The 576,716-nt window shown below is 39.5% G+C and overlaps 9 protein-coding genes and 1 non-coding gene across 13 annotated transcripts; 4 read left to right on the top strand and 6 right to left on the bottom strand.

Moving 5' to 3' along the window:
- Positions 1-113,002: 113,002 nt before the first annotated feature.
- NEDD1 (NEDD1 gamma-tubulin ring complex targeting factor) lies at positions 113,003-136,786 on the bottom strand. The gene is given in 16 exon segments (XM_036401435.1): positions 113,003-115,343; positions 115,998-116,064; positions 118,457-118,613; positions 118,899-119,031; positions 119,748-119,971; positions 120,415-120,456; positions 120,635-120,766; positions 123,323-123,509; positions 124,429-124,630; positions 125,600-125,829; positions 130,744-130,884; positions 132,063-132,179; positions 133,588-133,626; positions 133,628-133,683; positions 135,552-135,695; positions 136,708-136,786. Coding segments are annotated over 15 exon segments (1,968 nt in total). The 5' UTR covers positions 135,688-135,695; positions 136,708-136,786; the 3' UTR covers positions 113,003-115,238.
- Positions 136,787-140,922: 4,136 nt separating this feature from the next.
- On the bottom strand, positions 140,923-269,153 carry CFAP54 (cilia and flagella associated protein 54). Its single transcript, XM_036401171.1, has 74 exons — positions 268,866-269,153; positions 268,226-268,759; positions 267,437-268,174; positions 266,447-266,647; positions 257,322-257,486; positions 245,429-245,727; positions 240,141-240,246; positions 236,507-236,653; positions 234,298-234,469; positions 232,190-232,248; positions 230,725-230,868; positions 230,183-230,296; positions 229,987-230,085; positions 229,261-229,459; positions 228,496-228,570; positions 227,498-227,610; positions 227,212-227,383; positions 226,480-226,565; positions 224,456-224,590; positions 223,307-223,451; positions 221,517-221,572; positions 220,441-220,569; positions 218,833-218,980; positions 217,963-218,040; positions 217,760-217,881; positions 214,342-214,515; positions 211,961-212,053; positions 209,424-209,609; positions 208,298-208,440; positions 206,128-206,275; positions 205,004-205,159; positions 203,196-203,318; positions 201,039-201,179; positions 200,511-200,607; positions 197,725-197,814; positions 196,954-197,080; positions 196,120-196,213; positions 195,011-195,150; positions 193,241-193,459; positions 192,675-192,811; positions 190,812-190,960; positions 189,907-190,134; positions 189,477-189,700; positions 189,241-189,376; positions 187,545-187,659; positions 186,837-186,995; positions 186,099-186,296; positions 185,150-185,237; positions 184,513-184,719; positions 182,881-182,947; positions 180,875-181,057; positions 178,344-178,430; positions 177,231-177,353; positions 176,276-176,329; positions 174,760-174,973; positions 174,328-174,422; positions 171,608-171,777; positions 166,375-166,477; positions 164,884-165,022; positions 163,816-163,973; positions 163,435-163,620; positions 162,091-162,217; positions 161,634-161,786; positions 160,498-160,603; positions 157,860-157,965; positions 157,034-157,123; positions 156,348-156,489; positions 153,992-154,192; positions 152,570-152,763; positions 149,310-149,492; positions 148,006-148,103; positions 147,025-147,211; positions 145,592-145,669; positions 140,923-143,063 (listed from the first exon to the last, which is right to left on the bottom strand). The coding sequence occupies exons 1-74, from the start codon at positions 269,151-269,153 to the stop codon at positions 142,944-142,946; spliced, it is 11,460 nt and encodes a 3,819-aa protein (XP_036257064.1). The 3' UTR covers positions 140,923-142,943.
- Positions 268,000-358,979, top strand: CDK17 (cyclin dependent kinase 17). 3 transcript variants are annotated; one of them, XM_036401090.2, is made up of 18 exons: positions 268,000-268,247; positions 304,111-304,259; positions 308,817-308,855; positions 317,513-317,677; positions 323,820-323,953; positions 340,754-340,879; positions 344,916-344,972; positions 346,880-346,994; positions 347,537-347,631; positions 348,276-348,338; positions 351,039-351,162; positions 352,146-352,266; positions 352,668-352,765; positions 353,035-353,140; positions 353,926-353,968; positions 354,837-354,927; positions 355,156-355,233; positions 355,649-358,979. In XM_036401090.2, exons 2-18 carry the CDS (start codon positions 304,142-304,144, stop codon positions 355,684-355,686), a joined length of 1,611 nt encoding a protein of 536 aa, XP_036256983.1. In that variant the 5' UTR covers positions 268,000-268,247; positions 304,111-304,141; the 3' UTR covers positions 355,687-358,979. The 3 variants fall into 3 exon arrangements, with proteins under 3 accessions (XP_036256983.1, XP_036256984.1, XP_054370928.1); XM_054514953.1 differs by lacking the exon at positions 268,000-268,247 and adding an exon at positions 268,868-268,985; XM_036401091.2 differs by lacking the exon at positions 308,817-308,855.
- A 4,015-nt stretch (positions 358,980-362,994) lies between these two features.
- ELK3 (ETS transcription factor ELK3) lies at positions 362,995-399,154 on the bottom strand. Its single transcript, XM_036401093.2, has 5 exons — positions 398,776-399,154; positions 381,755-381,963; positions 372,671-373,462; positions 367,226-367,348; positions 362,995-364,623 (listed from the first exon to the last, which is right to left on the bottom strand). The coding sequence occupies exons 2-5, from the start codon at positions 381,959-381,961 to the stop codon at positions 364,525-364,527; spliced, it is 1,221 nt and encodes a 406-aa protein (XP_036256986.1). The 5' UTR covers positions 381,962-381,963; positions 398,776-399,154; the 3' UTR covers positions 362,995-364,524.
- A 42,362-nt stretch (positions 399,155-441,516) lies between these two features.
- On the bottom strand, positions 441,517-441,588 carry TRNAD-GUC (transfer RNA aspartic acid (anticodon GUC)). Its single transcript has one exon. It is a non-coding gene; the product is annotated as a tRNA-Asp (tRNA).
- A 233-nt stretch (positions 441,589-441,821) lies between these two features.
- Positions 441,822-458,133, top strand: LTA4H (leukotriene A4 hydrolase). Its single transcript, XM_036401528.2, has 19 exons — positions 441,822-442,000; positions 442,992-443,122; positions 445,275-445,395; positions 445,860-445,928; positions 447,702-447,806; positions 450,095-450,147; positions 450,790-450,862; positions 451,179-451,319; positions 451,542-451,565; positions 452,434-452,504; positions 452,617-452,728; positions 453,563-453,707; positions 453,785-453,888; positions 454,243-454,313; positions 454,542-454,596; positions 455,421-455,516; positions 456,024-456,106; positions 456,819-456,923; positions 457,222-458,133. The coding sequence occupies exons 1-19, from the start codon at positions 441,854-441,856 to the stop codon at positions 457,340-457,342; spliced, it is 1,827 nt and encodes a 608-aa protein (XP_036257421.1). The 5' UTR covers positions 441,822-441,853; the 3' UTR covers positions 457,343-458,133.
- A 2,074-nt stretch (positions 458,134-460,207) lies between these two features.
- On the top strand, positions 460,208-471,261 carry HAL (histidine ammonia-lyase). The gene is made up of 20 exons (XM_036401819.2): positions 460,208-460,554; positions 461,009-461,069; positions 461,239-461,266; positions 461,556-461,630; positions 461,729-461,801; positions 461,886-461,952; positions 462,133-462,170; positions 462,255-462,380; positions 462,651-462,790; positions 464,247-464,294; positions 464,903-465,050; positions 465,135-465,230; positions 465,346-465,404; positions 466,180-466,260; positions 466,952-467,017; positions 467,099-467,264; positions 469,347-469,481; positions 470,051-470,159; positions 470,252-470,321; positions 470,653-471,261. Exons 1-20 carry the CDS (start codon positions 460,308-460,310, stop codon positions 470,791-470,793), a joined length of 1,974 nt encoding a protein of 657 aa, XP_036257712.1. The 5' UTR covers positions 460,208-460,307; the 3' UTR covers positions 470,794-471,261.
- A 2,089-nt stretch (positions 471,262-473,350) lies between these two features.
- Positions 473,351-482,742, bottom strand: AMDHD1 (amidohydrolase domain containing 1). The gene is made up of 9 exons (XM_054515003.1): positions 482,600-482,742; positions 482,040-482,133; positions 480,701-480,790; positions 479,424-479,701; positions 476,580-476,805; positions 475,499-475,623; positions 474,557-474,650; positions 474,005-474,165; positions 473,351-473,607 (listed from the first exon to the last, which is right to left on the bottom strand). Exons 1-9 carry the CDS (start codon positions 482,740-482,742, stop codon positions 473,493-473,495), a joined length of 1,326 nt encoding a protein of 441 aa, XP_054370978.1. The 3' UTR covers positions 473,351-473,492.
- Positions 482,743-488,778: 6,036 nt separating this feature from the next.
- SNRPF (small nuclear ribonucleoprotein polypeptide F) lies at positions 488,779-490,280 on the bottom strand. Its single transcript, XM_036401723.1, has 4 exons — positions 490,179-490,280; positions 489,893-490,018; positions 489,473-489,537; positions 488,779-488,898 (listed from the first exon to the last, which is right to left on the bottom strand). The coding sequence occupies exons 1-4, from the start codon at positions 490,179-490,181 to the stop codon at positions 488,832-488,834; spliced, it is 261 nt and encodes an 86-aa protein (XP_036257616.1). The 5' UTR covers positions 490,182-490,280; the 3' UTR covers positions 488,779-488,831.
- Positions 490,281-527,888: 37,608 nt separating this feature from the next.
- On the top strand, positions 527,889-575,685 carry NTN4 (netrin 4). 2 transcript variants are annotated; one of them, XM_036400798.2, is made up of 10 exons: positions 527,889-527,958; positions 531,460-531,989; positions 548,632-548,910; positions 558,487-558,613; positions 559,934-560,122; positions 566,228-566,438; positions 567,128-567,240; positions 568,422-568,490; positions 570,165-570,335; positions 573,967-575,685. In XM_036400798.2, exons 1-10 carry the CDS (start codon positions 527,889-527,891, stop codon positions 574,101-574,103), a joined length of 1,896 nt encoding a protein of 631 aa, XP_036256691.1. In that variant the 3' UTR covers positions 574,104-575,685. The 2 variants fall into 2 exon arrangements, with proteins under 2 accessions (XP_036256691.1, XP_036256692.1); XM_036400799.2 differs by lacking the exon at positions 527,889-527,958 and adding an exon at positions 528,001-528,814.
- The last annotated feature ends 1,031 nt before the right edge of the window (positions 575,686-576,716 follow it).

Raw genomic sequence — 576,716 nt, 5'->3', positions numbered from 1 at the left:
ATTAACATGCTCATTTATATTGATCAATATTGGTTCTGTGATGGCATGCTTCACACTTCCAAACATTTGTTTCTATGGGGTAAAACGACCCCAAAAAGTAAAAATAAAGCCTAAACCATTCAGGAAGTATTTTTCCTTTTGTTCTCAAATATGTAAATTAGCCCTCATATGGTATTGCCTTTAGAATTAGATGGTCACTATTGATTCAAATTTTATATTTTTTCACTGTATCACAAAAAAACCACAGGATATATTATTCCTTTACAGTCTCTCCCTGATAGTAAATCTAACAGGTCACAAAATCCCAGACCTCAAACTCTTCCGTACTCCATGCCCGTAGTTTTGCACAGCCTCTTAGGCAAGCCTTTGGTTATACTGCTTTCTTCCTAGTCCCTAACTTCATCAAACAGTAAACCTAAATAATTCTATTGACTTCAGAGATCAATTTGGAGATTCAATACAGTTCTGGATGAGGGTGAGGGAGAGGAGAGGGGCTACAAGGGGACATGGGACCCACAGTACTCAATACAGTAACATTGCAATACGGCATTAGAAAGCACCATGACCTGGAATTATTAATCTCTGAGGAGCTTTTTTGTACATGTACAAGATTTATGCTTTAAATAAAATAAAATCTGAATGCCAAAATGCCTATAGAGTCAGAAAGGCTCTTTGTGAACTGCCAAACAGAACCAAGACACTGGAAAACAAGTGCCAGTGTGGATGTTGCTGACAGTTATTAGGCAAATAAATAATACAACCTGCACAGCAAAAAAGGCCTTGCTTCAAAGTGGACATAGAAGCTCTGAGTACATCTGGGTATCCATAGACAAACCAGCTTGTTAACGGAGGGTTATGCATCCTGGTTGCACAGACTCAACACATCTTCACAGCAGTTTCAGCTAACAGGCCTTTCTGCTTCCCACTGGCTCCAAACAGATCTTTCCTGATACAGGCATCTTCCTTTCAGCCAGCTGAAGCTTGGATGCTGACCCATCTCCACAACATCAGCACAGATTATTTGTATGTGCCCAGTTTGGGTAAACTGGTCAATACAAGCTTGCTTAAATCACAATAGGGCTGGCAAGAAGTCACATCAAACTACAGAAGTTCAATACCAAACTGCAGAACACACAGATGGATCCATTGATCATCTGAATGACCCAACTCCCGGTGGCAATTACCAAGTTTGCTTGAGAAGACTTGGCATCCTTCAGACCTCATTCACAGATGACAAAAGAAGCTAGAATTATTCTGAGCAACATTATTTCACAGTCTCTTCTGTGAGCAAAAGGATAACCACCACACATAACTAAAAAGCCTAAAATCATTCAAGCGTGATTAAAAAGGAAAATAAATAAGAAACCCAAACCCCACACTAAACCAGCTTATTTATACATAGTTTCTATGGGAAATGATTGGGAAAAAATTCTACACTTTAACTAACTTATCCTCTAATAAATAATGGGAGCATAAGTATGTCTATGTTCACAATTAAAAAGCCCTAAGAAATACTTCTCTGCTGGCATTTTGGATAAAATTTTAGCAGAGTCTCCAGGCTGTCTAATTGCTATGATAGCGTACACAGCCTGCCTCAAAGCCCAGAACATATGGCATCCTCAAAGGATTTGATATCATTTTTTCTTTAAAACGTGCAAGTCAGTTGGTCATTGTTATGCCTCTGTGGAATTACTCAAACAGCTGCTACCTTCCAACTAATAGGTAAGAAAATCTTTGTCTTTTTTGTGGCTGCTAATTTCACTGACACACTTCTGTCATATAATGAGAGTGGGTAATATGGCTATAATGAATTTTAATGTTGCATATTTGATCCATGGTGTAAACAACGCTTTGTTGAAGACTGACATATACAAAAGGATGCATTTCATGTTGCTTGCAAGGTAATCTGAATCCCGAGGCACACACTTAAAATTGCACCTGTAATGCATAAAATATATTGTGGTTAGAAATCTTTTAAACTCTTTATCACCAAATAGATAATTTCTTTTTAAATTGACCTTTAATTACCAAATATTGATTAGCTAAACTGTACTTCTAGGTTCTGATTTGGCATATGACACCTTATTCATGCTACATGCAACAGGGTTACAAATTTCATAGTTTTCTGAGTTCTTATCTTCCACGGTTCACAGATTCCCATCTATCCTTGATCATCAGGCTATCTCCCCAAATCAAATCTTTGGTTTTTTACTTTCTACTCTTTCAAACTGAAAAACTTTTTATTCTCTATCATAAGACAAATGAAACAATAACCAAAATGAGAAATAAGACACACCAACAAAAGATACATAATTAAAGGACTAAAAACCTAAATCTCACAATGTAGAGAAAAAAATGGTGATGAGAAAAGGAGATAGCAAAATCACGATCATGCACCGCATGTGAAGCATATATGAAACATCACATCCTCACACATGTGATGGTTGGAAGGAGGGTAAGAAAAGTTAGCTGCCCACATTTCAAAATTAAGTTGTACAGACATTCTTAAAGTAAACACCCTAAATTTAACAAGACAATTGGCCAGGTTTTGTTTTCCCTACTTTTTCCTTCTTTTGAGTTTTAATTGTAAGGTCAGGTTTCTTCAATACACATAGGAGCATCTCTTCAGGTGGAAGAACAGTAATGAAAAACAGATAACAGTTAAAACTTTCCAGAACCAGCAGATGACAAGCATTATTTTTATAACCTAAGGACTGCAGCTTTGTTAAAGTGTACTAATAAATAATTAAGACTATTATAGGAAAAGTGCAGAAAGTTCCTCCTAAAACCACCTTAGAGGGTCACATTAATCCATATTTTCAAAATCTTCATGAATTTCAATGCACCTAAATGGAAGAACAACCTATTCTGACAAAATACTGTCATTTTACTATGTGACAAGTACCAACAGTGCATTCTTGGCCCTGTAACAGATATAAGCAAAGAGGCAATAAATTAATGAAGAATACTAATTATATAAATGACACAAAATGACACAATGAAGAAAGAATGCACAAAGCATCCTATCCAAAACATACAAGCAGAGGAAATCTTCCCATTAACTTCAAAGACTTTGAGATGGCTGCTAACAGATCTGCAGCAGTTTTAGTTTAACATAATTGCCTGCCACCTCCAACTCCACCTCCTCTCCCTCACCTTCCCCAGTTTCAGGTGTAATGGCAGGGGGAGAGGACATACAAGTTCAACGTGTAACATGTTAAAACCTCAGCAAACACAACTTTCAACAGTTTCAAAAGTACCAATGAATCTAAGAACTTATTAGAATTTATAATATGTTCTTTCATGGCTAGATTCTGCCCAAAATTCACTTTAAAAGATAACAATAACAAAAAAATACGATTGTGCTATGATGCACCATTCTTCCTAGACTTTGATAGGGTTTTTTTTGATTCCTATATTCTCATAGAAAGACATTCATCATGATTTTTATCAAAACCATCTTCTTTTTATCAGTGCTCCTTCCCACAAAAAATCTATGTAGTTTTATGAATGTAGAGGATTCTTAAGAACATCAACATCTTTTCACTGAGGTCTAAGTTACAGACACAAATTTTTTTGCCAAGATGTGAAACAGGTGTTTTTCAATTATTTCGAATTTCAGGAGTTATAAAAGACAGCTGGATACATGCACATCATTTACTTTACATGCATCATATGGAAAGGATATATTCTTGTCTATAAAGTCCATCATCAGCTTGAAAATAAAATTATTAGTGAGGTGACACTATCATTCTCTTATGGCACAGCCAGAAAGTTCCAGATAATTGTCATCATTTTACAATTTTCACTGATGGAAGTCAAGAGTTTCTATGGTGCAGAGAAAAAGATTTTCTTGTCAAATCATTTGTAAGATGTAATTGGAAGAAGCTTTGCTACACAGTTTTCCAAGCATTATTTGCACTAAGGCCTGATAGTGTAGGGAAACCAAAGAAAATGTAACAGCTATGCTTCAGGCAGTTTGCCTGCTTATTAGACTGTGAGAGTTTAGTTAACTTTAAAAAACAAAAAAAAAAACCAACCAAACAAACAAACAAAAACAAACAAACAAACAAACAAACAAAAAAAGGAACCACAATGCATTTATGCAGCTCCTGAAATCAAGGGCTTACAACAAAGAAATTTTATCATAATTTACTTAATGTGTCAGTGCTGTACATGAGCTTAAAAGCAAAAACAATGTTACACATAACACTTTGTTATACCTCAAAGCCTTCACAAAAAACAAAGGGAAGAAATATGTAGACATGCACACAACTGACAGCTCCATCCCCTAAGTGTCCTCCTGCTCTGCGTGGACACATTGGACTTTGGTCTCTCTATCAGAAGCCACACTTTTCATTTTTCACCTTCTTCTAAGCAGGGGTAGGAACCCCTACTCAGAAATGTGCCTTTTAAGAAATAAAACCAATCAAACAAGTATTTTGACAATTCATCAAACAAAAAGTCAGAACTGAAACATCACACGCTCCTCTGGTAGTGTCAATCAGGCTGGCATGGGGTAAGAATTTCAAGACTTCAGCACATAGCTCAAAGCCCCTTTTCCCCAAGTGAGTGAGTGATGGTTTTTCATTGCTGATGACACTGTAATGGGCCTTCCACCTTTGTGAACTTTCTTCATTAAGTGCCAGAAACCTCCTAAGCAAATAGATTATCTACTTAAGTGACTCTCAGAGTGGGGACAGACATTTCTTTCAGCATTGCATATTGCAACAGCTTCATGTCCTTCACCGTCCTTCTACCACCACAGAAGTTCATTCCCTCAGCTGTACTATGCTCTCAGTTATAGGAAAAAATACCTCCATATTTGTTATTTCATAAGACAAAAAAAGAACTCTGAAGGATGTCTGGTTTGAATCATCATTACAGACTGATTCCTCAGCCACTTCTGTATCAATAAGTGAGCTTCATGCAGTTAACATTACTGTAGCTGAAAAACATAGTTTAACATACGTGGAGAAAAAAAAAAAAACCAAAACAAACCGAAACACAAAACCACCCCTGAATGTATGAATGATTTTAAAATACATCCTTCAGCAAGGAAGAAAACAGTAGGATAGGGCTGTTAAATAGCCATCTCCGGGCAATCTCACAGCCCTATCCTCCAGTAGGATAGGGCTGTGAGACTGCAGCACAGAACTTCAGCCTGCTCTGATCACACATGGATTGCAGCTGGTACTTCTCACATGCAGGCAAGACATCACCCGTGGCTTCCCAGGTTACGCACGGAGAGGAGGGAGAAGCTAACACCTCCCTTCCTCACATATGGCACTAGCATATGCCAACAGACACCAGAACTGTAGAGCTACAGACAAGGAAGTGAAGCCCTGCTTTGATCTGTGAAGGGAACGGGGTCAATTGCAGCATTTAATACCAGCACTTTGCCAAAATATGGTAGATTGAGCTCCTGTGGTAAAATGAAGTAGGGACTTAAGTGATGATCATCTGGTTGACAGCCTGCAGGTCACACTGTTAGTACAATTACTGGTAGGATTACACAGAGGAGACAGATAAAAGGAAGGCTGCTGTGAGTTAAAGTAAAAACATCAAATTCTTAAACCTGTATTATTATGCCGTAATATTAGAAAACAAGGAAGTGTTTCTGATCTCTGTTTCGGAGAAACCAAATGACAAAGTAGAGAGTTCTAGGCCAGATCATGGCAGGGGTACCTAATATTAAAAGGCGAAATACTTTCAATTTTAAATCTTTTTGGCTTAAATATTTCAGCTCTTGACTTCTTTTTCCAGTAGGAAGAAGTAATCTACTGTTCACATGGTGACATGGCAAATGATGTTTTATTTTCATGTTACTGAATTCTGTACTTTTACCATGGCAGGGGGTAAAACCAGTTAAAAATATGTCTTGTGCAGTTTAGAATGCTGCTAGTTTTTATTTGCCACTCACAAAGACATACCATGTTTGCAACCAAAGGATTTACTCTCACTATGCAGGGATAGCACAGAGTTCTTGGCTCCAACCCAGTGTGTGAGGAGATACTGATTTTGTATTCTCAAGTCACAGCTGTACGTCTGGTTACCTGCAATCAGAGAAAATCAAACAGGTAGAAAACTTCTGCAAGCACTAAGTGGCAAACCTAAGTTCCTAATAGACATAGCTTCGTCCCAGCCCATATTGTCATACTGGCCATCTTAAGAATCTGCTGAGGAAGAGCAAGGTTTTACTAAAATGCTGATCAAGTAGTCACTGTCAGGGATGATCCATGCTTCAGTGGAGCTCCTCAGCTCCCAGGAATGCAGTCAGGATCTTTCCTTGGCCCAATTTGCTCAAGTAAGCTGATCTAGATTTTTAAATCGTGAAGAAGAAATTCACTTTGCCCCCCACTCTTTTTCCATAGATTCATTTTCTAGCAGTGAACTGCTGTGCTTCACCCAGCATCAGATTCACAGTTCCCAGTAAGAAAGCCAGAAGGCAGCAGTCTCAGCAGCAGCAAACCATCAGATCTGTCTGGTTGCTTTGTGCAATCCTGGCCTATGTTCAAAAGGCCAGCAATTATGTTGTTAGCTGTGGCCAGAGAAGTGGGGAAATGGCAAGGAAGACATCTACTAGAAGGCTTTAATCCAGTCTTTCACAGCAATCAGTGAAGTATTAATCCTGCCCATTTTCTTTTGCATAGGCAGGCACAAAAGGGTTTTTTTTTATAGCTACAGACTAACACTTAAATTTAAAAGCACTAGAGAGACACTTTAGTAGAGAGCACAAATCTGACAACTATAGAAGCAGCAAGTGGGTTCAGATGAGGAGAAAGATTTCAAGCTTTATTACTAACTTGGGTGGGAAGCTAAAAAAAATTGAAAGCAAAAGCAGTGTGACAGATGCCAGAGAAACAATTGAACTGAGGTAAACTTGGAAGTCCATTCTAGTTGTACAGAAAGCTAAAAACAATTTCATCCAGAGGGAAGCAGAAAGTTTTGAAGCCCCAAGTCAGGGAAACCAGGGGTCCAGCCACAGAGCAGCTCAAAAACCAAAATGATTAAAGAAACTGTCTGTACACCTTGCTTCAAAAACCGTAAGCTGTATGTTCCAGGCCTCACAAATATCATGGTCCTTACATTAGAAGCAGTGAAGCTTTAGGCTGCCTAGCTCAAAGCTTCAAGTAAAATAAACAAATAAATACTTTAGCTTTTAAAAACAAGGAGAACAGTCACAATGTAAGATCTCACAGAGTTGAGAAACCTGCCAAAGATCAGCTCCCAGGACTTAAACAACATTTCAGGGAATACACACCTCTACAGATCTCTACGGGACTGTGCAGCTTTGTTTGTGGTACCATGTCTTGAAGTGCACTTCCTGCATGACTTCTAAAAAAAACAGCACCAAGGGTGGGATTCTGTGTTTATTGCCTCCTAAGGATCCATCATTTATAAGTGAAAATACACTATTTGCTATAAAGTAAGCACCAGATCCTTGAGCTCCTGTCAGGATCTTGCACAGACTGCCAGTTTCTTTTTTACATCATTAATTAAAAGGAAACACATCTCTAAAGATGATACTCTGGTACAGCTGAGTAGTAATTTCATTATATTCAAACTGTACTCTCCACTTCATCAACAAAAAGATCCTCCAAAGGAGGATCTTTGCACAGGGATAGCTTACAGCTATGTATTTTAATGTCAAATTAAAATAAATTAAAGCATCCAGATACAAACATGATTTCACAAAATGAACGCATTTAGGGGGAATAAAGTACTTTGTGGAACTGCCTACAAGTGTAGAATTGCAAATTTAAAATCAAAGTTAAGTGATGACCATTCTCTGTAAATATATAGAACCACCCAGAAACCATGCTTTATTCAGCAGAAATAGAAAGCAGCTCACTTCACTGTGCTGGGGTGATGTCAGATGACAAAGATTAAAAAACAGAAAAAGTGCATAAAGGGAATACTGCAGATACTGGCAAAGAAGATGAGAAAAAAATTATGGGAACAGAGAGAAAAGGAAAATTTACTAAATTAATTTACACTTTCAACTCAAAATCTATAGTTCTAGGAATAAAGTCAGATGCAACTGAGTGTATTTAGATACCTTAAATAATAATATACTAAATAATAAAATAGTAAATAAAACTTATTTGTGATGTCAATATCAGAAAGCGAACTGCAACAGTGATAAACTGAACAGTGATAAATTCAATATCAGCAGTCCACAGGAAAGTGTGTGTATATACAGTGTATATACACTGTATATATCTTACTGTTTCCATCACTAAACAAATTCATGTCCAGTTATACATAGTTACCAGTCCCAGTTGCTGTTAAAAATCCACACATGATCAATCAAGCTCAGCTGCTCACACAGAATGTATTATTTGAAGGTCAGTGTAACACTGGACAGCCAAGGTAATGTTGATGAGAGCAAGATTATAAGTAAGTTTGACATTTTTATGCTAAATCAATTCTGACTGATGTGTGGATAAAAAATTTAATTTATCCTAAAGTGATAAATTACCACTGCTTCAATCATTGCACAAAATAGCCTGGGCAGTTACCCTCACATTTTCCACAACAAATCTGTGTCCTTCCATGGATCTACACATAACCCATCCTGACAGAAAAAAACTTCCCATACTCTACAGTTTGCAAGTGGAAGAAATCAACCTCAAGTTTAAGCTGATAACTGTTACATAAATTAAGAATGGATCACCACAGCAGAGATTCATTACTAGCATTCCTTAAAAAAAAAAAAGCAGCAATCTTACTACAAGATTTTTCTAATATAAAATCACTAAAATCCACAGAAGAACTGTATTAGCTGTTTACTATACCAATTAAACAAGCTCCAAACAAGATAATAATCTCTCCATAGGACTACCCAAACACATACATCACCTAAGCCTTCTCCATGGCAAACTCCTATTGCATCAGTCTTATGTTCACACTTGATTGTTTTGTGTACCATGGATCCAATACTACCTCTCATCTCAGCTGGAAGGTTGACAAACAGTAGAAAAATTATGAAGAGAAGCTTTTTTAGCCATCTAGCAGCACAAATAGGCCATCATTTTTCAGTCTAATTCAGAACCTGGACAGGCAGCCTAAGAGCCCAAATGTGGTTAGGGTTTGGTTTCCCTTGTCCTAATACAGGCCACAGAAACTTCACAAGCAAGTGCTATATCTCAGCTGAGATACCACAGCTAAGAAACAAGCACTGGGAATTGTGGCTGCAGGACACACAGTGTATATTCTACCAGGAGATCAGGTCCTTGGTGCATTACCTACATTATACTGCCCTGCCCCAGAGTAAGGATATACAGGGTCATCTCCAGGTCTATACAAGGAATGCCAGGGTCCAAGATCTCCATACAGACACAGCCAAAGACTATTAACATCCCTCCTTTCATATGCAGTTCACTGAATCAGTCTGCACATGCACTAGATTAGAGAGAAGAAAAAAATTTTGTTAATGCTTTTTTATACTGCATATAGAATACATGCTCTGTCAAACACTGTTGCAGTCACCCATCTACAATATGAAATAATTTTTTGAAAAAAGCAATGTAAGTAGTGGAATATCACATAAAATGACCATCTGAGAGGGAAAAAATTACATATATTTTAAACATATAACATACAGAGACTAAGGCATGTCAACTTTAGCTAAAGAAAAAGAAGGACACCAATGATGACCTGAAAGGTCTATACCTGACAGGATGATGAAAGTGGATTACTCAAATAAACTCTTATAGAACTGATCTTTATATGACATTCTCCAGGTAGGAGCGCTGAAAGCAAATGAATGAACATAAACAAACCAAAAACATACTAAACCAAGATAGAGATCTTGAGTAAAAGCATAAAATCAGGAAGATCAAAACAGAGTTTCTGTTCCTAGAAGTCAAATATTCTGAAAAAATATATCTTCTCTAGTCAATCAAATATTAGAAACATCTGATTTAAGGAAAAAAAATCAGTCTGCCAAGACAACCACACTGCCTTGATTCCTATGAATATATCTTGTTCTCTGTTCTCTGTGAAAGGGTAACTGCACAGAATTTCTGAAAGCCTCTTGCTAGAACTGGGATTACAGCGCTTCTTAGGCTGCCTGCAGAGAGATGCAAAAACTTCAGGAGACTGTAATTAAGACCAGGTGCTGATGATCTTGAAGGTTCCTTCCAGCCCAAACCATCCTATGACTCTATGACTTTCCGGCATGGAGAAAAATCAAGGAAGACCATAGTCGTCATGTAGCTCACAGTAGCAAAACACATCCTCTGGCAAAAGCCTGTGTAAAATTAAATTTTTTGCACTCCTCTGACTTAACATTTTTCAATAAAAAATTACTTCCTTCAGATCTCGGTTAGAGTTTTAAAAGAATTACAACAACAGGAAAGTCATAAATTCAGTCACTCAACTCTAGAGTGGAAGAGCTAGAAAAAAAGCTCTGCAGTCCTTGCCACCTGTAGTTGTGGTCTCTTACTACAAAATTCTTCCTCATAAAATTTCCACCTGCTGCCTTCCCATCTTCTCATAATTTCTTAGCTTTCCATGAGGGCACAGAAGGCTGGGAAGCTGGTCTTGTTTGGTATAAGAAATACTAAAATATGGGAAACACTTTGTTTCATTTTACTGGGTTGCTTTTCAGATGGATCAGTTCCCTGATTTGGTCACTGCACTGACTACACCACGCTTCTGTCAGTAAAGCTGGTCAACAGCAGGAATGGACATCAGGGAGCAGCAACATCAATCTGATCCTGTCAAAACATGTCACAACATCAAACTACAGTCTTTTCAGTAAATTAATTAACCTTGATTTAATTAACAAGTGAATTAAATCAGTCCTCTTTCAGAGATGAAAAGCCATGCTGTCAATAAGATCCTAGACTCAGGACAAGCTTGGACCCTAACGTGCTACATCTGCTCCTGAGCAGACACTGCAAACAAATAGTATTATTTAAGGAGGTCAACATTTGTCAGTGTCATGGGGGCCTATAGTACTTTACATGTCTGCTTCTGAAGCCCTCAGAATACCTGACATGAAGGAAAAGACCCTGATGTGCTTCATCTTCCTGCTGTAGCTACCACTGCCTTTTAGGCTGGAACCTGCTAGCTCAGGAGAGATCTGCACATGTTCTCCTGTACAGGGTGAACATGCAGTGATAGGGCAAGGGGCAGTGGCTCATAAATGAAAGAGTGCAGGTTTAGATTAGATATTAGGAAGAAATTCTTTACTACAAGAGTGGTGAGGCATGGGCACAGGTTGCCCAGAGAAGTTGTGGATGCCACAACCCTGGAAGTTTTCAAGGCCAGGCTGGATGCGGTTTGAGGCAACCTGGTCTAGTGGAAGGTGTTCCTGCCCATGGCTGGGGTGCTGGAAAATAGATACCATTAAGGTCCCTCCAAAGTGAAACCTCAAAAATACTTTCCATTCTACCAAGAGGTAGAAATATGGGTTTTGAAATTTAATTTGGTTATTAATATAATCTTTTCTGAGAACAGAAATAGTACAATTACTCAGTGTTATACTTGGTAAGTTGCCTCAGGCAAGAGAAAGTGTATATCCATATCAAGTCTGCAGATTCTCTTTACCATCTTTTACATTTATCTTTTACATTATGATTCCCTTTTATTTCTTAGGAATGCTTTGCTTGGGGAACATTTTAATACATCATCAAGTATCTTTTACGCTTGTGCAAGTGCTCATATCCTCAGTCTTAATTCTTCATTAAGATGACTGTCAGCTGTTATTTTGTGCAATGGAGTTTTTAAACCAGAAATAAAAACAGATCAGAATCACCTCATGTTTTAAAACTAAAAGAATGGTGTAACTGAGGTAATCACTCCTCCAGTATTCTGCATCCAAGCTATACAAAACCAATAGTGAGAATTATCACTAGACAAAATGATACAATGCTGATAGATTATGTGTTGATTTACATGAACATCAACATATTGCAAAATATTACAAACCATTTAATCTACCATCAGAGTAGAGAACATTTAGGAATGAAAAAAGACCAATAGTGCTTCATACACAATTTGGCTTTAGGGACCAGATGTGTTATAGCTTCCATATGTCTCAGCCTACTAAATGCATTTTTAATGGCAAGTTCTTGCAGAGCAAAATCTGCACAGTTGCCTGGGTAGTCTGTCAAAAGGCAAAATTTGCCCTGAACTTTATTTCAATGATGCTTCTACATGTTCTGGGAGCCCCACAGAGGTCACAGTGGGACAGAAGCATTAGACAAACTATAATAAGCCTTTTTGGATATTCTATGAATTTCTAGGGCATTAAACATAGATTATTGTTCTTATGACTCAGTATTTCCAGGCCTACTGATTAAGCATTTTGAAACTTCCCCTAGATAGTGATAGATCAATAGTACTGGAGGACTACCAGACCAATCACACATTCATTTATTAGAACAAAAGTATTCCAAGAAATTGTCCCTCAGTCAACAGTACTCTGGATGCTACAGTTCCTCAGGCCTTTCAAATTTCAGACACTTTTTTCTTGCTTTCTACTGGCACTAAAGGGCCCAGAGACCCCCATTGGAATGAAGTCTAGCAGAGTCCTACATTTCATTGTACAAACAGAAGCTTGGAACAAAAAAGCACAGAATATTCTCATGTGAAAATTACTTTTTCCAAGAGGAATGAAGGGCAAAGCAAGTGTTAATTGGTACACCCAAATGTGCCATTTGGCAGAGAGCGGTATTGGGATCTCTTCAGAGTTCCCCAACATGTATTGTTCATTAAGCCAACATCAAAAAACAACAACCAGGTTTTGTATGATAACTATCATTCCTTAATTTTCAACAATATAAAGATCAAACTTCTATTTTAGTAAAAATTATCCAGATCTAAAGGATCTAAACTCTAATTGAAATCTAGTAGGACTTAGAGTTAAGAAACACTGCTAAGGGTTACCTGAATGGGTTATCACCAGACAGGTGAGCCATTATAAGCTTTTACAGGCACTTACAGAATCACAGAATAGAGTTGGATGCGACCTCTGTAGATCCAGAGGCCAGAACTGAACACACTACTCCAGCTGTGGCCTCACTAGAGTGGAGCAGAGCAAAAGGATCAGACCCTGTGACCTGCTGGCCACACTCTTCCCAATGCACCCCAGGACACCACTGGCACCCCTGGCTGCAAGGGCACTGCTGGTTCATGGCTAGTTTGTCATCCACCAAGACTTCCAGGTCCTTCTTTCAGAGCTTCTCTCTAGTGGGTCAGCCCCAGCCTGTACTGGTACTTGGTGTTATTTCTACCCAGGTGCAGGAAGCCACACTTGCTCTTGTTGAACTTCTTTAAGTTTCTCTCCGCTCAATTCTCCAGCCTCGCAATGACTGGCAGCACAACCTTCAGATGTATGAGCCACTGCCCCAGTTTCATGTCACCACCAAACTTGCCAAGGGTACATTCTTCCCCTTTATCCAGGTCATTGATAAACAAGTTGAGTAAGACCTGACCCAGTGTTGATCTCTGGGGAATGTCACTCATTGCAGGCCTCCAGCTGGATTCTACTCTGATGATCACAACCCTCTGAGCTCTGCCATTCACCTATTTCTTGATTCACCCCACTGTCCTTTCCTCTAACCTACATTTCCTGCGCTTACCTACAAGGATGTTATGGCAGAGCTGTGCTGAAGTCAAGGTAGACAGTATCTACTGCTCTTCCCTCATGGACCCATCCTGCCATCATAGAAGGCTACCAGATTGGTCAAGCATGACTTCCCCTTGGTGAATCCATGCTGACTACTCCCAAAGAATAGCCAATACTTAGCCAAGTTTGTTGTGCAAAGGCAATTTGATCAGACAAAGTACTCTAGGTCTGCTGCATGTTACTGGAGTGTGTATGGGCTGTTCACTGCAGGGACTTGTAGCAACTTTAACGTGACTTGATACCACAGAGTAATACTTCTACATGTCTAGAAGCATGGATTCAAGATGTATCTTATTGATCAGTCATGTAAGAGCAATTTTAAATGGACAAACATTAAGACAATTTCAGTGATCTTCTTTTGCTACCAGAAAAAAAAAATAAATTAGGATACATGAAGGGGTAATTCTATTGTAACTTCTCAAAACAAACAGATCTTTAAACTCATGGTTTTGTAGTCCCTAGTAAGGTTAATTGCATGGACAATTTGCAAGGCAAACTGAAGATTCCAGTCTGTAAAGGTAGTTGCATGTAGGAAACACATTTTCACCTTAAGACATTGTCATGAGTTATGAAGTAGATCAAATTCCACTGAAGTCAAACAAAAATTTACTACTTTTTGAATATCAAAGATGGCTTTTTTCTTATCTACCACCTGCAATAAAATTCCACCTGAAGTACCTTAGAGAACATTCAGCCTCTAATTGTTATTTTACTGCTTTTAGAATCCTGTAGTGAGCAATCATTGAATTACTGTCAGTGATGGTAAGTTTTCAAACAAATACCCTCTTAAAAAAGCCCACATGCATATTTCATAGTCAGAAAAATGCAAGTGCCTTCAAACTCATGAGGAAAATAAAAGTTTCAGATACAATGTTCTAATCAACCACTAGATTTACAAGACACCTCACACAGACTTACACTACTAAATACAAGCTTCTTTGCAAATGATTTAACATTACTGTGATGCCTCTTTATTCTGAAATTTGCTCTATACTGGAGAAACTTCACCATTTTGAACCTGCAAAGTTCTGTTTCTGTTTAAACAAGGATGCACTTGCATAAACCAGATGGAGTGATGGGGATATGAGTCAGCCAACAATTAGTTAAAAAAAACCCATACATATACTTTAGCACAGTTGCCAATTACCCTGAAATTAAAATGTCTACACCAAATCACTCAATCCAAAAAGCATAAGGGAAATGCATGGAAAGAGAGATCATTTTGAGGGCTTTGGTTGTTGGGGCATTTTTTTCTTGTTTGCTGCAATGGAGATATGTTGCTCTTTTTATATTGTCTTAAAAACCAAAAGTTTTTAAGACAATATAAAAAGTTTTAGTTTTTCCCATTTTAATCACCCCCATTTTTTGGGGGTGATTAAAATGGGAAAAACTCCCAGCATACTTGCTTCACTAGTTAGTGAAGGCCTTTCTAAAATGAATATTGCAGATTCCATGTTGAAGTCCCATTACTTTACATTATTAGTTGTCTTCATATTAAACCTGAGTTCCTGTTTTCTCTGACACATATGCTTACTGGAAAGTAGAAAACGCACACATTTTATCAAAGACAGACTTTGTACTTGGCACACTCTTCAAAAACACCACATCTGTCAGACAGAGGTTACTTATTAAAGTGTTAAATCAAACATCTTATCCCAATAACTAATAATTGCCTTTCTCCCCTCCTGTGGATGCTAGCAGATTAGTCTATTTATTGTTAAAACCTTCACACATATCAGATCTGAAACCTCTAAATACGCCAAAGACTCTTCAACATGTGTTTTGTTTCTTAAGGAAACTATGAACCGTAAGGAAATTTTGCAGTAGTTTGGGCTTGCTTCAAGTGCTGAAACAGATCAGGGTGGCTGTAGCATAGTTACAATCAAATACTTTTTAACAGTATATTTAAAATTGGATGCAAGATGTTACTTTCACTTAATATTAATTTAGCAGCATGACAGGTACATTACCTCAGTTGATAAAGGCCAAGGCCCTGTGGAAGTACACTGCAAATGCATTATAGCTAATTTTGCCATCTCTGAAACTAAGTATATATGTCTGCACTATCTTCAGGAAAACAAAATGTATTAAATGAGATACAGCTTCTAGATAAGTAGCTAATATCAACCAAATTTGTTTAGAGCCATGGAAGAAGTAAACAGGTCATGTTTCTAGCAATGTGCATTATCTAAACCATAAGATTATGTCAGGTTTAGTTCTGAAGTAGGTTTTTCTGTTTTATTAAACAACACAAAAACAACCTCATTTAGAACTAAGAATCAAATAGGTCAGACTGAATTCAAATATGTTCCCCCATTCAAGAAGTTCTGTGAATTTAAGAGACTGTCAGCACTTAGTCTGAACATTTTGAAAACCTTCTGTGCATCCGCCGCTATCTGCTTCAGTCTGGAGAGGAGACATGAGACTCAGCAACTTGACTTCTCAGCCTGAGCCTTAAATCTAAGATGATATATGTGGTGTTATTTTCAGAACTCTCGATTCCTACACACTTCTATATTAAAAACTGATTATTGTGTTTTAAGTTATAGGGATTAGATTTGCTTGTTTGTTTGCTTGTGAACAAATTAACTGGAGTGAAAGAAAATTGCTTTCTTGTTGACTTACCTAGACAACTCTTCAAAATTTTATTGAACATATCACATTTTTTATTTATATAAATAGCATCATTAAATTACAGTTTTATAGAAAAGCTTGCACCATTTTGCTTATATAAACTGCAAGTGAACTAGTCTTTCCCTCAGCTTTACCCTTCAAACTGTTCCAGTCAACTTGAAAAGGAAGTGTGGTGCAGAGAGAAGAAACAATACAGACCCCTTGTTCAAGCAAGTAAATTCTAATTTTTCTCCCATTTCAAAACAATGTCTCTAAAGATAAGTTGTTCAGAGCATACATGCAAAACAGGGACACTTATCTGAACTTCCCCAATAAGTTGATAACAGGACTGTTGTTAAAGCAGTCAAATGGATTTACAGAGTTTAAGAAATGCTTAGGCAAGAAGGATTAATTACTACTAAAGTGACTCCCAAACCATTAAATTTTATCAAATGCACTTCCTTTGATCAGATAGTACTTGACAGCTGTCAAAATGTTAAGCTTTAAAAATATCACTAAGCTTAGAACTATCTCCAGAGGATTTTGATTTTCTTATTAACATCCCTGTAAGGATGGCACTATCAACTTCATACTGATAATTTTCTCCTTTTCAACAAATTATTAGTGAATAAAGGTATAAGATATATTGCAATAGCGAAAGAAAACTTGAATTAGAGTTTCAGAGTTAACAAAATGATCTGGCAAACATTAAAATACAATTGATCAGATTATCACAGGTCTCACACAGCGCCCACAGCTTGCTCCTGCTGAGTAACGACGATGTCTGAAAGGTAACAGGGATACAACAGTTGGATAGTGTTACAGCATGATCACTGTGACAATGCTCCAGCGATTGCATTTTGCTCAGCTATTCAGTCATTCAGGTAGGGTGCTTAATTAGACTGCTGACATGTGAAAACACTGCTTCTTTGAATATTCTAAGTGAAGCACTTATCCTGCAAATGTCATTGTTATTTTGACCGCGGTGTTCACAAAACAGTGAAGGGCTAATGGAAGCTCCAAGTGAGCTCTATGCAATCCAAAACAAACAAAAAGAAAGTCTCTGAATTATTATTAGCCTTCTACTTCACTAGATTACAGAGTTGCAACACAGCACGACATCCTGCACCTTACCCGAAGCCTTATGCTAAAATAACAAGTTACTCTGAAGTAACTTTTTTCCAGTTTTACTCAGTACATGTCATACATCTACTAAAACACACAAAAGTATCTCTTTGCAAGATGTCCCCATTCAAGGGAGAAACCAATTTTCAAGCACCTGCTCAAGAGAAATTTAGGAGGAAAATTTACTATTAAAAGCTGTATCTATACAAACTCTTTCATCTAACATGTCACAGTTTTGTTCTGTATATGAGTATTTTATCTTGATGCATATACACACTGACAACCCACATAAATTAAAATTAATTGTCCTGATGGTGCATCCTTAACTGGTTTATTCACACTTATATTACTCATATCATTGTCTTTTTTTCTTTTTTTTTTTGGGGGGGGGGGGGGTTGAGCATTTACAGGGAAATTTCTCCTAGATTAACCCCTGACAGAAACAGATTCACTTGTATTCTCTCATCTTCATTAAATCCCTTTAGTACAAGATGCAGAACCAGTAGTAGACAGATTTAATATATCAAAGACCACTACAATAAAAAGGAAAGCTACATACCATTGGAAAAGACAAATTTCTGTCAGTGGAAAGGGAGGAACCAAGGCCCATTGCTGAACTTGCTGGCTGTAGCATGAAAACTATTTGAAAATTATGTACTTTGACAATGAACAAAACACCGGATTTTTGTTGTTGTTTACAGTGTGAACCATGAGTGTTTGCTTAGGATCTAAAACTAGAATCAGTAGAATAAGCTGAAAAAGATATTTTTTAGAAAGCTATTCTAAAACGGTTTGGGGAAAAAAATTAAAATTTTTCTTGCTGCCATTGTCTTTTGCAAGAGCTGTAACAGAACTGTCTTGTGATTTATGCTGTAGGATGCTAAGTGGAAGCCAGTGTCCCCCACTGAGGTACCACACAGCCTTGTCATTGTCCCCATACCCTATCAGACCCTCTGGGCACAGGCTGGGCAGTGTCCCAGCCCCAGAGGAGTGGGAGTCTCCAAGTGCTGCCATCCCCAAGGGCTCCTTTCACAGCAGCACCTCTGCCCTCACCTTGACTGCTATGGAGACTGCAGGAAAACCCACAGGAAACACTGAAAACAACTAACAACCAGCCTTGCCCACATTTAATCCAGAAAGCTCTCACTCATGGAAATTTCACTGATAAGAAAAGCACCTTGTAACTCTAATTTGGTGAAGTGACCCAAATAAGAATTAGAGAGTTTTTTCTTGCTTTGCCTTAAAGATTTCCTCTGAAACCCTGGATGAAGATAATTTTCAGGCAGCATTAATGCCTGGCTACACACCTCTACCATGCTGCAACTGCTAGCTGAGAGCTGGAGGCACATTTTGCAATAAGACTGCATTGGTGTTTTGTCAGTCAAGAAATCCATTGCAGTCCTGAACAAAAGCCCAAACCAATACACTTTAGCTAGAGATCTAAAAAGAATGAAAATAATGAACCTACCAGTCGTGAATTCTTGTAAAAGATAAGGTTGATTACATCAGTAAAGAAGGGGTGGCAAAGACTGCAATTCAAATTAAGACATGACCAGATGCATGTGAAAGTAAGCAGCTGAAAAGTAAAAGAAGATACAGCAAAAAAAAAAAAAAAAAAAAAAACAAAAAAACAATGCAGAAATAGACCATTAAAAGTCAATTAGAATCCCAAGGAGGAAAGACAGGCAATGAAGGAACAGATTGATAATTATAAACTGCAAAATGGAACATTAGGTTAGCAAGATGATAATGCTGGATAGATGAAAAGAAAAACTGTTAAAAAACAGCAAGTCAACAACAAAAGAGAGAAAAACAAGGTAAGTTCAAAAGAAAACATCTGCAATATGTGAAAAATCTTCTGTAATTGATTTAACATTTATTTTCTTCATTTCTAGTTTTATACGTTCTCTACCTCACAGTATCACATACATAGAATTCTTTGCTCCAGCGAAGAAGGAAGATAAATGATCACCCCTTGTACAACAATTACAGCTGAATTTTTCTTTCTATCCTGGGACACCAGTGGTGTTGATCTCACACCTTACACCGCCCTTCCCCGACACAAAGGTACCTGTGCATGCAGCTTCACTGTTCAGCTAAGTGAGTCTGAGGGCCCCAGAGAGCTGTGCACTCAGCACCAGCATATTCATCTGCTCAAGGCATGCAAACTAAGCAGTTCTTAAAAACCCCAAACAAAACCAAACTAACATCACCACTGCCATCCCTCACAAGTTTCACAAGTTTAACTCCCTCAAACTGCAGACTGTATCAGACAAGCTAAATGTTCATTTAGAATATGAGACCAGACAACACAATTGGAACAGGACTAACACACTGTGTCTGTGGCAGGTAATTAAGTTGGATTAGTTTAGCTTAGTCTTCAAAATACATTTTCAAATCCCGCACATTTTTTCTGCCAGCTGAAGACCTGTCAATGGAAGAGTCCTAAGTAGGAAAGCAATTAGAAATTGAGGAGCTTTCTATAAGATCTTTGTCAAAATCCTCTCTGGTCCTATCCATTATCCATTTCTGTGTAATAAAACACACTGGAGTAAGATAATAACTACATGTATTCCTTATGAGTTGGTCACAAGTTAAATTGGGCTGTCTACATCTCATCTCTGGCCTCATTTTCAGTACTAACAGCCTGAGTCCATAAACCTGACCATCACCTGCTACATCTGGTAGCCCAAGGTCACTAACACTCACCTGGAGTTTGACAGCTGGCAACTCTGGAAACCGTGGGCCCTTAAAGGATCCAGGTTGGTACCTCTGTTTTTTAACAGTCTTCAAAAATTTTGTATCCAGCCTCCACAGGAGCAGAATGAGGTAATTACATTTAAAGTGGCCAACAGACTTCCCCTTGGCTGCCATCTCCCCTGGCCAGGAGCTGTCGACAACAAAATTTCTTCCAAACTGTGAAAGCAAGTTTATCCTCAGGCTGCAGCAGTGTTATCACCAACCGAGTCATTGAGGGATCGGCCACTTGACAGGCTCATGCAACAAGCAGGTGTCATTTGCTTCTTTTATAGCTTCCTCCACAGCTTTGGGCTGTAACTCTTCCCTGAGAACTCGGATGCTGTCTGCAGTGGGCTACAGCTGACAAACAGGATGTGACATAAATTTGTGTTCTCTCACATAGTAGCCCATCTAATGCCAAAACCTCACACACTTCCAATCTGCATCAGTCTGAGCAAGCAATGAAAATGGAAGAATCCAGGATCCTAAAGAGGCTTTTGACAGACAGTGTGTTTTTGGCAAATGAACATCTGAAGAACAGTACAAACATTTTGATACTACTCCAAAATAGCTCAAAGTCTGTCTTGAGAAGGATCAATAACAAAGAGCAAAAGCCTCCAGAACATAAAAGCTGTTGACAAAACTGTCAGTGCTATGCAGCATTTGACAAGAAGTACAAGAGCCAGCCTGCAGCTTAGAGGAAAGAAAATGAAATCCACCACCCAACCCACAGTTACCCAACACTCACCCCTTAACCTGGAATCAAGCCTTACACCCACCCCTGCCCATGCACAGACAGTGAAATCCAGCAGAGACACTACACAGACAAAACTGTCCCCACACCTAGACTTGTATAAAAACCTTAATAAAAGATTGAGCATTCACTTCATACTAGCATTGCCAGATGAAAAACAAAACCTAGTGTCCATTAAAGACAAAGTATTTTTCCTTCGTGAATTTTAGACTGGATACATGTAGAGCACACTTCTTTGAATACCATTTCTGTTTTGAATACACATTCATTTCAGAAACATAAAGGAAAAGTTAATTTCATCTTTCTGGTCAATGACAAAAAAGAGAAATGACTAAATGAAACCTTATTTGCATTACAACTGTTAACAAAAAATACTTTTTCTTCTATTGTTACTAAGCAAAAAGTCCCAATTCTTTCTTTGTAGGTCACTCTTTCTTTCTCTCTCTTTATTAGAAAAGTGAAAGTAGATTGGAGTGGAAAACAAAAATAGGGAAACCAAAAATTAAATAGCAATTTTCTACCATTATCATAAAATTATAAAGAATAGCTTGAAAAAAAATCTTTGTTGTTAAAGACCACCAAGAAATGAAAAATTGCAACCAATTTTATAATGATACCCACTAATCTCCTAAGATTCATAAATTAATTCAATACATTCATCCTCTCAGTATGAACCTATTGTGTTGCTGCTTCTTAATAACTACTAGAATAAACATAATAAATTTACTTAAAATTTCAGCTACAAATCACACTCTACTATATCTTCATTTCACATTTTTGAATTTCTAGAATATTCGAACTTTGCTATGCTATTTCATAGCATTTCCATATAATGCTTTTATTTACCTCAAAAGTCCTGCAAAACCAGAGATTTAGTGGGGAAAAAAAAAACTTTCACATCCTTCTTCCAGTTAAAGTTCTCAGTCATTTACAAAGGTTTTTTTTTATTCCCCTCATTCTTTTTTTTTCCAGCAAGGCCTACTAGAGATAAATATCCCATTGCTCTGTTTGAAAATGGAATATATTGAAAAGCTGATTGAAAATGATTTCTATGATATAGGATGTGGTTTATTTTTAGGTGGTGATAGTTTAGGCCTAGTATTTCATTTACATAGGGTTTTTTCCACTTGGATGTATAAAAATGAGGTTTCTTTTGGTTTGTCATTAAAATGAAGCAGCAATCTTGCTTCTATAGCCTAAATAACATGCAGTTGAGTCACAAAATGAGCTTCTGTTTGACTTCATGGTAAGGAGTTTGGGGAGTCTAACATTAATCTGTTTTGGTGATGGAGAGAAGGAGGAAGAGGTTGCTTTTTGTTGGTCATCGTTCATGATGAGAAAACACTCAAATAATTTCAAATTTTTCTGCACCCCTAATATTTGCAATATTATGGTTTACAACTTTATTGTGTTCATCATCATACTAAAAGACCAAAGTAATTGGTTTTGTATAGAAAAGTAGCAGAAATACAGCCTTTTCAAAACCAAATCTTGATTTATTAATGTTCAGCAATATTGAAGTAAAAAAGGGATGTGAAGATTTTATCTGAACAATAACATTCACTCTACTAAACAAGTAAGAATAATCTTGATCAAGAACTAAAATTTCAGGCAAGTCTGTTGTCAAAATTCTGAGCAACTGAGAAGAAAGCACCAGAGGAAAAACTTGCCAGAAACCTTGAAAGATATTTTAACATCCCTTATTTACAGATAAGGAAATTATGCACAGATGTTATACCCAAGGAGGATATGTACTTAACTGAGAATAAACATCCAGAATTAGCAAGCTCACCTCTGAATAGATATATTGCAGAGAAGCACTCAACCCACACCTGTGTAATTGCATCAAGCAGATATCTTGGGTAACAGGCTTGTTGCTAGGATTCCTAGGGATCTCTCTCAATGTGCTCCTCACTCTTTAAAGCCAATATTTGTTTTGGGATGCTTTCAGAGAGAACTTGCTTGCCCTGTTTGAAAGAAGATATTTCTAGCTCACAGACACATTTAGAATTGACATTTTTTCCTACATAAATTCCTTCCATTTGTTTCTGCTGAACCAATGTTATGACTCTGGTGCATAAATGCCTCCTGTTTCTGCTATTGCAGCTGATGGAAAGGTGACAATGGAGGGCAATAGAGATGTGTTACAGCATTTAATGCAGGCAGTTTAGAGTTCACTTGCAGTAGTGGCATTGCAAAGACTGAAAAGACAAAGCAAAACAGTTACTGCATGATTCAGCTGTTCAAGGATCTTGGTTTTACCAAAACTTGCAAGCCTAGTACAAGAAGATGGTGCTTGAGCATGGCTGGTGTGCTGCAATCACATCATTGTTCACAAACAGCAACAGAATCATGTAAGAAAGATTCCCATTCTTGGACCTGTGTGAGAAACTTGCCACGACCCATGTTAACAGAGACGTGTAACACACTTCCAGGGGTAGTCTGTTCACTGTTAATAAGTCATGTGAGGAGATCTTTGGTTTATTCTACAGACATGCCAAAGTTATTGCTGTTATATAATGTGAATGCCATTATATTGGCTGTTAGTGGTCTTCTGCACCTCTCTGAAGTCACCAGTTCCACAGGAATGCCTGCTCTTCTCCAAAGACACAAAGCAGTAACACTTAAACATCACGAGAAAGAAGGGACACAAACACTGATGTGAGCCACACAAAGTTGGCCACACCATCTTACAAAGGAAACCTAGTATTTACCTGCTCTGTTATTTTTGTTGTTTTAGATCACAATTAGGCAGTGTGTATGCCCAAACATTTAATGGGACCCTGCCTTGACATGTAAACATGTACTCCAACATCCAACCACAACTGCTGTTCTCTTTATGTTTTCTGTATTAGTAGTAGAGCATCAGCCATTCTGCAGAGCACTAGAGGCCTGTGAAAGGCCTATTCACACTAAATCCCTGTTTATTGCTCTTCCAGCAATTCCAAGAGGACAAAAGATATTTCTCTCTCTTTACACACTTGTTGCATGTCAGTTCTTTCAGATTACAGATCATCTAACTTTTTAAGCACTGAGCAAGGATTTTTCAGTCTCTATGCTCTCATCCTCACAATATTAAACAAAATCTGCTGTCCTAGATACAATTTCCTTTCTACATTAGTAATATATAGAGATCTCCAGGTTGCATGTTAACTATAATTAATCATATTTCTAAAAATATAGTTAACTTTTCCAGAAATACCCTCTCAAACATCCTGAGAAAACTTTTTGGATTAAACATGCATGTGTAAAGGACTTAACAGGAATGATACTACAAGTTATTATTCTTTGATTCTAAATTAGTTTTAATCTTTGATTATGTGGAAGATTTTAAAATGCTGGAAACAAATTTATTAGTCTAGGCTTTCGCATTGCCCTAGATTAACAAGAGACTTTACCAACTGCCCTTTTTAAATTTTGTGCTGTCATTTCCTTTATATACTGCTTTGCTGAGCCTTCTTTTCATAAATTGGATCTTTACCAATTTTCTATTATATTGTGCTTTTTATCTGGCATGAGAATGTCTTCAACACTTCTAATTGTGTATTTTCCTTATGGATCTCGTGATTTCCTGACTAGCCATCCTAAGAGTATTCTGCAAGTCGAAATCCCTTTTTCCTCCACTAGATAGGTATGGATAAATTCTGCTATTTATCTCCCAATGGTTTACATAGAAAGTACATAAGTGTTCTTTTATCAGTTTAAAATCCAAACTCGATCTGAAAACTACATCAGAAGATGAGGGTAAAGCCAGTGTATAACTTCCTCCCTCTAGCAACATATTCTTTTGCTGCCTAGAAAATAATTAGCACAACACAAGCACACATTTTCTGTATAATAAACAAATGAGTTTCCTAGGAGAAAAGAAATTATATCATGAAACATTAGCCACTGCTTAATTCCAGTTTTTATGTGATGAAGGAAGACCTCTGATTCGCTACTCCTTGCCTGAAGCAGTATAATCACACAAGTTAAATAAAAACCTGGGGCAATTAAAATTACTCATCTATGTTGCTGGAGTTTTGGGGTGGTTTTTGTATATACTTTTCAAATTATAACATTGATAAATGATCATTTCAAAGAACTTCTTTCTCAGAAAGACATACAAAAGTACAAAATCCAGTTAAAAAAATTAACTCAGTGCACAGCAGGTACTTAATGTTTAAGTATGAAATACATATCAAACATTTGTAAAAGATACCTTACTTCAGGTAAATCAACACACCCAGTTTTCATTATGACCTTGTGCACATGTATTTTTGAAAACATTATGTTTACAAGCAACAAGAGTTCAAACAGGCCATGAAATACAGTATCCCGAGTCCAGAACTTGTTTTTAAACAGACGCTAATTAAGTGGTTATCACTGAATGTTGAGACTGTGCCAAAAAGCACTGCAAAAAGTTGACAGCAAAGCTCACAGCAAAATAGCCTGAGAATAAAACCTGATATTCCTCTTCACAGCTCCCTGCTAATAAAAGCATTAACTTAAGAGCACATATGAAGGGAAGTGAGGACCTCCTGCTGCCTCTCTGATACGGTGTTGGTGGCAAATGGGCAATTTCCATACATGTGGCAATTTACTAGTGTTACAACCCATACCCAAATGCCTTGAGGCACTGAAGTGCCAGTCAGGAGAGCAGGATCAGCATTAACATATCATTATGAAAGAAACAGCAAAAGAGAAAAGGGGAAAAAAAACCCTCTGAATAAATGCTTCAGTGAAAGTTTCTTTGTAGACATATTTTTAGAGGTAGGACCTGAAATCTCATGCTCTCAGAGGCACAATGCAATTCACTCTTTTATGAAATATTAAGCAAAGGCAGTAACCCTTAATTTCCCTATGACCATTCCTCCAAGTTTGCAAATAGCCACATTCACCCAGAATTAAGCAAGCTGTAGCAAAAGTAAATAATCTAGTTATGAAAGGAGATGCATGTTTTAAAAGAAACCAAAATAGTTTGCAAGACAGGGGATTAGACTCAGTCAATAACATATAGGATTTCATGAATAATTCAAAATATCCCGTGCTTCCCTGAGTGAGGAAAGTAACACAGGAGAGAGATCAGTTGTCCCCTCTGTTTATTTATCATATTGTAATGTCTGGGAACTGTTTACCTCTCTTTTTAATGCGCAGCTCCAGATGATATTATTAAGACCCCAAAATATTAAATACAGACTCTTGAATTCCAAGGAACACTATGAAGTAAAAATCCCCTTTGCTAAGAAAGCTGTATCATTTTGCATATTGCCAACTAGCAGTGTTAAAAGTGGCATCTAATATTACTGCAGGTAAGAGGAGGTACACTGTTAAAACTTTTACAAGTTTATCTAGACTTTTCAGTTTGTTCCCTTCATATAATTGGCAACTTGACTATAAATAAGTAGATTTTTTTTCTGTGAAAAACACCTAATCAAGTTCCAAACCTGCTCCCCACTCAAAAAGTAATTGGGTGGGGAAAAAACCAAAAAACCCACAAAAAATGCAATATAAATTTCAAGTTCATGAAAGATTCCTTCTGCTCAGGGGCCAAACAGAACATTTCTTGACAGAATGTTTCTGTCCCCTAAATTTCATACATTTATTTTATTCTGAATCAAAGCCCAAAAAAATTGCATGCACATCCCTTTGCATGTGCTTAGAGTTTTATGGTTTGCTGGGCTGTAATGACCAATTACATTATCTTCTAAATTGTTCATTCTAGGCCAGATACCTCTCAAATACACTTTTTCTCCATGGGACACGTGCCTGGAGTTGTACTGTGCAATAGCCCAAAACACAGTCCTTGCCACTTCCTGAACACATTGCCCCTCTTACTGGTTTATAACACTCCATCATCACTGTTTTCTTAGAACAGACACATCCGTATACCCAGTGGCTGTTGGATGATTCAAAAAGTAAATGTCTTTCCTCTGCACTTTCAAAAGCAAATGTCAGGTGGCTTTCACTGCTCTATGAGTCCTACTGGTTCAGCACATAAATCCAACTTCACATCTCTTCCAATATTCCTATTGCTTCCTAAATACCAAGCCTGTTGGATGAAGCTGTGCTGAACAGAGCTGTAACAAGCATGGGCACAGGTACACCCCAGGAAAAACACTAATAATGAAATTACCACCTGTTCACTCAAGTCTTGGTGCATTTTCACGGGAGATCTATTTTATGTTCAACATACAGAATATCCAGCCCTGTAATGTTCCCAAAATTTCCACATACATTTTTCAGGTGCAGAAGCAGTATCCAGAATGTCTAGGCTCCCTGCCACCCCTGCTACTTCCTACAGCGCAATTTTTGAGGAGTGAGTTCTTATCTATTAAGTATTAGGACACAGCAAAAGCAAAAATTTGTGCTCTGAGGAATTTGGCAAACGAGCAGTAAATATTTACCAGCTGCTAAGATCAGCTGGCTGTTTTGAATTTAATCTAAGTATAATTAAACAAACAAACAATCAAGATATTGAGATTGGATTTAACAGTGTGGAATAAGACCATTCAAACACTCTTCAATTTAAAAATTATGCCAGCATTAATGATAATCAATGCAAATTCTTCCTTTTACTGCTAGACAAGTATTAATTTTTGGTTAACTAACAACACCACAATAGTTTCATAAATCACTGCCAGATATCTGTAAGGATGCCATCTGAGAAGAATTTCATTTTTAAAAGTTTGCTGTCATAACATTAAAATGGTTTGTCAAAACAACCTTGTCTCCAAAGGAATCATGGCTTTGTTTAAATGAACATCAATTCTTCATTTAGAAAATATTTTCTAAATGAGAACTATCAATTTTTGGCTTGCTTTCTTAAACTGGAATTTTGCCTAAAGCATTTTCTTTATTTATTTAGAAAAAAACTCTGTTTTAGTTCTTCATCTTCTAAAAAAAATTTTTTAAGCATTTGAAATTTCAATCTCAAATCTCAATTTTAAGGCTTTCATACAGCAAGTCATACAATACTGGAAGGAGAGGGGTTGGGCTTTTAACAAGTCCCAACTTTTTCAAATTTATGCAGGAGTTAAATAGATGCTAGTAAAAGTAAAACACCATAAGGTGCCCTAATCCTTTCAACCATTAAATTCCAGTAGCATTCTAGGCTTCCTCTAGACATGAAGTGCTGATAAAACCAAACCAAACAAAACAAACAAAAACACCCAAGCAAACAGAACAAAACAAAAAAACAACAAAAAACATTCTCAACCACCCTAGGTTAGTGTTATATGAGATACAACCATTATCTTTATGGAAATCTGAGCCTTTTAAAATAATCAGGACTAAAATATCTTTTTTACAGCTCTGGAAGGCCTAAACTTTTCTAGCATATTTCTGAAGAAAAATTTGTATGTATGTTATGCCTAGGATTTCAACTACAAAATACTACAGTACAGAACAAGAAATGGCACTTAAATTCCATGGCAGCTAAATTCCCAGCACATTAGCCCATGCCTTCTACAATCCCACAGTGCCTGACTACTGAGGATTCTTCTACACAAATTAAAGGAAAACTGTTTTTACAAGGGAAATTCTGAACCAGCATGATCTTTTAGCATCTATCATGCATTTTGTTTCTCTTTTTTTTTTTTTTAAGACTTTTTTTGGTGACTCATTGCAATTATTTTCTTATAGATTTCCTGATTAAAAGTATAAAGATTAAAAAAACCCCAAGCATACTTAAAATCTTCCTCCCAGAAACATATGCATATCCATTCTCTTTCCAAATCCTGTTATTATTTTTAAGCCAACAAATTCCTTATGTAATATTGGATGAAGGCTGGAGAGGAGACAAAAAAAGAAACATGCTCAAGTTTCAGTGCTGAGAACCAGGCTCAGTGGCTTTTAGTGTTTAATTTTTGTCTGTTACTGGGTAGTCATTTTGTTAAGTCTTCAAGAAAAAGATAATTCAAAGACAGAAGTAGGCTAAACATCAAGTTAGACAGTGACATAAAGACCCATTCTATCCAATTATGAAGGTAAATCTAACAGGTTGTCAACCACTCTACTCAAAGAAATCCTACAGGCTAAAAGGCTAATATGTGTAATTTAAGAGAGACAGCAAGCAGAAATAAAATGGCATGAGGAACAGACTGCACACAGTCAGAAAAAAAACCCATGATACAGCTCAAACAATCTGTTGTAACAGAAAATTAATCAAATATTTCTTTTCAGTTTCTAAAGAACACAACCACAAACATGCCTCTGACTGTGTAGTAACATAGTGTCCTAAGAATTAAGAAGCTCTTAATTCAACACTCAAGATTAGTGTCATACTATAAAGTTGACATTTGATATTTTTCTTGATCATATGGGTTTCTAAGCTCAGCTAAGAAGAAAGGAGATGCACAGATAGCTCATCATTGCACAGAGAGCCTCACATTAATGGTCTCTAACACAGGGTGGGAGGTAAAAAAGATTTAGACTTGTTTGAACCCCAACACTAAGAGAGAGAAAAAACTGTTAAAAAAATGGGCTAAAAGAAAATACATTGTTGTCTACTGCACTTCTTGCCTGGAATTTCCAGCTGTGGTCAGGGGCTTATTAGGGGAATATTGCCATGTACTGAATAGAGAAAACTACATGGATGCACCACTTACAAGCACCTGGTTGCTGGAAGCTAGCTAATTATCTCCTGGGTACCAACGATTCAGGTTCCAATAGAGCTTTTAATTTCACTGTATCTCCATCCTTGGAAAACCCAAAAACCATCTGGATAAAGTCCTGGGCAGCTTGGTCTAGGTGGCTCTGCTCGAGCAGGGATGTTGGAGCTGGTGACCTCCAGAGATTCCTTCCAGCCTCATCCCTTCCACGATCCTCTGATGAAGTCACACCAACGAGAAGAAATTAAACCTGTGCCACTGCAAGGGCCCTGAACACATCTTTCTTGAAGGCTTTAAGCCAAGTCCAGCTTAGCAGCTGAGTCCAAACTCATCAATGCTGCTGAGAAGCATCATCATGAAGAAAACTAGAAGGGAGGTTCTTGCCCAGCTGCTTTTTGGCTGGGGCTGTACCACTGGCTCCCCTCACTGCTGCACTGCAACTGTATCTGTGCCTGCTCTCCCACCACTCTGGCCTTCACTCTGGCCCAGACCTTCTGGCTCAGCTTCAGATATGCCCCAGCTCACCATGGACTTGCTGGGAAATGACTGCTCAGACTCTGAGCCTGACCACTGTCTCCAGCCCTGAGTGATCACTCAGCATCCTGGCTCCTTGCTGTGAGGGTCACCTGCCTTGTGACAATGTGAGGCTCCCAGCCAGCCTCCACTGGTGGAGCAGTCAGATCTTCCTGCCCCACAGCAACACCAGCATAAAGACAAATTCATTCAATCAACAGGAAAAAGTTAAGAAAAATCAGTGGTAAATCAGTACTAATTGTCAAAAGTACAGGGATTGAGAGGACAAGCAAGCCAGTATTACTATTATTTAAGCTACAACAATTTGAGATAGTACAACCATATCTGCAAATACACTAGGAATTCTCAGTGCATGGTAATATGTAATAAGGATAATACAACTTGCAATATAATAAAATATAAATACACAGAGGACAAAAGAACGCCAGATTTATCTGGTAATGTTACAAGTAATGCAAGATAATAGCATATGCTGTATTTAAATAAATACTTTATTTGGAGTCTGAGGGAGTCTAAAATACTCCAAAGACTATAAACAAATTACAGTAAAAGTATAAAACTGGCATTTCTTGGTGAGAGTAGGTGTGGCCAGCCAATGTCACAGTAATTTGTCACAGTAAATTGTCACAGGGGATGAGAAAAAATACCTGGTTAAAACATCAGGACAATCTCCTATTTTAACAAAAGGCTCCCTTTGATCCTTCATGCCTCTGGAAAAGGAAGAAAAAAAAAGCAGCAAGTGTTTTTTTCATTAGAGAAATAAAAAGGGGAAATTCTGAAGTTCTTCCAGAGTAAACTTTAGTTCTCAGTGAAGTTAGTTCCTTGGGAAAATATATCAAGTCCACTCAGATGGAACTGATGGAGAAAAAAGCAAAAGGAGATATTCCTACAAGCATCAAAAAGAAAATATTTCTTTTTACCTACATTGCCCTGAGATTTGCTGAAAATACAGCAACCATGAGGAAAATAATGGTACTACTGAACTGCAGACCAGCCTTTATTTTAATGCACTGTAAATTAAATAGAAAAGCCAATTAGGAAAAACGATGAGCTCTTGCTTTTATTACAAAGAGCTTTTATTCCACTTTCTAAGAGCCTGAAAAATTTGGCAGTTGTCAAATTTTTAAGACAACTTTTGTGAGTTTTCTGTCCTCATAACCTGCTGTAGACATGCACTCTCTACACCTTCCAGAATTAATACATAGCAAAGTATTAGTGTGGTTCTGTCCCGAACATCACTTAAAATTTTCATATTAATTTGATTTTATATGTTGTATTTTAAAGTTAGATGTTTAAAATCCAGTATTTAAATACATGGTCAAGTTTCTGAGCAACAAGAGAGGCAAGTTTCAGAGCGAATTGTAAATGCCTGTGCCCATGCAAAGCCAAGCTGGAGAGGGAAGGGGAGGGCTCTGTTCAGAAGGGAATCTGACATTTCAGTTGGCCACAATATGACACATGAAAAGTGATTCTCTCTTGGCCCACACCTGTAACCATGAATTTGCCTGATGACCTGGGCTCTGGGCTGACCCTGTGCCAACCCTGGCCAGCCCACAAGTAGCTGTTTTCATATTCTTCTCACATCAGGAGCATATTTAGGTAAAGGGAGAGCCATTATTTTTGTGGCTCTATGTGCCTTTTCTAGGTTTTGGCAGAATTTCTCTGAACTCATCAAAGCTCCAACGAGATTTTTGTGAGTCAAGAAAACAGTGAGAATGAGACAATGCTTCTTCCCCTGCAGCTCTTCAAGGTATTTTTCTACAGACCTTTAGTAAAAGATTTCCCTGACACACTTTCAGTGGTGCATCACCTTCTGACATTTGACTAGATGCACTGTAAAACCTTCTAGTGGTGAAGGAAAGAGGAATGCATGACAAGGAATGCCAAAAAAATTAAGATGCTGATATACAGAAAACAAGCATTTAAAAGAAAAAAAGACACTTAAATGTCTTCTAACTTCAAAGATATCTTTGTAATTCACTTTTGAAAGCCTGAAATATCCTACAGTTGGTATGCAGAAGGCATATGCATTGCATATGAAAGAGACTCAACACCTTTATTTTTATAAAATAAACAGACTCGTTCTTCCTTTTGTGGGGGAGCTTCTTTCTACCCTATTCAAATAGGACTGCATTGGGGAAAACAGGACAAGCAGAACTTTACATAGTCCCACTCAGAAGCTAAATACAACCTGCCTAAGATGACAAAAAACTACTACAAGGCTTGAAAGTTCTTTTGCTAGGACCACCTCAACTTGTATCTTAATTGAGAGTAAAACAATTAAGAACAAACAAACAAATAAACATCATCACTAGCAGACAGCTAAAATCCCCTTATCAGTCTGAATACTAGTGGGGCTTACACTGGAACTAAGAAAGTGTGGAAATGGAAGCTGCTGCCAGACACAGTTTCTCTCGCCTCACTTGTGGACAAGCCTTGTAGAAAAAAAATAGGAAATACACCAGACAGAGAGCAAATGGGATTGTGGCCATTTTGGAGTCAAAAGAGTCAAATTGTGGCCATTTTTGGAGTCAAAAGAGTCAAATTGTGGCCATTTTGGCTGGTTTCTGGTTTTGTTGGGTGGGGTTTGGGGTACGTGGGGGTGTTTTTAATCACTAAACATCTATGTACATCTTGCTCAAAGCTACCAATTTTATCTTATGGAATGAAACAGGTATCATTGCATTTCCCACTAGTGATCCATATTCATAGACGATTCTGAACTACAAATACCCCAGAGACAAGGGGGGGGGAAAAAAAACAGGTCCAGCATAGTCTAGAACTAGCTGGCAATGTGCAACTGTGTGGGAATCAAAACATTTTGCTAATCTCAGCTTTTATAAACATTACCAACTGCCAGATGCTCTCCTCATCTGTTAAGTGTATCTTTAATATTACTGAAAAATAGAGATTTCCATTTTCCAGCTGAATGGACTGAAAGACTTGCAAAGCTTCTGGGTAGAATAATGGTAAATTTTAAAAAGCCAAACTATTGCACCTCATAGCAGCCATTTGAATTTGCTAATTAACATGCAAGTAAAATCCATTCCACCACTTTCCTAACGTGATCCCATGGGTCCTTCCCGACAACTCAGAGAAATGTAACTCCCCCAGATTCACGACAATAGAGACTTTTCAAATGACAGATAGCCTTACATATTCCTTGAACTGTACATTATATGAATTTCACTCATTTTTAGGTTGGATCACACTCGCATCACTGAAGACTTATGGCTTTAGCTTTAAAATAGTTATGGCTGATAGCTGAATTAAAGCTGAAAACTTGAGTGGGAAGGTTCTGCAAAGACACCTGCCTGAAAAAGTACAGAGTAAGCAGTGCTGAACAACAAAAAACTTCAAATACACATAAGTATTATCCTTAAACACAAATCTCACACAGAGGATTACAAATAATCCCAACAAACTGGCTAAAGCTTTATTCCAAACTAATCCTGAGTATTTTCTTCTTCTTATATGGGTACAGCTCTGTAATGGTTTATATCCTTTAAAGAAAAATTTAGAGCATTTATCCCAAGTAGGAGTATCAAGATAGAAAAGCGGTGTGGACCTGGCTCAAATAGAAAAATGGAATAAGTGGCAAACAAATCTCTCATATACAGTACAACACAGGTGTGAGATACACTAATACTGTGCATATGTACTCTAAAGCAGTGAAAGTGGGGCTATCCACAACCTTCCTCTGCCATCTATGAATTCTAGCTTATGGAAATTAGTCCTGCTTTTAATCCTTTCCACTACAGTTTCTTCTCTCCCTCTCACCCATGGGAAACAAAAAAAAAAAAAAAAAAAACCAAATAAAAGTAGTCAAGAGAAATGGGCTGTTCTGCAAGAAATAATTTTACTACAAACTACTCTCTGGAGAGAGAGAAATTGATAGGTCACTGTGAAGAGACTTCCCAAAATGTCACCTGTTCAAGAGACTTTTTTTCCTGCACCTTCCTTGGTTACTCTGCTAAAGAAAAATCACCTCCTCTAGACTTGCTGTTCCAATTCATCCCAGATTTCCCAAGGTGATGCTGCTGGGTGCTAGGGGAAAAAACTGTGCTGAATTAAAAGTTTTGGCTGATAAGACTTGTCAGTTTGTTTAGCAAAATAATACTAAAGAGTACAGAGTTTAATAAAAGGAATGGCTCTTGTGAAATCTCATTAGAATCTGTGACTTATAAATTAGTTGTAGAACATGCAATACCTCTAAATAATACTTAATATGCCTGCATTTAAATTTACTATTAAATGGTTAATGAAGAAGACTGGCTTCATCTTCAGCTTGGTAAATGTATTATATTTTCCAGCTGTCACATTATAGTAGAAAGCATTTGTTCAGTTCTAAGCAGTGTTAATAAACAATATTTCCTGCCATTTTCTAGCAAGACATTCTACCAAGCTGTCACCTGGATAATGTAAATACATGCATGCGACTTAGACACACAGGGACAGAAAAGGGAGTATAAATTTCTAAATTAATATTGTTGGGGGTGTTAAAATACTTCTTGATTTAAGTTGTTCGTTGCCTTTTTATATATGTCCTCTGGGATGATATTAAATTTTTGAACATTGACAAAAAATCTAAGAATCTCGACAAAAAATAGTCAGTTGAAGAATTGCTTTTCACTGCCACCTTCTCAGATCATAGAACTTCCTGCCTGCAGCCTTTCTCCCCTCCCATAATTTCACAAAATCCACTTAGTTATAGGTTACTTTATGGGATAATTAGCCTTTGAAAGCTTAAACCAGATGCGTCTTCTATTACTTCATTATTTCCCATACTCACAGAGATCAGCAGTGACCTTCAGGGTTGAATTCATGAGGAATGCACAGCCTCTAAATTATCTTACAAATATACTAGCACTGGTATCTCAGGCACACGTAACACACATATGTAGATGCTTACTAGAAGGAAAATCTATCTTTAGGATTGAGTAGTGAAAAATTTTAAAGGATGTTTTCTGATCTTCCAGAATGCAAGTAAGTCAGTAGAACAACATATTAAAGAATGCCCATCAGATAAATAGAGCAATAAATTACCAAAATATTTTATATAAAGCTAGTTCAAAAGCTATTTTATTACTACTTAGGACTAAAAGGAGAGAATTCTTATATGATCACTTAGTACTCCTACAGATTTGTATTAGCTTTCCTGGTCTTTGGTCATAACAATTCACCTACCTGCAAGAGATTAAAAATTACTCCCAAAACATTTGATATCCTACAGCATCATGCAGTGCTTAAAGGTGTTTTCCTCCAGAAATATTTCCTGTGCACGTTGCAGTTGCTTGCTGTGATGCCCCAACTTTTCCTAAGTTTCCCTCAAATTCTGACATCACTTTCTTCACTTAAGGTCCCTTAGACATAAAATAAAATTGCATTGAACCTACGTTTTAAAAACGGAATTTATAGAATTAAAGTGTCACATTTTTCTCAATATTCAGTATTTTTCTATCATTATGTGGAAAAGTATTCACTATATTTGTAACCACTTTTAACAAAAACGTGTAAAAACATTAAAATAAAGCAGTTAGGAATTAAATTGAATATTGCCCATGCTGCTGAGGTGCAGTTTGCAAATATTTACTGATATGTTAAAGAGCAGCATTTTAAACTCCATTTAAAAATATAAACTCATGCATGTTACTATATTAGAACATAGAAATAAATAGAGATAACATACAAAAGGCCTCTTGCCTAGGGACTGACCTTTTCAGACTTATTCCAGTACTTTACTTGGTCCTAGTTATTGTTCAATATTCCTTTCCCAAGAGCACATTAATAATAATAAAAGAAGGCTAACAGCTTTGATAGCTGAATTAGAGGTTCAGATTCTTTACTGCAGCAATGAGATGGTTTTTAAAAAGGCAAAATGCCAGTCATGAGATTCTACCAGGCTATTGGTAAACTACTGACAGCAGCACTATAGCAAATCAATCAACAATGCAAAAAGCTGACAAAGAAAGAAGAAAATAAAGGTTTGAACAACTTTGCAGTTTACAGGCTTTTATTGACAAATTGTGCTGCCTAATGACATTTTATCTTGCATTACAGGAAAATTCCAGATTTTGGTGCTAGACCACGTCAACACAATCTAAATAAATTTCAAATTTAGGACTACATATAAGAAATAAAATATTCTTTTCAGACACACAAGAAGAAGGCTTAAAGAGAACCACGTTTCAAAACAGAAATAACTACTAAAGGGGGCTTTTAAAACAAGAGTTTTGGCAATCTTTTTCCCTCTTTTTTCAGGTTTCTATTATTTGCATTAAACTTGAAATCTAGTTGGAGGTTAGAAATACCTCGGCTAGGGCTAATTGACTTTGCTTCACATGCATAAAAACTCACTAGATTAAATTACAAGCAATCGGTGGTATTTTTCATCTGAAACAGCCCTCAGTAAGCCTCATTTATAAACAAACAAGACACAGCATTATTAATTTATTAATGGACTCAGTGTAGTATATAATGGCATCATTAATACCAAAGTCACTTCTGTTCATGTAACTAATCAGAATTCCAGGAGGGGGAAAACCAATATGACAAATGTTTGGCAGAAAATATGGAGCCCATATGTACTCAAAACAATTTTTTAAGGTGCCAGTTGAGGTCAGTGGCTGACAAAGCCCTGCTGAGGAACGGCTGCGCGCAGCTGCCCAGAGGGAAGGGCAGAACCCGTCTGCCCTCGGAACCGCCCCCAGATCATACCAGCATCAACCAGCTGCCCAAAACACTGCCAGTAATTAGCTTCAGAAAATGTCAGTAGGACATTTTCTAAGTCCTAAGAAAGCTAATAAGCTTTAGCTAAGTAGGACTGCTTATTTTTGTCAGGACCCTTGGGACTGTGAAACGGGTGTGAGGGTCACCCTCGGCTCTCCATCCTTGGGATCCACCAAACTCTTGCTGCTCCTGACAATTTTAACTGAAACAGACAAGAACATCAAAGTGGAAGACAGATGGTGGAGTACTGAAACAAAGAGTTTATGTGCAGAGAATAAACTGAATTTCCAGCTACATCTGCCTATGCACACGTTTAACAGTTTAGATTGCGATGCAGTTTTTTAAACTGTACTGCTAGATTTTATTGCTTACTTGCAGTGGTCATTTTACAAGGTTCTACAGAAACTGTGCAGACCTCAAGTCCACAGTCAATATCTTTAGCACATGAATTTTAATTCATGCACTTTTTAAATATCTATTCATTCTGACTACATTAAAGTTATAAACAATTCCATTATTTTTGTCTCAAACTGCATGCTTGGGGAAGATAACACCTTCCTGTTCTGCTGCCCCTGCCAAATTTACCATTTCCCCAACTTCAGACCTCAGTGGGAAACGCCACAGCAATGCACCACCTGCATCTCCTGCAGGTGTGCCTCACTCTCCATGCAGCTTCCCAGTGACTCTCAAAATTATTGGAATACCTCCTAAGCAGCCATTATTTTGGGACCAGTTGTCCTGCAGGAGACTCACCTGATTCTTTGAGGGCCTGGCTGATGGTTATGTATGGACCCAGAAAATACGCTCTGGTTTGTAATGAGCCCTGCATGGCAGGTGTGGAGAACAGCCTCCCCCAGACCTCTTTGATGTGCTACTTCTCATTCACCACTGGATTTAGGAGAGCACTTGACAGCCAGAGTTACGTTTCTCTTGGGCAGACATAAAACAGAAATACAGAATTTGTTTTAAGATCTTGCAGACTTTTTCTGTGGCAAAAAGGAACAAGTGAAAAAAACAAAGGTGTGCAAATTAAAGCAATAACTTATAAAATAAAGGTCTTATCTACCCAATAGCTTTCCAAGTCATATCTGTCTTCTGGTTTGACAGAGCCCATGCCAAGAGGACCCAAGAGAGGATGCAGGACAGGGAGAGTGCAGACAATGCAGGAGTTAGAAGAAGTTAGAATTAGACGGGGAAAGAAAATGCAAGAGAAACGAGGAGCAGAAGCCAAGCACAGAAGAGCTAACAGCACAGGTAAACAGAAGATGCTGCCCATATTGCAACAGCTTGATAAGTTAGGCATTTTCAGCTATTAAAAGTCAATTGACAGCTCAGCCACATCCTGTATTTCTGGTGCATTTAGAAAGGAAAATTCTCCCTCTTCCCTAGGAACATTCCCATTTTACATGAAATTTCAGATTCCAGTTACTATTAATGTCTCTGTTACAGAAAGTGCAGCTCCACCAACCCCTGACAAAGGTCTGCCCACCCACTCCATGTCACCCTCACACCTCTCCTTCAGCTGCCTCAATACTCCTGCCTCACTCAAACACCTACTGCCAGCACATGTGCCCCTGTTGAGGCTGAGGCAGAAGAGATAAAGGCTTGTAAGCCCACTGCTCAATTTTTACAAAAAATTCCTGTGAATGCAGACTCCAAACACTTCAAAATAAAATTTCTCATTTTATAGGAAATATTTCAAACTTGCAGCAATTCTGTACAAAGGTAAGGACAAGGCAGAAAAAGAAAAATGGCGACATGCACCAACATAGCAAATGTGTGATGCCATATTTCAGATTCTTAATTTTTCCAAGAACTGTGAAGAGTACAGTGTGCATTTATCTCCATTACTGAGGGCACACATTAGCTCTTTCCCAATGAACACAGGTTACTTCCCTCCATTAAGCCAATTCTGCAAACTTTGTATGAACCCACAGATATATTCAGCCACTGCTGTCAGTTTTCCCAGAGGGGAGAAAATAAAAAAGTTAAAATAAGGAAAATTCATCAAGGCAGCTGGGAATATATATACATATTTCACCCTTAAAGAAGGGCAGGGACAGAGAAAAGAGAAATACCCATTTATTTTTTTAAAAGTCATTCTAATTTAATTTAGTCTATAAAGCTCAAACCTGCTTTCATATGCTGGACTACTGTGAGGGTTTGTCTCTCTCATTAGCATTGGGACACTAAAGGAATTTATTAACATTTATTCCTGTATAAATTATAACAGCAATTGATTCCTCATTCCCATCTGTAATTGGTCTGAAAGAAGATGCATCAGTAGAAGTCCAGAAAAGCAGGGTAAAGTAGTATCCCTAAAAAGAACAGGAAAGTCACTCATCTAAGCTAAATATTAATCAACCAAGGAATAAAACAATTAATGTTTCCTGCACATAGCCAGATATCCTTCATATTTTGGAAGAAGACATGTAAGGAAATGCCAAAAACAAGAGCATGAGTTGTACTTGATGGGCTTCCTGTAGCAAGAAAGAAGCTGAATTCAATTCTATGTCAGCACAAACTAGAAAGCATTTGGTGTACAATATTCTATGCAGTTTTTTTAATTATGCAATTTAAAAATTTACCTGCCTATGATAAATATTGACTGAAAATTCTACGCATTCAATAAAGCAAAAAAACCCCACTGAATAACAACCAAAATTATTTTGCTCCTGATTTATTGTTGTGAGGACATGCAGTCCATCTCTTAGTACCCCAGAAGCTACTGACAGGAAAGAGATTGAAATGTATTCAGGATGTGTGATACTCTCTGTGACAGGGAAATATTTCCCGGTAAATTCCATGAGAATTGTCCCTGCTATTGTTGGCCTAAGTGGTTGATGGAATCACAGAATAATGTAGACTACAAGGTCATTTGACCCCAAATCTTCCTTCAAATTTGTTGTTGAATCTAACTTCAAAGTCATTAGGGATGAGCAATATTCAGTTAAGCTTTGAGCATTTCCAGTGATGGATATGCTGTTGCTGGGCACTTCTTCTAGTGTTTAATCATTATCACATGTGAAAAAGTATTTTCTTCTAATAACTAATCAGATTTCTCTTGTGCCCATTGCTTCTCACTCATTACTGCACAATCCTAACAGAGGTCATGTCTATAACCTCCCATCAGATAACAGAAGATAAGATCACCCCCAAACCTTCTCTTGGACAGACGGAACAAATCCTCATGTATCATTTCTCCAGCACTCACCTTGGTGACCCCCATGCTGGACTCCCTATGAAAATCTTTTTTGTGCTTGAAGCCCAAAGTTGCACATACTTATGCAGCTACAGATTCACAGGTGACAAAAACCATGGAAAAAACATACCCTCAACCTGCTCTCTACATTCTCCCTATTACAACCCAAAATGTGGCCAGTTTTCACGACACAGATGTACTTGAGTTCAGCTTGTCCAACCCAAAGCCCAGCCCTTTTTTACAGAACTGTCTTCCTAACTGCCCCTACACACCCTGTGCCATTGCATGGGATGAGTGACTGGAACAGTAAAGCCACCACAACTTTACCAATGGCTCTCACCATGCCAAAGACCTGAAAGAGAAAGCTGTCTGCTTCAGGATTAACTGACAGGAAGTTTAAGAGCTTTGCTACAGAAAGGTGGATGGATGCTCTACCCCAACATCTTTTTTTTTCACATGTCTATTCCTGTCCCTAACTAAACAAGCTAAATCCAGAATCTGACCTGAAGCATATCTAATCTTTCTATAATTCTGCAGAAAGTTGTTCCATTTGAACGCAAAATACCAGCAGAAGAGGATTTATCATCTTTTGTCACTTTCAGATACTCATTCAACATTTCAAATTTTAAAACTGAGAACTGAACACAAAATTTTAGCTAACATATGGAGTAAGGAAGTATAAGAGACCAAAGCAAAATATTTATAATATATGTAGGCCACAGAACAGGGTGTCAGGATGGGAATTCAAAGATACGAAATCCAGCCATACAATTTCCCCTTGTGAAAATACAATAGATGGGATAACCAGGCTACGGATAGGAACTTCACATGCCTCATTCCCACCTCCCTTCAAAGTGCAATACAAAGCAGAAGGGATACATGTTCAATATGTATATTGAAAAAATTACATTTATCTTCCTCAAACATCTCATAATACATTGTTACTTCAGTTCTGATTCAGTGGGGTATTTTACCTAGTGGCTATTATAATTTCAAAGTCCTCCCAACTTTTTTGAAGCTTTCTTGAAGCTGTGATCATAATAGGGTCTATTTTAAATATTTCCAGATGATACAACATTGCCCAGAGAATACACCCTTTACAATAAACACTAATGGATCCTACTCTTTAAGCAGAATTTTCTTTTTGCACCCTATTTAGTATCAATTGCATCCTTTTGGCACAGCTTATTACCCTAATAATAATGAATGATAAGCTTATTATCCTAATAATAATCTCTTTCCCCATGACAAAAATTAATGAGGTCCCGCCTTTTATGATAATGGATTAAGGAGTGAAGTTGGACTTTCCTTAAGGATGGCTAAAGTATATGCTTTCTAGAAAGGAGTGCAAACTCTGTCAATGTGAATGTATTCTTTAGCTGAGCAAATAGAGGAGACTTTTTAAAATTCTGTTGCCAGCTAACACATTGAGAACAGTCCAGCAAACCCTTTACAGAGAAATAATATGATCTGTACAAAATGTTAACATGAAAGCTTAGACATGCTGGTAGCATAACATACAAAATGGACAGATGAGTAGCTAGCTGTGACTCCTGAGCTTCCAAAAATTATAGTTAAATCCCTATACGTATTTTGCTGCTATATTTCTCAATGAATGGCAACCTTTAACTACTCTATATGAAAGAAGCAGTTCTAAACCCCTCAACAGCGCAGCTTTTCAGTATGCAACAAAATTTCTCTCCAGTCCATCTGAAAAGACAGTGTACAAACACAGGAATCAGAGAGCAAATACAACCAAAATTTTGTGTGCAATAAAATGAAAATGGCACACAGAGCAGCTGAGGCTGGAAGGGGTGCTGGAAAGCTCATTCAGTCCAACCCCCTGCTCAAAGCAGGGCCAACTACAGCATGTTGACTATGGCCATGTGCACTTGGGTTTTAAATGTCTCCAAAAACAAAGATGCCATAAGGTCTCTGGGCAGACCAGTCTAGTCTTTGGCCACTTCCACAGTGGTAAAAATTTATGTTTAAATTTAATATCCTGTGTTTGAATTTGTGCTCTTTACCTCTTATCCTGTCTCTGAACACCACTGAGAAGAGCCTGTTGTAGTCTTTTTTACCCCTACCCCAACACACATGTGGGACTAGGGGGAACCAGAGGATCTGAAAATTATAGTCACTATTTTTGAACCATAACTTTCTTGACTGCATTAGACTCACACAAAGTATGGGCAACATGCTTACAAATGCCTTCCTCCACATACTTGTGTTTAGACACCACTCATTCCTCATTCTCCAGGAAAATATAATATATGTATCTATGTCCTAGGGTGACTTTATGATGTTTGTATCCCCAGTCGCCTGCTCTGTTTATGTTGGATATTAAGTTTTGCACCTTTACAACTGGTTCTGAGAGTGAAGGGGGCAGAAGAAGTGCAGAGTTTGTTTTCAGAAACTGCACTCACTCCTCCACATTCCTGCTCCTAGACTGTGTTGTCTGCAGCATGGACAGACAGCAGAACAGAGCTCTCCTTTGCTTTTAGTTATTTTAGCCAGCTGAGGCAGAGAAGTTCCCCAGGCCGTGGCTTTTCTTTTTCTTGGAACTGATCATCCAAGGACTGCTCTGGAGTGAAAACCCAATAAAACACCAGGAGCTCACAACTGTGGCCCACCAGGGCCTGGGACACAGCATTTACCAGCACAGGAGGGACTGGTAAGAGACTGAGAGAGCCGAGCTACAGCCATGACAAGGACTCTGAAATTGCCATCTCTTCAGAGCAGTGAGAGGATCCATTGTTCAATGTTATTAATTTTTTCGTGTTTGTAAGTACTTTGCTTGTTAAATAAACAGTTTTTTCCACTTTTCTCCAAGGAAATATTTCCTGAGCTGTTTTTTTTTGGGGGGGGGGCACTTGGATTTGCTTTCTAGAGGGACCCCATTCAGGGGTTTCCTTCCAAATTTGCCCTAAACCAGGACAATCTATAAATATAATCTATATTACATGCACTATAGAATATAACCAGAACACTTGTAGGCTTCCTAGGTAACTTAAAAGATGCTGTGTGTATGACAGAAATAGGCAGTGCTCAATTACAGAATTTCACTCCTTTTAGTGATGAGAAAGAATGTTTCAATAATTTAAAAAGCTAGTTTAAGTAAAGTTAATTTTCATATTTTATTGAAAGTGTCTTGATTCTACTCAAAAAAATTCACATCAGTTTCCTTTTGACTCTTATTCTTTGTGTCTATCAAGTAACTTTCATATTTATATTTTCCAGTAAAAATAATTATCTTGAGAGTACATAATTACTGAAAATTACTGGTTTTCACCTATACAAGTACTCTAAATACAACACTGACCTAAGTATTTTTTCAACACTTCAGATTTCAGTGAAGTTTTTGTTTGGTTTGCAGGGGATTGTTTGTCTGGTTGGGGAATAAAGGAAGGGGCTGTTTTGGTTTTTTGATAGAAACTCTATTCCTAACCTAATGGTATTCCTTCATCCTGTCACAGGAATGTGCATCAATTAAATAAACATGGCTCTACACTCCTGACAGATGCACATTTCTCTGTGCCATGACACTTGTTTACCAACCTGTAAAGACTGAGGAGCCATGAAACTGTTCAGGTTAATACATAAGTCATGTAAGAAAGAGGACTGCACCCATGAAACAAGAGAGAGACTACAGTGATAATTCATATTGCATTTAGAACAAAGGAAGCTGTACTCCATATTCTCAAATAACACTGCTAGAAACTTAAACTACATTGATTTCTTGAAGTTCCTGAAGTTTGGAAGGAATGTGGTTAGCAATACGGTCTGTTGGATCTGTTTCATGAGAGGTTTTTTTTTCAGTTCAGCTGTTCAAAACCGAAATTCCTTTAATAAAATCCTCCAAAGGTCAGGTTTGCTATAAGTAAAACTGTCAGGCTTCCCGTCCTTGCTTAGTAATTGTGCATTTGATGCAACTGTAAAATGTATCCACTGCTGCAAGCTGTTCTTTTCAGTGAAGTAAAAGAAAAAAATTTCCAACTATTTGCAAGCTACAGATCATTAAAACCATCCCAAAAACCAACACCAGAAGCATCTACAGTTACAGTGTTTTCCTGATTCTGTTCTGCAAACTTCAATTACTCTTTTTAACTTTAGAGTACAAAGACATTCTGCACACAAATTTTATGTTACATAATAATGCTTAGGAAGAGCCTGCACACATTTCTTTAAAGTTCTCCAGCTCTTTAAAATTACACTGACCCAATATTAACTCCAAAAGCATCAAATATTTCTATATTCCTTTCCTTGTTAACTCTGACTTCACACATTACACTTCTCATAGATATAATACATCTTGTACAAGCTAAAGGTGGGGGGGGGGGAAGAAAAAAAGGAAATCTGTGAGGGCCACCTGAAGTTCTCAGAAGTGTAGGAAATCAATAAAAAGTAATTTTCTGGCCTCAGACATTTTTCAGATGAGAAAATGCATCAAATGAAAACTTGTACTTCATAATAAAATATAACTACAAAGCTCTATCATGCAACAAAAGTCAAAATACCTGTTCCCTCAATGACAAATACTGTGTTCACAAACTCTGTGGGTTTCAAATATCTGGCAGAGCCACAAGACTTCTGTAAAAGCTGAAACAGAAAAAATCCAGCTTCAAATAGGGCTTCAAAATATTTTTGAGTTGAGCAGTATCACCAAATCCAAAGGGGAGAGTTGCAACAAGTCAGCTAAGGTTCCAGTTCAAAAAAAATCTTCCAGACAGTCTTCTTGACAAGTCTTTTGGGAAAGAAAGGACAAACAATGAGTACAGCAGCACTCTCTACCCACTGCTTGCACTGCCACTAATGGATCTCAGCAGCATCATCTGTCTTTACACCACCAAGCAAAAAACTTCCAGATCCATGTTTTTAAGAAATCACCCAAACTAATTTACTTCAACTACTTTAAAGTCTCAAAAGCCAGTAAGTTGTTTTTCAGAAATTTTCCAGTTTGAAGTTACCTATCTTCCACTAACCTTTGTACTATCCCATTCCTTGTTAAAAATGAAAGTAGATTCTGTCAGTTTAAGTGTCCCAGGATTTTTCTGCTTTCTTACCTTCTGCAGGACACACACTCTCTCTGAGCAATCTTAATCCTCCCAGCTACACATGCCATTGCTTTTCCCTCACTGTACTGAGAAGGGTCAAAAACCCCCATTCCACATTTCCTCCTCTATCCAGTTCATACTAACTCTATCCAGTCTTCCAACCCACCTGTCATACCAGAAGCCTGGCCCCCTTTTCCTCTCTCTGTGGGCTTATGCATACCTGAATCATCTCCCCACGGTGGCAAATCATTCCTTTCTTGCAGACTGAGGAGCTAATCATTATGTGAGTTAACATTTTAGAATGACAAAGGGGATGCTGATGCTTTTAAGATGAAAGGTAACCATTCATTCAGGGTAACCACTGACTGTTTTAGCTTCTACAGGCAACAAGAGACAGCTAAGTTGATGCTGCAGCTACTCTTCTACTCTTCCAGTCATCATCAAAGTGAATAAAACTTTACTCAGAGATGCCTGAAAGAACTCAATCGAAAATTGAGCAGAGCTTCTAGAGTTGGTATGCCAGGGACTTGTACAGAAATCCCACTCAAAGCAAACAACCATTTCAATCGGGCAGAAAAAGGAAAAAAACCCTTCAAATGTCAAAACATTTCTGGTTCATATTGCTGTCAACTCAAGCCTGAATATAAAATAATGATAACATGGAAAACTTCCATTCTAACAGTCATTGTTCAATAATTCTCTACAATTTAAAATCACATGTTTAATAATCACACATGAGAATGAGCAATATCATACTACAAGCATCTAATAAACATGAGTTAACATTACACAAATGAACAATCAGTAATAATATCTTATTTAAATTTAAATAAGCAGCTCTAAAAATACTAGGACAAAAATACCTAGCTATTCAAAGGGAAAATTAACAAAGCATACACAAAAACATTTAAAGTTTCTTGCTCTCACCTTTATTGTAACTAATATATTAATCAAACTAAGAATGCAAAATAAATTGTGAAAAACTCTGCCTCAAACAACTGGTAGCTCAACCATCAGGGTAGCATTTAAGGAAGTTAAATATAAAATAAGTAAATAAACCCCTCTACTACCTTCATTCTCTTCTACTGGTGATACCATCCTGAAGCTATCAAAATATCAAATTTGTGGAAGCAAGGACAAAAAATTGAAAAACATTTTTGACTGTTTGTTCTGTTGATTTTTTTCTATCAAAGCATCTGCTATACATCCCTCCTGGAGATGGGGTATAACATAAACCTAAAAAGCTGTACAGACATTCTCACGTCATTTTAGGGTGAAAGGATTTGCTCCTCTCTCTGAGACACCCTTCTTTCTGATGAGAACAGGAAAGAGAAACCTAACAGTGCACCAAATGAAAACTTGTTTAACTCCAAATCCACACAGATCACTGCCTGCAACTCACAGCCCTGGGAAGCTCCCAGCAAAAGCTGACACCTGTGTGCCAGGGCTGGCTTATGGTGTGCTCATGCTCTAGCTTGTAGAAAAAAGGGTGGATGCAGCCCCACAGAACCCTGGAACCTCAGCTACCCTTTTGTCCTACACAACTCCTGCACCAGGCAACACCCCAGAGCCCAGGCAGAGCTCTGTGTTTATGCTGGCAGCAACAGGATCCACAATCCTGTCTGGTCCCATTCCTGCTTTCTTCCCCGAGACACCAACACTTACATCAACAATAAGTGCTACCTCCACAAGCACCTTAATGGGAGAAGCTTGGATGGATGTCTCAGAACACATCTCGTCCTCACAGCTTTCCCAAAACAAAGTGCGATTTCCCTCTCTGAAAATCTCTACAGTGGGTTAAGTAATAAGCAAAGTCATCATTTTCCTAATTTTTCCTTTGATTATGTCAATATCACCTGTGCCTTTATGGTAAAAAAATAAATACATTATATTTTCCAAGGATTTTCCTTTTTAAAAAGTTCCAAGAAAGTCAGGAAAACAGAAGGGATTACAAATTTGTATCGATATTTATCTGGGAGAAAAAAATAGCAATTCTTATAATGATGTCTTCATGCTGCCTACTTAACTGATAAGGCAAATCTATTAATCTTCAGTTTTATTAAAAAAATTGAGTACTGATTTATAGCATATGCCTACTTCTGTGTATTTCTACATACACATCGCATAAATCCTTTGTTTTTAAAACCAGACCAGAAAATACAAACTAGATCATCATAAACTCAGAGCAAAACATCATCCTGAATTTGACAGCAGGTGGGAGTACCCATGTTTGTCTGGCTCTGCATATACAACAGTAAATAAAATACACAATCTGAGGAAAATTCATCCCTGGTTGTTAAAAAAATTGAATTATTCATATGAAAAGTTAATTTTGATAGATAAAATGAGATAATTATTTGGGCTCTTCAGAAACATATGTCTGAAGTGTTAAAGTCCATGACAGATTAATGGGCAAAATACAGGCAGGGAAGCTGGGAGTTAATGGTAATGAAGTAGATAACACATCTGACAATTTCACCATTGCATGTAGTACATATATACACATATACTCATTTACAATGCCCTAGTGGATGAATTAAACTAAACCATTTTCTAAGTCTTAAATTGGCCAATCATAAGAAGCTTGGCTGTCAGATATATTTTAAAGAAAGGCTCATTAAGCAATAGCCTCCATTTCTTTCTTTGCAAGACACAGTGAGACACAGTTAACGATTTGAAAAAAAATCTGTAGGCTAAAACTAATGATACATTTGGGTGAAAGTTTCTATTGAACTTGTTTATTTCCATTTGCAAGAGGTTTCAATGTCTTCTACAAAAGATTTACATTTACATACATTTACAGAAGATCTACAAAAGGTTTACATTTCTTGGTGGATGTCCTTTCACCATATCCAATGGCACTTGCATGTCCCATGAAATATCCATACTTTTGAGTGTCCTAATCAAACACCTTGATAGTAAAATTGTTTTAATTTGATGGCATATGTTACAGTGCAATCTAGTGCTTCACTGCTTGGAAAGTTCTTACGAGGAACAGATTCCTCTAAAGTTACTTTGTCTTTTGTATACACATGGGATAACTGTGGGAAGCCTGTTAGATACCTAGTGGTTTTCAATACGTTAACTGCTTCACGGCAGATTAATATACATCTTCAACATACATAATAACCAAGAAGAGCTTTATGCTAAGGAGAAAAGCCTTGATTAAGCTGGCATAAGCAGCCCAACTGCTACATGCATAACCACAACAGAAACAGTTTCCTGCAGCTCCAGGTACAGACATTGAGGTGATCCTGAACTTGCACAGGTGGAGGGGGAAAGGCGAGGAGACACTGTAAGAGAGCAAGTGATGAGATGAAGTGGAAGGGTTGCAATTCCTTTCACCAAGTAGGATACAAAAGGTAAACTTGCCCATTCATTTCCAAAGCCATGTTATTGTGGACACACCTGCTCTCAGGAAAGACTTCTGTTTTAAGAAGCCACTAAATTTGCCGCATCTAAACATCATCACAATGCTCATTATATCTAACATCACATTTTCAGCAGTCTACTTAACGGGGGGGCTAGACGGCAAGTCAGCACTTAGTTCTCTCTGTTCTTCAAAGATATCTTATTAAATAATGTCAGAATTCCTCAAAAAAATCAAGTTGTTATTGTTCCTTCATTCATTGATGTTGCCATCAGATGTCACATATATATATGCATACATACACACACACAGAGGTAAGTCTGTACATATATATACACACTCACTTGTGATAAATCTCACACCAATTTTGATGTCAACATTTCAACCCAAAGACACCACAAACACTGCTGTAGCACTGCTAACCTTTTATCCTTAATGAAACCAGAATGAGTTAAAGCAACAGTTTTAAAAACAAAGAAGATGAGCCTAGAAGTCATTTGTTAAAAGCCAGCGATTTTTTTGATAGGTAGATTTCCCACCAGATTGCTATGAAAAGCTTTCTGCTAATAGATTTCTTTTTTTAGAGTACATATATCTATTATTATCATTAGCTCTCTTGCCAAAATATATCCTTTCAAATTTTCAAAGCTCCCCTCAGTTTGTGCTGCTTTAGAAAAATATGACTTTGTGAAGTTATTTACAGCATCAGATCAAATACATATATGCATTCTAAGGAATCTGTTCCAAGTAGGCAGTTTTCTTTCCTGATGTAGAAGAAGCAGGGATACTGGTAGAGCCTCTTGTTTACTGAATAAACAGAGTTGAGTTAAAGGATGCCAACTCTGTCAAACCACAATGGGACACCCTAACTAGAAGGAAAAATTAGATGGAAGTCGAATGTTTACTTTTCATTTTTCTTCATTTTGTTATATGTCAGCTGAAAAAAAAATTCTGGCTGTAACACATGGCCTCATTACTAGTTAGAATTGCTATCTTCTTTTCCACGTTTTTTCCATATTATCACCCTTTCAGTTTCTGATAACTACCAAATATAGAGTTCTTCCAGAAAACAGACAGGTCAGACCACTCACAACTTCAATAAATTGTAAGAGTATGAACTGAGCTCCTGACAAAATTGTTGTTTGCCCTCCTATTAAGATTCTCATCTGATATAAATGATCCTGAACTTTACATCACAACTCTGATTGGATTTCAGCATACTTACATTCTGCTTCCTCTTGTGGGATGCTATTAACAATCATTACAAACAACTTCTCAAAAGGAACATAGCATATCCTAATACTCTGGAGCACTGTATATGCATGTTGCAGGTACCTCTATTCTAAATTATCCTCCCACTCCACTATCACCTCACCTCCCACTCTCTGCAATAAAAACAAGATTTGCTTGATTTATAAAGGAAGTAAACATAGCGTTTCTGTAGTTTATAATAGCATAAAATGGACTGAGCACCATTCAGTGATACATCTGCACAACTGCTTGATCTATAATTTAACCACATTGTATTATTTCAGCTTTACACTTTAATTGGATTGGAAAGAAAGCTAAAGAAACTGTATTTTTTATGCAGCTTATGCAAGATGGAGTCCTGATATTTTCTAACACACAAAATGACATTTGAAATAGTGAACAAGAGTCAGTCTCAGAGGACACCAAATGACTGAAGATTGCCATTATTCAGACTCAAAAGGAATCTCATTCCCTTCTTTAGATTTGTATGAATAAATAAGGATCTCCAAGATTACTATTCACCTTGTATAATTTGTTTTATTTCACATATAGTAAAAAAATCAAAATATTACAAATTTCCCAGACCAGCTTTTCCCAAGACATCCATACCCTCACACACATTTACGGTTCTGCCAAGGTTTGGGGTTTTTTAAATTTTAAAAAAGCTAATGAAAACTCAGTCCATTAAAATGGATTTTTTTCAGCAAGATCAGTCCACTTTTCTGTTCACAATGAAGCTACACAATGGTTGGTGCATTAACCAGGTAGGGGTATGGGACGTCTACAGAGAAGAGCAGGAGAAAGAAATGGGGGAAGAGAGGAGAGAAGGTAGAGAGAGGGGAGGGGGAGAGAAGAGAAAAAGGAATAGCACATTGCTGTGATTTTGATTGCAATACCAGCTTACAACCATGAGGAGTTCACAGAATTAGTTTCTGGTAACTACTTATTCATTGCCCTGCCTCACACAGCTGTTTAAAGCAAATTTTGGTAAAAAAAAATATGTTTCCAAGGAAATTATTCACTGGAACTGGATGGTCAGCATCTGCTAGTCCTTCCCTCTGAGACTTAGAACCACAGCAGAGACCTGTGGGTGCCATCTTGTACAAGTCCTCACTCAAAGCCAGGCCAACTTCTGTGCTGCATCAGGTCACTTAGGGCCATGTTCAGTCAAGTTTTGAATGTGTCCAAAGGAAAACCAAAGAGACTGAAACTGTGCATCTGTAATTTAAGAGAATACCTGGTGCAGGCCAACTGCGCATCAGCCATTTGCGCCAATCCTCCATTTTAATGGTTTTATTTATGCTCACTTATTTAAATGAGTCCAACTTCTACTTCTTGTCGTATTGCTGGAGAGGCAAGAGGGATGAAAATGAGAAATTCACCACTTCAGCTCTCAGTAATGTAAGGATTTGGGGTTTCAGCAGAGAAAAAAAGAAAACAACCATCTTGGAAGAACTGAAGTCCAATTATTTTAAGGGAAACAATGTTCCCACAGTCCTTTGCATCACTATGCCTTAATTAAACAAAAAGCAAACAAAGCTCACACTCTTACTATGGAAAATGCCATAGCTTAACTGAAAAAGCAAGCTATAGGAAAAACAAATTATTATGGCCACTAAACACAGCCTAGTTCTGAAGCAAGTTGGACAGCTGCTTCTCTGAAAAACGACTCAGTTATTTAAGCTGGATTTAAGCAGACACCTCTCACCAGTCTAAATAAATCTTAGCACTGGGAATTTGAGGAAGCTGATGGGGAGCTCCAGTGAGAGAAGAGGAAAGATGAAGAATGGTGGAACGAGGTTGCCTCTGCCTCATTCACTCCTATTTCCTTCCAGCTCCTGTCTGCAACAGCAAGTGAAAGTGGAGCAGTGGTGACAGGGCCGCTCCAGCAGCAAGAAAAAAGAATTTGGCACCTGAGACCAGAAAAGCCCCAGGTGCACCACTGATACTGATTACCTTTCTCCTACTGCAGCCCATAAGAGTTGTAAGAAAAAAGTTTGATTTATGCTGCTGTGTTTGTTGAAAACACCTTTGTTGACTTGAGCTTAACATATTTATAGCTTATTAAGTAAATTGGATCATTCTAACAAAGAACACGCCACTGGGACATATTCCAAGGAGAAAAAAATACATAAAAACAGATGCTTACAATCAATTTAGTTTGTTTTCAGAACTATATAGTAACTGCACAGTTTATAGCAGTCCCTTTTTATTGATTTATTTCCTCTTCAAGAAAAATTTCAGGGAAACAAAAGCATTTCACATGTAGTTAGTGGGATAAACAGCTATTTCACCTGTACCTTAAGGTATCCTATCCTTAGCCCACATTGCTAGGGACTAAAAGAGATTATCATCTGATATCTTTTCCCTGACTTACATAGTAGAGTATAGCAGAGTAAATGCTGGTCAATGCTCAGATGATCAGCACAGGAAAATGACTACAGTGGAGTCCAGAAGTTTGTTCATTTTAATAATAATTAACCAGCATATTAAAATGGCACATTCCTCTGCAAAAAAGCAATTTCTTTCTTACATAAAGAACAAAAAGCCTGCACACTAGGGCAACTGAAACTTGTGGAATTTATTAAGTTAAGCATAAATACTAAGACTAAATGAGCTTCTTTAATTTCCATAATGAAATTGTTTTTGTAAAGTTAAAAATACTGTAATGAGGCCAAAACGGTGTGCTTTCAGAGACTCCCACAGTGAAACAAATGAGATTTTAGCTTCTCTAATTGGGCATACTGCAGACTGGGCTTGATGCTGTCCTCAGCACAGGAAGTTTGTTATCCCTAACAAAAAGAGGTCTACAGCTGTCAGCATAATATCATATAGCTTCTCTGAAGCCAAGCCATCAGAAGGAAGGCTGCTGCTCTCTGACTGGGACCACCCAAAGGGAGAGATCAAGTAGAGAACAGCTCTACTCTTCCCTGATTAAGAAGTTATTCATAGAGGTAATTTGTTTACAGCTATCACAGAGAAGCTTTTGAAGCAAGGAATGAGTATTCCCAAAATCCACCAAGAGAATCTTATTTGATTAAATAATGAATATGGATATTCGCTTTCTCTTTCATTCCCACCTACCCCTTTTCCCCTTGGTTATTAGATCTCATTACCTGTCAATGCAGGCCTTCAGAGCTTGCCTGTTCCAGCAGGAATAAGAAAAAAGTTAGAGGAACTGTGTTGCATCTCTAGTGCCAGAATCTGCTGGTTTGATGACGTGTGCAACACTGCAGTGACACTCTTCTAGCCTTTAACAACTTCAGTCTCATATTAAATAAAAATATTTTTTGATTTTCCCCTGTACTAAAGTTCAAGTGTAAAGAACTGGGAAAACACATAATCAACTTTAAAAAAAATTCACCAACTTAATTATCTGGCAGTAGTTAAAAACAAGCCACTTAGTACTTACATAACTAAACCATGATTTAATATTTGAAGCAAGAACAATAATTCTGTAGAGCAAAAAAAAAAAAGTCCTATTTAGGGCTGAAACACTGAAACAGAATGTGACTATACATACCTTTAGATGCCTTATACAAGGACACTTGATTCCAATTAGTTACATGAAGAAGACAGACTTTATGAATGCACACTGATGGAGATTTCTACTCCTTTGCTTTAGACCTAAGGTTTCATTGCAAGATCAAACTGTTTAACCCATGCCAGAACAATTTACTGGACTAAAAATGTCAAGCCATAATTTCAAAGTGACTTTCTTACTATTTTAAATTTTCTCCAATGATGCTATTAATTGTTTCACCATAACATTTGGAATACTATTGTCTCTTTATATCTAGTCTTTCACTCCTTTCCTGATATCCTGCTCTACTTTCAGTTCTCAAGACTTCAGCTGTCAACCTGCTACAAACAAAAAATGTGTTTTCTTTACAGAAAGGCTTTCAAAATCTTGATAGTTATCACATGTTCTACAGTTCACCCCTCTGCTGACTCACAAAAAGATAGGGAATATAGGCTTTATAATGAGAGCAAAGCACTTTGATGAGCAATAAAAAAAGTGAAAAATTAGTTTAACAGAGGTTTAAAAAAAGTAGTATGAAAAAAATGATGGCAGAGGAGAAACAATAGGCAAAATTTTAAATCATCAGAATTGATGCATTTTTGTGAATGGCTTTTGCTTCTTTGCTCATGTTTTGGTGAGTGCAAAAGAGCATAGCAAAACTGCACGGACAGAACAAAAAACATTATTCTCCAGCAGCAAACAGAACTTTCCCAGTATTGTATAAGGAATCCATTTAAAAATATAGCTTAGCAGGTAAAATCTTAAGAACACTTGTGAGATTGTGCTCTTCAACCTACTTCCAAGAGCCCTGTGTACTGCGTTAATGCTTGTAAAGGGAATGTAGAGAATTAGCAAGAGATAAGTGAATCATCAAGTTTTTCATTTTAATTCAAACTTGATTCATTAAAGCCTCCCAAAAAAAACCTCTACAGTACATGAATCAGATTCAAATAATGAGCTATTTTAATTAATTTGAACTTGGAACTTTACTTTGGATCACAGAAACCTTCTTAGAAGATGCTCAGAAGACCAGCATGGGGTAAAAGCAAAATATCAGATTACTAGATGTTCAAAGAAAACCTATCTTGAGAACCTCCTACAAAGACAAGGATGATTCCAAGTTAAAATAAAGAATAGGAAAATTCTTACAGGCTTTTTTTACAACTGATTTTGAGTATTCAAGAACACCTATCTTTGTATCTACCACAATACAGTAGGCTAAATAAAAATTATATACATATTGCTCACAGTTTATTGCTATGTGTAATAGGTTATTCAAAGTATATCCTTTCAGGTTTTGAAAGAGCAGAGAAAGTCTGAGCACTGTGCCCCTGTATACCTGCAATACCACCATGAAATGTTATCAAGTTGTGTATCTGCATTAACTGAAACCAGGGTCAAGATGATACAGCCTAAGGAACAAATTTAAAGATTAAAAAAGTAACAGCCTCCTGAAATAGGCATAAAACAGATTGTAAATGGCAACTGGCTGTCAGTTTCCAGAAACATCACCACTAAATGATGATGTATTGAAAAAGTTTAAATATGCATCATCTTCATGTCAAAAATACCTACACAAAGGGTTCTTTTTCTACACTGTGTATGTCTTACTATTTAATTTAGATCTAAAAAAATCTACAGATTTATTTTGGTTAGCCCTGTAAAGAATAGGATATCTTCTAAAACCCTTCCTGTTAGGCTTGGACTATAAAAGGGGAAAATGTTTAAGGTGCAAAGTATCTTTGTCCCACTGTTTTCCTATAATATATTTTTACTATGATGAACAAATTACATTGTCCTCTCAATCAGCACATCTGAGCAACATCAGTTCTGACACAAAGCAAATAATAAATCTCTCCCTGTAATGAATTCTTCTTTCTAATAAATTCACCCATTATTTTAGTCTAGAAGATTAACTGTTATAAAATCTATACTATGAAGCACAGACAAAACATACATACAAATATACACACAAACTTTGGGGTTAAACCACATTTCGGTATTCGCATTATTTCACAAATAACATGTCACCTTCATTTAAGCTGATCAGGCCAGCATTTCCTTTCTATCAGCTGAAGCAGCTAATTTACTTTCATTGACCATCCAGCAGTATAATATACCACCTGCTTTTTGTGATTCTCTCTGGCTAGACATTTAAAAAAAACCACCAAACCAAACCTGCCTTTCTCTCTCCCATTCTGTAGTTTAACTTTGTACAAATGTAATCTTAAATTCTTCAATTCTCTCGGGCATTTTGTGAGTAGAGATGCTGGGATTTTTACAGCACCGCATCTGTGCATGCACATTGTGATTAGTAAGAGAAATCCTTCAGGCATATTGCAATTGATGCAGCAAAGCTGAACTTACTTGAAGCACTGCAAAATTATCTGTTTCTTCAACTGTTAATTTATTTATTCATAGCCAGACAGGTATAGAAGATTAAACACTTCTTTTTCTCATTGCTGTATGAAAGTAGAAGATGGACAAACAGTGGTAAAAGGGCAGAAAACAGTATTATAATCCATTCTAATATTTTGGAAAGAATTTCCTTTGCAGACCAGTTAAATATTTTAAACAACTTTATGTGCTCGAGAAAATCTAAGCCATATTGCAATGAGGAATACTATCTAGTCGGGTTTTCATTGCTATTTTTGTCACCAGCTAAGATAATTTCTATTGGTCTGTAAACATTTGCAACCCCACCAAATGCTAGTTCATACTTACTGATGAAAATCAGAAAAAGAAGCCAGAAACATGTTATGTTCAGTCTGCTACTTCATTTTGGGTTAAGAGACAACAGTTTTGACAGTAGGGCCATCTGCTGTTAACTTTCCTTCTCAACATAATACCAGTCCAGTCAAAAGCAATTAAGCGTGTTTTGCCATTATAATATGCAGATAATTATGATAAATTACAGTTTTCAAATCAGCCTCAAATTATGCATATGGTAGGTATTTTCCTTGCAGTCACTGATGTAAAAAATATTCCCGCATTTTCAAAATATTTCAGCTATTTTATTGATGATGTTATTTCTATAATGAGATATCTACAAGAAAATTTCTTGGGCAGAGAGCCTGACAGCCATTAGAAATCTATTTATATCTCAGCAAGACATTCTGCCAAGTAGATAGAGTCATAACATTCTGCACTGCCATTACACAAAATAGTCTGAAAATTGTCTATTTTGTTTACTTGTGTGTCAGAAAAAAAAATTTAAAACATATGCAAACACACAACTAAATAGCCAGAAGAATATTTTATGTTTTGTTACAATGTGGAATGATTCAAGAGTTTAATGTAAGCTAAAACACGTGATAAAAACATCATTTTGAGGAACAGCACACTGCTGTTTTGTGTCGAGCTCTCTTTGTCATTGCTCAGGTGATCCCCAGGATTAGCCAGGCATACATAGGCAACAATTCAAAGTGCAGTCAATAAAAATTCATCCTCTATGCCAACACTGGATTTATCTTGAGGGTACTTTTTTTTGTATGGATGGGAGCATACTGTCATACTTTCTCTGAAGTTTAACTGAAAAATCACCACCGTTAATATTTTAACTTTTTTTATAATGTTTCCTTAGGATTTCTTTGCTAACGAATGGACTTCCTGAGAAATAATCAGGCCCTACAATGCAACCACATGCTCTTTGTGACTAGACCAGCACTGAGTGATGATCCAGGAACGCTTCATCCATCTCGTTCTTGCCAGGAATGCGAGACCCGCTATGAAAGATGGCTCATAAATCCTGGATTCTAACAGCAACCAGTAGCACCTGAGCCATGGCAGGCCACAGAGGAATGATGAGGAAGAGAGGAAAGCAAAAGAAAAAATGACACAGTAATGCCAGCAGCAGCAGAATCAAATCTGAGCTCTGCTAAACGCACAGAGATGGGGTCTGCATGGCAATGGCCTAATCACCTTCTCATCATTGTGGACAGAAAGCGCTCAAATACAAGCCAGAGAGATAAAAGTTACCAAAAGACATCAATTCAAGTTCAAAAACGTGCAGCCAAAGACATGAATGAAATGAACTCATATTTTAAATCCTTTCCCTCAAACAATGAAGTCAAGCAACACTTCCATTTAGCAGCAACACAGAAGGAACACCAGCAGTCAATATCTGCTCTACTTAAATGTCAGCTAGCTTGCTCTTCAGCTGTGCTCGCAATAACCACATAGACTCAGAAACAGGAGATACCAACAAAACAACAGCAGAATATCCCTACCTCTGCCTTCTGATTCTTAGCACTATGAGACAGAAAAGGATAAGATCTTTAACTAAGGGGAATGGAGCCTTTACATAATTCTGCTTGTACAAAAGCTGTGTGTTCTCTCCATATCCCTCTGGTAGCTGCTGTTAACAGCTGCCAGTGCATTACCATACTTTTTCTCTCCTTGGCAGGACAGGCAAATTGCTCCCCACAGATCAGATGCCAGTCAACATAGCAAAAGGAACTGTGTTGAGGATAATCTCTCTTCCCACAACACAAAATTGTTTTCAAAATGTTTGGTTTCCATTAAACCACTGCTCGGGGTGAGCTTTTGCTTCTAGATCTTTCTTTTGAACATAACATTAAGTTTCGCCCAATTTCTATAATCAATTGAGAAAATGCAGTGACTGCTTTTATTTCACAAGTGCTGCAAAATTTAACAAACCATTCAACTGAAAAAGCTCTTCTTAAAAAACTGTTGAAAACTTAATGTGTAGCTAATTTATGTTTTCAAGATCAGCTTTGCATAGTATCACAAAACCCAAATTTCATTACTTACTATAATTCTCTGCGAAGTTTTTCAGAAGAGGATATTTGGATTGTAAGGCTTCATGTCTAACACAATAAGATATCGCAATTTTGGAGCTGGGAGGGCTGCATCCAGCCTATAAATGATGGTGTGCAAATGTACAAACATAAAATATTATCCGTATCTTGGCTGCCGCTTCAAAATAAATTCCTTGCCCTTCATAAGAAAGTCCATTTTCTGAATAAAACCATGAACTGCACTGTCTACTTGACTAATCAACTTGAATTCATGCATGAGCCAGTGCACCCTCAATATTAATGCAGGTGGCTGCTCAGAAGCATGCAGAATGACAAAAGCATTCACTGAGTCTTTTTGGAAGCAGAAATGCTGTTTTCTATGTTCTTAAAAGTGTATGTCAAGAACCAGAAGAGATAAGCAGAAATGCAAATGAAACTCAGCAGGAAAAGCGTTCCCTATAAGCAGAGAAGTTTTAGTCTCAGCATAGTTTTACCACAAATCTGCTCTTAAAACACAAACCTTATGATGAAATATAATTAGCAACACAGCTAGAATTATTAATAAGTTAAGAGAAACTGACTTAAAACAACAATCTAACAGACTTGGGGAGGCCATCTTAGTGGGATATTTCTGTTTGGTTACAGTATTGTATGTGCATTTTCAGTGCTGCATGAGTATAATTAGCATGTCTGTATTCCAACCAAGAAACACTAATCCCCAATTAAAGTTTATACAAGTCTGATGTCTCCAGCTTACAAACAAAATTTTTCTTGTCTATCATTTGATATTCCAGCTGTGGGCCAAAAGGATGTCAAGGTAGGAAACACATCCACAAGTACTTTCAAGTGGGCACTTAAGTAATTCCCCAGTGCAGATACAGGTCCCAGCTCATACAGATCCAGGAAGAAAAGGTGAAAAAAACCCAAATCAAATGAAATTCTTTCGCTCTTGTCCTCTAAAACACGTTTTAGAAGCGAGATTGTTTATTATTAAGCCAAGTGAAGTACATAAGACAACATAAAAATATTTTCTGTCATTAGTGACTCCATGACCGGTTCTCTCACCTAAGGCAGAGTTAAGATGTGCTCCCTAGAAAGCAATGCCCTGCTGCTCTACATGACTAAGACAGGAGTCTGGATCTTTGTGAATGCATCAAGGTCATATCTGGTCTTCAGCAACCAATTTGGAAAGAGAATTTTTTTGCAAGTTCAAAAGTAGATAGGACATTTGAGTGAAACCATGTTTGGAATTAATCTCTTAAATCTAAACAATAAAATGCAAAGAAAGTGAAAAACTTAAATTCTTTGAGACTGAATTTGAGAGACACCACTTTTTAGCCATATTCACCACATCAACTGTATATTCAAATTTTGTCAAAGTGCTATTAATCTCCCTTCCACGGCATTTCAAATATTTTCCACAAAGACCTATTGTGAGTTGTAAAGACATGGCTATAACAGTCTGGTCAGAGAGAGAGAAAGCTAGATAAGCTTTCCTACAAATCAGTCTGGGAAGCTTTAGGGAGCTGGAGGGAAAGAATGATTATCAAATGATAACAATCTGCAGGTGGTGTTTATAACAAGTTGCTTTTCTCCTGAATTATTTACACGGGGGGGTGAGGGGGGGGCCCTTCTTAATTAGCCAATCATGTGAAATGTGTTGATTCAATGACCAATCAGGTCCACCTCTAGCAAACCAAGGTGTAAACCAAGGTGTAAAAGAAGAGGATTCAATAACTTTTAGCACTTAGCCTTCTGATGTAAGTCCGTGTAATTTCTGACTCAACAGTGACATAAAGATCTACTAAAAGTTTGAGCATTTAGTAATGACTGAAAAATCCTAGTATTTTTAATTTAAAAAAACAGCTTTCCAATTTTTTGCAACACAGAGGACTTCTGTATCAAATAATCTGTGGTACAACTTTCTACAAGGACTCAGAAGGAACTATTAGCATTTAATAACTATCTTTAAAAATCTCTTCTGTGACTGTTCCCTCTTTTTGTCCATTATCCCTCAAGAGTGGCTTTATCTGCCCTTCTGCCAGAAACCTGGCAGCCAAGACCCTCACAGCACTTTGAGGAGAGCACAAAGCAGGCTAGAAAAACCTCCGGCACAACCTTTCAAAAAGGTATCACATCAATCTCTTCAGGGCTGTCAAAGACAACAGCTAATGAGACACAGCGATGTCCAAGCACACCAAATGATGGTAGGGGGAAAAAAACTCCCTAAATTCACCTGGTTGGTTCACGTAAAAAGGAGATAAACTCAACATCATGTAAATGCCACTGGACTTGCACTGTTATCATCCATTCTCACCCTCCACTGAACCTGTTATCTTCATTCACAGGCAGGCATGAATACCTTGAAGCTCTCGGTAGCATCAGAAGTGCAGTCAGCCCCTCACAGTGAGCAGGTTCCCCCCATTTACAGACAGGCATCTGTGATCACTAGAGCTAAAACGCACAAAGCACACTTGCTGACTTGCACACTTTGGCACAAGACTGTAGATTTTGCCCTCAGACCACGCCATATGCCTGAAGTGCTTTGAGACAGAGCAGGAATCACTACATCCCCAGGAAAAATAACTTCAGCTGTGTTATTGTCCCAAATCTATCAACTAATAGGACTTACAGAAACAAATTTACCGAGAAGTACAGAATGTTGAGTGTATTTCAGCATAGACAACAGTGAAAGTAAAATCTCTACCTTTTTCTGTTTTCTAACCTGCCCAAATAGCAGATGAAGGATGGAGATGATCATCTTTGGATATACAGACATACAACGCAGCATCTCAAATACCTTCAAAAGTGCAGACACTTCCTGAGAATCCTTGTTCTGAAATAGAATTTCTGCTAGGAGAGGGTATGGTCTTAACTTTCAGATGCCTGTTATCCAACATCAGAAAATTGTAAGTCTTTAAGCAATGCAGGAATGAGGAATAATGGCTGATAGCACTGTCCTGTAACTAGGATTCAACATTAAGCCCTGGCAGTGCCTATTTCCAGTACATGGTAATATATTAGCAGAAGAGAAATGGAAATTCTTGGTATTCTTTTCACTATTTTTATAATATTGAATCAGATTCCTGGCAAAAGAAGAAGTAGCAGTAAAAACAGAAATATTCACCCAGAGTTTCTGAAAAGTAAAAATAAATTTCAAGACGCTGCGTTCATAGTTTGAAAAAAAAATCTTCTGACATCTGGTCTGGATCTGCTGGCTAAATTGCTTTGATAAGTAATCTAAACCCAAGGGTTTTTTATTTATTCATTTACTCATTTATTTCATGTTTATAAAAATGTGTTTCATAATAAATATGGAGAGTGACAACACAATGCTGATTAACAAATGTGATATTCTCAATTTCTTTAACAGATTTAATTTTTTAAAAGGAATTGTGTATCTGCAAGATTGTCAGTCCTAAATTTTATCCATGCCTTTGCTGTCACTACTTGGTTTTGGCTTTCTTTGGATATGCTAAATTTATAGGTGTTGACAAAGTATTAAGAAAGAAAGTGTAGAGCACTGTGTAGCACTCTGTAGAGCACTTCAGCACTTGTCAGGCCACACCTGGAATACTGTGCTCAGTTTTGGTCCCCACTATATGAGACACAGGCAGGCTGAAGGTATCTGGGAAGCCTGCCATGAAGGGAAAGGCTGAAACAACAGTGTTTGTTCACCTTGAGAAAAGAAGTCTTAGGGGAGGTGTTATCACCATGTTCCAATATTTAAATCGTGGCTACAAAGAAGAGGGAGACCCCCTTTTTATAAGGAGTCATGTGTAAAAGACAAGGAGTGATGGGAAAAAGTTACTCCTGGGGAGTTTCTGGCTGGACACAGGAATAGAGTTTTTCACAATGAAAACAATCAGCCATTGGAATAACCTTCCCAGGGAAGCGGTGGATTCCCCAGTATTGGGCACATCTAAGATTGAGCTGGACAAGGTGCTGGAACATCTATTCTTGGACCCAAATTCTCAATAAGCTCCTTTTAGACAATTGAAGGCAACAATTAGAGATATGTCTCAAACTTCCTCTTCAGTCTTCTACTGTCTACACTTAACCAATCCAGCCCTCAGCTCTTTTGCTGCTTTTCTAGTTTGGTGTTCTACAAAGCTGCTTTCTAGCCAGAGAGCCCCCACTGTGTAGTGTTGCATGCAGTTGTTCCATCCTAACTGCAGAAATTTGCATTGCCTTTGCTGAAGGCAAGGTTCCTCCAAGCCCATTTCTTCAGCCTTTTGAGAGCACTCTGAAGAGAAGCCCTGAGCTCCAGCAAATCAACCAGGAGGTAAGTCCTGGCTCCAGTGCTGAGCCCTATGGACTTTCGAGCAACTGGTGATCAGCTGGACTTAACACTGGCCCTAAGCCTTTAGGTCCAGCAGTCAAGTTTGTTTTCCAGCTACCTTAGTCTGCTAATCAGCATCTCATCAGTTTATCCACCAAGGTGCTACTGAACTCTGAACTCCAGGGTTCTAATCCTGATATTTATCTTCCTCACCACCTCACAGGTGTGCAGCTGGAGCTACGACTGACCTTCCCATGCTTCACCAGGTCCTCTTTACTCATGAGCAGCAGATCACCTTGTGTGCCTGATGGGGCAGCACTTGCATTAAAACAGATCCTCAACACATCCCAAAAATCTCCTTGATGTCATGTGCCACATCATATTACACCCTCCAGCAAATGTTGACAGGTCAAAGTTGCTCACAAGAAACAATGTTTTCAATCAAGCTTCCTCCTGTCCTTTAAAGAAGGTTTCAGATAATTCCTTTCTTCTCCCACTCCACTGAGAGGCATTTATGTTGGACTCTCCTATCTTGACCAGCTTATTACTCCTTCCAAAGCAAACCTGGATCTTGTAAATTCAAGCCACCATTGGAGCACAAACCTTTCTTACATCTTAGCAGCTGGTACTTCCAAAAGAGTCTGCATGGTGTGAGCCATCCCATGCCACGTTTCTGTGCCCCTAAAGAGGCACGCAGGTGCTACCCCTGACTTTGTATTCCTTGTTGCTTCCTATGCACTGTGTGTTTCTGTACAGGTAGATGGGCCACCACAGAAAGCATCAAAGGTTTGCTTGTAATTCTGCCATTCAAGTACTTCTCTGACCCTCATTCCTCTACTTCTATTTGTGTTTCAATCTTCATTTCCTGAAATGAATACTCTTTAAAAATGAAGTTTCAATGAAAGTGGTGATACCCTAACTCAGGCCCAAACTCTTCTCCACAGGTAAACAAACATACAAGAATGTGTAAGAGAGCAATAACCCCACCACCTTCCACCCTGGCTGCTCACTTTCCTTAAGTCAGAAAGAATACCTTGGACAATGTGAATCTAACCCACGTTGGTGCAATGCTACTCGAAGCTGGAAATTACCTGAAGGGACAAATCTAAAAACTACTCATGCAGCTTAATCAAAGCTTTTTAGACAGATATTCAAACTTTACATCATACGTGAAGCATTCTTCCCTGAGGATGATCCTCACATTAGAAGGACATTAATTTATGTTTATATTTTTGAAGAACAGATCAGCAAAAACCACAGAACTCCAAAGGTGCGCAAGATCCATGACTGCTCTTGTGATGAACTACTGAAATTACAGGAAGACAAATATAGATGGTTTGATTATGAAATGAGATAAGGATGTATATTACTCTTTTACCATATGTTCCAACAATGCTCCTTTTTCTCCTTCTTCATATCTCTGTGAAGAATTTTCTAGAAAAGCTGTTGTTAAAAACAAGTGCAGTAACCTGCTGAGTACTGAAAATGAGCTACTTTTATGTCTGAAACTTCCCACTGCTCCTAAACAGATTTGTGACTCCAAGCAGACTCATCTATCTCATTAACAAGAAGTACTATTAGGGAAAAACAGAAACCTTTGAATTTACTTAAAATTCAAGTACATTTTGTTTGAATGCACATTTTTATTTATGTTTTTACATACAAAAGGAAGAGCATTATCAAGTTCTACCTATGCCCTTGTTTACAGAGAAAGAATAATCAACCAATATTTTGAGGGAGTGATATTCAAATAGCAGGAGAAAAGGTACCAGCTATTAAAATGTGTCAGCTCCTGGTTATGCCTGATCTTTGCATGCCATAGTCTACTCCAAAAGTTACCCAGTGGAAAAGGATGCATCTGCTACCATAACTTCAAAGTGATACTCAAATGTGTCATGCAGTAAATAAAAAACAGTTGAGATGCAGAGGCACATGACAACCCACTGACAAATTTTAGAATGGTTTGGGTTGCAACCCAAACCCTAGAATCCCAACTCCTGTTAACATTTTGTGACCAGTAGGATGTAGCAATTTGAAATTCTTAATCATACAAATATATTTTTAAGTAACCTCTCAATTTCAGAGGACTACTTCATAGTTGGTTTCAATAACTGGTGATCTTTTTAGACTGTTTTCATAAGGTGAAACACAAAACCTAGCCGCTGTAGGATTTCTTTTCATTACATGCTCAGTGGGTATTGCCAAACCTGTAATCCCACTTCAAAAGTAAAACTTCCAAAAACATAAATTACCCAGAAAATACCCAGAGGAAAAGAGAAAAGTGTTGGGGAAAGAGAAGAGCAGAGGGAAACCTTACAGAGTCCTTTAGTTACAGAAGACAAAGAAGAATAAATATAGGCCTAAACCAGAGTAAGTTTCAACTGTTCTTCATCTAAATTCCAAACCAGTTCTATCAATACCACTAAAAGCACACTTTTCTTATTCTTCTTCCCCACAAAGTCAGTAAAGAGAGGGATTATCCAGAGAGGTGTACAGGACTTAAACTGGTAATAAAAAATTCTGCCCTCATGCTCACTGTTGTGTATTTCTGTTTTTCACAATAACTGACAAACACAACAAGATTCAAATAAATATCCACTGAATTATAGATGCTCTACCTCTACAAAAAAAAAAAAAAAAAAAAGCACAAGCTGAAAGCCAGGTAAAAAAAAAAAAGCAACCAAACAGCAATAACTACTTCAGTGTCGTAAGGGACCCTCTACTTCAGAAGAAAACCAATATGAGGAAGCCAATGCAGATGGTGGTTCTATCCTACAGCCTGAGTATTACATATTACACTTGAAGATGAGCATTTTGAACCAATTTCCTGAGGTAAAGTCCACTGACTTTTACTGCTTCTTTGATGAAACAGTATCAAAGGAGAGACATCTGTCTTGTTCCTCTTTTGAATTCAATTTCTTCACGTAATTTCTGTGCTATCCAACCTCCAATGGGAGAAATTGCTGAGGAGACACTGTGGTCATCCCTGAACACCTGAGGTGGAGCAATTGTTAATTCCAAGAGGCACAGATACCAAGTACACCCCAAGGCAGCTTCTGGATGCACAGCTCCTACAACATGAGCACAGACACTGGACAGCAATAAAGGTGACCCTAATTGAGGCTGAGAGAAAACTTCTCCCTGACTCAGAGCTTCATCCATAGCAAGCAGAACAATAAAACTAATTTCATCTGAGCAAATTGCTACAATGACACAATGGGAAAGAAAGACAGGGTGATATGACCAGCCCCACGTCTAATGACTGCTTCTGAACTAGATAACATACGCATAATGGACTCACCCAGCCTCTCTCTGGAAGCACACACTGCCCAGACAAAAGCGTTCCATCAATTTACCCACATGCAAAGTGACTTCAGTGCTAACAACAAGCTCCTGGGCAGCAGTCACACTGTAGCTTGAAAATGGTGATTCCTAAAGTCAGACTAACAAGGTCCCAGTAGTAGTACAGAACTGAGTGTTAAAGAGATCAATACCCAGCTCAGAGGCCATACTCCAAGGGCCCAAGACGAAAAGGGCTGGAAGGCCAGTCTCAAAACAGGTTAGAGCCTGGCCAGGAAAAGCAGCAGCAATGATGTCCCTGTCATTTATCAGGGTCCTATGCCTTTGAGATCCAGCATTCTGGATCAGGCTCTGTCAAGACAGCAGGCCCAGCATAAATGATGAACCTCTCAAAAATCATCCAATCTTTTTTTTTTTTTTTTTCAGATCAAGAGGCCATCTAAACCAGCAGAAAAGAGGTCATACTTGGAAAGGGAACATAAGAAATAAGGCAAGTATGGAATGTTCATTCTCAAGTCTTACTTTCTGGCTTCCAGTGAAGACCATTGCTTTCTTTTCACTGTAGACAGTCTTTCCATTAAATTCTACCCCAACAGAGAGCATTGAAATCTACAAATACCAAAGCAAAGCCACAATCACCTTCTACCATTTCCATGGCTAAAACCAGCTCATTTGATAGGAGTAACAGCCTTCTAGCTCCTAAGGTAAAATAACTGACCCCTCCTTTGTGCTGGCAACACCAAGTCAGTACCACACTGCCATGAGCCATCGATTTGACAACTTTTTAACTTTCACATATTCAACAGAGGCTGACATTAACCTGTGATACATAGCATTCCAGACAGGACACCTTATTTCTGAGTTCATAAGTCTTTTTTCTAATGACGAATATTGGCATAAAAGTTTCTCTCATAAACCCAAGTATTGTATGCCTATTATTGTATACTATTCATTTTCAGAAGAAGCAGGATACTGCAGAAAAAAAAAAAACAACAAAATAGGCTAAAACCCAATTTACAGCACAAACAAACACAACAAAAGAAAACCCCACCCCACATACAACCAACTAAAAATTTGTACTGTTTAGTTAATTCAGGAAGCAGAGAGAAAAAAAATTTGAAAAGGACAAAACTTCATGGGAACTTATTCCTTCAAGTCAGGGTCCCAGAAACTTGTTCAACTTTTGCTTACTAACTTCAGAATTAGAAACTTTGGGAGTTTCCCACTGCAGCAAAAGGCAGAGCTTTAAAAAAATACAAGACTTCAATTAGACATTAAGTAAGAGCCTTCTCCCAGCTCCACCCCCTTGGATATGTTCAAAGAAAGTTGTATTTGAACTGATAAACAGCATTCTGGAGAAGGAGCATTACCTTTCAATCATTTTCTTCTACAATCTGACAAAATCAGGCAAGTTGGAAAACTCTACCTACATATCTCTGAAATACACCACAACATTTTGATGAAAACAGTTTTGTGCTTGTATCTTTGATCTAGGATCAAAGTTAGCACCCCAGATGAATCTGAACCAAGTACTCAGGTATTTCAAATGCTGAATAACAGACCAACTGAGGATTAAAGGTCAGCCCAATAGCCTGAAATGCAGTAAAAGCAGACAATGCTGAAGTACACTTAGATCTTCATGCGAATAGCCTTCAGGCTTGCCATAAGTTTACACAAAGCAAGGCAGCATGATCTATTCAAGCTGTGCTCCAGGCTGGATGCTGCAAGACAGGGTTGTGCTCATGACTATGGTATCAATTTGCTGCATGATCTATCATTTTGGATTCAGCTGTATCTCACTACTGACAGAGCAGATTTACTCTGCAGCTTTACACAACTATCATGGGACTAATTCCCTATGGGATCTATATAATTCTATTTTGGACTTCTTGCTGTCTGTCCAAAATGCTTTCACCTGCTGATTTTTATACAGCTGGAAAAAAATCCCGAGGCTTCCTCAACAATCGCGGTTCCTCAGGGCCCATATAGGAAATTGTTACTGCTCACATAATAAATTCCCTGAGTACAGGATATCAATAAAGCCAAGAATGCTCTTTCCAATGATTTATTTAGCTGCTGAATTCAAGTTTCCCTTCCATGTAACAGCTTTTCTGTTGTTTAATCAGAGATAAACAAGTTTCTGAAAGGTTCTTCCTCGCTTTGGGTTATCAGATAGTTAAAGCACTAAAAATAGTCCATTAAGGATCATTCATGGTCTTACTTAACAGGTTTTGAATGATATTTCAAAACTCACAGCCTTTATTACAGATATGTTGGAGCAACTGAATATAAGCAGTAACTTGGCCAACATGCCCAGACCCTCTCTTTTACGAATGCTTTCTGTGTTAACTCCTGCCTGCAATAACCCATCTGCAACAAAGCTCATTCCGCTACATTTGTTAACCAGTATTCATTCCTTGGTACAATATCACAGGAAATAATTAACAGTACTTCTACTCCTAATATCCCTTTGACACTATAGTGGGACTGGACTGATACTGCACAGATACTACTTCAAAATATAAGCATATTAACAAAAATAGCCCAGGTGCACACACACACACAAAAAGTAAAAAAAAAAAGACCTTGAAAAACGAAGCTTTTTCAAGTTTACAAAGAGGGGTGGTATTCACAGCACTGAAGCTACGGTGCTTACATAGGCAGGTGGTATCCTGTGGCTCCTCAATACTCAACAGAGAAAGAAAGGCTTCTCCAGGAACAAATTCAGAGCAGAGACCCAGTATAAGCACTTTATAGAAACAATTTCTCCTAGAAGTGAAGAAAACATAGAAGAAGAACAAGATAAACTATCTGACTGAGGCTTAGTGCTTTACACTGGAATACAGAGACACAATAAAAATCCTCATTACATCATACTGTCTCTTCACGCTGGCAGAGTTCAGTGAATCAGAATTCCAATATGACTGGATTACTGCCTTCTGATATTCTTTGAGGAGTCCTGGTCTCAGCAATTCTGAATGATGGCCACAGGAAATAGATTTCATGGATATTTTGATGAGAAGAGTAACAGAGGTCATATCATCCCAGCATAGAAACAATGATGTTTATCTAGTGTTTGGCTTCTGCAGTTACACAATTTAATTAACCTCATGGCAATACCAGCATGATCTGTGGCAGACTATAAGATAAGACTTCAGCTGTCTCACTGATTTCAGTTTTATTGTGAAGTTTCAAAGCAGTGATTTGCAAAGTTGAACAGAAAGAGTGCTATCATATTCTATGAGATTTCTGAACAATCAAGTCATACTGTGAATTACCTAACATACAAACTACTGATCAACTATATTATTTGTTATTATGCCAGTGCAAGTGATATTTTTTAATGTTACCAACATATAGACCGGCCTTGTGAAAAGGAAACAATGTAGGTTTATCTCATCCAAGAGTCAAGGGTTTCAAGGACTCAAGGATTCATGGATGCCCATCACCTGGGTAGCTAATCATCTTATTCGTGGTCCTGTATTTGTTTAGAGAGCAGATATCTTCAAGATAAATGACCTAGGTCCTTGACTTCATTTTATGTAAATCATTAGATCATAAGTAAGAATTATGCATTCTGCAGGAGACATGCTTTTATTAGAGTTTGCACTATGAAGAGCAACTGTAACACAATTCACCTTGAGAAGACCTGAAAGTGAGTCAGAGCATATGGGAAGTAATTCACTGTAAGTGGAAGATAGAATGGAGATATTCCTGCAGAATGAAGATCACATCTCCAGCCCTCTAGAATTTCAGACCTTTATCAAACAAAAGACTTTATGATTTTCTGGTATTATTCAGAAGGTACAACACTTTCTGGATGCATTATATGATTCAGGAATTTTCAACAATAACATTCTGTCTTACTCCTTGCCTTTTATTCTTAAAGGGGAAAAAAGGTCTACTCTTCTAATTAGAACAAACAAGAATATAAACTTTGATACTATCAGATTTTTTCAGTTAAACCAGTTTATATGTTTTTGCTTAATCCTGGCCCAAAACACTTCTGCATCCAGCTACAGCAAACACTTAAGATTCAGCTGGGTTGCAGACCATGTAAGAATCCATAATCCTGGCTATAGCAATTAACATCTCCAGACATCAGCCATTGCCAGAATGGCTTCATGAAGGGAAAGCCTTGCCTATCGAACCTGATTTCCTTTTATGACAAGGTAATCCACCTAACTGATCTAGGAAAGCCAGCAAACGTAATTTCTTTGGACTTCAGCAAAGCTTTGATACTGTCTCTCACAGTATCCTTCTGGACAAGATGCCAAGCTCACAGCTGGATAACCTCATCATGCCATGGCGAGCAACTGGCTCACAGGCTGGGCACAGTTATAATGAATGGGGTAACATCAGGCTTGACAAACTATAAATGCTGCACCAAACTTTCACAAGGCAGTCATCTTCCAAACATTTTCCTGGAAATTTGTGCAGTTTCTCCCTTGAGTAGGGATGCCTGCTTGTCCATTACTCCCAAGAGGTTAAATGAAGAACTCTGTGTACATTATCATCACTCTGGTGGTAAGTTACATTCCACTCCTAATCAATACTACTTGTTTTGCTAGTTTTAATATAGGAACTTGCATATATTGCAGTGTTTTATGTAATTTTGTGATCTACCTGGAGTTCTTTATTTCTATGCTGTGTAGTAAGTAATTCTGATTAAGATCTTTCATCTGTTATCTCTTTTCTGTTTAATATTCACTTTCATAAATAGATCGGGTTTGACATCATTAGAACTTGCAGAGTGATTCCTTCATTTTAAATTGCGATCAAGTTCTGAGGCTAAAGCAGGGCCTCCACTCATCCCATGACAGCTGGCCAATGAGATCAGATAAGCAATCTGCCTAATACCATGTGTTGGACACAGATAGTGATGTGTTATGCCTCATTTCTTGTTTTAATTTTGTCTGTGGATTTCTAAGGCTGAACTTTTCTATGAGTGAAGTGATTGCAAACATTTGCCTTCACCTTTGCCCTGCCCTTCTGCCCCCCAGGTGTTCTCTAATGATTGCTATGGAAGAGCAACTGATGACTAACATTTCTTAAATGAAAGGGTAAAAAAATGGTAAATGCAATCACAAAAGTGCTATAGCGGCCTGGAACAATTTCAGAAGGGAAATGGAATGCAGAGCACAAAATTTTCTGTACTGTCTTGTAGAAGTTTCTTCAGTTCAACCAAAGAATAATCGGAATATTATAAACAGTCTTTTTGGATTAATTGCAGTCCATGTCTGATCATCTGTGCATGGACTTCAGTCAATAGGAAAAACAGATTCAGGAGCAGAAGGGACTTTAACTAACTGTCCTTTGAGCACCTAAACTAATTAGCCTGGTGTTTCCCATGTCCCTCACAAACCCCAGTTTTCCTTCATATTCCTGACATCTGTCATTGTAACAGCCCATATCTGCCCAACATGCCCAGAGCCACACCCATCCCATACAGATTTCTTGTTTCAAGACTAAGCCAGTTGATATGCATCTGCTCAATTCTTGCCCAAAACACTCCTGCACACAGCACCACACACTCAAGTTTAATCCTGGACTCCTCAACACAGGACTCTTGCTCCCTTTTCCCCCCAGAGATGCATCGAGCCACTTCTAACAACACATACAGAAAACAAAGGTCATAAGAGCAGAAGTCTCCCTTCCTTCTTCACAATGGGGGCATAAACATGGATTTCTACTCCTTGTCAACACCAATTTTCATGCAACCTCTAAAACCTCAAAATTTTTAAGATGTTGCTTTAAATTGGCAAAAAGATGCATTAGCTATTAGAGCACAGACAGAGATGGAGTAATGGCATACGCCTCATTTCCTTAGGTAGGCAGGCAACAGATTAGTTAAAATGATGCATTTTTCAGAAAACGTTTATGTCACTCTCTGTGCCATCTAAAATTTTGAATCTGTAACTTATCACCTAATGCACATTCACTTGAAAATAGAAAACCAAGGAAGAATGTTAATATAAAAATTACTCAAAAAGGTTTTTGAGGCATAGTGGTACACATCCCAACATTATGCAGCTAATTTAAATAAATAAATAAAATCTGTAATATTTAGCTAGATAACAGCAATAAAATTACTAGTGATATGCTTTGCTGCCTTGACAGTAAATCAACAGAAAAGATTTTTTTAAATGTTTCCTGTCATGTAAATGAGCTGAAATGCTGCTTCCTGAATAATAAATATTTGGACTGTGCTGTGTTACAGCAAGTCCCTATAAACAGAATATGCAGTTAACAATTGAGATAATGAAAAGCTGACACCTGAAGCACTTTTTTTATGTTGCATTGTTTTCTGAAACACTAGAGCAAAGCACTGCATGACACACTTCAGAGAAGTCCAAGGAAAGAACTCTGCATTTAAATTTCCCAAATGAATGAAACTTTTGACATTTCCTTTAAGAAAGTTCATGATGTAGAGTAGTTTTTGTTCTGCTTTTCTCTAGGAAAAAATGATCACAATAATGATAGTAATTGGTAAACAGATGAGTGAGAAATCCCAGAAGTAATCTCATATTAAAAGGCCACACCACATATTACTGAAGAATACTGCGCTACAATATTTTTGGTTGACTCATAGATGGATTTTTTTGCTCTGGGTTGTTTGAGTTGTTTTTTTTTTTTTCCTTCAAATAAAACTTCCAGAAAGCAAGACAACATATTAAGAAGGTCTGAACAAGTCATATAATCTCTGGTAATCACTTCTGCTACAGACATCCACACAGCTTCTCTGAGGCTTCCAGCAGCAGAGATCTCCACAACATTCCCCAGGCATTTGATGAGGTCACCTACCTCAGTCACTTTCAAAAAAGTAATTTCCTAACATCTAACCTGAATCTCACTCAATGCAAATTAACTTTTCTCTTCTCCTGCTCTCAGTAGGCCTTGTAACTGTTCTTTCTTCCCTCTACTTTTCTTATTTGCTTGATTCCGTTGTTTAAACTTTTCTTTAAATTCAGTGCCCCAAACATGACACAGAAGCTCTGCCAAGACTGTATTATACATAACATATTGTAATGCTATTTATAAATTATTTTAAACAGCAGAACACTGTGGGTTCACATTTAGGGTAACTGTATCCAATACAATATCCATAAGCTATTCTTCAGTATTTTCTAAGCAAGGGTTCCTTCACCTTGTGATTGTGCAGCCACTTGTTCCAAAGGACAGCACACTGCAAAAGTCCTTACTAAATTTCTCCCAACTTTTTGTAGACTGTTGCTCCAGCATGTTTATCCTAATCCTGTCCTCCGGACTTCTTGCTGTTTCCTTCTCATGGCTACCTTCCAAGTAAAGAAGTATGCCAAGCAGACCCAAACTAAACCCTCCAGACACACATTCAGCCCCCTATTCAATAGCAGATACTCCACACAATTAGTCTGCACAGACTCCTAACTACTGGTTTATTCAGTTTGCAGCTGTTTCATCCAAAATGCATTTTTTTTTTCTTAAAAGTGCAGCATGCAAAAAAAACCCAACAAATTGTCCAGGTCTTAAAGGCAAGTTGCATCTCATCTACAGCCTCTCTGACTCTAAAAGGCCGGCATTTTTATAAAATTAAATTAGACTGGTTTGAAAAGAGTTGCCCTCAGTCAAGATGTCTTGTATGGGTTGGTTTTATTCAATTTTCTCAAAGATTGTAAGCTCCAGCACTTTACTTGAACTTAAGTTAGGTAAATTGTCTGCAATTCCTGATCATCTTCTTCCATTCTCTTACGTTTTTTCCATCTTTCTGAAAATTCACCACCTTCACTAAAAATTCTCTCAATGTTTTCTTCAACAGGAATATTTTACCCATTTCTCTAAATGGGATGACATTCATCAGAATCAGCCAATAAAACAGTAATCTCTTTCCTCCTCTTTCTACTCCTACTCATTGACAGTAATCATGCTAGCTACGTGAGAAGATCACAGTAATTCCCTTTTCCACCCATAATGATTACCCATAGATTTCCATGCTCAAATTAAGCGGCAGTCTGGACCTCAGAGCATGTACAAACTTGACAAACTAATGTCACTCCTGTTAATAAGGCAACATAAATATTCAAGCCCCTGAATCACTTTACCAGATTTTTCATAGCATGTAACTTTGACAGTTCTTCCTCTTTATTTCTTGCACATCTTGTATGGCATTTAGAAATTTAAGATGGGCAGCAGACTGCTGCTTTTTTCTCTTCTCTCCCCACATTAGCCCAGCAATCATGAGGTAGATATCAATATGTCCTGTGTTACCAAAGATACATATTTCAACGTCATTGTGCCATTTTTTTTACAACACTACATTGACAGTTATAGCAAGTTCCCAGAGGAGATAAAAGCCACATTCCCATCCCAAGAACCACTAACTTAAAGCATCCTAATCAGCATCATTCTTACCTACCAAACTAAATTTTAACAATAAGAACCCCAGAAACCAAAACACCAGCTGGAAAATGCAAACGTAAATCTTGGCTGTAACAGCAGTGTCTCCTGGATCTGCCTCTGATAAATCAAAACAGGTTTTCATCTCCAAGAAAGGAGACATACAAACTATATCTGTGACACTTTCACCCCGTCCTTCTCCTTGACATACAAGAATTCCACTTTTCTTTTTCAGGCAAAAACTACATGTGGTGTGCACTCTCAAATGTAAGCAACTAGAAATATTTTTCAATGAAATTGGAACAGATCAGATCAGTCACTTTGCAAAGAGTATTGAGACCTCCAAAACTGAAAATATAATTCAAAAGTAAATCTCTCAAGAATATATTGAATTGTATTTGGATTTAAATTCTTATGAAAGTATGTTAGAAAAACTAAACAATGAATTTTCAATTTTTGTTGTCAAAAAAGATAAAAGGAAAGAAAATTAGAACTTGTTGTTGTTTTGTTGTTTGGGGTTTTTTTAAACCTTGACACTTCCAAGAAACTATATCCCAAAAAATCCTGCTCAAATGATCTTAATTCTGTTTTAAAAAAAAGAGGGGGGAAAATAAAAACAACACAGCTCTAGACTTTATCTCTAGAGTCTATTGACTTTTAGAAACACGTAGAACTTATTGAGGCTGTAGTTAATTATGACTTGGTGGAGGTTTTTTTTCTCTACTCTACTTCACACACTACACTTACTAAATAATTACAGCAAATTTCTCAAGGTCAGAAACCAATGTCTATAAAGACAGTGACAAGAGCCTGTAAGCAGTGAGAGATATCACAAAACACCTTTTTTAAACAGAAAAAGCACACATATGCTTTACAAGCATCGATAAGCCCCACACCAACTAGACAGAGTACACATATGGATGTATGTATACGCACAGAAATCCACACCTCATTTTCTTAGTAATGAACTAAGTAATGAACTAATCATTGGGAATTCATAGCAAAGGTCATTGTTCTGTCCTGTAGGCTGTTGGGCATCTGTGATGCATGCCCAAGCTCAATTTTCGGAAGCCTGTACTAGATCAAGGTCTAGCCTGGTGAGTAGGAAAAAAGCTTCTGCACTAATTGCAGTATCCAGTCTCAGGGTATCACAAGCCTATTACTCTGCACATGGCCTAAGTTTACCTAACACCTTTATCTCAATTTCCAAAGGTGCCATACTGAAAAAAAAAATGGCCAAGGCTTCAGTGGAATTTGGGGTGGCAAGTATAAGCAGCATTGTTCAAACAAGGATCTTCAGGAGCCATATTAGATTTGAACATGCAGTAATGGCAGGGTGTAGATTTGTGAACTGGTGGGCACAGGAAATTCTACAGAAAACTAAATTTCTTCTTGTTTTTCCCCTTCACCAATAATACATATTAAATCAAGTTTACATATAAAGATACTGCTCCTAACAGTTCTTTGGGAAGGGAGGAAGGGCTCCCCCTTTTTCTCATTAAAACGATAATACTGTAATTTAGAAAAAAACCATGAGAGTTTATATGATGGATAACAAGGCAATGGCAATAACTTTTAGGAATTACTAATAGGCATTTTTTTCTTGCCTGCAAGAGCACAGGATATGGCAATTTCTTGTTTGTTTGAAGTAGCACTACCTCAGCCATATTCTTTTCCATGATTGCCTCACCCAATCCAATGTAGCTGTCATCTCAACCATGAGACCAGCCAAAACTTAGCTCCACAGGTGAGAAGCAACCTGAACTGATTAATTTGTTTATCAAGATGTGAAAAGCCATTGGATTGCCTCTAGCCCACCTGTAGTAGTTAATTATATAAACACTCCCCATAGAAACCTTCCAAGGGGATTCTAACACCCATGCCCCCAAAATCCATTCTCAAATGCTGTGTTATGTTAACTCCACAAAATACACAAAACTTCATTGAAACTGTTAATGCAAAATGCAATTGCTAATAAGAAACATTAGCTCACTGCTAACGTTCACTTCCTTTCCCTGAATCTCAAAGCCAAGCAAAAGAGAAGCACTTTGAAGATTTCTACCCTTTCAGAATTTCTCTTTTGTCACTGTCTTAGTATTGCTTCAACATAACTCCTGTATTTGGGGTTTTTTTTGGTTGCTTTTTTTATAAAAGATGTTTGGCAAAGTCCAATATCACTCACAATATACCAAAAGCATAAATATTAGAAACAAAAAATTAAATTATATGAAATACACTATAATATCAGCAAGGCTCTTTCTTCTTACTATGTAGAGCCTTTTATTAAAATCTAATACTAACACTAGATTAATGTGACAGCCATGAGTATACAAACCAAGTTACAAAGGAAATAAGCTTTTATTACTTTTCCAAAGATACAACTAGCTTGAAAGTAAGAGAGGGATGATGAAAATCGCTCAGAGCGAGGAAAAAAAAAACCAAACCAAAAAAACAGTGGTTTTGGAGAAAAAATTCAAATTGTTGAGCAGTTAATTGGATTTCCAGACTTACATTTAATACAACAATCCTCCTTACAAGAAGTCTACTTAGGCTGTGTATTTCCCCATGTACAAGCCAAGTACAAGAGGATTTAAATAAAACTTTAACATTTGAGATGTTTTAGTTCTTATGATGGAGTTAAGCACTAGTACACAATACCAATACAGGCAATAACCAGAGCCAGTAACAAAAAATAGAACTGGATTAGTCAGATGCCAAAAACCGTGCATAACAACGCACCTCAAAATAGGTTTTGTCCTGCTGGAATTCTCCAGCAATGTGCTATGACTTCAAGTGCAGCAGTTGCAGAGCTCCAGCTGGAATCATCCTTCTCAAAACTCATCAGACATTGAAGTGAGTCACTCCATCATTCACATTAACGATAGCAAGTTTTAGTGCCATTAGTGAAGTCAAGCATTAAACTTTTTCTAAGCCATTGAACAGATGTTCCAGCCTTTAAGCTAGCATGACTTTTTTCCTAGTTGCCTCTGTTCTATCCTACCAGAAACCTGTTGTTCTGGCAACTCTGCACAGGACTTGAACTTCATCCCAAACTTTTCTGATCTCCTTCCACCTCTGCAATTCCTTTTGCCAGCTCCCTCGCAGAGGGCAGCAGCAGCTAACACCCGTGCTGCTAACAGAGCAAGGCCTCACAAGGAGACAGAGAGACAAGGCTACAAAAGTGATGGCAGCAGGGCACAGGAAGGACATTTTTCACGGGTGGGTCTGAGCACCAGGAAAGCACAGTGGTGGGATGGGATGGAGCACTGAGCAGGAAAGGGGCTGGATGCAGCTCCAGCTATCCTGTTTACATTTCAGAAATCCACTGTTGTAGTTTAAGGACATACCTTCAGAATGAGCTGTAATTAAGCCTTTTATCTCCTTTATTCCTCCTTGCCCTTAAAGGCCACTCACTCACTGCATACCTCTCTGCCCCATTGGAGGCCCAGGAGGCTGGGAATGAAAGCAAGAGAGTTCTTTATTTTCAGAAGACATAACTGCAAATGGCTTCCAGCTGAAATATTAGAAACCTTTTCAGGTAAAGTGACTTGATATGACTCATTGGCTAATGTCATAAGCCTGTGGCACAAAACATCTTAAAAAATAAAGTTTTGTCTAACTGCTTAATAAATAGAGTCAATTTTTATATTACCATCTTTTTGTTTTCCCTCTATATCCCAAATAATCTAATTTCTCAACAATTAAGCAGTTTGCTTTAATATACTCCTGCTGATTTAAACAGAAAACAATAGAAGTAAAAGGGTATCATCTTCATTAGGTCAGTGATAGTTTCAATAGGTTTCAGTAAATTAAAAAGTTCATGATATGCAATTAAGCAACTTTATTCATATAACTGCCATTTTCCTCAGTCTTCTGGCTTAATATATGCCAATAATTATATTGAGACATACGCTCATTCATGCACATACATATGATTTCCACCTACAGCCTCCACATTACTTGCAGGTGCGAATCAATAATGTGCTTCTGAAAGCCAGTTAAGAAACCACACCTAAAAAATAACTTCCCATCCTGGACAACGGTGTAAGAATCACTCTTTGGCTGTGTAAGTAAAACACATGGGAGCATATATGTACTTAATTTTCCTAATAAATCAAATCCTGTTTGTTTTCCAGCTACAGAGCCTGGACATGATTCAGAATCTGAAATGCCACAGCACAATGCTGCTCCCATACCTGATAGAGTACCAGTCTGCTCTAAAACTTCATGCTCCCAACTTTGTAGAAGAGGGAGTTATGTTATGAAACGAGTAAAAAAAGTCCAAAAATGTTATGATTGTCTATTTTGCAGAAGGGAAGCAATTTTCAGCCAAGTAATTGGTACATTTTCTTAGTGCATTATGTTTCTCAAAACATGTTACTGTAGGTGGAGATTAGCATCTCTTTTCTTCAAGAGGAAAATTACTTGTCTTCTGTAGTGACTGGAGCTGTCATTCCAAGAGCTGACAAATGTTAACAATCTCTGGAGGTGTTCTTTACAAACACCTCAAAAATAAATAAATATATTCAGAAGAAAGATCCAATGACCAAAGAAAGGTTATAAATAGAAGGAAAATACCACTGTTTGAATATTCAAATGCATCATGTATCCATCATTTCCAACATAAGGAAAACTATTTTTAAATAGCTAAACTGGCACATTAACAACTAATATGGAAGACTGCCAGAGAAAGAACACAAATATTGTATATTAACAATGAAAAAAGTTAACTGTATCTCCCATTTTGCAGAGAATATCAAAGAGGAAATGAAAATAGACAACAGTTCTATTCCAGCCATCCAATCTAGTAATCTGTGCAGACAGATAAGCAAAACATTTGCAATTAGGAAACTGCACAGATATCTTTCATTAAATCTTTTTGTTGTTAAACACATCCTCACTGCAGTTTCTTAAAACTGCTTCCAGTGCTTGCAACAACAACACATGAAGCTGCACCTCTTTATCCCATATGCTGAAAGCAGGCCCACCAAGTCCAAACAAACCTATTTGCTCAAATCAATTTATTAAACCACAGTAACTACCATGCCAAAAACCCTCTGATGCTGTCTATATGTATAGCACACTTAATCATTTAAAATTTCGACTATAAAACTCATCTTGGTTTAAAACATTTATAGCAATACATTAATATATGCCACAGGAAAGGACACAAACACTTTTCCTTATTTGCAATAAATTGTCAATCACAGAACAGGGTGCTTTACTGAGATTTTCACTGAGAAACTCTCTTACCCTTTCTCTAATATTTCAGAATAGCAGCTACTCTTGGCCCCATGACATGGCTCTTGAAGAAAGTCCTGTGCAGGGCCAGGAATTGGACTAGATGATCCTTGTGAGTCCCCTCCAACTCAGATTACTCTGAGATTCTGTGATTAAAATCAGCACGAAGAAGAGAAGCTTCTTTTCCCAAGGTGAGACTTTTGCTAGGAGACAAATACCAACATGTCAGAAAACCTCAGCCAAAATTACAGCTATACAGGATGTAGGGCCATCTTCAGAAAAATACAACCTGAACAATACTCAAAATAACTGAAAAAAATTCGCACTCAATACATCTCACTAATGTAATATGCAACAAAAAGTAGGAAAGAAAGAACAGACAAGGAGAGTCTCATTATACTTTCAAAACTTTTCATTTCTCAATCTCCCCATGTAAACCAAGGATTTAATTTTAATATAAAATTAGTTCCCTATCAGATGAATAACAGAAATATAAATAAATCAGCCTTGCAACTAGTTTAGCCCAGGGTTATAAGTAACTCTTCTAAATGAACTAAGAAGCACACCCCAGAATTCCCAATGCATTTAAAGAACCTCCTTCTTGCAAGAGATGGACCTTCCTCACCCTGCTCAGGGTCAGATTTGAGCACCTTCCCTTCAAGCACATGATCATCACATGATGGGCTCTGCCCAGCACATAACCCCACACAAATTCATAGGCTCTAAACAGTGGGATTTAGAAATAGCGGATGAAAAATTTGCTGTAGGGAAGAGGGGATGGAAGACTTAATACCTAATTACTTCAGCCTTACAGATGAATTAGCATCTCAAGTGATAAAGGAAACAAAGAAATACAGACTGAGGGCAAGCACGCAGGCAATATTTTTTCATGTCTGTCTATACCCGCTTTGTGCAGTAAACCAAGAAATGACAGCTTCCAACCAAGCACTGCAAAACACCCCACTGGCTACGAGGCAGAGATTCATGTTCCTTTAGCCCTTCACCTTCCCCATCCCAAGGTCTGATATTCACTAGAAGCCGTGCCTGATTTCAGCATTTTTTTCAGATACTGTGGAGACAGATCAGGATTACATTCCCCCCATTCCACAGGGGGAAGGGACACAAGGCAGCCCACTATGGATGAACTACACCTGCCCCAACTAAGAAACATTTCTCATGAATCCTCCCACACATAGCCAATCATCTACATCCTGCAAAGTTTAAGAAGCAGAACTATTTAGCAGGATCAGATTTGTAGCAAAAAGGTAGACATAAAAATTTTCTTCTCCTGATTAGATGTAAAGGAGAAAAACTTAGAACATTTAAGCCTCTGAAAGGTTTAAACAAAAGGCTCCTTGTTATTTAGTTCGTTCAGTTTGTTACATATAGTGGAGAAAGGAAGGAAGCTGTGATACCTTATCATTGAAAGGCCCTTATTTTAAAATTAAAGGTAATTAATGAAAAGAATTATATGTATTGTAGAAAAGAATTATGTCATAAAATATGCAGTACTATAGATCAAATACATTCTTCCAGTATACAGGTTATGAGGCTGACAAAAATAGTGTTTCTTCTAAAGACAGAATGTCATACCCATACAATATCCATACCTAATAGTCAAACCTATTCGATAATTTTTATATCTTTAAGTAGGACTGGGATTATTCATTAGCTGACTGAAGCATGCACAGTGGTATGTAAAACTTTGTGCAATGCTCATTATTGTGAGTCTTTTGATCATACAACTACTTTGTTTACAAATAAGGACAGCTATTTGTCATCAGCCATGGTAAGGTGGCAGTTTAACTCATACTGAAACAAGGAAGATGTGGGAGTAAGCCAAAGTTAAAACTTTGTGATACTAAACAGCAGGTTGCCTGCTGTCTGCAGCATTAGCATTTAAGTTCACTGCAGCTCAACTCATTTTGTATCAGAGGAGATTTATATCAAGCTGTGGGAAGGCATGCCAGCTTCTGGTTCTGTCTTACACAATTACCATCAAGAACACAGATTATAAGAAGCAAAAAATAAAAGCAAACTTAGGGAAATATTTCATGTGCTACCAAAACTTTGGTAAAGGTTACCCTTGTGCAAGAATTACTTTCTAAACATCTTGCTCTTTGAGATACTTCTTGAAAAGAAAGATTTTCTTTCCTAATTGAGGTGTATAGTGAATTGGAATTCTAAATAAATGCAAGCCAGTATCAAACTACATAATTTGCTTTGTCTTATTCCATTCTGAATTAATATTTACTGTTCATTTGTCCTTTTGCTGCCTCTTTATGCTGAGATCCCCAGAGGTGCAGTGCCAACTGCAAAAATTCACAAGGAAATTTTGACTATAGTATTAGACGACTCAAATTGAGGGAACAAGCACCTTGCGGATGAGACCTGGATAATTTACATCCTGAAAAATGTGATTTTCTATCTGGGATACAACCAGAATAGAATAGAAACTCCAAGTTTTCTATTTCCTTTCAGAATATTACTTCATTAATAGTACATCTTTTGATACACTGTTTCATAAGCAAAACTATTTTCAACAGCATTGAAATATTTGACTATGCAAATACAGAAACATAAGGAAAAAAATCTCATTTTCTCTTTGTTCAAATATTTAGCTGTGAACATGCTTTTTCAAAGACAGCAAAACTACTAAAAATTTCACTGCATTAAGATAGAACTTCTTTACTGGAAAAGTAAAGAAGTTAGACATCTGCAAGTCAAAAAAAAACCCACATAAAAAAATCCCTCCCTATTCTACTGCCTTCCACTGCTGTTACATTAGCCCAATACCTGTGACAAATTAACTCTACACCCTGCAGCCAAGTGAATTTCTGTTAGCGACTTCTTATGGAGGAAAGTAAAAACAGGATAATCAGGAGTTCTGCCCATCAGACAAATCCAGCTGTCATTCTGCTTAACTTCTACAACAAATGTCCTCAGACCCACAGGAGAGAAAAGAAACACCATTTGGCATTTAAACCTGAGGTGCCAGGATTCATTAAAGTGGAAAACAAGTCTGGATTGATTACTCCAATTTTAAAAGGTCATGAATTCCTAAGGTTTTTTTTTGTTTCTTTTAATGCATATTTAGTTATTTTACCAGGCAATTGTTTTAAATTGTAAATTATGACCCTGTATAATGGGTACTGCCTTAATTAGATTTTAACTATATGCTAATCTGAAAGGGGGGGAGATTGTTTCATGCTTTCTCGAGGTCTGCTAATATCCCTGCATATCCCATAAAAATGCTAATTGAGAATCAATATAACTAACTTTTATAACTGAGTGACTTAAAGGTGCAGAGCTTCCACAAACAATGGCCTATGTGAAACATTTAAATTTAATTTGAAAGTACCATTTTTGCTTCCATTGTATGACCAGTGATTTATATCAACCATTTTTCAGGTAGTCATGGAGAGAAAAGCAGTGCAGAGAAGAACAAAACAACAGTAAAATAAGTAGACCAACTCATAAAGGTTTCAGCTGTGCTGTGTGGTTACAAGGTAGAGCATTAAAATCAAAGTTTAGCTTGGTCTCAAAATCAAACCAAAGACCTTCTAAAATCAGCAGTTAAAACCTTTTCCACCTTTAACATTTCACTCAGACTTTGCTCACGAACTCACACAAACTCATAACTGTAATTTTTCTTTTACAGATTGTACTGATAATTTCATTTTTAATCCTAACAAATTTACCACAGTGATGACCAAAGAAAGGATATATAAAGCTTATCAGTACAATCAGAAGTAAAATAGGAGCAGTGCTATTTTCACTGATGACCTCACCTTTAAAAAAAAAAAAACAACTATTTTTCAAAAGCATTTCTCATTAAAGAAAATAAACATTCTTCAGGCAGTAATGTCAAATTTAAGTAACTGGAAATGGAGGAGAAATAAGGCCAGCACATCTAATGCATCCATAAGATTAGGAGATGACTAACAACCAACGAGCCTCACCCTTGAGTGTCAGATGTGGGGTGGCAGATCCCAGCACCAGAGGAGCACTCAGTCAGGAGGGAGCAGAGGACAGCTGCACAGCTAATGGGATGTGCCACTCCAGTGCAGCAATCAGCTGATATACAGCCATCATTGAAAATTGCTCTAATTTGGTGCTTATCACCTATCTTGCTAATATCTTGGTAACAGGAAGAAACACAAATACATGCTTAAATATGCTGCCCACATCACACAAAAGTTGAAGGCTAATCTTACTTCCCTTACATCAATTACTTCAATAGAAAATTGCTGTGGAAGCAGTTCTGTTGAACCTGAACTTCACACCTGCATCACTGTCTGCAATCACTGACCAAAATTGCAGCATGCTGACTGTTCCACTCCCTCCCATATCTCAGTTTTCCATGCACAGCCACCAAATTTCATCTTTGGAGTTTTGATTAATACAAATATTATCACATAGATTAAAATGTATTTAAGAAAAGAAGTTTAGACTTCACTGTTTCAGAAAGGCTCTGTGTTACAGCATGGTTTACAACTGCTTTAAAGGTTGTAAGGGAAAATCTGAATGAAGTAAGTTCTGTGCATACAGAACCTGTGAATAATCACTAGCACCTCCTCATGTCTCAAAAACAGCTGAAGACCAAAGATCTAATAAGAGACCAAAATAATACCTATACCCTTTCCCCCATTCTGCATCTCTTCAGAAGTTCTCTTTTGGAACAAAGTGAACCTTAAGTTACTTCTAGAGGTTTATACGATCACAAGTCCAGAAGGAGGTCCATCAAAACACGCAAATAATGTCAATGTGCTTTAAAATCTGAGCAGAGCTGCACAGGAATACCCAACAATGTGATGAGTTGTGGGAAGCAAATTAATTTTAATTTGCCAAAGATGTCCACCTGGAGCTACCAGTCATTTCTACATGTACACTGGAACTTCAAAGAGCACCACCGTAAAAATATACACTCCTCTTGAAGATACACACCTAATATCCATCTTAGAAAAAACTTACTTTCTGTCCTGTGCAGCATTTCAGACACTATACCCATGACTTCTGTTTTGGCTTTTGGCTTCTGTTTTGTTTTGTTGATTGGACTTTTTTTGCTGCTTTTAGATTGAAAAGCACTTTACCCTTACTGAAGCGAATTCCTCCTTTCCAGAGTGCACTCTCAATGACAATCCTGCATACTAAAATGGTATTAAGTCTTCACAATGAGATTTTCTGTTGGTGCCCAGAAACACATCTGCAAGAAAGGGTTTATTCAGAACTAGGTTTTTACACTAAAATAATAGTGTTCATATTCCCTCTCCCTCACAGCTGCTGCTGATTACAGGCTCAAGATGAAACAGCAGAGGCTGGTTCTGAAATACAGACCTTAATAATTACCCTTTTTATTTAACTGTTTACCTTCTGATCTGACTCTTGGCATCTGCAGTTTATGAGCAACAGACAATGCTAAAAGCTTTCATATTTTAATTATAGATGCAGGCAGAAATAGTTCAACAGAACGTAGGAAAAAAACCCCTTTGTGCTCATCATGGGGCTGGCAGTCTCTAAAACCCTGCCTTGCCTACTTTACCCAGCAACAAGCAGAGTACTGTTGGGTGGGAATTTGTCATGTCCTCGGGCAATAATAACTAGAATTTCCCAAGGTTAGACACACACCTGTGCTCAAAGTCACCCATGCAACACTGCTGTGCTTTCTGCATGCAGCCATGTGCCTGTGGAGCACTTCAGTGTGCTGCACAGACTAATTTCTGAAGCTCTCAATAAAACAAGCATATACTCAGCTTTTAGGAATCAAAGGACCTATTGCACTATCCACAACACGTTGAAAAAAACCATTCATTTGATGCATAATGCTTGCCTTTACACGTAACTTCTGGACACCAGGGTTACATTAACTGTGTCTGTTGTCATCTTGTTGCAAAAGTTCCATACCTTCTTGGTGATTTCTCATGGGCATCTCCTCACAGCACAACTAACAAACACCAACTCTCACCTCACCTAGCCAACCCACTCTTTTGTAGCACTCATCTTCTTATTGGACACAGCTGTGGCCTATTAAGAGCAGGCCTGCTCCTTATATTTGGTGATTAGTACAGCTGCAACTCCTCAGGTGTGAGACTAACTTCTGCACTATCTTTATTTTCTTACATTCTATCCCTCCACATGTGTCCACCATCAGTAAGGATGAAAGAGTAAAGAGAACCTATAAACAATTAGCAATTTCTTTCTGATTAATTTAACAAAAGCATTCAGGTTGGAAGGGAACTCTGGAAGTCATCTGGTCCAATTCCCTACTCAAAGGAGGGCCAACTACAGAAGGCTGCTCAGTGCTGCATCCAATCAGGTTTTGAGTATCTCCAAGGATGGAGATGTCACAAACCCTCTGGGCAGCCTGGCCCAGTGCTCAGCCACTCTAAAAAAGAATAATTCTTTACTTCATTCAGATTTTCACTTATTTCAGTTAGTGCCCATTGCCTCCCATCCTGCCACTGGGCACACTGAGAAGAGCCTGGCTTCATCTTCTTTACTCACCTCCCCATCAGGCCATGACACGCATGGATAAGATTGCCCTGAGCTTCCCTTCTCCAGTCTGAGCTCCCAGCTCTCTCAGCCTCTTCTTGTGTGTCAGATGCTCCAAGACCTTTGATCCTCTCCATGGTGCTTTGCTGGACACACTCCACTCTCTTGGAGTGAGATAGACAGCACTAAACACAACCCTCCTGCAGTGCCTCACCAGGGCTGAGCAGAGGGGAGCAGCATAAGTGAGCATGCAATTTTAACTAGATTCAGTGTTGCACACACCCTTCCCACACGGCTGAGAGGGAATAACCAGTCTAACAGAGAGAGCAATCCTTTCTCATACTTCTGAAATACAGAATTTAAATTTACATTTCAAAATGTTATCAATTTATTAAGTTCACATTGCTGTGAAAGTAAAACCGCTTTCATCTGAGGTGTAAATCTGAATTAGCAAAATCTCTGGGCTTGTTACACAACCTATGAAGTAAAACACAATCACATTTGTCCTTTCACTTGCCCAAGTTTATCATGCTGATGCCAAAAGCAAGGTAAAGTATATTCCTACAGTGTAAGAGAATTAAAAAACAAAAGCAAATCACGATTCATATAAAACTATTGTGACCTCCAGCCTTCAGAACTGCCAATACAATAGCATCAAATTTACCTTTAGAGACTTTTACTAATAGTTAACCTAACAGCTAATAGTAAGAGCGGCTAATGAGAAATCTAGAGGACTCCATTTTTATATTTTATGTATATAAATTACACACATATCCATACACATGATTCTAAAAAGAGGCCCAGTTCATCTTAGATCAACTTCTGAGTAAGCACAGGAGTAAATATAGCTAAGTTTGAAACTCTTCCTGTGGTGATTCATTTGTTTTTGCCATGTGTCTTGTGCAATGGGATCTACACATTAGGACAAGGAAGCATCCTTCCTCTGCGTGGGCAGAATGTAGCATGCTGTCAAGGCTACTGAAACATGAGCAGAAACAAAAAGATTAAAACCAGCTTTTGAATTCAAGATATTTTACATGTTATTTAGAATAAAGACTTTCTGCCTTTTTTTTTTAAGGCTGAACTCCACCTTACCAGATCACACAGTTCAACTCTTTGTATCACAAATATATGTAACACCCTGCATTATAAAAAGGACTGATGTAAAGGGCATTTTTAAAAGAGCACCAGGGTAGTTTTTAGAACAAACCCACTGGCACCTTAACATCAATACAGGTTCAGGTTGCTTTTTTTATAAAAGCTGGGCTTCTAACTCCATATATATTCTAATTTCCTGATCCTTAATATTTTAGAATTTTAAAAAATTAAAAACAAAAACAAACAAAAAAAACCCCAACAACAAAGGCAAAACACATCCAATTTTTATACTACAAGTAAAAATTCCTCTAAAGCAATGTGGTCCCATTTTGTGATTCAGGTAACACCATACAAATGGATGCCTAGAATATTCTTGACAAGAAATGCTGAAGTGACATGCATTATCCTACCCAGGAGACAATCTGCTAAATATGCATCTGGTTAATATCAAGTAGTTGTCCTTTTTGGGATTATAATTTTTTCTTTGTCATTTCTGGCTATACATATATCTGTATAGAGAGACACCTCTCAGCAAAGGTTCACAACTGCAGTAGTAGGCAAGGGCAAGCTCATTCTGCCCATGCACTGGGAAGACATTTCTTAGTGGGACAATATCAGTTTGCACACAGCCTCATGCATTATACATGCACCAGCCCCATAACCATTCTGGCTTATTTCTAGCTCCAATTGTGCAGCAGGCACCCCTATGCCAAAAAAACCCGCCTGTTTTGGTTCCTATTATGTTTCATTTACATATTTTACTCAGCTTTTTGCTTTAGATTTCTCCAGGTATAGTTATAAAATACTAGTTAGTCAAAAATATCATTTTTCTAGAAGTGATTCATAAAGTTGGAGTTGAAAAATAAAAATACCCATACGAGCCTTTACGCCTTCTTTACCAGCTCTTAAAATCCCAGTGTTAAGTTCCATTTCATGCCCAGTTGAGGTAAAACTCTGCCAGTGAAGTTCAGCCAAAGCAGAGGGTATTTTCAGGTCCAATACTAACAGCATTCTATCTACCTGCCCCCCTCCCCACAGGCCCCTGCCACCCATTTCTGGTTCTCAGGTCCACGTACCTGTATGGAACTGATAGCTCAGTTCAGTGGCAAACAGGAAGTTTTCTGAAAAGTGATTCATTCCTCCACAGTTATTAAGTACTCCAAAGTAGCTACTCAATAGAAAATAGACTCTCACTAGACTAACACTGTTTTTAATATACATACAGCTTACATTCGTCTTTGTGTTATAGGATCTTTGGGTACAAATTTGAATTTGACTTCTCCCTGCTTTACAGAAAGAACACAAATGATGTCAAATCTCTTTTTGTTCAGGTATAAAACTTGCTGCTAGAGACTAGCTAGAACACTGAAGTTTGAAGGCACAGTCTTATTAAATATTAACATTCTGCTGGATTTTTATATTCCATTTCAATATATTTGTGGCCAATAACCATCCATTTTCCCTCACTTGCAGACGCTGAGCAGGTGTGCAGGTAGCTGGTTACCAAGACAACATACCAGCAAGGGATTAGAGCAGACACTTGTATGTGTATAACTCTGAATAATGCAAACACTGCTAAGTGATACATTTTTCATTATTCGAATATCACATGATGTTTTATGCCATTTAATATTTTTTTGCCTGTTGAACATGCTCCTGTTAAGAACCCAATTCAAACCTCACAAGCAAATGTAATTATAGTTTCATTATAACAATGAAAATATCACTTTATGCATTTCTTCTATGAGCTCAATAAGTAGTTATACAAACATCTGTTCCATTTCCTACATCTCACATTTAGAAGAACTAAGCACCAAGAAAGAGACATTTATAAAAACAAAAGTGAGATGAAGTAATGTATCAGAACTCTATGAGATATACAAGCACTTCACCAAGAAGGCTGTGTGCTTGAACACGGCATGTCTTTGCAGTAATTCTCCCCTCATTGCTCTAGAGAGAGATACCAGTCCTTTAGCAATGCCTTAAATTCTCTTTTGTTAAACTGTGGAAAGCACTGCAGAACATTCTCAAGTGTTTTATCAACAAACTATGAATTACAATGTTAACCAACAACTTTTAATAAAAGAAATGAGCAGAGGTAAATAGGAACCACATTTTAAAATGTCTTTATGTTCTTAGAGACAATTTGAAATGGACTTATTCAAAACAAAATCTTTAGAGATTTGAATATATACCACCACATCCTAATTTTAATGCTTCATTTTTATTTTACACATACTGCTAGAGGACAGAAAACCTATGGCTTCCTCCATAGTTCTCATAGTAATAGCACATTTCAGCTGCACCAAAATGTGTCGAGAAAAGCACAAAATAATGAGAAATGGCTCTTTTTGATCCACTACATACAAGATCAAACAGCTGCATTTTATAATTCAGCAAACCTCAATCTCCACTTTACCCATGACAATCATCCATAATATGAGAGGGAGAAATGCTGAAGTTTCTTCATGGAGATGGAAAATGTTAAGTGCTACTGTCATTCTGTTTTCTGCAACATGAAGGAGAAATGGTCCTTCCAACAGGTATTTCCAGGACTGAAAGTAGGAGGAAAAGGTTCAAGTGTCATCACTTTAAATTCGTAGATTTCAAAATGAGGAAGATAAAACCTGATGTATTTTAATGGATACCTGGGTTTTTTAAAGGCAAAGAAGAACAGAAAAGACAAGTTCATGTGCTTTTCATCCTCCTTCTGTACTGTAACTTCTTCCTGCTCTGAGCAAACTACCTACCCTTGCCCCAAAGTGTAGCAACACTTATTCTGCCTCAACAAACATTTTCAGATATGTTTCAAAATCAGATCTCCACAAAACAATTGAAATTACTTAGGTTTTATCTGATTTCAAACTTTTCACTGAGCTCAGGAGATATAGAGGAACCTGGAGGGTATTATAAGCACTTCTAGTAATTGAAACTATCCTCCTTTGAAATAACTAGTGGCTACATAATTCACCTATCCTGGTGCCTATGAAAGTCCTGATAAAAACAAAGACGCCTTTAAAAACCTGCACACCCAGGATCTAAGGGTAGGAGGGAAGAACCTCAACAGTTCTTCTCTAGGGTTAAGGGTAGAACCTCAGCAGCTGAGTAGATAAAAAAAAACTTAAGCTGTGGAAGTTTGTGGGGATGAAGTGTTTATGTATGTTTCAGTACTGTGACTTTAGGGCTTTCAATATCACAAAGTCAACAAAAATTAGACTCCCTGAGCTTGAGGAACCTTAGTCTAGATCTTCACAGATGAAAAATGCAAACCCTGGAAACACTTCAGCACAGGTGACTGATCGCTGGAGAAATCCTATTCAGTTCAATGAAGCAACTTGCATGGCCAAAATGATGCTTTTAATTAACTATTTCCAGGACTCGCATTTTTAATTTTGCTGCAGCCTGCCCAGAAAAGATGAGAGATTCAACCTGTCAACTGCTTAATTAGACTGGGTTTCAATTCTCAGACTAGCTTCCTCCAAAGAAACAGCCATCTGTTTCATGTTGCAAACCCCCTAATGTCTCTCCTGGCTTGATACTGAATTCAAGATAAATACTTGTTAAAATCAAAGATCCAGCCATGCAAAGAGACTCTTGTAGGGTTAATGCTTCCATAAGCTCACTGAAGTCAGAGAGACTTTACAGTAGAATTAATTTTTTTCACCCCACAGCCCTTCCCTGCCTGGCCACTGAACTCACTACCCAGTAAAGAGGGAAGATAAGAGACAATAGAGATAATCAAAATTCCAGATAAAATAACATGTATTGAAATTTAAAATTCTACAAGTCTATTTCATAGTATAATTTTTTAAGAACCAACTAGGTCTCTGCTCCTATTGCTTTTCACAGAATATTTGTGCCTAACAGCAAAGCAGTGGCATAATGCACAGCTAAAGTTTCTTGTTATTAGAAGGTAGACCAGTATGTACCTCTTGACCCACCAAAAAGCACTGGAGAAACCATAAAGACCCAAGCATCAAGTACTGGAGAAACCTCGGCAAATAGCCAAATGCCCACCTAGCTGCTTGCTCACTCCTCTTCAGCAGAAAAGGGGGAGAAAATAGGATGACAAAGCTTGTGGGTGGAGGTAAAGGCAGAGGTATTGCTTACCAATTACCTTCACAGGCAAGACAGATTTGACAGACGAAAACTCCTTCCATTTATTGTCAAAGGAAACACAGACAAATATTAAAGCAACATCCTTCCTCCTTTCCATTCCAGACTCCATTTCACTCCTCACACTCCTCCACCCCCTGAGCAGCACAGGGGAAATGGGCATTACAGTCAGTACACAAGGGTTCCTCTCTACCACCTATTCACTCTTTGCTCTTCTCCCTTGCTCCAGCCCACCCTCTTCCCAAAGGCTGCTGTTTTTAAGGAAAAAATTTGTCTGCAGTGTGGGCTCCTCCTCAGGCTACAGCATCTGCTAAGGTATGAGAAAACACCTCTTTCTCCTCTTCCTTCTCTGACCTCTGTTTCCCTCTACTGTTTGTCACACTTTTCCCCCTCCTCCTTTTCCTGTCCAGCATTTTTTGCCCCTTTTTAAAATAGGTTTCACAGAGGTGCCACACTCGTGGCTGATGGGCTCTACTGTATCCTGTGGTGAATCCACTGGAGCTGGCTATGTCCAGCTTGGAGCAGCCTCTGGGCCCTTCTCACAGAGACCACCACTGCTGCTCATCACCTTCAAAACTCTCCAGGGACACCCAGAGCAATGCCAAACATCTGGAAGTTCTTGGAAAGAGACAGAGATTGAACAGTATATCAAAGTCTCAAATCTCAGCTAAAAATCAAACAATGCGACATCACCCAAAAGGAATTACAGATTAGAGTGGGCAAGAGAGGAAAACAACCCTTGTGATATAACAATAAAGCTCTGGGGATGCTAAGGAGCAGCAGAAGAGTTACCTCTTTTGAAATAGGACCATGAAGAAAGCCACTTCATTTTGACTCTTAGGGATGAGGGAGAAAGTTTCCTGAATTTAAAATCCACTCATCTTCACAATATAACCACAATTTCTCAACTGCATTTACAGCAGAAGCACTGCAAAAGGCTAAGCAGCACTGACCTCAGTACAGCACAGAACTGTTTGTGCTGGAGAGATCACAGGCCCGTGAATAATTACCCACTCTGTTCCAGCCACTTCAGAGACATTGCTTTATGAGATTTTGTGTTTCTTAACCTTTATGTTATTGAGCTCATATCATGAACAATTATGTAGGTTTTAGGTTGGCGCACTTGCCCAAGTCTTTCTCATTTCACCTCTGCTGTTGTTAAACTTCGGTCTCTAAGATTTCTTCATTAAACAGCATATATTTGTATCAATATCCACTGCATTTGCCTACAGCATTTCCCTTGCTAAAGGGGGCTCTCTTACGCGCCTTTAAAGAGGGGCTTTCAAAGATGTAACATAAACATGACTGTTCAACTTAATTACAAAGGAAGGAGATATTCCCCATGGTCTCTGGCAATCCAAACATTATAGAGCAGAGACCTCAACTAAGAGCTAATCTGATTTGTAAAAAAAACTTGCTGGCAGACAATTTTAGTTTAAGCTTCCCTAAGACTCCAATATGTTATATTTAATTTTCTTGAGGTTATGTATGTTATCTATTTAAGAATCTAATTCCTCATTTTTAATAATAAACCTTAAGCATTTAAACTAACAGCTTTAAGACATTCAATACCATCAACAGCCACCCTATTAGTCATTATCACACACACATAGCTGCTTGTACTAACTGTGATGGCCTCCAGTAAACAACCTGGAGAGAAATTAAATTTTCACACTAATATAAATACAACTCAGCAACTTCTCTTTCATAAATGATACTGTTTATATATCAAAGTGATATTTTTCAGGCAAAAGAAATTATGATATCCAATACTACCACTTTTCCTTATGGTTTGGGTGGGTTTTTTGTTTTGGTTTTTTAAATCAAAGCACTGCTGTAATTTGATCTTCTAATTTATTACCATAGCCTGAAACTTCTGAATTGCAAAACACTAAGTTCTGCATCCTGCTGTTGATTCTTCTTTAATGAAAGAGAGTAAACATTGCTGTTCATCCTCTCCAGCTTTTCAAATACCTTTTACGTAATCAACCTCATAGTTCTATTGAATCCTGCAGAGTTAAACTGCAGAATTTCTGATAAGGTTTTTTATCAAATCCAGTGCCACTCCAGAAACTGAGCATTAGCTCAGTTTACAAAACTGCTCCACCATTTCCTCCCACTAACAGAGGAAAAAAAATAAGCCAACTATGAAATCTAATTGTCTTCCATAGTTTCAGTGTCTGAAAATGGAAGAATTGCAGTTACTTCAAATGTCTTTCTTCACAGCAAGAGACAGTTACAGACACCTGTAAAGGTAATATTTTCAACCAAGAGCTCTTAAAGGTATTGTTTTTCCTGGACACCCATTTCTGTCAATGCACACACAAAGATGATGAGTGCTGCAGCACTCACAGTGACAATTTCTCATCATGTTTCCCTAACATGTCTGACCTAATCATCCAGAGGGACAACTAATTGGTTTTATAGTTTTGGCTGAGAAGAGTGGCTAAAATTTAGTCCACTTGAAACTGAGGCAGTATGGACATAAAAAAAAAATTTAAAAACTTACTAAGCATGTCAACTCATGCCTGAAGGGGTATGGCATGACATGCTGAAACCGCATTCGGATACTCAAATGGAAAACAAGTAACTGCATTTTTTCTGCATTCACAATCATCTACTCTTTATGCTCAGATTCAGGACAGACTTAAGACTTCCCAAACACCCTAAAAAAATCTCCAGTTGTAGAGCAGAACAGTAGAAGACACAAATCTATTGAGGAACAAGAGTCAGGAATCCAGAACACTGCCAAATGGGCACGGAGGACCTGCAGTAGCAGGGACCTAGTTAAATTTGCTTTCTGTGATGATTCTCAATATAGAAAGACATCTAGGATTGCATCTACAGTGAAAAAACAGGCAAATTCTTACTTAGTCCTGCCGGGTCCCAGTAAGCAAGCAGCAGAATGCTTGAAGCCTACTTAGAATTTTTTATATGATCATCATGGTACAGACACACATAATAAAACATTTATTCCTTTCCCAAATAGTTAGTAAACAGATAGCTAAAAACATGTAGCTTAAAGCTCTCGCTATAGGCTCCCCCTTACCTGCCAGAACATGCTGAGTGTCATCTTAAAAAAATGCCATCACACAAAGACATACACCAGCCTTGGCAAGGTGAAACAGCCACCTGCTGCACATGTAGTTCCAGCTAATCCAACCTACCTTTGAGTTACAGTGTCTGCAGTTTGCCCTGGGAATGCTGCTTTCCCCAGCTGGTTACTTTGGGAATTATTTTTTTTTAAAACTGAGATTACAGTACCAGGGTACCAAACCTTTACGGAACAAAAGCTGTCGCTTTCTGAGCAAAACTACAAGGCACACAGAGTCAGCTCGGATTCTGCCCTCATTTAGTCCTAATAGGTTGGTTCTGATGCTTACAAAGACACCAGTGGATCTGCACTTTAACACTCCAGTTCTAGGAAGACTGGCTAACTTGGCATTAGCATAGCATGAAAATCTGGATTTGTTTCAAGTCTAGTGCTCCAACCTAATGAACACGTTCAAAAGCCAAGCAGCTCTTTGTGGAGCCAGCGTGGCCCTGTCAGACCCCCATGCTCTGGCAATGCCCAGAAGCAGCAGTACTGCTGAGATGCCTCCAGAAGGGCTTATAGCTCAGTCTGAATATCACAGCACTGGTGCTACCAACCCCTGCCAGAACTGAGCAGGCTCTTCACAAGGCCAGCCCTGCTTACAGTCTTTTGTGGTCTGATCACACACTGGCAGCTTGAACTCGTCTGTATCCCTGCACCAGGACAAAAGATGTTGACATCTTCCTTCACCCCTCAGCACTATCTCCTCAGGTCACAAGCTGCTTTAGCTTCCAGAGTGCTACAGTTTGTCAGGTGGAGGGTTCACAGCAAGTGCATCTTACACGTGGCAGCAGACACGGATCTTTGAGTAAAGCTAGCAATGGCAGCACACCATGTACAATTTTATCTGTGCCCTTTTAAGCAAGGTGCCCTTATTTAATTCCTGTGCCCCACAGAAGCACTAGAAGAAAACTAAAAATACATCCCTGCTGCTTTGCAGTTTCAATTTTTTTCAGAAGATAACAAAGAGCCCAAATTGTCCACACAGAATTTAATTGGTTTATATGAATTCAAAAACTCACTGTACAGTAACATCCTTGGCATGGAGCAATTAGAGCTGGCTAAAATTTTTCAAAACCCACGCTGCTTCTGCACCCACTCCAAGACTGGGTCACTCTTTGTTATGTGAACTATCTTCAGAAAGAAAAAGCTGAAAGTCTGCAAAGCTCCTAATTGCTAGACTTCTAAAAGAAACCAGAAAGATAGATCAATTTAAATTCTCCCCAAGAAAACCACTGTAAAACTCTGGGGTTTGTTTTATGATCTGTGTCACTGGCAATGGAATTACTCGGGAATACTTCCGAAATATTGAGCCTCTTCCTCAGTAGGGGACAAAAGGCCCAATACTAAAAAGTATATAGCTTCAGATTAATTAGATATTGTACCTACAGTCCATAGTACTTTTTACAGATATATATATATGCTTTTATTGTCTCCTCTTTTATTGTTTGAAAGACAACCTACATCATCCTGCTATCCCACAATCCTTTTCTTTACTTCCACAAAGTCACTAAAAAAAGCAGAGACCCTTCAAGACATGTGCAGTGATGCTGAATTACTTGAAGGAAGCAGTGACAGAGTATATATATATAACAGCTTTTACCCCAAGGGCAGAAAGTCTGGTAAGAGAGGGGTCCAGCACAAGATAACTTCAAGGAGAAACAGTCAAAAGAGGTCTTACACAATGAAAACTGTAACTGCTGAATGTGTTCTGCTGTCCCAAAACTCAGATAACAGCAGCAGTGTTGCTGAAGATGGACCAGACTGCTAAGAGAATACAGAGAATGAGACAGTACTTCAGACACATTTTAAATATGAAAAGAAACAAACAAAAAAAAAATTGCCAATAAAACAAAAACCCACAACAGCAAAGAAATTACCACAGCAAGCACATGAAAGAATCATTAAGTTCTTCACTGGAGTAGGCAGACTTCATGTTAAAAGTACACATACCTCCCAAAAGAAATTACTATCTCCACTCATTTTCAAAATCCCAAACAGATACTGAACAGTGGAGCAGACACATGACAGCTAATAAGAATGAGTTCTCAGGGATAGAAATTACTGAGATAGAAGCAAAATCCAAAGAGCTTATTGCTGTCAAGACTGGGTGGCAGAACCATCTTAATCACAGAACACCGAATGAACTGGTACATGAAATTTTAAGTCTGATGGCACAGATATTAAATAAATCCATCAAATGAGGGAGTACCACATGGCTGAAGAAAGCCAAATATGGTGTTTATACTTGGAAGGAAAGAGGGGAAAAAAGTCATTCTGGTAGCACAGACACATCAGTCATCTACAGATAGCACACAGATCTTGACAAAAGAATGGAAAACAAAAGCATATCAAATACATTACAGAAGACTGATTATATCATACTAGTCCAAAATGTATCTTTTCTACTTCATTCCCACAAAAAATGTGAATGCAATTTGTTTGGATTTTAATGAATCATTTGGCAAAGTACTCCATAGGCTAAACTGGAAAAAGTGGGAAAAGTCAGCATAAGTATAAGATGTATAAATCAGATAAACTATTTAAAAGATAAACAAGAGCAAAGGGAAATTACCAGGCAGAAAGATCATTATTAAGGAAGTTCCTTCAAAGTAGTCTTTCAAGATAGAGTTGAACATCAGGAGTGAAGAAAAGCATGTCAATGGAGACAAAACAAGGTTTAGCAGGGCAAGATGCAGTGCCTGTAAGAACTGTGAGTGCAGGATGACTCCAAACAATCACTGTGGCTCCATCCTGAGACCAGGAAAGTGCAGCCAAGAGAACTGATGTTGCTTTCAGAACTGTTTTGGAGAGGGGCCCTGACATTGGCCAGAGGCTTGAGGTGAATCTAAAGAATTCTAAAGAAGAATCTAAAAATTCTAAAGACCACAAGTTTTCTGCAGCAGACTTAGGTCTTCAATCTCCAGAAATCTCTAGGTTCTATTAAAAATTCCAAAAACTAGAATACTCAAAATGAATCTGGTCAGCTGGTACTGACCTTTAAACTGTGGCAACGATGTTGCTAAGTCTGTCAGTGAGGAAGCTCAAAGTATGTCAGGTGTGTCTATAGAGGCACACTTGCAGCAACAACTCTACTGTAAGCATGCTCATAAGGTAAATGCTATGTCTTTTCGTGTAAGAAACACTGATTTGTCTAAGCCAAAATGAAAAACACAAAACCATCCTTCAAACCAGAGGACAACAAGGAATGCATGGCCATTTGTTAACATGGGAAAAATTACTTTAAACTAAAAATTACAAGAATTTGACTGCCAAAGGGTTTGGTTCTAGAGCAACTTTTCAGTAAAGGGAACCATAGGGAATTGTTTGACTAACATGAGGAGGAAGCTAAGCCATTTCTGAGGAGAAGCTTCACCTGCAGAGGACTGTATGTTGCACCTGACAGTGTCAGCAGAGACTGAACCTGCTGATGGGGTAGCACTGCCCACCAAACCACATCTGACCAAGCCATCCCACTCTTGCCTCCTCTTTCCTTCTCTGCTTGAGTGTGCCACTTACCTGCTATGTCTTTCTCCATTCAGGTGGCAAGCCCTCCAGGACTGTGACTTATTAGGTATACATATGGCTCCTGACAGGAGCCCCAGTAAAGCCTCAAGGCTTTCTTTACCAGACATGGTTAGAAATGAAGCAGCCATGGTTAGAAATGATGAAGCAGTGAGGCTTAGCAGGTAGGCAGGATCCATGAGGGTAGTCTGTGAAACTGATGTCTAGCACAGCAGTGTAGAGGCAATTTAAAGCTGTTAGATCTGTTCAGCTGTTAGATCCCATAATTTGTATTTGCTGCCTTTATATGAGCTGGTAAAATTCATACTACGAACTCAATCACATAAAATATTAATCAAAGAGTTAATATTTGAAGATATAAGAAAAAAAAACTCAAGACAATTCCTATTTTGAATAACCTTCATCCTATTTAAAACATGTCTCAGGTTTACATCTACTAATAACAACTTGTTCTCCCAAAACAATGCAAGAATGAAGCAAATATATATATATATATAAAATCAAAGCTCAAATAAGGTACACGTGAACATTTTACTATATTGGAATTAAATCCCAATATAGCCGGATGGAACGTGCCTGGGCTCGTCTGGCCTTGCTGCTTGACCAAGGGCAGCAGCTGTGGTGGTTTCTCCTCAGAGACACCTTTGGCTGGCTGGATGCTGCAGCTGGCGCTTGGGACAAGTCCAGGCACGCAGGAGCTCAGGTTTGCCTCTGGTGGAGAGGCTTTAGGTGAGGTGAAGGAAAGGAGTCGGGTTCTGCTGGAGGGTTTCGATCCAGAGCTTTATTCCTGGCCCACAGGCCTCTGAACGCAGCAGCAGCTCCCACAGAACAATGAACCGCGTGGCTGCTGTGTCCCTGAACCCCGCGGAGAGGGGGAGGGAAGGGGCAGGGATCCCCCCGACCAGGTAAGGGGGGAGCCTCAGGGGACAAATGACACCGGGATGGCCCAGTGTCCCCAGGGCTGAGAGGCACCTTTGGAACTCTGCCAATCACCCGAGCCCTTCTGGAATGCCAGGACTGACGGACAGCAGTCAGCAGGGGGCAAGGGAGGGGAAGGGAGAGGTTGTTGGCACACCTGGGGAAAGAACTGGGATAGCTGAAACAGGCTATTACATCACACCGCAACATTTTACAAGACAAAAAGTACAAACATTGTCTCAATCTCAGTGCCAACAGATGCTAATCTCTGCGTGACAGAGCTCCAAATGCACGTGTGGTGGCAGGGTTTGTGCTATGCAGATCAGCAGAAATCAACATGCAAAACCTGGTGCCCAGCCCCTGCTCCAAAGACAGACTTTGGGCTCTCACAGGGATTCTTTCCTCATGCTCATGTAGCTCTTTAGAGAAACCAGGGAAGGATAAGTCTTGAGAACCTAAAAAAGAGTTTCAGACACATCTCTGAGCAACCACAGCATCTTCCAGTAGAACTCCTATTTTCCCAGGTAACTCCCTTTCCTATCTGAGTCACCAGGGCCCATGTCCAAATTCCTCCTGCTTCCTTCCCTCTTTCCACCTACTGACACAGCCTGGCATGTGTTTCATCTGCATTTAAATAAACTGCTGGTCACTGGGTACTTTGGAAACAGCAGCTCCTTTTCTGTTTCAGGATGTGGATTAACCTGAGCCTGCAGCAGCAAGGCGCTGCTTAGGGAAGGAGGTCTGTTCAAACACACTGTAACCCTGGGCTGCAACATTCCTGCTTGCTCAGCCAGGATGGGACATCCGCTCTGTAATTGCACAGAGATGACAGGTGAGCTTCCAGAATTTTATTACTGACACATATTTTTCAGAGACTTCCAAACTTGGCAAGAATTAAATAAAAGCAGCAGAACGTTTTCCTCTAAAAATGCCGACTTCTGCCAAACTTACCCTGCAATGCCATGACAGAAGGGGCTTTTGCAAGCGACAAAGCAATACATTATTTTCCCCACGCATTCATTTTTAAAAATAACCCCAAACATTTTGATGAGATATCAAATAAAAAGGCAGATGGTGTGAAAAATTTCAATACTAATATTTAGGAGTTTACTACAGCTTACCAGGAGGGAGCTCCCAGGCCTGACAGAAAAAGACTATTCCCATCTTACAGTTCAATAAGCCAAATTATTTTGATGCCCTGAGTTCCCTACCAAACTCACTTCAAAAAACTGACTACATGTAGAGCAAAAGGTGTTTACTCTAGCAGAAACATCACAGACTATTTCAAATTAAGAAAACTTCACAGAGAATGCTTTCTTTTTAATTTTGGAAAACATTCAATAAACCCAAGAAGGGTTATCTGGTACAGATTAAATTGGGATGAAATTTTCGGCCAGAAAAAAACATAATCAGCACCAAGAACTACTTTCAGCTTTATGGAAACCACAAGCAAGGCTCAGAGAACAGAAATACCAGCTCAATCAGCTCCAGTGGGAGCCACAGTCAGCAAAAATGCTAACTGTGCTAATGTATTAAGTGGGGGGAAAAAAAGGCACATTGACTAAGATGCAAACATTGTGTTCCAAAAACTGATAGTATATGCCAGCCTGGTGACCAGCAGACTGGTTCTTTCTGCATACCTGAAATCACAGTAGCATACTGAACACACTGCTTTGACCAAACTGCAGTACTGCAAAGCCTACACACTAAAGAAGGACCAAGGCTGACCAATACATATTACACTAAAATTCCACTTATGAAGGGACAAATTTCTCCCATTTGACCAGGGTTAGGCAGTGTAACAGTAAATGTAACGATGAATAGCCTCTGCAAGTGCTTCCATTTTTGATGGCAAGGCTAGAGGTGAAGCAGCACTGGAGGAAACAGCTTAACAATGACGGCAGTACCCACACAGTACAGAAGATGGAACCAAAAAAGTCTTTATTGCTGCTGGTGACTGCACAGCAAGAAGCTCTTGCCCACAATAAACCAAGTTAGCCAAAACTAGCCTCTCTCCCAAACTGGCTAAAAAACAGACCATGCTGTTTGACAGTGTTCCTCTAGTAAATTCTGAGCCTAGCATGAGTTCAATCACCTACAACACAGGGCCAACAGAATTCAAGGAAGCAGAGCTGGAATACTGCTCCATGATTTCAGGGATGGATCAGGAGGCTGCAAGTAATTGTGAGCAGCAAGAGGAAAATTAGAGGTACTGAAGTATAAGGGCAGCTGGGGAGTGGTGGATGATGGGCATCAACTTCAGTGAATAGGTGGAGAAAACCCTGTAGGAGACCACACTTCATTGACTCAAATGCTCACAAATTATTGTTTTGTCAGTTGTTGTGGTTATGTCCCACCCAATCCAAACTTGCTGTGGTGAGGGGTACAGAGAGAGGGGAAGAAATATAGCATAACATTCCTTCTATATCCCTCTCCAAATGCCTCTGCATCCAGCCTCTGCTTCTCATGCATGCAGGCTTTCCCACCTTCACTTCTCTCCATGATGTAGCTTATATGGTTTTATATGGGTATAAGAAAAACAAGGCTGCTGGAGCACACAGGTGGGACTCTCACATCTAATAACTTCTCAAATATTACTGCAAATCCCTTGCCATTCTCTCCAGAGACATCTTACTCCAGCTATTATTTCATTTCCTGTTTGTTCCATTGTAAGTTTCCTTTTATTTAATTTCATGCAGCTTGGCAGAATAACATCAATCAATTAAAATGAGGCACATATAACGCTCACAAAAATACTGCAGAAGTCTCCAATGTTCTCTACATGGTTTGAATTAATTCACATTTCACATATACTGGCCTACAATGCCTCTTTTGCTCTGCACTTCACTCCCATTAGCAGGTATTATAGTTAAGTTATGTAATTGAATCATTATTCATCAGTAAAACATCTACTTACCCACGAGTTTTATACCTTCCATGTGTCTCATGGTAGACTCAGCCCAGAGATGAGTCCCAAGGCAGGAGAGTCTCAGCAGCAGGAATGCAACCATTGATCTTGGCCCACAACCACTCAGTAGGTTTTAGCTGACTGTAGAAATCACTGCAGAAATTTCTCCTTGAGTTTGGGACCTCACCACACAAAAACACAACCTTTAATTTGAAAACAAAACACATCCCTGTTCTCACAGTCATGAAACCACTGAGACGGATCAAATGAAATCCAGCACAATATCATCTCCCTTACTCTGGAGACACCCTGAGCAAATCTGAAAAATTAGGAACAGAGTTGTTCAGCTAATCAAGTTGATGCAGAAGCCTAAATGAGGGAGGGCAGGTGGGGAGGTAGCAAGATCTTAATCAATTTTGTGTCCGTGATGAGCTGCTCAGGCACATCCAGTTAAAATTGTCAATCTAAATTCCAAACTGCTGAATTGTTCACCATCATTTACAAAGCTGTAAAAAGTCAAAACTCTTTCCAACTCCTCTTCCACCACTCAGCAATGTCATAAAGCAGTGTCAATATAAAAGCATAGCACCCTGGCAATAGAACATACAGACAAATTACGTGAAATGTAATTCAATTCATAAGTTTTAAGCCTCTGTTTATATGTTGCACTCCTCTTCCTAAGTATGTCTTGCTTTTCCATTAGAAGTTGCTAAATGGTTTCTAGTTTACTGCAAAATTAGACCAGGGTATATGTCATACCTTCTATCACATCTTTGTGACCCTATGCTGGTGAGCTGAAAACTTCAGCACAGTAGCCTGCAAGGAAATTTCCACTGCAAGTCTAATTTGCCCAGCAATCATGTAATACAGAACAATTGCTCTGAACACTGCGTTTCGAACTATCATGCACTTATTCACTCAGTCCTTACAAAAGCACAGTTAGAACACTCATGAGAGGTTTAATTTCTGAAGCCACTAACAAATAGGATCGTCTGTAACTTCAAATCCCAAGGGGGCACCACACACACTGCACTATTTCAGGCCAATTAGCACGTTGTTTGGGAATTAGCTCTTAAAACAACCAGTGCATTACATCATGAAAATAACAGTTTCCCAATTGTTTGAACGAATACAGAAGAGGAAACTGGAACAAATCCTCTGCTGGTGTAGACCCATCTAGTTCAGCTGAGCTCTGTTACAAATAATTTCAGCTTTATTACTTAGAATGTAAAATAGCAATCCATTTGAAATGGGAAAAAATCCCTGGCACTTTCTGTGAATCACCACATGATTATTAAGATAATAAAATTAATCACAGGTTTTCTATCTGAGCCTTGGTGGTTTTCATGGTTTCCACTGTTGCAGCAGTGAGACTATACTTGCTCTCTGTAAGCAAACAGTAAAACACTGTCTAGAAGTTAAAGCATTTTTCCTGAGTCTCTCCATTATCACAGTTATTCCCAGACTGTGAAACTCCTACGCTTTGTACCTGTTGGTTATGCCTTTCCCCTAATTTCAGGATAACACATAATGCAGCTTTATGATCTCAAAGAGCAAAATCCAGCCATTCATCTTCAGCCAAGCAATCAAGGAACACAATGAGCATCATAAGTTTCACTTTTAAAAGCTACTGTTCCTTAAAATGGGGTAATGCTTGTTTCAAATTTATTTACAAGTTGTTTATCCAACTCATGCAGCTCAATAAAATGAGAGGTTCATTACTCTGCCCTCCCTCAGCCACATGCTAGGTACTTTATTTTCAGCTGAAACCACAGGTTCATCTCTGCTTGCTTTCCTAATACATTTCAAACCAAATAACCGTCAACCTTCACATATGGTCTCAAGCATACTTTTGACTTTGTTTTTGTTTTCCTTTGCTTCAACACCTCCTCAGATTAATTCTCTCATACCAAACACTGATTACCATCCAGTCTTGTTTTATTTACTACCTCCTCCTGAGTTTCACCCACTTACATCTCCCTTATGGTTCTTCCAACCTGAAGCTGTCTGGTGCCAAGCACACAGTGTTTGTTTTTCCTGTGCTACAAATTCATGCTACAAACATCAGTGTGACTCAACTCCAAACAAGTATTAGAACAGTACTTGCATTAATTGTTGGTTATTCCTGGCAGCCCTGGAGAATCTTCGCATGAAGAAATGGTCTCTTGAAACCATTTTAAGCTTGATCCCCCATTACATGGCAGCCAGAGGCCAAAATAAACAGAAAGAAGTTAGAGGGTACACATCCAAAATGCACAATAAGAAAAAAAGGAGAGAAAACAAAGGAAGTGCCATTCTATTCGGTTTTAACAGAAAATGCACACAGTGAAAATATTATAAATCCAGAAGACATTGTTTTAAGTAAAAACAAAACCACTTAACTCCAAATTAATTGTCATAAAACACCATGTTCCTATAGATAACTGTTAAGATGAACAAGAGAAATTAATTTACATTGAATGTGAAAAAATCCTTATTATGCTATTTTAAAATAAGGTTTTTTTCTTTCTTTTTTTTTTTTTTTAAGCAAGTCTTTACCCAACAGACCCAAGGAAAACCTTCTTTCTGGCCTTGCTATTCAATAATCATTCACCATACCGTGTCTCACACTGACAAACTTTGCTTTTATGCGAAGTTCTAAACAATGTTATTCATTGCTTTATTTCAGCCTAATAGTCAGGAATATACTGCTTTTCTCCAAATAAACAGAATAGTCCTCTACTATATTTTCTAGAAAAAAAAAATGAGAAGCTCAACATCAGTGCAGTCATAGATGAAGAATAAATAAAAGCCATCTCAAAGTAGCTACATTGAAGAAAAATATTTTAAAAAGAAATATTCTCAATAGCTTATAAAGAACTATGCACAGACACTTCTTTAACCAACATTATTAAAATCCAAACCCTGAGCTGCTTTTGCTCGGTGCCATATGAAATGTGGGTGTTTCCTTCTTTCCCATGTAAATGCCAATGGCCATTACCATTAGTACACAAATGAAAGATAAAAACAGTCCACAGACTGTAGGGAAAAATAGGAAAAAGGGAAGAAAAAGTCTTTCAGTCATATGAAAATGACTCTTTCACGACTTCACAGGCCCCTTGCTCTTCCTGTGCCCTCACTCCTTTAAGCACAGGACCCTAGAGCAATGTTCATCACAAGCAGCAGCTCAAAATGAACCTGGACATGCCTGCAAGTGGATGAAGGGCAGGATGTACATGCACTGCCCAACTCTGAGCTCTTAAATTATTGACCTGGACTTCTAGTCATACTGTCAGTGGAGAGAAACACATCTTCACTGGATGGAGAGGAGACCCTCTTTAGGATGTTGCCCAGGGATGTTGCTCTAGGCTCCATCTCTCAGCTCTGCACTGAACACAACTGGGTGGAAGTCTGAGTCTCTCTCTCAATGAAGAGCAGAGAAACAAAGGCATCTATAATATCTATGCCACTTACTGAGGGCTTTTTTACCCAAGGACCACAGCTGCATGCTATCAAAACTAACAGTCTACCCCAGGAGAAACCAGTACCCTTCATGGCATCCACAAAGCCATGTAACTCACTCTTGAGAAAGGTGTGAATGACCACAGAGTTCACTGCCTTTAGAATTAACAAAAAATTTCCTCTCCCTTCCTGAACTATAGCCATTTCGCACATAAACACAGTCTCAGAAGAACTCTTGTCAAATTGAAACAGCTACAAAAGAAGAAAAAGGTGATTTGTCTCTAAGGAACATGCTCTGCTGTGCACTGAAGCCTAAAAGGGTAGCAGCTAGTGAGTCAGAGGCTTTAAAACCTCATCGTTGCCTTTACTTCTTATTTCCACTCCTACTGACCACAGGCTGATAGGAAATTCTATTATTGTTAAAAGACACAAACAAGATAGTCAAAATAATTCAGAATCCAATCGATACCTTACATTGTGGCCACAAATAACAATTCTAATCACAATTCCACACCCTGTTGAATTAGCTTGAAGGTCATCTGGCCCTAATCTTGGTATTTCTTTTCCTATCACATTGCTAACTCCTTTAACTTATAAAGAATAGCCTGACCTGAACTTCCAACCAGTAAAAACAAGCACATGAATCCATGCTAAAACTCCAAGACTGTTAAATACCTAACTGCATCTCAGTATAAAAGGTAAGAGCTCAAGTTGCCACCTGGCCTCTGTAAGCACCTGGCAGACCCCCGTTCTCTGCTGTGAGGCACATGAAGAACCACTAAAATCTGACAACACTGAGTTACCTTATGCCATGGTTTCTATCCAAGCTTTGAAAGGCAACAAATAAGATTGTCCCATGAGTGAGGTCATTCACAGGACCAGAAACAGCAGGAAAACTGCATATATACATATATATGTATATCGTCCACTCAAAGGTGGCCATCAAGGTTCCATAAGCAAGACTCCTTTTGCGGTTGAGAGCTGCTGCCTCCAAATTCTTCCAAAACCCACATAAAAGGGAATGGGAAAAGGAGACTGTATGTTCTCACTCCTTTAAAAGAAAGGACTGAACTACGAAGAGCCTTAATTCCCCCACAGTTTGCACCTGCGCACATGCTGATACAGCCCAGCCACCCTGGAGTCACGTCTAGCGCTCTCTCAGGGTTATCTTGCACAGGTGTGGCATTAGCAAGGATTGCTGTTCTCCAGCAGCTGTCAGACCTTGTGTTAAGGTGCCTGTTTCAAGACTTAAGATAACTTGCCTGGCAAATGAGAGTGAATCTGACAATGACTAAAAGCTTATGACAAAGGCGATATGTTCATAGGCTACTTATCATGACGGAGGAGAATTTTGCCTCTAGTCCCTGCTCTACCCGAATTGAAACAGAAATACTGACTAATATTTCTGTTTGGCTGTCTTGATCTCCACTAGTAACATTTCCTTGCCGCAGAGAGGGGGAGCAGGGCATCCCACAATGTCAAAGTGACTCAGACCTCTGACTATGGGGTCATGTGAAGTCTCACACTCCTATTAGAGATGCATAGCTACAACAACACTGGGTTAGAGAAGGTCTGGTCCTCTAAGAGAGAGGTTATAAATACTCACTGAAATAGTTCAAACTACTTTTTCCCTTGCTTTTAGCTTTAGGAAGTTTACTATTTTCACAGTGGAAGGAAATGAGCCACCACAAAAGAGGTCATCTGATAGCATCCTATTCTTTCACTTCTTCCTTCTGCCCCTAGAACATAATGTAGGTCCTAGTGAATATTTCATATCTTAATTACCGAGAATAATTATCAGTTAAAAAAATTCATTAAAGGGATATTGCTTTCATGTACCTCTGAAATGAAATTTAAATCGCTTTTCATCTCTTCACCATAAACTGCTGGAATGAAAACCTATTTATCGGGCTTCTTCAAAGCGGACTTATCCCGCTACGCCGGACCACCGCCGTGACGAGCCCCCTCAGAGGATGGGCACGGGCAGCAGGACGGCCGTCCGGGCCGCGGGGTCACGGCTCTCGCCAAGGGAGCACTTACCGCTCGGCTCGGCTCGGCCGGGGCTCGCCCGCGCTCGCTGCCCGGAGTGAGGCCGGGCCGGGGCTGAGCGCGGCCCGGCGCGGAGCGGCCCTGCCCTCTGCGGGGGCCCGGAGGTACTGCCGGCCTCCCCGGGCACCTGCGGCCGCGCCGAGCCTCGGGCGGGGCGGCTCCGCTGCCCGGGACTGCCGCGGGGTGCAGCGCGGCGCCGGGGACCCGCGGCCGCCTTCTCCGCCAGGCACGGGCCGCGGAGCGGTGCCCGGCGGGGCAGGCAGCGCACCGGCAGCACCCGGCCCCAGCCCTCGGCCCCGGAGAGCGCGGGCGGAGGGCGGCGGAAAGGGCACCCCGTGCGCTGCTCCCGGGACCGCCCCCCATCGCGGGCTGGTCAGCCCGTCCTCCCTCCCACCTGCCCCGCCGTGCAGGGAACAGGCTGCGCTCGGAAAGGTGGGCAGCAGCACCCGAGAGCCAGGTCTGCTGCCACCTCCACGGCCGCGACCTGAATGTCTCGTGTCCCGCAAAGCTCTGAGAGGTCCCACTCTACCCCTTAGCTCCATCCTTCCCTCCACCTCTTCCATGTCAGTGTTCATTGCACAACCCCACAGGTACCAAATTATTTTCTTGGTTTTGAAAAGTGCTCTCAGACAAGCCCCCTGAAGTCTTATTAAGCTATCCCACCCTCGGGGATGCTAATTTGATCCCCAATACAGAAATAGTACAAGGAGTAGCTGTACTGCTTTCTCCTTCAGAGTTTGCTGTGGCATTATCAGGAAAACCCAATATGTGGCCAAGACAAGTATATGGATAGAAAAGTTTGTTTACGCTTAGCCTTGGTGTGATGGAGTGGATGCTCATTGAAAGAAGCATTTCAAGGGCCTGGAGGGCCCCTGTTATTGAATCCTCAGTGCTGTGACTCAGTGTGTGGTAAGGGCTGTAAATCCTCTGAGAGTTGTTTTCATTCTTCGATGCTCTTAACACACAGCAACAGTGGCAAGAAATGTCCCCATCTTTTCTGATGCAGCTGGACTGGCTTCTATTAGCCAAGCTTTGTGGTCCCTATGTTAAGCTACTACCTACCAATTTACTAGGAAGAGCAGTTTCAGTGTAGAAAAATATGAAACAGCTCATCTGCTGTGTAATGGAGGCATTAGAGGGAATTTTTAAAGCATGTTAGCTGAGAGGAACAGTTGCACTAGTAGTTGGAGTTTTCAATTGTAGATCAGCTTCAAGGCCCCCATCTTCAAAGGAGATTAGCAGGTGAATCAGGTTAATTGCTTAGACACCATTAGGTCTGTTTCTCCCTCCTTCCTAAGCATGCTATGATCAACAAGTAGTCGTGTTTCTCAAGCCCAGTGTTATTCCTGGGAAATATACAAGATACAACAAAACACAGTAATTTGAAATGTGGGCTCTCCCCATAGTCACACTCTGTCCAGAAAGGACACTGCTGAACTCATTGACAGCACAGCAATCAACTCCCTCAGAAAGACAGATCTCCACACTCTCCTAATGACTCTGGTGCGATGTATGCAGAGATTGAACTGATGGAAACAGGCGAAAGTGACGAGCACAGTAAATTGTTGGTGAAATCTAAGGACTAGATATGAAATATTTTGGTTTCTTTACTATTGAGGAATACATTCAGTGCAGGTAGCTAGATTTGCAAGCTGAGAGCCTCCAGCAAGGGGCCATAAAGCGCCAACCCTTTGCGTAACAAAGGGCCGGGGGACCGGACCCTCAGAGACACGGCAGCAGCCCACTATCCCCTTGCTTGACGCGCAAGACTCTCTGAGGATAAAAGCCCAAGGTTTCCTTTGTTCGTGGTCCCTCCTCGGAGGCACCAGCTCAAGTTGTTATTTTGTTACTTACAGAACCCAGATGAAATTATTTTAAGGAGTGGGAAGTCTGAGACTCTGCTACAGGAAGGCTAGGGACCAGCCGGTGAGGAGGTAAGGAAACCTGGTGTGACTGTGTTGAGTGCAGGGTGTGTAACTAAAAGGGCTTCGGTCCCTGCTCAGGTCCCTGGTCATCTGTGACTGCCAGGGCGCCTCCTGGATGGTCGGACAGGAGAGTTTCCTTAATATTTACCTTATCCTGAGGAGACCTCTTGACAAAGATGATAAGTATTAGGTGGTGGTGGTGATGAGCTACCAATTCTCTCACTCAGTACAAGATTAATCTTCCCATGGAGTTTGCCACACAACTGCCACTTAAGTGAAACTGAAACAAAACCAGCTTTCAACAGTGAAATTAATGTATATGCTACATGACTAGGCATTAAACTTGTGAGAGGTCAGCAACAATTAAGTGCTGTCAATTAACAAAATGAGATCAAAGTGCTTTTCAACTTCACAAACACAAACATTTTTCAAAAGGTGAAGTAATGTTTATCTTGTTTGATCCCAGTTGTACTCCCATGTGAGTTTCACACATAAATCCCTATATTTCTAAAAAGCATGGCATAGCTTCCAAAGCATTCATACTACTGATCTCTATATTGTACTTAGAGGATACATAGCAGTCACACTGATGCCACTGCTTTTGCCTAACACCTTGTGTAGAAAGTAACCGTCAAAACAAACCCCAAGACTACAAAATATATATAGCCAAATCAGCTATGGGATGGGTAAATATAGAAATCATAGTATCATTGGAGTATCATCATAGCATGTCTGGCATACCTGGGATTTCTGGCACTGCAGAGTAGCACAGGGCAACTCAAATATATGTGACTGAAGTGCTGTTACCTCCCTGCATGTCTCCTGTTGTTCCCAGCTTTTTTGTCTTTTCCATTCTGAAGCATCAAAGTTACCATGGAAACAAGCAGAGGCATTTATGTATATTTGTGAGCCTTACCCACACAGGGCATGTGAAGTTAGTCTCAGTTAATGTATGACCTGCATCTGGTGGAGCACATCCCTGTGGAAGGACACCCTGCAGTGGGATGTGGGCACTGGCAGAATGAGACAGTGCTGGGCACCAGCCTGGAGAGGGGCTCTAGGAGCTGGGCCAAATGCCTCCTGGGGAAGGAAACTTGTAATTCCTTCTGCTGTTGCTGAGTGGTGGGAGTCAACAGCTTTCTCAAAGCTGGAGGAGCCGATAAGAGATAAGACTCTGGGGACAAGTATTTTGGACACAGTGCAGTGACTTTTTTTCCCCACCCAATGGGACAAGCAGGAGTGTGGCCACCAGCACCACATGCAATTTCTTTTAGACAAATATGTAAAGGAAATAATTTTAAGTATCATGGCATGAGGACATAGGGTCTGTTTAATTAAAGCTTGCCCTTATTTGCTGACTTTTCTTGTCAAGAGGATGTGTTCAGTAACAAAATAACTAGAGGATAAATCTGCAGACACTTGTGGTGGATGGCAGTAAATGATAGACCAAAGTGACTCTTAAAGCTTTAGATAGATCTTGCATCTTTCTGTTTATTCAGGTGGACTTGGATAAATTGCATCAGCTTCTTGACTCATAAAAAAGTCCAGTGATGAGAACTGGAACAGCAGAAACCCAGAACTGCTTCAGTTTAGATGCTACAAAATTAGGGAGACAATTCCATCTACTTAGCCCAAAACTTTCAAAAGTGATGAATCGGATTGGTTTGCCCTAATTTTTGATTGGTCAGTCGAAGACCTTATGAAAACATGAAGAATTGCTATTCAGAAAATACAGCTCACCCTCAGCAACCTGGTAATTATAAAAAATATCACCAGCTGGACACCTCTGGGTATTCAGGCATTCTGGTAAGTAGTGTTACATAGTGCAACTGAGCACTAGTATTTATTTATAGTACTATTTTTTTTAATTAATTCTGGAACACTTCTGCCCTGTGTTAGTTAATGTGTATTTTTATAACCAGTAAAGGCACTTGTATGTAAATAATCTGTATAGGAAATTGTGTTCTTTTCTCATGCGTCCTTTTCTCTCTGTAATTTCATTCCTTCTCCATTACTCAGAGGACAAGTAGGGATGAAAAGAATAAATCAGAATTATCATTCTTGCAAAATAACAGGCTGAAAAAGCATTGTCTCTCAGTGATTTCCATAAAGAGACAGAACTTTGTGGTGTAAGATATTGGAAAGGAACCATAATAACTTTCCATTATATGAGCCTTGGTATTTTTAGCTAGAATGAGAGAACAAACGAGGAAATCGAGAGAGAGCTCAAGGCATGAGCATTTGTCCTGCAACTCACACATGATAGAACTAAGGGAGAAAAATATTCTGCTAGTAAGAACAACAAGCTTCTACTACCAGAACATATCTCAGGTGACCCTCAGAGGTATAATGACAATTTTAAACTCTCTCCAAAACTATGTCTGCAGCTAGGCCAACGGCTGCATGGGACAACTGCTAATACAAAGCTTGGCAGTTGTTTCAGAGAACTCCTGTTCTAGTACGTGATGGACAGTGGATGGCTTCCAACACTCATCAGCCAATTTTAGAGCCCCAAGCCAGACACTTGGAAAATTCTAACATGATTTAGCCCCAAAACAACATGGGCATTACTTATTTATGCTGCAACAGCATTTTGAGGCCTGAACTGGTTTAGCATGGGCACAGTCCAAAATAAATAGGGCAGTTATTACTCCACCAAACATCTTCAGTCATGATACAGTCTCTCTGGAAGGGGAATGCTACTTCCTACTTGAGTTCAGGTCTGGATGTTTTGAGTACTCATGAGGCTAAGGAATAAGTATCAGCAGTCTACACTTCTCTTTCCTTCATTTTTAGTCAGCTGCTGCTTATATCCAGAAGACAAAATAACCGCTAAGTTTCTGTTGATTTAGTGGATTCTTAACTTGCTCTCAAAATCAAGTGCCTTCTGGACCAAGAATAGGGTTTTTTGGGTCATCACCCCCCTGCCATCCTAAAGATGCTCTTAATTCAGTTTATCAAATATGCAGTGCCTCAAAAGTTTCTGTTTATTTTGAAAATATTAGCTATGCTTTCTAGCACTAGGATACCTTTCCATACACACAAAAAACGGAAACATCTCATATAAGCCCCTAACATTAGTAAAAGTGGGTATGTAACGAAAAGTGTTATTAGCAACTGTTGTAGACAGCATACTAGATATCACATTGTCCACATCTGAACATCTGAAAAACTGTGGCTCTCAGTCCCACAAATGTATCACCATTTCGACTGCCAAGATCAGCTAACGAGAGATGTGCTTTCCATGACTTTTAGTTATTGAGTATGATTCCACTGTTAACTTGCCCTGTCCTAAAGCTGTGCCAGACAAATACAAAAATGTGACGTTCACAGGTACTGTCTGTACTTCCGTGGCTAGAGAGAGACATCCAGAATCACAGCTAATATCACAGTTGATCCTGAAAACACCTTGGAATTTTTTACTCTTGTCCTTCTGGCCTTGTAACTTCGGCAGTGCCTGTTACAGGATGCTCAAGGAAGAGTACAAGATTGTTTCCACAGCTGAGAATTTGTTCATCAGCATTGCCCAGATGCATAGCCTGAGATGATGTGAAAATGGCTGTACTCAGCCTGGCCAGAAGGTGCAGCTCTTGATGTACACCATAATGACACACAGACACAAGTGCACTGATGAGAAACACAGACACAGCACCTGCCAGCCTTAAGCACTCAGCAACATCAGACTTGTTCCCTTTATACACAAATAACCTACAACCATTTTGCATCTTCAGTTTTAGTATCGAGGGTGTCCGCTGGCAAGCAACTGTACGGTTTGGCAGTGCAGTCTGCAAAGCATGTTCTAGTATGCCGTGCTCCTTGTGCAGGAGGAGCAATGTGCAACTTCCAAATTCATCCTTGTCGTGCTTATGAAGAACACGGCATGTGTATCAGGACTGCTGCCAGGAAGTAAGAACATGCTGGCATTTTGCATTTTAGGAGAATAAATCAATTAGTCAAAAGCAGTTTTCAAACCCCACATACCTTGCAAATAAACTTCTCATCACGGAAAGTGTGTATTAGCATGAGAGAAGGGAATTAAAAAAATTAAATATCTGTATGTTTAACATGAAGAAAACACAGGATGTCCAACTCACCAGGGTCTTAGGAGAGAAGATTATTCCCCCTGCCCAAAACATTAGCTTGAACATGATTTCTAGCCATGAACATGATCTCTCTGGCATGACTAACAGTTTTCACCTTGGAAGGGGGAACTGCTCACGTGTCCTTTACTCCAAGAGCATGAGGTGAACATTTCTCTGGAAATGATTGGATGGTCTACATGAAGCCACAGAGGCAGAAGAGAGATTACTCCAGAATTTCAGGTAAATGGTGCCTGATGAGGCATAACAATTACAACACAGATTATTCTCTTTATTAAGCAGGTCACCACAGCTTTTTTTCTCAAAAAGGTTGAAACAAGCTTTATTTTAACATACAAATCAGATTGTGTACAAGGCAAAACATACCCTTATAGAGATAGGCAGAGTGGGTCTCCACACACCATGTGTAGCCACTTGCACTACAGTAATCCTGAGACACGGACAAAAGCCCTAAAAATCTTTTTAATCACTCTTGTTATAGTCAACTCCATCTGGGAATTAAAAACATTATACAGTTTGGTGTCAGGAAAACAAATCACCTATAAGGACAATACCCAAGATAATGGTCTAACTCCCCGCTGTCATCCAGGTACACCAGCAAGAGTTCAGAACTTGAACAAATCAAGAGATGGAAATACGCAAGGTTACTTCATTAACACTGAAAAGCATACATAGAAGGATGCCAAGATATTTTTGCTACCTTCAACTACCGCTGTCTTCATGAACTGTGTCGTCTATGTGTCAAGTTTACATATCCTACAAACTTAACAAAGAGTTCTCTACATTGTGTCTTAAGTTAGTAAAAAACCCCAACTTTTTGCTTCCTTTCAATATGAAGTTATATGTGATATAGAAATATTTTTTAAAGCAGTAGAACTACAGACATTTAAAGTCATTTCCCTAACATTAAAAGCTACTTGAACACCCTCATTTTGCTACAAGACTGTTTTTCATTAAATGACATCAAAAAAGGAAATCTCTTTTTTTAAAAAAAGTTAAAGGTAAGGAAATGTTATAGACATGTTTGGAGTTTTTCTTTAGTTTTGCAACATATAAAAATAAGTTACACTATATATTATGGCTTTCATGTATTTATCTACTCATTTAGTAGCAGTGTCATTGGGGATTTATACACTAGATGTTGTAAATAGTTAACCTGCCATGTTCTTCAGACTTTGCTTGAGTTTTGAATTTGTGAGAAGAAACAAGCAAATATTAGAGGGAAAATTAAGAAGCCTCCAGAAAAACTTAGATAGCAAGTAGCACCCGTAGAAGAAGTCTTTCAGAGAAATTTTTAAGTCAATTTAAAATTTTCATGTGATTTTTAAAGCAATTTAAAATTGAAGTTTTAATTTAGTCTTCTTGGCAAAATAAAGGCCAAGCCAAATATCCCATACACTTCAATAGTCAGAACTTCCTACTGAGCTTCATTTCAGAAATGTTGACATACCAGTATGCTACTATTATGCTACTTGAAGTAATGATTGCTCTTTAATGGTTGTTAATAATACAAGATAATAGATTTGGTATGCAGCTATCTGAAAAAGGCCACAATAATGCTAAACCAACATGGCTCAAAACTGCAACACCACTGCCCACTATCAAGTGTTGTTCACTACCAATGGAAGGGGAGGTTGGGCACAAAAGGTGCTTGAGTCAGACTGAAAGACTTCAATTACACATTGCTGTATTATTAATGGCTATATTATTAATATATTTACTTACATTTTGAAGACTAAAGTTGCATTCAAATCAGACAAGCTATGACAACATTCAAATACAGGTAAATAAAAAGAATTCTAGATTCATAGCCAAAGTAGTAACAAAAAAATCTCATTGTGCAGTTGATGTGGCATTTGCAACAACAACAAACTTATGAATTCAATAAGAAAGACTGTGGCACTGAATTTGGGAATATTTTCAAGCTCTAGTTTTACTCAGGACAGAAGAGTTGCCAGCTGAATAAACTTAAGTGATTACTGTACTTTCCAGCTCTTTGTAAACAAGACTCCATGTTGTGCACAAAAGAGGAGCTTTTACTCCCCTTTTTTCTTCAAGGAAGGTATCTGAAAAGGCAAGCTGTAGTGATTGCTTCTGACAGCAGTAGAATAAAGAAGCAGATAGAAAAGTAGGTATATATAAAAAAGTTCTTAGAGTAAAAGTATCTGTCCTGGTTTTAACTTTGTTTATGAAAAGGCACTTTACATATTGCTAAAACTCCAATACTGTACTTGTCCTTGGAGTTTTTCTGTTACAAGGCTGTGTTGCAAGGTGGTCAGCATGAGGATGCAAATGTTCTTTACACAGTGCCTATCTGCTACAAATTTTATAATTACACAAAGTATCTTACACCAGAAGAATAGATTCATGTTCAAAATAATAACAGGTCTTCAAACAATACTTCAGTGATGACAGACGATCTGTCAGAGACAACACACCACCTGATTTTATTAGTTCACTCTAATAAAATCAGCAATGTGAATCTTTCAGAAGTGAGTCCTCAGTCTTTTGTTTTCCTCTCGCAGTCTCTCAATTTCAGCTACTAAGCTTTCATTTACAGAGTATCTTTCAAGTAAAGCATGCATTTCATTCTACAGAAAAGAAAAAAGTATCAATCAGTAGTAATAAAGTTAATAATTCCAGTATTATACTATTGGCTTTCGTATTTCTTTTAAAAATGAAATAACGTGGATAATTCTGTTTTTAAAAACTTTTGATAAGAAAAGTAAGATTTTCCCTTTTAAGCTGACATACAGTATTTTGATCATTAATACATTAGTGAATATTTTATCAAAGGATATTGTGCAGTTCTTCAGGATGAGAATCTACTAATACAGATTCCATTAAAATGCTCAGAACCCAGACAGGTTCTTTTTAATGCAGATCAAAAGAACAAAGACTCATAAAAAGGTGAAGCTAAAGAATAAAGAACAGCTCAGTATGTATACAGTATCTATAAGTGAAGCTTTCTATTTGAATTCCATCTATCTTCTCCTTACCCCAGCCTTCATAACTCCTGAAATATGGAATTCATACCTCCTCAACCCCTAGAATCCCTTTATTAACCAAAGAAAAAACAATTTAACAGGTTCCCATTCATGCTTTCCCCCTTCCTTCACATGAAATCCTCCCTTTCTCGGTCTTAATAAACAAAATAGATTTTCTGTTTTGAGAGAAGATGGCATGCCTTACTATTACCAAAATTGAAAACTGAATACATTTCCCATCATGGTCCTTGTACATACCAACTGCATATGGAATTGCTTGATCATCTCCACTTGCAAATTCACAATATCTCGATGGCATGCTTCTCTGGTGGAAGAGTTGCAAAAGGAAAATGCTTAGACTTACTTAGGAAGCAGTCTCTCTCATACCCTCAGCACCCAAAACTCTACAATTCCTCACCTTCGCTCTCATCTAAAGTCTAGAAACCCTTAGACCATGAAACATAATCTTCTACAGCTTATTTTGAAATACTTTTGTTATGATAGTCATTTTTGTAAGTACCATTTTTTTTCAGCACATAAGAAGATGCAGGACTTCTCAGTTTAGAAACACAAATATATACATGGTGATATCAAGATTCTTTTTCACTTGCAAGCTATAAGCTCCTCTCATTTTTACCATTCAAAGCTAATTTTCAATCCCTTGATGATAAGCACTGCAGAGAAAGATACTTATCTCTACTTGAAGATACAACTTTTCAGCACATGACTTTCAACAGTCTTTTGTAAAAGGGCCCAAAACATCAACTGTGGTAAGTGATACATTATTCTCAAAATCATGGAATAATCAAGGTTAATCTACATAAAAAGCAGTGGCAGTGTTGTCCGCGAAGTGGACATGAATTTGTTAATTCATGGGCAACCATTCCACACTACAAAAACCAGCCTTGAAAATAGCCTCTGATCATGACATTAATACAACAGTTCCAGAAGCTGAGGAAGAAAAAGGAGAACAGCTCACAGAAAAGCAGCAAGCTGTCAAGTTGTATCACTGACAATAATGTATCACTTCCTGAACAGTGCAGCACAGTGCCGTTGTCTGGGACTGAGTACTGCGCCATGGGTACCACTGGCCTGACAAAGTAAGGTGTTTCTTTCGTGGACACACACAGCTCTTACTTCATTTTCCTTTCCTCAAACATACAGCAAACCCAAAGGCAATCTCTACCACTTTCTCTTTCCACAGATTATTGTGCTACAGAATTCCTACTGGAGACAATCTTCTTCAGTGTATCAAGTATAGATGCCAGCTGGCATCCTATAAATCCAAAGATGTAGGTTATCTCCCAAAGACAGGGAGATCAAGAAACAAACATCCTTTTGGAACCAAATGAATTATATATTATTCCTGGTCCTTTCCTGAAGGTTCATGCTTTTTCTCCCCCTTTACTTGAAGAGGAATGAATTTCAGGCAAAGAACATAAAAATCCTTTCCTCAGGTTCCAGCAGGTGCAAGGTAGTTACATCAATGGGAAGCCTACAACAGTTCCCTTCCCTCTTACTGACCACTAGTACTAACAATAAAAAGTTGTTTACTAAGGTTTACTACTAACTAGTAAAACCAAGGTACTAACAATCTTTCATAAGCAGTGTAAATGTATCTGCAACTTAAAACTGGGAAAAGGGCCAGCAGAGCCTTCCAGCCACTCCAGAAAATATAAGTCAGAGGAGAAACACAATATTTAAGGCTCCAGATCTGAGGCACTGGAAGTAAAAGACTGGCACGCATAACTTCTAACTCTGGGGTGCCTGAACATAGATTTAAAAAAGAACACATCTGCAATACATAGACTGCATTTTAAGTTACATCAATTACATGTGTTCATCATATGTGAGTTTATTACCAAAAAATCCCAGGGGAGTTTTACCATACTACAATTATGTAAAGACATTAAACAACATTGGATGTATTTTTTCTGTTGGCAGATACAGAACAGCCATGGTACACAAACCTACTAAATTAGTTTTGCTTTACTTTTTTTCATCAAGACAGCAGCAGTTCCCCTGCCCCTGCAATTCTTCTCCATTATCTCACTTCAACCTACATAATCTTAAACACGGACTGGGAAGTGATGCCCTGGATAAAATTCTCTTAACTTCTTCACCTTCTTCAAACTCCACTCTAAATAGAGCCATGCTAATTTGACTTCTTTCAAGACAATTGGAATGTTGGTTAGATATCCACAAAGTAAGCTGACACCAACCATCACTTACAGCACAGATGTTATTTCAGTGAAAGCTCCACCAGTAGAAATACACACACACTGTTTCATCTTACACATGCCAAGATACCAACAATCAAAGCCAACACAAGTCAACTGGCTATGTCAAATTCTCCTCACTGTCAACTTGAAATTTCTCCTGCTGGGATAGGGAGACAAGCAAGGAGGAAAGGAAATCAGCGCAAGGCTTCAGGAAAAGAGTAGAGACCTTGCTATGCAGACTAAATTTACCATCTGAGAAATATTCACTCATTCTGGAAACATCAGCAAAGTCATACACCAACAGCCCTCACAGCCATCAGTCTAATTAGTCATCAGAGCTATTAAAAACTAACTTTCATAACTAGTTTTTCAAAAATAGGGCTATAAATGGGGTAATTTTCTAATCCAAAGAGGAATTTGTTTGAGCAGATGCTGAAACACCTCATTAAGAAAACATGTCATTGAAAACAAAACACTCTGCAAGAACAGCAGTACCTGAAGTCATCCATTGTTTCTTGTATCATATTCTGAATGAAGTTGATTTGAATTGCTGTCAGAGGTGCATTCGGTCTGCTACTCCCAATGGTTTCTACTATTTTTTCTGACAACGAACTTGCAACACCAGCAGTGACAGGTGATGTTATCTTTGAACCTTTACAATTGAAAATAAAATACTGAGAACCCTCATGACAAATAAAAACTACTCATATCACCACATTACTTTTAAAAAATAATTATTTATGTAATTAATTTTACCTCAAATATTTCTCAGTAAAAAAAAAAAAATCTGATTTAGAATGAATCTTTCCAGAGGCAACTAGAGACATTTTAGGAGGGCTGGCTTGATTTAAAGAACCGAGATCAAGTCCATTGTATCAGATTTCATGTCAGTTTACAATCAATCACACCTAGAACTGGGCCAAAATTATCAACTTACTTGTTGAGGTAGTACCATTTACTGGTAGATCATATGCAGGATGGGCCTGAATATTCTTCATTAGTTTCTCATTTACATCAGGAGTAGATGATGGTGGAGAAGGTTCTATGCTTGGTAAGCTTGATTTTGAAACCTGACAACAGAAAATTTTTTTTTTTTTAAAGATTAAATCTACTTGTTACAATTGTGTAATTGCACTTGAAGAGTAAGTTTTCCAAAATGTACCTTCAAACATTTTTCCTTTTAGGAATTTACTCAGAAATACATGTTTTTTATTTCCTAGCAAGATATCTGAAAAATGGATTGCTAAAACATTCCAAATTGCCTCAAGTGGGCACAAAGAAGCAAGTGCAAAAGACAGGGGGGCCTCTAATTTTCATATCAAAAATGTTGTGACTGACTTGTATCACTCCTAGCAAACTCAGGCTTCTCAAGAGCAATACAAAAGTAGCTAAGCTCTGTGCAGAGACACATCAAAGATATCTCAAGAAAAAGAGGAAGATGGAGAACAGGGAAAGAAGAGAGTGGAACTGACCTAACAATCAATCAATCATACTAGTGCAACCATCTAGTGATTCTTCATTTTTCTAGAAGAATCTAAATACTCCTCAGGCTACCCATTTTGTTTCATGGGAACTTATGTAACCTGATCTTATTTAAGACAAACATACATTTATCTTCCATTGCTGAAGGCCAATTCATCTAAATCACACAAGGTTTTACGGATTTGTGTTAATAGTGTGTGAAAGAGTTGCAAAATAAAATCAGATTGGGCATTATTCAGTATTCTTTTCTTCAAGCAGCAATTTTCTGTCAAGATTCTAAAAATAACACTCATAACAAGAATACCTGCTTTAAAATGTCTTTAGATTCTTGTTTTCCAAGACTTATTTTCTTAGAGTCAGTCTCTGGATGTTCCTCTTCTTCTTTAATTGGAGATCCCACAAATGCATGTAATGGGCTAGACTGTGTCCCTTGTGCACTACTGCCCACTAGGTTTCTTTTTACTGGAAAGGCAATGGTTGGCTGTGGGAGAAAATCCAAACCCAACAGGTAGGACTGAAAATCCAAGCCTAAAATGAAAAGGGAAAGATGAAACACACAGGTCAATAAACACACACACCACATCTATCCCACAGTTAAAATGCCTGCACACTCATACAAAACTGACAGACAAAAGAAATCACCAAAAAATGTACTCCACAAAAAAACTAGATCCTTCCATCCAACTTATGGTGCCTCCATCCTTATAAAAGTAATAAAACACGAAATCCTTCTGTACATCACTATAAATTGTATAAAGGAAAAAACCCCATCACTTTAGGACCATACTCTTGACCCCCTGTTACCATGTTGTTCTGGGAATTGTCTGACACATTCTCAATGTGTCAGACAATTCCCAGAAAAGTTATTTCAGTGTTTGCTTCGGTCATTTGTTTTTTTTCAATGGTATGATAAAATCAGCATGTGAGAACTAGCACAAACCTCCAAAGACTTATCACTGACATATGCTTACCATTTCCTTGAGGATCTTCAGTCACTTTATTTGCAATAATATCTACAAAACGGCAGAACACAGACAAATGAAGTGTTTATTTGTATCACTGCATCAAGTTCATAATCAAAGACAAATTAAAATATCAAGTAGGTACAACAGTCAGTAACTCACAAGTGACATTTTGTCACACTACATGCAGAGGAATCAGGCTTTACAAATTCCAGTATCAGTAACTTACCGTCTCTGACTGGAGAAAACACGTCTCCTAAACTACTTCGACCCAAATCATCAAAATTACTTAATTCAGCACTTTTCCCATGATCTGCTTCTTTAGAGGGAATGACATCCAAGCTGGAACTATGGGGAAAACCTTCAAAGAGCAATATCATTCCGTTAGTAATTGACCTTTTCCAAAAATAACATACATTATGGCTAAACCATCTCACACCAATCTCACACCATGGCACTTGGGAAGTCCAGTGAGCACTTCAGAATCGTCTGCAGGTGCCACTTGGAGGGTCAATATTAACTTGCTCATTTGGGCTGTCAACAAAGGTGACTACAACTAAAAGCTCAAGAGGAGGGCTGTAAAACTGGAGAACCCACTCATGCTCAAAGAAATCTATATGATGGGTGCAGCAATTTTATGGTGCATCAGGTGAAGTCAAACTGGTGACTGCACCTTCTGCTAATAAGGTAACCACATTCAGACAATAAAAATTTAAATTTGTTCTGCAAGAAAAAAAATTTGCTGTACTAGGGCCATTAAGCATTCCAAGGCAAATCATATGAAACACCTTTTTAAAGCTTACTTAGTGTTAGTATATTCTCTGCTTATTTCTAATATTTGAAAGTCAACTTACATATTCTAATATTAGAAAATCAAATTGAAGTTACAATTGCAGGAAAAAAAACCAAAAAACCTCAACCAAACTTGTTCCTAAACCTTTCTTCACTCTACCCTCAAGCCCCTTCCCTGACCTAATCCAAGAGGGAAAAAGCTTTTTATATGCATGGCACCAAGGACAGTTGTCTGAAGAATGGAAGCATATCTTAAGTCCAAAAAAATCCCCAGTAGTTATTCAAACTACAGTTTTTAGAAAGGGAATTGAACTGCTCAGACAACCACCAGAATAACTTTCATAATTCCACAAAATGCTCATAAAACCTATAAGTCCTTCTCTAGGTGGGATTACTTGTTGAAGTGATCCAAATATGACTGTGTGGGTGACTGCAATTAATCATGTCCAAGTATTTACATTAAGTGGAACGAGTCATGTTTACGATTTCACATTTAAATGTATTAATAGATTACACTTTTCACTCCTTCAGATGTGTCAATTGTGACACCAACATAGGATTGCACTTGCTAGTTAAGTAAATACTTGGTATACTGAGTCAAATCAGAAGTGCAGTTCAGAATTTAGAGGATCTACGTGGAAAAAGTGTAACATAAAACTGGGCCAAAATATCTTGTGCACTTTTACGCATTCCCAGAAATACAAATCCAGTAAGGTACTTAAAGCAGAGAATAGTTGGTAAATGGGAGTTTATGGGAAGCCAGCTCAAAGTACATCCAAGTTTCTCATCACATTCTGACTTCATTTATACTTTTGTACCTTAAAATACCTGCGACAAAAAGCCTTAATTTTGCTTAAATATGTTATCAGATTACTTTACTGAATGCCTCTTACTTTCTCCAAAGTTAAATCCCATGAACAGGTTCTAGAAAAAATTCCAGACAACAAATGAAGCTTGTGGTTTCTTATCCATTCCCACTTTTAACCTTAAAGACCATATCTTCTGCAGTATTCAGACGTTTTTAACTTTTAAATTGAACACTCAGATGAAGGAAAACTGTTTTGCTTGGTAAGCCTTTACTTTGTTAAAACATTTATTTATTATGCATGGTTACCTTTAAGGAGTAACAGCCATTACTGCCGTCTTTATCTTCAAATAAAGACAATAAATCCTATGTTTTAACCAAAATAAAATTTTCCACACCATTCAGTAATGCTGATTAGCTACAGTTCTTGCATACACAGGAAACATTCTACTCCACCTCATACTTCACTGCATACCCAAGGGAGGTCATTAATACACATCCCTATGGACTGCAGTGGCTTATTGCCTAATTACTGTTACTGAATGTATTTCTCCTTATTTTTAAAAGGGAGGGGTAAAGTGCTGTTACATTAAAATGGATTGAGGATTTTTTCAAAGAATCAAACTAGCAGTGTTACTGATTTGATATTTTCAGAACTCTTGAATTAAATAAAATTTTAAGAGTACATTTCACACAGTGGCAGTTTTGGAATGCTCAGAATTCTTACAAAGAACTTGTTAATTTCTGAGGTATAGATAGCAAGTACAGTTATACAACTAATCATACTTGTAACTATATTTAACATCTTTCCTACCATGTGATACTGGAATCATGCCTCTCACAAAAACACAGTTCAGTGGTCACTTGGGTTTTTGGACTAGGTTGCTTTTTCTCCCGGTGTTTTCCTAGGTTGGTTTTTGTTTTGTTTTTTTCTTTTTGGATGAGGTCTGCTACTCCTATTCATTACAAGAATTACAAATCTTTAGCTCTGCATTCCATGCAGACATTGCATCAGAAACTACATGATGTACATAACCATAATCTGCAAGAAGTCAGAATGCAAGTGGTAGTCCCACAGTTTAAAGACTTCATGTATCTTCAGCTTATAGTAGGACCCAATTTACCTCCTACAGTCTCATAGCATGTATTACGCAGTGGGGAGGGAAAAGAAGTATTTGTATGTGCAGGTACATACACACAGTACTTCCTAACAAATGCTTCCCTCAGTGAAATTTTTATATTGTAATGGTCAAAACACAAAACACTGCTTCCATCTTCCCCATTATGCCAACTGTTTTAAGAGTAGGAACACAACATTACCTGTTTTCTCCTGAAAAATCTCTCCTCCCTTATTCTCATTTGTCAATGTAAGATGAGAGGAAACTGTTGCTGATGCTTGAGAGGAAATGTTTTTGATGCCAGTATTTTGAATTCCTCCAAGATTACTGCCAGCTTTGACTTCTACTCTTTTGGGCACAGGTTTATTTGAAGAACCTGTGATGTTAGACTAAAGAAAAAATAGAACCAATTATGAGAAGTTATTATTCCTTCAACCCAAAGTAAAAAAACAAGACAATATACTTTCCTTTTTAAAAACAGTAAAAAAAAAATCAGTTCAAATTGCAAAGGTTGCCAAGGAGATATGCCTTTATAAATACAAAAAAAGGTATCTTCATGTAACTTCAAAGAGCATGGGAAACATCTGTGAGGACCTCCACCAGGACAGCAACAATTTAACAGTGGCGTGACCCTGCATGATTCAATTTTAATCCCAGGTTTAGACATAGCAGAAAAAAAAGAGATTGCAGTATTAGGGACTCCAAATTTTACAGGAATAGTTAACCACTAGCAGCAAGTGTGCTAGAGAAAAAGGAAAATCTCTGAGTGGTAAAGAATCGATTTCAAAGGTCCTCTCAGTGTCCCCTAAATGGAAGCACGGGGTTTCTCAATACAGTAGAGCCTAATTAAGTCTTGGAAGAACCTCTTAAATCTTCTCCATTATTTAATTAACTTCTACACTGTTTATATGTGCTAGCAAAAGTCCATATATAGGACATACAAAATATCTTCAGATGAGCAGCCCTTTGTCTTCTCCTTAAGCAGAAGAGCCATTACAGACCTTTCTGCTACTGCCTACAAATAACCAGAGGTGCCATAAGCTGATCTGCAAAAGGCAGCATATCCACACCAAAAAACCCAGAAGACTGCAAGTTCCACTTATTTCTAAACTGAGAGCAGGAGTGGGGGGAATTCCATATTAACAATGCCTAAAAGAGCAGCTAAGACTAAGCAGTTTACAATTCCTATGTTGGTATGATCCCATTTTGTTGGCAGCTGTAATGCTTAGAAAGTGAACACTAAACTTTTTTCAGAACTTAAACTTTTGTTTTGCTTTCATTAATCTGTATATTGAACAATAAAAGTACCTTGGAAAAAGTGCTGCTGAACTGAAGACGTATGCACTTCACACAGCCTTTGTGAGCAGTAACTGTTTTCACTGGTGATGTTAGCTGTCTTAAGTCATACTGGCAGATTTTTCCCCGGGAACATCCTATAGCCAAAGTAGTACCATCAGGCATGAAGTCTACTGTGGTCAGAGGAAAATCAGCTACAATTGTTTTCAGTAACCTTCAAATATGAGAAATGACAGGATGAATCTTTTAGAATTCACAAGTTGGACTTTTCAACACAGAATAACTAAAAGAAATATATATATATAAAAGCTTTCACAATTCAGCTACAGGTCAGTAGTTCAACTTCTCCAGTACCAAGTAAATTCAGTGAAATATTTTAAGAAACAGTGGATTAGGCTTACACTAAGCATTCACGCTTAACAAGAAAAAACTGCACGTGCCCTGAAAGACTTCATGAAGACAGGATCACCTTGCCTTCTTAATAGCAAACACCAACATTATTTACTGGTATCATCATTTGCAGCAGCAATCACACTACATACATCCTCTCATCCTCTAGCTTCCCAAGCCTATCAACTTTGCCCCTCCCACAGCTCTAGGAAAAACTTCAGGTCTTAGTTTGCATCCCTCTACCTCATCATTCCAAAATGCAAACAGACTCCTGCTGCTAGGAGGAACTAGAGTAAAAGCACTACTCACGCTAAAACCAATGTCCCACAAAACCACTTGCCATCCCATCCTCTATTTCTCATCCTTCCTGCTTTTTCATCCAGCATTCTCCCCTATCTCAGTAGTTCTGTGCACCACAGTCAAATCTTTTATCTTAACTAGAAAAGCAGGCAAGCTAAGCTCAGGTGGCTGGCACAGGCTGTACTGCCCCTCACAGAAGTTAACTGCTCTCTACCGACAAGAAAAGCCCATACACAAGCACTGGAGAACACCACCCATAAACTGGACTTCAGTTAGTTCCCTCATGCCTTGGAGTTTTTCAATTGTTTGTTTGTTAACTTAGAAAGCAAAACTGACTATGGGACAGGTTCTCCAGTAGCAATATGCCAACCACTTCAGCCATTCTTCATGGGGGCTGAATGAAGTAACTCATGTCATAACTAGGCACGTTTTTTCAGTTTATAAAACCCAAACAAGGAATCTTCTAAAATCAAAAGGTCTTTCATATACTCACTTTTTACCTAAAGTGTCATAGAAAATAATTCTTTTATCCAAACCTACAGTTACAAACAGCAGCTCATTGACTGGAGAAAAGCAGATTTCTGAGGCTGGTGCTTTATGAGTATTTTCAAAATTATGATATGGGTTCTGGCTATTTACATCCCAGAGAGTTACATTTCCACTGTCAGAAACAGTGCCCAGCAAGGATTTCTTAAAGGATGAATATTTCAAGTGTCGAATAGGCTGTAAAACACACATAAAAATGTATTTTAATACCAATATTAAATATGATATTAAATTATTTTCTAAAGACACAAACAGATTAGGAATACAAACTTAAAATAGTCTACAAAGACCTCCAACTCTGAAATATAAATAGTAAAACCAGAAAAAATAATTTTGCATTAAAATGCCATTTTTGCTACTGGGGGTGAGACTTTCTTTTTTTACTATTATGGGGTACCATATGAGCTGATCAGCAAAATTAAGCAGAAGAAAAATGAAATGTCCAGAAAAGTTTCTCAAATTTTCAGCAAATATCATGCCTTCATACAAAAAATCCCCACAACACATCTAAAATTAAAGTAGTGAAAAGGTACATTAGTTCACCAACTAGTCTTCTGCCAAGAATGTTAAACTTAATTCCCCTTGAGGTACTTGGATATCAGCCAGTTGGATAAGACACACTGACTCCAGAGTTAAGCAGGTATGTAGGTCCTGCAGAACTGACTTCAACCTGTGGTCTAAGACCACAGAAGAGGATAACATGTGAGGTTTATCACAAGCAGCCTTGCTAGAGCAGAACCAGGAACTTCACTTGCCTTTCAGAAAAGCTATTTTGTTTCCACCACATTGCCTCAGAGGATGTTTCAGAAGCTCACTGCTCTAATACTACGGTATTCAATTTCCTAATTAATTTTACTTATGACCCAGCTGTACCTATTCACTCCTGGGACCATAATACCCTTACACTTAAACAGTTTCCTAACTCCCCAGTGCTGCTATCCTGTTTTAAAGAACAGCAAACTCACCCTCCTTTGGGCTCTATTTTGCATTTTAAAAAAATTAGAGTCCCCCAGGACTGTTTTTTCAGTACCATCAGTCTTTTTGCAACTCTCCCAGTATGAATCTTTCTTGAATATGGACAACTAAAATCTTTTATGATCCTCACAATATTTGGCTTTATTTGAGAATGTTTTAGTCATTGTGATTTTATATTAAGAAATCCAACTCCTTTCCCTTGGGAATTTTTAAATCCTACTCCAATAAGAACCTCAGTTGTCCCCTAAATCTGGTATCTTGATTTCTACTCTGTCACAGTTATTCCTGTGTCTATAGTTTCAATCATTTTTTGATACTGACACAATCCTCTTATGGGCAAATATCTTCCCACTGAGGTTTCATCATAGCTCTACCTAGAATCACCGAATTGTTAAGGCTGGAAAAGATCTCAAAGACCATCAAGTCCAAGCCTTACCCCAGCACTGCTATGTTCACCACTAAACCATGTCCCTAAATGCTATCTGTTTCTTGAATGCTTTCAGGGATGATGATTCCACACTTCCCTGGGCAGCCTGTTTCACTGCCTCACTCACTACCCTTTCAGAGAGGAATTCTGTCCTAATACCCAATCTACACTGGTGCAACTTGAGGGCATGCTCTCTTCTCCTATTGCTTGTTACCTGTGGGAAGAGACCAACCCCCACCTTGCTAGTACCTATTTTTCAGGTGGTTGTAGAGAGCAATAAGGTCCCCTCGTGACTCCTTTTCTCCAGGCTGAACAACCCCAACCCCCTCAGCTGCTCCTCACAAGACCTGCACTCCAGATCCCTCCCAAGTTCTGCTGACCTTACTTCTACTACCATAAGCACTACTGAAAATATTAAACAAGACAGATAATGAAAGAAAATATTTGTTTGATTTATCAATATACTGAGTTTCTTACCCATCCTATCTAGTATTTTCTCACAAAGCACTGAATCAAGTACTTTACTCAAGCCTAGTCCAATGAGTGCTGAAATATTTAATTTGCCAGAAAATGCTCTCAAAAAGCTATTTTATTCTGGCATAGACCACACCACAATGGATTGTACTGGCCTTTATCCTATTTCTGTCTTTAATTTCCTTTTGATGGAGATACATATTGCTTCATATTTCTCCAGCATCACTTCCAGCACTTGTATTGCGTGTCTTGCTGGAAGCCAAATTGCTTCAACCTTTAAAGAGGTGGCACCTTCAACTGCATGTTCAAATAGAAAGACTACAACTCTTCATCATTAATATGGTCCTCGACTGGTCACAATTTTATCATCATTTTTCTCACATTGAAAAAAATACTGAGAGATTCAGGAGTAACAGCTTTAATTACAAATAGGATCCCCATGGGAAATATTCCTGACCCTTGCAGTTCTCTCAATTCTTCACCTCCAAATACCTTCCTCCTTACTGACCTGCCATCTGCTCATGTTTCATTTTCTCACTCCTGTCCTTCTGCCCATCAAGATTACTTGCTTTTAGCTCTTCTCAAACCTCCTTTGCTATCCTACCAAGTCAGCCATTTCCTTTCCTCCTTTATCCTTTTAATCTTACAGGTCTGGGCAAGTTCTCCATTTTCTTTCATATGCCTACATTCCCCATATTATCACTGCTCCCCACTTTTAGCTTTAAAAGCTGACAAACTTTTCACTCTATGGAGTGGCCAGAATCCATCACACTCCTTTACAAATCAGCCAGCTGTTCAAACAGCTAAACTAAATCCTGTTGCTAGGAGAATTGCACCAGGCAGTGAAGACTTGAACAAACATTATATTTTGAAACAAACTTTAATTTATCGTCACAACAGCAAGCAGACAAGAATCTGGTAGTCTAAATGAATGCCAATAGCAAAGACAAATTATGGGATCTGCAAACAGCTCTGCAAGAACTCAATTCTAATAAACACAAAGGTGTTCTAAATTAAAATCAATTAACAGACTATAAGCCAATGCTCCTATGAAAAGAATTTTGTTTAAAGTCAGAGAAAGCACAGCAACCTTGGGCTATTCAACTACTTGTAGAACCTACACAACATGAGAAATTAACTGGCACGGAAACTACATTCCAGCATGCTGAATCAAACACAGACAAGCTAAAATTTTTAAGGTTAGTTAGACTTCACATTCCTCAATTCTAAAAAAAGTCACTATGGAATGGTGACCCTTCTTAAGCCAGAAAACTAGTACCAGGATCAAACAGTATAATACACTGTTTATCTATTCAAGTTTACTCTTAAGGGAACCCGGCCCCTAAGCTATAAATCAAGTAAAGGCTTTTTAAATTTAACAGAATTACACAAGTCTTCAGATATTTTCTTCACTGTAGAATCAATTCTCCAATTCTCCAATTAAAACCCAAAACAATAATAGAGCCATTTCTGCACATAAAAGTAAAGAACATTGTTAGGATCAAAGACAAGCAGGTAAACTGGGACATCCTACTAGCCAATTCATTACAAAATCGTAGCTCAATTCCACTTTAAATGAAAGCTATAATCAAATACCTGCCCTCCCTAAGAAAATGTTGTAGACCCTTTAGAATGTGAACAGGAGCTCTTTGTTTGCAATTATTTTAACACATCAAATTGCTTTATCCATCCTAAAGGTCACTCAGCTTTGCAGCAGACTTCTTGATTTCATCTGACAAAATAGTTATTCACGGCATATCTCTTATTCCTAATCACTTCCTGGTGGAAGGAACTGAATATATCAATCAGGTTCATGCAAATCACCCTCACAAGAATTTCTTCATTTTCCAATTAACTAGCAGCATAGTCTGCACTCTGGATATTCACCTCAGCTCCATAAACCAGCCATAGACCTCCCTGCTCCTGCCTCACATACACATTCCTCATAAGATTGTAACAATCAAGTCAGAAAAATGACCTGACTATAGAGATGGATTTTTAAGATCAAACCAAGTATGAAGTACGATTTTGCTTCAATATAACTATGAGATTGGTGATGGATCAAAGCCACTGCAGCACCTAGGAGCAGAAATAGTTTAAACTTCACAGAGATTTTTCATCAGAAAGTATACCATAATTCCCGAGATGCTGTGAGATTGTAAGAGATTTTTCACCACGTTATACCGTTCATGCGAGACAGGAGAAGAATTTAATTTGACACTATCTGCAATCTAAGAATGAAAAAGCTGTTGCAGTAACAGAAAAGGAATAAGTCACAACTTCAGCATTCCTTGCAACATTAAAGGTCAGGTTTAGGACCAAAGCAACAGTTCTGCATCCCCTAGACAGCCCCTACCTCTGTAAAAATGATTCAGTAAAAAATGAAAGCATGCCTAGAACTCAAATACATGGCTATCCATAAGACAAGACAATTCTCACTAAGAGTACACACTGGAATTTCCAGTGGGACAACACAACTCATTTACTACTGCAAATGCTCTTGTATCAAGGAATTCCCCTTGTGATACCCACTAATTCTTTTAATATCTTTCGAGTAGGCAGAAAGGATTTGCACTGGCAAACCCTACCAAGGTCCTTAGGTAGTACATATGCTTTCTGTTTGCCTTGTGCACCATCTTCCTTCAAACTAGTTCTCCCAAATATTAACTAAACACCTAAGTAGGTAAGATAAAACCTCATTATTTGTCTCTTTGAGCATCTGTGCAATTTTAACCTCCAGAGTAAATAAACTTATTTCCAAATACAGACTTGTATTCACCCCTGCAGTACAGATAGCTTTGAATAAGTTAGAACCCAGACTGCATGGTCTTTGCCCTCTGCAACAATACACACTGAGTGGTGAATTGAAATTCTGTTTGGTTTGTAAAGCCAAGTGTGCTTTAATCACTTCTAAGTTATCTAAAAGTCTGTTCTTGAGGAGCCAGTGTCTACCAAGTAAAATTTGCTGTAACCTGTATAGAAAAAATGGCACTTGAGAAATTTGTATTTCAATGCTACCTAGTATTTAAGGCTATAATGCACACAGCAGTCTGCTTTCTCCTTTCCTTAAGGGCACTCTTAAAAATTAAAATGAAACAGAATATCAAAACTTAAAAGCTCTTGATACTTTCAATTGTACTTGAATTGTACTTTCAATTTCTAAAGACTGCAAATTAAGCTCAGTACCTGAAAGGAACTTAACATAGATAGCCTACCTGTCTGCTGCCATAACCAAATGGACTACTCGATAAATTGGTGGTAACACTGTGTAGGATGATTTCACCACTCAAAGATCCAGAAACAATATAGCCATCATTCCAATTATATGCAACACACGTGATTTCATCTTTATGTTCCTGTGGGAAAGGGAGGTTAGAGGGAGAGTGTTAAAGACATTCTTCCAAATTTATGCTTTTGCAAAAAACTTCAGCTGATTTTTTCTGACTATCTGTAACATCTTGACAGATCTAAGAGTTGTTATGGAACATCACAGGAAACAGCAGCAAAATGTACCAAGATCAAGCATAACCACTCTCTGATTGTTTCCACTGGGTGGTTTCCATAAATTAGTCAAGATGAACATTTAATTATATACAATATTTTAATATGACAACCACAGAGATATTTACCACAGGTGTTATGAACATTATTTTAAAAGTGAAGTCTCCCAGAAACCAGTGATACTTGCATAGATACTTGAATATACTTCCGGTTAATCTGATGTACTACTGGCAACTTCCTCTTCTGTCACTTTTAGACCTAACACATTTACCAACCAGCTTTTCAATACAGTCATTTGTAGTGATAATAATGTGTATAATGAACATATTTTTTCCCCTATGTTCCTATACAGGGGAAGACAATGAAGTACTACTAACCCAAAAGTTAGGAATAGATATTTAAAGTACTGTATTGGATACCTAGATGTTTTGTTTCCAACTGTAACTCTGAAAGTCCAAGAAAAAAAGGATAAATCAAAACTGAAGTTTTGTAGTCTCTTAAAACAGAGATGCTAAATAAGGGCAAGCCATCGACTGAAGGCACATGGGAAAGATACTAAACTAGCCTACATTTTGTGCATCATAAAAAAGTTCTAGAGAATTCATCCTGGATCAGTTAGAAGACAACCATCCCAGTTTTGCACAACATTAGTTCTGCTACAGTATTCCACAAACAGAGAAGTGTTTTCTCATATCAAAACCAGCTTGGAATGCAACTCCTGGAAAAAATCCCCATCAGACAACACCAAAAAAATAAGAAGTCTATTCTGGAAATTTGAACACATAATATTATGTGTTTAAATTGTAATTTTAATTTCAGAATTGTCCTCTGAAAACACCAAGTTACATATGTTCGCTAAATTTGCTATTTACAGCACATAAATAACAGAAACTTGAACAAGCCCCAGATGCGTGCTAGCTCCTATCTGTGACCTTGATCCAGACAGACATCAGACTTAGAGAAAGTACATTTTTTACAGCTGGCAGCAAAACCTGGGAGTGGAAAGCTACAGCTCTTCCTCAGCCAAACTTACCTTTAGGCTGCGGTAAATCTTTCTGGACTTCAAATCCCAGATATTAACTGTGTTATCAAGGCCTCCACTGACAAGGTATGAAGAACTAGAATTCAAGCCCACACATGTCTGTTTTGCCTAATGGAGAAAGAAGAAAATGTATGCTAAAGATAATTAAGGGATTTATTCAAATCTACTTCAAAGCATATTGATGTGCATTTCCTTTTTCATCAGTACAAATAGTCCCAATGACAGACAGACCTATTCATACTCTACAGCCATTTCCTATCAAAAGGCATTCAAAATCAAGTCCAGTTTGGACATATATTTAATATACTTCAACATGTAAGTATATTAATTAATAAACCTTCACATACCGGCATTTCCCCATTCTCATTTTCAATTTTTTGGCACCTTTTCCTCCAATATGCATTTTCCCTTTAAATTATAGCTCTGTAAAATGCAATCATAGTATTTTATTCAGGTACTCAGGTTTTTTTAAAGAAATCCTAAGTTAAAGAAAAAAAACTCCTCGAAGAAAATCTAAGGATGTCTCAGTTACATACTTCACATTCCCTGAACATTACAGGGAATATTATAGCAGCACACCTCATAATTCAGTTAAGTGGTTCTTTTAAAATAATCACTGAAGTACCAGTTTTTGAAAAAAAAGGTCAATCTTAATGATAGGCCTACACTGAGGACAAATTATTATTCAGTTCCATCACATTGAAAATTCACTTTTAAGTTTTCAAAATTTGAGTGAAGAAAAAACAACTCCATCTAATTATTGACAGTAAACTTGCAAGGGATTGCATTAGTTATAGATCAAATTTAGTGAAATCTTCAGGACAAACACTCCACCTTTTAAAAGGTTTGCTTCAGCACCCTAAAAGCAAAGTTTGAACAACTTTTCAGAAAATTTCCAGTCCAGATTAGCATTACAACAGCTATCCAAGGAAAATAATTAGAATGGTTTAGAACACTAACAAGCTATTTAAGTGACCATGTGAAGAGACTCTTCTACAACTAAGTCCAGCTTTTTGAAGTGCCACACTTCCTTTTAACTAGAGAGAAAAAAAAAAGCCTTGAACACAACACAAATTCTCTTGTTTCTTGCAATACAAGCTAGCACATATATGGTCCAAGAACAACCCCTCCACAGACTCTTTTGTTTTCCAGTGTACATTTCATAGGCGTGCATAATACTGACAGCTCAAGCTGGAAAATGAAGTTCAAACTTGAGCTAGTCCATCTCCTACACATTAGATCACACCTGAATCACTGACTGCCTCAAGTTATCACATTTGCATAACTGCATCTGTATCTTTTTACTGACAGCACTATTTTAAAAGCTATATTTTAAAACTATTGCCCCCACTCTTTATAAGTGTTTAACAATACACGAGGAAATATCTTTATGTATGTGTCATAATTCTAACAATACTAAAATTTCATTGATCCCAATATGCAGAACAGATGTGAGACACACAGGATACCAGGTGAACTGGGGATAAAATGAGGGAAAGGCATTACTCATACTTACTCCTTCAGCTATTTCAAAGAGTGGGACAGGTTTGCTTTTTACAGCTTGAAACAACTATTTTATCACCAGCAGCAGTAGCAGTAGCCAGGTATCTATCTTTGTCACAAGTTAAGGAACATAATTGTAGGATACTGGTGATTAATAAAAGCAACAGGAAGTTTATCTTATTGAATAGAAGACAGATTGGCTAAACAGTCTAAAGCACTGGACCTTGAAGGGACCTAGAAACAGAAACATAAGGCTATTTTCCAAGCTTTCATTAAGAAGCTCTTGAATTAACTACAGCCCTTACTTGCCAATACAAGACAGACAGCAATTTCTTTGATAGAAAAGACAAGAAATATCTGCCAGGTATTATTTAAGAGCTCTTTACCACTAAGGCAGCTTATCCAGTCTACAATTCTGCTTCCCCACACCCTCAAGTAAGAGCCCCATTTATCACTAGTTCAAAGGAATGTCTGTGGCTGCTAGCAGACTATGGATTTAAAGAACAGTCCTGGTCATGACAAATGTTAGACTACTTCACTATACAGTTTCTAGAGTACAAAGAGCAGTTGCCAGTTTCTCCCACTCTGTACTGAGAAAAGAAAAACAAAAGCCCAAAAAGAACCTTTTATGAAACCAAGTACCCTGAAGTAATAAGAACATTTATAGAATTACAGAGCAGGAAAACTGCATCTGCACCGCCACCAAACAGAGTAATCATTCAGTTCCAGCCAATGCCCATTGTGATTTTGTATTTGCTCATTAAAGAATAACACAGGTTAATTGGCTAGATTTAACACAACAGAACCAGCAGGCAGAGTAGTGCTTGCTATTGCTTCCGTTATTTTAAGGCACTTTTGTATAATTTTACAGAACTATGTGTAACCAGAACTAATGCTTTATCCCTAACAAGCTGACAAGTCTATAAAGTACTTCATTGTTTCAGTCTTGGGAGATGAAGAAGAGACTTGGTAGAAGAAAGCATGTAGGACAGACTGTCTGTAGATAAAGTTTACTAAACACATACAAGTGTGTATGCATACACAGGAAAACATTATATCTGTGTTTGAAATCCTCTGCAAGCCTCATAGCTAAACCATTCATTTGTCTTCCAACTGGTATAAATTTTTTTCTCATACATTAACTTAGAGGACAGACATTCAGAACTTGCAGGACTCATCTGCTGCGTGTCAGCATCCTGTCCTCCTTCTACATCAAGATGAGGCATCACCATCTTCTCCTGTGACAGCCACACAAGCCTTTCTCCTGACAGCCCACTGAGATTTCTCATATATTCATCTAACACTTGGCCCCTCATATCATAATCCAAGACTTCCCTGGCTTCCGAGTCAGAGGTGAAAGACCTAAAAGGGTCAGATCCATTTTGATGACAAACCACCACCATCCCGCGAGTGTTATCCTACACAACAACATGTTTGTGCTTCCTCTCCAAATGCTACAAGCAATGGAAAGAAAACCAGTGCTTAGAGGTAAGTGAACACTATCAAAGACTATCAGAATCAACAAGAAGCTCTCCTACCAAAAAAAAAAACTTTGATTACAATTTTCCTCACTATACTATGTATAGAATTTTATGACAGCAGCAGTTGCTTTGCTCAAGCTTGTCAGTTAATTAAGCACTGTCTTGAATGCAAGTATCATAATTAACTACTGAAGAAACAAATGAGTAAGCTTTACAGTTGGCAGAAAATTCAGGCATATTACAGCCATCAGAAAAGTGCTGGCTCCTAAGATGAGAAACTTCTTCAGAAGTATTTACCATCATAAACTCAATTCTATAAATCCCTTCAGCACCGGGAACTGCAAAACTTTGGCCAAAATATAAACAAACATTTTTATGTAAGAATTCAAAACACGTCAGGCCTGTGTTTTACAAACACTTCAGTAAAAAAGAAAGAAAAAAACACTGGAATTTTGCAGAACACCCACAGAAATATGACTGAAACTGTAAAGGATACTATTGCTGGCCCAGCACAGTGAACTGACTGGATGTGAGGGCGTATGTGGGTTGAACTGCTCCACCACAGTGAAAGATGAGGAATCCCATATTTTAATGTCATCTCCTGATGATGCAAAACGTGTGCTTTCTTGCATGGCTGCACCTGTTCTGGCAAAAATAAAGTGAATAAGTGAAAATATATAAATTAAAAAAATAAACCAGGCAACCTTACAATTCAAAATGACAATTTTAAATGGTACAGTTGACGTTTTCTTGATAAGAGCAACATTTACTTGGAGAGTTAAACAGTTAGTACCGTTCAGCTGCATACACGAGTGAAAACAGCAGCCACTCCAAGCTTTTGCTGCTTGAACTCTGGCAGGAAATGCATGGTTTCTTTTTCACAAAGCCAGCCCCTCTATGGCACCAAGCGACTAAAAGGAAGCTTTTATCTCCACAGTTCGCAGCTGCCTACCAGGAAGCCCTGAGTATCTGAAGGACCCATTTCCCACCAGCAGATGGGGATCTACAAACCAGAATCAAACTGTTTCAGGGCAAGGCTGGCAGTAGGGACCTAAGGGACTCACTTGAGCGTTCATCTCACCACTCCAAAGAAGACATCCGAGAATCCTTCAAACTAAACCTTTGACAGTGGAATACGAGCGACAATGAGCCACCTTTCATCGCACCTTACGATCATTACGAAGCAAAAAGACCAAGAACCATGTACTGCTACTCATTTTAACTGACACCTTTTAAGATTTAAAGCCAGGTTAACCGGTGCCTGGTTTGAACCGCTGACTCTCAGCTTTTTGTTCCTGGTAATTTTAAATTATCAACAGACGAGGACTGTAAACGTGAGCCTTCGCTTCAGCTGAGAACACAAGCAGCCCTTAGCCAAAGTTTGCGGGACATTTCCACACAGCTTTAGGCCATTCATTCTTACTGCCGGGACTGTTAACACTCACAAAACTACACAAGAAATTCAGGGTCCACATACGCCTTCCCTGGGCAGCAGCCCGCGGAGCCGCTCCTCGCTCAGAGCTTGTCTCCTGCCCCGCAATGCAGCCCCGGAGGACGCGGGAGGAGCCGCACCCGCCCCTAAGCATCGCCACCGCCCGGCCCCGGCCCCGGCCCCAGCCCCGCTCCCGCGCTCTCCCCGCGGCGCTGCGCACCTGGCCGGGCGGGCACCGGGCCGAGCCCCCGCTGCTCGCCCCTAAGCCCGGCTCTGCGCTGCCTGAGGGACCAGCCCGGCCTGGCCCGGCCCCGGCTCCGCCCGCCCCGCTGGGCCCGGCCGCAGTCCCCGGCCCGCGCGCGCTCCCAGGCCCCACTTGCCGCGCCGCGCCCAACTTCACACGCCCCGTCCCGGCAGCCCCCGCGCGCCGCTCCCGCCGCTACGGCGGCCCGGAGGGGCGGGCGACGCGCCCGGATCAGTCACCGGGGCCTGCCTGGGCGGCCGCTGCGGGACGGAACCCCGAGCCCGGGGGCACCGAGCCGCTCCCTGGCACCTGCGGAGGGAGGGGGCGCTGGGCACGCAGTAAACCCGCCTAGAGTGGCTTTGAGGGGCACCACATCTGCCGCGATTTGAACCGGAAACGCAGACTGTAGTGCTTAGCAAAAGGCATCCAGCACTGCCGGCATCAGGGGTGTCCGTACCTCTGGGACGCGGGGACATCATGGCCACAGAGCGAAATAAAATATAGCAATAATACATTACTAATAGGAACACCAAGTAATAGAGAATTGCGGCGTCTGTTTCCTGACTTGCAATAGAACTGTTACCCTGGTCATGCTGAATTTTACAGAAGGAGGGACTTTTTTGTTATTTCATCCGGTAAAAAAAAAGGTAGCGGTTCCTTTACGGTGATACGTGTTTGCACTCCTACTTTCTACCCCAAACACAAAATTATATACTAAATGTAAAGGTATGCTAGACGTGGAACCTGTAGCAAAACTTTCTGTAGAGATCTGCCTGTGATTGAGTCTTTACCCTGGGTCCCCTCAGAAGCGGTCGAGCTCACTGCCTGATTTACTTTCCTTTTCCGATGGAGGCTTGATTTTCCAAGTTCATTTAATATCTTGTCTGTAGAAGTGAACTCAGAATCAGGAGAAAAGAAACCATGCCACTGTTGCACAAAATGCCATTATTTCCCTACAGCAATGAGGATCATGTCTATCGCATCTATTAATCCTCATTAAGCAATCATTAGTCATAATTTACATCTTCAACCACCTGCCTTCTCAGCTGAGTGTTAAGGGATCCACAGCATTCCTGCAAGTCTTCTACCCTCACTCCACTTTTAGTCCTAATTTGCTGCTAAACCTGTCCTGTTTCACTTCTGCGGCCAGCACTTGTTATTCCATCCCAGCTTCAGTACAGAGAGAATCTAAAACCTTTTCTTTACCACAGCCAGATCCTCTGGCTTTTTTTCTTTATCTCCTCCGTGGAGCACAACTGATTTACAGACAGATAGGTGAGCACCTGCCTGACAAACCCTGAAGCCTTGAACATTAAAAATTTGGGGCATTTTAAATAAACATGATCAGCATGTTTTGCTTCATTCTGTAACAGCCTCTCAGTTAAATCAGTTTTTCCTGCTGGTAGGACTTTTGCTGGCATTTTTTATGCCAGTACCTGTGCTGTGCTTGTTCTTGGTATTTGTAAGGAACCATTGGGACACGATGGTGTATCCTGTTTGGGGAAAGGACTGCAGCTAGAAGCCCAGTCCTTAAAGCCAAAGTGGTGCTCTTGCTGAAAGGCCACCTGTGCAAGGCAGGGCATTCCCAGCAATTGTGCAAGGCTGAAAAAAGAGTGGAAGTGTGAGCAATACACAAGTGAAGAGAGGCAAAAACAGTTTATAAGTTTATATAATATTTTTAACTGTATTATTATTATTAAAACATTTTGCACATAGAAATAATCTTTCTTCTCCCATAATAATTAGACCTGGATTGATAACAATTCTTGGATTAGGCTAAGATTTCAATTATGCTAATACATCTTTGCCTTTAAACATACATAGGTTTCCTCTTTGCCCATAAACAAGATTTTCATTGTAGGGGCAGTGACATTAGTTTCTGAAGGACAAGCCACAGAGTTCCAGGGGAGTAAGACCAGTCAGGACACCAGGAAAAAAAAGGCCTTAATTTCTTTATGGTTATAACTGGTTTTTAGAGCAGTTTGGAAACCACTTAAAAGTGGGCATTATCCATTTGGTAGTGGAATCGTAGGAATGTGACAGAGATAATAAATACACTGCAAATTGTATGATGATAAAATATAGAGAGCAATTTCATATGATAGGATCTTGACTTTCACTGCTAGCTCTGCTGTATAGTAGCTGTATGAAGCAGAATTCACAGGGAATGAAACAAGTATCACTACCAAGAAGCAAGGTGCTTTGCCTAGGGCATTGGAATTTTTTGGTGGCTGCTGAAATGTACTTTTCAACTCTATGAGTGTCTGGCCAGGAGCTAAACCAGCCCTGTAGGTGCTCTGTGTATTCAGAGACTTTCAACCTCCACACAGGACTATAGGGCTGGCTCAGTCAGCTCGTGATTATTTCTTAGGTAGCATATTCTGCTTCCACACTGAGAGTTTTGGTGCCATTTGCTTCAGCACAGCCCATCTTTTTTTCTTTGCACATTAAGTAGAATCCTAAATCATGCTGAGATGGTAGATAAATGAGAATAATTCTAATTATCTCTGGGGTTTCAGAGTGGAAAATTAAATTGCAGTGGTAAATATTTGACTTCATCACTTGCCTCTGGACCCTTTCACCCACTCTGTTTTAAAGATTAACCTATGCTTCATATTTTCACTTCTCTCATTTAATGATGTTCTCAGTATCTTTATCAAAGAAAACCTTTGGCAAGCATAAATGGATCTCTCTGCTGGCTTAATTAGTTCAGCATATTAGCCAACAATTAATTCTAACTCCATCATTATTATTTTAAAGAATCTTCCTTCTTGTATTTCACTGAAATGGACTGGAAACAAATGACTGTTCCATTACAGCGTGTCTCAACTGAATAGTAACATAAATAGCCTTCCTCTTTCACTCAAGGATTTGAAAATATTTTCCAAATGTTGATGCAGAAAACTTAAAATCCCTCACTGATGAGGGGATTACTGTTATCTTCAGATAAAGAAACTGAGGCATAGTGAGGGTAATTACTAGGATTATTCTGTTAGATTCATGTCATCCAGAAAATGGATACATTCTTTGGACAACAAAAAATTATTGTGAATTGTAGCTGTAGTGGAATTTAAAAACCAGTCACATACAATTGGATAAATCTGTGTGAAATTACTGATTTCCACATCATAAAATTAATTTAACCAGAAATAATTTCAAGTTACTATATATTTGTAGGCATGAGAAATCCTGTGAATGCCTTGAATATAGAACATCTTTCAAGGCAGCAATATAATTTAAAACTATATTGAAACAGTATTTGAAAACTGAAATATTCTAAAGTCCATTCAGACCTTTCACTGTTAAGCTCCCTGTTCAAATTCAATTTGAGCTCCAGCATGTTCTTGATAATACAATTTTTAATTACAGGACCAGAAACTGGTTTTTTTACTCAGTATTTTTGCTTCATTCAGTTCACATAACAGAAAATACTCAAATAATTTAAAAGCCCCAAACACCTCTTTTTACTATTCTTTAGTTTCTCATAGGTCTTTCTAGTCCCTCACCCAAGGGAATGCACTGAAGATAAAATGTCATTCTTTTCAGAATCTTTCAATTTCTCCCCAGAGTGTGCTCTCCCTCTAGCTCTCTCTTTCTCCTTGCCCCATCCCATGATTTATCAGATAGGGAAGCACTATCCATTCCTTCCACAGATGTAAAATGGAGAAATATTTCAGTTAAAATTTGAAAAGAATTGGTAAACATGCCAGGGGTTCAAAGCTGTCAATAGCAGCTTTTTGGCATTGTTGTATGGGGCAGATCATAGAGAAGAACTTCCCATATGAGGAAGGTCTTCCCTTACAAAGTGAAATCGTCCTTCCTCCTCTTCCTTTTTAATTTTGGAGACAGTGACACAGACAAGTATTCTATGCAAATCTAATTCAGCATGGTGCTGACACAAATCTATTCTGGTTTCACATATTTAGTCTCCATTTACTGGTAAGGACGAAAAACCCCACCCAACTACTGCAATACATAACCAAGAAATAATTTGCTTTGCAATTGCTTTTATACTTTTTTTCTGTGTGATTACTGGAGACATTCAGATATGAGGTTCCCTCCATACAAGCAGATTTTAACTAAAGAGTTTAATTATATGCTAAAAGAAAAATGTTTTCTCCAATGTTTCCTCTGAAACCTGCATTGAATACTTTATCTTGTATTTATGAGAATAAAATCTGCTGCTATGGATACAGTGAGGTCAATATTTTAATGTTATTATTTCACTGTGCTGTGTTAAAGAATAACATTTTTCTTTAAAACAAAAATCTTAGAAAATATGTATTATAGGAAAGTAAGTATAGTAATGTATTTTAAATGAATAGGTAAAGGCTTTTATTTAATATTTCTCTTTCAAGTACAGGAAATATAACAAGGTCCAGACAGGCAGCACTGAAAAAAAACACCTTGTCTGTAATAGAACTTCACTTCCATTTTCACCTGATACCTATAGCATGTTTTAGAAATATTAATTAAGCTGCATAAAAGTCCTATGACAATCCTCAAGGTGACCTCAAACAAAAAAAGATAGGTTTTTAGTTTGTACAAAGCACAACAAAATACAGAATACCTTTTTGTTTTTTTTTTAAAGCTGCAATTTCCTACTTGTTCCTTGTAAAAGAAAAACGAGTAATGTCAATTTTTATCTTTCCTGCTTTTTGAACAACTGCAGAACAATAATTTTTTAATGAAAGAATAATGCTAAGGAGTTTCTCCTCCAAACTGGCTGTTAGGTAGTCAAGTTAAATAATCATACTAACTCAGTTTTAAAATTTTCTTGCAAAAATAACTGCCCTATCAATTACTCACTTTTTCCCTTCTTTTCATCATTGTATCATTATCCTTCTAATTTTCCTACTACCTACAGCATTCCTGAAAAGTGTACACAAAACAAAAAAAAGCACAACTTTTAAACAGCTACACATAACACAAATACATCCAGTCTTCTTCTTTTATAGGAGCAAAGAGAAATAGGAAAGAACTTTATTCCCTTTCTTCCTGCACTCATCACATTTAGGATACACATTATTCAGAATCTTACCTCTCTCTCCCTCTTCCTCCCTAAAAGAAACTCAACCAGGTAACATTTTTCTGAAAAGCACAAGCCAAGATAAATCTGCAATTTCCAAATAGCTCAAAAAAGTTTATTGTTTTATCACTGGGCTACAGTACAGGGAAGTGAAGTGAAAGGGACTGGCATTTTTCACAGGAAATGAGCCCAGGAATGGTAATCATTAATGCTGAATTTTCCTGGAAGTACAAAACCATAACTACCCATAGGACAAGTCTCATAGGATTCCTGCCCAAATGTCCTGGGGTTTTTTTGCTGTTTATTGCAAACAAATCATTCCAAGTAACAAAGCAATGCCTGGCTTTGGGATGTGAGCAAAACCAAAGGACCATGACCCCTCTCTGCTAATTCACTTGTTCATGTCAAATTCTCCATCTCAATCACTGGGGCATTTCAGATGCTCCACCCATTGAGATGGAGAATATGCTTGAGCATATTGCCTCAGGTGGTTGTTGTTAGGACTCATTTGTATTTCTTGAGTACTTTAAAATAATATTTACAGCAACATTCAGAAAGGTTCCCTTAGCTTTTTAGAATTATATAAAAATATTCAATATTGTACCATTTTATTCTTTGTACTGCCTTTTGGGGGGGGGGGGGTGTTTGTTTTTTTAAAAAATGCTTTGAAATTATGAAGACATCTGAGTGATCACTTGCACCCTCAACAACCTGAAATGCTAGTTTCCAAACAGATGAATAAGAAACAAACTAACTCATTGATCATTTTAGCCCCCCCAAAAATTCTCAACTTCAGAAATAATACCAACTTTTGATAACTGCAAAAAACAATTTTAAAATTGCTGATGAGAATACAACTTCAAGGGAAAAAGGAATATCTATTAGCAGGAACTAGAAGACTACAAACCTATTCAGCTTTTCTAAACAATAAGAAATTATTGAATAGCTAGAGAATCCTCTTATAAAGAAACTACTTTAAAAATATTAAATTCCTAAAAAAATATTTTAATGTTAAAAACTACTAATGTTTAAATAATTGGAAATAACCTAAAAGTGAAAATTATAAAACATAACAGGAGCCAAATCCTGGTGTGATTAATGAAGTTGTTATATTAACACTAGAACTTAAGTCTAAGTCTGTAGCATTCAGATAGTAACTGATGAAGTTATTGCAAAACAGCATTTAGTGAAGCAGAGAAATCATCCAATTGAAAAGACTTCCATCACTTATTATACATCCATTGGCAAGATCAAACATATCTTTCAAATTTGTTATTGATTGCAAAGTAACATCAAATGGGATCTGAAAAAAAAATAAATACTAAATTAATAACTTCATTAAGCTTAGAGGTACCAAAAAGTACATATATACCAATATATATATACACACACATGTATATACCAATATACATATACATCTATACCAATAGTTTCATATAAAGTCAGATTTCTGAAATTCAACCAATGAGTAAGTTAGAAATATTTATTGCCTGGGTATAAATTTGTGGTTAATGACATTTCTTGCAGGAAACTAGTAAAACAGGATTCAAGGGAGGAAACTTTTATGAACAGTCTTGCTCACAAAGTTTATGATGATCATATGTAGGTAAAATGAAGAGCAGCAAGTATGGTTAGTAATTTGGAAGGCTTTTCCTAAGATGAGAAAATGAAGGAATTGAGCTAACAGTAAAAGGTGAAATAGAGGGCAATCATAAACTGGTTTGAGTGTCCATTGAACACAGAGAACTATTTAACTGATTTAGGTATCAACAAAAAACAGTTGAGGACAGAGATGACTGGAATAAGTTACAGAGGGAGGTTAATTTTTAATGCAATTATTTTATTTATAAATTTACTTCTAATGTTTAAGACTGGAGCTTCCAAACACTATATCTCTCTCAAGGACATAGCTACTCATTAAACAGCATTAAAAACAAGTAGGCTGATAATTTTTTATTCTTAAAACATGAAGACTCAAATCATTTTAAATGAATAATTCAATGAAAACGCACTTGTTCCATTTGTAAATATAATTCAGGGCTGAATCAAAAGCACTGTAAGACACAGAGAGAAAAAAAACAGAATCAAAGAAGAGAAAGTGGCAACACGACAGAAGAGTGACAGCTCAGACAATGAGAAAACAAAGACTACAAATTAGAAGTGACTTTCCCCAATTAATTCACCAGAAGATGAGCAACAGAAAAGTGTTTGGTGGGGGAAAATGGTGAAAAACTACATATAAGAAATGTATCCGCTGCCTTCTCCTCCATTCCAAAACAAAGGGAATGTACTATTCTGTGGTGTACATAGTCCCTCCCAGAGCTTTCTGTCTCTGGCTGAGACAGGGTAATGCACACATACAGCTTATATGAAAGTTTGGAAAGCTACTGTGAAATATGCTATACATTAGGAAGTGCTAAGCACCCTACATGTTCTGTGGGCTTCAGAGAAGAACAAAGATACTCAGCGTCTTGAAGGATTACGCTTCAGCTGCTCAACCAAGACTACCATATCTCAAAGCATCTTAGTTTGAAGTTTGTATTTGAAACTTCATGATGAAAGTTCTGTGATGTTCCACCCGGTTGTGGAATTTAGAGAGAATAAAAACAGTGCAGTAAACATCGTATTTTTAATAGAAGAACATCACTAAATCTGCTCCCTCACTTCCATCCTAGATCCACAAATAGAAGCAGGCAAAGTGAAAGGAATTCACAAGAATTTAAACAGTTCCAGAAATTTTTCATGATTCTGTGAAAGTTTGTCTGTATCTTTCCCTAGGAATCTATCAAATATTGCTACCATGGAAGATACTTCAGTGGGACCCTGAAAAGTACAGCTTTGCAGAAGGGATGTGGATGTAATCTGATGCATTGATTAAGCCAGATTGTGTGATATGAAGGTCTGGGAGTCATTTGAGAGAGAACTTCAGGATGGATAACGAGGGGTGGCAGGAATGGTGCAATGTGTATCAAAGAGCAGTGTGTACTCTCAGGTACTGGGCTGCAGGACGCACAGGACAGATTCTCTCTGCTATAACAGGCACTAGTCCAATGTTCTCAGATAAAAGTCACATTCTGTTCTGGTAGGAAGAGCTCTCTGACTGGAACAGTGCAGTGGATATCTTCCATTATCATTCCATTGTGAACAATTACTGGCAAGATATTTGAGGATCAGTTGAGGGAGTGATAATTAAAGTGGATTCCAGAATCTCCTGTGGAGTCCCTTGAGCCCTGAGAGCTGTGGTCCTTCCCTGATGTCCCCGAGGTGGCTGAGAACACTGAACAGCACTGTTCCCCACCCTGGGCCAGTTCCCACAGTCTCCTCTGGGATACTGACTGCACTGGGTAACAACAGCATGAATAAGATGCTTTGTCCCATCAGTGGGGACAAAAAAATTGCATGCTATCTCTCAAAACATGTCATGGGCAAGACAGAGAAAGCTAAAGAAAATGGACTAATCAAACCTGAGTAACTGCAAAAATGCAAGAATGGAAAGAAATTGCATTTGGCGATTCCATCATGGAAATTCACTGGAGTCTGTGTAAACAACGACCAGAGAGTGGTGAATAATCTGTATTAACCATTGTGAGCAAAAATCCCCTTTCAATACATTTTTGCGTGTATGAAAAGTTGATTCTAATGAACAGTGAAGATATTCACAGTTTGTAATCATGCACATTTGGATTTTATTTGTAAAGATGATAAAATAAAACCAAAACAAAATAAGGAAAACATGGGAAGATGCTTAGTGGTATAATCCTTGTTTCAGTTCAATTGAACAATTGTTTTATTTTAGAAAACAGATTTTTACTCTTAATGAGAACAACATACCTCAGTTAATGGAGAGGACAGGGCTGGATCAACAGAAAGCAGTGCTTTGACTTCAGATAAACACCTTTTAGCAATTTCCTAATGGTATAAAACAAGAAGAAATTTGTACTATCTGTGTACTACAAACATATGCTGTACTATCAGTCTCCTCTGATAAGCTAACAGATGGCTCAGCCTTACAAAATTTTTCAGAATATTCAAGTTTTAGGTTATACTAATTGAATTCACAGCAAAGTAAACCTTAGCTGATGAATATAAATTTTCTGCAACACAAAGAGTAGTGTTTCCTGTACAAACACAATGCCCAAATCTTGCAGTTTCTACTGAGGCAAAATTGCTCCTGGTTCAGGTTTTAAATCCAGTGACTGAGCATACTTTTGCTATGTGTTTACTGAAGATATGATAAACAAACACCCTGACAAGATGATATTTATACATGCATAATGCATGGCATGTTAATCTTATTAGTATTCTAAACTTTTTTTACCAATTACTGACATATATTAATGAAATTTTGAGCAAACACCTTCAGATAATCAGAAACACTCACTAAAGGACAGCTCTGTCTACCCTCCTGAACACAGTGATTGGCCAAAATACCATTTTTTCTCCAAGCTGGTCAAAATACTGCCTCGTTATAATGGCACAGTGCACAATTGTCACTGTTTCACAGCATCCATCAGACAAAATGACAGCCTCTACATCATTAATCATTTCACATAATAGATATAAAGAGAATCCTGCCACATGATAAATGTCTCCCACTTTGAAAATAAACGTCTATTTTGCCTTGGCATTTATCAAGCAGCACTTATGCTGTGGCAACATCCTATTCCAATGACATTATCTCAAACAGAGCACATGGAAAATTCTGAAATTACCTTTTGTGTGTGTGTATGTGGGGAGAGTATTTGCTTGTATTCAGCCTTGCTAATAAAAGAAAAGAGGATGGCATAGAGAAAATGAAAATAAACCCCATGCCAATTTTAGTCATCTCTCAATAACATTATTAGAAGGTTCTTATTTCAGAAACCACCACTGCCCATTTTACATTGAAGATGTGTAACTGATGTTTAAAAAGCACTTTTGGGTTGATCACCTTGCTAATTTAGCACATTGCCAAGGATTTTCATATGTAGATTACTATAAATTAGGTATCAGTTTCCAAATCTATGTACCTGAAGAAGTAGCCTTTATTTTCAAGTAAAAAGTTGAAAATACCTGGGTTTTTTTTCTAAAGCAACAAGTAATATATAAGGAAAAGTTAAATATTAAATAAGGAGTGAAAGTATTTCAACTTTTCTTTGAAGAGGTGAGAGAAGCTTAATGCCTGCCTTTATGTCTGCCTTCCAAGTTGCCCATCATTTATTTCCCCAAAACAGGCATCTTAAATCAAGTCAAACATATATAAGAGCCAAGCTGTTCTCACTTACTTCTATTTTACCATCGAGATGCACTTTTGCATCACTTCTCTTGGGTTTAAATGAAGGAATTATTTTCAAAGTTTCATTTTGCTCATGAAAACTTGTACGTCCTGAAGTTGAAAAGCTCTTAGAAGCTTGCATCGATAATTCAATTTGCTCCTTCAGATCAGACAATTTCTCCCTTAAAGAAATAATTCTAAAAGAAGACAAAGTTTTTCATTATTACTGCTATAAAACAACAATATTTGTTGCTTCCAGGTTATAATTAGGCTGACCTAGCTTTTATTACATATTGATTAGGTTCTACATTTTCTTTCATTTTTAGACTGATCTCATAATTTTACATAAATAAGTTTTCCATTTAATAAATGGAGATATAGAATGCATTAGCTTTTTACAGTAAAAACAGGAAGTATTAATTTAGGAATGCCTCTGCAAGAAATGGCTTTTTCATCTAACCAGGGTGGCAGAGGCTGCCCATTACTTCTTCCCTTCCACCCACTAAGCAGTTCCAGAAATTTTTAGACTAGATGAATGACAAGAAAGAAATAACGAAAAATGCCATAGGATATAAAATTAAGGGCAGAGTCCAGTGCTACAACTGAGAAAAATTCTTGCTTTCTTAGAGTTGTAATATGGTATGGAGAAAGTAGTTGATTCAATGAGAGAATGGGAAGAACTGCTGGGAGTGGTTTTTAGATCTGCTATGTTGCTAAGCCAGTGTAATATAATTAGCATATGTTGCTTGGTTCTTTAGGAATCAAAACTAAAATGCTAATGAATGCATTGAAAAAGCAATTGTTTGGATGGGCTTAACACATGTATGACATCTTACGGTTTTTACAGTCAAAAATCTTTGAAAAGCAAAAATGAATGTTTTTAAAGACTTACAGCTCTTTGATATTTTGTACTTTATTTTCTCTCATCCTAAATGGCTGATTGATCTTTAATACAGCATGAAATAACAGGACAGAGTCAGTGATTATTTACCTAGCCAATGGAATCCACAAGTGGCCTGAAAACATGGACGTTGAACTGATGTCACTAATCCTGATAGGATTTGTATTATAAGCATAAAGCAACAAAACCTACAAGAGAGATGGGATGCATAAACTGTAATGCAGTAGACCTGAGTTATTTCAGTGATACAAGAGTACAATAAATATCAAATACAGTGTACTGATGAAGCCTTAGATAATTGACCTTCAAAAAAAGAGAGTAGTGTGACTTCATATGAATTTGTACTACACTCAGTTTTCATAGGTTTTAGATTAATTTAATTAATTAATTGGATATTTTTGAAAATTAGGTGTACCACATGATGTCACTATCAAAATCCCAGCATTGTCCTCATCCTGGTCAATCATATGCATGGCTGTCATCATGCTAGGTTTAAATCCATGAAGTGTGCATAACTCACCAATCTAAAAAAGCCACACCATTATAAGAAAATTAAGCAGAATGTTCTCATCTTTCACTGCAAGTGTTTACTAGTGCAATTGAAAATATGCTTCCTAATGGTAGCTGAATATTTTGACTATATGGAAAATATCAAAAATATGGCATTCATACATTATTTGGTTTTAAGAGTTGTCTCTGGTCTTCTACTGATCTGTATGGTCATGCTAAAGTAACCTGCAAAACCACATTCAAAGGTACATTATTTACATTAACTCCCGGGGTTTCTATCAGTTTCCTAATAAAGATAAATGGGTCTAATAGAAATTTAGAAACATATCTGCTATGCCAGAAAGTTTAAGATCGTGGATTTTTATTGCTGTAGCAGAAATTTTACCTACATGTTGTTCCCTTGCGTAAAGATAAAACAAATTCCATGTCATCGTTTCTCACGGTCCCGCAACCCTCTCATCTCTTTCATCTTTCATTTTCAGTCTGATCTTTTAGGAAAATGAGGCTTACAAAAACCCATTTTCCTTGTATATGTGTATCTTTGATTTTCCAAGAGTCTCCCACCAAACTATTATTCGAATGCATCAGTCACATCTACTGAAACTTAGACTGGAGGTCTTAAAGACATCAGGGATTTACAACAGGCATGAATGCAGTATAGCCTGGAAGCTCTATATGGGGGAAAAAAGGTGGTTTTTTGGCCTGCCAACAAAAAACTGTAAGGGCATTCTGTTTTTTTAAAGAGCAGGTTTGCAGCAGAGTAAATAAATTCTTCCTATCACCATAATTATATTAAAAAGCTGGTAACTTGTAACACAAATATTCATTGGAAATGAGACTTAATTTGCTCCACTCCCTAAGGAATTGCTTTGCTCTAGTTATACCTTAGTTTCTGTATCGTTTGATTCCTTTGCCATAGGAGGAATGTACCACTGAATGTTAATTTCCTTATCTGGAGCAACTGTTGCCCTACTCTCTGTCTTCTCATATTCCGCAACGACAGAAACTGGAGAAGCTGCTCTCACATGTGAAACTTCTGATGTAGTTTCAGACATATCAATAGACATCTGAAACACAAAATAAATGTTACATTTTTAGTAAATAATAACATTTAATAATATTTAAATTACACCATTTAAATAAATTAAAGTTTAAACTGTATTTTCTGTATTTTTCTGCAACAGGACAAATCTGTTATAATCTAGTGTCTACTGGAATTGGTATGACTTTCATTCCAGCATAAATATATGTTTATTTCGGTAAATAGGTAGTTTTTAAAGGTGTCCTTTTTACTAAGTTAAGACTTTTCAATGTTTATGTGATGACACATTTCTAAAGCTAATACAAAGGATCTGTGGGCTGACTTAGAGATACCCACAGTCACAATGATTGTTGCCTTTGACTTACAATCATTATGGCATTATGGGTTTGGCTCAAATCTATTATTTGGCACACTGATAATACAACATTTAGTGATGAAAAAGTAATTTGTCAAGTATACATATTGATAATTAAAATAGGATTCTCAATGTTAGAATAATGCTTTATTTATGTTTACCTATCTGTTTTCTCAGCTTTGCAACTAACAAAGGGTGACACTTGCTGAAAATTCAACCACTTAATTTGTGAGGATTTGTTGTATTTTATAAAATACATATGGAACATTAGCAGGCATTCATCAAATAGCTACTGCTGGCTGTCATTCACCAGGGAATTAATGCAGGAACACTGTCAGCCATCATTCATGTATGAATAAAACCTTTTCTTAAAATTGTGAAATATTTGATTTAAAGGCTGAACACACCATCTCTATTTTTTAAAGTATTACACAGATCTGCAAAGAACACTGGCCAAACAGTTGCTTTTTCAGGGAACATGGAGGCTATTTGAAATAGGCCTAATGTCTCCATCATTGGTTCCAAAATGTGGACACTAAAAACAGCTTCCTGGGAAGTTAGTTCTTCTCAAATTTCAAATGTTCATTGCTGAAAAAATGGAGAATTTTACCTATTTCCTCTACAAAAAAAGTCAGCGTATGACAACTACAAGGCAGTAAATCCAAGTGAGCAAAAGATGGATTTTTTCATAATAATCTGATTTTATGCTATTAAGCCAGTTACCATCCCACATGAAGCTTTAGTAGAAGTGAAGGTAACAATGAATCCAGGGGTTTGGAAGTCATAAATTCGAGCACATGGATTTGCCTTCAGCAGCCATAACCCATGGTAAGCCGTGAGCTGTGCGTGGAGGACCCACTCACTACAGCCCTCTTCTAATTCAGTAATGAATCACTGTCCTGCTAGCATGGACTGTGAAAAAAATTAGGAGAAAACACATATATGGACATGGGAAGAACTTAATTTATTCTGTGCCCCTGAACTCGAGCTCTTAAAATTCCAGTTTATGCTATATATTTCTTTCTAAAATGTTTGTTATGTTGTTTTGTTTTTTTTCACTGAACTGCATCCTTTGGGTTTCTGTTCATATTGAATCTTTTTGAAGAAGAATGTTACAACTGCTGTTGTCAAACTGGTAGGTTGCTGAATAACATACAAAAATATTTGGCTATTCAACTTTCTCAGAAGCCTGAAAACAAACCATCTTAGTCAAGTATTTCCAGACCTACTTACTATCATGGATCAGAACAAAAAAAAAAAAAAGCATGAAAAATGTAACAGGGCCCAGAATTTTAAATATAGACCTAATGTAATTGGGATTCTTTGGTCAGCAGACCAGAAAAAGCCTTCAAGAGCCAAAATAGGTTACAGAGGTAGATATAAGTGAAACAACTTTGGACATAAAACTCATTCTTTCAAAAATTATGTCTATTTCTACTGTTAAAACTCAAAGTAATAAATTACAGTTACATTTTTAAATAACATCTATAACCTTCTGGATAGTTAAAGCTTCTAAAAATGTTGTGGTAAAAATCAATGAATCTTAGAATTAAAAAAAAACTAAGAGCTTTGTGCTTGTTAGCTGTCTACAACAGTGAAGTTAACACATGATTATGCAGCTTGCACCCGTCATGAACATGACAGTGAGCTCTGAAGCTTATTATTCTAGAATACTGTAATATTAATTATGTCAAAAAAAGAGCAGACAGAGTAAAATAATTTTTGATATATGATGGCTGTTATAAATGTCACATACTGTATATTTACAATTTATTCTGTGGCACAGTCAGCTCTTTGTTGGGAAATGAGTAATGATATGCTGTCCAACACTGCAGAAAGTTCACCAACTCTAGACAAGCTACTTTCACAGAAGTATTTTTATTCATTTTTGTAACATACCAACTTCTCCCTCCTCAAGGCTCCCCTGTCTCCATTTAATACTGAATATAATAACTAAAAAATAAGCCACAAAGATCGATCTTTCATTTTAATTTTTAATATTAGGATAATTATTAATATAAGACATGGGATTGAGAAACTTTGAAGACAATTATTTTTACAGTGGGTCTTAAAAGACAAATTTCATTCAATGTTCAAAACGTATGCCATGGTCAGTGTAAAATTCAGAATTCTAATTCAATATTTATCTGAGTAATGTATTCTGAGCTGCCTACATTTGAAAGCTCAAATAGGCTGCTCACAAGCCAGAGATCAAAAAAAGTTTATTTTCTAGCCAGCTGATAATCAGTGAAAAAATTGGCATACAAGACCTTAAAAAACTTTTGATAAAATATAATGTACATATTTTTTGAAAGTCATGTTTTTATTATAGACTAAATTAACAATATAGAGACTGGTACATACATATTACAAAATTAACATCAAGATATTTTTGGTATGAAAGATGAAGATCTATAAGATTTTAAATCTCAGCCCTTAGTGACTAACAGCCAACTTTATTAACCAATAAAAACACCTTTTAAAATATCATTGTGCTTAATCTTCTAGGGTCTAAATACACTGGCTATGGGATGGGGATTATTTTTGCAGGAATGAATAACACAAGGATATTTGCATTTGTTAACTACATAATTCACTGCTTCCACAGGATTTTGGTTTTGTACTGATCCTCTGCATATAATTTCATTCTTCTATAGTGCTCCCAGAAATATTACCATTGGAATTACCAAGAATCTGAATGAAATACCAGTATAATATTTTTGAAACATTAGAAAAAATATAAGTACCTCTGAAGAATCAGTTGTATTACTGAGTGGTATTTCTACATCATGTAGTTCTGCTGGAAAATTCTCAGGACAACACAATGAATATTCCAACAAATACTTTTCAAAGAAGGAATGCATTTCTGCTATGCGTAGAACAATTCCTGTGTTAGAAATCAAACCAAGGTGTCCATCTCTTCCAGAAAGTGATCCAGCTCCTGGGTAGGGGCAGTTTTTAAAAGAGATTCTTAAAATTACATCATTATTTGCCATTAAAATGTCACGTTACTACATATACACTGTATTCATAAATTTTGGAAGCATCATAAAATATGTAAATAGATTATCATATAAATGCATTTCCAATAATTATACTGATTGCCCTTAAATATTACTAGCTTATGCTATTGGTAATTTTTCATCAGTGATCAGACAGTGAAACAAACTCTCTCCAGACGTTATAAAGTAGCATCAAATGGAAGGTATAATTTTGAGGTGTAGGTACTTAAATTCAAAGTGTAAGCACCAGTATGTTCACTAGATGTCTAAGCACCCACTAGAATAGACACTCTCAACACAGTCAAAATCAGCTTGAGGAGCTCTTAAGATCCCAGTTTACACAGCTAGGGGCTGATCAGCTGAGTTTCCCCCTAGGCTCCCCAACAGGTAACTACAGCTGAGATTTACATGCACCTTTTGACACTTAATTGTAGATACCTTCCTTCCAGTTCAGTGCTGAGCCACAATACTTTCATTTGATGCTGCAGGTAGAAAACCCAGCCCTCTCTGGAATTGTTATTTTCAGAGTTGCTAAGTTTCTCTCTAAATAACACCTATACATACAATATCGTTTTGTTCTCACCTATTGGGTCATCACTTGTATATCACTTGTAGGGGCACAGTATTAAGGCCTTGCAATTAATGGATTCTTACTCTGTTTGAAAGGTCCTATCTATTACCATGTTCTATTTGCAATGAAATAACTCAAGCTTGCAAATCACATCTGGGGTTTCAGTCAAAACACATTTAATAGTGCATAGCCTTCCCATTTACCCTACACTCAGGTCTCCAATACAGAACCTCAAATTGAACCGATTTATTTATGATGTGACTTTAGATTGATTTTTCTAGAACTCAAAGAAATATAGATTATGAAATTTTTAAAAATGCTTCAGATGTAGTAATAACAATTAAGTTTTGAGGGAGGCCTTCCTTGTATTGTGGAGGCTTATGAATAACTATGAAGAAAGGTTGTAATATCTTCCCTTGCAGCATGTGTAAACTGACATAAATCTGGATTTCCATGAAGACTTTTTGCATTTATATAACTTAAAGGAACTAAAAATTTGACTCCTTCAGATTATGGCCTTTAAATCTGATACTGTTTGCCCTCAAGAACAGTATCTCATCTATAGCAGTTTTCTGGAAGGAAATAAAAATGCATACCAGATAGGTTTGTGTTATAAATTCTTTTCAAATGATTGTGGTAGCGAATCATGAGAACCCATGTTATTGGATCTTTCTTCTGGCTTGCCTTGGTGACAAGACTTTCTGTTCCTTCACTTTCACTCTGACAGTCTTCTGTGATTTCTTTGTTTTCAGCAGAAGATACTTCGGGAGTTTCAGAGATAACATTGTATCCATCTGCTATCCAATAAGAGTTCAAGAACACACATGAAGTGGTTAGAATTCAAAAGCTATTTCTGCATTGTGTTGGAACTGACTAATCTGTAACTAGAAGTATAACTTGTGAAACTGCTTATATTTTTCATACAAGAAAAATTATTTTTACTCTTTTTTAATATGAGTTGAAATAGTAAATAGCCTTAAAATTAGTTGAAAATTGTTTCTCAGATCACAGGCAAGAACCTTACTAATCCTTGCAAGGAATTCAAAAGGAGTAGAGAGCAAGGTGCATTCTCTCTCTGAATTTGAATATGAAACCATTATTCCTGCACATTGTTCAATAGAAGATATTTACTAAATAGAAACAACACAAGGAGTCACCAATCATAACTGCAGCAGCTGAAGTTCCCAGTTTTGTTGACCCTAACTCAGAATAGATAGGCACTGAAGTATTCATTGTTAGTTTTAATCCTTCATCCATTTTAGATATTAAGCACATTTTCACTGAAATATACTCTTAACTGTGAAATAAAACAAAAGATAATATTTTCTTTTGCACTGCCTAAAAGTTGTACTTATGCAGAAAGAGGAACAAATTATCAGTACAGAAATCACTGCATCACTGTTTACATTCAATACTGGTTTTCACTGTATTAGTACATGGCTCTTTCAAAAGCACAATTCTTGAGCTCTGTTTCTCACTCCAAATCAAGCAAACATTGTTATAGTGATTCCTAACAGTAAACTTTCAGACAATAATCACGAGTGCTTCTACAAAATCTGAATGTCTTTTTATTATTCCTGACATTTCACTGTCAATGCCAAAATGGCCATATTGTCCTATAGATGAAAACTTAAATATGTTTTTTACCAAGAGTTTTACAGAAAATATTTAGTGTTCTATGCTGAGAATTTACAATTCAATTTAAATGTTTGTATTTTGGCCTACTATTGCTTTTCTACATTTTCTACTCTTCTTTGTATTGGCTAGCAAAACTATCAGGAGAAACACATGTTGCATTTGCTAAAAGAAAAAAAAATTATCTGCAATTATAAGCAAATGGAGCTAGTACAAAACAATCAGATGGAAAGTCTTAGCATACAACATTTGTTTTCATAAACTAATCAAAAACAACATTTGTTTTCATAAACTAATCAAAACACATATGTTTAAACACTGTACAGTATGCCAACATGGCTCAGCTTTCCAGAACCTATCAAACAGAGCAATTCAGTCTTTGATGGTCACTTGTCATAATTGAAATTAAGTCACTGAACCAAAATCACTACCAATGGTTTTCTGTTTAAAAATAAACATGAATATTTTGCCTTAGTGTTTATATAACATCTAGCACTCATTATCTCAGAATTCCTAGTTTCACTGCTGAGGTTTTTTGTAGATCAAAAACTTCCATTTCATCAACTCCTTTAGCTGAAAAATAAAAGCAGAATTTAGAAATAAACCAGACAAGGTTCTACCAAGCTATTGGAAGCGTATGTAAATAATAATCCATTGGATTGGAAAGACAGTGAAAGTTTTCTACTGACTTTGACTTTTAGAAGACAGTACACAGGCAGAAAACTTTGCAAGAGTTTGAGTTTGTCAGTTTTGGTGGGTTTTGTTGTTTGTGGTTTTGTTTTTATTTTGTTGGTTGGGTTGAGGTTTTTGGGGAATGATGCAGGGAGAGAAGCTATTCAACACCAAAATCTCTTTGCAAAATCAAGAGTAAAACTGAAACTCTCCAAGGGAATGCTAATATACCTAGGGATAAACATCAGTTATATGTCAATGTTTGGGAAAAAAATAAAAACAGTGATGATGGATAAGAAGGCCAATATCTACTTTATATGTGTGGGGAAGTCCTGTAACAAAGGACCATCCAAAATTATGGCAGTATGTGCACTCTACTGTGGTTCTTTCTGAACCACAGTATGCAAACAATGAATTTTTCTTAAAATAATGAACACATGCACAGGCTGATATTTAAAGACTTATGAAGTCTCTACTTAATATTTTGTATTGCTATGCATGATGAGACTTTTACTTTTACTTTCCAAAGGTGATATATAATTTTTCATAAATTCAAACAAGATATTAAATGTATTACTAGATTACATGGCATATATAGCTTATTATTTGTTTAATTTTCTGATATTACTAGGTATAAAGCAATACCAGATATGAAATCTCTGTACGAAGAAAAAAGATCCATAGAAGCAAATTCTGGGATTTTTTGTTGTACTTCATCGTTCATGTTCAGGTCTTTAACACTCTTCATTCCAATTAACAGCTGAGAAGCAATCATAGCTTCACTGACCTAAAAATAACAATAACATTTATTTTATTCAGGACTCATTCACTACAAAATTTATATAGATTTTAATATCTTAGAGTAGCAAGATGAGGACAAAAAATTAATTATTCAACATACTATATTTTTAAAAGTTAGGAAAATATTGTATTTCTTTCTGACATAAGGTACACATTATATCAAAATTAATCATTTCTGCTGAAAGCTTCATTACTACATACTGATTTCAAACCAGATATCCTCATCTGGATGCCATTGGTATGTATCCACATGTCAAATACATGTGAACACTTATCAAGTCATGTGCCATTTTATTTGCACTGAATCAAAGTTAAGGTAAGCAGAGTCATATCTCTCCAAGAGAGATTAAATGCATTATTCAGTGGTCATTTTAATTTTATTAAACAAGACCTGTGCCAGAAATTTCAGGAAACCTTAACACTCTTGTTTGCATTGCCTTATTTGCTTGTGTAAGTAGAATAAGATGACATGTAAAAAAAAAAACAAAACCTAAAAAATAAAAAATACCTCTTCAGAATATTGCACCAACCTGTGAAGCTGCTCTTATTGCAATCCAGGCTTGTGCTTTGTACACTTCTGATTTCATAGCCTCCTCAGAAGCCCGATCTTCAGAATAGGTCTAAAAATTATATGCCAGTTCATAATCAGGATTCTAAATATATTACAGTAAAATATATTCTAAACATAGAAGAAAGTCCTCCAACTTATAAAGTAATTGTTTTATTTCTAAGTTGTAAAAATTGGCATTGAATGTAAATCCATGCATTAAATGCTAAAAACAACAACAAAAAATCTAGAGCATACTAATTGGTTGCTCCTGGAAAAAGTTTTCTCAGAGCAGCTTATACTATGGTCATTACTGTATACAGTGTTGCTATCATATTCCCCTTTTCTGAATCTTAATAACCTCTTTTCTCTAATGCTACACATTTTGCTTTCCGTCTATGGCTCGTAGGAACTTTCATGTGATTAAAGACACTTCTATTTCTCATGCTGTCATTCATATTTGTACAGAAAAATTGAAATTTGATATAGTTAGCATTTAAAAAAAACCAGGTTTGAATGTTAAGTACATTTTCCAAGGTACAAATTAATTTGTACATAATGGGAAATGAAAACACTGTCGGTTCTGTGTCTTCCTATTTTATATAGAAAACTATTTTAAATATTATTCAACAGGAGAGATAACATCAAACAAGATCAAATTCTATTATATGGTTTCTTTGTGTGATTTTTCTAGGAGGACTCTTAGTTTCAGTATGATATATAAGTTGCTGCAAATAATAATATGGCAAGGTGCACAAAACATATTTCCTGTTTTGAAGAGGCCCCTGCCCAAATGATAGAAAACATACACTTAATTTGGAACGCACTGAATTATCTGTCTCTGATTCATCCTCATTACTTTCAGCAAAACGGAAATAGGATAGTGCTATTTCGAGGTACGACCGTCTTACTAACCTGTAAGAAACAGCATACAGAATAATCAGCTTAACTATCAAAGTAAGCATTACAGTGATAAAATCTGTCTCCTGCATAAGACTAGCTAGATACCTCACCAAATAAAGCATTCATCCAGCCCCCATCATCTACTTTAAGTGCAACTTCTTTCAGAAATTTAGGAATTCACAAGTCCATGGGTTCCTGTTTTAAAGTGAGTCTAAAACATCTCTATGGTGGGCTTAACAAATAACACCTTCATTTAACAGTACATCAAATATAGTTTTCATTATTTGAAACAAATATTCCATAAATAAATTGCAAATGTTTAGTAAGAAAACGCTAATTCTGCAAAGGAAGTGATCTTCCCATACTGTTTGTCTTCCTTGCTCAAGTTAAGGCATTTATCCATTGCCCTGCTTTCCCTGAAACATAGGTAGCTGAATTTGGATATCAATCAAATTGGGTGCTCAGTCAAACTCTCCCAAGGATCAGCAAAAATACCCACAGTGACCAAACCAGACTTTTGTTTCCTAACTGGGCTAGGATACTAACCTTCTTAGTTTTGACTTCTGTACAGGAATGTTTCTCATTTTCAGACAGTGAAAATGTGAAACATTTTCATCATCAACATCTCAGCTATCCCCATTCTCCTCCTATGTCTCCTTATCTTTTCAGTGATTTTTACAGTAGTATTGTAAACTTAGCAAAAATCATAGAATGGTTTGGATTGGAAGGGGCCTTTAAAGTTCATCTAGTCCCACTCCCTGCAAAGAGCAGGGACTCTTCAACCAGATCAGGTTGCTCAGTGCATCCTTCAACCTTATCTTGAATGCTTTGAGGTACAGGGCATTTATCACCTCTCTGGGCAACCTATTCCAGTGAATCACCATTGTAAAAAATTTCTTCCCAATATCTAGTCTGAATCTACCCTCTTTTAGTTTAAAACCATTACCCATTGTCCTATCTCTACAAGCACTATTAGAAACTTTATCTCCATACTATAAGCTCCCTTTAAGTACTGAAAGGCTGCCAAAATGTCTCCCTGGAACCCTTTCTTCTCCAGGCTGAAAATTCCAATTCTCTCAGCGTTTTCTCACAGGAGAGGTTTTCCAGCCTCTCATAATTTTTGTGGGACTCCACTGGACCCGCTCCAATAGGTTCATGTCTCTCTTGTGCTGAGAACTCCAGAACTAGGTGCAGTACTCCAGGAGGGATTTCATCAAATCAGAGCAGAGGGGCAGAATTATTTCCTTCAACCTGCTGAAAATCACTATACCTGGAGAATTTCTCCAACATTTCTATTCCCTATAGGTTTATAGTCTTATGCAGATTCCTCCTGGCTCTGCAGATTTCTTCAGATCTCACTTATGAATTAACTTCCCCAAGCATAGCAACAAACTCCTGCTCACGTATTTACTATTCTGGACAGACACATATGGCACAGAGTTGGTTGTTTATATAGCACAATAAATTCCAGCTTTAGTGCAATTTGTGTAAAGCAAGATACAAAAGTCAGAGTGCTGCACAGTTAAAGACTGAGCAAACTAGCTGAAAAGATGGCAAATTCTACACTTGGATGGCAACAATTTAGTTAAATTTCTATTCTTGCTAACAAAAAAGGATGTGAGATATCAAGAAACAGCTTTAATTAAATAATACCACAGACATCACAGGGCTTGTATAAATGTCAGCAGGATGTTAAGTTCTCTAAAACAAGAAAGCCATGGTCCATTGATGTCGCTGTACATTCTTTTAGAAAGATGGTAGCAAATTAAATGAGAGTGTAGCAAATTAAACTTGCAAAACTTCACCACAGTCCATTTCTGCACCATCTTCCATCATGCTGGCTGCTTGTTGAGGTTTATTACTATGCTACTATTTCTACATTCAGAGTTCTGGTTCATTAACTTAAGTAACAGAATACCCAAACAAGCAAGGTAAATTGCTGCCTTTACACTGTCTCTAACTAGATGTGGTACATTATTCATTTAGACTGGTCAAGAAACAAAAAAACTAAAGTCCAATGTATCAGAGCTGCTTGACAGAATTTATTGGCTGTCTTGGCTCAGCTCTTCAGGCATCTTCTAGGCTGATAACTAATGCCAAAGTCACTGTCCTGATATCTGTTACAAACACATTTCCTACGCTCCTTCTGCCTCTGCTCTTCTGACTATTTCTGGCTGGTAACCTTTTCAAGCTGGATTTCTGTTATCTGGAAGGGGGCAGACCACAGCTCATCCTCCGAAATATGAATAAACCTCCTGTTTAATTGATAGCTCTGTTCTTAGTGTTGACAGATAGGGCACAAATTTGGAAATAGAACAGAAAGCTGTAACTTTTGTGAAGTGTTTAAAAATGCTTTTAAATGTTCTTATCATTTGTTTGAAATAGAATAAATATCCACTAGCTCTTCTCTATTGAAATAAAATTCTCTAAAACGTAAAAGATACTCCAGAATAGAAGTCCCAGACCAAATCTCAAAAAAATGTTTTAAAATTATATTCATGTATGATTTAAATTCTTTTCAAAGTTATATAGCTAGATTCTTACTCATATTTTTGATCATGTTGCTGGCTGAGCTTAATAGCTTCAAACAGGGTTTCAACAGCTTGAGATGACTTACTGCCTGTTTCTCTTGTTTGGCGTTTTACCTTACCTTAGAAAGAAAGACAGGAAGTAGATTTTCATGATGTTAATAATTTTTCTTCTGTAAGACCCACCCAATCTGTTTTTCCCTCCAGAAAAGTTAAACAACAAAATAAATTATCTACTCTCCTTCTGTTAAGCAAGATCTTTTCCAGTATATTTAACAGGTAATGCACAATGCTTGTATAACAATTCACAGAGTAGCTGAAATAACCAAACTCGGGAATCATAATGACCCCTAACATTTCCTGATCCCAACTAGCAGAGCATTGTGTGTGAGGAGTTAATGAGCAGGCACAGGCCTGTTCTGTGCTGTGCTGCACACATGGTGCCCCTCAGGTCCGTGTTGTGCTGGGCACATCCCACAGGATAAACGCAGCCAGCTTGCTGTAACAGAAGAGTCTGTTGGCAACATCTTCTCAGTACCTCTCTGTGAAAGTGAAGCAAGAGGTTCTTATGTGAACATGCTTTTTGTTTGACAGTAGAAATAATGAATAGCATTGTTTTCTCCCAAGAACAGCTAAAAGACGAAAATGAGTCAACTTTTTCACAGACACGTTGTGCTACACCCTGATTGGAAGCATGTTCAACACTGCACAACTTGGAATTCTCGGCCTCTGCAGTAATAGGAGATTATTTACACTGTCACATTTTTCTTTTGTTAACTCCCAAAAATGGCATTTTAAGAGATACATTACAAAGTCTTCAATGTTTTTCTGACTGGGATTCTCACAAACCAACACATAATGCAAAATAGATGGTGCAAAATATAATGTTCTTAATCTTGTTGGCCACACCCTTGGATGCCTGCTAACATACAGATGAAAGTAGCTCTAATCTAGTTTTGAAATTAATTGTAGAATAATGCATCCTGAACTCCTGTGGTGTGGTACTAAACACAGGATAGTGATCTGCATCTAGAGACATTAAGAAATGTCCAAATTTATTCTAGTTTTACAGTAAAATGTCTCCATTTTAGAGACATCATGCATAACATTCCTAGGATGGCTCTTGGGATGTACAAACAGGGGTTTATTTACCCATCTGAAAAAGAAGTTCAACTTCCAAATCTATTTTTTTTGCTGCAGCTGCTCTGCAAAGATTCAATGCTGATTCTAAATGCCTGAGAGCATGTAGCCATTGCAAGGGATGTCTTGCAGCTGTGGAAGCTACTTTTTCAGCTAATGTGCATCCTAAAAAAAAAAAGGAAACAGCTCTTTGTAAACTATTTAGTAGACAACCAATTTATGCAAAATTAAGCTAATTCCTGAGAAGAAATGCTGCTACATATTTACTGTTACAATCCAATTCTCAAAAATTCAAGTGATTGATGGATATAAATACAAAGCTATAATAGTGTTTCAGTATTGTATGATGCCATGGAGGTTTACCTAGGCCACTCAAAAGAAGCCCAAGCTACACCAACCAACCCATTCATAAAATATGGGTGAAAATTTACCAAAATTTAAAAATAATAATGAGTTGTGTTTTGCTTACCAATTTTCATTTTGACTAGGGCTAGCAAGTTAATATGTGGCAGGTAGATATTCTTCGAGGGTAGGACCAGGCAAGTCAATGTACTGTCTTCTCCTTGCCATTCAATGAGTTCACCACAATCAAAAATCTACAGGAAGAGCATGCTCAGTAAAATCAAGTTGCAGACAGCAAATTAAATAGCAGTTTAAGTAAGTCAGGTATTGCAAAACTGAAATGTCTTGAAAAGAGCACTAGAAAAGGATTCAATAATCCTGAATTCCTTTACTTTAGTGTATACTTGTCTTGCAGAAGAGTCTTGTGATGCAAAAAAACAATTTTAATGAACTCTTGATTGAATTTAGTAATTCTGGGGTTTGGTTTTTAAAAGAGAAGTCCCTAAAATCAGTCTTTTAGAAATAGATCTCACAAGTAACCAAAGCCTTGGAAAGAAACTGTCATTTCTACACAGAAATCTGACATCCAGCAAAGGCCGGAAAAGAAAGAGAAATTAGCATGTAGGGGGCCAGTCAAACCTTTCATTCACGGAGATAAGACAATGGGGAGACATTGTAAAGTGTCAAGTCACTTGAAGGTTAGCAAGTCTCACAGTTGGAAGTTTGAGTCTGAAGTGATTCATAAGATTCTTTATTACTTGGTGAAATAAATATTTCGGTGGATTAAACTTGCATTTTAGAAAATATGAGGAAAAAGAGTTTGATCTAAAAACTTTCCTCTATAACCTCTACCATGTTCAGATAAAAATGCCTATTTTTGGCTCCCAAATAGGTAAATGGTTTAGTGCTCTCACAAAGTTCATGTCTTTAAATTTATTTTTTAATTACATATTTAAATTTTTACATGGAAATTATTTCTTCATACCAATTGTAACAATTCATCAGCCTAAAATATCATGCTACTTCAAATCAATTGTCCTGATTCAAATTATTCTAAGACACAAAGCTAAGTTCTTGGATGCTTAAGACTTAGGAATTTAATGAGATCTACATTCTCCCTCAGGTGTTGAGTATGAACATGTCCTTCATTGCAAATGGGAAAAGTGAGTGTTCTGCATCTCTTTAGAAGTCAAACTACCTATTTCTTTTTTCACATTTGGATGTGTATTTTGCAACTATTCAATATTTTTAAATTCTGTGAAAACACCAGACTTCACATGTGAACATGATTGACTAGTATGGATAAAGAAGATTTGGTAAGATGAACGACTTCTTTACACTATTCTAATGTATTTAAAACTGAAGTGATCAGTTACTAGGAGCAGCCCTTCTTAATAACTGATAAAATAACTTCCAGGATAAATAATTAGGGCTGTTGGAAGGATTTGGAAATGCACCGACATGTACTCACTGCTTTAATGGTAAGCTTATGTGCCAAAACAAGCAAGTTAAATGGTTCCACTGCAGAAGAGCAATGTTCTGAGTCCTCTACTACTTGCAGTGGCAGTATGTCTGCCAGCAGAAGCAGGCTTTTCACAAAAGTCAAAGAAGCTGGCAGGGAAATAAATGTATCCTCTTGGAGTAAACCGATGATATTCTGTTTGGACACAGACAACATAAATCAGAGCAGTTACTATATTCCTGTCTATTTATGAGGACAAAGCACACAAAGTGAACAAAAAAATCTATTTTAGAGGTGCTATTTCAAACTTATTTAATACTGCCATCAGCTGTTCTGACTACACAAAAAATTCATCAGAGAAAGCAAACAGTTTTTCTTTTGTGTTCAAACCTGCAAAAGAAGTTTAATGTCTGCCACTGGACGTTTTTCTTGCAGGTCAAGAATAGCAGCTTGCACCATCATTTCAGCCTGAGTCTCAATATCACCAAAGGCTTCTGCCTCTAATATTACTTCTTTTATCACACTTCTGCGCTCAGCCACATCATTTCCTAAAAGAAGAGAACATATGAATAGTAAAAATACAATAGAAAAGGTTTTATTGTGTGTTCTACCATTCTTAAGTATTTCTACACGAAAAAGTTACAGAAAATATGACATGAATTCCACATTGCACGTGTACCATTTCATCAATTTTTTGTCAAATTTACTTTAAAGAAAAATCACTTAGTTTCTAAACAGCACTAGATGTAAGTTCATCCAAATGCATGCTTTTTATGCAAGCCACCAACATAAATATTAAGGTATTTGAGATTTGTTCAACTTATCCAAAAATCTGATTTTAGTTAAAATTGCAAAATAGTAACAGCGTGCAGAGAAATTATCCAGAACTGATTAAGTAAGAATTTGGCAAGAGACTTAGACTGATTTTGAAACTTAAGGGAGCATCAGAGTTGTTCCTAGAACCAAGGAATGAAAAACATTTTATTCATAACCAAACTTCAAAAAATGTATTTTGCAATATCTCTCTTAAAGCCTTAAAAAATTAACCTGGAACATTTTTAGGAGCTTTGTAGGGATATTTCATTTATTTGAGATATAGAAAGCAAAAAATATTTTGAGACTTTTGAAACCAGAAGTACTCAGCAACAGCAATTTTTGAAACAACCACACTTTCTTAATTACGCTAGAACATTTGAAACTTTCAGGTACAGTTATGAAAAGATAGTGACTATTAAATGAAAATTTATATAATACTTTCTGTTTTCATGTTTTAGGAGAGAATGTGCTCATAAATATATTTTACTTTTTGGATTGGATTAAGTTAACACAAATAATTGTTCAGTGACAATACAGCCCCAGATTTAATATCAGTATTTTTTAATTATGAATAAGAATTGTGACTGTATAGGTTCATTTGCCCATTATAATCCCAAAATCTAAAGTAAGAAAGTGCAGTACCTTTCTTTTCACCAATACCATGTATCTGTGCCATGAGTGCAGTCACTAACATTGCTCGACACCTCAGCCACAAATGTACATTCACGTGTCCTTGTGCTGTTACACGGGGAGGGAGTGAAACACCTTCTGTGGTGGAGTCCTATTAAGTCCCAAAAGCAAGAAAAATGTTACTTTCTGAGTAACATATTTTACTACAAACAAGGCAACAGGTCTTGTTAAATTATTACAAATATCTTACAAATAATAGCAACATTCTAAACAGAAATTTATTTGAAGGCTAGATACATATTTTTGATAACAGGAGGCCATTTATTATTTATATTTTAATATATATAAAATAATTTTTAGCACTGAATAGTAAAATACTTTTCATGTGAGACTCCATCAATATATCTATATACTATATTTTTTATGAAGAATAATTCTAAGAGTTTGGATATTTTCCACTCAAACGGGAACATTACACAAATTTCTGAGGCACATAAAAGTCTAATTTTAGAGGAGGATCAGTATCAGTTTCTGGTATCACAATAATGACTAGAAATAAATTTTTGGTTTTTGATTTCTAGTTTTTTGTGTTTCTAGTGTTTAGAAACATTAGTGTAATGTACAAAAATATTAGTGTAATGTAGTACTGCAAGTGTTTGTGAGAATGCTCAGCTCAACTCCTTGTTCTATCTTCATATATTCTAAAAACTCTTGCCCTTGCTAAAATTCTACACTCCATGTTCTACTATTTTTTTCAGCAAGCAATCACTGGACAATGCATCACCTACATCTTACTTATATAAAAAATCATCATGACTGATTTGCATTGATGCAAATGAGGAAAAAAATATCTATAGCTCAGTTACTGGCTACAGGGCCATCCCAAGAAAAGAGAGGAGCAAGTGCAGGGAGACAGAAGCCCCTGATATGCAACACAAACAGTGTTGCTTGTCCATGTGAGTCAATTTAACTCACTGTGCACTCAAGAGTGACTGTGGTGTGAGACCAACAGGCTTTCCAAAGCAGAGGTCAGAATCCCTGTGTTGGACAAAAGTCAGGTGAAATCTTGCTCCATGTGCAAGATTTCTCCACAGCAAATCTTGCTCCACAGCAATGAGGTGAAATGGTCCATCTGGCTCTTAGAAAGAGAATTCAGTTTTCAATCAGAAATCTAAAGTACCTATACTGAATAATACAAGATTTTCAACTGATAGCTATTTTTTTCACTTCCTTTTTGGTTGAGGGGTTTTAAACAAAAGATTTTCAGTGCTGCCATTTGAGAGTAATAGAAATAAAAACTGTATTCCTAACCTCATATAAATTATAATGATGATTACAGACACATTGAGCACACCTTCAGCGAGCAGGTATCCAAAGCATGTCAAAGATCATTTTTTCTCCAGGTAACTGCTATGTTCTAATACTTTGAAAATTGCTCAACACTTAATACAAAAGAGATTAATATACAAAGAAAGATAAGTTTAAACAAATATCCACACATACCAAATGCTCCCTTTCATCCTTTCCCTCTTGAAAATGTGCCACATCCACGCAAAAAACTCTGGCATCTTGGAGAAGTCGAATTGCAGAAAAAGCCAAAGCAACACTGTGGTATAGAGCAATATCATTTAAAAATACTAATTATATTTGCCACTTTATGATTTTATTAAAATAGATACTTCATTTTTTACTATGCCAGAGCTGTAAATGACCAGCTACCAACTTTTGCTTCAGTAAAACATGATTACATTCAGACTATTTTCTGAATTTGGAGGCACTGCATTATGAAAGTGACAAAAGAGCAGTAAGAGAACAAGCCTTGCCAATAGTAGACATAACCTGAAAATATTTCACTGTTAGGGTGGTCAGCATTGGAATAGGTTGCCCAGGTACATGGTGGAGTCACCATGCCTAGAGGAGTTTAAGAGACTTCTGGATCTGAGTGATACACAATTTAGTGTTTTAGGGGTCACAGTGGTGATGCTGGGTTGATGGTTGGACTTGATGAGCTCAATGATTCCATTATTTTATCAATAGCATATAACTCAAATATATCATATTCTGTTGGAGTAATCAAAACAGACTCCATTATAATTTCCAGTTACACACAGAATCATAAAATCATTTTGGCTGGCAAAGACCTCTAAGATTGTCAAGTCCAACTTTTAGAACTAGTCAAATCAGTAGATCAAGACCAACCATGGCATATCTATCTTCAGGAATAAAATCTTAGAAATCAGAAGATGTAGAAATACTGAAAATTACAAGATATATTAGGAGAGTTCTATATCATCCACAACTAAGCTTAATACCTTTCTCCTTAAAACTTTTCCTGGCTATACATTAATCCTCCTGTCAAATCCACATGGTCAAATACTCACAGGATCTTAGTAAACACCACCAAGGTGATGAGGCAAAACCTCATCAGTAAGAAATCATACGACATTGCATCTACTGTACTCCCTGCCCCATATCCTAAATTCTTTTCTGGAGTTCACTCTGAACAGCACCTTTGAAAGATAAAGACACCATTAGGACTGGTGCAGCATTTAACCCTATGTGTCAAAAAATGATGGGATTAGATCACAAAATACTGTCAGGTTTCTTAAAATATGAGCTACTGGGGTTTTCTTTTTTTGCTGTCTTTATAAGCACTCAGATACCCTCAGATAATGTTCCACTTTCATTACATGTACAAAAATGTATATCTACAGCAGCAGACTTTGTGAATACAATTATTTCATGATATGAAGACATCTGCAAAGCCATCATAGACAGAAGACCTTTTCCATACTACAAATTGTTGTCCAGAGAACACACTACTCAAAATATTCTGAGAATTGCCAAAATCAATGTCTCTTTGTATTGGTTTCTCCCAATTGCACATTTTCCTCTATGTCTTTAAATCTTTACTTTCCTACATCTTCTCTAAAACATTTTTGAGTTTGGTTTTGGGGGTTGTTTGTTTGGAATCTTTTTATAAATCTCCACGTGCTCTGCCCACAGAAACATTTTTCTAATAATTCTAAGCTACCAGAGAGTATGCCTAGCTCACTACTTAAAAGATTTTTTCAGCAGGTTAATTGTTAAAAATGTATAACCAAAGTTCCTATCTATGATGCCTTTTTTTACATAGACTCTCTTTACATAAAGACTGGCTGTTATGAAGCATATAAAAAATAGAAAAGCATTATTAACACCTTTTTACACTGCCAGAACAATGCAAAGATCTTTTAATGCAAGAGAGATTCAAGGTCTGTGTGAATTTACGGCTTTTGAGATGTTCTAGACTAATGGTTGCAAAGGCAAAGATCTTGCACCAAGAATTCTGAACAAGAGCTGTACTTCTAAATTACATACATTAATCTGTCAACATATGTATAACCACAGGATGGATAACCTCCTGTTAAGATAAGAGAGCAGCTAAAGTCTTCCTGTCATTTCTGATTCTATCCTCCTTGCTGTTTTTGTGATGCAGACCTGGATGGATTACACCAATTCAGCACAAATAGACCTCAAAGTAAGAAAGAGAACCAAAGCCATTAATATCTTGGTTTTTACATTTCAGTATTCAATCCTCATGAATCTTCTTCATCATCCCTTTACCTCAGTTTTATTCCACAAAATGAAAACAGAATAAATCAATGTTGAATTTGATGATGAGTTGCTCTCTAACAACAGAAAAGGTGAAACAGAATTTGCTTATAAAAATTAACAGAAAAATGGATAGCACAATGATGTACCCCAGTTGCTTTTTTTAAGAGTTCTCCCCTGAAACCAAGGCATCAAAGTTAAAATTACAGTGAAATCTGACTTTTCTTAAAACATTGCTTGAGATGCTATGGTTCACATCTTAAATACCTTGGAGAAGGTACAGCACCTAGAAGTAAATAGGCTATTAACAAATACTAACCTAAATTCCTCAGCACCACTGCTTGAGTTAACTGCTCTTGTCAACATTTAGCAATATTGAAAATGAGGCTAGTTTTACCTACATGTTTACACATAGATTTTCTTAGTAAAATATAGACCACAAGTCCAAAGATTGATATATCCCTTAAGTCACAATTAATTCACTTAAGCAGAGAAGTACACATTTGGTTAATTAAAAAGTTCACATTAATAGGACAGACACCATGTAAGTAGTCTCCTTGAGATCAATGGGATTAGTCCTATACATAAAGTTATTCTGAAGCATACATTTTTTTGCAAGACAAGCTTGTAATGCAGAAGCTTCCCTTGATGAAATTTTTGTGACCCTCTTTCGCTGTCAACAAGAGTGATGTATCTATATATTTCCCTTGACAAAATACACATCCTTTTATCAGCTGAATCAGAAAGTGACAAGATGATCAAAATAGAAAAGTACAGCTGACTATAACAATTTCACCACTAGGTCATTTTGCCAAAGGAGAAAAAAAAAAGATGAATTTCTGTAATATCATGCAAAGTTTGATTTCTAGGCTGGCAGGCAGGAAACATTCAGCTGTCTGAAGAAATGTTTCATTTGTATCTGAGGCAGACATATCACAGCTTCCATTGCAGTGCAATAAAAGTGCAAAATAGGTTAAAAACCAACAAACTCTAACTTTATTTTTTCATGTTTTTTTTTCCCTAATACTGACCGCTATCAATATATAAGACCCACTAAACAAAACCCATCAAAAATTTGAGAGTCACAAAAAGTGATCTATACAATGTTTGACATCCATTGAAATCCTTGATATTCTAAAAAAGTTTCTTCAATCTGAGATGAGTTATAAACCAACACAGAAACGAGTCTATAGGATATAAACTGCATGCCAAAAGGAAGGGTCCTGCATGGAAATGTCTTGCATATACTGGAACCAGTTCAGCTGGGTGAGAATGTCTGAGAGAGGACTCTACCAATGCAGGTTTTACCAAACCTGGTATCAAGCTACGATTACACACATGATATTTCAGATGTTCCTTGATTACCAGTATAGAGACTTCATAAAATTCAGGACACTCAAAAGTATGATGAGGTGATTGTCAGCGACTGGTGGATTTCTCCTTGACAATTTATAGTAAATTAATCTAATTCAAAAACCACTGAAATGGATTATTATTTCATGTTGAGAAATGTCCACAAATAACCTACAAGTTCTTCCTTTGCATCTTCCCTAATGACATTATTGCTAAATTATTATAGTCCTAATATCTGAATTTTTGGAAACTGCTTTCTTTTACAATAACATACACAAAACCCAGGGGAAAGACCATACTGCAGACTTACTGTTTTCAGTGCAGTAGGCTATACAGCACTGTGAAGCTCCTGTCCTTGTTAATTATTTTTACTGCTGTACCATAACAATGCAAAAGCAATTGTGCTATTTAAAAGGCACTGATTTTGAGAGTGTTCAGCTGAGAGAAGGAAGGTGGCTTGTTTTGTCACAGAATAAACAATTTTTTTAATTGGGTAAAAAATCCCATTGAGACTGATTTATCAATTGGCCTGATGAGCCACCTACCACTTCAATCTTCACCACTATTTCAACAGTAAAGAAAGGGTTATGTTTTTTTCTTGTTTTTTTTCTTTTTTTTATGCTTACTGTGCTGTAAGATTTCTTGTAGCAATTCTGGTGTTTACTTAGATTAGACCTAACAAATGTTACAAATACTGTACAAATACTGATTACATTGTACCAAATCTCAATCTAGTCTGGCACCTGCTACACCTGAGTGTGCTCCACCTGCAGTTGGCAATTTGTGAAAAAAAGATTTTTTCCCTATAATAAAATATTAGATAAAAAGAACTTCACACTGATAACATTATCATGCATTGTTAAACTGACATCCTTCTTACACAAACTAATGTAAAATTACAGGTATGCTAAACAGACGAATCCTTCTAGGTAAAAGGCCAAAACAATGTTTGGAATTTAACATCTACAAAGAGTTAATGTATTTCATACTGTATGTCAAAGAGTTAATGTATTTCATACCGTACATCCAGTATATTCCAAGAACATTAAAGTTGTAACTTCATTAAATTCTCCAAAAGAAATCAGAATCTCAAAAAAAAAAAAAATCCACAGAATTTTTGAATTTTAATTTGGAGAAAATATCAGGCAGTCAGGCAGATATATACAGATACATAGAGATAATTCAGCCATAGAGATAATACAACAGTACTTTAGACTCTATGACTCACAACATAATGCTGCTTAAATCTACTCTGTTGATGTTTACTTCAATGCTTTTTAATCCCTGTAATTTAAAAAATAAAATGTTGATGTTTTAATTTGAAACCAATAAGTACATTAAGAAGAAATTTTCCTTAAGGACAGAAACACGGGGCATTCTAGAACAAAGTAGAATTCAGTACTTCAATTAGTGCTCTGCTGTACAATTTAAAATCATAAGAATTCACATGATCTAACATATCCAGACTTTAACCAGAACCATGAAGATTACAACTTTTTCTTTGTTTTTATACAACATTTTATCACAAAAACATCTCACAGAGAAATTTTAACTGAGTCTCTGGGCCGAGTGAATCTCTGGCCTCATAACTGATCATCTTTTAATAAAGAAAACAAAGCAGTAATAAAAAAACCAAATGCCGGTGTATCTTACATTTGTAAATATACTAATGGAGTTGTTACAGATGACTACTAAAATTTACAATATTGATGTAGTAATAAAGAAATTATTTTTTTAATCACTGGTGGTGAAGGCTGTGCAAGATAAGGTTGTTCATAGTATTAGTTACCTGAGAGGTGCTTGATGCCTTTGATAAGAAATAGAAGCAAGCTCAAGTTTGGCCTCAATAAAAGCCTCTAAGTCTTCCACAGAATACAGAGATATGTCCCCATCATATTTTTCCTGTATGTCCTGTACAAGACAGCTAAGAGTTTCTTCAGCTTCTGTCAATAAAATCCCCTAGAGAAGAACACAGCATTTTATGATTTCAAAAATTAAAGAAACTAAAATTTTCTTTAGAAATATTTTTTTCTGTGTACCCTGCTATCCCTGCATCCTAAAATAAATCAACTTAAGTGCAACATGCCTTTTCTATAAATGGGGGTGGGGTGGGTAATTCTGCTTTTGTCAGGTTTTCAGAATCACTGTGTTTAAATCAGCAACATCTTAACTGTACCTGTACTATTGCCATGCATGCTTAAATCCATATTTTAAGGCTTAGCAATGCGATTCGCTAATTTCCCATTCTTATCTAATAGTTATACTTGATGATTTTATACAACACTTTCACTATGCTTAGTAATTTAAATAATAAATACAATATTAAAAACAACTTTAAAGATGTCAAAAGAAGTATTACATTCTTTATTAGCTATATTTTGACATTTTTGTGTGCAGTATTTATCCTGAAAGTTCAACTATAATTAACAGTCTTTCTGATCAAAAAATCTGTAGGAAGCTGTGAAAAACACATCTAAAAAGAAGTTAATTTTAAATTAAGTCTCAATTGTGGAGCTTTCAGCAGAATTAAAAACTAATTTAAAGGTTTGCATCATCCAATACATTATTTTGATCAAAATTCAGAGCTCGACTTAAAAAAAAAATCACAAAGAAAAGCAAACCATAAAAACTCCTCCAAAAGAATAGAATAGTTAAAGAAAAAATAAGAGTAAGAAATATATTATGCCTCTTAATTGAGCATTATTCAATTCAAATGAACATTTCTATTTTAGCTATTTTCAAGTTGCTATTTTCAAATTATAATAAAACTTTCATGTTTCTAGCGTTTGACCTATACCAACTGCCATACAAAATCATCCTCTCTTCTCCAAACATACTTTTGGTTTTTGTTTGTTTGTAGAAATTATAGTAGAGGATATGTATTGTATTTAAATATCTGTATAGAGGCTTTGCCCCAGAGGTCCTGGTTGCCCTCGATGGGCTGCAGCTGCGATGTCCTTAATTGGGCTGCAGCTGTAACCGATGAAGATGACCAGGATAAAAGGGGGCGGGATAGCCAGTCAGGGAGAGCCTTGGAGGAGCCCTGACCTGAGAGAACAGTATGCAGAAGAAAGAGTCCATGCTGTGAAGATCTGCAGCCATGAGAATACACCAGAGAGGTATGGACTTTAGAAATCTAATAATAACAATATTGGACTCTCTAGAAATAATAGAAGAACAACAAGTGGTGACCCCGACGTGATAGTTAACAGAACATAAGACAGCCGAGAGCTGTGGCGGCCAAGAGCTGCGACGATATAAGACAGCCGAGAGCTGTGGCGGCCAAGAGCTGCGACGGAACAGCCAAGAGCTGCGGTGGTTGCTAGCAGAAGATAAGACAGCTGAGAGCTGTGGCGGCCAAGAGCTGCGACGGAACATAGCCTTTGGGTCAGGGAGCTGTGAAAGAGTATGGCCCTTGAGCAAGGAGCTATGTGGGTTATACATGGCCTGTGAGTCATGGGAGAATGTGGGTGTTGAACATGGCCTGTGAGTCATGAGAAAATGTATTGTATTTAAACATCTGTATAACTGTTAACTTAAGTAAAAACAAAGGGGGAAATATAGTAGAGGATATGTATTGTATTTAAATAACTGTATAGAGGCTTTGCCCCAGAGGTCCTGGTTGCCCTCGATGGGCTGCAGCTGCGATGTCCTTAATTGGGCTGCAGCTGTAACCGATGAAGATGACCAGGATAAAAGGGGGCGGGATAGCCAGTCAGGGAGAGCCTTGGAGGAGCCCTGACCTGAGAGAACAGCATGCAGAAGAAAGAGTCCATGCTGTGAAGATCTGCAGCCATGAGAATATACCAGAGAGGTATGGACTTTAGAAATCTAATAATAACAATATTGGACTCTCTAGAAATAATAGAAGAACAACAGAAATGGCCAAAAGGAGATACTTCCAAAGGGAATAGCCCCTCTGAATGAAGAATATGTCAGCCCTTTATTTTGGTCTCTTTGTGATGTGAAACTGGCAAGCATAAAGTTTACAATGAAACAAAACAAAATCCAACTTAAAAAAACCCCTTCAAACAAAAAAGCTGATAAGCTGCATGTTTTCTTCAAAATAAAGTACCAGAAGGAGCTACATGAAAAATTTGAAATATTTCACACATGAGAACGGTAGAGAATGCTTTTTTATTTGTGTAGCATATTGGCCCATCAAAGAGTCTCTGATGTTCTACAGATGGAACTCTCTGAAAGGAGATTATTTTTTCTTGAAATCCCATTGACTTTACCCTTTATGCTGAAATAGTCATACTGAGATCTGATTGTGGAAATATTTCCCATCATTTAAAAAATGATGCACCAAAAATGAAAAATGATTACACCAAATTGTCAACACTGTGCACAGCTAGTAAGGCTACAGTCAAATTAGAAACAGAAATTTACAGTTTCATTTTTCATACCATCCTCTCATCATAATTTCTTTTACAGTGAAGGCATTAACGAGGTTTTTTGGATCAATCTGCATTTTCTTAATCCTTTTCTCCTAAAAATCAAAATTACCTTCAGCATGGCCATATTTAATTCATCTTTACAGTCAACAAGATGCACCATTCTGTCTCTTTGTTCCTGTTGTCTTGAATCCTGATCAGCATCAACTGCCAAATACATTGCAGATAAAATTTCAGATTACAGATGCAGAACCAAAGCATTCTCAGTAATTTGAAGAACATAGTCCTTTTCTCTCTACTTACAACTGGGACTTTCAACATCAAAATAAGTAATAATGAAACAAATTAATAATAATAGTAGTAGAAGAATAATAAAAGAACCTTAACAAGTCTTACTGCTTATTTCAATAATTACTGAATTTTTTCAGCAACATTTAAAATTAATATTGTTCATAGTATGACATATTAACTCATATGCAGTTAAAAGTGAAAAAAAAAAGCTTGAAAGAATATAAATAAACTTTTCCACCATCCTTATAATTACCTTTTACATTTGATGCTGTAGTTTTGCTTGGCTCTGGCAAGTTGTTGTCAACAAAATATAAATTTTTTTCAACTTTTTCAGGTATCTTATTTATTGTGGCAGAAAGACAAATGATGAGATGCATTTTGGCTAAGGTTAATTTATTCATCATTTGTGGGTTGCACAGTGGCGCCACTGTTAAAGACAGACTCCAATTAAATGTATCTTCCAGTACCTACAAGAAGGTTAACAACTGGGATTATTTGAAATGACACATTTTACACTTTTCTTGTTTAAGACATATTCTGTTTCTATTAATAATGACACGAATCAACAATTAACATGAATAATATTAGTAATATTCTCATTTATTATGAATGAGTTGGGTTTTTTTCCAAATTCATCCCTCAGTAGCACTTGCTACAGCCTCAGAGATTGGTTTTACAGCACAAGGTGCATCTATGAAGTTATAGCTATTATCACTGCAAGTTCTAGTTTTCTGCATTGTAGGTGAATCTGTAGTTCAAAAATCTCAACTCAAAGAAAAGTCTGCTGTTAAAAAAGGAAAAAAAATTATTGTATCACATCATTCTAGCATATTTCATAGACTCTTTTTGTTATTCATTTTAGCATTCTTGTTTTATCATGAGTTTAATAGTCTCACTTTAGATTAATAAATTTAGAAGTTGAAAGTCTACATAGATTTGCAAGATCGTGAGTCCAGTAACAGCACCACATATACTGTGAAGTGCTCAAATCAAAAGATAATGCACAACTTCAAAATAAATCAGAAACTAGTGAGATCAAAAGCTGTCAAGATACACTTCTCATTTCCATTCTGTAATAGCAACTGTTGTAGGAGACACACAAGCTTACTGTAAACAAGAGAGAAAAGTGGAGGGGACAAGATAGGGATTGTAATTTACCAATTTGCTTTAATGGTACAACTTTTTCACATTCTGCTAACATTTACCACTACCAGCTCAATGGTTCCATAAGAAGGTTAATAAAAGGAAATTATTAAAACTGAAAAACACAAAAGAAGTTAGGGATAAGTCAGTGATTTTAAATAAAATCAGAAAATGACTGTTTAGACACTGGTTTTTAGAGTCACCATTTTAATTCTTTTTTTCCCCTAGAAATGGACTTCAACCCGCATCTGAGTTAAGTCTCTCGAGACAACTCCGATTGAGAGAAATTATAACATTAAAAGCCTGACACTCTCAATATTTAGCAGGATAAGCACCTGACCATACCACAACAAAGCCTGAATACTTCCATGACTGTGTTTTGCGCAGAAAAGCCACAGATTTGTACACACTAGATCTCCCATGTGAAAAATGGTGAAAATGGTAGCTGCCCTACCATTGAGAGGTCAGTCATAAAATTGAAAATTTAGGAAATAGTAATCTATTGAGAAGAATATGTCTTCTATTTACAGGATTTTTTAATAATAACAAGGATATTTTCTCTTAAGACAGAGAAGCAAATATTTTTGTATAGCATAAAACATTTACCTCTTTCAGGTTTTTTTTACCTGCAAATTTGTATCAGTCATGAGAGATTTTGAGGTATCAAATTTCTGTGAGGCCTGCAAAATGGAAAAAGCAAAAGTAATGTGTTACAATATGAGTATAAAACCAATGAGTTAATAAAGGTGGGAAGAAGGAAATTTCCCTTCAAATCAGCTAATTTAACTCAATTTGCTCTGCTTCACTGTCTATAACTCAGGGTAAAGGAAACAAACATGAAGCTTGTCCAATACTTGACAACCTTTTTGGTGAAAAAAAATTTCCTACTGTTCATGCTGAATTTCACCTGGTGCTCTGTCCAGAAGTCTTTTGTCACATCACCTACCCAAAAGCACCACTCAGATAAGGAAGACTTTGATTACATTCGTCCAGGATTAAATCATTAGCTTATTTTGGCAAGAAAGACTGGTTATAGAGGAGGCTTACCCAACAACCTGATCTGCCTGCACAGGTATGCTTACAGCAAGACAAGAGTCCAGGTCAATTGTTAACAGCTTCCAACCCTTGTAGCACATTAGTGATCAGATAAAGGGAAAATCAAATTGACCTGGGGGGATGTGAGTTCAAGGCTCTGTGGGCAGCAATAGCCATTATGGCCCAGCATATGGCTCTCCTGAGGCTGCCCTCACCCTCCCCAGGGCACAAGAGCCCATGTCAGCTTTATCCATACTTTCCATACCTGCATATGAAATCACACTGTTTTTTCATTTTTTATTACTGTTTTTTCAACAGTAATATCTGCAGTACTCAGTGTATAAAACACATTTCAAAATTGATTTTTGTTCCTGCTGTTTAGTGAGAGATTTTAATGTCATTCAAAGCCTACTATTTGATTCATCTATTCAAAGAAAATTAGGATTTCCTTAGGAACATGTAACAACTTGCAGATATGGAGTATGTGCAGTTTCATGAAGAAAAATGGATTGTTACAGCTCAATGTCATACTTTTCTGGTGTTTACCTGCACTTGTTCAGTACATCTGTATCCTGCTGGTATTTTCCACGGAATTCTCTCTCCCGAAATAAGCAAAGACAGCTCATGAAAGGCCTCCGTAAAAAATCCTATATCTGTAAGTACTTTAATCTATGAAAAAATGACAAAGCCTCTGATTTGAATGTTATTCATTATTCTTTTTTCTCAAAATAAAATGTGTTTAAAGGTAATTTTCAAATAGATTTGGCAACCAGAATAGTACATTGATGGAGAATGATCTTCAATGGAAAGAAATCTTTTACATATTATAGTGAATAATTTCAAAGATGTGTCTTTCACCTTTAAAAGCAAATTCTTTAAAAACTTCGTCCTGAATAAGGGAAAGAACTTGCTTCATCTGCTAAGAGTTTTGACTGCCTGTCCAAGCTCAGCCCCTTAAAAAATCTGTTTCACAGTTTTAACTCATCTTAGTCTTGTAGTACTCAGCTACTCTACCTAGCCCATATCAACATTTCCTGAAAATATCTAAAAACAATGTCACTTTGACTCTTAATACTCTAAAAACTCTTGATAATTAGATGTCTTTAAAAAAAAAACAACAGAACTCCCAAATTATTTAAACAACAACAACAACAAAAGGTGAACATTAGTGGAAAGACAAAAATCTGTTCCTAGATTTCATGGAACCTTGTTCTACCATGACAGTAAGAACACATCCAGAAGTGAACATTTGGGGAAAAAACAGTAATTCATGTTTTGCACTTAAAAAAACATTTCAAAGAAAAGTGGAACAAGATAAAAAATAACAAGTGAGAAGTCTGGACCAAAGAAAGAAAAGCTCCTCTTCATTAAAAAGAGAGTAGAAAGAATTTATGGAAGCACTCAACAGTCTACGTAGGAAATTAACAGTAAAACTTTTTAAATAGCTCTGCATGCTACTAAATTTGAGAATATAAATAATAATTGCATTTAGACAGTACCCCTACCATCTGCTGTGCTAAGAAACACTAAGCAACAGCTGAACTTTAAAGCACTACTTTTCATAGTAGAAATATATGAATATTAAATTGACTACATTAAACAAAGAATCGAAAAGTTTACTTGAAATACAATGTGTTTTGAGAAACTTTATTTGATTACCTTGAGGATTCTTCCTTCAATACATTTAGCTGGGTCCTTACAAATCTCAGATACAATATATTGGTATAATGTGAACAGAGGTAAAATCTGTAGCAAAATAGTAGGTCATGCAGCCATAAACATCATATAGGGTACAACCATGGAAATACACATTGCAATTACATATCAAAAGTATATAGATAATATAAGATTACTGCTTTGACCATCACACACCACCAACACTTCTCTTATGCTTTCTGAAAGAATAATGTGTTAAAAAGTTCTTCAGGTCACTAAAGCTAACCCCTTGTATGTGATTCACAAATGTACAAAGTGAAGTTTGTCCAAATTATTCTCTCTGTTCAAGGTGGGGTATTTCACCACATCATTACTGAGTAAACCTACCAGAAATAGGTTGATACAAGGGATTTCCAAAACTGTCTGCATTTTGATGCCATATTTTTTTCAACACAACTAACAGAAGAATAGAATTCTGCAAGCTTTTTTAAAATAAAAACAATTAAGTCCTGCAACTAAGTGAAATTATACCAGCTGTAAAATAAAGTGGATGGTGATGAGACTTATTGACAAATTTATTTACATTCATTTTAATTTTTTTTTTTGTAGAGACAACTAACAAAAAACATTTTAAAACTGAGCTCTATTAAAGTATAGAGACACTGTATATCCTTCCAGTATCTGAAGGGGGCCTACAGGGAAGCTGGAGAGGGACTCTTCCTCAGGAACTATAGTAATATGACAAAGAGTAATGGGTACAAAGTGAAAGAAGGGAAATTTAGGTTAGATATTAGGAGGAAGTTCTTTACTGTGAGGGTGGTGAGACACTGGAGCAGGTTGCCTGTGAACTTGTGGATGCCCCAACCATGCAAGTGCTCAAGGCCAGGCTGGATGAGGTGTTGAGCAACCTGGTCTAGTGGGAGGCATCCCTGCCCTCAGCATGGGAGGTTGAAACTATAAGATCTTTAAATGTCCGTTCCAAACCTAAACATTCTATGGTTCTATGATCTATTGGTATACAATATTTCAGAAAAAGCAGATTCTTTTCTAACAGATTTATGTGTTTATTGAAAATGAAAGAACTTCCAAAATTTAATTACTGTTCAGCTTTTACATTTTTCTTCACTTTAAAATGTCCTCAAGCTTAGAAAATGCTAACAACATTGTTAGATTTTTGTCAAATTCACTTAAAGCTTTCATAATGTAGCTTAATACTTCTGAATTTGGATTACAAACGCTTGAGGCAAATGTTTTAATTGTACCCATACAGTTTCCTATTGATATTTGAAGTAGTTCAACAAAATTAGTCTTTGAAGTTTTATTTTTAATAAAACTTGAATGTTATGTATTTTGATTTAAGTGACAAATCAACTTAGCACCCACTATCCAAAACATTCCCACACAATAAGCATTCAGTGGAAATGAAGCTCTCATTCAGCTAAAACTGCAATTGCTTTGTGCATGATCCATGAACTGGATCAATATTCTGCTGGCAAAAGTGCAGAAAGAATCAAAGATGTGCATAGCCATATGAAGCAAGCAGTCAAGTTAAGAGCCTCTGTCTCCAGGTAATTGTCTGCTCCCAGATTTTACTGGATCTCCCACAGCCAGGACAGTTACGCAAAGCTAAATAACAAAGTGAACTCCAGTAATGCAGAATGGGAAAAAGCAACAATGGCAGTTAGCCTGAAGTTCCAAAAGAAATCAATCCAAAAAATGACTTGCTGACAAAAAAAAGTGTAATATCTTTCTGCCTCCTCCTAACTCCTCTTCCATCCCTACCTCCTAATCTTTGTTCCTCCTTGCTGCCAGCCGTGCAATCTTTTCCCTTCCTGGCACTGGCTCTGCCACTTGCAGGACCTTGTCATAAGTGGATTCAACTCATCAAACCAGGAAAAATCTATCTACTTTTTCAGATGGAGAGTTTTCTGTCATGTTTGATTTACAGAGGCATAAAATAATCACCTGACAGGAAATTCTGTTGGTGCATACAGGACCAAATTAGAAAAGAGAGAGTTTTGCACCTTTTTCAGTAGTAGTAATCAATTCAATCTATTTATTCTAATGTACAGCACTGCATCTTTGAAGGAAGCTGGATTAAAGTGGAAATGGTCAGACATTAAATGGAGGAAATAGGAGGGAAGTTATGAAAAGAATAAAAATACAGAGGAATAAGAGAACGTGGAAAGGAGAAAGGCAAAAGGGACTTTTATCTATTGGAAGTTGAAGTACTGAAAGCATTCTGGACATACTGCATTTAAAGTATTTTTCTGTAGAGTGTATTTTAAGTAGCATATAATAGAAAATTTCCTCTAAAATGCCTAAGCTAAACAAACCATGTGTTATCTTCCAGAATAAAAAATTTTCCTGTGTTTTCTAAAACCTGTATGCAGCAAGCTATACCTTGTTTAAGTGCCACAGAAACTAGCCATAGGGGTATTTTGCTAATGAGGTTATCTCATAAATACACCCACACAAGAAAGTAAGACTAGGTGTCTTAAAAATCATTTCCAGATCATAAAAACAATACTTACTATTAAATTTTGTTTCACAGAATGTAGTTCAAACATAATGAAATTCAGACTTGCAACTACAGTAGAGATATCAGCTCTGTAGCGATCAGAGAAAAGGTCAATACCAGGAATAAGAATATTTGTTTCATATTGTGCAAAGTCACAGTCAGATGTTGGATGGGGAAGAGAAGCTCTAAACAGGGTCTGAAAGTAATAACAATGAATTATTTGTGAAAAGGTGTACAGGTATTAGTGAGACACCATAAACTTCAACTCATAAATGACTTCATAAACACAACTCCATCAATGCCTTAATTATTCAGCTGATTCCAGCCACAATATTGAATACATTCCTAGAGAAAATGTTTTATGTGTGAAGTTGATGGAGAAATAAACTATCTGTAAAGAGTCTAAGGACAGTGTGCCTGCCATTGTTTGTGGGAGAGCTGCTGACTTTAGGGCCAGTTTAAAGCTAGTTCTACCTTTAACTAGGTCAGACAGTGCAGCTTATCACCTAGTGCAGCTTAAATCATTTAACTTAAAGCTAATATGAAATTTAATAATTTCTGGGAGAGTTGCTGACTATAAAGCCAGTTCAATGTTTGTTTCACTCTAGCTCCACCTTTAACTAGGTCAGCTAGCACAGCTTAAATCATATAACCAAAAACTAATATGAAATTCAAGGAAATAATTTAAATGTTCTCTCTTAAAAAGGGAAGAATGCTAACATTGTATCTGATGTTGGATATTCCTTCCCAATTGTGTTTATCTTGGCATAATTAACAATTATATCCTAGAGAAATTTGCATTTACACTCAGATCGGAGATATTAACAAGCCTAAAGCCTACACCAGAGGTGAAATTTAAACAAGGTTATAAAAGCTTTCCAATTCAAGGAAAAAATTACAGCTTGAACTTCTTGCAGTGCCGTGACAGAAATTGATTATATTTTTCAAGACAATCACGCTGCAAGCTGCTTCTATCCCAATTAATATCAGACCCACTTCAGTCAAGTCACAATTATTTCTACTGTTATACAGCTGGAACAAATGCTTGCTACCATTTCTGTCGAAAGGAGGACCCGCCATTGTTCTGCTTTGTAATTGTTCAGCAATTACAGTGCTAGAAGCAAGTAAAAATTCTCCTTTACCTTTGTTTCCTCAACTTGCTCTCCCTTTGGTGAACTTAGTAAGTTTTCCAATGTGGCCTCAGACAGGTCTCACAGTCACAATCATGACACAAGATATCAGACAGTGACACTGCTTGGTTTTGGGAGAAACCAGATAAGCTCCTTAAGCTGCACTGGGATGAGTAATCATCAATCCCAGTAGAGTATAACTGGCAGAATACTTGCAGTTCTTTTTCCTGCGCTACTTTTGAAACTGACATCTTAACTTCCATTTAAAAGCAAACTGAAACATTGTTTTTTTCTCTATGGGTCCTTTTTCTGAAAGTCTGCAAACTTAATTTTAATGATGTTATATTCTTTGTGAGTGAAACAGGATCATTTTTAATATCCTCTGGTTTTACAGCAAAGTTATTATAGAGTTCAGATTTTAGTATTACAAACTAGTATTTTTCAGTGCTAAAAAATATTCAAAAATTGCTTTTTTCTAAAGAGTCTGTGCTCTTGGTTGAAAATTTAAGACAATCTGTGAAGACTCTACAGATATAAAAGACAGCACTCTGCTGTTGTTGATGCCATCCAGCTCTTCCTGAGCAGAACACTTCAAGAGAAGAAAAATATATTTGACTATCAAATGTTTTAGTCATCTTCCCTTTTCAGTATTTTTTCTCTGAGACACTCTAGCCTCCTATTGAAGTGATAATTTTTAGGCTATAATATAGAAATAATGTTAAAAAAATCAAAGAATAAAAACATTGTATCTAATATGCATAAATTGTCAACTACCTGTGATCTCCATTTTTCCTTTACCACCAAAACAAGAAAAGAATTATTTCAACAGAGGGTCATTTTAGAAGCAATTTGTTAACTTCATGAAAATGAACTGAAATTGCATTCTTACCTTAAAAAGCATTGCAGAAAAATAGCAGTATTTTGTTCTTAATCTTATCTTTGATGTTGTTATATACCTAAAGCACAACAAATAATAAGAAATATTAATGTACCCATCAATATAAATTATTAAAATCCTTGGGTTTTTAGTCTAATGTGATAATAATACTAACACAATTTAGATGTTTTTCTACTGAAAACAACTGCCTGTTTTTAAATAGGTGCTCAGCCATACCATGCAAAGAAGCTTTTGACCAAAGATGGTCTAGACAACTCCCTTTGTCTAGACTATCTTCAAACTTACAGGAGAAACACAGGCAATCTAGGTGCAAACTCCATCTCATACAAAACTAAAAACATAAAGCAGATTAGGCAACTCACACTTTAAAGTGTATTTCTTTCCAAAAAGGAAGCCTAAGATAACTAATACATGGAGTTTAACATGGCAGGTGTCTAGCTAAATGTAATGATTCCCCCACAGTATCTCACCAGAGCCTTAAACCGTCCTGGAAGCAATCCTAGAAATCTTTACTTAACAATCCTAGAAATCTTTACTTCAATATTAGAATCCTTTCATCTGCATTTTACAGCCTATGATTAAGTTGTTGTAGAAAGAACAACTCAAGAGAAAGATGTTTAACAGCCCAAGTCAGATCTAAACACAAAAGAAACACCTGAGGGAGAAGCCAGGAGGACAGCTCCCTCCAAATCCTGCCAGGATTTGGGATGGACATATTAGCAGCACAGGGATAGTATCCAGTGCAGCAGATAGGTGCCACAAACACCTGTAAAGGCAGCTGGGCACTTGGTCTCACCTAACGGGACCCGAGACTGAGCCACAGCTCTGAATTAAAAGAGATGTCCTTTTTAATCAAGTTAAATTCACTCCTTTGCCTTTTGGGTGCTAATTCTAAGTGTGGCAATGCCACTTCATTCTGAAATACCCATGCTACTACTTGCAAAGCTACCTTGGCTTATATTTTACAGTGCTATTAATACAACCTGCTTCACAGGTAAGGCAATTTACTCAAAGATGAAACTCTGCCCTTTCATGGTTTATAGCATTTCTAAGGTCATTTAATGCTGCCTTGGGTACGTCTAGATTTATATTTTGTACAATACATTGAGGAACAGCTCAGAATTACATACACAGTGTTTTACCAGCAGTGAAGGAGTACTGGATGGAAATATTTATTGATGGTAGATTTTTATACAGTAAATAAAATTTCATTTAGTTCTAATTCACCAGAAAGCTAGTACTTTAGGCAGTAAATCTGACCTCAAGATACATTAATATTTAAGACATGCAGTAACTTGGAAAATATTGATTTTCAATCAAAATATCATATGACTGTAAAATCCTTGCACTTATGACTTTTTATCATTTTGTTTTCTTTTAATGATCTCTCCATATAACATACAGCTGCATTTATGATCAAAGATGAGCACTCTAGAAAAGGGAAAAACCAATATTCTTCAAAGAAGCAAATTTCTCCCTAAAAGGAAGAACTACTCTGCTTTTGATGAGTCCTTTTTATATCAACTCATTATTGGTCTTTAATTAATTTGAAGTTGCCTCATATCTTGGATGAGCAATTTGTTTAAAACAGGATAGAAATACATATATGGGTATGATACTTACTGAGCTATCTTAGCCACTAGGACTGCTGCATGTAAACATCCCCAAGCTCCAGCCTGAGAAAGAAATTTCTCACTCATATCAGTTGATCTTCCAACTGCAAAGCAGTCTCTAGCATCTTTTGGAAAACTTAACTCTTGCCAGGTGTTAAGAGCATCAGCAATGTTGAGTGTTTCATCAAGGGATTGACACCAGTATTTAAAAGCAGCTCTGTAACATCAAAAATACCATCATATTGCTGACATTTTCCCAAGTGGAAGATAAGATCTGCTTCGTTTTTTCTTTATTGCCTGAGATTTAACTAATTCTGATTGGGTCAAAAATTGAAGTACATTTTCTATAACAAAAAAAAAGAGATACCATTCCTGGTCAAGGGACTTATTTGGACTCAAATTAAATTATCAAGCCATAGACATTACTTCTTTAAAATAAAAATGTATCATTAATTTGCTCAACGGCAATTAGGTAGCTAAGAAAAATAAACAATGTATAGGAAAAAGCCCTCTCAAAATACAGCTAATAGTAAGTTAGATGAAAGAACAAATGGACAGCACAAGAACTTACGAGACAGTTAAGAGGTATAGGAGTGAGAATTTAAAAAAATGAAACTGTGCTCTTTTATAAGCCAGTAACTATGTACCTTTTATTTCCAGCATAAAAGTGAAGATTTCCAAGTTCATGTAGAGCCTGTACCTTGAGGTCTCTCTGGCTACTCATTTCAAGGATTCCTGTAATTTATTTTTCATCAATTAAAAAAAAAATTATCATATCATTAAAAAGGTTACTGAACCTTGCACAAATTTGGCATGAGTAGACATGAATTCACATGTAATTCAATGCATGAATTTTTTTTTATTTATTGGTCTTGTACATTTTACCTTCAAATGTACCATTTCTTATTACAACTAACTTTGAAAGCAAAAATAAGATATATGGACCTGTTTACTTAATCTTTTGTATTTTTGTTTTGTCAGGCCTCTCAAATTTCTTCCTGTTCACAAGATAAACTGGAAAGAAGGTCATTGGCCCTGCTAAACAACTCTGCCTGCATACAGCACAGAAACACTCTCACAGACACATTTTTGGAACCTATGCTGCAAATAAAACCACTTAGAGCTACTGCACTTGACCTGTTTAGCCATACAGCAAAATCAGGAGCTGTGACTGTATGAGTAAAGCCAGGCCAGAATGTAAGATGGAAACCAAGTAACTAAGTCACATATCCAAATACACAGAATCTAAAGTCTGTTTGCTAGGAAAAAAAAAACTGTCATGGAATTAAAATGAATCTGCTAAACATTATATCAAATTCTGAACTGGGGATTAATCAGCACAACACCACTGAAGTAATGCTTTTTCATAAAATGAGATAACCATAACAATTATGAACCAACTAGCGGCTTGTTTAGGATCTAAAGCAGATTTCCTCAATTGAGAGGAAGAAGGTTGTACTTTCCTAGAAACCAGCCTTCAGAGAGTTACAGCTGTCTGACAGAGGAAAAATACCACTGGAATAAACATACATAAACATAGATAGGCAGAATGTTGTTACTTTTGATCTGCAAGCAGAAATTTATGAAAAAAATTACCTATTGTTTGTTCATAGGAAGATATAATTACTGAAAGGTGTGACTTTGGTATCGGTCTGCCCTCAACCATACTGGAGAAATTATATTTTTCTTGAGAAAGGTCACACGGTGTCGGTAGAAATATCACTTCATCTACCATGCTAAATTTCAGCTTCCTGCTTGAAGAGATAGGACTGCTGATTGCTCTTCCAGCATTTTCTAGATAGGAAAAGTGATTTATATGATCAATTTGTTTATATGATAAAATCAGTTGTTTATATGATCAGTTTGCTATATTTCTACCACCCCAAATATTTCCAAAACATGTTAATCAAACTAATACAAAATTCCTGTGTACCCTATTTCCATTTAGTTTCCTATGCTCTAATTCTGTGTGTCTCCTAATTAAACTCATTGGACATAATTCATTGGTCAGTGTAACCAAAGGGTATGTGCTCTGTTAATGAAAATAAACTTGGAAAGATCTACCAGTCAGTCCTCTGACAGAAATATGGCTGCAGACAGACAGGTGAAACAGCTGCATGGAAAAAATAAGTATCATCCAACTATTAGACAAATCATAGGAAATAAGGGTTATAGCTTGTGCTTATAGAACTTCAAATTTAACTTCATATTCTATTTTTTTTCTAATTGTCAGTAACTAAACTTGAATTTAGAAAAATCTGTTCCTTTCACTCTTTGCTATTTTAACTGCATATGCACTTTATTAAGGGCAAAACACTTCAATGAAGCACTCACCTTGTGTGTGTGCAAGAAATAATGAAAGTAGTTTCCTGCTGTGTCTCAGTGCTCTGCTTTGATATTTAGATTTTTCTAGAGTTTCTTTAAAACATTTCAGTGTATCATTCACATCAAGAGGCACACAAACTAGGGCTTTTGCTTGATTGTGATCTAAAGCTAATTAATAATTATGGAGAAAAAAATCGTAATATGTAAATAAATAATGTTAGTAAATCAGCCTGTAAAACATACTTGAACATTTTCATAACATCAAAACTAAAGCATATTAAAATATTCCCCTTTTCTTGCTGTTGCTTTATGAATTATAGCAAATTATTAACCACCAGAAACATTTATTCTGTCAATAACAGTGCTATTCACACTAAATTAGGAGTACATTGCTGGATATCCAAAAATAACAAAACAAAGCTGGACCAAGACCCCCATGCTGCCTCACAGGCTGTAGGTTATCTGGCACCTGCTTTTCTCTGCTTTCAGACATAGTCTGAATATATTCTGAAAGATCTTGACAACATTACAATACATCCAAAATATCAAGAACACTAATTTGAAGACAAAGCTCAGTTTATAATAAAATACAAATTGTAGGAGAATTGGAAGACTATGATAAGGAACAGAAACAGAATTTATAAAAACAATTCAGTATGAAACAAAGACAAAACTCTGGGAGAAAAGAGAACACACAATACTGAATTGTGCTCTGACCTGTACAATCATTATTTGTTGGAGGTTTGAAAAAGCATCCAGGAAAAACCCCTTCACTGGCAGAACGAGCAACAGGCAGCTGTAATTTGTACCCTATGTAGTTTCTGCATCTCATCTAAAAAGCAGGATTTGTTTCATAAGAACTGAATAATATTAAGAAAAATTGACATTTAGTTCTTACCGTTAAATACCTATATACTCAGTCACATGACAAAATAAAAGAGGACTAATTAAGAAAGACACCAGTGGCCCGTAACTGTAACTAGTACTTTTGTCAGTAAGAGGTGAAACATTCACACCTAAATATTGCATATAAGTGTTTCAAAGTTACTGCACTAAACTTGTCTCTTACTTGGTATTTGCCATAATCATTAGCAACTCCTTGATGTTCTGCAAATATTCCACCTTTTTTTTTCCAGATGAATGCATGCTTGCACAGAACCTGTCACTAAGCATGCCTAAAGGACATGTTGCCTGGGAAACACAATGGAATGCTAAATACAGAGGTACAAAATAGCTCTAAGCAAGTAACCACAGCAGCCTAACTGGCAGAGAAGCAAACTTCCAGACTTCTATAAAGGACTAATCCACAAAAGACTTTTTACCTTGCTAATGTAGTTACACCACTTTAGAAGCAGAAGGATCAACAGAACTAGTTCTACAATTCTCTGAATGGCATTTATTTATGAAATGTAACCATAAACTCCAAATTTCTTACCTGAAATCCTTACTACTATTACCTAACACTAGTCTTTAATCTGTAAGCTGTCTTTTTAAATTATGATTACTTTTCCACAGCTCAGTTACCAGCACTATGAGGGTACCACTATGCTGTGGTGCCCTTCTACAGACAAAGAACCATGTTTGAATGGCTGGGCCAGAGAGAGCCAGTAGGAAACAGAGAACAGAGCTCCTGACCTGCCCTTGTGAGCCACAGGCGACTTCAGAGTCCCTGCACACCCTGGGCACCGCTGTGCTGTGGTAAGGCCATGGCTCCTGAACCCCATGTCCAGAACAAACCTCTTTGGTACTCCAAATCCCACTTCCCCCTCCTCTCCTTCAAGTCCTCTCTTTACTTTAGTGATAGAAATATCCTAAAAATATCCACAGTGAAACTGACTTCAGCAAAACTTCTTAGGAATAAACCTTACATTTAAAAAAACAGTGGGAAACTAATTTCTAATAGCTAATTCAATGAAAAATTTCCTACTGGCACTGTTAAGCAAATAGATAGAGCCACAGCTTTTAATGAGAGGAACTTGCTGAGCTGCTTAGGGTTTTTTTTTTGGTGGCAATCAAGTTTTTTAAAGTTTTTTAATCGGCATTGTGTGTGTTTGGTTTAACTCAATTTTATTAACTTTTGGAGCAGTGTTCCAAAGCAGAAGCAAAGCAATATCCAAATAAATATTTTAAGGTTAAAAGAGTGGCATCAAGAAATAACATGAAATTAGATTTAGGCTTATAATATGGAATGGGTGCGTTGTGCATGGAAAAAATGTCCTCTGGGTCACCTGCTGCTCTTGGAATCATGTCATACAAGCCTTTTCATGCACTTCAATCAATTATGTTCACTAATTTGTTATAATTGACTATTTGGGAACATATCAGAGAGCATATTAAGCTAATCAGTGAAAGTGCTTCTCCACATTTAGCTCACATTATGAGTCAGTGCCCCAAAAAGAAATCTGTGTTTCACCTTTTGTGCATCATCAGACTGATATTTTGTGAAATGAGATTCATGGCTGTCTGAGCCACTGAACTGCTGTATTCTCTCCAGCAGCTGCCTCTGAGCATACACCAGGAGTGGACTCACTTGTTCTGTGAACCTCTCACTGGAAAAAAAAACAAAGTGTAGTAATTAGGCAATATAATGGTATAATAAACTATATAATATTAACTTTTTTGGGGTTTTTTAGAGCTGGTATAACTTACTGTGTAAATATGTTAAATTGTACAGCTATGTGCACCAGTGCTTCCCACTTCTTCATATGATATAACAATTCTATTGTTTTAAGAACCAGATTGCATATCCATCTCAGGTCAACCACATTCACATCATCTATGGGAGGCTGGGGGTGAAGATTAGAACCACCATTCTCATCCGCAATACCTCCTAAACAACTGGGAATGCAAAACTCTCCTTCGGGATCCACAATCTACAGTCAAGAAACATTATTATACCTGTTATTTTCAAATGTGCTTTTAGGACAAATCAATGACAGAGATCAGAAACTACTGTAATCATCTAAAAAACTTGTTACAGAGAGTAACTTGAAGATACCAGAATATAATGCAAGAAAGCGAAAACTCTCTCCAGTGAAAATGTGATAATCAAGAGTTGTCTTAATAGAACAATTTTTACCTTAAGAGAACTGCTTGCTTGTAGGTCAATTATCATATCAATGATCATGTCTGATGCAAAATAAAATGGCAACCAGATGGTGTTGCAAAGAAGATCCCAGGTGATGGGAAATGCACCCATATGGGAACGTGACTGGTTAGCAATCACTTGAAATTCTTGAGTATAGCTCCAAAGATCTCGACAAGCATTTTGAAGCAATGTCCAGTGGCCACCACGGTGAGCAAGAACCTGTGTATACCATTCAAAATATAACTATAGCTTGGAAAGGCAGAAATTAAAAGCTTCATTCTTTTATTGCTAAACTTAGGCATAAATAGTCTTTCAGAATTACAGTCTAGGCATTACAAAACCTTAATTTTTACCTTTTCATAGGAGGACTATAAGTGAATTTAATTGTAGGTTTTGGTGTAAGTATAAGAAATAAAAATTAATTCACACCACCTATAGGTGTGCTTTTACTTGGGTTTAGAAGGTTTTATGGGAAGAGTAGTTAGTCTGCATTTCCCTTCAACCACTGGTTCTCCTGTTTCTAGTGTGAGATTCACTAAGACCTGTAAAGAGAAAGTTAAATCTGCAAGTATTTTCAGAAAAATTTAACAAACATGAGAAGGAAAGTTACAAAGGTGGAATGAAAAAGAGAACAATTACATAAATTACTGAATGTCTGATACAATATATATTATGATAGGTGATATGTCTGACATTTCATACATTGTACTTGGACATTTTTCAGAAGATGAGAAAACATTACTTTTAAACAGTGAATTTACTTTTAATTTCCTGCGGTCATTTCATGTAAAAAGCAGTAAGTATTGCAAGACATGCTTAATGCATTAATTACTCATACTTAGTAATTAATACTACTTAGTAATATATAGTTTAATAAGAAACCAACCACATCTTACCACTGCTCTTTTCAAATGCAAGAAGATGCTTGAAAAATGCTTCAGTAAAAGGGCAGTTGATGGAACCTGATCCTGTTTGTCGGTCTTTGCTGTTCGACTTCGAGGAGTTCGACTCTGTTTATTTCTGGTTTTAGGAGATTTACCTGTGGCTGAAAACAAAAAGCTCCCTTGTTAAAATTGAGTTGAAGTTCTCAAAAAAAAAAAAAAAGAAAAAAACAATCAGCTAGGATTTTCCTGTGGCAGCTAAATACTTAAATGTTGGGAAATGCCAATGTTAAGGTTATCATGTCTGTAAGGTTATGATATTTAAAATACACTATGCTTTTTCTTAGGAATTGGGATGAAAACGAGTTTGAGCAAAATACTAATGGGTACCAAATAGCTTTCAGCCTCAAAGTCAAAACACAATCCTCATTTAAGTTCTAGGAAGAAATCACCATGACAAGAAATCTCTTGGCAAGCTTGTCAGAATCTTTCTTAAACAGAAACCTCTTAAAGTAGATGCTAGGAAGAAAGGAGGATTTCTGATAAATTCTGTGGTATGTGTAGAATTCCTTCATTATTTAATTCACTATCAAATATCCCCCAAGGGGAAAGGGAAAGGTTCATGGTAATGGAATATGGTAATATCTGAACTATAGGGTTCAGGCAGAAGCTAATTCCTATATAATACTTGAACTCTATGGCAAACTACACATTTCACATAATTCTTTTAAGCTGCAAATGCTCAGAGATAGTAAAGAGGACTTTTATCAGGTTTCAGCCAATTTCAGTGTGTCTCAGTGACTGGTAAGCATCAAGGCAAAGGTGTTTCTGTAAAAGTAGTCTGCTGCAAAGAGAACCAGTGAGACAGAGAAATGCAAGTGCTAGTTTTTGTCACACCTCCTTGGAGAAGGCAAAGAGGACAGCTGATTTTACCTAAGGAAGTCCTACATGGAAATACAGGAGAAATTTGATCTTTACTGCCATGGCAAGAATGTGTCCCTGAAGAGATATTGAAAAGACCAGGCCTGTGATTACTTGTTGAACTTCTGGAGCCTATGCAGACTTTGTGCTGACTTGTACACTACCACTGACATCTGAGGAAGTCAAAGTCCTGCATTTCACAATTACCCACAGATAGGAGCCCTTTGGCTCCTATTGGAACCTCATAGATTAAAAATAGCTAGTATAATAATAAATGTTAAATGTGAAACACAGAGAAATTAAATAAAAGTGGTAGAAAATAAATTGTTCCTGAGGTAGCTTCTGACAGAGGGAAACACTGGGGAGAAAGCAGTAGAGAAGGAAAATTAAATTCTACTTATAATTTGAAAGATAATAATAAGCTTCAGTCTATAACTTTAAAAACTACTTACAGAATGACCCAGGGAAATTTTGACCTGCTAGGAAATGTAAAGGAAACTACCAATCAGTTACAAGCCTCAGAAACTGAAAGAAATTATCAATGCATTCAGAATAATTCCAAATATTATCAATTTAAGATGTGTAGGTAGTCTGGTATCTGCAAACCTAAAGCTAGTATCATTATTCTTTTTTCAACTTACAAACTTACTAATAAATTATAGGATAAAGAATAACTAATTGATAAAATGTAACATATTTATTAACACATTAAAAAATGCTCAGAATTATTAGATATGCCACATCACTTACTATGACTTCTGTTATACTAGGTATGCCAAAAAAAATGGATGACAATAGGAGGAAACCTAGAAATATCTTCTATGTCTTGGCATGACTGACTGTTTTTCCAAAGGTGACGTGGACAACTAATAATGGAGGTCAAGAGAGCCAGAAATCAAGAGAAACAAAAAGTTAAGTTGAAACTGATTTCAGTTGTGCACCAATAAAAATTCTTACAGGTTTGGGTTTCAGTCTCTTCTGACTTTTCAGGGAGAGAAGGAGTTGGTTTTCCTGTGTTATCATCTGCAGCTTCCCTTGCCAATACAGTGCCAGAATTGTTTAACGAGAATATCTCAGGATCCAAAATATTGTAACTGCAAAATGGGAGAAAGTGCAAAATGGGAGAAAGAAGAAAACACAAAAAAACCCTCCATATATGATATCAAAAAGAATTTTTATGTACATACACAAAATTCAGTGTCTCAGAAGTGATTACTTTCCAGTAGCTTCAGAAATAAGAAATAATGAATGATAGCCAAATGTTATAAGGAACCAAAAAATAACTTAGTATAGTATATTTCAAAGCTTTCATCTCACCAATGGAGTTAGCAACCAAAACTGTGCCTGATGTCCACAGGATGGAAAGCAAAACTTTTTACATAGTAACAAGTAATTTGTATTTGAAAGCTGAACTGTTCATATGAATATGAATATATATATTGTATGTCAGATCTGTCTGCAGTAACAGCAATAACACAATAATCTCTATTAATAGCAATCACTGATAGTGCAGTAAGATGTACCTGTCCAGATGCTGTGAACCACTAATTCCAATGTTATATTGCCCTTCCAGGTTCTTTTGAAATAGATGGTAGTGTGCAAGGGCCAGATAGATATTCATCTGAGACTTCCAGGGCATCTCTTCAAGACACATTTGACAAAAGTGACTTCGGATTACATACTTAGTCAGCAGCATCACTAAGGTTTCATGAGCCAATTTCTTCAACTTATCCTTGGCTTTGCTAAACCAAAACATATGAAGTAGCAAGAAATGAAACTGTTTTCTTGAAGCTCTAGAAAAAAAGTCCTGGTAAAGATACACAGATATTCTGTTGCATCTCTCCAGATTAATATGCATAAGCATATGACATATTTCTAAATAAAAGACTTTTGCTTTAGTCAAGAAAAGCAACTGTGCTTTCCCTCTTTGCGTGCACTTAACACTCAATAAATCCCATTTTATATTTTACCAGCTTCCATAAGATAATTGTCTCAGTACTTTAAACAGTTTAGATCATTTTGAAGTTATTTGTCCCTGAATCGTACAGATTATTATAGCAAATATAATGTGCTTCAAAGTCAATTCAGGAGGGTCTTCTATTATACTATAAATCTGGATTTTGGTTTTTTTTATTGCTTTGCTAGTGAAGCACATTCAGTATGAAGAGAACATAGTATTTCAAATCTGGATGCCTGCTTTTAATTTCCAGCCAAAGTTTTTTAAGGTTTCCCTGAGAGATGAAAAAATTCTGCATTACTTGACAAACATACAATGCTATATTCAAACCAAATCTCATTTTTTAAAAATTAACTGTAAACTGATTCCTTTATTAATCTAAATTATTTTTCTGCCTATTTTTCACCTTTAAAATGTGGGCAGAATATTATACCACATACAATTTTGATTATATTATACAGCATTACTGTTATGTAAGACACAAAAGAGTAGCTGACAAAAACCCAAGATAGGTTAAACATCCTCTCTTCTGCTGAAAGCCATGAAAATCATTTTGAGTAAGGTAGGATTTCTTCTGTCAAGCAGGAATAATAACATTTTTGGATGGTTTAGGTGAGTATTTAGAAGATTATATGGAAACTTTTTTTAGGTTATTTAAGACACTTCCAGAATCAGTTACATGATTGCTTATGTGCAAATATTTATAGTTTCCTATTTGCTAATTACTGTAAGTGACCAAAGGACCAAGTTATGAGTACTACACATTCTTTTAGGTCAGAAGGTAATGTTATTGGCAAGTTAAACAAATATAAACAAATACTTGCCAAAAGAAGAGGTGAATTACTTTTTTTTTCCAAAAAACAGTTCTGGGGAAGCTACAAGACAGATAGTCCAAAAAGGCTAGCACAAGGTCCACAAAAATCATTCTGAAACTACTACTACTATTAAGTTATTTATTTAATAATAAATATTTTTATTAGCTTTGTAACAGATAAACTCCCCAACACAGTTTGAAAAGCATTAAAATACTCAGATTATCAGAGCTTTTCCACCTTGATGAATCAACATGCTCAAGCTAACACAACTGAAATACAATCTTTGATTATTAATACAAAAACTTGAAATCATTAACAGCTATTAAACCAAAATGCAACAGATTTTGTTTCATTGAGTGGAAACCAATTTTATACTAAAGTACATCAGGAAAATGAGAGGACTGTGCAGAAACTAGTCTCTTTGTTATAATACAAAAACTAAAATACACACTTAATTGTAATCTAAATTCCAGTCAAAATATTTTTTTCTGTATATAAGCCTGAAAACTGTGTTCATTTACTTTTGTGTTTCTGAAGATTTCATTGTATCTGGATTTTTCATTAAATACTCTCTGAGAGGTCCTTTCTTAGACACAGCTTGTTTTGTTGCTTTCTTTGAAGGTGATGCCTTTGGTTTCCCTGAAGGTGAGGTATTCTTTCCCTTTAAAAAAAAAGTCTTGCGTCAAAATCTTAAATATACTTCACATAATTATTTATACCTACATTATCAATCACCTGAGGTATAGAGCAGTTTGGCTTACATTTAAAAAAAAAATGTTCTGTTGGAACAGAACATTTAAAAAAATTCTGGAAATGGTTGTCAAAATAAGACTGCAAAAGAAGTACTTAAAAATTCCAGAAAACATCACCATTTTTTCTGGAAAGCACATGTCAAAGGCCTGACACAAAGAAGTCAGCCAGGTCCCTAAAGATTTTCTTTCATATACCAGTGTTTCCATCACAGAAATAATGATAGTTCTTTTCCTAATATTATAAACAGTAAAACTTTGCAATGCAAAAATGAAGACAGAAAAACCCTTTTCTTAATCTCAGATGCTAGCAGTATTTCAACATTACTAGAGGATTATGAAGGAGAAAGCTCTTCCTGAAAAATAATACAAATCCATTAAGATTATTAGTATCTTCCAGTAAAAGTAAAAAATTATTTTAAAATAATTCTGAACAAAAAGCCTTTACTGTGCAATTAGAACATCTGCACAAGGAGTTAACCATGAACAATTACTCATAAAAAAATCTAAGTACATATTGTACAAAAAGGCCTGAGCTGATCTCCTTTTCTGAATGTGATGGTACCCAAGACACTTCCTATTACCACCATGTTCTTTTAAAGGGAGTTGGGTAAGGCAAGTTTCTTCTGATTTCAGAATTCCTTATTTTGACTTATCTGAAATTCTCACAATTGTTGGTCTTTCAGATGAATCCCATGTCATCATTTCTTCCTGGTTTCAGAAGTGCAGAGGTCAGCTGAGGACTAGAATTTGTATTCCAAATTTTAGGAACTGTGGATATCTCTAGATGAGATTTTATGAGACAATTTTTGAAAGTTTATTTTGTTCTTATGGTATTGCTACCCAGTAAAAACACATAACTCCTTAAAAATAAAACTCACTTTCTGAACTTCTGCAGCACTTGTGCTTTCTCCCAGAGTGAGAGATCTTGCTTGTGCTGAAATTCCATCAGTACCAAGGAAGCTCTCATTCCTCCTGATGAAAAATATTTTTAAAATCATCATCATAATAATCATCATGTTAAACTCCTTTCATAGTATAAGATTATATTTGGGAACATATAGAGCACATCATGGACAATGAATTTAAAACTGCAGATTTCATTTGCAGTTTTAAATTCAAAAGACTTTCTTTCCTTCATCCTCTTAAGAAAATAGGAAGTGTTAATTTTCAAGGTTTATTACAGAAATCTGAATTTGTGAGTAACAACTATATTACCTTCCTAATGCCTAGTAAAATCAAAAATTTTCTTCATTACCCAAATTACACTACAGAATTTTGCAAATAATTTCTTCACATCCTACTGTTTTGGTCTCTTGTAACCTCTTGTATTCCGTAAAATATATATCTCATTTTCACTGATTATTTGCCTTTCATATTTTAGAAATACTGATGTGTTTTTTTAAAAATGGGATCTTCTCAGGTAAGTGTCTACAATTGGGCTCCATTTATCTTTTCCCCACAGATTTTTTTTGACACTATAGTAGGCCCTGATCAGTTTGCTTTTGATTTAACCCATCATAGCTTCCCAAGCTATGCCAGCACCCCATAATAACAGCTGTGTAATCCATGTTCATGGAACTTCTGCAGCCTAGAAGTCATGGAAATTACTCCCAATAGGTCTTCTAATGGGTACAACTTAGAGTTTCTTTTGTAAATGTGACTCTCATGAGCCTAAGCAGTAGTTTTTCACTACTACTGTAACAGGGCTCTACCTTTTCAAGTTATTTTCCACACTCTCTGCCCACTCCAGAACACTCTGAAACTTCTCTTCATTCATGACTTTGTGCAAAAGTTGAACGAAGAACTCAAGGAAACGTGTGTGGCCTTTGAATTTAAGCACTGCAAAAAAGTAACAAATAACACAGGTGTTTATATGCTGTAAAGAATTCTGAAGTCAGCTAGGATTCCAGCTACGTATGCCTCAAAGCACTTATTTATGTCATGTTGTGTACTACTCACAGTGACACTAAAATCAGGGATACACAATGGCAGTTGCTAAATGCTTCTTGTGATTGGGTATCCAGAATCATAAGCTCATTCTATTTAATACACTCCTAGAATTACAAACATTATAGAGACAGTGATTTCTGTGAATTCCTCTTCCAGTGAAGTAATTTAATGTGGAAATGGGGTACCTCAATTTTGAAAGAACATTCCATACAAAGAGAATCTTTGAAAAATTTGGCACATTTTTTAAATTTACTTGTTTCTAAGGTTATTAGAAAACATACATGATTCAATTTAAAATATTAATATTTTATATACTTAGCATGAACACCCCAAATAATTGGTTGCATTCAATTCTCTATGTGTTTATAGTGAGAACTTTTTATAAGCGATGTTTCACTTGATTTTGTATATTTGAGAACCAAATGAAGTTAACATTCCCAAGAGCTTATTCCAAGCAAGAATGAGATTGCTAAACTGGCAACTCTCTGAAGTAAAGGAGCCCTTACAATTAATATAAACAGCAACTACCCTACCTTCTCGATAAGCACGGTCTGATGGCCAACATGAAATTACAGGGTAGAGTAACAAAGGAGATTCCTTTCCTGTAAGCTGTGTTCCAGGACCTGCATCAATAACCAAATGAAATCCATTATGAAAAGCAGGAAGAACATACAATAAAAACTCCACTTATAACTGACAAAAAAAAAATCCTTCTCTAGCACAGAGAGAGGATGTCTGGAGTTCATCAGAGGTCTAATAAAGAGCCATGAAAATCATATGTGGAGAAGAATGTGCAGAAAGGACATGACAAAAATGTATTTAAGGCTATACAGCAAGAACTGTTCCCATGATACTGCTATTGACTAATGCTTACATTCATGCTCTGCATATGGATAATGTAAGTAGGTAGAGGATTCTTTTTTCTTAAGCTAAATATTTACAAAAATAGATGAATAGAAATTCAGTTATAGTCTATAAATAATATACTTTATATAGAATACACAGATATGGACAGTATACAGAATATATAGGACAATAACTTGGATTCAAGTTTCTGGCAGTTAAACACAACAGCTGATTAAACATTACCAGCTAACAAGCACCAAAACAATGTTACACATACTGCTTGTTATATTTCCTTCATAAAGAAAAATAATCTACAAATTTTGTGCTTAGACAAGTCCTGTGGTTGAAAAACATCAATGCAGCAAATCCCTGAAAAAAGCAAGATTAAAAATGCACTCTGGAACCAGTTGTAATTGTGGATCAATAGCTACAACCTCCAGTGAGAGCAGTTTAGATCTGTTGGATGTAAATAATGTCCAACTAAGTAGGACAGCCAGCAGGAAAAGCAGACTTTTAAAAATTTTCTTTTTAGGACACCCTTTCTTAGTACTCTCTCCCATTTGACAAGTTCAAAAATATGTTGCTCCAAATAAGCATTTTCACAAAGAAAAATATGTCCCAAATTTTTTTAAATGGGAAAATATTTGAAATTTCAGAATATTTTGGTTTTCTCTTCTTTTGAAAGAAGCAGATTCAGCTCTTTTCCATTTTTCTTGTAGACTATCATTAATGGAATGCTAAGTGTTGATCCAATTATAAGGATTTCCTATGACATGGCTTTTTCCAAAACGCTTTTAACAGCATGCCCTACAGGCGTGCACATTGCCCTAAACCATTAATACATATTTGTAAGGACAGCTGTAAGCTTTGCATGGCCACACCAAAAGGCTTCTTCTCAGTTTGTATCCTGAAACTATTGACAAATAGGCTATTTCAACAACAGAGCAGACTTTAGTGATCAATTATTTGCCAGCTACTGAAAATGTGGGTTTTTTCTAACTGATCTATTAATTTAACTTTCTATTAATTAATCAACATGATTGTCAATTAACTTACAGAATTCTTTCCTTATGTGACTTGTTCTGCAGGAATGCAGGCATCAATGTGAGCAAAAATGAAGGATTATTGCACAGATTAATGGAATTTTTCCATCACTCCTTATCCTATTTTTCACAAGAATACTTTCTCTTCTGAAGAAATGCATGTACAGAGGTGATGGATGATAACTAGAACATGAGGAGTGTGGTCTTGCAGTAAAGGCCAGCTGCATACTGGGCTATACTAGAAACAGCATGGCCAGCAGGTCAGGGGGCATGACTAGTCCCCTCTATTCAGCACTAAAATAGATGTGAGACCACATCTAGGTTACTGTGCCTGGGTTTGGGCACTGCAGTACAAGATACCAACATAGCAAAGTTGAGAGAAGGACAGACAAGACAACAATGAGCTATAGTGCACGAAGAGGCTGAGGGAACTGGGTTTCTTCAGTCTTAGGAAGAGAAGGCTAAGAGGAATCTATACTTACCTAACAGGAGAAATACAGAATGTGGAGACAGACTCTCCTCACTGACAGCACAACAGGTAATTGAAACAAGCCAGAAATCAGAAAATTCCAAAGACAACTAAAGAAAACCTCTCTAACCATAAGAGTGGTTAACTATCAGAACAGGTTGCCCATAAAGGTTATGAAATCTCTTTCTTCAGAAAGATTCAAAACTTGACTGGACAAGCCTCAGAGCAAGCTGATGTAGTTGTACCTGTTTTGAGAAGGGGGATAGAATAAATACCTTCCAACCTATACTACTCTACCATTCTACCTAGGTACCAATCAGAGGTGTCTCTGAGATTAAGTTCTAACCAAATTTTCTTTATAATTCTTACTTGTTAATTCATCTAACTTTGGCAGGATTATTAGCCAGAAAATTATTGTGCTTGATCCAGAATCCAAGATACTTTAAAATATGTTTATTCATTCCCTAGTTAAAAGGCAGTTAAATACTAGCATGCATGCAATTCCCTCACAAAAAGAACAATTTCTGTTAAATTTCTTCAGGGAGAGTTTTCTCCACTAAAATTTCCAGCAGTGGTCATTACTACTAGCATTGGTGGGGTATTAAGACAAGCTATAAATGGACAGTGGTCTTTGCCACTGCATTTTCTGAATTAAAAAGATAAAGCAAGCCTAAATAACATGGAATCCAATTTAAACAGATTGGAAGAACATAAAGATTTGCAGAATTGTTCACAAAGGAATATTCCTTTTAAAGAAGAAATGAGTGTTCCAGTGGAAATTACAAAAATATGAATGCACACATCATCACCAGGTGATCATTACCAAGATCATTATTGCTTTGGTTGAGTCATCATGGAAGATATAAGAAGTAAAAGTATTGTTCAGTAAATGTAGTTTTTTCAAACAAGCAATAGAAAACTCCATAGACAAAGGTAAGACATGTTTCAACAGTACACCCACCTGGTTCTATCAGTTTGAGTAGACTTGATTCAAGAGAATTTAGATTTTCTGCTGCTTTTGCCATTGCAGCTAAATGGGATGCCCTTGAGGAACGTCTCTGAAATATTGAATACTTTGTTATGAAAGCTTAGCTTTAACTTACCTAAAACCAGCTTGTCAATAGTGGAATCTAGCTTAGATCACAAGTCTTCTAAATCTATATCTTATAATTTCATCAATATTGTATTATTTTTCTTTTCTGGTGAAATAGAAATTATGTTCATGACTTTTTTGGCACAGCATATTTTGTCAAGCATGGGGACTCCCAATCTCTGGAGGTGTTCAAGACTGGGCTGAATGGGACACTGAGCAAACCGGTCTAGAAGGTGTCCCTGCCCAAGGCTGGGGGTTGGAGCTGGATGATCTTTGAGGTCCCTTCCAATATAAACCATTCTATGACTCTAGAACAAAAAAATTAATAGATCTAGTCTTCAAAATAATAGAATACAGAATTTAGAGAAAAGAAAAATTAAAAAACAGAGCAACTACTTTTACTGCTTTGCCAGTGCGTGTTTCTTCAGTTTTCACATCTCCTGACTGGCCAGGTGAAACTCCTGGTGAGATCAACAACTTTTTCCCATAGTTAATGATAATTGCTGAAAGTTCGTACTCTTTCCATGAATGTAGTACCTATAAAAGAATAATCTGTTATACAAGTTTTTGTTTACATGATATGTAATATTTCATTACTGTCTACTCATAATTGTCAAAATGCATGAATATTATAAATATAAATTAATTACTCAATATGCAAGTTTCTTTTAATAAAAAAACCCAGGACTGTAGACATGTAAAATAATTGGAATTGCAGATGTTATCTATGTGTTCTATTCTGCTTAGCCTATCCCTCAGAGAATAGAAAGATTTACCCAGAAATATCTATTGCTGTGATTGACACCCTCCCTGTTCTCAGGCAGTACTGCTATCAAAGAACATAAAGGATAAATAAATGATCCTTATTTGCCTCTCTGGTATCAAGCACACTTTTTAAAATCCCAATTGTATTGAAAGAACTGGTGAAATTTATTTTTAAATTGCAAAATTTATAAATTAACAGTGTAGCAAATGTTTTTCAATGGCTTTATCTTCTTTAGGTAGAGCTCAAAAGGCCCAAGTGCTTCTACTATGTGCAAGCTAACTTCACATTAGGATCTTTGCCTTTGTGATCCTAAGTGTACAGATTACCTTAGGATAAACACAGTACATGACCTGACTGTAAGTCAAAAGAAAAATATATACCCTGCTTTAATGAGAAGCATTTTCAATTCACTCATTCTCTTTGCTATTCTGTATGCTATCCTGTTAAAATGCTATCTCTAAGGGGAAAAAAATCACCAATATAAGTGGTAGTCAATTAGCTGAGGAATCCAACAAACAAACACCTAATCAAGGTTTCAAGGCTTCTAATAGGCTTTATTGGCTCTGATAGCATTCACCTGGGGCCTATGCCTATGGGGCCAGGAGCTCCCTCTCAGCTCAAGTCTAAGCCTACAGTCCCTGCTGGCTCCTATATGGCAGTAATGTTGGTCTCCAGCCTGGTGCAAGTCTTGCCTGGGTGTGACAATAGATCCACTAGACTGGGCACGTGGCTCATGGACCAACTTCTGAGCTTGACCTCAGACTGTTCCATCATGATGGACCAGCCTGCTGGGCTCTATCTGACCCTAGCCACCTCACCAGGCCTTATCCTCGCCTGTGGACTGACTTCCCAGCTTCAAATCTGACCTGCCTCATCACCACAAATTTGCCTGATAATCTGGATGCCTGGCTGAACCTCAATACCAGGTGCTGCTCTGCCAGCCATGGCACTGCCCTTGGCTCCTGGCCTCACAGCCATGCTGGCCTTGCAGAGCATTTTTTGGGTTATTTGGTAGGGATCTGGTCTTGTGAGGTTAGCATGGAGATTCAGCTCCTATAAAGACCAAGCTGAGGAATCACCAGAATGGGGCAATCTCTCAAATCCTTAGCCACAGCTCAGCTTCAGTATGGGCTCTTAGTTGATTCCTCAAAGCTAGAGGAAAGCTGACTTTTTCAGTATCACACATTTATAATAGTGAGTAATTAACTGCAGCATCTCCCTATACATGAGGGAAAAAAATCCAGTACCATGTTTCTCCTTATCTCACTAAACAGATTGAGTATCTGAATCATAAATGTCATCTAGAGATTTATATTACGGTTGAAAGTCAAGGTGTTTTTACTTTTGCCAGCATGCATGACTAAACAGTATAAAGTCTCTTGTATCTAATTAGCAACTAAAACAGATATATTAATCTGATTAAAACTACAAATATGGCTTTTGCAATAAATAAACTTTTAAACATATATTATATGTATGTCTTACTGAAAATAGTACTAGCTTAAATATAAAATTACACATAATTATATAAAATGTAGATCTAATGACATGGACTAATAGTTTTAGACTATTTTCTGAATAAATACTAAAAAGGCAAAATGTCATAGTAGCAAAAATGCACTGATTCAAAGATACTAATAAATGTTTGTATGCCTTTACTATTTAAGATTGCTGGTTCTGTAAGATATCATTCTGAAGGCCAGCTTACTAAATCTCTTTTTTTTTTCCCCTAAATGACAAGAGCTGTATCTCAAATTAAGATGTAAGCACAAAAATTCACACCATACCTTTGCTGTATGATATGAAGCACAAGCTATCATATGCTGAATACTGTCATAACATCCTTCCTGTCTCCTTTGCAAAGTAGAACTTGGAATTTCTTGGAGGACAGCCAAGCATTTAATGAGGATCTGTAAATACAAGGGTTAAAACAAAAATTGGATTCTAGAGCATACTTTCAAGCTTGTACCTCTGTACAGCCCACTGTATTTCATGACGAACTTTAAAAATACTTTGAAATCTAATGCATAGGATAAAACATTAGTTGTACAAATGCCAATAATTAAATTTCTGTTTAATTGAACAGTGTCAAGATTTCAACCACAGTCTTTTGGAATAAATTACATGTTCACATAAAATCCCAGATATTAATATACAGATACATGATGGATATTTTTACTGATTTAACTAACATAGAACCCAAGAATGTTTAATTCAGTGAGATAACATAATCCTACTGGAGGACTGTTTGAAAATATATTGAGATGGCAAAGATTTCAAATGAAAAAAAAAATCATTTCCAGTATGTTGTAAAAATAAAATACTTCTTTCCCCGATTTTGTCCTTCAGAAATTAAAAGAACTTGTGGCTATTTTTGGTGGAAATTATTTTTGTGGCTATAATTTGTGGAAATTATTTTTCACTTTACTTAAGAAATCTGAAAGAGGAGCCATTTCCAGTGGCTAGCTGTACCTTTAGCAGGACACCACAGCCAACAGCACCTTAAGCAAGAAGCTATCCCTGTATTCAAATAGATTTTTTTTTTCCCTAATCACTCCTGAAAACTTAACAGGGCCCTAAGTGTCCCAGCAGTCCTTCCCTGAGCATCCTCATTTGAGACCTCCCCTCATACCCTCTGTCAAGCTCAGGCACAAGCCTTCAGTCCCTGCTTGAGCTGTGATATTGCTCCATTGGTCTTCAGTTCTTTCTCCTGGATGGACCTTGGGCCTCTGCTTTAGCCTTGTCTCCAGCCTCTGGCTTCAATTCCTGCACCTCCTGACTTTTTCTCCTGGATGGACCCTGGGCCAGCCCAATAACCTCACATTCCCTGGACTGCCTTGGATCTTCTTACCAGCAGCCTTCCCTGTCTGCCAAATTCAGATGCTGCTGGTCTGTGCTTCACCTGCAGTGCGGTCACCTCATCCTTTCTCACAGAGCCAACATACTCTTATTGCTGCTACCTAAAAAGGCTACCTAATTACAGGAAAAAGATTTGCATCTTTCTACTGTATGCTTGCTGAATCTAAAAACCACATCTGCTGCTTCACAAAATGTATTCTGTTTTTGAAGAGAAGGTGCTTGCTTCTGGAAAGGAACTCATGCCTGAAAACTAAAGACTGCATTGTCAAAACACTGAATAGCTTTCTTTTCTTTAAGAAGAAAACAAAACTGTATATGAAGCAAACATTCTGAATTTAAAAAAAAAAAAAAAAACCAACAAACCAACCAACAACCAAACAAAAGAAACCACAGGCAAATGCTGCTGTTCTTTCCTCAAAATTGCTGCCTGCAAATAACATTCAAGTAGAAATTACATTGCAATTTCTGCTACAGTTTAAAATACCAACAATCACCCTAAAGAAACAATTGATACTCTGCAGTTACTTCACCATATCTGAGAGCAGAATGTGTGCTGCTTACATGGAACTTAGATGCATTGGGGACGAATAAAATTCTAAAAGGCTTTTCTTTCATCAGCTATTAAGAAGTCACAGCCTAGATATTTAGCTCTCCAACTGTACTGCCTACTATAAGTTTAATTTGAATCACTATAACTGCAGGACCTGACAGCTGCTTTGTCTTAAAATGCTCTCACCTGAACTACTGGCACTGAAAAAATCTTGTGATAAATAAGTGGGGCGAGGAGACCATAACATTGCACAACAGACTGCAGTGCATAACTTGGATCATTCAACCAGTTGCTAAGTTCAATTGCCACAGTCATTCTTTCACATTCTGCTAATCTAGCTACCTGTAAAAGAAAAACACATTTTGATTTAAATATTCATTCTGTTGTTAAACCATTTGAGAGTGGAAGAAGACAGATGTTACTGCAGTTTAAAAAGCAGGATAAGCAGCAAGTAAGATGAAAGTTTAAGAAGGAATTTAAATTCACACCTGTTAGAAGTACATTAAAAAACACATTATTCCTGATACTAAAGGAAATGATTGCTCTTGATCTAATTGTGCCCTCTGAGTTTGCCCATATAATTTACAAATTGAGGCTGATTAATAACCTCAAACTATGTGCAGTGGAAATTTCACATGGTAGGCTCTCAGAATCGGTAAGGGAAGGATAAATCCCTCCCTTCCCTTCAAGTTATCTGTTGCAGTCCTTGCAAGTGAGAGCTTATCTTGTAAAGTCACAGAGTAATCAACTGCTCACATTTTTTACAAGTACTTCAGCAAAGAAATAAATAAAATAGGAATGCAATAAAACAGGAGGCAAATTTGACTATCCAAATAAAAAAGAAAGGGTGTTTTTTGTCATTAACATGCCATTATACTATAAAAAACACTGAAATAAAATATTACTATATTAAAACCATGAAACCCTGTGAGAAGTCACATCTTAATTAAAAAACATGTATTGCATAGCACAAATGTTGAAAATTTAAAAGATTCAAGGGGGACAAAAATAACATTTATTATACTTCTTTCTTATATAGTCTACCACCACTGAAGTCAAGAAAAATCCTTCCTCAGTAGCAATCAGTGTGCTTTGGTTAGGCAATAACTGATTCAGAAACCATCATTCCAGCAGGATGTAAATAACCAACAGCTTCTGAAATACTTCAGAAAAAAAGGCCATGTAACCCACAGAAAATGGACAATTCTGTAAATAGGATTAGTTGATTGTCACATTTATCTTACAATGATGAAATAAAGCTGATGAAAAAGTAAAATCAAATCCAGTATATTATTTTAAACCACACCTACTTGCTCCTTATAAAATATCTCATTGGAACAGATGGAATCACAGAAGAGTGCTCCTTCCATGACATTAATGTCAGAAACAGCAAATATATTCCTCAAAAAGAGGTGCAAGGTAATAGGAGAAGTCTGAGATACAGCTTCAAAATGTAACCTACCAAACACAAAAGCAAAACAAGAGTAAAAGCACGTTAATTATCATTCAGATCTTGCATGTCTGACACTGCATTATAATAAAACGAAGTCTTTAGTTTTAAAATTATGGACAAAATAGATTACTATAACTTCTTCTAGAAATAAGACCTACATATAAAGCTGAAAAATTTGCTTAAAACTTCTAAATTAAAACCTAAATAAATAAAAATATTACTTCTTTTGAAATTGCTATTCACTTTCTACTAATCTAAGACAACTTTTCCTTATTTGCATCATCCAATCCAGTGAAACTAATTTTGAACTGTCTGAAAGCTTCAGATGCTACAGCTTATTTGTCTTCACCGTCTCCTTTTACACATTGTTCTTCTGTATTCTGACAATGACACACACACAGTTGTGAAGTCCATTGCTAAGTATTACTAACAGATTCCTTTTCAGCACTTATGTCTTGTATTACAAGTCTCAAAAGAATCTCTTCTCTTTTGCCTGCTTTTCTGTCAAAATATTTTTGGTTGGTTTTTTTTTTTCCCCTTCCCTGGGGACAGAGGAGCATTTGCACTTGCCGTATTTTTTAATATTTTTGCTACAGGAAAAATCCTATGATTTTGAAGTAAAAGAAATAAATTCCTTCTTCTCCTCGATTGTATTTCCTGAAAGAGACTGAAACTGGAGAAGTAAGATCAAATAGACACATTCACTCACTTGACAATACCAAGATACCACCACCAGGGCTTCTAGCTGGAAAAACAGGTTTCCTTTCCTTCAGGCTCCCTCTGCTGTCCCTTTAGCGAGTCCAATTTCTTACCTACTGCTCAGTAAACCTGAAACTGCCTGATCCCGCAGCAATGAGAATCTTCCATGTTAATAAAAAAAAAAAAAAAGGGAGTGGGGGGCTTGGCCAGAAAATAAAAACTCCCAGAACTGCTTTGCACAGCTGCTTAAAATGTTCTGTCTTCATCTGATTTATCTGAAAATAGACTTATTACAATGTTATCTCTAGAGCTGGATGTGTTAAAAAATTACTTACGAAAAAATAGTAATGACAAAAAAAAATGCAGACAACAGCACAATGACTATTCCTGCTTTGTTGCCTGGCCAGAGATAGATTAAAAAAAACCCACACAGTCATGAAATAGAATATATACTGATTTTCTGGCAGCATCAATGCAGCCCACAGACTGTAAATCCCAAGTGCTACTATGGCTATAGCATGTAACATCAAGACCCTTGGTGCATTTGTATGCCTGGTATCAGACATGTGGTGGCACTTGAAGGGCAGACACTGAAGCTGATTATTTGTATTCAGCTATACTGGATGTTAATTCATTATCAAATCATAAATAGCTGACTTACATATAAAACTATTTTTCTTATAATTTTTCACATCTATTACTGCAGAAAAATATCTTATCTGGGAATAAATTCAGTTTTGATGTATTTCTGAACCCGGATCTATTGAACTTCAGTAAATGTAACCACAAAATTTCTAGCTGGGTGATGAAAAACTTCTATAATTATGGTTGATCATTTGAATTTTTTCATAAAATAATTCATTTTAAATATCTCTAAAGACCTTTAGCATATGCAAAGTTTATTGACACATTATATAGCTATCCCAAAACAAAATTAGCAACAATTTACCTGTTTTGCTTGGGGTTCTTGACATATTGTTCACAATTTGTGAGATCTATTGCTCTCTTAATTGGAAAGTCAAGCACCCAGCGCATATGATACATTTTGCATGTGAAAATGCATCACACAAAACTAGTACCCACTTTGAAAATGTTTCACAATTATCTCAAGAAAACAGCCATTACAAAGAATTAGGTGTGTAAATGTTAGCAGTGCCATAAATAACCAAAATCCTCTGCTAATTATAAACCTTTTTTCCAGAACATTTTTCACATCACAAGCCTGAACAAAATTCCACAACTTGAAACTCTTCTAAACGAAATGTGCACATCTATAATTTTAAAAGATAAATAATTAATTACTATTTTAATTTTGTTTTACCAATTACCTTTTTTCAGATATAGTGAAATGACTACTTGCAGAAATTACAGCTGCATTGGGAGGCCATGGAAAAGACTCTGAAACGAAGTAATCCCACATTGGTGAAAATACTGCTCTGGCTAATCTGAAGTTGCCCATCTGATAGGCTACCTACAAAAAAAAAACAAACAGTGAGTTGACATGCTCATGGAATAACCAAGCCAGACAAAATTACAGGATCAATAAGGTTTCAAAACCCCATAACATTTTAAATTGTAAATTTACAATTTCTCTAAGAATATCCCAACACAGTTGAATAAAATACATGCAGCAATAATTGGATTTGACTATTATTAGTGTGGTTCAGATTCAGCATCAGAGAAAGCAGAGGGGTTCTTTGACTGCTGACAAATGCTCTAACAGTCCTGTGTGGAAAACTTTACAGGTATTGTGCTGCAGTTCTTGAAGGCATATAAATTCATCTAGGTTCACTTTTCTTTTGCTAACACTGCAGAATGCCCTTCTGCTCTGAATAACAGGATGTAAACTAAGTCAAATAAATAGGCATAAATTCACATGAATACATCTTACACTGGAATATTTTGGGAAAGCTTTAACTGTTCCCCATGATCTATCTATGGGGCTAGACAATTTCATTTTTCTCTGTGTCACAATCTGTTTTAAATATCCTTTTGTAAGAACACAAAATTATAATTATCTGCCAACCTTTGTGGTCTTTCACAAGATACTACAAAACTAATTTCAATATGAAAATGGTTGGCTTTGATATCTGCTAAGTTCAATAACATTTTTATTCCATAATGGCTAACAAGATGATTTCTAGTACTTAGTCTCAACCACAAAAATAAAAAAAAAAATTAAAAAAAAAAGAAAAAAGTTAAATGCAGACTGTAAAACAGAGATGGGTAAGAAAACTGAGTCCTTTCCACTTAACCTGACATTTTTAATAATTTTGAATTAAGAATGAACTTACTTAGCTATACTATTTTTATGTTAAAATTGTGATTTGTGCTTATCAAGCTTTCATCAAGAAGGTTTCAAGCTGTTACCAGATACAGTTTTAGAACAACCACTGAAAACAAATAATTACAACAAAATGAAAGTAGGTGTTCATTACCATATTCTAACCCTACCTGAGTTAGATATGCTCGAACAGTAGTAGCAGAAAGCGGTGGATAGGCAAGGATTGGCTTAGTCATTTGCCCAATGGCATCCCCAATAAGTTTTCCATCTGAAGAATATGCTGCCACAGCAAATATGTATTTCTCATTGGCATCTAACCCTTGGACTTCTAAGAGAATTTTCCCATCTGCCAGTATCTACCAATAAAAATATTTTTCTAGTTAGACTCACTGTACATACCAAAAACAAATCTCAAATTCTAAACTTTAATTATTAAACAAACTATTTAATGGTCCTGGATACAACCAAAGTACAATCCAGATTAATAGCAGGTAATGTACTAGATTCTTGTATTAAATTCTTGAAAACGATGAGAAAACAATAAAATGATAGGTGAAAAAAAGGATCAGTTTTTTCTGGAATGCTGATGTGTATACAGAGCACAGAGCACATAACTTAAGACAACAGTTAAGTACCAGGAACTGATGTTTTTTCTAAGATACTTGTGTCCATTTGAACATTCACACAGTGATTGCCCATGTTTGCAGTCACTGAGCTGAAACACTCTGTCCCTGAGCTGTGATGAAGACCACACTGTTCTCCTTCACACATGCCACCTTCTTGTATCAGATAGAGGCAGAGATATCTCTGGCTCTTTTCAGCACCACTAACAGCACTTAGGAGACTGTGAAGGAAACAACATACTTTCAAGATCGTCGTTTTTCCTTCAAGTAATTGTATACCTGCACTTTAACATCATGGCTCACTCCAAAGAGGATTTTCCACCTTCCTCTCTGTGATCAAGGTGACTTACACAAGGAAGTGTCTTGAAACAAGAAACAAGTGCCAGCAATGGAATGATAATAGGAGAATTGAGATCATCATAACACAGCAACAACACAACGCTCTTATTCAAACAGTCCGTCCTTCATAAGGACACCTCTGAACAACAGAAATCCCTTCAGGATGCTGGGGCTGAATCTTGAACCAGCAAACCAGAAATAAGTGTACAACAGTCTGCAACATCCCTTTATGATAAGTTGATAGATCATTCTACCCTCAGAAACTTTAAACTTTTTTATTGAAGTCAGCAGATAGAGGCTTTGTCTGCAGATCAGCATTTTGCAAAAGCATATCCTAAAGCAAACAGAAGTCCCATTGCAGAGGTGTATGGTTAACCTCAGGTCTGTGTGAATCCAGTGCCTGTCAGAGCTAAGATGGTCAGTGGCTTGGATGGACTGCAGCAAATTCACAGAAAAAACAGCTGGCAGTGGGGTGAAAGCCACCTGTCAAACACTTAATTCACCTGATAGGGGATGGAATATTGAAACTAACTTGCTAAACATCACAGGAAGCTAGGTTTTGTGGATTTCATGACAGAGTAGCAGGAATAACATCAAAGCCTCTACTGCCAGCACCTACACACACCTCCTCTTCTCATACACTTTCCTTTAAGGAGAGGAGCCAGGGGAACTAAGGGCACAGATTCCCTCTCCATCACCAAACACAAGTCTATCAGTGTTACTATAGAGCTTGCTTACAAAGCCAGGAAAGCCTGAAACATCAGGCACAAGATGTTGATATCATTCTTCTGTCACAAAGCACAGGGGAATTCTTTTGCCCTGCAAAGAACAGAACACTTAATAAAGATTTCCAGGTACAAAAATGATCACTGAGGTGATCAATGAGGTGTTAGACTACAGAAGCTGAAGAGGAGATGTTGAAGCTTTCTTGCTCCTTTCTTAAATTACAAAATGCACAGTATTTGGATGCTTCCTTGTTGTCATAAATGAGGACAATGCAATAGCAGGCATGAGTGAATGAAAACCAGAACTTTCTCAGTCTGTGCAGAATGTGAAACAATGGAAAAAAAACCTACCTGAAAATGCAAAACCAAACCAACCAAAAAACAAAGAAAAAAATCCAAAAAAGTAAAGGTCAAATTGTAATGAACAAATAATGTAGAAGTACCAAGACAGTCAACATGATCAGTCATAAGTAGTTAAAGATGTGTGGGATGATTCACCACACCACATGTTCACAGAATGAAAGGGAAAGAGCATGAACCTAGAAATAAACTGTGTCTGAATGTGAAGGTTATTGAAAAAGTTATATTACTATGCTGCCAGCATTAAGTAAGGCAATGTCTTGTTTAGAAGAAATAGCTGATAGAAGTTACACAATTAAGAAGAAGAATGAATTTTTATCTGTTTAGAATTTCTTTTTCTGAGTTCCTGGAAAGAGTAGTGTCTGGAGCACACTCTAAAAATACTTCATATACTTCCTTTTACTTTTACATTTCTTAGATATCACCCAAATAAACAGTTAAAACAAGGTACAGATTTGCTTAAATCTTGAAGCTTTTTTGAGTAATTTATTTTCTTATTCAAAAAAGATTCCTGGAAGTTTTTTGGTGTAAAGATAGAAGAGTTTGTCAAAGGCTTAGCCAGTTACGTGATTTTTAAAAATGCGTCAGATAGAAAGATTTAGAGAGTTGGATTTTTTAACAGGAAGAGAGAATTAACTAAACAAGTTTTACCTCTCTTACCTGTTCTCCTGAATTTTGAAGTTTATTACTATTTAACCTTACTTTCGTATTACTTCCTCCTGCTACACAGCCCAAAATACAGTACCATGAAACCTTGGAAGAAAATGAGAACAAAATTAAATGATGCACAGTATTATTTCCAAATTTTGCCTAATGTAGAATGTACAAATTTTGTGAAAACAGCCTCTGCAAAAAAACTCTGCTTAGTTATAAAAAAGTATAGTCTAACTGCACTAAAAATATCAATTAATTTATTTAGCTGGAAAACTAGATATACTAGTGGCAATAAAAACAGATGATTCTCCATTGTTCTAACCCTACCTTGAGTTACCCTCTTCCTCAAAGCTATCCCAAAGCACAGACTCTACAGGTCACAGATTTAAAGTCACCTAGATCCATTATTCATCCTTGATCCATTATTATCCCTGCAACGGTATTCTTCTAAAGTTGGCATTGGGTTCCGATTTAGCAAACTACTTGAGGACACATCCTTAAAATCAGGCAAAAGTGATGCAGGTATGACATCCCTTCCTTCTGTTGTGTCAGTTGCAGAGCTCAGCTTCCTATCAGCAACCCTACTGAGGCTGCACTTGACCTCACTGCCAGTCATCAATGAAGGTACTGAAGAGCATCGGTCCCAAGAGTGAGCTCTGAGGGACCCCACTCAGCACCATCCTCTGCCTGGACATTGAGCCATGGACTACAACTCTGGCTGTGTCCATCCAGCCAATTCCTTATCCACTGAATGATGATTCACCCATCAAATCCATGTCTCTTCTATCTGGAGATCAGCCATGTCATGTGGGACTCTACCAAAGGCCTTACAGAAGTCTAAATGATGACATTTGTTGGTGTTTCCCTATTGACTGTTTTTCACAAGGTGTTATTGACATGGAAGAGACTATTTTCAGCAAATGAGCCTTATGATCTGAAAATCTCACAGGTATTTTGACTCCTAGTACAGGAACTATGTATGTTGAATTAAATCTGAGGCACACATTTATCCTAAGAAACTAAATATTAAGCATTCAGTTAATAACTTCTACATTAAAAAAATACCTTTCCTGTCTGGTCAACAACTCTGTGTTAACTTTAGAAAAAAAAAGTCTTCTAGACTAGCAGGGCTCAAATTACAAGAATAATAATCACACTTCGCCATCTAGTGGCCCAAGATGCTGCATTAACCCTCCTGTATCAAAAAACATTACGTTGGAACACATACTAAAACAAATGAACTACCAAACTTTTAAGTTCGGGTTTTTAAATTTTATTTTAGATTCAGTAAGGACAGAAATTATAAACTTTTCCCGATTTAAACTGTTTGAAATTTACTGATACAACTGCAATAAAACTGCAGGTTATGAAAAAACTGTTTACAGAAATATTCTTACCACTATTATTAAGATTTGAGCTTCTACTGGGTATATACACATCATTATTTTTAAGAAGCTTGCAAAATCACTATGAAAATTTCTCTCTCAAGAAAACTACAGCTAGTAAATTTTTCATACTCCAGCCTGTTTGAATCCCTTCTGGACAAGGGAAGGAGAGAGAATAAGGTGATTTAGAATAGTCAGAAGGGATTTACTAAGGGCAAATCAGGGCTGACCACCATGACTGGCCTCTGTGATAAAACTACTTGATTAGCAAAGGAAGGGAGAGAAGTAGATGCCATTTGCTTTTCACAGTAGTGCATGGTAGGAGAAGGAAAAACAAAAGATCTAAATTGAAGCAAGGGAGACTCCAACTGTACATAAGGAAAAAGTTTTCTATGAACATGTTGCCCTTTTGGAATACACTTTCCAGAGAAGCTGTCTCCATTCTTGGAAGTTTTGAGAACTGACGGCACAAAGCCCTGAGCAAAGTGTTTTAGTTTCAGTCAACCCTTCTTTGTGCAGAAGGTTGAACAAGAGACCTCTCCTAATATCCCCTATGATCCACATAGTCCTGTGACAGCACATGTTCGACAGAAAGTGGATTATTTCCAGCTGAACTGAGTCACTTCAACACTTCATTAACAGAGATTTTTGCATCACATGATGCAACAGTCTTGTCTCTCTTCAGAGGGTAACTAGGAGTATGTCAACCCCTAAGCAAGAAAATTTGCTTTTGATAAGTGGAATAAGTAAGTATTAGACAACAGAAGCACCAAGGGACATAATGCACGAGATTAAGAAAGTGTCATGCAAATGTGAAGATCAAAACAGTGAGTCACAGAGGAAAACTGACTCACAGAGGAAAAAAAAAAAGGATACTTAAGTCAGAATAACATAATCCTCTCAGGAACAAAGAAAAATGTGTTGGTATAGCACTGTTGAAACAACTTTTTCTCTTGTGTATGATTTAGCTATTTCTTATGCAGTCATCATGAAAAACATTACCTGAATATCTGAATCAAACGGGGCTGGTTTAAATGTCATGGAGCAATGTGATCTAGAAAGTAACAGAGGAGGAGGAGGAGTCCTGCTTTTTTTCTTGCTGCTCATAGATTCTTTGAGACTGCGATACAATGCATTTTGTTCAGCTTCAACTTGCTCAATTAAAGTTAGTGCTTCCTATGATTGAAATGAAAACAAAAGAGGAAACAATTAGAAAATAACAAATCAGACAGATTTAAATTTTACACATTGTTTTCAAATTGTCATAGAAAATTTCACTGTTATGTAGAAAACTTGCAGTAGCTTTTCATATTATCCTACATCCTAAATGAGGATGAATGGTACTTTGTGTATGCTTATATATGCAGATTAATTTCATAATTAGAGAATTCTATGAAAAAAGCATATCCAATTTTGGAAGAACCGATAGGAAAAAAGTTCGTGATCACATATAATGTTGATAAGCAATTAGTACCAGCCAGTGGTTAACTCCAACAAGAAACAAAAAAGATATCAACTCCTATTTAGGAGAGAGCTGGAAACCTAATCTGTGGAATTTCTAGAGGAGCTGTAGAAGCAGTTGGACTGAATTTTTTGTACTTTAGAAACAGAGGGAAAAAATAAAGTCTACAAATAAAGAAAAAGGAATGTGGGTCCAGAAAAAGTAGGGCTAAGCCATTTTTCCCTTGGTTAACTGTAGACTGCTGAAAGCTGACTGACAGTCAGGTGTCAAAGATGTGGGGACATCCTGAATACAGTGATTATGTGGCCATTTGGTTGGAGATCAAGGCTACACTTATTTCTTACTTGACTGAATAGCAAATTGTTAGGTTTCTTCACCTTGATGTCACTGCCAGTTCAAGAGAAACTTAACTTAGGCAATCTAATATTAAGAACTTAGTACTTCTGTATCTTTACTTGTGGCAGCTGTTCAGTGCATATCAAAGCCAAAAAGGCCAAGTCACAAAGATGAACAACGATTACATTTTGTGTAGAGACAAGAAAGGACATATTTCTACAACTAGAAATTTTTTTTACACCTTTTAGTGCCCTGCACTGGACCAAGGACTTACGCTGAGTCTGAAAGGTAAAATGAAAAAAAATTCCAAGTTACTGGTAATTCAGTGACACTCCTATAATCTTGCAGCTTAACAGTTCCTTGTTTCTGTCCTAACACATGTAGAAGCCTATACCATAGTGGGTCAGATCACAGACTGAGTAAGCCTGAAATCTCATGTCCAAAAATTCTGAAAAGATTTCAGGTTTATGGTGAAATGAGTGAAACAGGGAGCTCAGATTTCATAGAGCCTTTTGCACAGCTAATAATTTTCACAGTCCTACCACTCCACCTCATTCTCTCACCCTTTAGATTAGAGTTGCATCCACCCTAGTGAGACACTACAGGAAGGATCTAAGATAAAGAACAAGATACAGAGTGACTCTTCCCATCACACAGGATTCACACAACCATTCAACTTGGCAATCAGCAGTCTGAAGCTTCATTGCATCCTTAAAAACTATACTTCTCCATGGTAAGCAGTCCTATGACATATTTTTTAATTGAAAGTATCATGGACTCATTCTAGTCTGAGGATATATTTCTGATTAGTGCAAGGGTGAAAATGCTCCCAGCTTGAATAAAGATGGTGTTGTGACTGAGAGTGGTGCTGCATGACCTGTACTTCAGTAATTGTAGAACTTGGAAGATAATAAATGTGGCAGTGTTGCAAGATGAGCAAGAATAATCTTGCAGTTGAGGAAGCCAAATGTCACCATAAAAACCCCAAATGCTTGACCTGTGATCAAATACATTTTATCCCTGACTTTGTCACAGACTTGCACCATGAGACTAACTTCATCACATAAATTCAATATTCCAACTGGCCAATGAGAACTACCAGTGTATCCAATTCTGTAAAAAACTGGATTTCCAACTAGACATATAGGACAGGAAAAAAGAATTAAACAGCTGTGAAAGAAATAACAAAAATGCCAAGCAGCTCATTAAGCAGTTTGATGCAATTGAGTAAACACATATGACTCAGAAGCTTCCATATCTACTCAGTTGTTTACTGCATGAGAAATGGTTATTTGTATGCTTCTCAAAATAAAATAAACTGCTTCCTATTTTGCTACATAACAAAAACAGATTTGTAGCATATTGTGCTGATTACAGGAGAAAAGACCAGAAGATGCAATTCTATATAAAACTCTACAATACAAAAAAGCAAAAGCATGAAAATAAAAGTATGGATTTGCTGCTTATTATGTGTTCACCATCCACCTCAAGCAGGAAAATTAATTGAGCATATAATTAAATATTTAATCATAAAACAAATATCAGAAGAGATCATGCTAAGTTTGTACAGACAAAATGAATTCTTATATTTTCTTCCAACTGTATGCAGATATATTTTTTTATCTACATCTTTCTTGGTGAAAAGTGCACAGAAGCAAAAGGTAGTGAAGGTCAGTGTAAGAGCTTGGTAAATGTTTGGGATAACCAGATATTTCTTGGGAAATGCTTGTAAGTCTTCACTGGTGGCTACAGTTACAATTTGCATACCATATCACTACATCTGATATTATTTTCATAAATAACACATATTTTACAAATATATGAGAGGTATTTTTAATGTATGCATTTTCTGATCCAGTTTTTGCATTCTTCTGATGTAATAAATATACGTATTACTTATCATGCTTCCAAATTTGTGGCACTTAAAAGAAAAACAACTTCTAGTAACCTTGTTTAAAATACTCTTTTATATTTTATATAGTGAAACTTGCAGGTTCTGTTATCTGTTGAACAGGCTATAAAGAAATTTCAAGCCTTGTTGATGAGCAGGTAATTTTCATGGACAGATGCTGGCACAAATGTCAATGGAAATACTCTCATGGATTTCAAGAGAGTGAAATGAACCGAGGAAGACACTGCTTTTAGTTCCAATAGATTCCAAAATCCCAAATTCTAAACTGTTTTTTCAGAAAGAATAAAATAAAGTCCATGTCATCATCACCAGCTAAAGTATTCCAAGACTTGGAGATCTGGGAAAAAGAACAATATCAAAGGTTACAGTAAGGAAACCTGAATGACATTTTGGCAATGTCTAGGTTTGTAACTGCAAAGTCCAGGAGATACGGTACAGAAGAAAAGATCTTATCTACTCTCAGGTTTCCTGGAATTTGCATGTATGCACAAAATTTGGGGATGTGCTCTTTTCTTGTTTTAAGGTCACTTTATTCTTTGAAACTCCTCAGGAAAAAGACTGACAATAGAAGTTAAAAACACACAATGACTCTCAAGGTCCGTCCATTTTTCTTGTTTTTATAAGAAGTGGTATTATGTGTCTTACTTACACAGAACATTAAAAACTCTGCTAATGGTAAAGAAGTTCTATCATAACCTTTTTCTTATTACCTCCAGTAGCTGCCTTTGGGAAGCAGTAGTTAAGTCTTCAGGAAACTTCTGTGCAGCCTTTTGCATCAAAAAGATTGCTCTGGATAGCTTATTCCTTTTCATTTTTTTCATTATAAGTTCCTCTAGAAAACAGATATTTTAAGACATTTATAAAACCGTGGCAGTAATTTATTATACTTCTAAAATCTTAAGTAATGTCTTACCTGATAAATATTGGAAATCTTCAATATTCTTCTCCTGAGATTTACTAGACTTAGGACTTCTGTGAACAACTTGAGCACCTGTGTGGGAAGGAAATACTGAGTTATTTTGATAGTGCTATTGCAAAAAATTGAGTGAGATGTTAATATGGAGTCTTACAGCAATGCTCTGCTCCATCTCACATTCTCACTGTGCAAGTAGAATTTCTTGCACAGATCAAGCCACTAAAAATATTCCACCCTCCTGCCTAACATCTTTAGTAGTTATATTAACACCACAGAAAAATAGAGGTTTGTTTGATCACAAGGAGAAGGGCACAGTGTAGCTCTACAGTTTCAAACTAATACTAGGTCTTAATTTAAAAAAAACCAAAACAACACTAAGAATGAAAGAACAAACCGAGTTTTTTTCAGAAGCCATTTAGCAAGAGTGGAGTGTCTGCTGACATACAGAGACAACTTCACAGGAGTAGAAGTTCAAATTACAAATAGAACTGAATAAAATATTCAAGTCATTCTCTAGAGAGAAAATTAGCATGACAGAAAAATATCTGCAGAACATTTTTCTTTACGGGCACTGTAAAATTTAATATTATAACTAAAATACAACAACCTACTGTCTAGCAATGAAATCTATTAGTTGCAGCAAAGTTTAACTCCCATTGGTTGAGTAGAAGTTGTAGACTAGTATAATGTAAATCTAAATTCTGCAAATTTAATACATTATTTCTGTCTATATGTGGCATACAAACTACCCAACATCAGCTCCTCTCCAGAAAGCAGATACTCCTTTATTTCTTAGTACTACAGAATATATTAGCTAAAAATATTCTAATCAAGTTATGAAGATTATTTAACTTTACTGAAGCCTACCTTGTGTAATTTTAAGAAGTTTCACAGCTACTCGATGTTGGGCCTGAATGAGCTCCAAGTGTAGATCTGTCACAAAACCATTATCTGTTCCTGTTTTATCATCACCACATCCCAAAACAGAACTCAAATTCTGATCATTTGAGCCCACCTAATAAATAGGAAGTAGCAATTAAGCAAATACAAACTTTCACTACTTAGCTTACTACATTTTTCTTCATACTGATATTATTTCAATAAACGGACAAATGCTGAAATTTATCATATTTGTATAATATGCAGTCAATCAAGAAAGCATGGAAAGGAGAGTAACTAGCGAGAGAGAGAGCACAGAAAATGGACAAAGAGAACTAGACAAAATCTGAGAATCAGTAGTAAACTGGATCAATAATAAAGACAAAAGTGTAAAACTTGTGGAGGGATAGAATTTAAGTGAATAGTGTAGAAGGCAATCTCACCCCTGAGGAGTTGCAGCTGTACTAATCACCAGAGATTAGGAACAGGCCTGCCTTTAATAGGCCATAGCTGTGTCCAATAATGATCAGTGCTATAAAAGAGTGGGTTAGCTGAGTGAGGAGAGAGTTGGAGTTTGTGGTCTGAGGAGGAGTCAGTACTGCAAGGAGCTGCCTATGAGAACTCACTGAGACGGTATGGGACTTTTGCAATAAGATGACAACAAAAACTTTTACTGTTTTACTAATCCATAGAACAAATATCATATTGAATAAAAATATTTAGAAGATCTGGGCTCATATCAAGAGCAAAAATATATTTTAATGATATACAGTTGCAAGCAATAAATATGAAAAGGATTTCTGATCTTATTAAGAAATCAATTTATTATCATTATTTCAAAAGAAAATTATGAAGAAAGCCTAAAGGAGTTCATAGTTTATTATTGAAAGAGAAAAGTGCCCTTTGAACTTGTCCTGGCTTTGGCTTAGGGAGAGTTAAGTTTTCTTTATAGTAGTTGGTATGGAGCAGTGGTTTGGAAATAGCACTGGAAATAGTGTTGATAGCATCAGGGATGTCTTCATTACTGATGAGCAGTGCTCACACAGCACCAAGGCTGTGACAGCACTGCTTCTCACACCACCCCACCAGAGAGGAGGCTGAGGAGGCACAACCAGGGCAGGGATCCCACTGATCAAAGGGATGTTCTAGCCCCTACAACAGCACAGGCAGCACATGAACCTCAGGGAAGGAGGATGGGGCTGAAGTTCGAGTGATAGCATTTGTCTTCCTAGGCACCCAAGCTACAGGTGATGGGGACTCCTGGAGCTGGCTCAACTCCTGCCTGCCTGTGGGAAGTGGTGAATTAATTCCTTGTCTTGCTTTCTCCATTAAACTGGCCTTATTTCAACCCATGAGTTTTCTGGCTTTTACTTTTTCCCCAGGACACTGTGAGGGGCTCAGGTGCCAGCTGGGGTTAAACCACAACAATAATACACAGATATATTTTTTCTATTCTCTTCTTACATGGGCCAGGAAGATGAGGTACATTTGATAGTGCTAAGATTTCTAAGTATGAAGAAAATATGAGGTTTTTGCCATCAAAATACAATATATTACTGATAGATTTTGTGCAGTGTAGCTTTCTGTAAACTTTACCTTTGTACAGCAGCTGTCAAATATTGACTTTCCATCTGGTAAAATGGTCATTAACCGAGATGTGTTCATGTCATTCATTGCTTTTTCAAGAACTTCATAAGCAATTTGTAATTGTTCTGTAGGTGTTTTCTGAAATGAAAACCCATATAAACACACTTCCTTAGATAACATTAAAAACTATAATATAGATTACAAAAGTAATGTGTTTTTCTTTTTAGCTGTTGAAGTTTAAAACTGTCAGACAATCTTTACACAGGTACTCTCTCCCCATACTTCATGTACTAATATTAATATTTTAAATTTCAAGTGGGACTGATTTCCCTTCAGCTCAAAAAAAAAAAATTATGCAGAATTAGCTTATAGCAGAGTGAAACTGAACTTAACAAATTAATTTGAAATAATAGCAGTCGCAGTTTTTCAATAGTCCATTCAACGCTACTAAGAAAACAGTTTTTTCAAGAAACACCACCTTTAAGTAGACTGTCACTGAACTAAACACTGTCCATGTGTGTAAGTATTAAGACATATGACTGACAACACTCCTGAATCCTCAGGCAAACACATCATTTGTCCTTAATATGCTTTAGTGAGTCATTTAATTGGAAAATTCTGCAAAGCGCTGAACAAAGCAAGGACACTCAGGATGTTTCATCTATTCCACGTGATCCTTACAAAAAGAGGGAAGCAAAAACACAACCCAAAATATTTTCCTAAATTAAGCAATGACTAAAATTTCTACTGTCTTAATGAAATCTGTCATTAAACCATTTAAGGCTGGTACTAAAGACTGGCATTAAAAAAGGTATGCAGTGGAAATCACTGTGCTTGTGCTGTAAAAAAAACTTTCAAATACAATCCCTTCCAAAAAAAGGATTGATAAAAAAGACTCAGGGAAAATTTTCTGATTTCATTTAATTTGAAAAAAATATCTTTGCTTTTTTTCTTCTGCACTAGTAGGATTGCATGAAATATTTCATCTTTGTAAACTTAATACAAAATCATATGAGAAGCTTCAAGCAGAAGTGTTCTTATTCTAGTCAAAATCAATATATCAATGAAGATAATTTCAACATTACCATCAGTATTTCAGGCATGTCACAGGTCTCATCTTGTGAAAGAGAAGTACTTCCTCCTTTTTTATAGGAAGAAAAGCAGAAGTGAAAATCAAATAAATCCAGAAAATTTTAGTACCATTTGATCAGCTCTACTTCTAATTTCAGAGTCTGGCAATAATTCTGTTCTTCAGTGCTTGAATGTGAGAGGTAATAATATTGTTTCTTGAGGAGCTTTCCAGGGCTTAGGCACACAGCAATGTATGTACAGTTACACTAATACAGGATATTATTAGCTAATAATGTTGTCTTTTAAAGGCACCATATAGTTCATAGCCACATCCAAGCTAATGAAACTAGAATTCGTTCTGTAATTCCTCCTATTTTTGTAGCAGTCATATCAATTCTCAATTTTGAAACCAATTCAAACCTAGTATTATCTAATTCACAGTTAAGTTCACTTATAGAATAATTTTTAAGAATACTAGGTTATATTATTATGATAAATGCTATTTCATTTTAATATTTCTTGAAGCAGTGTTATCAGCTTTTAAAAGTTTGCTTTGATTGTTTAAATTACTTTCACTTATGAAGAATGCATCCAAACCTATGTTTCCCTCTTCAAAATAAGAGAAAACAATTTTTTGGTTCTTAATTAAACCCTCTAATTTAATTTCTTTGCTAAAGTAAGTTTTTTGTGTGTTTTCAGAGGAACAACCTTCTAGTCACTCCTTGTGCCACTTTTGTGCTTGTTTTTGCTTGTTCACTGTCTCTTCCTCATAAAAAAAGAAAATTTGTATTCGCTCAGTATTCATTTAGTGAATAGGTTCTTTTCCACACAAGCATGTGCTTGACTGTCAGCCTGTTTTGACCAATGGCTCCTACCTATTCAGCTTTTTTTTCCCCCAAAAAGACATATTTAAACTGAATGGATGCTACAATGAGGTTCTCATATAGTCTTCATGAGAACCTTATAATTTTCATAACACCACTAAAACCAATACTTACGCTATCTTAATAACAAATAGTAGTTTCCCAAGATTTTTTTTCTGAAAGTGCAAAGCTAATATAATTTCTTTCTGTTTCTAGATATGGTCTAATAAGATCCTTAACATTTACTCTCTAGTTACTGTAAGACATTTATGAGAGTTATGATTCATATTCCAAAATAGACAACAGAGAGCTTTTAATGTATGTCTAAATAGTCATATTTTACAGCATTAGTCAGGTTTTGGAAGGAAATTTGTTTAGTGTGATTGTGATAGCATATCCCAATAATGTCAGCCAAATCCAACTTCAAAAACAATTAAATTACTAAACAAAAATCAAGTATATGTAGAGAAGAAAACCCAACTGATGATCCAATAAATGCAAAAGCTTCAGTATGACCTCAATATTGTCCTCATTTGTTTGGCCTGCAACTAATCAACCAGCATTTGAAGGCTCCAACTGAGCCCCAGCACGTACTGCCTTTTGCCTTGCCTATATTCAGAGAAAACAGCAGCTACTCTGAAGGGGCAAAGAGACATGTAGAAGACCTGTGAGGAGAGTGAGTTATAAGAGATGTAATTCAAAACAGGGTTACTTCATTAGAACTGGAAATGTAAGGAAAGAAATCATACATCCTTGGAAAAACAGGTTTCATTAGCTCCAATAATGGGTGAAATTATGTGCTAAAAATGCTGTTCTTCTACTCTCAACAATCTCTTTACAATATTTTTTGAATGTGTATGTTAGTCAGTTTTCAGCTCAGAAAAGTTCCAATCTTTAAAGTCATTCTTGAAAGAAAACTAATTTTTTCTTGAAAGCTTTACCTTTGTCTTTAGATTCACTTGTAGAATCAGCTACGTTTTCCAGTATTGCAGCTAGACATAAAGTTATCTCTGCAAACATTACATTAGTGTCTGCTATGTTGCTCTTCTCAATTATTTCATTCATTATCCAGAGTATATGAACCCACTAAAAATAAGGAAATGGGGCAAAAAAAAAATCAATACAGAGAAAGATCAAATTTTTGGATGACCTTTATGTATTACAGAGGTAGACAGGGTTTTGCACTCAAAATTGTCTAAAAATATTACAAGCATGCAGACAACTCCTTTCCTAGATCTGGCTTCTTTTTTTTAAATGTCACCAGACTAAGATGCTGAATTTATACTGCTCCATAGCCCCTGTTCCTTCAGACACCAGACTTTTTTATTTTAGAACATAATTATTCCTTTTGGAATGTTTTATGAATGTTCTACAGCCATAACTTTTATACCTCGCTGTAAGTAAGCCTTCCAGAAGATTTGACTGCATGCCTCTCATTTATCTCCATATCTTCTCACTTAATCTCAGAATAAAAGAGACCCAAACACTACTGTTTGTACATACAGAGGAAAATAACCTTCTGGAGAGCCTCCAAACAATTTCACTATATAGGGTCACAAAATTAACTCCTCCAGAAACTGCTTGTTAGCACCAACTGGCAGCCCAGAGAGCCCATTTCAACCAAGAGCCTCTCACCCACAGGACAAATTCAAGGTAAGGCTGTGACTCTATCCCATGGGCTGAATACTATTCTACTATTGACTCCCATCTCCCTTGTCCTAAGTTGTAAGGTTTTTGCCACTTTGTTTAACTGATCTAGGCAACTTTCTTGAAATACATTGATATTTTCTGCCACAACATCTCAAATTCTTCTTCTTACATCCTGCCCACATGTTTTTACAAATTTAGCTTCTTACCACTGTGGCCCACTGGCAGACAGCAGGTTACTGCAAGAAGACTAAGAGAGTATTTTGGTACTGGCATATGTGAGCACAGTGTGTTCAAAGTGTATACGTAATTCATATTTTTAAGAAGATTTATCTGCACTTTACCATAAGAAAAGGTACTTAGACTGGATGCCAGTATTTCACTGCCTTGACTATAACAGACTGCATTCACATTAAGAGAAATACATTACAATGAAGGAGTACTTGGTGAGCTTGGTGTTTGTGGATATATTCTAAGCAGTGACTTCCACTCTTTTGGATTTGCTGAAGTTCTGTTTTACACTTCTGCCACAAACACATTACTACATCAACAAGTATTTCTTTGCCAGGATGGACATTCTGGAAAGAAAAAGCAATATAATTGTGGCAATGGGTAGGCATATAAATACACAAATAACCCAGTAGACAAACAGTGTCAACATTTTTCAACATTTTTCAACATAGTAAATAAAATATGTCATTTTCTTATAAGAGATGACAACATTTTGAAAGCTTTAAAAATAATTTCTGGTAGATCACCCAAGCTTTTTTTCTCACAACAATACAAACTGGGTTTAGAGGTTTAGGGAGGTTTTTTTGTTGTTTTTTTTTATTGACAAGGAAATCAGTGAGATGAAAATTACATGAGAGAGCAAATTAACTATAATGCTGAAATCAATAGATTCTGGAGGAACTTCATTTTTATTAAATATTTAAATGTTTGTGGAAGAAAATATAAATTAATAGTTTCATTTTGCTTGACAGAGTACTTCCATGGGCTCTTGGTGCATTTGAGATGATAAAGCAGTGAAAAACAAACAACTAGAAAAAAATTTGGACTGAAATATCTAACAAGTGAGAGAAATGTTAAACCCTATCTGCATCTTACAAAGAGAATAACTAACAAATTCAAAACTCTAGTTAGTTAACCTCCTAATTAACACATTTTAAAAGACAATAGAGCCATCTATATGTTAAACACATTCTGAACAGTAAGGATCAGTACACAACTTTATCACCAGTTACAGCAGAGTTGAACTAGTATTTCAGGTGCAGTAAAACCTGATATATCCACACTACTATCTTCCCATATATGTTTGAGCATTAGATTTATGGGGTATTGATAATGAAACTGGGAGGAGAAAAAAATGGAAAAAATATAAATCAAAATTATTTTTGCTACTGGTTGGGTGGCAGCAAGCTGCTAGATTGCCTCAGCTATATATCATTAACTTCACCACCAGTGAATGCTCTGTTAATCAGGGGTGAATTTGTTTTTCTTCTCTGGACAGATCAAGAAGATTTGCAGGAAAGGGCAGAAGAACCAGTAGAGTTTAAATCCAGGTGACTACTTCCATACAGAGGTCACATTAAAAACTGACAAATCATGCTATCTAAAGGTATCTGTGGGGTACCTCACAGGCAAGATACTTTCACTAAATATACTACACCAAAGCTAAAAATGTGTGTGCTCCAGTTACATTCAAATTGTGGCAATATTCAAATTATATCTAAAATAAATTTTGCAGTTAAGATATATGCTATGTTATCAGAACAGGTTTTTTCTAAGAAAAAATTGTAATTAGCCTTTTGGATCAGAAACTATTTTAATGTAAGTGCTAGTAGTGGTGACATTGCACTATAATTTCTTCCCTTCTCAGTAGAAGATTAAGGGGAAATCTCAGTTTGAGCAAGTAAAAGTGGTTACTCAGGGAATAAATAATCAGATACATAATGGGATTATTTCTACAGTGGAGACTTCAGCACAGAGTCCTGCTCTCATTGGTTTCGTTGTTGCTGCTGCTTGTTTCAGTTTTTTGCAGTGCGAATTTACCTTAAATTGAAGACAGAGCTGTTAAAAAGGCATTATCATTCCTTAGGGGAGCTGCCCCTGTTTCTATAAATATTGCAGAAGTTTTTCCACAGCTGAGCATATTTGCCCACCTAAATCTAACATACATAAATTTGATCTCTGTTTGATCAGCTGAAACATGGAATGAGCCCTATGGTCTTCCAAATAGATTTAATATCTAATAAGCTATTTTAAAGTAACCAATTACAAAGGATTTTTAAAAAATGAAACCTGTTTTTAAAATCACAAACTGATAACATTCATAAGTACATTTTTTTACTTTTTATATTCATGAATTTTGTTAGTCATGCAACTGATTCCTTTGACCTTTAATTATAGGCATTCATCACAGATTAAGTGATACACTGAGCAGAAATGTCACAAATCCTGTTATTACCTGCTCAAATGTGGAGACATAGGAAAACGTTGTTGTTGCCAAAATCATAAGATCACGAAAAGGATCTCCAGGCTTTAAGGATTCCTCTACATTCAGCATTTATTAAAAAAAAGGGCGGGAAAAGGAAAGGCAAGACATTACATCTAATTTAAAGCCTAAGTTTGAAAGTATTTCAGTCAATTGATTTCCTAATATAAGCTAGCAGATAATATGGTCTAAGAAACAGTAAATTCAGAGGGGGGACAGATAATTCCAAGTTTATTCACTTCTGTGAAAAATGAGCATTTCCATTTCTAGGAAACAGAAAGTTTTGAGACATATTCAGGTTTTTGATTTTCATAGAATTAAACTGCAATTGCTCTAACAAGTTTTTCTTGCTTCTATGTAAAGAAATTTTGCATAAATTGCAAAATTTTGCATAAAAAAATGCTCAAAGACCTTTTTCACTTTTCCCCTGAAAACTTGTCTGAAAACATTCAATCATTTTGCATCTTTGCTTATAACTTTGCACATGTTTAACATATATCATGCATTTCCCACTAAAGGGAAATAGTATAAAGTCATATTTTGACAAATAAGAACTGGAAAAAATAGGAGGCATTTTCTCAATTACTACTTTTTGTCATAGACTACTGCATGAACCATATTACATAGCTTTATAAATAATTTACAAAACTTCTTGCTGCAAAAATATTTGAAATTCAAACACAACTATAACTGAACAACACTCACTTCTAATTGTCTGTGTCTTTTCAGAACCCCGACGTGTGCTGCCTTCTTTGCTCTTACCGCCATCAGTAATAGAAAAACTACGTTCAAATCTTCCTGGGAGTACTATAGGTTGCATGAGTGTAAGAAGTTTGAGTTCTAGTTCAGCTTTCTTCCATGTTGGGTCATCTTGAGCCTAATTGAGATTAAAAAAAACATAGAAATTGGTCTTTAAAATATGTATTTTGAATATTCCTTACCCTCATAGGAAAAGACTAAATAAATAACATCGCAATCACATTCAGATTACCTGGAGAAAATTATCAACAAATTCAAACGCAGAATAAAACACATTCCACTCTTCATAGCTGAAAGCTAATTTTACAAATTTCACAGCAGCATCTCCAGACACTCCTTCTTCTCCTGCAGTGATGACAAAAATATTTTCTCTATTTTATGTATATGTATTCAGAAGTTCATTAAAAGTTTAATTTCAATTATTTTCATTATTTGGGTATTGATAAATATAAAGATAAACCTTCACACATTTTTGAATAGTCAGCATAGTCTCGAAGGATGTTTTAGTAACTTTACAAGAATCAATAGCTTTATCTTTTCACAGTAATGTCTATGCTTACAGGCTGCTTTAATGATGGATGTGCAACCACAGAATCATAAAGGTTTGAAAAAACTTCCAAGATCATCAAATCCAAACTTTTAACAAATACCACCATTGCCACTTAACCATATCACAGTGTCCTGTTACATTCAAAAGAGGCTCTACAATTATTGATATTAACATACCTGTGTAGAGAACACCAAGGATCTAACCCTTGCTGTTGCAGGAAGAGCTTATCACCCTGTAAAGACTCTTATTATCCAAAATTTGGTTTAAAATTTGCATAGAAACACATACAGTTTCTTTCAAGACAGTTTCTCATTACTGCATCAGAAAATGTTCATATACACACAGGGAGCCTATTTTCTCACTTTTCAAGTTTATTCAGACCAGTAAGGCAGAAACTAGACTTCCTGGTCCTTGGAACTCTCAGCAAGTGTTTTAGCTAATATATTCAGCAGTGTTCTGTAGTCATAACAATATGCCACTGTCACTGTCATGAGTTGGAAGGGAACTACAAGCTTGATCACCAAAATCCAGCTCCTGGCCCTGCACAGAACCACTCCAAGAGGACACCATTTTGCAGACTCTTTATGTATAGAAATGTTACTAACATGAAAATTAATTCTGCCCACGTAGTATTTATATCATTGGGTTAAAAATTCCTTTGAAATTCCAATCTAGCTTACCTGCTAGCATCAACTGCAGAAGACTAGATGATGGATTAATTATACCAAAGTGATTGGTGCCACTGCTCTCTCCACCTTCAACACAGACAACTTATTAAGTCAATTTATAATCTATTAGACTTGTTATGTTCTAATTAGCCAGTAATCATACCAAGAAAAGTATCATTCTGAAGTGTACTTAGTCTCGATATTTCCTTTTACTGACAAAACACCTCTATACCCAGGACTATATGTAGCTCAGAGCCCAGCAAACAGAAGTGTGGAAGGAACCATCAAGTCCAGTGTTTTTCTCAAGTTTTTACACCTAACTTTGAATGGAACTTTTTAAATTAATAGACTACATCAAACACCTTGGTATTTTGACCCTGCCTGGCTGCCCGACCCCCATCCAGCTGCTCTCAGGCTGTGCAGGAAGCGCTCAGCAGTGAAAGCACTGTTCTGTTAACAACACTGTTTTAGCCATAAATATATGACACAGTAAAGCCTGTAAAGGCCGCTATAAAGTGAACTCCAGTTTACTTAGAAAATAAATGCATAAACTGCTGCAGATTTTTACTAGTTATAATAGACCATGGAGATCAACCCAGATATTTATTTTCTATTATGTGAAGATAAGAAAAACTACCTACTCTTACAGGTGCTACTGCTATAAATCAAATACATACTTTCAGGCACATTCTGGTTTTTTTTCAAAATAGAAAAATACCAAAATAAAATGGAGGTCCAGGCTCCTCAACAACTGTTTTTGCTTCTTTAAGCTGTTACCTGAGAGGATTTCTAGGCCTGCAGAAAAAAGCTCAGAAGTGACCTCAGGAATTTGCACTTCATCAGGAACAGGAGGATGAGGGGGCAATAGATTCCTGTTAGGATCAGACAATGCTTCCAGGATGGCAAGGAACTGAGCTGCAGCACCATCAAACATTGCCACCAGCAGCCGCTCGGTAGTGGTGCGAGGCCATGACACCTAAGTAAGAAAAGGTAATTTAAACCTTATGGTATCTAAACCTACTTGCAATAAAGCAAGATTTTTTTGAAAACATTTCTCCATCAGTGCATGTTCAAAATAGAAAATTACATACTGTAAAATATATTGCTGTTTTTAATGTCATCCTTCAAAGGCATTGCAAAGCCTCATGCTAAGCAGGTACAGCACTTAGGTAGACTAATCATTTCACAGCAACCAAACACACTGCTGCAAGGTATTTTACTTCAAAAATAGTACAATAGAAATTATGAGGGAGCGTATTAAGGCTATGTAGCTTAGATCCATGCAGATCTCTCCTGATAATTTTCTAAAGTAATAATTAGTACATCTTCCCTACTTCCAAGCTTGTTCTGAGTTTTATTAATAAATTCTGTTACTCATGAAATGGAAAATATAAGACTTTCTGCTTGTGTATAGCACCATGTGTATTTAGAAGAATTATATCATGGTTTCATCACATGACAAGAGTAAAGGAAGAGAAGGATTATATGAAATGTCAGACTTACGTTTACTGCTTTTCTCGGGTTAACTCTTGACTCCCGTCGAAAGCCGTTCGACTTTTTTCTGGATTCATATACTGCTCTCTTGAAAATCATTACTGACATCTGACACAAAGAAAAAAGTAAGTCATCATCTGTTACATGTTCTGTTCATAGAGATCATAACTACTCTACCTTTTCATAATGACTTGCAGGACGGTACCTTTAGAGTGGCCTCTCTAAAAATCTTTTCTGTCTCTGTATGTTCCAGAGAAGAACTGATATCTTCTAATTGCTTCAGTTCATCAATCTTAATCAAACCACGGCGAGCAAATATCTGTCCAAAGAATTTAAATATATATATACACTCTGTGTTCATGTATGTTGATATCTAATTTTAGAATAATATCATTTCTGAATTTATGCAACTGCAAAGAGCTGCAATGAAAGTCAGGTCCTGAACAACTGAAAAGGAAAACAAAACCTTTGCAAAATACCTTTTGTACATATACATGGAGCCTGTACATATACTGGGACCTGGCCAGTGTTTAATGCTAGAAGTTTGTAACTGTGAGTATACAGAAAGTGCTATTGCATTTGAGTTGATTATGCATTTATATGGGGAAACTCATCTCCAATTTGCAGTAAAATTTTGGAATATGGACAGAACTCTAAAAACATATGATCTGATAATAAGTAGAAATATTTAAATAAATATTTCCCATTTGATTGCATCTGAAATGCTCATAAGGTAAATCAGGATACCTCTCCATGAATGCCGGCTTGACAATCAAAATAACACTGAGAAACTGCCGTATATAAGGTGGCTCTCCACGTCAAATAATGCACAGATAAGAGTGGAATGGATGATTCCATACATATACTGGCCCACAGTAAGTATTCCAGGACCTGTATTGAAGAGATCTAATTTCAAAATGAATGCATTTTAACCCACATAAATATACTTTCTATTACTAAAGGACAGATACAAAGACTTATCCTCACCTGGTAGGACAAACTGAAAGGGGGGGGGGGGAATCACTAGAAATTGTATTAATTTTTAACATATTTTATTGACTAAAAAACATTCCCCTGCAATTTATTGGATCTTTTCATCTTAAACTGTCGTAAAGCACTGTTTTAGCCTCCAAACTACCTTACCCACTCCAGTTCACTATAGTCTTGCCACCAGACAAGGATCCCCCCCCTTGTCTCTCATCTGCTCTTATCTTGAGAGTTAGCCCTCCCTTTTCTGGCAGTTCTAGTGACTATTTTTCAACAGGATCAGCAAGCTTATCTGGGATGCAACGGAGTCTGTCTTTTGCAGTGAAAAAACTGTGATTAGATTAATTTATACCCATAGAATTCTTGGTTCCTAACTTGCAGGGCAACATAGTCATTGCAATAGTCTAATTTTAATCATTAGTCCTTCTCGATTGAATGAAGAGTATCTGTATCTTCCTCTTACCATCTTCTTTGGGTCAGCTTTTCCCTGAAGTACATAAAATGTGCACAACCTTTGTCTTAAATTAAGCCAATATACAAATTTTCTTTCAGTCTGAATTTCAAAAATCAGAAACACCCACAATCAATTCCTCTGTTTTCTGTAGCCGAAACCTGAGTATGCTAAAGGAGGTGCTAAATCACTTCTGTTTTTAATAGATGCTCAAAGACAAAACATCTTTCTTGCTCATTGAAAGATTAATAAAACAACACATAAGAAAATCTAGTGTATTAAGGCTGATTCAAATTCTGCTCAAGTTTTAGGAGAAAAGAGTAAAGCTAAGACAAACAAAAACTACATTGAGAAAAAAAAAGATGTGGGGGAAAGGTCAGGTTATTTTTATCAAGTATTCACAACTAAAAGCCACCAGGTGTCAGCACATTTCCACATTTTAAGAAGCAAAAGACCAATTCTTGAACATATATAGATGTCCAAAAGAAAGCACTTGGAATCCTCTGAAACAAACTAACAAATGGCATCTCAATGTCCAGCAGGACATTACGCTGGGCCCCACTGCACAGCTGAAGAAGGAGCAGACTCAGGAAGGCATGAGAGTTAAGAAATCAACCACTTTGAAACACAGACATCTTATTTCCTTGCGACAAATGTACTGCTATTGGCAATGCTAGTGAAATTAAAAAGTCAAGGTACATTGTTATGCAAAACACAGGTGCGTTTTCTAAACTTCTGCAAACTTTAAAACGCTTTCTATTTATTTTGCTGTACCTTAGCAGAATGACCCATCACCATCAAATGTCTGCATATGGTGTAAATATGGATAGTACCTGCAAAAATAAATTCAAATAAACAAACAGGTAAGTTCTATAATTCCACATGAAATTTGTTATGCTAAGCAACTCAATCTTTTTCTTATTATCTAGGTTGTTACTTCCAGAGAAGAACAATTTAATGATTTTTCTTTAAATGAATGAAAAACTAATGATTTTTCTGTACTTCTAATTTAGAGAAGATGAAACCATTCAATTCTTCTGCAACATTAGTTTCAAAAATACCTACACAGTGAAGCAGTGTAATCATGAGAGTTCATGAGAATGAAATCTTAAAAATTTACCTAATCCATTTTTTACTCAGTAACTGCTAGAGAGACAAATCTTACTTTCATCTCCAAATGCCAAGCTCTTTAAAACAGAATACTACCTCTCCTCACAGACCTCACCTTCCATGACTCCTTTAGTCCATCTGTCCTGGCAGACACCACCAATATTACATTAAGTATGACAAGTGACATGAAGACAATTAAAAGCAAGTAGAGTTTCCAAGAGCATCAAAATGACTTAGAAATAAAAACCTGTCAAAAATGTACTTGACTCAAGCAACATCATAAAATTTTCAAAAATCAGTCTTAGAAGTATAAAAGACACTGCAATTCTGGGAGACAAAAAAAAAAGCCTATTCTTCTGTTTGTATGAATGTTCAGAAAGGGACACCTGTGGCAGCAGGAGGCATCACAATGTCAACTGTCATAGCTAGAAGGGTGTTATTATCTCCATAAGCTCAAATGGAGCAAGTATTAGGAAGATTTCTTTTATCAGTCAAATGTGTAATGAGGCACAAAATCTATTATCTGAAATTGCAGAAAAATGCTCAGGAACTAGGGAAAATCTGAGTTAGTGCCTCCTTCTAATTAGAGCAGATTATTGGCTAGGATTGGTACAGAGACCTGTACCACACACAGGCACTGGGATGTAAGAACGGTAGGGGAGTATATTTTAATATCAGTTCTTCTCCCATAGAAACATGCAATCAAAACACACACCTCAAAAGTAGGGACTGAGGGCAACAGCAGTCCCAGTCAAACAAAAGGATAAGAATTTTGACCAATCACAGCTCAGAGAAAGTGCATTTTTCAAAATTAAAGAACATATTATCTTCACAATTTATATTGCAACAATTGACCATAGCAGGTCAGTTGGTCAGAGCACAGTGTTAACAATGCCAAGGTTGTGAGTTCAGTGCCTGTATGGGCCATTCACTCAAGAGCTGGACTTGATGATCCTCATATAGCCCTTCTGATTCAGAATATGCTGTGATTCTGTGAAATTCATACTAGTCTGTTTATTTTTGATTAAATAACATTGCCTTTCAAAGCAAAAATAGACTGTTGTTGTTCCTGAAAGTAAAATCTTGATAAATCATTCTCTGTGTATCTAGTTTGCAAAGTTCCGTTATTTTCGCAATTTTTCCCTAATACAAGCATTTACAAGCAGCACCCTGAAATCTTATACATACATCAAAATCCTTAAGTGCCATATGGTATTTTAGAATGGTTTTATTATCAACTCTTCCTTTCAAAGTACTTTCAGAAATACAAAGATGTAATGGCAGACAATAATTTTCTACTTAGATCTGCAATCCCCTTTTCAAAAAAAAAAAAACAACAAAACCCAATAACAAACAAGCAGAAAAACCTCAAAACCAAAACCAACAAAAAACCAACCAGAAACCAAAAGAAACAAGACAAAATGAACCCATCAAAACAGACATTTTATTGATAGAGAAATCTTGAGCATTTTTTGCTAATCAGGATGGACTCCAAAAATGTCCTTACTTTTGATTTTATTTGTACTCTTAAGCACAATTCTGACGAAAAAGTTGATGCTTTTACAGCAGTCCACCTGAAAATGTACACTGTGGAAATATTAATTTTAAAATCCCTTATATTAGAAAAACAAAAAATTACCCAAAAAAACCCTACTGTGATTGAAGACTAACTAGGGATTTATTCATGACCCTTCAGTTGACCTTAAAGAGTATAAAATTTTCCCTTCACAGCTTTGCTTAGCAAAGAAATGTAAATGGAAAGCCTGAGGTACCATTGTAGATAAGCCAACACAAATCCTCCTGAGGCAGAGCCACTTGCATAGTGAGTCGTAATGAGGTCAAGGCATTGAGACAAGTCTGCAGGGACTCTCCATTCTGAAGATTTCTGTCTCTGCTGCAAACCATCTGATAAATGCAAACATTTCTTGCTTGCAAAACATGGAACTAAAACACATAGAAATATATATAAAGTTAATTAATATAAGCATATGTCGGTTCACAGCAGCAAAGTACAACAAAATGATGAGTAAGAAAAGACTACGCATAACAGCAAAAAAAAAAATCAGCATGACCTTGAACTGAGCATTAGAATATGGAGAAAGTGCTAAACCTTCAGAGTTGCTGTACCATGAATCTGAGTCAGTTTCCACTGTATCACAGGATGAAAATGCACCTAGTGCACTAGGAGTGCTGGAAGGGGTGTAGGGAGAATGAGGCATTAAATTGCTACTCAAAGAATCTGGCTTTGACTCTTGGCTTCTCTGTAGAAGTCTTCCATAAACTAAGGCAAGTTTTACCTTTTCTACACCTCTCTATCTATATCACCACTATCTTATTTCTCACTCTCATCTGTTACTTTTCTCTTTCACAGATGGATTTTTCCTTCTCTTCCTTGTATTACCTAAAATAATGTGACCTCACTGGTGCCTGGACTCCAGCACCAGCTGAACAAACAACGTGAAAAAATGGGCTAAGTGAGACATGACCAGTCAGTACCTATTATTCTCTCAAAAGCCTCCTAACCTGGTACCATTTGAAATTATATTATTTTGTTGCAGTTGATTCACTGAAGCTGGAAGTTTCTAGCCCTGAAATGCCATTTCTTAGTGTTATATTAAAAAAAAAAAAAAAAAGCTAGCTGCAAGAACATGGCAAAAAAATTACATTTAAAGCCTTAGGATGTAATAATTTGACACATTATCATTTTCCACTTCCAATTGTAGGGATAACTGCCAAACCAAATTTCATATCTGAAAATTTAAGGATATCTCAGTCTGCAAAGGCTAAGTTACAGAACAGGCATTTTAGTATAGAGTTGCCATAACATTTACCAGTAGGACTGGTTCAAAGTCTAGGCAGACATACAGAAAACAGAGGAGAGCATCTCTGGAACTTCAAATTTATTTACAAAACATTTTTAAAAATGTATTAACATAGTCTTTGATCATATTCTTTCTAGGAAGCTGAACCACATTTTAAAAAGAAAAATAACAATACAAAGGATCTCTTCTATCATGATATCTGCTTCTAGCTTTTAAGCAAACTGTCTGCTTTCTTCTCGTCACTAAACACCTATTTACACTCTGACTCAAGGATATGAATTTGATTAGCTCAATACACAGGAGCTGCCAACCATTTCTGTTCATTGTTCTTGATCACAGAGTAACTTGCATTAGTTAATTCAAAAATACCCACTATGTACAAAAGTAGAGCTTCTCAGCAAAGAACTGCTTAAAGTAAAATAAACATGTTTTTAGCATTCCCCCTATATCCACTGAAACACTTTCTCCCCCAAATTACAAAAGGTATACCACAAGTCCCTACCCTGATAAACAATTAACACAAAAGGATTCCAACACATTCTTAAGGTCACTCAGCTTCCTAGAGCTTAAAGCACTTGGAAATTATTCAGCATTCTGCCCTTTTTGTTCACAGTGAGCAAATAAGCTATAAAAACATAACACTGCTGTTCCAAGTGCCATGACCTCTTACTACAAGTAGTATTTTGCACACTCATGGTACAAAATACAGGAGAATGTTTTAATTGTCTTGCATCCTGCTGGTTCTTAGATCATACAATACAGAAATTTCCAAAATTGCAGGACATTTTTCAAATTTTGCCCACATCCTGATTCTGGCAGTGGATAACAGCAACTACTTCAGAGCAAAAACTGCTGTAAGCAGGTACAGAACAACACCTTCAGAGAAAACTTCTGTTTTAACACTAAGTTGATGATGGTTGGCTTCTGCCACAAAAGCATTAAGCACTTATATCCTCCTAAAAATCTACACCAACTCCAGATGTTTATATCATACATATGATCATTAAATCTCAATGCAATTCATATCAACAAACTATTAAAGATTAGTTAATGTTTATATATAATTAATATGAAGTACATTTGTGGAACATAAAATGGGCTCCTTACTTTGAATCTGTGACTGTCTTTGACCAGAAAAATTTTAAAAACCACAACCTACCATAAGTGCTGCATTTTTGTCTCTGACGCCATTTGGAAAAAAGGCAGATTTAAAGCACTGCACATCATCCATGACATCATCAAGGTTTACAGAAACAAACTGCTGAAGGTATCTTTCATAACACTGATGAAGTGCCAGCTTATATTCCTGAAAAAAATAATATATTTTTTATAGTTTGTGTATTGCATTTCTATTTCTATAAAACATGTGGGGTTTTTATTATCCTTATGAAAAAAGTACCAATGTGAAAGAGCAACAGGAAGTAAAGCACTACAGTTTCATACAAATATCCAGCATGTAGCGTGAACACTCAACATATGAAAGGTTGAAATACTTAAAAGAATGGCTTGTGCTTCGCAAGTTTTGGTGAGTTTTGTTTACTCTAATCATAAATACGACATATCAGAGAACAATTATAAAGCAGGGTCCTGGGCTAATGTAATAAACTTAAAGAGTTGCTGGAATACTCTACAGTTTTACAACAGTAATGACAATGATACCACACTTCAGGGAAAAAGCATTTCATAATGTAGAACTTTATAAGCAATATATAGATATAATCACTTTTCTCTTCCTTGTTTCCATGTTGTCTAAGCCTTTTTTTTTTCTTTAAATAAAACAAATAGAAAGAGTAAGATGAATTTTAAAAGATTGAAACAAGTGAAAACTGGAATTTACATATGGCCAAGAAATCAGCATAATTAGACCAGAAATTGGCACTGGGTCTTTAAGAACTGTTAGCAAAGAGGATGTTGAGCTTTATGTCTCATTCCAAACAGAGCTCCCCAGCAGCATGTCGAACCACTCTAAAATCATGCTGACTCTATGGTTCAGCACTGACTCAGATCTGGAAGTGACACTCACTGAATCATCACCACCACTTCCTTCAGCAAGATTACATTCAGGTGTCTCTACCAATTTCACTAAGTCCAGTGTTCACACTAAATAAATTATTGAGGAAAAAATAACTAACTGCTGGTAAAAATGATCCTTTAATATTTAATCACACAAATTTCTTATTTCCTTGCATACCCTTCCTTTTTCAATATAAATTCCTTCCACCACAGTAACACCTTAAATTTTTAATCATCTGAGGAGTCCAACTCACATGGCCATATTGCCCTATTTGCTGTGTGAAAGCAGCAGCCATTCATAGAAACTTTGACTTTCCGGGGACTGCTACGGGCAGTCAGTCACTTGTGTAATCTAATACGTGCATTCAGGCTGTGATAATAACACTTAGAATCCAAAGCCATGGATCAGAATACCATTAAGATAGTTATTGACACACAACAAAAAAGTAAATTCTCCCTTAACCAGTTTAAAATACGTGCGTATGACCAAAGACAGCAGGTAGATACAGGCAGAATGGGAGGCAGGGAAAAAAATGAGTCAGTACCGATCACATGATGACTCCTAGACTAAATAACTTCCAGATCTATGACTTAATGAATTTAGGTGTGTCCAAAAAACACATAGCAGATGTATTATAGGAAGGAATCTAAAGGCATTAGAAAAATACAGCAGGAGGACAGAAAGCTAAGTGGGTGCCTACCCACTGACTATTCATATGCAATAATTATTTTCTAAGGACTACACATCATTAAGTATTATATCATGTGCAGGTTAAAATTTAAAATATTCAACACCAGCCTTCAACTAGGACTCAAGAGGGGTGCTTATGAAATAGGCTTTACCCCACCTATCAAAGACCTTGGTTTTATACCACATTCATCCTTCCTGTAATGCATTTGAAATTTGCAACATCCATCCCCTGTTGTTTCTATTTACTTCTTTTCAGGGAAAAAAAATCAAATGAAAACTACGTTTTCATTCTAAAATTACATTAAAGAAATGCACTTAAAAGTGTGAGTTCCAAAAATAGTTGAAAGTATTAACTGGCCAGCAAAATAACTTCAACAACATCAGTAACTTCACTCTAGAAAATTTCACATTACTCTAGAAGATTGAAGTCGCAAGCAGAAGTCTTTACGCAGAAACATGGATTATTTTCAGGCAATCTATGGTCAGGTCATTAAGCACCTTGAATATAAGAACAAACTATATTGGAGTGCTGCTTTGGGAAGGCAATGCAGAGTACAGAGAGCAGCATTTGATACTTTTGAAATACCCTACTGAGTACTCTGTGAGAGCAACAGTTCCCAAGCACTAAAAGCTTCATGTAATGTTTCAAGCAATTCCTAGGGCCCAAAACCTATGAGAACCTCAGGAATATACAAACATGAAGAAAACATGAACAGGATTGTCTAGGCAATGCTATTAACAATGGCTGCTGTTCAAGCTTCCTTAAGAATTTCTTTATGTCTAAACCTACACCATGACCCTGCACCTTTAATTGTAATGGCTTTGCAGTTATGAACTCTTCTATACTCCTTCTTCTGCCTCCCAGTGAGTGCTGCTGAAACTCAGCTTCAGCTGGCTGTTTCTTACTCAGGAGCAGGCCACTTTTGTGGAATTCTTCAAAGCACATGCAATGAAGGATATAGAAGACTTCATAACATCTGCATGATACTCCTGCCTTTGCCGTGGCCTGTGGAAAAGCTCACCAGGGAGCCTCAAATAAACACTCTCCACTAACAGCACAAAGAGCATCTCTCCTTGCTGCATTCCATAAGCAAAGGACAGAAGAGTGAAAGAACAGTTTCACTGGATATGTGCCTCAAAAAGATGGCCCCTCAAACCACCTTGATACATTTCCAGTTATGCCCTCTTCTTTTTTATTTTTTTTTTACTCCCACTATGTTAAAAAATTAAGTAGAAGGTACAGAACTGGCTTTCTAACTATACATCTCTGAGCTGCTTCTGAGTGTTGTTTAGTAACTACCCTTGAAAGCCCCAGATTTTATGGCGTGACCTTCTGACACAAATACCACTGAGCTTGTAAATGGCTCACCCTTGGACTTTTTCCACAGGAAACACAAAGGACAAATAGTATATAAAAATATCCTATATTGAGTCATATCAACACTTACTAGCCTGGCATCCCATCTCCAACAGTAGTCAGTAACATATGACTCAGTAAAAGCGTAAATAGAGGTATCGTATGGTGAAACCTCTCAAATACTCTGTCTCAAACAATCTAGCTCCTGAATCCCTTTTAGTTGTGATCTACCCTTTTTGAGGAGACCAGAAATACACACATAATTCAAGATACAACATCACTGATACATACAGTTGTACAATGTGTAATTGCACTCTGGTTCTTGTTCTCTGTTCCTCTCCTGACAATTCTTTTTATTCATGTTTGGTTAACTGAACATTGAGCTGAGTCAGTGGAACTGCTCTGTCACTGTCAATTTGTACTTTAACAGCATTAAAGGTACAGTCAGATATTGTACGCTACCATGCTGAAACATCAAACAAAAAAAGAAAGATTTTGGGGCATTTGAAAAGGCATAGAAAATACAGATATAGAAAATATATTAAAAATCAGGGCAGTTTTACAATAAAAAGCAAGAAATACAAACAACCAACTGTCACTGTAATTATTTTGTAAAAGTTTTTGCTACTTTCTAAATAGCTTTCAGTAAAATATGATTAAAAATTCAAGTAGCATAGAAAGATAATGAAACAAAGGCTATGATTGAACCTTTTCTGATTTCAAATTACTTACTTTGATCTGAGCAAGGGTATCACCAACTTTCACAAGTCTTTCATTGTAATACCACTCTGGTAGCCGTGGCTTATATTTGATCCAAATGTTAAACAAAGTATTTGCTCTAAAAAAAAAAAAAAAAAGATATAGGAGAAAAGGTCTCAGATTAAACTGGCAGGAAACCTGTCATAACAAGTAAACAAATCCAGAAAGCTTCAAATTTTGAAAACTCCTTTCTTCCAAATCTATTTGAACTTCTACATATTTCAAAACAAGTGATCATTAAAACCAAATTTAACAGGCAGACAAGGACATTTCTGGGTTTCATTTCTGTCACCAGTTTTTATCATGCATTTTAAATAGGATGAATTTTCTCCCACGTAAATTCTTACTAAAATGTCCTAGTAATAATCCCGTTGTGTTGTTCAAGCACAGTCGCAAGCAGAAAATCTGTCCCACCTTTCAGCTAGTATTTGAGAAGTTCTCTTGGAAGAAATAATTTGATAGCTTAGACTCAATGAATTACAGTTTGCAGTAATTATTGGACTGGAAACTACAAATGTTATGAGCAGGAAAAAAATTCCAAAATAACAATGTATGCTCAGGTAGCTGCAACCTTGCGAACTGACAGCCATGGAATAAACCATAAAGCTATAGAATATATAGAGCTATGGTATATAGAGCTCATGCTACACAGAGCTACACCATGAGTCATGAAAGAAGAAATGTTCAGGAATTTTCAATCGTAAGGAGTAGGTTTCAGAGAGAACAAATGACACACTTTCTAAAACAGAGAGGATTTTATGGCAATAATTGTGATGCTCTTCTCTTGCCTCCATCTATTATTCTAGCCACAGTTGTCATCAAGGATGTCTTTGTGTAACAAATTGCCTATTTTGCTGAACCAGCAAGCCTCTCACAAACGGTGATTTTAAGTAGTTTCCCTCTGCTACAGAGACACTGACTACATCGTGCCAGTACTTCAGTCCCTACCAGCCATGGTCTGATGGCCTTGTGCCCTCATGTGTACAACCTCCCCACACTATGCTGCTTTAAGAAAGCTACATTCTAGCTGGAAAACGGTAACTGATCAAAAAGACTGCCAAGAAGCACTGGGACTTTTTCATAAAAGTATCCCCTTAGCAAATTACCACCAGTATTGATGGTGTTCACAGTGTCAGGCATCTCTTACATTTATTCTCTTTACAAATTACTTGTATAGAAATGTCAGCAGAGTGCCTTGTGATACTACTACAGCCAAATTATGTATAGGTAGCAATTTATGAGGAAAGAAAACACCTGAAGAGATATAAATGAACATATAAAGAAATCAACATCTGAAAAATATCATTCTAGCTGAATTGTCATGCATAAACCATATGCTTACTGGTGTGAGGTGGTTGGAACTTTTCAACTTCTCTTAAGACTGGGATGGTACACTAGAACACAAGACACTTTCTTAAACTGTTCTCTGATGTTCAAGCACTTGGAAGGCATTCTCACAGTCCCTTATATAACTCTTCATTTCAGCTTATAAGAACACTCCCAATTAAAAAAAAAGCACAATAAATATTTTTTTTTCCACGCAGAAAGCTGTGAGCCACCTTCACATTTCAAGGTGAAACAGATGGCTTTATGAGAAATCTGCCAAAATTATCTTTACAATTAAGAAATGCAACAATCAAAATCCTTTTATTTTTTTCTAAAAGTATCATCTCAGCACAATTCTCAGTTCTTGAAAGGAAGCAGCAAGGAAATAAGTAGGGCATCCTAGAGTTGTACCTAAAGGAAAAATGCAGTAACAGCACAAACTAGGCCAAAAGCAACAATCAGAATAAAATGTTCTAAGGCATTTTTAAGGAGAAATTTTTTAAGGAAACCATAGCCCAGTGAAATGAAGGGTACTTTCCAAATGGATGGGAATGAGTCCCTCCTGGTCCATCTGTAACAATTAACAGCCTGGGTGGGTACTGAATTCTTATACTGAGAAAAATATTCCACACCAGTTAGTATCTGCAAAGAGGCTCCAAAATAAAGGAATCTGTCAGGCAGCTGAGCAAAGTTCCCTTGGACTATGTAAGGAAGAATTTAGGAAAATTTCAGAGACTGAGATTTGATGGATATTAGGGGGAAAAGGGAAAAAGGGGGAAAAGAGGGAAAAGAGGTATCAAGAATGACCCTGGATAAAGCTCTTGAAAGCTAAGACTAGTACGTTTCTTTCAGACTGATCAGCTCAAAGTCCCCAGCAATGGTCATCTTCATTAACATGAATGTTCATGTTAACACATGAGATTCTCAGATATAATAAACAAGTAATAAATCTGTAAAAAACTAGTTTAGCAAACTACTGACAAACCTGACCAGACTTTCAACTTCAGTGGGAAGGTTAAGGTAAATTGATTCTGCTACAATGCCATGACTAACTACAAGTGAGTTCATGACACAGGAATGTTTCTTTGACACAGACAAAGGAAGAGAGTGAGACACTTCCCAAACAGCTCCTCAGCCTTTCCTTTAAACAGCCTGTAGGACATCAGAGTAACAAGTTAAGTAAGTGAATTCTTAAAAAAACCTAGTGGACTGTTGAAGCTCAGAGATGAAATTTCTTTATTTCCATCCATAGTAGAAAAAATTCCCTAAGGTCAACCCATAATAGTGTGCACAGGATAAGGCCCATGTGACTAAAATCTTTACTAAAAGTATAAAGCATTCTCTGATACTGATCAAAAGCCATCTTATTAAATAAGGGTGGCTAAGCCACACATGAGATAAAATCAATCAATAGTTCAAGGTAAAGCTTTGATGGACCTGCTGCCAAGGGAAATGGAGCAAAACAACTTCTTGTTTAGCTCAGGAAAAATTACTTTTGATTGATATTTCTGACTGAAAAGATTTTTGATAGCAGGGAAGTCCTCAGTAATTTTTTTCCTACATTAGAACATTTAAGTGCCTAAATTATGGCCTTTTTGTTGACCTATAAACACCAAAGTTTGAAAGACTTGGAGGAATGAAGCAGATAATTTTATTTTTCTAAATTGAACATAATTGCCACATGGTAACTGTTTTCTTATTGCTCGAAGAACAAGAACACTTTGATCTCAATCCATGCCACAAGACAGTCTGAAAAATGGCATAGCAAGAAGTCTTTAGAGCATTTAGGAAAGCATCTGTAATAGTCATTACCTTCAGAAATTCTTAGGACCAGCCAGACTACAGCTGGTTCTGCAAGCAGCACATGCTCCAATTTTGCGCTATCAAACAATGAAACAGTAGGGAGAAAAAATCCTGAAATTTCACCATCACAAATAAATAAAGTCTTGACTTTGCTGACTGCCTGAACATATGCTAATAATCAGAATTCCAGTCTTCTACCTCTGTACTGTCCCTATACAAATGAAGAACGTCTGAGGATGCACAGCTAACTGGGAGCTTCATGTTACTCAATATTGCCCTGGAATTTTGGTAGGGCTAATTACCACCAGAGACTTCTGAGATCAAGGCCTTGATACAGTCAGTTCTCATCTCCATGATGAACACTGCAGATTTCTTCAGATGTGAAAATGCTCTCATGCCAACCAAGGTATGCACGGTCATGGGTCACATCCACAAAATACCAGTTTGAATAAGATAAAACTTACTTAGGTTTGAGAGGTAAAGCAAAAAAAGGCTTGGAGACACTGTTAACAAAAACTGGTAACTTAGCACTATATTACAAACAGCTGCATGGCCACCTTCCGACCAGAAAATACGAAGAACACATAGAAGAACCACTGTTGGCAATTTTGGTAGTGTCTGAAGCAGCCAAGTAGTGTTACTTCTTCTAAGAGGACCTGGAGAGAATAGCTTTCACTATAATAATATCTATCAGCTAAAGCTGAAATAAAAAGGTCTGAAACTAAAAAGGCTTCAAAATAGCAAGCCATTGAAATCAGCTGCTGAAACAATATAAAAAGCCAATATACTGACATTCAAAACACTAGAGGCAAAATCTTGGAGACTAATACCTGCATGATCCACCTAGACCTGGACCCGATGATGAATGTACCCATAAACAAATTAGGAAGCCAGCTAGCTTAGAATAGGAAAGATCTCCAGCTCAGACAAAGGCCAGGCTGCAGAATCTGAGTACCTTCTGAAAATGTATACACCTACTTCAGAATAGGGTAATTTCTGGGGATTTCAAGGAAACTACTGAGTGAAATATGCAAGGGTAGAAGCTGCACATAAGTGATAAGGTAACCACCCTGTAACCTAACTCCTATGCTGTTTTTGAAGGAACTTTTGATTCCCTGGGAAACTTGTGGGGTTTATGTTAAAGACCTGTAAACTTAGAACAGAGTAGGATTCAGATAACAACAACAGAAAATCAACTATTTACCTTAAAATAAGTAGTTGAGCTCTTGTATCACAATGTGCCTAAATGCAGCAGGAAGAGCTACATGAGAAATGCACAGTCTGTAAAAGACATATGCATGCACTATGAATCATACACTGATTCCAGTTGCTCTATCTTAACTGCATTACAAAATCTCGACTTATGCATACCCACAGATATGCATGTATGCGAGCAAACAAATATGCACTATTATACTTGCCATATGCTCTGCCTGCATCTATGTGTATAAAAATATACCAACGTCGACAGAGACATATGCACAAAAAGAGCTGTGTGCTGTTATCCTCGCGTAGCCCTACTTTTGAAGGCATGTACGTGCCCACAAGAGTTCACCCTCGCAAGCAGCCGCACACGCTGGTGGGCTGCCAGTCCCTGCAGCACTGTCAAGGGATTTTCCCACCAGGAAGCTCAGGCAGCTCTGACAGAACCAACAGTGGTGCTGCCAACTTCCACCGCCCCTTGCGCTTCTTCCCTAAAGCACTGACTTGTAGGAAGCACAGAAAACAAAAAACGGTGCTCAGATTTCTAAGGGGTTTTCATTACAATGAAAAAAAAAAAATAAAAGGAAACGGATTGCTTTGGCACACTGCTGGGGAAGTTTGTTTGGAGAGCAAACTCCTGGCTATCCCCCAGTGCAGCGGGCGCGGGATGCCCAGCGCAGCCCGTGGCGTGAGGGGGGAGCCGGGCAGGGCCGGACGTGGCGCCGCGGTGCTGCCCGGCGGGCCGGGAAGGGCGGCCCGGGAGCGGCGGGGCGGCGGCGCGGAGAGCCCTCGGGGCGGCTGAACGAACTGAACGAAGGAGGAGGGGTGCGGCCAAGGAAGGGAGCTGAGGCAGGGCCAGAGGGAAGGCAAGAGCTCCCGGAGCGGGCGGGGACGCGGGGATCGGGGTTGGGGCGGCGGCGCAGCCCTACCCGTGACGGTGCAGGTCGTGCTGCGGCGGCTTGGCGTCCCCCGCGCCTCGCAGCCGCCGCAGGGAGCTCAGGACGCGCCGCAGCTCGGCCTCGAAGCTGTCCACCACCGGGTTGCCCCGCGCCACGGGCCCGAAGAAAGCGGCGTGCGGGGCCTGCGGCCCGGCGGGCTGCGCCATGCTCGGCACGGCACGGCCCGGCCCGGGCGCGTCGCTGTCTCCGGGCAACGGGCGCGGGCAGCGGGCCCGCGGGGCCGCCGTGGGCAAGGCGGGAGGTACCGCAGAGGGCGGCTTTTCCACAGTCTCTTTCACCAGGCATGGCACTTAGCATGTTGTGTCGCTGTGCCTGCTGCACGGCTACGCATAAATGTGTGCTTATCTTCTAAATGGTTACGTCTATTCAAATAAACAAACAAACAAAAAAGGTGGCAAACTAGGAAACTACCAGCCCGTATTTATGTTATAGGATGTGCTTACAGCAACCTATGTGTTTTGAAGTTCTTTACAGACGCTGTGGTAAAGAGGTTTGGGAGGGATGTGAAGGAAACTGATTTTGTTGCCATGTTCGTCATCACGATGAGCGTAAGGGACAGCTGAAGTGAAAACATGAAAGTGAGAGAAATATGGTAGGTGAGCAGAGTGTCCTGGCAACCCGGGCCTTTGGAGGCATTTTCTCAACAGTGAATCAAGGACAAGGATCAATAGAGATGGGTAAAGCGAAGAAACACTTGAAAAGTGCATTCATAGATGACAGCAAAATAACTATCCTTCCAGCAGCTGGAGACACACAGCATCAGCACACTGAATTACTGGAATCAGAAAATACTGCATTAGCAAGGTCAAAGAAATGACATGGGAATCATCTAAATACTATTCATCCTTGGAAAATTGCGAAGATGCAAAAATATGATTAATTTATGACTAAAGTGTCTGACTCATTTTACACATTGATTTAGTATTGTTACCTGTTGGGAGTTGTGTGGATCCATTATCCAACAGGTATTGTGAGATTATGGGATCTAGTAACAATGGCTATGCATTTAGGTGGGAGCAAATTTAAACAAAGTACAAGAGGGAGTGGGTTCCCCAGGTATCTGTGAAGGAGGTAGAAAATGAAGTCTGCAATGATAAGACATGGCAAAAAGATTTTGATGCAGAGATTTAGAAATCACTGTGTTCAGAGACAAATTTTACAAAACAAATTAAATATGAGAACTTGGCTTGGAGAGCAGCAACCGCCACATTTAAAGATTTTGCCTGTGCTTTGCCATGCTAACCAAAGAACTCCCTGTAATAGATACCAGATGACTAATAAAACACTGGCCTCTTGGGAAAAGCGGGCTGTGCCACTGTAAGTATTGCTGGTGGCATCCGTTTCAAGTCCCTATGAAGTTCTGAGCTAGTTCACTAGATGGTGCTGCATCCCAAAGGGCTGATATTCATATTCATGGAATGTAGAGAGAGCTGTTCTCAAACCAACAGTGCCTAGAAGCTTCAAGGGGAACTTGAGAGACTGGAAGCAGGACTGCTGAGTAAAACTTTACATAGCTCTAATATTTGGGTAGCAGATGGTGGAGTGAATATAATATTTGCAATCTGGATTAGTTTTTCAGCCATAGAAACAAACTGAGTCACAGAAAACAATAAGGGAAAGGGAGGATAGCCATTCCCCAGAGGGCAAGATTGCAGAGCTATGTAAAGATAAAGCTGTAACCACTGGAAGGTTAACCAGGGCGTAGTTGGTCAGCCAGCTCATGAAGATTGCTTAGTCTAAAATTCCTGGGTCAGAGTTCAACAGGATCAAAGTATGCATTCCCTGCTTGGTGGAGGTTTAATGTATGGAGGGCAGTTCTGACCCTCTCAGCACCCAGGGTGGACCATAGCAAGGAACTACACTACCACAAACACTATAGTGTCTATGTTATTTCAATTTTGGATGCTTACAATATTGATTCCTATTATACTGTTCTGGGGCAGACTGGAGTTTAAACTTCAGATAGTCTCCATGTAACATTTAGTGTGTTGGACACTTAATTGGGTCCAAAAGTCAAAAACGCTTATAGATAAATGATTAGAACTTTTTAACTCCAGAAGGAGTGTAGATTCTTCAGAAGCATTCAGCTCATACAACCTGATCTGTACAGAGAAATTTTGGTGTATACAAAACAGTAAGAGGAATGGCTACTGAAGGATGATAGGATAATTTCCTCAAAGGTAGAGCATACCTGTATGACTTGGAAAGTTTATGTCAATTTTTTGAATTCCATTACATTGGGGCCCCTACAACCTAAAAATATGTAATCTGTTGATTGGAAAGCTAATGATTTATTCATCATTGGTCAGTGAACATTTAGATAGTAATTTGAACTATAGTAACATTAGGGAGGATAGATTATGGAGCATTGGCATGGACAGGATCCCAAGAAATGGAACTTAGGTAAATCCCCTGACCCAAATAGAGAGGGTATAGCAACCTGTGCTTTAATACTACCAGGTCAGATAGAAGGAAGCTGCCTCAGAAATAGAAGCACCCACAAAGAGTTAAGTTACTAAAAACCCATATAGGAAGTGTCTGCTCTCATAGCTATGGGGCCAAGAGTATGCTTGAGCTGTAAAGAAGGAAAACCTTGCTGTTAACTCATCAAGCTGCCTGCTTACTTCTCGTGTGTCAGTTCCACTTGTGTGAACAGCATTGGTTACTAAGAGCAAACAAAGGGGGGAAACACTGCATGATCACAGCAGAGTTGGGCAGGAAGAGTGTTCAGTGATATCTAGGTACAGGGGCTGAGGTAACGTCTGCTGAGCCCTATCTAGTACACCAATCAAAGTTTGTTTCCTATGGATAATTCTGAGATGCATGTTCAGATCCCTTTCTAGGATGCTTGTAGCAAATACACACCTGAATTATGGTGCCTATAGACTTTGCTCTTTGGTATTCATAGAAAAGAGGCAGTCATGGATGCTGTATTACCAGACTTCTGCAGGGTAACTTGACAGTCCCCAGAGGTTTGAAAGAGAAACATTTATGTCATCTCTTCCTTGATGCTTTCAGGAAAAATAGTCTGAGCTGAAATGATTCTGTGCCATCACTTAGTATCTCAGGCTGATAGGCTAATGAAGACATGAGAATTTTAAATAATGCTTAACACACTTATGTACTACATATTCAGAACTGGCATCTGCATTTACTGTACTTGCAATATGCCTGCCTAGTCCTAAGAGCCAGTGGGAATCTGCTTGGGGTAGGGTATTCCCCTTTGAGTAGGAGTGAATTGTTGAATTCAAATAATAGAAGAAAATCTAGAGAAAGACGCAATAGCAGGTACATAGTGATTCTTACGGAGAAATTCCCTTTGTAAGTTAGTCAAGCAAAACAAGGTCAAGGAAACACAACATCTTATATGGCAGTACAGCATTTGTTATTCACATGCTATAGGGGAATCAAAGTAATGGCTCTAAGTTACCTGATAAAGCTCCGTAAAAAGCCATCATACAGCTGGAAGAAGTGAACTAAGCTGCTGAATGCCAGGAACACAGGCACTTTATAGATATGAGGAAGTTGTCCGATGGCAGGGGGAAAAATAAGAACTTGTGCTGAGCTTACAGAGGCAAAACACATGCTGGAATTAATGTACCTTCCAAATAACTAACTGTACAGGAAGCAGAGTGGTGCAGCAGACCTGCAAGCTTCTTGCTATCACCTCCTGTGGCACTTGTCTATACCTATAGCTAGTGAGACACACGAGGATCCTGGACCTTTATGGGCAGCTATGAGAGATTATAGTCAGCATTTCCTTCCCACCTCCTTGCTTCTGGGCTGGTTTTGGTAAAGCTCCTTGTGGCTTACTGAAAGTGTCTTTAGACTCAGATGCCTTACTTAATCTGTGTTTCCATTCAATCAAAATTTGTGGATTCTTACCCTTATCTAAGGGCTAATTACTGCCTTCCCATAGGAAAGTTATCAAGGAGCTGAGAGGCACACTGTCCTGTTTTGACAGCATTTGTATTTTTTTGCTATACCATCAAGAAATATGTCCTGAACTAGGAAGCTACATGCCTGGTTGCAAAGGCAGGGAAATGTGAAAAGATGGTGGGAATGGCTTACTTAGGACACCATACAGCTTTTAAAATAAAGCAGCAGTTTAAGTCCTTTATTGAGACAGTGACACATATTTGTAAAATATTTCAGTGCTCTTCCTGTCAGTGAGCAGTATACAGAATTTGTCAGACAATGGCAAGGTCTCTGAACTCTGGGACATAGATTAACAATAGCTGAGGCATGTGTGTCTTTTGACAAGCAATTGATGATATTTTAATATATAATGAAAGCAGATCTGGGACAGTTCTGATGCAAGTGAATGCTAAGAGAAGGAAAATGCTACGTTTTTTACTTGAAAACGGTTCTTGGCTTCCTCTCTGATCTAGTTCGTCAGTGTTGTACCAGGAAGAGAGAAGAGTGATCAACACAAGAAAGAACTGCAGTGACTGAGAACTATGCCAGTGCCAGGTTCTTACAGAGCTGTGTTCAAGCTTGGGGTGACAGTTGTCTCTGTGTTTTCATTGTATTATATGAAAGGCTTCAGTGCCAAACTCTAAAGATGACGTGAGAGCTTTCAAGATTACAGTACATTAAAGTGGGTTTTTTCTTTTAAAATCTGAGTGTGAATGCTGACAAAAAGTTTTTCCAAGTTTCCTTTTATCATTAGGAAAATTTTCTTAGGCATATAAATTAATCTCAGTTGACTTGCAGAAAATGGGAGAAATCTGGGAGAAGTGATCGTGTTCAGCTGATTTTTCTCCCCACTGCAAAGAAAGTGTAGGAGTGTGTAATATTTGTGTGAACAATCTGCGAGATTTGACTCACCCACTCAAGTTGTATCATTATGCATTGAGTGGGTTAAGCAGTCTTTGGGGAGGGAGATACAGTACAGGTTTTATATAGCTGCTTGAGTTTGTAAGAGGACTGAGATCTTCATTATGGACTTAAGTGCTAAAGGTAGCAGTTGGAAATATGAAAGTTCGTGAGTGACTTTTCAAAAATGGAAATATTGCTTCAAGGAGAGAGCTTGCCTACAGTTCATGTTATTCTCTTAATTTTTATAAAATATACTTCATTCTAGCTTAGAAGTAAATTATACTCAAGTAGAGGTCAACTGATGATGAGATTATTTTGCAAAGGTTTCTAGGAACCTGCAAATATTTCATCTGAGAATGTACTATTTTCAGTTCAGTAGACAGACTATGGAGGGAAGTTCATGTTTCACTTAAAGATCTTGTCTCAAATCTCAGGAAGCCGTAGGGATTCTTCTGAAGAAGAAGCTACACCTAAGGCTAGTTTAGAGCAACTGTAAAGATATCTTGCAAAAAAAAGCCTTGTAAATCCTTTCCAATCATGAAAAAGTGAACGTATGCACAAGATTTTTAGTGATGTGCATGGAAGCTGCATCTTAGAAACACTCTAAAAATGTGGAACACTTACATGTATGTATAAAAAAGCTAGAGAGAGTCCTTAGCTAAAGACAACATCCAATTTATTGAGCAGAGATGGCCGAGGTAGTTTTTTGCCATGAAACGTGAAGTAGCAGAGATGGCGTGTGTAAATTATTTCTATTTTAGCTACATTCAGCTTAAGCTGATTGCTAGGTAGGCATCTAGTAGTTAGATTTGATTTTGGAATAAAAGTGGTGGCATGTTTTGTTTAAATTCATAAATATCCTCAGCCAAACATTAAATGAGAGAAAGTATAGCCTATTCCAAGAAATAAATTAGTTCTGAAGATCTTCCCAAATTCTCCTGAAGCCAAGTATGACAATGCATTTTTATTCCTATTCTCCTGATGCACATTTGTTGTTTGTAATTCTGAGCTGCTGCAAATGCTGTAGATAGAAATGATCCTGGGGAAATTACACTATTATTTGTATATATAACTCCTAAATAGCCAAATGCATCCTTATCACGACTCTTTCTCTGTTGTGCATTTGTTCTGGGAGTACTCACAGGATCAAAATAGCCTCTTCTAGGAATAAACTATTGGCAACAAAAGGACACCTAAAATAAGCTAGTGATGCCCTCCAGTATTTTTAGATAAATGCATTTCTGTTCAGGCCTTTTCTTTCTGCATTACAGTATGAATTTTGAAACTTTTTGACACCATTGCTTCCATTTTCTATTCTTACTAGTTTCGCACTTGCTTGCAAGAATATTTCACTCCAAGGTCAAAGTATCTGCTGATTGAGGTTTTTTCAAGCAGCTGACAGAAATTGTTTTGGACAATAGCCTGACCTTGGACTAGGAGATTTAGCAGACTGGAGGTCAGCAGTAGAAAATGACACAATGTGGAAGAGTAGTTATTTTTTTATTAAGCATTGCTTATTCAAGGAAGTAGAAAAAAAGATCTGTTTTCACACAGTTATTTGAATTTTTCATATTTTTCAATACTTTAAAAAATATTCTATGTAATTATATTTTCTAGTTAATTTTTTAATTATATAAACCATTCTGATCTTTTTATATGTATTATTTCTAACAATTATATATGTAATTATGTAATTGCAAACTTTTATCTCAATACTTTAGAATTTTAGAAAATTAGGAACAAGTCATTGTTTTGCATATTACATACATGTGAAAAGAAAAATAAAACTGTAATCTTTACCCTTTTCTCCCTCAGAATTTCAAATTAATAAAAGTGAACAATTGTCTTTTCTCTACATGATGACACCTTAAGAAAATCAGAAATTGCTATTAGCAGTTTACCATGTTTAATTGATGCAATAACAAAATGTGGTTAGATCTTGGCCTCACAAATGTAGATGAAACCTTGGTAGCAAGTTTTGAAAATTTTACTAAAATGCTTTCAGGTGGACATGTGGCTCTTCATCTGTTAGATATGGATACATTAAAATAGTTGATTTTTTACTCAGTGGATCTACTTCATATACTCTGGCATATTTATTAAATTCAGAGACAAAACCATGGTATTTACCTTTGTAGAATCAAAGTAAGTGGGTGGATTGTATTCTTCTGTATTGTTAGCAGTAGACTTACTTCATAAATTATCCTTAAAGAAGAAAATTTTGTTATGCTGTACCTATATAATTCCATTATAAGGCTGACAGAATGGTTCCTTGAAGAAGGCAGACAGAACTTCTCTGAAGTAAAGCATTTTACATCCATCTGGGTTAGCACAAAAAATAACATAGATTTTTAATTTTGACATCAAAAACATAATCACTAGGTTTAAAACATGAACAGAAATATTCCTTGATAATTTGGAGGTGCATCTACATTAGTAGTTTGGTTGTGATCAAGAGCAGACTTTTGTAGTATCCCCAGTTCTGTACTTGCTGTATGTTGCAGAATGATCTTGAGCGCATGGGCTGGACTCTCTCTGAATGAATCTAAGCTGAAGTGTGCACTCTATGAGCACATCTGACATCCTCCATCTGATACCAGACATTCAGTCTCCAGGAAGAGACTAGTAAAACCCCCAAAATGTGCATTATGTGAATATCTGGTCCCTGTGACTAGTTGTTTCACAGTACAGATCTGCTCTGATTACAATGTTTTTCTTTTAGCCATAGACCACTTTGCTAATGGGGAAAAAAAATTCTTTTGAAACAGGATGAAAACCAATTATGCCATTTCTGGAGAGTTGTTTTTTAAAATATCTATACTTGAAGACAGCCTAAGACACCACTGCTATCTCCATTTTGCAAACAGAGGAGAGGGAAATGCTTACAAACTTTAAGCCACAAGTTAAACATTTTTTACTTGTTGCAGAGCTACATCTTCTGTTTGTCTTCAAGAGGTGAAGATTTTTAGTGTCTCCTCAGTACCATTAACATATAGGACAAAAATGCAGTGATACAAATACCTAACAAAACATGCCAGTGCATTGTGTATGGTATCATCAGTTTCTAGGTTAAAGTTTACAAATAGGGCCTATACCCTATTTTGTTCATCTCATGATTTTAGTTAAGAAAAAAGGATGACTTCATTAAGCTGTGTTACAAAAAGTGTTCTCCAGCTCTAGAATAACAACATCCTTTTCTTTATACCTTTGGTTTATTTCCTTAAAATGATAAAGTTAATGGATCATGTACTTTCCTAGGAGCCTCCATGTTTTCTAGGCCACCCTCCATAGGCCATCTACATGGAAATGCTGTGTCTGTGCAGCTTGGCTGGTAGGCAGCAGATCAGTCACTGACTGTAGGACTCAGTGTGATGGCTTTGCTCACACTGTTTCATTACAATCATTTTCAGAGGCTGAGAGAATAGAGTGCCTGCCCTTAGCATGCAGCAGATATGCATGGTCCCTCCAGAAAACCCATAATAATTTCCTTAAAACGCATACTAAGATGCATGTCTGAGAGTAATGTTTATCCTACTGTAATAGTGTTCCTCCTGTTTGTTCAGCTGTCCCAGCAATACTCACCTAGCCCTTTTCAGCATTTATATGATCTGTAGTTTGTAGGAGTCTGATCATTCAGGGACAGTGAAAATTGGTGTGTTTTCAGAAAGCATAAAAAGAAAAGGAAATTAGTTGATCAGAGCCATAATGCCAAATTCCCATTTCAGTGAGAGGTCAGATGACTCTGTTGCCTGTTCTGACCTGACACCAGATGCAGCATCTGAGCCAGCTCTAATCAGGCTTAGCCACTTGGCACAGCACCGATCAGTGTGGAAATACCAAAACAATGTAACTACAGCAGAAGGATATACCAGAACAGTCTGTCTCCAGACTCAGTGTATCTGGGACCAGGCTGTGCATTTCTGATCAGGTGCTACTTTGCATAGTGTGGGTGCACATTTAATGGCCAGTATTCACAGTACCACAGGTGCACAGAGTGAAGGATCTGGGAATGTGCAGGCATGGAGATGACAGGAGAGGACAGACTATTGTTAATGGGATGCAGAAACTGTGATTTGCCTTGGAAAATTCAAGGGCTGTAAGATGTGGTATTTGGCATACAGGGAGAAGGAAGCATAGTAGATGATTGTACAACTTCTGGTTTAGTTGTACAGGATGGAAAAGAGCATGTGACTGGTATTGTCTTTTCAAGGCAGAGGAGGAGGGAGCCCATACAGAATACAGATATTCACAGAAAGCACTGGACAAGAAGGCAAAGACAGAACAAAGGAGTGAAGGGACATGAGAGGAAAGGGAAATGGTCTGCAGCATCCTAAGTGCCTGTGATGTTTAAGTGTAGAGTCCTCCCAAGGCTAATCTTCCCTTAAGAGGAAAAAAAAATCATGCCTTTAAGACTGGTGGAAGTAGGTCTCTCAAGTACATCACCAGAGGTTGCTCAGGATAGTGACAGTCTGGACAGAAGATGAAAACACATGAAAAATAAAAAATAATACCATCTTCAGAATCCTTCCTAAAAGACATACTTTCACTTTTTATGTTTGTTGTGGTCAGGGGTTTTGGGCCAAGAAAAGGATAAAGTTAGCTGTGGCAACTTTAGTCCCTAGCCTCTGTTTCTCAGACCTAAAGTTGAATAAACTTACCTTTGATAACAGCAACACTGACTAGTGTGTAGCTCCAGCTCCATGCCTGATAGTGATGCTGACTGCCTTCAGACATTAAAAGGGAAGTTCCAGGCTCATTTTCTAGAGAAAAAAGTCTTAATTCTCAAAGTAGTTTTTTTTGTGTTTTGGTGGGGAGGGGGAGCTGGGAAGGGGCTGGTTGATTGGTTTGGGATTTTTTTTCCTTATCTTTGGAAAAGATTTTGCACTGTTTAAAAATAAAAACTAAGACTTCTAGCAGAGGCAAGTGTGGTGGCTAACCTTACTGCTCCTACAGTTTCCATTATCTGAGCTGTTCTTTGGAGCAGTAACTGAAATAGAAGGCAGAGAGTGGGAGTGCTGAATGGGAAGGTGAAGGGCCCTGGCAGATCTCTGCAGTGCTGGTGGAGCTCCCTCAAGCCTCTGACTTACATTTTCTGAGTCAGAGAATTAAGGGTTGATGGTGGCAATTATGTACGCTGGGTACAACAGAGATCTGAGATAAAGAGATAATGGTCCTGCTTATAATAAGAGAAAGGCAGCAGCTGAGAGCAATAGAAGAAGAAAGCAAGAAGAAAGGAAAAACATTAAGTGGGAGTAGGTCAAGACATATATTTTAGCAATGGTGCTGGAATTTCAGGTCTTTAAACTCCTTCGACAGGTGATACTTCCTCCCTGGGACTCTGTAGCTGTTAATATGGAAGCGAGACATTAAACAGGAGAGAGACAGTCTGGCGCTTAGACCCTGAGAAGTTTGCAGACAGGGAGCTGTGGGAACCTTCCTCAAGGAAAAGTGTTTTGCCCTGAGGCTACAAGTGCTGGAAGATATTTTCAGGGTTGTTCCTAAGCAAAGGGACCTTGGGAGGTTCAAACCAAAGTGATCTTTTCTTCCTAAGTGAGCTGTAAGAGGTCCCAGTGTGTTTTGGAAGGCTTGAAGATGTTGCTGTTTGTAAGTGTCATAGGATGACTTTTCAGGTTCACCCTGTTGGAGTTTGGATGATTTGATAACACCTACATTACACTTCTCTTACAGCCCAGGGATGTCTCTGTACTTTATTAACTTTCTCAGTAATATATTTGTTACCCAGCTTTGGCTTGGTGACTGCATTTTGTGTTAATTTTTTTTTAATTATTTTATTTTACTGTTCTATTTTTTTTTAATTTGCCATCTAATGTGAGGTGATTACTGCATTTTAGTAACTGAAATTACTATAGCATTTTGGAAGTAAACAGTTGATATCAGTAGTTAGGCTGAAACTAATTCCCTTTAAAAGGCCAGTTACCCAATGACAGGTCACCTGTGGAGTTAAAGAATATCAACAGTAGCCTGAAGCTATTCAACACTGTAGTATTCAGTGAGTAGATAAATTTGTTACACTTCAATACTAATAGTTCCTCAGGCATCATTATTACATAAATTTACTCCTTGTGTTTTTTTCTGTTCTATGAAGTCCTGTAGCACCTCTATTATAGTAATTTGGTACATCTCTATCATTTACTTTGACTGTTATTTTCAAGTGGTAATATCTCAAAAGTAGACACAGTTAGATTACCAAATAATGCAAACCACAAGAGATATTTATAGAGAGGAAAAAGAAAATACAAGATAATGGCTAGTTCAACCTTCATTAATACAAAATGTAACAATTATGGTAAGGTTTCCAAGTTCCTTAAGTGTCCTGTGTTGCCTAAGGACTTTTTTTTTTTAACCCTAGAGCTGTGCAGCCCCTGCATTTAATATGCAGAATAACTTTTCAGAGGAAAGGAGATTTTGGTATTTACAGGTGCATATGCATTAGGTAAAACAATCCCCAGTAAGTGGGGAGTAAAGTTCTCCAGATAATTTCTACCTCAGTAAGACCTGCAGGACTTAGAAATGCACTGATTTCTAAATGCCCTTGTAAAAGTCACTGTGATGTCAGAAACATTTTTATTTTATCTCAGCTCAATTTACCCTGCTCAGCACCTCAGGCATCTTTTCTTTAGCAGTTATTTGACATCCACACTATCATTAGTGCACACTATCAGGATGTTCCAATGCAAAGCACTAAAAAGCATCATGGTAAATTATTGTATCACTCCAGAAGACATTATCACTATCATTTTAAAAACTATTCATGGTGCCTGCCACATGAGTTATGTCTTAACAGAATAAACTGATGCAAAACAAATACCTTAATTTGACTTCTCTAGTTTTTGAGAAACAGGAAATACAAAAGGAAATTAGAACATCCAGCACTCTTGGTAATAATTATCATAGGCATTTGAAAAACAGGCACACAGAAAAGGATATGTGCAGAGTCAGAGACTGCAGTGACCTCCCACACTGCCAAGTTCTTTAGAATTACTGAAATTATAAACAAAGTAAAAGCTCTTCTTTCCCAAACAGCCGCCTCGATGTCACTTGTTTCCACATTCTGGCTTCTGTCGCTGCAGCCCACACTTTCTCTGTTGCTAAGTGCTTTAGGCTTCTGCAATATGTTCCAGCAGCTCCCTGTTTCTCTCATATCTCCAAACGTGCTATCATCTGAGAGCAGAATGTCTAGGTTTATCTGACATGGCAAGAAAAAAATATTAAACTGTACAAATTACAGATTCTTAAAGAACACTAAAATTTTCCATATGAAAAAATATCTCCATAATCTTGCATGTAATTTCATAACATTTTGTTAGAACATGTTTTCAATTCACAATAGGATATGTGAGGCATGAGGGCATATTATGGCTCCTGGGAGCAGCTGTAACTAAATCTTGACTGTAAGTGACAATAGCAGCACAGAGCACTGGGTACTTGCAGACACTTACATCAGTGCTGCCATTGAGCTATGCAAATAAAGAAGCTCATAAATAAATGCATATCATAGGAAAAGGGGGGGGGGGGGAAGACAATACAACAGTTAAGAATTTATATAATTTTGAAATTATAATTTTGTAATTATATTGGTAAATGTAGACTGTTACATATTTCATCATTCTGGCTAAACACTGGTTTCTTCTACCCTTATAGTAGGCACATAGTAGTTTCCACTCAGGAGAGAATGACATTGTCACTGTTATTCACCCAGCTATGTTTGCCTTTTTTTGTTTTGGTGAGTAGGCATGTTACTGAGTGCAGTTTTCAGCCTATGTGCCTTTACCCACCCTGGGGTACAATTCCACAGCTCTCCCTGTATCCTTGGCTACAGTACCAGCATATCTACTCTTGTGATTGCTGGCAGGTTTTGCTTTATGTCTTTCATTCAAGTTAAGAGGAGCAACATTAGCTCTTTAATAGTGATTAGAGAGCTGTCTTTAGTGATTAAAGCGCTAACATACATAATTAAGTTGTGTGGGCATCCCCGTTACTAGATACAAGAAACATTCTAGGTACATTTTTAGGTTAAATTTGGCATTTCCTAAAGCCAGCTCAAGGTACAGGAAAAAGTAAGCAGTATTTTCAGAAGAAAGTAATTCAGCATATAAGGACTGGATTGGTAGAATGAAATAGTAGATACTAATGCACCTCATTTTCCCATGATATATGTTTTGGGGTTTATTCTAGATTATATTTAGCCTAGTCACTGAAGCCAGACACCTCCACTATACATGTGTTTCAAAGCTTTCTGAGAAGAAGTGTTAGGTATGTGCTAGAGGACCTTGTGATGATGCAGCTCACACGCTATTTTGGAACCTCTTGTCCCCATTAGCGCTAGGGTGCATGTGGAGCAGATTGGAAGCAGAGCTTCTGTTTTCATTTCCTCCTGAAGGAATTTGGTTTGTATACACCAAAACCACTTTGAGAACTGAAACACCACATGGTAAGTGGAGACAATGACAAGATTTTCCTCCAAACCACACTGTCACTTTGAAACAAATTGCTAATGTGGACACAGCCTTCTTGGACAGCTGATGAGGGAGCAATCTGCAGGTTCTGCTAGGGCCTAGGAGAGGCCCTAGGAGAGAGAAGTTCAGCTGCTTTAGGCTGAATCTCTTCCCTCCAAAGAGAACACCTTTCAATATCACTGCAGGCCTTCTTGCTCTTCTGTCAGCACTCTGTTATTCTTTTCCCCACATGGAAAAGGTCCCTGGCCTGCCCCATTTCCACCCATGTGGAAGGTACAGGGAGTGACCTGTAGCTGCAGAAATGATGCAAGCTGTAGAATGAGGACCAACAGCTGCCTGAGACATGAACATGGAGCTACCATAGCCAAAGAGAAGTGAGAAAATAGTATCTCAAGGGTTAGGTGGGCATACACAGGTTGGTAGAGAGAGGTGTCAAAGCCCCCATGACTTCCAAAGCTCTGCTGCTTGTTTTTTATACTTCAGCCTCACTAAAACATAACTGGCAGTTCACAATACCCTAACATTTCCCAACCAGAAAAAAAAGACCCTCCCAGTGTCCCCATTTCATATTCTGAAATAGCTCGCTTGCTACTGCTGCAAATTTAGATTAACCACACAAATAAAAAATTTCTAAAACCATGTTTCAGCAAGATGCTTTCCCTCTGCCTCCCCAAACAGAGGGTAAGAGAAATTCTTGTTAAATCTGTCTGGTTTCTCTGGGTTCTTGGGCCTCTTTTTTGCCTCCAGACATGTTCTTTTAATAACTGTGTGCTGAGACAAGAGGTATCTTGCCTCTGCCTTCATTCCCTCAGCCTGTGCCTGAGACCAAAGCTGATAACTACTCTTTTCCTTAATCAAAACCTGGGATGGGGTGTTCTGTTGCTTGACATCTTAAAAGCTTCTTGTGGAGGGCTGGGGATAGGACACCCTCCACTCTACCCTAGTGTTAAATGGCCTGGCTTATTTTGAAGCAGAGAAGAGTAACAGTCAAGGCAGGGAATATGCAGCAAATAACAACTAAAAAGTAGTGTAAGAATCAGCTGAAAAGCACACTTCATCCCTTACTTCAACCCTTACTACCCCGACAAATTAATGGCACAGCCCCCACCAACCATGAAAGGACTGACACACAGCCCCTGCATCACTCTACTTCCTGCTTCTTTTCCCCTGAAGCACTGGTTAAACTAAGCAGCTTTTACAATGTAGTCATGTGCTCCACTTGCTAATAATCAGCTCAGTGTAAATATCAACACACTGCTGCAGAGAAGCTCAAATGTCATCGTAACCGTTCCCTTGGATCACTTCAGCTTTGTGAGGGACAGAGAGAACAAAGGTGCCAGAGGACAAACAGGGGCCCTACAGCAAGCATGGAAGAGCAGAAAGGAGAAAGGCACAATGAGAGGAGAGCTGGTAAAGCTAGAGTCACCTGGAGTGTAGAAAAGTAGTGCCCTACAGAGCAGCTACAGATTCCACACAAGGTGATACCAGCGAAACAATTTTCAAAATTTTTCTATGTAGAAGGACACCTGGGACAGAAAAAAAAAACCAAAAAAACAAACAGGAGCAGTCGTAAAAACAGTTTTGAATTTAGCTAACAAGGGCCAAAAGCAAGAAGTGTTCATGCACTTCATCAACTAGCATCCAATTAAAACAAAACCAAAAAACAAACTCCCAGCTGTAAGGGACAGCCATCTGACATCTTTGCTGACATGCTCCTATGAAGGACAAGGAGTAAGAGGCAGAAATTACCTGTATCTCATGTGTAAGGGGATCAACCTAGGAAGCACTGAGATGTTGTATTGCAGTGCTGTGCTTGCTACAATTGCAGAAAGAAAACTCTCACCTTCCCTTATAACAACTAGAAATGGTTCTTTAAGGGCAGGATATACAGATGCAGTGCATTCCCTGAACTCTATTCTTGGTATGTTACTAAGATACAACTGTTTCTATGGAGAGCTTATTGGTGGGCAAAATAAACTGTTTTGATGAATTATAAAAAAGGTAAATAAATTTTTCAAAACAAAATATTGAATGAAGCTAATGAGATTAAATCAGACCAATACAGAATTTCAAGCACACAGTTACCTCCTTTTTTTTTCTTTTTTTTTAAATTTCTAGTAGACATTTATCCTAAATTCTGTATGGTCTATAAACTGATATAAATTTCTATCTGTCCTGCAAAATACTTAACTATTTCTAAAGCCATGCATGTAGTTTGAGCTACAAAATCTCCAACTGAATTTTTGTTTGTTTTTAAAAGGTAAGTATAATTGTGCAACAATTTGCTGTGGAGGATACGTATCTGCACGGCCAGGAATATGCCATGTTGTGAAGTGAAGAAAAGAGCTTTGAAATGAAGAATGGTAAAGTAAAGAAGGAGAGAACAAATAAGTATGTTATATAAAGCTCACCATTTAATTTTAACATGCTTCTGGGTAACAGCTAGACTCTACCGATGACAACTAATAGATATGTGGGGGACTGTGGCATTCCTGGTTTTTTTGTGTGGTTTTTTTTTTATAGCTCTAATTATTTTATACTGTGCTGAAACAGAACTTGAAAAATGATGTGCTTGACTTAGAGAATAGTTTAGTTGATCAATCAGCTATTTGGCAAAGCAAGCAGCTACACAAAAATAAATGGGTGAGAAATGCCACACTTAAATCAATTGGAATTTATGAGTGACCTCTTCTCTTTTTTTATCCTGATATCTACAGAAATTGTTAACCTCATTTGAAAATGCACTTTGGTATTTTCAGTGTCAGGAAAATTCTACAGGTTACATATCGGTTTAATCAATTGTCTTATTCAACCTTAAATGCACATGTAGCTATGTAAAATTTCTCACTGGTACCTAAGAGGAAGCATTTCTTTCAATGAGCAGATAGCAGCTGCCAACTATATTCTTCTGGTTTTATGCCACCCTTTTTTCTCTCTTACTTGGATGGAGTCTTCCAAATCTAGCACCAACATATAAATATACACATGGCTGCCTAAATCAGGATTCATAGTTAAGAAAAGCCTGACTGATCTAGCTGTTGCAATTTGAACAATTATTACAGACCTCAGCACTTTGTCCCTCCCATGTGCCAGAGGGTACCCTCCCTAGGAGGTGCGTCAGAAGAAACTACAGGCATCTGACTCACCTGCCTCTATGTCCTCACTGGTGGTTAAAGCTACTTGCCACACTATACAGGAAATAGGTATGGTTCTGTCTCCTCTCCCTCAGGGTGTAACAACTTTCTGCAGAAGGGTAGGACAACTAGCTGGGGCAGATAAAAAATAACATCTTAATTGTACCTATCTCCCCTGCATAGTTAGTGTTAAGATTACAAAATTGTAAAAGCCTTTGGCCTAGACTCACAGATAAAGCCCTACATTTACTTACTTCCTAATTTCCTGAATTTGTTTTCCGTATCTTCTCTCTTGCATTCTCTTTCATCCATCCCAGCTCTCCTCCTGTCCCCTTTCTCTATCTGTAGTGCTTGTTTTGCAAAGGCTATCTCCTACTGACATCTCAAAAGCTGCCATTATAAATTTCAAAGCAGTCAGCCAACCAGCTGCCAGTGCACAAAAAGCTCCAAAATGTAGTTGATCTGAGCATGCACAGGGATTTCTAGAATATATAAGAAAGTCTCTGCACATGAACAATATATCATATACCCTTGGCCTGTGGTATACAGAAAACAATGTGTACAGTACTCAGTTCTCGCTGAGGTAGCCTATGTTTCCCTCAGCTCATTTCATTCTATCCCCAGATTTCCTATGTCTCATTTTATTTCCAGCATTCACTATGCACCCTGGTTCCATTTTCATGTGCCTTTTCTGACACTTCTCATATTCTCTACATCTGATTTTAGTTCTGCTCCCACTTCTTTTGTTCCCATGTCTCTCTACACTTTCCTGTCCAGAATTAAAAAGATAACTTTGAGAATGATCTGGTTTCATCTTCACTGAAACAGCTACCATCTTTGCTAGAACAAACTTAAGTTTTATGTAACAGTATTACAGGAAAGTAACCAGCTGTCATGACTGAAAGCAATTTCATTAAAGTCCTGAAACACTCTGGAGAGAGCAACCATTACAATAAGGAAAGACCAGGATGTTTGACACCTATAGTCTTGTAACTGCAGGAGTCTCTGTATATTTTGTGCTTTAATTTCAAATCCACTAAGTAGTTCGAATTGGCAATGATACAATGGTTCTGAGACTCACTGATGGCATTTCTAATCAATTCAGTGAATAATGACTGCGAATTTCTATGAAGCAATTTACTTGCCATGAAGAAGCTGTTCTGTGTGAGACACTGAACCTGCATGAAAGAAATAGAGAAAAATAGGAGCCTCTTCCCCTGCCATTTCAGATTTCTGTTTCATAAAGGGAGCATTGTATCCCTGAATGGTACCTGAAAGGGACAAGCAGCAGAGGTGTGCACATACAAGTGACCAATTTTCATTACCTGCAGAAATTAATTGTTTTGCTCAAATTCTTTTCACCACCTTTAGTCTCGAACACAAAATGTAAAAAAAAAAGAATAAAAAAATATTTCTTTCACTAGGCTAGAGTTTTATAGTCATGTATTGTCCAAGGCACAAACCTAATTTTTAGACAATTACACAAGAAACCTCACCATTTTCTATCTGAGTGTGGCAATTGACCTAGTTGAAGTAGGCTTAATATCTTTTGTTCTGAAAAGCAGGATGTCCTGTCTTTCAGAGCAGTAGTAGAGAAATAAAGGAGTGTCTAGTGTTTGTTTGCAAACCCAGGCAGAACTGTACAAAAAGAGTCTGTCTCCATGCTATTAACTTCCTTCTACAAGAACTAAGCTGACTCTTGCTGAAGTCAATGGAAAGACTTCATTTACATTAGCTGGAGGAATCTCCATCTGGAAGAAGAAAACAGTCAAGAAAAAACAAGCAATGAAATTAGATTTTCCACTTAAACAGTGCTCCAGATCAAAAAAATATACACAACTGGTAGATACTTTGTATATACAAATACCACAAATGCCAGATATAGATAAAAGCATAAATTCTGATATTGTAAAGATACTGAAATCATTATCTACATGACTGATAAATATTCTTCAAAATTTAGAGATGCAAGGTGTGAGGAAATGAGAAACAATATTTAAGTAGCATTGTGACAGGATATTGTGACGTTACATATAGCAACTAAAAGGTTTAGCAATATAAAGGAAGAAAACAGTGACAATATGTCATATGTATATGTCATGTCATATATTACAAATATTTACATGCTAAAAAAATATGATATAGAGATGGGAACTAAGCACAGGTAATGTGCTTAGTCTTCTAGTAATTTCTGCAGCAGTTAATCAGTCTCCAAACACCTGTATAGCTATGCAAATGAAAATCTCAAGTGTAGATAATGAACACCCCACTACTTTGACTTTGATAACTCTTTCCTGCGTACCAAAAACAAGGTTTACAAGAACAAATAGTAACTTTCCACAATGTGCTTATGTGAAATATAGGCAGCTAAAGCAAAGTGCAACTAAAACACAATGACCAGCTATCAGTTACAGAAATCATGGTAGAAATAGCTACAGCTCTACTTAGTAGAAGTACACTCATTTTTGCTTCTTTCAAGGGGTACCTCCTTCATGTTACTACTTCCTGCTCCCATTCATCAGAAAGGAAGGGGTTTGGTCGTCCAGTGAGGTAATAGAATTGTACTGTATTTAGCCTAGAGGCCTTGTACTAAATCCAAGTAACCTGGAAAACGCTTTATATGAATATCTGCTTGATGTTAAGAAGGCAAGAAACTATCTTAATTTGATTATTTTAAATGGATTGGAGTTTTGCAAAGGTGGAAGACAATCATTACAGAAAGGAGTGCTACACAGACTAACATATAAATAGCTCGTGCTGTGAGGAGAACAATAGCCCTGTTTCTTTTCTCAGAGCACAGATACAATTAGTTAGAGGATATTGCATTCTTCAGAAATTTTTGGCATCCAATAGAAAAAAACAATTGCATTTCAAAACAGAATATTGTATTTGGAAATCATTTCCTCTTTTAATAACCTGCCAAGGCTTTCAGTCCTTCCCCTGCAAACGAACACATCCCTTGCAGTTTAGCACAATGCTTTCCCACACTGCTGGCTGATTGCGAGGTCGCTGACTCCTGATGCAGTGACACAGAATCTTGAGCTTGCCTCTTGGCAGGGAGGTAACTGTTTTCTACAGACATTGTGTTAAAAATGTGTTTCTGTAGGGTTTCCATCTACCGCTATGTGAACTCCACTGATTTAACTCCCATACTTTTACTGTCACAGAACAACTACATACTTTTGTTGAAGAAATGTAGAGGTAAATCCAAAATGTTCATTTTCAAAGCAGGAAATCTCAGTCCCCTGACAGCACTGAATTCCTACTGGAGATTTAAATTCTAATGGCTGATGTAGATTTCATCAGATTGTCCAGTGGCAATAATTCATTCCATGTAACCTGGGTGTATTCCATTCTAGCTGGATTAGAGAGAAGACCTATTGCACTCACCAGCCAATCCATCTTAAAACTAGTTTAAAATATTAATCATCATGGTTAGCTAGATGGAAATATGATTGATTGCTACATAATCCACTAAATAATAAAACAAATCAATAGCTATAGTTATAAAACTAGACCCATGGGATAAATCAATCAAAACCAGTGCCTACATTTCAAACCTAAGTCTGTCACTCTGTCTTCCTTCTGCACTGTCTTTTGCCCAGATGTGAAAATCTTTATCTGAGGTCATAAGGTAGTGGCAGATACAAAGGCCAAATGGATATCAAGTGTTCTACCATTACAAACTCTTCCCTGTTAAAAATTCATAGTTCTCCCCATTACAAGTGGAAAACCCTAAAATACTCTAATTACACTGCAGTTAGTGTTGACCCCTTATTTCTTGGGTGACTCATCCTAACTGCTCATTTTTTAAGTTTCTTCCTTTATTTGCCATAATTACTTTTCCTGTAATAACAGAAGTATGAACAGCGGACTTATGAATCAAGTAAAATGAACATATTTTACTGATATTTTTATTATATAAAAAGACGGCTTCATAAACTTCCAACCCACGTTCCCTCTGTACTTCATAGGTGGAACAGCCTTTACTTGGATGTGCTGCAATAAATGGACATGCTGCACTCGTTACTGTGCTGTCTCAGAAGCTTGTTTTACAAATCATGCACATAATAAACTTGCACACTATCATTTCTAATGTTACTACGTACCCAAAATAGCCTTCAAATTGAATAAGATAAAACAAAACATACATCATCTAGTTAGCATTCAAAGATCAGAACTGGTAGGTCTAGCAGGAACTGGTAGGTCCTGAGCTTTAAAGGAGATCTGTAAGGGGTATCTTTGCATTACCAGAAAGTTCAAAGCTTGAGTGTCTGCTTTCTCTGTGTTATTAAAAATCCCACAAGTTTTGCAAATGTAAGGTAGCTATCCAGCATCTTGAAAACATGCAAAAATACCGTGGTAATCATGTTATGTCTGTATAAACAGAACGTTTGTTTCTGAGTCATGTTTACTTCTTTTTATTGTAAACCGATTTCACTAGAAATTTACATCAGCATGAGCAAAGTGAATTTCTGTGCATTTCAGAAGTGGTTTCATGCTTGCACTCCTTTTTTAGGCAAGAGAAATTGACTTCTGTTTACTGGGAAACATACTTGTCTGTGTTCTGGTTTGCTTGTGCTGTTGGAAGGGTCAACAGAGCTGGAAGCAGGGGAATTTTCAGCTGGCACTGCTCCTGTGAAGGCAGCTCCCCCTTGGCCCAACTGTGGAGAGGGCCTGGCTCGAATAAGCTGCACACAGAGTTCCTCAAGATCAGGGGCTTGCTTCTGCAAATGAAAATGTACTCTAGTCTCCACCTAGACACAGCACAGTACAGACCTGCCTGCAGAAGCGGTTTTGGCCTCACTCAGCATCCACAGGAGTGTGGGGCCCATAACCCTGGTCTGCATGAAGATGGGAAAAGGCCCCGTGACACCAAATTTGAACTGAAAAAAGCAAGAGAGCAGGTAGGTAGCAAGGATCAGCAGATGTCCAAAAGGGAAAAAAGCAAACCATTTTCCAAATTCTGGCCCAAGTGTACCTATGCCCTGGTACTTTACGTTCAAAACCATGTCACTAAAATCAGCTCAGATGTGGCCTTCCTGACAGATCTTGTTCTTTGTGTGATGGAAATGTGAAAAAACATAGTACAGAACAGCTGGCTTTCACCTAGCTAGCTTTCACCTTCTAGGTCTCGTTCAGTGACACATAAAGCCTAAGAAATTTAGGGCTGGAAAGGGCTGAGAAGTGAGGAAACACAGACTAGATCACTTTGAGGGGAACAAGATTCTAAGCACAGGAAGGCAGCGCGGTTGGCGCTGTCAGAGCGATCACAAGGAGGACAAGGGGGATGGTACAGGCACTGCTGAATGCAGGAGACAAAGGAAAGAAAACACCACAAGAATAAATAGGAAAAACGTGAGTTAGCAATTGACCTAAAGAGACACCCGGCTTCCCTTAACTTCGGTTATTAACGTGCCAGCCGTAGGAAGGGGGAGCAGGGGGATGCCTCAGGAGCTAAATCGCTCTGCAAACCCAAGCGGAAACGCTGCCAAGGAACGGGTAAAAATGAAGCGAGCAAACGCCCCTTTTCTACCCTGCCCTACAAGAAACGGCTCGGGGAGACCCCTCGGACGGCCAGCAGGGCCCCGGGGCGGCTTCCCGGGAGCCTCTACCGATGAGACCCACTTCCTCCCGCGGGAGGAGGCGGCCGCACAGGGCCGCTGGAGGATCGGCGAACGGCAGCAGCGCCCCACTCGGCTCGGCGCGGCCGGGGTCCCCCGCAGCGGGGAAGGGCGGCCCAGAAAAGCGCTGCGGCAGCCCCCGCTCCCCGCGCCGCCGTTCGGGGCATTCCCCGCGCTCCGCCCTGACCCCCCCGCTCCCCGCGCAGCCGCCGGCTCAGCCGGGGCCGCCTCGGCCGCCAGGTGTCGCCGGCGCACGGGCGTCCCCGCGGCCCCTCCTGCGCCCGGAGCCGGCGGGGCTGGCTCTGTGCGAGCGGGCGGAGGCGTCAGCCCGCAGCGGGGACGCGCAGCCCAGCCCGGCTCGCCTCGGCTTGCCCCTTCCTCGCACACCCCCGCGGCCCGGCTCGGCTGACGCTCTCGGCACCGCCAGCGGCCGGCCGGGCGGCTCCCGAGCACGGCCTGCGGCCGCTCTCCGGTGGCGGCGGCGGGGAGCCGCGGCGAGGAGAAAGCTGCTGCTGCGGCGGCAGCGGCGGGGGGAGCAGCCATGTTGGAGCGGGGAATAAAGTGACTTTCCTCGGGGAGGGAGCGCGGCCGGCGGTCCGGCGAAGGCTCTCGGGCGGCGAGGGGAGGGGGGGTTCGGCTCCCGGCGGCCGGATACCGCTCCTAGGCGGAGGAGAAGGGGAAGGAGAAGGGGCAAAGGAACCGCCCCCGGACCCGCGAAGCTCCGGCGCTGCTGGTGAGTTGTGGCTGCTCATTGTCTCCCGGCCCAGGGGTGCGGGTCCGGCTCGCGGCGGGGTGTTGGCTCTCGGCCTGCGGTGCGTGGGACGTCGCGGGGGGTGATGTGACAGCGCGGCCCCGGAGCAGGGGGGAAGTGATGGTGGTCGTGGGAGAGCGCCCCGCGAGAGGGCCGGGGGCTGCCCAGGAAGCCCCGGGCGCGGGGAGCGCCGCTCGGCGCCCCCGGGCAGGGTCGGGCCGGGCTGCGGGGGATTTCCGCTGCCCGGTGGCAGCTGGGAGAGGCTCCGCGGGGCCAGGGGGCAGCTCCGAGAGGCTGAGCCCTCTGCGACGGGAGCCGAGCGAAGCCGGGCCGGAGGGGTGAGCCGGGGATGGCAGCCCCTGAGCACTGCCGGAATTTTTGGTGATCCTGCGTTCGTCACCGTCCTTTCCCCACCGCCTCCTTCTCTTCAAGCGAGGCAGCGTTCTCCTGACAGCTCTTCTGCTCGCAGCCTCCGCACGTATGACACATCGCTCCTATTGCAGGTCTCCCCCCACACGCACACCCAAAATAATGTAGGTTTCAGTGCGTGCCATAAGAGTTCTTCTGCTCTGTGCTTTGAGTTAGAAGGTGACAGGATACGTGAACATTGTATGACCCTGAACTTCTGTGAACTCCTCCTTCCCCTTCCTCGCTCAGATATGTAATGGCTTGAGACCAACGAGAGCAAAATGGTTCTCTCGAAAAGACGGGGAACATCAGGTGGGATCGTGTATATTTTATATTTCTTGGAAATTTATTACGCCCACCCGTGCCAATACGATGTTCATATGAGTGGATTAGCTGTTGCGCTAGAAGAATGTTGACCTTGATCCCCTTTGTCTCTCCTGCAACAATTTTGGTAGCTGGCTCTAGTTGTTTTAAACTCATTGCTGTCTTTGGCACTTTGCTAGTGGTTGCTAATAGTGTTATGATGTTATGAGCAAAATTTACTTATAATACAAACGTAGTAATTAAAAAAGCATCCGTTTCTTTTTTTTATTTTGGTGAATAATTTCTGTTCTTTTGTAATTTAACAGAAGATCAATAGCAACATTCTTGTAGGTATCACGGTATAGCTACAAGAGCAAGCCTGGTTTCATGTTCTTCCATTACTTCTCTCTCCCCCGCTTTTTTATTGTATTAATTAAACTGGAAACTATATCACCAAAGGTTAAATACTGAGAAGAAAACATTTATGAAATTAGACTTACTACCAAATTCAGATTTGTTTTTCGTATTAGAATTGGGAAAAAAAGGAAGTGGGTGATCTGGTATTTTATGTGCTTAAGATGTTAAAGAAATTGCCATATTGCTTTGTTATAAGAATTCTGTATAGTCACACACAGCTCTTGTTATTTACATCTGCACTTCTGTAAGTGACATGAGAGAGGCTTGTTTTGAATAATTAATGTAGAAGTAACAGATATGAAAACATAAAATCACATGTTTGAATACATGGTGAAAATTTTCCTTTAAATTTGTTTGTGTTTGAAAGAACAAACTGGATTTAATTTTCCAACATAGATAAACCATTATAATGTTGACTTGGCATTAAAAGGGCCACTTAAATTGGAAAGATGAAAGCTTTTTTTTTTTTTCCTGGCATAATTTAAATGCTGCTTTGACAATAATGAGTCTGACTTAAAAAATCTTTAGGAAGGATAACGCAATGAGGTTCATACCTTTTATTTGCATACTGTGCTGTGTAGCTGTGTGTTTACCCAGGATGGAGCTCTACACAAATCATGAGGTGGGTTCTGCCTACATCCGTACTGAAGAGTTTGCAAATTAAAGCCCATGTTGTCTGGAGCAAATTATAGTTTGAATGTGGGGAGTCATTTATTTTAGGCTTGGCTAAGAATGTAGTGCATTAATTGATCTTTTTAATATGTAAAATGCCACTAGCGTTTAGTGAAATACCTAATTTATAATTGCAAATATAATTTAAATTGAGAAACAGATCATGGCTGTATATTTCCTCTGAATGGCTCTGGCTTCAATTTCTGCCTAACGCTGCAATGTGTAAATATGGTATAGCTTATGACAGGGATGTTAAGATGCTCAGTCTGCATGTGTTACTGTTACGATGTGGAGCTCTTACAGTAAAAGGATGCAGAATTTTTGAATGGCCTAGTAACATACAAATCTTGTAATTTCTTAAATGACTACCTGCTGCTAGGGAAAAAAAAAAGAATGTTATACTCATCTTAGTAAGTTTCTGTCCAGCAGTATATTCGAGTAATTGCATCTAAAAAGTGCAGTTGGGAAAGGCTTTTTTGAAATCTGGTTCATTGAATAGTCTACATTAAAATCTTTCCATGAGTTTGCTCTTGACCCTCTTTTCATGTTAAGTGGAAGCTGTTGATATTCCACATACAAATCAGATTTTATTTTTTGTCCAAGAAAGTAAATGAGCTGTATTTAAAAAGTTGTATATTCTAGTTGTGTATTTATTGAATGCATTATATGTTATAATGTGAAAATGGACAAGATCATGTTTAAAAATCAAACTCAATTATTATAAAGCTTTTGTAGCATGGGCTAGAAACTCACTTAATGTGGCTTACAGTTCTTAAGTTACAAATATCTTAACTTTTTAGCTGCATGCTTTCTAATGCTTACTCTTTATTTCTGCAGCAAGCCTTGTATAGTTATTGAGGACACCACTGTAATCGTAGCAGTTCAGAATTTTATATAATGCACTACAACTTCAGCATGTAAAAATGCTTTTAAAAGGCCAAGTGTTTACATGACAGTTATGGTTCACATCTAAAGAACAAACTAAACCAGTGTATCGTTAGCCATCACTGCCTTATTTTGCAATGCACATAATTATGGCAATGGCTTTTGTCTTCTGAGTGTAATAATTGGAATTTGGGGTTTTTTTTTGGTGCCTGTTCACATACTGATGTACCAACATGGATGATAGAGGTAAAAGCATTTTATATTTACTTATTTTAGTCACTAGACAACAATTTGCTTTTTAAAAATAAGTCTAGGCCTAGGGGCCTTTTAAAACTTTCAGAATATTTTATATCCTGTTATTTATTCCTTTTGGGCCCTGGTAATGTTTTTTCCCATGAAACAGGGCTTTCTCCACTAACACCCACTAGTGGTATGGGATGGTTTTTTTCCTGTGTATTTTGTGAAGAGTTGTGATACACTTTTGACAGCTTTTATCTGAAAAAGAGTGAAAGTTAATGCTTATTTGGAAAAATGACTTTTATAATTCTGTATTGAATACAAATTCATGGATATTCATTCTTTACTAACTCAGTGGATTGGCAATCCTTCCAGATTTGTTGGTTTCCTGAACTTCTTTGAGCAGTGATGTCAACTGTCAAGAGTTGGGTAGAACTGGCTAATTAGAACATGTACAAACAGCAGTTTAAACCACTGATAGTCACGAGGCATAAACAAGACCTGTACTTGAGCTGATTTGCCAACTTGGAACACGAGAATATTGGGAAAGGAAACCAAAAGAGTTTCTTTAGTTTTGTGATCGCGTTATATGGAAAACAATGAACATAATAAGTGCATAAATCAGGTAATTTGCATTGGACCAGCTTTTGATACATCAGTCCTTGGATAGTAAGACTTCAGCCATATCCTTGGAGATCCTTATACCCTGTACCTGGCTGTGTTATAAAGTACCATGGACACACTGATACTGGGAATGGTTGTAACCGTGCTTTACGGGATATTTGGGCATTTGTGGTGTGGTGCTTGCTTTTAAAGGATTAGAAATGTCATTCACTAGGAAACATCAGTTTATCAGGGGTTCCATGCCTAAGCACGAATGTTGGGGAAAAAAAAGAAATGTGGTAAACCAGCATTTGTCAATGCAGCAGCAGAAGAAACAGCTGTTGAGTCACATATTAATTTTTCATGTAGTAAGGCAGAATTAGGCAAAATGATGTTAAGAAGACTGAAAAATACCAACTTCATAACATTTTTAACTCAATACTGAAAAGTTTCTCTGAATTTCAGGACAATTTTCTGCTTGCTTATTTCAGTAGTACATAGCAAATGCAGTAAGCTGAAGGGCAGTTGTATCTTATGTTTTGATTATGACCTTTTTGTTTTCTGTTTTTATTTGTAATCTCTGGAACAACTAGTTTTGCATAGATTAAGATGATCAGGGCTGTGTTATTATACCAGAACAAAGAAGTGACGTGTCTTTCAGTTGCACTCCTAGCTACAGTTCTTGCCTATCTTTGATTTTAGGTTGTACTTCTTAGGTATTTTGCCTAAGTGAATGTTACTCTGTGCCCTCTAATCATATTTCATTTAATTATCTGTACCTCATAATTGTACTCCCATCTCTGACTGCTGCTGTTTTTAAAGGTTTGGTAGAGTTTCACAACGTTCTCTGATTTTTAACTCTGCATTTTGTCAGCTTCAGTAAGGATACTTGGATGCTTTCAGTTTTTGTGTTGAAATTGTCAGAATCATGACATTCTCTTCTTTGCTTGGTCGGTTAGAGCATTTTGCAGGCATGTAGCTGTACTGAGACAGTAATATCATAGTCAACTGTCATAACCTGTATAGTCTTTCAGAAATGTCTTTTCTCAAGTATTTCTGACTTCCTGTTCTTAAAATATGAAAGTGTCTTTGTTTGGATGTTGTTCAGGTATGTGCAAGATGTCTTTATACAGCAGTCATTTAGGTTAACATTTCGTAAGGTTTGCAGTTACTTGGTGTTCTCTGAAATAAGTATCTTTGCAAAATATGGATTACTAAGAATGATCAAAGGATATTAGTCATCAGCAAAAACCATTGTCCTGTAATTGAGAGAAAACTGTTTGGATTTAAAAGTTATGGTCTATAGGTTAGTTTACAAAACATGTAAAGAAGCCAGTTTACAAAAATGTAAAGAAATTGACACTGAGGTCAATTAATATGATTGATAAGAAAGGCCAAAGTCTGTGATGAGGAAAGCCCATGCTGTCACCAACTGTTACAATTAGGTGTATTTTAGGATGAAACTGTATTCTAAGAAAGCCATTAGCCAGTTAGAAAAGCTGAAGAAAATGTAAGTATTTAATATTCTTAGAATAAGTTGATGTTCATGAAATACTGCTATATTCATAAGTACACCAGCTGATAGTCATATGTGGTTCTCTGAGACATTTCCTAAGAGAACCTGAAGGTGTTAAACAGCTGTCACTGAAGTTGTGAGTACAGGTTGATAGGGCACTTTCTGGAGTGGAAATGCTGGCCATATCTCTCAGTATGTCTCAGAACACTGAGAAATTACATTATTTTAGCACAACTGAGGTTTCTTTCAGTGGTTTTAGGAGGCAGTTATATGCACAGTAATGGATATTGGTAGAGCAGGAGGTTAAGCAAAGGAAACAACTGTTGCTCAGCATATATTTATAGAGGACCAATCTTGTGAAACTAACGTCTGGTTCTCTTGATAAGATTAAATACTTCACGTGGTACGTTTTGATATTGCGGACAGGCGTCACTGAAACTTTTTACTTGGCTCTTACGTGGCATTTTGATTATGGAACTAAAATGATAGATCAAGTGACAATATATGAAATGGTTTAAAACCCAGTGGATAATGTGAATCAAGTGGTTACCTATAAATAGTTGCTGTTACGTAACCGTGTGTGATGAGGGCTCCTCATCATCAAAGTGTCAAAGTACGTTGGTGAAGAAGCCCTGGGAAACCTGCTCAGTGTCAGCTGTTGGTCATTGCCACGAATAAAATGAAAGTCAGTGAAACTTGCCCATTATTTCTGTAGCTCCAGAAAAGTAGGAAAACAATAGATACTAAAGAATGGGTCATTACTGCAGGATGGATGCTTGGAAAAGTGGCAGCTTCCTGTTTGTTTGCTTTATGTGGAGTTTTATATCAGGCTTTAAAAGATTGAATACAGTGTATTAAATTTTAAAATAAAATAGTTATATTTGATAACTAAATTAAATATATGCAGCTATTGATATTGGCTTTTAGTTTGGGTATTTTTTCTGTAAAGGTTTGGAATAGTTCCTCATGTATAATACAGAACAGATATTAAGTGTTGATCTGTATTCTGTGTGTGGGGTTTAGGGAGAGCTTTTATTTTGAAAATATAGTAATCAATAATATAATTAGTAGTACACAGGAGGAGGAAAAACAGTTATGAAATAATAGATTACATGTTATATTTCCATCAGTTTTCTGTACATCTTGAAATGAAGTTGAGTTTCTCAGTGTAGCATTCATAAATCTTCTCTGTAGGCCAAAAAAGATGTGGCTTTATATAATTTAACTGGGGAAAATTAAAAGGCATTTTTTTGGTCTGTCATTGGTTTATTGCCAGTGCATCTTCCTCTGTCCTTTCTCTTTGTCAAGATCTGGTTGTCATAAACAGCAGCAGAGTACCTACATGTGCAGGGGGCTTGTTGCCTGCTTAGCTGCTATTTAGTCTTAAAGCTGTCTCATAAATACCATACTAAATGGCTCAAGCATCTACTTGTAAAGCATGAGTCTATTTCATAATTCACCTTATTTATGTTTGCTCTGAAACTCAAATATAAAACTAAAGACATGAGAGACAAAGCTTGGGCTGCTGCTACCCGTGAATAACTTATTTGCTCCACAGAGGAGTTCAACCTGGCATAACTCTGGCGCTATCACTCAAAGCTGCAGTGATTTTCCTCTTTGCTGGCTGCTGCTCTCATCCCCACATTCCTGCCTTTGTACCAGTACGTGTCTTGTGACTGTGTCAGGGAGCTGGTGCAGGTTACGCTGTGTTTGGCTTCAACTTTACTTTCATGTTTACAGGTAAATAATAGTCACTTTCTGCAGCATCGATGGAAAAACAGCAGTTTGTAATTATTTATTTTTTTAAATATCCTGAGCAGATGGGAGGGGAAACTTCCTGTGTACAGAGAGGAAAGGAGGTGCTCAGCTGCTAAATATATCAATCATATATGCTGCATTAAAGTATTTTAAAAATCACGTTTAAAACAGCAGCTCAGAAACCTAATTTGCTACTGGGTAATAAGGCACAGTGTGGAAACAATTACTGATCTATCTTATAAAATATATCCTTAATTTTTAGTATGGGTACATGTTTGAGGTGAGAGTTATGAAATGAAATAGGATTTTTGGTGTGGAAATCATTAGTGTTGGATGAAAGACATCTAAGGAAACTAAAAATTACACTTTTTTCTTGCAAATAATATTTTAAAACTGAATTAAATAAGCTGAAAATACAGTAGGAGTTTGAAAATATTTGGAAGATGCAACAATAAAAAAATTACTTAACTATAGTATTCATATTTTAAAATGGGCCTAGTAGTAGAGTTTTGCAGGGTTCTTTTTTTGTTTCTGAAGATTTGAACCTCAGGAGAGACAAGATCATTGGCATCACTGAAGCCACAGTTTGGATTTAAATCACTGAAATTTACAGTGAAATTTACAGACAGAGTGGTCTTGAGGATAATGACCTGTATAATATTCAGTAAAGCAATTTCAGAGGCAATTCTAAAAATGTGAGATTTTCCATACTGTTTCATTACCTCTGTAAATGTGATTCAATAGGTTATGGCAAAGAAGAAAAATATTTTGAAGCTTATGCTATTTACCTTCAGGATTAAACAAGATAAACAGCTTAACAGTGTTCCCATTTGCACAAGTCACAGTATTTTTAAACCTGCTGCTTGTAATTCTGGATTGTTTATCAGGGAATACAGTTAACCTAAATATCTTTTGGAGGCTTGTTTCTGATACATCTCAGTATAATTCTGAAAAGCAAAAATGTTTGATGCATAAGCCAAAAAATAGCTTTAAAATGTATTTGGTCAGAAGGTGGCCTTTGGTTATTAACCATAGTCTTTTTTTTTTCTCTTGTGGGCTGCATGGGGGAAACAACATAATGCTGTAATTAGTTTCTTCAGTAGTTATATGCCTTTCTTCTTGAATTATGCAATTATAGTATTTTAGAAGCAATACAAAGCAGATTATGAGTTCTGAAGATACAGATTTGATATGCTTTGGTAGTCAGCCTAGTTACCAATACTTAGTATTTTAAAATGTGTTTGAGTACGGTTTTTGTATAAAATAGAAAGTGTTCAGTGTGGTTAATTAAGTGTTCTGAACCTGCTTTCTTTAAAAGGGCCTCTTTTTTTTTTTTAATTGTTCCTGGTGGTCTTATATAATAAGTTTTGGCTTCCTGGTATTTGTGAATATTTCTGGTAGTGGAAGAGGTAGACATTAGTTTAAGGATTTAAGTCATTAGATGTTTGTCACTGTTTAAAGTTTAATTTGGGCATGAATGGATAGCTAGTGATCATTTTCACCTGTAACTGCATCTTAATAAAATACCTATATTCTTCTTAATCATCTGTTTATAGCAGTGGGTAGATAAAACATGATTTTTTTTTCAGTAAATAAATTATTCACATCTAAAATATGAATTATGCCAGATTGACTAATTTGCATTGTGCCTTTTTAAAAAAATGTGTATCTTTGTAACCAATAGAGAGAAATAGGTTCAGAGGGTAATCCAAAGATCTTAATACAGAGCCACCTCTCTTTCCACATTTACCTTGGAGGCAGCCCATCAGAACCATTGTTTTTGTGTTACAGCATTACAGTTTGAGTTGAATTAAGCACTTATTTCCAAATAGTTTCTGTTGCATCAGTGAACTGAAGAGGTTTTCATACCTGTCTGCATTACAAAGGTGATGGTGAAGAAAGAAGAGAGACTGGCTGGGGGATGGAGCCAAGCATTTTCTTACTGGTGCTGGGAATGGGTAAGACGTCTCCAGCACTGGTTTGATTTCTTAAGTGCTTCAGGTGCCTGAAGATGATCAGTGTCAATTCCCACCCCCTTCCACCTCCCCCACTTATGCATTTAGGTCTTTCACTATGTAAGCAATAAAACATGCAGATTTTTCCTTATTCATCACTCCTGCTTGCGAGTGTTTAGCATTTTAAAATTCTAGTCATGTGAGTAGTAGTGATAGTATATTTTAATATTGAAATAGGTTCCTGAATGAACTGTGTTCTTGTTATGTCTTCTGGCAATTTCAGCAACTGGGATTGCAAGGAGAAATAAAAAATACCTGTTTTTTTTTTGTAGTAGGAGAACCTTATTCTTTGAATATATGTGCTCTGTGATAAAGTAAAACAAGTGAAGATTTGAGCATATCTTACACCTGCAGTTGATGTTCATTCTTGACTTTTTAATGATACTATACTTCATTAAGTTAATGGTAAATTTACATCTTTACATGATTGGATTGTCATATCTGCTTTTGGTAACTGGAATTATATCTTAGTTCAGAGTTTGTTGTTTGTTTTGTGTTTTTACTTGAAAGATAGGATGTGAAATTTTCTTCTACTTAAATTTTGAGAATGGTTTACTTGGATTGCCAAGTTTTCCTTGGATTGGTTGACATTATTTGCCAAGTTCTATGCTAGTTTAGATAACTTGTTGAAGATACTTTAAAATGTAACTGCAACAGGTTTTGTGTAGTGACATTAGTCAGGTCTCATGAAAAGTAGTGCATCGCTAGCTAAAAAAATACGTAGGGATGGGGTATGTCAATTTTTGGTTGTTTAATTTGAGGCTTCTTTAAGATAGTGATCTTAAGGGTATAGGTGCTGAGAATGCTTTGAAAATCAGCCTTAGTGGAGTTATCTGCAGACACCTGTCAATAGAAATAATACCCTGGCAGTGTCTGAAAACCTAGTGGCATAGATTTTAGTAAATATTTCTAAGAAAATCTGCAGGAGAAACAAAGACAGTGTATGTATAAAATACTGCTAAGCCACCTTTATACTGACAGAATGGCCTAGTTTTTCCTGTTTCTATGGCTAGATGTTATCTTGCTCTCAGTCTGTTTATACCAATGTAAATGAATCTAACCTGGATTATTTCATCTACATTAATGCTTTATATCTCAGTGTAGTTAATTGCATGGGGCCTCCTCAGTCATGTCTCATACAGAATTAACATAATATGTAACCTCACTGCTTCCAGCCTGATCTGAAACACAGACTTGGAAAACAGCCCCGTTAACTGTCTTAGATAGGGAATGTTTCCTCTTAGCTACGTTTCATATGCAAGGCTTCCAATAGTAGGCTGTTAAGAAACCCCCCACAAAGGGTTTGTCACTGAAGGAGGAAAAAAGCCTGAAATGTCTGATAAAGCACAGGAAGCAAAATTGTTGACAGAGAAAATTCCTTTTCAGTATAGTCACTTTTATGAGAAGCGCCACTCCCCAAAGGTAATATATTTAACTGTTAGTGGATCCTCATGACATAATAGATTTTTTTTTCTCTTATAATCAAAGGTTTGAAAGGGATTAAGAAAACTGTGTGGGTTCATTTTCTTCCAAATTTTTTTGTGGTGTTTGGCTGTGTTACTTGTGGTATGTGCTAGTTTATAAATGTTTGCCTCTCTGTGATCATAGGAGGCTTTGGAAAAATGACATGTTCTGTTTTGTGCAGAAGTGTGAGACATTTATGATGGTCTTCTCGTTTGACTCCTATCCAAGCTCCTTCTACAGTGTGCACAAGCCTTGCTTTTGCTGTAGGTAGTAATATTCCAGTTGGATTGACTTATCGTGGCTCTTTATCAGAAGGTCTAGGAAGTTTTTTGATTAGGCAGTCTGAAATATAGAAAAGCTGCACTATTTTACAGCATAGAGATACACTTTTTTTTTAAATGATGTCCCTTTGCCCTCTTTGGATGAGTAGCTCTGTTGTATTTTTGAACCAAACCTTAGGGTTAGCAGTGGTTTTGTTGGGTAGCAGAGGGGACAGACGGTGTCAGAAGTGGGGGAAGGAGTGCATAATCAGTACCAAAAGAGAGCTTTTCAGGTAGGGCATGGTGTTCTGTGCACTCATCCAGAATTGGATATTACTGCAGTGTGTTCACCCAGGTTTTCCTTACTCTTTTCTGGGTTTTGGTACATATGTTGCACCAAAATTTATTTACTGAAATAAATCCATGAGATTAGCCATACGAATTTGTACTGTTATAATAAAGATGGGAACTTGTATCTTCTGATCAGGGAAAGCTATGTGTGAAAACTGTACATGATTGTCCTGTAGAATTACTTAATTCTGTGTCATTTCAAAGTGCTACTTAGGGACAGTCTATCTATTGAAGGGGGTTTTATCTTGAATTTTGTTTTTTAAATGGTGTTCTATCTAACTGTTATTTTCAAACAAGTAAAAGGAGGTAATATGATGTATATTAAATGTTAATTAAATTAATAGAAAAGAAAAAGGCAAATGGATAGAAAGACATTCTGACCCTGTAGAAAACAGAAAGTATTTAACATTCTAGTAAGCATTAGTAAGCCTTTATATGTTTCATGTAAGGAGTCTGAAAGTAACTCCAATAAATGTGACCTATTTTTGAATTTTGGACTATTGAAAATCCTATTTATGATGTATTTGGAAGTGTTCTTACTTGAAAGGTGCAATGAAAGTTTCAGGTATTTCCTTAGAGAAACTTTCATGTATATTGAGAGGAGGAGCAATTTTATGCCTGGGTGAAATTTTTATATGGCAAATAAGATGTAAAGAAAGGTAACCACATATTCTTCACACATGCAAGAGCATGTTCTGTCAGCAGTTTCTGCAGTTACTTTTGTTGCACACTTCATGATTAGTTAATGTGTGTTGGGCATGTTACAAATGCATGTCTGGCATATCAGAATATGATTTATACTGTGTAAATCATAAATACTTCATTCAGTATTTTCTCTGCTCATTACCCAGAATTGTCTAGCAGCACTTGAGAGAGTAAATGAATTCTCCTAAGACCTAAATGCTGTCATCAGCAATATCTCCATGTTTACATTCTCAGCTGCATGGACCACTCTTTGAAATTACCTGCTGTGCGAATAAAGAATATTAAAGGTTTTGTCATGTTAAAGTAGTAGTTTAATACAAGCACTAAATAAATTAAAAATTTCTGAAAGAAATTGATGTCTCAAATTTAGATATCCAGTCTCAAAACAGCAGTATTAACCATCTCCTTGGGTTAAAAAGAAAGTACTTTTAACCAGCTTTTGGTCATTATTCAAAATTAATTGTTTATTTTAAAGGGGGAAGTGAACTTTCTTTGTATGAAATGATGAACAATGCTAAAATTAACCTCATCTGTAGCATGTGATGTACTGTTTAACAAAATTATGCACCTTAATTTGGTATCGTTTAAGAGAATAACAATGTCTGCTAGGTGTTTTTATTTATACAATCAGATCAACATAAATAATCTAAATTAAAACCCAGGTTTGAGTCTTTGTCTCAAGAGGTTGTGCCTCTCTAGGAGTACAGATATCTGGGTTAGATATTCCTGTCTTGGAGGATATGAGACTGACTGGGTCAGGGCATGGTGGGGACCAGGCTCTTCATAGCCTGGCTGTGTCACAGAGAGTGATGTGGCCACCATGGCTTCCCTTCTGTCCTCTCATTTTATTACATGAGTTATTTGCTGCAAAGCTCTTTCCTGTATATGCTCATTGACCTAAGCACTAATGTGCTCTTCATCAGACCTGTACATTCCAAAAAATGGCACGGTTTCAATTTGTCCTCCAAGATGCTCTGCAAAGTGCATGTAGTATACTACAAAACAAAGGGAGATCCTTAGGTCTTTTTGTTGACTTGGTGATTAAATTAAGTAGTTCTCACAGAGGATACTTTTGTCATAAATGAAGTGAAAACCTTATTAATAAGAAACATTTATTCTACCTTTACACTTCATGCATAACCTCATCTTGTTTTAATAAATGTCAGCTAGTCTAATGTATAATTAAACAGTTTTTAACCATTTCTCAATTATCATAATAAATTGCGAAATAAACTATGTCAATCCTTTAAGGCATATCCAAAAAAGCTGGTTTTTGGGCTTATTTTGCTGTCTTAGGGAAATACATTCAATGAGAATTTTTACTGGTGGTTTGTAAAACATGGATTGCACAAGAAATTAAGCTTCAGAAGTGTATTGAGCTGTAAATAGATTAATACTGGTTTGATAGTAGCAGACTCTGATCCCCATTCTTGCTTTTATTTTATTGTGAAGTAGAAGGGGTTCAGCACAGTATTTACAACTGGATTTGTTTGTTACACCTGAGAATGGAAAGTTTTGCTTTAGGTGTCTTGCTACTGCATATGACAGGCAGTGTCTGTTTCAATTCTTTGCCACCCCTTGTCTGTGGAGAAAATATTTATTTCAAAGGGTTGATACAAGATATTTCAAGTGTTTATAAATCCTCAGGTTTGGCTTACAAAATTTTCTTGCTCTCTGCATATGCCAATTGCAGCAGCATGCCACACACATAGCTTAGTTTATTAATCTTTGGATTTGGGGTTTTTATCTCAAAAGTCTTTCACCAAATGAAAGTTTACTACTGCATTTTGATATTTTACATCATCTTACTGGGATACTCATGAGCCTTTATAAGGTTAATTTTCTTTATATTGGAATTTCTAATCAAGTAAAAGTATTTTCTGCTTGACTTTTGTACTTGTTTATAACTCTGTCATATTTCAATAGTAAGCAAGAGCTAATCTAGTGTGAAAATAAGCAGTATACCTGGTTTGTGTTACTCTATTGTAATAGATTTCCACAGCATGTAGACAGTATGTGTAGCAAGAATAGGCTTAAAGAGAGTTGGTCCCAACTTTACTTTGTAAATCAGATCTGAATATTTAAAATTGAAATTTAATGATAAATACATATTTCAAAAGCAAATCAATGATACTTGTGTTAACCTTGTAGAGTGGAGATTCTTTGACAGAATTATAGGGTTTTTAATTTTAAAGTCTGGTTAAAGTGATAAAGAAGTGTGGAAGGTGGATGTGGGGGAAAGGGCAGCTCGTATAGATCACTCAGTCTTATTCCTAGGGCATCATGGCTCTGTGTGTGTCACTGACATTCAGCAGGTGAACTCTGCCTTTTTTTTTCCACTGATATCTAATTTGAGACAAGTAGCTAATTTCAATTTTTTAATTCAAAGCTTAAAGCTTTTTCTGGCAGGTTATCAAGTAGTTGTATGTTTAGGTACTTTACTTGGGAAGTTAACTGTGTGACTTTGTTAATTGAATCTTTTTGAAGGGGGAAGTTACTGTTCAGGCATAGCTTTATCAGCTGCAGCTTATATAAATGTATATAAATTATATAAATATAAATGTATGAGTGCTGTCCTCTACATGCATCTGAGATCTGAAAGCTGCATGTAGTTAGGTTTGGAGGTTCAGTATTTTTTTCCTAGTCTTTCATACTTAATGAAGTTCTTCAAGCTTGTTACAGGTACAGATTAATTCTCAGGAAGGTAATTGATCTATACCTACAGAATTTGTTGGATGTGGGAGTCATACTGTCTTCGTTATAAGAACCTGATTAAAGTTCATGAAAGCATGTAATGGGGAATTAGGTGGTGGGAAAAGAGGTCCCTTTATGCTTTACTTTGGTAATGTTTGGCTGTCTTTGCTTTTATGCTGTCAAAAATGTCATTATTTGGATCTTTCCCAATGTTTTTATTCAAGTGATAGGAAACAGAAGGGAAGGAACTAATTGGGATGAGTCTAGGAAACATGCTCAGAATACACGTACAGCACTTGTGCTTTCTTATCCAGATTTCCAGCACGTGAGATGGGTGATGGCAGAGGCATCATGGGGAGTCCAAAATGTATTTTCATCCCTACTGCCACTGAAGCAAAGTGTGTGTATTTCTCCTTGGTGAGGTTCTCTCAAATTGTTGCTTTATGAAGAGAAGCTTGTCTTGTTAGTTCATGAGTAATGGCTACATCCTACTATCTCTTTTGTCAGCAGAGGGTAGGATTTCCTCCTACACACAGGGAAAAAAGAGAAAATTAGAAAGTGATAGAAGCTCAAATGAAAATAAATGTGAGAACAAATAGGCCAGATTAGTCACTGTCAAGACAGCAGTTCTTTTTTTGAGTGAGAAAATCACTCTGTTCTTGAAGTACTATCTTCAGGGGGCCAGGCAACACCTGTGTTGCCGGGCAGAGGGTATGTGCATGTATTGATGTTACACATTTGATTAAAGCCGAATGGAAAAGTACCTGCAGTTCTGAAGCACCTGATACCTTGGTTGCTTCATTGCAAAAGGCTAAGGCACTTAAGAACTCAGTAAAATCCTTGACTGTGAAAGATTATAATTCTACTTGTGCCTCAGCATAATTGTGAGGGCAATGTAGGTGGCAACAATTTAAACAAAGCACGAGGGGAAATAGTTTGTGGTGGATTGTGGTGATCTTTTTCATTGTTTTCTGTACTGCAGTCACTGCAGCAGTGATACCTGAGCTGGCTATGAGTATTTGGTATGCACATTGCTACTGGCAGAAGCCTTTTGTTGGAAATGGTTGCAGAAAATATTATAATAACTTTCTATGAAGTTTTACAATGGCATGAAGTATTTTATTCCCTGCAGGTTAAAAACCTTTCACTTTTCAATGTTCCGTTTAACTTCAACATTTGGAGACTGGAGTCAATGGTTTTTTTCAACAATTAATCTGTTTCATGATCTGTGACAGCAAGTGGTCAGTGAATGTTTATTTCCCCCTTAGCCCAACAATTTGTTATACCATTTGAAATACAGTCTAAACACACACAATAAAAATAGTCCATGTCATGTTGAAGTTGAGATGTTTGCTGAGGCTGTGCAAAACAAGGGCTTGTTTGAAAACTGTGTTGTGTTAGATTGTCAGCACCTGATATCATATTACAAGTTTTCAAATTTGAAATGAAAGTATTCCACTGTCAGTCCTGAAATATGAGGTATCAAAATATTACATGGGGAGAAATACTGGACAATCCTTTTGATACACCTTTCTCTCCACTGTTGTTACACTAGTAGGGTTTTTTTCTTGTGGGAGCAGACAGCTTAAAACATCCTTAATAGGGAAGTGTATGAGCTTAAGTGGTCATGATCTCCATTTGAATCATTGCTAAGAGTTATGTTAGAAAACAGGTAGTGTTGCATTGCTGACACCTTATTCTACTGAATGAGAAAATTGCTGGTAAGCCAAGCCTTTTTAAATTTTCTTTTCCCCCCCACCCCCAATCTGGAAAGCCAAGTAATTTGTTTTCAGGAAGCTACTTTTGCCTTTATTTATTTATTTATTTGTTAGCTTGGTTATTTTGTTTTTCTTTAGACAGCAGTGTCCACAAGCATATTGAGTTTTAGCTTTAGTTGGCTTTCATATTGGCAGTCTAATGGCAAGATTTAGATGTAAGTTTATATAGAAAAGACAAATAATACCGAAATAAAGAGGGAAGAAAAAGTACTCCTTTTTGTGTTGGTTTTTTTTTTTTTGTATTTATTTAGATTCAGAAAACTCATATTTTTAAGGTTAAGGTGAAATATTAACACATTTCTGTTGATTTTTCCAGTCTGTATGATAATTATTGATTTGTGGGAATGAGGACTTGGGCTAAACATTTTGTTGGTTGATAAATTGATTCGATATTTCAGATTTGCTAAGTTACAATTTGTTAGATTTGCAAGTTGCATATTTTCACCAGAAAAACCAAATCAAATGTGATCTTTATTTTTCAAAATAAATTGATTGTGTATATCTTTGCTAGGATCTCTGTTAATTTCTTCAGCTCTTCTTTACAATAACTTACCTGACTCAAGTTTGGGAACTAGAGAAAAATGATATGATTTCTCACGTGTTTCCTACGTATCCTGAAAAGGGTAAGATTTCCTACGTAATTCGCTTAGCATCTATCAACACTAAAAATAGATCTGTGAAATTCTTGCCATTTTTTGGCAATTTTTCATTTTTAATTGTGCTGGTTTTGTTACTTCTATTTCTAATAAAAATTTATAGCTGATGTTTAAACAAACTAGCATGAAAGTGGGAATTTTTAAAATCAAAGCTAAAAGGGGGAAAAAAGGCTAAAAATATTTGTCAAGTTTTAAGCAGTAGAGTGAGAGTAGTCAATTTCTGATGCTTTCAGTAAGAGCCTCTCACAAATTAGTGTTTTGTTCTTTTTATTTCAAGTCTTCATTGTAGCTTTGCTTATTTGACTACATCTGTTTCTTTATATCCAGAAAGGTTACCTTCAGCAATTCAGGAGAACTTATTTCCTTGCTTATCTAGTGCAATCAGAAATAAGCTTTGACACACAAGGAAGAGTAAGCTAAACAGCAGAAATGCATATTAAAGTACTGTTACATAAGGAGGGTATTTTTAAATGATGCTGGCTTAGTTGTGTGGATTTTGTAAAGGCACTCATCGTACTGTAAACACATGCAGTTAAAAAACAAGACTGTCTTAAGCATGAGAATTTTTCTGTAGAGATCATGGAGGGCTGAGAGACTAAATCCATTATCAATGTTCTTCCTCATTTTACTTGAAAGGTTGGAGGGTTATTCACTGGGTTTTTTGCTGTGGTTTTTACTTCACCGCCAGATTCAACTTGCATGCAAGTTTCAAGAGCATTCACAATTTTCTTTTTTGATGCTTTTATTAAAATTAAAAAAAAAAGGAGAGAAAAAGATGAACACACAAAAAAACTTCGCTACCCCTAAGGCATACTCAAGATTCTGAAAATACTTTTCTGAGCAGTGTCCATCATAATGGAATCCAGATCAGACTAGGAGCACCTGTAAAATGCATTTGCTTTCTTCTGTTGTTATAATAGCAAGATGTGAACTTCAGCTGTGTCCTTAGGCTGCATCCAAAGGAGTGTGGCCAGCAGGACAAGGAAGGGGATTCTGCCTCTGCTGTGCTCTGGTGAGACTTCCCCTGCAGTGCTGCATCCAGCTCTGGGCTCCCAGCACAGGAAGGACATGGAGCTCTTGGAGCAAGTCCAGAGGAGGGACACCAAGGTGATCAAAGGGATGGGGCACCTCTCCTATGAGGAAAGGCTGAAAGAATTGGGATTGTTCAGCCTGGAAAAGAGGTTCTGAGGTGATCTGATTGCAGCCTTCCAATACCTGAACGGAGACATAAAGAAAGATGGAGAGATGTTTCCAAGGGCATGCAGTGACAGGTCAAGGGGGAACGGATTAAAATTGATAATAGTTTTAGATGAGATATTGGGATGACATTCTTTAATATGAGGGTGGTGAGGTAATGGAACAGGTTGCCCAGAGCAGCTGTGAATGCCCCATTCCTAGAAGCATTCAAAGTCAGGCTGGATGGGCTTTGGGGCTTTGAGCAACCTGGTCTAGTGAAAGGTATCCCTTCCTATGGCAGAGGAGTTGGAACTAGATAATTTTTAAGGTCTCTTCCAAGCCAAACAATTCTAAGATTCGTAGAATCCTAGAATGGCCTGTTCTGAAATTCTAAATATGGCTTTAATATTTGTTGATCCTATCAAAAAGATAAAATAATCATAGATTAGATGATGGGGAAAAGATGGAAAAAATGAATTCTAAAAGAATATTCATATTTTATGCTTTGATGTTGGACAAGTAGCTGAATTTATTGCTAGATAAGCAATCCTGAAAATTGTCAGGAAAAATGAGTATGTTTTTGTAGTGTTGACTTATTGACCACTTTATACTGTTCTTTGTTTGATTTTGATCTGTAACTATTTTGAACATGTTTTTGAACATGTTGCAGTTCCTTGAAAACTTTGATCCTAGCACTGAATCCCAATTTGTTTTCTGGATGACTTAAATGATCCGTACAGGGAACTGAGAATTGATGCATACATTTATCCAGAGCAAATCCTTCTTTGAAGATTAGCTTATGGATACATTGTTTACATTATTTTCTTTCCAGAAGTACTGATTTTGATGGCATATTTTTCAACCGTGGGCATCTAAGTGCAGTGAAGTTACAATTTTTTTCATACTAATATTCTTCTTGTTAAATTTATCCATTTGTGGCAAAATGGTGAGACTGTCCACTTCCAGGGATCAAGTAGCTGGTTAACGTGTTTATACTGCTACATATTTTTTCCATCTATTGTTTAGCCATACCTGCTCTTATATATTAGGATCAAATACCGCAAATGTTTTGAGTAACTGTACCTTCAGTAACAATCCATTTATTTCCAAGTAGTCTTGTTCCTTTGCTGAAGTTAAAATAGTTTTATAAAATGTGAAGCATCGCAAAAGTAAACAGAAAAATCATTAGTGGTGGCCATACTTTGCTGTAGTGTATTACTTTTTATAGACAAAAAGAATCAATCCTGTTTCCAAGAAATGAATTCCAGTATGTATGCTTAAGCAATGTGCTGTTGTACAACTGTTAGTGTATTCATATGTATATAATACTTTATGCAGTCAAGCAAACATTCCTTGCAGATTAGTATCTTATTGTATCAGAAATTTTAGTTATAGTTGCTTTAAAATCAGTTATAAATACGCATTGAGACAATGCTGAAATTATGTAAAATATCAAATGTTCCTGTCAAATTGGCTGAGTCATATTTCTCTCAACTTTTCTCTTTTTGTTATTTTAAATTAAAGGAACTGTTTTGCAGCATACAAGACAATTAGAAATAATAACACACTTCAGTATTTTTACTTTGAGTAGTTTCTACTCCATTAAATTTAAGTTGGCCATCTACGGTAAAGGACTGGACAACAGATGGCAGAGTAATGTCTGGCTAGTGATCTACTTCATAGTTTAAAGGAGTACAGGAAAGGACATCTAGTTTTAAAAACAGACTAGAAGAATTAATTTTTCAGAGCAAACTGTTTAAGAGCAAAAGAATACATGGTATTAAAACTGAATAACTTTCAAGTGCTATGCCTTTGCTTTAAAATATATCTGATTTACCAAAACCAGTAAATTTATTTGCAGTGCACATGGAAAATTTTACCTAGACAGTGTAAGTAAGAGGTTTGCATACTTCTGTGTTTCTTACTCTGTGTAAGAGTTGGCTTTTGGTTTTGTGCTGGCATCCTCATAAATCACAGCTCTCTCTTTTGCTCTTTCTGAAAAAGAAAGAAATTGTTGTTGGTTTACCTGCAGGGGATAAGTTACAATTCTGTTAAAAAACCATTTTGAATATTACCTTATTTCTCAATAAAACAAGATTCCTCTTTGGGTTTTGAAGACTTTTGATAAATCTTTTTAGACTTTATTCTTTACTTCAGTTTCCCAAGGCCTGACTTCCTGTTTCATCGCACTTTTGGGCTTTCCACCATTTTTGAGGATGGAATAAATGAAGAGCTTACCAAACTGGAGCTTGCTATATATATATTTGTGTCTCTGAGGAATGAGATCAATTTCTGTGGTACCAGTAGTCATCATTCCTTTGACTAAATGTTTAAATTATTTTTAGGAGATAGTAACACTGCATTGACTTAAGGCTTCCTGTGCACAGTAAAGAAAACCAGAGATCTTTGAAGTACTGGAGATCTTGTGTGGCATTTCCTTTTAAAGATTAAAACCTGACATACATTTTAATGAATGCTTAAAGGGTTCATTAATTAGATGAGGCAAATCATTAGCATATTTTTCAATAGCATGAAGATAGAGTATCACTGTTATGCTCTCTTGCATTATTTTTATAAGAAGACTTCACAACTATGAACTAGCCTAGACTTTGTCCTTAAGCCTTTTGTGCCCTCCTTACGATTGATTTCTGAAGGAACAACCTCTTGAGGCTGGACACTTCATAGAGCTCTGATTAATTTTGTAAAGTTAAATAAAAAGCAAAAACTATGACACTGTCAGAGTAAGGAGAAAAATGGTATCTTGACTGAACAATTCTTGTTCCTATGCAAGACAGAGACTTAGTTTCAAGATGGTCTTGGTTCTTACTAGAATGGATTCTTGAACTTTTTTTTTTCTTGAAAACACTTAAGAAATGGGAAGGTAGAGATTTGGAAAACAGTATTTCATAAATGTCCTGGGTTGACAAATTTGCTCTGAACCAGGACAAAATTTTACAATAAAATTTCATGACCTGATAGAAACTTTTGAGAAGTTCCATTTGCAAATTAAATTTAAAGCTTTTAGTCTGAGGTGGTTTAGGTTGGTATAATGGTTCTTAGGGAAGTTGATGGGCGTTTTCATGACTTCAGTGGGAGAGTAATTAAGTCAACAGTAGAAATAAAAAAGAGGAAAAAATTTTACTCAGTGGTGGAGAAGATTTTTAAAAACAAAATACAGAATAAGAATGTTAACCCATAAGTGGACTTCTTGCAAATCCTTGTTTCTTTGATGTGTGAAATAAGGCTGCTCAGGGAGCCATAGGGTTTTGTGGTTGCTGTTTTACTCTGGAAAGCTGTCAGTACAGCTCTCTCTTTATGGGCTCCTGTGCCTCAGCTGCCAGCTGCACCTCCAGCAATAGTGGATTTGTTCATTACTCTCCCTGCAGGATCACCCATCGGTGCAAACTTGATCCAGATCAAGTGTAAGCAAATAATAACACTTCTGTTGACTTGATCAGAGCATGCAACAATGCTGCTTTTCAGCTTTGTGGTGGCTGTGGTAGCACAGTTGATCCTCTGTTCACCGTAGGTTTGAAACAGAGTTACGCTTAGCATGTTTTGAACAAATTCATACAAAAAAGCTGGAAAACTCTAGTGCTATGCATCATGTGAATGTGTGGGCTTTTGATCTAGTAATTAAGCAGCCTAATTCCCCGTTTACTGTCTTGAAATGTAGATCAAATCTCTGTAGTTTTCAGTCTTTATTGATGAGAGAACTTGTTGCATATAGCTTGCACTAGTTCTTTCTCACACTGCTTTTCAATACCTTATGAGCCTTCTCTCTACTTCACTTTCTCCTTGCTTATCATTTCAGTTTGCATCTGTCATTCTTTGCCTGTTGCAGTTCCTCACTCAAACTTCATTCTCCAGTGCTGTAGTTGCTTTATCGTGGAAGCATCAGTATATGTTTAGCTTTAGAACTTGTTTTATTGCAGTTTTTTTAATTGCAGATTCCAGAGTAACTTTCCTAACAAGAAAAAATTTGTATGTACTGCTTCACAGTCTTTTTTAGTAAATGTTTAAACATTGATATGATACTAACACTGAAAATAGGAGATTCTTTTTTTCTTTTCCCTAAGACTGCATAGTGACAGGACATAATTTCTCTTCAGTAGCTTATATGCTAGAATGGAATTGGAGATTGATGAGCTTAAGAGACAATTGAAGTAGCTTTTATATAAATTAGAATGTGGACTGCCAAGTACAGGTTGAGCTGTTAAAGTGGACATCACAATGAGGTTAGGATTGTGTTTAGAACATTATAATCTGTGCAGTTCTTTTATGTTTACTTGGTTGCTTGCCACCTTCGAAGATTTTTGTTTGAGATTTTGCTCAATTTCTTTTGTTTGGTTGCTTTCAGTAACAGTATACCAAGATTATATATATATATAAATATATAAAAATATTTACTTATTATTTCTCTGGAAATTAAGTGGGGTTTTTTAGCGAGCTCTGTTAATTTAGCAATTCTGATCTTGTTTCTTGGGAACCATCTTAACCATCAAGTTAACTATCATTAACTTGAGTATGTTCTGTATTTTTTGTATAAAGCAAAGATGATTATGCTTCTACTGCAATTCATCAGACAGAAGGAACTTCATGCCTGCCACATGTGCTGCCACCATCAAGTTTCTCCTACTGCTCTTTTCTTAATAAAGTTAATGAATTCAGAAGGGAAATACTTCATAACCACATAACAATTTGTGTCTATTTTATCTTTTTTCATGATAAATAGCTTCATTTTGGACCCTACTTCCAACAGTAGAGATAGCTAAGTTGTGAAGAACCAAAGCTCTCTTGATTCTGTAGGATCATAGAATGGTTTGGGTTGGAAGGGACCTTAAGGATCATCTAGTTCCAGCCCATCTACCATGGGAAGGAACACCTTCTACTGGTCCAGATTGCTCAAGGCCCCATCCCACTTGAACACTTGAACACTTCCAGAGGTGGTCCACAAGTTCTCTAGACAGCCAGTTCCACTGCCTCACCACCCTTAAAAATCTCTTTGGACTGTTTAATCTAAATCTACCCTCCTTCAGCTATAAGGCCATTCTCACTTGTCCTATCAATACATGCCACTGTTAAAAGTCACTCTCAAGCTCTCTTGTAGGTAACTTATATGTACTGGAAGACACTAAAAGGCCTCTCCAGAGCCTTCTCTTCTGTCAGCCCTTCCTTGTAGGAGAGGTGTTCCAGCCCTTTGGTCATATTGGTGACCCTCCACTGGACTTGTTCCAATAGGTCCCCATCTTCCTTGTATCAGGGGCCTCAGAAGTGGATGCAGCAGTCCAGGTGAGGTCTCACCAGAGCAGAGCAGAGGGGGAAAATGCCTTGCCTTGCCTTGCTGGCCACATTGCTTTGGATACATCTCAGGGTACAGTTGGCTTTCTGGGCTGCAAGTGCACATTGACAAGACTCATTGAGTCTCTCATTCACTCACACCCCCAAGTCCTTCCCCGCATGGCTGCTCTAAAAACAACTTTTCAGAATTTCTGAAAGGATTTTTGTAAACATTCATTTTCTTACTGTATTGCAATGTTGTTTTTGTTCTGTGGTGACTTTTATTTCCAACTGAATTAAAAAACCTAAAAGTAGACTCTGAGCTGTAGAGACAATAACAATCATTTTGAAGAGCTGGGAACCCCCTAGATTATATCTAAAGGTCATTTAAATACCCTGGTAAAAAATCCCTTCAAGAAGTGTTCCTTGTAACCTGTGCTGGAGACATACTGTGTTCAGAGATGGGCCTTGGAGAAACATTGTTGTAAGTTTCAGCAGTGGTGTGGAATAAAAGATAGAAATATCCCAATAAATTTAGAATGAGATTGTCCCAATTGTTTGAAATTACAATTATAAGAATGTTTTTTTAAAAAGAGTCCATGAGATTAATCCAGACAACTGATATCTGACTGTAGTATTTTTTAAGTAAAATTTCTAAACTCAATGCGTGTAAAGTAACAAGGTCTGGAAATAGAACCTCAGATTTGTGCTCAATTCCAGTAAATTTGGTCAAAGGGTATGGCTTGTTCCAGTGAGTCATTCTGATGCAAGAAATGGTAATGTTTAGAGGATTATTGTTAGAGATAGTACCTGTGTAACGTGAACCATATTGGGACGAAAAAGTTGAGTTCATTTGCTGTATGAATATACAATATACCTTTAGGTGGCATATTGGTTGGAAATCCAACAGTTTATTTCATGTGATTGAAATCAGAAATGGCAGAAAGGAGAGTGCATGTCAACAGTTCAACAAAAGGAAGCATGCACAGTTCAGTAGACAGAAAATTCAGTTTTTTATTTCCCTGTTGCATGGTTGCTATGACCCAGTCTTCCTTAAAACCACTCTTTCTTTGTAACTAGCAAGGTTTGCTTACTGTTACTTAATACAAGCATGAAATTTCCTAACTGTGCTTGTGTATCTTGTTTCTCTGTGGAGCAGACCTAGAGTTTACTTCAGTAAACAGCTGTAGTGCCTCTACTAATGGAAGCTTCTGCCATTCTGGTTTACCATTCAGCTGGTGAGAAGTTTCATTCTCAAGTCTTGTTACAAAAATGTATTAAAAAGAGTCCAGGGAGATAAAAAATTAAGACTCGCTTCATGGCAACAGTCTGGCAGATTTTTATTCTTAAGTTTTCATCAGAATGTAAGAGTGAAATAGTTGCATAACTAGAATCTTAAAGTTTTGGTGTTTTTTATTTAAGAAACCTTCTTTAAAAGCAAGTGTAATTAGTATTACACTTGCTTTTAAAGAAGGTTTCTATTAGTATAAAAACACATCGCTTGCTTTATTTACTTTAAAGGTAGATGTGGTTATCAGGTGTTGTGCTGAAGCTGTATTTAAGATGCACAACTTAAATTTCAGTATGGTAGCACCTGATTATTTTATGCTTTACTAACAAGACAGATGGCTGGTTCTTTTGAAGGTCTTTTCTTGGGTTCCCTTTTATTAAATAGTAATGTAGACTAAGTTTAAAGAGAGCAAAGCTATAAATCTGAATTACAAGTACTACAAGTGAAAACTAGAAGCTTGGACTGTTTAATTTCAAGCTTATGGATCCTAGTTACCAAAAGGAAATAAACTGCAATGGGAAGATTTCTGGTTACTCTTCAGCATACTTTGGTATGTTGAAAGGCAGCATACCTGGGTGGTAATGCAAATACAAGCTTCCCTTAGAACACATGTAATATTATTTTAAAGAATATTTTGGCAAAAGGATACTGTTTTCCAAGGCTGTTGAACTGTGTAATTCAAGATCAGCTCAAGTACTGGACATAGAAATAGTAGTTTGCTGAAAGAGTAGCATGTTCCAAACTTTTAAAGCAACAGGCCTTCTGTTATATCAGTCAAAACACGATCTTTTACTCTATGAGATGACAGATGACATCAGTTGGACTTTGTGCTATATATTTAAGGGTTGTATACAGGGGGAAAACCAACCAGGGTGTTCCAAAGGAGGCTAAGGAGCAAAGAACCAAGTAGATTAAAAAAAAAAATTACTAAGGTGTAACATCTGTTGCTCTTACACTTGGCTCATTAGTGTTGAATGTTAGTGCTGCTGTAGCGTGGATTGTCTTTGTGTCTCTTCTTCCCAGCACATAGATTCCAGAAAGAAAAAAGCATTATAGGAACCAAATTTCTAAAGGAATGTAGTAGGAGAGGGAGGAAGGAATTAGTTGTCTCTGTCATTGTAGACTGGTAGCGGTCCAAATTGTCCTTGAGCCTGTTGTGACAGACAATGGATACTAGTTTTAAATTAAAAGAAAGTAGATTCAGAGTAGATAAAAGGAAGAATTTTTTTTTATGCTGGGAGTGGTTAAACACTGCAGCAGTTTGCCCTGGAGGTGGTAGATGCTCCATGCCTGGAAGCGTGCCGTCAGGTTGGTCAGGGCTCTGAGCAGCTTGGTCCACTTGAAAATGTCTCTCTTTGTTGCAGGGATGTTAGACTGGGTGACCTTTGAGTGTCTCTTCCAACCCAAGCCATTCTGTGGTTCTCCCTCAACTGCACTAGTTTGAGAGTTATGTCATCTGGTGACATTATAGTAACAGGGTTCTTTTTTCTTCCCATGGAGTTTTACAGCAAAACTGCTCCAGTACTTCTCCAAGTGAAGAATTTCTTTTCAGTACTGATCTTTATTAGAGTATAAAATTATATGATGCTGAAGTAAGATTCTGTGGGGAGTTTGAGTCTATGTAGAAGCAAAAATTTAAATTTACCTTTTTATAAAACATTTTCTGTTGGTGAGACAAATCTTAGAGTTTGGAAGCTTTATCCAGATCATTGACAGTAATAGCAGTATCAGCCTCTGCAACGCAGGTAACACCCAGAATGGGTGGTTTGTTGTGCAGGGGTTTGGCTTACTGTTTGTCCTTGCCAGGATGAGACGGGGTAAGCATTGGGCTCTAACAGCGGAAGAATGATAGTGTTTATAGTTTGGAAGAAATTATTTTGAAGATAAATTTAAAATTTCACTTCTTTCTTCTGCCTGAGAAACAAAAGAGGGCAAATGTGTCTGCCCAGGAAAAATACATATTTGGAAACAGCATTCTGTACATCCTGTTTGATTCTTTGACTGTTTCTTAACAGAAATTTTGTCGTAAAATATACATCTGTCCTTACTCTGCCTTTAAAACGTAGCTTGCAGGAGGATCCGAGAAAATTTCTGCTTTTGTTGATGGTATCAGTGTTGCTTGCCTGGCATTAGGCACAGCTATTTTACTTTTTTATAATTCTATTAAAAATAAGTTTGAAGACTACTTGTCCTTCAGGTTGTGTTTCCTAATTATTCCTGTTGGGTTTAAGGTTATTGACTGACATTAATACTTGTTACTTTCCAAGGTTTCCTATATACTAATGCTCTCTTACTGGTCTGACATTTACTTGCAGATACACAATTTTCTCTTTTAGTGGTTGCTGTTTGTCTCCTCTACTGAGTCAAGATGGAAGGAAGTATTGTCTCAGTTCTATATAACCTTATGTTGTTGTTTCTTAATCTTCCTCTGGTCTCTGTTCAAGGTCCACAAAACTTGTTTGGATCCCTTCAGGTAGAGAATTGTTTATACTAAAAGGAGGTGATATGAAGTTTGAGCGAGCGTCCTTTGAAGTGCTAGACTGTTTGCTCAGTCTGGGAGGGGAGTGGCCTCTCAAACTGATTAACTGGAGTCATCCAGATTACATAGTGGTAATTTCGTTGTTGTGCTTAGTTTCAGAATCTGGGAACCTTCTTCTGGACAGCCTCAGTTACTTGGGGGAAGAGTAATATGTAAGATTGTGTGTAAAAGACATGCAGAGAAGAATGATCTACTCAGGCAAAGAAAGGGAACATCAAGTGATACCTAGAGATTTTGAATCTTGGTATATGTTAGTCTGCATGTAGAGTTCTTGTTCTTGAGCCAACAGTGACAGTTCTGACAGCGTGATACATGGCAGGTGCCTTTTTTGGTATGTTTAAATAAATTCATACCTTTTTTTTTTCTTTTTCCTGGCTTCTTGAACCCTGAAAAATACCTGTTGTGAGGCTGTCATCTGTTGAGACTTAATTTGGGAGCAGGATGTTGGTGCAGGAGTAAGACAGAAGAAGAGTCTGCATGTAGTTGTTGTGTGGGAATCAGAGTGGCTAGAACTTGTTGTAGTGGAAGAAGGCACTTCTGCTTTACTTTATTTCCTATCCATTTGTTATTTTCCCCTGTCATCTTCCCTTAACAGCATTTGCTGCTGTCCTTTATTTTGTTCATAGACTGCTTTTATTTCAGATCCAGGTTTTGTTTAGCTAAGCTAAATAGGCTTTTGGCAAAACTGCAGTTTTTCAGGCTATTTTTCTGGTACACAACAGTTCTATCATAGTGCTCCCTGTAGGGACAGTCTTACCTTGGATTTGATGTGCACTAATGATCAGTACTCTACTTCTGTGGAGGTACTAAATTGGCTTAAGCAGCCTCATGCTTGCCTCTCTTGCTTTGTAGGGCATACTGCCACCACCTTGATGCCAACACAGCTATTTGCAAAGCTGCTTAGCAAAACATATGTTAAAACTCTGCTTTCTTTCCCAGGTTGTCAGCTAAATAATCAATTGCATTAGGAATAGTGTCTTACATGTTTGATATCCTTGGCAGTGAATACTGAAATGATCCATGTGTGCACGTTCGGTTGACCATTAAATGGCAGCATGAAGACTTCAGACAGGCATTTGTCTGAATGCTATAACAGAACAAATTGGTGTCATGCTGGGACAATCTTGACTGCTTTGTAAAAATTAATAGAGCAGGGAAATACTGTAATTGACTTACTGTTCAGAGATTTTCTGTTACTGAGCAATCTCTGAAGTTGTATTGATGACAGGATTGGAGAAAGGAAGAAGACAATTCATAAGTTTTTTTTTAAAATACTGAATCAGAGAAGTTTATAGCTTTGGGTAAAAGATGTTCATGTATTCAAACAATTTTTTGAGCCATAGTTCAAAGATTATTTATTGCCAGAATGAGTTTATTTACTGTTCCTTTGAAATTACCTCTGAAATATCTCAGTGCAGCTGTTTGACTTAGTCAGCTGACTATAAGAAACTGTTTAGGCTGTTGTTTCTGTCAGTACTTGCTTTCTTAGTTGTGGTGAAGTTATTCTGTCTCTCTGTTATTTCAGGACTAGTAGTTATACCATTGACAGTATTATTTTCATCAGAAATCTCTAGAAGAACACAGAGTACAGAAGAGACTGAAAAATCTTAGGCATTAAATGTCTCAGAATTGTCCGTTCTATCATACTGGTTTTTTTTCTTAATGTCTTGTTTTGTGTCTCTATGTAATGCCTTCAGTGTATCAGATCTTCTATGTGGCCTGTTATCTGTTAGAAAAATATGCATATATGTCATCAGTACTGTAGAATGTGTTCTGTACCATGATGCTTATTGGTCTCTTAATTCACTAAGGTGAAACCTCTTCCTCTGTTGCTATATCATTCTTCCTTATTTTTAAGAAAAAATAATTCAAAACCAAGCAGTCAATTACTGTGAAAGAGTTTGTTTTTCCTAGCTTGTTTTCTTTTTTTTTGTCTTCTGCATGTACATAGAAGTGTAAGAGAAATGCACCCAAAGTTGTATGATTTTAAACCGTTCATGGCTCTTTGATATTATTCTTAGGCACAGAGCTGTACAAGCAGTAATTATGGAAGGGTTTGATTTTACATTTACCTGATTCGCTTTGCTGTCAGGACTTTCTGGGTTGCTTGATGAGGCTTTTTTTGTGTTCATGCTATACAGAACCTGTATAGAAGTTCAGGAAGTAATAAACCAAAAATTTGACATCTGAAAGAAAAATTGGGAGCTAGAAAACCAGTTTCTTTATATCAGTCTTCATTTTGTGTGCAGTCTTAACAATTACAGGTTTTTTTTCTTACTTGGTGGTTAATTTTTCCTCAGTGCAGTTAATTTCTGTTCTGAGAGAAAAAGGCCAAACTTTTTTTGTCTTGCTTAGAAACTTGTAGCCTTGTCCTTTGTTCATCCAAACAGGCGTGCCTTTAGTTTTTATCTCAATTTATATTACTCTGATGTCTTTGCCTCTTAGTGCTTGATTCAAGAACCTCAAAATAAGTTGAAAGCTTTTCATTGCCTTCGGTCTTGGGCTGTAAGTAAAACTTTTTTGCTAGCACAATAAGAAGCAAAGGTTGAAGGCTCTGGTGTGGGGGTTCAGATGCTTAGAGGACTGGGGGTTCTGGGCTGAGAGCAAAAGGAGTTTGGGAGAAGGTCCTTTGGTGTGAGATTGTTTGATTTCATGCCTGAACTGTGATGGAAAAAAAACAAAGCAGCCTTGAAAACTCTGCTTTTACTGACACAATTGCTCAGGCTCACAAAAGATTGCTGATGCTTGTCAGTCTTAGAACCAACATTGTCTTCTTGAACCTGGAAGGAATTTTCTGTGCAATGTTCTTCCAAAGACTTGCTTGTTTGCAAGACTGAGGAAGATTGTCTCAGAAGTGATAGTGAAACATTGTCAATCTATTGCTAATATAATCTGAGTATTAGAGAGCAGCAAGCACTGTGTGCACAACTCTTTTTTTTTAAATATTTTTCCTGAATGCTCTATTAAGGCTTTATGATTATTAATCAAAGCTTAAAAAATTACAGACATTGCTTTTGGTTTCCAGTGCTCATTATACCTTTTGAGATCTGAAGTTCTGTGACTGTCTGGTAGTATTTATGTTACATCCATGTAACCTTTTAGTTTTTACCTTCCCCTTTGATAGAAAAGAGCCTTTCAGTTTATGGGTCTGACAGCAAGTATGGAAGCTTTGCCAGTCAGCTCATTTGTTTTCTTGGCTTAAATGTCAGCCAATTTAACCAGACTCATACTGTGTTTTTTCACTTGGCAGTTGAGAGAACAGAGCATTTGATAATTAACAAGGAGTTATTAATCAGTACGACATATCGAATCCAGGGAGATCTCTCAAATAGTACATCTCTGTAGATTTTGCTGATTGATACTGCTTGAATCTAGGTGGGAGTGAATACATCTCTACATTTTATAGAATGTAAACTTGCTGTGGTTACCTAAGTAAAGCTTTTTGAGTCCAGAGAAAGAAGATAAGCCTAGGATATGAAAGAAGGACTGCAAAATTTGATCTTTTGGGCAAATTTGGTGGTTTTCAGTGTTTTAAATTCAGTACCAGTAGCATAGTTAAATATGTCTGTAATGTTCAATATATATTTTTAAGTAAAAGATTAATTTTAAAAAAACTAAAAACCCCTTGTACTAATTCGTGTCCTTCAATATTTTTTAAAGGCAAAGGGATTGTGGGGGAGGGGCGTGAAGATAAGGAAAAGTATTCATATTCAAAATTAAATTAGGACAGGGTAATTTCCGTATATTTCCTCTCTTTGGAGTGGTTCTTCCAGTTGATGATCTAGATCAGGAGCTGAATATAGATGCTCTCATTCACTCAAGGAGGAGCCTGTTTGCCTGTATTAACTAGTAAGACTATCCTCAGATAACAAGTTAACCTTTGTAAATACCTTTGTACCTTCAATTTTGAGTAATTGTATGGCTGCGATTCTGTAAGTACATAAAAAAGGACTTCACTGGGAAAGTTCAGTTCTGTATTGAGTATTGCTCATAAAGGAAAAAGCTGTGAGGGTCCTTTTGCCCTTTTTGCACTGGAGAGGTCAGACTAAGCTGAGGTATTTGACTTCACGGTTTTCTTTCATCAGTAATAAAGGCCTTGTTTGTCAGGTGTTGCTTTTATCTGTCAGTTCTTTGACCCAATGCAGCATAAAGCTAGTAATTTTTTTAGTAGCTATGCTCCTGACAAGAGAGTCTAGTTGACCATTCTTGTGGTTTTTTTCCATAGGCCAATTGTGGAAAAATGGAGTAGAAAATATTTTTCACTGATGTGAACAAATGTGAGTTGAGACAAATACAAAAAATAGATGCAATGACTAAAATTCCGTGTTTGTAATCTATTCTTGTAGAGTAGAATTTTGATTGTAAGGAGGTACATCTGTACTATATGTGAATTTTATGAGTGCTCAAGCTGGTTTTTCATTATGTTGGATAAATTATCCATATATTTCTCATTAGTGTAATTAATAGTTGACTCCGTGTTTGATGTGCAACATACTGATATCAATGGTTGTGTTTATTTTTTAAATTCGGGGAGATTGAGAACAGTTTAATATAGTGGAAAGCTGGTTTTCTTTTTAGAATAAGGGGACAATATCCTTGACAGGTGTTTCCTATTTTTGTTTGTAATTAACACTGTTTGTAGCACTCTTGAGTTTTTCAGGCCTCTCTTTCTGACACAAGGAGTTCATATATAGTGCTGTTACCTGTTTTCTTTGATGTCTTGTGCCTGGGCTATCGTTTGCTCACCCATCTTTAAGAGCCGTGCTGCATGCATGCTGTTGCTCATGCTGTTAGGGTTTCTGATTTCCTCCCCCTTCTTACAGGTGAGTTTTCCAGAACAAGAGCTGCCTTTAGATGTTTTGAAAATACCCTCTGCCTTGTAAAACAGCCTGTAAAAAGAGTCTGGCTGCAACTCCAGTGTTTATCCAACTGGAAAAGTAATTTTAAAATGCTTAATCTCTATGTCGATGGACCTCGATGCAATATAACTTAGGGAAATACAGGAGTCAGCACTTAGACTGATCCTAAGCTAATTAAAGTTGAAGGACAGGTTCCCTTTGATTTCAAAGGACTTTGAATCAGCAAAATCATAGTGAGCTTTTGTTATTTGTGACCCTTGTGAAATAAACTGACTAAAATTTAAGGTGTTAAATAGCTTTATCGGTTTTGAAAATTTTAACTGAATTTGTTTAAACTTACAAGGATTAAGGACACATAGTAATTGTGTATGAAGATCTTAATGCCTTACTTTTTTAATTTCCAAGAAACTAAGAGTCTGGGAAATTGAAGGAAATGGAAGGGCTTTTGAGAATGTTAGCCATTGGCAGTGTAAGACCTCTGAATTTTGGTGACGGTGAGTGCAGTCTAGGTGAGTTTCTGCTTTGGAATCAAGTGCTTTCATGTCTGTCTGCAGTACAGCCTGGGTGTTGTGAACATATGTATGTGCTAAAAGAGAAGTGCTGTCCTTCAGGCATCGTGGGAAGGATTGATGTGAATCAGAGAAAGAGAACCAAAACACACATATTTAAATTTAGTCTTACCTGGATCATTTAAAAAAACTGAGTTTGTTTTCAGAACTGTATTATAAAGATCACTTTTAAAAGATGTTGGGTTCAAGACAGGGGTTTAATACTAGTGAAGTGAACTGAGTTAATGACAGTGAATGTTGGAAAGTAGAAAAGGTAGATTTTAGCATTGTTTTCAAGGATTAACTTCTATTCCTTTTAAAGACAAAAAGAACAGTTTTTCAGGGTTAGACTGCAGATTGTTTGTAAGAAGCAGCAGTTCCTTTAATACAGTTTTGCTTCTTTTATTTCATATCAGTATAAGGATTGAACAAATATGTCTCTGCCAGCTTTTGTAGGTTGTATCAGATAGTGTCATATCAGATTGCTTGTCCTCATTCTGTCTGCAGAGACTAGAATTTGCATTAGTTGCATTCAAGTGTATGCCTCTATCTACTGTGACATCTGAAATACTTGATTTGGGTATGACTTACTCAGAGTAGAGAAATTTGCAGAATAGAATAGTCAAGCCTGTGGGCTCTGTTCTAAAGCTAAATATAGAAATAACTGTATTCTTTTCACAGTCATTAAGAATTTGAGAAAACCTTGCTTCTACATGTATATTACTAATCAAGTAACTCCATTTTGGATTTAAACTAGATTTACTGTTAAAGGAAGGTAAGAAGTATGCATCTGCTATTAAGTGGTGAAAATGAGTATCAGACAATTTGGACTTTTCTGTGAAAGAACTGTCATTTTAGAGAACCAGTGTTAGTTTTGGATTGTACGGATCATATTTTCAAAGCTTTGTTCACTGATGTCTTGTCTTAAACTTCCAAGAATGAGCAGGTTCTGCAACTTTGGCCATGAGAGTAAAGAAGTTGAAAAGACAACATTTCTAAGTGCTAGATACTAGTCAATACTTTCTTTTTTTTTTTTTTTCTTTTCTTCTTTACAATTCTGAACTAGCAAGAATACTGGTGCCTTAAGGGAGAAAAATTTGTTTTCATATCAGTGAGCATCTTTTCCTTTAAAAAGCTGATATACATTTCAGTAGAAGAGAGGATTCTGTCACATGTGGATTCCCACTCCTCATTCCTTTTCACTGTTAAATTATTTGAAAATCAAGCCATTAATTAATTCTGAATGTTAGCAAAAATGGTACTTCATTACTCCATGAAACCCTGCCATAACAGGAGAGATGTTGTAGTTATAGTAAACAAAATACTTCGGGATTTTTTAATTAGCTTGAGATTTAAAATGTTTCCTGGATTTTCTAATCCATATATCTGTTAATTTATATGTAATATTCTTCAGCAGTAGACCTTCTTTTTGATTAAAAAATTGTGTAGGTTTAAGTATTTGCAGGATCAAAAGCCAGGAATAGCACGTTTCCCTTTAAAGGCACCTGTTTTTTCAGTTGCTGCCCAAGTGGAAAATTGGAAAGAAATTGTTGTGCTGTCAAATAGCTTTAGGGCATTACATAGCTAAAAATTGCATGTATCCTTTTTTGAGAATAATACAGATAGGAATATGCAGGTTTCAAAAAACATCATGGGACAATTGAGTAAAACTACACATAAATGATGTGTCCTTCCAATTTTTTTTACAAAATTGGCCTTTTTAGAGAAACATGGGCATTTATTTTGAAAAAGTTTGAATGCAGAAATAAAACACTTTCAAGTAAGATCTTTGTAGCCTGGTCCTGAACAGGAAAAATAAATGTTCCCTTTGGATTGCTATCTGAATGAAGTTTCTTAACAATAAGAATATCCTGCTTTTGACTTAGAGAGAGTAAAATTATTCCTACTTAGGTGTGGCTTTATTGCACATACAGCAGTGCATTAAAGGGGCAGTTAAGAAACTGCTGGCTTAACTATATCTACAGCAGTATATTTCCTATGTATCTCTACCTAGTGCCTGAATGATTCTGCTTTATTGTAGCTGTGATAGTCTGAGATGTTAGTTACCCTGTTTTGTAATCCACCTCTTTCCCCGTGGATGCAGCTGTTGCTTTGCCAGAGATTTTACTGTTCGTCTCAGACTTTGGAGCTCATATCCCAAAGGTCTTCTTTTATCCACCCCTAATGTGTTACTTGCTGTCCTAAACAATCTAATATTGTGAAATTCTGCTACCACCAGCAGCCACTTTCAGATTTGTTGTACCAATTTGTTCTTCTTTTTATTATGAAGCAGCTTAAAAAAGAGTAAATTCGCTGAAATGTGTACACTTAACAGGACGCTGTCAATATAAGATTGTATTCACAGTTTGTTATTAAATGTGGATCTTTGGCATACTACTTGTTGCATTTCTCTGTTTAAATGAGAACATTGAGCAAAATTTTATTTTATATGTGAATTATGAATTTTTGGAAGGCAAAGAACTTCATGGGAGGGGGGAAAAATATAAATATATGAGCATTTCAGACTTCAGTATGCTGTGCTTGTGTTGAAGACTGCATATGTGATTCTTGGAGTCTATGAGCAGAGGAACAAGTTAGTGAGAAATAACATCAAGGGTGAACTGTCTGCATGGAGTAAGGAGAGACAGAACTGTGCGTGTTGTTATGCAAGGGCACACGTATGGCGCACCACAAAGTTCACTTACCAGCTCAGACTTGTGGCAGCATGTTTATTGACCTGGACCTTTGTAATTATGTTTGCTTACAGCTTTCTAGGGACCAAGTGCCTTCTGCTTTGTTCCTAGTTCCATCCTACTGCTTGACTCTTCAGGGAAACATCCATTCTAGCCAGACTTTTGTTACCAGACCCTGGCTGTCCTATTTCTCTAGGTGGGATGGTGTTTGAGAACTACTTTTGTGTTTAAGACTTTCAGCATTGTCCCCTTCTTCTGTTTGTAAAAAGGGTAAAATAGAGAGGAGTTTGGTAAGTTTTCATCATAAAAAATTGGACTGAAAAAGAGAAAAGGTTACAGTCTCCTTCTCCTTAGTGGGATTAGTGAAGACACTGTGGAGGAGGCCACAGAGCACACACTGATCTAGTTTTCAGATGACTGGTTCCTTTATTATTGGACTGTAAAATTGATTATGAAGTTAGCTGTTTTTCTAAAACAAAAATCCAAACAAATCCAAAGGTCCTTGTTTTTTTTCCAAATAGAAATAAAAATTGCAAAAATGTATGGGCATCAACCTCTCAACACATTCATCTTCAGTCCAGTAGAGTAATCTTGCTTCAGGGATATTGTTTTAAGTATAACTTGCATATTTCCTAAGTTTTCTGTAAGCCTTCCTGCATTTTTATGTCAGTCAATTAAACTTCATTTTCTGATTAACTGATTATTTCTCACTTTTTGTTATTTATTTTTGTTTTCAGGCTTCCTTAAGCCAGACTCAATATCGATAGAATGAAAAAATTTAAGAGAAGACTTTCCTTAACCTTGCGAGGAAGCCAGACCATCGATGAATCGCTGTCTGAGCTAGCAGAACAAATGACAATTGAAGAAAACAGCAGCAAAGATAACGGTAAGCATGTCTTTTACTTTGTAGAAAATGTAAGAATTTTGTCAGGCCCTATTCAAGTGAGCATTGCTGGGGTTTATTTAAATTTTCACAGTTGCAGCGATTTTCTCTCTAACCTTTTTTTTTCTTATATTCCACTACCCTAGTTCTTTCAACAGGTTGATATGGTATTACATACTGGTTTGGTTTGCTTTGGTATTGAACTGTTGTACAGCTATTTATCAAAAGCTACCTAAATTTACCTTTTTATGTCATGTGCACCAAGCTTATAGATGCTCTTGCAGTATATTGAAATCCATTGTATGGGTTTAGTGGGTCTCACATCAGCTTCATATGGCTTCAAATTCAGTCTGTTCTCAAAACCATTATTTAGTAATATGATTGACTAATTGCTTAAGCACTCTGTATAAAACTGTTTACCTTACATTGGTGATGCAGTGCAGTAGTCTAAATTCTGTCATCTCTTCATGTCTCTCAGGAGTACTTCTCTTCACCACTATGAAGGTGACTAGAAACATTCAGGATAACCAGCTTGTCTCTATATTCTTACATAAGTCTTTGGCTGATCCCATAGATGTGTTGGCTGCTGTAAAGTCCCCATTAGTGATGATGCCGCTTTTGGATGCAATCTGCAGTCATAATGACTGGAAGAGGTTTTGTTGCTTGTTCTGCTTCCCGGGCTGCAGCATTTAAGTCATTTTTCATCTTCAATGCTGATTAGTGTTATTTTTTGCTTTGCTGATATCTAAGATTTTTTTCATTTATCAAGAGATCTGAATTTTATTTTTGCCCCACTTCACAACAATAAAGGATTCTGAGTTTTCCCATTGAAAACTGACAGGGCCAGGAAATTTGAGTAGAGGTAGAGACAATGGAATTTGCCCTGCAGATTTTTAAAACTGTTCAAGATACATTGCATAACAAGATTTTGGAAGCAGAATTTACCTTTGGCAAAACAAAGCTAATAAGGTTTTTCATTTTTACCTTTAATCCCTGGTATATTCATTGCTGTTGTCCTGTTTTTAATATGGGCCATGCCCAGTATTTTGAGAGACAAGGTTTATTACAACTTTTTATATGTTGATATAGCAGGTCTACTCTGCAGCAGCAATTGCAGTATTTTTGCACTGATATCTGTTAAGTCGTTTTTGAGACACTGAGTTTGTCCCACATGATTTCGCTTGTATTCGCCTTTGTTACTGATGCATATTTTTTCAGACCTGTATATACTTCTGCAAGATTGATTTCATTATGTTATTAAGTGCGAAGAATGTTACTTTCACACTGAGAAATGAGCATGAAAAAATTGTTACCAGCATCAATGAGTGTACTGAACTGGGTTGCTGAATTGATTCATTGAAACTGAATCCAGGAAGAATAAAAAGATTTTACCTTAAACTGGACCATGTGCTGGGTGTCAGCTCGAGGGACAGAGAACACAATAACCTGTTTACAGAAGCATGAGCTTATGCCATCTTAAGCCATGTATAAAACCATTTGCAGCTTGTAATATTTATCTGAGAATAATCCCAGACAGTAAAACTTGGATGTCTGCATGCTTGTCACCAAACTGTGACGAGCTTATCTTGTCAGTAGATATTTAAAGTGTCAAAATAAGTAAAAAATACAATTCAAGAAAATGTTCCTAATTGCAAATTATTTATCTAGCTTTTAGTGCTCTTTTTATTTTACTTTCCATGGTAATTCATTGGCCAAAGGGATTCTTGCATATTAAAATTGTAATAATGACATATGCTATGTTTATACCTGCAGAACATTGTTGATGCCTTAGTACAGTCTTCTTGGATGCACTCAAGGTGTTGTAGAACCTCTTGAAAGAAGACAAAGAATATAAACTGTACTTTGCTGTGCCTAATCTTTAACTCATCACTTCATGTCATTAAAAAAAGTTTTACTGACACTTGCTACCTTTTCTCAGATTCTTCCAGAAAGCAGTTATTAGTACTTGTGCTATCTTTGATCTTGCAGATGTGAACAGGATACTACATTGTGGATTTTTGTTTTCCTTTGTTTTTCCTTTCTGACCCTACTTTTCTTAGAAAGAAGGGTTGGAAAATGCTTGCTGCTCTAGCTAGTCTTGCTTTTCTAAAGGATGCTCTAGCTTTCCCACAGATGAAGATATTTTGGAAAGAGTATTTTTCAGACAGACCACAGGGATTGGGCTTTGGGTAATGATTGTTGAAAAAACAGCCAAGAAATGATTTTTCTCTTCTGGTGAAAGACCAGTTTAGTAAAAAACATTGCCTGGAAAAAATCCTTCAGTGGGCATTTAAAAAAATTGCTTACAAAGGAGTGCTTTAATGAGAAAGGTTTTCCTTGGCATCTTACAAAATCACAGTGCTAAAAAGCCTGCACTAATTGTAAATATCCAACTGAGACACATGAGAGGATGTAGTCTCTTGAAGAATATTTTAAAGTGATAGCCGCACTAAGATCTTGAAAGTACATCCTTTACTGTGGTGGTGCTGATCTCAGGAGGCAGGAGTAACCATCTCCTTAGTTCTGCATTTAAGAATAAATAGCTTCTTTACCCTGTGGAACAGAGAAACAAATGTGCCCAGTTAAAAGGCTTTGAATATGTTCCTGAAGAAACTTAAAAGCAATGTCTAGTAAATCAAAGGCATGCCAGTATATTAATCTACAGAGATTTAGAGTCAGGGATACAAATAATCTTCAGAAAGCGGTTCTTCATATGTCCTTTATTTTCAAGCATTACATCATGAACTTGGGAAATAAGAGTTGAAGGGGATTGAAGCTGTACATTTTGGGTCAGAAGGCAAGACTAGATCCTGAATGCTGAAGGCCTTTAAAGCAAAATTTAATTCCATTGTTATTGTCCAATTCTTTTGTTTTAACTTTTTCTTTCTAGTAAATCACTCATCTTGTCTCCTGTCATTCCATGCTGATGGCTGTGTTCACTGAGGGTTATAATTTTATACATGCTAGTTTTTTTCCTTCCTGGGAAACAGCTGTGTTTACTGGGTTATGGAGATTGTAGAGACTGTGTCCATAGAAAACCACATCTGTGCTGACCTAGAATCCAGACTTATCTCCATCTGATTTATATCCTGTGAAATACTTATATATATAAATATTTATACAAATATGTATATAGACATACAGAGATATATTCTGTAAAAATCTTTATTATAAATTGCAGTTCAGCACTGCCATTCCAGATGTAGATCACTTGTACATAGTATTAGGGACCTTTCCTTATGGTCACCTGTTTGCAATAACCTGTGTTGTTCAGCCCCCCTGCCAAGTGTTTTTTTCTCCCAAAAAATTGCCTGTGATTTCAAGTTAACTGCAGCTCCCATCCAGAGGCTCACCTTGTCATTAGCTCCAGCTTTGAGTGGGTTGTTTCAAGATTCAAAGAACAGTACTCCTAATGTAGAACAAATTGTCCCATTTGTAGTTCACAGCCACAAAAATAGATCCATAACTTTTGATTTCTTTGCAGTGCATTGGTACCACTGAATCAGCTCCCCTTTTGTATGCAGTCTCATTTAATACACAGCCTCCTTCATCGTGTGATGTCAGTATGCATCACTCATCCATGAGCAGCAAAATGGGATTAGCAGGGATCAACCCATATTGTTCAGTGCAGTAGCGCAGAGCTGTTGCACTGAATATAGAATAACCATTGGGCTTGGGTTTTTTGGAACACCATCAAATTATTAAGTGACCAGAAACCTATATATAATTTAATCTTTCATACAAATTATGTTCACCATAATTGGCTTCTGGGTGAGGAAGCACTGCCAAATCAGGTCATAAACCATAAAAATAGAGGGACCAGTGAAATACCTAATAATATATCTGAAGCCTTATGAACTGTGGACTGTATGAAGTATACTTCGGGCTAGTCTTTCATCTAAGGACAAAAGCTTTTCTTGGTCTTTGGTGTTTCAACATACAAAACCAATTAGGTGGATTTGTTGTTTATTTTTAATTTTTCATACTAACAATGCTTGCTTTTTTAATTCTAGATTTTACCTTAATATATGTATTTTGATTAATATTAACAATATAAAATGGTAATTTGTAGGAGTTGATAACTAAATTTGCCCATGAAATTTTTCTTTGGCAATGACATACTAATGAAATCTGGCTAGAAGTGACATCCAAATCATGCATATTTAATGCCTAATTAAGTGTAAAATTTATGCAAATACTTCAAACACATATAATCTCTAGTGAAAGCAAAAAATGTGGCTGTATTGTCTAATATTATGAAATGCACTATCACAAACTCCAAGCATGCTTTTAAGAATAATTGCAAGACACATTCCAAAATACAGCCACAGCTCTTGCATTAATTTATAAGTAACTGGGAAAGCCTTCTGTTTTGTTGGGGTTTTTGGTACAGATAAATACACATGTACATAGTAAACAAAAAAAGGTGTCATTCTGATAGAAATGGCTACATGAATATGTAAAATAATACTTATCTCCATTTGGTCTCTTTTAGCTCAGTGATGTGATCATAGGATCCAGTCTCATGAACACTTGCATAATTTTTTTGTAATTTTACAGGTGTGAGTAATAATGGAAGGATCAGCTACGGTAAAGTGCGTAAGTGTTTTTTAGGTTTAAGGCATTAATGGCTAGTTAATACTCGGATAAAAGGGATGAATGTTTTTACAAATTAACACATCGCGATACTGTCTCAGAACATCCAAACGCCTTTGTAGTTTTAATCATTTCATGTCATCTTCAACAGAGCTGAGAAATTCCCATTCCATCTGCTATGTGACATTCCTTGAGTGTGGAAGGAAAACAGTGTGTTGCAACATATTTTCAAGACAGTGTTCTTGAATTGAAAATATGAGCACAGAAATGCTTACTGGTAATAAATTGGTACAATTTCTCTGTTGATGTTGGAGGAAAGTATCAGTATGAAGATGTGGGTGGGTAGAGGGAGAAGAAATCCCCAGAACTGCTAGAACTCATTCTAGAGCTACAGATTACTGTGAGTAATTGGTAGCTGTCACAGCTGAACGCTGATCCTTGTACTGTCCCTTACACTGTACTGGCAATGTTTTTATTATAGTCTGTATGTACCCTTCTGTGCTGTGGTCTGCATCCTTTTTTGTTATTACTGTTCAGTACGGTTTCTCCATCCCACGTATGCTGCACAACATAGTGTTCTTTCTTCCCTTCTGTTTTAATTTGCTTCTTCCCACAATACCTAGAGGCTCTGTTCATATGTGGAAGTGCTTATAAAGTGAAATGAGCATGAAAATTCAGTGCCTGAAAGCATGCTGCAGAGACCCATAGTCTTGGAGGGCTGTGTGGGGGCTTTGTCCACTCATAAGTGTTTCCTTAGAAGTAGAGTACAAGTTTGGCAGGAAACATAATGTTTAGATGCAGAAGTGGACTCTCTTAATACTCCAGATTTTTGTTAGTGTAGGCTCACTGATGAATTATGCAGAGATGCTTTTCAAATGGTATTCAGGTGGAGTCGTTAAGTATAGAAAAGTAAAATACACATAAGTAGCCAACACTGTTTCTGAAAGTAGGACAAAAAGGAGCCAGATCCTCTTTTCTCTGGTTTGGTTGGCAGCCTGGTCTCACAGATGTTTGCATTGGGAGTTGTCTGTGTGAATGCAAGGATAGAGGCCAGGGATACTTGTATCTTGGCTGTGGTATTGACATGCATTGAATTAAATTGTAGCTGAAGTATTTTTTCTGAAGGTTTTGGTGTAGTGTGATGCCTTTTGCTGTTACGGTTTTAAACTGATGGTGTGTTATGCTTAATATGATTTGAGGTACAGAACTACCATGCTTATGTTCCAGTATAGGTTCTGATGACCAAAAATATTATCTGAGAATTATCTTCTGAGCAGTAAATAAATAAGTCTTAAAGGCAGGGTTTTGGTTTTCAATATATTTCACTTGATTGTGATCTTTATTTTTTTTCATACCCAGAAGGCAAAACCTCACTCTGCATGAAATAACTTTGAAAGGTTTTCTATAGTGTTTTTTAGATGTCTTGATCTCATTCTTTGCCTTGTGTATTTGTAGTTTGTTTTTGTCGTTAAGACAGGAAAAAATCTGTCCTTTCTGTCCTAAATTAAAAAAAAAGTTATATAGGACTTTACACTGCATTTTAATAATTGAGGTACTTCATTTCTCAGAGGAGGTTGACAACTGTGTTTCTTCAGGGTTATATTAGCATATTTTTTCAAATGTTTTACCAGTATTTTTTGCCTTGTGTTGTGCAGGTGAGGAACATTTGCTCTGGAATGACTGCTGTACTCAAATGGATTAATTTGAGCAATGGGAGTAATCCCTTGAAGTTTTGCCAAATTTTTAAAATTGTGATATTCAGTAGTTTGAGGATTTCATCTTATTGTTTAATGAAAAACACTGGTTTAAATGGTATTGAGTGGTTGTTCTGTTTTTAGAGTGACTCAGTGTTTTCCTGGGTATCACATAACAGAATCCAAGGAAACAAACCCATAAAATAATCTATAAATACAGAGTATTTTGTAGTGTTCCTCATCCAGCTCCTGGAGAGTACATCTATAGCAAGCGTATTGCTGCTTTGGGTTATTTAAATGTATCCTCTATGGAAGCTGTCACCTGCAATCAACTAATTTTACTGAATGGGTCTGACTGCCTTACAGCAGTGTAATTAAAATTTACACAGTGCAGCATGCCAATTCTATAATATCAGAAATTCACCTGCTTACATTCTAGATTTTTTGAAGAAAAAAAGGGCTTCTTGACAACAGCTTCTTTAGCAGTTTGTTCAAAATATTTTATATTTCAAGTAAAAAAAAAATCAGGTTTTGTTATGTAAAAACTGAATAATCATTAGCAGAGCCTAACATTCAGATCAGGTAAATGAATGTGTAGTAGATGGTGCTGAAATATGAGTAACTTACATGACAGTCGCATTTGAGAAGCCTACATAAATAGTTTTAAAATGTTGTGATGATGCAGTGTAAGTTTCATGAATGCAAAGCTGTTCAGAGAATGAATATTTAATTTCACAAATGTAGATTTTTGACACTTTTCCATTCCCCATAAATTGGAAATGATAAAAAAAACCTTGGAAGTTTTCTGGAGCAAGGGTGAGGTCAAGGTGATGGAAAAGAAACTACATTGAATCCTGTCCTATAAAATCCAGTAGTGGATTCTCAAGACACTTAGTGAGATTTTCTTACACTTGAGCCAGTCCAAAGTCAAGTTGCAGCTTTAAGTGTCAAGTGAGGTTCTGCCTCCAGCCTTCTGCCAGCAGCTGTGCTCTGTATACCCCATAGTGATCTAGTTCAAAAACCTAAACCAAAATTACATTACTTTCTTGTTGGGAGGCAGGGGGAAGAACCTTAAGCCACATTTTTGGTAGAAGCAATGAATTGTGGCAGTCACAAAGATTCATCCTTACTTAGAGTATGGGACATGCCTGGATTCAATCCCCATTCTATGCCCAAATCAGTAATCATAAATGCTAAGTCTTCAATATCTCTTGCTTTGATTAGAAAATCTCCACATGTGTATTTTAACTTTATTTATATGAATTTAAAATACGTATTTATATAGTTTACATGTCCAGAATGGATAGTGATTGTGGAATCAAACGTTTATTTTTTTGCAGACATCTCTGTCAGAGATGTTTGATTTAAGGGGAAATGTCGCCTTGTATGGCTGGTGATTTAATTCCTTATTAAAGCTAGTTGAAGAAAATACCATTGCAAAATTTAGGCAGTGAAATCTCAAAAACGGCTTGGTCTCTTTGTGACATAATAGTGATACTCATGGGACATAAAAAAGAAAGACTTAGTTGAGTATGTGATAATATATATTCATAAAAAGTGTTTTAAAATGCATTTGCATTCCTAATGAAAACACTTTCTCTCTTTAATCCACCAGCTGACTGACGTGTGACAATATGTCAGTTGCTGAGGCTGTGCAAAGAAATGCCAGCAGTTCTGCAGGGTCTCTGGAGCTCAGCTTAAGTAAATCCAGTTAAGTAAATCCAGCATAGGAAAGAAAGTGGTAGTGTGGGTTTTTGTTATCATAGATGATGAGGAAAAGAAACATTGTGGATTCATTGAAAAATTGCTTAACTCAGGAATAATTTCAGGTCAAGGTTTTTGGTTAATTTAAATTGCAGTTAAAGGAAGAAGACGAGTCATCTTTATAAAATTGTTGGGTTTAGTTAATTCCTTGGACAGGTTTCTTGGTTATATACACTGCTGTTCTACTTGACTCTGCCAGTTTTCATAATTATGAAGTAAAAAAAAATCTCTTCCACTTACGTTCAAACATATATTTATGCCACTTCACAATTGATTTGTTTCAGTGGTTCATTTGAGTTGTTTTCTGGTTTTGTATGTTTGGTGGCATTGTTGTTGGCTTTATTTAAAAAGGAAAGCAGTGGTACCTCATTGAGTACAATGTTTTCTTAAAATAGGTGTGTATATTACAAAACATTTCATGATCTAGCAACTCTTCAACCATTATTAAGCCAGACTGATTGTATTTTGAGCAGCATTTTCTTTGAACAGTGCTGTTGGATTTATTTTGAGTTATGGCAACAGCGACGGAGGTTTGAACGACAGAATGTGAGAAGTACAAGAAAATGATCCAAATTATATAAAGGGCTACTCAACACTCACCAAACTTGAACATCAAGTATTACAACAGTGCACAGTCACCATGCATTGCTCAGTTTTAACCCTTGCTGAAGGTGCACACTTAAGCAAGATGACATGGACGTGGTGTTTAAAATAAGGGGGGGTGTGTTTTTATAGATATAAAACTAATATGCACATGTGGATGTTCTTTTTTTAAAGGGTGTCTATTGCAAGAATTGTTCAGGAACAATGAAAACTGTGTGGTCATCCTGTATGTTAGTATAGTTATAAATATTCTCATTGAGAATGTTTTTTAACTTCTTTCACATTGAAAGACTAGATTTGCATGATAGTTTAGTATGCTGCCTAAGAAATGAAAATGTTGAAATGGCATTGCTTGGAAGATGAGTCTAAGATTACATGATGTTGTAGCCAAAATAAGAAGAGAATATAATAACAACTGATTAAATACAATATAAGAAGAACCACTGAAAAGTCTCTGTTTCAGCTTGTTTTCTATATCAGTTTGTTTTATTGGTTTTGTAGAGTAGATTGTAGAGTAGGGTGAGGAAAGAGAGCTGGAGATAAATGGTTAATAAGACCCTTACTGGAATGGTTGTGCCAGCAGTAGCCAACACAAGTAAATGCCCAGGTGCTGCAGAAGTCTTGTGCTGTAAGGACAGCTGGAGTTCTGCCTGTCTGTTCTCCAGTCTCTGAGGGTGACATTTGAGGACAAGTACAAAGTACAGCATCGTTTCCCCAGTGTACTGTATCAGTTTCTAGCTCAGAGACTCACTGAACTAGGCAAGTCTCTGTGTGGTTAGTAACCCTGAGCAGATTGCTTGTTCAGTCTCCTTTTGACTCTTGCAAGTTTGGGTAGTTTTATCATCTTGTGGCAAGGAGTTTCCACAGAAGAATCATTTTGTGTGCAGTATGCAACCTGCCATGGCTGGCTTTTTCACTCTTGTGCTGAAGGAGGTGGTGGATGCAGCAGATTCCCAGGTGCCCTCTTCAGCCCTTCAGTGAGTCTGTGGGTTGTGTCGTGCTTCTGTTTTTGTAATCTCTGTTTTTGAGAGAGGAATACCAGATGTGTGCATGATCTCAAAATGCAGTAGATTCACACAGTGAATTTTTTAGTGGTTTTTTACTGACCTTTTAATTTCCACCATTCATTTAGCCTGTAGCTGAGTATTGAACCAACAGCAGCACATGGCTACTGAGTTATATTTACCAAGTACAGTGACACTAAAGTAAGGTATGTTTATGAATTTTATATAGGGGAAATATTAAAGACTAATCAAACCTATAATCACAGAAATAAAATTATAAGCAGTTTTTATAGATATATGTAGTAAAGGCATATAACTTTTACAGTTTAGATGCATTTTATTCAAGGCCAGACACTTGACTAAACTTGCATCTTAGAACTGCCATGTTGTACTTTAAATATAGTGATTCAACATATTTAATTCTGAAAAAAATTGATGTGAATTAAATGAAGATGTAACTTCAGAAGAAGTACTTGTGAGACTTTGGAGAGGGAGGGAGTTGAGTAGTTTTTTCAAAAGCACTTTTTTTAACTCTTGTATCTCCTGAATGCATGAAAACTGTAATAAGCAGTCTTGTAAATTAATTTCCAGCAAAGGTTTGCTTAATTTTTTTCAGTATTTGCTCCAGCTCTTGGCTGTTACTGTCACATTTGCAGGGAGGAGGCAACATAATGATAATGCAGAATTCATGCAACTGTTTCTTCATAAGCTCCTAGCATACAACAATGCACACTGAATTGTTTATAACAAATATACTTTCCAAAATGGAAGCCCACATGTTATACCATCATATGCTGTACGATCCCTCCTTTTTTGTAAATTAACATGTATCAGGATTTTAAACCCCCGCTTATAAACAGGTAGTATTAGTACTTGTCTTAGTCAGAAATACAGTGTCATGTGAGTGTTTCTGTAACCTTCACTTCATTGTCTGCCAGTAGTTATGCCTGTCCTACTATTTGACCTAAATTATTGTTGCAAAGTTTTATAATGGGCTCCACAATTTAGTACAGTACTTAAGACAGTAAAGGAAAGTAATAGTTTCCTCTGATGACAAAAGTTATTTCTGTATAATTGGATCTTATCATATCAACCATTTATCTTTCATTTTAATATAAATTTATTTGTTTATATGATGTGTATTTATCCCTATATTTGAGTTGAACTTTGCATATGTTAGGATACATATTTAGGAATTTTGTTTTTAACTGTAAAATACATACAAATTTACCAGTGCCATGAGGAAAACAGATTTTTTCAGTCATCTCTATGCATCACACTGTCATGTTAGTAATGAACATAAAACTCCATCTCTACGCAGACATTCAATGTATTCATAAATTCTGGCCTCTTTTGCAGAGTTCATGAACTGCACAGTTCATGAAGGTAGATTGCTTTTAGCATGAGTAGACAAAAGCCATAACATACAAGGAACTATTCATTTGTTCACCACTGCATCTAAACTCAGTGTGAGGTGTTTAGACTAGAAACTTAATCAAATTCAAATTAAATTAGCGAGAAAGTTGGAAAGCCAAAAGGAAATGTTAACTTACCAAAAGCAGCAGTTGTGCTGAATGTGAGCCTGTGTCCTGTCATGTGGACATAGTAACAGATTCTATTGAAAATTAATGGGGAATTGGCTGCCTGCTGCCCTAGGATAAATTTTCTGTTAAAGGCATGCAACAAGGAAGCTGGTTCCACTCTTAAGTCAAAAGGGTGATGCAAGTGATTCGAACAGAAATGAGCGTTTGGGACAGAGATATGCAGGGGTTTGAAGACCCTGGCCATGCTTTACAAACGTATACACAGATGTATGGTGTATTTTTCCTCATGTTCAGCCACTCCAACACTGTGTTTATGAAGGATGCTAATGAAAGAGTGCAGGCAGGTTTGTAACAGTGCTGACACGTCCTTTCTGGTTTTGGTCTGTAGCATATTTTTTCCCCCAGGGGTTTTATTTTTTTCCCTGCAGCAGATGAGTTAATGTTTTTTGTCTTTTTTTGTCTCACTGTGTTGTTCATGTTTATATGCAAAAATTCCTTGTATAATTATTTCTTAGGGTCATTCACCTGTCCTTGGGTAATTCTGTCTGTGTACTCCTGTCTCTGCTTTAGACTAATCATTATAATGTATCTAGAAGGTTTTTGTATATGTGAGGAGAGAGGGTGTTCCCTTCAGGATCCTGTTTTCCTTAGGTTATTAGGCATTTGTTGCTCTTCCTTTCCTTTACCATTGAAATTCTGCTTTCCATAAAATATGTTCTCCTAGCTATATTATTCTTACTCCCCTTTTTTGGAAGGTAAAGGAAGATTTTGGGATCCCTGCATGTGGGTATATAAGGTGGAGTGATGAAATAGCATCCCAACTGCTCCCTGTCCCAAGAGGCATGAGTGAAGCTCTGAGCACACCCTGGGAGCAGTGGCTCCAGTGGGTGCTGCTCCATTCAGTAACACTCACACTGTGGTTGCTCAGTGTGTGGCTGCTGCCTTCTCTGTCTTCTGAATAATAACAAACATGAATCTGTAATGTTAAAAAGAATCAAATAATGGAAAAACAAAATTACTTGAATCTCAACTGTTCTTTGGGCATAGCTTCTGTTCTTTTTCCTAGTATAGGGAGAGTGCTTGCATGTAGCTGCCAGATGACTCTGATCTCGTTTCTGAAGTGAGAGTATTTCATCTTTATTTTCTTGTATGAATGACTTCATTGGTGGCTCTGCTAAGTCCACTGTCATGACATCAGTGCAAGTGGGCATCTGTTCTACTTCTTTCGGGGGTAAAAAAAAGCCTCATGTTTTCAGAGTTAGCCTGCTTCTAGGACCATGTCTATCCTTGAGGGCTATTCCATGTGTGAGGAGTCAGGTTGCTGAGGGAACATGAATACCCAGATACTGCTCACACTTGTAAATGAGATGTAAAAATTTCTAACACTTCATTCTTTTAGAAAGTGCTTATCAATGATAATAACTTTTTTTAAAAAAATCTCTGTGAACCATCTGAAACACAAACCAGTAGAAAGCCAAAATAAAAAATTGAATGCTTAATTTTTTTGATACCCTGGAAATTAATAACTTTAATTACGGCATGACAGCCCTGGGAGGTATAGACAGCTATGGTTACTTCTAAAGATCTCCAGTGGTAAGGCTTTGGTATTAGTGACCCACAAGAATTTTGAGGGGGAGAATATTTTCGAAGGCTTATAGTTGAATTTGCTCATCACAGTTGATCTAACAGCTGTCCTGTTTAAAAGTAAAGATGAAGCATTGTGCAGTAAGACAGAAGAAAATAATTACACTGTTCTGGTTTTATTGACATTCTAAGACTGTATATTCAGGGCATTTACTTGTCCAGCAGCAGAGTGACAGGATTTAGTAAAATGAAGTTTGGGTAACACTTAATGCCATGTTTTGTACTTGTTTGTCAATGGAGAAATGGCCATAGTATGGTGGTCTGCTGTTAGCATGAAAGATAATTTTACCAGACTGGTGATTTCCTGTTTACTAACTCTTTTCTTCTTTCTTTTTTTTTCTTCTGGCATGTTCCTGACAATCCTCCTTACTTGTGGCAATGAATATTTTGATCCTTGTGAACTGTAGAGCCTATTGTGAAGAATGGCAGGCCTCCAACGTCTCACAGCATGCACTCATTTCTCCACCAGTACACGGGATCTTTCAAGAAGCCCCCTTTACGGAGACCACACAGCGTCATCGGGGGCAGCCTCGGCTCTTTCATGGCAATGCCCAGAAATGGGAGCAGATTAGGTAATTTCCTGCATTGATTGTTTCAAATAATTTTTCTGTGAAAAATAGTGTTGGTATTGATTCATAGCAAGAGGTACAGATACTCTTACTGCTTTCATAAATCTCTCAATATGCAGTAATTTTTTCTGGAGTTTGAGAAATTTGTTCTTAAGGCACTGAATGTCTGTTAAGATTTTCAGGAAGAAAGCAATTAGAAGAGCACACAGAAACACCCCTGAATTTTTTACAACTTTAAAAGTTGCAAAAGTATCAAAATATTCTTTCCTAATACTTTGAAAGGAACCCATGTATCCACCTCAGTTAAGCATTGGCAAGAAGTACAATAAATGTACTATGAAAAAAAACAGAGGATAATCATCCTATATGTGGAATTTTAAAAGAACTGCTGTATTACATCTCATTATTCTAGAGAAAAAAATGTTTATTTCAGTACAAATTCAGGCAACTCAGTGATAATTACCTTTTTGTTGTGGTCCTGAGCTGTTTGTGCTTCTGTGAAGCAAATAAGTTATGAATTTTTTTTTTCTTCAAGTGATTTGTCATGTTGGTGCCTCCAGTCACCATTAATGTTTTATCCTGTTTTTATGTTATTTTAAATTATGCTTAATTAATTGAAAATAGAAAATGAGAGCAAGTCACAGCTTAATTAGAGTTTTTATTATTTTGCAATCTCCTGCCCTTCTTTAGAAGTGTGATGAACTGATGTTTGAGATTAAGCTAAGAATTTTCAAGATAGTAGTCAAACCACTTATATCCTCCTTTGGTGTAATACCACTCATCATGTTCAAAAAAATCCCTTTTTACTGCTTGAGTTACCATTCCAACTGAAAAAAGATGTATATCCTTTTGACTTTACTCTAGCAGCTGCTGTTACCACACAAGAAAATGGGTTTTAATGTGCATGGTTTGACTACTCTATCAGTTTCTGATTTCACTCAAGTCCTGTAAACAGTATTTGCTTTTTCATTTTTGCCAAACCAATAATTAAGTTGCCAAGAATTTAACAGAAAGAGAGAGTTTTTTTTAAAAAATTGTGTAGTTAGAGGAATCTGGTTTTATCTGAATATGTAGTCTTTATGGATTATTTGTCAAACTGGATACATGTAAACTAAGTACAGGAGCAGCAAAGATGTGTTTGAGTACAGAGGTGCCTGTATGCTCTCACTTGTGTTGCCCTTAACAAGAATTTCTAATTTTTTTAAGTGGTATGGAATAGATGTATGTACAGAGTGTATCATGGAATCCCAGAATGGTTTGGGTTGGAAGGGACCTCAAAGGATCACCTAGTTCCAACCTCTCTGCTGTGGGCAGGGACACTTTCCACTGGGCCTGGTTGCTCAGTATGTCTATGTTAAACACATCTTTTTGCTTTGGATATGATAATGCCTTTTTTAAAACTCCTTATTTGGTGGAAATACAAGGTACTTGTGCGTGTTATCTAGCAGTAAAAAACAGAAGTACAGGTATATGCAATCATAATTCCTCTTTCTGCTCCTTTTTCACATCTTTCTTTATTTTGTTCCTGCCATATGAGAATGGCTATAGCTCATCAGGAAGCTGAGGTTTTTTCTATTGGGATAATGGCATCAGAAACAAAATAGTCAAATATGCTGCACTGCATGAGACTTTGCTTTCTTCATCCACCCTCTTTTCTTTACAGTTTTTCCTCTATTTTGTAGGTAGAAAAGTGGTATCAGAAAGGTATCCTTGAAATACAAAATCATGTGAGGTAAAGGATGGTTATTTCATTAAAGAAAACCAGATTGAGACCTGCCACAAGTGCATCTTCATGTTGCCCATGTTTGAATGAGATTATCACTATAAAAATTAATTGAGAAGCCCAGGAGGATTTTGGAGTTTCATTTGCTTTTTGAGCGTTGAACTTGAGTTTCTGCAGTTGTGATAATGTGTAAAATGCCAAAATGCCTTAAAAATAATTTTTATTTGGAAATTCTCTGTTAGCTTTATATTTTGTAAAATGCTGTGTAAAGGAAAAATTTTTGAGCTATGCCTTTTTAAGAAAATTTTTTAGCAATTTTAAACTTCAGTATTTAGTTACCAGAATGATTTTAAATAATAGAAGTGATTTTCGGACCAGATTGTGAAACTATTGAATGAGGGTTTAACTGATAGATTCTTTTAGTTCAGTTACATCTGTTCAGCTTCTACAGTCTTGTACCTCTGGAAACATTTAGCTGCTGCAGTCCATGATGAAGCCAGAGGTAATAAACTTTTTTTGGACCTGACCTGGCTGAATGCAGAAGGAATCCAGCTGTCTTTGTTCCATATTTATATTAACATCACCTCTGGAGAGGCTCCTGGAATGTGCAGAGTTAACTGAAGTTGGCCCTGCTGGTGAACTGCAGTAACAGCCAGGAGAGAGTTAATCCTTCCTTTTGCCAGTTGTGTTGATACAGTTATGGAGAAGTTTTGTTTCATTTTGTCATAAATATTATTTGAAAGGAATGATGTTTCCATACAGCATTCCATAGTTCAGTAATGGTAATGGCAAAGGCAGTTTCTCACTATGGTCTTCCTCAATTTGAATTATCACTGAAATTAATCATACAGTGTAGCCACTTCATAGAAAAGTAAGCTTTGGAAAAGTGCACCGTGGAAGAAATCTGTTATGCAAGTCACACGATTATTTTTGTAATAATTTGAAGTAAGGTGGAAAGATCATGCAGTCTGACTCAGTACTAATTAGTGACTTTGATTATGGCTCACTTGGAGGAGTTCTCATTTGCTGCACCGCAGGTTCCCTGTATTAATTCCTTCTGTGGTGCGTTCCTCACAGCAGAAATGAGGACAGCCTTTTCCTTTAAATGTACTTCTGTAGTTTCCCTGTTATATTGTAGTCATCTGCACCTAGCTTTTCATTACATGGCCATTCTGGATATTTAATGAGATATGTAGAGTACATTAAAATAAATAATCTATGTAAGAGAATGGCTTGGTATTGCAGTGAGATCAATTCAATACATTATTGAATGATTAAAACCTCTGAAGACTATGCAAGCAAGCTTTCATGCAGGTAAACCTGTCTATAGAAAGGCTTAGAGAAATTAGGGAAATATTTTAATGGTTTTCATCATTGCTTATTTAAGCATCATTGTGCACCTGTGTAAAAATGATTAAAATGTCTGGGTTAATGCCTTAGTCTGGGGTTTATGCCATTAGAATAATGAACATAAGGCTCTACTATTGCCTTTTTAATTGAATCAAATAAAAGAATGCATTTATATCAAATGACAGCACAGTCAAGTTATTTTTAAAAAGCTTAAAATTATATCTGTTTAGAAAATAATTAAAACATCTGCAAACCCTTATAGATAGGAGTAGTTGGGTATTTAGCCTATTGGAAATGCATGTGCTTAATGACACATTTTTGCTTGCTCCAGCCAGTATCCTACATAAACGTTCTGGGTATGTAGCTTATCCAGACTTACCAGAATTAATCATATCACAGTGGTATTCAAATCATCATCTTATATAAGTCTGAAATACTGCATTTTTAGACTTGACTGGTACAGACCCTCTTTGTCTTCACATTCCTGATTTACAAAGAACAGAATTTCCTTGCAGCTACGTTATCTGTCCCAAGTATATGGGTTTGTGGTACTAGTTCTTGAAATAGTGCTTAGTTGTGTGTTATTACATAGGTAATCTTTTTAGTAGAAAAAGAATTATCTTTGTCAACTAGGGTGCTCTATGTAGTTCTGAGCATGGCATCTCCAATTCTCTTTTTTTACTTGTAAATTCATAATACAAATGCTTTTATGAATTAAATGTGACAAATATGACAGTATCAGTCCCATAATTACTTTATTTAAAGTATCAGTTTCTTTAAAAAAGAAATTATGTAATTGCACCATGGCTTAAAACACAGTACTACTACTTTAATTTTGTCAGTTTGATTTTGTGAGATTGCCAAGATAACTGTGCCTTGCCTAGCTTCCATGAAGACAGTAGACTTTGGGTCCCAACCAGTGGGCTTGTTTTAACATGGGGATAAACAGATTGGGGAACAATTCTCTGTAGCTGTTACACTTCATTTTGCTAACAGAATCTAAAGAGCTGTAATTGCTAAATTGGATTACATGACCTCTCAGAAAAGTATTTTAAAAGAGGGTTTTTAGTAAAGAAACTATGCTGAGTGTGCTATTATACCAGATATAACAATGCTGGCATAACAGCTTTGCTGCACGTATGTTTTAAATAATGCTTTTGTATTAATAAAATTAATTTTCCACAGTTTGTTAGAGATTTTTAAAAATATAGTTGTCAAGTCACTACAGAGAAGACATTTTTTAGAGACTTGGCAGAAGAGAGTCACGTTTTTTCTGCTTAGCTTGAAAACTGTGGCTGATCTTTAGGAAACACTTTCTGAAACTGTTTTCCTGTGGCTCAAATTGCCATGCTTTTAGAAGCACTGATAAGTATTTAGCTTGTTTGAAATCAAAAGATGGCTCATTGTATAAGGAGTGCAGGTTTTTGATTTTTTTTCATTTATCTGAAAAATCTGAGCATGACTTACAGGGAAAATTCTTATTCAGTGTGGATTTTTAATAGAAAGAATATAAATCTGCATCACTGCTGGAAAATTTGCTTTGTGCATGAGATGCATGCTTTGTTTGTGTTTAATTACAGTGTTCTGAGTTAAAATATGTGTTGCTAATAACTTACAAATTAATCTTTCTTTTTATATCCATTCTGTTTTCCATAAAAGGAAATTGTTTGTACTGAAGAAGAATTTGTTCCTTTGAAGTGTGCATGATTCTGTGTGAGCCAAGCTAGACAAATATTTTAGAAGATGTGCAGATAATGAAACATAGCCCTAGTGTGCTTTTTTCCCCAGAAAATCCAATTTTCTTGGTTGTTGATGGTGGTAGAACTTGCAGTTTCTCTTCTTGTTTTTGAGGGCTTTTTTAATTTGCTATACTGCTTTGCAAATGTTAAATACTTCCAGGTGTGTTGGTGGTAAGGCTGAATTGATCTCTGTGTGTTTAGCTAATACTATTATTTTTCAGAGATAGAGTTCTGGGATTTTTAGTTGTTCCTCAGATTCTTCTACACCTTGTAGAAGATAATGATTTCTAACAAGGATCAGGAGACAGCAGGGAAACTGGTCTTTTGAAGCACTTACTTTGTATATATAGGTATTTAATCTCTGGAGTAATTTTGGAGTTCAGGTATTTCAAAGTTGATGATGGAGCATTACTCATAGTGAATTACTTGTATGGCCACTTTCCCGTGTGTCCTTTTGCAAATCATTTGGCTCTTTATGCTATAACGACACTGCCTTGTTTTTCTTTTGTTCATTACAGTGTTTGTCTCCAAAGTCTGAAAAATCCTTTGGTTCTTAAAAGCAATGTATATATGTATGTGTACATACCATATACATAAGCTTTTATGTGCAGGCATCTTAAGGATTGTGTAAAAATTAACAATTTCAGGTGACATGAAGGTCCTGCATCACATAACTCAAGCAGTTAGGTAAATTCCTCCATAAGGTCACAAATTTCGCTTAATGGCTCTTAAAAGTCAGGTCTTCTACTGAATGCACTTTTATGTTGTGGACCTTGATTTAGATGGTTATAATACATCCCCTGACTTCACACATGGATGCCAGGGGATTTTCTATTTGAAGCTTCTGTATTTGCCATTTCTGAAAATGCTATTATACCTCTTGGTAGGACTTTAAAGTTTCTGAAGGTATGTTTAGGTTACCAGCATTAGTTAGTCTGATTTGAAAATGTTAATTATTCTCAGCAACGTTGTATATGCAAAAGCAGCTAAAGGAGAAGTGGTACTGAGGAATTTTAGGAACTGCAGCTGGGAGGGGGAGTTAGCTTTTTTGGAATTACAGCTGGGATTGGAATGTCTGTCTTTCGTTTTGGACAACTGGGTTTTGCTGCAGTTCAAGAAAGTTTGCATAGACTTGCTATAAAGTAATCCTGTTCATTTTGTGGTTATTACTAAGTCATAAAAAGTATGTATCAAGACTGCCATGGCTGTGATGAGTCTTTGACTCTCCTGCAACTCAATGCACAGTAATGATTCAATTATTTTCCATCTGTACAAAAGAGCTATTTGAGGCATTTCTGTTTAACTATTTTCAATTATTTGGATTATTTTTAAGATATTGTTCATGAAAATTTGAAAATGGGATCGGATGGGGAAAGTGATCAAGCTTCTGGAACGTCATCTGATGAAGTTCAGTCTCCCACGGGAGTTTGTCTCAGAAACCGGATACACAGACGAATCTCAATGGAGGTAATTCACTTTTCATATAAAGATCATTTCAACTGACAAGAGAGTTGGGGGTTGCTTTAACTGTTTGTTGTAACTGGTTGTCTTTTCAATTAACTTTAACCAACCATTCGGTCATATATTTCATGCAGAGAGCATTATTTTCATACTATTTAAATTTGTCTCCATTTATCACACAGAACAATGGTTATCTTGCACTGTTTATGAGCTGTTAATTTTGAAAATCTAAATATGTTTTGAAACCTGAATTTTTGGAAGGAATTTCTTAAGTGCAGCATTTGAATAGTTTTTGTTGCATTGTGTGCAAGCCACTGAATGTATTCAAGAAGATACATGGTTTAGACATTTTTTACTTAACACTGTTTTGCTAGTCTTTGCAAAAGTAATGGTACAGCAGCAGCGATGGTCTTGACTGCTTCAGCCTTTTCCTCTCTTCCTGTTTTTTTTCATGAACGGAACTTTACAGGATGGTAAACAAAAGGAGGAAAAGTACCTTATGAATAACTGTGCACATAATTTCCTTTATTTATGGCTCTCATTATGAATACTAGCCACCCTTGTGCTTGCTTTGTTGTCATTTCCCTTGGTGAACTAAAACAGAACACTTCCCTTTTTCTAGAGTGTATAAAAGTTGCAGTTATAATGATGTCTTTGTTACAGAAATATGTAGAATTTTGTAGTTGCTGTTTTTGGTATACATCGCAATAAGCATAGCTGTAAGATTTTGAATTTTCATTCAAGGTTCATATCAAATACTGGATTGAGAAACTGATTTGGATAAGTTACAGTAGAGTGTCCATGCCAAAAAATTTTTTTTGTGAGGCGTTCCGTTATGCTTGGAATTCCAAGGCTCCAAGCATATAGTGCATATATGATTTCAAAAATGTGTGAATTAGTTGTATTCATTATTTAGATAGTTTCTTGCACCTGAGAGGTTTTGTATTCAAATTTTTAAATTTCTATGTTATTTGATCTAAGACCTTTGTTTTCCTGGCTTTGCTTGCTGAAATTTACTTGGAGAGCAAAGGTGGGTTTACTGGTTTATGCAGGATAGTTCAATTAAGGAAAAAAGTCATTGTGAAAACCTGCTTATCAGAATGTATGCTGGAGAAACTAAAAATCAAGGAAATTACTTAAAAGGATTATTTGCTTTTTGTTCATTGTCTGTTTCTTCTCAATTTTGAAATGCATATTTAGAACAGGAAAGAAAAAAAGAAATTAATGATTCATAATGAAATTAACAAACTGAAATGGAAATCCATCAGGTCTTCCAGAGAGGGCTAAGAACCATTCAAGGATTCTCTTTTGTATTGGAATTCAAGAACTCCAAAAGAAATTAGTAAAGATCTCAGGAATAGTAAAGGTCAGGAAATTCCTGTGTAATTTTTCAGAAGGCTTTTTTTTTTTTTCCAAGTAAAAGCATCTTTTCATTTGCCTCTTCAATTGTAAAACAATTCTAATATTACTGTTTAAGAGGTTTTAGGAAGCTTTTAACTTTTGTATATGCAATGCTGATTTTCTTATTTTCTACCAAATTCCAAATGCTTGCTTCTGACTGTTGAAATTAGCATTATTTCTTCATTGGCTTGCTCAGTCAATGAGAGAGAGAACAAATGGTTTTTTGGCATCTATTCACGTATATTCTGTAAGAATTGTAATGTTTCCCTCAAATCACCGTAGTATTGATACAGTGACTTTTCCTGTAAGATTCCATGCTGATGAGTGCAAACAGTCTCACTTCTGAATTTTAAGAATAAGAGATACTTTTGGTGGACTTAAGTTTGCTTTATAAAAGTACTTTGTAGCAGATTAAGTTGGACTTGTGCATTCCAGAGGGAGGAAAATGCAACAATCTCATAGCTTTGGTTAAAATACCTTTCTAATGATAATCTTTTCAGTCAACTTCCTCATTTCCTAAGTGAAAAGGCTTTAAGAAATTACATTGTCTGCCTGTATTTTCCTCCTTCTATTTATCCCATGGGTCATTTTCTGTCAGTTTTGACAGATGGCTAGAAATCTCAGATTCTAATTCTCTATTAATTTCTGTGAAAAAAGCTTTGCATTGGGAGACATTGCTAATGTATCCACCGCTAGTTAAAAACCACAATATCCATATATGAGTTCAGTTGCAAGGTATAAATCCACAGAAGACCCAGTTTTACTCATTTTGCTCCTTGTGGAATGGGATCACTTACTTCCTTGACCTTTGGGGGAACCAAAGCAAGGTTTCTTTCCTCTTGTAAAAAGTTGTGTCTGTATGTCTTGTGGGATTTGTGTGGTGGAGCTGGCTGATTCAGTAGTAGCAATGTGATTATATAAAGAAAAAGAAGCAAACTATGTTGTGAAGTAAGTTTCTATTATTCAGTTTTATTTTGATGGCTGGCGGCGATCTGTTGTCTCTAGACATTGGGTAGCCTGAGGACATCCTCCCTTTATAGCCATTTAGGATGCATTATAGCTGTATGCTGTACATTACAGGTTGCAGTAAATTAGTACATGTGTGACAGAATGTTTTTGCTGTAGTCTGCTGAGGTCATTAGCTCCAGCTGAAATCCACTGTGGAAGGTATTTGATTAAACACACACAGTTGGATAACGCGATAAAGCAGTATTCTTTGTTCCTCCTCACTAAGATGAATGTGCTTGTCACACTATGGCTGTGTCCTTTCTTGTGCTTAGTTTGACCAATATTTGCTGTATTTATAGTGGTTTTGTACATAATTTCTTGGTTATATATGTTTGGCTCTTTCTGCTGAACTGACAGAAGTCCTAATTCATTTTGAAGGTAACTAATCAGGTAAAGTTGAAACCTTGACATCCTTTTTAGTTACAGGAGTTTTGTACATATAAACAAATTTTTTATGCTCAGCTTGAACTTCCTCTAGGATTCTGAAAATTAGCAATCCAACCAGGTTTTATTAAATGCTTGCTAAAAATTGCATACTGTACTCAAAGTGCTAATTAGCAAAAAAAAAAAAATTATTATTCCTGACACATTTTGTCCATTAGAATACACATTCTGATTTTTAGTGCCCATCCCCACTGCACTGCCCATCCTAAATAATGCATAACTACAAATAAAATGTCAAAGAGAAGACGTATTCTCTGCTGCAGAATATATGAAAGATTCTGTTGGGAAATAAAACTTGATCTTTCCAAAATTTTCATATAGAGAAATACAAAATAAACAGTGGAGAGAAATGAAAAACATATTTGTTAAGCAGAATCTCCATAGCAATTGAAAGTGGAAATTTCATAACCTTAACTTGTCCTGCTTTAGATAGGAAATCAGCATACTGCAATGTAACCTAAGTATGAAACATTTTGAATATGAAGTGGTGGTAGTGAAATGAGAAAGAGCCCTGCTCTGCAGTGAAAAGTCTGCTGGGGTGAAAACTTCCCATGCACAGTAGCAGCCATGGAAATACCAGCTTTCAGTCTGTAATATCCACCCCCCCATTCCCCCATCAGTTATAATTTGGGCCAGCATGACAGGGAGGTGATAATGTGGTTGCTTCTGAATTCAACAACGCTGCAGTTGTGGTTCGAGATTGGGTTTTTAATAATGATTGTTCCTTGTTATCATGTGCTTAGAAGACAAAGAGAAAATACCAGAGTCTCATTGTGTTGCCTAGATAAAGTTTATTTTGCTTGTAATCCACAGACTACAAATTGTCGGTAAAGCAGCTGCTTTTTCTTTTTCTTTCTCTTTCCTGCCACTCGTTCAGGCAGGAACCATGCTGACAGTAGGTGTGAGCATCTATTGTGTGAAGAGTTTGGCTTCAAACAGCTGTTAGGTTTTAATTAAAATTACTTCTACTCTTCTGCTAATATGAATGATTATGTACTAAGTCAGTAGGACTGTTTATCAAACAAAATGGAGGGAATAATTTTTTTGAAGTGTCAGTGGTATAGCTTAAGAATGTCTACACGTATATCTCTATTTTAAGTGCAGGTGCTTTCGTCATGTAATATGAAACATTTCTCCAGATCATGGAACTATAGCTTAAAGCATTTTCAGTTTAATTTTGCTAGACAATAAGTAATGCATTAATATAAATAAAGAGGTAATGCATTAATATAAATTTATGTTATAAGCTGTAAGTGTTCATTGGGGGCCCTGTGCCTATGCAGTGGACAGTGAGTGCATCATTAAGAGCTGTGGTGGATAAAAAATAAGGAGAAACAGTCTGTGCAAATTGAAACATCTGTTTCCCTTTCCCAGAAGTCCAAGGTCTGTTAGCTGTCTTAGCATGTGAACTGGCAAAGAGCCATAACCCACTGTTCACCAGCCTGCTTCCCAGATATTTTATCCTGAGAAACACTTCTTATCCATCTGACTGTCACATTAGTGACAGAAGTGTGTTCCAGATCAGACTGCTCCTACCACATTGCTATAGGGGATAATTCTCCCCTGAGAGGATTAGCTGCACGGCTAGTACTTGTAACTGAACAGAAGGAAATACAAAGGCTACAAATTGATGCTGTAGGCAGGTGTGTGTTGTGATGGTCACCTTCCAAAAGAATGTAGATGAAAAACAAGGTTTTTTTGAGCTTCACTCTTACCAGGGTATAACTGCTTTGGGGGCCTTGACACACAGCCTGAGTAACTCAACATGCTCTTGGTCCACCTGGGCAAGTGTACCTTCTCCTAAGAAAAATACACAAAATTAATTGGTATTTCAGCTGATAAAAGTGTTAAGAATTTGCTGATAGGCTTCAGATTAGAATGTGGTTTGTAGTTTTCCGTTCTCATGCGCAAATAGGGCACTCTCAGCTCCGCTCAGTTGTTTAAATGCTTGAACAGCAAGCTGGATGCAGTACTGACCCAGGCTTTTGGTCATGAGCAGTACAGTATTTTCTTCTGCCCTTAGTTTTGGAAGGAGGAAGCCACTTTATCTAAGATACCTAGGGCTGAATGCTCAGGCTATCTTGCCATCCAGGTGGCTTCCTTGTGTACCAAGCAGACATTACTACTTGCGGCATTCTCTGAGCAGTTTCCTCCTTCCCCCTTCCTTCTGTGCTTGGCAGCTGCAGAACTGTCTGTGCCATATTTACTGGGTTTTGTTGAACTTGATTCTCTCTGACTCCTGAGAAAGCAGTAGGTTTTCTTCTGATTGTCACTTCTGTGAATCTAAGTACATGATCACTTACCAGAAGATTTCAGTACTAGACAGAAAAAAAATTGAAGCTGAATACAATCAAGACTTCTAAGACTTCTTTTGATTTGCAGTGGTCACTGCACTATCTCCATTCAGTCATGCTTGTATCATTTTTCTCAACCTTTTTCAAGGTTACACTAGAAAATGCATTACCCCTTTTATAAACTCCCACTTTCATATTTCTGTGACCCTTGGTGATTTCAGAAGCCCCCTGCAAAAACCCAAGTGCATATTCTAAATTACTAGTATGGTTTTGATTAAGCTGATGGACCTGCTTTTGATCTATTTGATTGGCAGACTCATTTCTTCTCCAGAACACTGTCACTACAACAAGTAAAAGAATTTCAGCTTAGGTAACAGATAACTTCAACATGCCTTTTACCAGACTTTTTAAAGGGTAACTGCCTTTGTTATCAGCAATTAACACTTTTTTTGACCTTCTGTTGAGAACTTTTGTCATTCTGGTGCTAAAGTTCTTGCATTCCACTTGCAAATACTCCTTTAGAAAAGTTACTGCCCTAGGCAATGTTCTTTCTATAAAGATAGAATATATGCTATTTGGTTTTGTGTCTTGATATCTTGGGTTTCCTTCAAGTTCCATTTAGGAGAAGTCTAGTATGACATTGGATGTGTTCAGTCATCTATAAAACACATCTCTCATAATCACAGAAATGCATCAGATGAAAAGTCAGTAATGGGGTGCAGTTTCATACTCTGTAGTCCAGCCACACTTTAATCCAGGAAGGTCAGATTTCCCATTTTCATATTCAAGATGTTGGTTTATTTTTAATTAGCCACTTTTTCATTAGACTTACCTTTTGGTACTTAAAGCATCGTTGATGATGTAAATGCTAGTGTTAGTAATTAATATTACACAGAACTGTTTTAAAGGTCCAAGTTTGTGTTTTTGCAGTGGTGTGTTGCCTTTTTCCTTCCTCTTGGCCTTGTTTTTCTTACAAGCTGGTAACCTACACTACCTTTTTTCCTTTCGGGGCAGTTTCTCTTGTTACTGTATTACAGAAACTGATGAAAACATACAGAAATCCATGTTTAGAAATCAGGAAGGTGTAGTAGTAAGTGAGGCAAAGCTTGCTTTATTGTCTTCTGTTCCTGCCCAGCACCTACTGCTGAGTCACACGGCCATAGACCCTGAATTTGAGCAGGGTTTATATTGAGGCTGGTGCTACAGAGTGGTATCTTGATAGATGGCAATTTAGCAGGCAAACAAAATCAGACATGGTATCTTTATAATTGTTATTTTTTTTACATTCTTCCATTCTTCCTTATATTCTCTAAGTTCACTTGGTGACAAGCTTTCTGGTGCAATAAAATAATAACCAAAACAAAGAAACCCCCCCACCCCCAAAAAAAACCAACCCAAAGGAAAAACCAACCAAAAAAACCCTGAAGAATAATTTTCAAGTGTTTCTGGTATAATCTGTCACAAATTTCATGTGTATTTATATACTTGCTGAAAGGAAAGTTAATATCTCACATTTGATTTTCATTTCTCCTTTCTCATATTTTTCAAAACTGGCTTTCTGACACATGTATTTGTTTTGTTTGGTTTCATTGGATGTGAATAGAAGCTCCTGGAATGCACTTTGTGAATACTGTATTTGTGCTGAACAGTTTAAACCTTTCTCTTTAAAACTAATGGGAGAGATGAAGTAAATAAAATAACAGCCTGTGGTTTTTTTTGAAAAATGTGTGAAAGAGCAGGTTTTTTCAGCTGGTTGGTAGCCTAAGCAGCATATCCATGAAATGAAAATTCTCACTAAATGTGAGAAGTACTGTACACTAATATACACTATTACACAAAATACACTAAAAGTATTTTGAAAGTGTTCAGAATTCATATTTTTGCCTGCTTAAAAGAACCTATTGGCCTGTAATTCTAATTATGTGCCATCAAAAATACTAATTGTTCCAAATACTACTGAAAAGATGCTTAGCACATTTCCTAAGTTTTTCATGGTGCTAAAATAAATAAAAACAAAGATATCTGCTTGCAATACTGGTTTCTATGCTTTAAATTTTTATATTATTCATATTTATTTAACATTCTTATTTGAGGGCCATAGCTACTGTAGATATTGGCAATAACATTCTTCAGCTGCTGGTGGTAAAGTCCTTGCTTTGTTGATTGATGATAGTAGATGTGCTGGGAAAATGTGGCACCTAGCCCAAAGCAGAGATTTAACCCTAGAATTTGTAATAATAATATTTCACAGATGAGGCTGGGCTCCTTGTCTTTGCCTGGAATGTCAAAATCCAGTCTGACAAGCTGTGTTTATGTTGAGCAGGAGGCAGAGAACATGCATTGTCTGTGATCACTGGTATTTCTTCTGAGCCTGAAATGGCCTGTGGGCTCAATCTCATGATAAAGTCCCTGAAAGTGCGTTCTGTACTCGATTAGCATATCTGGAAAAAGACCTTTTGATTTAAATGATGAATGAATTCCACCGTATTTGGGGTCAATTCTGTCCCAAATGTAAAAGAGCCCCTTGATTCAGTACTGAAAATTGATGCTTTCTTAAATTGTGCTGCATTTCAACTGACTTGATAAAAACCAGTATGGATTTGTGGAGTGAAATCTAGCAGTGATCCTTTGTAGATGGATCTTAAGATTGTATTTTCATTATGGCTGCTAATAGAAAAATTCTTTGATGACCCTTTCCTCAAATTTAGCAGAAAAGTAATTGAATAATTATGATTTAATGTTTTCAGTAAAATTGTAACAGTAGCAACATTCAAGTATAAAGGAAAAATCTAATATTCGGATATAAATCATGCTGCTAACACAGAAAAAATGCACTTTATGCATCATAATGAAATTATAGCTAAACCTGTCAGTTGTGTGGGGGAATGATGATGGCTTTATATACATAAAAGGAAGACCAGTAGAGATAACTCATCCCAGCTGTTAAAATAGTCTTTTTGGTTACAGTAATTGAAGCCTATTTATAAAAGTATTAAAGTAGTGTGCTGCAAAGATGCTATAGGTTTCTTCTGGTACTTGTGTATGCTGGTGTTCTTCTTAAAGATCTTGAAGGTCTACAGAGCTGTAACCAAATAATAGTTTTTTACAAATATGTTCTCTGGTTTAGGGTTGGTTTTTTATATATTTATTTTTGCCTCTAGCAGTCTTGTTGTATGTCATAATTCTGTAGAGGATCCAGTTGGCAAAAATGTGCTGAAATTTGATAAGGCAACCTTCAGAAAAACTCCACATGGTATCTGATACTAAAATGATAGAGTAAGTACATGCTTAAAAGTTGTATATTAGAATGTTTAAATTCTTTCTAGCACAAGCTAATGTCTTAAAATTAATTTGTTTGCTTTGTGTATCGTGAGGTAGCACATAATACACATTCTTTGTTAAAATATTCAAGGAAAAATAGTGTAAAAATTTGGTTGGTTTGGAGGTTCTTTTACAGTAAGCATGTAATGAAGTTGAATTGTGTTGCACAGAGGGTTGTATGCTAGAGTATTTTAGATGTCATTAAACATTTTCCAGTGAACAAAAGCACAATGAGTAACTAGTGAACAGCCCGTGGTGTCAGCTGAGATGTCTCACTGGTGCTCACTGAAGCTGGTGAGAAGGCCAATTCAGACCCATGCTTACACAGGAGCATTTTCATTTCATCCATGGTGGATTGTTTGGGTCATCAGGCTGATGTGTGTAGACTTAGGAGAACAATTCTTTCTTCTTTGTGAGGCTGTAGCAAAATTTCATGGATGGAATTTAGCAGAATCAACTCTTAAAAGATAAACTAAAATTTAAGGGAGAGGTGAGCAGCAAGTTGTCTGTTGCCATATAGTAAGTACATACCTTAAATAATGACTGGTCTGGAAATGTAGCTCACCAATAAACAGAATAGCCAAAGCAATAAGGATTATAAGGTATATAATGATATAGCTTGGCAGTATAGTTTGTGTCACCCACTGACAGACACAGCATCCTACTCCCCTTGGCTCCTAACCTTGTATCAGTGGATTATTAGTTCCTTTGTTTGGAAGGGGTAGTTATGAGACTTTCTTACACCCAGCCCTTTCTCCTCCAAAAGCATTGGGAACATCTGGCCACAGGCAATGAAATACTGGCTTTGGAGATACTCAGCTGTTAGGTTTGCTAAATGAAACAGTCAGTAAGAGTGAACTGAAGCTGATGTTTATCAGGGTTTTCCCTTCAAGTTTTTCTGACAAATCTTCCTTCTCTTGCTGCAGTTGCAGTTGTGAGTGTGGTAACAGTCTGAAATGGCCTATCAGTTCAAAGATTAGTAGCACTGGTAGTCCAGTGGGTACAAGAGAGACTTACTGTTGGAGCAAGAAAGGAGCACTCTCCAAATTGGCACATTTGTTACAGGTTAAAAATAAAAGTAGTCTGGTTTTCGCTTTTGCTTTTTGTAGTGTAGGTAAAATTGGAATTGGAAGACCTCAACAAAGCCTTCCCTGGGGCAGTTTTCTGGTTATGTATTTTTTGTGTTTAATGATGTTTTTTCTGTTTCATCATAAATATTAGTATTTATTTTCTTAATGTGCTATGTAAGTCAAAGACAAAATGACTTGACAGAAGAGAGACAAACTTCACATAAAAAATGTGAATGTTTCAAGTTGCTTCTTTTTAGAACAGTTTTAATATGTAGAGTTCAAACATTGTCTATCCTGAGTTTATAAACTTCTTTATAACTTCTTAACATTTTTATAAACTTCAGTGAAATTAACTGAAGTGTGTAGTGCATCTTGGCCAAAACAAATAATGGTGAATTAACAAAATCTGTAAGTTTTTTTGTTATGATATCTGATTTAAAGTGGAAAATGTTAACAGTGCTCTTTCCACAAATAAAAATAGGTTTATTTTTTTGACAAGGTTGAAAAGGAGTGAAGATTACCTGTGGGTCAGGAATGAGACTTCCTGAAAAGTGTCACAGTGTGGCACTATGTAGTATTAAATGAGCCAAGTCAGGCAATTATAAAAGGGAATAGCTGGTAAGTTTTTATTATAGAAATAGGAGAAAAAGATAGGTAGCTAAGGAAAAAGTTGACAGAGGTGAAAAACAGAATATGGTAAAAAAATTCTAGTATTAAAGTTTTGAGAATGTTTTACTATGGGGGGCAAGTGAAGAAGCTGATGTTTGCAATAGTATTTTAGGCCATCCAGAAGAGAACCAGAGGTAATGAAAAAAAAAAAAAAAGTAAGGATTTTTGGAATTTACTTATATGTGTGAAAAACTTGCCAAGTTTGGGGGCAAGGTTGTATTTTGTTTGTTTGTTTTTCATTTAGAAGACAGGTTTGCTTACGTAAAATGTCAAATTCTTCAGCTCACAGAACTTGCAGAATTTAAGGTGGAATTCCTGCCTCCTTTTCTTGTGCCCAAGTGTAAGTAGTCAGCGATAGACAGAACTTCCACATCAAGTTACAGCAACACAGTTGGATGTCAGCCAGATGAAAGAAAAGGCTGGACAAAGTGTAGCTCTTCTTAGAGCACTTGCTGTAGCTGGCATTAGAAATAGATGACAAAGATAAACACAAGTTAGGGTTGTTTATCTCTACAGAAAACAAAGTGGTGTTATTGTCACAAGTGCTTACATGTTTATCTGCTATGAAGCAGAGTAGGACAAATATGAAACTAATTTCAGACGAATTATAAAAATAAATGCATTTCTCTGCCAGTAATACCAGTAGTAAAGCAAAACTGAGGATAAGCATTGCATATGAGGGTAGAAAATGTGGTTTTAAATTGTGGAAGGAGGAGGAAAATGCCACAAGCATTCCAGTTCCCCAAACAAATCAAATGGTGGCTTACTATATTCTCCAGAGTATAATCTGGAACTGGATCAAAAAACAGCTCATTAAATAACATACAGTTAACCATAGGCATTTGATCATTTAGAGTACCACATTTATTGAATACTGATATATTTTGTTGCAAGTTCACCCTAAAGCTAAGTATAAAAGAATTAACTAGAAAATGCTATGAATTGATAAGAGCTTTTTCAGAAATTAATCCTCATTTGGGAAAATAAATCTTAAGTGAAATACAAGAAAATAATATAATTTCAATTCTGTAAAAGATTATTTGCTTTACTTGAAGTACTTTGTTGCCCCTAAAAGCTAAAGTTTTGCATTCCAGTAACCCCTTGCTTCTTAAGAGTTATAAGGAATGTACCCAGATTCTCTCTTAGAGTTGAGGGTCTGTGTACACCACTTACAGATCTGTTACATTTAAAAAAGGATATATAAGATAATATAGGGAGTTGCTCTAGTTTACTTCCTTCAAAAATTTAGAAGATTTATGAAGGGTTGCAAAATTAGTGTTAAAAACGGTCATTTAACTTTGTAGTGTTGACAGTCTCAAAGAGCATAGGGAAAATTCAGTCCTGCCATTAATTTTGCATGTTTTCTTCTGACTTCTTTAAACAGCATTTTAGCAAGATATTTTATACCTTGGTTTAAGTTTCTTAGTTTTTTTCTTTTCTATGGGAAGTGCTAACAGGCCATTATATTCAGTTGGTCATTGAAATATGTGTGAACTAAGTCCTCTGTCCAGAAAGTCTCTCATTTCTTCACTGAATTCCACATAGATTTAAGACAATTAGAAATTCTTAAAAATCTACTTTCCTACTGTTTCCTACTGTTGCTGGCCCTCCAGCCTGGTGTCACACCAAGACAGCAGCAAGCCACGTGGTTTAGAAGAGCAGGTTTGACTGCTGGTGGAGCAGCCATAGCAGGGTTGCAGTGGGATGGCTGCAGGAGCAGAGAGGGAGCAGAGATGGCGATTGCATGGAACGGGCAGGTCCAGGCTTCCTGCACCAAGGCCAGACCCACCCTAAAGGCTGCTCAGCACCACCAGGGAAACAGGCTGATTCCCCTGGGCGTCACAGCTGACCCAGCTGGCCAAAGGGCTATGCTGTGCCATCTGCCATGGCACTCAGCAGTAAAAGCTGGAGCAGGAGGGAGGAAGGAGGACATTTGTGGCTGTGGCATTTGTCTTGCACTTCTTGAGCCACGTGCATGCTAAGCCCAACTTTCCGGGAAGCCGTTGGACACCTGCATGCAGAGAGGAAGCTGTGAATCAGTTCCTTTTCCCATTCTGCTGGGGCTCACAGCTTTTGCTTTCCCTGTTAAACTGCTGTTACCCACACCCACAAGTCTCCTCACCATCCTTCAGTCTTCTCTGCATTTTGTGGGAGCAGAAAATGAGCGCTCCACTGGATGAAGACTTGACTGTTCACCAGGGTCAGCCCCCAGTGGGAGAGCAAGTGTCCTGCTGCCATTAGATGACCAGGCTGCCCGAGTGTCAGCAGACTGCCTGGTCTTGAGCAGTTAAGGCTCAAAATTGGTAGGTGTCTGGTAGGTTCTTGCTTTTCTTTTAACATTTTCTCAGTTAAATTAACTGGGTTTTTCAACTGTGTCAGACTGATGTAATTTTAGTTTCCAGTTTTTCTATTTAGCCACTAGGAAACATTCTGCTTATTCCTCTCATGCACATCTAATGAATCCCCTTTCATGTTACTGTATAGCATTTAATTATAATTGCTTGCTTTTCCCAAGAGGTGGTTGCTTCAATTATTGCAAAAACTGGGAGAAATTAAGGTGGTACAGACAAATACAACATAATAATTTCCTTCTTTCACTTATTTGGGTTTGTAGTGTAAATTACTTTCTTCCATTTTGTCCATTTTAGGGAGTTAGGTAAAGGAAAATTGTAATACAAAGAAGACTTATTATATATAATTCTATAATCTTTCACGTATTGGTGTCATGAAAGGTTTCTGGCTGGTAGATAGCAATTTTAATGTATGGTTTTAAAAAGGAAGTCTTGGCTTGGTTGACATTCTAACATAGCCAAATAAGCATGAATTTTGGAAGTATTGTAGTGTAAATTCTTAGGAGGAAAAATCTATAAACTACCTACTGCAGTTTCCATGAAGTCATGGTTTTCTCACAGAAAAGAACCTTTCTTCAGCTCAAGAAAGTTAAGGAGAATAGATACTGTGTTTGACTTTATTTATAACATGGCAAAAATTTAGGTTTTCAGCACTTAATACTCTTTTTTTTTTTTCTGAGGGGAGAAAAAGAGCAATTGCTGTCATGTGTTGTCTACTACATTACAAATGTAGGGAAAGAAATGTTACTAACATCAGGTATTCTAATTCTAAAAAAAAATAGTATCCATTTCTCTTCAGGTTGATCAGGGTTTTTTTAAGAAGACATTGCAGGGGAGTTGCATTGAGATGAGGGTTGCATGGAGAGGAGGGTTGTTGTTTTATTTAAAAGTGGATTATTGTTTTGGGGGGGTTATATAAATTGGAACAGATTTTGGCCTTTGCAGCAGTAAGTACTTCAATTCAGACTGTACTGCCTACTGACCACCAAATGGAAGCATACAGCTGAAGGTGTGGTTTATAACTGAGGATGTCACACGAATCTCTGAAGTAAGTCATAGGGCCTGTTGCAAAACTGGCATACGCAGAGGTTTTGAGAATGAAGACATAGGAATTCTGTAATAGAATTGCATCTACCTCACATTATCATATTTTCCATGTCTATCATATTTTTATCTTGTTTCTATGATAGCTGGGCTTCAAAGTAAGGGATTCTTTGTACCAGTGTAGAATCTTAGACTTGCTTTGTTTCCCTTGGCCTCCATGTGAAAAGGTGTGTGTTGAGTGCCCAGTGCACACTCAGTGGCATCGTTTCAAACAGCCATTGCAGCCCTAAAGGCTGCCCTTGCTTCCTTCTTCCTATATACCCATCAACTTGATATGCTTGGGAATGCTTCTTGGGGGCCGTGGAGGTGGGTTTGAAGCACCACTTCAGCTATGCTAGCCATGAGTGCTGTGAGGGGAGGGAACATGCACATGGAGAGCTTGGGAGTACAATCAGGTCAGTATTTCTTGAGGCCTTTGAGTTGAGGTCCATAACTTCAATATCCCTGTAAATGTTTTCTGTTAAAGTCCCTATAAATAAACCTGTTAAACGAGCACTGTGGGACAGTGAGAGCACTACAACAGGTTTCTGTGCCATGAGAATTAATAGGTAAGAGTAGAAAAAAGCTATTTTGTCGCAGAGTTTATGGGATAGTGGTCATATCTGTTGTGTTCAGGAAGTTATATTGAGAAACTCCACTCACTGATACGTTCTTTTGGTCTTTTTTGAATTGTTCTTGAGCCATCAGAAAAAAAGCATAAAGCCACTATATTGGCCCAGTGCTGATCAGGGATTACATTAGGAAGGTGAGGTAGAGACTGATGCTGATCCTTTTCCTGTCATCCCTGTCTTGTTCCAGCAGTTTCATGGTTTTACTCTGCAGTGAGATGTCAGAGCTGCTTTCTTGAAGTCACATGACATGCCTTTGTGCTCAGCTGTTGTGAACAGCTACCAGAATTTTCTGAGGAATGCAGTAAATTATAGGATGGAATAATTTTTTTTTTTTTTTTCTCATAATCTGAAACCCTCTTTAGTGGAAGAGAGGCATTAGCAGAGCCTGGTGAAAAGAAGGAAATTACCGTAGTGGAAAATAGTGTTTTACTCTAGGGAATACTTGCAGGTCCTGTTACAATATGTTGGTTCTACCACTCTCCCAAAAACCACACAGGCAGTTTTACAATTGCCAATGTTTTAAAAAATTTAAAATATGCAAGTTGAAAATGAATTAATAAACTAGAAAGTTTGCCAGACCAGACCCATACCTTCTGTTTTCTTTTAATTTAGTTTCAAAATGTTGGTCAAAGCTGCCATTCTGTGAACAGCACTTTTTTAAGGACACTTTAAAAATTCTGTAGTAGATGAAAAATTAAAGCTGATTTTTCCAGTTGTGCAAAGAAGCTCATGTTGAGCAGCAAAGCAGAAGCTAACAAGCTTTATGCTCTGTACCTAAGGAGATGTGAGAAGCAAAAGGAGAACAGGAGGATCAGCTGCCAGAAATTAGAGCTTTGCTGGCCTCTATCCAAACATTTCTGCCTGAATGAGGTGGCCATAGTGAATAGAATATGTAAATCATCCAGGGGGATATATATTAACACTTCTGTCCTACCTGAGATAGAACTTATTCCCAAATTACATAGGTTTTTTAAAGTCTATCTCTTTAACTGGTATTTTCTGCTTAGCTTTTGCTCCAGGTATGTGTACAGATCATGTATATACACGGTTCAAATACATTCCCATCACTGAAAGCTTAGCAAGTTGTTCACCAAGATCTCAAGTCTTGAAAAGTCTGACGATCCAGTTCTTTGTCAACCTAAGCCAATTTGGCTGCCGGCTTCCCGGGCTTGCCCTGCTGTGCCTCCCCTTGCCCTGTGTTCAGGCTGTGAGCTTGTCTGACCTTACACTGAACCTGTTTGGAGCACAAAGCTGGCAGGAAGCTATGCACTTTGCCTGAGAGTTTCTTGACTATTTAGCATGCTGAAATAGTTCAAAGCTGCTGCTGACATGAGTAGAAGCACATGGTCAAGCCTGAGGGGAACCGAAGAGGGATGTAGCTGCCAACATTTGGGTTAGCTCAGGATGCCCAGCTGGAGGTGATAGGTAAGACAGAAAAGAGTAGCTTCAAGAAGGCTTTACTGCCCTCAGGTCAATATTGATTAAATCTCAGGTCTGCCAACAGAAATACAGAGTTACCTCTTGTGCTGGAGAAAAGTGTGAAAACAGTGGTGCTTCCAGAGATGTCCTCAGCTTCAGGGTAGAATCTCTGGGGGCGGATTGTGCGCTTTGATGTTGAGCATAACTTTCTTTACTTGGATAAACTACCAACACTGAAAAACAATTCCTGCTGTTTCAGAAATGACTTACCATTTTTTGTGAGTCTGGTTGTGATGTCCTTTTATCTCATGAGATGGTGACTGGCCATTTTGAGACAATATTCAATATTTTTGTTTCTTGGCATGTTTGAGATAAAAGCCAAACTGGAAGATAAAAACAATACAAATGTGCAGAAACAAATCTTCTTTCCCCTCCTCCTATTTGGTAAAAAATAAAGTGATTTTGTTTCCCTCTTGTCTTAAAAATAATGTATGTTGTTGTTGAAAAAATTTACTGGGGAAAAACAAAACGTGATGCAGAGAAAACGGCTTACATGTAATGGCATTTTCATTTTCAAAAGATCCTGTAGTAAAGAGTTACTTAGTTTAATAAAAGAAATGTAGTAATATTTGTAATAGTTGGCTCTAATAATGAAGTGATTCTGTTTTGTGAGACTGAAAAAAATAGACTAAGTTTGTAGCTTTTTGTAGTCGAGAGAAAGAGAGGGAATTATGGAAATCTCTTCTTATACTAAAGTAACTACTGTATGAAAAGAAATGCATCCACAAGTCTCTGAATTCTCAGTTTCTGGTATTCCAGGTCTCTATAAGTATTCAAGTAAACTCAATACATTTATCCACAGTGTAGTTATTTGCATTTTAATATTTCATTCCTCTTGTCAGAGTAATAAGTTTGCACAGGTTTTTTTAACCTGTTATATTAGCAAGTTGAGGTATTGTAAGAAGCGAATATGCTTTTAAAACCATTTTTGTGAGATTATTTTTCATTGTGTAAATATTTCAGTTTTATATAGTAACACAGCAGACATTAGAAGATGTTTTAGGAAATTCTGAATTCAACTTGTCCCTTCTCTTTTTCCCATTATTTGCTGCAGGATTTGAACAAGCGCTTGTCGCTGCCTGCTGACATCAGGATCCCCGATGGCTACCTGGAGAAGCTGCAGATCAACAGCCCACCCTTTGACCAGCCCATGAGTCGGCGTTCTCGTCGAGCATCGCTGGTAAGTGTGATGCACCTGCCTTTCTAACCAACCTCTCAGCTCTTCAGAATCCACTGAACACCCAGGCCAGTATTCCATGGGTATATTTCAGCTTCATTTCCACTTGGGCATTTTATTCCTGAACAACAGCACGTACTTGTCAAAATCCAATGGAGAACTTCACACTTTGTATCATTTTTCTTCTGCTAACTTGGTGCTCTCGTATTTCTCAGTGAAGGTCTTGACCTATTGAAAGCAGTGGCTAAACTAAACTCCCAAAGTACATACTTAAATCCTTCTTCTTTTTAGAGCAGGGATGATCTGTTTGAGCAAATAGGCCACACAGTGTTAAGTCAGGGCTGGGTCCCCTCGAGATTTAGTAGGAAGGCCCTAAAGCAGCATAATATGAAGGCAAGTCCTCCTCACTGCTCTTTTTGTATTTGATAACATTTTCTTTCTCAGAATTGCTGTGGAGACAATAGTGAGTGTTTTATGATTTTTTGGTTTTGTTTTGGTTTTGGTTTTTTGTTTGTTTCTTTTCTTTTCTCTTCTTTTCTCTTCTTTTCTCTTCTCTTCTTTTCTTTTCTTTTTTAAAGCACATGGTATTTTCTAAAAGAATGAAGGAATAAATTCACTTAAACTTTTTTGGATTATTAGTTACTTTAAAAAATAAGTCTTTTCCTTAAAGATGACAGAATGAGTATTCCTACTCTATAATTAGAGTATAAGTGCTAGAAAACTTGGATATTTGTACATATAAATCATGCACATCCCTGGAATAATAAAAAACCATTACTGTCTTATTTTTTTTTAAATTGATATGTTTCAGTCATAGTTTCAGCTATCAGTGTTCTTTAGTGTTGAGGTCTTAAGGAATTGCTAGACAGTTACTGACATCCTGAGTAAATTCATTGGTGAGAAATTTGTCACAGAGAAATTCTGAATAGGTTTATGAAGTGTACATCATTGTTTTTTTGATTTAATTACTTATTTACTGAAAAATAAATAGGAAAGTACCTATAGTGAAATAGGTTTGTTGACTGTAAAATATCTTTATTTTATATTTTATTCATTATCAATAAGGTCTATAACAAAGCATTGTTTGAGTATTTTTACCCTGAAAGAAAAAAATTATTGTGCTGGACTAACAAAGTTCTGATCTTCATGCCACCTTTTGCAAAGACAATGTTAAAAAAAAAATATTTAAGTGAATCTCTGGAAGTAATGATAATGTGTCAGGCTTAAATACTTGTGCCAGAATTTTGTAGCTCATTCACCACTTAGCTGCTGCTGTAGCATGGAACTGAGGAACAGATTTCCCCTCTCTTCAGATGCTAGCAAAATAACTTTTCAGTAGAACTTAGCCAGTGGAGTTAAGTATTTGGAATCTGGAAGAATTTTTCCTGTAAATCTGAATTCCTTTGCTCATTTAACGGTGACCCCTGAGAACAATTGAGGTTCTCTCCTGTTTACCTCTGAGAAAACTGACAGAAAAACAGTGCCCTCTAATGAATGTGGTGTGTGCCTGGAATCAGCTTCCCATCACAAGGTTGTGTTGTTTTTGCCTTTTAAAATGCTTTCATTTTTAAAGGGCTTTAAAGTCCAAAATGAAACCTGCCAGCACTGCTGTGGAATGCAGGCATGCATTTGCTGTGATTTCCAACTAAGCTTTCAAAAAAAGATACCCAGGGACTCACTGTTCTTAAATTGTTATTGCCTGCTAGCAGACTTTTGCTTACAATAGATAAGTATTGTGCTCTGCATCAAAGGCTTGTCTCTTTTCAAGACTTAATAGGGATCAAAGGGAAAAGGCTATGAAAAGTACCAGGTGACGACTTGTTATACTTTAGGTTGGTGTTTTTTCTTTGAAATACAAGCAAAAAACTAATTTTTACAGTAACTGCATTTTGTGTAAACATGTACAGTATTGTATGCACAGACACTAGAAGTAAAAGACCCTAAATACTGTGCATCAGTGTTTCTGTGTAAGGCAAGATAGATGCATATTGCAGAAAAAGATGAAACAGTTCAAAAATTATTTTGAACTAAAGATGAAATTGTTCTTAGTTTGAGGAATTTAAAGCTTATTTTTTCTTAGGAGTGACAAGGAACCACAATATGATCAAAAATTTAAACACATTGTAAAGCAGATCTTGAAGAATACCTGTCTTCTGTATGTAGGAAATATTGTATTTTTTTGTATTAAACAAAAAAAATAAGGAAATATTTGGAAATATGTAGGAAATATTTTTTTTGTATTAAACAGATACTAAGTTTATGAGTCTTAATGAAAAACACTGAGTTTTCTTAGAAATCTGGCTTTTAAATTCCAGACTGTGTGGTGGTAGCAAGACCAATGGCTATGAGTTCTTCTTTAGTTTCTCCAATAAACTAAGTAGCCTGTCTTTTTAATTCTAATGCCATCTAATACTCACTTCAAGATATGTTTGTTTAACTAGGTCAAAATGCACTTTGGAAACATAATATTTATTTTGCTAACATTGCACCTATATCAGTGGTATGTTTAAAATCTCACTGGAGCTACAAGGGTAGCAAATATCAACTTTGCTTGTATTTTGAGATAAAGGGTTTGTCTTTGACAAGCTCCTAAATGTGTGTGATGCTAAAGTCTACTTAGAGAGTTCTAAACCATTTCAGTTCTAACACTAGTTTAATAAAGCAGAATTGCTCTTAATGTTATATTAATGTAATTATACACCCATTTTCCCCCTAGATATATGAAATATGTTTGCAGACATGATCTTACAGTTAGTTCAGATGTATTTTCATACAAGTGTTCTGAAAACTAAGTATTAATCAAACTTTTCTTCCCTTCATAATATATTGCTGTCAAATCTTAATACACTCAACAGTATTTATGTTACCATAAAATAGTAGAAAATTTTAAAATCCATCACATCTTTAGGAGCAAATCAGCTTGTGAAATGTGGATCTAGGTGCTGACAGCCTAGGGTCAAAGGATTGTTCCTTGGAAAGAATTAGCCAGTGAAGAGCTACGTTTGGAAATGAAAGGAGGGGTGGTGCTGGGGAGAAAACCTGGGTCTTTTGTTGCAGTGTGTTCAGTTGTCAGTAAAGCATGACCCTGTGAAGCCTATAAATCTGGGGGTTTGACAGGGTACAGGCTATATGTGTTCTGTAAATTGCTTCAAGAATTCATGCTTTCATGTTTACTTTTAGCATTCAGGAGCAATAGTTTCAGCACTGAAGGAACAATAGGAAGCTTTGGTGTAATTCACAGTGGTCTTAGGAGAAAACAATGGTGAGAGAGAACTGTGTTATATGAGAGTAGCCGTGGATTTGAACAGGAAAAGAGTAATGATCTTACAGTGTTCAGAGGTAAATGTGTTACATAGGCAGGCACACCCTTCTGGCTTGCATTGAAGAGCTAAGTTGGAGACAGAAAAAGAGAAGATGAATAAATAGATCCAAGTAAAATACACAAAGATTTGGAGCAAAGAGGTATAAATTGTGAACTGCTGAGACAAAGCTGAAGCTTGCTGAGGAATGATGCTTAGGGATTTTCTTGCTGAAATTTCAGTCCAAAAGGCATTGAGAATTCAGAATGGAAGAGATGCTTGGAGCTAAGATCTTGAACATAGCAGACAAATAAGATTACTTTGAAAAAAGCAGCAGCATATGGTTATGCTGAGCTAGAGAAAGGATGGACTAGTTTGAGATTACTTCCATGCTTTAAGCTATAACAACCTCAGTGGTAGTAATCAGATCAGAAGAGTGGAGAAAACCTAAGTAGGAGGTAGGTTAAAGTGAGGTTTTGGTCTAAATGTAACTCAGCTCACAATCCCTCCAGCTTACACCATAGACTGGCCAACAGGCTGAGCACTGGGCTGGGATGCTGGGTTGCATTTATATCAAAATGTGCTAATTTGTTTTTAAAATACTGGAGTTGTGCAGTGTTAGTCAAGTATTGTCAGGTAATTTTCTGAAATGAAGTTTAGCTTGTTCATTAAATGAAGTACGAATGAAGTGTTTGGTTTAGTGATTTAGTGATTCAATTTGCCATTTCTTTTCATTGCAGTCAGAAATTGGATTTGGAAAAATGGAAACCTATATCAAGTTAGAAAAGCTTGGAGAGGTACGTATAGCTTTCTTTTGGAATGATGACAATGTCCTATGTAAAATTTTGCGTAAGTTTAACTGAAATTTTCCAAATCCCTGAAAATACCTGTTGAATTTACTTTTTCAGTAAACCACACATATTCAACATGTGTAACAATGTCAAACCACACAAATGTTTATGCATAAATAATAATTAAAAAAAAAAGGCAGGAAAACTGTCAGAGCTGGGGAAGAGCAAGACTACATTAGAAAAGATGCTGTGACCTTCTGGCTTTTTTTTCAGATAGACAAAATTATTCTGTCGATGGTAACACTATGTTTTTGATGATAACACTAGTCTGGTGTCCTCTTGCCATGACTTAGGTGTTGGAATGTTCATGATGGATTAGAGACCAGTGCTTGGAAGGTGCAGGCAATAGCTGTGTGTGTGTGTTCTGGTAAAGAAGCCTGCACACCTGAGCTGGGCAGCCAGCCAAGTGCTGCCAAGGGAAGTACATAACACACTTGGAGGGGGCAGCTTTGCCTCTCCAGTCATCCTCTGACTTCCAGAGAAATAGTTCAGTTCAGGAGGGACAAATTGTCATTCCTGTCCAGTTTGATTGAGGTTGACCAACAGAATTGAAAATGGACAAGGAGCACTGAAATGGGATGCAGTAAACATTGCAGAAAGAAGCAGGGCTGGTCAGCATCTCTGCTGTGAATATTGCAGTCAGTCCTCCATTTAAAACATTTTAGTTTCCTGTTATCAAATCTGAGCCTGCCTGATGCAGCTTGAAGCCTGTTCCTGTTTTCCTATCACTTGTTACCTGGGAGAAGAGGCTGACACCCACTTGGCTGTAATCTCCTTTCAGGCATTTGTAGAGAGCAGTAAGATCCCCCTGAACATCTTTTGTTCAGGCTAAATGCCCTCAGCTTCTCCTCACAGGACTTGTGCTCCAGCACCTCAATGTCCTTCTTGCAGTGAGGGGCCCAGAACTAGGCACAGGATTCATTCCAGGTGTCACCTCACAAGTACTGAGCACAATCACTTCCCTGGCCCTGCTGGCCACACTGTCGTTGACACAGGCCAAGGTGCCATTGACCTTTTTGGCCACCAGGGCAGACACAACTGGCTTATGTTCAGCTGCTGTCAGCCAGCACTCCCAGATCCTATTCTTAGGAGCATCTTCCCAGTCACTTCCCCAAGCCCACAGCACTGCCTGGGGTTGTTGTGACCCAGGTGCAGAACCTGGTGCTTGGTCTTATTAAACCTCATGAAATTGCTGTCAGCCATGGATCCAACCTGTCCAGATCCTCTGCAGAGTCTTACAGTACTGTAGTGATCTAGGGCAGTTTCTGTACTTCTGTTGCTTTCTCGGGCATTTGCAGGGATTAGTTTTGCCTACTGTTTTGTCAGAATTTTTTGTCTTAATTTAATATGCCTCTAGAGTTTTGTACCTCTTGCTGTCTAAAAATACATAATGAAGACAAGAAGCTATCCAAAGTTACATATTTTCTTTGAGTTTGTGGAAGAGTATGTCTGCAGCCTTTGGAAACATAAATGCAGCATAGTGTGGAGATACCTGAGCTAGATATCTGTAGTCAGATAGAGACTTTGAAGAGTGTAAATGATCCCAGCAGTGAACTTAGTGAACTTAATGCTACCTGATCTGACTTCTTTGGTAGCTCTGTGGTATTTAGGTTTCCATGCAATTTTCAGAGCTGTTAGGCATATACACCCCTTGTGGCTTCTATGAGTTCAGTCCTGTGCTTAAAAGAATACTCCTGTACTTTTACATGTGTCAAAAGAATATAATGTAAAAACTATTCATATCCAAAATGAAATCTATTAGATCCTCAGACAGAAGTTAGTATTTTCTTATTTAACTAATGTTTTGATAAAGGAACAACTTGTAAAAATTCCCTTCTTTATCCATTTTATAGGGAACCTATGCCACAGTTTATAAGGGGAGAAGTAAACTGACAGAGAATCTGGTAGCTCTGAAAGAAATCCGCCTGGAACACGAGGAGGGAGCACCATGCACAGCCATAAGAGAAGGTGGTAACTTTTTTTTTTAGTTCTTAGAATTTCAGACACTTCTGGATTTCTTTTTGACCAAAGCACCATCAGTACTTGGAAATACATAGCCTACATGGGACATTAGTAAAATTGCTGTTAGTATTGATGAGGAAAATTATAGTCCAGACATTTTCAGAGTTTTGTTTCAAATTTATTTGCTTTACTGTGATTTCAAATTTAATTGTGATTGTGATCTCAAATGCAGTATTATAAGTGGATGATTAGATACTGAATTAGACTGCTGTTAGTGAGTAACTTTCAGGAACTCAGAGTAGATTTTACAGAATTACTTCTGTCTGAAAACTATAGTTTAAGAAATACAAGCTTGTTACTCAAGTATGTGTTTGTTGTTTTGATTAAATACCTTTTTTATTAACTCAATCTATATGCATATTATGTTCTTAAAAATAGCTTTTTAATTAAAAAACCCCAGATAGCTTATATGGATGATCTTAACTAGAAATTGCATTTATTCCTCACATGTTTTGCACTTATTTTGTTCTTCCTGTTCTCTCTTGCAGTGTCATTATTAAAAGATCTGAAACATGCAAATATTGTTACATTGCATGATATTGTGCACACAGACAAGTCTTTGACTCTTGTTTTTGAGTACCTGGTAAGTGCTTAAACAATTAGTGAGCTTTACATTTGATTTATTGTTTCTAAGAAACAGAAACACAACAAAATTCTGTACTCTTTTTTAAAATACTAGGAATATTGGAGTTTTCTCCTGCATTTACAGTCATTCAGCTAAAAATGAGAACAGTGTATTCAGTTCTTAAATGGCTGTAAATTAGTAAACACTGTTGTGATCATTTCAGAGTTTTATTAATAGCAGTTACTGGTGGTCTGCCTGATCAAACTGTCTGCTTGTCTAAAATCATTACCTGTATAACATGGTAATCACACTATGGTTCCAGTGATATTTTTCTGTTCCTATGATATTTTTCTGTTGCGACCTAGCTGCCTTTCAGTGTAATTGGAGAATATACCAATTCTATAAAATACTGTGCCTCGCATAGGTGGAGGAGAAGGCAATGGCAAGTAATGTTGCCTGAGACAGTACAGCTTGCTGGGAAAAGGGTATTTCTATCCTCTGGAAAACCATGGGTATTTGTGTCCAGGCTTTAGGCGGTTTTATTTAGTATCTTCTGCAGAAATCTCTTTTTTTGATGAATCATTTCAGTTCCAACAATAAGTAATATTCATGTGATTTGTTGCACACAATTTTACTGAACCATGGTGATGTTGTTTTGCCAGGACAAGGACCTGAAGCAGTACATGGATGACTGTGGTAACATCATGAGTATGCACAATGTAAAGGTGAGTGTTTTTAGTAACAGTGGCCACCTTCCAGCTTTGTCCTAAGAATTTCAGAGAACTTATAATCAGGAGCTAGATGGTTTAGTCTCTTTAAAAATAAAATAAAGAAACTTAACTTCCTTTTTGGCCTGACTTAGCTACATTTGACATCAGATGATGTCTTTAAGTGTTTAAAACATTGAAAAGAGGGGATTATATAAGTTCATGTGTTTTCATTCTCTTTGAAGTTACATATCTAAAATTTAAAAATTCCTAAAAAATAATACACTCATAGCTCTCTTGACTTCTTGTCCTTCCATTATTTTATACTCATTTACTAAGTCTGTAGTTTGATATATCCTTGGATTTATATATGGACACTGAGGAAAACGTGGCCTCAATCATGAATGTGTTTTTGGGTGCCACTGCCCGCCACACAAGTAAGAAATCAAAAATATGTATTTAAGAATGAGTAATTTTCATCTTTCCATTAGTAAGAAAATGGAAATAAAATTTTCCTTACGGCCTAATTTGCTTTTTCTTCTAGTTATGTTTGTGGCCAGGTCAAGTGACTTAGTCTCCAATCTGACCTGCTGAAACTAAGTCAGGGTCAGGTGCTATTTCTCTTGTAAAAACCAGGCTTTTATTTGGAAAACTGGCAGAACTCTTAGTGTTCTTTAATACTTAGGGCTTTAGAAACAAGCTTCCAAACAGAGTACGGAACTGTCGTGAAATGAGTAAAATTATTTGGCACATGGGCTAGATATTGATTTCTGTTTGGTGAGCTTTCCCTTGCATTCTGTTGCCACATTACTGTAAGTGTCTCCAGGGAAAGACATCTGCCCATAACCTGCTCTGTTGCTTCCTCTGAGAGACTGCAAAGGGAAATTCTTTCACTTGTTTCTACTTCAGAGAGGCAACCAAAAATCATAATTATGCTTGTGTTTTTAATTATCTGCAAGTTCATTAGCAGTGCTTCAAGTTTAAAAAAATAAGGGAAAGCTGTAAGTGGGAACTTGACTCTTATTATAAGTGCAGTTAGTGAACAAGCCAGAATCTGCTTGTGGTAACCTGAGCTAAGCAGAGGAATTGTTTTTCCTTGTTTGCCTATGGTTTAAGGTATGCTCAGAGAGCAAATTTATATGGTCAGTACCTTTGGCACTGGGAAACCAGAACAGCTGTGGTAGCTGTAGGTGCTTACCTTATAATAACTGTGGGGGTTTGAGTCATCATTAACATTTAAAAGACCTCCCTGACATCACTTCCTCACATTCCTTGGCTAATTTTAGGTTTTTGTGTTTTGACAAAATGAAGGTGTATGTGATCTCTGCAGGTATTAGTGTTTTAACCAAAGTTTTGAGCTTATACATGGCATTGTGTGCATTTCCAAAAGGATCCCTGCCAACTGTGGTGAAGCTTCACAATTTCTGTAGAGTAATCTGCTTTGCATTCTTGACTAATCCTTGCAGTCCCAGTGTACATTAGAGAGGGCCATTCACTTCTATTGAAGTCATGCTAATAAAGCTTGGCACTGACTACCCCTGCAACAGTATGGGCCTGAGTAGATGGAACAAGACTTGTTGCTTCTCATTCTGCTCTTCAGAAAGGAAAGTAAAGAGAAAGAAATTAATCCCAATTCCTGTTTTTCTAGCACAGATGAATCCCATGTCAGCACACTGAGAACAGATGGATGTAACTACACCTGCTGTGTATTTGTCCAGTTTATGAAAAAGAATTTGGTAGTGTCACTTGGTGCAAAAATAAATGGATGTATTAGAATATGGTCATATAAAAACATTTTAGTGTTTTTCCTCAGAGGTCCTGTTACATGATCAATTTGTCACATTGCTTTCTGTAATGCTTCATATTTTCTTGTTGTACATTTGATTACCTATGCTGACTGAGTGCTGCTGTGTGGTAAATGCCAGCAATAGCTACCCAAAAGTCCCATGTTTGAGATCAGACCTTTATACATAGAGAAACTGCAAAGTATTAGTCCTTAATGCAGTCATACATTAAACTTGGCTTGGCTGCCCACTGCTAAACCTTTCTTTGCCCCATACTACTTTTATATCTATATATGTGCACCATTGATATGCATGACTGAAGTTGTTTGCTTGGCTTGCTGTTCCAGAGGATTAAAATAAACCTGTGTGTGTCAAGGTGAGAGGATGAATGTAAATACCAGAGGCAGTTGGGCTGCTTCATAATCCTCATTTACCCATTTCTCCATCTTCCCTAAGCTTGTGAATCTACATGTATTTTTCCAGTAGCGTGCCAAGACATTCTTTATGTAGTTCAGCAGAATTGGATGGAAATGCTGCTGAGCTGCATTTCCAGAAGGGGCTCTGTGGCTAAAGGCAACTTGAGTATATAGTCAGAGACAGTTATCTTTAAAGACATTAGTGAGGGGAAGAGCAGTGGTAAATGCTCTTTAAAAATAAACAGCCCTGTGTTTCTCTTCAGTTAAACAGAACAAATTGCTCTGAAAGTCTTTGTTGTAAAGTATGGTGTTAAGGCAGTAGTGCATTAGCGTAAAATGATTTTAAATCTTTGAACAATAATGATGATGTCCAGAATTTGCTCTTAAGGAAAGTAACTCACTTTTTAGAGAAGTCATTTGTCCTGCTTACAGTACATAACTCTCCAGTGCCCAACTAGTCATGCAATGTGTAGATTACAATTTTTTTGTCTAATTTATATAAATGTTCTCTTTTGTAGCTATTTTTATATCAGATTCTTCGTGGTTTGGCCTACTGTCATAGGAGAAAGGTGTTGCATCGAGATTTGAAGCCGCAAAATCTACTAATTAATGAGAAAGGAGAACTGAAGCTTGCAGACTTTGGTACGGCCTGAAATTACTCTGTAATAACTATTCTCTCAGCAAAGGAAAATAATTTTTCCTTAAAAGGGGAAATGAGTACATTGGATCTGTAGTGAATTTGGGTGCTCTCAAATGGAAAATCAAAGTCAGCCTTTTAGAGGCCATAAGTAATCAGGGTAATACCTCTGTAGGTAACACTGTCACTCCACTTGCAGTTTGAAAGTAGTCTTAAGGCTTCCTGTGAAATTGATACTTAGTCAAATCCTTAAGGTGGAGCTCATGTTGCTTCTCCTACCACTCCACAGTCACTCTAAAGCAGGGTAACCATGACAGGAGAAAGGAAGGCTTTGTTCACGTGCTAAATTGTCAGATGTTGCACTATCACTGATACACCAAGTGCCTTAGGTTTACAGTAGAGTGGGACGTCCACATTTCCCTGTTGCCTTCTGTGTCTGGAAGATCCTTTGAAAGTTGTGCTCTGTGCCTCTGATTTTACCCCTTCTGTGTGAATGAAAGCTGCTCAGAAGATTGCATCTAACGTGGTAGATCTGAATTTTATTGAAGATATTGCTGACAAATTGACAGTGTTAGGATGGAAAACCCTTACTGGTCCAACACTGGTTTGGTCTGTTTCCACCATTCAGTTAATTGCTTGTTGCCTTCTGCCTTTTGCAATGTAATTTTCCAGAAACAGTGCAGAAGGTTTTCACAACAGGGAGGTGTCATATCAGTCTAATGCTATTTAATGAAATTTACGGGATCAGTCCAGGTTTTGATGTGTTTACCTTTCTTCTGTGCTTAAAAATGCTGACCATGAGATTGCCGTAAGTACTAAAAGGCAATAGAAATCTCTTTATTAGGGCCTTAAATAACATTAGGAGATGGTAAGTATAATAATGATGGTATTCAGCAAGTATAATAAGGTCCTAAAAATAGTTTGTCAATTTCATACAAAAAGGATTTAAGCAAGCTGTACATGACTCTTCATTTCCCTTTTTATCAAGGATTGGCAAGAGCGAAGTCTGTTCCTACAAAGACTTATTCCAATGAAGTTGTCACATTATGGTACAGACCACCTGATGTTCTCCTTGGATCTTCAGAGTATTCAACTCAAATTGACATGTGGTTTGTATAGCTTTGTCTAATTCAAATTTTTGTTCTGAGTCAAGTTGAAAAAATCTCAGCTTGGATGTTAAATAGTAATATTCAAATACACAGCCTTTGAATTTTTGTATTTAAGGAAAAAAGCAAGTCATCTTCTCGTAATGACAGGGTAATGTGGTATTTTACCATGAACTTTAATAAAATTGATTAACTCAACATCTGAAGGAAGAGGATATAATATAGACAGAGGTTTTATTTAGTCTTTGACAGCTCTTCTGTTACTACAAATCTTTCTAAATATTTTAATAGTAGTGTGTGGCTAACAACCAAGAATTTGTTTTAATTGACGAGAAATCCCAGAAGCCTTTACAAGCTGAAATGAAAAGATTATTTCTGCTTTATCTTTCTCTGTCTTTATAAAGGGGCGTCGGATGCATATTTTTTGAAATGGCATCAGGAAGGCCTCTTTTTCCTGGTTCAACTGTTGAAGATGAACTGCACTTAATCTTCAGACTTCTTGGTAAATGGATACTTTTAGTAATGTTAATGCACCACATTTGTATGAGAACTGTGGATCTTTATCTCAGAACAGTAGTATGTATTTCATCACCTTTTCATCGAGGTGATGAAAAATTATTTAGCTGACTATACAGCTGAGTTTGCACAACATAGGCATGTTGAATAATTTTTTCCCTTTCTCCTTTAAATTACAGGATTAAATGCTTTTTTTGTATCAAAGTTGTTTGTTTACATTTTTTAAGTTGGATTTGTTACTGCTTCTAAATGCAGGAACTCCATGTCAGGAAACATGGCCAGGCATTTCTTCCAGTGATGAATTTAGAAACTACAACTTTCCTAAGTATAAACCACAACCTCTCATCAACCATGCACCAAGGTACTTTGTGTTTTATTAATAGAAAATATGCATCCCTGTGGTTTTGCATATTCCTAAGTGGGAATGCATTTCTGCGTGCAATCTGCCACTGAATGGTGTAAAACTGTTCATCATTTGTGGTAGAGTGGGCAGATGATAATGCAAAGCAGAACCTGGTACTATGTGAAAACTTCCTCTGATATCATTCTAGGTACCACAGCTCGTAATGACCTGTGGAATGATAAACTCTGATAAATAATGTCTCCATAGCCAGAGAATTCACACAGCATTTCCTAAAGATCACAGATTCTCTTCTGGTTATATACTGGACCCAGGCCATTTGTTAAAATGGTTTTCCTGAGCAGTTTCTTGTAATCATTTTAAAACCATAATGAAGAAGATGAAGCGTCGGTGCAGTCATTATAAATAAACTTAATAACAAAGACATTCATTGTCTACCTTGAAGAAGATCTAATATTGTATCCCTCTAGTAAATGAGTAGTATTAATCTTAAAAGAAATATTAAAAATATTTAAATAAATTATTGAGGTCAGTCTAGTAAATGACGATCCAAACTAAGGATTTTTGTGTCCCCAGTGTTTTCCAAATAGTCTTGTTCTGAGATATTATTATGTTAACATCAATAAATGTTGTTTAGGTGAAAGCATTTCCATGTTTGTTTAGAAATAATTTTCAGGTTTGATAATTTTCAGGTTTCATTTAATTAAGTCAGTTCCTCTGCAGTTTTACTTTTGTAAATACAATTCATTAACTGTTTTAACTTTTAAAAATATCTTTATTTTTAGGCTAGACACGGAAGGAATTGAATTGATAGCGAAGTTCCTTCAAGTAAGATGTGTTTTGTGGCTTTACTTTATAAAAGTGCAAGTTTCGAGTTCTAATATATTACATACAAAACGTATTAGAAATCAAAGTATTTAGCTCTGTCTCAAAGTGGAATGTGTAGCTGAGTCTGTAGTGGATGACAGATGTGAGAAGAAGTCTGTAGTGTGAGAATTAAAAAACTGATGCTTGCTTTTTTTTTCTCCCAGAACTGATTTCTTCTCTTACTACCTTTCGTAAAAATAGAATTATTCTGTGTTAGCCCTGAAAAAACTAAATCTCTTGTGAAATGCAGTATTAAACCAGAACTTTTAAATACAAATGCTAGATTTCTTTAATGATTAACTGAGCTTAGTACTAGAGAAGGAGTTAGTAAGGCGTAATAGTACTCCTTGATGTTGCAGCTGTATTCAAAAGTTGAGTGGTATGTAGGTCTAATCTTTGAATCTGTATTAAAAATGAGCTGAAAGCAAGATGGAAGGCCAGCTCCTGCATCTTTAAGTAGATGCAGCACTGTAAGTTATTTGTGTGCGGCTTTTGAAACATCTGCATCCTTGCCTAGAATTGCACAGATGCCAAGGAGGAGGAACCTAATCATTGTACCATCTATAAATAAAGATTAGGTGGAGTTTTAACCTGTATCCATTTGCAGAAATTATTTTTACTATTTTAGCTATCTTGTTACGTGTTGACAGTACTGATTCTGCTAAACCATTGGGTAGTCATGTGTGAAAAGAAAGTAATGAAAAAAATTGTCCTGGTGAATTATGGGAAATGTTGAGCAGCTAGAACTCTTTCTCCCTTTGATGAAATCACTTGATGCAACAAGATTTTTAATGGAAACCAACACACTTGTATGCTTTTATGTTAATAGTATGAATCAAAGAAGAGAATTTCAGCAGAAGAGGCCATGAAACATGCGTACTTCAGAAGTCTTGGAACAAGAATACACACTCTGCCTGAAAGTAAGAGGAGTAGTAAAGTAGCAGAATATTGTTAAGATAGTGCATTGAAGCTAAGTACATTGTGAAAGGAAAAACCCTCTAAAGTATTAAAGCGTCTGATACCTAGTAGTTTAAATAATTGTGAATTGGAAAATTTTTAATCTAAACTATATAATTAAGAATATAATTTTGGTCAATAAAACATAGTTTTACATTTGTACATGAATTAACTTCTTTGTTACATTTCAGGTGTTTCAATATTCAGTCTAAAAGAGATTCAATTGCAAAAAGACCCTGGCTTTCGAAATTCCACTTACCCAGAGACCGGTATGGAAAGCTTTATATTTTCTCATGCTTACTAAAAGAATGCTGTGCCAGAGGCATTTGGAATTGAAAAATGCTTAGCTAAATCGGTTTGTGTAAATATACTGAAAAATAAAATCCAGAAGGATTTACTGAGATTCCTGTAGAGACACATAAACTAAGTGCACAGTAAGATGTGAGTTTTACTAGGGGCGGACAGAGACTGTGAAGGTGAGAACATTTTGGAGTTTCAAACCAGTTACTGTATGGGGGTTAGAGGTGGCAAAGTGAAAAACCAATGCAATGAGTGCAGTTAAAGATGATGCTGATTGAAGCACAAGGGGTGCTGCCTTGAAGAAGGATGAAGATCTGGATAATAACTTAATAATCCATGGTGCAAATGCTTCGGTTTCTTACCATAGTCCGTGTTGTGTTGCAGGACATGGGAAGAACAGAAGGCAGAGCATGCTTTTCTAAAGGGGGCAGTGCAGAGTCAAGTCCAAGCCTATCCTGTCAATCAAGGACTCGGATCCAAAGGCAGTGCTTTCTGTTGGTGGACTTGGAATCGCAGTTTGTCTACACTGTCCTCTTAACAGTGGAGTCTTTTTATTTCCAACCTGCAAATTATGTTTTTATATTTGTTGTCACAGTGTGACAAATTTTTGTACAGTTGGTTTTAAGGTCTCCTCTGCCACTAGAGCCAGTAGGTTACAGCTGTTGATGTAACTGTAGCTGCAATTTTTGTGCAGGACTGAGAAACACAGTGCATTATTTATTGCGGAATCATTGCTGCTAAATAACTACTGTCTGTATAGTTAACACAACAGTTCCATGCCTGAAGAAGTTGCAATGGCTTTATAATATGTGAATGCATCTGTTTCTCTTGACAAAATGTTCTACTGCTGCGGGGTTTTTTTGTATTTCTTAAACTGCAGTGTTTCCTGGAATGTAAACATAGCTTTGCTTGGCTATAGGTGAGCCATCTTTAATGCTCTAAGTTCTTGGCACTTAATTCCTTATTTAACATTGGAAGTATGTGTTGAAATAGTTGAAAAATTATAATGCATATTATGTTTTTGAAAAGCACATGGTGTGAAGGTTGATTCAAACAAGTGAAAAGCAACTTTGATTTGCTCTCAGATCCTATGTTAGTTATTGATAAATTAGAGCATGGAGGCTGGACGTTTTGCCAGGCTTACTCCAGCATAACATATTTGCACATTGTTGTGCATATGAGGCCTGCAGAAACAATAACTTTTTTACCTTGTTTTTAACTTAGAAATACAAATAGTAAAAGGACAATTCACGTATGTTGGACCCTGGCTTACTTTTCATTACAGAGGAACAGGACAACTAATTACACAAACATTGGAATAATGGCACACTTTTCCCACTTTGTTCCTCTCCCATTTGTGCATTATTCACTTGAAATCAACTGGAAAGATGCAAGTTTGTACTTGAGAAGAACTCACTATGCTACAGAGCTTTTACAATGGGAACTTAGAGAGTTTTTCAGATCTTAGATGTTACCTGTTTTCCAGAGATAGTAAACATATTACTACTATGCTTATGCATCTCAGTGAGTATCATAAGTACACCCTTGGTGATGGTTACAGTATTTTTAAGCATTTGTGTTCACCTTTATGAACCTATTTGTTTAGTGCATCTTAAAGAGACTGTAAATCTTTATTGGTATATTTTGAAATGGTCATGTAAATCTTTGGCTGGTATATCATGAAAATAGTCATAGGTAACTTAATTTTTCCTGACATTCACTGTAAAACGTTCAGGGGTCCTACCATTTCTGTTCAGGAAATCTTGTAGTTTATTGTTATTTAACAGTATTAAGTGAATTTTTGTATATTTCATTTTAACTTTATTTGTGAATAGTGATTGTGGCATGTTTGGGGGTGTTTTATTAATATTTCATTGATACTAGTAAATTTGAATTGGGATTTTTTTTTTTCAATTTTATTTTCTGGAAGAGAGAAATTCATGTGTAACGGTGACTATTGGACCACTACTGCTTTTCAGCATTTGTAAACCGGTTTTACGTTAAATCTTGTAGACCTAACAAACTGCTGTTATTTCTAACTGACCGACCTGTATTAATATTGTACTTTTGAAAGTATAAATATTATGTGGAATTCTTTGGTTTTGTTTTGAAATTTATAATAACAAAAGCCCTGTGTTGTTAAAAATACAGACTAAGTGAACTTGCGGTTCTTGGGGCATTGTTGGCAGCGTTTAGCGAGGTCCGTGTGTTGTGGGAGCCCCCAGGGTCACCTTTGGCTGCTCCTTTAGTTCCTTCAGGGCAGTGGCAGTGGCAGTAGCAGTGACGTGGCTCATCCGTGGCTGAGGCTGCTCAGGACCTTCTCAGTGGCGTGTCCCAGTGTCACTGCTGGTGAGCCAGCCCTGCGTGTCACCCGGCCTGGGAGCGTCACGTGAGGCTCGGACACGCGCGGGGCTCCCCTGATCCCAGTGCGAGCGCTATGGCTATGGCAGAGGCACAGTTGGCACTGATGAAAAACCTTGTCCTGAAATAGTTGTTATATATATTTTTATAGTTGCTATGGATCTGATCTAGATTTTATACCGATGAACTTTGTAGGAAATACGTTGTAGACGTGACAGTGTTGAAGAAAGAAGTGTCAGAAAAACATCTTTTTTACAGAAGTAGTGAAGATAGACTAAATGTTCACTGTGGATAAATGTGTGATTTAGCATTTCTAGAACAGTAATGCTTCATAGGTCATAAAAGAACAAGTAATAATGTGACACTAATGAGTAAAGGACTTAAAGGTTTACCTGATAAAATGAAGTGCATTAATAAACTTAGAAAGGGATCAGCTGCAGCTAACAAGAGGATGTTCCATTTTAAGTAGGAATTCAGCTTTTATGTTACAGATGAAAAGATCTTCCATAAAATTAAAGCAGTCTGTTTATAAAGAAATTTTTTCTAAGGACCTACAAGTGAATCTGTGATCTTCATTAGGAGGTAGCTTTAAAGAACATATTTAAGAAACTTGCCATCTGCTGTAAAGCCAGTTTGGGGCTTTTTAAAATTGTCTGTTACTGAAATTCCTGCATCAGCAGAGACAGTTCTGTGGCAGTTGCCTGTTTGGGGCAGTAGTCAGCAAGTCTAAAGTTGCTGGGCATCTCTGACATTCTTTCTATGGAATTCTGTGCTCTGCCTCCCGTCGGGCAGAGTCAGGTACTACGGACTTGGTTTCACTGTCCCCAAAAACTTAGGAGTGTTGGCCTATTTGGGGGAAGGCCTCAAGAGTGTCAAAAACCAAGCAGAGTTGCTAAAAATGGATGACTTTCAGTGTTAGGTGTGACCACCTTTCCTTGACGATGAGTGATCAGTTAATGAGAAATGGCCTGCATGTCGTGGCTGATTTTAGGTAGTTATTTTTGATAACTGGTGTGTCCCACCTAGGCCAGGGTAGGGCTGGCCAAGGTGTGGGTGTAGGTGTGTGTCAGAGTCAGGTGGGCTGGAAGCCAGGACAGAGGCAGGTGCTGGTGGTGTGGTTGCATTCACGTGCAGGTGAAGGTTGAAGGGGAGAGAGGGTGGGTGGAGGATGGGGATTGACAGGACAGGGTGGGAGATGGAAGAGGCAAACCAACAGCTCAGCAATGCTCTAGTGGAACGTGCTTCTCAACATGGCTGTGTTATTTTTGTGCTGCTTTACCACAGCATTAAGTAGCCAGAGTGTATCCCTGAATTGGGCAATAAAAGTTAAAATAAACAATTATTAAAGAATCAATATACTTTGTATTTGCAAATCATTTGAAAAACTGCAAAGTAGCATTCTTTGGGCTGCTTGCTTGTTGTTTGTGCATGAGTTTTTCAGTGTAATAAAGGTACATTTTTTCTGTTCTGCAATGTTAAAATGGAATTAAGGTTAAGAATACATTCTGTTATTGAGGACAAAATATATGAAAGGTATGTTGTAAATATCCTCAGACTAAGTATTATAAACCCAGGAGATACTCAGAATTAAGGTCAGACTTTAAAGAAATCCAAACAAATCAGGGTATAGAAATACAGAGCTACAGCACATGATGACGCTGAAGAGAAATCAGAACTTGCCTTGTCTGTGACATGATCATTTTGTCTGATGAGCAGAGTTGAAGTAATTCATGCACCTTTTTAGCATATTTCAGTACCTTATTTAACTTCAGAAATTTTGGCTTTAAAACCAATGTAACATCTCTGTGAAGTGCCTTTATTTTGGGAAGGAGCTTGAATGCTTACTTTATGCAGTTTGGGGGTTTTTATATTTTCAGAGATTGGGCTGTTAAAAGATTTAATGCTCTCACTTGATCTTTGTGTACATCCATGTATGTCACTAGTATCCATGTCATACCAATGTAGGAGACTGGCAAGGTAACAAGTACAATTATGATACATAAAGGAAGTATGTAGCAGTTGGAACATTGTAGGTAAGCTCTGACTGTACAGGTGGGATGATCGTGAAAAGTATAAAAGCCAAGCAGGTACATGGGCTTTGGAATTTCTACCATGCACTTTCTTTCATCACGTGGAGTTCAGCTGCACAAAAATCATAGTCCCATTCTCGGCCGTAGTGGGAACCTGTTTTCACAACTGGGATTAGAGTTCATATATTCTATATTGGTTTTTTTAATCTCTTGTATGTTACTTTTACTGGGCAATCCCTCTCTAAGTAACTGAGTAAAATTGATGTCAGAATCAATTCATGATTTCTGACATCAACTGATGTCAGAAAATTCATGTCAGAAAACGTGAACAGTTTCCAATCATTTTTGCACGTTTTCTAAAAACCCTTAACTCCAAGTTCGGTGACTTTAGAGCAAACTTAAACTGTGAATGCACACATACACACGTGCTACTGTGGTAAAGAACTGCTTCATTTATTGTGCTGGTGGCTGCATCCTTCAAGCTCACTCCAGAAGCAGGCCTGCCTGAGCGCATCACTTTTACGGTCCTTCTAACGAAATATGAGTCTTACTTGGCTCAGATGCTCTGCCTTGAAATATATTTTTCCCCAGAGAGCTGTGAAGTTCCTTCATTTGTTGCAGTGGGATCTTTCTGCTGATGGAATTACCATGGCTGTGGATTGCTAACCAGGGAAAATGCTCTTCCCTGTCTCTTCTCCAATGTGCTCCTGTAGAGCACCTCCCTCCAGGCCTTGCTTGGTAGTGTCTGTGCTGTCACCCACCCCTCCTCTTTCACACCCTGAGCTTGTTTTTTCAAAGACTGTTTTTTCCTTTCTTTGCTGTCTTGTTATTTGATTTGCAGGAGGGGGTAGCTGGCCTGAAGCCATGTTAGGAATAATTAAGTTTACATTTATGCATTTGCACTTCTTGCAGAGTGAATGTGAACTGATGGGAATCTTTCACAAAAGAACTCCAGCACATCCTAGAATCCTCTCTCCTAGGATGCTTTCTTCAAATACCAGCCCCTACCCAAGGCAGGCCGTGATGCTGATTGCTCTCGAGTCCTTGCTTGAGGTTCATTCTACTTTTTTCATTTAAATAAATTCATACTGCTTCTCACTCATGCTGTCAGTCTCTTTGCCCTCAAGAAATAGGTTTGTACTCCATCTGTGCAGAGCACTCACACATTAATTCGTAGGAGCAGTTACAGTTCGGGGCTAAAACGGATTTTAAAAGTTGGTAGTCTTTTGACTTTGGAGTGTTATGCTTAAATCTGAGGCCTGTGTTTGTTTATCCTACAGGATATACAGACAGTCTGAAGATCAGAAGGGAATAGAAATGCCCTTACATAAAAGACTACCTGTACTTACTGTGCCTTTCCTAAATTCATTTGGGTGTCATGATGGCTTCTGAAGATGTTTCCCGTAGGCACGAGATCACACAGCCTTTTAATGCAGAGGGTTGTTCTGTTAGAATTAACCCTATAGTCTTGTTGGAAAGGACCAACTTTCCTTTAAACAGAAACCTTATTGACAGTTCTTTACTTCTTTGGTTGGTATTTCCAGATGGGGAATGAGCCTGTCTGATGAGACCAATTTTAGTCAGACAAAACAAATCATTCTTTCTTGACATCATGAATGTGTGTCAGGTCTTTTGCTGTAATTTATCACCTATCACTGTTTTCCCCACCTTGAAAGTTTTCTTTAGAACTGAAGCTTCTTACGTGTGCCAGGGCCAAAGGTGTGCACAAGCTCTTGGCAAAGCTGCCCTGTAGCTGTGGCCCTCCTGGAGGATAACTTGTTTTCCTGAAGTAACAAGGTGCAGGTAAGCCAAACATACCCTAATTGTGCACCCACCCTGTACTATATATATACACATATACTATACCTATACCCAGGTAACTGGGAACTTCCTGTGTATTGCTGAAGCACAAATAAAGTGCAAATCTTGTAATAAATCCCTCAAGTATGATCAAATTGCAATTACTACCAAGAATACTGAGAAGATAATAACTCCCATTTTGTTCCCCAGATTGTTGGCTTGGAGCTCTCCCTGCCACAGAAATATTGACACTTCCACAGTATTTATTTAAAAACATTTATTTGATTTTTCTCTACAGTTAAAAAGACACCTGTTAATAAAATTCAGTAGATTACCAATAGAATATTTTCTTCAAAGCATAAGGCATAACAGTCAAGTGTTTCATATAAGCGTTAGACTTGAGGGGCTGGACTCTATTTGTATAAATACTTCACAATAGCAAAAACCTTTGTTCCACGTTACTGATTTAGAAGGCAGGTTTTGACAGCCTATTTTTTTCAGCTGAAAAGACAACTAGCAGAAGATGTGTTCTCTTGCTATTTTTATTCTCTCAAAGATGAGAAGACAGCATTTCTTCTGTCTTCCATTGTTTTACTGGATTCTCTCAGATCCAGTAATTTTTCCAAATAGGATTTTGTCCCAGAATTTTTGTTTTCTGCTATCTTTAAAAAAAGTACAAAATCATTTAAGGGCTGGAATTGAGAGGGGAGCTCTGAGTGTGTTGAGCCTTTTGAGAAGAAAAAAATCCGCCTTATTAATAGTAAAACCTTGGAAGAAATAAAATCATGGGAATCTGGCTACTTCTAAGAATCTCTACTCTGTCACACACTCCCTCCTCTCATGGTCAACTGTTTTTTTTTTTGCAGTATAATATTCCATACTAGTATGTCTTATCTTTTTAAACTCAGAGTGAGAAACACCATCTCAATGTTGGGTTCTCCTGTTAGCTACAGTGGCACGTACAAGACAAGTCTCTATGCTGCTGTTCATGCCTTGTAGGTGTAAGTAGATATTCATGGGTTTTTAAAAATGAGGCAGGAGTCAGCTCTTTATGTGAAATAATTGCCTCTCTGTAACTTGTTGAAAAATATTCCATGTACCTGGGAGGAATGCATTGGAAGAGAAATGTTCAGTCTGCAAGCCCTTGTGATTTATCTCCACTAACCTTGTCAATCCCATCAGTTAAACACTGCCCTTTGTTCCAACCTATTCTGATTTTACTTTGTATAAAATTTGCATTCACTCATAAATTTTGCGTAGGTTCATTTTCTCTTTTTGACTCCGTGGGGTGGCACATCTTGAGCTCTTGAAACGCTGAGTCGAGCAAATGACGTCCCAAGTGCTTCATTTGTTCTCCTTATGTCTGGCATTCAATTGCTGTCTTTATCAGCTGGTACCTACATGGCTACAGCAGGTTTTTATCTCTGCAAGTGGAACTGTTGAGTAGTTTTTGGTTGTGCAACCCAGGAGCCTGAGGAAAATTGCTGCTGTCTTTTGTCAACCACCTCTGCCCCAAAAATGGCTTTTCAACATCAGAACTGCATTAATAAAATGTTTATTTAGCACCTTTCAGGTTGAAGGATCCAAAAGCACTTTACAAATAACTACACACATCATCACTGAAATGCATCCAAGCAGAAAATCAGCAGACAACTCACTGCATACATTTCAAAAAGAAGAGACCCTGGCCAGCTGCTCGGCCAGAAAGCAAAGTTGAGGTTTGAATGACCTGTCACAAACAGGGATCGGATTTGGGGTTGGCTTTTAAGGACTCATCTGAAAAACCGACACAGTAAAGCTGCATTCAAGCCAATTTAGCCACATCAGGAAACTGAAAATTTGCATCAGCCCTGCCAGGATTAGAGTCTGTGGTGCCAGGGAGTCTGGCCTAATCCTAACTTGACATTTATATGACTAAACCATCCCCTCAAGGTAGAGGACATACCCAGTAAATTCAAGTTGCAAGTATATAGTAACACAGTGCTTTTTTTTCATCCAGAATTCAGCTGTTTATACATAAACATCCCACATGTAGAGTCTCTGCCTCTTTGCAAACACCAGGCATCAATTTACAGACCTGCAACTTTTCCAGCTTTGGGGGAAGGGGAAATGTGACCTTCTGAGCTTGAGTAGCTACAACAGTCTTTCCAGGGAAGTTGTAGAAGGCACTTGGCACAGCTGAACAAAGCACCTGGAAATTATCAGGAATGATCCTCATTCCTTGGGAGGACAAAGATTACCTGCAGTCTTTCCAGACATAATGTTGACAGTTCATAAGAAGTATAGGCCAAATAAATTCTGAGCAATGTCTCCTTTTCTACAGAAGTACTCTCAAATGCTGGAAACGTCTCATGAACATACACAGCCCAGCTCCTCCTTGTTGCAACTTGACAGAAGAACTTGGGCATAAATGTGTAAATGTGGCTTTGTTACTCTGAGCTACATGTCCTGGCTGTAACATGGATTATGTTTTCCACTTCAGCAAAGGAAAATTATAAGGCTATTTTTATACAATTTGAAAGCACTTAATACAAAGTTACATTAATACACTGCATCATATGGCCTATCTGTGGAGAAGATACTGAAATACTACCATAGGGCTGTTCAATACTAATTTTTTTTCTTTCAACTTTTTATCTTAATACTAGAAAATATATAAATCATTTACATGACTTTATGCAAAAGAAGGCACAGCCGGTTATAGTTTACACAAGCGCAATGCATAATATGCAGAAAAAGGGATTAAAAAGAAGCTTCACATCCCTAATAGATACATTGTTGCAATCCATTATGAAAAGTACTTCATCAACAACAGAAGTGTTCAACACTTGAGAGCTATGATATAAAAAAATTATAATTCATTTAATGCATAACAGATTTATATATACTTTTATATATAAACACTGTTGAAAAATGCTAACATAATAAAAGTAGATTATCCATGTAATGAAAAGTGCAAACCAAAGTAATAAAGGGTTTCACAATGTCCTTCTCATGACACAGGAAAAACTAGCCCATAGGAATGAAGTGTTAAATCCACCAATACATCCTTGGTGTGATGAGGCATCATCAGGATTTCTGAGCATTTGGAGAAAGCAGTATTGGTGAAGAGGCTCTGTCCAGACTGGGGAGTGGCACTGGTATGTGACCATTTAGCAGAGTTGGAAACTGTAAGAGGCCAAAAGGTAAAAATTAGTCTTTATCTCAAAACATTCAGCCCAAGAAGCACCTGGATTTAGCATTAGCAACTGGCTCCAGATGGTTTCAAGAGTTGTGTTGTCTATACAGTAAGACATCTCTACCAAATGCCTGCATCAGCCATTAGGAATGCAAGATAGAGGACAAAACCTGAATAATTTGTAAATGCACGAGGATATAAAAACCTGTTATTGGCTCTTTTATATATAAATGTTCACATAATACATTTATCATCACCCTGGAAAAGTGAACACTACAGAGCAATCTTTGCCATCCATTCTGTTTCCAAAAGTATTTTTTCAGTTTACACATTATTAATTACAATACATCCTTTTTGTCTTTCTTTTATAAAGAAAGAGTTTGGCAAAAGTGAAAGTTCAGATGTAGTTTTATGGCAGAAAAAGTATACCTGGAGATACAAAGTTTGGGGAAAATTACTCTCAAGTAATTACAGTTTCTATGTTCACTCACAAACTACAAACTAGCTCCACCATTCAGCAGGTGAAGCAGAACGTGTAGTGATTTATTGTGGAGTCATTTATTGTCACCTGCTGCTTCAGAAGTGCTGTGCACAAACCTTATTCAGTACAGAAGCTGTATATTCCTAGTTCACAACGGCATCGTGACTGCACCTTGCCTGCAGGGTGGGTATTGACTAGTTCTTAACATCTGACCTGACAAAAAAAATAAAGCAAGTAGGTGGAATAAACTTGCTGCAGCATGAGGCAGGAATTATCCCAGTGGTAGATACTGATCTGGCCTCGAGATCCAGCTCCATGAGCTGTGCTGCGTTTCTGTTGGCTTGAGGAAGACAGAGCTGAAATATCTCATTCAAGCATCTGGTGTATTTTTACCCCTTATCAGATCAGTCCTTGGACAGCCAACTGTGGTGTAACCACGCCCTCCACGTGCATATAATAACGTGCTCCTAACAAGTTTCCTCTTCCACTCAGATGGTGGTTGGTGATTCCTGTCTTCTACCACTCCATGTAAAGCTGGGCCAGGCAGCACAGTGCTGCAGGGCACCATGCTCCTGGTGTGGCCCAAACTGCCTGATGCCTCTGCTTTAACCACACCAAGCCTCAGGAAATGCTTCCATCACTTCTGCCAAGAGCCATTACAACACAGAACCTGATTACAAGCTCTTCCCTGGGTACGCATGGAGCGTGGCCTGGCCTGTGAGGCAGCCTGAGGAGAGCTTTACCCTGCCACCTACACTGGCTGACCCATCGTGGGCTTGGCCAGAATTCAGCTGTGGCTTTTGCTTCCTATTTGCTGTTAAAATAAGGCTTTGTGCTCTACAGCTTGTCATCATGGCATTTGCTTGAATCAAACATCATTTACAAGGCCCTTTGGGTCTCTCAGCAGGGAAAGCCAAGGGCACGTCTCACTTTCAGTTCCCCCAGGGAATGGCCAACATGTGTCTGTACAAACTCATTCCAGGTCTCAGCCCAGTCACTTCTCGGGGGAAATGTCTGGCCATTTCTAACCATGGGTGCAAAACCAAGGTCCAGTAGGGACTAATGAGATTATTGGAAACACAAAGGAGCCCTGAGCTCCATGTGCAGCTGGAGGTAGAAAGACTGATTATCCCAGTGCCTGAGCAGCTCCTTGAGCTGAAGCCCTGGATTTGGGCAGTCAGCCTTCCTGAAGGTTCAGAGACTAATACAGGGTCCCTGTCTAGGAGTAGCCTTCTCCTCTGTTAGTGCTGGCCCTCCACAGCCGTTGGGGTGTTCATTCCAAGGGTGTCTTTGCACCTTCAGCTGTGCAGATGGCCATTGGGTTCCTTGCCAATCGGCAGATCAACATAATTTCTTCTGTGACTTAATGAATCAACTGTACTGCAGCAGCTACAGCTGGAGCTGCAAATACCATGCCCACTGTCTTCTTCCTGAGCCTCAGACAAATGCTGCAGCTGAGTGCTGTGGCCATTGTGGGTTATTTAGTAGCTTTTGTATTTACCACATCTCTATAAAACTTTGAGAATTTTACTCTGCCAACACTCAGGAGAGAGTGGACACAATGCTGCCTTTCTGCTGTTACATATGGCAAGGTCATGCCCAGAGGTGTGTCCTTGGTTGAGGACACATGGATAACTGGCAGGACAACTGGAAATGGAGCCTCTGGGTTCAGAGAGCCTTGTCTTTCTGAGTGAGAAATAGTTCATTAGGACAAAAGGATAAACCTACACCCATCTCACTGGGTGAGATCCAAACTGTCTTGGTGTTCCCAGAGTCTTTGTTCCAGCCCTCTCCTGGCAGGTCACTGGTCTGCACTCTTCCTGCAGCTCTGAGCTCTGTTACCTGCTCTCTCCAGGGTCCAGCATTTATTTCTCTTTCCTTCACACGATGTATGTATGCTTTCTGCAGCAGACACTGCCCTGTAGGTTCTGACTGTGCTGCCAAGGATTGGAAGAGGGTACAAATAAGTAGGCCTCTTTAGAAGTGGTTGTTAATGCCCGTATTTTCTTGATCTGTTTGAAAAGCTCCAGACTGATGTGAAGAGATGTTCCCACAATGTCTCTTCCATATTTGTGCATTCAGAATGAAACCTGTGCATTGGGAAGACCTACCTGGAACAGAGTGTTTGGTCCCTGCAGCCTGGCAGGACTCAGAGGAGCAACAGGACTGAGGCTGCTCCAGAAGTGAATGCTGGACAGCAGCGGGCTGGGGGTCAGCAATAATCCATTGGGGGTCTGCAAGACAAAAACACACCATGATGGACAGCTCAAAAGTTACAGCTCCATGCAGCGCTCACCACCTCTAAAGCCTTACACAGCATCTACTGGCTCTCTTTTCCAGTGAATTCAGACAAACAGCATGGTCGGCAGCAGCTGCCCATCCAGCCCTGCATCCTGTCTCTGGATACCTGCACATTTCACATTCCTTCATATGCAAATTGATTTAATTTCTGTCTGCTTAACAAGATGCACAGTTATTGTTTATTTGAACCACGCTCCTGCAACTGTGTAACATACAGAATAATACGTGCGTGTCCCAGTGCGTGCCAACACCACCTAGGCTCCTTCAGAAACACTAGAACCTTTTGAAGCACAGCAGTTCCTTGACCTGACTGCAGCTTTTGAGGCATTACTATTACTACAGTTGTGTGTGGAGCTGAAAGGGTCACTGCTGGCCTGTGACGTTTCCTCCCCTGATGGCACCTTCTCTGTAAAGGAAGAGGGTTCAAGAAGCTGGCAATGCATGGGCTGAGCAGGGAGAGACACGTGTCTCAGGGGGACAGCAGAGAGCACAGCTAATTGTTTGAAAAGAACCAAAATGGCAAGAACTTAGAATCCAAGGCTTTTCCCAACTCAGAGGTGCCTCCTTCCAGTGCCACAATGCACAAGAATTGCTGGGATTGCCCTCAGCATTCTTAAAAGCACAATTAGAGGGGAGGTAGAGTTAGAGCACATGCAAATCTTCATTCAAATGAAGAATTATGTGAATAATTCTGTATCCAGAATAACTTTTATCATACCAAAAAAAGAACATGTGACACTTTCGAAAAAAGTATTTGGCATAATGAGTTAATCTCACCAGTAATCTTGATGCCAATTATCAAAATCAGTCCTATTTAGCAAAGCACTTAATGGAATTTGAGTACACACTTAGCAAGCAAGCACGTGCTTTGCTATGTCAAACAACTGTCTGAGTGTTCTGCTAAGCTGGGGCATCCTTTTGTCCAGAGTTTAAAATACATAAAGAGAAGACAGAAGACAGTACCTGCATCTCCCTGCAGTAACCAGCAGGTCATGTGTTCTGGTGCTCCCCACCAGGCCAGAAACACAAACTCCCATGCAGGGAGGGCAGTTGCAGCCGGGGGTGTCCCTTACAGCTGCTGACACCAGGGCCATCACACCTGCTCAGTGCCAGCCCCTGCAGCCAGCAGGCTCACACAGGCACTGCCATGGTTCACTGCATTTGGAGTGCCAGATTCACCTGCCCAGCGGTGCCCGAGGCACCAGCCACAGTGTCTGGGGCTCAGGGCAGGCACACGGAACACGGACCTGCTGTGGTGGAGGTGGATCAGAAACACCAAACCCCATGGAAGAAACCATGTTTGTCCCAAGGAGTAATAAACCTGTGCTAGTAAATCAGCAGGTCACAGGAGTACCAGTCAGGGTTGGGATATATCTGCATGCCAACAAAAGGGCAAAGAGTGGGTGGAGGCCTGGCAAGGAAAAAACATCAGTCTAAAGCTCATCAAGTGACAGCTCTTGTCAAAAAAAAAAAAAAAAAAAAGCAAACAAGAAAAACCAGAACAAACAAAAAACCAAAACAAACAAACAAAAAAACAAACTTGACAAGCAGGCACTTGTCAAGAGCCCTTTACAAACACTCTCTTTCCAGAAGCATGGTGCTTTCATGGGGAAGGAAATCAGCAGCACCAGCACGAGCCCCTCTCCTGTTCTCCTGTGCCACATTTCAAGCTGATGCTCCACTGGCAGGCGGCTGCTGGTGGAGATTTAAGAGACTGACAACACACTGAATTAGGTCAGGATAAATACTCAGATCTACTTACAGAAGAGCCTACTAACCTTAAAACCAAAGATATAAGTAGCTAGACCCAACAACATTCAACCAAGGACACAGTACTGTGGCAACTGTACCAAGAACTCCCATGGTTAGCCTCCATTCTTAATTTTTTTTTTAAGAAGCTGCAGATATCTAGAACTCAAAGTGCAGTTCTTGAGGAGTCTTCTGAAAATAATGAGGAAGACTTGGAGATGTTTTTTCCTACCTAGATGCAGCCAAAGCAAGTCTTCAGAGAGACCTGAAAAACTGAGTTGCCCTCCATTCATCTCTGGAAGCACACTGACATGTCTAAAACAGTGCTAAGCAAAGGCTCATATTCTTTGATGAGCAGAGCACTCTGCAAGTCTGCAAGTTCTTCCAGAACCAAGAGCCAGCCAAATGAAGCCTCCAAATCTGTTTAATATTTAATGCAAAAAGAGCACAGGGCATCCCAGGCTTGTTCTCAAGTATTGCCATCAGTCAAGTATCAAAACCACCAGAGGAAATCTAAGTGTAAACAACACCACAGGACAGCCTATCCCTAAATTACATGCAAAAATTGATGTGTCACTTCATTTTCTGCCCACATGCAGACATGCATCTGGTATTAGATGTGAAACCCATTGGGAAGTTCCTACTTGTGAAACATCACTGTAATCTAAGCACAGGAACAGTTTAAATAGAAATAATTCATTGCACAGAGAGGATTCTGTTAAGCAATGATGCTCATGCCTCCTGACTTCTGTGACAATGTGTGTAAGTACAATCTTGTCACTTCTAGCTGTTAGAAAGCAGGAAAGTGCTGTCACACATACATTTCTGTTCTAATATTGATTGTGTCTATCATGTGCCCTTTCACAGCATTCCACTGTGAATGAGGGTATTCCTCATGACCAGCAGGTACAGTGGAAAGCCATTTGAAACATCCTCTCAGGCAGCAGGACCTTCTCAGAACAGACAGCACTCCTGAAGCAGACATCCTGTTCTGCACCTGCCCCTGGCAGCAGGTGTTCACACTGGGATCTGATAAATCAGAGAACGTTTGAGATATGATGCATGTTCTTCGTTGGACAATGGGATGAACAGCAGATTTCCTGTCTAAATTATGGCTTTAGCTATTCTGCATTGTGATATTACAGTTATCTGAATACAGCTGCTATGTAGTTTTCATTTTATAATCACTAGGACGAGTGTTTAGGATGCAGGGTGCTTCTTATCCACACTAGAAAAAGAAGGCTAAAGGAGAGGATAAAAGCTATGTTGCTGTATAGCCAAAAGTTTAAATAATTAGACCCAGGAACTACCCTACACAGATGCCATATGTCTCTTCTGTGATAGGACAACTTGCAAAGATTTGTGATGGCTTTAAGTTGGGTAACATTCATCACAGCCTTAGCTATCCCTCCTGCTACAATCCTCAACATAATTCCCTTCTACATCTTTCAGGGGAGTAAGTACACCAGTTCATAGGTGCATGGGAAAGTAAAATATTCAAAGAAATAATTACAAAACCAGGAAACAAATCTCTGTTCATCCTGTGGTTTGGGGGCAGCAACAGATAAAAGTGGGTTTGAAATAACTCACAGTGTCATTGTGTCTGGTTGGCATCTGATGCTGTCAGATTTGCTCCCTATGAAAAAAATACTGTGGTTATACCACAGTTAGAGGTTGTAAGTTTGTCAATGCATCTCAGTTTTGGTTTGCCACACTTCTGTTCTTCCTGCCAAACATAACTTCACTTAAAGGCTTTGTGATGTCAAAAATGGCAGGTGTCAGCTCACAAACTGCTCTTTTTGTTGACACAGCTTTGTATCTTGGTGGCTTACAGGTGTGCTTGAGCTGCACAAACTCACTCTGCAGCCAGCTGACAAGCTCAGGAGAGCAAATGCTGTGCTGTGCTGGCTGAGAGCACTTGCCAACACTCCCTTCTGCCAGCCCTTGTGCCGTGCAGGCACACAGTGCTGCCCACATCAAACACCTCCAACACCTTCAAACAGGGAAGAGGTGATGGGATTCTGGAAACCATGGGTCTTCTAGGCAGCCTGAAGTGAGTGAGTATCGTAATATGATCCCAATATTACCAGGTGGAACGTGCCTGGGCTCGTCTGGCCTTGCTGCTTGACCAGAGGCGGCAGCTGTGGTGGTTTCACCTCAGAGACACCCCTGGCTGGCTGGATGCTGCAGCTGGCACTTGGAACAAGTCCAGGCAAGCAGGAATTCAGTTTTTACCTCTAATGGAAAGGTTTTAGGTGAGGTGAAGAGGAAAAGGAGACAGATTCTGCTGGAGGGTTAATCCAGGGTTTTATTCCATGGTCACATATCTCTGAATCTTGTAACAGCTCCAACAGAATCCCGACCGCATGGTCCCGTGTCTTTTTAAACCCAGGGAAAGGGGGAGGGGAAGGGGTAGGTGAGCCACCAACCAGGTGAGAGGGGGGGAAGGCTCAGGAGACAATGACACCTAGACTGGCCAATGACCCCAGGGCTGGGAAGCATCTTTTGAACTGCACCAACCAGACCACGCCCTTGCTGGAATGTTAAGATTGACGGACAGCACTTAGCAAGGGGGCAAGGGGGAGGGGAAGGGAGAGGTTGGCACAGCTGAGGGACTGGGAAAGGTGAAACAGGATATTGCTTCACACTGCAACAAGTGAGGGCTTGTAACACACCTTTGTACTCATTTATTTACTGCCCACTTTGCTACATTCAATGCCAGTATTTGCATCAACTGCTACTTCAGGGCTGGGGATCTTGGGGGATATTCCACACTGGGATAATTTTATTCTTGGATTATTTTTGGTCTAATTTTGAGGTGGTATTGTAAGACAAAACTCACCAATGAACATCCTGAGTCATATCTATACGATTTTACCCTTCTGCTCTGAACTCCTAGGCTTTTTTCGTAGACTAGCTTGAAAATGAGAACTCACTGTTGACATTACCACAAATATGTTATTAAAAAGAACAAAATAACCTTCTGGTTATTCAATAGTTCTGTGCTGAAGGGAAGCTCTGGCAAGTACTCTGTGAATTTGTACATTAAACTAACTTCAGAGCCTGTCTTAGAAACCACTTAATTTGCTCTGTGTTCAGAAATTAACAAAAAGTTCACACTGTTTGAATGGATTCCAACATCTAGTAGAGAAATCTAACCAAGCATCCCACATGCTCAAGTTGTGACCTACAAAACCCCTGTGGTTTTCTTTTTGGCTTTTTCCTGTTTGTTTTGTAGATCTGGAGGCTGGTTTAAACTGATAAACAATTAACTAATGGCTGCCCATTTCCTTATTCTTTCAGGCAGTCTGTGAACTGTGATGGATTTCCCACACTCATTAGGAACAAACCCCAGGAGAAATCCACTTTCCACCCCTTGTTCAGAGCACTGCTGCATTTCCCTCTTTCCCATATGTTGGGGTTTTCTCCCACCAGATGGTGACAGACCCACAGAACTAACACTGTTGGCCACAAGGAGGAAATGCCTGGAGACAGGCAGGTCTTACCTGTGCAGTGAAGAAAGCTGGAGTCAGGGATCCCGAAGGAAGCGCGGGGCTGTTGAGGGCAATGGAACCGATGTCAGTGCTGGAGAGAATCATAGGTGGGGCAGAGATTTCCAAGCCTTTGGGTTTTTTAGCCTTTGGGGGAAGAGATGGGGATTTGGCCTTGGAGCCTGAGGAGAGGTTCAGAGGCTCAAGGGAATCTGAGTCGTGGCAACTGGAGTCAAGGAAGAAGCTCTTGTGTTCTGTAGGGAGGGGTGAGGTGGGAGACAGAGATGGTGACCTGGAGGAGGATGATGATGGAGATGAAATGCTGGCACTGTTGGGTAGCATTAAGGAAGATATTTTAGCTGATACTGAAGAGTTGAGGAAAGCAGAGGCAGCTGCTGTTTCAGAAGTAGAAGGCAACGACACCATGGGCCTCGTAACTTGTTTGTCTGTTTTGTTTGTCACAAATCTGATAACAGTTCGGACTTCTTCAACTGGTGTGTTTCCTTCTGACTTCTCCAGTTTTTCTGTTTTGATGGTCTTGTAAGGGTCTGGCTGGTTCTGCAGAGAGTTGATAGTGAAAGAGGAGTAGAGGCCAGAGTGGATATATTCATTACGGCTTGTGCTTTTCAGTGCTGACAAGCTGTGCTTGTGCTGATCCCTGCTCTCCGGAGGCATCTTACAGTCGCTGTCCTGCAGCAAAAGGCTCTCTCTGCTGATTTCCACAGCATGGGGATCCATTTTTAAAATCTCAGGAAAGGAGACAAACTTGTATACAAACTTTTGTCCGATCACTTTCTTGATGATGTTCTGCAAATACAAAGAAGGTGCTAGAAAGATCAGTGTTTCAGAGGCGCCCAGTACTGCACACACAAGGGCAGGGGGCACTGCCCCCACATAAAGCTATGCAGGTCATTTTGTGGGGCTCTGAATGCTGATCACCCTTGGCTTATTCCAATACCTCTCTCTGCTCAGCCAGGGAGTCCACTCCTGGCTCCTCATGGCTTCCAACAAAACCACCATCACTTGGTGACAAAGACCTACTGGTGGCCTGTTTCACTTCTGCTTTCTCTGAAGCAGCTTGGGAATATTTTCTTTCCAGTAAAAGCAATTCTGCTGTCTTGTGGATTCGAGCCATGCCACCACTTACGTTCCACAATAAATCCAAACTTCATGCCACCTAAAACTGACACCAACACCTGAGGATGAAGTACTCTCAGAATGTTTGCAAGGGACAAAACCACCTCAGCCTCCTGGCCCCAGTTATTTACCCTCTGTTCCTTACCACATAAGGAAAGGATTGAGCTAAACTTACAGTGACTGTCTTTCTGTCAATGATCATGAACTTGTGTCTGTGAAAAATGCAACCCCTTGCATAGGCTGGAAAAGTACTTGTATCCTGCAATATCCCTTGCACCATCTCCAGGCTGGCATTAGGCTCAGCATGCTCACTGGTGCAGGCAGAAGGTTTTCATCAGTCTAAACCCACTACGGAAATTAATGATTGAAAAAGTCCCAAACCTCTCAAATGTTTGTAGAACCATTTAGTTTTTTCTTGAAGTGTTCCCTTTATGTAAAGAACTGATTCTTTTGAGACTTTTTATGAGCATCCTGTTTCTAGTCCTAGTGCTCCTCCTGCATACCCAGGTTGGCTGCCTGCTCTGACACAATTCCCAAGGGTATGTGAGCTCCTCCACAAAGGCACTTTGTGGCACAGGCCTGGCTGAGGGACTGGAACATTTACTACCCTAAGCCAAGTGCTGCAGAACAAAACAAGAAATATGTCCTGAGATTTCCATGCTAATTTCTCTCTTCTTGAAACCCCTGGTGGAGAGTTTGTTAAGTTTTCTCTGAAAAACCCTTTCCAAGAGACTTCCCTTTAGTCCAGCACATCTGCTGCACCTCCAGCTGGTATTCTGCAGACATCTGCTCTGCTGTACATATGGGAATGTAAATATTTACAAATTTCCTAAAAATCTAATTGGTTTTTCATTCTACCACAGCTTCTGACACCAATAGTGGAAACATTTGTTAAGCTGACTGAAAATGAAACAGAAAATTAAGGAAAAGGAAAAGAGACATCATCTTTCTCTATATATAGACAACAAGTAGTTCTGGGTGCTTGTACTGCCTGCACTACACCTTGCTCAGTCACAAAAGCAAGGATCATTTTGTGAAAGAAGAATCTGCACTTGAGGATCAGAACCTTTTCTGTCCTTCAGCTGAGCTATTTCACTCTGTAATTCATCTGTCTGAACGTCCTGGCATTTCATTCAGGCACCTTCTTGAATACAAAACTAACCCTACAAAAGAATGAATACAAAAGAATCCTGGGATGCAGCTTTGCATCACAGGTCAGGGGCTGTGGCACAAATAGAGGATGTTGTTTCCCAAGGCGATAACAGGGATCTGTAGCAAGGAGAAGAATTAAATTCAACAAGTTCAGACTAAAGGCACAAACTGCCCTCTTCCATGCTGAATTGTACATACATCTACCCACCTGGCAGATGCTGCAGTGTCTTTTTTTGCCCTCCAGAGGTTCAGGACAAATAGTTAGCCCACAGAATCGCAATCTGCATTGCTTTAATTCCCATGGCTTTGGGCTTGGATTTTTTTCTTCATTGCTAATTAGGTGCAACATTGGATGATTGCACTTTTTCTGCACTCTCAATATTGCCTTCTCTTTCCAAAGAGCAAAACCTCTAAACTACTCACATATGAAAAAAAAACCCCATCCCAACTGGATTTTTGTTTCCTTTCTTTTATATATATTTTTTAATATTTATATTTTAATTTAAAATAATGCCTCCCCTCTGCTCCTGGCAACTTTGAATTATTGCTAAATCAAGCACTAGCAACTGAGATTCTCCTTGAAAAATGTGACTCCCAGCAGAACAAGATTAAATGTATTTAAGGATTGCACTTTTACACTGATGCAGGCTTGAAACAGGGGAACATTGCTATAAAAAGCAACTGAACGGACTGGTGAGTTTATACTTCCTTTGTTATTATTAAATACAGTTATATTTTAAGAACATTGCAGTGCTGCTCCTCCAACTCTGTCAGCCCTGCAGCAAAGGCCCACTTAACGATGGCTGGAGATGAAAAGATTCAAGTGCAGATCCCTCAAGCACTTTGCAGGCTTCTCTTAAATGTGTAGCCTGAGGAAATCTCCACCGGCATGCAAGAGAAAATAAGGACACAAATTAATGAAGTGCCTCGGAAAGGCACTGACTTTTCCATATTCTTTTGACAAATAATTGAAGGTAAAAAGCAGCATATTTTTACCATCATCTCAGTGATCTGTCAGAATCATTCTGAGCTATGACAGTTCAAACCACAGAAGACAGTGACAGGCACCACAACAAGCAGTTTGAAAGGACAAAGAATTGTGCCTTCCTGCATCTGCAGGAACACTAGACCACTTGCTTGGTAGCAGGACAGTAAGTGTATGTGAACATTCAGCCCCATTTTATTGTTGTTCTTTGAATTTTCTAGGTAAATTCCCTCATGAACAGGCTTGCAATGAGTGCTAGTGGCTGCTGGCCAGGGCTGCAGGGAGCCAGGGTAGGACTGCTGGGCCAAGCAGCTGCTGCAGAGAAGAAATGCGCAACTGGGACAAGAGCAGGGGGCTCCACTCCAACAGCTTAAAAAAAACCAAAACCTTATCAAGAGACAGCACTCTGACACTGAGAGAGATGGCAGGCAGTAAGGAATGCCCCTCTTCTGTTGGCTTCTTGAACACTTTACACTTCCCCTCCTCTGGCCCCAGAGTACAAAACAGTGACTACAGCAAACGTGCCCAGCCCACCCTGTGGAGAGGTGCTTGGAAAGCTGCAGTGCCTGCTGCCTGCTCCAGCACATCAGCCCTGCTCGGGAGCTCGTTCACACCCCAGCACTTCAGGAACTTGCTTTATGAGCCCTTCCAAAAGCAGCCTCACCGGAGAGCTCTGAATCATCAGCTGCAGGGATGGCTCTCTTCTGCCCCTGTCCTCCACAGAGCAGCTGGCTGAGCTGCTTCTCCCTGCAGCTTCAACTGGACTGTCCTGGGGAGGGGTTGTGTCAACTATGCACCACTGAAATCCATCATGTGTTTGGGTTTTATTTTTATCAGCTCTGACTCCTGCTCCGTGTTTGAGCCATTTAGAGCAAGTGTGTAACTATACTACCAGGGTGACTGAAGCATTTTAGTGGCTTGGCCCAAACCTGTTAGCTAGAAAGTTTGCTGGCTGCAGGAGCCACTTGGGAGAATGATCTGGGACGTGGGATTCACTTCCTAGTCAAACTTCTGACTAATGAGGGATCTCAGGAGCAGGAAGACCATTTTTTCCTCTTTCCGGGAAGTGACCTATATAATCAGGATGCCCAAGACTCACAATTTATGTGAAACAGCAGAATGAACTTGTCTGTAGGTAATAGACATCCCTGGTCAGAAAAGAAGAAAGACCAGAGCTGTAGCTGCTGCTCCTACATCCCACTTGGATGTGTTGCAAGCTCCCTGGCTCTAAGAGTACTGAGGGGTGCAACACATGTAGGAACACAGGTTATCAATCCCTCCCAGAACTCTATCCAGGCTGCTTCCAGCTACTGGGAGCCTACCCAGACAGGGGGCTGCTCACACTCCAGTGTCTGAAGTACACTTGCTGGCAGGAGGTACCTGAGCAGGATGGTCTACTCTGGAAAATGGGAGTGTGTCCACATCAGCATGTGCAGGCAGGCAGACTCTGCTAGCATCACAGGTTATGCAGTAATGCTTTGTACACTGTGTGTGCAGAAGCCAGATTTTGTAACATTTTTGATGCAGGCACAGGTGCCACTACCCTGTGCACCTGTACTGACCTTTGGAAGATCAAGGCTCCCATTTAGCTGGATTTCAATCTTTCTTCACTCACCTCCAGCTGGAAGATAAAGGCTATTTCTCTGGCTAGCACCTATGACCAGGTTCTCTGCTCTCTATACTGCAGGTCACTGGACATCCCTTTCCTCTCACATCAAATATGAACTGTTTTATGTGTCTTTTGAGGCAGGTGTTCTTGGGCTTTCTCCTCTACCCATCACCTCTTACTGAGCATCAAATCCTTTACTCCCATCTTTCCATATGGATAGCACTATATAACCATTTATGCCACTTCAGCCAAGCACTTTCTTGACTTCCACAAATCACTCTTGGATGAATCTCCTTCCAGTTTTCTGTAAAGGTACTTTCTAATGTCCCTTAAAGTATTTCCTTGTAACACCTCTGACCTTGCACCACCACATAGTGTATAGCTGGTAGTCCAGGACAATCACACTGCTTTTGTTTCATTGTAGGATTCTATTTCCCCTGAGATGTCTTAGAGAAGACCTTCCCAAAAGTAAAGTAATACTTTTCATTATCCTGAAGTATATCCTCATTTATATCCTGAAGTTCAGAAAGCACGCAAGCAAGGGACCCTCACCCAAAACAATTCTTCCATGCTTCCACCCACACTTGGACATTAAAAATACAAACTAGTAACCAGGTTACAGGGTTTGACAAGGGTTATGGGAAGGGAGTGAATGCATTGGCACCTCTGAATCCTGAGAGCACCTGAGAAGCCCTGCACTGCAATGAGCACAAAGCAGCCCATATTAATTTAGTACTATAAATCATGCTGCCAAGCCATCTAAACAAGTGGGCAGCCAATAAGTGAAACTAAAACTGACTGAATAGCAGACTGAATAGCACTCACTGAGTAAAGCCTTGGGCTACACACTGTTCAGAGAACATGCAAAAATATTGAATAGCTGCTCATCACAACAGTATGTGACTGTATAATTAAAGACGCAGCATAACTCATGCAAACATTAGGGTTATCCAGGGAACTGTGATTCTTTTATTTCCTAACTTCTGAGGACTTGATTTCCACATTCCACAACCTCTACATCTTATTGATGTCAGTATCAGCATGTAATTTCCTGGATTCACCCTCCTTCCCTCAGAAAAAAAACCTCATGGGAAAAATGACTAGCCTCTCTCTTGTGGTGTCATCGTGAAATATTCATAGGGACGTGCAGTAGTCTTGAAACCCCTGGTGACTTCCAAAAGATATGTGCCATTACAGCTACCATAAAAACAAAATAACTGGGTAACCTGAGGGAAAAAAATAAATTTATTAACCCTACTCTTATAGGTATTTTACTTCAAGCTGAAGTGCTCTGTGTGGGAATAGTGCTGAAGCATTTTCTTGCCTGAAAGCATTGCAAGAGATTTCTGACTGGCAAAAGTGTGTGACATGATGGACACAAGCTGTAGGTAGAGTGCAGGATGCCTTTCCTCAGTGCTATCTGTCATCTGTGCTGCTGCTCTGTTGAGGCAATAGGAGAAATGCATTAAATAAAATAAGAGGGTGGGGGGAAGAATTTGGGGAACAAATGAAACAGGAAATGGAGTCTTCAGATTATCTACAAACATTTAGCAACTATAACCATGGCAGCAAATTACAATCAAGACATGCCATACTCTACATTTCCTGGGGTGCTTTTTATGTGACTTTAACATAAATCTAGCCATCAGCCTCAACAGCATGTCATGCTTGCTTTCAAAGCCAGGCTAAGGAACTTGTCCTAATTGTGTTATTTTTCTCCAGTACTGGAATTAATTTACTTTTAAGTTCAGATGAATCAGATGATGAATTTTAACAAGCCACTGTTCCCCCCAAGCAAAAGGCAGAGCTCATAAACCCCCACTTATCCAGCAATCAGGTTTTATTTCTCCATGGTGAATAATTTCAAAGATAGACCATGAAACATTAGTTAGTTCAGTGTCAACTGTATGCAGTAGGAGCAGAGGGCAGTCCAAGAAAGGAAGAGGTCCAGCCCATGTGCTACCATAATTTCTAAAAAATCACTGACCCTTGTCTCAAACTCACATGCTGCCAGATCACTTAAGTTATAGGAAGAGAAATTCCTGTCAATAATTCCATGGTGCAAGTGAAGTCTTGTCCAGAGTTCTGCCTCATCTTTTCTGCTGCCACTCCCCCATCTGCAGTTCAGTGTTTGTCACATTTGTTCAGTGTGCATCCCATTTGCCCCGGCACCCCCAGCTGCCAACACATCCATCATTGCACACAAGTAGGGACGGGACAAGGATCTCAGAAGGCTCCTTAAAGCTACCTCAGAGTCTAGACTGCTTTTGGGCTTATCTCACAAATTGGTGAATGGTCTAAAGCAAAGAGCATTACAGTCTGAGAGAGGCTTTTTCACCTCCCCAGTCCTTCCCCTTTTGTTCTGCAGGGGGGAAGGAAGAATGTCAAGGAGCCTTTCCTCCCTTTCTTGACTTCCTCCCTCCTGTGCTGTGCAGTATAGACTGAACTGAAGGCAGAGGAAGGGTTCAGGACTGAACCCACTGCTGAGCACACCCTGCCACTCCACAAGGATTCACTATCTGCTATCTTACACCATTCTCTCTCACACTTCAAATCCTGCAGCCAGGTGCTCTGTCCCTCTGCACTCTCCCAGTAATCCACCTTTCTCCACTGTCTCGGAACCTACACGTCACCAAACACTATACCCACAGAGTGAGAAGCTCCCACTGTTTCATTCTAAAGGAGTTACTCTTTCAATTTAAATAGGAGTAGCCATAGGCTTGGATTGGAGTTCAAACCCTGATTGCAGTACCTGGGGAAGAAAAAACTTATCCTTCTTTCCATCTAGGAGCTGTGACCTCCACTGGACCACAGAACACCTGAAAAAATGGCCAAAATCCTTCTGCCACACTTAGAAAAAACTGTCAGGCAGAAGACCACCTCTACAAACAGCAAGCAGTTGCCTCAGCCAGAACCCTGATGAAGAAACTGTACAGCCACTCTGGCAGATGCTGCTTGAGCACAGACAAAACAGATGACAAAGGTGTGTGCATGCTGGGGGCAGGGAACTGAGAACAGAACAGGGGTTAAAAAAACCAGGTTAAGGGATAAAAGAAGCAAGAGAGTCTCAGGTAAGGAGCCATTATATTCCATTACTTCAAAGAGAACAGAGAGATCTCAAAGCACAAGTGCTACAAATATCTTGTTCCTTGTTTTTGGGCAATATCTGTTCAGTCACTAACAGCATATTTGGGCTCTGCCTGGCTCTGCTCTTCATGCACCAGCAGGCACTCTGTCTCCATTGATCCCAGTCAAGTTTATAACCAGAGGGGCTGGAGTCATATAATGAAACAAGCTTCCCCATGCTGAGCAGAAGCCTTTTCAGCACTTAGTGAAGGGGATGCATCACATCAACTGCCCAGAACAGCCACTGTACTGTCCTCACCAAATCCTTTCATGCCTTCTCAGTCAGGCCACCTTTGAAACGTATTAAGTGGGAAAATCTGACTTCTAGTGGACAAAACACTAACATCCTTAAATCTGAAACTAATTTTTTTTTCAGGAGAGGGAGCCCCTGTGGGTCATGGGAAGTCTGATCATCCGATTGTTGTTCATTGTTAATTTGCAGTCAACATGTTTTTTGATCACTGTGTTAGATTGACTGCATAGCAATGTGCCCTGCAAGAACAGCACTCTAAGGTCAGTCCAGAAACAGTATCTACTTTCTTCTGCCTTGTGCAGGCAGCAAACATGCCCTAATTGTGCTGAACACTGGCATTACTCACTGTATAATTTCATCTCACCCTTTTTTCTGAAAATCAAGATGAAAACAGGCCAACAAGCACAGCTATGAAGTTCCCCTTTATAATATACAAAATCTATAACAGTCTTTTTTTATTAATATTTAATCTTCAAGAATATAGGAAATAGTAAAACCTAGTAACTTGGAATTTTTATATCTTATTGAAAAATATCCATTTAAGGAGAACTAATCCTGAAAAGATTTAATATCGATTAGTAAAACCAATATAATATTCATCAAAAAAAGGGTGCGGAAACAGTTTGGAAATTCCTTTAATTTACTGGAGTCTAAAATTGAGAAACGTGAATATGCAAGATTTGTGTTCTACAATATCTGTATATTTGTATTCTACAATCTTTTCCTTCTAGGATCTTGACTAGCTAGAGGAACTTCTGAATAGCTTACTCGGAGAGGAGAAATATTAACTGGTAGCATTTCTATTTTCTTAGTGTGCATGAGAATAACAAAATTTACCTTGTCATAATAGTATCTGAGCGCCCGGCTCAGCTTGTCATAATTCATATTAGTTTTGTTTTTTCTGAGTCCCCACAGCTTAGCCACTTCTTCTGCCTTGAGTAGCTTGAATTCGCCATCATTAGACGTCCAGCAAATGAGGTGCTCGTGTTTCTGGTCTAGCAGCAACTGCAAAAGGAACTGCCACAGTGTGATTGCACTCTCCATACCTAGAAGGGACAAAGGAGAGCAACAGTGTAAAAAACATTTGGGAGCAGGTGTTCCACCCAACACTCATGTCAGTAATAAGCTCTATGCAGGAGTCATCCTACATAACTGAGAAAAGGAAGCTACCACATCATTCACAACCAAACATCCACAAGACCTACAGGTCTTCCACTGCTTTTCCAGTATTTTCCCCACTGCTGTTCTCTGAAGGGTCACATAAAATAGAGGAAGTATTTAGAAAAGCACTGCCCACAAAGTTCACATTATACAAGGTCACCACCAGTTGGTGACACCAGTCATTGTCAGCAATCACTCTTCAAAGGAACACATAAGGCAGGGAGAAAAGGACTTAACATGACTATCCACTATTTTATTATATTAAAAACCTGCTGTTTACAGCCAGGAGGAGTTTACTGGACTTGTTCAGATACATCACTGTGAAAAAGGGGAGGATGAGGGAAGACCAGAGCAATTGCCTTTGATTACAGGACCAGAAGCTACATCTCTTCCCCCTCCCACCACCAGACTGCCTTTGCCTATTTTGGTTTTTTTCCAGGGCCTCAAATTACTCTTGCTGTTTCTGTTTGCCAATTCAAATAGCTCAAAAGACATTCTTGATTTTTTAGAAAAGCTGGAAGTTCAGTACACTTAAGCACAGTAAAGTAAGTGATGCTTACTCAGAGCCTCTCTTTAATGGGGATCTTTTCTTTCATTATCAAAGGTACAACTGAGAATTAGGAACATTTTTAACAGTGCCTGAGTCTCACATCTGAGGCTGGTTTAATTTTTTTTCTCTGCTAAAGATTGTTTGAATATATTTTTCCTCTGCTAACTGCCTGTGCTACTGAGCCCTCCCTAGAACAAACCTTTTGTTCAGGCACTACAATAAAAGGATAACTGAAGGCTGGCTACATTCCAACTCAGCACAGGCGTATACACAACTTAAAAATTGGGAGCATTATCACTGCTAACAACTTATCATTTTAATGAAGATGCAGCTAAAGTTGACCTTTTAAACTACAGAAATATTAAATGAGATTTTCACCCACTTTCAAAAACATTCCCAGCCTCATCATGTTAACATTGGATCAATTTTTTTTTTTTTTTGCCTCTTCTGATTCTTCTCTTGGATATGGTATGTCACAGAGACTTATTGCTGTGGTATTAATTGACTATGGTGCTAATGGGTCTAGTTATTACCTGAGTTACCTGTGTGCATGAAACAATGGGTACTTTTGTCTTTATCCAGACAAGCTCAGGATTTTTAGCGCCCTCGTTCATTTTGTTTCCCAATGCAGTGTTGTTTGTGCCCTAGCAGATGACACGGACAGGATGCCAGGCTGGCTGGCTGCCGCTTCCCTGGATGTGCGTACCACAAGAGGGCACAAGACTTCCAGCTATCCCCGGCAGGGAACAGGAGAGCGGCGGGAACAGCTGCCTCTTCAGGTCTGCCCATCACCGTGCATAAGGTTCATCAGTATAAAGAAAAATAAATTGCGCGAGCTAAGTTACTAGTGTAAAGAAAGTTAATGAGAACACCGTCAATAGTTTTGCGGAAAAACAGGATTTGGAGCTATGTTTTGGTGCAAATAATTTTTAAGTAAGCTAGCCAAACAGGGGTTGGCAGAATTGATGATGATTTTATTATCTCTTTAAAATCCTCATTTCTCTAATTAACTGAGAGTCCTGTCTGAATGACAAAGACAAAACCACTGATGCCCAGCTGAGTGACACCATAACTACGCAGCCCTTTCAAAGGTCATTTGAGGCTCCGAGGACTGTCAGGGATCCTGGAAACAGAACAGCCTATATGGAAGGTCTGGCACTTTCAAACGTTTGCATTTGCTTCATTGCACTTTTATACAAATCCTTTCCCACATAAAATAAGGCAAGAAAAAAAATTCATAGCTAGGATTAAATATACCTGACAGTTACTCGCTTTACAGCCTTTAAACGTTCCTTTAAACTACACCCTCTTTGCAGACATTAGCATCTTTAACAGATTATTTATCTATAACTTCATAAATAATAAAGTGTCCCTATTAATCTGGCATCATAAGTATACAGATACACATCATATATGTATATACTTCCTAATACTTGCAAGTTTTGCAATTGACTTTGCTAAAAAGGTGTATTTATATACAATCATATTCCTCCTAAATAATTCTATTTTCTGTACATCACATATTTTGCAGCCATACCCTGCATAATTTTAACTTGCATCATAAAATTCCTCCTAACAAGAAATCACAAACAGAACTTCTGTTGCTCTGGAAAATTTTAAGTACCATATAAATATCTTTCTTCAAAATTGTACTAAAATGTGTCCTATGCTACAAAGACCTGTCAGCAGAACTTCAGCTGAGGAAACTAAAGAGGGTTGAGAATTATGGAAGTACCAATACAAACTTCACCACCATATCATCACCCAAAACAGTATAATACCTCAGAGACACAATTCTCTCACCCAGATCTTAAAGTACAAGTTCAGCACTCATGGCTCTGGAGAGAGGTTAGGTGGAACTGAACGCCCAGTGAAGAACATTTTGCTGCAGCCTGCTCCATCCCCATTCACCTCTGCCCATGAAAGCTCACAAGGTAATCTGCAGCTAACTTTGTACTAACTACACTTTCCATGATGAACCTGTTTTCTGATGCTTATCATCTGTCAAATGTAAACAGTTTTGGATTCCATTTTATCTACTGAGTGTGGCACTCAAGGTGACTCAGCCACAGGCATAATGTGAAGTGCATGAACAGCACAAGCCTGGGTGAGAGAATCCTACAGGAACACTCACTCCACAAACCATAGGTCCTGGTGAGCAAGGAGGGGTGATTCCCATCAGGTTATCTCATAAAAGGGTTCTGCCACCTTTTTGTGGCAGTTATTCCAGCTGAGATCCATGGATAATCTCTGCGGGTCACTCCGGGTGCTGGACCCAGGGCAGATGGCTGTGGTGGGATTAGATTCAGGCAGCTCCTCACAACCCTATCTTGCCTGACCACAAACTCTCCCAAGCCTGTGGCTCTGAAGAGGCTTTATCAAGGACCTGTGTACCTCAGACTTCAGCATCAATGTGCTCAGTTGGTACATGCATAAATCTTCTACTGGTATGACCCAAGTCTGCCCCTACAGAAATGAGATTAAAACAGCTCAATGCTGCATTGTGCTTCATCCCTCCATCTGCCACTGAGTTCCTGTATAAAGCTTCCCATATTGCTTGTACAGCAACTGTATGTATCACTCCTACAAGTGGCAAATCATGCTAATTACATTTTCAGCTGATCATTAATTGTATGGTCTACTCTAACCACCCAACTTGAGGTGTGCAGGTCTGAGTCACACTGACTATTCACAGCTGTAACTACCTATAACAGAAGCCTTGGTCGAAGTATATATGGTGAAGTAAAATCTCAGATTTCTTGAATTTGGTAAACTGGTGTTAATCTCATTTCCATTCTGTAAAATGTGATTTGCAGGGGAATAGTTGTAGGAGGATCCTCTGCCTGGACTCCTCTCTGAGAAGGAGTTTGGAAAGCAAAGGGGTCCCTTCTGCACCCCATGACTCAGAGAGAAGGCTTCTCTAATAAACTTTGTCTGAAGCTCCCATTCTGCCCATGGCAAATTCCCATTCGGCCCACAACAACAGAAAAATCTAAGATTCTGCAGTGACAGGATTTTATAACTGATACAAAATATTTAATTTCCAATCAGGCCAACAGATTTATTAACCTGCCTTTCTCAATGGGAACTGTTTTGAATTCCACAAGGCACTAACTGTCCCCTTGGGAGAACAGAATGGCCACACAGGGCTTAACCTGTGCCCCATTTGAGTGGTCAAGCAAGAGAATCACGACACAGATGTATTGGATTTATTAGAAGATATGTAATTCAACCAAAAATCTGGTACCTGTATTAAAAGTCATAATAAATTATGACTGTGAGGAGTTGGAGATCTTCAGAAAACATTATATTTCATTTATGTATTTTCCAAGTCTTTTGAATTTTTACTGACTCAAAGGGAATTCAGTGTCTTGCCTTACTTTGACAGAAAGGGTTGTTAGGATGTGGTCACTTCCTACAGTGACCACATTTCATTCAACTCTTTATTACTATTAAATAGTAATAATAAATATTCCTCTTACTTCTGTGCTCAGTACAAGATTTGAATGCAGAGCAATAAATAATACATGGAACCACATACTGAATTACATGGATTAGCAGAAAAAATAGTTTTTAAAAAACCCTTATTTAGATAGTCACATGTATCAATGGTACAGAATGAGAAACACAACCTATGTTAGAAACATATACCCCGTGTCATGGAAAGCCTAATCAAAATTCATACACACAAAAGAGTCAATTTTTTAATCCATTAACTCTGACATATCTGATTTTGCCATCTTACCATTTTTAAAATATTTATACAATGCATTTGACAGTCAAACATGCTTTCTAAGCCATGAAACAAAATTTGCTAGTTTGACCTGACCTAGATAGCCTAGTAATTTTATTTTGTGATCACTTCCACTACTGCTCATGCAAATAATCACGGGCATAGTTAGAAGAAATTATACTTGGAAATGCTGTGTTAGACAGCAAAATGTTATTTCAGGACTGAGTTTTCTGAAAATCCGTTTCTCTGGCAGCTGTGACAGGGAACCACACTGACATCATCTGCATTAGCAATTTACATTCCTTGCAACGTGCTTCCCCCCACACAAACCCTAGCAACTGCATGATCAGTGTGATACACCACACCCTCCACACACCAAATTGTAAGTTTAGGTCTGATGCCAGAAGGCAGCAAATCAGAGTATCTGTGCTGGTAATTCTGCTCCTTTTCAACCAAACTGAGGGCCTAACAGAAATGCCCAAACTTGGAGCAGCAGTGGAGTCAACACCATAAGCTCTCCCTGAAGAGGATAATGGAAATGGATAGAGACATCCATCGAGCAAAGTGTCCTGTCTGAGAGATGATATTCCTGTAAAGGGTCCACCCAAATTCCTCACTTAGGCAAGGGGCCTACATGCCAAATACTCTCTCCCCCTTTAGCATATGAAGACTGGCTCCAACCAGCATGAAAAAACCACTATGAAAACATTATACAAGTTGCACTAGAAATAGTTAAGATGTGATCATATATGTGCTGATGAGCTGCATAAGCTTTTTCATTTTTTAACAGACAATACATATGAAATTCCATGTGATAAAATGTCAGTCAGTAAGGTGGCATCAAGATCCAAAAATACATTTATTAACCTGCTGGGCAAAATAAAACAGATAAGCAAGGTATCTTTAAGTCAAAGCGGTAGAAAACCAGGAGGCTCAGAGACAAATCCAGCTAACCAAAATCTCAGTACTGGAAAGATTTATGACATGAACTGTGAGATAAGCAGGATAGTCCTTGAAGCATTAAGTTTTGTAGGACTCTTGCATAGGAACAGCCACATATAAAAGGCAAAAAGCTGGAAATCAGCTCTGTAGCAATTCAGGACTTCTGCAGAGGTCCTTAGCTTTCACACAACTATGTTACAGATGTAACACAGCTCTGCTCTCCGAAGTAGTCCAGGTTTCCTACTTGCATTTTTTTCTTCATGTTAGCTCCCCTACAGCCTTTTCTGCTGATCCTGGACAATCAACATTGATTGAACAAGTTTTGAAGGCTAAAACTAGGAATCCCTCCAGGCATTAGGAACAAAACCAGTCCCTTTTGCTTTAGAGGGTCTGCAAAGGAACATCTGGGAGCCTGAGCTATAAACCAGGTCCGGGGATTTGGGGCAGACGAGGGACAGCTGAGTGGGACAGCCTGGCTGGGGTGCCCAGAGGCTGCAAATAACCAGCTGGTGACCAATTAAATCAGGAAGACATAAAAGGTGTTAGCCAGCATTATGCCATGTAGGTAGTCACAGAAAGATGGTGATCAGATGTGTATGTGAAAAGGATTAAGAGGCTGAGTCAGGGCAGGGAAATTAATTTCCCTTAGCATATGAAGAAACTGCTGATTCCTTCTGTAGCCAAAGCAGCTGCAAAAGATCCAGCTCCTTTTTGAATGCCCCATCACAGCAGGCACACACCTCCACTTACATTTCCCTTACAGGCACGTGGGTGCTTTTGCAAGCACACAGCATTTCTCAGTAACAGATGCCTTTTTTTACCATTTCAGCTACTCTGGAAAATGTGTGTACATTTTTTGTACGTCCATTTTCTGGTTTTGTATCCCAATTCTGCCCAGCACGTTTCTCCAAGCAGCGTGACGTGGGGCATTGTTAGTTTCTCATTCACGTTAGCATTTGGCTTCCTTTATTTCTGCAGGTTGCAGCCAGGAAACTGGAAAATGGGCCACAGGAAACCTGGCCTCCTACATCTGTCCCAGTTTGTAACAGCAGCTCTGGTTTTATTTTTCTAAGTGTCTCAGGTTCATTTTAACCCTTGAGAGGACTGCTGCAATACCATGTGCAAGAATGTGACTGTTTTGCCATTATTTTTTAACCACCATTTCTCAATAATAGAAATGGAGATTTTTTTTTTTACTTAACTAAATTAATTTTAAAGTCCATTAATACTTAGAAAATAAACAGTTACAAACTAATTTAAAAAAAAAACTTTTGCTGGAAATTGGCAAAAGAATTCCATATATAAATTCCATGCTATATAAAATACCAAGAGTACAAACAGACAAAATACAGAACAAGGTAGTGTCTATATACACCCTAAACACAGTTCTAAAGTGAATGTCAATATGAAAAGTTTAAGAGCTTATAAATCCTCTAGGACATTTTTTCTATTTTTCATTTTTTCTATTTTCATTTTTTCTATTTTCATTTTTATTAAAAATTGAAGTACATGTTTTTCTTCTAATTACAGAAGCAGGAGTGTCGGTCAACAAAAGAAACTTTCCTAAAATAATTTAAAAACTAGTCAGCCATAACATTTTTCACTGAAAATTCATCTGTATAACTATGACTATATCATGAGAAGTTACAGACAGTTGCCAAATCTGCCCAAATGTTTACTCAGAACTATTTGAAAGAAAAAGCTGAGTCAGTCCTAACACTTTATTTCTCAACAGAGATGTTTCAAGGGTGATAAATAGGATGTGGTTGGTGAGGAGTTAGTGATTCTGCCAGAAAAGAGAAAAAACAAATATTCATTGTTTACTCAGAAAGCTTTCATATATTCATCAAAGGAGATTTTACTGCTAATTTAATTGGGCTTGAAAAAATAAGCTCTGAACTAAGTGTGTAAATATACCTGGTTTCATTTGAGGCAGAACTTTCTCTATTAAAGGTAATAAATCTAACTAGTGGTGCAATCCATACCCAGGACACTTTAGGGAACCAACTGTGTGTATGATACAGAATGCTGGTAATTTTTCCACATCCAGCAACCAGGACATTTCCTGTCAGAGCATCCTCCAAGTCCTTCCATTGTGTTGAAACTGCAAAAAGTTTCTAAATCAGGACTTCCTCCTATTATATTTTAGAGGCGTCTTTCTGGGAAATGCAGATTCAAGCGAAAAAAAAAAAAAAAAAAAAAAAGGAATTCCTGCAGCACCACCCAGTGGAAACATTAGAGAAAGCCACAGGGGTGCCCCAGCGCACAAGTTCCAATTTACTGCAAAACTACAGTAATATTGCCACACAAACACAGACTGGTTTAAGGATGTGCCAAAAAAACACAGAGGCTTTTGCAGGACGATCTACTCAACAGAGTCATACAAGGTATGACTACTCTGCTACTCCGGCGTAACAGTCATCTTTTTACTTTAAATTGTAATTAAAAAGATTATTTACAGTAAAAATTTACAAGGTCTCCTTCTCAAGCAAGGATACCCACTCTTATGGCCCAGCACGTTTAAAAAAAATAAACAGACTCCTGTGGTTAAAAGCAACACAAAAGAGACAGCAGCAAAATCTCGCAAAATATTAAGGGATAACATCAAGTTCCACCACAGAGAAGAAAGTACTCACACCTCACACATATGTCCAGTAATGCTTCAAGTAGGTACATTTGGTAATACAGTGTTTGCAGTTTTTAATTTTTTTACCTAAGTCAAAGAAAAGCGGAGGCAAATGTCCAAAGGAAGAAAGTTCTGCACTCTCCAAACTAATAAAACAAAGGACTGGTTGCCTGCCAAGCAGAGGTGTGATGACACCGCCTCTACAACACCAGTGTTTGCACATTTTCTGTAAGGATGCAGTTCAAGAAACAGCTTTAATCCCACTGGAGTAAAAGCCCTTAGCAGGAGGAAACATGGCTAGTTGCTTCCCTGTGAAGGCTTAAAAAATAACCTGCTCAATTATTTCTAAAGCTAGCCATAAACAAAACTACATAAATCTGTAATGGCTCCAACCCTTCACCTTGGGACAGACATAAAATGAGTGCAGACTCCTCACACTGCCTTCTGTCTGCTCATGTGGTGCACATCTGTGGCACGCTGGCAGCATGCTACACTGCAATCTGAGGGACTCCTGCTTTCAAAACCAGTCCTGTATGTTTATTTTTCCCATATGACTTCCTCTTATATTTTTGTCGGCATCAGTAGGACACAGATCATGATTACTTGACTGTCCTATATAAAATTTCTGATGTTTCCAGAGCTGAAGAAGCAGAGGTTCCAACCTCCAGGAACAGCAGCTATTCTGAAAGTTTACTTAATATATCAAGAGATGATTACTCCCAAATGTAAACGCTTTATCTGTACTCCCTTCTTTAAACGAAGTACTAAAATTTTCAATTTTGAAACAACAGACCAAATTCTTTGTAATTATTCAGTGGCTCTAATATGTTAAATTGTGTACTATTACTATCTGCTGTCTCAAATGCTGCTTTAATACATTTCATATTCAGATGTTTAAACTAATCTTCCCCTTGCCACTGATTTTTCCTAGACTAAAACTCAGATAAAAAAGCACGTCTTTTTCATGCTGTGAGCAGAGAGGAAACTGGCCAAAAGGACAGGCAACAGCGGTTGGAGTTCTGTTAAGGAAAACCAAGGTGGCTGGCAATTTTCATGAACCCTGAAGTACAGCAAGATCATTGCAGCATAGACTGGTAGTCAGACTTGCCTTACCATGCAAACTGGATTTTCAGAATTTGCTGACTTAGCAGAATGAGCCATTGAACTATTAAATAACATTCAGGCTTACCTGCATATTGTCATGTTGCAAGGCGAGTCAGTTATAGCATTATACCAAAAATGGTGTAAAGAATTCAGCAGATGGTAACCTACAAATATGGAATCATTTTACTTGGACAGTCTCTTCCCAAAACATTAGATCTTGAGCAGTAGGTTTTGGAGCACAAGCCAATGTAAGTTCCTTAGCCATAAAAAAATGAGCAACGAGTCACAGCACTAGCCAAGGCCTGTACTTTTATTATCTCATAGTAAAAACATAAATTAATAACTATTCTTACACATAAAAATCTCAAAGATCTGCTATTCTTCTCAGTGCTAATCAAAGTTCTCTGTGTTTATCATGCACTAAGCTAAACCAAAACCCAACTAAAATAGTTTAATCTCCTGACATTATTCACTTGCCTACTACACCAACAAGGAAGGACCTACATGTTTCACCTAACTTCATTCATTAAACACTGGGATACCCCACAGAATGCATCGTGGAATACATGAGATCTCAGCCAGGAGAAGAGCTGTTTGTCACTGCCCTGTACTGTCTCCTGTGTGCTTAAACTAATTCTCACAGCTGCTGCAAACTATGAATGAGAGAGAAATGAGACACTATTCCAATGATTACAGCAAACTTTGCTGTATGCAGAGTGCTCAGATTGCACATGTTTAGAAGTGCCATCAATGCACCAAGTGGTTTGTCAATGTCTCTGCTGCTCAGGATACGTAACAGCCACTATTTTGACTTATATCCTGTCCTATTGAATCCTGTGTCCTATTGAATTCTGTATAAAATTACACATTTAAATAAAATGCAAAGACTCTATTCCCTCTTCTCAACTTGGATGAGACTGCACAGTCAGCATTATTGTGCCCTGCTCCCAGGGAATCCAACTGCTCTGTTCTGTAAGGGTTTTTATCACTGAAGTGGCAGTCCTGAAGGAGTGAGTGCTGCAGTCATACTTTCTGTGCCAGCCCTATTGCACATTCACAGTTTGCTGAACTGACCACACACGCCACTTGCTCTGAGTCTGCTCTGAGTCACCAGACTTCACAGAGGTCTATATCCAGAATCCAAACCCACATTCCCATCTCAGCTATGTTAGTGTAGCATGGAAGAAATTCTCTGAAGGTAGTCAACTTTCTCCAGATTGAACTAACTGAGCTGCAAAAGGAATTTGTTCTTATTTTCTAAATGCTTTTTAAAGATTGTTTCTTCACATGAATTACTGTTAATTGCTGGGAAGAGATAATAGTGGTACTTCAGTCTATAAATTTTTTTGTTTATGCTGTATTGTGACTTGATACAGCAAAGGCCACTCAACACTACCACAACATAAACATTTAAAAACAACAACACACATTAGCTTCCTTCTCAAAAAGCCTAAACTGAAACACATCTGATCAATTTTCATTAAAAAAAAACAACAACTAAAAGGAGAAATATACAGAGACATAGTAAAGAGGTGCTGTCACCACATTAGAGGCAAATGGATGTGAAATAGAAATCTGTTTTCCAGATGAACTATCAGCTGTGTTGCAAAATAAGGATGGGAAACTTATAGGAGGACACTTGATTGAAAACATTTAGATCCTTTAGATGAAGGCTATAGTCCAAGTCTACCCTTTTGTGTACAACTGCAAAAGCATCTTTTACATAAACATTTTTGCTCGTTCACTAATATTTTCAGAAAAAGAGCCATCGTGTAAAACAGTATTAATGGGACTTTGGACTTAATACTTAGGTTAGAGCCTAGAAAACTTTTACCAATTTTGCATGACTGGTAATATTAATAAAAAATTATGTATTATTCATTACATAATTTAATAACAATGAAAAATAAAAGACAATGTGTAAGACATGAGTTTTCTCCTTATGCTATTTCAAATGATCTTCATGTTAGGAGCCACAAGATAAGAAAATTGTATACTTTAAAGCTCAAAAAACTAAGACAGTATTGCTTGCACAAGAGCCAAAACACATTAACATGTAGTAAACATGGTATTTGCAAAGATCATCCAAGTTACATTCTGAATCTTCAAATACTGGGTAGTAAATGGGAAAGCAGAGACACAGACATGACTGGAGTGACTCTCTGAAATAGGTCTGGGGGAAGCCATGGAATGGGCAGTATCACTCACACAGTACATCCTGACACTGCAAAATTTAGAGCTATGGAGGACTAGGAGGACCCTTCACAGAGCAAGAAAGAGCAGTGCCTTAGTTACATTTAACATGCACCTAGTCTCAGTGCATTAACAGAAGTGCTGGCACACTCAAAAGTAAATTCATGCCTAAGCGCTTTAAAAGATCAAAACAAAGTAAGTTTGTGGCTTCCTACAGAGACTCTTGTCCTGAAGATCCTGAGCTGTATCTAACTGCTCAGATGTGGACAGATCACACGCTGTAGTCTTCAAAAACCTTTCTTTACATAGTTGATTGATATTTATCTCAAAAGTCCATAGGTGTCCTGTCTGTAACTGCCATCATACACTTGAACGGTTTTCAACACTCGGCCCATGCATGTGGGGTTAGTGGACCTTTCTCCTGACAGTGAGGCAGAAACACTGCAGCACCACCACTGTGGGCACAACTGCTCAGAAACAACTATGGATCCACAGATACAAGAAGGACAAGCCCCAGTGCTGTAGACAATCACAGCAATGCCACTTGAGCAAGCAGCCGAAAATCAGACATGGTGTTGAGAACTCCCTAACAGTAAAAAAATCCCCTATCATTTTCAGCTGAGCTGTACCTGCCTAGGGCATGGTAAAATTGGCCTCCTATATTCTTAGCTGCCATATAACTTTAAAATATTACTTAAATATTTAGTTGTCTGGTATAATATGAGATACTACCCAGGAATCACACCTATCAAGCAGATCGACAGCTCCAGGGTACATTCTGGTAGTGCAAAAAAACTTACCACAGTATTCATAAAAAATTTAAATGCAGAACTGACTATACAGTTAGTAACTGGCATTGAATTAGCTGCCAAGTAGTGTCTTTGTGATATTTTTGTACCCATGCTCATTGGCAGGTGTTTTCTTTAGTTCTTGCTTTTGGAAAAGCTGAAAGTGTCCTTCAAAGAGCTTTTAAATTAAAATCCACTCTTAACAACAAACCCGTAAGAACCTGAAATGTGATACAATTGCTGGCACATAAAATCACAGTGTGTTAAAGAAAGTTTTAAGGACAAAGATGAATTTATTTTTCTGAAGTGCACAGCTGAGAGGCACTTTGTGCTTCATCTGCTTTATTTCCATCCATGCAGCCTTGTATTTTGTGGTGCAGTGAGATGGACTTCCTGTGCCTACACCTTGACATTCTCCTCAAAATCATGACTAAATCTTTAATCATTCATTCTTCAACATGAGAACGAATGTATTTGGTCTTTCAAGAGCTCTCAACAGCCTCCAGAATCCTCGTTGATTCATTTAACAAGCCACGGATGAAGTAAACATCTGTCTAATGATTCAAGATATTGAGATTCCCCATTGTGGGAAACGCCGAGGAGAACGCTGGGGTGAATCAATCCAAGGATACAAGGCGACGTCCACAGGCCCATCAGGGCCAGCCTGTGGCATGAGCCTCTGGGTGTGGTCAGCGAGCACAGACAGCAGCTCCAAACCAACAGTGCTCTTTGAAACTGGCCCAGGATAACTGTCCTATAATCAGAGCCACAGCTCCAAAATGGATTCCAGCAGCAGCACCCAGGCGTGCCGTGCACGGAAGCCATCTCCACCAGAAGAAAGCCATGGACTGATAAATCACCTCATTGTACAAAGGAGCTCAACCTGACATATCTTTATAGGAAGTACTAGCTCATTTATCAGTTCTTTATTATCTTAGATTATTTAGCATTATGGCAGAGAACCACTCAGAGAGATAATGGTAACTACATGAACTTACAAATTTTAAATTATGTCACCAACTCACTAGTTAAAATCCTTTTTAATAAATACATGCATCACAAGTAACTATGTGTTGGTGCTCCCACCCTTATCCTGCACTCCCTTATCTTTAGTAGCCAAATGTCTGTTTATTTTGATACCTATTTCTGTCTTCTGAAGCAACATGTTGTGATGTGATTGCTTTCCCAAGGCTAAGATTTGTACTTTCTGTACAGCTCAAGGACCTCCATGTCTGTGTTGCACATAGCTACCTTCCTACATGCAAATATATGAGCCTCAGAGCAAGCAACAAGCTCTGTGCATCTTGACTTTCATTCTGTGCTCTTTCAGAACCAGTTTTTGACCAATATTTGTGTTCACTTGACCAATAATAGCCGCCCCTAAGAATAACTCTGTCATGAATACCTCCATCCCAAGAAGAGCACTACATGAAGGAGGCAAAGTTTACATAATTGAATTTTATGCACAGCAAATGGGAAATACTTCAGTCTTTGGAGTGATATACTTGATTTCTTCCTATGGCTTAAGTTTAATGAAATAACATTAAGTAGCAGGAGCAAAGAACCACTGTGAATCAGTAAGCACTGAGAACCATTAATGAATACAACAAAATACACTTTTGTTTCTACATATGGAAGTGTCCATGTGTGTGGTGTTATAAACAGTTACAAGGAAGGCTGAAGCTGAGTTTCTCCCCTGAGACTGAGTTGCTTATTTCAGCTGTTGCATCTAGGTGGAGTTGGTGATATCAGAAAGGATATAAGACAGTGGTTTTTTTCTTTTTAGGAACAACTCACAGAGCTGATTAGGAAAAATCAAGCTGTAAGCAATGATTGTAACACTGAGCAGACAATATATACTCCTAACACATTTTTAGACAGGTGAAGAATAAAATTATAGTTACAATAAAAGCACCTTTAATACTTTTTTTATTATTTGAGTGGAAACTGTCATGCATGACATGATATCTGGATATTTTTTTTCTATTCCATTCAGAACTGTTGTATTTTTAACACATCTATAGATTACTTCTCATTCAGCCTTTCAAATTCACAGAACACACAACACGAAGTACACTACTACTACATCTGTTTTCCTGAGGACATCAAAATGTTTTACACTTATCTCGAACAAACACAACACACAAAACAAATATAGTGTGGGTAAACTACATATATATATGTATGTAAGTATGTAGGAATGTGTGTGCTTCATCTATTCTGATTCAGTAGACAGCACATGAAATTCCAGCAATATTTAACACAATAAGTGAGCAATTTATTGTCTGTATTTCTGAGAGAGATAGTGAGAGCCAGGAAACACTCCTCAGTAAGTTTTGGTGCTGAACACCACACTAACTGCTCCATAACATATTCAACAGCTTTTTGAACACTATGTTCAGTATTGCACTTCTTTCTCTAAAACTGAGAATTTTACAAAAGAAATAAACCTCCAAAACTGAAAAATAATCCCTTGCTTCCTGATGGCTGCATTTGATTGAGACAGAGATTAGGCATTGTCTGGTTTGTACACTATTCTAAAAATTCTTCACTGCCTTGCGAGAAAATCAAGAGACATCTGTGTCTGGAGATTGTGTCACTAATCCACTAATAAAAGTCCTCTGTGAAATGATGTTAATGAAGAACTTTTCTGTGCCACTTGGACATAGGAAGTGCAAGAAACACTGCAGATCCTCTGAGGTAAACACGTGATATACTGCAAGCACTATTTTTTTGCATAATATTTGCAAATTAGTTTAATGCTATCACATGATAATTCAAGTAAGTAGCTTGGTGTTACGTCCTAATGCATACAATTTTATTCTCATTTATTGACATTTCCTTCAGCTAAAATCCACTTGCAAGCAAGAATCCATTTTCTTTGTTTGCTCAGACTTTTTTTTTCCGCAAAAAGTTATTGCTTCTAATTTAAAGATTGCTGGGGCATGGCAAAAATCTTTGTAATTCTGAACATAGACTTCTTTCATGACCATTATGAAAGCAAATCATCATAAAGTAATTACACAAACCACTAAATCAAAACTGGTATGTATAAAATCACTTCAAAACTACATACGAAAAGCACCACCCCAGGAAAGCTATGTGGGTAAATATATTTTTCAAATATGGCCATCACCTCAGTATCTTGGCTCAACATTTTTTAACTTTGCAATTACATGCAATTGTCAGACATGCACAGAACATGTTTATCACAACAGAGACATCTTGCTACCCCATTTATATGCTTCACCCGATGGAAATATTTATGCATAAATTAATCTGAAATAATTGAAAAGTCTGTATGAGCAAAATACGAGAAGAATCACGACTTTCGGCTTGAAATGAAATGCAACGATTGACTTTTGGAGTCCTCATGACCTAAAAGATGCTACATTATATAAAATTGTCATAGCACTACACTCCTAAGTAAATAAAGATGTAACTTGTCTCCCTTTCAACTGCAACGTTAGAAAGGCTGACAGAGCTTCACAAAACCCTCCTGTGTTAGGGAACGGAAACTCCTAATGAGATTAGTTGGTGTGTGTGCAGACATTACTTAGCCATGACTAAATGGGCTCTCTTCCTGCAGCCAGTGGAAAATTCAGGGAACTTTTTCCCCCTGCAGCATCAGAGTCCCTCTAACCTTCAGCAAAGCCAGATCCAACAACAACTCTCCACTTTCTCTCCCTTTCTCCCTCTCTCTCTCTTTTTTTTTTTCCCTTCCCTTACAAACATTTTTTGTGTTTTTCTTTTTTTCAATTGGTGGTGGAAACTATCCACGTCGGCCAAAGGGGTCGGGGGGCAGGGGGTGGCTAAGAAAAGAAGGTGGGGGGAGGTCCGGGGAAAAGGCAGAAGACTACAAAGGAAACTGTAAAAAGGAGCAAATACATAAACCTGAGAGGGAGAAAACCACAGAGTTTCTTTGTGAGCTGCAGTGACTCATTTTCAAGATGTTGTCTGCTGCCAGTTTCAAACCGGAAGCGCATGGCAATTAGTCTTGCTGTTTCCAGACAAGCCAGAAACTCTCCCGACACTTTTTTTTTTTTTTCCCCTTTTTTTAAAGCCCCTTCTGCAGTTTCTGCAGGAGCCTTCCCTTCCCTCCCCCCGCGCCCTCCGCGGCCCCGCTCGGCCTCGCAGCGCCGCCGGAGACCCCGCGGCGCCCCCGCCGCCCTGACAGGCACCGGACGGCCCCCGAACGCCGTAGCCGGGATAACGCTGGGAGGAGGCGGCCCCCGGCACCGCCAGCCGGCACCGCACCGCGGGGAGCGAGACACGCAACGCCCCGGCACCGCCGAGGGGCTGCGGGCGGAACGGGGTCCCGGGGCTCCCCGCGACCCCCGGCGCCTCCTTCCCGGCCCTGCCGCTCCTCACCCTCCGGCATCTGCCCCCGACACAAACACACGCGGCCCGTGCCCTCACCTGCACCCGCAGCTCCCGGGGGGCAGCGGGGCCCCCGGGGAAACCCTCCACCGGGGCGGGGGCCCCTGCGGCGGCGGGAGCTCCCTCGGGCATCCCGGCCCCCGACTGCCGGCCCCCCGCCTCGTTACCGCCGCGCTGCCCGGGCCCGACCCGGGGCAGGACCCCTGGGCTCCCCGGCCCCGTGCGGGGCTCCGAGCCCCCTCCCGCGGTGTCCGGCAGCCTCACCTCCCTCCCGCGGGCTGTCCCCGCTGCTGCCACCCCACCAGCGGCCTCCCCTTCTCCTGCCCGCAGCCCCCGAAACTTTGCGGGAGCCGGGGCGGGCGCAGCAGCACTTGTACCTACCCAGCGGATGGGGGACTTTTCCGCTCTCTCCTGGTAGTCTAGAGGGAGCTGAGTAAAATTCCCTGATTCTTCATGCTGACAGTCTTCTGCAGGCTCTCTGTTGCTCTAGTAATGAGATCCTGATTTTGTTTTCCCTTTTTCCTTTTTTCCCCCCCTCGGGCCGGTGTGTGTGTGTGTGTGTGTGTGTGTGTGTGTGTGTGCGAGCGCTGCCCGTGAGAGGGAGCGAGCAGGAAGCCGGGGCAGGCAGACAGCGGCCCGGCTCACTTCCTCTCCCGCACTATTCCCCGGGCGGTTTGCAGTCTGTGTAAACAGCCTTTTCCTCCCCGCGCCCCTCGCTCTGGCCGCCGATGTGCAGCATGGCTGTAACACAAGACACACGCATAGTACAGCGGGCAGCGCCGACTCCGCCGGCTCGCCGGGAGCTCCGCGACTCCCCCGACCGCCACCCCTTCCTGTGCTACACCCCCAGGGAGGAGCTTCCCGCCGGCCGCCCCAGCTGCTTGGGCCAAAATGCACCCGCGTTTCCCCGGGGAGATGCTTGTGAACCCCTTGGCCATCCCGGAGGATGGTGACGGCTTTGGCCCGGGAGAGACGGCCGCCTTGGTGCCGCCGTGCTGGGGCTGAGGTCACCGTGGAGGGGAGCGCTGGGCACCTGTGGTGGGGTCACTGCGGGCTCAGGGGCTGGTGGGATGCAGTAGCTCGCTGGACACTCGCTGGCCACCCTCCCAAGCTGAACCTCGCAGGGACAGAAAAGTACAGAAGCCGTGCAACATGGTACAGCAACTTAAATCGAGGGAAATGACATGTTAAAAATCAAGGAGCACTCAAATCATAGCATCACGGAATAACAGTTTTATTTGGTTTGGAAGGGACCATTGACAGTTGTCCTGTCCAATTCCCTAGCAACGAGCAGGGACATAATCAGCTTGATCAGGTTGTTCAGAGCTACTGCTTCAACCTGACCTTGAATGTTTCCAGGAATGGAGCACCTCCACATCTCTGGAAAACCTGTGCCAGTGCCTTACCACTGTTATTGTAAAAAACATCTTCTTTATATCCAGTCTGAACCTATGCTCTTTTAGTTTAAAATTATTTCCCCTTTTCCTATTGCAAATCATCAAACACAAGCTGGATCTTGCAGCTCCACATCACATCTCAAGAGTCAGATCTGTGGCAGCTGATTGAGGTTTAGGTTTTGACCTTCAAGCTGTAGACCTCAGATATAAACTATTGGGTTGGATTTATTAAATGGGACACATTTCCAGTATTGGGAGTTTACATAAATTTTGTGTATTCTCGTGTCTCATATATCAGCATTTATAACTTTATTTGGAAATTTTCAGGGTAAGTGACATTATCTTTTGTCTTCCTAGAACATCAGTGATGTTCAAGGCATAATACTTCAAAACCAATACTGCTATTTCTTTTAATAGTAATGAGGTTTATCATTCCAGCACTGTAACTTCTATTCAGACTGTTTTTGATGAGCACTGACATAGAAGCTGTGATTATTTTTATCACTCTATTGGTTTGTTGCTTGCAATGTCATTGGGAACACAAGTATGTTTGGATGGAGTTAAAGAAACTGTCACAGCAGCAACATCAGTCAATAGCATCTGAACAGAGGTATAGGATCAAATTCAGTCTCTTGAGGAAGTCCATCAGGTTTCTTCCTTCTTGTCTTCTAACATGCCATAGAGGAGCAAGAATAGCTGGGTACCAGCACACCAAATAATGGAACTTTGTTAGTTTTCTTAAATCATTCCTTTTTGGAAGTCATTCTGAATTTCAGAATAGAGATACGAGGTCTGATAAAGCCTCATTTTGTGTTTTCTAAATAAAGAAGCATTGAAATCTTTAATTTTGGATAGTATATTTCCTAGATTAAATGTACAGTGGATAAAGTCCTTGCTGCTAGCACTAGTTTAAGTTGTGAGGATTATTAGGGAACTACAGCTGAAGACACAGTTTTGCAAACAGGGCAGTCAGAGAAATTTGTATGGTATCAAAATGAAACGCTGGACTGACAGCTGGGAGCACCAGTATTCATCTTCTACATTTATCTTTTATTGTCTTTCTGACCAAGAGGTGAAGCAGATATACCACAGTTGCCTTGACCAGCTGTTGGTGTGGAGACCTAGAGAACAAACTCTCAGAAACAGTACAAGTTCTTTTCTTCTACAAATAACACTATGTCTCTGAAATATGTTTAAAACCTTTTTTTCCTCCAATTTCCTATGCTGTTTACAGCACCATTTTTTTATGTGTGTGTTTTTTTGCAACACAAAACTTTTTTTAATCTAGTGAGGTAAGAAAACTAAATAAGGCTGCCGTGGTGGAGGTCAGATGACTACTGGATGAAGGCTTTTCATAATTACACTGCAAAATCTGGAGTAAAAAGTGCAGAACTCGTTTAACAGAATGAAGACACCAGGATGTGTTGGAAACACAAGCAATTCAGAAAGCTCTGCAGGAAGTGGAAGAAAATGGGAGCTTTTGGCCGGGGCTACTGGTCATAGCACTATGGATGTCATAGCAAAAGTATTTTTGGAAGCTACATCTATGTCTTGATAAAAACACTGTGCTTTACAGAATGATTGCTGAAACTCTCCTCTGCAATATCTGCCTGACTTGATTAATCTACACTTTGAGTTAACCTTAAGAATTGTCTGATGCAAAAATACAAGATGATGAATGAGGAAAACAGTATGTTTGTGTTGTGTAGGAGCTTTTTTCTTCTGTTTTTCAAAAAACTTGTCAGTTGACATAGTTATTAAAATGCTGGTTATATTTTTAGCAAAGTCACTAGTCAGCTTCTGTGTCTCATTTCACATCCATTCATCAGCACATGATATCATTACAACTGTTAACTGTGAAGCCTTAGTTCTGTCCTCAAGCTATGAAAATCTGAGGGTTTAGCTTTGGAAATTGTTGTTCCTTGCTCAGATTTGGTCCAGACAACAGCTGTTGTACTCCCAAAGGACTAAGTTTAACTGAGACAGCTCCCTTCAACCAGTAAGGCAGGTTACTGCTGCTGAAAGTCCTAATCTGATGGGTTCAGGCAATCCTTGAACAAACATATGCACCCAGGATGTCTCTGTTTACCTAGAGACAGTGTGATTTGTAAGAGAGCCTGTATTTATAAACCACTCCTGCTGAAAAAATTGCCCCAAAGCATTCCTAAGAATAGTGACTATAATTCTGCCTCATTTTATTAGATTACATCAATTAAGAAACCAGGCTTTGTCTGTCTTTTCAGATTGTTTCTCCTGCATTTTTAAACTGTTCATAAATCTCATGTGCTGCTGTAATTAAACAATCTGAGAGAAGGAAACAAAAAAGTAAAGGTAGATTTGCTGTCCTCTAGATCTCTGTTTAAAGCTCTTCAGGCTGAGACTCATAAAGGGGTTGGCCTAGGTTTTAGTCTAATTTCACTCTGAGCCTTGAGTCCCTCCGTAATAAAATTATTAAATTAAATTATATAATTGTAATGTCACTTTGTGGTATACAATTTTCCTTAAGTGTACATAGATGCTTATAATCACATGTAATTATCAAGAACAAAGTTGAAAGCAGTTAGAAATAATTGTTGTTTCATTTAATATTTTAAGTGCTAATATATTTAATGAATGTATACATTGTTTCATCTTCTCTATGATTTTTTTATTTCTTTCTAGATTACAGGCTCTGCAGTGAAGAGGCTTCAGATTTGTGTCTGCCTTTAGGACAACAAACACAATAGTTCTGTGGGAAAAACACTCCTAACCATTCTCCTCTTTTATTTTCTAGCAATTCTAACTTGGATAACCACCTGACAGGTTACAGGAGGCTTTCCAGGGAATTTTGGAAACTGGGTAAATAAAAACAAATTGCCTGAGCTGAAATGACAGTCTAATTCATGTAAGACTCTTGGTTGCCATTCACAACATATTATTTAAATGTTTTGCAAATGTTTCATCAATACTGATGAATGTTGCTCTAGGAGGTTTGGCTTTTCTCTTTCACACTCGCCTGTAGCTGAACCAGCACAGGCTTTAGAGCCAACAACTTCATTATTGCAAAAAGCCCTGGGGGATCCACACTGCTCACAAAGTGGTCAGATCCTCAGTTTTATCTCATCTCACTGGCAGCTTCACTGGCAAGAAAAGTGCTGTGTGCAATACTGTAGCTCCAGCATATAACACTGACTCTAAATCCATGGAAACTCAAGGGACAAGGTTGCACAGTGTTTCCCACAAGCATTTCTTCCTGGGCTTTTTGCTGAGCTATCTAGAGTAAAATTGTGGGCTTTAGAAGAGGTGATGGCAGACATCAACCGAACTGTGCTTGTTCTTGAGAAACCTCTTGTTCAAAGTTGGTTCAGATTAGTGGGAAAAAATTTGCATGTTGCCATCAAAAGCTTCAAAACTTAATGTCACGTTTTCTGAAACAAAGAAATCCTGCAAGTTTTAACCTAAAATATTTCCTGTCAGAGTCAGGAGAAGGGCTAAGTGCTTCTTTACACTGTGAGACAAGTATACTGTACAGATGGTAGGACTTTGGCAGGGAAGCAGGAGCCTCTTCTGTCTTCCCAGGGACTTCTTTTTCCCTTAGGGAGCCTGGTCTAGTCCCTCGTGACTGTCTGTGAATGAGAGTTATTGTTAGGTTGCAGTTAGAAATCTGCCTTCAGTCCTAAGAGAATGATGTTTTAGAGACCCCAAGGTTTTCCTCTTCTCCCCTGTCCACCCCCGGAAGGCTGTGGTGCTTGATCAGGAAGGAGTGTTTGAGGGAAATGACTGCTTTTACACTCCTCTTCCTCTGGCACATGTTGCTTTCCTGAATGTTTTGCTTTCCCTGTGTGCTGAGGAAGAAAGCACATGACCCAACATGCTTCAAGTAAAAGCATCATTGCGTGTGCAATTTCATTAGGTTTGCCTTCTTAGTGAAAGGTTTATAAGGAATTACATCCTGTGTGCAGTGTAATTGCCTATGATTTTTTTGTCATTTAAGGAATGTGGTGTCACTCTGTATTGAAGGAGCCTAGATCATCTAATGAGCAACCCATGAAAACAAGGAAAGAGGATTCCATGAATCTCTGACTAACCATGAAGTCTAATCTAACTGCAAAGATTAACTATTTCAGGTTTCTCTTAAATCTTCCAATCTTTTCTACAGCAATTTCGTTTCCAAGCTAATTAATTAAAGGTCTGAGCTGGAACTATAGCTGCATTTTATTGGTCTCTTCCCCCCCTCCATTTCCCATATGTCTATTTTATCCTAATCTCTAAATATAAGGGATCCAAGGTAATTCTACTGACAAAGATCACCATAGCGTCTGAACATAATTAAACTGCTTTTACTGCTCTCAAATGCTTTTGGTCAACTGGAGCACAACTCACTGCCACTTCTGGTCAGCTCACACTAATTCTAAAATTTTTAAATGGTGGATGAAATTGAACATATTTTACCTTCAACATGTGACCTTACAGTTTTATGTTTCCCACTATGACACACACTTTGGGACACAGGTCTACTTAAAAATTTCAGATAGGTGAAAATTACAACAATTAAACAATTTGTTTATCTTCTAATTACTGTGTATTTTATGATAATGTTCCAATTAATGTATTTTTGTATTTTATAGTTACAAAGTTAATTATGCATGTTCTTGGTGATGTGCATTTTCTAATATAATAACTGATGTTTTCTTAAAGCCCTTCCTGTTCTCATACTCCATAGCCATAATTATAAACCTCATATAAAAGACACTTTGGAAAAGCAAAGTCTTCAAAAATGTTCAGTTTTTAGAAGTCAAAACTAATCCTTTACCCAGTCATTGGTGCAGACCATAAAGTACACAGATTATGTGTTTCTTATGGGAAATGATGGCTATTAGCATAATTGTAGCTCCATTCTGCTTGCTAGAAAATCCTTTTTTTTAAGTCATGTTACACAAAAAAGTGTTTAAAATTTAATGTGTCTTAATACCTTTACTTTGCATGTTCATGTGCACTCCTTTTTCTTGAATGGTAATGGAGAAAGATTTTGGAAAATAATTCAAGGCATGTAATTTATGACCCTGGTGTGAATGCTCCAAGGTGCCTGCTTCTCCCTACTGACCATGCGGGGATCCTGGAAAGTTTCTCTAGATAACTCTGCCACCCTAACTATGTGCTTAGGGTTAGAAGACATTGGTAAATCTTTGTTTCATATTCTGCCTTCTGTACAGCTGAAATGTGGAATCACTTTTCAGCTGCTAATGAGGAGATTTCATTTGCTATACATTTTAACTACAAGTACGAAAGGTTTTCAGTGTAGACAAACTCACATCTAAGTAATTTTAAAGTGACAGCATTTTGATCCTTCTGAAAACTCAGGTAATGTAGGTTTGCAATGCAAACTTGATCTTGTTCCTCAAAAAAATTCCCAGTTTATACATCTTTCATATACTCCCTTGCTCTGTAATAGACCATGACTACTGTCCTACCTGTACCTGAAACAGGCACACTGAAAAGCTGATACCCATTATCCCAGCTGGTACCCTATCATCACATGCTTGTGGTAGTTGCAGTTCTAAGAGAATTGAGGATGTGCAGCCAAATCTACAGTTGTATGAATATTGCCTTGGGTCTTTTGTGCTCCTGACTGGGCGCTGTCAAAAGATGCCACATTTATATGGTGAGCTCTTTTGATGCAAACCATAGACTCCTTCCTAGCCAGACTTAGCAAAAAGCCATAAACACAAGCCAAAGTCCATAATTACTAAACAAATTCTTAGGAGCTAACCATGTGCTCTGTGTTTTGCTTAACACAAAATGTATTCAAGCAACAACATGTTGAGGAATGCATTTATTGCAGGTGGCTCAGGGTGCAGCTGCAGTAGAGCTGTGGGTTGAGCTCTGGGTGGCTGGAGCCCCAGGGTGCATTACAAAGGGACCGGAGGCTCAGAGATGCAGCAGGAGCTGAGACCCTCAGGCTTCACGGTGCTTTGGCTGCGAGGGGATAAAGGCAAAGGGGCTCCTTTTTTGGGGTCCCTCCTCAGAGACGCCAGCTGGAGTTGGTGTTTTGTTAATTAGCTATTGCACCACGATTAAATTATTTTAAGGATCGTCTGAGACTCTGCTAAAGGAAATGTGGGATCGAGCTGGTGTGTGCGTGTGGAGAGTGAGGCTGGGAAGGGGCTTCAGTCCCAGCTCAGGAGGTACAAGCGTCACTGCCAGGGTGGCTCCTGGATGCTCAGACAGGGACATTCCTGTACATACAAGCCTGTGGGAACAGCTAACATGCATGTATCCCACCAATGGCACCATCCCACCATGGCTGCTGCAGGTGATAGGACAGGTCTTTGTGTAAACCCTCTCATACATATTTCAGCTGCCTGCAACTCTAGATTGAGGCACGCTCTTAAATTTTGCTGAAGCAAGATCTTCCATCCTGCTGGAGAAGGTGTTGAAGTTATGTTAGGTTTCTTTTGACTGTGATGGATTTCAGTCACGGGTCCATTGAGGAAGTGGTCTTCAGGGGGACTTAGGTTAAACACCCAGTTTCTTCAAACTTCTGCATAGATTGTAGACCTTGTTAGTCTGACACGAATTCTCCAACAATTCATGCCCATCTTAACTTGCTCATTCTGTTAAAAAGAGGATGCTGTCCCAAATAGATTATTGCATATGTTACTCTTATAAAGCTTTCACAATTCATCTTAAAAATTGCTTTGAGATATTATCGCAATTAATATTATAAGAGAAATTGTAAAAAAGCTTGCACATACAAATGTATAGTAAACTATGCTGTAATGTAACTGTCCTAAAACATTTTAAAAGAAGAAGGAAATGTTATAAAGTGTTGGTAAATTTTTTGGATACTCTTTATGTTTGAACTTTTCTGTTTTCCTGTAGTAACTTCCGTATCCTCTTCCTGTGTCCCTACAAAGTTTTGTACAATGCAGAACAAGAAATGCTACAGGGATTGTGCTCCACCTTTCTCCTTCCTGCTGGGATATCCTTTCTGTAGAGAAATGTAAAGTATGTAATATTCAAGTAAAAATGTTTTGTAATTCTTTATCTCAGTAATTTTCTGTAATCTACAACACATCAAGCTGAGTGGCAGCAGTGCACCGCTATTTTTATGTTTTTATGACATATTAATTTGTCAGCCAAAGGTAGCTAAAATCTATTACAAAGTTTCTTGTTTTCCAGAGTCTTATCAAGGGTTCATGTCTAAGCCAAACAAGACAAGGGTGGGTTGGGTTTTTCTCTTCATTGTTTCGACTGAATTAACAGGAAGGGGGGAGTGCTTTACCTGTCTGACACTGGAGCAATATTCATTAGCTCCCACTTTGCACTTGTCTGTCTGTCCAGACTGTCTGCATCCTTGTGGGAATTGTAGGGGAATTTCCTAACTCTCAGTAATAAATAAAGAAATTAGTAAAGGCCTTTATCCAAGTTCCACTTTTAATTCATTCTAAAAGTTAATGCTTACAATAAAATAGAGGAACAGGACTTTAAAAGTGTAGGCAATGCTAATGGATAATGTTCCTGAGCAGTCAACGTAGGCTTTAACCATTGTACTCTTCCTCTGTATGTTGGAAACCTGTTTTATAACCCTACACACATATAAATGCAGATGTATATATTTATGTTTCTCATTTGGATCATTCAGCAGTTTCTTCCTAGCCATAGCAATAAGGCATGATGCTGGGTATGATGGAAGAGAATTTTCCCGTCATCTGGTAGACAGGGAAGATGAGAAAACAAACATTTAAACTGAAGTACATGTATGTTAAATAATAAAAAATCCATGGGGCTGCCAAGCTAAAAACAATGTAAAAAGGCATAAACTTTAAAAAATATGTGAAGGTTTCAGACAATTTGTTGAAACACATAGCAAACAGTAAGTAGATGGTTTGCAATTTACTTTTAAAATAATACAAAACTCCTACCTCTGCATGCATAAAATCCGCTGAGTTAAGTTCCCTATAGCTATCAGTCTTTTATTTTCTCTCCATCTTTTCTGATAAGGCTTATATTTTATTGGGGAGCTTATCTTTCTTCTTCTGCTAAGTACAAAAACCAAACAGAAAAAAGGGAAATGTTTTGACTTGCAGGAAATAATTAGCATGAAGAGCAAAATAACGATGTAACCAGCAAAATTCATTATTTCATGTTTGTGTCCTCGCTTATTATACATGATTCAGAAGTATACATCAATTTAACCTTTATTTTATTTGCCATACCTATTTATATGATAATGTTCTTGTCTGGTCTTTACTTCTATAAAAATTATGCCTTTAATAATAAGCAATTTAGCAGAAGGATAATACATGGCAAGGAATGGTCCCTAAAAAACCCTTGTGCTTAAAACTGATAAAACGACACTGTAAATTTGGGAGTGGGTTTTTTTCTAATCAAACACAAGATCACAGTTAGCAGTGGGAAGTGTAGTTTTGCATGTGGCAAATATTTATGATTGTGTTAGAGCATTCTGCTTCTGTGGATAATGGATTTGATTCCAACTCCTATTCTGCCCAGGCTTCCTCACGTCTAAATTAACAGAACACTACTAAAATCATTGGTGTTACTCTGAATTTTCATTGGGCCAATTACAAACAATTTCAGAGCTCTGTTGATGTTTCAGAAATAAATACTGGCTTCCCAGTCCCAAAGAGACTGAAATAACTTTAACCCTTTTTTTTTAATGAGTCTTCTCTGAACATAGACTATGTGAGTGCAAGTTAGAGAGCCAACGTATGTGTGGCTGATTTGCACACTTTGAGGAGTTTGCATGGTGTCCATCAGTTCTCCCTGCTAGCAGGTAACCCAGGCTTCCCACTTCAGCCAACCCAACCAACATTAGGTTCATAGAATCATAGAATGGTTTGGGTTGGAAGGGACCTAAAGATCATGTAGTTCCAACTCCCTGCCAAAGACAGGGACACCTCCCACTAGACCACGTTGCTCAAAGTCCCATCCAACCTGGCCTTGAACCCTTCCAGGGACAGCGCATCCACAGCTTCTCTGGGCAACCTGTGCCAGTGCCTTACTGCCCTCAGAGTAAATTCTTAGTAAAGAATCTTTTCCTAACATCTAATCTAAAGCTACTCTCAGTTTGAAGCCATGCCCCTTTGTCCTGTCACTGCAGCTCCTGATAAAGATTCCCTTTCTAACTTCCCCACAGGCCCCCTTCAGATCCTGGAAGGTTGCTATGAGGTCTCCACTCAATCTTCTCTTCTCCAGACTGCACAGCCTCAAATTTCTCAGCCTCTCTTCATAGGGAAAGGTGTTCTGGTCCCCTGATCATCTTCGTTCCTTCCTCTGGACTTTCTCCAACAATTCATGTCCTGCTTATGTTAGGGGCCCAGAGCTGTGTGCAGCACTCCAGGTGAGGTCTCACCAGAGTGGAGCAGAGGGGCAGAATCCCCTTCCTTGACCTGCTGCCCATGCTCCTTTTGATGCAGTCCAGGATTCCATTGGCTTTCTGGGCTGCAAGCTCACAATGCCCAGTCATGCTGAGTTTTTTGGCAGCCATCACCCCAAGTCCTTCTCTGCAGGGTTGCTCTCAATCATTTCTCCATCCAGCCTACAGGTTTTTCTGGGATTGCCCCAACACACCTACAGGTTGGGCAGAGATGAACATTACTTTAAACTCCATCAAAAATCTGTGAAACTTAGTTCTTAGGAAGAAGACCCTGTTAGTGCTACAATCAGGAGGAAATGTAACTGAACTCAACAAGTCACAGACACCAATGAGTCCACATGATGATAAGGTATAAATGCCTTCATCATGTGATTAGAGCCAACTGGAGTTTGCACTTATTAGGCAACAAAGAACCCCAGTCAGAAAAGGTAAAGCCATATGAAGCCAGACATCACTTTCTCTTCCTTTCTGGAACAACTTGGTTTTTTGCACAGCTCCACAGAGATATAAATTCCTCTCTTCTTGTCTAACCCACACAAGAGGCTATTAGGGAAGACCAGACTGTCCTCAGGACCAGTGTTACGCCAGTTAAACATAGACAATCATTAACCACCGCCTTCTTTGGTCTTTCTGGTTGTCTTGATAATCTTGGTTTGCCTATCAGAGCCTCAGGAAACCTCATATCAGAGGGTTCAGATAACTTTAGTCTGCTCTCTGGATTAAGCCTAAAACCAGTGCAAATTGTTCAATACCTTCCCCTAGAGGTTGCAGGCATCTTTTTTCCTTGAGAGCACCAGAGTAAAATCCCACATGTGATTCTAACAAGAAAAAGTTTTATTAAAAAAAGGTGAAAACTCATAGAAATGTGTCTTTTACCCTAATTTATTAGTTACATTTCTGATCAGCTTTATTAGATGAGACAGATAAGACCTGGGCTCCATGGAAATAGAAAGGCGCTGCTCTAGTGAAAGACTTACTAAAGGTAAAGAACACTGTCTTGAATGTTTAATAACTATTTCAGAGCCTGCATTTTCAGGTATATTTGTTTGTTTGAACCACATTATAAGCAATTCTGAGCAATTATTTCTTCACCCCAGAAAAACTGTTTCATCATTTGATTCAATTAAGCAAAAAGGCGTGTGTTTCTGTGAGGAGCTTATTGAGGTAAAGACAAAGGAAAGATGAGTGCTCTGTGTAATTCTGGAAACTGTGAAGTCAGAATCATGACCTGTGTCTCCTGTGCAAGGTATCCAAGTTGGGCATTTACCATGATGCTAAAAGACTTTCTTTCCCCTTCCCTGTGCTTTCTCAATTAGTATGATCAGCAAGACCTCCATGCACTCAAGTGCCACATCATTAAATCATGGCTCTAAATCATATTTAAAGCAGGGCTGTCTCTGCCCCTTCAAGTTCCACAGTCTTCCCTTCTCTCCCACAGCAAAAACCTTCCTTTAAGGCTGATACTTTCCCTACTTGAGCAGAACGCTGCCAAGGGAGTTTATGTTTGTGAAAAAACAAAAATGAGTCACAGGCAGAAGATTAATTTAATAATCCAGAAACAGATGCCCTCAAGGATGTGTGGTATGGAAGAGGAAACAGCAACTTCCATGATGCCTGTCTTTCTACCAGCAAGAATCACCTCTGTCTTTCCTCATTGCAGCTTTGCCAGCTACTTTTAAGGTAGGACTTGTAGCTTAGAGATGTCTACACACAAAGCAAATCTGGAATTGCAGCATTTTGACCCATCTTAATGAGTTTTTCCTCTCACAAGACTGCTTCATTTTCATGGAACTGTATGGAAATAGAGGTGGTGTCTTTTTTCCAAGGTGCTTGTTGTTTCATTGCCTCTCTTCAAAGTTCTGCATAATGTTTGAGTGGGTTGAAACAGGAAACTGAGATGTTCTGGGTCTCTTGGCAAGGGTTCCAGGAAGTGATAAATAGTTATTGATAATGATCCTTTGCTTCAGGAAGGGAGAACTTACTTAGCTGTTTCAAGATCTTTGCCGAATTGTGAGAGTATTTTATATCTTTCAGGAAATATTACCTTGCAGTGAGTTGTATTGTCAGCCTTCTGAGGTCTGGAGAAAAAGGTAGGTCATCTGTCTGGAAAATATCTGTTTGAGAAGGTAGAGCCCCAGATGTTGAATCTAAGGCTTCTGGCATTATCTTTGGGTGAAAATGCAAACTCTGCAGGTAAGATATCAATCAGACTGTCACCCTGCAACAGGTATTTGCTATTTAAGTGACTTCAAGCAAGGCTTACACAGAGTCATCTGTCTGGAGATGACAAGGAGTCATCTGTCTGTGAGGTGAGGATTGGATTCTTCCAGGGTATGGAAGAGAAAAAATAACAAAGATGGAAAGGAGACTAAAGACATTTCATCTAGTATCAAATGCAGAATGAAAAATGTCTACTCCAGAGAGCTGTAAAGCAAACAGCACATGGGCAGGGGAGGGGAGGGGATATACACTCAGTGGATATTCTATGTGCTCACTAACTTTAATGCTGATGTACAGGGTTGCTCTGTACTGATTGTGCTATTGTATGAGATTACAGTGCATTACTGGTCTAACATTAGATGTTGCAGAAAACTGTTGGTCTGTGAGATATGAACTGAAGAAATTTTAAGTGTCTGCTTTGGGCTGTCATCATTGCTTAGGAAGTTTCATAAAGACATTGCACTGATGTCCTAATTTTAAAAGTTTGGGGGGTTTTTTGTCAATTGTTCTAATAAAATTTCTGCAAGTAAAATGATAACTGTTGTCACTTTGTTTTCCATTTTTTGGCAGTTGATATCTTGCATGTTATCAACCAAATTAATTTAAAGAATTAGAATCTGTACCTGTGTGCACAACATCCTACATATCTTAAAATTATGAAGAAGAAAATCAACCAAATCTCTGTTTTCTGTCAGACACATACTTGGAATTTTTGAGTGAGCCTGTATTTTAAACATAAAAAATTCACTGATGATGAGGATTCATCTCCTAGAAGGAATAAAGACTGTTGCTGTTTGTGCTAAGTGTTCAACAGATACGGATGAAGCCTCTAACCCCACAATTTTTCATGTGTGGCTTTTACTGTTCTTCCTCAAAATAGTGAGAAAATTAACAGTTTGTGTTATTATATTAAATTGATTAACTTACAGAACTGCCTGGGATGAATTTTCTCCTTAGGAGTTCAGTTTTACATCTTTCTAAACCTTTCAGCCTGGAAACAACCCACACACCGCAAGGGAGTGTATGTGGTGCTACTGTCTGGAAACTTCAAAGTAGCCTTGGTCTCTGATTTATAGAAAATAAACAAACATCCTTTTAAGTAGCATGCAGAAATTATTTACTACAGCCTGTTTAGGGTAAGAATTTAGGAAATTCCTGGTGAAGATAACAGACCATCTTTTGAAGTGCCATCTTTCCAATTTTTTTTCAGCTATCATGCAGAGACTATCTTTTCCTAGGTAGGATTATTTTATTTGCTCTCCTCCAGTCCTGTCAGCATTTATTTGGCTTGACCAAATCCTCACTCACTTTGTTCTTTTCATTGATTTTGGTTTTTTAGGCCCATAATGCTGTATTTTCACCTTACTTTTCACTTTTCCAAGTAAGTTGTTTCCATATCTTAATGATACGTAAAAAAAAAAAAATATTTACAGGTCTGCTTTTATTTTGTATTCACATTTAAGTTTTTTCACATCTGTTTCTTTTTTTGCAAGTATTCTGAGGGAACTACTTTTCTTGATTTTTTTCATTAAAATAGATCTCGAGTTCTGTTCCTATGGATTTTAAATATTTTCATATTCAGTTATCTGCAAAATAAAATTAGTCTTCAACTCAATGTTCTTTCAAAATAAAAAAGACCATGGCTTTAGGAGGCAGACAGGAAGTTATGCCCTTTTCACCCAAAGAACTAAGAAGAAGGTTGGGAGGAAGATGATAAGGAAAAAGCAAAGGAGAATACAATTTGTATGCACTGGTCATGGATGTCAAAAGCTTTAAATTATCCCAGTAGGAGGTACTTGGGGAGCAATCCCAGGCAGAATATGGAAGCATGTTGTAGTGCACCACACTGTATTGACTTTTTCTCCTTGTTCCCTGGAATTGTAACTTGGATATAGCTATTTCCAGACATCTCACAAAAGACTGGGTTTTTGTGATCCTTTCAACTGGTTATGTATGAAATCAGTGTCTATGAGGACAAATTACTCCTGCACAGTATTGTCAATCTAGGAAGTGCACATTACTGTGGAAGTGAAAGCCTCAGCTATGCAAATACTTGGGATCATGATTTCTTTTCTGTACTGTTGGTTTTTTTCTCTTTCTTATTTCATACTTTTTTCCCTTTTTTCCCTCCTGTATTCTTCTCTGGTTTGCAGGTTTTTATCTTTTGTTTTTAATCTGTTTTTCCTAAACTATTTATATTTATGCTTTTTTACATCCCCCAGCCCTCCTCATAATTTTTCAGTGCCTGTGGGAAAGGAAAATGGGGCAAGGCTTATCTTTTTCCATTCTGCAGATGAAAATCCAGAGGTTGCATACAGAGAGATTCAGAGAGATAGGGGAAGGAGTGAAGGAGTGCTGTTGCTATGGGAGTCTTCTTTGCTTCCTCTCTTCTGCAAGAGTTTATCCTTAGTGAGTCCAGGGGACTCGAGACAGGAAAGGGCTCTGAAATTCTTGCCAGAAATAGAAAACAGGTAACTTGATCCTCCTTTTGTCCCACAGAAACCTGAGGACAAATGGGTGTGCCCAGTAAGTGTGACAGCAAGGCAAGAAATTAGAAACAGTCCTGTGGATAAGCAGGCTAAAAGAGAAGAATGGGCAGAGATGCCAGGACTGCAAATTTGACATCTTCTTGGCATGTCAAAGGACAGGGGAAGGCAAAGAATTGCTCTGAGACTCTGTTGCAACATGTCCAGGGGGATGGTGACATAAAGCCAACATGTACAGCTGGATGGTGAGATAAATTACTCCCAGAGCCAAGCAGATGAGTCTCACTGTCAGTGTGCCCAGTGCTCCTCCTGGCCCGGGCAGCTGAATGCAGAGTCCTCCTGGAACCTCGATTCAGGCAGAAGGGTGTAGCTAGTAAAGCAAAGTGGCAAATGTAGATGGACATTTCTGGTAAACTTGGCAATATTTTCAACATCTATGTCGTGACATTTTATGCTTTGCCATAGATACGTGTCAAACACCTTGTACTAGCAAATCATTAGCTGCTGCACAGTGCAAAGCTTATCTTTAATTAAATGGTAATCCACACATACTGAACATTTGAATTTGTCACCCTTACATTTATTAAAACAAACGTTCTTACATCTGTTGGGTTCGAGTGTTATTGGAGCTTATGTTTTCAGGCACTTACACCAGGCAAATCTGAGCTTAATAAATGTCTGAAGACTGATGAAATTGTGACAGAGAAGAATTTGGTCCAGTCTCTTCAAAATCAGGATATCTATAGATGGGTGTAATAGCCCTGCTTCATATTTGCATGGAGAGATGTACACGAGTTTCTCTTAAATTTAATTACTTCATTATCTTTATAATATTTGGAAACTTTTACATACAATTGTCCTCTTAATATCTTTCCATTATATCTAAAAATGAGTAAGATGTAAAGCTGCTGATAAGCTGAATTGCATGTTTCCGCTTAAATCTGCATTCCTTTTGGAGATATTTCCTTTTTTTTCTCTAAAAATGTCCCAATATTCTGCCTACCACATTTCCAGTATACCTGTACTTAATGCTCTTTCATTTCCTTTGTCTAGCACAAGATGATGTTATTCCACAAATTCCCATGGAGATTAGGGAAAAAAAAAAAAAAAAAGAGAGAGAGAAAATGTTCATTTAGGAAGTAAATCTGCTCAGTGCTTTATCCCAGCATCCTCTCCTCCTACTGCTTTTCATATGACCTTTTTCAATGCTCAGAATTCATCACTATTGTAACAACCATGGTTATGTTTCTTAAAAATTTTCAAGAAATCCAAGCCCTATTTAGAGTAGATGGGATTCACAAATGTCAAATCATGGTCTTTTTGAAATCCTTTTCCTTCAGGAGCAGCTCCGGAAGTTTGCTAATTAGACCCACTAAACCAAAACAACACATCAACAATGCTGTGTAGAAGGAAAGAGAAGACATCATTATCACTCTTTTATTTACCATTTCACTTCAGAACAGCACAGGAGCCCTAATCAGCTCACAACTACGTTGTGTCAGGTGCTGTACACAATAAATAGCAGTTCCTGCTTCAGGAAATGTGAAATTTGTGAATATATTTGTAGCCAGGCTTGTGGCCCCCTGGTAACTCTTTTCATGGTTACCTGTACAAACACTAGTGTTGGAATCCAGAAATGTTTGCTGCAGGATACAAACACCTGTGGTTTTCTTCAGGCTGAAGCCCAGTATAGTTTCACTTCCATGGAAGAGTAAAAGCACCTTAGTGTAAACAGAGAGGAATAAAATCCAAGGCACTTTGTGCTCTTTAAATTAAATATGCTTTATACATAGATATGCTCACTGAAAGGCCTTCCAATGAGGCATAATTCCATGGGCATCTTTGTAATATACCTGGGTCAATGCTAGTGTTAGAAAGTTCTTATTCTGTGGGTCAGCATTGCTGCTGTTTGCAGCCCTGACCTGTTAGCCTGTAATGAATCAATCTGCAGAAGAACTAGAATAACCTGTATGTGTCTCAGCTTTCTTAATTGCAGACCACAAACACTGATAGAACCTAACATGATTGCTGAGTCTAGACTGAGCAGGGAAGTGAAGGAGCACATTGAATGTGCCCTTTGGGAGCACCTTCAGATCCTTTTAAGGAGACAAAGTCTACCTATGCCATCAGAAATTCAAACTGCATACCAAAGCAACAAGTGCTAATAAATGGCTCCTTAAAAATAATTTAAATTAATACAAAATAATCAGGCTTGTGTGTGTTAAAGTTTGGGAGTGCATTTTAGCATCTCTGGAAAGTGCTGGCTAAACTGTCCACCACAAATACAAGCAACAGGTGAGACATTGCCAGCTCCCTTGTCCCATCCTGGAGGGGACAGGTTGTTTGCTTGCTGAAACGACCCCAGAGCTGCAAAGGGTGGAATCAGAGACACATAAAGTCATCCTGTCCCCAGTGTCCCTTCCTGCACCTCCAGCTGCTGCAAGGAGAGGCGTGCAGGAAGAGCCATCCAAATGACTGGCCAACAGAGGTGAACCCACGACCTGAACCTGTGATCGCATCACCACCACAAGGTGTGCTCCTGCAGACAGGCAGGAATGCAATCCCGCTCCTCCAGAGAACAGGGTGAGGAGAGCCCACTGGGCTGCAGTGGGACAGGGCTGTGGCTTCTCTCTGCTGGGAATCTGGGCACTCCATTTACTGCAGCTACATTAAAAATGGCAGCCGAGGCCAAGTTCTGGGATATTCACAATCCAAGCAGTGGGAAGTGTGCTGCCTTGTTGGGAATGAGGCGTGCCTGGAGCTGAGGTTGCTCATGGTTTTGCCTGGCATCCAGCTTGGGCACATATTTTGGCATGGAGACACACCTCTGGCCACCTGTACTTTTTCCTGTGATTTCCACATGGGGGACCTTGAAAGCCTTTCTAAGAGTCCTCAGAGCAGTTGTTTCAGGGCAGCACCAGCAGCAGTGGGAAAGCACCTTGATGGGAGCATTACACTCAAAGCAGGAAGCCTGGAGGAAGGATCCTTGCAGCCCTGATGCTCCCATCTGTGCCAGCCACCAGCACTAGCCACTATGGGGGCCCCTCATGCTGCAGCAAAGCTGGAAGCCAAAGGCAGGAATTCCTGACTTGTCCTGAATCCAAAAATCTGAGATTAAAAAAAAAAAAATAAAAAAGCAGTTAGCTCATCTCAATTGAGTTAATAATTGATGCATTTTCCAGGCTTGTCTCATCTGTCAGAGAGCAGGAAGCAATGTCCCTGAAAACTTCAATTTTCACGTGTTACCTTGGCCCATGGGGGTTACAGAAAGAGCCTTCCACCTGGGATAACCCAGGGCTGCTCATCCTGTGCAAACACGAGCAGCCAGCTCCCCTGTGTCCCTCTGCAGTGCCTGGGCTCCATAGGCTTCACTCTGGAGAAGGCTTTAAAGGGTTACCAGGCAGTGAGAGGGAAGGGTGGGGAGCGGAAGGAGCAGGAAGGCGCAGGGGAGCCGCAGTTCTCCTACAATCATCAGATCAAGTCACAGGGTGGAGGAGGATTTTCCAGATCCTCTGACCTTAAGGTTGGGGAGTGAAAGGAAGAGGAAGCACATTTGCACAGATCCTCTGTCAGAGCTTCCTCAGGGAGGGGATCGGCCCTTCTGGCCCTTTGCTGCATGCAGGGCCATGCACACACATACTCACAGCTAAATAAACACAGGAGTGAAGTTCAAAGTAGGCCCATGAGAGAAAACATAATCCGTGGGAACCTGTAATTAACCCTTGTGCTCACCAGCCCCTCAATTCATAAACATTAAGTGTGTAAACATAAAAGAAGATTTTTGCTGGGTAGCGGGAGTACCTTGCGGTCCTGCAGCACTTCCTAGGATCTTACAACCACCTTGTGAGCCATTAAGCCTGACTATGCCTTTGGGCAGAAACTTTAGCAGAAAAGGAAAACTGAGGCATAAAGCACAAATTAATTGCTGGGAACACTTGGAAGTCCTGTGGTAGAGTTGGACAGGTGGCAGAAACCCCACAGTTCCCCACCACCTACTTTGTGCCTGATTCAATGCCTGTTGAAAACACCAGGAGATTTTTATTGACTTTCATTTGTTTGGCTTAATCTCCTCTGCCACAAAGACATGATCATTTGTGTTTTATTAGGCACCTGTCCTGCAGATATCTGAGTCCTCAGCATGGGTTTCTGAGACAGTAAGACATACTAGAAATAGACCTGAGAAAATCTTTTTTCTCAAAAACTGATCATCAAAACCAGCAATTCAAAGGTTTGTTAATAATACAACCAAATCTCTCCTATGTTTTTCTCCTTTTTCTCCTCTTGGCCATGTTTTATTTTTTTCCCTCTTCATTTTGTTTTCAAGCTACAGGAAGTTTTAGTATGGACCATTTTAGATTAGACACAGGATTCAGTGGGTGAGACCTTCCCTTCAGCAGATTTCGAAGAATGTTATCACTGTGAAGAGGCAGTCAGAGCTGTAAAATTGACCAGTAGTTTCTGTTTCCTAATCCTGAATAATTCCCCTCCTGAAGAACATAAAAAATAATAACTGAGCATGCAAGCAATTCGTCTTCTTACAGTGGCAAATGAGCTGCCCAAAGTGTGAAATTCAGTAAGAGTTCTTTTCAACAAGTTTTTTTTTTTCTGTTCCACACATCATAATTGTGTGTGAATGTCTGCAGCAGTGTGGTCTACTGGTAAGTGAGCCAGCTGAGGTAGCTAGAGTGTTTTCTGGAGTCACTAAGATAGCTTACTAAAGGTAGCAGCCATGTTGGCATCTCCACTGATTCTGTGGCTGGATTTTCATCTTAAGTGGGAAGGCAGTTCAGCGTCCTTTACTGTTAGTCTGATCACTTCTCAGCATTTGCTCATTGGTTCTCAGTCTTTTTTTGCCACCTCTAAGCCATTTTTTTCCTAACCACCTGTACTCCCACATCTCTTTCTTTTATTGCTCCTAAGATGGTGGTACAAGAAAATAATAGAACTCTTCCAGTGACCACATATTTTAATCTTTTGGCACTGGGTGATGTTTACACAGCATTTTGTTCACCATACTAGGGAAGAAACAGACCTTTAAACAGTTATTTACAAACCCTTCAATCTGTCATTTTTATATCCAAGAACCACTGGTTCTGACAAATGAGCCAACACATATGAACATTGGTACATTCTGTATTTTTGATGTTTCTTTTCTTCCAATCATTAGCTTTGATTTAGACTATGTATTTTTTCCCTCTTTATTTTTAGTACTTTACTCCTGTGAAATAGATAATGATATCTATTGACTATTACCTTCTGGAAGTCTAAATTTTTTTCCCACAAGCTAACAAAGATGGCAATAGACCAGTTGTGATTACATATCACCTCTTCCCATTATCCCAGAAAAAAATGCACAATTTGCACAGATAAAGGGACCTAGACAGAAGGAGAGCATTGAATGCTGTCTCCTTCAGAGACAGCTAAAATCTCTTGCTTTTCTGGTTTACAACTGAAAGGGCTTTGCCATTAGGAGGTCTGCTGGTACGGAAACCCAGGTGCCAGCACACCCTGCTCACTGCTGGATTTCTGTGAGCCATGGTGTTGATAAAGCACTTGAAACGCTGGTGAGTGGCCTCTTCCAGGTCATCCCATCCACGTGGGGATCTTGCAGCAAGTCTCCAGGGTGTTCAGTACAGGTCACCTACAGGAGGCTCCAGAATGAGGAAAAAATGGCAGGAATTGGCTATTTTAGACTGAACTCAATGCATGAATGGTGACATTCACACAATCTGCCTGGAATATGCAGCACAAAAATTCATCATCATCTCCCAATTTCTGATAATGCCTTGATGCCATTGTGATAAATGTTGTACATATGACCTGAGTATCTATTATTGAATGTTGACCTATTTAGACTCCTGGATTCTTCTGAATAACCCCAATATTCAAGACAGCTAAAACTTCATGTTCACTTTGTAGCTGCTGAGAAAATTGCAGCCCTGTAATATTCTGACAGCTGGTCTTCTGGACACAGTGTCAGAACATCTTTAACACCAGCAATTCATCCAGTAGCTGCAATTTGTTGTAGGTGTACCTGTACTTGCACAATGGTAAAAAAGCTCCCTTTAGTCCTTCCAGATCAGGTCATTCCCTTCTGTAACATCACCTGACTTTAACATTTGCATCCTCTTGGAGCACCAATGTTATTTCCAATAGGAGGAAAGAGCCAGGACTAGATTAAACCATACCCCTTACTACACCAGAGACAGGAACAACTACAGGGTTTGCAGGAGGAAACCAAAGGCAAATCTAATTTCTTTAACTCAACATTCCTTTAGTGGCATTTTGAGCATAGAACAGGGAATTTCAAGCAGTAATACCTCATTGCATGCTCCAAAGCTTAGTGCTACAGGTGAAGGGAGGAGGAAGACAGTCTTTTTTTCTGGAGGTTGGTATTCCTCCTGCCTTCTCCTGGGGAGGCTTTCCTGAACCTGGTGTCACAGGCTCTGCCATCAGCAGCCTCTGCAATGATGCTGGTGACAGCTTCCTCTCCCATCTCCATTCCCACCTGGGAGGGGACACAGCAGGATGGGGTCCTCACAGGAGGACTTTGTGATGTGAACAATCTGCTGTGAAAAGCAAAAACCTTAATTTTTAAATGCAAAGCTAAAAGGAGCTCAGTGCTTTCTCTGCAAAGTGAGGAAGAAAAGCTTCCAACATGTCAGTTGCATGTTTTTGCTCTGCCTTGTGTGAATAGAGTAGTCATATTGGTCTTGCTCAAAGGCTCCCAAGAGAGGCCAAAACTAAGTTACAACCAATTTTTACATTTCAGGAAGGACAGGTGGATTTTCTAGGAGACAAATAAACAGTGCTGCTGTTCACATCTTGAGCTGCCACTGGAGCAACATGGCAATGTCTTTTCATAAACCAGCCTCTCTTTACTTACTAAGTGGACCAGTGCTCTCACAGGAAATCAGACATCTTGTGCATTGGGCTCTGTGAAGCTTGCACAACTACCCCATCTTGTCACCTGCCAAAAGCACTCCACTGAATATGGTCACGGTTCCTCTGCATGGGGTCCTTTACTATCTACCAGTTCATGAGGATTTTAATGCTATGCAGGCAGAGATTTGAGGAAAAATCCCTCATCACATTTTAGAAATTATTTGTTTGCCACTCCAGCGTCAGATGTCTGCTGCTACCTGAGCATTTTGAGTTACAAAAAGTGGTGGATATGGCTTAGAGGGCTTGTGTTTTTAAATAATTAGCAAAAATACTATTATGGTATTGAAATTTTTTTCAATGCTTTCTGCTTTCCACTTGATTCCCATATGACCTATCTCAGGAGGGTACAGAGCAATCTTCTAATAATGAGGTAAAAATTGAATAGTATGGTCAAATCTTCTAGTAGTCCAAGCTCTGTCATAGTGGTGTACAATCAATTATAGCTATCAATATGGATATCTGAGATAAGCCTTAACATTTATTTGGGCATAATTTCTGAGAGGAAGAGGGAAGTGTCTGGGGAAATTCATCTCTGTGAATCCTCATTACTCCTAAATTTTCTATTCTTCTTATAAAGAAGTATTGTGACCTGGACTTGACAACAATTTTGATTTTCAAATTTCCATTCCTAGTAGAACACCTGGCTAGTGGCTTACTTTTCAGGAGAGGCTGGAAGCATTTAAAGCTGTTCCTGATGAAGGAGCAGTGCCTGGCACCCGTGTCAGTGGGTAGAACTGGCTGGGGGATGCCAGCAGAGGTGCAGAGGAGGGACACAGGCCAGCCCCACTGCTTGGGCTTGTTGCTGGGTGCACTCACACCGAGGTAGGAGAAGGCAGCAGCAGCAGCCCCAAACTGGCAGTGTGCTTGCAGACTGTTTTCCTGCCCAGCTGCTGGAAAGGTGGATGTGATGAAGCAAACTATCCTGCTCATTAGACCCACTGGTATAACAATTGCAGAGTGAAGGTCAGCCTGAGCCACAAAGGTGGGACACTTGGATGTCATGGATTTGTTTACCTCATCACGGGAGTGGAGGATAATGTTAAAATTTGAAGTGGACTAGTCTCTGCAAACATTACAGTTCTTAGCTTGTGATTTCCATTAAAAATATCTTTCATCCTCCTATTGTTGGTTCATTGATTTGGGTTTTTAACAGATGGGAGCACTTGTATACTGGCATTGGAAAGGACAGGGAATTATCCTGTAGCAAGAGCCAATAATGAATGAATTGATCAATTTTTCTTTTGGAGAGGAGGGAACAGAGGGTAGGGAGATGTGGGACGAAGCGCTATATGTTCAATTAATCAAATGAACTAGCAGGTCAACTTTGGGGAGTGTTTTATATTATATATTACCATTCAATTAAATGGCAGTATGGTGTGTTTTGAGTTATGTCAAATTCAATTTAATTTCCTGTAAGCAGTCGTGATGAAAATGAAGGCAAAAGCTGATTCTATTGATCTCTCTTGCTCTAACTGGACTGCTCTCTTGTCTACTGGACAGCTCCTCAGTGGACAAATGACAGTTTTCCTTAGGATAGCTATATATGAACATCATCTAAACTTAAACACTGTGAGGTAATGACTTGATAGTGTAAATGGCTTCACTGCATGCCTTTGAGACATGTTTAGGATGTCATCTGAGTGCATGCACAGTGTATATAACTTACTGTGTGATGCTGAATTTTTGTTGCTCTTTGTTTTTGTTCTTCTTTTCTTTTAGTATTGCCAAAATCCATGATGATTACTGGTATTTTTCCAAATGCAGAAGTGAGTCACTTTTTAAAGTGGTTGAAAACGAAAGATGGGGTGGGGGTGTATGTGGGTGTGGGAGAAATTAGCGCTGCAGGCTTAAACAGGTTCATTTTACCACTTTGTAACAGTCTTCAGTCACTAACACACCCCTCATCTGAGGACTGAATCTTACAATCACATTCCCCTAAAGCATAAACAACTAATATGGTTGTGTGAATGAGGGGGCTTGAACTAACATAGGAATGCATTGCAAAGTAGGGATGTACCTAAGTATATTCTAAAATGCTTACAGCTTTAATGAAATTCTTGATTGTTGGCCAGTTACTACAGCAATGAAGTATTGTTACTTCATATTCCTCTCATTATAGGAAACTTAAGTGGGTTCACTTGCCTTAAATTACACAAAGTGAGTAATTCTTCAGTTCTTGTAGTATCTTAGTTTCTGTAGTGCACCATCCCTGTCAGTATGGAAAGGAGCATAACCTGGAGAAGGGAAGGAGCACAGCAGGTCAGGGCTGAGCTGAGAAGAGCTGGAACAAAGACTACTCGAGATACACTGAGACGACATTAGCTCCTACTCACTGACGTTAATTTGTAATTTTCATGAGTGCTATGATCAAATAAATTTACAAAAATATAATCCAGATTGCTGGGGCAGAGGAACACTGAACACAGGGCTGTTCAAACATCCTGTGTATTATTGGCCCAGAGCCATTGCCAGCTGCAACATTTTTCTGTTAGAGAGATGAAATTTCTGCTCCTGAATGCACACAAATGTTTAAACAACCAACACAATATAAAGCAATGGATACAAAGATGTAAAAGTAAACCAGCCTTTTGGCAATATATCTTGACAGGAGAGCAACAACCTAGTAAATCCCATCTAACTTTTGGCAGAGCCTTAGTCCTAATGCTGGCCTCTAAAAATACATTTGTGCATAGATTTGATAGCAATCCCAACATCTTGGGTCTTGGTTTTCCTTTCACCAAGTTATTACTAACACAGCACATTTCACATTACTCTTCCTCTTCATCCTAGACCTGCAAAATCAATATTCTCTTCCATTTACATTGAGTAATACATAGAAATAATTTACATTTACGGCACCTTCTCTTAAAAACTGAAAGCACTTCATAAGTAGGAGGATCAGAGCCCTTTAATACTTCTGAGAGGCAGTGTATTATTTTCCCTATTCAAAACTACAGAAGCTATTGCAGAGAAAGTGTCACATTTGGTGTTACGGCTGAAAGAGAAGGGCAGAGCCTTGAGGAGATGTTGAGCCCCTTGAGTGCTTTTGCTACAAAACCTCCCAGCAGTAGATGAGAAAACTGCACGCACCATAAAAAGCACAGTCACTCTGAATGAAGTCAGTAGCAGTACCTCTGAAATACTAAGCCATATTAGAGTCAAAGGATTCTTATGGCACCTGTTCATTTGAAGTACTTCTCATGAGGCATTTTGAGTCAGATTCAGCCGCTAAACAGAGGGGAAAAGCACTAACTCACATTAAGGGAAAGGTCAAAACTGCACAGAGTAGCAAATGTGGGAAATAACCAGGCTGTCTACAGCTCAACCCAAGGAATGTTGATAACAGCAGACCGCAGTCCTCCCACCCCGTGTGCCTCAGCAGACTCCTGCTGACTTGATGCTCCTCACAGTGGCAAAGATCTTCTCTCACAAGGGCATTTATGGCCCCAAAGTGTTCACAAGGCTCCCTCTTCTGCCCCAGGAGGGTGGAGGGAGCCGGGCTGATGCAGAGCTGGGTCTGTGCCGTCTCTGTGTCTTGTGACAGGAACCACAGCAGTACGTTGCCTAGTAATGTTCTTTCCAGGGACTCAAAGGCTTTATAAATTTTTAATGCTCCAAATTCATTTTCTGATAGCCTTAATACAGGTTTACGATTTCAGTCTGTGAAACAATAGCTGGTGCATGTTCCCATTTATTAAGGTCCTGCATTTTTTTGTTTGATTTTCAGTAGTGTCTCTATTTTGTGTGAAGTCGCTTTTTGAGCAAGAGACTTGGCAAGTTTTGTCAATCTCAGCTCACTGGCCACAACACAGGGTGATTCAGGTCTTGTGCAAATGAATTTTAGAGAGGGTTTAACTTCTGAGCTCACTGTGGAGTGGCTCCTCCTTTACACCACAGTAAGTGCAGGATAAGGATCAGGCTATTAATATTTACAATTTATATTCCCTAGGAAGTGTGCACCAGAGTCTGCCTCTGTGATATGGCTAGTGAATATATCCATTCTGCTCCACTCATAGGCATTCATTTCCTGTAATATAATTTTTAAGATAGTTCAGTGAAAAGAGATTTTTTTATTTTCTTTCTGATCTCTCTTAAAGCCCTATTACTACTTTTAGTTACTGTTGTTTAATTTTTAAGGACAGAAGGCAGACTGGTTGAGCTGCTTAAGTCTCTTATTAATCACTCCAAGTTAACACAGCTTGTGTCAGCTGCGAGCCTAATGCAGAAGAGGGCACCAGAGGCAGGCACCAGGCATCTACCCACATGTCTCTTTGTGGCATGCTTGTACCTCCTCTTCCCAGGTTTTTTGTCATTTTAGCCCTGCTCCCATTGCATCATGGACTCACTGGCACCATAAGGTCTGCAAAATCAAGAGTCTTTGCCTCTGCCTGTGGCATGTCAAGACTCCAGGCCCCCACCATGACCAACATGGGTCAAGTGAGAAAAGTTAGATACAGTACCAGAGAACAGAGCACACAGGAGCAACAGAGTACACAGGTGGGAAAAAAAGGGCTTTGTCTTCACCTGCCTGGCTGCAGCAAGCTGTGAAGTGGGTAAGAACACTGGGAGAGCATTGGTGCTGCATGTTTGCAGCACAGCAGATTTGCTGCTGCCTCCCACACAAGTCACGTGTGGTGACAGTTTTCCTCTGTCACCAACAGCCTCTGGTCATCATGGATGAAAACTCCTTCTATTCCCCAAGGAGGAGCAGTTTGGATACTCTGCCATGGGCAATAAAGTGTTCATGGAGATGATTGGTCTTCTCCTATCTGAAGGGCATACATTGGGGTGTCCTCTGCAGCTTTCCTTTTCCTTTACACTTCTTTTTTTACATCTCTTCCTTTCTCCTCATAAGAAAACTTTACAGAGGAAAATATATGTGTTAGGCAACTGCTTATTTCCATCAGTGCTTCTGGAAGAGCTCAATCTTCCTTGTTATTTATCTGGTTTGTGTAAATTACAATGTGGCACTTGTGTTTGAATGGAGAGAACAAAATAAGTAACATTATGATGTGTTAGGCAGTTTTTCCTCTTGAAGACACAAGGAGGCTGTTTACTGCTGGGTCATTGTTTCTTATTGCAAGCTCTGTTGTAAAACCTCTTGCTGCCACCATCAGGACATCAAAATATAAAATACTTCCCTTTTATTTAATACATTTAAGCATCAAATAAGTCAGTAGAACCAATAAAAATGTCACTGAAATATAAATCTTTGAATGTACACAACAACATGTACTGGATTGTTGTCTCTCTGGGGAGACATCCATAAGGAAAAGTGTATGTGTCTCAGGGGTATGTCTATAATTTGTGCAATAGTCCTCTGATAAATAAAAATATAATAACTTGCATTGCACATATTTATGGACATGAATTAGAGGGATATTTAATTATAACATTGTAAAAATATTAAGAATATTTTTGCCTGCACTTCAGTACATCATTTATGACTCATTGAATATTGTCTTCTTTCCATGTTGATACCAACAGCATTCATGAATAATCAGAGAGCTTTTGCCTACAACGCAGAGATCTAAATTCCTAAAATATTCTTTCTGCCACTTTTCAAATTCAGTCACCATTTTCTATGAAATATTCAACTATCTGACAGCAAATATAGCTAGGAAGTACCATGTCTACATGGTATCACATGCCTATCATCAGGAAGTGTTGCTGGAGGCTGGGCTGGGCAGGATGTCAGGAGATGGAAATGGTCTCCTTCTAACATGATTGCATCTAGAAGAGAATGTGGTATTCTCTGGATAGGCTTGTATAGTAGCTTTGTGTAGTCCAAACAAAGAACCACTAATACAACAATAAATAGTAAAGGCATTTCTGAGAACATTGCAGTGCAACACACCAGACAGCTTTTGCAGCCAAACATGTGGAACAGCATGTGCTCTACTGCCCCGCCTGCATTAAATTTTTGTTTACTTCTATTCACTAATAAATTATATCTCAATCTGTATGAGTATGGTTTGGGTGTTTTCAATTAAAATTATTAACAGCAGTAAATCAAACTGTCTTCCCTGAAGAAGTTAAGCTACTGTCCTTCAATATCAGTAGCTCTCTGCCTACCATGCAGTTGCTCCAGTCCACTGCTGTGCTCTTGCTGCTGTGGCTAAGGACTCCAGGACCCCCACGGGTGTGCAAGCAAAGCAAATACATAAAGAATTTACAGGCACACTAAAGGTAAGCAGATGTTTACTGTCAGCAATTATTTGCATATCTGCATCCTCACTGTCTGATGACACCACAGGAAGGAATGCCCTCCTGCATTCTCAGGAAAGGCCTCCTGACTTTACTGCTTTAATGCTTTAACCCATCGCCAAAAAAACTGTAGGAAGAACCTTTGCTTTCCTGAATGAAGAGGGCCTAGTCTTAGATAGCAAGTTGTTTTGGGACAAGTTTGTTCTTTGATGACTGTCTCAAAAAGAACTTTCTGTAATTCTCAGTAATTTCTTTAAAAGGAGAAGTGCATTAAAGCAGAAAGCAGTGGGAGTGCAAGAGTCAGGAGAGTGAAGAGCCACTGGCAGAAGTATCCCAGTCTTAGGAATGGGGCAGGAAGGTTCCTGGGTAGGGAACTCTTATAGCAGAATTCTAACTTTGGAAGAACAAAGGAGCATAAGGCACAACAGCAACTTCCCTGCCTGCTTAGGACAGCTGAATCAAACGTGGAAACAAGGCATGATATCAGCTAGGTGTGTGTTACTACACACCAGCAAGGACCATCAGGCTGCTGGGAGGGTGGTGTTGCACAGCTGCAGTCATGCTGAAATTTACTTGTGTTCTGGATGAACATTTACAGACTTTCAGGAAAAATACTTCCAATTATCTGAGTTTCCATGGAGGTCTGTAGAGGAAGACGTGGTCCTTCAAGACCAGCCTCTAAACCATTTACCATCCATCCACTTCTATACAGTGCTAACAGCTCAGATTCCATCCAGATGGGCACATGGTGTGGCTGTGCCATTCCTGCAGCCAGTTCTCCCCACTGTGGAAACATGCTCTGCTTGTGCTCTGCTGCTGGAACAGGTGACTAGCTTTGCTGCATTGTCACTTACACTTGCACCAGACATGGTCTGTTCAGTAACTAAATGCAGGAGTAGTAGTTTTGTGTGAGGTGGACCTATGAAGGTCTGGTACTGTCTCATGTTTGAATTATCTGGAATCTAAGGACACATGAACTCTAGCAAATTATTTTCCTCTACTTGAGAAGAAACGTTTCTTCTCCATGATGCCTAAAGAGGGCAAAATGTCACAGCCTTGCCCTCAGTAGAGGCACTAGCAGGATTTTTCTTCCCTCCCCAGTTACTTATTTTCAGTTAATTATACTAAGCATCATTTTTTCAACTCACAGTAGCTGGGCTAAGCATAGTTGCTTGCTACTCCCCTGCTTGTGACCGGTCTCAGACACACTGAGAGTGGTTTCATCTTGTGGGTGCTCACCTCCAAAACAAACAATAAATCTGTCTGCCTGCACCAGCATAGCATCTGCTAGCCTTCCAGCAAAGAGATAGCAGAAGTCAAGATTAGAAGAAAGCTGCATTCCTGATATAGCTGAGTAACAAGAGCTGGAAGCAGGTGTTTGTGACCCTCTAAGGATGCTCTTGGCAGGAAAGGCACCCACGTAATCAGAGTACTGGGGGTCCTACTCTCAGCTCTGGAGAACATGTTGGGAGTAAGGCTTTGGAAAGCTGCTATTCTCTGCTCCAAGAGCAATACAGGACAGTCTGAAACAAAATTTTAGCGGGAACAACCACTCTTGTTTTGTGCTTTCCAGAACCAGAGGCAAAAATGCCTCTTTCTTTTATTAATGCACTGGGTATGTGGATAGTTCCCTTTGCTCTCTTTCCACATTTCACGTATGTTTGTAGTTTGTATTACAATTACATGAAAATGGATTTGATAGGGACAGATTCCAGACTTGAATATTTAAATAGACAGATTAGATTGATGTATATCTTTGTGCAAAGATGAGATTCTTTTTTTTTTTAAGCAAAGACACAGAAGGCCAGGGGGGAAAGCAAAGGGGAATGCAGGAAAGGCATGAAAAATGAGGAAAAAGGCACCTGGAAAGGGCAAAGGGAAATGGAAAGTGCTCCACACACAAGCCTTCTTTGGCTCATGAATTTAACATGTGTGTAATGTTTCTTATAAGGAGTCATGTGAGCAATTTAAACTAGCCCCTAGGCAAGCCTAATCTGAACAAGCTGCTCTGAGACAAGCTACAAATTGCAGGATTTAATAAAAAGGGTTAGCAGAACAGAGGATAACACAGGAAGGGAAAGGCTAGTATAATATCAGGACTAGAAATGAAGTCTCTATGAGCAGATCTTAAAAATACATTACATTGAGGTAGCCAAGGCTGAAAAAGAGATATTGCATCAAAATTCTACACATTTGGAGGTGTAAATTGCATAAAGTATCCTGCCATTGACTTCTTGTCCATGAAGAGTGACACAGTTCTTTTATCTCATTTTCATCCCTGCTGTGTACTTGTCTCACACTGTGTCACTACCATTAGGTGTCACCACTCCACAGCAGCAGATTTCTGAGGAGGTAAACCAGAAACTCTCATCTAATATGCCAGATGCAGTCTTTCTTCTTAAGAAAGAAAGGGCTCCTCTACTCCTACAAAAGGATTTTCCTGGCTAACAAGCAGAATTACTGCAGCAGACAGCAAGAGTGGCACTGGCTGAGACTGAGCAGATCCTGCAAGTCCCTACCTAGCATTGTTGGAAGTGTTTGATTTCAGGCTCCTAATATTGAGGTTCAACTTCTGTGTAGGTTCAGCCTCAACACTGCAAAGCAAGGCTCCCACCTGGCCTTTCCAATGCCTCACTTGCCTTGCTCGGGACTCATTTGGCTGGAATGAGCTGGGTCTGAGCCTTTGCCACTGCAGCTGCACATGGTGCACCCAGCTTCACATCACCCATGCTTCTCCTACAGGCCCAGAGGCTGTCTGTGGGTTCACAGCAGCCACAGTGGCAATGGGGACTAAGCTGGCTAATTGTGTTTCATGAGGAAAAAAGAGCTGGAAATGTGTTCTTTCCTCTCTGCCTCACGTATCATAGTGCCCTACAGCTTCCCCATGCGAAGAGATTGTACAAAAGGGGATTGAACACTGGTACAACACTGCTCCTGGGACATACAAGTGTGTGTCTGTATGTACATCTGCTTGGCAAAACAGATTTTGGAAATGCCAAGATTATTTGTTAACTGGTCACAATTACAGGGACAGCCAGCAAACTTTACCAAAGTTTTCATGGAGTTAACTGTTTAAGCAGAAGTTTTTATAATAAACTGTTAGCAGTAGCTGAAATGTCTAGTTCAACCAGATTAGGTATGTGCTTGGCTTCCAAGCAAATCCTCAAACAAAGACAGTAAGTTTTTGGCTCCTACAGCTGCTGCCTAAGCCCATTCCTCGAAGAGTGGGAAGACTGCAGAGCCCTGAGCACAGTGGCCACAGCAGGGCATGGATTGCCACACTGCAACAGCAACATCTTACCAATAAATTCAATAGCTTCAAAAAAACCAAGAATTGTTTTGGAAATTGAAGGTTCAACTTTTGTCCTGTAACTGATACTTACTTAGCAACATAAACAAGTGACTGAATGAGAGAACATGAGTCACAATGTGAAATTAATACTATTTGTAATTTTTGCTGACAGGTGAGTGCTCTGTTACACTGACTGCCACTGCCAAGTTCATTTTGGCTGGAGACCATGCAGCCCCATTCATTGGATGTGACAACCTCTTCTGTTCTATTAGGAGAGTAACACCAACTGAGCCAGGTGTGAGGGCCCTATGACAATAACCTTCTTTTCCTACCTTTTACCCTTCTCCCATCAGGGGAGAAGCTAGAGGGATCTCTTTCCTTTACATGTTCTCTTGCTCCTATATTAAGTTGCATCCAAAGAGGTTACAGGGACTCTATGATGATAGGCCCTGCAACCATATGCCTTCCCCAAAAAAGCTTTGTAGTCAAAATCACAAAAGAGATGAAGGGGAAACTACTGTCATTTAGCAAAAGTTTTTAAATTAGTCACACAAAGAGCCTGTGGCAGAGCCCAGAGGAGCTTGATATGATTTTCTCTGAAATCCCAGTCAGGGTCTGAGACAGGATCCACACTGAGCAGACTCATACCCTTCCAGTCAGACACTACACTCCTGAGCAGGACATATGGCTTGACAGGGACAACAATTATATATCTAATCAGGAGTACAATTGATTAAGAAAGTCCAGAAGAAGGCTGAACCAAGGGCTCACCTCACTCAGTACTTTATCTTGTTTAAGGAGAGCAGCATAAGATGTATGGAGTGATTTTTACCCCTATATTTATAATCTCCCAGGTCATGGAAACCTGCACTTTATAGATTTCAGGAGTTGGAAGCTGCATCCACTCAGAAGTGTTTTAAAACACTGTTAGATCTAGACTTCACAACTGTTTAACTCTTTTGAATCTGTTTATAGTCTTAGAGCCCACACATCCCGTGACAATGAGTTTCATAGTTTAAATGGCTGCATTTAACTGAACTGCATGGAAAAACTGGGGGGTTTTTCTTGCCTGCTCGCCAAAAATTTCATTGTATGCCTCCTAGTTCTCCTTTTATGAGGAATAATAAATAACCATTCCCAGTTCATCTTCCCCAGACCACTTGTGATTTTATAGACATCTATTTTAAAAATGTTTAAAAATACCTTCCCTGAGCTTTCATCAGTGTCTTCACAGAAATATAAAACCTGTTTCATATTACTTGAGTTGAAGCTTGCTGTGGCTATTGTCAGCTACATATTTTAGCAAAAAAGTAAATATGTTCTGCTCAGGCTCTTGCATAATTTTGTGTATTTTTCTGGCAATACTGCTTCCTCCCTTTTAGGGCTTGGTGGGAAGTATTTATTTAAAAGCAAAACTGGACAAATACTTTCTTCATTGGACTGTCTCAGACACTCAAGGGTACTCCAAAGATCAACTGGAGGAAAACTTGGGGGGCGGGGGGAATTCCCCTGGATACTGGCAGTGGAAGAAGGGGAAGCGCTGCCATTCCCATGAGCTGGACTGATGGCTGAAAAATATTACCTGTCAGTGGGCACCAGTCCCCAAAGGGTGACTTAACTTCCAGCATCTCTTTGTGTGCATGGGGATTCATCCCATGGCTTGAGGTTTGCTGTCGGCTGGGGATATGAATGTGGTGCAGCACAAGTCAAAACCGGGTGTAGCTGCTTACTGCTAACGAATTTTGAGAGAGACGTTGGGCAGTGTGAAAGGTTATACACAGGATTTCCTTTCCTTTCCTTTCCTTTCCTTTCCTTTCCTTTCCTTTCCTTTCCTTTCCTTTCCTTTCCTTTCCTTTCCTTTCCTTTCCTTTCCTTTCCTTTCCTTTCCTTTCCTTTCCTTTCCTTTCCTTTCCTTTCCTTTCCTTTCCTTTCCTTTCCTTTCCTTTCCTTCATGTTCCACTACTGCCCTAGTGGAAAGAGAGACTGCCCAGCACATCTGTCCTCACTTGTTTTTTCATTTCTTTGAGGTGCTTGGCACACTTTTAGCCTCCTTCTGGCAGCCCATACACTGGTGTAAAATTTGCTGCCAGGAGATGCTGGTAAGTTAATGAGGGCAATCAGACAGGAAACAAAAGTTAAAAAAAATAAAGAAATACTCCATAACTGAAAAGAGAAATCTATTGATTCCTGGTAGAAATGGTGCTTTTCATATTCTGTGAGTGAGTGATGTTGAGAAGGCTTTATGCTGTACTTTGTGAAAGTACAGCACAAAGACAGAAGGAATGTTGGGAAGATTTAAGCTGCTATACCTGCACCAGACCACATGTGGTCTGTCTGCACTGCTTCGCAGAACCATGTTGGTGAGGATGGCCAAGACTCTGTGGGTCCATGGGCTCCTTGGAAAGTGGCTGGGTTATCCCATCAGCCTTGCACAGTGCTCCTTACAGCCCAGCCCTGGCTAATGGGGGGCAAGAGGGTGAAAGGTGTCAGTCTGGAAGCTGGGTTCCTATGTTCCTCACAAAATGACAAATCCTTCATCCCTGAGTGTTGGCTCTCCTGGCTTACAGAGGGCATGGCTGAAGGAAGGTCTCACCACTGATCCTGGCAAATACTATTCCCAGAACTACAAAAGGGATGCAGCCTCCTTGGCCACCAGTGAGTGCCTGAAAACAGATCCCAGACAGCTAAATGTGCTCCCTGGGACTTCAGCCAGAAACCTGCAGAGGTCAGGCTCTTGCAAAATAAATGTATTTAAACATGTCTTCTGCCGAAGCCTTTCAGACTTTTTATTTCCCCTTAATGAGATTTGAGCCAAAATTACTTCAGCTTCTGCCAAAGAGCGCTACCTATGCTATTTCTCCAGTCCAGGCTGCACAGTGTTTGCCCAAGCACCCTGGTGTGTGTTCAGGATGAGAGGATCCCACCCCTCTGGGAATCCCAACAGTTACAGGAAGTATTTCTCGACATGCCTGAGGGACTGCCTGTATCTCAGTGCAATGCTTGTTCAGGCAGACTTTTCAGCTCTGGCCTCCTAGGCTCTCTTGAACCTTTGTCTCTGCTGAAGGTGGCCTTGGACAACTCAGCAAAGACTTTCCTTGAGGTCATGTGATGAGTAAAGTGAAAAATCCAGCCCTGGTTATCTGAACTTAGGGAGTAAGGATGCAGCCCCAAGGTTTTGCCTTGTGCTGGGGATATCCCCCACCTATTTCAGCAGAAAGGGGGAGAGTGGAAAGGTCTGCAATTCATGGCCCTGAAGAAACCTGCACAGGACCTTTCCTCTTGGTCTGAGGCCTTTCCCAAGAAAGTCCTGCTTCCCAGGTCTGGAGCTCTCTGTGCACAGAAAGGGCTGCAGGCGTGCAATGTCACATGGCCGAGGTTATGCACAGTGGGCCAAAAAGAGTAGATCAATGCCTCCACTGAGAGCACCATGTGTGTGGAAACCTAGATCTATGGGATGTTTTATAGGCTTTTAGGGGAGAGACTTCCACCTAAATAGCACATTTAATCAGTTCATATATTATATTCCATGTTATGCAATAAATTGTGGAAGGAGTTGGAAGACATTTTTGCCTTGTGAAATAACCATGGCAAAAAATAGCTATGCAAGAAGTATGGAAATTACTTCCTCTGTTGTGAACAGCTGGCTGTGCCTGTGGTAAGGGTCTCCAGTTGTTCTCAGACTTGGGGCACCCACATACAGACAAAGGGGGAAGTCTACTAGTACATCTATTTAGGGACACTTCACTTTATGGCCAGAACACTGGGGGCTTTGTGGGTATTTCTGCAAAGGAGCTGAGACATCCGGAGCAAAGAAAAAGCAGAGACAACAAATGAAGAGCATTGCAGGGAGCAGCTCATGCAGAGTAAACAGTGGTACTTATTGACAGCAACTGAAATGAGGATAAGGAAAGGCTTGCCTGGGTTTGAGAAATGGAAGACAGCAAACTGTGAACAAGCAGCTGCTGTTCACATCCTTACAGTGCTTCAGTGAGGAGTCATAAAGATTCCCATTATCATTCAGTGATTTTGGAGAAAGCGTTTGTCTTTGATTCTTTTGATAATTCTTTTGCTTCCTTTCTTTTTTTTTTTTTCCTTTCTTCTCCTCTATAATATTGTTTGATCAAACTTCTTTCATTGCTTATTGTGAAAAAGCAGTTTGCTAAGTACTGGCATAGAATAACTCCATTTTTTCAGCTGTAACTCTACAAATTGAGGCCAGTGCTGTTGCCAGGCAAAACCTAGCAGAAAAGTCACAGAGGGAAATTCAAGCTTAAAAATATTAAATTCTTATGTATCTGATACAGAGCTTTTGAAATTTGGAGAGACTGACAACATTACATAAGGTAATGGTAATATAAATTTGCTCTAATGAGTAGTCTTCAGCTCACAGTCCAAGTCTATACATAAGAAGGGGCAGAAATATAATATCAAATGATTTGCAAAAATTTCCATTGGTTGGTGCTGCAGCAACAGCAGAATGCTGCAGATGTTGTGACTGCAGTAAACCAGGCAGAAGAAATAAGCAACACCTCTGCAACCTCAAAAATTACAGAGATACTATTGCCCTAACTGAAAAGAGAAAAGCACATGACTGAACTTCTCATACAAAATTGTAATAGAAGCTTTTGCTGTTTAGTACATATTTCTTCTCTGCTCCCACTCTTGAATAAATATGTCTCTAATTGAGATGTGTAAGACTTATGTTTTTTGATTAAGTCTTTGAGTAATGAAGTATTTTTCTGCACAATTTCTTTGTTTCTGCTTGTGTTTTTGCTCTGGTTTGCCTTCATGCTCTGAATATGGATATGAGGGACAAATATCCAAATAATACTTGCACCGTTTCCCTGAAAAACCAAAGAAAGGTTCCAAGAAGTCAATCCAAAGGCAAAAAAATATCAAAGGTAATTTAGAGAAGTCCAAGATACTGAAGTAGGCCTGACAATGAGCTCAAGAGCAGCCCAGTTGCTGAATGTTACTGCAACCAGATTGCATGGTCTGGTGCAGGAGCAGGAGGTGATGGATGCCTTTTGTGCATCTGCTGGTGAAAGTCAGCACCAGATCTGTGCAATTCCATAGCACTCCTGTTAAAGGAGAAGGCACTGCCTGAGCCCTCTCACACCTTTCCAGGAGCTGCACACATCACTGAGATTGTAACTCCTGGGACTGGAGTCCCATGACAGTGAGCAGTTCCATGAGCATTGGGTGTCTCTTTCAACTCATCACTCACACATGCCCCCAGTCTCAGATACACTTCCTCCTCCTTGGGCTGGATCCTAGATTTCTCATGGGAGAGTCTCAGCTATCAGAATTTATAAAAATAAACAATTTCATAGAGTGGTATAACAGCAGATCAGCTTGAGCTGGATGCTTTTAGAGACAAGCCCCTGTCCCCCTATGCTCATCACATGCTTTTCTTAGTCCAATTGTAATTTTTGTTCTGGGGTCTTCTAACACCTTTCTGGATTTTTTCTCTCTGTCCATGCAGGCAGGCCATTCACTGCTCTTATATTGTCAAGTTGTGGCTTCTGCTGAGAGGTGTAGCCTCCTTATCTTGTGGTTTATACTTGTGGGGCATCTGCTCGCTGTCAGAGCATGAGAAACAAAAAAGTTCTACACTTAGGATACACATTACTTAGCAACAACCAAAATATCAGTGTGTTATCAATATTCTTCTCATACTAAAAACAAAACACACCTCAGTACCAGCTACTAGCAAAATAAGTAATAAAATTATCAACAATTAGTATCTTTCAATGCTTCCAACTCTAAAACAATATCCCAAATTTATCCAGAGGCCAGTTTGTATTCATCTCCAGACTAAAGGTCTCTCAAAGCTGAATCCTCAGTAAAGAAGCATGAAATCTCCTCTTGGAAAACTTTATATATTAAACAACAGAAAAAAATCATCATTTTGTGATCATTGAGTTTACTCTGCATGAAGATGAACATCTGCAAACTACTCAAGGGAGCATACTTTGTGTGAAACCTATATACCATCTCTTTTGTTTCAGTGTTAGATCTTGGATGCTTAAAAGTTAGTATGAGCTTGTTTGTTTGGTTCCTCATGGAACAGAAAGGACCCAATCATCCAGAAGCAGAAGTTTTTAAAACTGATGACTGAGAAGATTGTGAAGATAGCAACAGCTATAGAAAAACACATATATGATTTCTTCATATACCACAATTCTGTCTGTATAAAAAACTTTTGTATGCACTGGGGTTTTCAGAAAGAGAAGGATATTGTAACCCACTGCTGCTACATGCAAGTAACTTGACCAGAAAGAGGAAGTGCTGTCATCCATGCTATTTCAAAATATTTAGCAAAGAAAAATATGAGACAAAGCAAAGTCCTGAATAGGCAAAATAGCGTAATAGACATTTAGCATCAAATTAACAGAAGAGTTAACTGTGCATCATCTAGATTTTTGGGTTTGGGGCAGGAATTATCCTTTCCTGAGCCAGTCATGATGATATCCTGAGGCTGCCAGATCTCCATGCACAGTTAAATACATTCCTCTGGAGAAGAAAACACACTGAAGATCCTGAAGTAGTAAAAAGGAATTGTGTCATAACTGTGTAGAAATATAAATGTAGTTAGTTCATGTAGCAATTTTTAAGTTAGTTACTTAATAGTGTTTTTCAAAGTTGTAGGTTAGTGTTATCAAATGAGTATTGTGATTTTTGGATGCTTTCCTTTTGAAATAATATGTGTGAATCTGCACATCAGATCTCTCTAGTAGCTTAAACATATCCTAGAAAACACAGCCTAATTGCAGAGACTAATTTTTCTGGTGGTATAATCTGCGTGCATATCTAGCAACATGGAAATTATATTTAACAGACCATCTGACAGGTAGAGATAGAACTCTATGTAGTTTTCGATCACTTCTACCAAGAAGACAGCACTGAGGAACTGCCTTGCTCAGGAAAAATAAAAGAAATAGAATGGACATTCTCAAGCAGTGCAAAAGATAAATAAATGGAGAATAAATTATGACTAAAATATTGCTTTAAAGTATTTTCCATCTATATGTCCCAGGAAACTGGATCCATTAATGGTCATTCGCGTACAAAACAGAACAGTTCCTTGTTCATCCTTATGCTCAAGTGTTAAGTGCTCAAGATGTTAAGAGCTACTGGAGAAAAACTGGACATCTAATGTACCCTTCTCGTAAGAAAATGAAAAAATGGAAAAATGTCAGGGTAGTCTGGAGGAGCCATAAAACCACAATGCATTGGGGTTGAATGCCTAATGGTGGCCTGGGTATATTTTAGTTGACAGATGGGTCAGCATCCCATCCAGTTTATATTGTTATTGTTCCAGTGACCCAAGTGGAGCTGCAGGAACATGCAGCACCTGAATGCCCAGACCTGTGTGAAGACATTGGAAATTCTCAATGAGAGGACTCAAGTGCCAGATCCTTGGTGGCATTCTGCGCTCACAGCCCCACATGCTGCTCTGTGATTGTTTGTGTGCCAGGGAGCTGCAGGAGTGGGCACTGCGGGCACTGGGGCCAGGCTGCCACCAGCAAGGGCACAGACCTCAGCACCTGCACATGGTGAGGGGGGCAGGGATGGCAGCAGAGCCTGGGGACAGCCATGGCCCAGCTGTCATCCTCACACAGCTCTTTTCCCAGGAGATGATCCAAGGCTGGCACCATCACAGGGCTGGCCAGAGCCAGACTCCTCAGTGGAGAGAGAAGATTGCAGAGCAAATTGGGGTTCTTGGGGCCAACAGTTTGTGGATACTAATGGTGACAAGCCGAAACTTCTCCAATGAAGATTAAATTCTTTTACATTGCTTATCTTATTTATATGATCCCCTGGTTCACCCTGTGCAGCAGCTACTGCTGCAAAGTGTTTCAGCACCTTCTGAGGGGCCAAGATTCCCCTCTTCTCTTAGCGGCCAAAAGGTTTAGCACTGGGAGTCTCTGTAGAGGAACCAAGGTGAAGTAAAGGGGCTTATATCCTCCTAAATGGCCATCATCAAGTTTACATTGGATGTCCTGACCTGCAAGAAAGCTTGCAAACAATTTGTCATTGTCTGTTCCTACTATTACCCCTTGATGAGCATTTATAGTGACATTTTCTGATCTGTTCTTCCTTATCCCCCTACTTACCAATTAGTTTACTTCCAAGTGATATGCAATTAACATAAGTCATTAAGTTTGAGAAAGGGTCCTATCTTCTTTTCCTTGTCCTTAGAGTAATCACCAATATAAAACTTCCAAGATACTCAGTTCTCCTAAGTTTTTGTTTCATCATTACTAATGACATAAAGTGGTCTTTTAACATTTGCAAGCAATATTTTGCTTTTCAAAAAATCACGTTGAAAAAGGTTAATTGAAATATTTGGCAGAGTTAAGGATACATAAAACGTGCTTAGTAAATACACCTACGAATACAACCCTCAGAGGACAAAATGCTAGAAATTACACAGTCCCCAGGGCTTGAACACATTTCAAACAGATGCTTTAGCAAGATGCCATTATCATGCTTTTGCTGACATTCCAGCCCACACCTCCCTATAGTGTTGTTTTGCTACCAGCCTATGAATTTGGCAAGACTGGAACTGGTTATTTGCTCTCCAACTTGCTCTTGTCTTGCTGGTTTGGCCACTGACCAGCCATAATACTGGCTCTCAATGAGCTTTGGATAAATTGAGGGTGATAAATCACAAGTATGATTACATGATGGCAAGTAAGTGGGAGGATTAGAAGCATCAAAAGACATGAAGGTTAAAGCTGTGTGTAGATAATTAAAGAGGCATTGGAGAAAGAATTCTACTCTCAATACTGAATTGTTTTCTCCTCCAGGTTTCACTAGTGCTCGTTCAAATTGTGCTTCTGCAAACAACTGCAGAAGTCTTCCATCCAAGGGATCCCTCACCTTGTGCCTCCTGTGGACACAGCCCATGAGGAAGCCATCCTGAACTGCACTCACATTCTCAGGAAGGTCTGAAACCTGTGGGGAGCTGTGTCTGGGCTTGCTGGCATTCCAGCTGTCCTGGTTCCACGCTGCCAGCTGGAGAGCATGCGTGCAGGTGTGGGGGAACGATTTTGTAGCACAGGAGAAGGGTTGAGCTGACCTGGATGACTTGCATGAGAACAAAGTACCCTGCAGGTGGAGAGGCTGACCTTGTAAAACCCTGCTCAGTGCCCTGAGCTCCTTGTTCTTCTTCCTGTCACCTTTGCCCATGCACCAATGAGAGTGCCTTTCTGGGACTTTAGAAGCTGTGGGTTTACAGCAAAACTTTGCCTCTTGGGTAGTGGCTTAAGCACTGTGAAAGCTAAATCTGAAAACAAGAACCACAACTAAGCAGGTATGAAATTGCTTACAAGACTTTTTTTTTATGACTAAAAACACTGTCAGCAGAGTTCTGTTTTGAATTAATTGCTTTTCTTATCCCTTATTGTTTTATGACAGCTGAAATTGCCTGACTGGATGCCAACACACGTGAACAACTAAATGGTTCTTGCATCTTATTTTATTTTATGGTCTGACCTCTGTTTTGAAATAAACTTCCTACTCAACAAATTAAGTTCCCTTGATTTTCTGATGACATATATATGTGGATTTTGAGAATGGGAAGTAAGTGTGGCAGGAAATTCAGAAGTCACGAAAGGGAAAGTTTTATGGTTATTTTTTCTCCCTTCTATAATACAGACCTACTGAAACTCCTTCCTAGTCCTGCCCTAGTTTGTCTGGGCATGCAGCTGTAGTCTAGGAGTTTATACAAAGCTCCGGGGTATCACTGTGGATGGTGCTCACATCCCCTCTTCTTCATGTACTCCTCACATTGCCATCTCAGTTTCACATCCAGGTGGGACAGCTGGGGTGGTGGGATGCTCTTGAGGGGCCCATGGGCTCTGCCATCAGCTATGAGCCCACACAGAAACCATCTCTTGGTCTTGCACAGTACATCAAGCCTGGCATTCCTCCTGTGCCCTCAGCTCCCCACAGCTCTTGGTGTGCTGCTCCCATGGCTATCCACACTAGGGCTGAAAGTGTGGAAACCAATTTCTGAGGGTGACAGGGGTTAGATTCTGCATCTGAAATTACATGTCCATGGTTTCCAGCAATGCTGTGTTAAGAGTAATTGCCCTTTGTTCTGAACTTTTCTGTCAAGTTGCCTCTTAGCTCTTATTACACAGAGAAAATTTCTCTTGTGTATATTCTCCCTTGAGTGCTTGCTGCTGGTTGGGTGGCTGATGCAAGGTTGCTCATGGTACAGAACTATCTGCTTTCAGTGTGCAGTTCAGGGCATGAAATTAGTTTTACTGAAACTGCCAGAATGCACCAAGCCAGGGCCAGAGCAGGGCTCGCCAGCCTCCTGCTCTGAACACCAGACACATGCATCCTCACAGCTGGGTGTCTTGGCCTTTTGCGTTGGGTCCTAGTTCCTTACTCCCTTTATGTGCAATTGGCCATAGAGCTATTTCCTGACTTGGAAAAAGAGAAATTTGAGCAATCATATTTACTGCTCAGCATCTGCTAACCTCCCACAGACAGGAGGAGACTTCTCCTAGTACCTTTGTGCTGAACTGTGTTATAAATAGATAGATAAATTTCTGGCAAAAGGATTAAAAAAGAGGGGGTGCCTAACAAAGCATTTTCAGTGATACTAAGTAAAGGTAAGCCGGGATGCTGGAGTCTCACAGCTGTTCTGCAAGCTACTCTTAGCTGGTGCATATAAGTGTGCTCTGGGCAGGATCCAGTGAAGCCTCAGGGCTTTCCAATCGCTGAAGTTCTCACTTTAAGGACAAAAATGCCAGGCTGTGTTACTGCAAGCCGGGACATGGCCTCTGGCCTTCCACCTTCCCCTTCTGTGCCTGCTTGACCGGTCCCCTTCCCATTGTTTCTGACACAGGTGAGGAGGCTGAGTTAGTTTTTTTCCAGTTTAAGAAAAAGGGTGAATGTTTCTGAAAGGTTTAACCCTTTTGTTCAGCTGTTTGAGCCATTAAAATATGAGAATACTTTACCTGTGCCTGCACTCAGTTCTGCAGCTGATCTTGTGAGACTCTGCCACTCCGTCATCCCTGGAGCAGATAGTCAGTCAGATCCGGATAAGTTTTGCTCTGTTCTCCCTGCTTCAGAGTCGGAACGTTTTTACTACGGCTGTCTGGGAACAGCTTTTATTTCCCAAAATGATTTTGCCCTTACAGTAGAGGCAACTAGAGAAAAAATATTTCGTACCTCCCCGTCGGGGAATCGAACCCCGGTCTCCCGCGTGACAGGCGGGGATACTTACCACTATACTAACGAGGAACTGTACATTCGTTGCTCCTCCAGTAGGGCTCATATTCTATTTGTTCTTTCGCATTCTGGTGACGGCCACTCATGCTGCTCGGTCCGTCCGCCCTCTTCTCTCGTAACGCACTGTGGGTTTTGTAGTTCTCACGCCTCTTCCCCGCCCTCTCCGCGGGGAGGGCGGCACTACACCTCCCAGGAGCCTCCCCTCCCCTCTCCGCGGCGGGCTCTGTGCTGCACGGGCTGGCACGGCACGGCAGGGCGGGCAGACGGTGCGCGAGCGATGGCGGACCCGAGCTCCTTCGCGTCCCCCGCGTGCTGCCTCACGCGGCACCTCCACCTGCGCTGCCGCGCGGACTTCGGCGCGCGGGTGCTGCGGGGCACGGCCGCCCTCACCGTGCGCGCGGAGCGCGAGGCGCTGCGCTGCCTGGTAACGGCGGGGGAGGGGGGGCGGGGGGCGCGAGGAGACCCGCGGACCGTGAGGGGCGAGCCCGGAGCCCGTGCCGGTGCCGCCTTCCCTCTCCCCCGTCCTTCCCTCTCCCCCGTCCTTCCCTCGGCCGTCGCCCCGGTCCTTCCCTTCCTTCCTTCCTTCCTTCCCTGCCGCCGCTTGGCCCTCCTCGGACCCGCCGCCCCTGGCTGCTGCTCGGCTCGAGGCTGACAGCGCCTCGCAGCCCCCGGTTCCCGCTTAGCCCCCGAGAGCCGGCGCGGTGCGCAAGGGAAGGGCAAGGCTGTCTCTTCCCTTTAAAGGGGCGAAGAGCATGCTGCCGAAAAGATGGGAATTAATCACTGGAAATCTACATTTAGGGCTTTTTCGCCTGTGTGTTTCGTTATGCCAGCTGCTTTCTCTGTTACCTCTGCATATAGGCATGTGAACCTCCTAAACTTCACATTATGTTCGAAGTTCTGGGCTTTCTGGGTTCTGGGCTTTTCTCATGCTGACTCCATAAAATTCTTTTGTGGCTGGCGCTTATTTTTTTAGGGAAAAAGGCCAGTCCTATTAGCAATAAAGAGTAACGCCTCGTTCGTGCTAAAAATGAGTGCTGCACTATTTAATTCACCTTCCATTGCATGAAGGTCTGGATTTGCAGTGGCGTGTTCCAGGACTGAAGCCTTAGCAGGGGCTTTTATACCGTTCTCCTCGCTTCATAGCAGTACTGTGGAGTGGTTACCTGAGTATTTTTCTTGATAAACTCACTTCTATGGTCAGAAGTTGGTTTTCTTCCTTTTTTCTCTCCAGCTTTCCCAGTTCAGTGCTGCTCTCTTAAAATGCTGGTTCCTGGTGGTCAACACAGTTAGTCAGCTTTTCTGGTTTTACTTAGAAAATACTTTTTCCTTCACAGAGACTTGTGTTTAAGATTTCATAGTGCTGCATTTATTATTTTACGCTATTTAACTGGTATGCAATATGTTCTTTATCACAGGTCCTGGATACAAAAGACGTACGGGTATTTAAAGTGACTTTAAATGGACAGGATGCACAATTTGCTTTTGGAGAAAAGCACAGTTTCAAGGGGACCCCTCTAGAAATCACGTTTCCAAATGAACTAAGAAGGTACATACTTTTGCCTGCTCCTCTAGGTGGTTTTGAAAATGCACTGTATAAGCTGCTTGTCTGCCTATAGGGTTGCTGAGTAAGGCTTGCAAAGAGACTTATAAATTAGAATGAGGGTATTGCATTCGTTTGGTATGATCTTGTAGATTAATGTCATATTTGGATTTCATTAGTCAAAACTTCGGGAGTGCTTGTACCCGTCCCCAGACCTTATATCACGTCCAAAATTACTAAACTGAGTAGCAAAATGATGTGAAATGTATCACAATTTTCCCAGTGCTTCTCATCAGTAATACCGTTTCTGCTTTAACGGCCTGGTTCAGAATTGTTACAGTGTGGAGCACAAGGAGCAGCAGCCCCTGTTGGATCTCCTTTTATGCAAGGGCTGGTTCTGCATTTCTGTAGAGCCTCAGGTTACCACTATGATTAGATAGGAGCATGTTTTCAAATAATCAAAGTTTTATTTTGTTGGCTATGCTAAGTCCAAGTCCCTGAAAGCTGGAACTTGAGTTTTGGCAGCATGATGGAGAGTGAACTAACCGTGGTCTACCTCTTAAGGTGCATGAATTAAAAAGCTGTTGCCAAATTACAATATGTTTTTTGGCAGTTTGCTTTGTATGTTGTAACTCGGTGGTATCTCAGTCCTCTATGGTGCCAAAACTGAAAGCTGTGATTGTATAAGGAAGTTCCTTTGTTTGAATACACTTGAATATCAAGTTGCTTCTTACTTATTATTGTGTGGTTTTTATGACTCGTTGCTACTTCTAAAAACTCTTTCAGTTTAGTCTGGTTTCCAAGTTTTTTTTCTTTTTAATGTTGTACTGTGAATTAGTGCAGTTAAGAAATACAAATAATGAGGAAGAGAAAGAAATGTCATTAAATAGTTGTCCCTTCTGGAGAAACACTTCTGGTCTCTTATGAAATTGAACATTAAGTACTTGAAATAATTGAAAATTAAGTACTTGAGCAAACAGGCCACATCAGAAATATAGGCCTGTTTCTTTTATTTGACTTTCAGCTGCCTCTTTTTTTTTTTTTTAAGTGCTAAATTTCCTGGTAAGAAAAAAAAAGAGGGAGGTGTGAGGTGTGACCATAGGAATTCACAATCTAGTGTGAGACGTAGTCCCCCATGTAACTATCAATAAAACAGCAATAGGAAAGGGTGAGAGTTACAACTGGAAGTCTGATTGTTCAGAAAGCAAAAGTGCCTTATGGTAATGCCAGTTATTTTCTCTTTTCTTGTCTAATATGTACTTTGGAATACTGGTTATTAACCAGATTAGTATACCTAGTCAGCTTATCTAGTGTGCAGCTCCTCTGATTAGCTGAAGTTTGTTCTGATTTATGGCTGGATTGTTTATTCCAAGAGTTGCATGTATAATCTGGAACTTTCTGAGAACAGAAGCAAGTACTTCCATGTACTTTGGGCGTCAGTGATGGTTAAGATACATTTTTAATAAATAAGAGTATGAAAGTGTCAGGTTGGTGTGTGTTCTCTCATTAGCAAACTGATACCTGTCTTACACATAACTGTTAGTTTTTACTTGACACCAGTTCTGAAACCCTGAATAAAATCTGAAACTATTTCTTTTTCTTGTTAACCCCTGCTGTTCATAGGAATTGATTCTGTAATTTCTGATAATTTTCAGGGTGTTATTTTCTTCTTAAGGATAATACTTAAAGAACATTAATGTCAGACACAAAAGTCTAAATTTTTTTATGTACAGGATACTTTTTCTATGTTATTAAATCATATATCTTCTTATGCAGGGTTTTGCACTTTTTTCTTTGTGTATTGCAGAGGGGTTTTTACACTTAGATGTACAAGGTTACTTAGCTGTGACAAAACTATATACATGTAGCTGGCCCAAATAGTTTAAAGAAAAGGTTTGTGCTCTCCTTGAAGAGGAAAAGTTTCTGGTTCATAAAGACAATAATAAAAGTGCCTTGGGATGTAAAAAAATGAAATCAGCTAGCCATTTTTAATACCATAATTGAATGGGAATTATTGCTTTTTAATATGATACTTGTTCTCATTTTTAATGCTTTTGAGATGGTGCTGCAGACCTGTTTTTCAGACATCTTTGCAGAGGAATTTCAGTGTGATCAGGATTTGTGTCAAAACAGTCTGACTGTGTTCTTTATTATACAGGGGACAAGAAGCAATTGTTGAAATTTCTTTTGAAAGCTCTCCACAGTCTTCAGCTCTCCAGTGGTTTACTCCAGAGCAAACTTCTGGAAAGAAACACCCATTTCTCTTCAGCCAGTGCCAGGTTGAGTTCATTTTTTCCAAACTTCTTGACATACCACTGTAATTTCCCTTGGTTTCTAAAGAACTGGAGAGAAAGGCTAGAAAAGGGAAGAGCAGTAGCCTGTAACTCCTAGCTGTGTGTCAAAGGTCCTAAATGAAAACACTTAAAGTCAGGATGTTGTTAAGATTTTATTATATGTTTACAGTTTGGTAATTCTGGGACTGCTTTACCCACTCCAGTATCCTTGTTAAAGAACAAATGGTTCTTTACAACCAATACTTGTGTCTATTGATCTGCCTTACCTAGTATTATTCCTTTTACAGAGGCCTGTAAGCTCTAAGTGATAGAAGTACTGGATCATAGATAATGAATTCTCTGGAGGAGCTGTATGGACTTGCGCTATAGTGTATTAATTGATTTATTTCTAGTCCTCTGCATTAGAAGGACACTTTTGTTTTATCTTCTTTTCCTTTCTCCCTCTCTAGGCTATCCACTGCAGAGCCATTTTTCCATGCCAAGACACGCCTGCTGTGAAACTAACCTACTATGCAGAGGTAGATGAACCTAAGTCATGTGTCTTAACTCAAGACAGCTGCTACAATGGGTGAATTTATATTGGGCAGGGTTTTTGGTAGCTGCCAGCATGTGGCCTGATATAAAACCAGAATATTGACCTTCACCTTAATATGAGAGGAAAGAGCTCATCTTCCTGTGGCAGTTCTCTAACTTTACCATTTCCTTTTTGTATATGTCAATTCTTTTTTCATTGTTATGTATCTATTTGCAAAAGGTAGTAAAAATGCAGTAGTAAGAAAGAAAGATGCTCTAAAAACAGGAAAAGCTGGCAGTAAGACAGCAAAGAGTGCTGTGAAGTAAAAAACATTTGAAAAGGCTCTCATGTATGCCTTAAGTAATATATTCTGCTTTATAGCTAGGGGATATTTGCAGTCCTGTGTGGTGGTGTTCACAGGGGTCCCAGGAAGAGCGAAGAGACAAGAATGTTGACTCCATGTTTCAGAAGGCTTGATTTATTATTTTATGATATATATTATATTAAAACTCTACTAAAAGAATAGAAGAAAGGATTTCATCAGAAGGCTTGCAAGGAATAGAAAAAGAATGGAATGATAATAAAATCTTGTGACTGACCAAGACAGTCCAAGACAGTTGGACTGTGATTGGCCATTAATTAAAAACAACCACATGAGACCAATCAAAGATGCACCTGTTGTGTTCCTCAGCAGCAGATAATCATTGTTTACATTTTGTTTCTGAGGCCTCTCAGCTTCTCATAAGAAAAAATCCTAAGGAAAGGATTTTTCATAAAATGTGTCTCTGACAGTCCTGGTGTAAACAGTTTTAAGGAAGCAAAAAGGAGGATAGATGTGCACTGTGACATTACAATTCAGTTGTCTGAAGCAAATGAGCCTTTTAACTTCTGTTGGAGGTACTCCTCTGATTAATTCAATATTGCCTGTCTTCATGATAACATTTTCCATATGCCTTGTATTCTACTTGACAGAGATGACCTAACAACAGAACAGATCTGGGCTGCTCTTTGCTATCAGCTGCTTGTAGTGTGGAGTGTAAAGCTGAGTGCCAGCTGCATTGTTTATGTGCCTTGGTCTCCTGCCTTGACAGGAGTCTGCTAAGGAAGGCAGGAGCCTCCCCTGAAATGGAGACTGTAAACCCTCCCCACCCCTCCGAATTGCTATAAATTTTAAATTAAGGGGCTCTCAGGCAAAAAAAATATGGGAGCAGGAAATAACACTTCTTTAATAGGGAAAGGAAAAAAAATAAAGGATAAAATAAACAATGCAGTACACTAAAACAACACTGACAGAGTCAGAACCCAACCTGACACCCTGTGGGTCAGGGTGTTGGTAGCAGTCCAATTGGAAATGTGGCTGCATTCCTCCTGAAGTGTCAGGTGTGGTTCTGTTGGAGCAGGGATCCTGTAGAAAAGGGTGTATTCTTCCTCCGAAGATCCAGTGGAAGAAAAGGCAGCTGCTGTTCCTCTGGGAAATCCAGTGGAGAAGCCGTGCTGGTGTCTCAGAACCTCTGGATTATATCTGGGTAGCAATGCTTGGCTCCTCCCTCTGGGCGGAGCATCTCACAAAGGGATGTTATAGTTCTTATCAGTCATGCAGTGACATCCAACAGTCTGTTATCAGCAGGTGTCCCCTCCCGAGGGAGGAGTGATTGTGGTCACTCAGAGAGAGAGATAAGGCAAACTGCCCACTTGACAAAAGACAACTGCCATACAGATGGTAATAGAATACATCTTGCCTTGCAATCTGGAGCAATATGCTTGGGTGCCCTTTCAGATTTCCGTCCCGAAGGAGCTGGTGGCTCTGATGAGCGCCAACCGCGACGGGGAGGCGCCCGACCCGGAGGACAGCGCACACAAGGTTTACCGCTTCAGCCAGAACGTAAGTGCTCCATGCTGGGAAAGGGCTGCACGAGGTCTTACTGCTGACCTGTGCAGCTCACAGGTGCCTCAGGTATGGTTTTGAGCTCATGGATAAATCATGTGACTCACATGGGTTTTTGCCACTCCAGAAATGGGAGGCCTTATGGAACTCCAGCTCTGAGAAGACAACCAGTAAGTGCTGGTGCTGTTTACTGGTCTTTTTTGGCATTCCCAGAAAAGCCAAATTCAACTTTTGAAAATGTTTCAATACTCAAAACTAGTTCTATCACAGCCCTTTCTGTCTGTACTGATTTTTAGAAAATAGTGCAGATGCAAATAATATGTGAGGAAGTTTTGGAAAACAGACCCTGCAAATTTTAAGCTCACCAAGATCTAAGCAGTGAAATTCAGCATCAGAACCAAATTTTAGCTTGAAGTTAGGCAAATTCTAACAACAAATTTAAAAAAAATTTTTGAATGTGAAAACTTTGGTTTCTATGGAAAGAAAGCATCTCCAGCCAATCAAAGATTACTGTTCTCTGGAAGTTTTAGTAAATGGTGCAGCTAGTCTAACAATTCCACTGCTCATAAAGCAGCAGTCATGATTTACTTTTCTGGCATTTTTGTTCTCACAGTTTTTTGGGTTACGGTTCTGGTGTTTATGAGCTCTTCTGGTAAGCCCAGTTCATTTTGCTGGACAAGCAGATAAAATTAACATAAGATCTGGGCTGTTGACACTGAATAACTGCAAGGAGGAATGGTATGATGTGACTGGAGAAGAGGAGGGGGTCAGAGTACTCTGAGCTGCAGCAGCTGTCGCGTTTGATTTGGCTGCTGCATGAAACCTGAGAGAGGGGAAAAAAAGAGTTCCCTTATCTGTGAGCTCATCAGTAGACAGTGCCCTGCCCTCTCTGTGGAGCCAAAACATTTGCCACTCTCAGTCGAGTACAGAAGACTTCTGTGTTTGTGTAATCCAGAGATGAATGTTATCTAGGAATACACTGTTGATAAGCATGATAGACCTATACAAGAAATAACATTTAGTGTAATTGAAATTATGCTACACTTTCTGATACAGAAACCATTACTTTTTTTAAAAAAAACTTGCTTTTCTTAAAAAAACCCCACATTAAGCACAAAATACATAAATGAAAGAAGACATGAAAAAGGACACACACATCGCCTGATGCTGACAGTGATTTGTTAGAAGAGGTGTCTGTTTCCTCAGATGAAAAAGGCAAATGCATCAAGCTCTTGGATATGTATGTGTGCTGAGCCTTACCTAAAACTACTTTCTCTGCTCCTGCATAGCCAGGCTGGAAAGAAGAATAGTGGAGAGCAACCTCTGTAAAAACAGGTTTACAACCCAACAGTCATTGACATTTGAATTTCAAAATGTCAAATTAGTAAGTTGGACGTCAAAATGTGGAGGTGTACTAATAGTTTTTTCTTAACTCATCTATAACATAAGTCAAGGGACTTTGTTCTTTTCAATAATATGTTCTGTGGGTTAATAGGTAAAATTAAACACAGATGATGATATGGGTATTTTGATAAGCAATATTTAAATGGTTTGTGGATTATAGTAGAATAAAATTTTCTGAAATTGTGTCTCCAGCTAATTATGATTTAAAGTCTTACTTATTTAACATTGTTTAAATTCAGATGAAGTGAAACTTTTACAGGGGTGGCTGTATGATCCTCTTTTCTTTCCAGAGCACCTGGAGAAAGCAGTTCTCTATAAAGATACTTCAGTTAGGAGTTTTTTCATTGAAATAAAAAATATTTAGAGTTTTTTTAATTCCAAACATGGAAATCAAATATATACATTTTGATTTTTTTCCTGAATCTTTTGTCTTTAATGTATTTATATCCATAAATATTCTTGTTTACTTCATTAAAGCTCTTCTTGCATCCTTCTGTGTGATAAAACTGCCCTTTATCTGAGCAGTATCTCTTAACTTCTCCTTCCATAAAATGTAATGGAACTGAAATGAATATGGAAAACTGACTTGCTTTTGAAGAGAATCCAAACCAGCAGGAATTTTGTATGCAGATTTTTTCAACAGAGATGATACTTACAGTTTTGTGGGTTTTGCCTGAAACACCTATGAAGCAAGTACATCCTGTAGATAAAGAGTATCATTCAGGAAGAAAGAACAATGTTTTTGAAAAGACAGTGCCTGCCTTTAAGGCAGGAAACTCTGGAGGAAAACTTCTTTATTTATATACTTTTGTTCTTCTTCTGATGTCTGATAACTGACATTACAAATAAGATTTCTTTATTTTTCCTATGTTCTCCACTAGGTTCCCATACCTTGCTACTTGTTTGCTTTAGTGGTTGGAGCCTTAGAAAGTAGGTGAGTGAATCTGTACTATGTATAAATATTAATAACCACAATAAATTTTTGAGCTTTTTTTAAAATTGTTTCTTGGTCTTATTTCTAAATTTAAAGGGTCTTATAGATTCAGTTAACCTGTTTATTTGTATCAAAGTGCACGTATGTTGATTTGCTCTTGGATAATTTTTTTACTTGTGCTGTAAATTAGAGAAACAGCATAAAGAGTTGGGACCTGAAAAAGCCCTTAGTGGTTAAAATTTAGCACAGGGACTAGATGCTTTTTCCTAGTTAACAGATAAGCCTTGTCTGTTAACAGATAAGCCTTTTCTGTCAAAGGCAGAAAAGTATTGCTTCAGCCTCATTTCTCATTGGCAAAAGGTTGTGTTAATCTAGGCCACAATAATGTTTTTATATTAGGGCTTGATAGTGTTTAAAAATCCGTAAGTGGTTTTCCTGTTCCTTTGTGCTGAATAATGCAGGCGTGTTGTTTGTTTTGTTTTCTAAGCCTTTGCTTCAGCAATGGAGAGAAAAAGCAGACAAAGATTCTCTAATGAGTTTCCTCTGCAATGTGGGTTACTCAAGAGCACAGTTACACATATGCTGTCTGTATTAGTTTCCCATAGAATTACTTCTGGTTCGTACTTTTTTTACTTTCAACAGAAAGATTGGCCCAAGGACACTGGTGTGGGCTGAAAAGGAACTAGTGGATAAATCAGCCTATGAATTTTCTGAGGTGAGTAATTAACTACAACGAAAAACAGTGTTGTAAGATAACTATTTCACATAGTATTGGAAAAGAAACAGACTACAGTTCACTGTTTTGGTCATCTTTAATTCTCCTTTCTCTTCCTCCCATCCCACAAAATGCTATTATTCTATTGCAGTACAAACTTAGTACTGAAAATACATATTGATACAGTCCCATACTTGTTTTACATGTGGGACTTGTCAAGGTGAAAGAGAATGAAAAATGGGATCAATAGCTTATTATTTGTTCAGTGTTTGTAGTAAAAAATCATCTTAGAAACTAATGTGAGTTCTTTTTTCAGGCTGAAGCTATGCTGAAAACAGCAGAAGATTTGGCAGGACCTTATGTGTGGGGACAGTATGATTTGTTAGTCTTACCACCTTCTTTTCCTTATGGTGGTATGGAGAATCCTTGTCTTACTTTTGTAACTCCAACACTACTGGTGAGTACAGCAGCGATAAAAGTCACCTCTTCCTCAGGGCTTGCATTGTCAATTAGGAGATGGATATTAATGCACAAATTGGATTAGTCTTCTTCCTAGAAAGACCTGTAAATGTTCCTGCCTCCTTTGGAGTTAGGGATCATACAAGAAATTGCATGAAGTGATCTATTTTGAGGCTGACTTAAACCTAACAACTAACTTGTCTTTCCCTCTTCTTTTTAGGCAGGTGATCGATCTCTATCAAACGTAAGTCAAAAATATTCACCTCTTCAAGTAGAACACAACTTGAAGATGTATCTGAATTCCTTTATAATAAATACCTGAAAACTTGATCTCTTTTCATTGGGGAAATTAAAAGTTAAGGCACTAAGTCACAAGCTCTTACAAAAGTGAGTGTTAATTTTCAGTAAACTCTGTAAAGTATCTATTTTGTATAACCAACAGATGGAAGTGTCATGAGAGCCTGTATACACAGGGGGCTGAGGTTAGCTGCTCCATAACTCTTTTCCTGCCCCGTTAAGCCACAACATCTATGTACAGATATGTTTAAAAATCTCAACTGAATTGGCCTCATCAAAATCATTAGGCAATAACTTCTTCCTCTGTGTCTTTTTTTTTCTGCAAAGTTGAATACTCTGAATGCAATTTTATTGCCTGTCTTTTTACTAGACTGATGTACTGCTAAACTTAAAAAAAAAGATTGTCTTAAACAAAGAATACTGAAATATTTGACATGGATACTTTTTAATGTATCATGCGTCATTAGCTTTCCCATTGCAGAAGTTGCTTAGGTGAGAAAGCAATACTAGTCCATCACTTGGTATTCTGTATTCTGAAATGTGATTTCATGAACAACTTACCTACACCAAGCTGTTGATCAGTATGGCTCTATGGCTTGCAGGCTGGATGTTGAAAATTGTTTCTGTCAGCTAGGGTAGCATTGGTCCTCTGCTTAAAATTCATATGGATAGGTCTACAGAACTGTGAATTGCTAACTGACTTTGTGAACATAACATAGCAAATGAGATCCCATCAACATTTTGTTCTTTCTATTGGGATCTGATGTTTTTTTCCCAGAGGAGTCTAAAATGGTGGATCTGGTTTTGTGTTTTAGGTTATTGCGCATGAAATCTCTCATAGCTGGACGGGAAACTTGGTAACCAACAAAACATGGGAGCATTTTTGGTGGGTATGATTTCAATGCAATGCAAATCATATTTTAAATTTAATCTGTAAAGAGACTAGTTAAATTGATTTTACCATCCTACCAGTGCTGACTTCATCAGTGTCTTTGCAGGCTGAATGAGGGTCATACTGTGTACCTGGAGCGCAGGATCGGTGGCCGGTTGTTTGGTGAGCAGTTCAGGCACTTTCAGGCCCTCGGAGGTTGGCGAGAACTGCAGAACACGGTAAATACTTTTCAAGTCATCATATGTGTTTCCCACAAATAAAATTTTTCTTCTCAGCTTTCCTAATGCTTTCTTATTAGAGGATGAACAACTTTGATTCCAAGGTGTTTGATTGCTACCCAAGGGAATAGCTTCATATACTCAGATTAGATAAAGCTTTTTGAATTGTTTTAAGCTTTTTTGTAAGGATAAACATCTTTCCAGCCTCTTCTGGTTGTTCTGGGTGTGACTAAATTGCAGTATTACCTGTTTGCGTACTGCTAAGCAGCTGAATGTTTATCAAAATTATCTGCAGCCCATGCCATCAGAATTTCCAGTGCCTCAAGCAAACAACTGATTTCTTACTGTCTAAGAGAGTTGTTTAGTTTTGTGTTTTGTTTTTAGTTTTCACATTTCTAGTCTGTGATATCTTACTAGTTCCCTGAGCAGCCTGAAATTTGTTCTACCGATATTCAGAGCTGAAGTTTTGCTGGCACTTCTCCTTCTGTCAACAGAGGTTTTAAATTCAAAGGCTTAATGATAGTTCAAATCAAAGTAGTTCAAATAGTTGGTTAATAAGGGGATAAATATAGCCAGACTAATAGGTGCTCATGGTTATGACAGACATGATAGTAATTAACTGCTTTGAGACAGCTGGAGCACAGGGTGGTTGATTCTAAATTTTAGTAATTTAAGGTTTGTTAAGATCCAGAACTTTGGAAAAAGAAGGAGAATGCTTTGAAATGAAGCTGTCTCAATTTTGGATGGTTTATACCTTTATAAATACAATTAGTAGAGATCTGCAGGAGTGCCAGTTTTCCTAGATTGATATGTGTTCTTGTGTCTTTGACACAGATAAATACTCTTGGAGATAAAAATCCTGTAACTAACCTCGTCATTAATCTGGATGAAGTAGATCCTGATGTTGCCTATTCATCTGTGCCATATGAGAAAGGCTTTGCTTTACTTTTTTACCTTGAACAGCTCCTTGGAGGCCCAGGTAAGCATTAGTCAGATTTTATATGTTTTTGTTTTCCACCTTAATTTCAAACACTAAAACGTTTTCTTTTTTGTTAGATGTCTTCATTGGCTTCTTGAAGGCTTATGTTCAGACGTTTGCTTATAAGAGCATCATAACTGAGGATTGGAAGAAGTTTTTGTACTCCTACTTCAAGGATAAGGTTGGGTAATATTTAAAACTGATTGCTTGAAACCTTTAATTATGTGAAATTCACACTGAGGTCAGAACTTATTTAAACACCAGTTCTTTATATTTCTTTTCTTTATTTCAAGAACTTAATATGATGTAATCTGGGACCTTGTGAAGGTGGGTTTGCATTAAGATGCCTTTTATTTTTTTTTTCTTTTTGTAGAGGGGAATGCTTTGTTTTGAAGTGTAGGATTCTTCGGGTAATTCGAGGAGTGTTATCAAAACAAATAAAAAGATTGAAACTAGATTTCATTTTAAAACTCACACTCAAAAAAAACCCTAAAATCAGATTTAAAATTTAATAAGGTTTTGTGTTGCTTTGTAGGTAGATATTCTTGATAAAGTTGACTGGAACTCGTGGTTTCATGCTCCAGGAATGCCACCAGTGAAGCCTACGTAAGCTGCACTCTTCTGTAGTTCATCTTTTCCTTCTCCAGATTGCATGGGATTTTCCTAAAAGTCATGAAGCAGTTTGTAAACAGGGTGAAAATCTTATGTTTTATTGGAAAATGCCCTAGTACTATGTAGGTGTATATAGCAGTAAAAATAGTCACTGTTAATGTTTTCAGTCTTTTATTCTGTGGTTATTTCATTACGTGAACCTTTGTTTTTAATATTTGACAGGTATGATACGACACTATCAAATGCTTGCATTGCCTTGAGCCAAAGATGGATCCAAGTGAGTGGTTAAAGAATGCTGAAGTGTCTCTATTTTGAAAAGCTAGTATTTTTTGTTATACAAAGTGAGCCATTCTCTTCTAAAATCTCATTTGTTGAGAGTGTGTGTATTTATAGTCACAGTATGGCTGCCAGGGATTTTGCATTTCCCTAGACTAGATGTTCAATGTAGAGTCAGGGGATTAGCTGTGACTTCTGTCTGTGAAGTGCAGTCCATATTTTAACAAGGCACAGAGCCAACTTCTTGTAATACATATGTAGTAACCAAATGGAAAATACTCTTTAAACCTTGATATTATGGCTTGATTTAAAAACAAATGCCAGGATACCTCTACATTACTGATTATATTGTATTAGCAGTTGTTCCTCTATGGTATACTGGAGTTAGTATGTATTTCCCATCAAAAACTGGTACATAAAGTACATTAATTAATACCACATAATTGTCTCCTAGTTTGAAGCATAAAAGTCATACAACTAATAGAGAATTCAGCATACCCTGCTTTTGTTACCTCTGTAGCTTTTCACTGTACTTGCATCCTATCTTTTAACTTTCTTTTTCTGAATGTTACTTTTTATAAAAAAGTATTTGATTTTTCACTTAACTAACAGAAGGACAGTGGGGATAAAAAGATCAGTGAAGAGAAATAAGTGAAGAATATAAACATCAGAGAGCAGCTGAAGTCCCTCGCTTCTCCTTATTGCACAGATACAAATCAGTATCTTTAAGTGAAATGGCACAACAGTGTGGATATGAAAACAGAAAATTACACCTGATTGTGTTTTGAAATACCTATTAAAAATTAAGTACCTGTTCTCTTTTAGGCAAAAGAAAGTGATTTGGGCTCATTCAGCTCAGCAGACCTGAAGGAAATGTCATCTCATCAGTTAATTGAGTTCCTGGCACTGTTGCTTCTGGAGGTAAATGCACACCTGGGATGACTTGATTCTGGTATCACAAGAGCAGACTTTGAAATTAAGCTACTCTTTTTCTTTTAGGTTTTGCTAAATTAATCTGCTCTCACCATGCATAGTTATTGAAAACTTCAGCCTTGCCTCTCTTATTATGTCTGGCTCTTCAGCTACTGAACGGCACACAAAGTGTTTTGGATTGAAAGCTAAAACCAAAACCATGAGGTGTTTGAATTGGTCTGTATCAAATGTTATAGCAAATAAGCTATAAATAAAATTGAACAAAAATACTTTGTCTTGAATGTTTCAAAAGTACAGAATGTGGGAATTAGCTAATATTTATTCCTTGCCCCTTTCCATACATTGGAAAGATAAAAGGAACAAATAAAATATTTATCATGGTAGGACTTGAGTTCCTTTGTAGCACCAATCATCCTGAATTACTCTGTTTATTATTGAAATGTCTGGCTTGAAGTCTTCCTCTGGCTTATTCTGACTGTGCAATTTCTTTTTCAGGCACCTCTTCCATTGTCACATGTCCAACGCATGCAGGAAGTATATAACTTCAATGCTATAAACAACTCTGAAATAAGATTCAGGTTTGTTCTAGTATGGGCACTTCTAAAATATTAAATGTTTTCATAAAACAAGTTGTCCTGCTTCACCTAAGACATCCTGGTTTAGAGAACTGGGACAGGGTTTGGGTTTGGGGTTTTGTTGTTGTGGTTTTGTAAATGCATGTGCAGGCACCGTGCTTGGTATCCTGTTATTCATGAACTGGGCAAATACAGTCTTCTAGTAGAAGAACTCAGTGGTCAGCAGATAAGCTGTTCTTTATTTTAATCTGGCATGCTAGCAAAGGAACCTGATGACCTGATAACAAAGGTTAAACATTTTGTATGGTTTCTACTTCTTGTAACATGATCAATTTCCTTTTAAAGCAAAATAATAGCTGGTTTCAATTTCATTTGGTTGGTTGGTTGTTTTATCCATTGGACAAATGGAACAAGTGCTGTACAGTTCAGTTCTGAGTGATGCAACTGGGCACTATTGTAATATAAAAAATACATAGCTGCAGAAAATAATCCTCCATTTTGGAGGAACTTGGCTGCAATCTTTTCCTGTTGTACAAAAAAGCTGATGTATGTAATGTGCTAGTCAAACACTAAATATTTGATGTTGAGCTAGAATCTCATTCCCATGATGACACAGCAGTGCTCAAAGCATTTATGGGAGCAGAATCATTAGATAACCAACCACCACACTACCACAAGTGAAATTATAAGTGCAACCTTTTTCTTCCACCCCCAGATGGCTGCGCCTCTGTATCAGGTCCAAGTGGGAAGCAGCTATTCCTCTGGCTCTAAAAATGGCAACAGATCAGGGCAGGATGAAGTTTACTCGACCATTGTTCAGGTAAAAGTAATCTCCAAATCACAGGAGCTCATGCTCTTGACATTTCTAGTATAATGGAATGAATAATGCTTGAAATTGTTGATGTGGCATAACACAGAATTCTCTGTATACTGTGAACAAGATTATCTTCAGAGGCGCTTTCCACTTGCTGACATTTTTCTGCAGAGAAAAGAGCTTAGTGCCAGGATGCACATAAGGCAAGGCTTTTGAGGGAAAAGTAAAACCTTAGGAAAATCCCTAGTTGTATTATTTTCCTGGATTTTTGTAATGGTGCCTCCCCCCACTCCTTTTTTTACAGGGACCTTTATGGTTTTGACAAGAGTCGGGATCTGGCTGTCAAGACATTTCTGGAGCATAGGGCCTCTATGCACCCTGTCACTTCAATGCTTGTGGGCAAAGACTTGAAGCAGGACCAGTGACAAGTGTACTTATTTCTTTGAGATTTTTGTGTTGCTGAAAGAAGAGACTGATTGCCCAAACTGTTGATATGCGTGCTTGATTATACCATAAAATGCTCTGCTGCTTTGGTACTTCTGTAACTTAAAATTAATTTTCCAAATCAAGTTCAGTACTGTTGCAGTAGATAGCACTGCCAGCAGACTCCAACTACTCCCAGACTCTTGACTGCAGCAGGCCCCATCAGCAGCCCCTCACAGCAGGGCCAGAAAAAACAAACAAACAAAAAAAAACCAGCCAAAAACCAACAAAAAAACAAAACCAAACACCCCCCCCCCAAAAAACAAAAAAACAAAAAACCAAAAAAACAAAAAAAAAACTCTCCATTTTCTATCTCTCTCTGCCTCTCCCCCTTGACCAACTAACCTACTCTTTTATAACACCCATCCTCATTGGACACAGCCGTATCCCATTAAGGGCAAGGCAGTTCCTCCTCTTTGATAATTAGCACTGCTGTAATTCATCAGGGGCAAGGTTGCTTGCAGTCCATTCTCTTATACTTTCTATTTTGCATTTCCAACTAAAGCAGCAAAATTGCAACATCTCTGGAATTGAGAGAATGTTTTGATTACAGGCAATTTTTAGAATACACAAAAACTGTTCTGAGATGTGGTCATTTGTCAGTGACAGAATTGAAGAACTTGGAAAATTAATTGGTGGATGGTATGGCTCTTTGTGCACAGCATTCTTTTCCGTAGCACAGTGGTTGAAACTTCAAGTACCTAAAGAATAAAAAATAAATCTTTTCATTCCATACTTGTCTGTCTTGTCTGTGTATTGATCTGTACAAAAAGTTTTGATTTAATAGTTTTGTTTTATTTATTCTTTGTTGTGGGAGAAATTTTTATTATGAGTCCAAGAGGACAATGAAGGCCAAAATGTTTTTTTCAACCCACTATTTATTTTCAAAACTTATTATTGTATGGGGGGCTAAAGCCCAAGTCTTTCCTTACTCAGTTTGAGTCTTTTAATATTTGGATTTTAACTGGTTCTGGGCACTACCCCTTGTGCTCTTATAACAACTGGAGATTAGTTCAAAAACAATGGGAGAGCTGTTTCTGTTTTTCCTGTATTTGTTACAGCAGTTCCAGCCAGTGGTTTAGATGATGCTGTGGCAAATGCTGCCATCTCTAGGCTGAGTCTTCCAGCGAGTTTGATAAGAACAGTTTGCATAAATTAAATCTGTTGGCATAGGGATAACCCATATCAAGGAGTGACAAACAAAACCAGAAAGTGCTGGTTCAGGGGAGAAGAGTGGCAGTATAATCCTGGCAAAAGGCTTGGTTTAAATCTAGCACTTAGGACAAGAGGGGAGCCTGTCAGCTGATTTACTTCTGAGTTTTGAGCTGTATAAGATTTCAGCTTGTGGTTTAAACCCAGACAGTGACTAATCCCCACACAGCCACTTGCTCTCTCCCCCATGGGATGGGATGGGATGGGGGAGAGAATTGGAAGAGTAAAAGTGAGTAAACTCATGGGTTGAGATAAAGAAAGACAGTTTAACAGATAAAGCAAAAGCTGCACACACAAGCAAAGCCAAACAAGGAATTAATTCAGTGCTTCCCATGGGCAGGCATGTGTTCAGCCATCTCTAGGAGAGCTGGGTTACTCGGGGAGATGAATTCCATCACCCCAAACATCTCCCTGCTTCCTCCTTCTTCCCCTAGCTCTATATGTGAGCATGAGCTCTGGTCACAGGAGGGGATATCTGATGTTAGCAGGCTCTGGTTGGAGTTATCAGATTGCAATGAAAACTGTCCTTGGTTTATAAATGCCTTCTGTCACTAGTTTTGGGGTAACTTGCATTTTGTTGTAAAGCCCATGTATCATATACTGTGCTTTGGCACTTAGAGTTCCTACTGCCAGATAATCCTGGTTTCTTGCTGTCAGAGTCAGAAAAAAGAAAGTTGTGTCAGGCATGGCTTTCTCCAGCATGGTCCTAGGTAGCTTTGCAGAGACAGTGTCCCTGACTGATGGATCCCAATATAACATTCCCTACAATAATTAAATCTCTAGGTAGTCCCTTTGCTTGGGACCACTAGTGTGGGAAGCATAGACTGTGAGTTGTTACCATTTTGCCTTTAAAACCAGAACTATTTTCAAATTCTGTGTGTTCATGGTTATTGCTAAACTTTTTTTTGGCACCATCTCAACAGCTATCTCCATATCTTTTTCTCTTTGCATCTACCTGCAAAGGAAGCATGACACAGCAGCACCAGGCTTAGTGTGCAGCTGTGGCCTAGTGTTTGTTGATAACTGTTCTTGTAACATCTTCCACAGCATAAGGGAAGAGGTTGTAGAAATTAATTCATCTTTTTCTTACCTACAATAAAAAAATATGTTTTCAACTTGAGCGTGGGGCTGATTAAAGCAGGCTTGCTGTCTCTACCTGCTTTTATCCTGCTCTGGACAGAGCTGTAAAAGTATAATAGAATCTTCCTGCAGTCCTAGCAGTCATGAGCAACCCGTATTCCTAAGGTGCCTCTCTTGCAGCTCTGCCCCTTAGTTTTTGTTTGTGTGATTTGCTCCTGGGCAATAGCTGTTAACTCTTATTAAACCCTTATATCTTTAGAACAGTTGCACTGTATCTTAGTCCAATTTATCCATTCCTGGTACATAAGCTTCAGCTCCTGGTTTTTCATTTCTGTATTCCTGATGTGATCTTTGGAAAAAAATTCCTGTGGCAATAGCCATTTCTGTGAAAAGGGTGTGTTCCCTGGGTTTGGTTTGATTGGACAAAGTCAGCCAAACACATTGATCTCGTTTATTTACAAAGATGAGGATGTTGAGGGTGGTTTTTGCCTCTATCTGATTGCAACACTGGGCTCTAGATAGGCACAGCTCTTCGGGCCATCATCACATGGTAAATGTAAGGCTGCTGCACACTGCAGCCCTTCTTGGTCAAGGAGCAATTTCAGGAGAGAAAGCATGCCGAGGTACACGGTGCACGTCCGAGGAGAGTGGCTGGCAGTGCCATGCCTGAGCTCCACAAACACCATTGAGTGGCTGGGAAAGGAAGCTGTGAGACGGTACATGAAAAACAAACCTGACAACGGGGGATTTGCCTCAGTGGAAGAAGTCAAGTTTTACATTCGAAGGTGCAAGGGACTTGGCTTGCTGGATCTTGATGATACCGTGGGGGATGCTCTAGAAGACAATGAATTTGTTGAAGTTGGTAAGCAAAGCCTTAAGCATTGCATTGTAGAACGTCTGTGTTGTCACCTGAGTCAGCAAACTGTGGCTTTATCTAGATTCATCTAAAATTGCACCTGAGAGATTGTCTACCTTTGTAAATTTTGTAAATAATGAGCTTTTATGGAATAATGCCCAATAATTTAAGAATATTTAACTTTTAAGAACAGAACTACATAAAAGTTAGAAGGTACAAGATTCTATATACATCTTCTCTATCTGCTGTCATATATAGTGTAAGCTGTTCTGCCTTAGCCTTTGGAATATCTTAAATAAATACATAGTTCCTTTTACTTTTCCAGAAACATGCAAGTATGCTCAGGCTGATAACTGGAAATCAGAATTCTTATTGCTGTGAATTGTAATAAATTAAAAATTAACTTATGTCAATAATGCAATTTAATCCTGTATGTGTTTATTCTGCATATTTCTTCTAGTTATAGAAGGAGATATAATGTCTCCAGATTTCATACCATCTCAGCCAGAAGGAGTTCATTTGTATCCTTTTTGAGTGCTTTGTGAAGTTTTTACAATTACAGATTTAAAATTTTCTAGATTGCCTGCATTTTTTAGATTTCCTTCATTCTTAAAACACATTGTGAGCTGTAATTGAGTGGTCACTGCCTGTGAAATCCTGTCTGCCCTTTTTCCTTTACAAAACTTTCAGATACAGCAAATATCGAGAACCAGAACAGGTAAGAATCACCAGTGATTTTACAACTCAGTAACAAATCCTGCTACTCACCAGAAAATGCTGAGAGTTCAGCCAGCATTTCACAAAAGCAGGGGCTATTAGATTGGCTGGGTCTAGGAAACTAAACTACAATGTGCTTATTATGTGTTTGTTATCCGGGTTCCTGTCTTATGAATAAGCATGAAGAAGCTTCCTGTCATTGCTGAGTTGTGACTGTATTTTTTATTTATAGTGATTATTAAGTAACTTTGTATCTATATCCCAAACTAAAAGGTGGTTCTTTGGTGTAGTATATTTCTTTAGATGGCAACAGCTTAACAACGGAGGACTTGGTCAATTTAGGAAAGGGACTCTACAAGATAAAGGTAAAAATTCTGGACAAATACAGCTAAAAATTACATGCTTATTTTTCTACAGCTAAATAATGATCAATAAGCTAATATTTAAACTACTCTTGTTTTAGCTCACACCCGAAGCTGAAACTAAAGTCAAAAAATCACGAGAAGTGATTGAAAGGATCGTAAAGGAACAGACAGGTAAATATTTTTGCTTTTAACTGCTAATTGTTTAGAAGACTTCATCAGGTTCCCTCCTTAACCAGCAGTGTACATTTCTTGCAGTTGTTTATGGAATCACCACGGGATTTGGGAAGTTTGCCAGGACTGTCATCCCAAACAGCAATCTGAGGTATGTTGTGTGTGCAGCCTTCTCTGTTCCTTCTTTTCAGGAAAGGAAGAAGAGGGAGCAGTTTGACCCTGTAGTTGGGGTTAAATGAGAGAGCTGCTTCACAAATTCCTTCTGTTTTGTGCAAAATCAAACCTGATGAGACTTTTTTGAGGTTTAACGTATTTTCTTTTTTTTCTGTAGGGAGCTTCAAGTGAACTTGGTTCGTTCACATTCTGCAGGTAATGAGAGATTGCTTGGTGTTTCCCTTTTCTCTGCTTGTTGGTAGCGGGTGAGTAACCGAGAGGGTTCTGTTACTGTTTCAGGTGTGGGGAAACCTTTGACCCCAGAGAGAACTCGCATGCTGTTGGCACTGAGAATCAATGTCCTAGCCAAAGGATACAGTGGAATATCCCTAGAAACCCTCGAGCAAGTTATTGAAGTGTTTAATGGTAAAAAGATGTTTAAAGAAAATCTTCCTTTCCTTTTTTTTTCTTTTAACTGTTTTATTAAAGGGTGTGGGTCAAGATGCAGATGCTAGTCTGTCAACTTGGTAGTTGTGAGAGATCAGGACTAGAGCTGCAACAAGAGAAGTCCTGCTGGTGCCATTGTCCATGATTGTAGGATGTTACTGTGGCCACACTTGTGAGCTGGCTTCTCTGTTTTCCAGGGAGTTTATCAAGGGAAGGCTCTAAAAGGAGTGATTTTTGTTTTCTTTCTAGCATCCTGCCTTCCTTATATCCCAGAAAAAGGGACAGTTGGAGCCAGCGGAGACTTGGCCCCTCTCTCTCATCTTGCTCTGGGATTAATTGGAGAGGGAAAGATGTGGTCCCCGAAGAGTGGCTGGGCTGATGCTAAATATGTAAGATTTGTGCAGCTGATAGTTGGTTTTTTTTTAGCTTGCTGACTCATTTTTCAAATTGCATGCAGCTTTGAGAGAAAGAGAGCTTTTGCTCAGATTAGTAACACGTACAAGTCTTTGGATTTTCTCTCCCAGTCTGAATTGGGACTAGGTTGCCTTTAGCTACTCATCCTCTAATTTGAGAAAGGTGGATCCATGGAGAATACAAGAACTGACTCACATGTCACTGGAGCAGACATAAATAAGCAGCATGTAATTGACCCCTAAAGAAATATCATGCCACAGTACTGCTATACAAGATACTACAGTGACATCATTTATGAACTGGAGAAATGGAGAGGATATGAGACCAACTATGAAAGAACTATTGTTCTATCTTCAGTTCCATGAGCATCAATACTTTTCTAAAAAATCCAACATCACCTCTCAAATGCTGAGTGTACCTGGAGATTTACTGGAGACAAGATCTTTGCAGTAAAATTTCTACTGATTTTATAGTGGCTTTAAGTAAATACACAGGTTTGGATATTTCATTTTTGATAAATTATCTAGGATTACCTTTATATCAGTCTCCTTCACAAGATGGAGATGTTACAATGAAATTAGTTTTTAATCCATCGTTGTTCTGCCACCAACACACCAGCAGATTGATCTTGTGTTAAGTATCTCCAAGTCCAGCCCCTCCAAAGTCTTTCATGGTAGTTTGTTCTGCTACACCTATAACTCCTACCCATGAATATTTGAATACCAGACTCATTGATGGATTGATTGGTGTACATCACTATAGACTGGAGAAAGATTGAGGACTACACAGGGAGAGGAGTAAGGAGGAAGCAGACCAGTGTGTCCTGGACCTTCTAGACCAGAAGGTATAACTGTACACTTCTGAAGTGCATTACCTCTTCCATTGGATAGGGTGAGAGGATTAAATGAGAAATAGGTTATGCTGTTTCTCCATTTCCTGCAAGAGCAATTGCCCTATAGAATAGACATGTGAAGAATAAACTGGATAGGACGCTTCCTGTCACTAGAGATTTTCTATAGAAAGGATTAGGGATCATTTAAAAAGGAATAATTTATGCCAAGCCAGAATGCTATGAGGCAGGGTGTAGGCAGAACTGCCTTTCCAAGAGGTTTCCAGCCTTCTTTCCTATTGCCCTCTCCCATCATCTAGAACATGGTAGATGTTAATGGGCTGTGACAGTGACATATATCTTGCTTCAGTGCTCCTGCTACCTTCTTGTATTGGCATTAGGAAGTGAGGTGCTAGTTTGGAAGCCCTTTATTTAGCCCAGCAGAAAAAAAATATGTGTAAAGCTCTTTTTCTCCCATCACTTAAGAAATTTGTTAATATTTCTGTTCATGGAAACATTTAAGTTTTGGTGACTTAATTTTGTGCCTTTAGTGACTGAAAAGTATTTTTCATTAACTGCCTTGGCATTTAACTCCTTCACAGGTCCTGGAAGCTCATGGACTGAAACCAATTACCTTGAAACCAAAAGAGGTAATAAAGTATAATGATGCCAGCTGATGAAAAAGAGCACAGTCAATCACTATTTGCTTTATAGGTACAATAAAAGCATTACATTAATTAATAATAATTTTAAATCAAACTTCAGAAGGATAATGATGAAGTGTTATCAGGAGTGGGCGTCACTACTCCTAGTGTCACCTTACTTGACTTGAAATGTCAGACCCAAGCTTGGTGTTCAGATTGGCTCTGTGGTCAGTGGAGACAGAGAGGTCTCTTTCAAAAGCACTTTAAACCATCCTGAAACAGCTGTCTAAGAGGCACCTTCAAGGTACCTCTCTGCCCTTTGGCCATAACAGGAGGTCAGATGCCTGACTTGAAGCAGGTATCTGACTTACTTGGAACTACCGGTGCTCCAAGGGTGTCTGCAGAGACCAATGGGGTCATGAGCATTAACACTTTATTGTAGCAAAGATGCTCAGTCAAGCTGTGCATTTTATGACTTCAGGATGGTCCAAAAAGCTAGGCAAAGATCTTTAACTCCTTCATGTGAGAAGGAGAATTGTCACAGACATGGGGAATTGTCACAGCATGTGGAATAGCTGCAATGAATTTGCTTAACATCTGCTCTCCCTTGGAAGGGTCTGGCCCTCATCAACGGGACACAAATGATCACCTCGCTGGGGTGTGAGGCAGTGGAAAGAGCCGGAGCTATAGCGAGGCAAGCTGACATCATTGCTGCCCTTACACTGGAAGTCCTAAAGGGTACAACAAGGGCCTTTGACACTGGTGAGTACTGGGCCCTTCCTGTCTGTTTGCTAAACAGTTCCTGACAAGGGAGGCACAGCCTGACAGTCTAACTTCTCTTACTAGATATCCATGCGGTGCGCCCGCACCGAGGGCAGGCTGAAGTGGCCTTTCGATTCAGGTCCCTTCTAGATTCTGACCATCATCCATCAGAAATAGCAGGTGAACAATCTGAACCTTCACCCTCTCAGGTTACCAGGACAGGCTGGGTCCTTCAACAGGACACAATGCTTTTATGTAAGCAATATTTGGGTTTTGCCCTCCTTATGTCTTCTAGAGAGCCACAGATTCTGTGACCGAGTTCAGGACGCGTACACAATGCGCTGCTGCCCTCAGGTACAGACTGACTTTTAGATCCTTCTGTAACAATAGATAAATGATGGTGAAATTTCCACCTCAGAAATACAGTCAGTAAGGTGCTGTCTGACACTGACTTAGAGGAAGTGGCTTTATTTTGCCTCAGTAGTGTTAATGGAGACATGCAATTTGTTGCTCTCGTGTGTGTACAGATCAGGCAGCATCTAACAAAGCCATGTCCAGATCTGGAAGAGGCCAGAGGTCAGAAGCAGAGGGAAAGTGTTGATTTCCATGCTTGCAGATTTTGCAGGGATTTTCTTCTGCATTGGTGTTAGTAACATGAACTGGGTGTTTCCAGAAGCCAACAGAATGTAGTATCTCAGATATATTGGAATTCCTCAATCCTATGCATTTTAACAGGAGCAAAGCTATTAAATCAGTGTAATTAATGAAAGTGAATTAATTAATAAGAGGTTTTGTTTTCTGTGAGTGTTTGTAAGGCCACTTCTTCCCTCATAACTCTTCTGCCACTGAATAAATACCTTCCATTTAGGTAAACCAACCCAAATAAGTAAAGAATGTCATATTCAGATTACTCTTTTGGCAAAACTGCCATAATAATAGTAAATACTATCTTTGAAGTGTCTAGGATTGGCAGTGAGGCTCCTGATGTTAAAAAGCACATCCAAGACCGTCTTCCATGTGTGAAAGTCAAGTGGAATAGTGGGAAAGAGGGTCCCTGCGGCTCAGTCAGCATCCTGAAAGTGAACTGAGTACAGATACTAAGCTCAGGCACTAATGTCTTTTGTTCTAGGTCCATGGAATTGTAAATGATACAATTGCTTTTGTGAAGGACATAATAATGACGGAAATCAACAGCGCCACAGACAACCCTGTATCTTTTTGATTACTTTATTACTATATAAAATTCTGCTTGGCCTTTTTTATTCTTTTGTTCTGTACAGTTACACTGGAGGCAAAAAAGTCATAACTGGCTTTGGTCAATAACTGCCATTGTTTGCAACAGCAACCTCTCTTCCTTTCCCCATGACTGCACTGAAGGATTTCTGTCAGCTCTGTAATGTAGGGCTGCTTTTCTGTCAGCACTATAATGATGCTGTACATAGCATCATATCAATTGCTGATAAGCATTACTGCTTCTAATCTTATAAACATCTTTTTACCTTTAATTAGAATCTAATCCAATTCTTCTATTTGGAAGTAGTCCAATTCTAATTTGGACTAATTAAGTGCCAAAATTGTAACTGTCATGGAGAGAATCTATCAAGGAACTGAAAATCTATGCTAGGGTCTGAACAGCTTGGTTTTTTTTGCGCCCTCAATCAAAGACCTTCATTTATGTAGCTTATTTGAAAAAATACATGTCAAAATTGTACCTACAAATTTGAAGAACTGAGATTGTGTCTTCATTTCCTGAAAAGTGGAAGTGTGGATGCAATAGAATGTGCTTGCAAAAAAAAGCCTATTGGCACAAACACTCCTTCAGTTAAGATATTCTGATAACTGGCATATATCACTCATGTAAACTGTATTTCACCCACCTGGGCCTTAACTTCTCCTTAAAGATGGTGTTTGCTGAAAGAGAAGAGACCATTTCTGGAGGAAATTTTCATGGTGAATATCCTGCAAAGGTAATTCAGCATTTGAAGAAAGAAAAAAACCTTTTTCTGGTTTGTTTTTTTCATCTGGTTTAATGAGATCTTCTTTTGTAGGCTCTGGACTATTTAGCAATTGGTGTGCATGAACTCGCTGCAATTAGTGAAAGAAGAATTGAGAGGCTCTGCAACCCCTCACTCAGTGAACTGCCTGCATTTTTAGTCACTGAAGGAGGTCTGAACTCAGGCTTCATGATTGCACACTGCACAGCAGCTGCCCTGGGTGAGTGCTTGAGCAATGCCATAGAGAGAGCAAGCTGGAAAGACTGATTTTTTTCAAGACAGATGCAATCTAACAGTAGATACAAAGGTATCTGGCTCCTGGTTTCTGTGTCCTCTCCATGTGCTCTGTGCTGTCTTGTAAAGTATGAGCATTGGGTGTAGCTGCAATTATTTCACTTCAGGCTTCCTTATTCTGCAGCAACCCTTGAGCATGCAAACTCTGAGTGGACTTTGGTGGGAAGGCTTGTCCCAAAGGTGGCCTGATGCCCTCAGTTCTGGCTGTCTCCATTTGGCACATCAGTATTGGACCCCACAGTCCTCAGAAGACTGGAGTTTGCAGGGCTGGCTATTGGGGGAGCACACTTAAATTAAACATCACTTCAGTTTTTTCTCTAGTACTCATGGCTAAGGCAACAAGAAGCCTACTGGCTGCTGGCATACTACAGTTCAGAGGTTCAGGAAAACATTAGCCAATATAAAGATAAACATGCTGTGAGAATAGAGCAAATTTTAAAAGTTACAAACAAACACAGGAACAGAGGATATCAGTTAAATGTGTACATAAACATTCTGGAGAAAAACAAATAAATTAACTAAATCAGTGGGCTAAAGGAACCCTGCCTAGAGGCTGGTTTGGGAAGTGGGTCTGGAAGAGGAGCCTGAATGCTCATCCCCTTGTTTAAGGGCTGAAAGCTTTACCTTTGGCTGGGAAGAATTTAGGCTTCAGTTGGTTGCATGGCTTCAGGTTTCACTGCACACTTCTGCAATCTGGGGTGACAGATTCTGGGGTGTTTGTGATTTCTGCGGTGGGAAATGAAATTACAGCCCTGCCTCTGCTGACACTAGAAGTCCATGGGTCAAAATCACCTCATCCTGATCAAAACAGCCAGCATTTTATCTGAATTTTTATCTGAAGTTTGAGTTAGTTTTATTTTTCTTCACTTCTTTTTTAATCACCAGTATTTTTCAAATCACTCTGCCAGTTTCTGGGTTGTTTGTGTACCAGCTAATGTTTTTCACTCCCAGGGTTAATAGATAAATCTGAAAAAAAATTGCAGATATTTTGCAACACCACTGGATGCGTCTGTCTGCCCCTGCTCCAGCAGCTCTGTGCCTGCCAGACTGAGCTGTTTGCAGTGATCACATGCAGCCTCTCTGGGACCTGCCATCACCTGAATGTGCCAGCTGGGCTCTGGTCCTAGACTGTCACTCCAGCCTATTTTCAATTGATGTCACCACCTCTCTGTTGCTCCTGTGGCTTTTCTGAAGCTGCTAATTTGGCGAGAGCGTTACACAGCATCCCGCTGGGCTTCAGAAAGAAAAGGCCAAGTGCAGCCAGAGTTCTGTGAATGCAGACTTCATTTCTTCTCATTTAAAGAGCAGTTCTCAACCTCAAATTGTCATTGAGTGGTGCCTAAGGCCTCTTCTGCAACCATTTGCCTGTTGGTTTTGGATGCAGCATGAGAATTTATTCCAGATATTGCACCTGGCTTTCAAAGCTGGAGTGTGTCACCCTCAGGGATGTGGGCAGCCTTGTAGTGAGGTGAGGGAGGGAGAAGGTTTATATTGCATTCCCCATCTTTCTAGAGGAAGTTCTGAAAGTGCCTCAGCTGCAATGAGCAGACCAGATGCTGATCTCTCGCTGTATTCTTGAAAGCAGGGGAGGGGTGATCTTTGTGACCAAGCCAGAGGGAGCCAATGCTCTTTACAGACAGTTGCCCTAGAGCAACAGGCAGAACCAGGCTTGTGTTTCAGTTATGCTCTCTGCTCTTCTGCTTTAGTTTCCTCCAGGCCTTTGAGCCACAGCAACTCAAACTGGACATAAGGGAGTGAAGAGTGAGCTGTCATTCTGTATTTGGTTAATATTTGCATCTAAAGACTGCTGTTGGTTAGAGTTTTCAGAGGCAATGGTAGTTTTCAAGGTGGTTATTACAAATTACTCAGTCCAGGTAAAATACTGACGCATCCTCGAAAGAGGAGCAGTAGTTGGACCCAAGGTGGTGGACATGTCCCCCACGTTGTCCATTGCTTCTGCTGTCTCCTGCCTATTCTGTCCTTCATTCATTGTGCTGGGTTTTTGCAGTGTCTGAGAACAAAGCCTTGTGCCACCCCTCTTCTGTGGATTCTCTCTCAACCAGTGCTGCTACAGAGGATCACGTGTCCATGGGAGGATGGGCTGCAAGAAAAGCCTTGAGAGTTATTGAACATGTGGAACAAGGTAAAATTAAAATTCTGATTTCCAGACAGACCTTGAATCATGAAAATGAGGGGCTAATACCAATAATGATCAGGTGTAAGGTAGGCAGATACAATGCAAATGTCTCAGACAGAAGACTCTCTCCAAAGTGCTGTCATTTTCCTGGTGTTTTCATGTGAGCTCTTGGCAAGCTTTAGAGGGAGAGCTTTTTTTTTTTTAGCTCAGGCTCCTCTTTTCTCAGTGCAAAAGAAGCTTTCTGATTTATTATGAACATTAATTTGAGTATTCCAGTTACCCTGGAAGAGATTCCTAGGGATTTAAGACTCTGGTGACCAGGAGTTCCTGGACACTTGAAAAGTCTGTACAACAGCACCCAAAATCTGCTTGCTGTGGCTGGCACTGCCCTCAGCATCATCTATGGAGTGATCCAGGCTCTGGGCTGGCTCTCTGGGGGTGTGTACCCACTGGTTTTTCACCTTGCCTGAACCATATGATATGAGTGAGCACAAAGGCCAGGGGTAGCTTTAGACAGGAAACCTCACCTTGAGCTGTACCTGCCAAACATCCCTTTGGCTGCTCTGCCTTCCCAGTCCTGGCCATCGAGCTGCTCGCCGCCTGCCAGGGCATTGAATTCCTCCGCCCTCTGAGAACCACCACCCCATTGGAGAAGGTCTACGACCTTGTGCGCTCCGTGGTGAGGTAAGAGCAGGCAAACACATTCCCCAGAGGCTGCCTGCATGGAGAGCAGCTGCTGGCAGTGGGGTTAATGTTTGCCCAATGTCTCCTCACAGGCCTTGGATAAAGGATCGCTTCATGGCCCCAGACATTGAAGCAGCTCACAGGCTGCTCGTGGAGCAGAAGGTGAGTGCTGGCTTTTGGCTTCTGTGCAGGATTGTCTAGTCCCAACTATTGCACACAGAGCATTAGCCTGGTAACATGGAAGGACAAAGTATTTTTGCCTTGAATCCTTTCACCTTGTCCCCTTGGAGCTGTATCCTTTCCTATCCCTTGTCAACTCTCTCCACATGCTCTTCCCTAAGCCTTGCTCTATCTGCCTCTCTGGTTCTGCTCCTCCCATACAGCATATCCCACCCAATAACTTTTCTTCAGGGTTTCCTGAACTCATGCATTGCTGTCTTAGCTGACCTTTTCTTTGCCTCTGACGCTGCTGTTTCACATTCTTTTTCCACAGGTGTGGGAAGTGGCTAACCCTTACATTGAAAAGTACAGGAGGGAGCACATCCCTGAATCAAGACCCATTTCACCTACAGCTTTCTCCCTGAGAATGAGTGCAGACGACAGTCATGACCACAGGCATCAGAATGAGCTCTGAGTTGTGATCCTCTGGAAGAGAGCAGATCCTTTCCAGAACCTTACCTGAGCATGGCCATTCTACTCACACTCAATGTGGTTTCTCCAGGCGAACCAGAGGACCTGACTGTCGAGATCAGAAGCACAAATAGATAGTCAAGAAAAGTCTCACTGCTTTCCTCATCTGTAAAAGACAACTTTGTCATGATAGTGTGGTTTTGACTGAATTTCATGAACTTCTGAATACAAATCATTCAGACTCCTGATGAAACCAGTATTTGTTTTGTCAACATTTTGTTTGTTTTCTCTCCATCTGTGCCAATGATACCAAACAGGCCAAGTTTTATATTCTTACCTTTTTTCTCCCCCCTTGGGTAACTGCTGTGATCCCCTTCATTTTGCCACAAGGAAGATTATCTTTACACTTAGTTATTCTCTTTTGCAGATCATATGTGAGGTATAGGCTCTTGTATAACAGGAGCATTTTTAGAGCAGGTGCTTCACAAATCAGGAAAGCTGTGTGCATAGGAATGTGCTATGGAGATCGCTGCATCACTGCTCCAGAACAAATATTTTATATTCTGGTGATGGGCTACATTTAATGCAGCTTTCCAAGAGCTATGGGCCCACACCTGCAATCAATAAACTGAGGCTTCACATATGGTTGTAGCAATCTATTTTCCTGTCACTTGTGTGATGATGAAAATGTAAAGCAAAAGCTTAATTTGGAAGTAGGACAGGTGACAAAGGGGCTAGAAAAGGGAGAAGAGGAGGTGTAGGACTAGTGCATGTGAACCAGTGCTGAGGTAATACCACCAAGACCTACACTCCCATGGTTCCCCAGGTCTCTGCCTGTCTGCCAGGGGTCCTGTCCCCACAGATGGGAGCACAAGTCAGTGTGCTCTGTGTCACAACACCTGACCTCTGGCACAGGCTTTGTTTTGCAAGGGAAGAATCAGGACATGGATTTCACCTCATGGTGCAGTGCTGACAGGGCAGTACTGATGTGGCTGAGGGGCATTCAGCACAAGTTGAAAGCCTCCCCAGGCTGTTGGCTATGCTGCAAGGGGCAGCCGAAGCACCACTGTGGGGCTGCCTTTGAGCATCTGACACCTGGCATGGAAAATGCACCCTGAGGAGAGGGCTCATGCCTGCTGGCAACCTAGCAGGTTGCCAAATGCCCAAGCCAATGCCTTGAGCATTCAGAGAAGAGATTCTGGGCCCTGTTTCCCGCTCACCTCTGCTTTTGGCTGTTGGGACCAAGGGACCCCCAGCACACACTGCAGCACAGTGGACTCGGGTTTTGCACTGTGCCTGTGCAAAGCTGAGAGGCACCACTCTGCCTGCACCCTGCGTTTAAGAAATGCCTGTGCTCCTTCCCTGATAGCCTTCCCAAATCCCTCTATAAACATTATTTATGAAGGTTGTCTTGGCCAGAATGGACTGTGCAATCACGTACTTGGGATGTTCTTTCAAGCTTCATAAAAACAAAGTTCCACATCCACATCTGGTACAACATCTGCTTGCAGGAAAACACGTCAGGTGGCAGGAATACTATTACATTGTTTTAAAATCTGATTTGGTTGGCTAGCCTGGATCAAATAAAGCATGAAGAAAGATACTACAGAGGATGGCTTGCAGATTTTGGGTGTTAATAGATGTGCCCAAGGCTCAGGGAGATCAGGAGGTCAAAATAATGCTCATGCATGTGATGGCTTTCAAATACCTGCTAATCAGAATGAGACCATTGTCCTTCCTCAAGGGTCTGGTTCACTAAAGCACTCTGCTCTGTATCACAGGTTATGTCACTTGCTTATATCAATAACTATTTTTGATGTGAAGTTCTTAATGCTTGTCAAGTGCAATTTCATTCTTTACTTCAGAAAGTAAATCCTTTTTGCTTCTGCAGCCACCATCCATTTGAAAATTTGAAGAAAATACTTAGTCCATGGGTATTCAGAGACCCTCCTACCCCAGACCCTCTGCTTAAATACTGCAAAAGCTTAAATTAACCAGAGCTGTATCATCCTTTTTTCTACATACTCCATTCCTAAATGATGTTACAAGCTGGGGGGGGGGGGGGGGGGGAAGCAGCAGTTGAAAGATAAATGAAAGAGCGCTTTTTAAAAGTTAGGCTCCTAAGTTTCAACACAGCTTTGGGTAAAAGTTATCATACTTAATTTACCAGAATCACATTCAAACTTCCACAAACAAATGTATCTTATGTTATTTCAGATTCAACCTAGAATAAATAAAATTAGTCTTTTCTGGAATATCTGTATGACACTGCATGTGATCTTCTGCCTACACAGCCAAGGGCCATCTCAAATGTGCATGCCTGAGCCCCTGGCCCTCTGTCACAGGTTACTTAGCATCACATTCCCCAGTAAATCTTACCTGGATCCAAACTCTGTTTATTCATTGCCAGTTCGTTTGGATTATTTTCAAATATTATAATATTATAGATTAATTGTATAGGAAAACATATTTTGAAACTGTCTTATTTAAGACGGATACAATTAGAAATTATTTAGAGTGCTGGAGAGAAGGACAATGGACATGGAGATGCACCAAATGGGTAATGCTTGGTAAGGTTTATTTGAATAAGAGTAAGGTGAGCAGGCAAACAATTTACCAGTAAATACAAATCTGATTTGTCTGTTGCTTTGAAATACTCCATCCTAATTTGATTTTAGTAGCTCACTAAACTACTGCCTTCACTCAGTAACTGCTCATTGTCTCACACCTCTCATTTTCATAGATGACTTTTCCTTTAACTATAACGTAGTTGATCAATGCTTCATGTCCACCAAACTGGTAAATCAAGTGCTCCCACCTAAAAATACAAGATGTTTAAGAATATATAAACTTGCATAAGAGCAGGTCACATGCCCAGCATACCCAGCAATTTTATAAGATTTGCTTGAAAATGTGGAAACACTATTCCATATCTACATGTTGTCTCTTACTGCATGAATACAGTGAGTCTATCAGTAGAGAATTTATTCCACAAAATAAACACATATTATCTCTAGGTGATTTGTAGTTAGGCATGGATCACTTGTAAAAACAGCCCCAAAGGTCTTAGGCTTTATTTTCCATTGGAGTAATTAAGGAAAATGAAAGTGGGTCTGAAATGCTACCTTAGTTATCTTCACTTTATTCAGTGAAGATAACTAAGGTTAAAGCACATTTAAAATGCAGAAAGAAGAACAGAATAGAGAAGAACAAACCTTGATGAGTTTATGATAAGAAGATCCCCCTGCTTGCCGACCTCCAAGGAGCCATGTGTGTCTGATTTGCCCAGAGCATAAGCTGCATTAATGGTGGCAGCTGCCAGTGCTTCATTCATTGACATCTTCATGTTTACACAGGCCAGGTGCATCACCATAGGCTAGCAGGCAAGGCAGGGCACAATGGGAGTTACCAGGAACACAAAGCTGTTTATTCTTCAAATCCCTAAGCACTCGCCTTTTTCCTTGCACAACAGCAGGAGCTATTTTGTACAACATAAATTTTGCCAAATCCAAAATGAGAACTCTAAAATCAGTAGCTTTGAGAGCATTTTGAATAGGCCTCTCAGTGCATATGAAGGATGGAACCCATTCTGGTTCAAGAATTTCTGGCAAAAACTACCAATACACACAACAACACAGACAGCTGTCTGCATGGGGCAGGCAGCTCTCCTTGTGCACACGAAGCCACAAAGTGTACAAGACCTACACACAAGTTGTACTAGTAAGAAATTTCATAATTCTATGGTTTCAGTATTAGGATTATCTTACCATTGAAAAACAGTATGCATTAGGATTGAAGTCACTGCCAAGAGCAACTATAACACCTTCTTCCAACATTTTTCTAGCTTGAGGTTGCTTCAGTCTAGTGGGAAAAATAAACTTATCAGTACAATTTGCTTAGTTATCATACAATGATTTACAAGGGCAAAAGTCATCTCTCAGTTTGGCTGCATTCATGCATCCAGTTACACTGATCCTTATGGAGATAAAAGCCCAAACTCTCCTCTTGCATCCCTACCTGTCATCCTACGAAAAACATAAATGGGAAGTGTGAGCCACCGCTTTTGCAGTAACTGCATGTGGCACCAGCCAGTGTCAACCATCAGGCTCCAGACCACTGAAGTTCTGGTATTTAGCCAGATCTCAGCCACTTAAGAATTTACAAGATGAAAATCTTCACTTCTAAAAAAAATTTTTTTTCTAGTTCTTATAGCTTCAAAGACAGGCTCCAAAATATGAGCAGTGGCACATGCAATGCAATAGTTCCTTCCTGTTTTTTGAGTCTGTGAGTTTAGTCTGCATACATTAGAGATCCTTTCACTTAGCAGCTATAATGCAAAAGATGTTTCCAATAACTTCAATATCTGAAGAGCCATTTCAAAATTGTTCAGCCCTTGGATTAATCTGTGTAGGTGTTTCCGGGGGGGGGGGGGGGGGCACTTGGAAATACACTCTCTAGGAAGTTTTAGCCAAAAAGCCACTCTGAATATACTGTGAGACTTCTCAGCAGTCTCACAGAGTTCTGAGGATTTCCAGCATAAATAAGACAAAAGGAGGGAGGCTCATTCAGCTCTCTGTATACATGATTGCCTTCACTGACCCAGACTGATCCTTAAGGCATAGATACACACTCTGCTTTTAGATTAAAAGCCCCTCAAACCACGCACATGGATTTGCAGTTACAGAAGTTTCCCTCAATCTAGGCCTTACCTTAGCATGTAGGCTGTTGTTGGCAGAAGGACAGCAGCACACTTGGCTCTTGCCATTGCCACAATACCTTCATCACTAACTTCTTCCAGGTGGCTGATGGCCCGGGCTCCCAGCTCAGCTCCAAGCTAAGGAAATTTTCAAGCAAATTACTCACTATTCTCAATTAATTCAGTTTAAAAAGTTGTTTCTAAACAACTGGAAAAGACAATTCACTATTAATGCAAAATATACCAGAAGAGAATAGTAAAGATTTTCAAGATTGCTTGAAAAACAATCAGAATACAGAGACAAAATATTTGTTAATTTACTGCAGGAAAAGTTGATCACTTTATCCACCCATGGAGCAGAAGCACACCTTCAGTGGTGTTTTTACCAGCCTAACACATAAACTATGTGAGAGCCATGGATGAAAACATTATCAACTCCTGTTCATAAAGGATCCATCAGAAAATAGTTCACAAAACTGAATGCTGCCTTCAATGGGGAAGTCAAATAGACTTTTATGATCAACCAAGTTTTTGGTTTGGTTTTGTTGGCTTTTTTTACATACAGCTTGGGCAGATCCCACAGGAAGGAAGCAATATTTAAATGATGTTGAAACATGGTGTCAAAGGGACTTTCTTTATCAAGATATTTGGGAACCTAGTCTTGACTAAACCACCTCTCTGAGCGTGCTCAGATAAACTGATATCTGAGTAATGAGACCGCTGAGTGTGCTCACTGCAATTTGGCTTGTTGCTTCTAACAGGACATTTAACAAAAAATATTTTTCAAGTTTCATAGAAACCATGTTTTTGTCATTCTTGGGTGCATGGATATCCACCTTCCCAATGTGTATCCCATGTGGAAGATAAGCAAAGTCAATGTTTGCTTAGCCAGTGCACGTTAGTCCCAGAGGTCAAGGCTTCCTCCCATGTCCTTCCCTCCAAAGCTGCACATGGACTGCTCTTCCTGGCATCTGTTTCTATCTGATGGTCTATTTCATAAAGTCTTAGAAAAGACAACCTCAGTTTTGAAAACTCCAATTCCTTCACAGATTGGGCTCTCACAGGAGCCAAAATGAATGTTAAGCAAGACGTACCTCAGCAGATTTCATCGGATGCAGTTCATCACCATGGAAGTTAATCTGTAACCCTATATCTTTTCCAGCTTGAAGGATTCTCCTTGTAGACTCCAGATCAAAGACTCCCTTCTCACAGAACACATCTATATTGTTAACATGTATTTCACCACTTAGTTTGAGTTCTTTCAGTTTAGGAAGGTGGTTATTGATAATGTCATCTGTGGCTTCAGTAGCAGTTTTCCCTCTAACAAAAAGAAAGTGTTAAAGAGCCCTATGAGTAACATCCTTGAAGTCTGGCACACACTCTAGCCATACATGCAATTACTGAATTACTTAGGAAATTATGTAAATATGAATCCCTCAAAAAATTCAAATCAAAAAATTAAGCCCCATTGTAGTAATTCATGCATTCTCCAACATGAGTTACTTTCCATTCAAAGAATATTAGATTGTATTACTGAGTGTTTTCAATAAAGTTGGCATCTTGGATGCTAACAAAGATTTGGGGTACTTTAAACCAAATTTTTCTGCTTTCCTATTCATATATTCTGATCTCTTTATACTGTATCCTAAAATATAACTATTTAAAATATGTAAGTGAGCACTTAAATATGTTAAATGGCATTAATACAATATTTTTATGCAAGTATCAAAGCTCAAAGGGGATATGCAGTGTAAATTATTATTTATAATTTACTTCTCCTTTTCTATCATTCAGACTGATGGACAGATAACTGTTTCTAATCAGAGGGGCTTCCCAAGGTTTGATTTGCAAAAGTCAGAACCATTTATAAATCCACTGTTACATAAAAATAACCCAGGAGAGATCACTAAATGCCTTAGAAGGGGCAAATAATCCCAAAACATGCAGTTGAGTTAGCATTTTCCAATTTAAATGTCTAAGGACAAGGGATGTACAGCAGCTAATGCTGTACATGCTCACTTCAGGCACTGTAAGGCATGCAGACACTGCCACACGAGGCTGAGTCAGGAGCCAGGCAATGGAATCAATTCAAGAAGCCAAATTCTGGCTGAATTTATAAACAAGGCTATAAAGCAGAGCCCCTCTTCCATTCCCTTCTCACTGAAAAGGCATTGGGGTTGCTCAGCCTCTGACCATGCCCAGGCTTCTCCCTTTTCTCTGTCTACTCAGCAGCCTTTGGAGGAATTTGGGCTGAAAGATTAGAGCCAGAGCCAAGACAAAACAGAGGGAAACACTAAGAAATATAATGCCCCAAAATGCAAAACAAAACTGCTGTTGTTTTAATGCAGAAGATTTCTGCTCAGGAAAATACTTTGAAAATTTCTTGATAAAGTGGAAAATGGCCCAATAATCACTTACTAATAAAAAATAATGATTTTTAAAAATCAGACATTCCCAAATCATGAGTTTGATTCAAAATGGTGACTGGAGGGACCAAGGAAGAACTGCAGATTTCCTCCTGGTCAAAATGACAACCCAAACCAGAGTCTTAAGTTTGAGGGGTAGCATAAAATTCAAGCAAAATAGTCTAGACACAAACATTTGATTGAAAACAGAAGAGATTATTTAAAAAGACCCAAACTGAAAAATACAGATAACTCAGTATTTCCTTCAAGAAATTTCCTGTAACTCCCAACTACCTTTTCTCTTTACTTAAAATACAATATCCTTACTACTACTAAATTTGGTTATGCTTGATGTGCATCAGGGGGGACAGAAATGTGCAGAGAATGAGAAAGCATAACTATCTTCCTAACATATGAGAGTTAGTATGTTTGTAAAAACACTGGAAATTATTTCATTGGTTTATAGAAATGCTCAAAGCATTTTCGTGGGAAAGACTATTTATCAGGATTTTGACTGAGATCCTGCCAAGGCTTTTTAGAGGAAGGAGAAAGGAAAGGCTAAGAAATATATATATAGATATAGTTTGGGGTGAAAGGTCTATTTTATTTTACCATTAAGTCCTCTAAATTTTAGTAGAACTTCCTGAAAGAAGCAGTTGCTGCCTTCAGCCAATTTTAGTTACTTTATTCTTAACCATCTCCCAGTTACTGAAGATGATACAGGATTCATTTTCCATAGTTAGATTGACAAAAGATAATTTACCATCCTACTCCAAACACACAAGAATTAGATTGCAAAAAATAGTTTCTGGGTCATGTTTTCTTGAATGTTAGAAACAGTGGGGATTTTTTTTTTTTTTGGAGTATGCTTTTTTTTCTTTTAACAAACATCTCTTGAATACTGCCACATAATAAGCCTGCCTCCATCTCACATGCCTTGTCTTGCAGCAGCTTACCACTTAGTATGTCAAAATATCCAGCTAAAACTCCTCATTAGTTCCTTCATACACTGAAATCTGATAACATGAAGATTATTTAAATCATAGCGAAATCAAAATCAGAAGTGAGAAAGGATTTTTATGACATGTCTACTTGAACCATCAGAATAATTGATTAAACACAGTTTAATTTTCATCTCATAGCTGTAAGATGCATGCAAGTCTTCATTGCATGGAAGCATAATTAAACTTTGTTTATGGAGCTATATGAAGATTAAATATGGTATTTTCTGTTGTTATTTGGCCAAAATAAAATCTCATGGCAGAAACCAAGCTTGAAGGATAGCAGCAAATGCAAGCAGAAGAACTTTCTGTGTAACGTTCAGTGTGAGCATCAGCTGGAGACACGGATTCTGAGCTAAGCCTATGCTGGCATTTAGGAGTCACTAAATAATGCTGCCCTGAAATCCAGGAGAGCTTCCTACGAACACTGGCTGTTGTTTTTCAAGCATGTTGTATTTGAGGAGCGAGGCAGAAGAAGCCAGTGTTCAGTGCAAAGCAGCAGTACTTAAGAAGAGAAAGAGGAGTCCATTACTTGGGCACGGCGTGAGCTCCGCAGTAGGTGGAGGAGATGCCGATGTCCACGGATTTCCGCGCGCGCTCGATGGCCCGCAGCATTTTGAGCTCAGCGTCCAGGTCCAGGCCGTAGCCGCTCTTGCACTCCACCAGCGTGGATCCCGCTCGGAGCATGCGGCCCAGGCGCTGCTGCAGCCCGGCCAGCAGCTCGTCCTCCGTGGCCTTCCGAGTGTGCTCCACCGTGAAGTGGATCCCGCCCCCAGCCTGGTGGATCTCCATGTAGGATGCACCTGCCAGCTTGGGTTAAAGAAAAGAAAACAAAAGCCACCCCAGATACAATTAGCAAGTGCACGAGTGTGTTTTCCATCCAAGAGATACTGCAAAGTGCCTTGAGGTCTCTTTGCAGTGAGAGAGACAAAGAGAGGAGAAAAAAATCCCCCTGAATTCTTCCTCCCTCCCCCTCTTCTTCTCTCTCCCTTCCACTTAAGTGAAGGAATGTTGTAAGAAGCGGTGTCACAGACATATTTTATGAAAAGTCCTTTTGTTAGGATTTTTTCTCCTGAGAAGCTGAGAGGCCTCAGAAACGAAATGTGAACAATGATTATCTGCTGCTGTGGAATGCAACAAGCACATCTTTGATTGCCTCATGTGGTTGTTTTTAATTAATGGCCAATCACAGTCCAGCTGTCTCAGACTCTCTGGTCAGTCACAAGATTTTATTATCATTCCATTCCTTTCTATCCTTGCTAGCCCTCTGATGAAATCCTTTCTCTATTCTTTTAGTATAGTTTTAATATATAATTTTCTTTTAATATAATATATATCATAAAATAATAAATCGGCCTTCTGAAACATGGAGACAAGATTCTTGTCTCTTCCCTCATCCTAGGACCTCTGTGAACACCACCACAAAGCGGCATAAAGAGAATTATTCTGAAGATTTGCTTTCCCCCGCATCCAAGGGGAAAACCAATCTCTAGTTCAAAATTCATTTATGTGGAAAAGAAAAAGGAAGGGAAAAAATCAAGATTTAGACAGTAATAGAAGGCGGCACTCCTGTATTGCTTCAAATAATGCAAGAATATATCAAGGGTAGCTGCAAAGGATGCAGGCACACTCCTCTCTCAGCCTATCACTATTCAAAAATCATCCCTCGTCCCTCAGGTAGATTATCTGACAGAAATTATGCATTTTTCTATAAAAGAAGGATGAGAGTCACTAGGAAGTAGAAACAGTTATACATTAAAAAAAAAATAGGAGGAAGAAAAATCCATCTGTATAATTTTATGCTGTTACCTTCATTGCAAACTCATGAACCCTATCACCAGCCCACACTGGATGTGTATGTGCATCTACCAGGCCTAAAGGAAACAAAGTAAATGTACACTTGAGTTACTTCACTGTGTAAAAGAAAATATTATGAACATGCAAGCAAATTAAATAGACAGCAGAAACTCCCCTAAAAAGTCTCTATTGGTTAGAGAAACAAAAATCCAACCAGCCAAATATCTAGGATTTTCTTCAGAGGCTATTAATTTTCTTTTAATTTTTTTAGGTCTGACACATTAGGCAAAAGGTCTCTAGGTAAGTGCCTCAGTTGCTGAGTTTGTCATATTATTTTGATAAAGTTTTCAAACTGTGGAAGGAAGGATAAATAGCAGACTTTGAAAGAATTAATTAGACTTTAAGCCTGTACTCTTTAAAAAAAGGCAGACTGCTTAGGCTGGGCTTAGCACACTAGACTTCGTCTAGCAACACTTATTACAGTGGGAGCCTTTTCTACAAGCTCTGAAAGTGACACTGCTGAATGGCCAGGCCACTGTAAGAGAAACAGATCTGACAGCTTATGTACTAACACCACTTGGAGAGTTTAACATGCAATAGACCTGCCCATCTTTTGGGGATTTTTTATCAGGCAAAGCTGCAGAACTTGTGACTTAAATCCCTTTTGCCTTCACACAGCTGTGGGCAGGATGGACAGACTGAGTCCTGTGGCCAAATGGCTGATGGGCTAAGAGAGCACAGAAAAGAGCAGTGAATCTGAAGAGTCCTTCTGTGGGTCAGCTACATTCCTGTTGTGATTTACGAAACAGAGGAACAGATCCACAGACAAAACAAGAGGAGACAGAGCTCCACCATGAAGCCCAAAAGAACCCTTGAATATCTCCAGTGAGGGAGACTCCACAACCTCTCCGGGCAGCCTGTTCCAGTGCTCAGTCACTTGCACAGTAAAGTTTTTCCTCGTGTTCAGGTGGACCTTCCTGTGCATCAGTTTCTGCCCACTGCCTCTTGTCCTATTGCTTGGCACCACTGAGCAGAGCCTGGAAACCTCCTCTGGGCATCCCCCACTTCAGATACTTACAGATTTTGATGAGGTCCCCTTTCAGTTGTCTCTTCTTGAGGGTGAACAGACCAAACTCTCAGTCTCTCCTCATAAGAGAGATGCTTCAAACCCTTCATAATCTTTGTAGATTACCCACTCCAGCAGCTCCATGTCTCTCTCGTACTGTGGAGCCCAGAAGTGGACACAGCACTCCAGATGTGTCTCACCAGCTCTGAGTACTAGGATCATGTCTTTGACCTGCTGGCAGTGCTATTCTTTGTATCACAAAAATACACCTACCTGGCAACACACACTTCCCGAGCAGTCAATTATCCTTTCAAATGTTGCTTCTGAAAATTCATTGCGAATAACATCTGCCTGGCCCACAGCTTTGATACAGCCATCCCTGCAAAACACAGACAATGACCAAAGAACGTGTGAGCCTGTTCAAAAGTCAAGTGCTTGACGACAGAGCTCCTGGAACAAGAGACTGAAGATGCACGTGTGGAGGTGGTTCACCCATATTACAGATGCACAGCAAACACTGGGCTGATGCCATGCGTTTCAAGCTGTTTGCCATAACGCTTGTCCTCTCCTTAGATCCCTCTGGATGACACCTTGGTACTGTTCCGCTCTAATTCCTGCTAGGTAACACTGCTTTCCTCCTGCGGATCAGAGAGCACACAGCATCTATCCGCAGGGCACTCAAATCCAGCTGCTATCGCCTGCACCTGGATCCCGCCCCGGGAAGCCGCAGCCCTTTGGGACTGCTCCCCCATGGAATTCGAGGACGGTCCCGGGAAGCCCGGGCTGCGCTCGGAGCACGCCTCCCGCCAGCCCGCCGCTGCCAGCCGTGTCCCGGGAGCACTCACAGCCCCACCACCACGCTGGCGGCCCGCAGCAGGGCCAGCCTGGTGGCGCCGTCCCGCCGCAGGTACGGCTCCCGCCGGCCGCACACCAGCACCAGCTGCTCCGCGTTCTCCAGCAGCAGCCGGTGCCGCTGCCGGCCCGCCATGCCCGCGGCCGCCCGGGGCCGCTGCCGGGGCCGCCGGGCTCAAAGTCCCGGGGGGCGCGGCCGAGCGCCCCTCCCGCCCCGGCCCGCCCGGCCTCTCCCGCCCCCGGCCCGTCCCGCCTCGCCCGGCACCGGCCCCAGCCCCGGCACCGGCCCCAGCCCCGGCCCGGTCTGCCCTGACTCGGCCGCAGCCCGCTCCAGGCGCGGGATGCTCTGCTGATTCGGTCCGGATAGCGTAACAGCATCCGTGCATCGCGCTGGTTCCTGAGCAGCTCCCAAGCACCGAGTTTTCCAGCTGGGGCTTCCCGGGGCTCTCAGTCCTCGCAGCACCACCTGGAGATTTCCCTTTGCCAAGAAAATAGGAGCCTCTGATTTGGGAGCGTTTGTTTGCCCACCTGCCCCCTCCCCGGCGTCCATTACCTCTCCAGTTAATCCATCATTTTGCCCGCGCCAACCACCCTGCCTGCATCCCAGCAATGACCCCCGAGGGACCACAACACCTCCCACCGCGCCAGATGTTCAGGCAGACATTCATTTATCCAGGAAGATATCAATTCATCCGATTCCAACAACGAAATGTTTGTGCGATTCTGCTGCCCCCTGCAGAACGAGGGATGGGAGAATCAGGGAGCAAATATTTCCTCCTAGCACGGATTTTTTGGTATTCTTCTCTCTTCACATATTCACAACGTCTTAAGGAATCCCGTACTCCCCAGCTGGAAAATGGAGTGTCTTTCTAAACAAGTGGTCCCTCAAATACTTCTCCCAGGGTGGCAATCTTCTTTAGACACCTTCTTTTCTTTTAGAAAGAGAATAGATTTAAAATGCTGGTAACACATCTATGTGCATACACATATTCCTGTTCAGCAGAAACAGTTGGATATGTTGGCTCTTGGAATGAACCTTTCTGGTGAACTTGTTTGCAGATGAGGCAAGATTTGCATCTAAAGCACAGTAACTTGTATTTAATATGAAACCTGAAAAGTGAATAAAACTACAATAAAATTGGGTGTTCTTGTGATTCTTCTCCACTGGCATAATGCTGCACCACGACAGAACCTTTGTCTTCCCCCTGAACTCCCACGTAGGCATGCAGAAGATTGTCAGGAGAGCTGGTAGAGGGTGCTTTACCACTCCCAGGAGTTCCTGCTTCTGACTGTGGCGCTCCCCAGCAGTATCACAATATGTTTGAAAGCAGAAATCAAAGAGGAACCTGGCAACAGCATCATAACAAGCACAGAAGGACATCCCATTGTGGGAATGCCTAAGCAGTGGTGGTGGGCTGAGAGCTGTTGTGTCAGGAATGAAACACAGCATGCTGCAGTGGAGGGAGGGGGGAAAGGGAAGATCAACACACCTGTGAGCTGTGCTGTTACACTTTAAAAGAAAAAATCAGTTTTGTGCTCTAGGCTTCTCTGAAATTCAAGGTCAGATCCTGATTTAAAACCTGAGAATCTGTTAAGATTTTATGTTTCAAAAGCTAGGAGTGTATTTTGTTCTAAGACTTACATTCTGTTTGCAAAAAACTTAAAAAGATGTGCTTGTGTATTTCTATATGCCCTGGTTCTTTTCTGGTGAATAATTTTCTCTGCAATACATCAGCATATGAAAAAGGTCAATCCACTGCAGTCACATCCATTTCTGCACACAGGTTTCTGATATGCTGTGCCTCATCTATTTTTAATAATACTGCCCAGAAAGGTAAGTGCAGGAATGGTTTTTAGGTTGCACCCTCAGGAAATTCTAGAATTTGATTCAAACAGTACAGATTCTAAAATACTCAGCTGTATTTTGAAAATCTTGGCAGAATTCACTGGATGTAAATAGAGGACTCTAGAGTGCTAAAGGAATCCTGCCAAAATTTCTTAAATCTAGAGCTTTTCAATCACCTTAAAGTTCCGGTGAAAGGTTCTTTTTGAAAATAATTTTTAAATGTGGCATTTTCAATGGGAGAAAAAAAATCCCAGGAAAAGTAGAGATAAAAAAGTTGAGTATCAGGTTATTGATTTAAGGTATTTCATCTCTTCTTGCTGGTGCTTTACATGAGAATATGATATGCTTATTCCTCAAGGACACATATTCAAATACACTGTCAGAGCTACATTAGAATGACTGTTTTTGTAAACAATTTGTAATTAAAAACAAAAAGCCCAAAGTTAGAGATAAGTCAGTCTCAAATCAAATATTGGCTACATTGTCCTTAAATTTGTAGATTAGCTTTTTTTCATCCACTAACCAGACCTTTCCAATAATACACATATGTCCTGAAAGGGGAACTATGCATGCCTTAACACAAGTTAAATTACTAATGAAATTTACTGATTGCTATTTCCCTGTTTACAAAAGCAGCAGAGGTCAGTAAACTCTCAGGATCAAACACAGAAAATGCATCATTTGGGTGAAAGTGACTTGCAAATGTGGAATAGAGCCAAACTAAATTGCAAATCTGTTACGTACCTTTGAGTTCCCCCATGTTGGATTGAGCTAACATCACATTTTCAAATACTTCTTCCATAGTTTTGCAAAAGTGAAAGTGAATTCTGCTTTTTTTTTTTTTTTTCCTGTGTAGAAGAACCTTGCATCTCTCAAACCATGGAAACATTGCAATTGCTCAGATGAGCTTCCTGAATCTTCTGTTCCCAGATCCATCTTTGGCAAATTCCATAATGGCCCAGGGAGGTGGAGACCTTTTGGGGGGACACCACAATTTGCCTCAGGGGACACAGTTTGGTTCTCCCTGAGCACAGTGCAACCCTGCCAACCTTGGTTTCCTTTTCACACAACCTGCAGCTAAGGAAAAGGAGAGCTTGTGTACACCTGAGTGGGATGTGGGCACCTGGTACCACTCCAGCACCTGGGCTTATGGGCAAAGCTTGTCCTCCTTTGCAGTCTGTGAGCTGCACAACACAGAATTGGAGTGTGCAGCATTTTTCCTCTTAGCAGTGATAAGGATTTAGGGTCTTCTCAGGTAGGTTGTATACTCTTTTTTTGGGTACTCCTAGGAATGGGAAAGTTTCCAAGTAAAAAATAAACAGCAAACAACCTAATACCCAAATGAGAAACACAAAAATAAGCTCAAAACTACATGTGGAGTGTGTCACGCCTCACTATTTCTAGGCTCTTTTTGACCAGCTTTTCACCATATTTAATAAGTGGTTTTGCAGGGCATAGTCTTTTCCTGAGTGTCCTGCTACTTAATCTCTGATTTCTTTTATCCTATAAACAATCAGAACAACTTAATCACATGAAAGCAATTTTTTCTTTTTAGTTACTTTATGTACCTTGTATTTAACATGTTAAAATCACAATTATTTTTGTCTTTAATACACACCTAAGTGAATATTTCCAGTTCTTTTGCATTTTGGACTCACTCCAGAGATGAAAAAAAATCTGTATTCATGGGCTTACTCCATACAAAGGACCAGCTCAAATTACTCTGATATATTCAGAGCACCTTATCTTCACTTGCATTGCAATTCTTTCCACTTCATTTAGGACAAGGATCTAAGTTAAGCACATGTTTAAGTTGTTGTCTGACTTGATCTGCATGGGTTCTTCCACTGAACTGAATGGAACACTTGATGGTAGCAAAGAGAAACTCATGCCTTCATTTTTGGAGCGTAACTAAGATCAGTTATCAATTTATCCACCAAGGTATTATTTAGTCAAAGTGTTTGATGCCTGGTGCTATGCAAAAGTAAAATGGTCTGAATTTGAAGTCTAAGGAATGTAACTGTCCAAAAAAAAAAAGGTATAACAAAGCATCTCAAAAGAATATTAAGCTATATGAAAGGATCACGCTTTTGTTGAGGATGAAAACTCAAGACTCTATAAAGCAACTAATTTGTCAGAAAGAGGGAGATAGATTACACAAGAAAAACATCTTTGTTTTCTTAGTTCTGAGTTCTTGCTTTTCCAAAATGTAAGCCCACTTGTCTTTCCTATTATTCATCTTACTGGAGATTTTCAGTTTGGTGGGGTTTTTTTTGTTGGTTTTTTGTTTTGTTGGTTTTTTTCTAGACAGTGGTTTAATCTAGATATTCACCAGCTGTGTCTATCTACTTTGATTTATTTCCTAACAGCTCCCAGCAAAACCAGATGTGGCTGCTTTCCTGATGATGGGTACAGGCTGTCTGTCCTGGAATATCAGCAGCCCATTTCTAAGTTAGGAAGTATCTGCCACATTAAGGCTGTTATGCACAAAATGCTCCCTTGCTTCTTTTGTGCTTTGGCTTGTTTTTTTATTTTCTTAAAAAAGGTTTCTACTTATTTTAAACTGCTACAGGACTTTCCTTGTGGGAAGATTCTTCCTAGCACAAAAACCAGCATTTCACCAACAACCACTGGTGTCCTACATTGATGAATTCTCACCCTGTAGGAAGGGAATCAGAGGAAGTGCTGTGAATTACAGTAGGTAGCTCTCTCTGCAAGGCCAAGACATTTTCTTTACCCTCAGGAAAGGAAGTGAGCACTCTGGCTGTACAGCACAACTCCAGACATCCCTCTACAGATACACCTGTTTAACTGAGGAACAGTCACATCCATCTCTGCACACAGAAGGGGTTCAGCATAAGCTTGGTCTTCCCAGTTACTCTGCAAAGCTGAGGCCTGGTGAGGTGTCACAGTGATGGCCCTATCTGCTGATCCAGTGCTCAGATAACACAAGACAAACTCACCTCCAGTCCCACTCCCCCATGAGGAAGAGCAGCTTTCAGATCAGTGCCAGCCCATTGCAGAGAAGGAACTGACTTAGGTACCAAGGTGACAGTCACAGCTGTCCCTCCTCAGTACTGGCAGAGCACAGTGACTGTCAGTGGCAGCACTGACAGGGAAGGGCACTATTCTGCACCATGCAGTCCTTAACAGGACGTGCTGCATCACAAACCAGGGCAGGTGCTTCTCTGCCTCTCATTCCTGCCACCACTCAGAACACATCTAGTTGTTCTGAGGTTTCCTAGGCTCATTGCCAATTTTAAAGTACTCAACTATCCTTATGATAGTACTGATTTTAGCTTAGAAAGCTTTTTTCCCCCTTCCCAATGGGACTGCAGGAACTTCAGCAGAGCTGTGAAGCCTCCACACTGCCAGAAAGGGTCTGGTTTAAGCAATGAAACACCTGCACAAGTACATCCAAAATGACTTTTCACTCTTTATGGAAACTTACATATGTAAATATTAAAGGAACACACGGATAGCTCCAGGGATGACTTCCAACATGAAACAGGGAGGTATTTCTCTGCAGGATCTATGCTGACAGGCTGGTGTCCTTCCCACAGTTCTCATAATTCTGTGTTCTACCCTAACACAGCCCCAGGCACGCAGCACTGCCCACTCCAGCTGTGTCTGACAGGATGTGTGATCCCAGGCAGCAGGGCTGGAGAGCTGCACTCCACATGCACCTACTGCAGCCACAGCCTGTGCAGCTTTTAGACAGAACATCTCCTCTCCACAACATGCTGAGGAGGACCACAGCACCCTTTCCATTCTTCAGCAGAGACTCACAAAGCACATTCCCATTCTGCAGCCTCCTGTCTCAACTTCAGCAATGCCACCCAAGTCTGTGGAGCTCTGCAGCTGCCAGGAGGTTTTGTCTCTGTGGCTGCTAAGGTGACACACATTTGTCCTTCCTTAGTGACCATGCAGCCACACTTTAAGCTTCCTGACTCCAAGCAGGAGAATATTTCTGAGAGAAACTGGGGTCTAAAAGATCTTCACACCTCGCTTGCAGTGAAATCTTTCCAGCTAATTCCAAATGTTTTATAAACAGTTTTAAAGACGAAATGTATTTAAATAGTCATGACATACATGCTGTAAAATACAGATACTGCCAACTCTTCCTGTATTTCAGATGGGAAGATAACTGGTATTTTTAAATACTTGCTTTTCATTTCAGTATTTTCTACTTTAAATCAAAACTATTGAGAACCTGTTGTTCCTCCAGCATTAGTTTTTGGACACCAATAAAATATTAAAGACCTTTTAAAGGGTTAATTTTCCCCATACTAAAGCACAATGGAAATAAACATCTTACTACAAAAGTATGAAAAACAGAAAAGGAAAAAAAAAGGTTTATTTCCAGAAATACAAAACACCTATTCTCTCATTTCTCCATCTTCTTCCTCTTCTTCCACACCTCTGATGTACAAAACATTATTGCACCTGTAAATAGAACCAAGAGTTCCCTTAGCTATAAATATTATCATTTTCCCCACATAAAACATGCTTTAAACATTTTTCTGCTTGAAAGAAGCCTGGCAACAGCCAGATTCTACAGAACAAAATGCTGCTTTTGACCTTGTACACCTTTTCCACATAGTACATTTAATTGTGCAACTTCATAAACGTAATAGCTGTTTGACAATGCTGCACAAAAAAAATTTTACTTTTCAGTGAACAGTTACTGTCAAATTTAACTTCCAAGCATGTGAAAAGTTTCCAGTTGCAGTGCACTAGTTTACAATGCCAAAGGACTCTCAGATGTACAACAATGTGGAAAACAAAAGTATTTAGTCACCACAAAAGGGATAGTAAATATGTCTTTTAATATGTTCAAAAATTCATTTTTCTTCCTCTCAGAAGGGACTTTGATATAAAAGACACATTCACAGCCCTTCCTTTAAGAGCTACACTGGGCATCTTAATTAGGCAAGAAACACAACATCCACCAGTATAAGCTTTAATGCAAGTGGTGAGGTGATTTAGAGCCTTCCTCCACCATGAATACCCCAATTACCTTATCAAAACTTCACCCAGGTGTCCGGACAGCGCACCGTCTATGTACTCCTCTGTGTTTGCAAGCTTGAAAGGAAAATGATAAAAAAGTCAGAACGGCAGCAATAAAAGCAGCTCCGCAAACCCATCACGGTTCTGGCCCAGCCCCGGGCCCGGCTGCAGCGACCGGGGGTGCCCGATCGGCCCCGCTCCCGCTCGGTACCGCATTCCCACCGGGACACCGCCCGTGTCCCGGGCACGCAGCGGCTGCGGCGGGAAAGGTCCTGACTCGGGCATCATCCTCATCCCACTGCGAGCCCCGCCACGGCACCGACCCCTCCGGCCACACCGGGCTGTCCACAGTCCCACCCAGCCGGGCCCCGGGCGCTCCCAGGAGATGGGCATCCACAGCGCCGGGGGCCGGCACGGCCCGGGCCCTCACCTGCATGTTCATGTAGCCGTCCACGGAGACGAGGTAGCCCTTGTACTCCATGCCCCACTTCAGCTTCACCATCACCGGCTTCCCCGTCAGCCCGTTCAGGAACGGCTTCGGGTTCAGCGGCAGGCTCTGGTGGGGAAGCACACGGTCAGCGCCGCCCGTCCGCCCCCCGCTCCGCCCCGCCCGGGGCCGCTAACGGAGCGCCTCCCGCCCCTCCCGGCTCCCGGTTCCCACCCCGCCGCCCGGGGTCGGTAGCGGCCCGGCTCCCGCCCCTCCGGCTCCCGCTCACCATGGCGGGAGGAGCGCGGGCCCGCGCGGGAACCCCTCGTGCACGGCGCGGGACAGCGGGAAGCGCTGGGAACCGGCTCCGCTTCCCGTTCCGGGGGCGCCGCGCTCCCACCTCCGACCTCTCACCCGCGCCGCGCTCCCATTGGCTCGCCGGTGCCGCGGGCCTCTCTCATTGGCCAGTCAGTTTTCCCCCCACTCCAGTCCCAACCAATCGCTGTTGCTGCGAGGCGCGCCGTGGTCGCGCGGCTGTGGGCGGCGCGGGGGTGTGAGCCCGCGTCCCGTGCGCGTGCCCGGTGCGCGTACCCGTGCCCGGTGCGCGTACCCGTGTCCGTGCCCGCCCCGCACGGCGTGCCCCGCTCCGCGCTGCTCTGTACGGGCCGGTCCCCACGAGGTGGCAGCGCTTGCCCGGCACCGGCGGCCGTGGCACCGGCGGCCGGGCTCTGACAGCCTCTCCCGGTGGTGCCGGCGAGCCCCGCGGGCGGCCAGAGCCTGGCGGCGTCCGTCCGTCCGTCTGCGAAAAACAATCCACAATTCAGCACTTTTCCGTGATTCCACACGCAAGGATAGAAAATGTCAGAGTTTATAGCGAATTCCCTGTCGGGTCTTTTTACTCTTTGGGTATAGAGACAGTCGTGAAACATCAGTGCTAATTTATGGCTTAACCTTTGACAGGCAAATATGTTGAACCACCGCCTGTACCCTTTAGCAGCTTGTCACATCCTCATTAATGTCTTCTTACTGCTCCATGTATAAATTCCTCACATGCACAATGTGTATTTCTGTTCCTGCATACAGCATATTCCCTTGGTCTTCAGTGTATTGGGTGCTGAATGTGGGAAACACACGTTCAGGAAACTTGACCTTTCAATAACAGAACTGTGATGGGTTTTGTGCACTTCACCTTCCACAAGTGACTCTAGTGCCCTGGTATTGAAGGCAAAACCATTCTTGCCTCCTCAAATCTGCACGTTTACAGCTGTTGATGCAACAAGCCATCTCCTGCAGGTCCAGACTGTCCTTACACACCAGGAATGTGTAGGAGTGGAACAGATGGAATTGTAATTCCTGTTCACTAGCATGCATCACAAGTGCAGTCACAGAACCACAGAGCTGTTAGGGTTGGAAGGGACCTCTGAAGATCATCCAGTCAACCCTCCTGCCAAGGCAGGGTCACCTGCAGCAGGTGACACAGGAACATGTCCAGGTGGGTTTGGAATGTCTCCAGAAAGGGACACTCCACGACCTCCCTGGGCAGCCTGTTCCAGTGCTCTGCCACCTTCAAACATGAAGAAATTCTTCCTCATATTGAGGTGGAACTTCTTGTGAAGATATCTAAACGTGCATTCCCATGGCCATTAGAAATAAGTGCGATTTTCTTTTAGTGTGTAGTGGATGGACAACAGAAACAACAGCAAAATTACGCTAATTATCTTTCTGGTGGCAGGACTCACTATAGGCCAGCTGAAAGAGCAACTAACTTATAAGATTTTTTTTTTTTTGTAAGGAAGTCAGTGTTTTACTATGAAGGAAAAATATTAACACAATGGGAAATGGTGTATATATATAATTTTTCATGCCATTTGCAATATAGAACAGCTGATTTCACATGATACCATGTATAATGTGGCAGAATGCAATGAGCTTAGAGTGAGTATCTTGAATAAAATCATACTGTAAGAGCAGTTTTTGCCCTGTTCTGACAAGGATAAACATGTATGTCTGTGAATGGCAATATAACAGGTTTGGTATGTTATCTGTAAATAGCAGTAGTTATTTTTACATATGAAACCAATTTTGACCACAGTGTCTCCTACTCATGTTGGGAAAACTTTTTGTGTACCAAAAAATAGGAGCATTTATATTTCTCTTTTAATACACTCTGTTCTTCAGGTGACTAATTATTCCAACCCAGTTGTTACAAAAAACAAGCATTTCCCAGGGTCATGGATCCCAGTGTAGAAGTCAGAGAGTGAGAGTGCTTGACTTCTACTTTCACAGTTGTTCCATGAATTCACACGTCAGTAATCTCATCAGCTGGAGACTGGGTCTGCAGCAATTTTGTGCAGTGGTAGGGTAGGAAGGAGTACTGAAAGCACAGAATGTGTGACCACATCTGATGTAGTTAACTGAGTAAGTAAGTCAGATAATCAGGAAATTAAATAGCTGATGTTTTTCTTTCACCCTTGTGAGGAATTTGCTGTTTACCTTGCTGCCTGAATCATTCTGACTCAGAGACAGTCTTCTTAGGGTGATCTTCAGACCTTCAGCACAGGGGTGAAGTTCACCTTTTGTCCTCTTTGTATTTCCCACGTAATAGGGGAAGTAATAGTTTGCATTCTTTTCTGCCTTTGGGTCAGGGTATTTAGGCTGTTGCTCAACAGGAAATGACCAGGAAAGAGTTGTTGTAATAGATTATTCCAAACCTTAGCTCCTGGGTGGATGGATAGGATTTTCTCCTACAGCTCAGGGGTGGGAATTTAACACAAGTGCCTCCTCTGTGTTCCTAAGGAAACACATCAAGCAGCTGGACATTCAAGGGCAGCAGTGTTTCTGGTGGAGGGGCTGGTTAGATGGTGCTGTCTGTGTAGGTGCAATTGCTCACTGACATCACCAATGCACTGTGTTGCCATAAAACCAGGCTGAGAGGGTCCCTGTACCACCACACTGCTGAGAGAAACCTCAGCAGCCCAGAACTCCTTCCTGATTCAGCCAAGTTTGCTGGAACAGGAACTCCCTGCAATAACCTGTTTCTGCCTGCCATAAACACTTTATTAAGGAAACTTTCAGAGCTGCCCCATGTTCCAGCTTCTAGGCTGTACATTTAGTGACCATCCTGTGTCTTTTCCCAATGATATGCCACTGTCAGTGGGGGTTTCCTCCACTGCATTCTTATTCCACATCGGGCAAACTACTTCTGATACCCCACAGTCATGTCCACCAGGGCAGTAAGAACATCAGCTTTGCCATCATCATGCCATGGGCACAGCTGCAGTCAAAGAACTTAAAGAAGCCATAAAAGCATAGCCCTGAACTGCAAATGGGCAAAGCTGAGTTAACAAAATGGAAGCTCCATCAGAAGACAGTACCTTCAAAGGTTTACATCAAAAAGGATCCAGTGTAGCAGCACAGACTTAGCCCTGCTGTGTGGCAGATGAACTTCTGCTTCTGCTGGGTTCAGAACTGACAAAGCCATGTAAGATCCTGTTGCTCTGTCCATGCAACCTGTCCCAGGTAAAGACACACCACCCTCCTTCCTCCTCCCTGCCAGACTCCAGGCTGAGTCTGGTCCTTGAACCTGTCAGGTGATACCTCAGTCTAAGTGGTTGGCAGTGGTTAAGTAGGCTTAAGTAGCCAATTCCTGACAAGCTCTCTGTTCTAACTTCTTGGGATGCAGTGGTTATGACTCTTGTGCACCTGGGAGGATTTTGAAGCTCTGTGCACCCTTGGGGAGTTTTCCTGTTGTAGCAATGTTGTTAAAACGTGAACAGGACCTAGGACTCAGACCAAGTATTGACATGAAGAACATCTATTTTTCCTTCAGGAATAGGCATAATGGAAGATTTTCCATTAAATATCACACTGGAATGAAAAATCAGATCTTGCCCACAATTTGTCTGTAGAGAGTATCCTGTCTAAAAATCTTTTTCAGTAAGTAATGCAAGATTTTCTCTACATGCAGAAAATCTGTGTCATTTTTCAGCTCTTGGTGACTTGGGAACTGCTGTATCAGTATTGTATGGACTGTTGGCAGGACTATACCTCATGTGAGGTACAGTCCTGACTTTATGGGCTTTGCCAGAGTAAAACAGTTTTGCTTCAAGCAGTATTTTTTCAGAAATGTCTGCCAGTGAAACACCTTTCCTCTCTGCTGATTGTCATTTGAATTAGACCATCTTTGATCAAATCTCCCTGTGAGGCCATAACCATCCTTCACCGCAGGTTGTGATGGGAGCTGGGAGGTGGTGACATCAGACTTAAGAAGAACAGGGGGCTGTAATTTCTCTCTGAGATTCTCATCAAGTGAAGCAAAGCCACACTGTGCTACCAGGGTGGATATACAGGATCCAAGTACTAGGAGGCACAAAACTGGTGAGCCTGTTTCAGGATTCATCCCAGCAATAATGCCAATTTCCACATGCTGGCAGACTTTCTTCTCAGTGTAAGACTGTAGCCCAGAAAAGAGGCTCAGTCTTGCTGAACAGCACTTGGAAACAGCCAAAAAGAAGGACCCAGGGGAACCACTAAAACCAGGAGACTTTCCACTGGCCCTACATGCCTGGCAGTGTCTGCATCAGTAATGTGAGGGAACACAAACAAAATGCAAAAGTCTTTGGGATGGACTTGCCCAGCAAGCAGGAGACCATGCTGTGAAGGACTCCCAGGGCAGGAGGCAGAGGTGGGCCTGGGAAGATAGAAAGGCAGGGTTTCTTCTTGGGTAGAGGATTTATGTGCAGTTTCAGATCAGTACAATGTCTTTTTTCTCCAATGATATCAGTACAAAATGAGACTGAGGGTGGAGGTGGGGGGCAGGTATGTCCTAAAAAAAGCCCAGATCTTTTGTCCACACCACCAAAGATCTGCCAGAGTGGCTCTTCTGTGAACCTGTCACAAGGCCAGGCTGTGCCAACAAGAAGGGGCATGGGATGGGTATTGTACAGAAATTATGGGCACATTAAAGCCTCCTTTTATCCGTATTGAATACCTTTATTTTTCTGTGCAAATAGTGTTCATGCAAATTATGCAGCTACACTAAAGAGAGGCCCTTTAAGAATGTGTCTCTGAAAACACAGTCTCCTTTGCCAAGAAATAATGGGACTTCCTTAATTATCAGCTGTTATCTTCTGGGTTTAGCAAACTTTTGTTGCTTTATGTGCGGTTGCTTCTTTTATGCTTTGACATTAATGAATTGGAATTGAAATTATGTACTGAGGAAAACAAAGTGATCTGTACAAATAATAAAATGGTGTACTTGTGTGTGTCAAAAAGAAGGAGATCAAGTATTGTGCAGAAGGAGTTTGGAAACCAAGCTTTCACACAAACATCTTAATAGATATTAATAACTGGCTCCAAGTCACAGAAGTGTGTTTAAGGGTTGGTGTTTTGAGAAATCTGTCAGATCAGAGCTCAGAGTCTGGCTGGTGTTGGAGGCTCTCTGTGTAAGGTGGCAAGCTCTGCCATGACAGAGGACCTCATCTGCTGCCATTTTTAACAGCAAATCTTGTGGGCAGGGAGGAGAAAAAGGAGTTATTAGGCAACAGGCACATAGGTCAACAGAGTGTTGCTGGTATTGTACAGATTGCCTCACCATTTCAGAGAGAGAGAAGGAAACTAGCTTGACAGGAGAAAGTCAGAGACATAAATGATGCTGGGTTAAAAGAAGCAGCTAAATCTAGGATTCCTGAATTTGTTAGAAAACTCTGTCTGAGCCCAAGCAATATTCTGGAGAGATGAGGCAGAGAAATAGGAGCCCAGGTCCCAGAGAAACCATCCTGAGTCATCAAGGTTGACTGGCAGCTGCAGGTACAAATATATCCAGATCTCCTTCTATTACACAGTGGGGCTTTAACGTGCTGTGGTTCTATTCATTTGGTCAGACACATCCACTCTTCTGATAGCCAGAGGGAAGAGTGATTTGGAGTTGGAACCTCTGCAAAGTCTACTAGGTTATTTGCACCCCTCCCAGGAAAGCCAGTGCTGGTCCTTAGGCAGCTGGGCCAGAGAGGAAGGATCTGCAGACAGACAAAATCCCCAAGCCTCCTTCCTGTGCTCTGGAAATGTGCTGGAGGTGATGTCTGCAGTTTGTGTTTGACTTGAACCTGAGCCCAAGGCCCACATCTCATCTTGGAGGCAGCACTCACTGCCCTGCATCTGAGACCAGTGGCTTCCAGTGGCTTCTGCCTCTCTGCTAAACTGTTGTTCCTTTGTTAGGGCCTCTCTGGGTGAGGGACTGCCAAGGGTCCACTGTAAAGGCAAATGTGTGTATACAACCTTCCCCAGAGGGGAAGAAGCAGAGTGGAGGAGAAGCTTTCATACAGCCAGTTTGGGGTCAGCTACCAGAACCCTGGAGCATCTCACTGCCTGTCTGAAACAAGCAGAAGTCTGAGCTTGTCTAGGTGGACAGGCTTTTCTCAAACCCTGCAACCCCAGTGGCTTAGCCTGCCCAAGGTAGGAAGGACTGTAGGAACCAGGAATTAACTTAATTAGGACCAAATGACCAAGGCAGACAGCACAAAAGACTGCAGTATGCTCATAACTCAAAATCCCGTGGTTCAACACACATCATCTGTTACAACTCCAGGAGAGAGAGCGTGGCTGTAGCTGTTTACACTGGTTATATGCCAACCATCCCCAAATTACCACTGCCCTGACTTTCATACTTGTTGGGGCAGTGCCCAGCTGTATGTGCTGGGTGCAGTGTGGAATCACAGAAATGCCTTTTTTGAGAGTTGTCTAAGAGCTCAGTAAGTTGGAGTTTGGGCCAGTGAAGTTTCCACTGCATTATGTCAATGCCAGCTCACAGTGACCAGCTCTATCTGGTTCATTTTTAGTCAGGAGTCCATTAATGTGCTGGTGTTCCCTTGACACAACTGCTTCCTGTAAAGCTGCAAGTTGTCATTTAGTTTGGCATTCCTGCTTTTGTTTTGCTGAGTACTCTGTGAGATCAATTATACAACTGTTAGGTTTTCTCCAAAGTGCACAGAGGATGAGAGCTGGCTTCCCTTTGCCCAGCAGGTGTTTCTGAGGAGGCAGCTGATGTGGCCTGGGCTTCCCTGCTTGGCCCAAGGGCCTGGAGAGATACTGTGAGCAATTTCAGTGCTTCTGACAGTGCACTGACAATTCCTGATGCTCCTTGCGCACCCCAGATAACCTGGCCCTACTGCCACACTGATCCCTTTGGGTTCTTTTCTGCACTTGGCCTCAAGTGAGTGGCCTCAGCAGCATAGCCCAGTCTCTTAGAGGCATTCACATTCATTTGGTGCCCTCCTTCTCCAGAGCACTGTCTTCCCTGTGGCAATTTGCAGGTAATGGGAAGGCCCAGGTGGAGAAGCAGTGTGTTCTTGCAGTAGGACCCAGAGGTGTCCAGCAGGGATCCACTCTTGTGCCCAGGAGTGCAGTGAGCAGCACACTTGCACTGATAGGTGCTGACCAGGCCAGCAAAGGGAAGATCCTGCCCTGATTGCATTGTTTACTGCAATGCAGGATAGAGACACTTAGCTGCTTTGGGTAATAAAAACAATTGGAAAAAGCCTGCTTCTCTGCCAGCAGACATGTTGTGGTGTCTGAGCTGGCTCTCTCCAGCCACTGTGTGCAAGCTGGGATGGTTTGGAGGATTAGGGTATGTTCAAGGGTTAGACCATGGCTGCATCTCACAAGCACAGCAAAAGGTGCACCCTTAACAAAGACCATTTGCTGCAGCACTTGTCTTTGCTCTAAAACTTTTTTTTCCAGAAGAAACTTTTTTTTTTTTTTTTTTTTTTTAGTAGAGGGAAAGGAACCTATGTTTTTCCCAAGCATCATTCTTGGAAATGACCTTCTGAAATTTTCTTGAAACATATCAGCTTGAAGCAGATATTTCCTTCTTCCAGGGAAGCTTTTCTAGAGATCTGCCTCCTGTAAATGTTTATACAAACAATTAAAGACTGCCAGAGTTACAAGCAGCAAAGATAGAGGAACTTAGGATGGAAAACATTGAAACCTTAATAATAGCTTTGCCAACTGCACTTAATAAACAGATGCATCTGATAGGGATTTTGTATAATAAACACTAGCTTTGACATTAAACTTTTGTACCCATTTTATTTTGCTGCACAGCAAGCAAAAATGTAGCATAGCCTTACACAATGTTGAGTATTTTCTGGCAAATGATGCATTTTTAAAACAATTCTTAAGGTTTTTTGATCAGTTGTGGGTTGCAATGGACTGATATTGGTGTTCCTTTCCTGTGACACTTCACGTAAGGCAAGTGAGTACTTGTTTTGACGGGCTGTAAAAGATAGGTAATTATAAGGGGGAAAGGGCTATTTCATTCCTCTGACACTTTATGGATTTACATACTTCTGTGCATTGGACATAAAACACATCAGCTCATCTGTGATTTTGTGGGGTTTTACTTTAAATGCTCAGGAAGAAGCTCTTACCATGTTTTATCTCAGGGAAAGGAGATCTAGAGGATTAAATGATACAATTAAAGATTTATTGGAAAACAGGCACAAAGTCCAATGCTGAATAGTCTTGTTTAAGCTTGATTCACAATAGTGCCATGTTGTGACACCAAGAATTTTAATGGAGCTATGACTTTACATTAAGTGTTTGATAAGATAATTCCCAGTAGAGTGAAGTGGATGGCAATTCCCATTGTCCCCTGGACTGGTCTGTCTGAGGTGAAGTGTGATTGTGGCCATGAGTGACACTGCTCCTGTCCCAGCATCCGCACACCAGCTCCCACTGGAACACCCTGGCAGACACTTTACCCATCCATAAGAGTGTCTGGAAACATGAATGCCATGATACTTTATCACCATTTAATAACTATCTGAATTTAGGCCTGGGGAGGGGCTTTCCCACAGGCTATGTAGGCAAAGATCTTTATAATAAAGTTCTACTTTTTTTGTAGTGTTTAGAGGGCAACATTTACCAGACTTAAGGACCTGTGTTTTATGAGGTAGCTTTGAGGCTATATGTAAAGAAACCCCATTCCTCTAATGCACTATTCATACAATACGTTTTTTTATGGGTCACATAAGAATTTCAGGGAGTTTATTCTGAAAATTTGCATGAAATTGGATTTTTTTTCCATGATTAGTCAACATCAGTAAACTAAGTATAGATGGAAAATACTGCAGACCAGTGTTTCTGGTGCTGAGCAAACATATGAATATATAATTGCCTATACAGATGAAAAAGACAACTTTTTTGATGAGCCAAGTTGACTCCAACCTCAGATAATGGACTAAAAGGTGCAAGCTCAGCACATTGCTTGGAGCTGTAATGTCTTTAGCAAATGAGGGAAGCTGAATACCCTTTGCCTACATAACCTTTGCCTTCACTGGTTTTGCCTTATTCATGTTTGGAAGTACACATCATCCTCTAGTGTGTTTAAATAGCAGCAGGATGGAAGTAATGACTGTGCTTTCAAGGGCAGAATGCTCCTGAGTTCCATGGGAACTGGATGCTGAGTTATACCAAACAGTCATAGAGCACACATGACTCAGACCCGAGCTGCACATCTGAAATGTTGCTGTAATGAAAAGCATCACTTAATTTATTTTTTTTTATAGCACAAGCAAACCTATTTTATATATTTTTAATATGTTTTGCTTTTCATATTTTGTGTGGTCAATATTCCTATGTGTGTGTGTGTATATATATATATGTGACACCACAGAATGTGTGCAGACAGTACCATGCATATTAATATGTATTTATGTGCTGGGCATTATATGTACATATAGTCTATATTATTTACTAACAACCACTTTATTTGAGACATCAGAAAAATGTGGGATTTCACTGTGTCTGAGAGCACTGATTACATTCACAATGGTGAACAGATTAACCATTTAGTTGCAGGTATCAAGGTTGTCACTCAAACTGGCAGCACCTCAGAATAGCTAAAGCTTATCAAAAATTGTCTGGATTGGAAATGACAGCCATACATGCATGAATGCGTCTGTATGGCTGGAAGATTGTTGAAGTGTGAAGTGAAGAAGTTCACTTCGGTTTATTTTTTATCATAATTACTGTATTTCATGGAGAAACATTGACTTGCCTCATGATAAATACAAGGGGAAACAGAAAGAAACTTCTTTCTCTTATCTTATTTCACCACATTTGAACAAAGCGTATTTATTTCATTCCTTGTGCATTTATGTAGCCATTTACTGTACTCTGTATAAGTGAAGCAGAATAATTTTTTGCGAGACTAATTAAAAGTTGCATGGTAGAAAATGTTTTTGTGATCACACCAGCGTAACGAAATTGAGCTGTCTTTACTGACGTGTGCTCCATTTACTGGGTTTTTAAAAACATATTTCCCACACTTCCAGCAGATCATTATTTTTTAAAAGCAAAAACATAGTAAAGCTTTTCCTCGTAAGTGAATGAATATCCTTACTGAACATATGTAGAAAAATAAAGTGGCAATTTATCTCATCCTTTTTTCTATATTGTGTGGCTTTATTCTGCTTCCCAGCTCTATAGTGTCTTACAAAACTTCCATGTCAAATCAAGAACAACTAAATGACCTCTAAGTCAAGAGGATTGATGTGTAAAGTTTATTTGTCTCCAGCCTGGTGTTGTTGCAGTCTCTTTCAGTCCCAGCATGAAGTACCAGGCAATTTTACCATGTTCTACATTTTGGATCCCATGTGGAATAAGCCTGTAGTAAGTGGAAAAGCCTAGTAATTTAGTTATATGATTTCATCATATACTGTTAACAGAGTTGAGGATTGCACTAAGCAAGTCTGGAGGTTTTACCATGACAAGTGGACAACCTGAAGGTATTATTTTTTAAAAAATGCATATATATTTTTTAAATCCCCCAAGTTGGTTCAAACCACTGTTAACTCTTCCCAAACACTGCCATAGGTGGGGAGGGGACGAGACCTAGATCTGTGGCTGATGCTTTTGAGGAGAAAGTGGTCTACTGAAGAAAGGGAAGGATCTGATTTTAACTGGCACATCACTCCAAAGTGCCCATTTGGCTTCCTCACAGATTTGGGAAGTTTTCTTCTTCAGGTGTTATGTGCCAGATTAAATTGGAAGCATTAATACTCTTTTATACACTCAAAGACAACTGCTGTGTCTGAACAAGGCAGTGGATAAAGTGTTGAGTGTAGCAGAATTTCATGTCATGCTCAAAAAGACTAAAACAGGAGACACCTTGGGTGCACTTTATCATTCTGGGGTCAGGGATCAATCTTACCCCTACTACTGGTCCAGCAAGTGGCCTTTAGCAAGTTGTGAAACTGCTGTTTGCAGAGCAGGGGTGTTTTGTGCTATTCTGGCCCTTGAGGTTATGATGGCACCCAGAAGACTTGTGCACGATGGATCTCTGTGCTGTGGGGCGACCGACAGTCATGAAAGGGTGCCCTGCAGAGATATCAAAGCATGGGTAGGGAAAAGGAAGCATTGTTTAAAAGCTGGAGGATGAAGGTAAGAAAGATAACCCCTACTGCTCTACCTGCCATTAAGTGAAAAAGCCATTGCCAGGTTATATTATTTTTTGTTGCAAATCTGTGACTGCCTGAAGCAGAAACCCATCCATACATTATTTTCCTTTCCCGGTGGCTGACCACATGAGCAAAGACGAAATGCCTCCCTTTCCAACTGTGTGGAAATGGCTCTGAGATATGGATAGATATGGGATTGTCAACTCCAATTAGTTGGAGCAATGACCTACTGTACTTCTCTTCTATAGGTATGACAAAAGCCGTTCCGCCCATGAATTAGACATCGGTGAGAGGCTGAATTTAAGCCCACTATTGTATGGGAATGTCCACTCCGCTTTGCCACACTAAAGACATTCAGGCAGGCAGAACACCCTCCGCTGACTCATTAGGGCATACATTAGAGGCGAGCTCGCTGGCTCGCCATGAACCCACGGTGCTCTCTTGAATGGTAGCCCTTGGTGGACGCTTGCAGGGCAGGCCGGTTCCCACAGCACCCCGCTGATCCCCTGTGAACAGATTCGCAGCTCCCCGCTGGCTGCAGAAATGGATTGCTTGCCCCATCCTCACCCGCCACTGACAGCCCTCATAATAATAACCTGCCCGGGAGGCGAGGCACGGGGACGGGTTTGTGACAACTCATTAGCCTGAGACACGGCCGGGTCCTGCCAGGGACCGTCACCACCGCTGCAGAGGGAGCAGGACAATGCTGGGCAGCACCGGCCGGGCCCTCTCGAGGCCATCCTCTCCCAAAAAACATTGCTTTCGTCCTCAGAAAGGAGTGCCTGCAGGAGGTGACACCTTGGAGATCCCCGAGGAGGGAGAAACCAGAAAAATTGGAATGCCAGAAGTGCTGAGGAGAAAAATGAGGCCAGCAGGGGGTCGTATGATACCGCAGTGAAGCTACAGCTGCTCAGAGGGATGGGAGGCAGCCCTGGGCTCCGGCATGCACACATCAGCTGATTTCCAGACAGCAGTTCAGCTCTGAGGTCCTGGGTCTGATTTCTCAAGTGCTCTCTCTTCCTCCGTTGTCTTCCTCATGACATCTTGATCAAGGCATCATCCTGGGAAAAGAAATCAAGAAAAGAACTGGGAATACTATTAATTGTTGCTTTTCACTGTTGTCTGCAGTTTGTCTTTTAAAATCCACGTGCACTGTGACTGAATTGTCCTGTGACTTTTGTTCCTGTCAGGAACTACACGTGAAATCCTGTCCACTCCCCATGTCACTGGAGTGGTGGCCAGGGAACCTCTGGGTCTGGCAGAAATGCTCTGGATGTGACTCGTCTGTGTGTGGAAATCAGCAACTGGAACTTCCTCAGGCTAGTTTGGCAGGAGGGGTGTGGAGGGGCTGTCCATGATGAGCTGTTCTTTTCTGGCAGTCATGGAATTCCATTACCTCCAGCTTGGAGAGTGGTGCTTACAAAGAAGAGATCTTCGATCAAAGCCCCCAACAACAGCAATGTTGAGTAGATTGGTCACTACACGCAAGAGATGCCCCTGCTTCTAATGAGACAGGAGCAAGACTTGGGGAATCTTATTTCACCTTTGCTGCATATATCTTGTGTGATATCTGAGAGTTTTCTATGCAAACTGAAGCCCTGAATTGTATGTCCTCTAAGTGATGTTTTCACATTTAATAATTTGACTCAAAAAGAGCAAAACCACTTATTTGTAAGGTCTTTGACTGGCTGCATCTGGTAGACAATGAAAATTTAATGAGGTTTTTTGCAAATTTTAATGCAGAAACATGAAATGTTTTCATTAAGAGAAGCAATTTTCAGCACTACTGCAGAGAAATGCCACCTATCAAGGCTGGAAACAGTCACTCTAAAGCAAATGCCAGCAAGATCTAATGTGACAGCAAAGAAAGAAAAAACAACTCAGACCATACATAAGCAAATAAATGAAAAGAATCGTCACAGCATGCTGTTCCCATAGCTCAGCTGCTTTAGAAATAAGAAAGAAGACTTTCTGAACCACAGCTCTCTAAGTACTCGAGTGCTGTGGTCAGGAAAAGCTCACTGCCATTGCTGAAGTATTGAGAAGTATGTAAAATCACAAAGAAGCAACTTCTGTTTCAGAAGGGAGGAAAAGACCATGGTCTAAAACTGTGTTATCATATTGTTTCTATCTTCTAAGCCACTTGTCTTGCAGGCAGGACTTCAGCTATGGAGACAGAATATTTCCAGGCACACTGGCAATGTTCCAGACCCACTAATAGCTCCCCTTAGTCATGAGAAGCAGCAACACATAGTAAATCATGCTGAGGACCAACAAAAGGTTTCTAACAGCTTTGTTAATGAACTGGAGGTAAGAGCATGTCATTGACATTAGCAGAAAATGTTAAATTTGGATCTGATGCAGGCAGAAAAATTGCTGCAAGACAAATGTGAAGATTAAAATGATCTGGGCAGAACTGATAGCAAATCAGTCCATTTCAGGAACTACAGCTGTTGAAAAGAAGGTCAGATATATTGCTCTAGGTTTCAGATGCAGTCTAAACTGTGTGGTCTGTCTAGAGATCCAAAGGAACTTACCTCTTGTGAAAATAGAGGCCCAGCAGATGTATGTGACAGTGACATCATCTGCTGGCAAGTGACAGCTGGTTGTGTCCCAGTGGCCTCAAACAGAGCTATTGATGGGAAAAGGTGCAAAGAGAGAGAAAGAAACTAAATTAATCCAAATTAAAAGACTGTCTGACATGGTCTAAGGCTGCAGTAAGATACTGCTAAGTGAACAAGGCACATGTTTGTTCCCAAACTGTCTTGAGAATTTTGTGCAAAAATCCCTAGATGCAGAATTTCATGGGAGACTAAACAGCAGAGGAATGAAATGGGTATGGATGTAGATGTGTGCTTTGTCAAAGACAATGAGAATCAGAGTCTGCTGTTGGGGTAAACCACAGAAGTGTCTTGTCCTTCTCACGAGGCAAGTTCTGTTGCTGAGGGAGAAACTCTGACTTTATGAAGAAGGAGTTATGAGTGGTGGTGTAGATAGGAGTGCAGCTGAGGTTTGTATACAGCAAAACATCCCTGGGAGGGAGGCAGCCACATATGGCTCTTCCTCTGGGAGACTCACCAGTGACACCAGGGCCCAGGTTCATATTCCTGAATTGCTTTAAGCACACAGTACATAGCAGGGAACAAGGTTTATTATCTATTTTTAAGGAACCCTGGCCTACCAAACTAATATTAAAGAAGCTTTCCTCAACTACAAAAAATTTGCTTCTGAAAAAAAAAAAAAAAAAAAAAAAAAAAAAAAAAGCATGACTGTGAAAATGCACATTCAGTTTATTTTCTCCCAAGTTCATTTTCAGCCCTGAATTTGAATTGGACTCAGCAAGACTAAGAAAAAAGGAAGATAAATCTGACTGAGCCAAAAGAGACGTAGTCCAAAGGAGAAAGGTTTCAGTGTTGCATCTCAGAGCCACTAACAGAGCTGTGCTGGTCATAGCCCCCAGTGATACATGTCTTAAATTCTCAAATAAAATATCTGCACCAGGATTCTCCTAAGTGTGGTCCAGACCACAGGTTTGCAAATGAGTTGATGTTTGAAGATAAAAGTGACTGGTGAAATGCAGGAGTCTGGAAGGAGGTGAGTGAGGAGGAATTCAGAGAGGAGTGGAGGAACCTTTAGAGGACACTGATGCTTAAGGGCCACCACCTCTGCAAATAGAACAAACAGCTGCTTCTCTGATATTCCTTGGGGCAAAGGAAGGAGCTGATGTTGCTTTTCCTAGTGTGTGAAGAGTTCAAGTTTCTATGTGCGTGTTCATTTGGAAATATTTAAGACAAGGAAAAAATGGTTTCAGAAGATGAGTTTTTCCGCTTTATGATATGGAGGCTGTATATAAAGTATTTCATAATGTCTGGAACACCTTCACAGCAAGCCATTTTGATATGTTCCACTGGAACTACTTTTCAATGGGAAAACAATACATAAAGAAGAATAGAGGATGTTTTTCAAAGTCTCCAGAAGATGTTTTTGGCTTTAGTACACTTCCTTCCAAGCCACTGAATATACCTTCCAAAAGTCAAAGCACTTCTTTTGCTGAAGCAGGCTAAATGAGTCCAGAAAGCAGCCAGTCCTGAGTTCACAGTGCCATTTCTCTTGTAATATTTTAGATACCTCACATATTTCTTCATCAAGGTCTCTGAAGGCAAGGACTGTTAAATCACATCTGTAAACCAAAGCATGGAGAATTCTTTACATGTGTAAAATTCCTTCTCATTATATAGAGAGAAACAGTTTACAGACTGCTCTAAGTACAAGGCAAATAATTCACCAGAACAACACGAGCCTCTTAGCCTTGATGATCTTGTTAGGCTACAAATGTCTGAATGGCTTGCCTGGTTTACTTGAAAGTGACTAAATTAAATGCTGTCTTTTGTTCATTAGCTGGGAGATTTTTTCCTAAGCACTTTACTCCAATTCTGAAACATCTGCACATAAATGAGAAAAAGAAAAGAGGGCAAAATAGCACATAAAGGGGATTTAATTCTCTCTTAAACAGAAATGCAAATTAAGGAATTCTAGCTAGCCTGGGAGATGCCTGCTCAGGGATGCTGGATATTGGGTGGGAACAATATCAACATACATTTCTCAGAGCATTCATGTTACGCAGAGCTCCAAAACTGGAGTTCATCCATGGTCATATTCATAAGACATGATAAATTATTGTTTAATACTTACATTGAGAAATGTTGAGAGATCAGACCAGAATCTGTATTTCAGTGGTCTAGACTGAATTTACACACATGAAGACGTTTGTCTGGAAAAATTGCTGTGCTGCCTAGAGCTTGAATTCCTCTCATGGAGCTGTACTTCAGATATATGAAACATGCTGAGTTGCATACATCCATCAGTGCATGGGTTTCAGTACCATCTGACATATTTTCAAACATATCAAGCTCCATGTATTCTTTGTGCACTCCTGCTGAGCCTGCAAATCCCCAGATAAATGCCTGCACCACAACACTGAGGCGAAGGCTTTCATATTTTATTTCCTTCAGTGCTCACTGTGTCAGCACTGTACCCTGGCTGGAGGCAGTGGTTGCCTGGTCGGTGGTCTCTGCAGTTCAGCAATAGAAGATCTGGATGCAGGGAACAACCTACGAAAGCTTCATAGGGTGAACCTTACCAGATTCTTTACCTGGACAGTTTCTTCATTTTCCACCTGGAAGTTTTGCACAGGTGGCTTTTGCCAGCTCCTCATAATGGCTGTGGATGTCCCAATGTCCTCTCAGCAGGGAGGCTGGATCATGGTGTGCCTTCACAGGCTGCTCCTCAGCTCTGCCTGCTGCAGTGCAGATGTGCAGATGTGCAGATGTGCAGATGTGCAGATGAGCAGATGTGCAGCGCCATCCCATGGGATGTGCCTCCTGGTGTCACAGCCAGGCCTGTGCTCACAGGGGCTGCAGGCAGGCTCCCCTCCTGCTGCTGCTGAGTGCCCCTGCTTCCCAGGCACACCGTCCCACCTGCGAGTGCTGACACCCACCACAGGACCCCAGGCACACCAAGTTCTTGCATGCTCAGAGGCAGATGTTGAAAGGGGTGTTTTTTAGAGTTGTAGCCATTTTTGTCTGAAGCATCTGCTCTACTGCATGCTTTCCTGCTGTCTCTTATTCCCTCAAATAAGGGAGAAGGCAAGGGTTTGGGAGCCAAGTCTAATCCTGTTTACATGATGCTTTTAACTTGTGTATTACTAGTTCAAAGCATGTGTCCAAATTTAGAAGCAAGACTAATACAACCTCAGGCTTAGCACTCATCAGATCTCACTAATTAAGCATGTTCAGGCCTGGTCAGTACCAGATGGAAAGTTGTCAAAAAATTATATGCCTTATCTAGGAGTGGTGTCAGAGGCTGCAGGTGATGCACTTCTCTCAGTAATCAGCTACTGTCCCAGCCACACTTAGCTTGGCAGTCTGGAACATCCGGAGCAAAGTTTGATTTCATTGCAGGCATAGCACTTCACACCCATTTTTCCATGAGGAGAGAGAAAACCAGCCTGATTTTGAAGACCAGCACAGAACTACTTGGCATTTAAATCCTGAATCCTATTCAGAGAACAGAGAAGCACTTTGATGCTGCAGAACACACGTGCTGGCCATTGGCATGGCGCTGTCTCCTAGTGCCATCCCCTGTGTATGTGTAATGAAAATGAGGGTGGTTTGGTCTGGAGTCCTGCAGGTGCTCATTTATCATCAATAAAATACAGATTTTTTTTTTTTTTTTTTTTTTATGGAGATAGGACATTGATTGAGTATCAAACTCCAAAGAGGAGAACAAATCTCTTCTTTCCTGCATTCTTTGTCCTGCTTATCCATCTGATTCCCACACTCCTCTGGCCATGCTGCTGTTACACACTTTTCAGATATGAGTGAAACTCGCTCTCAGTTTAAATGTCTTGCATGGGACTCCCGAATGACCTTTGTAAGACTTCAGTATCAACCAGATTTATCAGTATACCTGAGAGCCGAGTTTAGCCCTAAAGAAAGCTTTGCAGAAGCCTAGGGATGGTCATTGTGACACAAGTGTTGTAATAAACCACTTTACATAGAAGACACAATTCTGCCAGTGGCAAATGCTCTACAACTTGAGAGTTACTAGATATACGTGCAAAGCTTCACTGCAGACTTTCTGCTACAAACTCTTTAATTCCATAGCTCTATTGTAGAAACAAAGCTTAGCCCATGAGGTGACAGAAGTGCCCACAAGGTTCATCATATTTGCCACAAAAGTCATATGTGCTCCAAAGGAAGCTGGGATCAATACTTTGAAGCCATGGTGTCTTTCTGATTTCACATGGATTGTCAAGAAGAAATAGAAGGTAAAGGGACAATTTACAGATTTAAACATAAGACAGGTTCCTACCTACAACTTAGTATGATTTTTTAGCTCTTTGTTTAGAAACATCCTCACATTCATCATGCATTTTGAAATGTAAACCAGCTTGGCCTTTCAGTAGCCAGTAAACAGCAAAAAATACGAAGTGAAAATCCAGGGTTTTTGCCAACAGTGTCTAATTCTGTTTCTACAATGCTGTCAGGTTTAGAAATATCACTGCTTCCCTTGCAGCCCTTCTCTGTGGGATGCCACCAGCACAGTGGGATTCCCCAGCTCCGTGGAATGCCCCTGGCACCCTTTTGACCCACAGGAGGTGCACACATGGAAAGGTCCCTGCAGCCCAGTCCCTGCCCAATCCCCTCACCCCTCAGGTGGACTCCCCTGGCCTCTGGAGCAGCCACACATGCTGTCTCCTTTTGTAGAGCCGTCAGTCAGGATAACGTCCTTGACCAGGCAAATCACAGCCACTTTTCAGCTGGAAACAATGCTGGAGCCACAACAGGGCATTGTGCTCAAAGAGGATTACACAGGCAGGGCTGTCTGCCTGGCATGATATTATTATATCAATAGGACTTTTCTTTCTCCCGGAAAACGTAAGCTCTGTTATCTTTTAACAAAGAAACCCAATGCCAACCTGCTGCCAGTCGGCACATTTAGCACAACACTGCTGCTTTTCTTGGAAAGCACTAACAGCTATGGCTTTTTGTGACAAAAGAGTCAGGGGCTCCAGTGGGGACAGAGGGGAGAACTTCATCAGTGGTCTAGATTCCTCTTTTCAAATCTGGCAGTGAGCAAACCATAAAACGGAGGTCACACAATTAAAGCTCTGCCCTGATACAAAATCCTGCTCCAATGTGTTTCCCCTGTGTGTCAGTGGAAAGCCCCCAGCAAGTGGGTGCATGCAGTGGAGACAGCCATGGATGGTGGGGTTCCTGTCCCTGTGGTATCAGTGGGGTCTGCATCTGGAGCTGATGATGAGGCAGGAGGAGGAAGAGTAGGCCAGTGGAGGTAGCAGTGGAAAGGTAGCACTTGCCAAGAAACATTTTTGCTGTGTTTTTCACTGCTCCTGAATGATGTAGAGACCTCATTGCTGGTCTACAAGAAGTCAGTGACAGCTGAAACATTCCCTCAGGTCAGCTGATTTCTCTCAGTCCTTGGGTTTGTTACATTCAACGATTTCTGGATGCACTTTTCCCCTTCAGCAATTTTGCACCACCATTGCCTTACACTCTCTGTTATCTCTGGTTCCAGCTGGGCTATTTATTTCTCATGACATAATTCCAGCCAAGTTTCAGAGCACTTGATTCCTGTAAAGCAGCATTAAAAGGCTGTCACTGCTGTGCCCACTGATTGTGGATAAAAACAAACATTATTCCATCTGCCTACATCAATCTGTCATGTTCACCCATCTGTGGTTTTGCCTGACAGTTAAATTAATTTATCATTAGAATAAATCCCTTTCAAAAAAAGGGAAAGGAAAAGTGAGGCCATGTGTTGGGTTGAGTTTAGTTCAGTTTAATTTGAGATATCTGCTTGAATATACCAAAGGAAATTTGTGAGTAACATTCCCAGTCCATGCTGGGAAATATGCCTGTCTTCACCTATACTGAATGTGTCTGCTTGCAAGGAAGGGCTGGAAGACAGGCCTGATACATACCCAGCTATCTCAGGAATATTGGCCAAGGTATGGTTTGGTCATATTTGTCTCTGTGCATGTCAAAAGGAACCCTATGAAATCAGTGCAGGGCTTTGGCATAAATCTAGCATTAAAAGGTGACCCAGTAGAAGACACTGGTTTACTGGTGCCTGTCAGCATCTGTAAATACATATGTTTGTGACATAGAATCCATGCTCTTTAGTATAGATTTTTCCCATCCTTCTCTATTAATCATCATAAAGATTATTCCAGAGAATAATCTTCTTTCCAGTTTGAAATTATCTAATCCTAAATTGTTCCATCCTTGCTGGCCTGACAGTCATTCCATCTCCTTCATCAGCTTCAGTCTTCACTGCTCTGCTTCTTGTACGAGATGAAACATTTCCTAATTTAATGCTCAGTCTCTTTCTTCCCAGAAGTATCTACTCTGCCTGGGCCAGGATTTGTAGAGCTGCTTGTGCAGGGGGCTTGGAGGGGGGGCTTGGAGCCCTCACACAGGCCAGAAGTCCTGGTTGCCTTGAGATGGAGCGTGTGTGCAATGCAAGCGAGCATCAGTACTTCAGTGGGTCCCCATTCCACTGCAGTGCCTGCAGCATCCCTAGGCATGCACCACCTTCCACACAGGAAAAGGTGGCCCAGAACTGGGTCAGAGGTGCTGGATGTATGCTGGAATAAATCCCTGAGCCTCTGAACATGAATGAGCCAGTCAGCTGTAGTTCATTACCACCTTAGTCATTACTTTGCAAATATTTGGGCTTCTGCCAGAATTCATCAACATATTTCTGGATTCCAGGAGTGTCAGGAATTCATACCAGCTGTTCATTAGTCACTGCTAACCACTCAACTTACTCATGCTAGGGAATGTTGGTGTTTGCTTGGAGAATTAGAAACCATCCTGGCTCATCCACAAGGCACCCCACTCACAAAGGTTCATTAGTGTAGCATATTAGTCAACTTTTTGTAGGACACCCATAGGTGGAAAAGTATTTGCCCAGACAGTCAGCTAATGTTTAAAAAAAAATACCCCAAATGCTTCAGCCTCATTTCCCAAAACTTGCTGCTCCCTGCTGCGTGACTGCCCTGAGTGGCTCTGACCAGGGGATCTGCAGGGGGCTGGTGCTAGGCTTCTGTCTGTCACTTAATTGCTGCTCAAAGCTTTTTTGAGTGTCTGCTTGTCAATTCAGGGGTACCTCAGGCCTAAAGTCCACATTGCACAAGGCCCTGGAGCAGAGCCCAGAATCATCTCCTGCCTCATTGCACTGCTGCATCCAGCTCTGTCTCATGAGGTGACCTGACAGCCTAACTCAGGTTCACTTGTCCCTCCTGAAGAGGAAGTTCATACACTGAGGTTGTTCTGAGCGGGATCCAGCTGCTTCTCCATGAGGACAGGCTCCCAAGGGAAGTGATCACAGCACAAGTCTGACAGAGTTCAAGAAGCTTTTGGAAGCTCTCAGGCATGTGGTGTGGCTCTTGGGGATGGTACTGCTCAGGGGTTGGAGTAGGTGGTCCATGTGGGTCCCTTCCAGCTGGGCATATTCTGTGATTCTGTGGCTCCCATTGTATGGAGCAGCCTCAAAGCTTACCATCACCCAGTGATGGGGCCAGTGCTCTTTGAAGGAGAAGGGAGAAGATGTGAAGCAATATGATCAAAACGGGGTCCTCAGTTCACCCCAGAAATACATCTAAGTTCCCAGTGTGGGACTCATCACATAAGCTTTGCACAGACATATTTCTCAAAGACTTGCACAGTCCTGCAAGGCTTCTTTTGGAATTGGAGAGGTTGAAGCAGCTGCTCCTTTCATGATTTGGTCTGAAACAAGTAAATGGCAATCTCTCAATGACTCTGCCCTGTGCAGTTCAGCCAAAGCTGCTGTCTGTCTTGAGTGACTGAAGAGTGGAAATGTCAGCCCCCAGGGACACAGCCTCTCCCATCAGCTGGGCCTAGATGGGTTCCCCCATCAAAGACAGCCCTTTGCTGGCTTTGTTTAGTGCCAGCATCTTCTTTCATCTGTTTGCTCCCTCAGGATGGAAGTGCACAGCCCTGGCTTACAAATGAGCACTGCCCAGGGGAATAAACATTTGAAAACGGGCATGTGGCCCAACTCAGCCTCTCTACCTTTGCTCTGGACATCCTGGTGCCAATGGAAGAGCATCTTCTGCCCTGGGCCTCCTGAGGATAGGCAAGAAGAGTGACATCCAGGAGATCTCTTTATGTTAGGAGTATCTGCTCCAACAGGCAGCACTACGTGGTTATGGTATTTGGGGCTGGATGATTGTAGTTGTTGCTCATTTACACGAGATGGGTTTGGCTCTAAACCAAGTGTTCCCAGTATGTAGAAGTCTTTCTCATAAGCTCACTTATGTCCATCTTTGCTAAAAGATCTCAAGTGGAAAATTACTGAGGAGAAACTAAAAGGTAAAAATGCAAAGTCCAGTGTACCAAATATTTGTGCAGATGAAAGGAAATTGCCTCTATTACAGGGAGATAAAGAAGGTACAAACACAGAATTTAACTAAATGGTTGATTTTCTCCAGTTAGTCCAAAGGAAAGCTCTAATTTCCCTAGAAAGGACAAAAGAAAGAAAAAAGCACAGCCCAAGGGAAGGGAGGAAAAAAAAGACATTAAAAAGCATAAGACAGTATTTCCCATTATGAAAGGGGCTTTTTGGAGACATAATGCTCAGACCTACATTATTACAAGATTTTTTGTGATTTATGACAAATCTTATAGCTGACAGAAAATACTTGACATAATTCAGTTAATATTACAAAAGGTCTTTGGAACAAGCTAGCACAAGCTTTAAACTTTCAACTTTGGATAAATTAAAATTCTTACACGAAGAGCCCATAAAGACAGCACGTGTCCCAGCAACACCATGAAAGTTATGGTTGTTATGTGGACATACACAAAAGAGTTGCTGGGTTTGGGAGATTGTCCTTTAGTCTACTGTTTCAGAATAACCTGGAAAATCAACTGAGGGAAAGAAACCTGAAATTTGTATGCATTCTTACTTTCAAAAATATAAGAAATCATGGCTGCTCACTGAACACTAAAATCACTGTCAGACGGTTCAGTGTCAATCCCACTGGACATTGCTTTTCTCAAAATACAGAGTTTCTGTGTGTAGGCAGCCACAAAAAAAACCACACAATTACTCACCAAAAAAAAGCATTGTCCCAAGATAGAAAATATAGATAGATCACTGTCCCTTTGAAACTGCCATCTGAGTCACTGCTGGCTTTTCTCCAAGCTCTCTTTTGAACCTCTGCTTTTGGGTCAGTCTCGGTCTTCCTTGGCAGGCTGGGACAGTTTGATTACTTTCATTATGTCTCTATTCCTGTTCAATAAATGTATTAAAAAATGTGTTCCACATCTCCTTGCCTTTCAAAGAATAGTGAAGTTTGCTCAGATTTAGTGGTATGTTGCTGCAGTAATGAGGAACATACTGTATGTTGAATAAAGCAGGAGACCAGAAGGAGTATTACTTTCTGTGGAATATTTTAGAACAGAATTTTTAATGGAATGACTTTTAAAAAGTGGTTTCATAATAGTATAAAAATTCTTTTATTTAAGCCCTGATAGAAAAAACCCAAGCCACTTACATTTTTGCTTTTTTCTTTTCTCTGGCCTTTCTACACTAGAAAGGAGAAATAAAGACCACAGGATAAGGGAGAAACTTCAGTTTAGATCAGCAAACATGAATGCAATATTGCTTTATACATTGGAGGATGGGTAGAGAAAGAAAAATGACCCCTGTAATTAATTTTAAACCATATCACACCCCAGAACTTGTTTTGTATCTGTCCAGTCTGGAAAGAGAATTCATGTCTTGAAATGTGCTTAGAAATCAGAAATGATTTTCTTAGTTAAGTAAGAGACATTTCAAACACATCAACAGGTTTTTATGGAATGAGATATCCCTTTTTATCTGACTTCCCTAGACACTTGTGCTTACATGGCAGACCTCTGCTAGATACATGTATCGAGCTGGTGGCTTCATGTTTTTTTCCATTCCCCCTTTCAGCTCCTACTTCTGTCCTTTGTTCTTCAGGGACTTTCTGAATGGCAGTTTGTTTTTCTTGGCTGCCTCTCAAGAATGTCAGTCGACATTGGATCAATGGATCTCATCTTCTTTGATTTCAAACCAATTTTAAACCCATTAAAAATCTGAGCCATTTGTCCTGTAGTGTTCCCACTCCTGCCTGGCCTCCAGAAGCTGAGATATCTTATTTAGGCAAGGGCAGTAAGGTGCCAAAACACCTCCCAGTTTGTGGAATGAGCTTTGTGCTGGCTGTCCCCTCTGTTGCAGGGCACAGTGCTGCAGTGCTCTGGTTACACAAGGCTGCTACAGCCCATGGCCTGACCCTGGCATGAAAAAGGCACCTGGGGGCACCCCATGTCCCTGCCAGCGTTGTTAGAAACCCTCTCCCCAAAGCAGCATTTTTCTGTGGTGCATTGGGATGGATGGGATTCAGACTGCACATTTCAGATTTCAGTCTGTAACCTCCTGCAGACATTTCTAAGCCAGGGATCTATAGGGGGGATTAGGATGTCACTGGCCTACAGAAGCAGTAGAAGTTCATTCCCACCACCTAGAGCTGCAGTGGTCTCTTCAGGACATAAGGAAAATTTTGTTACCTCCTCAAATCCCCTTGCACTTGGAAAATTCTCCCCATGCCAAAGGTGAAGTGAAGCCCTGGTCTTCAGCCTGGCTGTCAGTCTGTTTCCTTGCTGAACTTCTGGGAGCTCACATCCATGGCCCTGCCCAAGTCTCACAGTCACTCCAGCTGTTAGAAATGTCTAAATTTATCCTGTATGAAATGTGAGTAAGTGGCTTTGTATCAGCTCATATCTCTCCAGATGTTTCAGTATCTCATCTGTCAGGAATGTATTTAAAATTTTGTCCAATGCTAAAATCACAAAGCTGTAAAAATATTTCCGTCCTTAATAACTCCTGAATCTTTCTGAAATTTCCTCTTAAGCACTGCTTATCTCTCTTCATCCTTTTCCAGTGATTTCTTCTTTCAAAGCAAGGAGAACATTATCTCAGTCATAATTCAATCATTCAATGTTCCATCTCTGAGAATGACCAAGGTCTGGTGAAGAGCCAAGTAAGCTCAGAATGGAAAACTATGAAATTAAATGATTTGACCATAATTAGAGATATTCCCCAGAGCTTAGTGTCTGCTAGGTGTCTTAAAATGTTTTTGGTCCTGTCTATTGCTACAGACTCTTCATTCATGTGCAGCTATGCATGTGTTTATTTGCTTCTCTTAAAAATCTTAGCTCTGCAGGGCAGCACATTCTGTTTTATGATCTGTAAAGATATAGAAACTGGACATGGGAAAAGAAATCTCTCATATGTCTCACTCTTACAGTACTGTGATATCCTTGTATTATCCATTATTATGTTTTTAATGGAGTTGGAAATCCCCTAAACTTCTTTAATTTGTTCTTTCATGCTATATTTTACTTAATTTTTCCTGGCATTCACTTATGATTTTCTTTTCTGTGCACAGCTTCACATTATACTGCCTTGAACAACCATACCATGACTCATTTACTATCAGTATTTCTCTCCAGTCCTTGTTCAGCCAGATCAGGCTCCATTGTCTGTGTTTCTAGCAGAGGTCTGTCCTCCCTCTTTGTTTCCTCCTGCTCCTGTATGAATCCCATCAGCATGTCAGCATCTTTCCAACAGTGGGGTTCCCAAGTTGGTGGACAGACCTCTAGGCCCTTTCTAAGGAGTTTTTCTGTCACAGAAGAGGTCATAGAGCAAAAGGAACATTAATTCATTGCCTGGGTCATTGGAGGGCAGTCAGCCTAATCCCCCCTGCGTCATAAAACTCAAGCTAAAGGACTAGGGTTGACCATGGTTTAGCAGTGCCTAAATAAGTAGGAATGCAATTTCCACTGGGACTGGGGCCACAAGCAGACAGAAGTTTTGCAAATCAAAGTATCCTGTCATCTTCCTTTTAGGCATCCTGCCACCTTCTTGTCCATATTTTCCTGTCTGTGTGCACTGTAAGGAGATGGGGAAAGATGGGTGCCCAGGAATGGGACTACAGAGGTCAGGCCATTGGAGATCCAGGACATGAGTAGGTAATTCATCATGCTGGATGGATCTCTATGACAAATCAGCATCTACCATATCTGTCCAAGGGGTTTTCTTTGGACTGTAATGTCCCTATCATGCATATGGCTTACAGGACCCTAATGGCCTGAACTGAAGGAACGTCACTTGTGTGATCCTGTATGTGCCCCTTGGGTGGTGGAGTGCTGCTGATGCTCACCTAGAGCAGAGCTCCTGTTTAGTGCTCATTGAAGGAAATCTCATTCTCATGTGCCAGAACCATTCTGCAAATCCAACCAGTAAGCAAGATTGGAGGTAAGTGGAGATTATCAGGGAAATTGTTTACAAACTGCACTACTGCTCCTACAAAGCCAAGACTACTCCCATGTTTGTCTGTCAGAGATTTTATGGCCACGATAGTGGAAAGATGCTACTGCACTGCTGGACTTTGTTGTTTTCAGATGCTAACACAATGGTCACTTTGTCACTGCAGCCACTGTGCTTGCCCTGTGAAGGAGGGGCTTCAAGGCTCTCAATGGACACTTTCTAAGAAGTCTAGACTTATTTTATAAAGGCAGAAAACACAGAGAGTGATTGTCTCATATTTTTTCATTCTGCAGATGACTTGGCTTTTTGGACTCCTGCTTTATAGCACAAAAGGGTGCTATAATGACCCGGAAGAGTGGAGTCTGACATGCTTAAGCATTTCCTTTATTGTCTAGAATTCTTTAGAGATAATTTCTTACACACAATCTTATACTAATTTTGTAAAAAAACCAGATATTGGCATAAGGGGAATGAGAGAAGTGGGTGGGTATGAATGACAGATCAGGGAAGGGAAGACAGATATGAGGTGTAGGCTACAAGGGTAGGATTGGTTTTTTTAACAGAGGGAATTAAAGGTCATGATGGCAGCAAATAAAGGATGGATCTAGGCTGCAACATGGAAAAGCAGAGCAAGTTTGAGACTCAAGAAGAACTTAGAGTAAGGAAGAAAACAACAAGAAGATCAAGAAAGAAACAATAGAAGTGAAATCTCATTTAATTTTATTTTCCAGCCCAAACAGATCATTTTTTCTCCTTAAAGTATAAAGTATGTGTTTCAGCTGATAAGTTCATGACAAGGAGGAAAAAACATCCCTGTCAAAGCTTTCATTGACTGAGAGGTGTAGTTTGGAGTAGCAGAAAATATTTTTGGGTTAAGGACATAGGTTTAGCTATAACAAGAAATAATGATCTGGAAATGCTAGGATAAACCTTTTCATAATGTTCACAGCAATTTTTAGGACTCATTTGTGTTAGCAGCAAAAGTTTAAATTCAAGCAGCAAAGGTATCAACACTGACTGCTGCTGGTGTCATCCCAGTTGAAATACCAGCGCATCCAGGATGCATCAGTTCAAGCCTTGTCACTACCTGCGGACATTTAGACCCCCTGTCTCCTGCCACACTGCTTTGGGTTGTGGTGGGTGTTTTGGGATGTGCTGCTTTTCATTGCTTCTGCTGACTCTGTATCTCTTTGCATACACACTCACTTGGCACTTGGATATGTATCAGTGTAAAGGTGGGCCATTCCTCCTAAGTGGTGCCCAGAGCAGCAGGGGATAAAGCCAACCTCTCTTGCACAGTCTCTGTGCAGCAGCAGCAGCCTGCGAAACTTGCTAAAGAAACCTCAATGAGCAAGAAAAAACACTGAGAATAATTCAGCCTTAGGTTAGGATGTTTTCCCAAGGAGGAGGTTTAACCCTGCCCAGGACTCAAACCAATACTTTGCTGTTCCTTGGTGAAGCCTTCTTTCACTCCTTTAGCTCCTTCGGGAGCTTGGCATTTCAGCATGCTGAACATGGCAAATAGGAAAATTTTCAGGCACCACAGTCAATAATAACATCAAAGAAAAGTTGCTCAAAAAATCAATGATGTTCAGAGTTTAATTTCAGGGATAAGAACAATATGATTAGTGTTGGTTTGCTGAGAGGTCATCCAAAAAGAGAACAATCACATTTCTGATCAGATGATGAACTGAAAAAATAGCTACTAATTCAGTCCTCAGTAGTGGTTTTGTTTTTCTTTAAAACAAGAGGTCTTGCATGGCCTAGAAGTGCTGCAGAAGCACCCAAACTCTCAGGGGTTTCAGGGGCCCACCACTGAGACAGCTTGGAAATCCAGGAGGATTGACATCTAATGTGTGCCAAGGAACTTCAGCAGTCTCAGTCTCCAATGAGCAAACTGAATCTTCCTAATGTAAACATCAGAAGGAATCACACCTTAAGGAGCAGCTGTGCCAGCTGACCCCAAACAGCGATCCCATCTAAGGCTTAACTGCAAACCTGGGCAGGGAACCAGGTCAAGAGCAACAGCAAAAAGAGAGCAAATCCCCTCATTCTTTGCACATTCTAGTCTAAGCATGCAAACTCCTCCAAAAATATTGTAAAAGAGTTCCAATTTCCCACTGAATTGGCATACTCATCTTACGAGCAAGATGGTCAGGGCCGTTGATAGAATGGTCTTATTCATACAAACTAAGCATCTGGCTGGTATCTGTCCCTGTTTGTGAGCTTTTTCCTCCCCTTCCAAGCACAGTCACAGCACTGACTCCTGGCACTTGAAGGAGTTCCCTGTTGCCCAGAAAAAGTGATTTTAAGTCACCATATATTGAAGTTACTCTTCAGGAGTTTAAAGCAATCACCTGAAGAAATCTTGCCTGCTGAAATGTTTTTGTAGCAGTCCACAGGCCTTTGCTAATGAACTAATGCATCTGGCTGCATGTAGGAACAGCAGCCCCTTCCACTGCCCCATAGTTCCCAGTGCCCAAAGCCCACTTGCAGAAGTGCTTTGGGCATTTGAGGCCTCACAGCTCTATAGCAGCTATATTTTCTGTTCTTACTGTGAATTTACCAGTTCAGCCAGTGAGAAGAGGCTGTGCAGACCGAAGCTGCCTCAACTTCTTTTTCTGTTCTGAGAGCTCCTCCCAAACCTCTTGGGTACAGGTACACAGCTAGCATGTCCTGGGGTAACAATCTGTCACTTTACTACTGCAAAATGTCTCCAGATCCCCAGGTTCCTGCTGCATGTTGTGGGATCAGAGGCATGCACACCAGGGCCTGGAAATCTGAGCTGCCTTGAGGAGGATGGAGAATCCCCAGAGGACTCTCTCTGAGATGATCAGGCTTTGTTCTGGCCATGCTGATATTTCATGTCTTCACTGCTGCCTGCAGCGTGGTTTAGAGGTACCCAAGCTGGCTGTAAGCAAGAGCTTAATACAGGCTAATTTAGCTTAATTGCTCTATTTTCAACCAGAGCAAAAGTCATAAGGCCCCTGGCATCTTTAACATATGCAGGAATAAGGCAGCTGGGAATAGTGTTACTCAGGCTGGTTCCCTGGCCACCTTCCCACTCTGTACGTGTTCTACATCCAGACACACTGAACAACCAGGGCTGTTGTATTTAACTACCCATAAAAAATGATGTTTAAAAGCTCCCTAGTGGCCCAAGCTTGAAAGCAGCCAAAGGGTGACTAGAGTAAATGCACAAGTTACATGAATCCATAGCTCCGCTACATTATGGTGCTACAACGGTACAGACACAGCACGTTCCACATTTATGGAGCTCTTTCTGTTTCAAGAGAGAAGGGCTCTTCCATTTCCACTTCCACTGAAGCTTATTCATTTGACTACATGATATACTCCAGATAATCTGCTGGGTGTACGTTAGTCATACAGAAGTAATTCTCTTTTAAAGTTGTATTTTCCACCAGCCAGCACTCAGTGATGCCCACACCCAGTAACCTGCATCATGAAGTCTGACTGCAATGAGGGTATCTCAACTAGCATGAGCTCTTTCTAGCATTAGATCTTTCCACTGCACCCCATGGTACATGGCCAGTATTTTCCTCTGACCAGGATTGTGGGTCCCTTGGGTAATTTCTGATGTCCTAAATGCAGATACTTTTTTTTTCCAAAGAGAGGAGGGAAAATAGATCTTCTGCAACACACCTCTTTTTCAAGAGAGCTTTCCCATCAGTACAGGACAGGCATCATTTCTGTCATATTTTTGTGGAGTCTCTGCTATGCAGAGGGGAAGGAGGAGGACAGCCAGTCATGTCCCTGCCCTCCCCAGCTGTGCTGTCACAATCTGGGACTGTGGCTCCTTCCATCTTTGCTGCTGGTTCATCAGCACGAACTCCCCATCACTTCTGCATGGGGGGTGACGGCACTCCAAAGTGCCTGCCTTTGGGGGCTGCACTGCACGTCCTGCAGCAAGCAGGCTGGGAGCCCTTGCACTGCTGCCCCTCAGGCTCGAGAGGGGACCAGTGCTCACAGTACCTCTGAGACCCTGGGAGGAACTTTCTATTCCAACAGCTCATTCAATCAAGTGAAATCATTTAACCAATGTTTTTTCACATGTTGTCTGACAGTCATTTCTGTTTCTTTTTCAATTGAGTCCATGAAACAGCAATGTGCTTTCCCTAAATGCTGCCTTTACTGCTATGTTTGATAAATGGTCATTATTCCCTTCAGGAATGCCTGAAGGGGGTGATTTAAAACCGCCGTACCCTCCCTATGTTTGCCATGAAACCACTGCCAAATGCTTGTTTGAGCATTTCTAAACTGAGTTTGTCAGATTTTCATTGCTCATCCTGTTGATCAGGCAGACAGAGGCATGTTTTTCCTGTCTTGCTTTCTACTAATACCATCTTTCCTCCGCATGAGTAGTGATTGTAACTGAAGGCTATTAAACCTCATTTAATTCAAATGCAGTGCAGTTCTTCAACAGTCCCACTGGGGAAGCGGGTTCAGCAACAAGTCACTGTCCTGGAGGAAGCCCTGATCTTCCAGTGCCCACTCCTGGCTTGCTTAGTTAGATTTTAAGCTGGTTTTCTAAATTCATTCTGTGTTTGCAACTGGAAGTCCCTGCAGCTGTCTCTGCTAAATTACCTTTCTGTAAGGTGCAGTGCAATAGGCTTGTTCCTGCACTTCAGTACCAAATTCCCATTGATCAGGCCACCAGGGAAGAGCTGGATGCTTTGAGAGTCCCCAGGATGCCTGGACTGCTCAGCACCATGGAGTTGAGAAGGATCACAGAAGGATGATGCCATTGGCTTGAAGCAAAAATTAAAGAGCAGATGCCAAAGAGGGTGGCACGGCCTCACCCACATCTCTATCCCATACATCCAAGGTCCCACAAAGGGATACCCCTGACAGACGTCCTGGTGGAGAGGTGGGAGCAAACACAGCTGTATTGCCCTCTTTTCCCACTGGAAAAGGCACAGAGGGAAGCACAGCATGATGGGTTCTCTGTCCCCACACATAATACCCGCTGGCAGAGAACCCCTCCCTCAGTCCCTCTGAACCCCAGATTTGGGGGTTTGGCTCACCTTACACCAGTGGTGAGGTAGAGCAGTGCCCAGGGTCTTTCCTACAACAGAAGCTGAGAAACAGGCTGTGGAATTCCATGGCCAGCCAGGTGTTTCCTGGAGATGAAAAATGTGCCAACTCTTACCCTTGATGGTTTTCCAGCACAAGGCAAGGGTCCAGACCAAGCTGTGGCTTGGAGGGTAGTGGAGAGGTGATAGCAGATTTCCTCAGCTAATCCTTTTCCCTCTGTATCCTCAGCCCACTTGTCCAGCCCCACATCCCACTGCTGTGGCTACTGCTGGCTGCTGGGCATTCCTCTGGCACTCTGCTCCCAGCTTTGGGAGTAAGTGCCAGGGCTGAAACAAAGGCAGGGTGAGGGCCTGGCAGGGCTGTGCCAGTCTGTCCCACCGCCAGCCCCATCCCTGCTGGCCGTGGGGCTGTCTCACCATCGCAGCCCCTCTCCCCACCTCGCTGCTCTCCTGGCTGCCAGGAGGGTTTCTGCTGACTAGATGCTGCAGTTGGCAGAGGTGGCATTCAGGAAGCAGCCAGCAGGTTAATCCTCCTAATAATTTGTAGCCTGAAGGACACAGAGAACTGACATAGAAAACGTTGATGCTGTGGGTTTCTATGGCATTTAAATTTCATCCTGGTCTTGATATTTGCATATCAATTACCCAGGAAAGAAGGGGAGGAGGAAGGGCAGAGGTTATGTGGGAGCTAAGAAAACACTCAGAGCAAGAGTCCAGCAAGCACAGGTCTTACTGCAAAAAATTATGCTCACTGCCTACCAACACTTTCTTACTTTAGCAAGTCCTTCCCATCTCTTTCTGTCTTTTACTTTGCTTTTTTTCCTCCTGAATCCCCTGTAAATGGAGCATGGGCAGATTAGCTGGTTCCCCTTCATTCCTGCTTGTCCAAAACGGACAGTAAAAAGAGAAGGAGAGAGAAAGGGAAAAAAAAAAACCCAAACTCAAAATGCCTGGAGCCATGGCTTGTGGATAAAAACCAGCTGCACATGAAAAACAATTGATGTGGGGTTTGAGCTATTATGGCTTGGAGAATGAAACACCAACTCACCCTTCCAGAAAGATGGCAAAACCTTTAAAAAGTATTATTGAAAATAGGGATTGAGGTTGGGTTTTTATAGCAATGAATGTAGATAATTTAATGCACTTGGACCCAGCCTTGTGCACTGCCAGGCAATCCCCTGCAGCAGTGGACTTGGGACTGACCTTTCTTCCTAAAACAAATCCCTGTCAGAAGGCATTTTGGGCCTGCTAGTCAGAGAAGTGTAGCAGCTATTGGACCTCCTGGACACCTGAAACAGCCTTAACCCTCTCGTCCCTCCCATGAATCCCATGAGAGGACTGTGAGCAGAAGCAATTCCTGCTTTCATGACCAGGTGATGAACACTTCCTGGAGCACTGGTGTGGGGAGATCCATTCCCACACTGAAAGGACCAGTGCTATACAGAGTGGCAAGGATTCAAACCTTTACCAGACTACATAGTAAACAGGTTTTTCTGTGATTAATGAAGGGGTTTAGCATTATGTGCCAGGTGCAGAAGTCTACCCAAGAGACTGTAATGGTCTCATAAAATGTGAAGTGCAGTGAGTAACTCCAGGATTTCTTCTTCCTCTCTTTTTCAGGTTCCCGACTGACCCTTTGCATTTTTTCCTTGTGGTGGGCAGAAATAGGGTGTTTTCCATCCACATTACATCTTCCATCTCAAGAATAGCACTGTCACTGTATAATCCTTCTCTGACTTGAGTTCCAATTACATTGAGTTCCATAAATCCCATGAAAGTGCCTCCATTCTTATATGCACACTGGTCCAGCATGCAAAATACTTGGATGCAAAAAGTTAAGTGAGTCACTGGGTAAAGGGCAAGGTAAGGGCATTTTGGCTCCCTCATTTTCTCCAGTTGTTTGTAGGGTGTTGTCATGCATCATAATTCAGCTTTAACAGGAATTTGCATATCACAGAGCATGTGAGGCTTTGGAGCTGGCCTCATTGGAGACATTTAAGAACTGTCTGGACTCAATCCTGTGCAATCTGCTCTAGGATGACCCTGCTTGAGGGAGGGTGCACCATATGACCCACTCTGGTCCCTTCCAGTCTTACCCAGTCTGTGATTCTGTGACACTTTGAATATGGAGCTTTAATCAGTAATGTTTGCTCTGGGTTTTCCTTTGGTTTATTTTCAAACAGAAGACTTGGGAATCAAGTTGTTTCAAAATCTCATGAGTCAGTGAAAGGTTTCTGTTGCTCATTGGATGACGGAAGATTTTCAGTGATTTGCAAAAAAAATATGGAGAAGAACAAGAGTTAACAAGGTGTTTTAATAGGAAGGATTAAAGATATAGTGCCACAACAGAGAGAAGGGAGGTGACTTCAGACCCCATCCAAAATCCACTTATCAGCCGTCAACTTCCATTGACTTCCGTGGGCTTTGAATCAAAACCATATTTTTTATTGAAACAAATTTCTATTCCTTTCTACAAAGCTCTTCTAACATGTTTAAATGTGTGCATGGTACATCAACCTCCGTTCATGGCTGGAGAAGCAGATCATCTCCTGAAAATCACAACAGCCACAGGATCTGGATCAGCCAAATTTTCTCTGAAATCAGTAGGACTGCTAATCCAGTAGGTCCTTCATTATAAATAGTAACATCACCAAATCTGACACAGTAAGGACGAGTTCTACTGCTGAGCAGAGTGTGATCCATCCAGTCCTGCCCAGAGGATGCCGAAAGAATCCCTCGATGAAAACTAATTAACAAAAATAAGCATCTCTAGAGCTCAAACACACAGGTAATTGTTCAGCTGGAATTGCTGCCCTGCAGTTCGACTGCTTGGCAGAGACTGCTCCGATCCAGCCTCTCATCTTCCCACCAAACTGTGATGCTCTGGGTAGCACTCCATGCACAGCACAGAGCAGGGCATGCCCAGCTGGTGGAGGAGCAGTGAATGAAGCAGCAGGCTCAAACAGCACACGTCACACCACTTAAAATAGTCAGGCACGTCTGAAGGACTGCACCGACCCCAAGGGCCTCCTGTTAAACTGTGACAGCAGTTCTGCATACTTACACAGACGCCAGCAGACAAAATGCTGATCTTTGAACAAGCCTCTAGTTAAAAATAAGTTTGATCTTTTGAATTTTTGAGATTTTTTTAATGACAAAAGTCTAAACCAGGTGGCTCTGACTGGGTGAGGTATTTCTCCACCCCCCCCTCCCCGCCATGGTCCGTTTCTAAAATTAGCTTGGTACAGTGACTTGAAAGTGTTACTCCCAGCTCATCCTTACCCTTGGCAGGGTGCTTGGGGAGGAGATTCACTCCTCATCTCTCCTCACACGATGCAGGGGCTGGGATTTCACACTGACAGATAAGGGGAAAAGGCTTCTGCTTCCACTCCCCAGGGTTAGAATCATGCCTGTGGGGACCTCTGCCAAAGCAGCAGGCTCCTTCCTTCAGGTTACCTCCTCAGCATCTCTGAAAAGGCAGAGGCCATGCTCCCAGGCCTGTCATCCCTGATTATTTCCTTCACACTAACTGTGACACGTCTGTTGAGGGAACATCATTACTCTCTAAAGACTTCTTATGTATAATTGAGAAATGCATACACCAGACAGGTGATCTTTACATTCTGAGCCTTTCCATCTACCTGTCTGCCTACAGCCACACTGCAGGAATCATGAAATCACAGAATGGTTTGGGTTGGAAGGGGCCAAATATCATCTAGCATCTGCCCTCTGCCATGGGGAGGGAGACCTTCCACAAGCCCAGGTTGTTCAAAGCTAACCTGGCCTTGAACACCTCCAGTGATGGGGCATCCACAACTTCTCTGAGCCATTCTGTTCCAGTGTCTCACCACCCTCACAGTGAAAGGTGATGATGAACTATCAAATGACAGCTGCAAACAACTCTTGCTCTTCTTTAACTAGTTGTACAGTATGAAGCCAAAAGCTTATGATCCTGAAGAAATTTGGTGAGAAGTGTACATTTGCCTCCTAACAAATACGTGATTTTCTTCCTCTGGCAGCTCAAGAGGCACCACTAACCAACAAAGGAAATAAAACTGTGCTGGAACACCTCTGAGCCCTTCTAACCTTCTGGTGAACTCCCAGCAGCTCTGTGAAGCAGCAGACAGCAGCACCTGTCCTGGGAAGATGCCCACAGTTTGTGGCGATGCACAGCTCCCCAGGATGCATTCACTGAGCCACTGGCTTGGGTGCACTCATGGCTGCAGGTCCCATGGAGCCTCCAGGAGCCAGGAAAGGGGTGCAGGAGGATATGAGTTCACCATGGCCCAAGTTGCAGACTGTGAGGCCTCCAACAAGTAAAACAAATTCCTCTAGGAAGAGCAGCGCTGATAGGCAAAAAAGTGAAGCTGAGTTATTTGTCTTAAGAGGACTGAGGCACATGAGCCAGGCAGCACCTCAAAGGAGTGGGACCATACTATCAAGCTCTCAGATGTACGGATACCTAGGATGACTTTGGGATGTCATCTCTGAGGTTATCTGGAAATAACCTTTCTTATATCCAGTTTTCTATTCCATTAATCTGTTTCAGCAATAACCAACCTCCTGCCTCTGACAATGCTGTGAGTTTGTTCTGAGAACACACTCCCTCTCCTATCCCCACAGTTACACCCCCACTGTGTAACCTTTCTCCTCATTTCAATTCACTGGGCACTGCTCTTCCCTCTTCCAATTTAAGCCTGAGCCTGTTTGCACTCTCTCTATCCAGCTTGTGATAGCACCATTCACCTCCTTCAAAATTTTTGTTCTGCAGTTTTTCAGTCCAGATCATCTCCCTCCCTCCTCCTTTTCAGAGATTTCTCCAGAGCCATCCTCTGCTCCTGTCAGGTCTAGTCTTCTGCCCTATCAAGAAAACTACTCCTGCTGCTTATGGACCTCCACCAGCTCTCTGCTCCTGATGCCAAATGAGTTGACACAGCAGTGTGAGCTCTTGCACAGCTCCACCCAGACTTATCACCCTACAGCAGACTTATTACCTGGCACTGTCGACGTAGAAGGAGCTATGAGTTATGAGTTGCAATGGAGATAAATTCCTCACCTGTGGCTTGCACTTTTCATTTCCCAGCCCTGCAGAATGTGACTGCTGCAATCTGTAACAGCACAAACCCTGTGTGATTCCTTGGCAGTACATCACCATTTTGAAAGATACAAGGCAGAAAGCCCCTGGAACATCCTTTGCCTCTGTGGTCGCTGCTATAAGGAGGCTCAGATGTGTGGGAACAACCCACACCATGACAGTCAGGCTGCAGGAAAAGCCCCTGAGTAGCTCACAAGTAGCCATGGGGGCTCAACAGGTGCCTGGGGACTAGAAGTCCCTGTCTAGATGCTCTCACCTGGGGGGTAGAGAAAATTACAGTGGCAAGGCGAGCAAAATGCTTCCCTGTGGCATGTAACTGAAAGCTGGCAAAGATCAACCTTCCTCTACCTTTTAAGGTAAAGACATAGAGATAACACTGTCCAGTCAAATGATTGTGCACTAAATACTTTTCAGTGAGCATTTTGGTGATGATATAATCCTAGCAGCTCAAAATGTGTGTTTGAGATGCATTACAGGAGGCAGCATGGTAGTCTTAAGACACTGTTAACACTGATTTTTAAAATGGAATTGTTTTTAAGTTGTCCAAGTTCAAAGTGCAGAGAATGACAGCATTTTGCAGCTCTTGCAAACATGCTCGCATCCCAGATTAGATTCAGGTAAGTAAAAGAAAAAGACTGCTCAGATGTGCTCCACCCTTACTCTCTTAATGGTCCTTCGCTGAGACCTAAAAAGGTAATGGTCTGGTGGGGAGCAGTGGATGTAACCGTGCCTTTTCCTAGTTTCAGAGCCCAAAAACTGCTGTTGTGGTATGGTGACCGGTGCTATCAAACCCATCAAACCATACGGGAGCTAAGCCATAGATTGCCAATCCCAGTAAAAAAAGGGAAAACCTCTCATGTTTACGTGGCTCCCTCGCTCAGTTACCAGAAAAGCCGATAAAACAAGTAACGTCTTCAAAGCTGAGCGACCCGGGGTTACTTGTGGTATATTAAGTCACTCGTTGGAAACTGAGCCGGGCTGGAGGAAGGCTGCCTTTTGCAGCTTCACTTCCACCCTCTGTTCCCCGACAGCGCGCCCGAGCTCGGAAGCCGAAGCCTCCGGGCACTGGCGATGAGTAGCCCGCTGTCCCGTGGGATCGCGGATCCCTCTCTCTGTCTGCGGGGACCAGCCCGCCCGCCCTGGGCTGCCGCGGCGGAGCCGCCGGGGCTGCGGGACGGGGCGGGGGTGTGTATGGCGCGCGGACGGGCGCTCTCCGCTGCAGTACCGCGCCTGGCCGCGCACCGGCAACAGCCCCCCGCGGCGCGGCGGCCCCGGCGGGCGGGCGGGCGGGAGGGCCGGGCTGCGGCGCGGGCGGGGCGGGGCCGGGGCGGTGCGCGGGCGCTGCGCGGCGGGCGGCGGGCGGCGCGGGGCGGCGCGGTGCGCGGCGGGCGGGCGGCGGTGCCGCGCGAGGCGCTGATGCCGCGCGGGGCCGGTCGCGCCGCGGGGCGGCGGGGCGCGCAGGGCGGGCGGCCACGGGGCGCTCGGCCATGGGGCGCGGGATGCGGCTGGCGCTGCTGCTGCTGCTGCTGCTGTTGGGCGCCGCCGCCGCCGCTGCAGGTGGGTCGTGACCGGCCGCGCTCGGCGCTCTCCGTCCTCCGCGGGCGTGCGAGGTAGATGCGCGCCGCGTGCGCGCGTGCGGGTACGCGCGCGTGCTGGTGTGCCCGAGCCCGTGTGCGCGGGGTGCGCGGGCGTGCGCACGCACGGGGAACCGCAGGGGGTGCGCGCACCGTGCTCACAGTGCGGTCTCTGTCCGCACGTGTCCGCGCACACGCACATACGCACGTGCGTGCGCATATGTGTGCGCGCAGGCCGGGTGCGCGTGTGCCCGCACATGCGGTGCGTGTCGGTCGCTGCGCGGCGTGCGCGGATGGCTGCGGAAGGGCAGGGGCCGGGATGCGCGTCCCCCGCGCCCCGCGCCGCAGACAAAGAGGGGTCCGGCCGCTCCGCGCTGTGCTGCGCGGGGCCGCCCCGGCCCGCGGAGCCGCCGGCGGCGCTGGGTGGGCTCGGGCCGGGGCTTCGGGGGATGCCGCGGAGTGGCTGCGGAGCGCTGCGGTGGCAGCGGCGGGGCGCTGCGGGCTCCGCAGGCGCTTTGGGCGGCGGTGCCCCGAGACGTCGGGGTGCGGAGGAGCGCGGGCAGGGTTTCCAAAGCCCCTTCCCGCAGCGTAAACACTTCGCGCTCAGAGCTGCCCGCAGCGGGGTCCCGCAGCAGACACACTCGGGCATAAACAGTTTGCGTAACGCTTCCTCGGCCGGGTGCAAGCCGAGTGCCAAATTGCTTTTTTTAAAAGAAGAAAAAACTCTGATGGGAAACAAACATTTAATCAGGCACAAGATATAAATGAAACATCACAAGGCATGTGTTGCTAAAATGCTTAAGCAGGAAGCATATGATTTTCCATGGATGTTTTCCCAGGTGAGTCATGGTACTTGCTGCATGCTCTTACTCATTACTGAAGATCCCAGTCCAGTGGCATGTACAGTAGATAGAATGGGAAGATTTAGTTGGGCAGATGCATTAAGTGCAGTAGGGAAAAGCACCTTTTCCAGTGCTGTGGCGGACCAGTTGTGAACTTGTGACTGCCAGCATAGAAATCTCTATGCTCTCCGTTTGTCCTTTTACTGAATCCCTGTGGCAGCCAGTGTTACACTAGAAAGCTGTCACTTTTCATAACACGAAGTGCTCTGCATCGGTCATGCAACTCTTTTCCAATTCAAGTGAAAAGAAACACCCTTTCAAAGGGGGTTTCCTCTCCCCCCTTTCTGCCCCTGGGACCCACGTCTGTGTGCCAGCAGCATTTCTCAAACCCTGCTGAAGCCAAGGTGCCTTGCCCCAGATCTCATCCCAGCTGAGGAAGGGACCCTCAATGCCTGGCCCGAAGACAACTGCAGTCAGTGACCGTGCATGTCCAGGGCAATCAAATACTCTCAGCTCCCGGTGTCTGACATGGGATTTTGTAGCCAACCCCTCCCAGCTGGACTCAGGCAGAGCCTTGTCCCTGCCCTGCGGCCATCTATGACAGCCCTACCACCAACTGCAGTCACGGGGAAACCTCCCATTGACCAGGTCCTCCTCCACTGCATTCCTAGAGGCAGCAGTCTGGTGTGCAAAAAAAAAAAGGACCTGATGAACACAAACCTGTCTGATGGGGCTGACTGAGCCCTGCTCTTCCTACCACTTCCCAAATCTGCTTTGCAATCCCACAACTGAGGGAACCGCAGTAAATGTTCATCTATTTGTGTAGCGGCAAACTGCTCTGTGTTACACGTAAGCCAAAGAATCCAGGAAAGCAGCCAAAGACATAAATTAGGCCAACTACTGGCTGGCCTAACTGATAATATGATAATAGCACTTAACTTACCTACCCCTCAGGAGAGCTACGTGGGTTAGTTAATGTTTATACAATGCTTTGAAAAGGATGTTCAGGAGTTGTCGGTGACATTACATTGACCTTACAGTTCTATTTGTTTACTTCTCTGGAGCAAATGTATCCTGCACAGTTACTGTAGGTCATCTCCAACACAGCTTTACCAGCACACTGTAGGAAGCCTAACTTGACTGAGCATTTCTTATTCACTGAAAATTTCCCAAGACTGCTCACCCAGTGAAATCCAGAGACTGGCTTCAGAAGTGCCTTGTACTGGGTGCACAGCAAGCAGTGCTCCACAGCTGTTCTGAGGAAATGCTATAGAAAACCCGTATAGAAGTTTTGTGGTAAAAATGGTTTTTATCCAGAGTGCTTCTTGAAGAGTGGGAGAAATGGGGGATGCTGTCAGGCTTGGAAGGCTTAGCACTGCTAGTGCATAACATAGCTTAATTGCAGCTATGACACTGTAGGCAAAAGCTGAATAAACCCCAGATAAAGGACTTATTGGATGCTAAACTGAAATGACCTTCAGATATAACAAAAATGCCAAGAAGAAGACATTAATTGGTGCACAAAGCTGACTGTGTATGACTGGCCTGGTGATAAAGAAGACATTATGCACCTCAGATGCTTTGACCTCCACACATCCAAGTCAACAGATTTTTTTTTATATTAAACAATTCCCCAAATACCGCTTTGACCTACTCTGAAATCAATTAATAAAATGTTGGAGAGCCCCTAATCAAGCATTGCTGCACCAAGAGTTACATTGATTATATGTGAGAGTTACATGGTTTCATAGTAAAGCCCATGGTGATTTTATTTTTCTTTGACTCTATAACTGTGGATTTTAAAATTGACAGGACTTCCAGAAAAGCTTGAACAAAAACCACAGAGCCTCAGCTGCGTGGCAGCTTGCCAGCATAATTTCAACCAAAACTTTTTTTTCTTCCATTTACACTTACCAGCAACAGCCTTTCCGAACTTATGCCATGCTACAATTAAACACTGGGGTCAGCAGCAGTTTCTGATGGTGGGAAAACTTGGGGTGGGGATGGAGTGGTGGGAAAGGGGCTGAAGACTTGAAGCCCTTGCTGGCAGGTGATATTCCTGTGGCTCTCACACCCTGACACCTGATGTGCTGCACAGTGGGCTGGGTTGCAGCAGTGCTGCAAGGTCTGGGTTTCTGGCAGTCTCCTGGCCTGGTGGCAGCATGCTGCCTTGTCGGCAGCTTGCCTTTCTTCTGCTTTTCTCCGCTTCCCCAGGGTCACCTGGATCCCTTTGCAGGCCTCGGGGCAAGGGTGGCCTGGCCATGAAGCCTCAGCCCTGCTCTGGTGCCCGGGGCCGGGAGGGCAGGGCGTACTCATCTCTCGCCCTGTCTGCTGCCTGCTCTACATCTCTTGATAGGCAGGGATCTTCCCAAGCGCAGGGAAACCGTGAAAGGCTTTGGGGTGGCTTTTTAAGCTTTTTTAGGCGCACTGAGGTCCACAGAGGGGAGAGCTGAGCAGCAGTGCCACACTGTCCCACAGTCCCGCCCGGGCTCGGTGGGTACCCGCGGCACACGGTGTCGGTGTCGGCGGGGGCAGCATCCCGCTAGCGGCGGGACGTGTCCGCTCTGACGGGGTGCGGTGCTCCAGCTCAGGAGCCGCCTGCAGCCCCGCTCTCTGCAGCCCCGCTCTCTGCCCCTCCGCAGGTCTGCGCGGCGTGGCGGCGGCGAGCAGTCCCTGCGACAAGGCCTGCAACCCTCGGATGGGCAACCTGGCGCACGGGCGGGCGCTGCGCACCCAGACGTCCTGCGGCCGCCGCCACGCCGAGCCCTTCTGCAGCTACAGCGAGGACGCGGAGCGGCGCTGCCGCCGGCCCCGGTGCGGCCGCTGCAGTGGGGCCCAGGCCGGGCTGGCGCACCCGCCCGCCGCCATGGCCGACTCGCCCTTCCGCCTGCCCCGCACCTGGTGGCAGGCGGCCCACGATGCCCTCCGTGAGACCATCCGCCTGGACCTGGAGGCCGCCTTCTACTTCACTCACTTGATAATGGTCTTCAAGTCGCCCAGGCCGGCTGCCATGGTGCTGGAGCGCTCCCAGGACTTCGGCGAGACGTGGAAGCCTTACAAATACTTTGCTGCTAACTGCTCGGCCACCTTCGGGCTGGAGGATGATGTGAGGCAGAGAGGAGCCATTTGCACTTCCAGATATTCGAGCCCCTTCCCCTGCACTGGAGGAGAGGTAAGTGTGCCTGGGCTGGGACGGGAGAGTCCCTGCTCCAGCCCCCTTTCTCCCTGCAATCTCTGCACCCGTGTTTACGCTTCGTATTTCACTATATTTCACCGGCATCTCTTGTCACTTCACAAGGTGAATTAACGTAATTCATTCCTAGGTGATGCGGGCACCACCCTTCCTCTTGCTTTGCTGTGTTCGCAGTCCCTCTCTTTTCAAAACAATTCCTTTCCTTTCCCCTGGTGAACCCCGCTACACAAGTGCAACCTGGGCACGTGCTGCTGATTCCTCAGGAGTGCCGAAGGGAGCGTCACTCTGGGCAGCTTTCTCCAGATCTTGCAGCCGTGTGGTTTTAAGGTGATGCAAATCAGTCTGACCAAAATGCAACCATGTTAAAATTAATAATCACCAGATTGACTTCTAATAGTGACTGCCTTCACTGAGAAGCAGGCATGTAAGCAGTCAAAGTAGCTACTCACCTCGCATCGAAGTATGGTTCCCATAAACCAGGTTAGCCAAGTAACTTAAAAACTAATACCTTGTCTTTTTTTCCTGTGCACACTTATGTGAAAAGAACTTGAAAAAAAAAAAGGAAGAAAAACATCATATTTGCTAAAGAAAAATATACGTGAAAGTCGGACTATTTTCAATATCAGAAACAGCAGATAACGAGTGATGCATTTGTAGGCGCTACCAATAATTCTCTTACCAGTGTGCAATTCCGTCCCCCGGTGCTGGGGAGCTTCCCCTGGGAGTCGCGGCCATGGGGTCGCCCTCCTGTGTCCCCCCACTCGCGGGGACGCATCCCCGGTCACCAGCCCTGCACTCTGCTCCCTCTAGTGGCCTAATTTAATGAACTTGCCTGAAAGCTTAATCAAATTTACAATTTCCCTCTGGCCTAACACAGAGAAAAGATAAAATCTGGTTGGTGAATCAGGAGATCTCTTATATCATTGCAGTTTCTGCTGAGAACTGGTTTTGAGGTGAAAGCCTGATCCTTGGAGACCAGCATTCATGCTGAGAAAAATCATGTGTTCAGACCCCTTTGCAATCACTTGTCACCTCTAGCCATGCTCTGGATAGGAAGCCACTCTCTGCACTCTCTGGGAGCTGTTTTTTTCACTAAAGTGCATCTGTTAGCTGTGTCCCAGGAGGCAGCCAATGTCTTGCTCTGGGAGAAGCTGTTCCATGCTCTCAATAGCTGAGAAATAAAGATCTCCAGACCTGTCAGACAGATCCAGGGTGATTATTCCATTACATTTCAAATCAAATGGCTGGCGAGAAAAAGTGCTACCTTTCCTTTCTTGGCATCTTTTGCTTGTGCCCCCAAAAAGCTGCCTAAACTTCCTTTCAGAGTGCAATATATGAAGGGGCTTAGGAGAAAGGTGGAAAAAGACTTTTCAGCATGGCCTTTTCTGATAGGACAAGGGGCAACAGTTTTATACTGAAATTGATTTAGATTGGACATAAGACATTTTTTGATTATGAGGGTCATGAGGCACTGAAACAGGTTGCTCAGAGAAGCTGTGAATGGCTCATCCCTGGAAGTGTTCAAGGCCAGGTTGGATGGGGCTTTGAGCGACCTGATCTACTCAAATATGTCTGTACCCATGGCAGAGATATTGGACTCAATTATCTTTGAAGGTCTTTTCCCAGCCAAATAATTCTGTGTCTCTGAATCAGGGCCAACTACAAAGAAAGACCCACAAAAGGAAGAATGTATGTTCATCACTGGGAATTTCTCAGGCCCTCAGTACTTGTGCCAGCCTCTGTGTCCCACCTGAACCATGAAGCTATGCCAGCCTGTGATGGAGGGCATGGAGAAATCCACAGCTCTTAGGCCAGTCAGTGGGACTTCTCTTGGGTATATGATTTGCATGCTCCCTTTTAAGCTTATCAGGGATTTTTACTCAGGGACAAGAAAGCCGGGGCATCTTACAAGGCAGTATTTGCCTCACTGGTACTAGGTCCCCTGTTGCTAGCATCCTGGTGCACTTTTCAGTGTGGTCACTGCACACCAGGATGGTGCTGTCCCTGCACACAGGATGGGACCTGTGCCTGGAGAGAGCCTGCACAAATCCTGACCTCAGGCTAGCTCCTCTCTGGGCTGGTGCAATCTGGGGACAGCAGAATCACGGTCTTGTGTGTAGAAACCAATGCCTGTCTAAAGAAGAAAAGTAACTCGGTGCTCTTTGGTGCATCTGCAGTAGCATGCTGCAAAGAGAGGCTACATACTGAACTTGCTCCTGTGGGACCTCTTCTTTTGGCATGGCTTTAGTCTGTGTTATTGCAAAGAAGCTATAAAAGTCAAGAGCATTTAATTGTTCCAAGTTTTAAACAAATACTGCATCCAAGGGGCTGGAGCTTAGAAGATTTCGCTCACATGGTACACTTCAGTCTCCTGCACTTAAACACCACTTTTTACCTGCAAAGTAATAGCAGCAGCTCTTCAGATGGCAAGCCTGCATGCTTAGCAAATATCACATTTAATTTATTACAGTGTGCTGCATTCCAGCAATTACTAGTAGCTGCCAATAGCAACATGTATCTGACCTAAAGAAACATCAGAATTTTGTGTTCTGTTTGGAGTTATGTTGTGCTTTACTCCCACTTTGGTAGCACCTAATCTCAGACATATGGAAACAGTAATTTCACTTGAAACAGTGGTTTCAAATATGCAGTCATCCAAAATGTCCATGTCTGCAGGGTATTACTCATTACTCTGAAGGGTATTACTCATCTTCTTTAAGGCACAACTACAAATTCTGTGAGAGCCACTGGGTTTCTTTTTTAACTTTTTAGATTTTTTTTTAACTGGGATGTAACAGCTGTAACCTGTGATCCAAGCCATGTGTCACACTGTTTGTGTGCTGCTTTCTCACACTTCAGACATTTCAACACCACATGTGCATTTCTGGGCACTGCCTTAAGGGCTTGCAGGATTTTGCAGGATGTTGGGGTCTCTCTGCATGGCGCTGGCAACTCACTCACTGCTGTCTATCCCCTTGGATGAGCAGTTTTGCTCAGGTGAGGCCTCAGGTGGTGGTGACTCACCCCAGATATCACTGAGTTTGGCACAGAGACAACAACTTGTTGGGCTGGTGGTTTCTGGTTTTTACCCTCTGTAAAGAGCAGGCAGTGCTGCTCCACCTGCATTTCTGCTCATTGTTACAGTACCTGCAAGCCCCAGTTCAAGGCAGCAGTGTGCAGAACCCCACAGTACTCAGGGGCTTAGGGCCTTTTTTCAATATATCACCCGTCTTAATTTGGGTCAAAGGTGTTTCTGCCTCACTTTTTATGAAAAAGAAATATCATACTTTGTGCATTCTGCCCTCATCATCATGAGTCATTCCTCAGATGCCTACTTCAACTCTTATGACAAAAATCCTCCCTCATCAGAATTTGCCATGATGTTGATCTTTAGGAGATTTATGATAGTGTAGAAAACAAGCTGCCAAGTCTCTGGCTTCATTTCAAAGACCCAGCCCTCAGAAATGCTGACATGGCTCTGGGAGATGCCTTTCATCCTTCTGTAGCAGTGTGACTCTGGGCTTGCCCATGCAGTGGTGGCACTAGGGTGCTGGAGAGCTCTGGGAGAGCAATGCTTTTGGAAGGCTGCAGTCACCTCTGCTGGGTGCCACCTCAGCACTGGGAATCAGAGAGGTAATTGTGTCACCATGTGTGGCACTTGGATGGTCTATTGGTGGGTAGAATCACCTCATCAGAAGCTTGGTAGGTCCCTGCTCTTCTTTGCTGCCTGTCCCTAAAGCTGCAAGTCCACCAGACTTGGTTATCTCTGATGTGGATGCGGCTCCAGCCTGAGGCAGGTGAGAGATGGAGGATCAACAGGCCAGGGGTGGGATTAGGAAGGAAAGGACAAATTTGGGCAGAACTGCCAAGCAAAGAGGTTGAAGGCTGTACTGATGTCAAGAACACTGCACTAAAATGCCCTGGGTTTGGTCTAAATCGTTTTCTTGGTGGAAGTAAGGCTGAGTTCACAGGTCAGCATGTGCCCAGAGACCTCAGGGGCTCTGTTGAGCTGAGCCCCATGCCAGGGCAGCCTGGCAGCAGTCCGACCCCATGCAAGGAAGAACCGCTGTTTCAACAACCAGCAAAGTGGTCAGTGATTTCTCTGCAGGTATACAGAAGCCAAACAAACCAACTGAGCCTCTCCTCAGTAGAGAACAGGAAAGGAGGCAGATGGTGGGTGCCCACCTCCTGCCCTGGCATCCAGCCTTGGTACAGCCAACCTGGGTTTCCAGCAAGCTTCAAGCATCTGCCTATTTGAGGAGTTGGATGTGCAACATTGTGAAGGAGACACATTCCCATGTCAGGGAATAATATCAGATCAGCTGCATGCAGAGAGGTCATTATAGACTTCCTCTATGCTTAATACAGTGAATTAATTGTTTCACAACAGCAGTTTGTTAAGCATAGGCAGAAACCTCTAAATGTTAGCCTTGTATCACCAGTGTTTTAAGAGAAAGGCTATGGCCAAGTTTTAGCCTGAATCATACAAAAATGCTACAAATAGTGAGTATTTTCATTGTTTTTCAGGGTGTAACCCTTCAGCCACATTATTGCAAGGGAAATCAGAACTGGATCCACCAGCCACACATGATCTGATCTAAGTAAACAAGATGCAGAAATAAACTCTTTCAGCTTCATGCTCAGACAGGAATACTAATTTTACTAGTATGCAAAAAAGGCTATCTTCCCTCCCATAGTTCAGATTATATTAATATTTCCTTTTCAACACACTAATCTTAAAATTATCCTTGGCTAGGGATCACTGTTGAGGGCTCAAGGGGCCCTTAGCAGATGTTAATTCTTTAACTGTGAGTGAGAGTGACTGTCCACTCTGCAATGCAATTATCTCATTCACTTTACATTCCCATCTGTGGTCAATTCAGATTAGCTCGCCTGAGTGTCCCCATTTAGACAAGCTCCAGGATAAAAGGGCTTACTGAAGCAGAGTCTCCTTGACAAGATTTTAGTAAATTAGTAACTTATTTTAGTGTTCATCTATTCAGAATACTGCTAATAAATCACTTGGAGACCTCAGCTATTGTTGCTGTTTGCTATTTATAGAAGAGGCATATTTGCAGTTTGATTATATTCCAGCAACAAATTCTAACATGCTTTTAACTTTTGAAACATCACATTACCACTGTTTTGCTGTGGGATGCGTGTCTTACCGAGTGTTTTATTGATCTCGTGCCTTCCCTAGTGGAAAATCCTTCATATGTTTTGCCTTTCTGTTACTGCATGCAGCCTGCCTCTCTTCCTTGAGGATTTGGACACCAGTCCTACTGGTTTTACCTGAAATTAGCTGTGTAGAGCAGAAGTAAAATGTGTACTTCTACTCAGAAGTCTGACCATGACAGTGAGTGGTTGTAACACTCACTGCTGAAACAAATAGGAGTTAAAGACGGTCAGTAATTTTTATATTTGAGTCCTGATTTTGGGTTGTAGAAACTTCAGCCTGGTTGGGCTTTTTTACCTTTTCGGCCTGGATAAGCTTGGTTTTCAAGTTTATCATTGTTGTCCCTAACTAAAGCTACATTTTAATTGTGCTGAGGTCCTTCAAGGGTCTTGTGGGTAACAGGAGATTTGAGTTCAGTTACTTGCAGGACTCCACAAAGAACCTGGGCAAAAATGCAAGAATTACCTCAAAACAGCCTGGGATGTCAACCCATTAGAAGACTGCAAGGATCTTTTTTAATTGCCCTGTGCCACTGACATCTGCACAGAGAGAAAACAGAGGCCCAAACTGATGAGCAGGAAAGAGGAATCCTGGCAGGCATTCAGAAGTGCTCAGGATGTGTGAGGACATAGCTAGGGAAGTATGTTTTCAAGTCCCATCTCTACACTTTGTAGAAGTGCACTTTGTAGGAAAAAGACCTCTTTAAGAGTGTCTTCCTGATCATCCTATCATTGGGAAAACACAAATTGTTGGGCTCCGTTCAGAAATGCCATGTGCAAAATTCCATGTTCAGCTAGGTGTGGTTGGGGGGTGGCCAAATCCTGTCCAGTTCTTTGCATTGTATCACTAAATCTAGGAAGACATGGGAACTGTTGTTTCATAAGCACAAGAATAATGATTCATAGGGGAGTAGTTAATGAGATGAAGTAAATGAGGCTAGGCTGGAGTCAATAAAATTATATAGGAGCCTAGGAATCTCAGGCTGTGGCAGCTGGCAGTATCTGCACACTAGCAGGACACCGTGTCACACCAGCCTCATTGCTGGTGAAGTGCATCCCTTGGTTTGGTCCTCAAGCTTTCCTTCCTGCAGGGAAGCCCGTCTTCCCAAGCACTGTGGGGGGTTTCCAAGCTGGTGCAAGTTTCCAACAGTGGAGGATGGGAGATTTTCCCTTTAAATAATGGTGCAGGAAAAAGCGAATCAGGGGAAAAGGAGAAACTTTAGCTTAGTTTTCACCTAGTTGTGACAATCCCTCCCCCTCTCCCACAGGCCATTCTAGAGGAGTGACCTGTCCCCTTATGAGGCCTCCTGGATGCTCAGCATCTCTGAAGGACAAGGGCATGTGAAGAGCAAGATGCTACTCCAACCTGCCCCATGATCCTCTGCATGATTTGTCCCATTACAAGTAGCCCATAGGATTGTCTCCTTTCCTTCCTGGATTTCCCAGTGCTTTGGCACTTGGGGCTTGGCCCTCTGCTTGGCCAGCTCTTGAAATGCAGCCACCTCTGTGATGGAGCATAGCCAGTGTTTAACAGTGCATATCACAGTCCCCCATTTGGAGCAGCAAGTTTCTAACAACTGCTTCTGGATCGACCTCCAATTATGGCTAAAACAAATTATTCTTTGGAGGGAGTTTGACCAGTCTGTGAAAGGGGGGATATTGTAGGCTGCCAACAGCAGGAGGGAATGGGTCCCAGGACTCCAGGAGACCCTTTCCAAACTTCTTATGTAGGATGTGAAGAGTACTGTACCCACATGAAACAAGAGGAGTTTGGGTAGGCAGAATTTAATTCTCTAAATTGGCATCTGGCCTTGCTAGCGGGACTATTGCTTCCCTTGAGAAAAGTGCCACGGGATTTTAACGGTGCCTCCGGAGCCTCTCTTCAGGCACTGCACCCCACTGCTTCATTTCACAGCTCATTTTTGGCATGAAGAGAAGGCTAGCTCACTTATTCAGCTCCCAGTTCTCTGGCTAGAAAGTAGGACTGCCATGTTTCTCATTGGGATTCCTGGATGCAGGTGGTTACATGGGAAGCGTGTAACCTAAAGCAGTGTATTGACATGTCTCAGAACTTTTGGATCAAAAGCTCGTTTGAGATTAATTGCCATGCAACAGTGGGTGTCAGTGTGAGATACCCACTCTAACAACATTCAAAATCCTACACAAATGGTGAAGTTCTCAAATTCTCCATGGATAACATTTTACAGGAAGAAAAGAAGTTAATGTCCAGAACCCAGTTTACTCTGATGCATATGCTATGAGTCTTTTACCACCAGTCTCTCTGCAGCATCCCTCATTCCAATAATTGAAATCTATATAGCTATGGGTTGAAAGAGGGCTGCTGCTCCTTGTGACCTTTTTGACAGTGTGCAGTTACATATAACTCCAACAAGTGTTCTTTTTCCTAGAATTTAGTGTATCTCATGGTAGTTCAAGCAGACAGTTCTATAGACACAAAGCCTTTTCATTAGAAACAAGAGCAGTTGAAAAATATTCATGGAATTGTGTTACTCTTAGGCTGAAAGAAAATCCCCTTGATCCTCAGTACCATTGCAGTTACTGACACACTAACCTGCTGCCTTTCAGGCTTTTGCAGTGGTGTGTTGTGCTCAGAAGCCCTTAAAGAGGTTATTCTGCAGCTCTGGGGAGTGAGCCAGCTTTTCTTACAGCCCTGCCAATGAAGAAGCAAGTCCAGTCCTTTGTCTGGCTCTTTGGAGGTAGCTCCAGGCTTTTTTTGGTCCTCCATATGCACAACAGGTACTGCTGGCCAGCCAAGGCTGAGAACATAAATCTTTTATGGGGATGGGGAAAGGAGGGGAATTGCTGGAGGGATGAGTATTTAAATACCATCTTTCTTGCTGATGGGTCAAAGGACTTCATATCATCAGCTGAGATGTGCTGGTTCATTTTCCTGACTGGGCTAGCACAGCCTTTACTTTAGAAACGGTGATTCTAAAGATGAGAAAAAGGCAATAATTGTTTTCCTTGACAGCCCATAGCCAATGAGATCATGCATCTGGAGGGTTTTGTGAGCCAAGAAACTGAGTGTTTCTATCTGTTTGATGAGCAAAAGTAGTGGTTAAGCAAAATGGAGCCATTGTGGAATAAATGATGAATTATTGGAGAAGCACTATTAACCGGAGATGAAGAAATCCAAGAGGATTGAGCTATAGTGAGATTTTCCTGATAAGAACATTACTTTTGTGATCATTGACTGCATGAAGACAGGAATGACCTAGCAGTGTTTCATTTTCATCTGATGAAATTGTGTAGTTGAATGTTGAAGAACAGCTGAGAAGATGGCTCTCATCTGCCTGATTATTGCCAGAGATTTCAAGGATCCTGGAGAAATCCCAAGGGTCTTCCCTAGCTTTTCTTGTGCCTTTTCCAGCCCCTCACTGGTCAGCTGCTGCATGAGAGTTGGAACTTTTCCTGGACAGCTTCTCACTTTTGAGAATGACAGAATACTTTGAGATTCCCAAAAGACAAAACTTACCTTGGTATAAGTTAATTTGGGAGGGATGATTATTTGAAATAGTTGTATTTTTGTCCTGAAGTCTTCGTAAGATTGCATAAATTTTGGATTGTAAGGCAAGGGATTATTTGCCTTGATTTATGTGCTATAAAAGACTGCAGAAGGACTGGAGACATGGGCCAAATGCTGTCTTATGTCAAATTATATGAAGGACCCTTGTTAAGGCTGCTGCCATTTATCCAGCATCTCAAGGAGCTCAGGGACTGCTGGTGGTGCTACACAGTGGCTTCCTGTCATGGTTGCCTGGGGATGTTGATCAAGTGCCAAATACTGTGGCCTGCAAGATTCCAATGCTCACTGTGATTTTAGTGTCTTTGATGGTCTCCTCTCTGCAGTGGCAAGGCAGGTTTTCCAATTTCTGTTGCTGTTTCACCTCATCCAGGTGATGCTGAAGTGCGCACCATGGGGGCAGTCTGACCTCTCCACAAGCAAAAGAGGCTCTTCTTTCCTGCAGTCCACTTGGTCTGACAGGCAGAAAAACAAAGTGTTTTAGAGGAGCTGGTGGGTAATACCTGCCCAGCTTAGGCTGATGAACTTTCCACACCATGTGATTTATTTGCAGCATCTGCCAAAAGCAAATGTGTCATTTTTTAGCCTAGAGTCATCGCAATGAACATAGCACAGAGATGCACATTGGTTTCTCTCCTAAAATCTTGTTGCTCAGTGTGGTAATATATGAAATAAATCTGTTTTGTCAGTAGGAGGTACCAGCACTGTGGCCCTATCAGCCTTCTTCACACGGGTACTAATCCAACAGGCTTAAAATTTGTGAAGCAATGAGATTGTTTTCTTAAAGCTTTCAAGAACTTAACATTTAGGGTGTATCTCCAAAACGTGGTTGGACAGTGGTTTCAGAGGTTTTTAGAGTGGACTGATGGGCAGGGACACGGATACACATGCAGTGCAATGGCACAGGGCCCATTTCTGTAGCAAAATGTTCCTCTGCAGACACAGCTGTGCCCTCCAGGAAGAGCCAAGGAGAGCCTGGCAGACTATGACCACACTGATGCAGAAAATCCGAGAAACTAAAACACTGACCAGCAGGGTAAATGCTAGCATAGAGCTGCACCCTCAATACTGAAAGTGGGAGACAAAAGCAGCTGCCTTCAGAGTATGTGTGTCTCTCAGAAGTTGTATGAAGGCAGAGAATCTGCTGGCTGTTGCCTGCACTAGCTCTGGTGTTTAAACTGTGCATCTGACAGCAGGTGTGCCTGAGCTGCTCCTGCTGAGGGAGCCCTGTTAAACCAGGCAGCTCCTGTGTCTGCAGCTTCCCACTGTAAAAAAAAAAAAGATCCTCAAAGGTGTCAGGGCAAGTAGGACTGTCCATGTTCCCCAAAGGTACCAAATTAGATTCATTGCTGCAGCTTGAGTCTTACTGCATGGCACAGCAAACCTTCAAAGTCAAGCCATCCTCATATGAGCAGTAAGACAGTCTCACATCAGTCTTCCCTGCACTTGTTATGGTGTGAGAAGTTTAATTACTCTTTTCTCAGAAGGCACAGGGGGACAAGCACAGAACAGTCTTAGCTCCAAGGTTCCTCTGCAGCACTGAAGATCACTGGGCAGGGGTGTGGGAAAGAGGTGTGAGAACGCTCTCTTTGAGGGGGGAGCACCTCACTGGCATTCTGTTTCTGCAGCTAAATTTACATCCAGCTCCATCAGTCAGGCCTTTGTGGTTATGATGAGCTTATTGCTTCTAGTACATTTCTTGGGTGGAAGTTGAAAGCAGACAGTGTGGCAGGTTGACAGTTGGCACACATATTGCATCATTATTAATATTTTTAGTTACCCATTTCTAGAAATGAAATTGCTCCCTGGGATCTTTCCATAATGTTTACCAAGAGAATTGACTACTTATAACTTTTACATCTAGTGAGCAGGAGAGTGCCACAATAAAATTTCCCTACTGAGCTTCTCTGGACAAGAGCAGCCAAGGCTGAAAGCAGTTGCCACCTTTGGGTAGTGCCTTCAGGAGAGTTCCTGGGCTGTTGGATGGCTGGGCTGGCTGGAGGGAGGTGCAGGGGCTGGGGTGCAGGCAGGCAGTGGCTGGGGGATGGCAGAGATGTACCATGCAGTGGATAGAGCATGGACTACCTCAGCTTGTGCCATCGTTTGAAGTGAAAGCCAAGGCCTGTGAGCACAAGCAGATGTGAGGCAATGCTGGGCACACAGCTGGGAATCCCAGGGCCAGGATGTCAGAGATAAGGGCTCACTTTCACCTCAGCCCCAGCACCAGGCAAGTAGTGCATAACCTCAATTCTTCTTGTGCTTGAGGGAAATTTTTCAGGAGGCAAAGGTCTGAGGTCCTGGATGTGCTGGCAGAGCTCCACCACTGCATTTACTGCCCACATTTTCAGAACCTTGTCCAGGCACTAAATAAATCAGATCACTTCCAGTGACATGGAGATTCCACAGGGCCCCAGAATACAGACCAATTAAACACATTTATTTAGTGCCTACATACCAAGAGTCACTGCAGACTCCTAGTGCACACCTTAACTTTTCTGTTAAACGCTTACTTGGACATCATACACCCTTTTGTAAAATGGTGCACATCCCTCATTTCTTTTGCTGTATATCTGGATAAGACAACAAACTTTGCATTCTTTTTATTCATAATTTTTTTTATTTATTCCTGTAAAATGCATTGAAAGGGATAAATCTACCAGCAAAAATCAAATAAGCCAGTACTGAATTTATGTAATGCCCCTGAGCTAATTACATGAATCACTAATATGGATGGTCATTGTTGTAATTATAGATATATTTTCATGCATTCAGGTCAGACAATACAGGGTAGAGTTCATCAGTCTCTTTTGGAAAGAAACCACACATCACTTCATGCAATGTTACCACCATGGTTTTCATTTACAACAGAGTAAAAATGTGGTTATGTTTTTAATATTTGTTTATTGCTTTTATTTTTGCCATGTTCCTGTTTGTTGGTTTGTTCCCATGTGTATATGCTTCTTGAGTCTTCTATCCATTTGTCTTCTATCCTTTCTTTTTTCATTCCTAGCTGAGGGCAGGCTCTCAGTTGGAGGTTGGAGCATGGCACCTCTGGCCAGGTGCAGGGACCCAGGGAAAGGCAAACACACAGCAGCTGCAAGACCCTGTGCAAGCCTCTGTACCTGTGCCTGTTTCTGAAGGTCTATGAAGAAGAAACTTTTGTGGATCACCCACATCTCTTCAATGTCACAGGCATTTGTATCCCACAGGGTCCCATTCCATTGCTCTGGACGCTTGCATCTTGACAAAAGTCCAGGCCCAAGCAGCTGCATTCAATGGAGGTGGGCCCATGACTCATTGAGAAACCTTTGCTCCTGGCAAGTCTTTCATTGGTTTTTTGACTTCCTCAGGCAACTTTGACTTCACAGTTTATTTTCTTGCTGTCAGAATCATTCATTTGCATTTTCCTTCCCACTGTGGAGATATATATAAATATGTCCTTTTATTGCCTCTCACACATAAACATATTAGGGTACTTCTTGCAAAGGGACTTTATGTGTTTATATATCAAGGTCATTGTGGTGCAAGTGGTTACTTGAGTGCACCATGTCCATGACTGCTGCTTTATTTATATTCAGGGCTACATTGCTGCATCTGCAGAAGGGTGAGGAGCTCAGGCTTCTTCTGCCACTAGAACTTGTGAAATAATCAACAGAGCAAGAGTTGCTCATGACAGCCCATGAGGAAATTGAAACCCTGTGGAAATTTATTAGAGGCTGTCTATGTAATGATGTGACCAAACTGCAGACAGCTGCAATGGTCTGGCTGAAGAGCAAAGTATTTTTACTCCATGGCATGTGCAAGGTACTGTGGGACAGCTTAGCCACTCCTGCTCCCTTGGAGTGGAGTGGGCTTGCCTTGGGAGTGGAGTGGGCTCCCTCCTGCCAGCAGCATGCATCACACTAAGGGGGTCAGGTGAACCCAACCTTCTTGAGGCGCAGCAGTGACATTCCTCACTCAGAGACCACAGACTTCAGCTCCTGTTTGGCTGTGTAGAGAGACCACCACCATGCCAAAAAATCTCTGTGCACCTTTTAAATCACTCCTCAATTGATGTTGCTTCGTGCAAAGGTTGCTTTTATAGCACATGGGATCCAACTGCATCATTCCACATCTCACAGAAGGAACATTACCCCAAGGACTAGATATTTTGTTTCTTAGCAGTTCTATTTGCCTCCTGGTTTGTGACACAAGTTATTGCTAGATACTTAATTTTAAGTGGAAGCTGAGATAAAGATTCAGTTCCTGGGACTGTATTTAAGAAGAATCCCAAATATCATAAGATTTTTGGTGAGCTAGCAACACTGGGAACAAAATCATCTTTCTGATAGGATATAATATGGATGTAAAGCACAGAAATGCTGGGGTGCTTCAATGTATTACTTCTGACTTGTTTTACAAAATATAATATTTTAATTAGTGCATACATTTCAGAGCTGCTGGTGTAAAGATCAGGGCCTCCCTCACTTTGCTATCATAGGTGGGGCTATCATACTGCATAAGTCACATTGTCTGCCTAATGTTGTGATGCCAGGTTTTGATGTTTTGATAGAAGGCCTTGTACACAGAGATGGAGACTTGAATGGGAAAGACAGAAGCCTGGTCACCCTGGGGTGCTTACTGTTGAGGCTTGCTGCCTGCAGAGTGTCTGGGGACCACTGCCCAACAGAGTCCTGGCTGGACAGTGGCACCAGGGAGACAATGGGCTTGTAAAACCACATCCTCAGATGCACACACATGTTGACAAAGTGTTCTTTTCCATTTTTCCTACACACTTCCTCTACACTGCTAAAAACTGAATAATATTTTGTTGCGGAGATTGCTGTAGCTGGGAGTTGCCAGAAGAACCAGAGGTGTGAAAACCTGGTCAAGTCTGCTGTGCAAACCATGACTCATTAGCAGAGAGGATGCTGAAACACTGTGCCCATCCTATTGCTGGGGCAATTGCATGGAAAAGCCCAAGAAGAGGTAAAAGCAGGGAATCTGGCACTGCCTGTGTGTGTATTTGTGGCTGGGCTGCTGGAAAGCACAGGGGTGCAGACCCATGATAGCTGTGTAAGAGCACTGTGGCCCCAGTGATGTGCAGACTCCTGAGACCAGCTGGGATAAATTAGTGATGTTCATGACTGAACAGGAAAATCTTGCTGGGAAACACATCCTTATCCTTATTATGTAGTGTCTGAGGGCTTGTAGAATCCCAGCTGAATCTGCTGTGTCAGAGCAGAAAATTGCTATCTGTATGATGCCCTACATATTATAATGACCAGTTAGTATTTCATTACATCAGGGCTGCTGGGGTCTGGGATGGAGGCATGGGGATGTTTACTGTGCTGGCAGCACTGAGACCAGGCTCTGTTACAGGGCTGCAGGGCACAGTGTAGCTCCCCAGGCCAGGGCTGCTGGGCACAGCCAGAGCAGCACAGGACTGCCAGGGGGGAGCAGCTGAGAGCCTGCAGCCCTTGGGAATTACAGATAGAGTTCATGTTTAGCATCACTGTTTTCATGTAGCCATAAAAAGAAATGTTTGTAGCATTTTAGGGTCTGAGCAGGAATACTGGCTCCATTGAAATCGGCAGCACAACTCCCCCTGAATTCCACACAGACAAGATTTAACTCTGTCAGAGGCAGAGGCACTCAGGGTTATTGATTTCCTTGCTATGATTGTCTTTACTAGAACCACAAACATCAGTCACATGCATTAAACAGGGATAGATAAATAAGGAAAACTGAAAACATGAGAGGAAAGTCTGCAGCTCCATCTAGCATAAATTGTTCTCATCTGAATTAGGACAAACAAAGAATTCTCTGAGATGCAATTTATGTAATATCAAGAAACCCAAAATGCTCGTTTTTACTGAAAGTTCTTGACCCAGCATTTTCTGTCATGTCCACTAAAAGGAAATCAATGTCTTCAGATTGGATTTTTCCCAAGGAATTTTCTTTCCGTATCTGAAAGCATCTTGTGTTCACAAAACCACTAGCAAGTAAATGTGATCAGAATGGCATTGATCTAAATTTGGGTAAATAACAAGCCTTGGGTTGAGGTGCAAGACTTGTATTTGGGGTTCACTTGGGTTTCCATTGATACCTGGTTTATATTTTTATTTTAGGAAAGAAGAAAAAATTCAGTATATCTCTGAAAGAGAGGGCAGAAAAAACCTCTTTTGAAGTGTGTTACTGTTTATTAATACCTCTCATTGGACTCAACACTTCTGCACAAGGAGCATGCTCACCAGCCTTGCCCTCTGACCACCTCTCCCACTTAACCTTCTCCTTTATCTGTGTCTTTCTGGCAGAAGATGCTCAGACACCTTTGGGAGGGAGGGAGTGTTTGCAGGAGGGCAGTGCAGAACTGCAGCTATGATGTGTTTGCCAGCGTGCAAGGCCCAGCTCCAGCACGGCCCAGCCCCGCTGTCACCAGCATGCTGGTGGCAACTGTGCTTGGCAGGCTGGCAGGGCACACAAAAGCGTGCTGCCGCCATCCAGCTCCAAAACAAAGCTAAATCTCCTTCCAGGCTGACACAAAGCTTCCTCTGGCTGGGTTCAGGCAGCCCTGGAGAAAAGCCAGGTCCCAGCCAGGAGCAGTGCCAGCAGTGATGGGGCTGATGGAGGCAGCAGCTGGTAGGCAAAGCCTGCTGGCAGGCCAGCTGGCAGCACTGTGGTCATTATTTCCAGGATCTGTGGATCCTGGTCAAATAAAAGGGAAGCCTTCATCAGCTAAAGCATATCAGCTGCTTTCTATGGAAGGAGTGGATTTAGGGGCAGGAGGCTGTGATCCCAGATAGCAACAGCAGCAAGTTGGTGCCTTGCCTCTCGCTGGGCAGGAAAACAATGGTCACCTCCTTGCCCCCTGCAAGAGGCTGGCCAGCATTTTGGGTGGTGTGAATGGTTTCAGTGGGGCAGCACTGTAGTTTGAGGAGGTTTTAACTCACTGCTGGGAGTAGTGCATTAGCTGCATCACACCCTCAAGCACTCAAGTGATTTGATCAAATGTTGTTTATAATTATTGTAGTTCATCAAGCTGTCGGTGACTGTTCAGTGAAAAACTACTTAGCTATTCTGAAAGTGTCACTGTAAATTGAATGTACCAATAGCTAATATATGTCAGAGATATGTTGTTTAATATCTGTGATAGTCATATAAAGTATATGCTGTTTCTGATTCTTCACTGTATGCAGCTAGACCAAAAACTTTAAAATAAGCCTTTTCAAGAAAATTGGTTATTTTTATCTAGTGCTCTCAATATTCAGCTTGAGCCAATATTTACCTATTCAATCAGACTGAAGTTAAAATAAAGAATGAATGATAAGTATTTGTTTAAACTTTGGAAGCCCCCCTCTTTCCTTTCTTTCTTATCTTGGTTTTCTTGATTATCAGCTTGCTGTCACGAATTGCCACACCTAATCACTTTTCCACTAGGAAGCAGCCTGGAACTGATAGGAGCCAAATATTTGGAAATATGATCTATATTGTTTAAAAAATACACCATTCTCGGAGAGGGAATGTTAATGAAGAGTTTCTCACATGCACATCACCCACCAAGGTGCTGGTCCCTGTGCTGGGCCATGCCACGAGGCCAGGGCACCCACCTCTGATTTGAGTTAATGGCAAAATGTCACTTGACACCCATAAGGTCCTTATTCTTGTGGAGAGGAATGTAAGGGATCATGGGGGGGGTCACCCTGTGTGCACTGATTTCGAGGTGGATTTGCTGCTCCCACTCCTTATAGAGAGGGAAGAACATCATGAGAGCCTGGTGCACACTCCCAGAGGATGCTGTTTTTGCCATTTGACCCCACAGCCCACCCTGGGGCTGGCTGACATCCTTCTTTCTGCTTCACCCACCGTGTTTCTCTGCCAGGTGATCTTCCCAGCCCCGTCACCGCTGTGTTTCTCTGCCAGGTGATCTTCCGAGCGCTGTCGCCGCCCTATGCCGCGGAGGACCCGTACAGCGCGGAGGCCCAGGCGCAGCTGAAGATCACCAACCTGCGGGTGCGGCTGCTGCAGCGGCAGGGCTGTCCCTGCCTGGCGGCCAGCCCGGCCCCGCAGCCCCCGCCAGCCCTGCACTACGCCATCTACGACTTCATCGTCAAGGGCAGCTGCTTCTGCAATGGCCACGCTGACCACTGCATCCCTGTCGCTGGATTCAGGCCCACCAAGGCGGCTGGCGTTTTCCATGTGGTAAGTACATGCACTCAACAATGTCTCACAATACAAAACACTGCAGGAAAGCAGAATTTTGAAAATAGTAAGGGACTATATAGAGTAGGGTGTAGGTCCAAGGATGCAATCAATATTTGACATTTGATGCCCTGAGCTCCAAGCACAGTGAGCAGAAATGGTCTTTACAAAGGGGGTGGTCTCCATGTGGGGCTGAAGTGCTGAACTTCCTTTGTGTCTTGGTGTAGGACTCTCATCCTTTTCAAAGGTGCTCCACAGTAGTTTATTTATTTCAGGTAAATCTTTAAAAATAATTAAATTGCTGACATCCATCTTTCCCCAAATGCTGACTTGCAATAACACAATATCTAAAGGATAAAAAAATTCAGGGCATTTTGGTAACAAAGAAGGAGGAGAGCTTCCCTGAAGATACGAGGCATCACGTAACTACCATTCCTTCTGGAGGATCCAAGGATATTGGGTTGGGTCTTGAACCAAGGGGACAGAGATGGGTTTTGACTCTCACTCATGGGCTTTCTATTGCACTTTGCAATACCTTTCTCTGGATAAAAACTCTGTGCTCTGGTTTTGAGGGGACTCCCATCACAAGAGCTCTGAGCTCCAATTCCTAAGGACCCACCAAGACCTAGACTTCTGGGAAGCAAGAGGCACTAACCCATAGGGCAGGTGACAGGCACAGCAGTGGCCAACACATTGGATGCCTGTGGTATGGCATGCATGTACCCAGCCAGTCCAGGGACACTTGGTGCCACCAGCACATCTTATCCTTTCTGCTCATCCAGGCTGGCTCTGAAAGCTCTGGCTTTGCTGGAGGAAGAGCAGAAGGGAAAGACAGAACAGCCAAACATACTGTACTGAATGTTAGACAGAGAAAGATCACTAAAAAAAAAAAAGGCAGTTAGTCTAGGTAAGGAGTCCAGCTCTTTGGGGAGCTCTCATTTCACTTAATTACAGTCTCAGACATGAAGCAGACAGGATGTTTCCCTTCCACTAGAGCTAGCCTTGCGACATCTTGAAAATATACCAGTTTGAAAGTGTGCAGCTCTGTGATTGATAAGAGTGTTTCAAGTAGCACTGCTCTGCTTTCTGCAGATGTCCCCTGAGTGAAAGTCTTTGAAAGGAGCTGTTTGCTCAGGATTATTTTGGTGGGATACAATTGCATGGGAGCGTGCCCTGGAGCACCACTGAGAGTTGTAACAGAGCCTGCAGCCAAATAAGCCTCCAGTACAGCTACAGGCTGTGGCAACCATAGTGTGCAGGTAACAGGCAGGGCTGGGAGAAGGAAGCAAGTGCCAAAATCACACTGAAAACAGAGCAAGAAATAGCAACAAACCCCTGTGCTGGCCCCGAGGGGGAAATTCAACTCTGGTTATAAATGTTCATGTGGCAGGAGTCCCAAAGGTGACGTTTCTGCAGTGAGGCTGACTCATTTTGCTGTGTCATAATGTGCTTTACTTACCCCCCATCCTGCATGTCCCGTGAGGGCTGTGCCAGTGTAGGGGTGACATAGCCCCATGGTTTGCAGGGCAGGGTCAAGGTGTGGTAAGAGCTTTTCTCTCCCAATACCACCTCTTCCATCATAGAGCTGGGGCAGTTTTGGCTGAGCCTAGTCCATGCCTGGCTCCTGTGGCATGAGGCTACTGCTGTTTGGGGGACTGCAGTGGCACCCACCTCCTGCAACCCAGCCTGGGGTTTGCCAGTGCATTGCATCAAGATTGGAAGAGAGAACTATTTAAGGTGATAGGAAGAATTCATCACACATGTGAATGAACAGAAAAGGGACAAAAGATTGCGATGTCCATGGCTGTTTAGGTGGTAGAAGTGAAAAAACTTCTGAAAAGAGAGTAGGATTTCAGAGAGGGAGCATTTTTATACATTTCAGCTAAAAAACTCACAGAAAACATAAATCTGAAGAATTATGACCAGTCATTCAAGAGGTTGATGGAGATTTCAGTAGTCTTTATGAACCTCTACCTACCAAGGGTTTTATCAGAACCATCAGTGTAAAACTGAGGACAACAGAAGCAGGGAAGCACAGTATCATTTCACAATACAATTATAAAATCTGGCTCTGTTTTTATGCTTGTTTAGACAAGAGCACTCCTGAAGAATATGCTCTAAGTTAGAGTTAACATCGAAATTGAAGCTTGTTTAAGATTGTTTAATAAAAAACCAAACAACTTTTCCAAAAAATCTTTGTGGCAGTTTTCTTAACCCCCCACTTGTTCTCAGCCTATAGGCAAAATCCTAACTGCAGCCTTAGTTTCAGTCCCTGCCTGGCCAGCAGAAGACACAGATGTGATATATTTATCTTTCTCTTGGGCTGCTCTGGGCAGTAAGCTGGGGAATCCCAGCGGCACTGGGCACAGCTGCCAGGTCTCAGTCAGATCTCACAGAGTGAGCAGAAGCATTTCAGCCACCTCACCCAGAGACAGTCTGACAACAGAGTGTGGGTATGTGAGAATGCTGGGGGCTGCTGCTCTGGCAGGTTTGATGCAGGATCCTGACCCAAGGGGCCAGGATGGTAAGCTTGGGGCATGGGCTCAGCTTGCTGCCACAGGATTCCTCCCATTGGATGTATTTTTTTCTTGAGATATTGGCAATTTTCTTGACAAAGTGAAGGTAAATATTGTGAGTGGCTGAAGTGAGGCCACAAGTCCACTTGGCCATGAGATAATACTTACCTGGAACACCCTCAGCGTGTGGGCTTGGGATGCAAACAGGGTGGAACAAAGGGGGGCTCCTTCTACCCTGGCAGAAGCAGCTCTAACTTCATTTTCTGGGGTGGGGAAACCTCTGTCTGCAATCTGTCTGAGCCAAGTCAAAGCAAAGTTCAACTTGACAGAGTCTGGTAGGAGATTTGTTTCTGTCCCGTCATCACCGTCTAGCTGCAAAACTCTCCATGATGCTCCTCTCCTCCTGGCAATTCGCCCACCTACCCTTTTCCTAAAAGAGAATGGAACTTGTGCAGGAAAACTCTGGTTTTGTTTGGGTGTCAGAAGTGCCATGTCAGCCTTTAGGTGAATTCTGAATATACAGGTGGAACTTCTGCTCTAGCAGAAGGTGTATTTCCATGAGCTCCCCAGAGAAGACCTGTCTGCCTGGGATGGCAAGGGCTGCTCCTCATGGGTAGTATGATCCTGTCTGTCCCTTGTTGGACACTTGTGTGCAACAGGCAACTGTCAGGTTGATACAGATACACTTTCTCTCTTTCCTACTTCTCCTAAATTTATTCAAAAGGTCACTACTCAAATCTCATCAGCAAAAGCCCAGTGCATACCCAGGAAAAATATGCATGTACAGACCTCCTACCATACCATGCTAAGCAGCTGATCACTTCTTGAGCTGCATTACATGGCAAACCACAAATATGAGCAAACAAATGAGTTTACATAAATAGGAGATCCCTCCTGATCTTCAGTGGACATGAGAAAACTGTTTTTTCCTCTGATCTGTGGCACAGGAGCTTCTTGCCCTTTGCCAGTACCTCTGCACATGGAGCCATTGCACTGCATGCTTGCTCTGCATGCCTCTTACCAGCTAAAGCATCCCCATGGCCTGCTTGCAGCAGTGGCAAGTGGCACGCAAGAGGAGAGGCAAGTGTTGTGTAAGCCTGGAGATAAGTAGCATTTTGCAATTCAGGAATCCAAAGTGGGGAAAGCAAACCCAGAGGTACCTCACCTGGGTTCTGCAGTTCTGTCTCAAGGTGAGAGATGGGAGTTCATCCATCTTAGAGACTCCTTGGACCTCCCTGAATGCAGATTCCTGCAGCTTAGCCAGCTGATCTCTCCAAGCTTCTTCCATAGTTATGAAGGTTGGGATCGTGGGTGGACCAAGATACTCTGCTAAAGCACTTTTGTGTAGTTAGGCAGGGTGAATATTTCCCCCCACCTCCCATGTGGCCAACCCAGTGGCTGTTATAAATTGTTATCATGCTACTGACATCAAAAGATGTTCAAGGTCTTCCAGAGCAACGCTGACAGAAGCCTATTGTACAAGGAATTTAAAAAAACCCTACTGCACAGCCCCCACACCCTGGACAACAAGCTTTGTATTCTTTCACAAGAACAAGATAGGATATGAGAATTTTCTCATGCATAAATTTGGTTGTCTGGTGCTTTGGGAAAAGAATACCTCTCCATGTGCTGACAGCCACTGGTAGGCATCGGTTCTAAAACTGGCACAGCAGTTGAAGCACAACACAGTTTAAAAGCTATGGTTAGAGACTCAGTGTGAATGCTGCCATTTTCCCTTAGGCTAGAATCATGCCCATCTTCCATGAAAGCTAAAAAAAAAAAAACAAATGAGAGAGAGAGAGAAAAAATACAGTTTTAACAGTTCCAAAAAGGAAATTCTATTAAAAGCAGTTGCCCCTCCCAGCTATTTAGACTGTTTATGCTATCAGGTCTTTGGGACATTGATTTTCTTTTAGTGTGCATTTGTGTTGGACTCCATATAGTGGGTGAATTCTTATAATATAAATCAATTTATAACAGGTGACTGAAAGCATTTTTCCCTCAGTGCAGCAGTCTTTGTTACTGCCTAACATTTTGGAACATGATAAATATGGGGAAAAGGATTTTATAGGATTCAACTAAAGAAAAAGCCCTATGTATTTGCAATGTGAAAGGAAGCGCTGGAAGGTTATAATTTGGCAACAAAAGGCTCTGGAAGGAAGCATGCCCTAGCAACTGTCTTTGTATAGAGAAATCAGTCGCTCGTTTATCTTACAGAAGGCAACTTTTGTAACACTCTTTGCATTGTGCCCTCCAATGACTGACGTTGCGACTGGGCTGTCAAGCTAAGAAGGGGAACAGTGTGAAAGTGAACTGGGAAATAAAGACCCCATGACAAAATGAAAAATGTTATAGGAAGGCCTTGCTGCTTAAATGAGTCAGGAGCCGTGTGAATGCTTAAAGGAGTGAGACATACTGGCAATTGTGTTTGTGTACTTAGTGATGCTCCATAATGACCCTAGTGGGTATGCCTTACAGCTAGCTATAAGCTGAGGTGAATGAAAAGGGAAGAAAATATGTGCTTTTCCCCCTGTTAATGCACAGGGATCAGACTCTGAGATTCTGCCTTCAGAAAGGTGCTGAGATGCTGGAGAAATCCTGAAGGCCAGGTATGTCATTTTCCCAGTCTACCTTGTGTCCCAGCAGAGCTGCTGGGCTGGTTTCTCAGCCCCGTCTCCCAGCTGCTCTGTGGCATGACAGGGTATTTGCATGGCAGACCAGTCTCGCAAGTGGCCCTCCTACAGCTCCTAGAGACATTAATTTTGTCCAGTGTAGACAGTCTGTTGGCTGTTTTTCACCTGCTGCCACTTCTCCTTGTATTACCCCTTCTTGACCTTTCTCATATTTCTAGCTCTCATAGGATTTCTTTATTACTAAAAAAAATACATGTCTACCTATGGGCTGCAAGAAAGGGCTTGCTAGTATCCACCTTTTTTGTTGTTTCCAATGCATAAAAATGTTTGCTGTCATGCTGGAATTATGTAAAAGAAAGAAGATATTTTCTTCAGTGGGATAAAGCTAGGTTGGAGAGACATTTCAATGCAGAGCTGTTTTGGGTGGTAGCAATTGTAATGCTATTTTAAGAGAACAAATACATCAGCCTGGGGCAAGGTTTTTGAATCACTTAGGTCTGACTTTTCATTAAACTTCTGTGAAAAAGGAATATGGAAAAGAAGGTACTAACTAAATGGTTGCCCTGAGAAGCAAGCTATTAAGGACTCTGTTTTCCTCTCCTCCCTCGGTTTGACTGCCCCTTTAGCTTCTTCCTTAGTGGGTCTGCACCCCACACTCCACCTGGCTGAGAGGGGTTGGGGCCACTATGAAACATGAGGGGACCTTGGAGAGGCAAAGTTTTCTCAGCCCATTTAAGTAGCAGTGCTGTAAAGGCACAGCAGTGTCCAAATTGGGAAACCTGCTGCCTTTTCCAAAGCTTACTCCCAAAGTTTGGGGTCTGGGTAGCTGCTTCTGATGCAGAAGCGGGGTCAGCCAGGCCATTGCATCTGCCAGGCCTCTGCAGGCGTTCACCCAAATAGGAATCCCACTGAGATTATGGGTGCCCAGCCCTGCAGCAAGCAGGGACACACAGGTTTGCAGTGTGCATTGCAGGCTGGGCTACTGAGCAGCCATGGCAGGCCCTGCCCAGGTGAGCAGAGGGCATGTGGCATCCACAGAGGGATCTGCACTTGGGAGGGAGCAGCTGATGGAGGCAGGTTGTGATAAACCCTGAGGAAAGGAAACTGCAAGGCAGCACCCTTAGGATAAGAATGGGGAACATGTTCCTCCTGGCCCAGCTGGACAGCACCCACTCGGGCAGGAGCCCAAGCCCACGGGCCTCTGTGCTGGTCCTGTGCTTGCCTTTGCACAGACAGCAGAATTTTGCTACTCTGTTATTTTTTAAGCTTTCCAGACAGACCATTTGTTTCCTTTTGCCCAGGTGCATGGCACCTTTACAAGCAATCAATACCAGGAGTGTCATGCCGTGCTCTGCCTCTGAGTCTATCTAGATAAACACCAGCTGCTTGATTTGCATCATCTCCAACTTGGCTCTTTTGCAGCCACAGTGTGAGAGACCACAAGTCTTCCATTGCTGCAACAGTTTTTTAATTACATACAACTTCTTTCCTTAGAGTTCACATACAGATTAATATTAATATGTTGGTGCACAGCTATTCAGTGGTTTATTTATTAGCTCTGCATGCCAAATTAATGGTGGCACAGAGATTCTTGGAATACCCATCCTATTCTGTTTTGTTTTCACCCACCTTCCTTTATTTCAGCAATGCAGCAATGTTCTATTCTACAGTACTTGGGCTTTCAGAAAATCCAAGCTCTTGCTCTTTAGAGCCATGAAAGCTCCTTGGTGAGGCATTTTGCCTTGCTGTCTGCTGGTGTCTTGGGATGCTTTATCCTTTGAGGGTTTCTGAGGTGCTGCTGAGTTTTGGATGAGTTTTTGGACTATTAATGCTGAGCAGCCTCTGGATGATTGATTGAGTCCCCACTGATTCTTTGTGTGGCTTTGGCAAGGAGCAAACTGAATTTGGAGGGTGAGACTCCAGGCTGTAGGCTCAGAAAGGGGGAGCACACATCCCCACAGTAATCACAAGTGTCCCCATGTCTGAGACAATTTCAATTGCAATTCTTCTCCCATGTCCTTCTCACTTTGGCATCATAATTGCAAAAGCACCAAAGGATCCTCTGGTTTTGACCATGGCACCCTCTGACTCCTTACAGTCACCTTCCCTTCTTGGTCATGTGTGTCCTGGGTCTGGTGGGTCCCTCTACCCTTACAGCTGGGACAGTCCTGTGAGGAAGGGTTTCTGGAGGATGTCTTTGGCCACATATGTGGTTCAGGCTAGTATGTCTAGCCCTAACCACTCAATGGCCAAAGGTCTTGCAAGAAACTCCTACCAAAAGTGGCATCAAAGAGTTAGGACACCATCAAAACCACCAGAAGATGACCAGTATAAGTTCAGTCATCTTCTGTTTCCATGCAGGTTTTAAATATGTGTGAAGAAATTCTGTAAGACTGGTTTGTGTGTGCACCTTGCCTAAAAAATATGAGATAGAAATTTATTGGCGAGTGGTAATTTAGGAAAGGGGGGTATCTGAAAGCTTGAAGAACATTTTGTTGGTTGTAGCAAAAATGAAAATATGAAAACACGAAACACACTTTGAGAACTAAAGTATACCCTTTGAACTAAATATACCCTCCACAAGTTTGTTGTTTCTTTTCTATGTTTACTTCTCATTCTTTTCAGACATTAGCACACATTTAAGCTTATATCAATACAGTAAACCAGGCAGACCAAGTAGTATCTGCAGTGAAACTAACTAATACCTGTGATAAGGCCAGATAGCACAAAAAACAATGTTAGCTTAGTATTTTCACTTTAGCTTAGATGCTCGTGCATTCTGACTCCATCCATACCTATCCATTGCTTCCAAAGCACAGCTGCTGTTTGTATTTTTTGATGATCTGACATTTTAAAGGGACAGGAATGAATTCAAGAAGTTTTTGAAAGATCTTGCTATTTTCATTTCTGCTTAAAACTCTTGGAAGGACTTTTCAGGTCAGTTTTGAAATTTTATCTGTCCTGGTTACATTTGACTCCTGTAAGATAGCAGCTGAAATAAATTAATTAATCTATTCAAATGAATAAATCAGAAAGTCACCATAAGCCAGGAGTGTGTGAGGTGTGTGTGCACCTATGTAATGAGCAGGAGCTGTTTACAACATGTTCAAGGTCCTCTTCTGTTTTGTTTACTCTTCAGGCTTTTCACAGGAACCTTTTTGTGTGGCAGTCTCAACAGCAAGTGATGCAGTTAGGGACAGCACACTTGTAAAACCAAAGTTAAACTCTGCGGAAGGCAGATTTTCCAGTAGCAATTAAAGCCATGCCCAGCTCCAGGCTGGATCACCAGGTGCCCCAGCCGCCCTGTGCTCCCCTCAATGCCAAAAGCAGCAGCAGCTGGTGCAGCTCCGTTGGTTTTATGGCCAGCTTGTGGCATGAGCACAGGGCCACGCTGGCAGCGCAGACTGGGGCCCCTGGCTCGATCACGAGCAGCAGGAGAAGCTGAACTCTGCATTTAAAAGCAAAATGTGGAGCAGAGTAAAGCTGCAAACACAGGCACATATCAAAATAGCTACAGTAGGCAGCTACCTGCCATGCTCCATGGGAAAAGGCAGGGCCTTCATTCTTGCCAGCAGAGCCATGCTGCTGCAGAGCTTGATCTTGTTGCATCCAGGCACTGCCGGCTGCTCGTGCCCTCTAGCCACATCCTGTTTTCTTTGCATTTGCCAACAGGGTGAGTAATGCCAGCGACTGACAGGGCAGCTGGCACCAAGTGTGCTGTGCTGGCTTTTCATCTCTAATTACCCCTGTACACTGGGCTGTCTAGCTGTTAAATTATCTGTCATGAACATGTCCGAGTATAGTCAGTCACTTGGGGCCTTGTGCTGTCCTTGAGTCTTCCTTTGTGGGGCAAAAATTCTGCCTAGGATGAGTAGATATTTATGTTTCAGGGGGTTGATTTTCCTTTTTCTCATACTTATTTTTGCTGGAGATAGCTGGGCACACAGAGCTGAGTGCTGAGATTGTAGGTGCTATTCCTGCAGTACTGCAAAGGTGTATTCATGTTTATGAGAGAGAAAAAGAGAAAGGTTTTACAGTGTTTCTCAAGGGTGCTTTGAATCCTGGCATTTTTTAAAATCTCTCCTGGAAATTCATGCTGCATCTGGAAACAGCTAAAGACGTTTTTAGATCTCAAAAAAAAAAAAAAAAGTAATATACCATGAGTAACTAATTAGCAAAGTAATTACCAAAAGTAATATGCCATGGTGTACAATACCATGACATGCAGATCTACACATACTAACCTAACTGAAAGTGTAACTACAGAATATTTGCCCCTGGCTGAACTGGACACCATGCTATATCTCTCCTTCTAGTCAATGCAACAGCATGTAGCTGGCATGCTATTTCCTGTGTGTGGGCATTGCTTGGGCCCCAGAGACTCTGGCCTTTGCTGTGGGTGATCCTTGCTCTCTTTCCCCTACCAGGTCCATGGGAAATGCATGTGCAAGCACAACACTGCAGGGTCCCACTGCCAGCACTGCGCCCCGCTGTACAACGACCAGCCTTGGCAGGCTGCTGATGGCAAGACTGGAGCCCCCAGGGAGTGTCAGTGTAAGTAGCCAGTCAGGAATGGTGTCTCCAGATCCTTGCCAGAGTGAAATGCTTCCTCCATGCGTGCCTTTCTCCTGTGTGTCTGAGAGCAGCACATCCTGAGGTGGTGGGGAGGTGCTTTCCAAGCAGCTCAGCAGTGAAGAGGCACTGCCACACCCCTGCCCAGCACCCACCATGTGTTTGTGTGGCCAGGACAGCCGTTTGCACAGCCTCTCACTTGGCAATCCTCACCAGACCGCGATGTCTGTTGGTTTGGCCTTTCTCTGGGACCCAAGTGCATCTCTTGGGGGCAAGGTCTGCTGCTGTGGGCAGTCTGCAGCCTACCAGGGTACCTTGGAGCTGACAAGGGGCCAGATTTGTCCTATCCATGGACACCACCGACAAACACCTTTGCAGGAGGTATGACTTTCTGCTGCTGGGTGTGGGCTCTGCTCACCCCTGAGCACTGAGGGCAGGAGCAGCCATGGGCTCTGGAGGTTTGTAGATCAGTTCTGCAGTGCCAGGGGGGATGCCTAGGGAGAGTGCTGCAAGCAGGGGAATGCAGAGGTCATGGAGCCATGTGCTTCAGTAAGAGCAGCAGTCTAGGCAGAAGGGTGCTGAGGACTCTCCACGCCACCCCAGGAAGGCTTGCAGGCCTGCTGAGTGCCATCCTGCTCTGGCTACAGTGCTATCCATACATAAGCAACCATCAGCCTGCCAGTGTGGGCTATGGTCATGCTCACTGCAGTATGGATGATCCCTGAGGGAACGACAGTGAATTCCTACTCACACCAGCAGCATTTGATGAGCAGGCATTGGAACAGGTCTCGCTTGACCCTTGACTTCAGTTGTGTGGGCATGCAGACTTCCTCCACTGCCAGCACAGGGTAAGGAGGATGCTTGTACTCTCTCACACACCTATCCTCCACCTGCCTTTTTCCTCCCTCAGCTGTGGGGGAATATCCTGACAGCACCCTCATGGCAGATGTTGTATAGGGCAGTGCTGATTTCTAAAGCTGGGAGGGAAGGATCCTTCCTCAGCAGGACCGGTAAATGTGGGTCTCTCTGTTCTGGCCTGACCACCTGTGGCTGTCCTTGTACTGGAAAACCTGTATTGGAAATAAAAGAATTAAAGAAAATACTTTTTCTTAAACGTTATCTCCAGAGGTTGGGAAGTGTAGATGAAAATGTAGTGCTACTTCAGGCATTCAAATGAATAACAGGTTCATAGGCCAAGTCCCTGTTCCAAAACGTGATTTTGAGTTTTTGTGTCTCTTTTCTATAAACCAGTATCTTTCACAGCCTTAATGAGTTTTTCTGTTCCCTTTGGCTTTGCCTCAGCGTGCAAGTGCAACGGGCACGCCGACACTTGTCATTTTGACATGGCTGCGTGGCTGGCGTCGGGCAATCGCAGCGGCGGCGTCTGTGACAACTGCCAGCACAACACGGAAGGGCAGCACTGCCAGCACTGCAAGCTGGGCTTCTACCGTGACCTCAGGAGGCCCTTCTCTGCCCCAGACGCCTGCAAACGTAAGTCAGCAGCCACGTACTGCTGAAGGGCTTCTCAAGGGGGAAAGGGTCAAACCAAAGGTGAGATCTTCTTGCCCTTCCTTGGAGCAATCTTCTTGCTTCACTGAAGGACTGGGAGCTCTTTGAATCCTCTTTGCGATACTGCTTGCAAAAAGCAGCGGTGATATTTGCAGGGTGAAAATCTACAGATGCTGTTGACAAATCTGTCCCAAGGATCCCTGTAGCCTGAGGGGAGGGGAAAAGAGATGATTAATTTACTTTCTCCTATTGCTATTTTTGGAGAGGAAAAGCTGCATCTTGTTTTCATGTTCTCCTTGTTTGCAACCTCAGAATGGGGTTCCTCAGCCAGCAGGGGTGCAGCTGATAAATAGCATCGCCCACCAGTTCATGTTCCCAGCAGCAGGTGGGTATGGAAGGACAGACAGGAACACTGTCTGATAACTGATATTCCGGAAGGTGGGACACTGAGGAGGCAAGACTAAAACAAATGATTCAGGCACATGTGAAATTAAATCTTTCCCAAGTAAAGAAGCAATCCAAAAGCCACACTCCCCAAGGACCACTGTGAGGATGGTGACTCACGATGGGGGACTCCAGATCCCCAAATTATGCTGAGAACATTTTATGGTCAGCTAAATCCAGGGTGCAGGCATGCCCTCCTCTCTGAGCCTACAGCCACCCACTGGCTTCACAACATTTCTCCTCGCTGACTCACCTGCTATGAGGGGGGACCTTCACAAGTGACAGAAAGAAATCCAACTGACACCCTGCCTGTGTCTTTTGAGGAGACACTGAGCACGTCTCTCTCCTCTCAAGGAGAAGTACCTGCATGTAAAGGAAGAGGAAACCCTCCTGCAGTGAGGAGCTGCACCCCAGGCTGGGAACAGCTGCTTTTGTCCTGCTCCCTTGGTGCATATTATCCTCATGAGATTCCTGGCAGTCTGTTGCAGAGGTCCTCCTCCTCTCCAGCTTTCACTCATTGCGAGGAGGGGCAGCAACAGCTGAACTGCCTGTTTTACAGCCCTAGTTCTCTTTATGGAAATGGAATTGACCACAGCTCATTGCTTATGTAAATAATTACTTCACTGCTGTAGTATGTACACAATGATTTTTTTAAACAGTGAATTTAATGACTTTAAAAAGTTTCATTACCGACTTGTATACATCAAAGTTCTAAATCTCCTCTGTAATATCAGATACTTTCCCTCCTTAATTATAGCCAGAACTTAGGCAATGAACTTTTGTTTTGGAGTCTCATTAGGAAGAAAACAGGCTTAAGTCTTGCATTTTCACACAGAGCAGAGGCTATATGGTTTTTTCTAACTCGTGGATTCATCCTTGCTGATTAAGAAAGAACAAATAGTATTAATTGACTGCTGGTAGGTAATGCATGACAGAAGACTGAAATAAATGTTGCATGGGACCTTCAAGCTCTGAAGCATCATTGTTCTGTGCTTTTGGTACCTTTGCTGGGGTTGTAATTCCTGATATTCTTTACAAGCCAGCTCCCATCAGAGATTATGCACTTTTCTGAGGCAAGTGAAGCTTTGGCCCTGAGCTGAGTGTGGTTTTCTGGCTACCTAAAGACACCACCCTTTATTTTGGAAGCAGTAAAAGCAGTGGCTCTATCTCCTTTGTCACCTCATTCAGTCCATTGAGGGAGGGGAGTTCATGAAGCTTGTCTTTGTGCCAGACTGCCCAGTCCATAATCTGTGGCTGTTTGCAGGGTCCAAGAAGAAGTCAAATAGCACCTCCCGGGCTGGCCAGCACTGAGTGGCTTTTCCTTCCTTGCAAAGCCAGATGGAAACAAGAGGTCTCAGGACATATTGCTGCAAAGCAGCCCCAGCTCAGAGAGAAGGCTACAGGCACGTGCCTGTGTGCAAGTTAGACCATTGTTAATGAAGTCAGGCAGTACATCACATCATTAACTGTGTGTTAGCCAAATTCCAGGGTTCTTGATTAAAAAGTTTCTCCTCACCTTCATGAGCCAGAGGAAGCTGTGGATGTTAGATGATTAATGGGTATTTTTGTTGATATATGCCAGTGCTTGGTTCTCTTGGCTTTCTGCATTCATCTCTGAATCTCTGGCCCATGGCATTCCACTTTCCACATTAAAAAAAAAAAGTGTTGCCTCCATTACTCTTTAATGCAACAATCCAGCTTTATGGACCACTAGATACTCATGAACTTTGGTATTTAAAAGCCAAAGATAACATATACTTAACAAGAACCGAAAGATACTCTTGAGTATAGTGAGAAAAAGTTTACATTTATTTACCTTCTTCATCAAGTACATCTACTTCATCACTCTTTTTCTTTCTGCATTTATGAATTGCAAAGCATGATACTCCCTCAAGTATCTGAGGAAGACAGCTTTTCCTAGCACAAACTGAACTCCACAAATATAGGGATTATCTGAATGCTTTCTTTTCAGAGACCCTGTTACTACAAACTCCCAGATGATTTCTCTCTGGGATTTTCAAACCCTCACAAAAGCACTCCTCCCTAAGACCCCTTCACCTCTTCACTTCTGGTCTCCTCCTGCCAGGAATGCTCCCTGCACCCAGGGACTCAGCATCTCACAGGGGAGATGGCAGCAGGCAGGGCCGTAGAAAATGACTAATGACTGTTAAATTAAATTAGTTAAGATCAATTACAGCCTATGCCTGGAACATTTCCAAGCACCATGCCATGGTCTGCAATAACAAGGGACGTGCGTGGAGCCCTATTATTCTTTCGTGGGAAGGCCATGGCACTGCCTGCTTGTTTCTGGCTCAAGACACCATTATTGTTCAACCATTGAAAATTTAAAAATACCTAGGTCTAAGTAAATAAAGGAGTTGTTAAGCCATAATCTTTAAGGATACTTTAAAGATTCTTGTAGGCAAAGAGTGTATATAATATTTGCTCAGGAGTAGGAGTGTATCTGATAAAATGAAACATTCTGATATTTAAAACACCATTCTGAAGACTCTTTCCCCCTGTCATACCTATGAGTCCTTTTCTTTCCATCCTCATGAGTTTTTAAGCCTTGGCTACAGTACAATTGCAGGCAATAAAATCGAGTTTTATAATTGCCAAGTTTATTTTGCTTTTCAACTGTAGGGTTTTGAAGGTAAATATTTGTCATTTCCAAAGGTTAGCTGGTAACCAAGGAAACCACAACAGTATCACCAATCCAGGGCAGGGAAATCCAGTTCTGCTGGCATCCCACTCACTGATTTTCCATCCCAGTCAGCACATGCAATGCCAGGACAAGCAGTTGTTAATTCATCTGTGCATGGAAGTCACATGCAGAATACTGTTATGTAGTACTGGCTGGTAAATTGGCATTTTTAGCAATGCTGCTTACATATCAAAAAAAAAAAGGAAAAGGATCAAGCTTGTGGAAGGTTTCTCTTGATCCAAGGCTAGGGCCCAGCCATTCCTTCTCTCACAGGAGCTCCCTTAGCTGTAGAGACTCACAGCCCCTCTGGTGAAGTGGCCACAGCACATGAGACAGGCACTGTGCAGAAGCCTCAGCCTGAGAGTCTTACACTCTGCACCTGTGTGTCCACAATCAAATGCCATCCAACACTGCCTGTGGCTACTTTCTCTGCTGCTCAGCTGCTCCTCTCACCTTCCTGGATGGGGGACTCCTACTACCTGTGCTACAGTGAGGTGCAGATTGTGTGGAAAGAGAAAAATGGGGTCTAAAACCAACACAACATGGCTGCCCATGAGGGACCAATAGCTCCAGATTTCAAACATTGTATAATCAGTCCTGCAATCTTTTCCTTCCTGCCCTTGCCATAGTATGGAAGCACTCCATCCTTTTTCCATGCATTTCTTTCAAATGTGTATAGCATGCTCACATCTGAGCTCTAGAGCCTCATTTCTGTGCTTGGTGCATAGCGATGGGCTTCACTTTATGTCTGCATTGCTCAACAAGTTCCCATTGCAGCCCCTCACAAACATTTACTATGTTGGAAATTTGCCCCCCAAACCATTCAGATTAATGCCCTTTAGTGTCATCTTGGGCCTTCACCCAAGATCCAAGAACAAAAACCTTCAATTTGCCAGCCACCATTGGAAAGCAGATTGACACCTTGGTGGCTCATTCAGGAGCAGCCAGGAAGAATGGGATCCATGGAAGTGGATATTCAGGCCTATTGGAAATTACCAGCCTTTACAACACATCTCTTTGTGGCTTTTATTAAAAAGTATAGCCAGCCATTCTCATTTTTAATTGTCTTTTTAATTACTTATGAGTTTGCTGCTCTTTTTCATAATAGCTTTTGTAAATTTAATATTCTTGCTTCATTGTAGTGTTGTAGTGTTGCCACTGATGTTAAACTTTACATTAGGAAAAAAAAAGTGTCTAAAAGAATTGTCTAAAACATAAAAGCTCCCACCCCAATGAGGTTGTATGTAAAATTCAGCTGAAACCTGACCAAAACAGGACCAAATCTCTGGCTGAGCAGTGGGTTTATCTCATTAACTGGAGGAGAATAGAAGAGCCTTAAGTGCCTGATATTTCCCCTGAAGGGCCTGAGGAATGCCAGAAATACCCTCCTCATCTAGTAGGAAAATAGAGCATTTGGCTGTATGTATCAGGTGTAAAACACTTCACAGACTTCAGGAGAAAGGTATGCAAGTTGCAGTGCACGCTGTTGAAAACTATGCTATTAAAGGTACCAGAGTTCAGTGCCTGCAGCTACTTACGCAGTTTGTGGAGAGCCTTTCTAATCTTTTAATTTTATATAATTATATTTGTTTGCGAGTGGAAAGGGTGGGGGAAATTTGGGGATTACTTTGGCAAAGATGTTGGAATCATAGTCGCCTCTAAGTTAACTGCCAATATTAATCTATCTTTTAATATTTTGAAACTATACTCCAGGTATGTCAGATTTCTGAAACCACAAAAATGTTGTCAGAGCAAAATTAAATGTGTGTGTGCAGCAATAAGTATTTTAAGAGAAAGAAATATGTTGCCTGTAATGGCTTTCCAGCTCTATTGCCTTCAGAGTTGCAAAATAGAAAGATTGGTATTAGAATTTAGTGAAAATATTCCCTACAGGTATAATTTTCTCAGGAAACTCAATTTTATGTAAATGACACTTTGGGCAAAGGCGTTTCAGCAGGGAATTTTTTGCCATAAAGTGTAAGGCTGACCGTACCATGTCCTGGTACAAACGCTGAGGGAAGAATAGCACACGTCACCCAGTTACTGGTCCTGCAGGCCACAGCATCACCTGCTGACCTGGCCACATGGTCAGAGGTTTGGCTCATGCTTTTGATAGCTGCATTTCTGTTCTTTGAAAACGTTAATGTCTTGGGGGGAAAGTAGCCTTGTAACAGACATAAATTATGCTTATGTTAAAAAAAAAACCCTAAGGAGTAGGTAAGGAAAGCTTCACATCACCTATTTTAGGGCATCTTTTCTGAGAACCCAGTATGTCTCAGCACAGTTCTAGTGCATTGTTCTGATGCAGGAGGCTGTGAGGGAGAAAAGAGAGCAGCTGGCATTTCTGATGTGCATTCTGCAAACCCGTGTCCTGGAGAATATGCAAAAGCCTATCTCTGAGCTGTCAGTTCTCCCATTCTTTTTTCCTAATGTTTTTATTTGATGGTTTTAAAAATCAGACAGAGACAGAGGGGTACTTTTTGCTCAGCCTTCACTTTAATTAAAATGACTGAGGGGTTTTTTAACCTCCTGGATGCATGGCAGTAGTTATTATTTCAAAAGGCAATTATGCTCTGATTCATTTTTCAATGAAGCACCCGCAGCTGCTCAAACATCACAGTGAGGCAGGCACATCCCTGGGTACTCGGCCGGACTAGAATCCAGATGCTGCAAGGAAAGTAATAAAGGCCTGTTTGGCAGAACATAACACTACACCAGGGTAGCTGACTAATTAAAAACTAGCTCACAAAACTTAAAATTCTACAGATTCCAAAGGGAGACTCCGCTCAGATTTGTATGGGTGAGGGATAAAAAAGCCCAGAAGCCCCAGAGGTGTCCCTCGGCAGAGAGGTGGTTTTGCAGGCATCTCCTGCACCTCTGTGATGCAGAGGTTGTGCTCTCACAGATGCTCTGTCCCTCACGGTATCCCTCCCCTGCAGCTTGCTCCTGCCACCCTGTGGGATCAGCTGTGCTGCCTCTGGGCCCCGGCACCTTCTGTGACCCCAGCACCGGGGACTGTCCCTGCAAGCCCGGCGTGGCAGGGCCCCGCTGTGACCACTGCCTGCCCGGCTACTGGGGCTTCGGGCCCTACGGCTGCCGGCCCTGCGACTGCGCCCGCAGCTGTGACCCCCACACCGGTGACTGCCACAGGTGAGCTGGGGGGTCTCACTCTGCGATCTCAGCTCCAGGAAGGCTCTATTTGCACATGGCAAGCAGGCTGAAAGTATCCATTATGTCAAATACTTGGGGTTTGGTATGGGTTTGGTATGGGTTTGTTATGGCCAAGAAGTGGGAATAGAGTGGGAGCTGAGGCTGTGGTTCCCTTGGGAGCCTGGCACACCATGGCAGGGCACCAGCGATGTGGAGTTTTTGCTCTCAGTGCTGGTGTTAATGTACTGGGTGTTTTCCATAACCTTCACAGTTGTTTCCTCTCCACAACATGTAAAATGTGGGCCTCAGGGACATCTGAGTGAGAGGAGACCGAAGGCTTAATTTTGCTGTTTTAACTCAGCTTATATTGACTGGGGCTTGGAGTCAGGCTCTGACTTTTAGAAAACAGCACATTTTAATAATGCCCCACTCTCTAAATCTGACATGTTGCTTTCTTTACCAGACTGAAGATATTTGTGGTATATAAATCTCTATAACGTATTTTAAACGCAAAATGGATCCACGATCCTCTCTGACAACACTCAACCTGTTCACCTTCCAAAACTGCCTCTTGCATTTACCACCATCAAGACACACAGTCACGTTGTGTCTGGAGGATGGGCTGGTAGTGGCCCTGCTTTCCACTGGCTCCTGGAAGAAGGTTGATCATCTCCCTTTCCTCTCAACAGCTCAGAAGTTTCCTGGCACAATGAAGCACCTCCTTTCCAGGCAGTGCTCAACGAGAGTGAGCCCACCTGGGGCTGGGAGGATGAGCAGGGCTTCTCAGCACTCCGGCACTCTGGTAGGACTGCAGCTTTGCACGTGTTCCACCCGCCCAATCCCTCCTGCCAGCAGCCACTGCAGACCTAGTCTGCTGCACTGACTTGTAGTTAGCTCCCTGGCAGTTGCAGGGGGAAATGGACATTCCCACACTAACATGTGGAGGAATGTCCTTGTGGCCACCTCCTTCCCCTCTGAGAGCCAGAGCCTCAGAGGCGTTATGGCTCATCCCATCAATGCAAGGATGTGCAAACCCATTAGACAGATGCTCCATGCTGAATGCCTGTACCCAGCATTTAGCTGTTGTAAGGCAAGAATTTGCAGTCCCAGATCTGAATTTCAAGGCTGAGTGTCCTCATGTTTTACTTGACCATCATCTTTTAAAGGTATCTTTATATTCCCTGAAACTCAACAAAGCAGCAACTTTATTTAAAGGGTGGGGTTTGCCACTTCACTGGCAGGCAGGTAGGGGATTTCTAACTCAGAATTTATTTCCCCGATACCCAGAACAACTTTGGCATCGCTTGCAGCTTGTGATGCGATTTGAGATGGTCTAGCATGCAGCTGGAGAAGTTATTTCCCTCCAGTGTTCCCAGCCTGGGGGAGGTGGGTGCTGCATGAAGGTGGGTGCAGGGCAGGCTGGCCCCGTGGGGCAGCATCAGGCTCTCCTCCCTTGCAGCTGCTGCATGCAAGCAGGCAAGCGTCATTTCCTCCGTTTTCAGAGAGGGGCTTGATAACATCTCGAAGATACAATAATTGAGTTAATTGAGGGGAAAGCTCCATCATTTGTCTAGGCCACTTCATTTTAAACGTAAATAAGTATATCATGTTATTCTTTGTTCTAAGATCACGGAAGTCATTAATCTGCCTTAACCTCTGCAACATTTCCTTTTAAAATTTTGTCTGGTACATTACGGTGTGGAAAATACCACAGGGAAAGATACGCATGTTATTTGCATCCCAAGGCAAAATAATAAGGCCTTTGTTTTCCTTCTCTTCTAATTGTAAACAAGGGGTAACTGCCCTTGGACTTAGAGTCTGTACTCACTCTCAATCTGAAAACAGTTGCAAATTCCTTTTTCTCTTTTTGTATGAGGCTTGTGAGCCACTTGAAAAACCTCTGGCTGTTCCTGGGCTCTGCCTGCAAATGCTCCTGTCTTTTAAGCACAATTCACCGCCATTTGCTTCCTTCTGTTTCCCCAGGTAAATGCGAATGTAAAGAGCAAGTTTTAGGGAATCCCAAGGTCTTCTGCGGGATGAAGTACACCTATGGTGAGTTGTGGTTGAGGAGGCTGTAAAGGGAGGTCTGCAAGGCAGTGCAAAAGTGTACACAGAGCATGAGCGTTGCTGTGTGTGCACCACTCCATCCTGGCAAACCCACGGGATACTTAGTCTAAATGCAGAACTTCAGCCAAAATGTACAGCTATCATGTTTCCAGGTCAAGGTGGGTGAAGCATCTTGTTCTGTTACCCATCTCTCTTGCTATCAAAACACCCTTGTACAAAAATCATGGGAGGACGAGTGCTGGAAATGTCCCTGGGAGGTTGTCTAGGTCCAAGAGAGACTATAAACCACTGTTACCCAAAATGGGTTGCTGAAACAGTGTCATAGACAAGGTGCCCTAATCAGGGTCTAGAAATTACTGTTTCTGAATGATACTGAATGTAAGGAGGGACTGTGATCACCATTCCATGGATAAAACAATTCCAGTAGCAACTGGGAACTCCCACTGTCAACAAAGTTCAGCTGTTGCAAGGGGATGATATATGTTGTCTATGTGTCTCTTGGGTTTAAATGAATGAGAAGAGGCACTTTGTTTCCCAAGACCTCCCTGGTGTGTGCCAATGAACTGCCTCCTTCATACTGTGGCAGAGCAAGGAATGCTCTGTGCAGCACTCCCTTCCTTCACAAGGCATCTCTTGCAGGGGTCTCCTGCACCTGTTTCATCTCACACTGAAGTCGAAAATGCACAGAGAGATAGCCCATACCTCTGCAGGCTGCAGAGCAACCCACAAAGTGGAGTTCAAGGGGTTGCCAGTTGTTGAAATGTAGCCCTGGATTTGTGATATTAGGAAAAAATTTGATTCTGCTCTGTTTTGCTTCCCAGCCACGATAGTAACTGTGTTTAATCTTGCAAAAGATAAGAAACTGGAAAAAAAAGAAAGCCACAAAACCTCCAAGTTCATAAATCTTATCTAAAGTGCACTCAGGCTGCCCCCACTTTCATCAGTCAACATGTGAAGGTGTCAGCTACAGTAGAGAGACAGATGAATTATGGGGCTCATCATGAGCTCCAGGAGGTCTCACTGAGAGAGGCTGGCTGCCCTGAGCTTCCCAGTGTGGGTGCTGAAAAAAGCACCACCAATATGGGGATACCTACCAGTATAGGAGGTGGAGGAGCTAAGCCCTGAGCCTCCACCACACAGGGGCTCAGCAGTGGAATGCCAGGTGGAGGAAATGTGGGTATGAGTGAGCTCAAAACACTCCCTGATTTGCCCCAATCCCCACCAATGGCTTGCTCTCCTCCACTGAATTTGGATTTGGCAGCTCTGCAAAGCAGCAGGACTGGCACTGGGTGGGATGAGGCTGAGGCCAGCAAAGCCTCCAGGTCCATCCCTAAATCCAACTGATTTCCAAAAGAGATAAGGAACACAAAGGGTTTGTTGAACTCCAGGGGAAAAATGGGACCTCACACTCTCCTGGCAGTTCGAGAGGCCATGACCAAAGCAACTGGCAGCATTTCTGCCCATGGGTGTGGGGATGTATGTGCTTCCCAGCAGCTGCTCTGATCCTGGGCTCCCCAGCAAGGAGCACTGGGCTAACTCCACTGTAACAAAGCACTTGTCCTCACTGCTTCACCCAGACACCGGCAATAGACCAAGAAAAAAAGAAAGAGCCCTGTAAATAGTTTGTATATTCCTGGTTTTGAATTCCTGTGTTCCCAGTGATCAAGACAAAGATCTTGTCAGCTCATGACAAAGGCTCCCATGCAGAAGTCAGTGTGAAGATCAAGAAAGTCTTGAAGTCCACAAAGCTGAAGATCCTCAGGGGCAAGAGGACACTCTACCCTGAATCGTGGACTAACAGAGGCTGCACTTGTCCCATCCTCAATCCTGGTAAGTTTGACTCCCTGAACAGTACATCCCCACCACATATACACAGATTTCATTGCAGCCCCTCTATCTCCTCATACCAATGAGCTGGGATTGCAGCCCAGTGCTAATTAAAAATTGTTGTCTGTTACATCACTTGGATTCCAACAGCAATCTCCATCAAATTGAAATTTCATAGAGAAAAACTTGGTTCATCCTATAGGCTTTGAAACACACAGTTCTTTTTCCATAGCATAGCAACAGGCTTTCAGCTTTACCAGTCTCTGTTCCCAGAGGGAGGGAGGTGCACATCATGCCACAATAAATAGCATTGATACATCTTGATACATCTTTCAAAGCTAAAGCTAATTTGAATCTATAAAAACATATGTAAATCTAATTTGAATTGGGATACTTCACTGAAGTTCTAATCTAAACTCAGGGGAAGATTTCTCTTTGAAAGTAACACAAATTTAGATCTACAAGATTTGGAAGACATTTTCTTATGCAGTGAGGGAAGAGCTCCACAGTTTTTTCCCATCTTCTTTCACTGAAATGGAGTATAAGCAAATGGAGTGGCTAAACAATGCATGCAGTCTCCAGTATGGATAAGGACATGCAGGTTCAGGGGTTTCTTCCACAGAGCAAAACTAAGCTCCAGCTGACACACCTCTCTTTACAACTCCAAGATAAATGAGCAGTTACCAACTAATTCAAATGAAGGGTTTTCTTTCCATGAGATGTATACACCACTGGGAAATTGGCAATGGAAGCATTGATGTAGGTGCTGAGACATCCCTTTCATGTGCAGCACTAGGAAGTAGGGGGTACAGGGCTGTCTGTGGGCCTGGGCTGTGCAGAAAGGTTATTCACTGATGAGGTGTTTGCAGCCTTCTTTCATGTCCTCAGGAGTGACTGTCTGGTTTTGAAGGCAAGCTGCTGTGATAGCACAGCTGTAGCTAGGACCTGTCAGGTGCAAAGGTCAGAGGAATCAGCAGCATTAGGTAGGGCTCTACTGTTTAAGTGCAGTAAGACTTTGGATATTGCTGGAACACCATAAATCACTAATCAAATAGCCATAGCTGGTGTATTTTTCCATATGCAATGAAAACTCAAGCAAGAAAGCCCAGATGCAGCTGCCTTAATATGAACCTGAAGGAATGCAATGGAAGCTGTCCAAAACTGAGCCTGCAGGGCAGCCCCACACCTGACACCCAGCTTTGCCACTCGACTAACTTCAGAAGAGCTTCACTGATTTTCCCCAACAGATGAAAAGACAGCATTAATCACAGAATCAGTGGAGATCTCTTAGAAAAAAGCAGAAAGGGGAGATGCAACTGTTCTTAGTGACAGTCCAGGTGTCTGACACATCAGGTGTTAATCCCTTGTTACTTCCTTGCCAGCTCTCATGATTTTCACTGCAAAGCTTGGTATTGTTTTGAAATACAGCTGCTGGTCCCATGAGTATAAATTAGTCTCAGCCTTCATGTTGAAAAGAAGTTTGTTGCTAATAGGAAACTTGAAAACATCCATTGAGTGAATCTTTAAGATTCAGTGATGTCAAAGAGGGAAAAAAGATTCCTGATTTTTTTTTTTAATTCATTATTTTCTTTAGCTACTACATTCATTTCTGAGTGGCTTGCAGTACAATGTTAGCAGATTCAGCCCTCTATCACAGTAAGAGCTTATGGCCTACAGGTGAATAAACCAAAACCAGCTGGATGAAAAGTCAAGCTGACATAAAACAATTTTCTGACATACAGCTATAATGGAAATCACATCTTCAAAAACATAGAGGAGATCAAAGATAAACATAAAAGTAAGACAGATGTGTTTTTATACCATTTTACAGAAGTAAAGGGTTGCCAAAAGGAGAGTAGGCTCTTAAAGTCTCTGACAAGGCAAAAAAACCTGCAAACATTTATCAAATCTGTGAGGGCTATTTTCAGATGGAAAACATGCTTAAGTTCATAAAAGGGGAACCCTTTCACCACCCTTGCACACCTTGTCCTCCACACACACACACACACACACACACACACACACACACACACAGAGGCAGATTCTGCTTCTGGAGGACACTGAGCTGAAAGATTTAAAGGTCTCACCTGTTTGCAAGGTAACAGGAGCCCATCCCTTCCATGGCTCTGCCAAGCACAGTCAGAGAGGCAGAGAGCAGCCTGCCAGGACAAACTGCACAGCCTCAAGTTGCATCTCAGTCATTTGACTAGTTTTAATTTTACAATTCTGTAGCATAAGGTTGAAAATCTAGAAAGCCCTACACAGTCAGCAACCACAGCAATATTTGCTTGCTCTCTGAGTGTGCATACCACATTTCTCTCTCAAGGGAAATAAATCTAGGAACCCTTGAAAAGTGATATTTTTAACACTTGGCCAAAATTAATGTCTTTTGAAGGGCAATGCTGCCACACACCTATCCTGTGTTTACTTGGAAGAAGAGAGGATGTGTGTGCCCAAAAACTCAAATAAAGTAGAAAGCAAATTGTATTGCTTGACCTTTAACTTGGGAGGCACCCTTCCTTTATTCTGGACTGCAAAATGGAAGCCCAAAACAACACAAGCTGTAGCCAGGATGGCGTGGGATGGCTGAGAGGACTGGGGAAGGCCCATCTCCCGTGCCTGGTTTGCACCAGAGCGTTGTGCTCCCCAGACTGGTGCAAGAAGGAGTGGGTACAGGAGGGGTCTAATGCTAGCTGTACCCTAAATGTGCTGCAGTGGCATGCTGACCCTGGCAGGGAGCTCCTCCTGCCATGAAAGGGATTATACTCCTTATTATCCCCATTTATGGCACATTTGTGGGCCATTTAGGCTGTTTGGATCTGTGGCAGTGTTTCTTTAGCTAATTCAAGCCAAAGGCTTTGCTCTATCCCTCTGTTTAGCAGTTGTTACCTGGTTCCAAGCACTCTTTTGAGTCATGTCCTGAAAGCCAAGCACAGACCTGGATGCCTGAGGAAAGACCTGCAGCAGGGCACGACAGGGACACATTCCAGCCCTTTCTATGTGTTTCTGAACAACCAGCTGAGGCTTTGTCAGACCCTGCTGTCATGTCTCTAAAACATCTGGCAGAGGCAGAAATTAGTTCTTTCCAGTGTGACAGCCACTTCTTCAGGCTCTTCTAGAGTACTGGTGCCAGCACATTTAGTGTTGCCTCTCACTGGGGTCTGGCATGCCTTTGCCTCCAAGGGGCCACTGGCCACTCCGAGCAAGATACCGAGCACTGGATTGTCCTGCACTGTTCCTTTCCTGGAATTCGCTGAACTGATCTCCAGGCCCAGATTTATTCAGGGAGAAGTGAGGCAGATGGCTGCCAAATGAAGGTAATAGCAGTTCCCAGAAAAGGTGTAAAAACTTGCTGTGCCACCCCCAGAGTTCATCCATCTTTTGTTTATATTTAGAAGCTCACAAAGTCACATTTTGTGTGCTGCATCTCTCTGACAGGTAGCCACAGGAGCCATTTTGCCAAAGATACAGATAGAGCTATAGATATATAGATATAGATGAGAGCCAATATATATAAATATTTCTTTGTGTAAGTGCTTTTTTGCATGGGATTAGATATCCAGGCTGACTTTGCAGCTCAATAGGCCTTTGAGCATGGTATTGTGCAGTCCCTGACCACTCTGCTGGTTTGCAGGCTTGGAGTATCTTGTGGCAGGACACGAGGACGTCCGAACAGGCAGACTCATTGTCAACATGAAAAGTTTTGTGCATCAGTGGAAGTCGGCTCTTGGAAGAAAGGTCTTGGAGATTTTGAAAAGAGACTGCAACTAGAGGTGTGCAACTGCCTAGGGCATTTCTTTATGCACAAAATGCAACAGCCTCCACAAAGAGAAGACCTCTAGCATGAAAACTGGAATGTAAGAAAATAGTGCCAAAACATGTAGTGAGGCATTCAGAGTTGTAGGCGCTGTCTAATTTAACCCTTTCTGGCCAATGTTCTTTCACTTGCCTATAGCTTCCTTGTCAGGGCCTCACCCTGAGCCCTGCTCATTGTTATGTTGAGGGAAAAAAAAAGGAAGGGTGGTGGATGCTTGTCTCACTTCAGTGTGCTGTTGGAACAACTCTCATGAAGCCACTGATCACCCAAGACTAAACTGCCACCCTCAGAGAGCTACTGCTGAGAAGCAAACGCTGCCAGTGCCACTAGTGTGCATCCTGAGTGACTTGCAGGGGTTCCCAGAGGATGCTGTGGGGAAGGCAATGGGTAGGTGCTGCCACCCGCGTGGCAATGAGAACCACTCCTTAGAAACACCCCCTTTCAGGTTAGGACATGGCACCCATCAAAGAGAATTGGGTGCCACTTGCTTTTAGCCTGTTTGCCCTGCTGAAGGTTTCAAGGGCTAGATTCTCTGCTGATGCTGCTGAGGAGAGAGCTGCTGGAGTGAATTGAACCCCTCTGCCTTGGCACAGGCGTGATGCAGGGCAGAGGCCAGCTCTCCACCCAGTGCATGGCTGTAGAGAAGAGCCAGCTGCAGAGGGTGCAGTGTCTCTGAGCTTTTGTCCTTGAAGTGTTAAAAAATGAACCTAGCCCTAGTGTAAATATTTCATTGTATAAAGCACTTTACTACCTGCCACTTCACGGTGTGGGGAGTCTAATTGTGTTGGGGAAAGAAGGATTCGAAGGTGGCACATGAGAAAAAACTCCCAGAAACAGAAGCACTCCTGAGGACCCCCACAGCTGGACAGCATTAACAGTATAAAGGGAATGGCCAGCCTGCACTGGCCACTCAGAATATCTGAGGATGCAATCTGAAAGATAAAGTATTTGCACTGAAGTCCCAGCTTCAGACCAGCACTTGGACCCCGTGGGCAGGACTCCAGCAAGACTTTGCAAACAGAGTGGGGAGAAGAGACTTTGAGATAAAAATGCAATTGCAGGAGGAGAAAAACTCCAACTGCAGCAAAAGGAGTGGATGTAGAGAACAGAAAGGACTTGCATTTACATATCACAACCCAGCAATTCATGGTGGGCCTGGAGTTTATTTTATTTTTATGTTAGTATTTAAAACTGAACATTTTATTTTTTTCTTCTGTTTGTTATTGTTTGCAATATATACAGCCATTATATTCCCTCATTAACACCAGTATGAAATATAGCACAGTTTACTGCAGTTTTCAGCACTAAAATATATCCTTTCTGTAAAGCATCCTTAAACCACATTGCATAGAGTGTATTTTGTTCACGAGTGTGAGGGGAAAGAAGACATACAGCACCAGAAAAGTCACTAGTCTACCAATCCACTTTACATATGTATTTTTCTTTCAAGGTCCTGTGGACTCACAAAAAAAAAGATGCTATTTTGGTAATTTGTTTTTGTATCTCATGTATGTAATAAATATAATATGATTTCAACATCTTCTTCTCCTGTTATTGTTTATGCCAATGGCAGCATGGTCTGCATGCCTGCATGAAAGAGCTCAAGCAAAGATTGCACTGGGTGAGGAGAAGCTGCCATAGGGGATATTTTCCTCTCTGGTTGGGGGTAAAATGCAACACATGGTAGAAAGCAAAGCAGCATGGATGGCTCACAAAAATCTCATTTCACCTCTTGTTTTTGGGAGGTTTATAAGCTCTTCTCATAAGAAGGGGAATTGTACCTAAATATTTTCAAAGCTGGCCAGATCCTTGCCTCCACACAGTCTTGAAGGCTGAGCTGCAGAGCAAGTACTTACAAGAAGTAAGTCAGGGATGGTAGAAATAAGGTTTGTTCCCTACATTTGAAACTACTAAGGGGAAACAAAAGGCTGTGGGAAACAAGTGCTGTGGCAAAAGGTCTACAAAAACGCTGCAGAGTGAAGTCAAGCATCAGAAATTAGTGGCCAGGGGGTCAAGCCATAATCTGCAGTGTGGGCAGCAGCTCCCCCGTGGGTGGTTAATCAGTGACCGCAGCAGCATCCATCTCCCTGCTGGAGGAGAGTACAGGGACAGGCTCCCCTATACAGGCACTCAGAGACCAAGAGCCTCCAATAGCTCTGTTTTGATTTAAAACTGTGAGTTTACCTGCTTCACACATTTTAGCTTCATTTTATTTTAATGCCACAGAAAATATATTTGCAGTGACCAGTTGATTCAAATATATTGGATGTGGCCTTGTGAAAGCTGGAGGTGTGATCCCACTGTCCCAGCCAGCTCAAGCACTATAGGAAACCAGGATGGCTTTGTTGGCAGTGCTGCTTACAGCATCTTGTCTGACTCCTCTCCTAGCCTTGGACACTGATGGTTTCACAGAGGAAAGGGGTGAACTTCTGAGGGGTAAATATGCCCTTGAGAAATTTCTGTCAGGGGATTTTGGCTGGAAGAAGTGTCCCATTACGAGGAGCAGATGAGCTGGATATCAAAGAATCACAGAATCAGTTGGGTTGGAAAAGACCTCTGATATTGAA

The sequence above is a fragment of the Molothrus ater genome, chromosome 5 (genome assembly GCF_012460135.2).
Source record: "Molothrus ater isolate BHLD 08-10-18 breed brown headed cowbird chromosome 5, BPBGC_Mater_1.1, whole genome shotgun sequence".
NCBI lineage: Eukaryota > Metazoa > Chordata > Aves > Passeriformes > Icteridae > Molothrus > Molothrus ater.
This window is presented reverse-complemented; position numbering and strand designations above follow the sequence as displayed.

Bases quoted from the DNA above. Each gene is read 5' to 3' on its own strand.
- CFAP54 (XM_036401171.1), bottom strand. From the start codon at position 269,153: ATGAGTTTAAAACAACTAGAGCCAGCTACCAAAATTGTTGCAGGAGAG. The intron at 209,610-211,960 runs GTAAGAGAGGTA...TTTTATTGGTAG, and splicing joins TTCAAAATTCAGGAGAACAG to ATACTGGCAGATGGGAAAAT. The intron at 189,701-189,906 runs GTAAAAATTGTT...TCTTGACTGTAG, and splicing joins AAGCAAGCAGTTCTCTTAAG to ATTGTGGATCCCGAAGGAGA.
- CDK17 (XM_036401090.2), top strand. From the start codon at position 304,142: ATGAAAAAATTTAAGAGAAGACTTTCCTTAACCTTGCGAGGAAGCCAG. The intron at 323,954-340,753 runs GTAATTCACTTT...TATTTGCTGCAG, and splicing joins ACAGACGAATCTCAATGGAG to GATTTGAACAAGCGCTTGTC. The intron at 351,163-352,145 runs GTACGGCCTGAA...CTTTTTATCAAG, and splicing joins ACTGAAGCTTGCAGACTTTG to GATTGGCAAGAGCGAAGTCT.
- ELK3 (XM_036401093.2), bottom strand. From the start codon at position 381,961: ATGGAGAGTGCAATCACACTGTGGCAGTTCCTTTTGCAGTTGCTGCTA. The intron at 373,463-381,754 runs GTAAATTTTGTT...TTGTATTTGCAG, and splicing joins TCAGATACTATTATGACAAG to AACATCATCAAGAAAGTGAT. The intron at 367,349-372,670 runs GTAAGACCTGCC...TTTGTCTTGCAG, and splicing joins CAGCTTTCTTCACTGCACAG to ACCCCCAATGGATTATTGCT.
- LTA4H (XM_036401528.2), top strand. From the start codon at position 441,854: ATGGCGGACCCGAGCTCCTTCGCGTCCCCCGCGTGCTGCCTCACGCGG. The intron at 451,320-451,541 runs GTGAGTACAGCA...TCTTCTTTTTAG, and splicing joins TTGTAACTCCAACACTACTG to GCAGGTGATCGATCTCTATC. The intron at 456,107-456,818 runs GTTTGTTCTAGT...TTCCACCCCCAG, and splicing joins AACTCTGAAATAAGATTCAG to ATGGCTGCGCCTCTGTATCA.
- HAL (XM_036401819.2), top strand. From the start codon at position 460,308: ATGCCGAGGTACACGGTGCACGTCCGAGGAGAGTGGCTGGCAGTGCCA. The intron at 462,381-462,650 runs GTAAAAAGATGT...TTTTCTTTCTAG, and splicing joins AGTTATTGAAGTGTTTAATG to CATCCTGCCTTCCTTATATC. The intron at 465,405-466,179 runs GTACAGACTGAC...CTTTTGTTCTAG, and splicing joins CAATGCGCTGCTGCCCTCAG to GTCCATGGAATTGTAAATGA.
- AMDHD1 (XM_054515003.1), bottom strand. From the start codon at position 482,742: ATGGCGGGCCGGCAGCGGCACCGGCTGCTGCTGGAGAACGCGGAGCAG. The intron at 480,791-482,039 runs GTGTGTTGCCAG...AAGTAACTCAAG, and splicing joins TAATTGACTGCTCGGGAAGT to TGTACATTTACTTTGTTTCC. The intron at 473,608-474,004 runs GTTTGTTCTTCT...TTGTATTTTTAG, and splicing joins CTTATCATAAACTCATCAAG to GTGGGAGCACTTGATTTACC.
- SNRPF (XM_036401723.1), bottom strand. The intron at 489,538-489,892 runs GTGAGGGCCCGG...TTTCCTTTCAAG, and splicing joins ACGGCTACATGAACATGCAG to CTTGCAAACACAGAGGAGTA. The intron at 488,899-489,472 runs GTAATTGGGGTA...TTCTATTTACAG, and splicing joins CTGGGTGAAGTTTTGATAAG to GTGCAATAATGTTTTGTACA.
- NTN4 (XM_036400798.2), top strand. From the start codon at position 527,889: ATGGGGCGCGGGATGCGGCTGGCGCTGCTGCTGCTGCTGCTGCTGTTG. The intron at 558,614-559,933 runs GTAAGTAGCCAG...GCTTTGCCTCAG, and splicing joins AGCCCCCAGGGAGTGTCAGT to CGTGCAAGTGCAACGGGCAC. The intron at 560,123-566,227 runs GTAAGTCAGCAG...CCTCCCCTGCAG, and splicing joins TGCCCCAGACGCCTGCAAAC to CTTGCTCCTGCCACCCTGTG.